Source organism: Vipera ursinii (genome assembly GCF_947247035.1).
Source record: "Vipera ursinii genome assembly, chromosome: 4".
Lineage (NCBI taxonomy): Eukaryota > Metazoa > Chordata > Lepidosauria > Squamata > Viperidae > Vipera > Vipera ursinii.
Window position 1 is genome coordinate 96,156,439 of NC_139514.1, and position 510,456 is coordinate 96,666,894.

General features: G+C 39.5%; 6 protein-coding genes across 6 annotated transcripts in view; 2 read left to right on the forward strand and 4 right to left on the reverse strand.

Moving 5' to 3' along the window:
* Positions 1 to 64,440: 64,440 nt before the first annotated feature.
* ZIC5 (Zic family member 5) lies at positions 64,441 to 70,522 on the reverse strand (the record flags this gene model as incomplete). Its single annotated transcript, XM_083362827.1, has 2 exons — positions 64,441 to 64,892; positions 69,013 to 70,522. The coding sequence occupies 2 exons, from the start codon at positions 70,520 to 70,522 to the stop codon at positions 64,441 to 64,443; spliced, it is 1,962 nt and encodes a 653-aa protein (XP_083218953.1).
* A 12,347-nt stretch (positions 70,523 to 82,869) lies between these two features.
* On the forward strand, positions 82,870 to 87,086 carry ZIC2 (Zic family member 2; the record flags this gene model as incomplete). Its single annotated transcript, XM_083363067.1, has 3 exons — positions 82,870 to 83,935; positions 86,010 to 86,173; positions 86,790 to 87,086. The coding sequence occupies 3 exons, from the start codon at positions 82,870 to 82,872 to the stop codon at positions 87,084 to 87,086; spliced, it is 1,527 nt and encodes a 508-aa protein (XP_083219193.1).
* A 51,738-nt stretch (positions 87,087 to 138,824) lies between these two features.
* On the forward strand, positions 138,825 to 374,848 carry PCCA (propionyl-CoA carboxylase subunit alpha; the record flags this gene model as incomplete). Its single annotated transcript, XM_083361299.1, has 25 exons — positions 138,825 to 138,920; positions 155,748 to 155,831; positions 157,212 to 157,259; positions 157,362 to 157,430; positions 175,573 to 175,686; positions 177,471 to 177,524; positions 208,016 to 208,147; positions 214,887 to 214,923; positions 217,691 to 217,769; positions 221,828 to 221,930; positions 222,689 to 222,783; positions 226,823 to 226,973; positions 234,939 to 235,082; positions 236,151 to 236,225; positions 242,279 to 242,347; positions 246,450 to 246,525; positions 259,912 to 260,022; positions 266,079 to 266,181; positions 289,968 to 290,070; positions 291,940 to 291,987; positions 305,152 to 305,250; positions 311,453 to 311,506; positions 353,858 to 353,998; positions 372,971 to 373,048; positions 374,503 to 374,848. The coding sequence occupies 25 exons, from the start codon at positions 138,825 to 138,827 to the stop codon at positions 374,569 to 374,571; spliced, it is 2,232 nt and encodes a 743-aa protein (XP_083217425.1). The 3' UTR covers positions 374,572 to 374,848.
* Positions 374,849 to 375,304: 456 nt separating this feature from the next.
* GGACT (gamma-glutamylamine cyclotransferase) lies at positions 375,305 to 393,500 on the reverse strand. The gene is made up of 2 exons (XM_083361732.1): positions 393,443 to 393,500; positions 375,305 to 377,113 (listed from the first exon to the last, which is right to left on the reverse strand). Exon 2 carries the CDS (start codon positions 377,094 to 377,096, stop codon positions 376,623 to 376,625), a length of 474 nt encoding a protein of 157 aa, XP_083217858.1. The 5' UTR covers positions 377,097 to 377,113; positions 393,443 to 393,500; the 3' UTR covers positions 375,305 to 376,622.
* Positions 393,501 to 401,180: 7,680 nt separating this feature from the next.
* Positions 401,181 to 464,806, reverse strand: TMTC4 (transmembrane O-mannosyltransferase targeting cadherins 4). Its single transcript, XM_083362291.1, has 18 exons — positions 464,714 to 464,806; positions 454,425 to 454,640; positions 437,376 to 437,491; positions 435,998 to 436,214; positions 428,649 to 428,736; positions 424,963 to 425,060; positions 421,904 to 421,996; positions 417,278 to 417,439; positions 416,373 to 416,575; positions 414,834 to 415,005; positions 414,617 to 414,748; positions 412,267 to 412,346; positions 410,788 to 410,895; positions 409,747 to 409,888; positions 407,565 to 407,679; positions 406,561 to 406,673; positions 404,938 to 405,007; positions 401,181 to 404,426 (listed from the first exon to the last, which is right to left on the reverse strand). The coding sequence occupies exons 2-18, from the start codon at positions 454,584 to 454,586 to the stop codon at positions 404,272 to 404,274; spliced, it is 2,226 nt and encodes a 741-aa protein (XP_083218417.1). The 5' UTR covers positions 454,587 to 454,640; positions 464,714 to 464,806; the 3' UTR covers positions 401,181 to 404,271.
* Positions 464,807 to 504,990: 40,184 nt separating this feature from the next.
* The window catches only part of LOC310639552 (maestro heat-like repeat-containing protein family member 6), a gene marked incomplete at both ends in the record, with an annotated part of 17,640 nt that continues 12,174 nt past the window's right edge, over positions 504,991 to 510,456 (reverse strand). Inside the window, 6 exons of the mRNA XM_083361300.1 lie at positions 504,991 to 505,127; positions 505,690 to 505,755; positions 507,031 to 507,133; positions 508,866 to 508,958; positions 509,793 to 509,948; positions 510,257 to 510,427. Of these exons, the coding sequence (XP_083217426.1) occupies positions 504,991 to 505,127; positions 505,690 to 505,755; positions 507,031 to 507,133; positions 508,866 to 508,958; positions 509,793 to 509,948; positions 510,257 to 510,427 (726 nt within the window). The remainder of the gene's footprint in view (positions 505,128 to 505,689; positions 505,756 to 507,030; positions 507,134 to 508,865; positions 508,959 to 509,792; positions 509,949 to 510,256; positions 510,428 to 510,456) is intronic.

Consider the following 510,456-nt stretch of genomic DNA (forward strand, 5'->3'; position numbering starts at 1 on the left):
GATTTCCAACTTAGCTTCTTTCAGTCTGAAGACGCATTGCTTTTAGAATAATTAATCTAAATTAACAATTGTGGTCCAATGGATTTTGCTGCCTGCAATAGAAAGTGCAAGCTCGAAACCATTTAATATGGATTAGTTAACTTCTCAAGAAGTTTGTAATTAAACATTTGTATGCATCAGCTAGGAGTTCAAACTATCTTCTGTATCTTTTTTCAGATGTTTTAGAAAATTAAATAAGTAGAAGTTTTCCTATTTCACTGTGCAGAGACAACTGTCATGTGGACCTCTTCCCACCTAAATGAACACCTCTTTTTTTTCAAGTGGAATTGGTTACATGATTTATAAACATGTGGAGTTTGGTAAATCCCTGTAATCCTAAATGCCTATGGAGAAGGGATTTATCAAAAGTTCTTTTTAAAAAGCATCTCACTGTTGAATCAGACTACGGTAGTTTTTCTTCAACATGCTCTGCACTGCTTTTAGTATCATCACAAAGGTTGAGAGCAGAGGAATTAGAGATTGTAAATTTCAGAGTTTCCCCCCCCTTAACACTCAATGATAGAGCTACTTGAATCTCTGCAGATAGCCTTATTACAGCATTTTCAGCCCTGCAGAAATCTGTTTTGAATGTGACCTTAAAGGAAGGGCATAGTTACCAGGCCTTTTATGAGCATATTAGTAAAGTCTGGTTTTAAATTAATTTGAGAAGAAAACTGGGTGTAATTCCTCAGAAAGATTAATCCAAAATTGCAGTTTGTGTATGTACTTAGAAGGATTTGTGGCAGAATTATAGGTCCATAGACCAAATATATACCTGATTTTTCAGCCTCAAATTGTCCTCATGCACTGGTGACCCATTTCCATTCACTTCAAAAAAGATCATTCCAGCTCAACTAGAGATATTTCTAACAGAGCTGAACATAGAAAGAGATTTATCTAACTGGCAATGAACAGCCTTTGGTTCAGTCCTGGGCATGGCTGGGAAAGATTCCCCTTGTGAAACTAAGACAGTATACTGTTGAGATATGCAGAGATAATATACTGTTGAGATGACTTGGTGTTTGGAGATGGTGTTTCTATTTATATCAAAGAAGTCCTTCATTCATCTGTTGTTGTTAGCTGCGAAGTCGTGTCCGACCCATCGCGACCCTATGGACAACGTTCCTCCAGGCCTTCCTGTCCTCTACCGTCTTCTGGAGTCCATTTAAGCTCATGCCTACTGCTTCAGTGACTCCATCCAGCCACCTCATTCTCTGTCGTCCCCTTCTTCTCTTGCCCTCAATCTTTCCCAGCATTAGGCTCTTCTCCAGTGAGTCCTTCCTTCTCATTAGGGGGCCAAAGTATTTGAGTTTTAGCTTCAGGATCTGGCCTTCCAAAGAGCAGTCAGGGTTGATCTCCTCTAGGACTGACCGGTTTGATTGCCTTGCAGTCCAAGGGACTCACAGGAGTCTTCTCCAGCACCATAGCTCAAAGGCCTCAATTCTTTGGCGCTCAGCCTTTCTTATGGTCCAACTTTCACTGCCATACATTGCAACTGGGAAGACCACAGCCTTGACTATACCCACTTTTGTTGACAGGGTGATGTCTCTGCTTTTTAGTGTGCTGTCTAGATTTGTCATGGCTTTCCTCCCGAGGAGCAAGCGTCTTTTAATTTCTTGGCTACATTCATTCATCTACTCCCCTTATATTAATCTATTTAATCTACTTCACTTTCCATGGTGCCACTTAAAACCAGGGGAGGCAGCTTTCTGGACTGGTGGTGGGTATCTTTAAAATGTTGAGGCCATTTTGTGAGCACTTTTATAAATTGGCTCACCTATTTGCAGTAAAGCTGCACTTATAGCAATGTCTTATGATAAAAAGACCCATTTAACATACCAGTCCCTCCTTCCAGCCTCCACCAGGGGCTCTCTACATCATAGTTTACTGTTTTGTTTTTCCCAAAGCACAATGACACATTTTCAAACAAAGCCCTGGGTGGAAACCAATAAATTACCCCCCCCCCCTTTTCCCTTTAAAAAAAATCCTTTAGGCTCAGGAGCCAATTTGCAAAACACATGTTGGGTAACTGCTTCTCTACAGCTTCAGCCAAGATGATGATGACAATGACAATGATTCCCTAAAAGAGTATACCTTTATTGCACAGACAAATATCTTAGAGACAGCAACTATCTTCACATATTTACCCTAATTCACTTGGGATCATTTTGGGGTTTATGTATCAAGCTGAATCTTAAAGTAATCATGAATCCCACCACATGTGGTTGGCCAGGTAGCGGTTCTGTGCATTATGCAAATACAGCTGGGGAGGTAGTAAAATAGGATACAGGGACATTCACAGGAAGGGGGGAGCGATGATTGATGTAACTACATAATTGGAGTCCTACCTAATTCACATAAAGAGGAACGGAACTTCAATCACACCATTGCAGCCATCTTGACTTTTTTGAACACACACACACATATATCTTGTAGATGCTCCCAATGGCATAGTAAGTCCTGCAGGATATGCCTTAGGATTCAAGTTGGTTGCATGAGATCCTGATTAATATGACTCTGAAAAGCCATCTCTTGACTCAAATTAAAGCATACTGCATCATGTCACCCATCATCTACTTTTGTACCACAGATTTTCAGCCTGTGTTCACACCTCACACTAAACTACAATTTACTGAAGAAATCCCACCTGGATTTGCTCCTGGAATTTGCTACTCCATCCTCCCATTCAGCATCTTTCAGCCCAGCTGAATTAGCACCAATCCTCTTTCTTTTTGCTTCCAATGATCAAGCCTTCCTCCTTTTTGAGGAACTCCTTCGGAATGGGTGAGCTTGGTCCCCATTGAAATTGAAAGCAATTTTATGTCCTTTTTTATCTGAATCATGGGCCTCTCCTCTGGTCAATTATCTTGCTAGCAAAGGGAATAGGGCAAGATTTATTTTCTCAATGGATGGAGAGTAGTTTGACTTCCAGCTGCACACAGGCTTCTCCTTGGCATAAATTTGGTGGGGTGGGAGAGGGTGGCCTTGAGAAGACTTGTTTGCATGACAGTGGCCATGCAGCAGCAGCGGCTCATCTGGGCTGGGCAGCTAACGGGCTTAACCCGGCTGTTTAGGAGAGGTTAACCCAACTTGTAGGCAGGGTAAATAAACAGAACAAGCTGTCTTTGTCCTCTATTCAGACCAGCCTCTCCTCCAAAAGCACACTGCATTGAAGGCACAGAGTTCAACTTGTGGCTGCCAGAGGGACTCCCAAGGCAGTTGTGAGCGCCAACAATCAGTCAGTTTGTTTCTTTTCCTCATTAAATCATCGCCTTTTGTGCGGGGCCCCGCAACTTGTGTTTCTTAAGAAATTAACAGAATGCGGAGTTGCAAACTGGGCCTCAACCTTTTCATGACCTACAAGATGCTCTTAGACGGGCACCCCAGGAAAGCAGCACTGTTTACTTAAACGGGTAAATAGAAAACACTTGTAGGTGGTGAGAGAGACAAGGAGTCATTTAAGCCATCCTCTTAATAAAATGTAAGTGTTTGGATCCTTATACCACGGAAATGAAAGCTCTTTTTGAGCACCAGAAGTGGGTTTTAGTGACAAAGGTCAACTCTGAACTATACAAACATTTCAGGCCAAGTGCAGAAATCTTTTGAGTAACCAATGCTTAGATTTAAATTTAGGGGTGGGAAATTGGGGGATGGGGGAGGAGCCTAAAAAGTGCCTCAAGATAATCCTCTGACTTGTTAAATCTTGCAGTCAGTCTTAGACATCCCCCCTCAACTCCCCCAATTGCATTCTATTTGAATCCAGTTGTTCTGTTGTACAGCAATGTGTGATCTGGCTCTCAATCTCCTCATCTCATTGAATTAGCCACCCATCTTTCTTGGCTTTTTTCAGAGATTTGATTCATTACTTTAAAATGTTCTTTTTCATTTCTATTTTTTCACACAGTTTTATGTGCAGACAAAACCCCAGACTTGTTTGCTTATTCCAGGACATTTATTTCTGAAAAAAAAAGGCAGGCCTATTCAAGCACAAAGACCAAAGTCTACAGCATGCGCCAAGCAACACCTTCTGACATTACCACAACCATTACTCACGGTTTACAAATCACTGTGGCTAAAATGCCAAGCTAAATAAGCTCCTTATTAGGCCAACCCCCTCAGTAATAGTACAATTGGTTTATTTCGCTGAGCATACTGGGGTTTTCCTATTGCTGGTTTTAGCTTGATGTCCAAATAGCAGCCGTGCATGGGGCAGGATATTATATAACGAAATGTCCCTCCCTATGAAGAAAGCCCTGCACATGGGAAACTAACAGGCCAAGCAAAGCTAGGCTAGATGCCAAGTACTACCTAGAAAAAGCACCTTTTTCAAAACAAAATTCAGGTTTCTTGCTACTTAGGTCTTAGATTAGGGGGTGAGTCTGATCACTCCAGCTCATATTTCATTTGAGGTTATGGGAGTCATCTTCCATCCATCTAGAAGCACTACTTTGGTAGGGCCATACCTAGGCACAACTTGACCCAGATGTTGAACCAATCTGCAGAGAGGACTGTCCTTAAATGGACAGGAGCTTATCTAATCGGGTCATATGTTCTGTCCCAATTGGTCCTTCTCCCCTCAGTTATGAGAGTAAAGTCTGTCCTCTTAAGCAGTCTTGCCTACTTGAAAGCTGCCAGCCCTGAAATTCTTCTGGCCCAACTCTCTTCCTGAACAGCCCAGGTAGTTTTCTTCAAGTGGGAGGTAAGGGCTTTGCCCTTCTCCAGCAAAACAGATAGGACTTTTCCCAGTTCAGGCTGCAGTTAACTTGGCGGGAATGATGGGTTCAATCTGATTGGTTGTTAAGACTATGAGAGACTATATAAAGACTGCATGGATACCCCTAAACCTCAGTACAGTTATAGTTATGAATAAAGCAAGTATTCTTCTGTACTCATCTGCCTGGCGTCTTTCCTGCTCGTCTGAACCCGAAACATAACAACCTCCAAGTCCTATCTGGACCTGTTATACTTAGCTTCCAAGCTCAGACAAATTCTTCCCAGAGAGAAAAAAATCAAAAAGTAAGCATTGCTCCCAACTTTGGCTAGTCCAAGGAGGTGGAAATGATCAGTCTGACAGGCCACTAGGAAGCAGTGTGATGCCCGCTCCTTTCCTTCCCATTGCAGACTGCAGGGTAAGAAACCCCAGGGATGGAAAATTAAAATGGATTTCTCTATCCCCCCCCCAATTTGTTTTCATTATTCTTCATCGTACCCTGGGAATAAGGATTCTTGTCTTCTTTTAATCTTTGGCCTTGAGGGGTTTTTCAAGCATAATGTCTTCATTGTTTTGTTGTTATTAGCTGCGAAGTCGTGTCCGACCCATCGCGACCCTATGGACAACATTCCTCCAGGCCTTCCTGTCCTCTACCATCTTCTGGAGTCCATTTAAGCTCACACCTACTGCTTCAGTGACTCCATCCAGCCACCTCATTCTCTGTCGTCCCCTTCTTCTCTTGCCCTCAACCTTTCCCAGCATTAGGCTCTTCTCCAGTGAGTCCTTCCTTCTCATTAGGTGGCCAAAGTATTTGAGTTTTAGCTTCAGGATCTGGCCTTCTAAAGAGCAGTTAGGATTGATCTCCTCTAGGACTGACCGGTTTGATCGCCTTGCAGTCCAAGGGACTCGCAGGAGTCTTCTCCAGCACCATAGTTCAAAGGCCTCAATTCTTTGGCGCTCAGCCTTTCTTATGGTCCAACTTTCACTGCCATACATTGCAACTGGGAAGACCATAGCCTTGACTATACGCACTTTTGTTGACAGGGTGATGTCTCTGCTTTTTAGTGTGCTGTCTAGATTTGCCATGGCTTTCCTCCCCAGGAGCAAGCGTCTTTTAATTTCTTGGCTACAGTCCCCATCTGCAGTGATCTTGGAGCCCAGGAAAATAAAATCTGTCACTACCTCCATTTCTTCCCCATCTATTTGCCAAGAATTGAGAGGGCCAGATGCCATGATCTTGGTTTTCTTAATGTTAAGTTTCAACCCAAGTTTTGCACTCTCCTTCTTCACCCGCAACAAGAGGCTCTTTAGTTCTTCTTCACTTTCTGCCATTAGAGTGGTATCATCTGCGTATCTTAGGTTGTTGATATTTCTTCCGGCAATCTTAATTCCAACTTTTGATTCATCTAGCCCTGCCTTTCTCATGATGTGCTCTGCATATAAGTTAAATAGGCAGGGCGACAGTATACAGCCTTGCCGGACTCCTTTCCCAATTTTGAACCAATCAGTGGTTCCGTGTCCAGTTCTCACTGTTGCTTCTTGACCCGCATATAGGTTTCTCAAGAGACAAATAAGATGGTCTGGTACTCCCATCTCTTTAAGAACTTGCCACAGTTTGTTATGATCTACACAATCAAAGGCTTTAGCATAGTCAATGAAGCAGAAGTAGATGTTTTTCTGGAACTCCCTAGCTTTTTCCATGATCCAGCGTATGTTGGCAATTTGATCTCTAGTTCCTCTGCCTCTTCGAAATCCTGCCTGTACTTCTGGTAGTTCTCGATCCACATACTGCTGAAGTCTAGCTTGTAGGATTTTAAGCATGACTTTACTAGCATGAGAAATGAGTGCAATGGTGCGATAGTTTGAACATTCTTTGGCACTGCCTTTCTTTGGAATTGGAATGTAAACTGATCTTTTCCAATCCTGTGGCCACTGTTGAGTTTTCCAAATTTGCTGGCAAATTGAGTGTAGCACTTTTACTGCACTGTCTTTTAAGATTTTGAATAGCTCAGCTGGAATACTGTCACCTCCACTAGCTTTGTTGTTGCTCAGCTTTTCTAAGGCCCACTTCACCTCACATTCTAGGATGTCTGGCTCGAGGTCAGTGACCACCTCATTGTGATTATCTGGGACATTAAGCTCATTCTTGTATAGTTCTTCTGTGTAATTTTGCCACCTCTTCTTAATCTCTTCTGCCTCTGTTAGGTCCCTGCCATTTTGGTCCTTTATCATGCCCATTTTTGCATGAAACGTTCCCTTCATCTCTCCAATTTTCTTGAAAAGATCTCTGGTCCTCCCTATTCTATTGTTTTCTTCTATTTCTTTGCACTGTTCATTTAAGAAGGCATTCTTATCTCTTCTAGCTATTCTCTGGAATTCTGCATTCAATTGGGCATATCTATGTTTTTCTCCCTTGCCTTTCACTTCCCTCCTTTCCTCAGCTATTTGCAAAGCTTCCTCAGACAGCCATTTTGCTTTCTTGCATTTCTTTTTCTTTGGGATGGTTTTGGTTGCTACCTGTTGTACAATGTCGCGAACCTCTGTCCATAGTTCTTCAGGCACTCTGTCTATCAGATCTAATTCCTTAAATCTATTTGTCACCTCTACTGTATATTCAACAGGGATATGATTTAATTCATACCTGAGTGGCCTAGTGCTTTTCCCTACTTTCTTCAGTTTAAGCCTAAACTTTGCAAGGAGAAGCTCATGGTCTGAGCCACAGTCAGCTCCTGGTCTTGTTTTTACCGACTGTATAGAGCTTCTCCATCTTTGGCTGCAGAGCATATAGTCAATCTGATTTCTGTGTTGACCGTCTGGTGATGTCCATGTGTAGAGCCGTCTCTTGGGTTGTTGGAAAAGAGTGTTTGCTATGACCATCGTATTCTCTTGACAAAATTCTATCAGCCTGTGCCCTGCTTCATTTTGTACTCCAAGGCCAAACTTGCCTGTTATTCCAATTATCTTTTGGCTTCCTACTTTAGCATTCCAATCCCCCATGATGATAAGGACATCATTTTTTGGTGTTACTTCTATAAGGTGCTGTAGGGCTTCATAGAACCGGTCAATTTCATCCTCTTCAGCACTGGTGGTTGGGGCATAGACCTGGACTACTGTGATATTGAATGGTTTGCCTTGGATTCGAACTGAGATCATTCTGTCATTTTGAGGATTGTATCCCAGTATTGATTTTCCTACTCTTTTATTGACTATGAAGGCTACTCCATTTCTTCTGAGGGATTCTTGCCCACAGTAGTATACCTGATGGTCATCTGAATTAAATTCACCCATTCCTGTCCATTTTAGTTCGCTGATACCTAACATGTCGATGTTTAGTCTTGTCATCTCTTGTTTGACCACGTCCAGCTTTCCTTGATTCATGGATCTTACATTCCAGGTTCCTATGGAGAAAAACTCTTTACAGCATCGGACTTTCCTTTCACCACCAGACATATCCACAGCTGAGCGTCCTTTCGGCTTTGGCCCAGTCGCTTCATTCTTTCTGGCGCTACTAGTACTAGCCCTCTGCTCTTCCCCAGTAGCATATTGGACGCCTTCCGACCTGAGGGGCTCATCTTCCAGCGTCATATCGTTTTGCCTTTTGGTACTGTCCATAGGGTTTTCATGGCAAAGATACTGGAGTGGGTTGCCATTTCCTTCTCCAGTGGATCACGTTTTGTCAGAACTCTCAGCTATGACCTGTCCGTCTTGGGTGGCCCTGCACGGCATAGCTCATAGCTTCATTGAATTACGCAAGCCCCTTCGCCACGACAAGGCAGTAATCCATGAAGGGGCTTCATTGTTTTATGGGGAAGTTAATGACAACCAAGGACAGCCCATCTTTAATTGCTGAAGCAAAGATGGTGAAAGAGCCACCCTGGAATTATGTTCAGGTGGAATTTGAGGAGGGGGGAGGAATTTAGCCTTAGTCTGGGCTGTCCTGTCCTGTCTACCTTCACAGCAAGATACGCACTTTTGCTTACGGGAAATCCTAGCTGAAGGTTTATCTCCCTTTTGGGGGATAACATAAACACAAGTAAAAGCTTTATGACAGCTGATATATTGACTCTCCTGAATATAAAGTATTTGAATCCCTTTCTCCCCCCCCCAAGTTCTTTAAGTGGGGCATTGAATATAGGTACTTCTGGATGAAAATATATCAAACATGGAATGGAAGAGAAAAAAATCTGTCCCAAATTCTCTACAGGCTTACTTGATATTATATTCCCAGAACTCAGAGGGGCTATCTTTGAAATAGTAACATATAGGATTGTGACTCTAAATTCTTTATTTCAAACAGATTTCAACGAGAAAATTGTTAAGGGCTTTGTTTGTTTGTTTTCTTTGATCTGTTTGGATTTGTTGGTTAACCAATATTTTTCATTCCAACAAGATCTTTCTGTATGTCACTAAGTGGGTCCAGGCTGATTTTTTTCCTTCTTCTCTAGGGGATGACCCCTTCTGAATTTAACAGGTGGTGACTCAATAGGCAAGTGGCATTACATCTGTATAACTCCCCCTTGTTTTAAAGAGATATAACCAATCCAGCTGATGAAACTGAACAGATTGCAGAACTAACTGCGGAGTACATTTTAATGAGGTGCACCTCAATACCTGGAGGACACCAGAGAGACTACTGCACCTTTCTATGCGCCTCAAAATTAAACATATTCTCCACTAAGGTATTTGGCAGGTTGCTTATCAAATAATTAAAAGATGGTCTATGGTGGCTGGTCTCTTTCTAAAGCAGACACTTTGGTTAATTCTCCTTAAAATTTCCTCTGCCCGCTGCCCACGGAGGCAAACGCTGAAGTTGAGCCACCACGCATCAAGAAGGCGGGGGAATCCCGGAGGCAGCCGCCCACCCCGCTTGCCATCCAGGCCGCTTTCGCCCTTGCCGAGCCGGAACAGGGGACTTTAGGCGAGGTGGAAGGGAAACCCGCAGCCCGCCCGGGTTCGAGTTTGCGAATCTTTCAGAAGAGAAACGCTTCAGCCCGGCTTGTTTAAGGCGACAAATCCTGGCAGGCGATGAAAGGCGAGGAGGAAAAGGAGGACGCGGGAAGGCCTAAAGGCCTAAAGATTCGCCGCCTCTATTTTCCCTGCATGTGTTCTTACCGTTAAACCACGCCAACTGTGCAACAAGCCCAATGGCAGGCCTTCCAACTGGTGCAGTCGCATCAGTCTCTTCAGCTCCCGAGAAAGCCGGCAAATGAGCCTCCCACCCCCAGAGGCCCTGCTAGAGAGACGGGAGGCGGGGTCGCCTTCTCCGGCGGTTGCCGCCGAAGTGGGGAAAAAGTTTCCCTTCGCTCGGCCGGTCTCTCCAGTCCAGATCCTGATCCCGCTGCATCTCAAGGGGCTCGACTACCGCTCGGCAGGCGGTTGCAGCTGCGAGGCCCGGCGGAAAGCAATATTAAGCTAGTATTAGCCGACTATTGATCTAGTACAAGTAAGGAAAAATCTGGAGTTGGATGCAATTTAGAATAATCACATTCAGAATCCGTTCCAAAGTGTTTAAGTGTACCACGGACTCAAAATTAATTTGAGTAACTGGGTATTATTACTGACACTACTGTTGTGGACACTAAGTTGATGTTGAATTTAATTACGGCAGCAAGACTTTTAGTAGGGCAATACTGGAAGAAGGAAGAACTGCCGACTATAGAAGAATGGACTCTAAAAGTTTCTAACCTGGCGGAAATGGCAAAGATCTCAGCGTATTTTGAAAGACCATTCGCAACAGAGATATATTGTGGAGTGGAAAAAATGGATTGATTACATCCAGAATAAATATGGGACTAAAAAGTTTCATTTAGCATTTGAATAAGTATTGATGTGGTATTTATATTGCTTGTAGTCATTTTACAAGAGTTAAAGTGTGATAGACTTAATAACTTATTGTTGTTAGCATATGGTAGATTATGATTGTTTTTACTTTTATACCTTGTATTTAGCTCTGGGAAGTCGGGGAGGGGGGAAGGGGAGGGAGGGTTGGGGTGGGTTGGGAATGGGTGGGTGGGTTAGGAGGGGTTTTGTTTTGTTAAAGATAAAATGTACTGAAAAACTTTTCAATAAAAAAAATTAATTTGAGTAGAATTATTCCATTCCCTGTCCTGCAGTGGGAATAAGATATAGGTAATTAGGAATTTGGCTTTCCCCAAAACTGAGTATTTTTATTCAAGAAAACGCTAGGTTACTTTGAAAGAGATCATTTCCTGGCTACAGAAATAGAGGTAGTCCTTGACATATGACCACAAGTGAGCCCAAAATTGCCATTGTAAGCAAGACAATTGTTAAGCGAGGTTTGCCCCCTTTTACGATTTTTCTTGTCACAGTTGTTAAGAGAATCACTGCAGTTGGTAAATTAGTAACGCGGTTGTTAAGTGAAACTGGTTTCCCCGTTGACTTTGTCAGTTGGTTGCAAAAGGGGATCACATGACCCCTGGACACTGCAACCATAATAAATATTTTATTTATTTATTTATTTATTATTGGGACTTATATGCCGCCCTATCTCCCGAAGGACTCAGGGCGGCTAACAACAGTAACATATAATAAATACAGAGGTTAAGATAAAAATTAAAATTAAAGGCCTCTGTACAATAAATTAAAATTAAAATAAATTAAAAGTTAGAGTTAAATTAAAAACATAATTAAAATCCCTGTCAGTCCAGGTCAGCCAGGTGGAAAAGGAGTGTTTTGAGGCCGCGGCCAAGCATCTGAATTTTGATCACCTGACCACGGGGATGCTGCGAGGGTCATAAGTGTGAAAAACAGTCATAGGTCATTTTTTTCACTGATATAACTTTGAACAGTCACTAAATGAACTGTTGTAAGTCGAGGACCATCTGTCAACTCGCCAAATGCCCCTTCTCCTTCACACCTGAATCCCATCAGTTTTAAGGGCCGTAGTTTCAGCATCAGGGTGCTCAGAAAGAAGGTCGGGTTTATTTGAATGGCCGCCTGCTAGTTTTCTAGGTGTAGGTGAAAAAACGCCTTACCCACCGGAGAAGCGGGACGGGACGGAGAAAGGCCACGCGTGAACTGGCCTCTATTCTGCAGCGGAATTTGAACGGGTGCAGATCGGTAAGTCTGTGCTGGGGGAAAGCGGAGCTCGCGCATTCTCTTTTTCTAGCTAGGGCAGGGGAAGGCAACCTCGGCTCTTTTATGACTCGTGGACTTCAACTCCCAGAATTCCTGAGCCAGCATAGCTGGCTCAGGAATTCTGGGAGTTGAAGTCCACGAGTCATAAAAGAGCCGAGGTTGCCTACCCCTGAGCTAGGGGTTCAGCCAAGTCGAGCCCCCTCCCCGACTTCAGCGGAAGGCGCCGAAGCTGTCGCGAAATCCTCGAAGCTAGCGAGCCCTCCCCTGGCTTCTCCTCTCCATGCCCCCCCCTCCTCCCAGCACTACCACGCGAGGAAGGCCGAGGATGCCCGTGGGTCTGGAAACACAGCCGCCCGCGTGGCTAAGGGGAGGAAAGGTCGAGAACCAAGCCGAGAGGAAAGCCCGTGGAACACAAGGAGAACGCTTCATTCCAGGCTACCATGGCCATCCGAGTCTTCCTCAGCTCTCCCGCGGGACCGTGGGGAAAAAGCAAAGAGGGGTTTGCGCGATGATCACGGATCCGCGGTCAAAATGGGGACGGTCTGAATCTTAATGGCGCTAGGGCTTGCTGGGGCAACTAACACCAGATTAGCCTTTGGATTTAATTTAATAAATGGATCCCCCAAAACCGTAGAACAGGGGTCTTCAAACTTGGCCCTTTTATGACTTGTGGACTTCAACTCCCAGAATTCCTCAGCCAGGTACGCTGGCTGAGGAATTCTGGGAGTTGAAGTCCACAAGTCATAAAAGGGCCAAGTTTGAAGACCCTTGCCGTAGAAAACTGGTTGGGTGTATCTTAGAAGCCGGTGGATTGAAACGGTTACATCCAGACTGGGCTGAGAGCCATGAGACTTAAGTCAGAAATTAACTGGCCTCACCGATTTCACTGAGAACTAAATTCAGATCCTACAGAACCTGGTGGGCTTACTTTTGGAGAGATATGAAGACGAATCCTGCTCATCTCATCTTTTGTGTCAAGACAGAGCAAGAGTTCAAAATGCAGTAAATAAAAAAATGCCAGGAAACTATCCTAAGTGCCTGAAAGGACCCACAGCTTAAGCAGTGATCGTGATATAACAGCTCTGCTTTTTTGCTTCTCTCAAGCCAGTAATACCTTTAATGTCCACTGCTTTAAGGTCAAATTCAGGCCCCCTCAGGCATACAACTACAATAATAGTCTTCCCAGTCACTGGCACGTAAAAAGCTAGCTTGTAACTCAGGCCATGTAGCTTCTAGTTGAGTATTATTGAGCTAAGTGTCATTGGCTCTCAAGAGTTTTAGGGCAGAGTTTTTCACCTTCCTTACAGATTTCCACAAAACACCCAGCACAAATATTAACCTGTTTTTTTTTCCCCAAAAGAGAAGGAAAACTGTACATTGCAATGAAGCAGTTAAAAGACGAAACTGTGTCTCGCTGAAGATAATGTTCTTGCTGTTTTATTATATGTTCTTTTTTTTCATCAGGAACTTAATTTTTTTTCCCTAGACATTGCTGGAAGAGAACTAGGTTAAGTAGTCTATAGTAGCCAAAAAAACCAAAGTTTGATATCACCTTTTCTGACTTATCAGAGGTAGATGAAAACGTGCTACCAGATTCCTTTTGATCATTAGCTTTTTAAAACAGAATTAACTGTACCAGTTTTTAAATTTTTAATTTAAAGTGTTGATCAAAATGAGATGGAAGTAGCCTGCAATTCCCCTAATGTAAGTAGTATTTAGTTAGCACATTTAAGTAAGTTATAATGGTGTACACTTGTTTTACAAAATAATTTTAAAAATACGTATTTAAAGGATATTGAGTGTGGGTATATGATTTGAGGTGGTGCAAAGTTTATTGCAAAATACACATCTTCATTTTTTCCTCTTTCTTACATTTTTAGGCATTGTACACAATACTTGATGGTACTTTAAACGTAGAGAAAATGTTGGGCTAATGAGACAAAGTTATTATATGATTTATGAAGCTCTCAACCTTAGCAAGTTTAAGATGTATGCATTTCAACTCCCAGAAATCTCCGCCAGGCTTGCTGCTCTAATGCTTACTGTGGCTCCTAATATTATTTTATTGGCTAATAAATACTGTGGCTAATATATTGGCTAATATATATTTTGGCTAATATTGATCTAGTACAAGTAAGGAAAATTCTGGAGTTGGATGCAATTTAGAGTAATCACATTCAGAATCTGTTCCTAAGGAAAGTGTACCATGGACTCAAAATTAATTTGAGTAGAATTGTTACTTCTACTCCCTTTCCTGCAGTGGGAATTAGGTATAGGAATTAGGAATTTGGCTTTCTCCCAAACTGAGTATTTTATTCAAGAAAACGCTAGGTTACTTTGAAAGAGACAATTTCCTGGGTACAGAAATAGAGGTAGTCCGTGACTTATGACCACAAGTGAGCCCAAAATTTCCATTGTTAAGCAAGACAATTGTTAAGCAAGTTTTGCCCCCTTTTACGATTTTTCTTGTCAAAGTTGTTAAGTGAATCACTGCCGTTGTTAAGTTAGTAACACAGTTGTTAAGTGAATCTGGCTTCCCCATTGACTTCCCTTGTTAGAAGGTCGCGAAAGGTGATCATGTGACCCCCCCCAGGCCACTGTCATAAATACATGCCAGTGGCAAAGCATCTGAATTCTGATCACGTAACCATGCGGATGCTGCAACAGTCCTGAGTGTGAGAACCAATCATAAGTCACTTATTTCAATGTTGTTGTAACTTTGAATGGCCACTCAGCAAATGATTGTAAGCCAAGGACTACCTGTACACCAGATAAGGTTCTATCTGCCTAATTTAATACAATGTAGGCTAACTTTACATGCATTCAGATGGCTGATTTGGCGAATGTGAGGGACTGAATGTGGTCTGGAGGCTAAATTCAACCCCTATTTGGCTGAAGGATATCAGGGAGTGGGAAAAAAGCTCTACCTCTTAACATACCCATTTTCTCCATGCACCTTTTTCTGTCTCTTTCACTGAAAAAGTTTTTACATTCAGGATGAAGTAGGGAGCCCAAGCTTATAAGCCTCTTGTAAGCTCCAGAGATCTTACTCAAAAAATAATCCAGTGCCTGCTTCCCATTCACTCTGGCTTTTTTTTTCCTTTCCCAACAACATAGTCTGGCATTTGAGAAAACTTCAGGTGGAAAACAAGAGTACTTGCAAAGCAGAGGCCAGAGAGCAATGCCACAGGAAAAGAACTATGGAGCACAGTAGTCTTCCCAATGAGCAAGGCTGAAAGAGAGGTTCTAGGCATTCAGAAGGACTACACGTCTCCAGGTAAAAGAATCCAATAGCAGGTGATGGTGAAAACTTCAGCCTAACACCAGGCAGAAGCCTTGCCAATCATCTCTAAATAAATTTATCTTGCTCAAATAGAACATATGTACTTTAATTTATATCTATGGTTCTTTCCTCTCTACCTTTATAACAACCTTGCTTCAGGACCTTCTCAGCTGCCCAGAACAATTAAAGGAGTGGGTTACTGTACTGGTAATAAATGATAGATAGATAGATAGATAGATAGATAGATAGATAGATAGATAGATAGATAGATAGAATAATTATTTCATTCACATTTCAACAACTTGACCAAGGACAGATGAGGGCAAGGACATAACCAAAAATAAAAAGGAAGGTTGTGCTATTGACATGGCATGATGGAAAGAGCAGAGGGTTGTCCTCTTCTCACAAGTCCATGAGCCTGGTGTGCCTTCTGGGGGTTCATCCACTGGGCAGCCAATGCTGCCTGCATCACATAAGTGCACAGTAGCCTCCATCTATCTGCTTGTCTTCGTCTTGAGGGTAATGGGGGTAGATCAAAGGCAATCCCTGCCCCTGCAGAGCCAAGAACAATCCAAACACTTTTGAATGCTGTTGCTAGGAGCCCAGAAAACTAAAAGAAAGGCTGGGAGCATGTTAATCAGACTCGTTACAGTGCAACAATAATGTCTCTCTCCCGTGACACTCTCTACCCCCATCCCAAAGTCAGGTAATGCGCCCTTGGGTTGGTTAGGAGATGTTCTCCAGACCGGCTTCAAGCAGCTCTACCTTTTACCCTCACTTCCCAAAGTGACAGTCTCCATGTACAAGATCATGCATCACATTGCTTTAGACTGTCCATCTGCCCTGACTGTGGCTCATTCACTAACACAGATTCCATTTGTAAACATGTGAACAAACAGGAAATACCATCCCTTTCATTACAGGTTAGCAGTCTGATTGCATGGATGTTTCCAAGAGTGATGGAAATACATCAACAAGGAACATGGCAGATCTATGGTCATAAACTGAATAGGTGTCTCCTTTAAAGAGCAAAAACTGTCATAAAAATTATTTCATTTTCTTAATGAATCACTTTTTTATTAAGCTTCAAAAAATACAATTAGCTTTTTTCAAAAAAATACATTTGTAAGATTATATACTTACTAAACAGCAGTCTGATGATAAAACTATATTACTATGTTTTTAAAACTATTTAGCTTAAAAACTTAACATGTTATTTTAAAAAGCTATATTTTTTTTGTAAAAAATACCTCTATTAACAATAGTAGAATTAATACCAAAGAAATACCAAAGAAAAGAAACAGAAAATTGCAGGATGTGTAGAAAAATATAAACATATTTTTTCACATTTTAAATATTTAAAATATATATTTTAAATAGCTGCTTCTAGTATATGAACAATATATATTATATGTAAACTACTCCTGAAATTAAGAAATTTATTCAATAATTATTTCTATTTATAGACAAAAAACCTGAATAGCAAAATGCAGATATAATTAAAAATTTGGCACAAGATAAAGCAGTTTGCAGGATAAAATAAATTGATAAATATTATATAAGATGTTTTAAAACACAAGCATATTTATTTATCAGTGAAGACCTAATGAATTAATAATTTGGAGTGTTGACAGAATCATAGTGTCTGGTCCTGGTTTCCCAAAGTTGATTCAAAGACAGAGAATTGACCATTTCTTTAAAGCAACATTTTGAATCTAAAATTCAAGTATTTTTCTATAAACCCATTGCAAACTTTGTTGGAAATTGAAGCTTGATATATCCAAAGCTAAATGAAAATATTCCAGATTTGAAGGAACTGCCTCAAAGAACCTGTCTTAGCACAGCCATAATGTTTCACCAATAAAGAATTATGACAGGACGTGCCCAAAAGTTCCTTCAAAGTAAATATATCTCCAGTTCAGAAAGGATGAGAAACAAACTTTTAAAAACATTATCTGTAGGGTCTATTAGACCTTTTTTTTACAGCATGTTTTTAGGTCATAAGAAAAGTGTCTAATACTCCTGAAAACCTGAAGCAATTGCTTGGCACTGTCTTGTCTATTGTTCAAATTTTGATTATTAGTTTATTTATTGTAGTAATAAATTTAGATGTAAATTTACATTTAAATTTAGATTTAAATAATAATAAAGACCTCCAACAAACTCAACCTCTTGGGCACCAGGACCAAACAATTTACAGAACAAGATGTTTCACTCGATGTATTGTTATTTAGTTTGTCTAGGTAAATTATCTTACTTAATACTGTCATGTGTCATAGACCCACATTAGAGAAGAGAAATATAATGTATGGTACAAAATACAATACTGAAAGTATTTTACTATCAACAGTATGCAAACTATATTATATTTGTTTTCTATAATCTACATTGTGAGCTCATGCTTTCAAAAAATGATAGTCACACACACATACACACACACTGCAATCCAGATCTGGTATTAATGGGTGATGCCATTAATAGAAGAAAATGCTACTAGTAGGACAAAATTAAAAGGGTGTGATTCCCTCTGGTTTTCAGCATCTATTTCTTGATGTATTTTTTATGTTTTTGTCTCCTGTCCCTTGTCTTCCCCAACACATCTTTGGAGACCATAATCACCCACCCAACCACCCACCCTGCAGTATATCAATAATTGCTATCTCTCTTTTAAAGTTAAGCAATTCAAAAAATGGAGATATTTAACTAAAACAACTTCAAGTGAAATGTTTTCAACCCGTGCAGAAATATAGTTAGCTTACCAATTTTCAGCAACACACAGGATAGAAATCCCTATTCTGCTGTAATCACCTGGAAATCAGTATGAGAAAAAGATCAAGATAATAAGGTTGATTGGATTGGATTTATGAGATCTGGGTTTAAATCCTCAGCTATGTAGTGATTTTGGTTACAGTATATCATGCATTTTACTAACCTTGTCACAGTCTTACTGAGCAACAGAATAGTATTCTCTTTTTGAGAGAGAACTCAAAAGCAATTGCATAGTAGTTCCATCCCATAGTAAGTGAGATAGTACATAGTACTTTGATAGGATAAATGCAGAGATGATAACCGCAGAGGATCTTGGGTCCAACTTCTGGCACAGGAAATTTTTATTGTTTTCAGTGATATTTCATTTTTCCTCCATAATACTTCCTCCCAGTTCAATGATATTTCATTTTTCCTCCATAATACTTCCTCCCAGTTTTATTCTTACAAGTCAATGAGACAATCAGTGTAGGACTGGGGGAGGAGTGAAATAAGTGATCAACCTGATATCACTAACTAGCCACAAACGAACTAAGTCCAACCCTTCTTGACCTTTATCTAATTCTAAACAGATGCCAATTGTTAGTTGAGAAGGTTCCCGTGCCCAGGCTTTTAACAATAAATCAATGAATTATTTGCCAAAGTTGCAGGAATAATGGTAAGGGAAATGCTGTTTGTTGCTTACAGCTGCAATATTCAAAGAATCTCTCCAAGATTTACATGGTGTCGCAGTGGTTAGAATGCAGTATTGCAGGCTAATTCTGCTGATTGCCAGGGGCCCGACCTCACCGGCTCAAGGTTGACTCAGCCTTCCATCCTTCCAAGGTCAGTAAAATGAGGACCCAGATTGTTGGGGGCAATATGCTGACTGTGTAACCCGCTTAGAGAGGACTGTGAAGTGGTATATAAGTCTAAGTGCTATTGCTATTGCTATCCTGTGCTGTGACATGTGGGATGAAGGGAGTCCTGTCTGATTCTACAACATCCAACCTAGAACTTTCCAGGTCTGAAAGCTTGAAGGACAACTTGTTGACCTATGTATATCTGATCTATTATTCCACACAAACAGCACCACATGGAAATGGAAATTGCTATTCATAAGATTCAGAATAAGACATTTTAAAAGAAATATATTTTGCAAACACTGAGAAATGATATGACCCATGTGGCCAGGTGACATAGGTAAAGTTCTGCTATGGTTCAGATGCTGTCTCAACAATCTAACCTTGAGTTGGGCAGCTCTCAGTTAAAGAAACATCGCCTATAAAATAGGGAACAGCTACACCCCCAGAAAAAAGCTTCACTTAGAGGTAAATTAAATAAATTGTGTTTCTGTTATAAAACAAAAACCCATTCCTTGAAAAACAAGCAGACAACATATATTTAGGTTCCATAACACTACAGTTGAGCTGGTCAAAATGTGACTTATCATGCAGTCCTAAGTGATTTTATTCATTTGTATGTCCTACTGTGTTCATCAAATTGTACCTCCACATAAGCGTGAATCAGATTTTGTCCCCATATGCTTTCGTACAAGAATAGGCAACATGTCGCTGAACTACAGCTCCCAGGATCCCTCACAATTCACCATATTGGCTTGAGCTGCTGGAAGTTGAAATTCAGCAATATTGGAAGGTTGATGCATTGCCCACTCTTGTACTACAGCATATGGAGCAGCAATCTGATTCACACCTATCTAGATGTAAGCTGTGTTGAACACAGTATGTAATGGAATGTGTGAATGACCTTGGAGAAAGAGGGGAAGAAATGCTGCCTAGGAAACAATCAGACAAGAGAGGCAGAGCCTCCAGTGGTTTAACCATCAGAGAAAGAAACTTAGGAAGGACTCACACAGACACTTAATGGAGCAAGCACTTTAAAAGGATGGTGGGAAGTTTGTGCCATCAAACCTAGCAGATTCTATTAATGTAGTCTGACAAGACAGTAAAATCAGTTCATCTAAGCATGTTTCCTGGTTCATATTTTTCCTAAACATGTCAGGTTTATCTGGGAGGGCTGACATTAATCTTACAAGTCCCATCACCACTTTTACATTCATGATTCTCCCCCAGAAGATGCATGGAACTGTATTCCTCATCAGTCAAGACACCTAAATACCCAGCTGCAAGTACTTACAGATGATGAAGAAGATGTGAATTTTTAGTACTTACAAGCTCTCTGTGTGTATAAATGTAAAGTCTCTGCCAGTATCTCCTCTGAATGCTTTTGTGCAACCCCAGACCAAGGGCCAATACAGTATAACTATCAAGCTAACTGTAGGACTACAGTGCAAAATCACTTGCTTGGTTCTGCTTTGTTTCATTTTGCAAACATGCTTTTTGTATTTTAGCAACCCACTGGTGAAGTTTTAATATTTCCTTTGGTTTTTCCTATCAGGTATTCAACTGATATTTTACCGCGCTAGATCTTGGACTTAATGAATAGCAGTGGACTCAGCAGGTATAGCAAAGGGAGAGTTCCAAATACCTCTATATAGTCAAAGACTCAAAGGCATTTTTCAATAGCTCAGGCAACAGGTTGCAGCCTCAAGCTCCAATTTATTCAGTGGGATAGGACAGGATTTGCCAATTGCTAAGCCCCAATTTTCTCAGCCAAAGGTAGAAATATTTCAAAATTCTACAGTGTTTTATTTGAACCTCAAGCCAGTTAGCAGACCTCTAAATCATTTCTGATACTATTTTAAAAAAAGGCTTGTCAGATAAAAGCATTTTTTAAAAAAAATATCTATATAATATAGCTTTATAACTGCAATCAAGTATACAGTATGAAGATATCCTGTTATCTAACTCAAAATGTATCAGTTTGAAATGAATAGTCCTCTAAGCGAATCATTTTAGAGATCCATTTTTTAAAACTGAATTTTATGGGGGAAAGTAATAGAAATCCATGTATGCAGTGAGGATTTTTGTGGCACATATATGCATTTCTTGAAGTCAGATGTGCAGGTAATGCCATTCATATATGCATGTCCTGATATCCCATGCATATAATTCTAAGGCAGGTCTAGTCTTGCAACAAAAAGGTTTGTTCCCTTCAGATCTCCTGTCTGATGCCCAGAGGAGATAACTGGAACATGAATAAACTAAGTGTAAACCAGGAGACCACATTCAAACATGTCAAGCCATGGTTAAAAAAAATATAGAAAATAATAACCATAGATTCCAGTTGTAGTGTATTGCTAAAAAATAAGGCAAGATTTTTTCCAAATAGTTACACTAACTACGTATGTAACACTTAGCTTGAACAAAAAAATTTTTACCTGTGGAAGAGCTCTGATTTTCCTTTCTCCTGCCCAGAAAGTCACTGAAGCTGATAAAGGATACCACACAATACAGCAATTCTTAGAGCAGAAATGTCTACCAGGTTCCGGTAAAAAATACTCAAGATGGTGGACAGTATGGCATGATTGAAGCTCTGATTTTTATGTACATATAAACTATAGCACACATGTATTCATGTGTAGTGTCTTTCATGGGCTTCAGTGATCATACCATCATGGCCTCCATCTTTGATTGTTTTGACTACCTCCTGCAGACCCCTGCACGCCCCCCCCCTGGTCTGAGAGTAAGTCTCATTAAATTCAGTGGCATTTCCTCCTGAGTAAACAAGAATATATACTCTAATAATTATATTTGTATTTATTTGTCAAGCTTGAACTTGTCATATGAATGACACAATCATATGAATGATTCAGATTATATTAAAGTCTTAATGTGCTCCTGTTCATTCATTTTTCGGATGAATGGTATCAAGAACCAGCCCTATCTCAGAAATCAGTGAAAATCTAGTTAACAGAATCTAAATTACAGATCAGGAGGGATTATTAGTCAATCCAAGAGGAGGAGGATTGATTAATAAATAAGCATAAAAGAAGCTATAAAGCACTAAGAGGCCTACTTAGTGATCTGGCCCAAAAGAGAACAAAAAGCAGCATAAGTACCAGCCAAACAAAGAAATGCTGAAACAAAGCAAGCAAAGGTGGGGGGACCTGAAGAGTGGATTAGTAACATAATTAAGATCGGGACTAAGATTTTTTAAAAATATGTCACAAAATCAGATGGAGCAGTGATTGGACTCATTCTGAGTCTTCAAGAAGAATAAAGGAGTTTTCTAGGAAAAAAAGGTTTTGGAGAACATTTAGGATTTACTGAAAGTTAAAAATTAACATGGCAGCAGACAGGGCTTTCATCATCAGATCCTTAAAGAAGTGTCATGCGATACTGCTTTTTTTAAAAAAACAACCATATAGATTATTAAAACCACCTTTCACATCAAAGATCTGAGGAGAACAGGGTGTCCATATAAAGCAATAATTAGAAAATAAGAAAAGCATTCTGGAAAAAAGAGATTAAAATGGTTGCACTTTTGGCAGGAATTAGCAGGGAAATGGGAAAAGCGAAATCATAAGTGAGTAAGAGAAGGTCTTCTCACAATAAAGATAAATTAGAAAATGGACCTTTCAAATCTATAGTTGATCTAGTGCTGTTTAAGTTCCTAAGTCAGAGGTGTCAAACTGGCGGCCCACGGGCCAGATGTGTCTCACACACAGGCCATGCCCACCCTTGCTCCACAAAGGCAAAAAACATTATATGTCACGTGACGTGATCGAGTTTGACACCCATCTCCTAAGTGAACTGCATATAATGAAATGTCCATGGCAGCAGTAGGTAACCACTTATTTCAATGGAAAAAATACAAATATAAAGCTTTCGCACCAAAAAAATTCCTCCAATCTGTGAGGAATTGTCAACCAAAGGAAAATGGGATTCAATTTAACTGCAATAAGTGAAAAAAATTAAGAAGGCAACCATAAACATGCTACATGAAAGTGAAAATCCTACTCTGACCTGCTCATATCGATCCGCAAAGATAGTATGGAAAAGATGGCGTGCATTGTTTTGAGAATTTATCCTCAGCATATCCCGGATGGAATATTTATATAAATATAAAGAATTTCTAAGATTCCAGATAGAAAGCATGTGAATAAATACCAGCATGTGCAATTTGCAATTTTGCCTGACATTAATTTAGTGACAATTTATTCATTTATTCACTTGCTCCTAGAACGAAAATCATACCCACACAGTATTTTGCACTACATCCTGCTAGAACCTAGGTCAGGGGTCGGCAACCTCGGCTCTTTTATGACTCGTGGACTTCAACTCCCAGAATTCCTGAGCCAGCATAGCTGGCTCAGGAATTCTGGGAGTTGAAGTCCACGAGTCATATAAGAGCCGAGGTTGCCGACCCCTGACCTAGGTGCAAATCATGAATGTATTCAATAGTTGGCAAGAATGGCTATTATTACACTTTTAAGTATACAGGAACTTTATAACTTTCACTATTCAAATTAAACAAAACTAGTAAATTAAAAGTGAGAGCACACATACGGAAAAACAAATTCAGCAGAAAACCAATACAACAACAGCTTATACAGTATTAAAACATATAAAATATTGTTCTCCAAAGCCTTGACCCCATAAACCTATTAACACAGAATGCGCCAAGTGAGCCATAGCAGAGACCATATTTTAGGTTTAGTTTCAAAAGGCCTTATCTTCAGTCCCCATTTGTCAAAACAAATGCCATGTATAGAGCAGTTATCAAAGGACCTCTGAAGCTGACATTATTAGACAGGCAAGATTTATATGTAAATTTAATCTCTTGGAACTTTGTTTAAGGCAGCATTTCTCAACCTTGGCAGCTTTTAACATATGTGGACTTCAGTTCCCATAATTCCCCAGCCAGAATGTTTTGAAAACCACAGATCCTAAAATTGTCAAGGTTGAGAAACACTTACTGAGGAACGTTTACTTTGTTTTCCTTCTTTTTCAAAAAAGGAAATTTACCAAACTGTTTAATTCAAGATATGAAAATCCTAAAGATCACAGCCAATTACTGAAACCAGTTCAGACACTAAAATCAACAAAATTAAAAGAGAAGAAGAAAGACACAACACCAATGACCAATGTATTAAATTAGATTCAATTAAATTCTCAGTTAAGAGAAGCCATGTTCTCTTCATTTGCAAGCAGACCATACCTATAAAACAAGATGGCTGGACCTCTTCAGATAGTGATTTTAAAGCCACAGCTGCTTTTACAAAAGCCTTCTTTTATATTTCTGGGCTTTGGATAACTCCTATTATAGCAAAGAAGCAGCTGATCTTAATAGATGGCATGGGCAGTTGTGTGAAGAAGAAAATGTTCTTTAAGAAGCCAGCTTGGAAGCTGCTGAAGGCTTTAAAAGTCATATACCTTAAATGGAGGAGGTTAGCACACTGGGCAAGTGAGACAATTATCCTAACATTTGTCCCAGCCAGAATTCTAGCAGCTGCAGCAGCCCTCGCTGGTTGAAGTTTTCTAGTCTTTGGCTTACAACCACTCATTAAGCCACCATTCAAAGTTATGATGGTGTTGAATGGAAGGGACATACAAGTGGTCCTCGAATCGCAGCCATCGCAGCATTCCTATGGTAACACAATCATGATTTGGGTGTTTCACAACCAGTTTGCAATTAAGCCTTCATGTCCACACCATCCCAATATTGTCCTTCTTAAGTAGCAAAGTTGGTTCTTGTATTCACTTGAGGTGTCTTGCGGAGAATTCAAACTTAATTCAAGTGAATTTAAGTACAGACCTAATCTGATTTTGTTGCTGAGTCTGGCAACAGCAGAAATAAAAGGGTCTCAATTGATTTGTGTGGCCCCATCTCTTTTACAAGGGAGTGAGGGTCCTAAACAAGGCGTCAGGGCTCTGTGTGTGTGTGTGTGTGTGTGTGTGTGTGTGTGTGTGTGTGTGTGTGTGTATGAGAGAGAGAGAGAGAATCAAAATATGTCAGTTGTGATCAAAGTCTCACCCTTTTTGTATATGTGTCACATGCATGTACAAAAGGCATGGAATTTCAATAATGGAATTACATCCCACAGATTTTGTTCCCACCTACTGACACCACTGACTTCAGCCTCTCTTTTCTGTAGTGATTTCCCTTTTCATGCTCAAAGGTCCCCTGTAGTCTTTGCCAACTCTTCTCAACTTTCCAATGTGCTATAGTTGCAGTTTTGTATTTTCACTTTCTTTCCTTCCAGCTTTTTCATCATTACTTTTCCTATTTCCTTCCGGTCTGTCTTCTCTTTCCTCTTTAAATTATGCATGCAATTGAGCACCTTAACATTTTGTATCAATATCACCCAACTCTATAGCATTTATCAATCCAATAAGGCTTCAAAGCCATACTGCCGATTTCCTGCATTACAATTCTTGGCAGAGCATAATTGAGAAATTGCCTTTCTCACATCTGGTGTTTTTTTTAACAACTACCAAATGCAGAATATGCAGTTTCCCACACATGTAAAAAAACATATGAAAGCAGTAATATCAAAATAAACCCCGTAAAGGGAGGAAGAAGTCAAGGCAGGCAGTATTTGTTTTGAAGAACTTATTCTTCAGAGCAAGTTCATATGTCAGATTGACAAGTCCGAAACTACAGGGAGTCTAAGATCAGACAAGGGAGGCAGCATCACATTTTTCTTAATTATTTATGCAGCTGGTCGGAGGAATACAGCAATTTACTCTCTCCACAATTCATGGAAAATGAATTTGCCTGACAAAACTTCTGAAACAGATTATTTTTCCCCAAATACAGCATATTTGCTGCCACCTGGTTTCCTTGCAGCCAGGTGAACTCTGGGTTCTCCTTGAGTATGAAGATACCTATACTAATCCATCCAAAGATGTATTTGGCAACAGTTTAAGTGGAGCAAATCCAGCTGAATTTAGCCTGAACTTTGGAACAGCTTCAGAAGAGGCTGGTTACAACTAAATAAATAAATAAATAAACCTTTATTGTCAAAGTACAACATGTGTACATTGAGATTAGCTGAGCCTCCCCCTGTGCTCTCTCCCCCCAACACACAGTGACAACAAACCCTCCATCCCACCACACTATGTGAACCAACTACACCACACACCGGCCTCCCAAGTCAACTCTGCATAAGATTACATCCCATTCAAAAGCCTAACAGCCCACGGATAAAAGCTGTTCTTCAGCCTGTTGGTACGGCTGGCTATATTCTTATATCTCCTACCGGATGGTAGGAGAGTAAAGAGATACCGTCCAGGGTGTGAGTCATCCCTGAGAATCTTCCTCACTTTTCCAAGGCAACGAGCCATTCGCACTGCAAGGTGAGCAACATATAAATTTGATAGATAAAATATTCCTCAACTTACAATAGTTCGTTTAGTGACTGTTTGAAGTTACAATGGCACTGAAAAAAGTGGCTTATGATCATTTTTCACACTTATCACCATTGGAACATCCACATGGTCACATGATTTACATTCAGATGCTTGACAACTGATTCACATTTATGATGGTTGCAGTGTCCCAGAGTCATGTGATCTCCTTTTGCGACCTTCTGACAAGTCAATGGGGAAACCAGATTCACTTAACAACGGTGGCACTAATTTAAGAACTGCAGTGATTCACTTAACAAATGAGGTGAGAAAAGTATTAAAATGGGGCAAAGCTCACTTAACCAGTATCATAAATTTGGGGGTGAATTGTGGTTGTAACTTGAAGACTACCTGTATAGTTGGATGTTTCCTGAATTCATTGCCACCATCTTTTGAAGCATGACCTCCTGATACAGCCAGATGTGGTAGCGGAACATTTTCACCCCTCCTCAGAGGTCAAACCATGATTGTCTGACTTAATCCTAAACCTAACTCAGCAATAGATCTGGACTGAAGAGATCTGGGTCAAGAGACCAGGGCTAGGCATCTCTGAAAAGTAGGGAATGAAACTTGAGAGACCAAGCAAGGCCTGTAGCCAGAAGTTTCCAACGCCTGAGCTAAGGGTTCAGTATACAACCAGCAATGCCGCAGCTGGAAGCCTGCAGACATAATTAACCATGCATCTATCATTCTGAGTCATCAAAAATCATCATGATTGTAATTTAGTAACTGTAATCCAAAAGAGTGGCTGGTTGCTTCTCTAGTCAAATAATGGCCAATAAGTACACCTGTAAGCCCTTCCTCCCCTTGTAACTATCCTTGGAAAAAAATCTAATCAAATCCGTCTTTCTGTGACAGGAGTTTGACAAGTGACAAGTGTCTATGAAAAATGTGGCATCATAGTTTGACGCAGTATAACAGCTCTGTTATATAAGATTCCACACAGCCTCTCACGTTAGGCAGTTTCCCCCTCAGTCTTCCACTTTTCCAAGCTTTTTCTCCCCCAATTCCATATATCTGGTGTTGCATGCTCAGATTGGAATGATTTGCAGATGAAGTTTCCTTATCCTTATTTTTCATAAGAATGCTTCTGCAAGTCTCAGAAATGCTAAACATACTCCATATTGTTTCTTGGTGTTCCACTGATAGATTTAGTTCTGTCCTGCTGATGAAGAGGCATTTGTATGATGTTAAAGAAAGTAATAATTTATAGAAGAACACAGATACTTCTTTGTTCAGTTATTAACCTATAGTCACCATATATCTCAATCTAAACTTCCATGGTTAGTGCCATAGCTTCTGCTCTTTCTGAAGTCTAGCTTTAACCACTCTTTTGCCATTGATGGAACTCAACACTTTAATAGTATTGTTAAAGCCTAGAAGATAGTTGCTGCAAAGAAATCCCATCTTTACACACATTTGTAGCTCTGTAGTGTTGTCTGCACAGATAGTCCTCAACTTAATACTGTTTGTTTAATGACCATTCAAAGTTACAATGGCACCGTTTGTCACACTTATGATCATTGCAGCATCCCTATGGTCATGTGATCAAGATTCAGACACTTGACAACTGACTCTTATTTATGACAGTTGCAGTGTCCTGGGGTCATGTGACCCCCTTTTGTGACCTTCTGACAAACAAAGTTAATGGGGAAGCCAGATTCACTTAACAACTGTGTTATTAACTTAATAACTGCAGTGATTCACTTAACAACTATTGCTAAGCACATTGATTTGTGCTTTAAATTGTAAGCCGCCCTGAGTCTTCGGAGAAGGGCGGGATATAAATGGGATTAAAATAAATAAATAAATAAATAAATAAACAACTGTGGCAAGCAAGGTTGTAAAATAGGGCAAAACTCACTTAACAACTTTTTCACTTTGCAACAGAAATATTGGGCTCAATTGCCATAAGTCGACTACCTGTATTGTATTACATATACTTAATGAAATCCAGCAGACTGCTGCTGGGTTACTGTTCTCTCCCAATCTTCCTTTCTTTCACCAGATGTATTTTACTCATATAGAACTGCAATAAAGAAACTGAAATCCCATGTTTTCCCATGACTTCTACCCTTCTCTGGTTCCTATAGCAATATGGCTTTGATGCTTCTGAAAAGGTGGCTCTTACAATGTTACCTGCTAAGCTTAAGGGCATGTATAGTCCTTGGATTGCACTCCCTATGTGGACTGTCACCTCCCATATATCCAACTAGCACCATCAAGATCAGAGACGAGACGTCTGCAGGGAGATTAAAAAGTGATGCACATAAAACTGGAGATAGAGCTTCCATCATGAGGTGACATTTTTGACGTTCCCTGCAGACATCCCTGATCGTGAATGGTAGAAATTTCTGCCTATCGAGTTGCAGGGGAGGAACCAGAGCAACCTGTACTGGTGTCACTCACATGGTTTTCCAAGCAGGCTTGTCTTTCGGATGGCTATGGGGAAAGGATATAGCGTGGTCTGGTACAGAACCTCCCATGTAGGTGTTAATGCATTTGTGAAGCTCAAAGATAAAACATCGAGGTTGGAATTTTTGGCTCCCTTTCAATTCCTTTTCCCTTTTTCCTCATAGCATACAGTCGAAGTTTTAGGGCTTTGTTTTCTGTTTCAGGAGATATAATTCAAGGGGATGTGCCTTTGATTAATTCCGAAAGGCCACAAAAGGGGAGAAAGGCATTTTCAAAGATACTCCAGGATTTTTGCTCCACTCTCATCCTCTTTTGAAGCAACTGATAGAGCTGGGGTTAGGGGGAAATATTGAGGGTGGGAGGGATGTTCTATTTAGGGCTTTGCTTTTATCGTGATCCAGTCTGGACAAAAGCAGCTCTTGTCACTACCATCCTTCTAGTTCAACTGCTGGTTTGATGGACGCTTTGTAATTCAGGGGAGTCTCATCTGCCCTGGACCATCTTAATATCTGCATTCTCTACCAGAAGGAAAGAAATATGAGAGCAAATGGGCAGGGTCCAAGGGGAGCATTCCAGGGAAACAGCAGTGAGCCCAAACACATAAAAATCACGGCCAAGAGGTAAGTGGTAGATGCCACTTTATATTCATAGATGGTTGTTGTTCATTGTCACATGTGGAATGGCATAACCCAACACTTCTGGCATCCATCCTGCCATTGGAGAATAAGTCTAAGCTCCTTCCACCAAAGGAGGATGCGAGACTATACCAAATTTAACATTAACACAGAAGAATGAACTGCTGGATCATAGAAGTAGCCACATCTCCTTCCTGGGTACTTTATGAACCACTCACTACTCAGTGATCACAGGTCCTTTGCCTCATGTTTTCGTAGGTTCCACAAAAATAGTTTTCCTACCATTTGAATTAGTTCAGAGATTTTGTCATTTCTAGACTGAATTTTGCTCAGTCCTTAGTCAGAGTAGCACATGCAATCTTAAATATATTTACTAGGAGTAAATCTCATTGAATTATTCTCACAGAAATGTGTTTAGAATTGTGATTTTAATTAAATGAACAAATAACATTTTTTATAGCCAGCTTCCATATGGACTCTCCACATATGGAGAGTGCTTCACATTTTTGCTAAGCAGTCTCCATTTATGTTCAGAATGTTTCTAAGAGAGCCATTCTGAAATATACCTTTGAACATGCATTCTACTGAAATCAGAAGAATTTAGCTTATAAATGTAGAATAAAAAGTCCTTTTCTACCAATGCCATCAGCCTGGAGTTTATTTTCAGTGAAAAAAATAAAAGAGAACATAGTCATAATCCCAACTGCTTTGCCAATTTGGAATTTGAGCAAGAATTCTCTTCCTTAAATTTGTTCAGCACTACTTGAAAACAGGGACTAGAACAGATGTCACAGCAGAAGTACTGGCACTTTGCCTTCCTGATTAGGAAGGACAAGATTTAAAAGCAGGAGCTTCTGGGAGCTATTTGAAATTTAATAGCAGGGGATGTTGATATTTGAGATTCAAAATATTTCTGAGAAATTATTCTACTGGCTTTTAAAATCTCTATCATCCACATATGAGCAATAATAACACACACACTACAAAAGCCACATCTCACCCCCAGACTTTCAGAACACAATACTCAAAAATTAAAATTAAAATCCAGGCTTAGCAGTCGTTTTCCTTTTCCTGTGACTATATACAGGTCTGAAAAGTAAAGGAAAAATTGGAGGGAAGTAAAAAAAAACCATTTCTGAAAATATTACCCTATCATTTCTGCAGACCCTTCAGCCAAACTATGTTTAATATAGCTACCTGCTACTATCCCACCAAGTTCTATCATGTAATCGTGCTCCTAATACTTTTAAATTTATCAATGTCTTAACTTATTATTTTTATTTCCCCTTTTCTCCTAAAGACCTGGAAGTAGATATCTGGCTTCTTTCATTTCATTTTTGGAAACTAACCAGTAAGAGGAATTAGAGGGAAATAAAACAACTGGCCAAAGGCCACTCCTCAAATCATAAATATTTGACTTTCACCAAACTCAGCTCTCATGATTCCAGCTAATGTGTCTGGTTTTCCAGAACAAGGAACATTTGTCCCATCCTCTACAGCTGCAGGCATGCAGCAACTAAACTCCCAGATCTTGAGATAAATTAGATAGATAGATAGATAGATAGATAGATAGATAGATAGATAGATAGATAGATAGATAGATAGATATGCCATTTCAGGTGATAGTGTCATGCAATTATTCCATTCTCTGTGTGATGTTTGTGTCAGCAGCACCAAATGTTTGTGTCAGCAGCAACTCCTTCATGAAACGTGGTAGGGGGTGATATTACTAGCTTTCATTCAGAATCTTCCCACTTTATTCCTGCTGTTTCCTTCGATTTGTTCTTAGAAAAGGGATCCATTTTGGCAAGTAAGAGAGTAAAAGTAAGATCCATTAGGGAGAGTAAGGTTCTCTGAATAGTATCACTAAGGGCCCTCAGCCTGAAGGAATCCCCCATTTCACAGGTAAACACTAAGTGTCTGTGGTAAGGAAACTGCACCGGAGCTCAAAGCCATTTGTGCACTACAGAAGCTACATTCATGAAAGCAATATGAGAGATGCACAACAAAGAATGGGGAACCCCAAGCCGAAGCTTCCTAACCCTCTACGTACTTTTGTTCTTTAGTCCCATTAGCAAAAAGAGCCACTATGTCTCCTCCCTCCTTCCCACCCAGCTCTTCCTGCTGACTTATGGAGGCAGGTAGTCTCCATGACTGTTTATACAATAGTTAATGGCAATCCATTATTGCCATATACAGTAAGTAATTAGGACAATGAGTTGTTTTTATTGCTAAGGTACTAGTGCCTTTCCCAAACCACAGGAAATTATTAGACCTTCAGAGTAACAAGGGCAAAATCTTGGCCATAAAACCACAACCCTCAGCCAAGCAAGATTTCAGAGCAGTGGAAGACAGGTGTCTAGGTTTGCAGCTCATCATTTTTTCCCCTGAATTTGGGAATGGGAGCAAGGGTTTTGCTTTTTTAAATGAAACGGGTATGTTTGTATGTATGTGCACACACAAGGGGAAAAAAAGTTTCTATTTTGATTCCCATTGTTCCCTTCCCATCTTAGGTTATTTGCTTGTTTTTGTAAGCATCTTTCCCTTCTTCCATTTCCTTGCTCTGTGCATCACCCCTTCCTCTTTTTTTGACTGTTTGAAGTCTCTTTTACCATTTTTTTAGAAGCTCATTTTATTATTTCCCTCCCCATTTCTAGCTAGATCAAAGGAGCTTCTCTTGTAAAAATATTTACTTCTCTTCTGGCAATTAAGTCACTGTGTGTGAGGAACAGGGAGGAAAAGAGAACTGAACTATGAAATGACTTTCTTTGCTGAACATTCTCCTGGCATGACCCACTGAGAGGACAAACCTTAAGGCTCAATGGGCCTGGTTATTGCCATTCCAGGGAACAATCATCTCTTGGGGTCAGCCATGGGAATACTGGAATGGGACAACTTACCACGGCCAGCTTAGTGCCACCAGCTTGTCATTGCCAAGTCGCCATAGGACAACACCACATGGCCAGCTCGCTGCTGGGACAACTTGCCACAGGTGGGCAGACTGAGAGGCAGGCAGGTGAACAAGCAGGTGGGCAGGGCACAAAGCAGCAGCGGCAGCCGGAGGCTTCTCATTTTCACACACCCTGCTGCTACCGCTACAGCTGCCAAATTCCAGGCTGAAGAGGCTGGTGTGGTGTGGGTGGCAGGAAGATGGTGGCGGTCGGGATGTCCAATTTTTATATCTCCCACCCACTCTGCCCACAGCTGCCACCACCCTCTCCATTTTCTTTGTCCCAGAGCTTGGTGCAATGACAATGGCAACAGCAGCAGGGGATGTGAAAATGGGAAGCCCCTGGCTGCCACTGTCGCTATGAGCTCTACCCCCCTATACACTCACCTGCCTGCCCGGCTTTCCCTCCAGCCGCCTGCAGTGAGTTGTCCCTGCGGCAAGTTGGCCATATGGAATTGTCCTTCGGCAACTTGGTGGTGGTGAATTGGCAGAGGCAACTTGGTCATGCCAGAGTTGGCTGCAATGAGTTGTCCTAGAGACCCTGGGAATACTGTTGGAGAAGGCATGCTGGCAATAGAGCCTCCATTCACTTCTTTAACCTGCCTTGCTGCTACTGCCATCAGAATGTTCAGTCTTCTAAGACTAATTTTGAGGGTCTGCAGTTCATTCTTGTCCCATCTGATACAGGCAATATAGAATGTATCAATCAAAAGATGTTACTATTGGGGGGGGGTGTTAAGATGCAAAGCTTAAAGGAATCTTGGATTCTGCTGCAAAGTAAGAACAAATATTTAAAAGAATGATTGCTATTAGTAGTGCCAGTATCACAATCAAACAGCTGTACCAATATTTAATGCCTCCCATGCATGCTAACAAATTCTTTTGTATTTTAAAAAGCAAGAGTCTAGTTTTTCCACAAGTTTCGATGTACCAATATAGATCTTGCAAATGTGTCAGCTATTTAGACTGATGTACTAGGCAAGTGTCTTACATATAGCTAGTGCCTTAAGCATCTGCTATGCTATTTTTGCATGGGCTTGTTTGAATATGATCAGTGTGCGATAAAGATTTTAAAAGCTAGACATTAATAAAAGGTAAAGTCAAAAGAATGTCTTCCAGATGTGTTGGGATAAAAGTTCCTGGGTTCTTGTGCAGGATGGCTTCAATATATTTGAGGATACAATATTGGGAAAGCAAGCTCTAAACAATGCTGGTATTAAATTCAAAGGCATATTTTACCTAGGAAATGGAGAAATATTTCCTTTTCCTATGATGAAACTTATGGCAGAATGCACAGGGTTTATTAGCTTCACCAAATTGTTATGTCACATGTTCTTGCATTAGGATCTAGCAGCTTTCTATATCATTCTATTTTTTTTTAGCATTCATATGATGCATCTCAAGAACCCAAATCTCACTATAGAAGTTCCCGAAAATCTTAGAAAACATTTTACATGCTACTCAAGCCAGTTACAATGTTGTTTCCCATATGAAGGATAGTTCAACATTTTTGAATAGTTGCAACATAATGCAGAATGTTTTGTTCTCATGGATAATTGGCTATATTTGTTACTACCCAATGTCCAAAGAGCAAATCTATGCAGTTAGGTGGATCCAGCATGCTTCAATGTGTAGTTAGGAGAAGACTAAAGCTGAAAGAATTGGGGATCTCCAAAACTCTGATAGATTGTGTACAAACTTAATCTGAAATCCCATCGTAATTGGCTTTCTTCCTCTCAACATAAGACTAACTTCACTCACTTTTACAATGCACGTAAGAAGCATACCATAATTGGATGAGAATAATGTTGACTCAATGGTTAATCGTATCTACCCAGGTAGTTACAGTGGACTGCTTGCTTTTAAAAAATGTATCTAAAAGTGCAGTTTGTACATTTCTGCTAAACACTCGTGCACAGGCAAACAAAATCCATTTTCTAAAAAGTTGGGGAAAAATCATACTGCAAGGAAAGGGGATTACTGCTGTGTCCAGAATAATGTTTCCCTTTTATGTTATGTAAATTATACAGAAAGATTTTTTAAAAGAAAAAAAGGATGTTCCTCTTGATGCTAATGGTGAAAATGCCTTCTGCTTACTATCTTCTTTTAGAAGCAATTATGCATCTTTTCTATTTTCTCTCAATATTGCTTTTGTCAGGACTCTCCTGCCATATTGCCTTCTTGGCAAGGAAATACTGATGGTGGAAAGCAAATGAAGAGAAATTGCTTTGAATTCTGGAGTTTGTTGCCTGCCAAGTATCCCAGAGAAAGAAGAGGCAATCAAGAGGAAGCTGGGTTGAGTTCTGAGAACTGATAATTGGTTATATTTCTCCTGCCTCTGCAGGATATAACAAATGATAAATGCATCTGACATGTGAATGCTGCCAGCCTTGACAAGAGAAACACGAATGCTAACAGAATAAGCAAGAATGAAACAGGCTCAGAAAATATTCTTTGCTTTGGGGCCCTTATAGGAGAGAGTGGGATACATAGGGTAAAACTGACCCAGGATCTTTAGTGATGGGCTGATGTAAAACATAAGATAGAAAAAAGATGGAGAGTCAAGCCAGCAATGCCAAAGCAGTGGGAACCTTGAGCACCCTGCACATGTGACAGTTATCTTTGACTGACCATCAGCACATTTCTGGCTGGGAGGTTCAGTTAAAGCAAGCAGAAATACTCCAGCTGAGGGCACAAATTAGACTCTGAGGGTGCACCAACATATTCCAAGCCACCTAAGTACTCATCCCAAAGGCACATGCAATTTGGATGGTTCTGATGGTTTAAATTAAAGGGAAGGATATTTGTTTCACAGTTAACTGTGCATCTATATATAAATACAAAGCCAGCTGTGTGCATAAATGTATCTGCTAATTTGACTAATACAAATAGAAATGGACTAGCTGCATTTTTGTAGGTTTTGGAATAGAGGTGTAAAAAACCATCAAAAATAAGATGGAACTATATCTACATGGAAGGAAGGAAACACTGGGGTACCCCCAGGTTCTGTTTTAGGCCTGAACTCTTCAACAACTTCATAAATGATTTACCGTAGATGGAGGAATAGAAGAGGAACACATCAAATTTGCAGACAACACTAAACTGGCAGGAATAGCCACACTCCAGAAGATAGGTTGAAGATCAAGATGGATCTTGAAAGACTTGAACAGTGGGCCTATCTAACAAAATGAAATTCAGTGTAGAGAAAAGTAAGATTTTACACTTAGGCAAGAAAAATCAAATGTACAAGTAGCTGGAAAGCTGGATCAATAACAGTAACTGTGAGAGTCCTAGTGGACAATCACCTAAATATGTGCCAGCAGTGTGCAGCAGCAGCCAAAAAGCCAATGCAGTCCTAGGTTGCATTAACAGAAGGTAGAATTAAGATCATGTGAAGTATTAGTACTGCTTTATAAAGCCTCAGTAAGACCACACTTAAAAAAACTGCATCCAGTTTTGATTACCTTATTTTAAAAAATGTACTGTAGTGACCCTGGAAACAGTGCAGAGAAGAGCAAGTAAGATGATTAGGGGTTGGAGGTTAAAACATATAAAGAATGGTTGCAGGAACTGAGTTTGTCTAATCTTGTGAAAAGAAGGAATAGGGAGTGACACGAAAGCAGTGTTCCAATATTTGAGGTACTGCCACAAAGAAGAGGGTGATCAACCTATTTTCCAAAGCACAGGAAGGCAAGACAAGAAACAATGGATGGAAATTAATCAAGGAGAGAAGCAACCCAGAACTAAGGAGAAATTTCCTAACTGAAAACAATTAACCAGTGGAACAGCTTGTCTTCAGAAGTTCTGGGTGCTCCATCCCTGGAGGGAGGCTTTTAAAAAGAAACTGGACAGCCACTTGTCTGGCATGGTATGATAGGAGGTCCTGCTTGAGCAAGCAGTTGGATTAGAAGACCTCCAAGGTCCCTTCCAACTCTTGTTATTCTGATACTGTTTTTCCAGTTTCCTGCTGGCTTTCCCATTGACGTTGCTTGTGGGAAGCTGGCAAGGAACATCAGAAATCAATCGTCCTCCTCAGGCTGACCCATGGAACAGCCTGCCACTTTGCTGAAGGTAGAGGGAACAACAGAAGCTGTGGATTGTGAGCAGAGTGATTTTCCTTACCCTCTTCAATAATGTATTTTTCACGTGAATATACAGTATTTAGATTAGCTAAGCCTATAGTAAAGGAGAACAACTATATTGATTGCATTTTAAATTTAAGGTCATCTATCAGATTAAAAACAATGCAACATAGCCAGTGGTGGGATTCAGCCAGTTTGCACCACTTCGGCAGAACCAGTAGCGATTTTTTTGTTGCCCAGGCCCAGAATGGACTTCCGGAAGTGGCATCCACACAGGAAACTGGTTGTTCACATATTTGAATCCCACCACTGATCATAGCGATGTGATATAACAAGAATTAACAACAGGGAATGTTTTTTTACGTGTTTGATAGCCTGACTAGAACTAGGAAAATTCAGTTCACATGCCTGCCCATCAGAGAAACTACACACAACAGAACTAAATCAAAAACAAAAAGAGTGGCATATTTCAATGTAATATTCATAGTCAATTGCTATTTCACTGAAATATTTGTTTGTTTGATTATTATTTTTATGGTTCATTGTACAGTTACCCAGATTTTCACACTGAGTTTGGCATTTCTGTCTACCTTTCGACTCTTTTTCCAAGGACCTCGCATAGGCGGATCTGAATGTTTGATGGTGTTACAGATATCGTCGCAGGATGGAAGCTGTTGCAAATAAAACCGCCTTTTGCCATTGACTGAGAGTGAATTTGTCAGTGCTGATGGTGTCCAAGTGGTGCTCCAGTTGTTTTGGGATTGTACCCAAGGCCCCTATTACTATTGGTACTATCTTTGCTTGCTTTTGCCACAGTTGTTGTATCTCTATTTGCAGGTCTTTGTGTTTTTGTGATCTTCTCCAGTTCTTTCTCTTTGATTCTGTTGTCTCCAGGTGCTGCCACATCCATTATCTAGACTTTTTTGTCTTTCGTATCAACAATTGTTAAGTCTGGGGTGTTATGTGGCAGGTGCCTCTCTGTTTGAATTCTAAAGCCCCAGAGCAATTTAGCTTCTTCACTTTCTATGACTCTCTCTATTTTATGATCCCACCAGTTCTTTCTTGCAGGCAAATCATATTTCATGCAGATCTTCCCATACACTGTTGTTGCTATTTTCTCATGCCATTGCTTGTAGTCAGTCTGGATGATCTTCTTGCAGCAGCTAACCAGGTAGTCTACTGTTTCTTTTGCAGAGAAAGCATTTGCTATCTGTTGCTAACTTCTCAATTCTGGCTTTGTATGCTTTTGTTCCTAAGGTCTGGTCTTGTGCAGTCAGAATTAGCCCCTCTGTCTCTTTCTTCATCTTTCCTGCTCATAGCCATTGCCAGGTCCTACTTTTCCTGCTATATTTTTTATGTGCTGGCCATGTAATGCTTTGTCTTCCCATGCCTTCTTTCTCTTCTTCATTTGATTTTTCTTATAGGCCATTATGCCTTCCTGATATACTAGCTTCAGCGCATCTTCTTCACTGTCTTTCAAATATTCCTCCAATGCCCTTTTTTCTTCTTCAACCATCTGATGTACTTGCAACATTCCACACATTTATAAAATTTTGTATTATAAATCAGCATCGATCTGCTAGCCTCTGTTCTATTATTTCTGATTCTGGAAGATAGTCATTCCAGAACTGGTGCATTCATTTCAAATATCCTCTTCTTGTTGGACTTGATCTGTAATAACAGACCATTATTTCTTTGTTTTGAATCACTGTATATTTGTGATTGGTAAACACCTTTTCTTCCAGCAGTTCTGCAGATGGTGGCCCTGATTGCTCAGCCAACAGTCCTGAGTCCTGTAGCCCATTTTTCACCAGCTGTCCAGGAAATCCAACATCTTGGATCCTTGTTAATCTGGGTGATGATTGAGTCACACAACTTTTTGTAATTTATGTCACACCATATTTTTATGGGAGAGACACTCTTTCTCTGACTCCTCTGATGAGACCTGTTGTACCTCTGGCATAGCTCTCCTTTTCCTCAGAGCACACAAGCCCCACAACCACATCAAAGTAGTGCCTCACTGGGGGATTATTATTATGATGATGATATTTAAATTGTATGCTGCTCATCTCACTAGAGGAGATTCTAGATGGCTTATAGACTTAAGTAATATGAAGAAATATACCCAGTAATACTAAATATATTAATATAATGAAATTTCTCCAGCCTCCAGCAAAATCTGAAAAGGTCAGCTGAGACTGCAACCAGGGAGTTCTTAGTGATAACATCCATCATCCACAGTAGTCCTGCCTATGAAGGGGATTGTGGGAGTGTTAGAGCAATTGATCTGGAGAGCAGTGGACTAAGGAAGGCTGATATAATCAAATACCCACTCAAAGTAGACTTGCCTTGCACCTTCATTGTAAAATTCCCGGAATCTCACCAAAGTCTCACTAAGACTTTATCCAATTTATTAATTATTGTTCAGTGTTCAAGAGATTTTTAATTCTGCTTTCTAGCTGAGTTTGCTTAACGGAACCAACATAATAAATGGAGTTCCATAAACTCCACACTTTGGTGATTGATATTTTATTTATTTGTTTATTATTACATTTTCATGCCATCCAACTCCTCTACAAAATGACTCTGGGTGGCTTACAAGACACACACACACACCCCATATATTACATATATAAGCATTATTGGTTTATCTTTGGGAAATTTGTTTCAATTAGGGGGGAAAATAAATCCAGAATTCATACAAGTATAAAACCATGAACAAAATGTTTAAATTGAATTTATTTAGTAAATAATTTTAATAAAATGTCATAAAAAAACTACAAAGAAGTACTAAAATGGCCTTGAAGATAAGCCATTTATCATTGACCGTTTTTACATCTAAATCTCTGACCTCTCATGATCTCTGTCCATGGCAATTATTCTGTTATTTTCAGGTGCACTTTTCTATCTTGGCCATCACACTTCACTTAAGAGAAGCTGAGGTATCCTCTCAAATGATTTATTTCCAGTCTTTGTCTAAATTACCCATTGGGAAACAGCTTCAAGCTGATTTCATCCTTAGTTTGCTTCTCAGCCCTTGGAAAGCTATCTACCACAAAGGAGATTCTTGGAACTTAGAAGTTTAATTTCTTAGAGAAGAGCCAAACAGACTTTGGCCAGCTGGCAGGGAAAACAGCTGGAGTTCTGCTGTTTTCCTTACACAATCTGTAAGTCTAAAAGAAGTCTGTAGAATATCCTTTGGGATTTAGATTTTTGCCATTCTATTTTGTGACTGTTCAGAGAGGAAAATGAAAGCCAAGGGTATTTTTTTCCTCCCAGATTAGGCATTAAAAGACAATAACAATACTGTAGAAAATATTGTCTAGTATTCTAGAAAACTCACAAAACTTGTCTTTAGTCCCATAATATAAAGTAAACAGCAACTCTCCAAGGATGTAAAAGAATTTTGTTAACCCAGTTATTTTTTTAAAGACTGAAGATTTTTAAGAGCAATGCCCATAAACTCATGTTTTGTTAATTTGTTGCATAATTTTAAATGAGAGGCATAGGTCAGTTTCACTGACATTTTTGTGGGATTCAAATATTTTCTAACTAGGGCTGCCTCTCTACAGAGAGAAAAGATAATTTTTCATTTATTTTCTTTTGCCATCTCCATACCTCATACTTTTAATAACAAGGCAGAGTAATGTTAAGTAGTTGATAAAAAAAAACAAATTATATGGAAGTTCAGCTGAAAGGGTAAAGGCAAACATTTTAGCTTTTTTTTTTTTACCAAATAAGCAGTAAAAGGTAAAGATAATTCTTCAAATATGGAGAAAATAAAATTTGAAGGTATTTTATAAAGGGGAAAAGTCATTCAATGCAGTGATCTTTTCTGTTGTCTCCTAACTGCATTCTGTTTAAGGTTGGAAAGATATATATTGGAAGAGAGCAGTTGTGCAATTGAGGCTTATGGATTTTATTAGGACTTCAACCTTGCTCCACCCACCATTCATTTAGGGTCCCAGTTGAAAAGCTTTTCAGATCAGACGGTGGTTAGGAATATGACCTATTAGTCCTTGTGTAAATCTCTGCCAGGTTGTGGCTTTGGGACTTCTGTTTGCAAGATGACAATGAGCTAGAACTGAAGAAGCTTCTCGGATGAGAAGTGAAACGTCTTTAAGGAAAAACAAAGTCCAGTTCCCCTTTGAAAAGAACCATGACCTGAATGACTGAGGGTCTCCATAGACACAATGAGCTAGATTTTGGCAGGCTAAATATACGCTTAGCTTTGGCTCCCCACTTCCATAATCCGGATAGATCTGCCTTCAATGCCTTTCAGCGCCATAAGGGCCAAGAGTCAGATTTCCAGGAGATGCCTCAATAAAGGTAATAATGTCTTTAATTACACCATATTAGTTTATGGAAGTAAATTAACCACGGATGGCTCCCCTTCTTCCGAGTCGATATGCTCCCGCTTCCACTTGCCAGACGCCTGCTTGGAGAAGGCTGTGTCTGAAATTTGAAAAGAACCGCCTGACTCGATCAAGGCAGTATTTAAAAAGCAATATCTTAGTAAGAGCGTGAGACTCACTACTGAAAATATAAAAAATTAATTTACAGGCCAGGAAAACACCGACCGATACGGTTGCAACATGCCAAAGTAACGCCTATCGTTCCTTTCATTCTGAGAGTTGGCCCTTCGATCTCAAACCGTTTGAAGTCGCTTCGGAACCAAAAAGAGCCTCCAGACTTTCCGCCCTCGACCGGATTTCCACCAGAACAGATTCCCCGAGTCGGAATTTCGTGAACCACCGAGATGATAGCGAAGAACTCGGGCGAGAGACGGAAAAACTCGTTAGTCTCCCTTTAGAGCAGGCGGCGGCAGCCGTCGATGGCTCCCCTTCCCCGCCCTCCCCTCGCCTTAAAACCCCGTCTCGTAGAGTTGCGCCGCTTTTGGAATCCGATCCCAACGCCTTCGCAAAACCCACAGAAGAGGGCCAAGACACCAGGCGGCCTCTCTGGATTTGCGTTTCCCCGCGCTTTGGCTAACAGAGCCGCATTATTATTATTATTTTATTTTATTTTTTTAAAAAAGGTGGGAGGTTTAAAGTGGGAGGGGGGTTGTCTGTATATCTGAAGCGAATCCAAACGAATCGGTTCTGGTTCGAAGAAAGAGCTGTGAGATCTCAAGGGCCGAGCCCTCTGCACAGCGGAGCGAGTGCGGGAAGGCGCAAAAAAAAAAAAAATGCACGTGAAAGTCTCGTTTGTGTTACCTATGTGGGGTGTGTAGCCGTTCAAAAATACCAAATGCAACCAGCCATATCAGGATCCAGGCCGGAAACGGAAGCGTGTGGCTCCAACAAGGACGAAAGAGAATTTGGACACTTAAACTTTTCCCTCTGGGATTGCAAAAGGGTTCCTCTGGACTCAATTTTGCCCGCTTTTGTACCCATTGCTGCGGAGGGTAATAACAACAACAGAAGCCGCGTGATATAAAAGCCCGTAGGAAACCGTTTTTCAGCCCAAGACTACCTTTCCCCCACACCCCACCTAACAAATATCAAATCTAATTCCCCTTCTTGGAGCTGGATTGGATCTGGATTTGCAAGCATTTACCTTGGCGTGGCATTTTTTTTCTCTCTCCTTGGACGGTACGGCGGGCGGGCAGGCTGGGGGAGGGGGAGAGAGTTGCAAAGCAAGAATCCCCTAACCAGGCCCGCCTGCGAAGGCTGCCCCAGAGCCGCTCTTTCTCTTTAGACCTCTTCCCGCTGGAGGAGGGCTGGAGGGAGGGGAAGCGGGAATCCCTGGATGGGGAAGGGGTCTCATTGACCCCTTCGTCCCACTTCTACTACCGGCAGCTATGAGGGGGAAGGGCAGAGGGCAGAGCCTCCCCACCTCCTCCCACCTCGGAGTGCCAGTTTCCCTAAAGGCCGCTTCACCCAAGTTATTTTGTCCTCATCTCTCTTTCTCAATATGGAGAATTCGCTTGGAAAATTCGAGGTTCGTGTTTGGATCAAATCCGAAAATTTTGGAAAAGTTCTCCCCGAACTGATGAACGCGTGTATCCGTAAAATATCTCCCTTCTTGGCTCGCCTATGCTTCCGCATCTTCCAATTTTCCAGTGACCTTTGTTTCCTAACAAAGATTTTAAAGACATTTTTTTAACTTTATCGTTTGTTTGTTTTTTCCCTAACTATCGCCAATCGTTTCCTTCTTCGTACCTTTCGAATATTTTATACTGGTCCAACATGCCCACACCCATTTTTCTGTTCTCATTTCTCATGCAAATTTATCATGAAAAAGAAATGATGGTCAAGTAAACAAGAGTAGAAACGGGAGGAAAGGGCTTTCAGACGATTTTAACTTATAGGAATTCTAACCCTCATGTCACGCTAACCGTCTGAATTGGAAACGGCTTTTTCTTTCCTGCTCTTCCCCCGACTTTTGCACGACTTTTGACCCCGTCCTGATTATTTCGATGTCAGAACACGTGACTCAGTGAGAGCCGAGCCGACCTCGCTCCGACAGCAGACGGGTTCGCGGACGGTCAAGTCTCGTGTTTCCCGGACCCTGAAAAACGATCGAACCCGTGCAAAATGCAAGCCAAGATCACTGAAATGTTAACTCTCCCGTTTCCCTCTTTCTCAAATGTCTGCGTGCTTTCTTCCCCAGAAAACTGGAAAATCCAGTCTGAATCCGAATCAGATTAAGAATAAAACAGTAAACTATACAAAAGGGGGACACACACACACAAACACACAGCCGAAAGGAAAGGAAAAAAACCTGAATGCGAATGAAATCGTTTAAGTCTCGCTCACCTCCCCCCCTCCCCTCGGCATAGTGCTATACTTGAATTTATTTGGTTTCTTGGGCTTTCACGAATTCTTTAGTTTCACTGTATATAGAAGTCTGTACGTGTATTATATGTAGTGGTGAAGGTGAGAGACCAGCGCTGATAGTCCTTGGCTGCCTTCAGGTGTCAAATCTTGGCTGCCTTCACGTGTCAAATCCGAATTCCTAAATTGCTCCTTCCTAAAATGTTAAGCTGCCTCCTCCTCCTCCTCCTCCTCCTCCTCCTCCTCCTCCTCCTCCTCCTCCTGTGTTGCTATAATGCAGACTACATTTGTTTTAATTTACACCTATATTATATTGGCCTACTGGCTTCTTTAAAGTTGGTGACTGACCGAAATCAACAGCCGGCCCTTCCAGGTAACTCGGTCGTGAGAAAGTTCATTTTAGGGACCGTATTCCAACCAAGACTTAATTAGGTGCGCCGCCTTTCTACGAACTGGGGCCGAAGGTTGGAGCAAGACTTCTCTTTCTTGCCAAACTTTCTTTTAAATACCTTTACGCGTATCTGAGAGCTGAAGCCGAGGAAAGGATGGGGGTTGAGGAGCAACCACCTAAGGCGGACCGAACTGGGCTCCCAGCAGACTTCCTTGAAAAAGCACCTTTTCCATCTGTCCAGCGGGAATTAACCGCCAAATTTTAAGCGCCCGCTTTGCCCTTCACAATCTTGCTGCGTCCCGGATGCCGGGAATTAAAAGGCAGCGCTGAACTCGGGGGTTTGGTCTGCCCACCCGTTGAACCCGGCGGGGGAGGGGACGAGGGAGCTCCCTCTCTCTGGCTTTGCAGGTACCAGGGATTTTGCTCTGGGACCTGAGAGGCAGGCGCCTTTTCTCTTCAGCAGCCGACGCTACCATTGGCCGAAGGGGCCGCGCTGCCCCCTTGAGCTCCAGGACAACCCGGCTCAAATAGGAAATAAGATCGAGCCGGGCTTCACAGCGCTCGAACCTCTTCCCCCAAGATCCCCTGGGTTTAGCTGCGGAACACCTTCTGGATCGCGCCATGGCATCCGTATTAAAGGGTCTGAAAAGCCGGCTGAAATTAGTGTGATTGCAAAGCCCCCAACCCCCCCCACACACACGCCAATTACAATTTGGCACCCCGCACTCTCTCACCTCACCCCATTCTTATTTTATCTCTCTTTGACGTCCATTATTCTGCGCATCCCTCAGAAGAAGCGAAGTCTGATCCTCCGCTGCATTCTTCCCACAAACTATTGGACTGAAATGCGAGGCTCTCTCTTGAAACCTAGAGTTTCTAGAGAGAGAAGGACCTCTGAGATACAGGTAGTCCTCAACTTACAACAGTTCATTTAGTAACCGTTCAAAGTTACAATGGCACTTAAAAAGTGACTTATGACCATTTTTCACACTCAGGACTTCTTTGCACATCCCCACGGTCACAGGATCAGAATTGAGATGCTTGGCAACTGACTCACATTTATGATGGTTGCGGTGTCCTGGATCATGTGACCACCTTTTGCGACCTTTCCCCAAGCAGTCAAGGGGGAAGCCAGATTCATTTAGCAACCACGTTACTAACTTGACAAATGAAATGATTCATTTAACAATTGTGGCAAGAAAAATTGTTAAAATGGGGCCAAACTCACCTAACAAATGTTTTCTCTTAGCAACATAGATGTTGGGCTCAATTGAGGTCGTCATTTCAGGACTATCTGTAGTTGGTTGGGGGCCCTGGGGAACTGCTCCTTCCCCCCCCCCGCAGTGCCAGATCAGTATCCGGGTGCAAAGCACACCTGGTGGCAAGACAGGTGATCTCCCACCGCGCAGCTGCGGAAAGGAGTATCCCAGTCTCGGCTGCTTTCAAAGGGAAAGAGTGTGTGTGTGTGTGTGTGTGTGCATCTGCCCTTCAGACAGCTACCTTCAGTGTTTCCCGCTGGCAATCTTGGAAGGAGAAATCTTCCAACCAGGCTGGTTCAGCCCTAATTAATCTGCTAACTTCTTTCTAGAGACGGAGCTTTCTGCATTTACCGTAATTTTCTTCATCCGTTCTAGAAGCGCGAGGGCTCAAGGCGCACACCTGGGTGCAGAGCATGGGTTCTCTCCACCTCCTTTCCTCGCTGGAAATGCATTTCTTTCAAACCTTCCTTGGTTGGGGACGCGTCTTAAGTGCTAGCCTAGCAGTTAGCGCAGGGGTCTTCAAACTTGGCCCTTTTATGACTTGTGGACTTCAACTCCCAGAATTCCTCAGCCAGCTTTGCTGGCTGAGGAATTCTGGGAGTTGAAGTCCACAAGTCATAAAAGGGCCAAGTTTGAAGACCCCTGAGTTAGCGGATAGCGCCAGGAAAAAAAAAACAACGAAGGTTTTGACAAAGCGGGTGAATTGCTCGACTCCCTAAGGAGACGAGGGGAGGAGCTCGTCTAGGCTTAGAAAAGAGCCTTTGGCTGGACAAGACCAGGTGAGCTGGCTCGAAGTTAGCGAGGGCTTCCCCTCCACCGTGGGTGGACCACGTGCCTCCAGCATTCTTCCCACCCACCCGCCGGGAAACAGCCCCGGCCTGAGTGGGTTCCCTCTCTCTTGCAAGCCCAACACCGCCGCTCGAAAGCAGGAAGGAAGCTTCCGAGGCACGCGTGGTTTGGTCGCGACTCAGTTGCTCGCCACGTGTTCCAATCTTGGCCAGGTTGGTCATCAGTCTCGGTAAGGAGATGGACAGGTCTGGTTTGCTAGGGACCGGATCGGGCCCAGACAGCCGGACAGTTTCACTTTCTATGGCGGAAGACGATCTGGGGCCGCTTTCCCCAATTGCTCCATCAAGTTCTCTTGAGCTATCGCTCCTACGGCGCCCGGGATTCGCTCTAACCGAAACAATAGCTGCGGTTGACCGAGGCATCTACAGAAACGCCAGTTCGGGGAATTGTCTCTCGAGGAAGGGGTGGATACACAAGGGACTCTTGGGACGTCTCTCGGATCTCCTTCGTCATAAAAGCGAGGCCTTCTAAACTTTCAACTTGGGCTGAACAATTCTGAAGAAGTGAGGTCTTGATGAGGGTCTCGCACCTGGAGCTGAGGCGCGAGCACCTGTAATCCACCTCCCGCCTCCCCACTACGGATGGAGCTGTTCCCTCCAGCCGCTGAAAGGGCCCCAGCTGGTCCCCGCCGAGCACTTACTCGGAGGCCGAGCCGCTGCCCGACACGCACCGAAACAAGCGACAGGCAGAACAGGGCTCTGATTGGTGGATGCGGCTTCGTCCCGCGCCTCCCGTTTAAGTTGATGGACAACCGGGCCCTGTTTGCGAGTGGTCTCCGCTCCTTTCCTTCCGTTTCAAAAATCCTTCCCAGGACTGTCTCTTTCTTTCTTTCTTTCTTTCTTTCTTTCTTTCTTTCTTTCTTTCTTTCTTTCTTTCTTTCTTTCTTTCTTTCTTTCTTTCTTTCTTTCTTTCTTTCTTTCTTTCTTTCTTTCTTTCTCTTTCTCTCTCTCTCTCTCTCTTTCTTTCTTTCTTTCTCTCTCTCTCTCTCTCTTTCTTTCTCTTTCTTTCTTTTTCTTTCTCTCTCTCTCTCTCCCACACACACATACACCCTCCGCTAGTTTTCATTTGCTTGCCTTCTTTTACAGACACAGAAGCAAATAATCTAGGTGTGCCTTGAAATTGCAAAGAATGGGGTTAAGACTAGACTAGAGGGACCTTGCACACCGCTCTCTATTTCTGCAGGAATGGATCCCCTCGCTGCCCGCCTCGTGTGCTGGATCCGCTTGGTGGGTTCTTTTCCTCCGGGCTTCTATTCTTCCCTAGAAGCTTCCACGGTTCAGATGGGACAACGGAAAAAGCGTTAGCATCAAGCCGTTCACTTCAAATTAAAATCATGTGTGTCGTCTACACCTGACGAACGGCTGGCTTCAAAGACGGCATTCGGTGTACGTTCGGCTAGATCCCCTCGGTTACAAAGTGAGCTGAGCACCTGTTCTTATACTGTAGGATCCTGCCGGAGAGGAAGATTGAAGGGAACCTCTCTTCTCCCCTTTCAGGATATTGGCAGGATAGGTCAAAAAAGTCAAGATGGCGGTCGCAGCGATGCGATTGAAGTTCCTTCGGCTTCTTGAGGCAACTGGCCGCCATTTTGACTTTTTTTTTAAAACCACACCCTGCTTCCCTCCCCCGTTTGCCACGGGTTCTCTTCGAATCTACCAGCGCGGCAGAAGAGAAAGTACAAGCATATATATGTGTGTGTGTGTGTATTTGGTATGGGAAAAAATAATGGTGAGATCGCGACAGGGGCGGGAATACCTGCCCTAGCCCAAATATGCTCTTCTTTTGCTTTCCTGTCCATCCTCTGATCAATCTCCCGGGTCAGCTTTTGAGCGGGAAACGTCCAGCTCTCCCTCAGGTGAAGGAGAAGAGATAGCTAAAGACCGTCCCCAACCTTCAACATTTGGGGTGGGGGTGGGGGTGGGAGACTGAAATAATTGCTTCTCAAAGTAGACCTGCAAGTTTGTTTGTTTTTTTTTAAAAAAAATAATCTCTTCTGAACGTTTCAGATGTCCGAGGAAGTCTAGAAATGTCTCGTGACTGGGCTCCGTCAGAAGGAAGGACCCGCATTTCATCGTCAGTCCCGACCTTCCTCGGGGTTAATTATATGGCGAAATTAGGGGCTCCGAGGCTCGCCTGGTAATTGGTTCGTGACGCCGTTTCAGGCGCTCCAGAGGGAGGAAAGGAGGAGTCCTCGCAAAACGGGACGGCTGAAGTTCTCAGACACACACACACACACACACACACACACAACTGTTAGCAGCAGCGCCGCCCGCGAGCTGTTGGGAGAACCCGCACTGGCTGGGATCGTCTCGGATCATGTGCAGAGTGCCTTCACCGTTCAATTCCCCTCCCCTCCCCTCCCCTCCCCCGCCTCCACCTCCAGGTTCAGACCGGGATTAGGCCTTTCAGGCCAGCAAAGGTTCAGCCCCCACCAGAGCAGCAGCAGAAAGGAGGGGAGGGGAGGGGAGGGGGACTCTCGAACTTCGCCCGAGCCCTTCGAACCAGCCCCCTCCCTTCCTCCTGCGCCGCGGCGACCCCCTGGCACTCACCCCGCTTCCCTGCCGCCTTCCCACGAGGGCCGCTCCCGCGTCTCCTTTCGGGAGCCCGCCTGGTCTCCTGTCTAAGGCTAGCCGAGCTCTGCTGCCTCCTCTTCTTCTTCTTCCCCCACTCCCCACCCCAGCAGCAGGTAAAGGGAGGCCGCTGCCCCGGGACTTTGGCAGGGCGCCCGGAAAAAGGTCTGGCCTGGGGAGGGGCGGGCGGCGGCGGAACCCCGCAGATGCCCAGGCCTTCCCTCGCCAGAAGGGCCCGGCTCAACAGGGACGAGGACGGCGGAGGCGTCGCGGCGGCGGTGGGGGGAGCAAGAGAGCGAGAGCGCTTCCCATCCGCTAAGAAAAGTTTGCTGTCGCTCTCAAAAGTTCAGTTTGTCCCCCCAATTGCCCGGGTAGATCGTCCCGAGAGGAGTTCACTGGCTTTGTTGGGGTTTGGGGCGACAAAGGGGAGCCTTTGCCGTATTCCTTCGTCTACAGCCTCATCGGTGTTTTGTAGCAGGGCAAGTACAGCTGAGTTGTCCGCCCCTCCCTCCCCAGTCCTCAGTTTTCTCTTGTCCACCCTGGGAGAGGCGGGTGGGGGGTTGGGGTGGGGTGTCTGCCCTGCTCTGCAGCCTCCTTTGTGGGGGTGAAGCGGGAGGATGGAAAGGAAGAGAGGAGCCTCAGGGAGATTGACCAGCCTCTGTTTGTACAGATAGTCCTCGACTTACAACAGTTCATTTAGTGACCCGTTCAAAGTTACGACGACACTGGGGAAAAAAGTGACTTATGACCGGTTTTCACACTTAACAACCGCTGCAGCATCTCCTTGGTCATGTGATCAAAATTCGGATGCTTGGCAACTGGTTCTTACTTACGACCGGTTGCAATATCCCAGAGTCATGTGACCACCTCTTCTGACAAGCAAATTTAGTGGGGGAGCCAGGTTCACTTAACAACTTTGTTACAGATTTAACGGCAGTGATTCGCTTAACAACTGACAAGAAATGTCACAATATGGGGCAAAACTCACTTAACAGATATTTCACTTAACAGCAGAAACTTTGGGCTCAATTGTGGCCGTAAGTCGAGGACTACCTGGATATGTTGAGCTGGCAAAAAGCACTGATTGACAGCTGCCCTCTCCGTTCCTCCCCCCCCCCAAAAGAGGTACTCTCCATTAAGCCTCCCCCATCCCTCCTCTTCAAAAGTCCCACGCTCTGCCCTCTGGGGCCCAGCTGCAGATCAGCCCCTCCGCTTCCTGGCCTTTTCATCAGACCACTGGGGGAAAGGAGCTTCAGGCTTCAGTATCTGCTGGCCGTCTCGGTTCCTCCCCAGCCCCCCACCCACTCTATCCACCAGCACCCCAGGTTGATTTGCTCCTTGAGCTTCCTAGGATGCAGCTGTTCTGTTCCAGCCTACGACCAGCCCTGTTTGTGTATCAGGGACAACCCCTTTTTCCTTTTAACAATCAATAGGCTGGAAAAAAACCCCAACCCAAATTAATTTACAGTTCCAAATAATAAAGTCTTTCAAACAAAAAAGCAGCAGAATATTTTCTTCAACCAAAAATACATGTTTCAAAACATCCAAGAGTCAAACAAGAGTCAAACAGATTAGCAAGAACAGACCAGGATTCTCTCTGCCTTCAGCAACCAGCACCCCCCACACCTTCCCCTTTTATTATCTGTCCCAAGGCGTGGCTTCTCAATGCCTTCTCCTCCTTTCACTGAGTTGCCTCACAGATTTGCTCTGCTCTGCTGGATTGCCTTCTGCTTCTAGCAACAGATTCAGCTGTGATTCCTCTGAGTCCGACACCTCCTCCTCATGCAGCTGAGCCTCATGAGGAACAGGACTGGAGGGGCCAGGCTGAGAGTCCTGCAGTGCATCAGAGCCTCCCTCTGACACTGAAGGCTCTACAAACCCTCCTCCTCCTCAGATTCCTCAGACTCAGCTGCTGGGAGCACAGGCTGACACTGAATCACAACAGCAGCTTGCCTCCCCCCCCAGCTCCCTGCTATTTCTTCTGTTTCTGCTGGGAAGGGGGTGGGCTCTGTGTCTTGCCCAGTGATAAGCCTACTAGACCGTGTTCCTCGACTGAGGATTGAAGCCACTAAGTGCCATGGTTTTCATTCCAGTTGCCCAAGGACACCTCTTAGGAAAGAAATATCAGGACATGTTTGGGGGTTTGCTTCCTGTCCACAGGTAGGAGGGAATCTGCCTTTCATCAGAGAGGCAGTATGGTGTAGTGTTAAGACACCAGGCTAGAAACCAAAAGATTGTGAATCCTGCCTTAGGGACGAAGTTTGCTGGGTAACCCTGGGCCAGCCACTCTCTCTTAGGTCTGGGAAGAAAAAGGCAATGGCAAGCCCTTTTCCAAAAAAGTTGCCAAAACCACCTTGTGGGAACTTGCCCAGGCAATCACCAGGAGCCACCAATGACAGGAAGGAACCTCATGACCCCACCCACACAAAAGGCAAAATAAAACATAAGCATCCTGCTAACCATGACTGACCTATAAAAGATCTAGCCCTGGGCTCGGCTAGGATTTCCCTAGGGAACTACCAGGAAATCTCAAAGAGCTGTTAAAGTAGAACTGGGATTTTAAAATGAAAAGGTCCCAGAAAGGTGCCATAACAAAGCAATTCCATATTACTACCAAGAGAACCAACAGAAGGTGTCCATGAAGTCACCAGAAGTCCAGCTTAACTAAAAGGCAGAAGTTACTGTAGAGGGAGGTGTCCAACCTTGACAAGTTTAAGACCCATGGACTTCAACTCCCAGAATTCCTCGGCCAACATGGCTTGCCGGGAAATTCTGAGACTTATGTTAAAGTATGTTAGGGTTGTGATCTGCCATGGTCAGAACTCAGATTTTCTAGGGAAGAGTATCTTCTCTTTTATGTTCTAAAAATGAAATTAGGTGTACCTCACCATTTTTCAGGGCTTCACATGAAATGGCTGAGAACAGCCCCTGTGCCCAGCCCTGTTCTAAGGAACCTTGGAGTAAGCACCCTGCCATAATCCCCAGACGACTTAACCATTGTTACTAACCAGATGGATAGAGGATGACTACATCTTTTTTTCCAGCTTATCCAGAAGTTATAAAAATGAATTTAAGTGATTCTAAGCCACTTTAGATGTTTGCAATATATCCCTGATTGACACTTTCCAACCTCCGTTTTATTCCAAGAATCCATCAAATGCAATCCGGAGACATCAAATCCTATGCAAATACATTGGATAATAAAATCCTCAGAGTTTAATCAATTTTATATCAACACTAAATATGGCCATTTGCTCATTAGTGATTTATCACATCATATAACCATTATTGTTCCCATGTAAACAGTAATGAATTCCAACTGCCTCTGCACAGCATTGGCTGGTTGATAATACAAGTTACTACAAATAAGGATTAGCAGTCTTACCTGGAGTTCAGTTCTTTTGCAGTGGATGGAAAGTTGGGAGGGGGAACATAAGGTTTCACATAACTGCACAAAGGATCAGTATAAAGGGCTTGGATACTAGAAAATAAATCATAGTAAATTAAATGCTAAGAGGATGAGTACATTGTTATAATAGATACCACTTCTCAGCATTCAGAAGGACCTTTTGTCACCCACATCACGAGGAGGCAAGCTTGCAACTGGAATGCCACCTAACTCAGTGGGGATTATGTCTTTCATGGTGAGCCTGACTGTAATAAGCAAATTCTTTGCTTTCCTTAGAGGTAGTTTGTGAGTTTTGACAACACCCTTCACTCATCTAACATGAGGCTGCGTGGCTTACTATCACCCTTCTTGCTACAAAGGCCAGCCTTTTTTGGCATCTTAGGTTAAGACATCTTATATCAAGTAAAAGCATTAATTAATTTCATATTTGGAGAATAGCAAGATATGTGAATAGTCTATAGAAGCTGTGTTTCACAAATCTGTGATTTAACTTAATCTGGTAAATCCAACCACTATTGTACAAGAGACTTTACGCAAGTGGTTAATGCTCAGGAGAGAGTCACTTACACAGGGCTGATTTTAAGATTGTGACTAAATTACCGGTAGTCCTTGACTTACGACCATAATTGAACCCATTTCTGTTGCTAAGTGAAACATTTGTTAAATGAATCTTTCCCATTGTACAACTTTTCTTACCACCGTTGTTAAGTGAATCACCGCAGTTGTTAAGGTAATAACTCAGTTGTTAAGGGAATCCGGCTTCCCCATTGACTTTGTTTGTCAGAAAGTCACAAAAGGTGATCACATGACTCTGGGACACTGCAACTGTCAAAAATAGGAGTCAGTTGCCCACTCTGATCACATGACCATGGGGATGCTGCGACGGTCGTAAGTGTGAAAAATGGTCATGTTGCTTTTGTCACTCTCGTTGTAGTTTTGAACGGTCACTAAGTGAACGGTTGTAAGTCAAGGACCACCTGTATTATGAAATGCTCCCAAGATTTTAAAATGCCTGATCGATTAGGTTGGTTATTCCTATCACTGCAACTAGCTACTCTTGTTTCTCTTTCGGAAAGTGGAAGCTAGGGAGGTAATCAAGGTGGGAAAAGAGGGCTCTGGAAAAAGGCCACGCTTGGAATTCCCTGAGGGGAGAAAAGTCTTCCACACCCAACAAGAAAAACTGACAAGAAAAAGTCTTCCTCTCCCACTGGCTGAACCTCCATCTCAGGAGGAAGCTATCTTCTGGTTCCTGCTGGCCTCGCTTTTTTTTTAAGCAACCCTAACAGGAGGCCTAACCAGTAGCAAGGGCAGATCAAATGAATATATCTGTCCAGTAACATACGCTGGAGCAGTTCGATCCACCGGGCAAGGTCACAAAAGTTAAGATGGTGGCCGCGATGATGTTTCAATATGGTGCACACATCGCAGATAAGAGAAGCTTCCACAGCAGCAGTATTATGGACGCCATCTTGATTTCTGTGACCTTACCAGAGCTAGAGAAAAGGGGAGAGGGGGTCGGCTGCTGTCTGGGGCAAAGCGTGAGGCAGACCCAAGGGAGAAGGAAGTTGGGGTTGCCTCTCTTCTAAGAGTCTTTTTGGGCCTTGGTGTCTCAGCATGCAGGAGTTGAGGGCATACCCAACACTCTGGATTTCTGAATGAGTGGGAGGGAGGGAAGTGGCCCTTCCAGGTCTTGATGATTCAACTCATGCTGCGGGGGATGGTTGGTCTGGGTTTATTTCCTTAGCCTCATCACAATAAAGGAATGCACTACAGGAAGTCCTTGACCTATGACCACAATTGAGCCCCAAATTTCTGTTGTTAAGCGAGACATTTGTTAAGTGAGTTTTGCCCCCTTTTATGACCTTTCTTGTCACAGTTGTTAAGTGAATCGCTGCAGTTGTTAAATTAGTAACAAAGTTGTTAAGTCAATCTGGCTTTCCCATTTGCTTGTCAGAAGGTCTCCAAAGGTAGTCACATGACCGCGGTATATTGCAACCGTCATAAATATGAACTAGTGGCCTGCCATCTGAATTTTGATCGTGGGATCAGGGCGATGCTGCAATGGTCGTGTGAAAACCGGTCATAAATCACTTTTTTTCAGGGCTGCTGTAACTTTGAACGGTCACTAAATGAATGGTTGTAAGTCAAGGACTACCTTACTACTGAGCAGATGTAACCTGACCAGGTGTTGTTGAATTGGTTTTCTCCTTCGCATGAGAATGCTGGGGACTTTATTCAAGTGAGCAGGAGTAACTCCAGGAGCAAAACAATGTTGCTGTTGATTAGTAGTTGGTTGGGACGCCTTCAGGAATCCGAAAGTGGTAAATTAGATTGGGAAGCTGGAAAATGAACTTGGAAGGAAAAGATGGCAAACCACTTCCTTAGAGTTGCAAAACCAGAATACAAAAGATGTAGCCCTGAAGCCATCATGAAGTCAAACACCATTCTGCTTTCCCATAGATAAGAAGTCAACATGTACACGTACAGATTGGGTGAAACCTGGCTTAAGAGCAATAATTGTGTCAGGGATCTTGGGAAACTACTGGACAATCAATTAAATATGAGCCAGCAGTGTGCAGCAGCAGCCAAAAAAGCCAATGCAATCCTAAATTGCATTAACAGAGGGATTGAATCAAGATCAGGTGAGCTACTAGTACCACTCTATAAAGCCTTATTAAGGCCACACCTAGAATATTGCATCCAGTTTTGGTAATCACACTATAAAAAAGATGTTGAGATTCTAGAAAGAGTGCAGAGAAGAACAACTAAAAGGATTAGGGACCTGGAGGCTAAAACATAAAGAAAGGTTGCAAGAACCGGGTATGGCTAGTTACTGAAGAGAAGGACCAGGAGTGACATGATAGCAGTGTTCCAATATTTGAGGGGCGGTCAGATAGAGGAGGGGGACAACCTATTTTCCAAAGCAACCAAAGTCCAGACAAGGAACAATGGATGAAAACCGATGGAGAGATTCAACCTAATAACAAGGAGAAATGTTCTGACAGTGAGAACAATCAGCCAATGGAACAGCTTGCCTTTATAAGTTGCTGGTGCTTCATCATTGGAGGCTTTCAAGAAGAGACTGGACAGCCACTTCTCAGAAATAGGGTAGGATCTCCTGGTTGAGCAGGGGGTTGGACTAGATGACCTACAAGATCCCTTCCGACTCTCTTATTCTGTATTCTGCTGCGAAGCATCAAGGGAAAATAGACAGGAAAGGCAGAAGGTAGAGGAGCTGTTCCTGTGAGAGAAGCATAAAGAGCTTGGGGAACGGTGTGCAATGTGAGTGAATTAACTCAGTGTTCATTGGAATATTCTTATCTATTTGAGAGAAGGAAAGACAAGAGAAAAAGACCTGCATTCATGTGAGGAGTGACAGAACTATTCCTTATGCACAATCCACAACACATTTACTCTAGCATGGTCAGTGCTTAGGAAGAGTGAATGGACTGCTTCCAGTGTAAGTGAAAGGTTGTGCATTGTGAGAGGGTGAGACAGTTGGTCAAGAAAAGAAGACGAATAGCTCTTGTACGACATTTTGCCTTGGATGGCACAGTCACTTGGCTCTGCAACAAGGATATTGGCATTTGCCCATCTTTCTCAAGCAGCAAAATATCCAGTGGGAATCCCAGTGAAGAAGGCAGGGATGGCCATGCCAACGTGTACACCAGGTAAAAAGGCTGATGGGGACAGAAGGGGGTTGAAAATAAGTGTCTAGATCTCCTTGGGTTTCTTGACTTCACTTTCCAAAAGTCTTAGCTAGGGTTATACAGGTAGTTCTTGACTTACAACAGTTTGTTCAAACTTACAAAGGCCCTGAAAAAAGGAACTTAAGACTATTTTTCACACTTACAACCACTGAAGTAACCCCATGGTCATGTGATCAAAATTCAGATGTTTGGTAACATCGTGTTTAGGGAAGGTTGCAGTGTCCTGGGGTCACGTGATCACCTTTTGCGACCAATGGGGAAGTGAGACTCACTTAAAAACCATGTTCCTAACAACCACAGTGATTCACTTATCAGCTGTGGCAAGAAAGGTTCCTAAAATGGGACAAAACTCACTTAACAAACATCTCGCTTAGCAACAGGAATTCTGGGCTCGATTGTGGTCCTAAGCGGAGGACCACCTGTACTATGCCCTTTGCCACCCACTCTAGCTCAGGTAGCAAGATCCCTTGGACTGGCCCAGAAAAGTGTGAGTGTTGAAGGGGGGGGGGCAAGTAGAAGACTATCGGTGCAAGTTCTCGAGAATAATAAGTATACGGGCTAACAAGTGTAGCAGGGTAACAATAGCTTGGAAGCCATTCTTGCTTAAAAACTGTCTGAACTTTTTAGGATGCCCTGGGCAAAGATGAAGTTCTTCCCTGGACTTAAACTCACCGGTAGAATCTAAGGCAGCGTTCGCAGGGGATGCCCCTAAGACGGCTGGATGGCACTTCCCACCATTCTCAATCAGCAGCCCAGGTTGCCAGTAACCCCGATATGAGTGAGCCCCACAAATTGGGGGAGGCCTCTCTCCGTCCTCCGGGTGGGAAGGGAAGCGCTTGCCTGAGTCCACTGACTCTCCCGCCGTGATGCGCCCCCAGATGCTCTTCTCCCCTCTCCCCTCCCGTCCCGGTCCCGGCTCCCTTCCCCCTCTTCCCCCCCTTCCCCCCCCCCGCCCCCCATCTGTCCTCAGGAGAGCGGCGCCTGCAAGTCTGAGCTCGAAATTGGTGCACCTCTCAGGCAGCCCCCACGCCAGTCATTTCTGCGGGCAACGGAGCAAAGGAGAACAAATCGGGGACAAAGGCGAGCGCTTTCCTTTCAGCCGCGTCGTTAGGGCAACCCCAAGTATGCCGGCCATAATAAGGGCCACTTCAAAGGCTTTACACACACACACACACACACACACACACACACTCCCCCGCCTCCTTCCTCTTCGCCGCCGCCGCCACCGCACCGCCTCGCTATCCTCCTCCCCCCCTCAAAAAAACGCCTTTATGTATGCATTTATTTATTTACCCGTCCCCCCTTCTCTTCTCTTCCCTCCCCTCCACCCATCTTTCCCTCGCGGGGCGGAATCCTGGGTTTGATTATCTTTCACGTGTTTATGGCACGCCATTCAGGTTGGCTTGTGTTAGAGAAACAAAGGACAACCGCGTATCAATAAAAGTGCCTAAAAAGGGGAGGGGGAGGGTGGGAGGAGGAGGAGGAAATGTCAGGAGGAGTGACTTCCTCCTTACTTACTTTCGGTATTGATTAACCAGGTTTTGTTTTTTGCTTTGTTTTTTTTTAATGGAGGGGCGACCGAGGAGGGAGGGATGAGAAGATGGGTTAGAGACGGGCTCTTTGAGGAAATTGGTTTCTTAATGAACTCTTGAATTTTAGGTCCTTTACCCAGCCCAGAGCTTGTACGAGTGGAGCGGGTCAGAAATCTTGTAAAGCTAATGCTAACATAAAAAATTTAAACCCAGGCACAATTCCCTCCACAAGTCTTGTTCCCCTACATTCCCCCTTGCCCAGAGCCCCCAGGGTCCCGCTGGGGGAAAACGAGAGGGTCTCCCGCTTGTTTTAAAGGGCGCTTTTGAACAGGGGAGGCCAAGAAACGACCCCTGTCCCCCTCCACACACACACACACACTCACACACACACGACTGGGCGCGCTGAAGACCCGACCAGATTGACGAAGCACCAATTGACTGAGCTAACAGGCCGTGAAACGCGAGGTCACCGAAACTGTCTCTTAATGGGGTGTCGCGAATCGGCGCTTCGTCGGAGCAACGCGACCGCTTTCCACGCCGAAAGAGAAGCCGCCTTTGAACTTCGCCTGCCCTGAAGCGGCACTAGCCCGCGCCCCCCCCCCCAAAAAAAAGGAGGGAGAGGGGGGGAGAGGGTTTCCGGAGGGTCCGTCTGCGGGAAGAAGGGGAAGGGAGCGCGGAAGCCCCTGCCCTCCGAGAAACCTGCAAACTGGAGAGGTGCAGGAGGAGGAGGAGGAGGAGGAGGAGGAGGAGGGAAGAACCGAGGCCCCGAAGCCCCGCGAAGGATGCCCAATCTGAACATCAGCTAGTGCAGGGGTAGGCAACCTCGGCTCTTTTATGACTCATGGACTTCAACTCCCAGAATTCCTGAGCCAGCTTGGCTGGCTCAGGAATTCTGGGAGTTGAAGTCCATGAGTCATAAAAGAGCCGAGGTTGCCTACCCCTGAGCTAGTGGGAAGGAGGGCAGCCTAATTAATACCGCGTATTCGCTCTGTCTGCCGACGCGAAGTTACCGATTCAATGCACCGGGTGTCCCCAGACGCGCTCGTTCCCGCGTCTGTCCATACCTACGTGACGTCCCTCCCTCCCCGCACACTCAGGTGCTCGTTTTCTCTTTCTCCCACCTTGAAGGCCTCCGCGCCTCTCTGCTATAGGCCGCGCGAGCATCGCACCCGCCCTCCCCCCCCCCCGCCCGGAACGTGGGTGAATGATGCTAGCTGCTGGGGAAAGAAAGACGGGAAGCATCCCAGGGCTGCTCCTCCACAGCCCTTTAACTGGATCCAAGTGACCGGGAGTCCCAGCCCGGCAGATGGATGGATGCCCTCTGTGGGTTTGCACCGCCGCCGTCTCTCCTGCCTGGAGCCACTCAGCCTTCTCGGCCCTGCCCGGCGTAGACGAGGGCAAAGGCTCCTCCCGGGATTAGGAATATGTTTGATTTTTATTTTATTTTTTAAAAAGTTTGCTACCCGCTCTGCTTCGGTTGGCCTGGTCCCGTACTTGTCCCCTTTCCCCTCAGCCAGGGCCGCGCATCCACGCCGAGGCTCAACGGCTGCGCCGCCTCCCTTAACGGTTCACCTCTAGCTCGGAGGGAGCGGAGTAGCTTCGGTCGTGAGCAGGAAGGAGACGCCTGCCTGCCTGTCTTGTCTGTCTGCCTCTGACGTTTCGCAGGGCTGCTTGTTGCGGCAGAGACAGAGGGAGAGAAGGGGGCCAAAGCTTGAACCCCGGTGCCTTTTTGTCTTTACGGTGGCCCCACTGATTTTGGGGAGTGTGATCTCTGACCCCCGTCCAAAGCCTCTGAAGGACCCCCTGCGCATCAGAAAGATTGCCCGCCCGAACTAAGAGGTGTAACCAAATCAGTACAAATGGGAGACCGTAACCGCATCCTAAAAGATCACTTTGTCATTCTAGCCAATGTGCATCTAGCTATACACGCGCAACTGCCCCTCTGCGGTTCTCCGTCACGTGACTACCCGCCTTCCTATGGAGCTTCTTCCGTAGAATATAGACCAGATAAGTAACCTGACACCCTGCAGGTGTTTGGGACTACAAAGCCTTTAACACTAAGCTGGAGCCGATGGCCTAAATAAAACCAACTCGTCTTGCTTTTTTGGGGGGGTCAAAGAAGAGCGGGCGGGGGGGGGGTTTCGCCCAAACACATTCAGAATTCTAATTCTAGCATTCTTCTATTTTATTCATATTTATTTCCTTCTTTTAATTATTTTAATCTGCATGCAGACGGACGCCGGGTTTTTTTTTTTTGGAGTTCATCTGACGATTGCAAGAAACTGCTGTCTCGATTTAAGCCATCCGAGATCATTCAAATATATACGCGCTCACCCACAGAGAGAGGTTTCCTAGGATATAAACACAGTTATTTTCAGTTGGGGTCCCTCCAAACATTTCTAAGTCACCAAATGTTGAGAAATAGTATTGGCGAGATGAAGTAATCTGAGCAGCCGGTTTCTCCCTAGCTCCTAGAAGGGTGCAAGTATCTCCAGGAGGGACAGAGTTAGTTCACAAATGCTTGAGCGTCAGTATATTGCTCGGTCTGGAAATTGACTCGAAACTGAGTAGCGGCAGATCTGAAACTCCGTGGCTGCACAGTTCCGTAGCTGAAGGTGGTGGGTACCGAAGCTCTATATATCGGGCCTGCACACAGGAGGAGCGGATCTATTCACACGCCCGTCAGCGGTTGTGCCAGGAGTCGCAGGTGGGGCAGCATGCATCAGGGACTCTGTTCACACAAGCCGCTTAAACCTGTTTATTGAACTAACTCATAGTGTACATACATAAACCAGCTAAAGGATCTGGAGAACACCACGAAACCAGACACCCAGATTATCCAAGGGAAGCCTAACCAACGCGGTCTGGCCTGGTCTCGAACTGGCTCTGTTAAGGATGTAACTTAGAAAGAATCCGCTTGGCACTCTGTGAAGCGCCAGGCCGGCTTCTGCACCGGGCAGAGGGTGGACACCGCGGGCCTCCTTCGCTTCCTTCCAGCCCCGAGAGCAAAACCGCGGGTTTATTTGGCAAACGGTTTCTAGGCCGCGTCCTTCCGTCTGAAATCGAGCCATCCCGGGAACATCCCCAGCGCACAAAGCAAGCGCTTTGCACCTCGGGGCCGGCGAGAGCCGAACGGGGTGTGTGTGTGTGTGGGGGGGGGTTGTTCGCAATCCGCCGGCCTTAAACACACACAGGAGGTCAACGCTTCGGGCAGAAGCAAGCAAGCCTCGACTTCTCGCCAGTGCGTCCTATTTTACTCTCTCCTTTTCTCTCTCTCTCTCTCTCTGTCTCTCTCTTCTTCCCTCCCTCCCTCCCTCCCTCCCCATCCTTCTCTCTCCCTCCCTCCCTCCCTTTCTCCCTCCTTCCTCCCTCCCTCTCTTCTTCCTCCTCCTCCTCTCCCCCCCTCCTTTCAGTCTCTCTCTGTCTCTCTCTTCCTCCCTCCCTCCCTCCCTCCCTCCCCATCCTTCTCTCTCCCTCCCTCCCTCCCTTTCTCCCTCCTTCCCCTCTCCCTCCCTCCCTCTCTTCCTCCTCCTCCTCCTCCTCTCCCCCCCTCCTTTCAGTCTCTCTGTCTCTCTCTGCCTCCCTCCCTCCCTCCCCATCCTTCTCTCTCCCTCCCTCCCTCCCTCCCTCCCCTCTCCCTCCCTCCCTCTCTTCCTCCTCCTCCTCCTCTCCCCCCCTCCTTTCAGTCTCTCTCTTTCTCTCTTCCTCCCTCCCCATCCTTCTCTCTCCCTCCCTCCCTCCCTCCCTTTCTCCCTCCTTCCCCTCTCCCTCCCTCCCCCTCTTCCTCCTCCTCCTCCTCCCCCCTCCTTTCAGTCTCTCTCTGTCTCTCTCTCCTCAGCACCGCGGCTACAGAAGGCATAAATTTTGCGGAAGGCAGGCCCACCAAACGAAAACAAAAACCAACTCTGGGCCTGGCAACGAGCGCGAAGCTCACACACGCTCCCCCGCCGCGCCTTCTCTTTCCCTCCCCCGCCGGCCTAAGACAAAGTGGATCGCGGCTAATTTAAAAGGTGGGTTTGTGTGCGAGCGAGCCAGCCAGCCAGCCAGCGCTTCTCCCCCGCCGACAAGAGACGGAGGCTTTGAAGGTAGCCAAGTTCCTTGTCAATAAGTGCCTTTTGTCTAAGGCCATATTCAGATGGGAAAAGCACGGCTCGCCAATCGCCATAGAAAGCTTAACCCACCATGAACATTGTCCGAGCACCGAGCCTTCCGCTCCGGCCAGAATTACTTTGAAGTGGGGCAAGATGAGCTGTAGTCAATTTCAACTCGAGAGACTTGGGGGAGGGGCGTCCCCCAGCAGAAAACAAGGAGGAGAAAACTTGTTTTAGCCTCCTCATTGTCAGATACCTTTCATCTTTGATATATTTCCCACAAATGATTCGGGGGAGGGGGGGGGACTCTGTCCTGACCTATTTTTCTCCACAAACTCCTCCTCTCGACTGCAGCCCCACCCAGGGCGCCGAGAGGCATCTGTTCCCCCACCTTTGCCTCCTTCCCCCCCCTTTCTAAAAATAATTACGTGAATTCTCCTTTGCAAACCTCTTTTAATTTCGGCCATTTCAACGCCTGGGCTAAAAAAAAAATATGGGGCTGAGTATTACCGCGTTACATTCGGAACAGTCAGAGTTAGGAAATAAGTTTGGAGGCTTGATTTGTGTAGCGCGCAAATTGTAGGGAAAGGAAAGTAGGTAAGTTTTAGCCAATCCCTCCTCCTCTTTCCTCAAAGCCTTAAACCCACTCCCCAAGCTTCTCTTCTCCAAGAATCTCAAAGAGTTATCTCCCATTGTTTATGATCACACTATAATTAGATGGAAACATATTGTAATATTTTAAATAGCAAGGGGTATATGTTACTCCTTATTAGATTTTTTTTCATTCGTTCTTGGCTTAGAACGCAATTTGAAAGGTCAATTTTAAAGGTTAGGTTGGTCAAATAAATTGCAACAAATTGTTTTACAATAATATACCACAGACCTTTGAAATAATATTGGTTAGGAATGCTTTAGTCCTATTCCATATTTATCCTTACTTTTGCATCCAAGATGGGAAAAAATACGGAAGCTCATATTACCATGAGTCCTCTTCATCTCTCTTCCAACAATAAAGCACAAATGTGAGATATAAGAAGAATATTTTTATTTCATTTTAACTTTTCTTACTTATGTATGACCAGGTTAACAGATATGAAAGAGGTACTTTACCTGTTGTAAAAAATGCTGAGAAAGCCATGGCACAATAGATAAAGAATACTACAGCCCCAATGATACCCTCAATTATTTGGAAGTAAGTCCATTGGAACAAAGTATCTTTTGCCTAGTAATTCTGTACCTTTAAAGATGTTAGGTTTCACGTTAAGCAAAACACGAGGGCTTGTAATAGTGCAATTTTTCTTTCCAAGAGAAGGACAAGAAAATAAAATGTGTAAATTAAAAATAATGCATTTAAAATCAGCAAGAATTTTTCCCAAAATAAAGAGTGTCAATACTTAAATTACCTTGTGAAAATCTGTGCCTTATTTCTTTTTATTTTTGTGAATGGGTTCCGAAGAAATGGAAAACAAGCAAACATAAGTTTAAAAGTGGTTTGTATTCAAGTTCCCTTTATATACTTATAGGTATAGATATTAAAATGTCCTTTCTTTTCCTTGTATAACAATATGATGAGGGTATTTAAAAGCTTTCAGATGGACAGCACCATGCACTGGACTAAAAACAAGTATATCTATAAACTACTAAACATCAACACACTGCACAGCAGACATGCAGAAAGGGTATGTTTTCACATTACATTATTCATTCAAGTAACTTGAAAAATAGGGTGAGATTTTCTCCCAAAACAAACCACAGAATAATAGACAGCTTTCACCAAAAGTATAATATTCTTCTTTGGTGTGTTCTGTATGCTTTAAAAAAAGAAAAGGGGATGGGGGAATGGAATGATATCTAAAAATAATTAAAAAAAATAAATTAATTTAGCTGTACAAAATAAATCACTTCCACGTACAATTTATAACAACGACAAGACTACGTATTACAATCCGGGCACATAACAAAAACAAAAACCTCCCACTCATTTCTCCAAGCCCTGGGAATCATTGGTAGGCAACTAATTCCTTATTCAGTGACCTCTGAGGATAAATTAGTGCTATTTAGAAAATCTGTAGGGTGTTTATGATGAACCAACATTTTGCATGTGAACTGTTTTACCAACCACATCAGAATTTGTCAGTGCTCCATGACCTTTCCCTTGAATGGCTTTGGCAGCAAGGCCAAAGGTAATTTACTTTACTCCCACCCCATTCCATTTATCCATTTATGACAATTTACTTTGGTCACTGAATCATTGCATATAATTACAGGTATGAAATATGAAATCGCTTATAAAACCTTCGTATAAACAAGGATGAAAAGCTGGGTCATGTAAAAAATATCCTTTCAGAAAGAATGTGTTTCTCCAGCATCACAACTCTTTCAAAAGAAAGATGTTGGCAAGAGGGGAGAGGATTGATCCAACCTTTTACTTTGGGTTCCATTCCCAAACGTTGCTCTCTCATAAATCTAATATACTTTGATTCAGTGTGGCAAGTATATTTAGATTCATGGTTTCAACTAAAAAGTAGGTAGGGGTGAAATATTTTTTAAAAAGCAGAACTTATGAGTCTTATGCTAAAATAATTGCCTATACATACCACTGAAATCAGTGAGAAAATTGCTTTCACGTACCTTGAATGCCTAAAATAACAATATATAATTGCAGCATTTACACTGACACCAGCAGTATTTTATTTTTCCCCCAGTCCCAAAATTAGAGCTCAGGAAAGTTTTAAAAATTAGAATTATTTTAAAAAATGACACATGTAAAACTAAGGACCTAAAGATATGAAAAAAAAACATATTGAGGTCCTGAGGCCAGCCAATAGATCAATGCAGATTACTGTATATTCTGAATATAAATATTTAGCATAAGGGAACCAAAGGAGAAAATCCAGCTTTTTGTGAAATCTTTTTTAATTGGGATTATAACACTCACTCCTTCCCTCAACTATCTTTACCTGGAAGTGAGCAACATTTAAAGCAATGGCCCAATCTTCTATGTAAGCACTCTTAGCATTAACTTTCAAGGAGTAATTATAACTAGGAATGGTGAGAGCTTCAACATTAGTGTTAGTCTGATGCAAACATCAGTTCAAGGATTATATTCATGCACTCCATTTTGAGATCTTGGAATAAATAAAAAATCCAAAGGCAGTGAACTAAAGACAGAGATTACTATTGTATGAATGCAAAGAAGAAAAATAGGCAGTTTAACAAATGACAAATTTTCCAAAGCTTGGTGGGCAAGCTTATAAAGTTTATTCCTGGCATCAAGAGCACCCATTAACTTATACTGCATTCATAAGCCACATTTCTGGTTTTATTTTGGAAAACATTTTCATGGGACTGTCAAGCTGGCCGTGCATAAATTGCAAATCAAGCTATGCATGGAACCTCTCCTATTATCCTTAGACTGGTAGGGGTGGGGGCAGAAAAGTAATGTGTGTTGGGTCATTCTTGAAATCCAAATTGATTTAATTTTTTTTAATAAAATAAAAAAGAGATAAGTCCAATGACTTAAATTAATTACATATACAAACACCATAGGGTTTCATTTAGTTAATAAATAGACCAGGTTAACAAAAATGGCACGTGTCTACGCCATTCTAGAGTTCTAATGAATAGTTCTTGACTCAGAGTTCCCGTATGTCTCTTCCTCCTCATCTTCCTCCTCAGAAGAGGTGTCATTACTGGATGGGGTATGGAGGTGGTTGGCCACCCCACTGGCCTGGCAAACGTACCATTCATTGAGATTGGTGACCTGAGGAGAAAGGCTGGTAGGCTGACCCTTTCCTGAGTCCTGAATTGGCGAAAGGGGGCCACCCAGGGTTGTCCCCACAGGCTGGTACCCATGAGATCCTAGGGTAGGAGAAGGTGGCGGGGATTTGCAGTGGATCTTCATGTGTTTTCGCAAAGAGCTGGGGTGCGTGTAGGACTTGTCACAGCCTCTGACTTTGCAGAAGTATGGCTTGTCACTGGTGTGGACATGGGAGTGTTTCTTTCTGTCACTGCTGTTGGCAAACTTCCTGTCGCAGCCATCAAACTCACATTTAAAAGGCTTCTCCCCTGAAAGACAAAAACATCTATAATAGGTCTCCTTGTGAAAAGAAAGGATGAAAGCCAACCTGCTTGCATTTACATGTCAAATCAAACACTGGGATGATGGAGTCAAGCCCTAGCTCAAGGAGGTTTAAAGCAGCTTGTAAAAAAGCATGTATGTGTGTGTGTATACACACATGGAACATTATATTGCCATTTCTCCCTCTTCACCCTTTCTCACCCTCCTCCCCCACCCTGCTGCCATGTGCACACTTTTTCAGCATTATCATCACCCTCACCCCTTAGTAATAAGTTCAGCATGTCAGGATTTAGATTCGCTCCAAAGCACAATCCATCCAGGAACATTTTCTAAACCATGATCCAACACAACATGACTTTCAGAGAAAAACACTTCTAGGACAAAACTAAAGCAGCTGCCTCTTATCTCTGTTCTGCATTCTTATTAAACGTTATTAATTGGAGATTAAAGGAGGGAAAGGCTTGGAAAAGCTGCCCAGGAAAATTGACCTACCTTCAGAAAAAAATATCTGGCCATAATTTCTTCCAAGAGCAGCTGTTTAAACATATAACTGAGTATTATTTTAAGCCACTAAATTCTCAGGCCAGCTACATGCTCAGATAGGAAGGCATTAATTTTCCCCCTCTGTCATGCTTTGCTTTACTGCTTGCCAATGATTGGGGAAACTATCCACTAAAAGTGCAAAGCAAGTAGCCTCATAAAAGGAAGGGATCTGCTGCCCAAGAAGTATCTCACCTCCAGGGGAGTGGGTGATGTCAGGAATCTATAGTGACGCTTTTTTGGTGGGCTTAACTGCAGCTTAATAGTAAGTGCAACTTCGGGCTGTCTATTCAGACATGATTATAAGTTTCCCCTGTTTAGAAGTGTGACGCTAACAAGAATTGTCCTCTAAAAGACAGAAAGCAAAATAATCTGACTCTTGATGCAATTGAATTAACTAAATGAATCCTACAAAGCCTGCTCTGGAAGGTTAAACATTTCTGTTGTTAACTTCTGTTGGTATCTTTTTTTTTTTAAAAAAGGGGGGGGCTCATTTTGCTATTTTATGGGTAGAACAGAAAATATAATTCTTGCAGCCAACAATAGGCAAAGGTGGCATCTTTCACCAGGTAGACCTTGCCACAAAAAGGAAGTCTCTGCGGGGTAAGGATGCCAGCTAGAACTGCAGGCTTTTCTCCTATTTACTATTGCTAACAACCACCATCTGCTCTTTCCAGCGCTACATTCCACGGGGAACCCTTTTCCAATGCAAATATTTTCTTGCAGAGGCCTAATGCAAGCATTCTTAGTTCAAGCACAGCCTCCTAGTTCCAAGGAGAAAAGAGCAAGTGGAAATGAAATTGGCGGTTTCGTCCGTTCCTCCCACCGATGCCACTCTTCTAATGTTACTGCATAAAGTTTAGACGGCGCAGAGGCTTCCTGAGCCGTGTCAGCACCCACGAGGGATTTCGGCAGCGCCTGGGGAGAACGTAAGTCGAGGCCAGCCAGTCCTGAACCTGCCCTGCCCTGAGGAAAGTTCACGGCGAGGGACGCGCAACGGCAGCAGCAGCGCTGTGCTTTCTCTCCGTCCTCCGGTAGCTATAACTAGTGGGCTCGGGCGTCGTTCCCGGCGGAACAAATTCGCGGCTTGCAAAGGCTCGCAAATAGTCCGCTTTTCTCCTGGAAAACATTCGACCCCCACCCCCGAGAAGGATGAAGGGGACCGCCTTTCCTGAGCCCTGAGAAATCCAGCTTTCAGTCAAAGGAAGAGATCTTAGTGCTGCAGAGTTGAATGTAACACATTCAGACTTTGCAGCTACTAAGATTGTTGGAGAAGCAGGCACAAAAACAGCCTGCTTGAAGCCTGGGAAATGGGGCGGGGGGGGGCTATCAGTCAACAGGAATGCTGATTTACCCCCCAGCATATCAAGTACTTAGAAGGTGAGGGCTGGGCAGCACACGCAAAGGTCCCATCAGCATCTAAAAAAAACCCCACACAACAAGCATCGTGTAAATACCACACAGATTACAGCAAACACTCTGCTAGAGAGAAGTCCCTAGGATGGGCTCCAGGAGGAGTCAGAAAGCTCGGAAGAAAAAAACCTCTGTTCCCGGTGACCAACCCAGATTTGATCCCCCAACGTTATCCTGGGACACGTATATTCGCCTTTATTCGGAAGCGATCTCTCCTCCTCCTCCTCCTCGGGAGAAGCAGCCAGGAAAGGAGGAGAAAAGGCCATTCTTTTGGCCCAGCTACTGGCTTCCTTCCGCCTAACCCGTAGCGTTTTGCCTCTGCCTGAGCCCGAGGCCGGCGAAGGAGCTGAAAAGCATAAACGAACTCCTTTCTTGGTGAGGGGAAGAGCCTCCTCTGTCGGGATCCGGGCTGGCTCTGGCGTCCGAGAAAAAGGCTGCTCGGAAGAGAAAGGACGCACCGCGACCAGAACCCGCAGAGCCCGTCAGCTCCTTTGCCGGCTCTCCTGAGGCTCGTCCAGTCGGCCAAGCTTGGGTTCGTTTCCTCCTCGCCTCCATCCCTTAGACCTAACCGAGCAGGCGGAGTCCGAGCCCACCATTCCGCTTCCCTTTAGCGCCAAAGGGATCCTCTGCCGAGCCTCTTCTCAGCGACAGCTACCCGGGGCGGCAAGACCTGGAAAAAACAGTCAATCCGGCGGTGGCGGCCGAAGGCAAAGGGAAGCCCCCCCCCCCAAAAAAAGGGCGGGTGGGGGAAGACCAGTTGGATTTCCTTCCCCCCCCCCAAAGCAAACAAACAAACAAACAACCCACCTTACCTCGCCTCTCCGCCGAGCACCGGCAAGAAAGAAAATGAGAAACAAAGAGTTTCTGCAAAGATCCCGCGGCTGGGCTGGAGCGACTCAAGAGGGAACGGAGACAAGAATCGTTTATTCTCCGACCCGCGGGACACACGCAGCTTCCCCTCCCCTCCCCCTTCCCTCCAGGGCTCCGAGAAGTCTGCACAAGGACAGGAGGCAGCTGAGGGCAGCCAGATGGGTTTGGTCGGGCAGCTTCTCCCCCTGAAAATCGACTGCTCTCGCCGCCCGAGGCCATTTGCTTTGGCGGCTGAAAAGCGCACTGCACCTCGTCTGCCTCGCTCTCTCTTTGCAGCAAACACACAATAATAAATCACCAAAACAATTAGGTGAACTCCCCTCCTGCGCTGCCCACCTTCCCCATAAAACGTCTCCGGTGGATAATATCTGTCTACGGGCCACTATAAATCCCAACTGCCTTTTAAGGAAAATCAAAAGGCAGTCGCAGATCAAAACCAAGCCGTAAAAGTCAACAGCGCCGTAAAAAAAAAAACCCACTTCCACTAAAAAGCCTCGACCCCTCCTTAGCAGCCCACAGGCCCACTCGTCCCAGCTTCCACGAGTTCCTCTCCACTTTTGGAGGTCGCTGTAAATTATCCCCCTCGGTCAGCACACATCCGTACCTCTCTTTCTATCAAACGGCTCCAAAACGTTCCAGAACCACAAAGGCACAAAATAAGAATTATGCCTACATATTGAAAGTAAAAATGCAAAAAAACCCTCCAACCCCCGCCCCCCCCCCCAAAGACATACATCTCAACCATACTTGCCTCTCTGGATTCACATGAAAGACACGTCACGTTTTTTTCTCCGCACTAAGTGGAAAAACCCAACATTGTGCTCCATTTCACAAGACAGTAGAGAAGAGAAAGTTTAGAGAGTGCCCGTTCTTGGTTCCTGGGGGCTCCTGTGGTTTTCTCACTTTCCCCAGGCATTTGTTTCTTTTCCAGATCTCCCCAGCACTCTTCCTCTGCCTGTCGAAGAGTGTTGTGGAGCCGGAAAGCTCGCCAGCTGCCCAGGCCTCACAGCTGGAGCTCTGAAGTTGGTTTACCGCACCTCCGACACACGCGGAGATACGACATAAATACAGATGTATCAGGGACACTCTCGCTCGCGGCGATGTGGAGCGATCGCGCCCAAGGAATTACTTATTCATGATAAAAGTCACATGTCTGAACCGGCGCAGGGATAGAGAAAAGGCGGAGAGAGGAAAGGGGGGGGGGCGGCGGAAGAAAAGAGAAGCCGAGCTTCGCGTGGCGGGGCGTAGCCAGGAAAGGCGCCCACGAGGAAAGCAGCCACCCACCTGTATGAGTCCGCTTGTGGATCTTGAGGTTCTCGGAGCGGGCGAAGACCTTGCCGCATCCCGGGAAGGGGCAGGGGAAAGGCTTCTCGCCCGTGTGCACGCGGATGTGGTTGATCAGCTTGTACTTGGCCTTGAAGGGCTTCCCTTGGCGGGGACACTCCTCCCAGAAACACACGTGGCTGCTCTGCTCAGGCCCCCCGACGTGCTCCACCGTGACGTGGTTGACCAGCTCGTGCATGGTGCTGTAGGTCTTGGAGCAGGGGGGCGCGCCGCCGCCCGCCTCGGCCTCCAGCCACTTGCAGATCAGTTCTTGCTTAATGGGCTGCCGCATGTAGCGCAGGAAGGCGGCGGCGGCGGCGGCGCCCGCGTGGGGAGGCGGCGGCGGCGGCGCGCGATGCGCATGTGCAGGCGGGTGGGAGTTGTGGTGTTGCTGCTGCAAAGCGGCCGCCGCCGCCGCCGCCAAGTTGACCGGATAGCCGTGCGGCGCAGGGCCGTAGGACGCTTCGGAGCCGGCGGCGGCGGCGGCAGCCGAAGGGCTGAAGGGCTCGATGCGCCCATAAAATTCCGCGGCGGCGGCGGCGGCGGCAGCCACAGCAAGCCCCAGGCGCATCTGGCCGTTGAGCGAGGGGTGCCCAGCGGAGGTCCCGGCGGGGTGCTCGTGCAGGCCCGGAAAGACGGCGGCATGAAGGTCCCCCCCAGCGCCGTAGGTGCCGGCCGAGGAGATGAACATGGGCGAGCTGGCGGCCGCCGCCGGCTGATGGAGCTGCGGCGGATCCCCTCGCACGCCCGACTCCCGCCGCAGGGCCAGCTCCCTGCCCGCCGCCGTGTAAGGCTGAGTAGCCGAGGCGGGAGCCGCGCCGTTGGCGCCACGTCCGCTCCCGGCGGATTGCAAAGAGGCGGCCGCGGCAAAAGTCGCTTCGGGGCTAGCTGGGCTGAGTTTGATAGCCGCCGCCGCCGCCGCCGCCGCCGCCACGTGCTCAGGCCCGAAGGGGGCAGTAGCAACCGGGTCCGAAGAGCTTAAGTCCCCCGGGTGCAGGGGATGGAAGCCGCCGCCGCCGCCGGTGGCGCTGCTGCCGCTACCGCCGCCGCCGAGGGAGTCGGCCAAGCGCAGGCTGGGGCTCCTCTTGCAACTCAACGCGGGCTCCATGCCGCCGCCGCCACCCAATGACCCATCGAGCCGCACGGGGGTAGCCCGGGCCTGGGCCAGCCCGGCGGGGGCTGAAGCCTTCCTCCCCCTGCCCGCCGCTGCTGCCGCCGCCGCCACCGTCACCAGCGCCGCCGCCTTGCCAAACATGGAGCGATTAAGCAGCTCTTTAACTTCTTTTGTCTCCTCCGCTTCCCAACTCGGCTGCTCATTCCATCCGCTCCCCGCTCTGGCCTCCAGCGATTGGCAGAGCGCTCGGCACATTTGAGCGGCGCGGTTGGGAACCAGAGTTTGGAAATGTGCGCGGGTGGGATTGGAGGGAGACCGATGATTGGCAGAGGCCAGGGCAGCGCGATTGGCTCCCATTCAGGCCGGGCGCTCAGCGGGGAACCGCCCTCGCGCTCCTGCCTGCGTCCTCTCCCCCTCCCCCCTCCCCCCTCTTTTTTTTCCCCGCACTTGCTCGAGCTGCTTCTTCCCCTCCCTCCCTCCCTCCCTCCCTCCCTCCCCCGAAATAGTTGCCCACGGCGGAAAAGAGAAAGGGAGAGAAAGAAGGGGGAAAGTTCGCGCCTCGTCGGCGAGGAAGAGCCGAGCGAGCGGCGGGCAAGGCGGCTGACTCTAGTCCAGCGTTTCCCAACCTTAGGAACTTGAAGATGCGTGGACTTCAACTCCCAGAATTCCCCAGCCAGCTATGCTGGCTGGGGAATTCTGGGAGTTGAAGTCCACGCATCTTCAAGTTCCTAAGGTTGGGAAACGCTGCTCTAGTCCACAGTTGCGTGGGGAGGAGCTGCGGCTTCCCTGCCACCTGTAGGGCGTCGGGTTTGCAGCTGAGCCAGTCACTCGTTGAGCGACCCGCCCGTCCGCCCGCCTGAAGCTGCAACTCCGCTCTGGGTCTTCTGGGAGCGGCGCCTCTCCAAAGTCTTGTGTTTACAACAGGTTGTTTCTTGGCAAAGGCGACGCACAGGCGCGTGGAGAATGACGGCGGTTCTCCTAATCCCCATTAATAGCTGCACCGTTGACACTTCGGCGAGAATGCCTGATCCTTGTAGGACTACTAGGGAAGATCCCAATTTCAAGGAACTTTCCCACCCGAGTCGGCCTGCTGAGGCTGTCCGGCCTCAGTCGTTGCGCCAATCCTCGAAAGAGCCAGCCTCGCCCGAGGGGACAGGGCGAGGATGCAATTTTCCACGCGGGCACCGAAAAGGACCCGTGGATATCCGTTTGTTCTTCGCCACTCTTTATTAAGGACCCGGGCGCTGACCTAGCCGAGGCCGCCTCGTGGCTCCAGAAAAGCGGCTGCCTTGCAAGCAAGAGCAGGCAACGGGAGGGCTGGTGAGCCGCTGTGGAGAACTGCCACCGTCCCTTTCTTTTGATAAAGCAAAGAACTCATTGCTGTAATCGCTGGGGCAGAGAAAATTCGTTTTCCAGAATTTCGTCTTAAATGATCGAGTCTCAAAAAAAGGAGATCCCCCTTTTTTAGTCCCCCCCCCCACATCTCCTCTTCCTCTCTCTCTCTCTCTTTCTCTCTCTCTCTCTCTCTCTCTCTCTCTCAAACCCCCTCCCCCGTGGTTGAATTAATCCCGCAAATGTTAAATCGTTGCTACCGAACGTCCAAATTTTTCTCGCGCCTTTTGGTTCTCTTCCCCTTCCAACTTTCGATTCTGTTTATCCAAACCGCTTCCTTAACCCTTTGGGGGAAAAAAAAATATCCGAGGTCTCAAGAGTGCTCTTTCCTCCGCCTAAAGTTTGTCGGGCCCTTTCAAGAAGAAGATCTGGCTCTCAAACTTTTCAGAGGCAGGTGAAAAAACAAACAAACCAGGAACTAGTTCTGGTCAGAAAGAAGCAGAGGAGGGAATGGCGGGCACCCAAACTCTAGCTCCTCCCCATCCTCCTCCCGCTCTTCGTTTTTCTTACATTGATGCAAATAGATTAATTTTTGTAGATTCGTACGTTCCAATGAAATTAATGCGATTTACCTCCGGGGGGGGGGGGAAAGAGGGATGGCTGTGGGAATGGCAAAGCAAGTCTCTGTAAGGAAAGTACTTGCTCTAAAAATCTGGGGTGAGGGAATACAACATTGCGATTCGGAAACGGAAGAGGAAGGGAAGCGGCCTTGGATGGTCGGCGTGGGGAACGCGAACTGCTGCGGGAGCAAGCCTCACAAACGGGCAGTAGCATTTCCTTTAAAAAAACAAAGTTACTCGTCCAGCTTAAAGAGCGCGCGAAAAGACTCGGCAGGGGCTCTGGCGCTTGGATCTACGCGCCGCACTAGACGGCGAAGGCTGACTTATTTTGGCGAAGGACCTGCATCTAATTTGCCACAGTCGGAAGCGATGCGGAAAGCGTCCCACGCCAAGTTCAATTTTCCTGGCAATAAAAATGATAGACTTTCCTTGAGCTTTTAGCCTAGAGAGACGGAGGGAGGGAGGGAGACCCCCTTCTACCAGGAACCGCCCCACTTTCTCACTTGCCCTCAGGTCGTGAGATAAGGAAGGGTCAGTCATTACCAGCTTCTGTGAGGATCTGGCCACCCAGCGAGTAGCGCGTGTGCTTCTCATTAAAATATCCTCCCGAGCAATACCGTCCATTTTTTTCTTTCCAAGGTAAAACTCACTGGGTCCAAAGAACTCTGTACCCTAGCAAGCGTTTTTAAGACCCCAAGTGTCGAGAATAAATACACTTTTCAGTTATTCTTTCGCCGTTGTGCCCTTCCGTCTTCCTGTTGGGATGGGTGCTTAAAGAGGAAAGGATCTTAATTGAAGTCTCAAAATCAAACTGTTTTCCGGCAGGTGCCCAGGTCAACCACAGCGGCAGACTTGAGTGACAGTACTGCAGCTGCGCGCAGGTACCTCGAACGGACCCCCCTGTTCGCCCTCTTGTCCAGTACACGATGGTACAGAAGTGCCATCGATTTCGAGCTTCCGAAGCCCAATTGATCTCCCTGATCCATTGCTTTTTTTTGTTGGGATCTCCAAAACAGTCGATGCAAGGCTGGAAGGACGGGTGAATATCGGAACCTTGCACGTGGGGATGGTCGTTCGGTGTGGGACAGTATGGACGATAAGTGGAAACTTCTTGGTCAGACCATTGGATGGGAAACATACGAGCTGTTTTTTTTTTTGAAGAGGCCTGACTCTGTGCAACACGAGTTTTGTACGCCTTGAGGATGTGAGATTCTCACCTTGTACATTCAACCTTAGGCCAGGGCTAAAAAGCCCATCCTGTGACCCAGACTGCCATTTTTGTTATCTCGGGCAAAGACAAAAAAATGAGTGCAGACTGAAGACTGGTTCCCTCCCAACCACCACCACCACCATCATCCTCATTATCGTTGTTATCTTCTTCATCACCACCGCCACGGTCGCTGACTGTTAGTGCACTAAGGCAGCGTTTCCCAACCTTAGGAACTTGAAGATGCGTGGACTTCAACTCCCAGAATTCCCCAGCCAGCTACGCTGGCTGGGGAATTCTGGGAGTTGAAGTCCACGCATCTTCAAGTTCCTAAGGTTGGGAAACGCTGCACTAAGGAAAGCGCCTCGTCTGCCCGGTAGCTAGATAGACCTTACCCCGCAACCCGAGAGTGGGAAGCGGTAGGCTCGCTTCTGAATACAGCGATGCAGGGAACAACCGCGCCGTTATTAGTAGGCAACTGGTCTGTAAAACCAGGCTTGTCTGACCAGGATTCCCTCTTCGAAATTGTACAGGGCGAAAAAATTCATGTTTTACTACTGTGGATCATTCAAAAGCCTATCAGAAGAAATAGGCAGAAAATTCACTCCTGACGAGGAGCATTTAGTTTAATTTTGAAATACCCGTTCTTCCATTTATTTCGCCGAATATAGTACATTTTCCAAACCGATTCCTGTAATAAGTCTCTTTGCCTTCTCTCTTCTAGTTTGTTTATTTGTTTTGTTTATCTGCCTTTTTCTCTTTCAGCCCACTGCACGTTTCCGTAAATCAGCTCTCTCGTGTTTTTGTTTGCTTGCTGTTTAAGGCATTTGTTTGACGGTGGCATTATGCAAATATATGATAATGATCTCGAAACCCATTTGCAAGTAGTTGTCTTTAGTGCACACATGTTATTGATATTCGGGAGGTGGGGACGATATTCTAGAATAGAGAAAAAAATGCCTTCTGGGGAATAATTAAAACGAGAGAGCAATTAACAGCTTTTCTCAAGATCTTTTAAAAAGCCCTGCCAGCAGAACAGGCATCACATTCTTTAGGGGCGTGCGCGCATACACACACACACACACACACACACACACACACACACAGTAGCTATATTAGTCAACACACTGGATTAAGTCAGTTGAAGTCGGGTTAGTTTTTATTTTAATTAAAGCCCTTCCTCCCTCCCCCTCCCTCTCTCCCATAGCTTAACATGTTCTGTGAACACACCCCAGCTAGTCGTTTTATGTTCCATGTGTTATGTATGCAGAACACAAAAAATAATTCAGTAATTGGGCTAAGTACGCTGTGCAAATCTAGGCATGGGAATTGGCTAAGAGAGAGAAGAAATATGTGTGGAGAGAACAACTTATTCAGCTACGATTTTTTTAGATACTGACTCCGGGATAACTTTCAATAAATTCTTATCATTCCTCTCGAAATCAAGGAGTTTGGGAGAGATTGGTTTTCTCTCCCTTCCTCCACAAGTACCTGTTGGTAAACTTAATGTCCTCGCCCCATCCCTTCTTCCATAGGAATTAGAATCCCGCACCTCTCATAAGGCACACATACTTTGTCCTAATGAAACCAGTAAATTAAGTAGCTGTCCCGGCCCATTTCTACACTAGTGATTTTCCTGCGACGCCCAGCCGTTGCTATGGCGATCTATCTACCATTAATGAAGACAAGCTTTCCATTGCTATAGAAGATGCAATAAATCTCACGTGTGGATCTTGCCCCATTGAGCTTCACGGACTGTTTGGTTCTCGATTCTGCCCCCCTTTTGCCCCAGCTTCCATTAAAAATATTTTCTGCTACTGAAAATGTAAGGCTTATCTATCTATATTTAGAGCCCTGCAGGGTTAATTCAGCAAATTCCTGCAGTGTGGTTGGAGGAAAAAGGAGGGGGTACAATTAATCGGTGGAACAGCTTGTCTCCCAGAGTTGTGGGTGCTCCATCACTGGAGGTTTTCAAAAATAGAATGGACAACCATTTGACCAGGATAGAATAAGGTTTCCTGCCTTGAGCAGGATTGGACTAGAAGAGTCCTTCCAGCCGTTTGATTTTATGTTCTAAAAGGGTTAGGTTTTACTTGATCTTCTGTCACTGAGGTAAGAACAGGTTAAATGCATTATTATAAGGCCTTTGGGCCTTTTTAACTCTTCGGAGTAGAACAAATGTGGGATATTCAGGTGGGTCCCTCAGCGAGATCCGAAAGCTGTTTAAAATCAGTGGCTAATGTCTCCAAGTAATAATCAGTATGCCAAGCAAATGGATTTCCCAGTTAAAAACTGCTGCCTCCCATGCTTTGTCTGAGTTCTGGATCAATGAAGCTGAAGCAACCCCCTTTTCATTTCTTCCCCTCATACAAAGGAAATTGTCTCCACCTCCATTCCAAACGCACAGGCATACTTACCAAGATTCTAATTGTTGTTGTTGTTGTTGTTGTTGTTGGTATCTGCCATGATCTTGCAGGTTAGATGGGGGGGGGGGCAGAGAGCTGCAGGGATTTATCAGAGCAAAGCAAGCTGGAATGCACGCAGCGACCCCAAGAAACCACACTTAGCATTACAGCCCTGTGCGCATCAGTTCAAAGTAATCAGCACCTCGAGTTAAAAGGGGGTTTGCTGTTCCTTGGCAGTATATTGAATCCATTGGATCACACCCTGAAAGAACTTATGCCGGTTGACTGTGAGCAAAAATCCCCCTCCTTAGTTTTTTACAGGTTTGCCTACTAAGGAATTTTTGAAGTAGATTTGGAAGGATATCCTTTGTTTATTTATGTGGGAGGAAACTCAGAAAGGTTTACACTTGAGTAGGTGTTTAGGAATCCGTTGTGAAGCTTTAGTTACATACCCATTTGTCTGCAAGTTAAGTCCAGTACATATATAATGGAAAATACTTCCAAATAAACTCCATCAAATTGTATTGTACATGTTATGATTTTTTTTTCCTCAACCCCTTGGGGAAAGGGATACGTGGCCTAGCACATACAAACAATATCCATGTGATGATATGGTATATATTTATAGATATTACCAGCAACTATTTTTAACATATAGAGTGAAAATAACAATTCTGTTACTCTCTCCCTGCTCTTAGCTCTAATCTGCTTTCCTGATACTCATCAGAAATTTGAGGATGCTTGTTGGGCTGCAGAAAAGGTGAAAAAACAACAGTGACATACAGAAACCCCTTCAGCTTTGGGGTTTGAATACATTAAGTGAGACTGAGATTTCTGTGTTTTCAGAATTGAGGGTCTCGGCTTAAAATTTTTTCCTAAATATGGTGATAAACATGGTGGCTGCCATTTTAGGTAATATTGCTTTACAAAGAAGCTAATTTAATTGGACAGTTCTGAACCAGCTGATACAACAAACCTTTATAAAATATTTTAAAATAGGTGCGGGTGCTTGCTCAAAAATAAATTCCCAGACTCCAGTGAGACTTATCCATAGCTGGGTGAGATTGCAGCCAAAATGTTAAATTTATGCTGCTTCCTCTCAGATTGGCAACCAATATATTTTTCTCCCAAATAACAGGAATATCTTTTTAATACTGAAAACATAACTGGGTTATTAAATGTATGCGATTACAAAACAAATACCATCTGTTTCTCTCTATGATTAGATATTTATATAATTTATCTATCTCCTCAATCCAAACAGACTTTAGGCAATTAGAGAACAATTTAGCCAAACTGTCACTTTGAAAGGCGACAACATTTGTAAAGGCTGCCTCTGTAACCCATATTTACTCTGTTTCCCATATCTCATTTTGGGTGTACATCAGTGCGCACTTTACTTTTAGAAGAGCAAATACTGCCAGAATTAAATGGTTGTCTTTGATGGTGATAGACATACATCTTTCTTTTCGGTCCCTTATTTTTCAGCAACCGAGATTGGAAGAAGCTGTTTTGAGATAAATCAAGCAGCGACATTTTGACGGCTTCCCTAAGTATAAGCAATATGGTTCCCGGATGCCTCCCTTCCTTATGAATGGCAGTAGGAAGGATCTGACCCCAGCTGTAGCAAGGAGGGAAAGGCATCCCCAAGCCGCCACTTGTTCTGCATTCCCAGAACAAGGCCAGCTGGCCAAACCCACAGCTGGAGAGAGGCCGGAAAAAGCACAGCAAGACGTGCCAAGGAGAATCTCTGAGTCTCATTATACATGCTTATATAAAAGGATCTGTTTTTTGTAAACAAACAAGTTTTAGTCATTGGGTCAATTGTACTTCCACTCAAAGTAATGAATTTCATTAAAGTTCTGCATTTTCCTCTATTGACATTTGATACACAGACACATGCGGCTTAGGTGGGTTTTAAGCAGTTCAATACCTGGGCACCTGGAACCCATCTCTGATCCAAATGCCTTGTGCTCCAAAGGGCCACTGTCTCTGGCCAAGGGTGAATGATAAATGTTAATAGGGTTGAAGAAGGAAGGTGTGGATGGCTTCTTCTTTGACTGGCTGGCTGTTGTGCACATGTATGTTTGTTTTTTAGCATCTTTCTTTCAAAAGTTATATAGCTTTGGCTGATATTGCTATGATATGTAAGAGATTCTCCCTTGGCTTTCTGTCAGAATGCTGACCAAAAAGAAAGAGGGGGGTTGGATCTCTGGGGTTGTGATGGTGGACACTCCAAACTATAGATTACAGAAGGACGCTGCCCTCTATAGATTCCTCTCTCTTCTGATCTTCAAAGGTCAGAGGTTGAAGGGCCTAGAAATGGTTGATCTTGAGTTTGGGAATATCCTGTTGATGAGCCTGTTGAATTTGTAAGCACCTGTGATACAGACAATAATCCTAGGCAAGCAGACCTGAAGAAATTGGTGTATGTGTGTGAGTGTGGGGGGCAGACCCTCCTCCTCCAATTCATAGTAATTTGGAATGATTTTACAAGCTGAATTTATAATCTAAAAATGGGATGTAACCAGGAAATCCGGGATCTTACTCCTCCTCTCTTTTCCCTTTCTCAAAATTCTTCTCCCACCACAATTTAAAACAAATGCACTGTACAAATTACGAACACTCTACACACTTTTATTTGGAAACAAATCTGATCAACTTGAGGAATAAACAGATCTAGCATGGACACTCAGCACGTTCGTTATCTGACAGATTCAGATCATAAGCATGAAAAACATTTTTTAAAATTTGGGTTTCAATGGGAAACAAGCCAGCCTAATAACAATAGACAGGCTGTGTTAATCTGAGGCACATTCAATGCGGGTGGGGAGGAGCCCCTAAATAACATGGAAATAATTCCCAAGCAAACAGCATTCACTTTTAAGATATTTTATCATTGGGTGGGTTGTGCCTACTGGAAAAGATTTAAGAGTACAGTCCACACACTTCCTTAGAAGGTATTTCTTTCTAATTCAGGCTGCAGTTTTACATTTGTGTAGCCTTGAGTAAATTCACGGAAAACCGGAAAGCCTTCTAAGAAGCGTGCACAGGTTTGGGAAGAATCAAAAAATTGCAGTTCTCCTTGGGAAAGCAGAAGTTAGATTCTCAACACTTCGTATATACCTTTTCTGTACAGTTATCTACATGCAGGAGCCTATCCTCTGGCCCAAGAAAATCTATTCCCGCATCAAAGGAAGCGGGAGCTTCTGCGGAGCCAGAGGCAGGTCCGAGAGGCAAAAAGGATCTCATGGGGTTCCCTCCCTGTGATTCCAGATCTCAATTTCAAGGAGTAGGAATCTCAAAGTGGCCAATTATGGGAAATACTAAGACCACAAAATATAGCAAAGCCTGCCACCTTGGCAGTCTGGAAAAGAAAAAGGCAGAAACGGGAAAGGAATTAAACTTACAAGTCAGGGACGTGTTTTCCCAAGAGTTGTTCCTGAGAAGCCTCCCAGACAGTGCAGACCAGGCCTTCAAGAGATGCCTCGGACCTCACTTTTCCAAGGAACTTTGCCTGCAGGCTGCTTTCTCTTCTGGTAAAGGCTGCGCTGTGAAGGCTGCACTTCGGCCAATGGCCCGTGAAAGAGACGGCAGGCTCGTTTCCAGGAGCTTCTCTCTCCCACCCCCACCCCCTTTCCTGGTCACCCCCGTGACATTGTTGTTGGGGGGGGGGGACGGGAAGGTTCTGCGGTTTGGAGACTAACAAAGCGGGAGGGGGGAGCGGCAGAAAGGTCAAGCTTTGAACTTTCTGCAGGGAGAGGAGAAAACGAAGTTTAGAAGAAAAGCACAGAGTTTGAGCCTACGGAGTTTCCTACTGGAAGGAACTATTTTATCCAGACAACGTCCTGGACAATCAAGAGGAAGGAAGGAAGGAAGGAAGGAAGGAAGGAAGGAAGGAAGGAAGGAAGGAAGGAAGGAAGGAAGGAAGGAAGGCATGGTGGCCACCTTCACAACCATGGTGGGTGCACTCCCTTCCCTTCTCTGGACAAAACAGAGGAAGCCAGATGCCGTTTCCCCAATACCTTCCCATTCCGGGGGGAATGGATTCTCGAGCGGACGAGTTCAGGCCGCGTACACCGCCTGTACAGTTGCGCTGCGGTCAAGTTCGCCGAATACCGGGAGCTTGGAAGAGGCCTAGACCGGCTTAGCTGTTGCCGCCGCCGCCGCCACCTCTGGCCCTGCATTTTTGCCCGCGGCCCAAGCTCCCCATTCCAGAAAGGGGCGAAAGGCGAGCCTCGGCAAAACAGGCTGGCCAGATCAATAAACGAGAGGGCGCGTCTCTCGGGCTTGCCCTCTCCGCCCTCCGCCGCCGCCGCCGCCTCCTCCTCCTCCTCCTGCCAGCCGGTCGGAGAAGCGGAGGCGCTGGGTAGCTAGTCTGTCCCGGGGACGAGGCAAAAGCCAACGAAAGGGTCGCGGCGCCCGCTTCGCCCTCCGGAGGCGGGGAAGCAGTGAGGGGCAGCGCTTCGTCTTGAAAGCCCGTTTCGGCTGTCAAAAAAAGCAGCCTCGGCTCAGGGTGAAAAAGCAACCGCTGTCCGGGTTTACTTCTGGGTAGCTGGGGTAAAGCACTTTTTGATTTCATAATTAATTGGAGTGTATGTGTGCACGCGGGGGAGGGCGAAATAAAGCATAAAACAAAAGGGTTTGTCCAAAAGTATTGTTAAATCTTGTATGAGGTGCTATCTACTCGCCTATGCAATATATTTTAAGAATTTACCTCTTAATTAATCTAACAAAATCTGTTTAGAAACAGGCCTGTGCTAAGATAATAATAATAATAATAATAATAATAATAATAATAATAATAATAATAATAATAATAATAATAATAATATAATTCTACAATTGTAGAATTGTAGTATCTTAAAATAAATAAAATGCTTTCCGGATTTTCTAGAGCCGCACAAGTGGGTTGTTTTGCTAAATGCAAAAAAGAAGATGGCGCCATTACTTCTTGTTATTGTTATTTCAGGATTGCTGTTTTTGTGGGGTCAATTTACGCAACATAACACAATCAGGTCACGTTCCTGATAGAAGCGAATACTGGGAATTTTCTCAAGAGTTTTTGGCCGATTTCAACCCCAAAGACCTGACAGTTGATTCTGACCCTGCTCGTCCCATCTCGCTCCTTCACAAGCGCGCCCGCGCGCGCACGGATCTTTCAAGCGCAAGTTTGCAGGGCCCGATTGTCTCTCCGCACCGCCCTCCCCGACGTGCGGCTAGCTCCCTTGTGCCCTCCCGACCACCCCCAACCGGCCCTCTTCCTTCCTTCCTTGACACGAGGAGCAGACAACTCTATTTCCACCCGTGCCGCGGCCTCTTCGGCGCAGCTTATCTCCTGGGAAGGGGGGGAGGTTTAGGAACTCCCGTCGGTTTCGGCCAAGCCGCAGGGCGCCTTCCGAGGGGAGTACCGCTGTCTGCCTCTCCCCGCCCGCCGAGCCATTCCTTCGTTCCCTCGGAGCTGTTCCCCGGCCTCCTGCCCCACCCCTTGACAGTTCAGGGTGACGGGGTCCCTCTCTTTTCCAGGAAGAGTGGGGCCCCCGCGGAGGTTCCGCTTCTTTGCTCCCTTCCTTCTCCGCAACCGAAGCTGTGCCCGGCGGTCGCTGCGGTCAGCGGTCTCCGATCCCTCCTCCTCCTCCTCCCCCTCCCCTCCCCGACAGCCCGTTCTCCCTGCCCTCTGATCCAAAGGTTGCCTCTTTCTCGCCTTGGCTCGGGGGAAGGGGGTGCCCACCGGGACTTGGAGAGCGCTGCCCGGGGGGGGGGAGAGAGAGAGAGAGAGAGAGAGAGAGAGAGAGAGAGAGAGAGAGAGAGAGAGAGAGAGAGAGAGAGAGAGAGAGAGAGAGAGAGAGGCGGATCGGAGCCGGGGACTCGCGAGTGGCGATTAGCCCATCTGTGGGGGGAAGGATCGGATTGATGGGCCGGAGCGACCAATGAGAGGGCGCCTGGAGAATGGCCTGGCTGCTGTTAAAGGGGGCGGTGGGAGAGGAGCGGCCAGTCCAGCCTAGCAGCTAGCGGGAGAGGCTGGGAGGAGACGCGGGTGGAGAGCGGGGGATAAAAACCGGCCACCGCAGCGGCGCCCACCTTAACAAGGAAACGAGGAGGAGAGGCGAAGGGAAGACCAGGGAGGACGCCCCCCTTTGCGCGCGCCAAAGAGAGGAGGAGGAGGAGGAGGAGCGGCTCTCCCCGCTCCCCCTCGCGGTTGGAGGCTCCTCATGGCGGGCGCTAGCCATGCCTGAGTGGGACCCGCGCCCGGCCTGAGGGACGCACATTGGGCACTTCCCACCGCCCGCGTTATTGTTCCGGACTCCCTTCTCTTTTTTTTCCCCTTCTCTTTTTTTTTCTCCAATCCCCCCTCACCGCTCTCCTTCCCTCCCTCCCTCCCTCCGGCCCCTCCCACCCTTCCCAACTTAAAGTGAGCGGTTGGGTGGTTGTGGCGAGAAAGAGGCGCCGGTTTCCTTCCTCGCTGAGGAGGCGGCGGCGGCGGCGGCTCCTGCAAGTTTGGAGCTCGTCAGGCAAAGCGAATGGCGGGCAGCGGCGAAGGAGAAGGGGAGCAGTGATCCCAAACAGGGCCGGGGAGAGGGGAGGGAGGAGCGCGGCTGAGGAGGGCAGCGGGCTTGTTTTCGGAAAGCTTGCGGCGTGTGAGGAAAAAGCCGCCACTCTCGCTCGCCCGCGCGTGCGCGCGCCTTTTTCCTCCCTGTGTACGTGCGTGTGTGTGTGTGTGTGTGGCGCGCGCGCGGCTCTCACTATATAGCTCCTCGCCTGTGTGTGCGAGAGGCTGTTGGTGTGACTGTGGCGCTGACATCTCTTCGCCGGGGGTTTGTGCCTTGTGTTTTTATTTTCCCAGGGAAAAGCGAGAGCCCCCCCCTTCCTCCCCCCACCGCTCTCTCGCTCGCTCTCTCTCTCGCCTCCTTCCTCTCTCCGGACTGCTCTTTGCCTTCGTCCCTTCAGGGCTGCCCTTCCCGCCTGCCGGCCCGCCCGCCCCCGCCTCAGCCGTTTAAGACCCTTCGGGTTGCCGCCTGCGCCTGGACTCGCCTCGGCAGCGCTCTTCGTTCTTTCTTTCGCTCCGGAGGAGGCGGCGGCGGCGGGGCCGGCGGCGGCTGCAGCCCAGAGCCCCCGACCTTGGAGGGGGGTTCGAGCGGCATGCTGCTGGATGCGGGGCCGCAGTTCCCCGCGCTGGGAGTGGGCACGTTCGCCCGGCACCCGCCCCCGTCGGCGGCGGAGATGCAAGAGCGCGAACTGAGCCTGCAGAACAGCTTCGTGGACTCGGCGGCGGCGGCGGCGGCGGCTCACCTGGGGGCCTTCAAGCTCAACGCGGCGGCGGCGGCGGCGGCGGCTCACGAGCTCTCCCCGGGGCAAGGCTCGGCCTTCAGCTCGCAGGCACCGGCTTACCCGCACGCCGCCCATGTCGGCTCCTACTCCGGGCCGCCTTTCAACTCCCCGCGGGACTTCTTGTTTCGGAGCCGAGGCTTCGGGGAGCCGGCGGCGGGCGGCGGCGGGCAGCACGGGCTGTTTGGAGCGGCGGCGGCGGCCACCGGCAGCCTCCACCACCCGCATGCGGAGGCGCAGAGCCACCTGCTCTTCCCGGGCATCGGAGACCAGCACGGCGCTCCCGGTTCACCCAACGTACTCAACGGGCAGATGCGCTTGGGCTTACCCGGAGAAGTCTTCGGTCGGTCGGATCAGTACCGCCAGGTGTCCAGCCCCCGAACTGACCCTTATTCGGCAGCCCAGCTGCATGGCCAATACGGCCCCATGAATATGAACATGGGCATGAACATGGCTGCACACCACGCTCACCACCCGCACGCCCACCCGCACGCCCATCACCACCACCACCACCACCACCACCCCGGGGCCTTCTTCCGCTACATGCGCCAGCAATGCATCAAGCAGGAGCTGATCTGCAAGTGGATCGACCCGGAGCAGCTCAGCAGCCCCAAAAAGAGTTGCAATAAAACTTTCAGCACCATGCACGAGCTGGTCACTCACGTCTCCGTCGAGCACGTCGGGGGGCCTGAGCAGAGCAACCACATCTGCTTCTGGGAGGAGTGTCCGCGCGAAGGGAAGCCCTTCAAGGCCAAGTACAAGCTGGTCAACCACATCCGCGTGCACACGGGCGAGAAACCTTTCCCCTGCCCCTTCCCGGGATGCGGCAAGGTCTTCGCCCGCTCCGAGAACCTCAAGATCCACAAAAGGACGCACACAGGTCAGTCGGGACCGACGAGGAAGAAAGCGGGCAGGGGCGGCGACTAGATGGTGGCCGCGGGGAGGGCAGGTCGGTAAAAAAAAAAATCCGCTTCTTTCGGGCTGAAACTCGAATTGTAAGGTTTGCTTTCTTCCTTCGCGTCGCTCCACCTACAAGGACGACGGCTGGTAAACCCTTATTTTATTTTATCCCTGTGTTTTTCCTTAAATAGTACGAAGCTTTAGTCTTTGGCAGTTTTTTTTTAAAAAAAAGGAATATATTTAGAGGTCCAGGCGAGTCTCGCTACTGAGTTTTGCACTTCTCGGAGTAAAAACCAAGCGTGAGTTTAAGTAAATCTAGTTGGGAACCAGCTATTTTCCGTGGGAAACCGAAGCGGCGAGACCGCACTAGAGTTGGAAATGCGGGCGGGATGTAAGGCGGCAAAAAGAAGCTCTTAGCCCTCCGTCCCTTTTGAGCGAAACAACAAAGGGAAACTCGGGAGATTTCGAGGATTACTCGCACAATAAATGTACAATCCTCACGAGGACGCTGACTTAGAAATCCTTCCGATTTATTTCTGAGTAAGTAGATGGAGGTCTGGAAAGTTGCCGAAATACGCGCATGGACTGCAGTATCCCGGAGAATGGATCACATACGGCGCGGAGCGTCGGGAACTGGAAGTAGATTTGCTTTTCTTCCCCAAGGAGTTCTGTTTTTGAGCAGAGCGTCCTCTTTTTCGCAGAGCGATGCTACTGCTTTTCATTTCACTTTAAGGGGATAAGAAATAACACTTTCTCATTTTGAAAGTCTCAGCCGCCGAAGCGGATTTTTTTTTGTTTTGGTATTATCTTGTTTATATTATGTAATAATTGCCGGAGGATTTAACTTTCAGGCTTAGAAGAATCCTCTCAGAAATAGAGGGCCAAAACGACTCGCGATTTTGTTGCTAAGTCCAAGCGATGAAATTAAAAGACCATCAGTTCCCAAGGTCCCCCCCCCCCACTCTCCGGTCACATTTAAGCCCAGACTTTTTTTTTTGCCTCGCCTCTTTTCTTTCCCGGCCCTGAAAAAAAGTCAAATATTTTAGCGATTTCCGGACATCGGTATTAACGAAAAGACCTCTCTGGGCCTTCTTGTTGATGTGTTAAGAGCCGACCTAGGTGCCAGACAGGTTTTAACGAGGTTTAACAAATCCGAGACGTTGATTTGAAGGGAGATGGCCGCGATTTGGCACTGAGCGGTTTGCCTTTAAGGAACAATTTACGTACTAATGGAATTTCTTGTGAAATTGCCCATCTCTCCCACCTCCGATTTAAGGGGAGAGGATCGGAGGATCGGGAGGTGTTGGTAGTTGAATTCTCACACCTACAAATTACTCTGGCAACAGGGTGAAAAAGCTCGGGATATTTTGCAAGTATTTTCTTCCATACTCCCACATTCTCCCCCCCCCCCCAACACACACACACACACATTGCCACCCACTACCCCAGGCAGATCTACCAGGATTAACTTCCAATGTCCTATTAATGGGGGCAAAAATACACCCGTTTTTCAGATCTTGGGTGCTTGTTAGTTTTATTAAATCTGGATTGACCTGAGAAGCTAATTTTGCTTCTAAGCTGTATCCTGAAATAGAAACAGGGCCGCGTTCTCTTGCTTTTCGGCTGTGGAATTTAGGATTTGAAACAATGGCCACAGGTTGTCTTTCACACGCGTGATCTCTCTCCCTCTGTTTATGTCTGCCTAGGAAACCAAGTTTACAGCTCCAAGAACTTTCTCAAATTCCCGGATTGTCATGTTTTAGCTAAGTCCCCGCCATACTGTACTACCTTGTTTTACCCTTCTCAGCGCTAGAAAGTATTTTCAAATTAAAGTGCTTAGAAATAAGGTGGCATTTAATCACTGAATAATGTCTTCCTTTAGGCCTGGCATATTCTGCTTCCTGTGCAATCACTCAGTCACTACAGGTCTTTCTATCCCTGAAAATGGACTCCTTCATTAAGCGGGCTGCACTGGGGGTGGGGGGGGAGCATCTCGGTGGACTGATCCTTTTTGCAGCGATTTACCCCGTGGTCACTGTCCTTATTTCTTGCAGGGGAGAAGCCCTTCCAGTGTGAATTCGAAGGCTGTGACAGGCGCTTTGCCAACAGCAGCGACCGGAAGAAGCACATGCACGTCCACACTTCGGACAAACCCTACTTGTGCAAAATGTGTGACAAATCTTACACCCACCCCAGCTCTCTGAGGAAACATATGAAGGTAACCCATTGGCACCGGCTTGGGAAGGGGATTAGGAGGACCAAGGAGGGGGAGAGAGAGAGAGACAGAGAGAGAGGCAGAGTCAGTGGGGAGGGACAGCCAAGGAGTGGGCCTGGGCTCCTGGGATGCCAGAGATCCCTTGAAATGAGGGCTTCCTTCTTGGGGCAGAGGGAGCCCTCGAGCTGAATCAAAAATGCCTGCTTTTCTGTGTCACGGTTTATATCACTTTATTTTGCACAGAACAGAATTGGGGTTCTCTAGACTGTCAAGGAAGACTGAAATTAACACCCCCATTTTAAGGAGGGCTTTGGTGGGGACTCACAGCCTTAGCTCCAGGAAGACTTCTTTCTGTTATTTATAATGGGAGAAAATATGAATATAATAAAAACAGCACCACTTGAACACGGCATGGACAAAATCATCATCAGTCAATTACAAAGGCCAGTTTTTACTAGATACAGCTTACAATCCAACCAGGATAACTTACATCCAACATCAACCTCTGCCTATTCCAGGTCCTTGGGGACTGGATAGGTGGATAAAAATGCCAAATCCTGTCTACACATCTGACTGATGGTGTGAACAACCATAATAATTGTTTTGCTTTGCCTTATAGGTTCATGAATCTTCTCCACAAGGCTCCGACTCCTCGCCTGCTGCCAGCTCTGGCTACGAATCCTCCACCCCGCCGGGTTTGGTGTCCCCCAGCACAGAGACCCAAAATACGGCCACCTCCAACTTGTCTCCGGCAGCTGCTGCGGCTGCTGCAGCAGCGGCAGCAGCAGCGGTGGCGGTGTCTGCAGTTCATCGGAGTGGTAGCAGCAGCGGAACGGCTGGCTCCGGAGGTGGCGGTGGCGGCAGTGGAGGGAGCCATAGTAGCCTCACCTCCAATTTCAACGAGTGGTACGTCTGAAGACTCCTGGCACAGCAGCCACTCTTCTCGGATCCCTGGGGACCAAGCAGTTGGAGTCCTTTTGCAACTCTCTGTTTTATCTCTCATTCACTCCCTTTTTTCTCCTTTTGCTTGAATTCAAAACATCCCGAAGCAGAGAGAGAGAGAGACTGAGAAATGCTGAGAGGGGCTCTTTAAAAAAGAGAAGGCATAAGAAGAGGAGAGGAAGTCTATAAAGCAGCAAAGGATTCTCCCCACCCAGAGACAGCCGCTGCTTCCACACTTGCAAATATTCTTTATGCAGAGATTTGTCCCTTGGGCCTCCAAGCGCCTTGCCAACAAAAGATCAGAGTTCGTCCATCTCTCCAAGTGTACATAAAGGAATCCAAGGTGGTAATCAACCTTTTCTTATTGTATAGAAATTGATCCACTTTGTGAACTCTGGATTGCTTTTCCTTTATCATTTCTCACACAGAGCTCTTTCTGCCTCTTGAGCATCCTTCGCTTCTCTTCTCTTCTCTTCTCTTCTCTTCTCTTCTCTTCTCTTCTCTTCTCTTCTCTCACCTCTACCCTCCCCTCCCCATTCCTCCTTCATTCTTGAATTCACCAATTTTAAAAGGGGAGAAAGGAAAAACATGAAAGCAATTTTTTTTCCTGTAATTGTGGTATTGAATATTGTGTTCCCTTTAAAAGAGGCAACTTTGATTGTAAACTTCATTGAAATATAGATCTGAATGATTTTTTTAAAAAGTGCCAAAGTCTCTATGTTGTTTTCAAAACGACCCAGATAAATTCCCCCCTTCTTCCCAACACTTGTGAATGTATTTTCTGTTAGCTGGGTTTACATGTGATGTTTTAGTGCTTTTTGCTGTTTGGAAATTTGTGGGGGTGGGAATAGGGAAAATAAAGTAGTGCTGTTAGGGATTTTTTTTCGTAATAACACCCTTCCTTGTGTAAATACCTATTGCCATATTTATCCATTTGTAATTAAATTATGGTATTAACTTGCTGCAGAGGAAACAGTATTTATAAAGAATGTTTCTTAACTATAAATATGTACAATTGTGAGCATAAACTGTTTCAGAATTTTTTATTTGGAGGTTTATGTGGTTTCATCATTTCTTGTGATTTTTTTTGAGAGTAATGCATACAGAAATATAATAAAATGTGTTGAAACTGCAGTCCATGATATTTTTAATCTATCTTTATCCCAATAAACTAAAAGTGTTCATACCTGGTTAGAGGCTATTGTTGATTTTAAAAGCAATTAAAATCAAACAATTGTAGAAATTATACAAAATAAATACTGCTAATTACTTTTTTAATTGTAAAACTCATTTTACATTTCAGAAACTCAAATACTATAACTCCTCCCCAGAATTGCAGGCTGAACTTGCATATGTACGTTTTACTACTCAATAACCACACATAGGAGTGCCTTGAGTAAAACTTGGGGAAAGGCTCCTGGGGTACCTATGCAGACTGAATGCCAGCCCAGCAGAGGACTTAACATGGTTTCATTTCTCACCCTTTGGAAATAAAGTGGAGTTTAAAATGAACAGAAGTTTGAAAAATGGCTTGTACCTTTTAATTGAAATAATTTATTTGTTTTGAGTTTTATACTCCTCTTGGCCCAAACTAATGATATCTGAATTACTAGTTTTTTGGTTTTTTAAAAAAATAATATTCATTCATTTATTTCCCCAACTTCTTGAAGTGGTGAGTTTTCTGTGTTGCTTTTTATATTTTTACAGGATAATTTTTAATGAAGCTAACAAGTTGGGGTGTCGGTTTATTTATTTTTAAAGGAGAGCCATATATTTTTTGCTATATCTCAGTAAAATTGAGGACTTTTTACATAATTCCAACAATAATTTCTTTTTCTTTTATTATTCTTATTACTTACTAATTGAAAGTCAACATTAATTCTTGCTGGGGATATTAAGCGCATGCAATTTACTGCAAGAGCAAGTGTTTAGCTATAAGGGCCAAGAAGAATATTGACCATATATGAATTAATATGCTGGAGCATCTATAACCCCCTTCATGTTATCACTATAAAATATAAAATCCTTTCCTACATGAGTGGAAATTTGAAGGTGCCTTTCCTCCCTTCTTTTAAAAAAACATCCCAACTTCACTTCCGCTTTGAGGCTGAATACATTTCGTCCTCCGATCTGAATGTGAAATCCTCACTCAGGCAAGCCTTTTAAAAGCCTCTTTCGAAGAATCTGGAGTGGAACCGGGCTTGCTAGCTTCAAATCTTCGAAAGCCTGGGCTTTTGCCCAAAACCTCCCAATGTCAACCGCCTGGACACAGAAACCAACCGTGCAGTTCCTTCCTTTTTCTAAGCTCTGCGGAGTCGTGATCCTGGCGTGTGAGTCCCTCCGCCCAACAACTCGCAAAGGAGACGGAGTTGTTTCTTTCCGGTCCTCCAGGTTGCTCGCAAACACGATCTCAGCCGTGGCAAGGAAGAGAAGAGTCAGCGTTGGAATCCTGGGCGGATCGTTTTGCTAGAGTATAAAGACCCACTTACTTCCACTTTTACTCCCGTGCCGGCTTTTCAAATGCGTGTTATTGTTATCTGGGTGCTGCGCGGTGGAGGTAGAAACCCAACTTTCCACACGGAAAGTGGAGGCCGGAGATAATCCCCTTCCTCACCTCCTGTTCAGCTTGTCACCCTAATTTCATTCTCCCCGCGGCGTCAGGTTTCATCCGCTCTACTGTCAGGTGCCGGATCCATTGCTCCCCATTCATTCATTCTCCAGCCTACAATGCAAACAAACAAACAACAAACAAAAACCAACAACAGAAAACCCCCAAACACTGAAGCAGTCAAATGGCTGTTAAAACCTCGCGTTCCTCTCTTAATATTATTAAGGCCACCGTCCGCCTCTTCCTCCTTTCTTAGTTTTATTAACGTCCTTGGCACAGGACGCTGCTCCTTAGAGCAGCGTTTCCCAACCTTAGGAACTTGAAGATGCGTGGACTTCAACTCCCAGAATTCCCCAGCCAGCATGGCTGGGGAATTCTGGGAGTTGAAGTCCACGCATCTTCAAGTTCCTAAGGTTGGGAAACGCTGCCCTAGAGTACACGCGCCCGAGAAGCCCGGAGGAGGAAGCGGAGCTGGCTGCGCTGAAGTTCCAGTCTCTGGTTGTTGCGCTGCGACTGTATTAAGTCAACCAGGCCGAGTTTCCCAAAGCCGACCCGGCTTAAGGAAGGCGAAAGTTCCCTCCAGCCCGCACTCCGTTGACCCCCATCGCTTTCCAGCCCCCCCTCCCCAACTCCGCGAAAGGCGGCCTGGACTCTTCAGCGGGAAGAGCCTTCGCGGCGACAGTGTGGCCGTCACTGCTCGTCCCCTCTCCCGTCCACGGAGCCGTCAGGATCCAGCGCAGCACGCCGAAGGAGGGATCCTGTTCCCCAAGCCCGGTCGCGGTCGGAAGTTCCTGGAGACGGTGGAGAAGAAGCAGCCTCGAGCAAAGGAGGACAGCTTCTGCTCCGGCGCGGCTCCAAATGCCAAAGCCCTGGTCCGCCGTCTTTTCCTCCCTCCGAGCCCCCCCTCCGGGGGGGGAAAAGGGAGGAATAGGAGTCCCGTCCGCCCCTTCTCTCATTGCCCCGTTCATCTGGGGCAACCCTGAACTTGAACTTGAGCTGACCTTGGCCGCCCCCCCCCCCGCATCCGCTTTCCCAAGGCGGGCAGGGACTGGATTTCGGCCTAGGTGTAAAGAGTGCGGAGATCGCGGAGGCCGAGATCTCAGTCCACGGTTTCCTACCAGAAATGTCTCGGGAAGAGTCCAGAGACGCCTTCAGTGCTGGTGCCGCCTGAATAATGCCCGAGGGAACACCCGGCTTAGCGGGTATAATAGAGGCGTTGTAAAGAATGGAGCGCAAATGACCTTAAAGGCGAGGCTTGAAAGACTGGGGTCTCCAACACACACACACACACACACACACACACACACAGAGAGAGAGAGAGAGAGAGAGAGAGAGAGAGAGAGAGAGAGAGAGAGAGAGAGAGAGAGAGAGAGAGAGAGAGAGAGAGAGAGAGAGAGAGAGAGAGAGAGAGAGAGAGAGAGACCATCCGGAACTTGGGGACTTTTATCCGCATCCGAGCTGGCAAGCTAAAGCCCCCGTCTAAAATGGCTGTGGGATCAGTCTTGACTCCTTCTCTGAAGCTGCGGTCGCCCAGATTAACTCAAGAGAGCTGCAATGTGGCAGCTACTCCCAGACAAAACTGGCCTGCAGTTATGGGATGGGGGTGAAATGGCAGCGCAAGGACTTCCAGGAGGAAGAGAGACCTGTGGATAAAAATAGTCGGGCTGCGCCACTTCGCTTGTAGCCCGGAATGCCTCTTTCCCCGTTTATCACGGTTTGGCCAAGGTCTGTCCCGTTTTACTGTTTTTTTTAAAAATTTGATAATAATGGTGGCGAGGGTACTTAATTTTCCAGCAGTTAATTCTATGTATTCTTTAGGGGTTATGTTGTGCTGATGAAGCAGTTGCAATAGTATGCAGGTGCTTGGTTGGATGTTTCCAAGCAGTGGAGTGAAAGGAAGCAAAAAAAAACCCTATCGTGGGTCAGTCAGTAGCGTCCTAAACCTTTATCCAACCCTGGCTGGGTCCTTAGATCGGTAAACCGATTTTTCTATTGCTACACGAATAGCCACAGCAGCCGTCTCAAATCACCACTAAAAAAAAATAGCTCACACATGCAGGTATATTTATTCCTTGAGTTTTTGAGTGATGTTTTTTCTCATTTCATTCTTCTTCATCGCCACCCCTCCCCACCGTAATCCATAGATCAGTCTTTGGAGCTGTGGGTCATCTGCCTGTCTGAGAGGGAGGGAGATGTGTGATTTTTTCCCTAGCTCAACTTGGCAGTAGCGCTTCTAATACTGAAAACAACCTCTTAATTGGAGATCAAAGAACGGCCCTGTAAAAGACCGCTTATTTAACATTCGGTGGGTTTGCTTAAAATAAAGCCCTTTCCCCTTGCAGCCTTCTTTGGGGTTCAAGGCCAGATGGGAGATTCAAGGCAGCCTTTATTCCAAAGCGGGCTAGAGAATTGCGGCTGGAGAGGTCCTGCTCAAAGTCCTCTCGCTGGGAAAGAAGGGCACCAACCAAGCATCCGTTTCAAGGAGGGCTGAGCACAAGTCACTCATTGCCGGCCTCTTTCTTAAGCGCGATTGCTTGCAAAGCAAAGCAGTGAAGGCCCCGCCGAGGAAAGGCGCGTTTGGGGCCCTTGACCTCTCCTTTCAAGCCAACATCTTTAAAAGGAGGAGATGGTTCTCGGGGCAGGGATGGGGCGGTGGTGGTGCTGGTGGGGGGGGGGAGGAGGGGGGGGGGAGGAGGGGAGATGGATTACTCTCCGTGGCTCAGCGATTTGGTTGCCCGAGCCAAGACAGAGGAGCTTCCTAGAGCGCGATCCAGTCAGCCTTAAGCCTGTGTAAAGTCCGGGTCTTGGTGATGCAAGAGGACTTAGCACTTGCGCCCTGACGTCCCTGCTTCGTATCCTTTGGACGGCATCCCTTCCGCAGAAAGAGAACGAAACAGGCCACCACCAAAGACACCTCTGCGCTTTTGGAAAGTTTGGACGTGGCCTAATTGACCATTCCCACACACACCCCCAGCCGCTCTGGTCGCCTCTACACAGACAAACAGAGGCTGCGGTGAAACTTTGCCTCGAGGGTGAACAGCACCAAGAAGGCTCACCCCCAGGAAAGAGAAAGAAAGAAAGAAAGAAAGAAAGAAAGAAAGAAAGAAAGAAAAGAAAGAAAGAAAGAAAGAAAGAAAGAAAGAAAGAAAGAAAGAAAGAAGAAAGAGAAAGAAAGAGAGAGAAAGAAAGAAAGAAAGAAGGCACCAAAACGGTTTAAGCAGGGATCCAGAGATCGACCACATAAAGTCCCCACCACACACAGCCAAACTTCTCCTCTTGAAGGCGGCAAGATATGTTTCCGGGGATACTGGACTAGAATACCCTTTTGGCAAGTACAAAGTACTCCAGGGTATCCTGCGAAATCGAACCTTGCGCAAGAGCTGCGAGAGTCCCCTGCTTAGATCCTCCTTAAGTCTTCCAGCCGCCGAGGCTCCAAGGACGGCGGGTTGGTTTTTTTTGCCTCTTTTTGATCGCCAAGTAAAAGTTCTTGACCACAACGGGAAGGTGCCTGGGGAGCGAGGGAGCTCCTTTGGCTTTTGCAAGGTCTCGGTTTGCAGAACAGGAAGGGGGGGAGGGGGGGAGGGAGGTGAAAAGGGTGAAATTTTCGGTTTCCTTGGAAGAAGCCGTCTGAAAGAAAAGGCAGCTTTGCAGAGTAATCCCGGGTTAGAGCTGGAGGTTCCGTCCCAAGAGCCACCCCCCCCCCTTTTTTTTCCCTCGCAAGCAGCCACAGGGGAAGGGAAGGAGGCTAAAGGGCGAGTGTGTGCGCTTGGCCAGGCTTCAAAGACTTCCGAAGTCTAGGGAGGAAAAGCAATCCGCCCGAAACAAGCCTCGCCGGCCCCAAGACTTCCTTTGTCGGATCTTCAGCCTGGGAACGGTATGGGACCGGCTGCGATCGGCATCTTCGACTCCGGGCCCCCCCGCAGGCCCTGGGTGAATCTTCAGCAGTAGTATTTACAATCTGCCAACCTGGCCGACCACGGTGGTAGTAAGCCATGGTCCCTGGAGGCTCATCCGGCCAAAAAATCATACTTGGGCATATCGACTCTGTCAAGGTGCTGGCTGGGACGGTGGTGGTGGTGAGACAATATACAGTCCTTATAGAGGGGCAGGACGGTGTGCATTTCCATCCATTTACTGGTATTTCACCCCAGTCTATAATTATGCGGGTGGGAAGGGGCGAATTGCACATCTCCCGTTTCCGCAGACATGCTATGGTTGATTCTAACCCTGTAACTTGGAAGTCAGTGGGTTTACCTCGGAAGACAAGCAGACATTCCAACTTGGCTTCTGCACAAGCAAGTTATAAAGTGAGCCTTGTGAGAATAAATCATCAGAGCAGACTGGCTTGATATCCTCACAGTGATCACTAACAATGCTAGAAATCTTTCATCAGCCGCGTCCACTAATGATTTATTTCGTACCGTTCAAGCACTGCTGCGACACAGCTAGGAAGAGAAAGATCTTTATGGCCACAGCAATGACTGCACGATGCTCTTGGTCTTCCAGCAGCTGGTTCCACAGAAGGGATTTCTAGAGTCATCGCTGTGGAAGGAGAAGCCCATCTTCCTTATTACCATAGCAATGATTGGCTGGCTTTGACTCTAGAAGTCACTAGTGTAGACGTGTCCAATGACACCAAAGCAATGGTTCAGTCTGAAAACGTGATTAGACCAAGGCCATCCAAGGAACGACGGGGCCTTTCTGGGAAGATCTGGGTGCCTTCTCTTAGTTTACTTCCTGAGTTTCAAAAGTCCTGCCCAATGTTGATCTTTAGCATCACTGTGCCATCACTGGAGTGATATACAATTTGTCAACAATACTGCTGCACATCCACGAAGTAATTACTCCTCAGACGTGAAATCCTATCTATAAGTTGTATCACTACGGACCAATCATATAGTCAGAGCAACCCATTCCCAGCTTCATGGCTGGTGCAAAAGCACTGGATCTGCCACTCTGCAAGATGCTGCCAATCATTAAATGACCATAGAGGCTCCATAGACCGATCAAAGAAGGCTTCTTTGCCTCAGCCTCAGAGATATTTTGTACTGAAGCTTCGCTGCCAAGGGATGTTCTTGAAAGGGATGTGTGTGTGTGCGCGCGCGCGTGCGTCTGTATGTACATGTATGTATGCATCTGAACCGCCTGCCTTCTACTTAGAGCAGGGCAGCCTTCTGTTAGTAGATTGCCTTCCTAGCTCTTGCGCCTCAGTTGAAGAAGGTCTCACAGAGTGAAGTGTCCAAAGTCAGATCCCCAAAAGAAAAAGAAAGTAAAGCCATTCCTGGAGTGTTTCTTGGGGGGGTTTCCCCCCTTCCTTTGGTGAGGGAAGCGAGCAGACGCCGGGCGAGCGGAGACGGCGAGCACAACGGGGAAGTCATTTCGAAATCGACCCCTGCCCACCTCGAAAAGATCGCCAAGGCCGAAGGCGCACCCTGAACGGAGCGAGGGCGCTGGGACGCTCCCCAACTTTCTACCGCGACTCCCGGAGCTGCTGCCTGAAAGACTAGCCGGCCGCCTATTCTCTCCTTTAAGAACCGCAGGCGGCCACGCAGCTTCCTTTTAGCCCGCCCCTGTCAGACGGGGGTCCCGCAAAGAAGTGGGTGCCACTGGGGAGCCTGAGGGAGGCCCTAGAAATCTCCCTTCCCAGCCCTTGATTTGAACCAGATCACCTCGCAGGCCCTTTCAAGTGTGAGGCGGGTCGCAGCCGCGCTCGACCGGGGAAGGAAAGCTGGGTCTGAAGTCCCACCTCGACCAGAGTCTGCAGAGTCTGAGCCGAGAGAGACTTCTCCGAGTAAACATCCCCGCTGTGCGTTGCAAATCATGGCTGGCTAGGTCTGCAGCCACGAGTCTCATTGCACTGCTTGTTCCAAGAATTCTTTCTTTGCTATATAGCTCTGCCTCCAAGTCGATCTGGAATGCTGGACGCCTTTGACAGAGTCACTTGCACAAATCTTTACTCAAAGGCAGATCTAAAGCGTATTGAGTTATTGACTCAATGTATCTTTGGCTGACAGCGTTCCTATAAGTCGCAAGATTGTTTCTGGGAAACAGCAACGACAATAGAACTCCAGTCCAAGAGTTATTTTTATTGAGCATTGCCCCCCAAACTGAATAGTATGAAATCCTGGGTTCCACTCCTCAGAACGTGCAGTCTTCAGTAGGCGAAGCAGCCAAAAACAGCCAAGCAAGGGGGCGAGTGAATAAACTAGATTGAATCTTAACTTTGGATAGTTTTTTTTAACTTGGGAAGAAAGATTGACGGGAGGAGAGGTCGAAGGAAAGCAGGTGCGCCAGCAGAAAGGGACCTTTTTCCCTTTACTTGCTCCTGCATGGCCTAGATCCAGTGAATCCCAGGCTCACCGGTTCGCCCATTTTGGAGTGGAGGGATGCATTTTCACTCAACAGCACTAGCCCCATATCTGTGGGCGATATCCAGGAGGGGGAAAGGAGGGGTCCCAGGGCAAACACTGCTAGGCCTCAAGACCCAAAGGTTCAGCTTTAATGCTGGCTCTGAATTCGGACCCCAAAGTATTGTGGAAGTACAGGTAGTCCTTGACTTACATCAGTTCATTTAGTGACCATTCAAAGTTAGGATGGCACTGAAAACGTGACTTATCACTGTTTTTCACACTTAAGACCTTTGTAGCATCCCCATGATCCTGGGATCAAAATTCAGATGCTTGGCAACTGACTCGAACTTATGACCGTTGCAGTGCCCCAGGGTCATGTGATCCCCTTTCGTGACCATCAGCAAAGTCAGTGGGGAAGCCAAATTCACTTAATAACCATCCTACTGACTTATTTCCTATGGCGATTCACTTAACAACAGTGGCAAGAAAGGTTGCAAAATGGGGCAAAACTCCCTGAATAAATGTCTCACTTAACAACAGAGATTTTGGGGCTCAGTTGTGCTCATACGTGGAGAGGACTACCTGTATTGTAAGAAAGACTTGATGGCTCAAGTGCCTAGCGAGCTTACTTCCGCCTCCTTCCACGGCCACTCCAGCCCCAGTCTTCCGCTGCGACCAGAAAGGGTGGCCAGCCCCAGTTCAGGCTGAGCGGCAGCGCGTTTCTCCCCAGCTCCTGCTTCCTTCTAGCCTCGGGATCACAGGCGACGCCAGTTCGTGCCTTAGTAGGCAAAGGAGGCCCAGATCTCTCAGAGCTCTGTCTCGAAGGACAGAGGCCGAGGCAACTCGCTCCCTCAAGGGCAAAGGGAGGCGGACAGCTGAATGCCAGGATCAAAGTGCAGTGGTGAAAGGTGTCCTCAGCACACTTAAGAAAACAGTTAAGTGTCTCAAAATTAAAAGGAAGCGGTTTACCGCAACCCTAAACAGGGCAGGGCAGAGTAATAAAGGGGCCGATCTTGATGTGCGCAATACAATAAGATCCAGCCAAAATGAAGGAGCTTTTCTGCCTTATTCATACTTACCGCAGAGACTTTTGTGGCGCGGCCTCGGGCAACAACCTCAAAGCCAGCCTCCGCATTTTTTTTTAAGGAAAATTGAAAAGCTTGGCACTCAGATAAATAATTTTTCGGTTGCGATTTTGCTGAACTGTTGCTCCCCTTGTAAAACAAACAAACAAACAAAAAAACACCACAAAGCCCCAAGTGTGCATCGGGTTCCCAAATGCTTCACACACACACACACACACCCCAACTTTTTCTAACAGCGGAGAGACTGCACAGATCCTGGTATCATCGATGCTGAGAATTAACTTGGAAGAAAAGGCGGGTCAGGTTGCTAGTTTTTCTACTAACTCTGTAAAACTGAAACATGCCAGCTTCCCATTCTTCAGCTTCCCACTCTTCTTCTTTTTTAACCTGGGAGGGCTAGCTGAACGCTATGAAAGTTGTCGTCCCCCCCCCCCCCGGTGTCTGAGGCAGTTAAGAAAATCCTGGCTTTGTTTTGAATCTGTAGACGGATCCAGTTCCTCCTGGCTTTTTCTTAGCCCGGAAAATTCTTCCCTCTTCGGCCTGCCTTCCTTCTGGGAATCAGAAATGGAAGGATCCTTTCACTCCTTCATTTCTGCCCTCCTCCAAACTGGGGGTGGAAGCAAGCGGGAGGGGAGGAGGTGAAGCAGGTTTCTCCATCAGAAAGACTCAGCGAGCAGGACAAGGTGCAAACTGGGCACAACCGCGCTCAAAAGCGCAATTCCAGGGTGTTTCCCCCCCCCCCGCCCCCCAGAAGACTCAAATTTATATTCCTGGGCAAGCTGGATACCTGGAAGGGCAGACCGGGATTCCCACCAGCCCTAGTTGGAGAAGAGGACACAGTCTTGGGCTCCTGAATCCCTCCCAACAATCAATGGACAATGGGGCTCTGGGGATGGGGTCCTTAGCCTCGCTTTGCCTGCCTTTCTTTTGAAGGCCAGCCTCTCTTCTGGCTTATGGTTCTTCAGGGAGGTCAAGGCAACCTGCTTCCGAAGGCTGACCTGCAGATGAGATTCCCCTGAAATCAGGTGTGGTGTGTGTATCTGGTGTGTGTGTGTGTGTAAGAGAGAGAGAGAGAGAGAGAGAGAGAGAGAGAGAGAGAGAGAGAGAGAGAGAGAGAGAGAGAGAGAGAGAGAGAGAGAGAGAGAGAGAGAGAGAGAGAGAGAGATGGAGACCTTAAGGAAAGAATCAGTGGACATAGAGAAGAATGGAAGAAGCTGTGAATGCATGGTATTAAGTATGAATGACTTACTTCTAGGCATTCAGAAACAAAAATCATGGATTGGAACAGCTGAGGGATTGCAGACCTAGATGGGAAATGGCCAGTTTTTCTTTCCTTGTATCTAATACAGATACTTTTTGTATTTTTGTTCATAAATATCAAGTTCTGGGCAAGAATTCCTGGGAAAGAGGAAGACATTGGGCTCATATCTCAGGCACCTTTCTTCCTGGTCTGTTTTCCTCATGAACATAGGAAACAGCCATCCCTTTTGTGAAACTGTCCTTGGCCTAACCCTAATTAATGGAGACCTCACTTTAAAAATAGCAGCTTTACACCTATATTCACACAACATGCTTCATGTAAGGACAGTCTTAATCCATTTTCTAGGGTCCTATACTACTTTAGTTCCTGAACTAACCCAAGGAACTGGGTTCAGACAGAGGTATGAGCCAGCAAAAAGTTAACCACCATTGTTAGCATTTTGAATAAACATAACCCTACCTTCTTTCAGAAACTTGTTTCAGTTGGTGTGAACTTTTGAGTTATTACAGGTAGTCCTCAACTTACAACAGTTCACTTAGTGACCATTAAAAGTTACAACAGCACTGAAAAAATTGACATGACCATTTTTCACGTTCGTGACCCTTGCAGCATCCCCATGGTCACGTGGTGATCAAAATTCAGAAGCTTGGCAACTGACTCACATTTATGATGGATACAGTGGAGTCACGTGATCCACTTTTGTAATATTCTGACAAGCAAAGTCAATGGGGAAGGAAGATTCACTTTAAAAAAAATGTGCAAGAAAGGTTGCAAAATAGCGCAAAGCTCGCCTGACCAATTTCTCACTTAGCCACATAAATTTTGGGCTCCACTTTGGTCACAAGTTGAGGACTACCTGTATTATGTCAACCTTCCCTAACTTCACTTCTGTTGGACTTCAGCTCCCATAATTTTCTCATCACTTTATGGTGGGTGATGGGAAATAATAGCCCAACAAATCTGCCAGGATGGGAAAACTTGTTTAAAGGCAAAGTTCACATAAGTAAATAAGTACAGAATGGAAAACTATCCAACAATATACCAAAGGAAGCATTAAAGCCAAATAGTACAGCACATGTAGTATGATGCTTCCTGAAGCCAAATTTATGGGCTTTTTGTCATTGACATATCTGATTTATTCTAATTTATTTCCTTACGGTGATAGAGGTGGTGGTGTTGATCATGATGATGGTTGCCACTCATTCCCAGACTCTGAATAGGATAGGATGTGACAAATACAAGAGGGTTTATTACAGAAGGGTTGACCGGAACTGCTTTCCTGCTTCTAACAATAAGGTCCCCCCTTTTCCTCACAGCGCCATTCTGAATTGATGATGGAGAAGTGGTATACATGGGATTTCATCCCTGCTTTTATGAAAGTTGCTTCCCTGATGCTCATGCTCATGCTCTCCAGCACTGTCACTTGGATTTAAAGTCTTCTACTCTCAGCCCATCATCATGTCCAGGGAACTATAATGGGGACAACCTTACTGTTACCTCAAGGAGGACTACATCAAAGGAGGCAGTGAGTGGTAAACAGAATTCAAACAAATGAAATAAATCTACTTCAAGGCTTTCCTACTTCAGTGCCACCTCACTTCTTTGGGACCAGCGTTCTAGAATTGGGAAACCAATGTGTTTATGCCCCAAAGCTTTGGCACCACTTGGAAACCTCTCCCATTTCCTTGAGAAGGAATGACCTGTTGGTCTGGTTTGCTAGGTCAGTATTAGCAGGCTAGGTCAGGTGCTGCATTTTTCAAGAGCCAAATGTTGCTCATTTTGCCTCCAGTTGAACTCTTGCAGGTGGCTGGCCCACAGGAATGTCTCATCTGGATTTAGCTCTCCTAAATTCAGTGGTTTCCGGGGTGGGTGGGTGGGTGGGATTCGATATAAGGCGAGAAGTAGAATTTATAGATCTGAAATGGGAGGAATGACATAATTCCTGGGAAGTTCAGAAAGATACCTGCTACACAAGGACACCATTTCAGAAAGATACCAGTCAATTTGATTCATTAGCTGCCAGGCTTGTCAGAAGTTTATCTGGGAGTAATTCTGTAAACGATTTACTATAAGGTAGGCTTTCAGGCACCCTCGGAGAATTCGGGAATCGTCGTCATTTTAAGCCAGAGATTCAACAGAGACTCTAATTCCATGCTAACATTTTGGTGATGGACATTTCGGTGACGCTTTTCGGGTAGGTGAATTTTACTTTAAGTGTATAGTTATAGATCTCTTGAAAGAATGTTGAAAGTGTTTCCCTTTGTCTGGATCTCTCGTCTGGGATTCCTGGGCAGGCGGGAAGAGGATCCCTTTGATTCGAAAGCCTGTTTGCTTTGTGTTGTCCGTTTTAGGATCAATGAGACCTCTCTGCCAGGTGGATCCCCTGCTGGGGTAATCATAAGCCAAAACTGGAAGCCGAACCACTTCAAATGGGGGCTTGGAGAGCTCGCTGTCCTCCAGGCCTGACTCGTGCCATTATTTTCCTTGGCGGAAGTTTCTTGGAAGGCGGGAGTACTCAATCTTATCCCCCCCTCCCCAGCCTCTACCTTGGCAGATCGAGAGGCATTTGTTTGTCAAATCGGCCTGGTTTTAGCCAAAAGAGGTGTGAAAACTTGGAGGGAGCCAGAAAGAAAAATACTTGGCCTCCCTCGTCCGCTTCGAAATCTCCAAGTGTTCTGCACCGATCGCAGAATAACCTTCCAGCAGCGATCCTGCAATGACAGGGGTTAGGGTTCCGGACTGACGCTGCTATGGATCGCGCGATCCTTAGGAAGGCATTCAGGCCAATCGCAAGCCAAGCGCCCTCACCGGCTTCAATGAGATGCCCCTCTGCGCCCGATCCCAGCCCTCGCCTGAGGAATTTGACAGCGGTGAAATTGCTGCAAATACCGTGTTTTCAAGCGGGATTCTCGTTGACCTCATCAGAAATGCCCACTAAGAATTCTCCAGTCCGGAAAATACGACGCGTCGGGATGCCTTCTTTAAAAGGGAGGGGGGTGGTGGTGGTGGGTTGTGGAAGAGAAAGGTTCGAGTTTTCGACCACAAAATCGCGGCTTCCCGTTTCCCTTTCTTCTCTTATCCCTTTCCTTTCGATTGCAAAAGCCACATTTTCCAGAAGGCGGATTCCATTACAAGGAAAAACAAAGCGGCGGTTTTCGCCTTCGGTGGTCCCTTTTTTTTTTTTTTACAAATGAAGACTCGCTTTTCAGCATCACTTGGGAAAACAGCCGCCCTTCTTCCCTCTCTCTCCCCCCCCGCCCCGCTTTAATTTGCACGATCGCCTGAAGCTACTAGTATTGGTCACTACCGGTTAGACCCTTAGCGATCCCTAACACCGGCCGGTTTCTTTGGAAACGCTGCCAAACTTAAGAGGGTTTTGTTCTCTTTCAGAAAGAAAGAAAAAAAATCAACCAGAACACTCGCAGGGTAGCTGCTTGTCCTTCATTTGGGAAATTCTCCTGCGTTTGGAATCTAAACGTGGCTCACAGAAAAGTTGCTCGCCGGCAGGTGTTTAAGGAGATTTCCTGCGGTCACCCGTTTCACGGAAAGCAAGGTGCAAATCTCAACGCGATTTATCCCTTGGCCTGTTAGGGTCTCCTTCTGGGCAGCTCCGCGAATTCGGCTGGACCGATTCCCGGGGGGAAAAGCGTGGAGAGATGTCGTCTTAAGGCTTTTTATGTTTCCTGACTGGCCTCAGGAAGCGACCCCACGCAAACTCGCTCCTCTGATTCCCAGGAAGATTTTCCCCCAAACACACACACACACACACACACACACTCCATTCTGGGGGCCTCGGCACGGATCACCTTGCCCTGCCCTGCCTCGGCTGTTCCGATTCCCCTTCCCCTGGAGGAAGCCCCCGCCCGCCGCCCGGGAGAGCCGCCCAGGGCAGCGCTTTCCGAGCTTGGCCGTCCGAGCCAGCCTCCTTCGCATCCTCAGCGGCCGCGGCCGCGACTCCCTCCGTGGGCTCGCTTCATTGCCAAGGTGCCTCCATTGTCCCGCCAGGTCGATCGTGGGCTGCGCCCAGCTTTTTCCTCTCCCGGCTCTTGAACAGTCCGTTGCGCAAACACAACAGCCAAGGAGCGCCAGCTGCCAGGAGAAGCAGAGGGAGCGGGCGAGGTCTATTATGGGATGGGGTTTGAATGGTGTTTTTTTTTTGGCGGGGGGGGGAGGAGTGGGAAGCCCTGGGTTCAATTAAAGCCACCGAGGCTTCGCAGAAGCCGGGGCGCGTCTGAAGTTCAAGTGGTGTCCCATTGAGGAAAGACTTGGAGACGGGGTCGGCTCCATCGGGTCAGGGAAAGCGCGATTTGATCAGGAAAACACCCGGGCTCTCGCCGTTTTGCTCGGCCGGGACCGGGACGGGTGGGTTCTGTGCCGGACGCCTTTGGCAAAGGATGCCAAAGGGCGGGCGAACTTGTCGGGTGGGTTGGTGAAGGGGTTTTGTTGCTTCTTTCGAAACAAGTGAGCGACTGTGCATGCCCTGAATACGAAGGGGCTTTGCACGCGTGATGGCGACGCCAGATACCCACGACCCTCGTTCTCTTTTTTTCTCCCCTCTGGCTTTCATGTGTGTGAACGGTGTTCGTGCTAGAGGAAGAGCGGAAAAGAAGGGTGTTAAAACAAGAGGCGCTTTAGACTCCTTTGAAGCCAAACTCGGCCAGCTTAAAAAAAAAGGGAAGCCTCTTTCGAGAAGAAGTAGATTCCCGAGGACATCAATAGCCCCTGCAGGTCCCTTGGCGAGAAGCGTTTGCCTTATCTTCTTCCGGGATAGTTCCCCGACTTCCCATTTATCTTATGGTCCCGGGACTTCCTATTGCTCCCCTGTCAACATGCCAACCAGCCCCCATCCCGCTTTGGCTTTCTAAGGGCGAAGAGTGGGAAAACAGGCTGGTTTGTGAATAAATTTTCTAGAAAACGCTTCAAGCTAAAACCACCCTTTTCTCAACCCTCAAGACTCGAGGGTTAAGGGGCACTGTTAAAATATCCCAGGGAGTGGAATTCAGGAGGAGGTTCCCACCACAAGTCCTGTAGAGGTCAGGCACAAACTTACGGTCTGGATTTTGCAAACCGAGCGCCCTGAAAGGCTGTTGGGGGGGGGGCATTCTCCACTCCTTTTATTTCTTAGAAACGCCCTTTTTTTTGGAAATACTGACCAGGCAGGTTCTTTCAGAAGGGAGAGCTGCACAGAGGAGGAGGAGGTAGGCTTGCAAAAGCCGTGATTCCAGGCAATCGCACTTTAGGAGACTAAATGCCCGAGGTCCCAGAGCCAAACGTCCGGAAACCAATCGACTTGGGAAGATCGGGTCATTTTTTCGTTTTCAAACGCACCCGAAATCTGGAACGCCGCGTTGCAACAGCATGAGAAAGCTATTCAGCCTAACTTCCAACCAGATCCATTTTCTTCCTCGGATTTTCTCTCCGCCCATCCAAGATTGCGCCAAGCCCTATTTCGAGAGTTTAATCCTTGAAAGGGGACACCCTCCGAAACGCGCTCGACCCAGAGCCCTAACCTTCGCTACCGGCAGAAAAGCCGCAACTACTTTGCAAATCTGGTTGGAGACGCGATGATGGGGGGGGCGTTGGGGGGGGAAACGTTTTTTTTATTTTTATTTTAATTCCATTTATATCCCGCCCTTCTCGGAAGACTCAGGGCGGCTTACAAGCTTAGCAGTAGCCTTCATTCTATGTATATGCCTTCTTGTTAGGGCTTTCACACACACCCCAAGCGGCATTATTACAAAGTCAGCTTATTGCCCCCAACAATCTGGGTCCTCATTTTACCTACCTCGGAAGGATGGAAGGCTGAGTCAACCTTGAGCCTGGTGGGATGCGAACCTGCACTAATTGCAGGCAGCTGGTGTTACTTAAGGAGGCATTAGCCCACTGCTCCACCAAGGCTGATATTGAGAGAGCGTGTTCCCTCCACCCTCCCTCGGCCTTTCCAGGACGGCCTCCAAGCCTCCAATCTGCGCAGAAAGACCAGCGACTCCTCCCAGTCGCCGCCGGTGCGCCCTTGGCGGACTCGGTCGCGCTCAGGCGACTGGCAAACAGGTGATCTCCAGCTGCTTGCGCTCAAGACGCTAGTCCGGTGCACGGTGCCTGAGTGAAAAAAGCAGCTTCCAGCACCCGGTCGGACAAGGCGAAGAGCCAGTTCCGCTTGCTGCTTTTCTTCTAAGATATACAGGAGACGAGCAGGCGTGAAATAATAAAGCGCGGAACGGTCTTACATTGGGCTGACAGTCTGAAGAACAATTTTGCTGAAGCCAGGTCAACTTTTTAAAATCTTGAGGCTCAGTGGTTAGAGGACACGTTTATTTTACCGAGGACGCTGCCCTGACTAGGAGGGAAATACTTTTGTTTTAATAAGTATTTTGGTGTCATTCAGATCTTATGTATGGGTTTTTTTTCTGAATGCATAGACTCTACAGCACACCACATCCTTTTATTTTATTGTTTCTGCTTTTAAAATGAGCCACCAAGAATCATTAGAATCATGTGGCCTCTAAATTGTATGTATGTGAGCACCGGGCTAGAAATCAGGCGACTGTACAATCTAGTTCCCTTTTAGCTATGAAAGCTAGCTGGGTGACATTGGGCCAAGTACCAGGAGACAGTAAGTTTGATTTTGGCCAATCACACTGTCTCAGTCCACATCCGATTTGGGCAACAAGCCAATCAGTGAATTCCTATTGCACCCAATGGATCAACACTCAGTTGATCTGAAAAAACAGTGGACTTTCACCTGTGTCATTCAGATCTTTTTCAATTTCTGAAAAGGAACTATATTCCAGGAGTCTTTAACATTAGATTTTAAATGCAATCTATTCATGAATTAATTGTTCCTTTAGAAAGCTGATGATAATCTACAAACCATCTTTTTCATCGGCTAACAAATCTTGTTATATTTCCCCCCCCATTGTTTATTTTTTATATTTTGTTATTTCTGGTACAGCTAAAAAAAAGGACCATGAATCATGTATGCATATGTCTGTCTGTCTATAAATCTATTTTATCTCCAGAATTTCATATGGAGGTGAAGTTCTTGCTTCTTAAAGCCACACTGAATTAATGCCATTGTTTTGTTTATTCATGTCAGAAGCATCACAATTAAGATAAGGCATGCTATATGACATAAAGTTTAAAATATACAATAAAAGATTAAAATGTGTACAAGTTAAACAGATCTTGCCCAGAAACTAGCAACTTTAATTGCGTTCTATCACGCTACCATGAGATCCTCAAGTGTACACTGATCAAGACACAAAGGGCAGATATACATATGTGTTGTTGTCTGCAAGGTCACCACAACTGTAAAGGGCAGAAGCCACCAGATATCTTCATTTGTTCAGAGTGTCTCTGGATCTTGTTGTACCTGTCAGTGTATTTAATGGTTTCCATACTTCCCAACTTTCACCAGACCCAGGTGCCAATTCCTCTGTTGGTTCCATCCAGTGTTGGTTCTTTGTAACTTTCCATAGGTCCACTTTGCTTGCAAAATCTTGAAAGTCTTCCCTGGACCAAAGGAAGGCCATAAAAAGGGCGTTGTTTAGAAGATATACATGATTTAAACCTCTCTCTATGTTGCTGCTTCTCTGTGAACAGCAGAAGGGCAATGCCAGCAAGGTGGTAGATCTTATCTAGAGTGGTAAGTAATTAATGCAATTAAAAATAGTAAGACTGTCTTTGAGGAATGTTAATTTACATAATTTTACCCAACATCTGTTCATTGAAATGACAGTCCAAGGAAAGTTGTGCTAACTGATCCCTTGGTTTAACCTTCCCTAAACAAGGTTAATCTCAGGTCTATAAAAAAGAACAATACTATTTATTAAAATAAGCATTACTGTTATATCACTGGGAGCAACTTGAGAACATCTTCTTGGATATTTAAATATAAAGACAGCAACTTTAGAACCTTACCCTGAATCTAAAAGTAGGAAGTGTCAGATATTCAATATAAAATGGGGGATTGGAATTTAAAATATAAGTTCCTCAACTATCAGCAGAAAAAAATATGGAAGCAGAATCCACTTCATCTTTGGAACTTCTATCTAATTTTTTCTTTAAAAATGTGGCAAGAGAATCTATATGCAGTAATATTTATTATATATGGTTATATAGTTACTTATTATATACAGTTAATTTTATACATGGTTATTTTTTTAACTTCTTGAAAGAGCTAAAATTAGAACTGGGCCTAAATACAACAAATGTGAAACAAAATTATTGTTATCTCTGATCATTTTTTAAGAAGAGAAGAAACAATGACTGTACAAACCAATTTTAAACTTCATTCAGACTTCTATTGTACCACAGTGTATTCTTCTATGGGGTCAGATCTTAAAAGGTATTATACGTAATTTATATAGTTATTTATTAGCTTGACCATATAAGGGTGCCATTTACTAAATCAATTTACTATTATTGGATGCATCATTTACTTTCCTAAATGCTTCTCTTTTGGGGTATTTTGTTTTTGGTACAGGTTCTTTCCTAGAAAAACTGTTTTTAAGCCATTGTCCCAGACCAATAGAAAGTTTAATTTCTATAATATGAGCGGATAACTGCATGCTGAAGTTCTGGTAATTTTCCCTTTCTGCTCAGAAGCAATCAGTGTCATTTAATATATATCAAGAATCAGATATCAGAATAAATGAACACTAATCAAATCTCCACTTAGCATTCAAGATTGCTGGAGCTATACAACTGATACAAACAAAGCCTTATTGTACTCTGCCAGTAAACACAATGCTTTAAGATACAACTTGGGTTTAACAGCATAGTTTCAGATATGAAAATCTATCATCACTGGATTGTTTTATAGATTATTGATTTATTTACACCAAAATTTCCTCTCTAATCAGCAACAGATTCGGGCTGAGGTCATGCACATCACCTGTTTCCTGATCTTTTTAAACTAAAGATCCTTGGGTCAGCCACAGCCTCAGCCGCTATCTACCACAGTTATGTTTCTTCCTCATAAGACATTGGTTGGGTATTCTATTTATAGCCCTACTACTTTTATATGAACATTGAATAATAAAATAAAAACAATTAGTCCCATTAATGTCAATGGGACTAGAATGGTTTGAACTCTGCTTGAATTTTAAAAATTTAAACAATCTTTTTTTCTTCTAATATGTAAATCACACTATTTGCAATGCCATGACAACTCCCTTTTTTCCATTTGCAAGTTGATTTTATTTCGTTACTGAGAGAACATAATCTTTATTAGGTCACAAATAAAGAAAAATAAAGGTAAAAAAGACAGTACGTAAAGGTAGACAAGTAAATAATAGTAGTAACCTTTTTCAAATGTTTATGTTGAACCTCCAGAGTAAAGTAATATTAAAAGAGTCCTCATAGTTCAATTTTCTTTAATTTTTGTTTACCCGGATTATGTTTTCTAAAGCACTGGGAGAACTCCCACACAGGAAACAGTCCTTAGAAGAGTAAATGTCTCTGCTGAGTGTGCCACAAAGACGCTATTGTGTTGTCACTCTGTGCAGAAAATGATACTAACAACACTAATAGAAACAGTTTTGTTGAAAGAATTAGCATCTACTACATCCAGCTACCTATATGCTAAAATACAGTATTTCAAGGTAAACCTGTGGAAGGATTAAGCTTGCTAATTAAATGCCTGTGTAGAATCAAATACAATTTTACTAGTGGTATATCCATGTTATATACAGATAGATGGCAAAGCTTTGCTGTAAAAGATTTTGAGAGGCAACTATTATGACAATTAAATATTTGCATTATATGCTGGAAGTGGACATTCCCCCTCCCAAGATTCCATTTTAAGTGATCAAGTAAATCTCATCACTTTATTTCAGGCAAAAGAGAGAGAAACATTTGGAGACAAAAACTGAACAAGTGCATTTTTAGTAAGAAACAACTTGGTCGCCTCTAGTTTTCTATGTCTACATGTCCCACAATCCTTTGCCATGAGAAGGTCCTAATGGGAGCCAAAGCTTAAAGCATCTGGAAGGCAGCAGAATGCTAACCCTTGTTCTAAAGACATCCATGATTATATTGGCTGTGGATTATCTATGTTATGGATTAGGGCATAAACTTGTGATCCTCCATGTGTTACACTATAATTCTTATAACCTCTCATGATTATTCATGCTGGCTAGACTTCTGGGCACCAGTGATCCATAACATACAGAGGGCTACAGGTTCTTCACCCATGCTGCGGAGTCTTGAAATATAAGCCATTTCCAATGGAAATGTTCTTGAACTGAGGAGTCTATTTCTAACCCAATAATAAAGGTAAGTGGTAATTGCCAACCTTCTAAAACTTTTCAAAGGTTTGAAAGGTCAAATTGTCCTGAAATGTTGGTAGAGCTACGATGAGAAATTGAGATAGCAAGGGATAAAAGCTCTAATGTCAAGGGCATTACATGGACTTTGGATAAAGTCTTCAATGGGATTGTGATTAGGTATTCTAAATCTGCTTCCCTTTTCATAGTCTTAATCAAGACAACTGCTCAGTTTGAAAGATAAATTTAGTCTTTCTTTTTGGAAAATGTAATATCAACTAGGTTACTCAGCACAATTGATTTTCTTTTCTTAGCTTGACATTCTCGGGGTATTATTGTTTAATTTGATGGCTTTTAACAATAGCAATGGGTTTGACTTGTAACAGAAACCAAAAGGGTTAGAAATAGAAGTTGGAGAATGGTTTAATATCAGTTACTGGAATTTCTGGTCTAGCCATTGATGTATTGCTTAATTTTGGAAACTTACTGTATGTAGAGCCAGACTATTGTTTCCACCTAGCTTAGAAAGGTTGAATCCCAACCCTGTTCTAAGCCACTTTAAACATGCCAGGTTTAGTTAAGTTACGTGGCTCACAGATAATGGTAATGACAAGATTTCAACACATTATATAGATGCCAAATAAATGTACAGACATTCCTGAAATAGATTAGAAATAAGTTTTCTTTCTTGAGGTCATATTTGAAGTGTGATACTTTTTCTTCTTTAATAGGAAGGGCTTAACAGTATTCTCATTAAAGACTTCCACGTATGGGGGGAGTTTAATCTTTCCCTTTGCTGCCGATAATCTGTGAGTGTGTGTTTAAGGCCTAATAAGGAAAAATAAACATCCACTTATCTGCTGCAAGGAATCTAGACCTACCTTTGAAGGCCTCTGTCATCATCAGCCATTTAGTTGTGCCTGACCCTTGGCCACTCTATGGATCAGCACTCTCCATGCCCTCTGTCTCACACCGCCTCCTTCAGATTCACCATGTTCATCCCAGTGTTTTCCTTATAGTGTCCAGCCAACAGGTATTAGGGCAGCCCCTTCTCTTTTTCCCCCTGATCCCTTCCAGCATGATTGACTTTTCAAGTGAGCTTGCTTGATGACATGGCCAAAGTATGACAGCCTTTGTTTGGTGATCTTGGTTTTAAGTGATATTTTTTGGTGACATTCAGCCTAGGATTTCTTTGTGATTTTTGCAGTCTGTGGGATGCATAGTAGTCATCTCCAGCACCATCATTCAAAGGAGTCCACCTTTCTCCTATCTGCCTTTTTCAGAGTCCATGAGGGCTCCCAGCTAGTTGAAATTCTGACAATGGAGAGTTGTAATTCATGTGAAAACAAAAATTCACGTTGCAGACAATCATACTGTAAGGATCTCTTCGTGTATATCAACAGAGAAAGCAGGAGAGGAAAAGAGCTGCTTATCATTCCACATCATACTAAATTGAACATCAAAATGTAAAGCTGGACAGGCTCACTGATAAGCATTTTAGTATGGGTCACTCCATTGTCATCACATCCATGTGATAAATGCAAGGAGATGTTGTGGGGGAGATTAGCTGTAGAACCGCATCAAACTTAGCTAACGTTTCTTAGTTTATCTCAGAAGGATGTTGTAAGGATTAGTTTGAAAGAAATAACAAATAATTAGTATACTTCCTTTTAATTTCATTTGTTTCCAGTTTAACATTAACACTGTATTGCTGTTATTTTTGTGTGTTTTTAGCCTCCAGTTTCACGTGCAAAACTCATAATTTGCTACGAATTTCTGTTCCACAATAACAGAATGGAATGGTGCTCCTTTGTTGCCTGGTCAGGCCATATTGGAATGTGTTAAATTAGAAAAAAGGTTTCCAAGGAAAAAAGCATATCCCATGTTTATTTGATATAAATATGTATAAAAACTCCAGCACATTTTTTTTGTTTCACAACGCTCTCACTGTTCCACTGTGCTCTCACTGTTTCCAATGTACCCAGAGAAAAAAGATCATAATTCCAGAATCACTTTCAAAGGAAAAGGACTTAGGATGGCAAGATCTGCTAAGTAGAGCAAAATTAAGATTCAGGAAGCTAGATATTTTCTAAATAATCTGATGGTTTAGGACAGGCTTAATCTAGGAATTTGCTTTCATGACCAGAACTGAAGAGTGAATGGAAATATTTTCACAGACATACATCCCATTTCAGTTGTGTTCCAAGATTTCTTAATGTTGGGACCTAAAAAGCATTTACTATAGTTAAATGACTGAGAATCAGAAGTCCAGTTATTCCAACACAAATCATATGAAGCGGAGGTAAGCATTATGGTCTACAGTCCTTAGTGGAGCGAGAAAAAGTATTTTTCACCAACAACCAAGACTATGTATCTGCCAATGTGACATTTTCCATGCTGCCATCTGTTATGCTCGCAGTAAGTAGAAGGTTTGCTGGCAGTTCTCCAGAAAAGGTATAATAGATCAGTGTTTTGACTTCCCAATTGTTTTTGAACGATATCAACAAAGATCTTCTCTATTTCTTGTGAGAACAGAAATTATTATATGAGATAGAATTTCTGGGCGAATCCAAATTATTCCTGCTGCTTTATGCAAAATCTACAAGTACTTCTCTAACATTCCTGAGTTTGTATTGATACATTAACCACACATCAAAAAAATCAGAAACAACCAAAAGACCATTACAATCACATGGAATTACTGTAGCACACAAACCAACTAAAGGTCTCCAAAATATCTTAAGTAAGCCAAAAGACCCAGGAGTCCAAGAAAAACAGGAGTCATCTACATTGCAACATACAGTCTAAGCACTGTAATAGCCCCTATGTAGAACAGACAGGCAAAAGAGTAGCAGAGTGCATCCATGAATATCAACTAGCTGCCTCACAGCTCATGGGTAGACTCAACCATAGTTTCAACTGGGAAACTGCAAGCATCCTAAGCCAAGCTAAATCTAAAAATGCTACTGAATCACTGGAAACCTGACTTTCAGACAAATCAGTCATCAATAGATGCATAAAGTAAACATATTTACCCACTTTAAAAAGAGAGAATAAAAATGCTCCCACTTGCTCACACTGATGATGTTACCTAGTTGGTAAAGAAATGTCTGCAAGCAAACAACTAAGCTCAGAATGAACTCTTACTTTACAATTGAATCTAAGCTATATATATTCTCTGTTAGAATGTATTATATCTGAAGTTTTTTTAATGTTGAATGATGTTCTGGAATATTTTAAAGATACAACACAGTTTTGATTAAATTTTGCGAGAACTTTAAGTATAGGAATAGAGTATTGAATCATTTCTCTTTATTGCAAACTTTCCGTGGAAAGAATGCAATTTCATTTTATTTGTCACTCAATTTCTGGATTTTGAGTAAGGACAAGCAAACCATATTGGAGGTCTCTTTTGCCCTGCAGCTGAACCCCTGGACCGGATGGAGGTCATGCAGGAGTCAGGTTGTGATTGCTTTGAGAGCATCTGTGCCTGAGCGGACAGAGACAAGACTGCTTCAATGTGAGCTTGGGACCATTTAGACCAGAGATATCTATGGCTAGAGAGGAGGCGCAAATGAGTCCCTTTGTTCCATCCCTACTTTTCACAGCCTAAAGACCAGGCAGTTCTCTGAAAGATAATGAGAATAGTAATGTAGAACAAGAGCCACATTAGTCTGTAAGGGCAGAAAACTTTTAAGTGTCACCAGAGAGGGATTAACTGGCTTCTTTGGCAACAGCCTATTTCATAAAACGCTCAAAACTGACACTTTACCAGATGGAGAATAATATAACTTTCCAATTCATTTGCTGAAGCATGAATGCTAACAAGGGCTTCTAATCAATTAAATAATTGCACTTAATTGATAATGTTTTTAGCTAATTATACAATTAAATTGTATTTAAGTATGTATATGAACAAATCTCAAAACAGTTTCTTTTGCTTAGAAACTAAATGAAGTAAAACATAACATAACTAAAGCAATCTCTATTTTTATAGACCTTTTTAGATATATTCTTTTCTTTTTCTCATGTAACATTATTCGTGAAACAAAATGGCCCATAGTCTTCAGTTTCAGCAATTATAATTGATTACTCAGATTGAACTGATTCCTCTGCCGATTAAAAATTAATGCCCTTATGTTTGTAAGTATTAAAGCATAACAAGTGGCACTTATACAGACAGCAGGAAGGAAGAAGAGACCAAGATTGAGAATTTTTGTGCCAACAATGAAAGAAATATTAATTTTGCATATTATTTCTCTGATTAGAGATTTAATAATCTGCAAATATGACCTTCCATATACAGTATAGGCTGCAAATGTCCAGACAAACACTCAATGGTACATAGAAGAAACAGGAATCTCTGCCTCTTTGTTACTACATAGTGGTAGTCCAGATTTTTGTAGCTACGTAAGGTAGGGCTAGAAAATGGTATCTATTTGGATCAGCACACAAACCTGTGATTAATATAAATGGAGAGAGCCAGAGTTCTGCTGCATGCTAGGTAAAATGCAGATTGGGTATGTTGAGGTAACTGTTGACATTGTCTGTTTGTTTTTGAGCTCTTGTTAGAATAGAGCAGTGTTTTTTAAGATGTGGTCCTAGAACTCTTGGGAACTCTCCAGAAACCCTTTCAGGGGTTCCTCAAAATTAAAATTATTTGTCAGTCTGCGTTGAAAAATAATATAATATTAAAATCCCATCAAGCAATTTGAGAGGTGATAGCAGCAATGAATGTGTCAATGTTCATTTTTAATAGCATAAACGTTAATAAATATAAATACAAACAAAAGCTCTTGGGGATCCTCTGTAATTTTTAAGAGTGGGAAAGGCTCATGAGAGAAAAATGTTCAAGAAACATTGGAATAGAGCAAAAGGTAAAGCTACAGCAGACACTTCTTAATGAAGGATTATCCATATTGCTACTGAAATGTAGTCTTTTTCTTCTATCATGTTAGATTGTTAGCATTCTACCTGAATATCATTTTCTGTAAGTTTTAAGGATAAAGAAATTAATTTTGTCATTTTCTTGTTCCCATGACTGTTTTAGGAAAGCACGAAAAGGCAAGAATATGAAACATATAAAGGAAAATTTTGCCAAGTTTTTTGGGATGCCCTAAACCAGACATGTCAAACACAAGGCCCAGGGGCCGGATCCGGCCCGCGAAGTGGTTTCATCTGGCCCTTGAAGCCATCCTGGAAACAGTGAGGGAACGGCCCCCACTGCCCTGGCCCAGAGACCCTCCTTCCGCCAGAGACCCTCAGATCTGTCCCACTCCTGCCCAGGCCCCCATAGGCACCCTTGATGCGAACGATGTAGAGCTGGCCAAGCCCACCCAGTAGGCCATACGCACTCTAGCCACGCCCACCCAGTAGGCCATGCCCACCCAGTAGGCCACACCCACCCGGCCCCCTGAGGGCAACCGCAATGCTGATGCGGCCCTCAATGAAATTGAGTTTGACACCCCTGCCCTAAACCTACTTTTAGAGGGACGCGGTGGCTCAGTGGGTTAGGCCGCTGAGCTTATTGATCAGAAGGTCGGCAGTTTGGCAGATCGAATCCCGAGTGCCGTGTAACAAAGTGAGCGCCTGTTACTCGTCCCAGCTTCTGCCAACCTAGCAGTTCGAAAGCACATAAAAATGCAAGTAGAAAAATAGGAACCACTACAGTGGGAAGGTAACAGCGTTCCGTGCGCCTTTGGCATCTAGTCATGCCGGCCACATGACCACGGAGACGTCCTCGGACAAGCGCTGGCTCTTCGGCTTTGAAACGGAGATGAGCACCGGCCCCTAGAGTTGGAAATGACTAGCACGCATGTGCGGGGGAACCTTTACCTTTATCTTTAAACCTACTTGTATTGTTTTGCAAATGTGATATTGTAAGTGAAGTAATCTCAGAAGAATTCCCAATTTTGCTGCCAAAAAAGCACCTTTGCTTCCTCCATTCACTGCAGAATATAACTCTAGTGCTTCAAATCTGGGCCCGAGGTCTGTTTGATTAACATTCTAGACTAGAGTGATCTCCTAACTGGTCATTAGTTGGCTCACTGATCCTTAACTGCAGATCACTCTCTTATTTGGACTGCATTTCCCTTAGGTTTTAAAATAATTAGTCTCAGGGCTATGGATGGGATTTCCTATCAAGTGATGTGAATATTGATGGAGCACCTTAGCCTCTACTGATTAGCCATTTATTCATGCTACATACACCTTTTTTTAGAGAATCAAAGTTACCTCCCTCAATTAAGCTTCTATAGTTAAATATGCAGGCAAATCAGAAGCCAAATGAATGACTTGGTTCACCTTATAGCTTTTAACTAAATACAATTTGCTTAAATGTCCTCCAAACCATAAATGTTTATATACTATACTATCTCCTATTACAGCAAGAAACACTAATTTTAGATTACTGCTCTGGCCACTTAAGCAGAAATTGCTCTAGTTGCTATCTTTCTTTTGGTTATTGTTTTGTTACTTATACTTGAACTATGGTACAGGTAGACTTTGCCACTATACTGCAAATCTGTTTCTCATTACCTATTTAAATGCTGGTGTTTGGGGATATACAGTACTGTTATTTCAACCAGTACTCCTCAATGTATATTTTAAATTTGGACAAAGCTATTATCTGGAACTTTAGGCTTCACAGCTTAATATGATAGTAATTGTATTTAAATAGAGACTGTGTTCACATATCACAACATGCTATGATTTGTTTTCAACCTGGTTTGATGAAGAATTGAACTGTGAGAACGTACTAGGCCCCTGAAAGCATTCAGGATTTCCATGTGACTGCAAGTTGTAAGACAATAGTAAATGTGGCCAAAATGTCTTTGAGGAAAGTTATTCCACCTCTAAAATTTTACAGTTTTCCCTTCAAAATGGAAAAATACTTACTCAACTCTTATTTTTCTCTGGCTTAGCAACCATTTTTCCCCAGCTTACAATTCTTAAATTCCCCACAGCCTCCAGGAAACAAGGCTTGCATTGATGCTCACAATTGTTCATAAACAAAACTCCACTCCTCTTTGCCTTCCCTCTTCATCTAATTTCTACAACATGTCCTGCCCCAATACATCTGAACTGAAGTATCATAGCTTCATCATAGCTACATTTGAAACATCATAGCCATTTTCAGATGGTTATCAGAAGGAAGTCTGTCAGAATCTCCATTCCTGAACAGTATTTTACATATTTCTATTTTTAAAGGTTTATGTTTCAGTTTAGTGTATGTGAAATTAAGTTTAGTTGAGACTGATCACAGTGTCTCTGACTTTTTCTTTCTTCCAAAGTCCAGTGATTTGGATATTTCAGCTGGTGAGGGAGCTGAAATCTGTAGTCCCCTTGGACTTAGTTATGACATACAGTCAGGCACATAGTCCTGAAGGCTTTTTAAGCCTTGTACTTTGGGTGACTCTGTTCCAGTAAGCTAGCACAATGAAATAATTTCTTCCTAAAATACCCTGGAACACCATCCTCCATACTTCGGCTTCAAATGTTGGTCTATTCCCAAGGAGGTTAGCCACTGTTGTTATAAAAAGTATTGAAACATATTCATTGGCTGCAATATTTGTTTCATTTTAGCTTCATCAGTTGGTAGATATTGTTTAATAACACTCTTTTTCAGAATTTCAATCTATAGTGATTCTATCCTATGATTATTTCTTTTAGATACCTGACATTATATTGTAGATCATCTTTGATATGCAATATTACATTTTCATTAGTTCTATCAATTTTTTTTATATATAGACATACTGTAGATCTGAAGATATCCTTCTGGCTGCCATTGTTCCAGGTGTTTCATATGTTTATTTCTATATTCAATTTTAATAGCAAGTATCTAATCCATCTTGGCTGTAGATAGTTAACATCTGCATATTTGTATATTCTGTCACCCTATGAATGTCCTTTTTGTGTTTGTCTTCCATCTGACATTTTAATTGCTTGTATTGCTTTTCATTAGTTTCATGGGTGTTTTGTCAGTTTCTAGCAAATTCTTGTTTTGAGTGCTTGAGATCTAAATAAATGAGTGGGTGAAAAAGAGAATATGCTTAAAAGACAGCTAACACTAATTTAGATGGAAGAAAAATGAGGAGATAAGGATATTATCATACCTAATATAGACATTGAAAATCCAAGGAGAGGAGCTGCTCGGACATCACCCCTGAATTGTATCGGAAGAGGAATGGGAGGGAAGAAAGGAGAGGAGAGGGGGAAGAGAGTAGAGGAGGGGGAAGGAAGTAGGAAGGTTGGAGGGAAAGAGAAGGAGAAGTGGGGAGAAACGGGAGGGGAGTGGTGAGGGAAAGAGGAGAGGAGAGGAAGAAGAGGGAAGTAGGAAAGAAAGGAAAAAGGGAGAAAGAAAGTAGAGAAGAGGAAAGAGAGAGAAGGAGGGTGGATACAGTGAAAGGGAAAATGGACGAGCAGCACCCAAACTTATGTGTATGTATTTATGTATGGCGATATATAATACCTACAGTATTACTGATATAACAAATGTTAAATACCTGAAAAAATGTTTCTATTTCATTGGTTAGTTTGTGGTATATTAAAGGAACTGTGAAAAATAAAATAATAAATAAATAAATAAATAAATAAATAAATAAATAAATAAATAAATAAATAAATGGGACTGAAACTAGGCTTAGGGTTGTACTCTAACATTCTAAATGTAGTATTCTAAAATGTAATCCATTAGCAACTTTATTCCTAAATTAGTAATTTTTAATAAGGTAAAGGTAAAGGTTCCCCCGCACATGCGTGCTAGTCATTTCCAACTCTAGGAGCTGGTGCTCATCTCCGTTTCAAAGGTGAAGAGCCAAATTATGAAATACCATTTATGGTTTTCCATTTGTTTTTAATTACCATGAAACTTAATTTTTGCACATATCGAAGTAAAGTATATCTAACTAGATAGCATATACAGTATAAAAGGTAAAAAGGTAAAGGTTCCCTCGCACATGCGTGCTAGTCGTTTTCAACTCTAGGCGCTGGTGCTCATCTCCGTTTCAAAGCCGAAGAGCCAGCGCTTGTCCAAGGACGTCTCCGTGGTCATGTGGCCGGCATGACTAGATGCCAAAGGCGCACGGAACACTGTTACCTTCCCACCGTAGTGGTCCCTATTTTTCTACTTGCATTTTTACGTGCTTTCGAACTGCTAGGTTGGCAGAAGCTGGGACAAGTAACAGACGCTCACTCTGTTATGCGGCACTTGGGATTCGATCCGCCAAACTGCTGACCTTCTGATCGACAAGCTCAGCGTCCTAACCCACTGAGCCACCGCATCCCTCTTATATACAGTATAGCATTTCTTAAAATGACAAATTTAAAAATGAATGTACTATCTCATGACTTACATTTAACTTGCCACCTTTACCTGTGTTTCTTAATAACTGCCAAAATACTTCGAACATTTAATTGTTATTTAGATGTATTGTCTGCCATCATCTTTATGAAGGCAAACGTATGATCACTATGGCTGCCATATAACCACCTCTTCTATTAAAAATATTAATCATTTCAACCTTCACATTAGATTAGAGGATGCTTCTACTGATAGAAAAGATTGCCTTGTGTGCAGCTTGTTCATTATGTTTTTCATTGTGAGCTTCTTAAGGACACTAAAAAGAGAGATCCATTATGCAAAGAAACAGTCATATGAAATTCCCTCATCTACCAGCTCAGCCTATTGGTATTGATGTAATACTTTATGGTGTTCAAAGCTGATAAAAATTAATTACATTAATTATTAGTTTATATGGGTGCCATTATCTATTGCTAAACAAATATGTAAATCATAAAACAGTGGAAAAAACCCTAGAAGCAAACAGAATATTTTTTTTGTTATATCTGTTTTGGATTTTTATGTATGTCTATGTAGACATGGAAAAGAGACATATATAATAAAAGAAGCTTTTAATCTCTTAAAAGGTAGGAGGTAAATATATTTTCAAAATTACTTTTTAAAAATTGAATCAAGCTTTATAATTTAGTATAGGTTTGCCTATTTCTACAATGTGCTTTTAGGTATTTCCTTGGTAATTAAATTGCTTTTTCACATTTTCATAATTTAAAATATTTTTTTTTATTAAGACCATTTTGTTCCAAGCTTTTAATATTAATCTGAAAAAGATCATGCCAAGGCAAAAAGAGTTTGATTTAGTTATACCCAACCTAGGTACATCAAGCGAAAATCTTATTTCCTTTACTCATATATTTAAAACCTCGCTTCAGGGGCAGAATATTTCAGATCATACCAATTGCAACCAGCCAATCTGGGGATGAAGTTCTTGAATCAGTATGGTCCAAACAGAGTGTTCTGTCCCTAGAAGAGTAAGTTCCACATGCAAATAATCACAAAAACTCTAATTTATCTTAAAGGGTAATTATTACAATACAATACATGTAAACACAAACATGGTTCTTTGATAGATGGAAAAGTGACATATATGGTGAAAAGACTGGAAAACACTGCATTGACTTATTTTCTTCATTAACTATAATTAATGATGGAGGGAAGATAATTTCATACAGACATGATAGAGCAAGTTAGTGTCTTCCTTATAAATAAGTATCTGAAAACTCAACACCTTTTCCCCAGTAGAGCTTTTTCAGAAGAAACCTGACTCAGCTTGCTGTCCCCAAACTATATTGTTTCCTATTGATTCTCTTAGCTTTTATTTTCAGGATTCATCTTGCTCTTTCAGCAGTTTGTCTTGATTACGGGACTTGATCATGGAACTTGATCATGATCGTGGATTTAAAATTTTATTATGAATTTCACTGGCCGATGTTAAATCATGTCCCTCTTTCTCAGACTAATTGGAGTAATTAGCTACAAATTTATTAGATGATAACATGGACAGAAGGAAGATGCAGTGCTGTGAACAACTTGGAAAAAAGGTAAAATTTAAAAAAAACATAATAAATCCAGAAAAAATATCTCCTTCGCATGCTAATGAGACATCAAAGGCCACTGCAATTAACATTTCAAGTCTTAATTGACTAATAAAATGAACTTGGGTAGCTAGAATAGAATACAGCTGGAAGGGACCTTGGAGGTCTTCTAGTCCCTACTCAAGCAGGAGAACCTATACTATCTTAAACAAGTGACTGTCTACTCTAGCCTCTTTTTAAAAATCTCCAATGATGGAACGCCCATGATTTCTGGGGGCAAACTATTCCACTGGTTAATTGTCCTCACTGTCAGGAAGTTTTACCTTAATTCCAGGTTGCTTCTCTCTTTGATCAGTTTCCAACCATTGTTTCTTGTCCTGCCCTCTGGTGCTTTGGTGAATAACGTGACCCCCTGTTCTCTGTGGCTGACTCCCAAATACTGAAATATTGCTATTATGCCTCCCCTATTTCTTCTTTTCTTTAGACTAGCCCAGGGGTCCGCAACCTGAAACAGTGAAAGAGCCACTCGGAACCGGTTCCCTCACAAAAGGAAAAACTGGGAGCCGCAAAAAATGTGTGCGCACATGCGCAGAACAGGGTTTGACTGAAGAGTGGAGCCAAGGCGAGATATGCACCTACCCTGCATATTTGAATTGATTGGTTGAACTTTTTTAGTCCCACTTTTTTTTTTTTGGACTGCACGGCAGAGGACTGGGAGCCGTATGAGACGGCTGAAAGAGCCGTATGCGGCTCCGGAGCCGCGGGTTGCAGACCTGTGGACTAGCCAAACCCATGTCCTGCAGCCGTTCTTCATATGTTTTAGTCTCCAGGCCTTTGATCATCTTAGTTGCTCTTTGAATTTTTTCCAAACTCTCAACATCTTTTTTGTGATATGGTGACCAAAATTGACTGCAGTATTCCGGGTGTGGTCTTACTAGGGTTTTATAAAGCAGTACTAATACCTCACATGATCTTGATTCTATGTCTGTTTATACAACCCAGGATTGCATTAGCTTTTTTGGCTACTGCTGCACACTGCTGGCTCATGGTTAAGTGATTGTCCACTAGGACTCCAAGGTCCCTCTCACAGTTACTGTTTTTAAGCCAGGTCTTGCCCAATCTGTACTTGCACCTTTGATTTTTCCTGCCTAAATGTAAAACTTTGCTTTTCTCCACATTGAAACTCATTTTGTTGGATAGGGCCCATTGTTCAAGTTTGTTGAGATCTTTTTGGATCCTGAGTTCTTGGGTGTTGGCTACTCCTGCTAGTTTGGTGTCATCTGCAAATTTGATGAGTTCCCCTTCAATTCCCTCATCTAAGTCATTGATGAAGATATTGAAGAGTACTGGTCCTAAGACGGAACCTTGTACCTCAGTGCTTACTTCTCTTCATATGGATGTAGTGCCGTTGAGGACTACTCGTTGAGTATGGTTTGCCAGCCAGCTACATATCCATCTGGTGGTGATGTTGTCTATTCTACTTTTTTCTAACTTACCAAGGAGTAGTTGTGGTCTACTTTATCAAATGCCTGACTGAAGTCTAAGTATACTGTGTCCACAGTATTTCGCTGGTCTGTTAGTTTACTTGCTTTGTCGAAGAATGAAGTAAGATTGGTTTGACATGATCTGTTTTTAATAAACCTGTGCTGGCTACTAGTTATAACTTTGTTTGCTTCTAGTTGTTCGCAGATCTGTTTTTTGATTATCTTTTCTAGGATCTGATTGGTCTGTAGTTTCATGGGTCCGGGTTTTTTTCCTTTCTTCCAATCCTCAGGTACTTCCCCGCTGCTCCAAGATTTTTGAAATATGTGGTGCAATGGTTCTGAAATAACATCTGCCAGCTCCTTCAGAACTCTGGGATGTAATCTGTCAGGCCCTGGTGATTTATATTCATCAAGGTCAGATAGGTGTTCTCTTACCATTTTCTTGCTTATTTTAATTTTTGTTTCTAATTTGTCTTTTGCAGTGGTTTTTTTGGTATGTTGGGTTGTAGTTTCTTTTTGTGTGAAGACTGATGCAAAGTATGAGTTAAGCAGCTCTGCTTTCTCCCTGTTGCCTGTTATTTCCTTGCCATTTTCTCTCTTTAGTGGACCTACAGTTTCCTTGATTTTTTTCTTGTTAATATGTTGGAAGAAACTTTTTTTATTATTCATGATTTCTGTTGCAAGTCTTTGCTCATTCTGAGCCTTTGCTTTCCTGACTTCATCTTTGCATGTTCTGGCTGTCTGCTGATAATCGGCCTTAGTTATGTGCTCCTATTTCCATATTTTGTATTTGTCCTTTTTGTCTTTCAGTTTGTCAGAGAGATCTTTGTGCAGCTATGCTGGTTTCTTGAATTTCTTGTTTTTCTTTTTCAGTGGTATTGTGCTAGTATGGGCTTTTATTATCACATTTTTCAGAGTTTCCCATGCTTCTTGGGTTGTTTTCCCCTTTAGGATTTTCATCCATTTTCATCCATTTCATCCAGCTACATTTCAAAAGATTTCTGTGGACAAATCTTTATTCAAATCAGATGTTTATATTACATATCTTGAAGATTATCCAGAAATTGGTGCAAAATGCAAAGGTGCAGGCAGTTATGTGTGTTCTAAAACCGCATGTAGTATGCTTCTGCTCCACAAGCTGCATTGGTTGCCAGTCTACTCCCAGGTCCAATTCAAAATGGTGCCTTTGATCTTTAAAGCCCTTCATGGCATGGGACCAAGTTATTTAGGCATTGCCTCTCCCCATTTACACCAACCTGTCCCACCAAATGTAGCAAGAGAGATGTTGTGGGTCCCATCTCTCAGGGAAGTAAACTTGGCACTTTAAATAAGGATTACAACATTCCTAGTCACATAAGGCACATTTTTTTCTTCAACCAATTTCATTTTTGTAGCAATAATTAATGTTCTACACAAAGATAATGTAATTATACAAAGTACCGGTATTTTACTTTGTTCAGATAAAGTCCCATTTTAAAGAATGGTTTAAATTCTGCCTCAATGTATTACCTGTATCCGATTATTGCTGGGCTTTTTCGCTGAGGGGCAGAGATAATGGCGATGAATACTGGGTCTTAATCAAATAAAATTGTCCCACCTCCCCTGAAGAAAGCTTGGGTCTGGGGTAAGTGTCCACCTCATAAATAAGATTATCTAAATGCCCAAACTTAGGGAATGATTACCTTTCCTTTCGTATGGGAAAATTAAATGGTATCTAGATTTTTTTTTAAAGATACAGAAGTTAGTTCCTTGCAGCTGTATGCATTTAGCTGGTGCAAAGCTTTGTGTACCCAGTGTGCTGAATTCAACAAATGTTTTTTTTTCCTGCCAGTTTGCTTGCAAATCTCTAGACCAGGGGTGTCAAACTCGCCACGTCACGTGTTGTGATGTATTGCAACTTTTTTTGCATTGCAGGAGTTGGGGTGGGAATGGCCTCCCTATGATGCAACCGGCCCATGGGCCTGCAGTTTGACACCCCTGTTCTAGATTGTTCTACAAAGCACTTTGATGTATGCAATATAAAAGACTTTCTGCATTTTATTACACATTGCCCAACTGACACTTTACAGTGTTGATTCCTGCCGATACTTGTATAGAGATTTGCATCTGTATTAATTGTTTAAAGGATGAAGGAAGGGTCTTCTTAAGGAAAGAAAAAAAATCAGTTTACTATACAATTAAAAATCAAAAATTAGCAGTGTTTTCCATGAGTCTGAAATATGGAAAATGCCATGTTATCTAAGGAGGATTTTATATTCCTCAACTGAACTGAAGCTAGACCTTTTGTAAAGAAAACCTTTCATCTTAAACATGCAGTACTCCCTCACAACATAATTACCCTATTTTGTATTCTGCTGTAGAAATAGAACTTTTCTTCTTAAACAAATTAAGTAACGATCACCAAGTTTACATGACCAGCATTTTTTTCAGGTATGTTATTATCAGCATTGTATCATTCTCTAGTCTTGTTATCCTTTAAAATATCTATTTTCCATTTTTTTCTCTCATTAGCATGATTTTGAGAAAAATTGTGAATATTTAAACTCATATTGTAGTGCATTAGATCTACTTTTTCTTAGTTAAATGTGTAGCTTTCTGTTTATTAGAAGGTATATTATATCTTGCTTTTGTTCATTCCACTAAAACTGGTATCTTTTTCATTAAAAACAATTGCTTAATATAACCTACAGCAGGGGTGTCAAACTCAATTTCATTGAGGGACGCATCAGCATTGCGGTTGCCCTTAGGGGGCCGGGTGGGTATGGCCAGGGTGGGCGTGGCCTACTGGGTGGGCGTGGCTAGAGTGCATATGGCCTACTGGGTGGGCATGGCCAGCTCTACAACGTTTGCATGAAGGGTGCCTATGGGGGCCTGGGCAGGAGTGGGACAGGTCTGAGGGTCTCTGGCAGAAGGAGGGTCTCTAGGCCAGGGCCAAGGCAGTGGGGGCTGTTCCCTCACTGCTTCCAGGATGGCTTCGCGGGCCACATAAAACCACTTCGCGGGCCGGATCCGGCCCCCGGGCCTTGTGTTTGACATGTCTGACCTACAGTATCATATTTCCTAATCAGTGATTTATAGTGTTTCCCAACTATTTTGTTCCTGAATAATAGGGCTGAAAACAGACTTTACAGCTCCACAATAGTGACTGAATAAATACTAAAAGTCTTTATAAAATACTAGTGAAGAATTGGCCTAAATAATATGATAAAAACCTATATATTATGAACACAAATGCATTTTAAAACAACTAGAGTTGGCTTAAGTAGAGTTTGGTTCTAATTAAACAAGAATATCATGAATGGCTCATTTGGAACAATTTTATACTCAGGTAACAACATAGATCCTATTTGCATGTTCCCTCAATTCTATTGATTAAATATATGGCATTGCAAAATAGCAAAGGTGAGCATAAGACACAGAGTACCATCAGAATGGGGGCAGGGAAGCATAGCTAGTAAGCTGATCCAAGCAGTATTAGCTATGAAGTACATACTAGATACAGTTCTCATTGTTTCTAAGGCCATAGAAGACCAGGTCTCTTCCAGATGACCTGGAAGGAAAAAAAAGAAAACTCTTTTTAACACAGTGCATCCATTACGCAGTTGTTAGGTAGGTTCCAGATGCCTTCCTCCAACATATTTGGGAAAGGCCATATTGCCAAAGCAGTAAAACACAATATTAGTTTCTTTGCCCACCCAATCTTCAATGCTGGCATTTCAGGAGGTTTACGTGAATTATAATTTTGCAAGTAACACAGGAAATTATTAGACAGTATTTATATCATCATATGTCCTCGACGTATGACCACAATTGAGGCCAACATTTTGTTGCTAAGCAAGGCAATTGTTACATAAATTTGGCCCCATTTTACGACCTTTTTTTGCCACAGACGTTAAATGAATCACTGCAGTTGTTAAGTGAATCATGTGGTCATTAAATAAATCTGGATTCTCCTATTGACTTTGCTTGTCAGAAGTTGGCTGGGAAAATTACAAATAGTGATCACATGACCCAGGGACAGTGCATCTGTTGTAAATACAAGCCAGTTGCCAAGCACCTGAATTTTGATTCTGTGACCATGGGGATGCTGGGATAGTTGTTAAGTGTGAAAACAAGTCATACGTAATTTGTTCAGTGCTGATGCAATTTCAAATAGTCACTAAATGGGTGTTTGTAAGTTGAAGATTTCTTGCACTGACAAACACTGCAAGTGGTCCTCGCTATTCCTCTACAATATTGTTTTTCTTTTGCTAAAAAGGTTTTCTTAGGTAATGGTCAGGGACAGCATATTCCTAGAGTGATCTTTGGATAAAATAAATAGTAATGGAGATCAGAAGGCCTGGTCCTTCCTTCCTTCCTTCCCCATTAAACACATCTCACCCAAATCCTTCAATTTATCTTTTATCAATGCTAAATCAGTGCTGCTATTTACTCTGTGTCGGTTATAGTTGGCTTAATGTTGTTCTGTAACTGTCATTTTATTGAGCACTTGAACCTAGAAGAGTTTTGTAGAAAGTTAGCAGAGAAACATTATAATTAAAGAATAAAGCAAAAGCAAGGCAACAATAAAACTGATTTTACAATCCTTGTTAATTTCCCTGGTTTCCCAAATACTTGCAGCTTATGACTATGTGAATAAATATTTTAATTTGCTATGCAATGCAACATTATGTCTTTGGCTACAGCCTTGCATCTGCTTAAGCCAACTTAACCCCCTACTGTTTTCAGTGGAATTTAGGAGCTCTAACTGGAAGCAGAATGGTGTGGACTATAAGGGCTATGGTTGTTGGGAAGGTTGGGGTATAATATTTTCCTCCTCCTCTCTGTCTTAATTAGCTCTTTCCATGCATAAAGTACCTCTTTCATTGCAACAGAGGAAAAATGACTTGGATCAGACAGTTTTCTTCTGCATCAAGCTTTTACTCTACAAACCAGCTGGTTTAAGACATGCTGGTTGAAGCCTCTTTCTCTGTCTCTATAATCCTAGCCAGTTTCCTGTGGCCACAGTGGGGTGCTTCCTTTGATGTTGCTCTGCAGGTGGCTGCCTATGTATAAAATGAGGTCTATAAGCAGAAAGCCCTCTGTGGATCAAATGAAAACAGAGAGAATGCTATTGTGCTTCAGTGTTTTATATACATGGAAGGAACTGATGTCAGTACTTAACTATTTTGTTGTATAATGTATCAACCCTTTACATAGAAGTCAAAGATAAATAATTTGGCTGCTATCCTGTCTTTATCAACAGATACACCAAGTTCTCACAATTTGTTCCAACACATCTGGTGAGACAGGTTTAATCAACATTTAGCAAGAACAGAAGTTAAATTTAGAATATTTGTGGCATTCTTTATCGGCTGATTGGTTTTGAACTGGATGAGTTTCTGTGAAATATGGCTTTAGAAGACAGTGGTTTCTTTTGCTTGCATTGTTGTTGCAATCAAGCTTTTCAGCTAGGGAATGACATTTTTAAAGTTACTGCATAAAAATTGTTGTGATTTTAATTATGCTTACAACAAAAATCTCAAGTAATTGGCCTTTAAACTCTGAAGATGTAACTAATCCTTCAAATTGTTCTACATTCTTTGATCTCTTTCAAGGATATCATAGCACAACATTTATGCATAAAATATAAATACAGGAAGGTGGTGTAAGTTACTAATACTATAGATATGTATGTGTGTGCAAATATATATATCATCATTGTCATTTTAGTCATTGTCTATCCGCTGCAGGATGAAGACCTCTTCTGCATGTTTCCATTCAATATGGTTCTGAGCTTTCTTTTGCCAATTGGGCTCACAATATTTGCTGATGTCGTGATCCACCTTGTTTTACGTCTCTTTCGTGGACGTTTTTTATTATGTGGGACCCATTCTATGATTGCCTTGGTCCACCTGCCATCAGTTCTTCTTGCTATGTGACCAGCCCATTTCCATTTCAGTTCTTTTACTTTCTTGATAATATACTTTTTTTGTTCTCTAATCCATGTGCAGGTCTTTCTATCATGTCTTGTAATGCCCAACATGTATCTTTCTATGGCTCTTTGTGCCAGTCGTAACTTTTATATTCATTGTGAGGTTAGTGTCCATGTGTCACTGGCATATGTTAGAGGAGGTAGCACACACTGATTGAAAACTTTTCAGGCATAGGGGGAGGTTGTTCTTGAAGAAGAACTAAACATAGTAGGGCACTACATATACCTTGACCAACAGATCTCAATGGAAGGTGATACAATACAGGAAATTGAATGGTATGTTAAATGTGGTTGGCAGGCATTCAGCAAACTAAGCATAATTTTCAAATACACACACACACACACACACTCACTCCAAACAGTATGTGAAGCAGAAAAATTGGAAGGAAATCAGCTTTGCTATACATCAGGGTGGTAAAATGGAAAAGGGGCAAAGCAGGGATGGATAAGGTGGGATGGAAAAAGTATTAACAGAGATCCAAAGTGCATATTTTCATCAGTGCCATGTTGGAAGGTAGGCAAATAATAATAATGCAAATAATAAAGTAAAAATGATGATACAATGGACATTAGGTAAAGGTTTCCCTCTCCAGTCCTGTCCAACTCTAGGGCATCGTGCTCATCTCCATTTCTTGGCCAAGGGAGCCAGCATAGTTTGAAGACATTTTCTGTGATCAGCATGGCTATATGCCAAAGGCACACATAACACTATTATCTTCCCATTAAAGTAGTACCTATTAATCTACTCGCATTTGCATGTTTTCGAACTGTTACATGGGCAGGAGCTAGAGCAGAAATGGGATCTCACTCCATTGCGTGGCGCTCAGGTCTCCAATCCACGTTGTCAAGTTTCCAGCTGACAAGCTCAGCATCTTTAACTGCTAAGCCATTGTGCCTAGTTGCCAATTAATTTAACAATTACTCATGCATGTGGGCAGAAGGGATATCTTCCTTCAGTTCCCTCCATCTCGCCAAATGGTCTCATGCAGCTTCCAATTAAAGGAAAAAAATAGAAAGCTCTTCAGTTATCAATCCTCCATTTTCAGCCTGGCTTTTAAGACCTTGCTTTTAAGACCATCACCATTACTAACATTACAAATAGTCCTTGTTTAATGGCTGACCTGTTTAATTGCCATCTGAAGTTATGGTGGTACAGAAGAAGTGACTTTACAATTGGTCCTCATATTTACAACCATCACAAAATCCATGCAGTCACATGATCAAGATTCAGGTATTAACAACATTTGGAGTCTCTTGTGGCCATGTGACTGCTCTTCACAGCCAGCTGGCTTTCAACATGCAGAGGCAATGGCAAAGCCAGTGGTAGAATGGCAAGATATTATGTCTTGCTTAACACCTGTGTCACTTAGTGATAGGGTTGGCAATTACGGTCTTTAAGTAAGGAAGCATATCACCACTAACATTACCACTTTAATAGTTTCTGGAAAACTGTTAATGATCATCAGAGAATTTTCTCTGAGTAAGAATAAGCTGTTCATGTGTTCATTTGGAAACATCTCCTTATACATAGACATTGTCCGCTGACCTCCACAGGACTCATGCAGCACGAAAGGGTACAGAAGTGGAAGCCTGAGATACGAATATGGTAAAACCATGCATATACTCATTCTCTAATGAACCCCAACTCATCCTCTGTATACTTTTTTCTGTGATGTTACCAAAGCCATTTTTAGTCCAGCACAGCTGATTAAAAATCAGCTATATGTGGCTAAGAAGGATAACAATAGCATTTAGACCTATATATCACTTCACAGTGCTTTACAGCCCCTCTCTAAGCAGTTTACAGAGTCAGTATATTGCCCCGCAAAAGCTGGGTCTTCATTTTACCGATCTTGGAAGGATGGAAGGCTGAGTCAACCTTGAGCCAGTGAGAACTAAACTGCCAAACTGCTGATAGCCAGCAGCACGATTAGTCTGCAATATTGTATTCTACCTACTGCGCCACCACAGCTCTTGTGAACAATCTGCCTCCAGAGGTGGTGAATGCTCCAACACTGGAGGTTTTTAAGAAGAGACTGGACAGCCATTTGCCTGAAATGGTATAGGGTTTCCTGCCTGAGCAGGGGGTTGGACTAGATGACCTCCAAGGTCCCTTCCAACTTTACATCATCATCATCATCATCATCATCATCATCATCATTATTATTATTATTATTATTATTATTATTATTATTATTATTATTATTATTATTATTATGTAAACCTGGCTGTGGTGCTTAAAATGTGCTTGTCATCCCTCAAGGGATTGCAATTTACAATAAAATAAAACCGTGATCTAAAGATCACTTTTATGTAATTCAAAATATGTCTGCAAATGAATTGAGACCTTTAGATTTATTTCTCAAAATAATCAGGATTCCCGGCAACCGTACATCTTGGTACAGCCCCATTATGTGATTGTTAGGAATGAATTTGGGAGTAGCAGAGATCAGTAGCTTCTAAACCAGTGAGAACAGATTTTGTTATATTAACAAATCCTGGCTGTGGCACACTGTAAATCTAGGCTCTCTAGACTTTCAATCTTTTATTCTGGAACTGACTTACTCAGTGATAGATTCACACATGATTTGGCTAGTGTAGATATTGCAGACAAGAATGAAGCCAATTATTATATACTAGTATCTGCCTAAAATAATATACAGCAAAGGAAGTCTAAATATAACTCAATGCTTCTGGGTTTCAATTTCAGGTTTTACTGTTCTTTTCAAGTTAATATGGTTTTCACTAGTTTTGAAACAGCTAGTTCTTGTTAGACCAGCTTAATTTGGAATAGATTCAAATAATACCTTGGATCTGAATGATAATTCAGGAATAAAATAGCAAGCTATAAGGGGATGAGAAACAATTACTTTGATGGAAGGGAGAATTTTTTTTTCATTAATCAAAACTGATAAGTGAATAAAATTAAGAAAATGATATTCCTATTCTATGTAGTCTTTCTCTTTTTTTTAGGCTTACATTTATCTTTCTATTATTTTGCCCTTGATAGGTCTTGATAGTAGGTTAACTAGAGCACAATTTCATGGGGTCAGTCTGCTTGCCCTTTAAAAAATATTGACATAACATAAGCTCAGGATACCACGTGCTGAGAAAGTGGCTTACTGCTTGATTGCTGTTTGCATTGCAGGCATTAACCTTTAAGTGACTCTGAAATCTATTTACTATGGAAAAAGCACTTTACTTTCAGAGTGTAAAATAAAGAATCAGAGCTTGTGCAGACATGGGATATATTCTTTTGTTATTTCTCCTTAGCAGTCAACCCAATGTTCTTCCATTTAGTGCATGGGTATCCAGGTGTAGATATGACTGAGAGTAATAATCTGGCAGGTGGTGAAATTTATCAAGGTCAGCCATGTGAGATATTCTGAGTTTCCACATCTTGTCCTTGAGGTGTCTAAAGCAGCCGTGTAATCTGCATCTAATTGGCTTTTGGAGTATTGTTCTTAAGCAATTTTCTGTCATAAAAAGTAGGTGTTCTTAATAAAATACATGGGTGATTCCAGAATGCAAATGAGGGGGACAATGGTTCCTTGAGGCATGTAAGTTCCCCCCCACAATACTGCGGAGTGTCACTTCAATTAAATGTAGTTTTTACATATTGTAGACTGTTTCTTTTTATTATTAAACGTATGGGAGTAGTAATACTGAAATAAAGAAGATCTGAGAGTGAATGCATAAAACCATTTGTATTAAATAATATTGCCTTAGAAAGGAAGATACAACCAAATAGAAATACAGTGAAGAGGTTTTCTTTAAACAACTAAATATACCTGGTAATAAAAATTTTCTAACAATCAGCAGTAATTAGGACATACAGATTTTGATGATTCCAGAATAAAATGTTCAGAACTTTAGAACTTTCTAAATGTTACACCTCCTTCCAAATTATGACATTCTGGAAGTGGTTTGCTTGTTTCTGGAAATAAATCCTCAAATTGAAATTGTGCAAGATACCGTATTTCAAAGATGCTCTATGGCAGGGCTTTTCAACCTTTTCACCCATTGTACCACTTTTAGGATATGGCAACATCCGAGTACCATGTCGCCTACCAAGGTGTCAAAAACTTGATGACCCCCCCCAAAAAAGGAAAAAAATGATGAAGTACAGGTAGTCCTCGACTTACAACAGTTCGCTTAGTGACTGTTCAAAGTTTATTTATTTATTTATTTATTGATGGGATTTATATCCCGCCCTATCTCCTGAAGGACTCAGGGCGGCTCACAATAAAACATATAATAAGTACATAAATCAAGATAAAATGAAAATTGAGAACATCAGTGCAATAAAAAATTAGAGAATTTTAAAATGAATTAAAAATACTAAATATAAATTAATTAAAATGCCTGTCAGTCTAGGTCAGCTTGGTGGAACAGGTGTGTTTTGAGGCCGCGGCGAAAGGATTGGAGGTTTTGGGCTATCCGAAGCTCAGGGGGGAGCTGATTCCATAGGGTTGGTGCTCCCACAGAGAAGGCCCTCCCCCTGGGGGTCGCCAGCCGACATTGCCTAGCTGACGGTACCCTGAGGAGGCCCTCTCTGTGTGAGCGTACTGGACGATGGGAATTTGTCCCCGGCAGCAGATGGTCCCGCAAGTATCCCGGACCCAAGCCATGTAGGGCTTTAAAGGTAAGTACCAGCACCTTAAATCTCACCCGGAGGGCAACTGGTAGCCAATGCAGCTCACGCAGGAGGGGTGTAATATGGGAGTATTGGGAAGCTCCCATCACAACCCGTGCAGCTGCATTCTGCACCAGCTGAAGCCTCCGGGTGGTCTTCAAGGGCAGCCCCATGTAGAGAGCATTACAGTAATCAATACGGGAGGTAACGAGTGCGTGGGTGACTGTACGTAGGGCATCTCGGTCCAAAAAGGGGCGCAATTGGTATATAAGACGAATCTGGGCAAATGCCCCCCTAGCCACGGTTCCAATGTGATCTTCAAAACTGAGTCGTGAATCTAGGAGGACGCCCAGATTGCGTGCTTTATCAATGGGAGGTAACATCTCTCCTCCTATAGTCAGAGATGGAACCTCTTGGACTAAACGAGATGACGGTATGTACAGCCACCCAGTCTTGGCCGGGTTGAGTCGAAGCCTGTTTTCTCCCATCCAAATCTGTACCGCTTCCAGACAACGGGACATCACATCAAGGGCATCACTGGGTTGGTTCGGGGTGGAGATGAATAGCTGGGTATCATCAGCATATTGATGATATTTCACCCCGAAGCTACGGATGATCTCTCCCAGCGGCTTCATATAGATGTTGAACAGGAGGGGCGAGAGCACCGAACCCTGAGGCACTCCACAATTAAGAGGCCTAGGGCTTGACCTCTGCCCAAAGTTACAATGGCACTGAAGAAAGTGCCCCCAAGCCACAGCCGAGCAAGACACTGGCCTGCCCGCCCGGTGGCGCTCTTCCTCCTATCCAAGGTTTTCATTGTTGTGAGGATTTCTGTTGAGGATTGGCAGCGGGAGTGGGGTGGGGTGTTTGGTATTTATTCCCCCCATCTGCTGGGTGGTTGCAGCAGGCTTTGGTCACTTCACATGACCCTGGGACACTGTGACCGTCACAAATATGAATCAGTTGCCAAGCAACTGAATGTAAATCACAAGATGCTGCAACATTCCAGGTGATTGGCACTTCTTCTGGGCTCAGCAGAAGCGTCAGGATCAGCGCTGAGCTCCAGCTGGAGCCTGGCACTTCCGCTGAGCCCTGACAGCCCTGCAGCTCTAGCGATCTCTCACTCAGGCTTGTGCGGTGCTGCCACCAGTTCAGCTCATTCCACTCCCATGCTACCACATTTCTAGGATGGTCGCGTACCACCTGGCAGGTGCCAATGTACCACAGGTGGTACCCGTACCACTGGTTGAAAAGCGCTGCTTTACAATACAGTACAATATTGGCAGGTGGATTGTCACTCACTCTAAAATGTATTCTAAGGTATAACAGGACAGATGACTTTCTGTAGTCTTTATTCTCTCTGACACATATATATGCATGACGGTTAGTAACTGGCTAATAGTTATTACCCTATTAAACCTATACAGTTAATAGAAACCTAATAAAAACAAATTTAGTTTACTATCTTTTGTGTTCTAGTTGAAAACTATTTATGTCTTTTTTCCTTGTCCACCTTGCAAGTGAGGTAACTATCTTGTCGTTGGCCTGCACTGGTAATCCTCAAAAGTTATAGATTAATTTTGAATGCCTGTGAAGATTGCCCCCCACCCCAATAGGTATTTGAACTGTAGCAGTCCTGGAGTTTGGGGCCAATGAAAAAATACTGGCTGATGCAAAGCATAAAGCCAACAACAACTAGCAGGGGCAACAACCCATTAATTGGCAAGTGTTCTGCATTACAATCTCCATAATTACTGGCTCTGGGTTCCCCAGCATAGGACCCTGGAATATATTAAGGAGTCAGTTTTCAAGTATAAATTAGAATTATATAAAACATCATGGCATCTGGCCCTCTCAATTCCTGGCAAATAGATGGGGAAGAAATGGAGGTAGTGACAGATTTTATTTTCCTGGGCTCCAAGATCACTGCAGATGGGGACTGTAGCCAAGAAATTAAAAGACGCTTGCTCCTGGGGAGGAAAGCCATGGCAAATCTAGACAGCACACTAAAAAGCAGAGACATCACCCTGTCAACAAAAGTGCGTATAGTCAAGGCGATGGTCTTCCCAGTTGCAATGTATGGCCGTGAAAGTTGGACCATAAGAAAGACTGAGCGCCAAAGAATTGAGGCCTTTGAACTATGGTGCTGGAGAAGACTCCTGCGAGTCCCTTGGACTGCAAGGCGATCAAACTGGTCAGTCCTAGAGGACATCAACCCTGACTGCTCTTTAGAAGGCCAGATCCTGAAGCTAAAACTCAAGTACTTTGGCCACCTAATGAGAAGGAAGGACTCCCTGGAGAAGAGCCTAATGCTGGGGAAGATCGAGGGCAATAGAAGAAGGGGACGACAGAGAATGAGGTGGCTGGATGAAGTCACTGAAGCAGTAGGCATGAGCTTAAATGGACTCCAGAAGATGGTAGAGGACAGGAAGGCCTGGAGGAATGTTGTCCATAGGGTCGCGATGGGTCGGACACGACTTCGCAACTAACAACAACAAAACATGGGAAATAAGGTTGGTTGAGACAGACAATGTGGAATGTGCTTCTATTTTTTTTCCAGAAATCAAGTGCCCCATACATTTTTCAATATTTATTTATTTTTTTATTTTAATCCCATTTATATCCCGCCCTTCTCCGAAGACTCAGGGCGGCTTAAAACTTATGATATATTCTCACACTTTTTTTCCTGGTGTCTCAAATATCTTGAAAATCTTTCAACATATCTTTTCAGAGGGCTTTTCTACTGGCACCAAATTCTGGAACTCTTTCAATGGTTTCTTCCTAGCACCCTGCACACTTATTTGAGCTCCCACAAAAAGTACAGAAAAAGTTTGTTCTTTTACGAAGGTACATTTTAGTTTCGACAGCTGGTTAAATGCATATATTGCTTTTAGTTAAATTTTGATTTAATTAGTTGTATAAACTCAACTGATTTTATAAACGATGGTTTATGTTTACAATATTATGATATGTGGAACCATCAACTGTGATTCAACAAACCATATTCAACAACCCATGGTTTTGCACAATATATTCTCTTCTCTTCCCATTCTATTCTATTCTATTCTATTCACCAGTGTGAGATCAGATATACACACTAACTACATTAAGCCACAATTCAACCACAGATAATTAAAGACATTCTGCTGGATTTGCAGAACACCCTAAGTTGTAAACTGTGATTTAGAAATCACAAGAGCTCTACAGGAAGACCAAATAAACCCCCTCCCAGTTTAGCGTGCACGAACCAAGTGACTAGCCTTCTGGAAGGAAGTAAAGATATGACTTTGCCATCTGGCCTGGGAATCTGGTAGTGGGTGTATAGCCTATAGAATGGCTATACTTATCCTGACAGTGATTGTAGATTATGGTCTTTTATAGTCTTAATCAGTACTGTTTTAATGGCCTTTTGTTATATTTTGGTTATTTTTATATTGTTTTTATGTTTTTAACTCTGTAGGACAGCCTAGTGTCATGTGAGATGGTAGTCAAGTCACATAGATAAATATAGGTAGTCCTCAACTTACGACCACAATTGAGCCCCAAACATCTGTTCCTAACTGAAATATTTGCTAAGTGAATTTTCTTTTCTTGCCATAGTTGTTAAATGAATCACTGCAGTTATAAAATTAGTAACACAGTTGTTAAATGAATCTGCCTTACCCATTGGCTTGGCTTGTCAGAAGATCACGAAAAGGTGATCACCATGACCCTGGGACACTGCAACTATCATAAATATGAGTCAGTTGCCAAGCATTTGAATTTTGATCATGTGACCATGGGGATGCTGCAATGGTTGTGTGAAAAACGGCCATGTCACTTTTTTCAGTGCCATTGTAACTTTGAACAATCACTAAATGAACTGTTGTAAGTCAAATAAATAATAAAAAAACCTGTATGTAATTAGGATTGCTGTCTTTTAAAAACATGACCAATAGCCGTTTTCATTTTATAAAATGTACCATTGATAGAGAGCTGTTTTTCATAGCTGCATTAGATCACAATGTGTTTTTAAAACCTTACTCTCTAAACATGTCAAAACACACAGAGTCGCAGGGAAAGCATCTCAAAAAGTTCAATCAATCAGAATAGAGCTGGAAGGGACCTTGGAGGTCTTCTAGTCCAACCCCCTGCTCAAGCAGGAGACCCCCATTTCAGACAGGTGGCTGTCCAGTCTTTTCTTAAAAACCTTCAGTGATGAAGCACATACAATTTCTCACCCCGCATTGGTACCTAGACCTCTCCTAACTCAGGGCTTTTTAACAAGTGATACGGGTACCACCTGTGGTACATTGGCACCTGGCAGGTGGTACGTGACCATCCTAGAAAAGTGGTAGCGGGGGAGGGGAATGAGCTGAACCAGTGGCAGCACCGCACAAGCCTGAGCAGGAGATGGCTGGAGCTGCAGGGCTTAGCGCAAACACCATGATCAGCGCTTCTTCGGGGCTGTCAGGGCTAAGCGGAAGGCTCCAGTTGGAGCTCGGCGCTGATCCTGGTGCTTCTGCTGAGCCCAGAAGAAGTGCCGATCACCTGGAATATTGCAGCATCTCCAGGGTCTTGTGATTGACATTAGATGCTTGGCAACTGATTCATATTTATGATGGTCACAGCTAGAATAAAAAAAGAAAACTTTGCAAGATACTAAAGAAAATGGGGGTTTTGGTTTACCTGAGTGGACTTTATATTATAAAGCATCTGTACTGACATGGGTGAAAGAATGGATAATGCTTAGGAATAAAAGATTGTTATGTTTGGAGGGACACGATTTACAGTTGGGATGGCACGCGTTTCTATGGTATGGGAAAAACAAAATTCATAGATATTTTCAAAATCACTGTATTAGAAATGCTTTGATAACTGTATGAGAAAAAATCAAAATGAAAATATATGTAAAAATCCCAGGGTGGTTATCAACAATTGAAGCTTTTTCACATATAAATTTGTTAGAGTTTGAAAAAACGTGGACATATAAAGTTATTTTAAATATTGATGGGACATTAAAATCGAAGCAAGAATTGGAACATCAGGGTATCAACATGTCATGGTGTGTACTCTTACAAATACAAAACAGATATGAAAAAGACATGAAAATGTTTGAATTTTATAAAGAACAAAATGTGTTTGATAAGATATTATTAACTTCTGATGAGAAACTAAAAAGTTGTATAATTTTTTGTTAACTTTAGAGATGGAAAGTGAACAAATCAAAGGGTCAATGACAAGATGGGCGGAGAACTTTGGTTATAATATAGAATTAGAAGAATGGCAAAAATTATGGGAGAGAAATTATAAATTGACAATGTCAACTGCATACAAAGAGAATTTGTATAAAATGTTTTATAGATGGCATTTACCTCCAGCTAGATTAGCAAAAATGTTTAAAAATGTATCAAGTAAATGTTGGAAATGTAAATGTAATATCGGTACATATTATCATACTTGATGGACATGTGATAAAAGTAAAAGCTTATTGGAGGAAAATACATACTTGGCTAGAAAATATATTAGGAGAACATGTAACATTTAATCCTGAATTATTTTTATTAGGTGTTACCAGGAAAGACTAATAAACAAAATACATACTTGGTTTTACATATTATAACTGCAGCAAGAATAAGTTATTTATTTATTTATTTAATTGGTTTTATATACCGCCCTATTCCCGAAGGACTCAGGGCGGTTTACAGGGCAAAGTTAAAAAACAATATAAGTTAAAATAGAGTTAAAATAAAATTAAATAACAATTAATAGCCCCAAAAGTTAAAAAGTTAAAAATTTAAAACTCCTCAGTCCAGGCCAGATAAATCAAATAACCAGGTTTTTAGGTCCCAGCGAAACGAACGAAGGTCGGGGGCAGTCCGGAGATCCATAGGGCAGGCGCACCCAGAGAACGCCCTTCCCCTGGGGATCACCCGCCGGCACTCACCGGCGGCACCCTAAGGAGGCACAATGCTGGAAAAATGAACGAGTACCATCAGAAGAAGAACTAATAAAGAAGATACTGGAATGTGCAGAAATGGACAGATTAACTATGAGATGAAAGGATAAAGAAGAATCAGAATATTATGAAAGCTGGAACTTATTTTATAAATAGTTGGAAAAGAGAACCAAAAAGTGAAATTTGTATATGTATTAATGGATTATGAACTCAGCTCACACGTTGTTTAGAAAATTAACATATGTATGTAAAGAATAAGAAAATAAATGAAATATAAACAAAAAACAAACAAACAAACAAACAAAAGAAGTGCCGATCACCTGGAATATTGCAGCATCTCCAGGGTCTTGTGATTTACATTAGATGCTTGGCAACTGATTCATATTTATGACGGTCACAGTGTCCCAGGGTCATATGAAGTGACCAAAACCTGCTGCAACCACCCAGCAGAGGGGGGAGGGAATAAAAACCAAACACCCCCCCACCCCACCCCGGCTGCCAATCCTCAAAAGAAATGCTCACAACAATGAAAACCTTGGACAGGAGGAAGAGTGCCGCCGGGAGGGCAGTCAGATGTCTTGCTCGGCTGTGGCTTGGGGGGGCACTTTTTTCAGTGCCACTGTAACTTCCAACAGTCACTAAGTGAACTGTTGTAAGTCGAGGACTACCTGTACTTCATCACTTTTTTCCTTCTTTTTTTTTTTTTGGTCATCAAGTTTTTGACACCTGGCTAGGCGACTGCTGGTACTGGGATGTTGCCATTTCCTAAAAGTGGTACAATGGGTGAAAAGCTTGAAAAGCCCTGTCCTAACTGCCCACCCCACGTTTCAAAAGTCAAAGGGAATCATCGCCTTTCCATCAGTTCGGGTTTCCACCCACGGGTTTTACTCCCAACCTGCAAGTTTTAGGTCCAGCTGCACACTACATTGACTGACCACAGGGGCTTTTCTCTGACCTCTTACGGAGCAAGGTCACGGCAGCCCTGGACCTGCCTTCTCTACGCGGATTGCCGCTACCTCCGCGCTCCCAGAGCTTCAGTAGAAAAGCATGCCGGCCTCCGCCGCCCCCCCCCAGCCCCCAGGCGAGGCGCGAGCTGAAGGGGCGGGCTGTGGGCGTGTGGGCGTCGTCGCGAAGGGGCGCGTCTGATTGGTCGAGGAAGCGCAAGGTGAAAGGGCGACCTAGACGCTGAGGTCAGAATCCCGGCCGAGGATGATGGCGGCGGCGGCGGCGGCGGCCTCTCTGTGCCGGGGGAGCGCTTGGCAGCAGTGGCGGTACAGGCTTCTGGAGCGGTTCTCCGTGTCGCAAACGGTGAGGTTTGCGAGCGAGCGAGCGGTTGGTTGCTACTGATGGAATATCGCCCACAGCGGGGCGGGAGCAGGCAAGCAGGCAGGCATTCTCTCGGCAGAGCAGTCTAAGGCGCTGGAGACTGGAGCGCCGGGACTTCTGCGTGATGCCTCGGCCCTCATTTGGGACAAGGCTGCATTTGCTGTGCCAAGACCGGTCTGGAGGGAGCGGGTGGATTGACATGCACATGAACCTAGCAGATGGGACGCCTGTCTGGATGGGTCTTCGCTTGCCTGGCTGTTTGGAACTGCTATGTTATGCTGTCTGGCTTTGGGGGGGACTACAACTCCAATCCGGATGGGCATTCTGGGTGTGGTGGATGGGATCTATCTGGAGCGTAAACTGCATTAGACTGCAAGACGGAATGATCCTACAGTATATGCACAGGTTCCTGCGGAGGGAGGAGTGCATTGAATAAATTGCTCGGGGAGAGGCTTATCTGTACCTGTTTTTTCCTGCTTGATCTTGTGGTGATCTTGATCTTGTTCTTGTGGTGTTAACATACATGAAAGGACGTGGTGCATGGCAGCTGAATCAGACAAAATGCAGAAGAGAAGAAACCTGTTTAGGTAGAGTTATGGAAGTTTAGATTTCTATCATGAGTATAGCCTCACTTACACTTTATTTAACTGCATGTATTGCTGAAAGTAGTGCTATTGTATATACATACACAGGGACATACATAGACATACATATATACACTCATACACATATGTATTTTCATTAATCAAGTTGATTCCAAAAGTGAGCTGGTGAAAGCTACTTTGCATGTTATCCTCTGAACCATCCTATTTTTTTTTTTTGGACAGGAAAACTTTTGTAGAGGTGAACAAGAAGCAGTCTGAGCGGTCTTGCAAACAGCCAGGTTCAGACAGATACAATTTTTCCTTTGTAATTTTTAACTGGGCTCTTAATAAATAGTAATAACTTCTCTTCTGTTTGTTCCTTGTTCCCTATACTGAAATCTATAAAGTCTGTTTCTAATCTTTTAAGGATTTTATGCATAGACTAGTTCTAAAATGATTTTTAGAAACACATCTCAGTGATACTCTTGGTCTAAAGTATTTGTTGTATTCATTTGGTGAAATTTGTATAATTCACCAGATGTATTTTCTATAGAAATAAGGGATTAAAATGACAGGTTAGTACAGTTTGATTCTTTTCAGGATCAGTTTTACACAAAGGGAAAGTTAATCTTTTTATGTTAATTAGATTCTGATATTTGTCCTAACATGTTGTTCCTGCAGTATTGATGATACTGTATATGTTGATGTTTCATATTTTCCACAAAGATTTAAATCCTTTTAAAACAATGATCTGATATGCTTTGGACTGAAAAAAATATATTCGTCCCAGATTATACAGAAAGACTGATTTTTTCCCCACATTGGTTAAAAACAATTCACAAATACTGAACAAATAACTATTTAGAATCTAAATTTTAAAAAATAACAAAAGATTATATAAAAATAACATGAAAAAAACATATTCATTAAAATGCCCAATAATGAAATTGACTGTGTTTGACGGTGGTAGTATATACAATGAATTTTCCAGTATGTAATAAATAATAGAGAAGTTAATTTCTTATAAGATTGAATCTTGAATTTGGGCATATCATTCTATTAACAGAAGAGAAAGTACACATGTACATTTGTTACCTCTAGCAATAGAAGGTTTCTTTTCAGTTTTGGTTGACTCAATTAATTGATTGTTTCTAGTGTTCTTTATATGTTGATTATGATATTTTGATATTGTATTGTTTGAATTGATTTAAGGTGGGACATAAGCTGCTTCAAAGTTTACAATTGGAGAGGCCTGTAAGCCTAATAAAATAAGTACATAAATGAATATAACAGAAGTAATATAATGCAATATTAATACATAATTATAATAAAAAAGAAAAAGGACCTGGGAAAACCATGTCATAAGCAACCATCCAGAATAGTTGATTATATTATTTAAAATACTTCTTCCTTGCCCAGCTTAATTTAAATTCTGACAAAGAACATGTATTAGCAATCTGTTGCTGAAAATCAGATGTAGATTTTTCTTTCTAAAGAGAGTTTTATGATTATTCTTTAGGCTTTGTTTATTGTTCTGGGAACAGTCATTTCTAAGGAAATGTCCTGTTTAGCTGAGAAGAATATTTCACGTTGAAGAGAATAAATGTATAAAAATCAACATGTTTCTTTGTTAATTCCATTTAAGGTATTATAAACAATTTGACAAATGGCACATTTCTTGAGGAATGGTCAGGCACTTGGGATCTCTTTCTTAAAGGTTCAGCTTACATGTGACAATGTTGTTATAAATTTCCCAGATTTCAACTTATATCATTGTTTGGATCTGATTAGAAAATTATTATCTGTCATCCTTGAAATTATTGTAAGTACTTGGTTCAACTTCTAACGATAGTAGATTTCAAAAAACCCTTCTATTTAAAATTGCAGGTGAAACTTTTTTGGGTGGTATATGCATAATAAATGGGATAGTTGACCTTAATAGGTTCATTACAAATAACAGGTTTTAAGATATTTGAATGATTATAAAATAATACAATTTATCCAAGATAAAAGGATTGCAATATTTGGGAAAGGTTGTAGAGAAGATGATAGGCCTGTAACTTTGAGGTTTCTGGAAGAAGCAGATTATCTGGAGCATTTTCAGTCAAATTTCAGGCCTTGTAAAGTACAGAGATAGCATTAATTGTGCTTGTGGTGACCTCTGGTTGACCAGTATGGGGATGGTGTGACTCTCCTGTTCCTGCTTGATCACTAGGCAATCTTTAATATAATCAATTATGGTATCCTGCTCCAACTTCATGGAGGGGGGCACAGTATTTCCATGGTTCTCCCTTTTTGAAGTTATTTTCAGTGGGTAAGTGAGAGAAGAAAAGATAGTCAACGAACAGCGAACACCTAGAGGCAAACAAAATCATTACTAAAACCCAACATGGGTTTGTCAAAAACAGATCATGTCAGACAAATCTTATTGCATTCTTTGACCAAGTGACAAAATTAGTGGACCAGAGGAATGCTGTGGATATAATTTATTAGGACTCCAGTAAGGCATTTGATAAAGTAGATTACAACCTACTACTTAATAACATAGAAAAATGTGGGCTAGACAGCATCACCACCAGATGGATTCGTAGCTGGCTGACCGGCCATACTCAGTGTGTGGTCCTCAATGGAACTGCATCTACATGGAGGGTAGTGTGTAGTGGGGTGCCCCAGGGCTCTGTTCTGGGCCCAGTGCTCTTCAACATTCCATTGAGGGCCACATCAGCATTGCGGTTGCCCTCAAGGGGCCGGGTGGGTATGGCCAGGGTGGGCGTGGCCTATTGGGTGGGCGTGGCTAGAGTGTGTATGGCCTACTGGGTGGGCATGGCCAGCTCTACATCGTTCTCATAAAGGGTGCCTATGGGGGCCTGGGCAGGAGTGGGACAGATCTGAGGGTCTCTGGCAGAAGAGGGTCTCTGGGCCAGGGCCAAGGCAGTGGGGGCCGTTCCCTCACTGTTTCCAGGATGGCTTCGCGGGCCACATGAAACCACTTTGCGGGCTGGATCCGGCCCCCGGGCCTTGTGTTTGACATGTCTGATCTATGGACATGGACTTTGGCATTATCAGAATGCTCACACCCTATTGTGTATCTTGACCTCTAACCAACTAAGTGATGTGATTGAGATAGAGAGGAACATTCATTTATTTCGCATATGGCATATCATACATGGATTTGCCATACATACAGTATTAACATTTCACCTGGATTAATAAAACATTAAAAAATTTAAATGTTAAAAAGATGTGTATTCAAATATCAATGTCTAGCCATCTAATCACTGATGCACAGCATCATTTATATGAAAAAAGTCAGGCACTGGACCTGTATATGCTGTCAGTTTACAGTTGATCACGATATGCTCTACAGTTTGACATGGGACCCCACAGTCACATTATGCCCCATTTATGCAGTGAGTCCCAACAGATGACTTGTGAGCTGTGAATCCTATTCAGATTGTTCATTGCTGGCATGGTAGTTTATTGTTCATTGCTGGTACCTTTTTTGTGTCTTACTATGTCTGGATGTTCAGCAACCCATTTGACTTACCATTGGGAATTGATGTTAAAAGTTGTTGAGCAGATGTTGTGCAAATGCCAATGGAAGCTTCCTGGATTTGAGATGTCTGAATGTACATTTGGGAAAATTTCCTGAAAATCCTCATACCAAGATAAATGAAAAAGTCAGAATATAAGCTAAGGACCAATCCTTTATTTATTGAAATTACTACCAAGACTTTGTGACATTGGCAAAAATTTCTAGTTTAGACAACGTAACAAGCTCGAGCACTAACGAAGGAATAGAAATGCCTATAAAATTGATATACACTATAGGTACAATATATTTGTATGCTTTACTGCCCAGTTCCGAAAATTAAATTATACAAGCAACAAGTTCTAATGCTAGATTAATGGGAAAGAGAAAAGAGGGTATCCTTGGTTTCCATGTTGATATTCATTTAAATACAAGAGCACAGAATAATTGGGTATAGTTTAGGAGTTGAGTAACTCATATAATTCTAAACTATAAAACCTTTTTTGGGGGGAGGAATCCAAATATGTATAAATATACTTTTAATAGTTCAAGAAAGATTTCAAACATTTCAAACCCAAATAATACATAGCTGCTCAAAGTAAGCTTCTCTGAGTTAAGCATGATCTGGGCTGTAACTCCTAAGAACTTTGAAAAGAAATGACCAGGAAGAAAAAGTTCGTTTTTTAATACTGGAACGAAACCTGTGGCACAAAATTGAAAGTTACTGAATGGGCTGGAGAGATGGTCTAGAATTTATATCTAATCATACTTCAAATCCTACATGCTCTTTTAAGATACAAATTTGTTTAAAGTAGGTCTTTAATGTCCTCTTCAATGAAGCTCTATGAAGTTCAAAAATTCAGGAAACAAGAATTACTTGGATTTCTAGATTTTTTTTAAAAAAAACTTGTAAGCTAATGTAACAGAATCTTGAAAGCTCAAGAATTTCTTTTGTAATGGTCAATTTTTTCGTCCCCTAGCTGTCTTGCTGACATTTCTATGTTCTCAAGGACTTTGGGAACACATCTATCACATCTTTTCACATTCATAGATCATATCTGTGTGAGGCAGTTAGATACACTAATGTGTATAATATATACATTGATAAAGTTAAAAATCCACTATTTTGCAGAAAAAGCACTATAACAAATCCCTTGTTGTTAGTTGCGAAGTCGTGTCCAACCCATTGCAACCCCATGGACAACGTTCCTCCAGACCTTCCTGTCCTCTACCATCTTCTGGAGTCCATTTAGGCTCATGCCTACTGCTTCAGTGACTCCATCCAGCTACCTCATTCTCTGTCATCCCCTTCTTCTCTTGCCCTCAATCTTTCCCAGCATTAGGCTCTTCTCCAGTGAGTCCTTCCTTCTCATTAGGTGGCCAAAGTATTTGAGTTTCTACTTCAGGATCTGGCCTTCTAAAGAGCAGTCAGGGTTGATCTCCACTAGGACTGACTGGTTTGATTGCCTTGCAGTCCAAGGGACTCGTAGGAGTCTTCTCCAGCACTATAGTTCAAAGGCCTCAATTCTTTGGTGCTCAGCCTTTCTTATGGTCCAAACAAATCCAAACAAATTCGATAAATTGACTCATTCTGAGAGAGCTGAATAAATGGAATTCAGCTTTTGTTTCTGGCTAAATACTAAATTGACCTTTATTGTTTCATTAAGGATCCTTGGGAAATGTTTGATTTGTTAGTTAAACCAAAGACATTGTGAAATATTTTTATCAAGCAAAGCAACAGTCAATTTCACCCAAAACTTTCAATTTTATGACATTGAGAATTTTCTCATATAAATCAAAGTAAAAGGAAAGGAGCAAAGATTACAGGTAGTCCTTGACTTACAACCACAATTGAGCCCAAAATTTCTGTTGCCAAGTGAGACATTTGTTAAGTGAGTTTTGCCCCATTTTATGACCTTTCCTGCTGTTAAGTGAATCACCACAGTAGATAAGTTAGTAACTTGGTTGTTAAGTGAATCCTCATTGACTTTGCTTATCAGAAGGTTGCAAAAGATGATCACGTGACCTTGAGACACAGCAACGGTCATAAATATGAACCAGTGGCCAAGCATCTGAATTTTGATCAGATGATCACGGGGCTGCTGCAAAGGTTTTAAACTGAAAAATGGTCATAAGTCACTTTTTTCAGTCCTGTTGTAACTTTGAACAATCACTAAACAAACTGTTGTAAGTCAAGGACTACTTGTACTTAGAAAATATGCTAGTTATTTTCTTTCCTAGTACAATTATCCCTTTGTACTACATTCCACAATTAAACAGTTGTCTTCTATATTTCATTATTGTCACAGAGTGTATAAAAACTGTATTTCTGGACATAAAGTCCCTTTTATGTTTTTTCTAGAGTTGAGCTGAAAGGATAAATCCTTCACTGAAGCCTTAAAATTCTCCAGCTGAGTGGATTAGGGCAGTATTTCTCAAACTGAGGCTAGTGACCCTGGAAGGATAACAAGAAGGTACCTTTCGAACAAGCCTTTTTTTAATTTGGTGCAAAAGCATGCTGAATGCAAAACATTATTCATAGCATCTCCATAATTCTTAAAAAGATTGAGTGTTGGTGGATGGTTTTTTTTGGTAAACATTGCATCTACCATATGACTTGATGCTTACTTTACAGTGAGGTAGCTACCAACGTTTTTCTAGTTGCTGCATTTTAAGAACAGTTGAAGAGAAGCTGATTTAAAATTATGTTACATGATGCCCACAGACCTTCTGGGAAAGTCAAATTTATTTATTTATTTATAAAATTTATTGGCTGCCCATCTTACCATAGGGTAACTGGGCAGCTTTTACAGTAAGCTAAAACATAAAAAAGTTAAAAACAAACATTAAAACCAAAGACACATGGGGAGGGCGGGGGTGGAGGTGGAGGATGGGATCTGTTACTACTCAATCAACCACCTCGATTGCACTGTTTCCTCACTGGCGCCCGAAGGCGACTGGCAAAGCCATGTCTTTAGGCCTTTACGAAAAGATGGGAGGATTGGGGCCAAACTCATATCCGGGGGCAAAATGTTCCAGAGGGGCAGGAGCAACAGCAGAGAAGGACCTCCTCCTGGACCCCACCAGCTGGAATACTTGGGCTGATGGGGCCCGCAGCATGCCTCCTCTGCCAGCACAAGTGGTACAGGCCAATCCCAGTTGCATGAGAAAATCCTTCTCTTTTTTCCTGAAGATGGTCAGTGAAAATAATTGAACACAACTACCAGTAGAGATGGAAATCAAGGCATGCAAGTCAATAAAGTATTACGACAGTTACTTGACTTCACACATGTACATAGCAAGGAACAATCTCAGTCTGTGACTAGTCTCATGAAAACGCTCTTTTGGCCTCTTAAATTGCATACGATGTTGCATAGGGCAAATAGCCATGCATCCCTGGAAATATTCCTTTCAGCAGCTGTTGATGTGGACATCACTACATTACACACTTTTCATTTAGATATTCTATGAATATGTCAAAGATTGTACGGTAAAATGGATGAAAAACATTGGGCATAACATAATGCTAGATAAATGAGAGAATGTATGGACCAATTGCTTAAAATTTACTTTGAATTACAGTTGGAAAGAAATTTTTTATAAAATGGTATATCATTGGTATTTGACCCCAGACAGACTAGAGAAAATATATAGAGGAATTTCCAACAAGTGTTGGAAATGCAATCAAAATCCAGATACATTTTAATATATGTGGTGGTCTTGCAAGTATGTTAAATCATACTGCATAAATATAATATTAATGCAGAAAATATTTTAAGAGAAAAATTAGTCAAACCTGAAGCTTTTGTTTTAGGTATTATGGACAAACCAATTGAAAAACGGTTTGGGATATTATTTCTTTACATGGCGGCTGTTGCAAGGATTATACAAACTAAGCATTGAAAAGAAAAAGAAATGCTGACAGTTGAAGAGTGGATTTTGAAATTGACTGAATTAGCAGAGATGGCAAAATTAACTACCTTGATTAGAGACAATTTGTATTTAACATGTAGAAAGTCCACAGAGGGCTTCCAGAGAGACCGGAAGCCCTCTGTGACTTTCTACATGTTAAATACAATAAGGTTAATAGACAGATTTGAAGATTAGGGTAATGTTTAAGTTAATCTGTTCAACTTTTTTTCTTTGATATATACAAGATGATTATATGTTGGGTCGATTTGCTTATTAGATAGATTTCCACACCTGGAACATTTGTTTATTTTATGTAGCATTTTTGATAAATGTGGATGGAAAAGCTTATAACTGTAGATCCGTTATGTAAGGGGAAGGGAATCTATTAGGGTTTTTTTTTACTTATTTTTCAGCATCCCGCTGGTGTAAATGCTTTATGTTTAATGTTAAATTTATTGTACATTTGGTTGTTTTTTTCTTGTTCCTTTTTTGTACACAATATTTTTTGCTTTTCTCTTGATTGTTAGTGTTTGCTTTTCTATTTTTTGTTTTGTATTTTATTTTTGTTGATAATGGAAATTAAATATGTTTTTAAAAGATATTTTACATATGCTACATTTCATAACAGTCTTTACTGTTTGTAATTCTCAGTGCTTTTTTTGTAAAAGAAAAAGGTGCCGGAACTCACACATGTCATACAGCCCACCTTGCCTACCCTACAAGGTTCCATCCAAAAAAGGTGCTGGAACTCCGTTCTGAGCGTTCTATGAGAAAAAAAAGCCCTGGTAATTCTTCTGCAGTATTTAATTTGTTCTACATAAGGAGTTATTGTGATTTTTATTTTGGGGATGGACTGTTCCTTGTGTAAAACAGCGGGTATTAGGTGATCATAACTGAACAAGCATATATGTCTTGGTCCATATACAGAATGGAATAACTGTTTTGAATGTGGAGTGAAAAGAGGTTGTTCCAGCTAGAACTTCTTAGGGAGCAGAAGGATCAGGAAAAAGCTGATCTTAACTTTCAAATAACATTGGTACTGGTAGCTCAGGAAAAGGAGGGAAAATTTGGGAATGGGCAGGTAAGAGAAGCCTGATTGCAGGGAGACTTGCTATGACTGACATGATATGGAAGGAAGAAAGAAAGGGAAGAAAATCAGGTTATAGGTAGAAAGTGGGATATTCTATTCCTGAAAGCTTGTTGCTGAGATTCATAGTGTAGAACAGGGGTGTCAAACTGCCGGCCCGTGGATCAATTGCATCATATGGAGGCTGCGCCCACCCCAGCTTCGGCAATGCAAAAAAAGTTGCGATATGTCGCAACACATCATGTGATGTGTCGAGTTTGACACCGGTGATATAGAACAAATATATAGGCCAGTGCATTGGTGGCCATGGGAGGAAGGAAATAAATCCTGGAAAGTTCAGAAGGTAGATGGACCAGTAGGATTTGGCTTGCTAAGAGCCACTAAGGGGAGTGAGGAGGGAAGAAGAGAGATTGGCACCGGTCTTGCTTGACTTGGTGATTCCTCTGGATTTTGTTTAGGCCAAACCCTGCAATAATCCAAATGTTCCATACTTTGTTCAGTTCAAAATGATTCATTCGTATAATTCATTCCACATTTGAAACAAAAAACTGTTTGCTTTTTCATATACTTTTCTACTGACAACTAAGAATATGAAGTTCCTGAAGTGGTCAAATTATATATTCATACAGATGAAGCATGGTGTATGGCAGCGATCTCCAACCTTTCCGGCTTTGCAGACCGACGGCGGGGGGAAGGGAGAGGGAATGGTTATGCTTGAGCAGCAGTTGAGCACAAGTACGCAGCTCTATTTGCATGAGCGGCAGGCACACCTGAAGCTGTGTGCATGTGCACACTCGCTTGTGCAAGTGAAAGCTGTGTGTGCGTGCAGTCACTTGCTGCTTCTGCAGCCCGGTTCCAAATGGGCCAAGGCCCGGTAGTGGGCCGTAGCCAGGGGGTTAGGGACCCGTGGTCTATGGCATGCCAGCATGGGAGAGTCAAGCTTTTATTCTGGTTAAAATTTTTGGTGCCATGTGTTTCCACTGTATGATGTATATACAGCCTCTTGATTCAGAATATATAAGTTCAGATGAAGCTGATTACTCTTCCTGCCACATAGGAAAATGTCAGAAGTAATATATTCTTCAACTCAATGACACACTGAAATTCTTTAATTAAAAGACATGAGTTGTGGCAGAGGAAAATAAGTAAATTTCTGGAAATATTTCATTGTATAAAACGCTCTGTTGAAAATAGTAATACAAAAATGGTGACAGTGTGAAGAACTATACCTTCAATCATCTTTCTTCAGTGAACTTCCATTAAAAATATTTTCTTGATATACAAATGTAAAGTATAACTGGATTGGAGAACCTTTGTTGAACTGAAAAGAGATAACATATATTACTTCTGAAGAACAGTTAATTGATTTCTCTTTTGACATCTTTCTGAAAATTAAGTTCCAAATGCTGCCTGTTCCTGAAATCTTGATTAATGTGCAAGCTGAATACAAATAATTAAGCATGAAAATCATGAAAGTACTAATTTCCTTTGCAAACTCATACATGTGACTCAGATTTTCAGCAGTTGCTGCTTTAAAGATTAAATGAAAACAAACAGGGAGTTTGAAGTGAAACCTGTAATTTTAAAACCAAAATCAGTGTTTGAGAAATGAGAAGGAAAAGTAAAACCATCTGACATTTTAAACTAGTTGATAAGATTCCTTACGCAACAATAAATCTATTATTGTACATTTGATGCAAATGGTAAAGATGCACAGAAGGCAACCCTAAAATGTATACTATATATAAGACCTGATCATTAATTTAAAATCAGACATTCTGGAAAGTAAAATTAAATGCAACTTAAGGAATCTTCTATTGATAATGAAAGAAAAGAGTGCACTGTGTTGCACTCTTAGATACTTTTAAATGGAGAAAATTGCTGAGAATGTGTTAAGAGTACAAGAAGAGCAAAAAATTCAATGCTCAATGAAATAAAACTATTGTTGTTGTTGTTGTTAGTTGCGAAGTCGTGTCCGACCCATCGCGACCCTATGGACAATGTTCCTCCAGGCCTTCCTGTCCTCTACCATCTTCTGGAGTCCATCTAAGCCAGGGGTGTCAAACTCAATTTCATTGAGGGCCGCATCAGCATTGCGGTTGCCCTCAAGGGGCCGGGTGGGTGTGGCCTGGGTGGGCGTGGCCTACTGGGTGGGTGTGGCTAGAGTGCATATGGCCTACTGGGTGGGCATGGCCAGCTCTGCATTGTTCGCATCAAGGGTGCCTATGGAGGCCTGGGCAGGAGTGGGACAGATCTGAGGGTCTCTGGCAGAAGGAGGGTCTCAGGGCCAGGGCCAAGGCAGTGGGGGCCGTTCCCTCACTGTTTCCAGGATGGCTTCGTGGGCCGCATGAAACCACTTCGCGGGCCGGATCTGGCCCCCGGGCCTTGTGTTTGACATGTCTGATCTAAGCTCACGCCTACTGCTTCAGTGACTCCATCCAGCCACCTCATTCTCTGTTGTCCCCTTCTTCTATTGCCCTCAATCTTTCCCAGCATTAGGCTCTTCTCCAGTGAGACTATACTATAATGTTCATCAAAAGCAGTAATAATGACACTACAGTAAAGGTTAAATGTTTAGGAATTTGCTCTTACATGCAAGTCCTACATCATGCAAAAATAAGTTTCATGAAATGCTTGAAAAGTAAGATTCACTGATGCTTGAAAAAAATCAAAGACAAAGAAAAAAGCCAAGAGAAGACTAAGGTGCCTACACACTATTGCTAAATTGTTAACAAATGTTAACTTACTTACAAAGAAGCAAATAGCAACAATCCTAGACAAACAATGTAAATCATATCACAAAGAGCTGGAAGTGACCAATGACCAAATGATCCACAAGATACTTTTGCTTCGCTTCTCTTTTCATTTCAGCTGTGGTCATAAGAAGCAAGTTTGGTGGGTTTTTGTATTATGTTCAAACTCAAAAAAAAAAAAACGGTCTGGGTTTTGCAGCTTGGAATGTGAGAATCTGAGGCTTTTTGTGTCTGGCTGCTATAGTAATGAATCAGGAATTCTCAAGGCTCTGAAACAGCTGGTTGTACTGTCATCATCACTTTAGATCAAATGTGCATTTTTCTAGGATTGTACAGCTACTGTAGAAACTCAAGAAAAAAATGCAATTTCTTTAAGGATTGCCAATAAATGCAACATGTATGCATAAACCTGAGTCGTCATCTGGCTTTGAATCTGAAGCATTTTATACCTTCTTATATGCTTCTGTGGTCATGTGGTTGGCATGACTATATGCTGAGGAGGACAGAATGCTGCTACCTTCCCACTGAAGTGGTACCTATTTATGTACTTGCATTTGCATGCTTTCGAACTGCTAGGTTGGCAAGAGCTGGGGCAAGAACGGGCTCACCCTGTCATGTGGTGCTTGGGTCTCAAACAGCCAATCTTCTGATTGACAAGCCTAGCATCTTAACTGCTAGGCCACTGTACCCCCTTAGGGAATGTTGAGGCCCACCAAATCATCAAATCTGCCTTTGGGGGCTTTAGGAAAATCTCCTCTTCCTCCTCACTGGTAATGCTTGCAAACAACACTTTTCTATGCTTTACGTGCCGTACTTCTTTCACAAAAGAGAAAAAAAGTGTGGAACTGAGCCCTCTGGGAAGTGCCTCAGGAGTTTATTTCATGAACTTTTGTATGCTTCACTTTCTCCTTGGAAGATTTGCAAAGTGAGATAGCTACTCTGATGGCTCAGCATTTGAAGGTGATTCCAGAGAACTGTGCCACCAACACCCAGTTTTATTATTTGCTTTTGTTTTTGTTTCTAAAACCTCTACTAAGCACAAAGTGGCCAAAAAGATGGGAATCCTCTTTTGTTAAGGATTAGTTGATAGTTGTTCAGATTGGCTAGACTGAGAGTATGGTGCTTTAGAAGGGGGCACAATGACCACCTTTTCATCAGTCTCAACATAGTCAAACGAATCCCAGATAATCCCTCAAAACCTCACTCAATGTACCAGGTTATCCATGTCAAAGTAGAGTCCACACTGAGTGTTTCCCCCCCCTCAAAAAACCTTGCAAACGTATCACAGCAGTTTGTAGGAACAACTTTATCCTAACTTTTCCCTAAAAGAGACCAGGTAGCCTTGAACAGAATTGTGGAATGCAGTTCTTCAGACACATCAGGGGGGCTTTTGCCCAGGTTCGCCTGGTGCACCAGTTGCGGCCCTATCTGGACCGGGGTGCCCTGTGTACAGTCACCCATGCGCTCGTGACCTCTCGGATAGACTACTGCAATGCTCTCTACATGGGGCTGCCCTTGAGGACCACTTGGAGGCTTCAACTGGTGCAGAATGCGGCCGCGCGAGTTGTGATGGGGGTTTCCCGATACTCCCATATAACGCCTCTTCTCCGTGAGCTGCATTGGCTTCCAGTTGCCCTCCGGGTGAGATTCAAGGTGCTGGTGATGACCTATAAAGCCCTAAATGGCATGGGTCCGGATTACTTATGGGAGCACCTGCTGCCAGCGTCAACTTCCCTTCGTCCTGTGCGCTCCCACAGAGAGGGCCTCCTCAGGGTGCCGTCGGTCAGGGACTGCCGGCTGGTGGCCCCCAGGGGGAGAGCATTCTCTGTGGGTGCGCCAGCCCTTTGGAATCAATTGCCTGTTGAGCTCCGGATGGCTCCCGACCTTCGCTCTTTCTGCCGTGATCTGAAGACCTGGTTGTTTGAACAGGCCGGCTTGGACTAAGGGGTTGGGTTTATTTTTAACTATTTATTGTTAGGGCTAAATTAATTTAATTTTACTTTTAACTTATTGCCCTGTACACCTCCCCGAGTCCTTTGGGAGAAGGGCAGTATAGAAATTTAATAAATAATAATAATAATAATAATAATAATAATAATAATAATAATAATAAAGAATAGAGAAATATAGATGCTTACCAGCAACAGCTGTAGCCTGTCCCTAAGGCTCATGCAACCTACAGTATAGGCAGTCACATCCACATCCAGTCACTTGTGGGGCAGTTTCTGGTGGCAGTTAAGATGTCATAAATAATAATTGCCATGGCACCAGGGGTTTTGGTGCAAGCAAATTTCAGACAGGACTGTGTCATCATTGTGACCCAGTTAGGTCTTTGTTATGGAAGCCGTATCTGTGGTTACATTCACTGCTTGTTGTGGAGTAACACAATTTTATTATGCAGAGTTCTGGCATTAACCTGAGGCCATCAGAATCCTGTCACCTGACCTTAGGACTGAGGTTGGTGGGCTAGAAATTGGGATCTGTACCATATTTCCAATCTCCCTCCCTATAGAACGGGTAACTTGTTGCCTTCCATTATACTTTCTATGACTGTGATGGTGAACCTATGACATGGGTCAAAGGTGACATGCCATGATGTTTGGGGTGATCTGCCAGTGTTCACTAACACTAACAACTATTCTTGAAAGCACACTCTGTTCTCAGACAGTTTTCAAAAGCTGTGGAGGCTGCATGAGATGGGATGAGCTCTCGTGTGACCTCTAGATCTTCCAGATGTTGTACAAGAAGGCTGTGTTTTCACATGGCCTCCTGAGCCTCTGAAAATTTCACATGGGGGCAGACAGGGAATTGTTTCTCTTTTGTTTATTTGGGAGGTGTGTGACACACCAGCAGAGACCACTTCTGAAGTGTTGACACTCAGTGTCCCCCAAAATTAGCCTTTATTGTCCTATGGCCATAACCATAGAAATATTGCTCCCATATCATCTCCATTTCTCAAAACGTCCATGTCACAATCAGTATGATATTGAGATTTACTTTTCGGTTTCTGAATATGATGATTCTTTATATTTGATTTGCTTTTACATGTTCACCTACAAGCATATGTTCAAGAAGAGAATTAAAAGACTGCCTTTTTGCACTCCTTTAAAATTCCTAACAAATTTAGTTAGAAGTCAGTGTTCTCCCTCTTAATTTAATATTATTTATAAAACATTATAATAAATTTCACAAAGTTAATATATTACACAACTAAATAATGTAATTAGCCAGCTTGATCTTTAAAAGAGGCCAATTTAGGGATGTAAGGAGAAAGGATACTTGTAGTTGACTAATAGAGCCTCATTTTTTTTTGTAGGGTAAGGAAGAATTGGGTTGAAGGAAAAAGGTAGCCTAATTTAATTTTGGTCAGATGCATCAATGGTTTCCTTAAATTGCTGGGAGGTCGTGGTTTGTGTATCTGCATACAGTGAGATTTGAAGCTTCTGTTTTGCACATAGTAATTTTATAAATTTTATTTGGCATTTTATCCTGGTATGTTATTTAAATTTTTTTGCATTAGTCATCTTCCTTTTGTATATGCTTATTTAATGTTATTTAATGCTAGAAACTACCTTAGCCATGAAAGCCAGTTGGGTGATTTTGGGCCAGTCTCTCAGCCCAACCTACCTCACGGGGTTGTTGTTATGAGGAAAATAGGAGGGGGAAAGTATACTGTGGATATGTTCGTCGCTCTGAGATATTTAAAAAATTAACAAACATGGGATATAATGTGGAAATATCCTTGCCGGACTTAGATTTTTATTGTATAAATATAGGACTTTTATGGTATTCATTAGCCATAAAATTATGTATTGGTATCACTTCAAGATATTTTGTGTTAAACTATTTGAGATTCTGTACCAATGGGAGATCGAATAGGTCCTGACAAACCTAGCTGACCACTTTGTCATCCAAAAGGAAGAGGAGGGAATTAGAGGGTCAGCTTGTGTCTGCGTTATATTGAATTCTAATGTGACACGGTCATTATTCCCAAAGTTCCTGCAAATTCAAGCCACTCTAGCATTTCCTCTCTGCTAGTAAGAATTAATTTAATTTAATTTAATTTAATTTATTAATATTTCTATACCGCCCTTCTCCCGAAGGACTCAGGGCGGTGTACAGGGCAAGAATAAAACACAGAGATTTACAAAAAATAAAAGATAATTAAATACATGCCCGATTAAAAATACAGTTAATACATGGTAAAAACCCCAATAAAAATAATAAAAAGACCCCACCAATCCCCCCTCAGGCCAGGCCGGCTTGCTCGAACAAGTATGTTTTCAGATCGCGGCGAAAGGAGCGAAGATCGGGCGCCGTCCGGAGCTCAACCGGTAACTGGTTCCATAGCTCCGGGGCGCCCACAGAGAAGGATCTCCCCCTGGGGGCCACCAGTCGACATTCTCTGAACGGTGGCACCCTGAGGAGACCCTCTCTGTGGGAACGCACAGGGCGGAGGGAAGTAGACGCTGGCAGCAGGTGTTCCCTAATGTACTCCGGACCCCTGCCATGTAGGGCTTTAAACACCATTACTAGCACCTTGAATTAAGTCCAGAATAGCTGACCCTCTAATTCCCTCCTCTTCCTTTTGGATGACAAAGTGGTCAGCTAGGTTTGTCAGGACCTATTCGATCTCCCATTGGTACAGAATCTCAAATAGTTTAACACAAAATATCTTGAAGTGATACCAACACATAATTTTATGGCTAATGATGTAGAAGTTCATTAACAATACCTGGCATTTTTAAAAATAATTCCATTATTTAATGTTTAATAAATATTAATAAATATTTAGTAATATTAATAGTTCTGTGATATACAAACCATTTTCAGAAGCTGGTGAAATTGTTTTGTCTTATTTTGTCATACAGTTGGTAAAAAGTAGCATTTTCCCAAGATGTGTGATTAATAGTAATTTCATTTATTTTCTTTCCTTTGCAGAATATTGTACAGGTTGCAGGATATAGATGGTGCCTTATCACTTCTCATGGCTTTCACTCAGCAGTTTATAATCCAAGTGAAAAGGTAATTATTTATGTGGACTTGTTTTCTGATATTGTCTGAAATGGTCTAGGGTTTCATGCTGAGCAGGGGGTTGGACTAGAAGACCTCCAAGGTGCCTTCCAACTCTATTCTGATTGATTGATATATAGCTTATATTTATTTTTTTACGACATTAAAGAGTTAAACCAAAGTATATGTCCTAAGACTTCAAGGAGAAGTGTAGTTTCCTCAGACTTTAAATATCATTCTGACCTGTAATTTTTAGTGTAACAGTAAGGGCAAGTCATTTAATTCATGGCTGCATTGTTAACTGTATTTATTTTCATTTGTAAGATTTGTTTAAACTAAATGAAATCAGATTTATTTTTCCCTATGAATTATTATTTATTCATTTAAAATCAGCTTCTGTTGTTTCATTCATCCATAGATTAGAGATTATTTTAGTTAATAAAGTGTTGCAGTTACATAGGTTAGATGTAATAGGGACATCGATCTCTCTGCTAATGTCTTATTACAGACACAGGACTGAATTATGGCTTATGTTCTCTTCAATATTTATATAATTTGTTCACCACCTTAACTGACTTAGAATTCTATTCTCTTCAACTCAACAATAGGTAATTGCCTATGTTTCCTTATGCTGAAAGCTACTTTCTCTTTAACTTAGGTTGCCTTGAAACTTTTCTTTGGCTCTTAGCATACTATTGTAGGGAGGAAAGGCACACATTAAACTATTCCAAAAACAAAAGTGAGTTTGAAGAGCCTTAGATACCATCAATGGCAGATAATCAATAACTATGAAGACCAGGTTTCATCCATCAAATAATTTTGCATGATATTTCAACCCTGTTCTCATCCCTGAATATGGGACTATAAAAAGAAAATATGCAAACAATAGATTTATGTTCTTAGTGTTAACAGACTAGTCTTTCAGTGTTAGAAAACTATTTATTGTCTCAACTGCAATGACCTGAAGTTAGTTGCAACTGACAAATTAATTGCTTACATATATACGGTAGGTAATGTATAGATTATTACAAAATATGGCATCCATTGCTGAAATTATTGTGTAAATATTTTTGTTCATATACATTCATATACATTTCTGTGGTAATTTTGTCCTCTTTTTCCTTTTTTAAAATAATTTTTCTTTTTGTTCTGCTTAACTAAATAAATAAAGGTTTTAAAAAAGAGAATGCACAAGTTTGTTTTAAGTCTTTTTACCATTCTTAGGTCAGTTTTATTTCTATGAAATCATAATACATTTTCTAGATAATAATTTTTAATATATTTAATGATTAGATTTCACATTCTTGTATTTATTGAATGAGGCCAAATGTAAGTGTAAGTATCTGTTTATATTTATGAAGAATACTTTTTTCTTCCTCATTCCTTTGCTAGACCTTCGATAAACTTCTTATTGCAAACAGAGGAGAAATTGTCTGCAGGGTAAGTAACATCTCAAAATTGTAGTTATTTTGTAGTTCTTTGATTTTTACTTAAAGCATTTAACTAAAAGAAACAATTTTCCCTTCCTCATTCCCTGACTAGGTAATTAAAACATGCAAAAAGATGGGAATTAAAACAGTTGCCATACACAGTGATGTGGATTCAAATGCTGTAAGTACCCATTATTTGTGGTAACTTTACTTTCTAGATTATTATCTGTGTGGATGCCATCCAAATACTCAATGAATATTTGCCATTATTTTAAGCTACATTTTAATAGGATGTCCCTACATAAGGAAATGTCATTTCATAAATCACTTTTATTCAGACAAATAAATGTAGTTTGAAAAGAATGTTGAGATATTCAAAATTCTATTAACAAAGAATATGATGAGATGGGAGATTCAAATCATGAAGACAGTTTATATTTATCTTTAAATACACCTTTGAATTCTTCATAGTGCTAATGCTAATTTCCACATTTTAATAATAATTGAAATAATCAACATTCATATTCTTCAACATCAATATGTACTAATTATGGAGTAAGAGAGGACATTTAAAAAAATAAACCACTTGTGGAAGCATTGCCATCAGTCTATTGGATAATACAGTGGTGCTTTGTTGTCACTGCTACCATAGAAATGATAAGTCCACACAGGGTATACATTAGATATGAACAAGAGAGCTTAGAAAGCTGAGAGAGGAGACAACATCTTAGGAAGCCTGTAAAGAAGAACAATTTCTGAGGTTAATATGTATATAACATACTTTCTACCATGTATTTAATAGACAGGTAGTACTAGAGATGTTATATGCATTTTCAAGACCTTCCTAAAGTCCTATCTAGGGACATTATAATTTATACTTACTGTATATATGGATTTTCCACATAAAGGTATTTTTAAGCAAACATTTTTTAAAGAATGTAGAATACAGTTAAAAAGTTAGGTCTTAAAGTCGGAATTTCATGCACCAGGACAGTAATATATTTGAAAATCAAGTGTATTCAAGGGATGCATAGAAATAGTCCATATTATCAGTGGCAAGTTTACTTTGAAATCCAAATATTGATGTGAATAGATAAAATCTTCATAAATGTTTAACAAATTGATAAATAGATGATAATCCTTGCTAAATTTTGTCTGCCAAGTAATGTAGTGCAGTCCATTGTTGCATGAACTAAGGCTCTGAATTGGTAAATTTAACAAAACTGCATGCTTTCCAGTTAATTATTATGCTCCCAGAGGCTTCTTATATTTAACTAAAATTGTTATAATTTTTCAGAAGCTGAAATGATTTATTTAGGAATATGTTACTTCAGAAATTGTTTTGAGTGGGAATTTCTCTTTTTGGATTACATTTTATTACTTGGTTGAACTTTCTTTTTTGCATTTCTATTCTTTATTTTTTAAAATTTTTACATAAACAAATGAACACATATAAAGGAATGTTGTAAAATAAAAAATATGCTCAAAATTTAAAAACCAGTATAGCTAGAAAAATAATATAATATAATTAATAATTTAAGGAGCAACTTCCATTCTTTTTACAGCAGTGACAAACAAACTTAGTAGTCTGCCCTCTTTAAAAAGTGGGGATATTTTCTCGAAGAATAGTAATGATATTCCTTGGATGTCTCATTTTGATTTGATTTGATTTGAATAAACATTTGTTCTTTCTTGGCTTGAATTAAATACTAGTGGCAACATTGTTTTGTTTTTATTTTTTTGGTGCTGAACACAGAAGAAGCATGATCATTTAAACTTCTCTTAATCAGGATTGCCACAATAAGGGTGGAACTTAGTTTTAGGAAAGCCTTATTACTAAGAAATGCAACAGTTTGGTCTAAAATATAATTTAGATCTAATAATATACAAAGGGAAAGAAACATATGAGCATGATGGATAGCAGAATGAAAAGAAGATAAATGTGGTTTAGTTCTTGTTTAAATTGTTTCAGAATAATTTTGAGTCAGAAAGAGAACATTTTATTTCAGAAAATTCCACAGCAATAGCGTAGGAATAACATTGGTGGAATATATCATAGAATGTATAAAGTGTGCCTTATAGGATGAAGTCCAAGAATAAAAATATAACTTGGAAAATTTTGAACATCATAATTTGCAAAATGTTATACATTTGTGCAACAAGTAATTTGTGACTTCCACCATGTTCTTTTTCCTCTCATGTTTGAATATCTTTAGAGAAATGTAAAATATTGTGAAAATTCATCAGCCATCTGTTGGATTGTATCCAGCATGGTGGCTTGCTGTTTGAAATAAAATTCCTGGTGCGTATTGTCATTGTAGTTTTAGGATTTAGTAATGAGATTGAGTGTATTTTGTGTGAGCCCTCATGGATGATTGACAAAGAGGTGATGTGACTCATCATTTATCAAGTTATTATCATGTCTACCCTTTATAATTTATCCCTGCTGTCTGGGGAGGTGGTAAGGACAATATGACTTTGTGATGTCAAAGTAATTAGTGTTTGTTTGTGATTTCCAGCTGAACAAACTGGAAGCTAACAATCAGGTAAATTAAATGAAATGCACCAGCATAGGCAAAGATGAGAAGACCTCTGGGAAGAGCTTATCAAAATTTCATATTTTTTTTACAGTTATGTTTTCTAATTGCTCACTTGTACTCACTTGTCATTAATAGCTTCTAATATATGCTCCTGAGGCATCTTGTTATGAGATAATACAGGAATTTAATAAATAATGAGACCAAGCATCATTAACTGCTTTCTCTTTCTCTTTGGTTTATATCAAACCAAACTGTTAGACGTATTAAAGTACAAATTTAACTTTTTAAAAAAGAGTGCATTCTTTAATTATGAGACATAATAACAGCAACATATTTTAAATAATTATGTATATTTGGCAAATTGGGCTTTCCAGCTTCAGTTGTTTAGGATAGTTGCATATGCTGACTCTGTAAACTGCTTAGAGCACGGGTGTCAAACTTGCCATGTCATGTGACGTGTTGTGATGTATCGCGAGACTTTTTGCATTACCGGCAATGGGGTGGGCACGGCTTCAATATGATGAAACCGGCCCACAGGCCAGCAATTTGACACCCCTGGCTTAAGAGAGTGGTGTAAAGCACTATGAAGTGGTATTTAAGTCTAAGTGCTACTGCTACTGCTATTGCATAAGTGACTTTAGCATTATGGTGGAAGAAAGTATGTTTATGAGAAATTTTTACATAACTAGAAAAGATAATGATAAAACACAAGTGTGTTTGTATAGATTAATTTTACTGGAGAAACTATTATTGTTTCAGGTTATGATTTTTCACCCCGATTTTCTGTTCTATTCTTTATGCCTTGATACTCAGTGTTTTATAATTACCTCTTGCTATCGGAATTTTACTCAGTATCCAGCTTCCACTTTTTGGGCAATGTTGTACAATAGATTCAGAGGACCCTGGATGAAATGGATTATCTGGATCCTTTTTAGTTAGGTTTCAGATCTGAGTATGGAATAGAAGCAGCTTTAGTTGTGCTTTTGGCTGATTTCTGGTGTGGGTGGGATGATGGTGGTGAATCCCTTTCTTGCTTTGCTTGACTTCTCAGCAGCTTTTGATACCATCAACCATGATACCCTTGTGGATGGAAAGCATAGGTTGGGGCTGATTCTGGGGCCAATTCCAGTCAATGACTATTGGGGAGAAGAGATCCTGGGTTCAGCGCCTACGGGGGTGTTGCAGGGGTCGGTGGTCCCCTTCTCCTATTTAACAGCTATATGAGACTGCTGGGTGAGCTCATCCATTGTGATGGGATGAGATATGATGTATATCTCTGCTCCTAGCAAATTATGTGATGTGAACATCCTATCCTAGTGCTGGAGGCTGGGAGGGTCTATAAAGAGAACAGGCTTCAACTGAACCATGGCTAGACTGAGTGGCTTTGGGCTTTGGGGCTCTCTGGTTCTGTTGCTGTTGCCACCACCTTCAGTTTGACTTTCACCCCTGCCAATCTTTGTAGTACTTTTTCTCCATCTTCCTTCTCTTATCAGGATCTCAAACATGAGATGTATGTGCGTCTCACTAACCTTATAATTTCCCTAGTGCCTTCCTTCTCTTCCCTGGAACTCAATCAGGAAGCATGAATTGAGATATTTTGGATTTTCTTTTAGAAAAAGCATCACTTACTGTCCAGACTGCTTTCCCAAACAACAGGCTTTTCCAATATTTAGGAGTGAGGTCCAACTTGAATTTTCTCTATTGCATCTGGATTCACTAAACAGCGATATATATTAAGTTGTTCATTAAATAATAAGTCAAGACAGAAGCTTTTAATTCAAGACTGGTAACAGCAGCAAGATTATCATGTGCCCAGAGATGGAAGAGTATTGAAGTTCCTACAGTGGAAGAATGGATTGTAAAAATGTCAGAACTAGTGGAAGTGGCAAAACTGTCTTGTCTGGCCAGGGAGAAAACAAGGGCTTTGTTTGAAAGACTGGGGGTATTTCTGTGGGCATTTCACTAAAAGAAGAATAAAAAGTGAAATGGTGATTTATGGAGATTTAATAATTGAAACAAATTAATATTAAATAAGGGACTGAAGGGATCTCTGGAAGAATTAAGAGGGAAGAAGATAATAGATTTGTTAATATCTGGTGAGAAGTAGGTTGGAAATCATACTTCAAAACTTTCCTTCTTTTCTTCTTTCCTTCTTTCCATCCATCCATCCATCCATCCATCCATTTTCCTTTAGATTTGTCTCTTACTCTGTGTAAAATCCTCAATAAATATAAATTTTTTAAAAAATCAAGACAGTGAAACATATTGATATTATCAATTTTCTTTGAAATCTGATTCATTGTTTTCTGTTTAGCATTAAAAAATCCTATCAAAAATGGAAATATAAACACTGCTTCAAATAAGTATGTGATTCTACTTTTAAAGAAGCAAGTTTGCAGGTTTTTTTTGTATTTAATGCCATCTTTCCCCTGTTAATCTTTCTTATCAAATGTTTATGTTGATATTCATTTTAATTAAATGACTTCATTGTATTTTGAGAATTGCCATTCATAGACATCCCTCCTACCCTTATTTGGATAGTAGTAAGGAGAATAGAATTCCTGGCAGAAACATGGTTAACATGTTTAATCAGCAACATTATATTTAATTGGAGAGCCTGTAGTCTAATAGCAGGAGGCTGAAGGGAATTATTTAGTATTAGTAATGCTCGTCTGGGAGTTGTGTACTAATCAAGGAGCTTGTGTGTTAGCTGTGGGGGTAATGAATTATGACGATTATGACATGTTAGTACATGTCTGTAGGAAAAGTGGATGGCCCATGAGTTAATCAAGAAATATATTAAAATAGCTTCCATGCTGGTTTCTGATACTGTTCTCTGTACTGTCTGTCAGGGTTTGGGATTTTGAAATAATTATTTTCCCATTCAGTTTAGTATGCAAGAAAGCAGTTATCCAAAATCTTTAAAACTTAAACACTATAAAGAAAGTCCATATTTGAAAACATACAGTCTCAGATTCTACAATGGCAGAGAAAAAAAGTGACAATTGGAATCCTTTAATTTTATTAATTTATTTATAGAATTGATACGCTTTCTATCTACATTTTTGTTATTATCTTAAGATTATAAATGGCTGCACAACTTTATTCTTTAAAGTACAGTTTGTCTTTTCATGGTCAGCGAGCCCCAATTTTTGTGGCTTGGTGGCCTGGCGGGGGGGAGAGGGGTAATGAGCTGATACACACACGCCTGCGCAGCTCAATTTGTGCAAGTGGTGGGTCAGCATGCACATGTATACATGCACAGCTTGACTTCTGCACATTGAGCTGCATGTGCATGTGTACACGCGCCAGCCCTCCACTTGCACAAGTTGAGCTGTGCACTTGTGTGTGTGTGCTGGGCCGCCACTTGCACAACCCGGTTCCAAATACACTATGGCGCAGTAGTGGGCCACGACCTGGAGGTTGGGGACTCCCGTATTAAGCTATTTAATATTACCCACTTTTCTTCTAAGGTTAAATAAATGTATTAATCTTTCTCAGCCAAAGGTATTCTGAACCATATCCTGCCCCAAATCCTTGTGCAGTTGGCTGTTTTGTAAGCCAGGTAAACCTTAAGGTAAAGGTTCCCTTGCACATGCGTGCTAGTCGTTTCTGACTCTAGGGGCTGGTGCTCATCTCCGTTTCAAAGCCGAAGAGCCAGCGCTTGTCCGAGGATGTCTCCGTGGTCATGTGGCTGGCATGACTAGACGCCAAAGGCGTATGGAGTGCTGTTACCTTCCCACCGTAGTGGTCCCTATTTTTCTACTTGCATTTTTACGTGCTTTCAAACTGCTAGGTTGGCAGAAGCTGGGACGAGTAACAGGCACTCACTCTGCTACGCGGCACTCGGGATTCAACCCGCCAAACTGCCAACCTTCTGATCGACAAGCTCAGCATCCTAACCAAAACCTTGTCACTCATGAAACTGCTAGTACATATTTTTGTTAATAAATTAATACAGTGAGTTTACTTGTTAAAAAAGAAATTGAACATGTCATAAATCCACAGAATTGATTATATTTGTAAACTTGTAAACTATATTTGTATAGTTTACAATTCTACAAATATATTTGTATTATATTTGTAAAATTGTAAACTTGCACTGAAACTGTTGTATAGACAAGCACCGACATATTTTTATTACTGTATGCACTTATTAAAAACTTCCTACCAAACTGTGACTATCATGTATTAACTTAATTAAAGCTGTATCACAATGCAGCTCAAAAGTGTTAACCTGTAGGAGACTGTTATTGAAATCCATTATCTGTGGAGTCAGTATTAGTGGTCAGCAGCATCAGAAGTAAAACTGCAAGTAAAGTCCCCTCAAGGGTGCTGTGAGCCCAGCAGGTTAAAATGTCAGAGTTTCTTAAAGGGACTGATAGCTAAGGTCTCTAGAGTTATAGGGAAACCAATCATTTGGACTCAGCAGGGAATATTTCTTTATTTAGCAAATAGGGAAAAATTGCTAACCTGAAAGAAGGATTTAGTGTGTACCCTGTGTGCTGTTTTAAAAATATCCTCATAGGTAACACATAGTTTGTGTGTATGTGTACACATACGTTTTTAAGAATGTGTATATGACTTCTAAAGTTTTCATTAGATGTTATGTTGCCTAGGTAATTCTTGGGAAATATTTTTATGCAAATTATACTTAAACCTCAATTCTTTGATAAGTTATGAATTGATGAATTGAACAGAATACTTTATTTGGCCAAGTGTGATTAGAAACACAAGAAATTTGTCTCCGGTGCAGAAGTTCTCACTGTACGTGCAAAGCAGAGTAAGCATCATCATCATAATAATACCAATAAGAGGGGTAGTGAAGAAGATAAAAGTATAATAATAATACTAGGGCCATACAACGTGGGTAAAGATACATAGACATTAGGCAGTTCTGTGAGAATTAGGTGTTCAGTAGAGTGATGGCACAAGGGAAGAAACTGTCATTGTATCTAGTTGTTTTGTGACATTCCAAGGGGAGGAATGCAGGCTGGTTGCAATTGATATAACAATGTATTATCCAGTTAGATTGACAGCAGTTTCTCTAACTTCAGTGAGTGAAGAAGTGCTGTAGTATTATAGGAATTGCTTTTCAGTTGCAAAATAGTTTTTGATTTCACTTATGAATCCAAGACAAGGGATGCTTAAAGTATCCAAATACAGGGTGCTTAATAATCTCCAAAATGGGTTAGAAAAAGAAATTTTCATTTATTCATTTGTATGCATGGTTTGAGGTCATAAGAATGTCCTTTTTATTTGTTCTTTTAATTATTTATACATAAGATACACAAACACATACAGTATATTATCTGTAAAAGTGCCCCAAACCATTATTTTTCCTAAAAACACCTTTTAAAAATCTATAAATGTAATGCTTCATTTGACATTCTTGTCAAACTAAGGTTTTGTTTTTGTTTTAAAATTACATACTTGTATGAATAGTGATTTTCTGAAAACTACCGGTAGTTTGTTTGAAATAAGTACCAGTTAATGTGCAATTTACAAGAAAAGGATTGACTGCATTACATAGATTAGATAAAACTGGATCAGGAGAAGTGATTGTAGTTTTCAACTGGGGCTTATTTAACAAATAGGTTAGATAAAGTTTGTAAACTGAAGCTTCAGTCTTCATAAAATTGAAGTCTTGAGCAAACATGGTATCTAGGAAGAAGAGCAGTCTAAGTTATAATAATATAGAGTTTCATCCATTTTGAAAGAACATGTTCCTGAGTCCTTAGGATGCTTCTTGACGTAGTCTCATTGCAATCATGGTGAATTTTATTTTATTTTATTATTTTATTTTATTTTATTTTATTTTATTTTATTTTATTTTATTTTATTTTATTATTTTATTTTTTATTTTATTATTTTATTTTATTTTATTATTTTATTTTATTTTATTTTATTTTATTTTATTATTTTATTTTATTTTATTTTATTTTATTTATTTTATTATTTTATTTTATTATTTTATTTTATTTTATTTTATTTTATTTTATTTTATTTTATTATTTTATTTTATTTTATTTTATTTTATTTTATTTTATTTTATTTTATTTTATTTTATTTTATTTTATTTTATTTTATTATTTTCCCCCGAACTTGCACATTGATGACTCTGGGCAGCTTACAAAATTTTAAAAATCCATAAGATAATAAAAATCTAATAAATCTCATTCCACCCCCACCCCCTTTGGCAGCAACAACACAATCAAATCAGTCACATGATCGGCTCCATCTCCATTCGTCATTCCCAGGCAAGCTGATGGTTTTAGTCTATAAGTGTATAGACTGTATAGATTCTACAGTACTGGGCCGCAGCATGCCAGCAACCTGTCCGCACAAACAAGCAAAGCCCTATCTGTGGGATGCAGGCAGCACACCAAACCATGCACCCTCCGGTCCGCAGAAAAGCCTCTCTCCACAGCCCTGGGTGCTCAAAAGGTTGGGGACCTCTGCTATAGACTATATAAGTTTATATTACATATTAGAGAACTTTGTATCAGTTTTGGTTGATATTCTGGGATTTCTCCTAGGAGGAGAGAATGATCTGGATTTCATTTTATAGTAGGCCATAATGTGATTTATTGGGTTCTAAATCACTATATTGTGTGTAGATAGTTTTTACCTTAATGTATATCATGAAGCTAGACAACTGTGGTTTATCCAATAAACCATGGTTGAACAAGCTGTAATTTAGCACTGTCTATGAGCCTACTATTATGTAGTCACAGTTTTCTGTAATTGATATTTCTGAAGACACCTGCAAACATCAAGTTGTTCTAAATGGTGTGAAGTTGTTCTAAATGGTGCAGTCTTATTTTGACAGTATTGCTATCATGCAGAATATTTCACTAGTCTTGAAAGAATTTCAATAGCTGCCTCATTGCTTTTCAATGGAGTGCAAAATGTTTAAACAACATAGGACCCATATATTTAAGAAAACTTTTTCCCATATGGTGGAATCATTGGTTGATCCTCAGTTCTGGAATTTCTTCCTGAGTGAGGTTATGCTTAATTCCTGTTATTCATTTGGTAAGTGTCAAGTTAAATAAATTTCATTTGCTCAGGCATTTAAAAACCTTTTTTTACTTTCATTTTTTAAAAATATACTAACTTCATAAATCATAATTTTGTCTGATATTTATTGTAAATATATTTACCTTTCATTTTTTATATTGCTTAAAAATCTTTGATAAAAGTGGAATATAAATACTTAACATTTCCAACATTAAAGTAGTTGTTAAGTAAATCTATAATTTTTCTATAGACTATTTGATCTCATTTGATATAGACAGCATGCCCTTTTGAATTTTTAACCTGTTTTCAAAAGCATTAGGAATTATGCTTCCCAAATATAATTACCTCTTTTGGAATGATTTTTTAAAAAAAATCTACATTTCTTAATATTATTGTTTCAATTGGTCTTTATTGTTGAAAGATGGCACTGCGTAATGTCTAGCTTTTACAGTGGTAGTGTGACATTTTTATTACTAAAATATTTCCCCTTTTCTGTCACTTATAATTTGTTATTTATTTTATGGTATATGTAATATATTGTTATAAGGTCCTCCCATTGTGTGCTTAAAATGTGCGATAAATTAGTATACATGAGTAAAACAACTAATGAAATAAGTGGCAATCCTTTTGCTTATTAAATTATATTTTGCAGATGAAAAATGTACATCTTTCTGAAATAATATCCTTAAGTTTTGTGCATCAGGAAATACCATATAGGACTGTTTTATTTTGGTAGAACTGACCCATCCAGCATACTAATCCTAGATGGAAACTTTGCAGTTTTCTACACCATAGAAAGTGAGATTGGTGGGGGCTTGTGCACATGTTTGTTGGTTGTCAGCCTTACCTGTCTTCTGTTAGAAGTTAGATTGATGTCAATCCTGGCATTGTTTTCAAAAGGTGTCAAGATAGAATCATTCTTAAGTTTTGAAAACTATCAGATTGGTGAATGCCATTTGATGGTTATGTCTATGTTGGTATTTATTTAGTTTTTATTATGCTTTTTTCTGTAGAATTTTATTTGATGATGACTGTAAATAAATGTATAAATGAAAGCCAAAATTTAAAATTATTGCTATAAATATAGTTTTCAGAAAATGCTCTAAAATGAAGTCACAATTTTTCACAAAATTATGAAATTGCGTTTCCGTGTAAATGAACTAAGAGGAAAAAATGTCTGCAGAAAATTTCCTATCTTTGTCTAAAAAGTTGTCTTTGGGCCTCTAATTATCTGCATACCTAAGATAAGGGTGGGCAGCATATAGTCATTAAAATCTAATTGAAGAAGAGCTTCGCTCATTCCTTGTTATTGGCCATACTAGCTAAGTCCCAGGAAAGTCGAAGTTCACCAACATTCTTCTGTATTTTGTTGCCTTAAAAGAACTAGTGAGTTTTATGATAGCAAATGCCTTGGAATTGTGGGATTCCATCCATTGGAAAGCCTGATAGACTTGTCTTGTGTCTTTGGTGTAACAGTTTAAGCTCACTGTGTTGCCACAACTCTGAATTCTTTTAATCCCTTGTAATTTGTGGAAGTGCTTACAAGGCAATGTTTATGTGAAAATTAGCTACTGATCCAGCATGCCTCTTTTAGGATAAAAGTTCACACAAACATCAACTAAATCCTATCATGAGGAGAGGGAAATGGCTAATTCCAGGGTGATTGGAAGCAAATTATCTATATCCCTTGCACAAACAATGCATAGCCATTACAGAGTGTGCATATATTAGATGGGTGTTTATGTCTTGTAATTAGTGATTATAAATAAGAGGCATGGTTTTGTGTAATATACACTTTGATTAACCTGTAAAATCCAGATTTAGTATATGGTATTTGGGAGTTCTGCCTTGCCAGGGAGCAAGGCAATGTCAGTCCTCCCTTATAGATTGATGGGTTAGATTCCCTCCAGTAAAGCTGCTTCTTTTCATCTCTTTTAAGAGGAACTCTGGTCTTGGAATCTCTCAAACTGAAGTATGTGTGTGTGTCTCCTTGTATAACACAAAGCATTCTGCTCTCTTCTTTCTATAGGCACACAACAAAGAGTAGGAGAGCTATTCAGGCAAATTTAGGCAATTAATACTTTTTACCCATTACAAAGGGTTTCCCTAGCATAATACACTACTTTTTCTTGGTAATATGAATGGTTTTATCTTTTGATCCTAATTTATTTTTTATTGCCAGGAGTTCCTATTTAACTTTACTGATGTTGGAGTCTCCAGGGCGTAATGGATATATAATTTTAGAAACTCTTCTTTGAAGTTAGGAAAACAGCAAAGCTCAATATTATTTATTGAGGCTGGGAATAAACTACCTGAAGGATGTAATGTGTCATGATAATCTCACACTGTGTGTGTATTTTTTTTCTGTAGGTTTTCCTTAAATTGTATACAATACAATTGTATGGCATGTGCTTTTAATTTCAATCTTGAGTGCAGGCTGATGTTATATGTTTCCTGTGCTGATACTGTAATTTCTTACATCATTTGTTAATGTTTTTCCACTTCTTTTTATTAACTTTCTCTTTTGAAATTATTGTGATAAGCTTCTTGGGATCAGGAGACATGCCTCTTATTGATATAATTCTGTAAAGCTGTTCATGATATTATTGTTGGGCAGCTTCCCCATGTTAATACTTGCAGTCTTGAGGTTGTTAGTCATATCCTTCAAGAACAGTTTGTTCATGATGCCATAGTGTGATGTTCTGAAGAAGGAATGATCATTAAAGATTTGAAAAAGCATTGCATAAAAATACTGAATGTGTGCACTATTTGTGCAGTAATCAGATTTCTCTTTGCAGCTGTTGGATTGCAACTGGAATTTATACTTACATAGAAAAATATTTATGAAATATTTAGAGTTCAGGGGAGTTTACAGTCCCTGTAATATGCAAGCAGGTATCCCAAGGTCTGTTCAGTCTGAAAGTAGTCTGTTCAGTTTCTTTTAATTGCAATGTGAGGTACACCTCAAGGAGAAACCTATTCCAATATATCCGTTTAGAAAATATGGGAGTTTCAGCTTGCTTTATTAGTAGAGCTGAGACTATTTTTTAAATCTTAATACAAACATTAAGCACTTTTAAATCCTCACTGCTATTCTTCTGAACTATGACCTTTATTAGTGCTATTTGATTTCAACATTATTGTCTGGTATTGAACACTGCATGACTAAATCTGTTTAGATTTGTATTCTGACCAAGGCTTGGCAATGCCACGTCTTTATGTAATTAATGCCTGAGTCAGTGGATTTCAAGGTAAATTGCATTAAATTGAGTTTTAATTCAAGACTTTGCTGTGCCTTGATGTATTTAAGAGTGAGAAGCAACCTTAACTTCATTTTATGGGATGAGTTAATTGTGGTTTGTCTTCTGTGGCGTAGAATGCTCATTGAATAAATTAATTATATCTACTTTATGGTGAGGAATCCTTCATTGTTCTATAATGTTGATGTGAGCTATAAAGATAGCCAGGTTGATGAGGTTTCTATCCTGAAAGATTTCAGCTGATGTTCAATATAGGCTTATCGAATAATGCATACAGAACTGATGCCTTTGATGTTGGAAAAAGAACAAAGGAATAAAAAGTGAAAGTAGGTTGCAATGAAGACTGGTTGTGTGGTGCAATGTTGTTGGAATCATTGCTTTAAGACCTGAATGTGCCAAGGGTTAGTCTACTCTGCATAACTGGAACAGTGGGTGACCCAAGCATTCATTTCTCCTGACGGATCTTTGTGCTGGGTTTCTTTTTAATTAGGCATTTAGATTCATGTAAGAAGTGTCTATCAAATGGAAAAAAATCAACTAATTAAAGTGTAAAAATAGTTATTTAAAATAGTAAAGGCAGGTAGCTCTGATCAGATTTTGTTTTCTTTTTGGAGTGTGTGTGTGTGTGTGTGTGTAGATTGATATAGATAAGCACAGTGAAATCAGTTTGCAAAATGATAGATGGATTTGCACAACTTCAAATTTCCAGTTTGGAGTAGTTTATACTTAACATTTTACTCAACTCTTACAGAAGATAATGAATGAATTTACTTTAAAAACTAAAAATATTATGAGTTGAATACAATACATCCTGTAATCTTAGCTACAGGATGGATATGACTTGTTATTGTCTTCTTCTGATACAGTTTTTGCTTTGAGAATCTGTAAATTATCCAGTAGTTTCTGTGTAGACTCTGTATCGAAGTAATGTTGGGAACTATGGAGCTACATTTGATTTTTTTCTATAACAGTTGAATTTTGATTTACCAGAACTCTCAGTTGAGTTACCAGAACAGTTAACATTGCTGCTATTCTTCTATTGTTGTTTATATATACGGTATATGAGTCAGTTTACCATGTCATTTGTTGACTTCCTTGGATTGTATTTATCTATGTATATACTTAAGGATAGTAACTTAAATGAATTAAAATAAATTAAATAAATTAAAACAGAAATTGCCTTATTTGAATAATGCTAAAGTGTGTTGAAAGGAATTTTCCTCACTGAAAAATACAGCATTAGTAAAATTCCATCTTGCATTCCATATTAGTTTTGTATTTGTCAGCTTTTATGGACAACTGCAAAGACAACTTACAAATATTCTAGGTAAGTAAATAATATTTTGCTATTGGAATGACATGCTTTCAACTATTTCCAAGGAAAGGAATTTTTTTTCTCACTATGTATTTTGTATGCATTTCTTCCTTTTCTTACCTTATTATCTAAAATTATTTAAATAAAATATTTGTGTGTGTAGAACTGTATTCTCTTCCCTTGCTTTTCTTATCAGTATATTCTAAATGCCCCAGAATAAGAAAATCAGTGTTATATTGGCATCCTAATATATATCTAATGATCTAATTTCTGCTGTTTGCAAGTCTTTCTGAAGATTTTCTGCCATGAAATGCTGGTTAGTGCTATTAGATTTAAAATATTCTCTGTATTTTACTGGTTATAATGTTAATAATTTGAGAAAACTAAACCAATGACCCATCATAAAGTTCACTGGATGACCTTTTTCTATTTTCATTCTTCCTCATCTAACTTCTGTGCTGACTTCTGAGATTAAATTTGGAGGTTGCTGTAAATATTTTGTCTTCTTTCCGGTGGTGGGATTCAGCCAGTTCGCTACAACTTCTGCAGAACCGGTAGCTATTTTTTTGTTGCCCAGGCCCAGAATGGACTTCCGGAAGCTGCATCCACACAGAGAACCGATTGTTCTCATATTTGAATCCCACCACCGCTTCTTTCTATAACCTGATCCTGCAGAGACAGCACGAATTAGGGAGTTTAGCTTAAACAAACTGATACTCAATCCATCTAAAAATAAATATTATCATTTGAGGTGTCTGATCAACTTGTAAATCATATTCAACTTGGCCTTGGTAGAGTTGTAATTGTTTAGAAGCAACAGTATCAGTTTGGATTTACAGATTGGAATAATAGTCAAGAGTGTTTCCAACTAACTTAATTTGATATCCCAGTTCATCTGTTAGTTCATTTTTGTCTGATTTATTCATAGCTATTTGAGAATTGTTACTTCCATATTGGATTTCTGCATTGGGACTTCCCTTAGAAATAATACATAAACTTCAACAAAATATGACCAGGCTGTGGTTTAATAATAATTATAATAATAATAATTTTATTTGTATACCGCCCTTCTCCTGAAGGACTCAGGGCGGTGAACAGGGCAAACATATAAAAATACAAGAATACAAATATTAAAAAAGATTAAACAAGGTGCCCAGTACTAACAACAATAAGTTAAAATGCACTAAAACAATATTAAAATCCAAGACTAGTTAAAAGCAAAAGCAATATCACTTAGACATATATACAGCTTCACAATGTTTTACAGCCTCCTCTAAGTGTTGTACAGAGTTGGCATATTGCCCCCAACAATCTGGGTCCTCATTTTACCAATCTCCGAAGGATGGAAGGCTGAGTCAATGTTGAGCCAGTCAGGATCGAACTGCTGGCAGTCAGCAGAATTAGCCTGCAATACCACATTCTAACCACTGTGCCACCGTGGCTCATTAAAGTTAAAGGAATCATATGTTAATTTTGTTCCAGTTTTGTGAATATGTTTGTTAAGGATGCTATCTTTGGCTTTTTTTCTTTCTGATTAATTGGAGTCTTTTTGATATTGCTTCTTCCCAAAGTTTTTCCTTTGCTTGAGTGTTGTTTGAAGGTTGTTAATTTCAGGGGCTTTTGTGTTGTCCCAGTAGGTGGGGAAAAAAAGGAAACAGTGGGAGGATGGGGGACTGTGGTGCCTAGATGATGGAATGGCTTTCACAGAGTGGTGTGTCTTGTTTATTCATGGAACTTGAATATTGCAGTACTGTGACATAATAAACTGTAACATCAAAATTTATATTTAAGTTCAGTAGCTTTTTAAATATCTTTGGATAAGAATAAACACTAATTTTAGTGTTCAAGTCTTTAAATTTTCTTTTACTTCTTTAATACTTCCCAGATGTCTGACATTTGGATGTTGTTGCTTCTTACAAATTTAAATTCATCAAAACAACTTGATGCTAAATATAATTTTAACTTCCATTATTATCTTACACTTATCTCTGTCATAGACTATAAATTAAAAAAAATGAAAATAAGTATGTTGCAAGTGCTTCATTGAATATTATCTAATATTTTTAAATATTGTTTATTTAATAATGTAATGGAACCCTTTTCTCCATTTGCCTGACTTTGTTTGTTTACTGGTCCCATAACTTTACTGATACATTTATTATCCTTATTGGCTGCTATCTGCAGTTTTATTGTATTATAAAATATATATTGTCCTTTTTTTGCTTAAAGTAATTCTGTGTTGTTTTGAACTAGCACAGTGTAGAAAGACAGAGTTTTAAATTTTAATTCTAAAGTGTAAAAACACTAGCAAAATATTTGTTTTCTCTCCCTCCCCCTTCCCCTCCTTCTTCTCCTCCTCCCCTTCCCCCCTCCCCCTCCCCCTCTTCCTCCTCCACCTCTCTGTAAGGGAAGGGCTAACTATAGAGTTTACTTGTGAAATAGAAGGGAGGTAATTGATTCTGAAATATGTCTATTATTTGTTGGAGTAAATATAACAGAATTGAGATGTATATAGGATCACTTTTGATTTCAGAATAAAATACCAATCATTTCACAACAGTCAAAAATGGTACAAGGAACCGCAGTGGACTTCCCACAAACATTATAGCATTTATGTTGCTTTTTGAATGGTATCGTTGTCAGTGGGCCATTTAAAAAAATAGTGGGAAAATTCTCCTAAGCTTTTGTATTGAAATGCATATTGAAGTTATTTGCATTTCTGAAGTTTCTTAAATTTTTTAATAATTAAGAATATATCCATTTTTAAAAATATTGACAAGTATGAAGTTAAAGCATCATTTACCACTTTTTAACTAAGATGAGAAAAATTACAACACTTTATGTGCTCTTTTGAAATAAAGCTACACACTAATTTCAGAGAAATCAGAAAAAACCATATTTATATAATTCATATATATCTCACATTGTATTGAAAAATTACTTATTTGTTAAGGATAGCATTTTACAAACCTTATGCAGAATATACTGTATCCTAAAATTTGCATCCATCACTGATTTGAGTTACTAAGGAACTTGAATATTGCAGTACTGTAACATCAAAATTATATTTAAATTCAGTAGCTATTTAGATATCTTTTGATAAGAATAAACACTAGGTTTAGTGTTCAAATCTTTAAATTTTCTTTTGCTTCTATAATACTAATGTGTGACATTTGGATGTTGTTGCTTATTACAAATTTAATTAAATTCATCAAAAAAATTGTTGCTAAATATAATTTTAACTCCCATTGCTATCTTACATTTAGCTCTGTCATAGAGTATAAATGAAAGAAAATGAAAATAACTTATGTTGCAATGCTTCATTGAATATTATCTAATATTTTAAAGTATTTATTTAATAAAGTAATGGAAGACTTTTTTTCCATTTCTAATTATTACAATGGCAGATGCTTTCTGAGCATTTTTTAAAAAGATCAAGTAAGTGTCTTTAAAATACAAAACAAATAAACTGTTTTAGAACATGCATTTTTCAAAATTGATTCTGAAACTTTATTTAGCTATTGCTTATTGCTCAGATTTGCAATAGTTGACAATATACATCAAAAAAGATCAGAATGAATTTGGAAATCTAAGGTTGCTTAAAAAAAATCCCAAGATTTTCTGGTTCATGTGTAGTGATATTGAACTCTTTATCATATGCTTTAATTTGGGCATGGAGTTGACCTGATGCTGTGCAGGAACACCACTGCATCCCTTCATTCAGTTCACTCTAATTATCACCAACTTCCTGGGGAGTCTGCTTAGATGGAACCAGCCGTGAATGTTTGTTGTTAAGTAGTAAGATATTAGACTGTTATATTTAACAAAGTGGTTTTAGACTCTGAATTTACATATAGATGATCAGTGTACTATGTTCAGATTTGTATTTGTGTATTATTTCTCTAAATATCACTTATGTTTGTGCTTCAGTATAAAGTAAAATTTATTGTTGTCTATCCTTATTTGCACTGTGTGTACCTGTCTTCATTACCTAGATCTGTATCCTTCTCTTTTATGTCTGATTTTGAGTGCTGGGATTTATATATGTATATAATCTATTCTACACAATGTATTCATATGCCGTTTATGTCAGTTTTTGTTCCTTAAACATTAATAGCTGAGGGAAATAGAAGTAAACATTGGCTGGCACATGTATATTAAAATGTAGTCATTTTTTCTTTTCAGGTCCACGTGAAAATGGCCGATGAAGCAGTCTGTGTTGGCCCAGCTCCCACTAGTAAAAGCTACCTCAACATGGATGCTATCATGGAAGCCATTAAAAAAACGCAGGCCCAAGCTGTGAGTCTGAATGAATCTCTCCTCTGCAGCTGTTTCATATATAGAAAGCAAGGACACTAGAGTTTGTATTTAAAGATTAAAAAAAAGTGAGGGGAAGAATGATTGAATATGCTATTTCAGTTTAGTTCATGTCACATGAGTTAAATGTGGCCGAAATTGCTACTGGAAATCAAAGGCTTTGTAGCATCTGGCAGTGCCGGTCGCTGATCCTGCAGGTGGCTGCTGGATTCAGCTTTCACACCAGGGAGCAGCTTCAGTTCATTTCCAAATTTGCTAGGGAAAAAAATCCCAATTAGTTTAGAGCACTAACCCTTTCTGTGCCATAGCTTCTTTTTTGGATCTTCCTTACAATAGTGTGAGATTTTATTTTTGCAATAGGTTTATTTTCAAACTTTTTAATGATCTCGCTTATATGAGAATGTGCGTGTGGCAAACACTTGCATGGAAATACATGGTGCATCTAGATATTATTTTTAAATGTATTGTGTTACTGATGAAATGTATTGGAGTAGATCAGTGTTCATACTAGTTCCATCTATTTTCTTCTGCTGAATTAGGACTAGATTCAAAATTTTACAACAACATACTTTTAGGGCTGTTATTGCATCATTGAATGCAAATGTGGTCTTCAGAACTGCTGAATGCAAAAGCATCTTTAAATAAAATGTGAGGGATGGGAGTCGGCCAACACCAGCAATTACCCTGGAGTGGCTCAATTAGCATTATCATTTCTTTTGAAATAAATGTTTCAGTATGGTGCATTTGCAAAGGGGGAGGGGGTGGAAAAATAGCAAACAACATTAATTAACCAACAGACACTGCAGATGTTTACATTGTTAGTTAAGAAGACTTAATAGAGATAAAAATAGTTCAGGCTTTCATCTTTAGTTCACTGCATATATTTTCTTAGTTGTGCATTTACGTATGATTCAAATTATGAAGCTGATTATTTTTTCACCTTGCTGTATTTGGTAATTATACGAAGTGTTATTTGTAGTATAGAATTTTGCACAATATATTCATTATTTTGGTGTAGGGGCATGTTAACATTTTATCTCAGTCTACTGATTTTATATGCTGTTTTCTTTGAAGTGAAACTTTGCATTAATACTGATGGTATAGCCCTGAACTTGGGAGACACAACAGTTAGGAAAATGATTTGGAGAGAAAAACAGACTATATAAACTTGGTAAAATAGAGAATATTACAGACTTGAATGGTGTGGAAAATGTTATGTTGGAAGAAATGTAACAAATTATGGGGATAGTTTAATTAAGTGAAAATAAAATAGAAAACTTGTCAAATATCTATTTCTGTATCTCTTTGAAGGTTATTATTTTCAACTAGGTCAATCCATATTTGGTGTATCTAGAATAATATGTTAGGTTTTCTCTATATAATTAAGTGTACACACTTAAATACAGAGTATTAAATCAGAAATGTGTGACCTGGAACTATGTCACACAGATCATGTAATGTTGGGTGACCTGCTTTATTATGTAATTTTAGGTAAATTGATACACTTTTTGCTTATTTTTTTAAATGTGCCACCTATCTATATAGGGCCTGAAAGTGCTAGATATAGTAGATGAATTGAGGTTTTTTTAAAAATGTAATTAGTGCAAATATTTCAATTAGATGTTTTGTCACAATGAATTTCAAAAGAAATGATTCAGCAGAATAAATTCCTCTTATATAAAGTAAAAGGTGAATGTACATTGTGCAATTTAAGGTTCTGCATGCCTGGCATTAGAAAACTTAATTTTGTCTTCTATTTTTTTAAGGTTCACCCAGGATATGGATTCCTTTCGGAAAATAAAGAATTTTCCAAGCGTTTGGTAAGTTTTTTTTTAAAAAAAATTCATTTGTTTCCTCAGATAAATTATGTTCTACATAAGTGCAGAGTATATATTTTATTAGTGCTTTGATTTTATACATTGAAGTTGGAGATTAAAATTGCCTCTTCCCTCCCTCCCCCCCTTTCCCAGCATTTACTGGAGAGGAATGAAAGTTGAGAGGAAAGAAAGCAGATTCCCCATGAATTATGACTGGGGGGGAGGGGGAAGCAGCTGCTATTCTGTAAAGTTTTATTTTTTTTAAAATCCAAAATATATTTATTTAAAACTTGCCATATGTGATGAAAGTTCTGCATCTTGTTTTTTTATCAATAGCAGTAGCAGCAACAACAAAACTAGTATGGATTAGTAAAAAAAATCATATAGTATTCATTGATCAATTTCTTCCTTTGGATTATTTTACTTGCTTTCTATGAAACTAATTATCTAGGGACAAAAAATCATGATGTTTGCTAATTTAGCATTGACTATCATTTGGAAATAACTACTTTTGAAAAGAAATTTTGACCCTCAGAAATCTTACAAAGATGTCTGGGTTGTTGTTGATTATATTCTGTTTAAATTTATTTTATTATAATATTGGCTCTGAACTATTATATTCAGATGGATTTAAAAAATTGGTACTCATTATCATAAATATTAATTTTTTTACAATGTTATTCATATATTTCCTAGAAAGTATCAGTTAGTCTATGTATCTGACCAAATAATATAATTTTACGCCTACATATCTACATATAAGTTCTATTGAATTTGGATTTCATGTTATTGTTTATTTTGTTGAAGTATTTGATCAGGAGATCTGAGATAGTATAGCTAAATTATGAAGAATTAATAGTATAAGCACAGTTATATATTCATATTTATTACAAAGTAAAATCCTCCTTTCTTTCCATTTTGATTAGGAGGATAATAAGTACCAGATTATAGCTAAGAGCCAAAAAATGTGTGCTACTTTTGTATTCACTGGCTATTTGATGGTCTGCTAAGAGCTACAATTGAAATAAAAAATAGGTAATTCTCACCAAACAGTGGAAAAGATTTCTACTGACATATGAATATCTGCAGAAAATGAGTGCTATTGAATGGAAATTTTCATAAAACCAAAATAAAAGTGAACGTTTCTGTTTCCTGAAGATATGTATATCATTAAAATCATATGAACCTAAATCATTACATAATTCAGAAACAGATTGTAATATTTATCAAATAAGTTCCATTAATTAACAACTTGTTCTTTTTTGTGTGGAAGATATTAGTTAAGATTTAAATCTTGATTTAATTGTCAACAAGAAAATAAACAGTTTAATAGTGTTAGGACATGATTTAATCAATTTTCCAGTTTTGTAGTACATGCATTCCCTAAAACAAACAATTTGCTAATATGTTTTTATAACAGTATATTTTTGCAGTTAACTAGATCGTTATAAAAGGCAGTTATATTGCCTGTGAATATAAACCCAAGTCTTCAGTTTATTTTTGTGATGCTTAACTTCAGAGTGTCCAAAAGCAGTTGCAACAGCATACAGCATCTAGGCTACCAACCAATACACTATACTGGGATCATGTTATGTACACTGGATGAGGAAAATAACTCAGGGCCTTTTATAAAGTAAATATAGTTACTGCTTCCTTTATTTTTAGGAAATTAATTCACACACCTTTTGTGAGTGAATTTTTGTAAGCTGTGGTGGCGCAGTGGTTAGAATGCTATATTGCAGGCTAATTCTTCTGAGTGCCAATAGTTCAATTTTCACTGGCTCAAGGTTGACTCAGTCTTCCATCCTTCTGAGGTCTGTAAAATGAGGACCTAGATTGTTGCGGGCAATATGCTGACTCTGTAATCTGCTTAGAGAGGGCTGTAAAGCACCATGAAGCAATATATAAGTCTAAGTGCTCTTGCTATTGCTATTTTGGGCTGAGTGATCATCTGGATTAGAGCAGGGGTCCCCAGTCCCTGGACCGGTACCGGGCTGCGGCATGCCAGCAACCGGTCCAAACAAACAAACAACGCCCCATTCGTGGGATGCAGGCAGCACACAAAACCATGCACCCTCCAGTCTGCGGAAAAACCTCTCTCCAAGGAACCGGTCCCTGGTGCCCAAAAGATTGGAGACCTCTGGCTTAGAGTGTACAGCTTCCAGCACAGTGAGGCTTTTAATAGGCTTTCTGTGAGATGTTGAGAATTGCTCTCAAAAAATAAGACACCAGGGTTTTTAGGGGTAAAATGAGTTGTCTCAATGATCTTTGAGATTTGTCATTCATTTTGCCCATTAAACTCCCCAAAATATACAAAAGACAAAGCCCCTAAAGTGTTGGTGGGAGGAAGGGGAGAGCAACAAAAAAGATCTTCCTCTGCACTCAACGTTAGAAGTAAAATTAATTTGGCTTAGTCAATGTTTATCTATTGGATCACCAAAACTATGTTTATGTTTTGTAAAGATTGTAATGCTTCTTTATTTCTGCAATATGACGTGGCCTGTCATGGTAAGGGGCAGATTGCTTTTGTCTTCAGAGCAGGAGAGAACATCTTTTTCTTTGCTTGTTTCTGAATGCTAGGGGTATCAGCTGATGGTGTCTTGTAGTCTGTGAGCCCACCTTGAGACTTTTTGAATGCAGAGATCATGGCTGAAAAATTTAGCATAATTTCTAGACTCTCTTGTTCTTTATCGTCTCCTTTTTAAAATATTTTGCCAAGTAAAAGAAATCTGCAGCACGTGAAAGCTTTGTTGGTTCTAATAATGGTATTATCCAATTAGGCATTTTGAATGGTTTTTCATGTAATAATAGTGTTATTACTGCTTTTTAAATATATATTTTTAAAATTTGCATTTAAACCGCTTTATATTATTTTGCAGTTCCTTTTTTTAAGCTGCAGTTTTGTGGAATGGTAGGGCAACTAAAAACAACAATTTGTATTTGTTTTTAACTATCTTGCATAATTTAGTAGCTTTGGTGAGTATCTTTTATCGCTATCTTATAGCAGCAGTCTATTTATTAATTCGCTGTACCACTTTTTATAAAATATTGCAAAGTAACCTACAGAATTATTAAAGTATAAATATTAATATATACATATTTAGAAAAAGGGGTGAATGCAGAATTCATCTAATATTCAAATATGAGACATGTAAAGAGACAGGTCTTTAGTGGGTGTGTAAAGCAGGGGTGGGGCAAGTTTTAGGTGTTAAGGGGCCATACCTCAATCTCTTAAAGCAGGGGTGTCAAACTACCGGCGCATGGGCCAGATGCGTCATGCCAAAACTGCGCCCACCCCATTGCTGGCAATGGGGAAAAAGTCGCAATATGTCATGAGCGTCACGTGATGTTGCGAGTTTGACTCCCCTGTCCTAAAGAGTTGTGGGAAGCAATCCAGTGATGTTGCAATATACTGGAAGAAGTATGGCTGAATTTTTGTTTAGTCTCCTATAAGCAAATTACTTCCTTTAAGGCACAAAAAATTGTGAAAAAAGTTAAAATTGGGCTACTAAAAATTGCACAATTGCACTGTAGAGTTTCACCTTATAGATACTCATTGGGAACCTCTCTGCCATAGAACACATACCTGGGATATTTGCATTGATATTTCTGATGTGCCTGCTATATGAAGCCCACAATCCTATTCATAGCTCCCTAGCATTCAAGACTGCACTTGAATGAGGCTATCAGTTATAACTATCAAATAGTTATTATAGCTGTAATAGATTTTTCAAGATTCCAAATTAGTTTTTATTTAAAAATATTAAAATATAAAAGAGAAGTAAACATTCAAGAAGTCAGTGCAAAAGATCCTTTAGCTAGTGTGTAGAGCTATGTAAAGTACAATTTTTGTGTTGAAAAACTGAACATGGTTCAGTCTTTATAGTAGGGTCAAATATTTTTAGGATCAATTTTTTTTTGATGATAGTTGGAAGACTAGCTAGTGGGAAGATCCTGGGGTAAAATGTGTATGTGTTCTAGGTCATCTTTAGTAATGCAAGTCTATGGATTACTATTGCTATGTTTAAGTAGAACTGGAAAGTGAAATTGATCCTATTTCCTGATAGTTTCCTATGAATTCAGTTAAAATATGAAAATATAATGATGGAAAATTAGAACAACCCATCTCTGTTTTTGTGGGGAAAATAGGAGGAGGAAGGAGTATTATGTATGTTTATCTTTTGACTTACTTAAAAAGCATCATAACAGCATCTAGTACAATAGGGATCCTCAATCCCTGGTCCACGGTCTGCTGCCCATTGGGAACTGGACCGTGCAAGCAGTGGACAAGTGCTTGAAGGTCCATTTGTGTAGGTGCAGGATTAGGTTATGCACGTGAAACCAGTCCCTCCCCACTTGCCACCACCGCTGCTAGTTCACAGAGTCAGGAAAGATTGTGGATCACTGTATAGGTTTAATAGGGTAATAACTATTAGCCAGTTACTAACCGTCATGCATATATATGTGTCAGAGAGAATAAAGACTACAGAAAGTCATCTGTCCTGTTATACCTTAGAATACATTTTAGAGTGAGTGACAATCCACCTGCCAATATTGTACTGTATTCTTTTCAGCCAGTGGTACGGGTACCACCTGTAGTACATTGGCACCTGCCAGGTGGTACGCAACCATCCTAGAAATGTGGTAGCATGGGAGTGGAATGAGCTGAACCGGTGGCAGCACCGCACAAGCCTGAGCGAGAGATCGCTGGAGCTGCAGGGCTGTCAGGGCTCAGCGGAAGCGCCAGGCTCCAGCTGGAGCTCAGCGCTGATCCTGGTGCTTCTGCTGAGCCCAGAAGAAGTGCCAATCAGCAGGAATGTTGTAGCATCTTGTGATTTACATTCAGTTGCTTGGCAACTGATTCATATTTGTGACGGTCACAGTGTCCCAGGGTCATGTGAAGTGACCAAAACCTGCTGAAACCACCCAGCAGATGGGGGGAATAAATACCAAACACCCCACCCCACTCCCGCTGCCAATCCTCAACAGAAATCCTCAGAACAATGAAAACCTCAGACAGGAGGAAGAGCACCATCGGGCGGGCAGGCAGGTGTCTTGCTCGGCTGTGGCTTGGGGGCACTTTTTTCAGTGCCATTGTAACTGAACAGTCACAAAGCGAACTGTTGTAAGTCAAGGACTACCTGTACTTCATCACTTTTTTCCTTTTTTTGGTCATCAAGTTTCTGACACCTTGCTAGGCGACTGGTGGTACTTGGATGTTGCCATTTCCTAAAAGTGGTACAATGGGTGAAAAGGTTGAAAAGGCCTGTCTTAATTGATGTGTCTGCAACTTGGGACGGGTTTTGTCATTTTCCATCCAAAGATTTGTGATGGTACTTTAATTTCCTACTTTTTCTGTTTTTTTCCTTTAGCTAGGTTAAAGGAAAGTGGGAGAGAATTCAGATGAATTCAGAATTCATTGGATTCATAAGAAGACAATTGAAGCATATGCTCTTGGGCCACATTTTGTAAGCTTTTGCAAACATCTAGCCATACTTTTCAAAAATGAGATATTGTGTATCTGGGTATTAATGTCTAGTCATCTGATGGCTATTTGGATGGAGGGAAGGTCTTGCCATACTCTGATTTTTTAATGTTTCTTCTTGGTCCACCCCCCCCCCCCATGTTTTGGTTTTTTTCTTGGAGTGACAGAGAAAGTACTGTAGAAAATATTTCATTGGTACAGGTAGTCCTTGAGTTATGACCACAATTGAGCCCCAAATTTAAGTTGTAGAATGAAACATTTGTTAAGTGAATTTGCCCCATTTTATGACCTTTCTTGCCATAGTTGTTAAGTGAATCTGAATTTTCCATTGACTTTGCCTGTCAGAAAGTCATAAAAGCTGATCACATGACCCTAGGATACTGCAACCATCATAAATGTGAACCAGTTGCCAAGCATCTGAATTTTGATCATGTGACCATGCTGCAATGGTTGTAAGTGTGAAAAATGGGCATAAGTCACTTTCTCCAGTGCCATTGTAACTTTGAATGGTCACTAAACAAATTGTTGGAAGTCAAGGACTACCTGAATATGTTTTTATAAGTATTTTAATAATTGTCCTTAAAATTTCCAAAGTAGGATAACAAATTTAAAAGTCCAATACAATAAGATAGCTGAAAGCTGTGAAGCCATATAACAGCCATAAAGCATCCATAAAACAATTAGGAGGATTGAAATTAAACATAAAAATTACATTCTGTTTGGGCTGAAAGGCCAGCACAGTGGATACTAGACAAATTTTTCTAGCAAAGCATTCAGAATCGGGTTGTTACAAATTGAGTTATAATCTGCTGGTAACCTACCTCCTTAGATAGTAGAGGCATCATTGTAGAGATATTGTGCACATTGATAAAAGTAAATGGCTTAGGGCCCTAGTGGAGGAACAGCACGCTGGAGGTGGTTGATCAAGTAACAGCTGATCCCATCTCCCCCACTCTCTCCCTGCCCTCCTCATGTGTCTTTAGGTTTTAATGTTAATTTTAATTATTTATGTTAAAGCCGCCCAGAATTACCCTATGGTAAGATGGGTGGCCAATACATTGAATGAATGAATGAATGAATTGATTCCTCGGATACACTGATTATACATTATGAAGGGCTTCAGTGATCAAAACCCAACATTTTGATTTGCAACAGTTTGGAAATAATTCAGTCGGGAAAGCATAGGTATAATGTGACTATAATGCCAAGGCCCAGTTGGTAATCTTAGAATTGCATACCGTATAGTTTTAGAGGCATAGTGCATAAAATGCATTATTGTAATCTGCAGTTTACTAGAGCAGAAGCAAGCTAGGTACTCATGAAGGTGCACTTTGTGTCCCATCCTTTTCTCACGCTGGGCTTCAGGTATCCACATGTTTTTATAAGACAGGAGGGTGTAGAGTGTTTTCAGCCCATAAAATACCTAATATCCTTTTTAAAACATTCAGAGTCCTATTTAAATTTGCACACCTTTTAGTTCATCGTCTTTAATAAGATATTCAATAGAGACAGTTCTGCATACTTGCACCAAGCGGCAGTTTTCTTTTAGGGGATATTAAAAGATAATGGAAATCTGTACACATGCAGAAACTTGAGGTGGCTTCTAAATGCCTAATACTTGAATGTCCAAGGGGCTTATACATAATAATCTGCTGCATCCGTTTGCTTTTTTAATTTGAAGAGTTCTCCCTAGTGATATTTGGGAATTGGGAGAGAAAATGCATACATTACTCCACCAAATGACCATGCTGTGCTTCTTATGTATGTTAAAAGGCTAGCGCACCTCACACCATGATAATAATTAGGCTTGGAAGTAGTGCTATGTATGTCCATGTTTGTAATGCGAAGCAGCAATAAGTGCACAGCATTCAGTGGCAAAGTAGCATTGGGGGCAGTTAGAAAAATTAGGAAGAACCCCATTAATTCATCCATTGCTTTTATATTTATGAGTTGCATCCTGAATTTAAAATTATTAATGCATAAATTTATGTCAAGATGCAATCATATGCTATCCATTTTTGCCTTTGGTAGATTGGCTGCCCCTGATGATGGATTGTATTTCAAATAGTTTACTAGGTGTAACTAAATTTTGTTGCATTGCTGCCCTTATTGGAAATACTGTGTTCTTGGAATTTACATTGACTATGTAAATATAAATAAGATATATTGGCATAATAAAATAATCACAGTGAAAAAAGAGGAACAGCTTTCCAGCTTTGGTCTTGCCTATGTATTCTGACCTGCGTCTTTTGCTTAGGCTTTGAAACGTGGAAAATATTTACCTTAGCTCAGTATTACACCCCCCCACTGAATAAGAACAGATTACTTGTTAAGAAAACAAGGATTTATTTATGAAATTTACTCCCTCATCAAATGAAAGTCTAATTCTAGCAGGAGTTTTCTTGTAGTCTGCTAAGCTTCTCTCCATTCTTAAATGTAGAATGAATTGATCCATTAAATTGGCTGCCATGCAGTAACTTGTCATTTTAATGTAACATGTAGTCTTTATTTGAATAACCATTTTATTATATTAAAAAAACTGACCCTCCTTTTTATTGAAGAAAAGGAGGTGTGAAGTTGGATGCTTTGAATTTTCATAGAAAGTATTTTTTTTATTCTGAAACAAATGGTTTTCCCACTACACTGTCCCAGGGCTGGCATTAGTTGGCAATTTCCCTAAATATAAAACAATGAAACAAAAGCATTTGTTCATGTTGTTGTGAAGCTATTATGTTCTATGTAGCTGCCAAATTTGGCAATTTTGCAATCATTATTTCCCCCTGGCTCATTTCCTAACAATCTGGTGGTTTTCAGGATTTGGATTGTTAAGATTGGTGACAGTATTCTTGGCCGAATTTTTAGTAATGCAGCCAGGATTCATTTTATTCTTGGATATTCATTTGTATGTCATAAAGTGACAAGTAGCACTATATGTCAATAGGATTTTTCATTTCTCTATAAATGAAGAAAATCAAACTTCTTTTATTTATGGCTTTATGACTTTTTTTAAAAAAAGAATTATTCCTTACACTCAAGTTACTTCAATGCAGAAGCATGGAAATATTTCCACGTGTACCTTCATTAGTTCCCTGTTTTATGTATAACTTATCAAACTGAAATGTAACTTGGAATATAGCTGGCAGAAACATATTTGTAAATGATTTTAAATTATACAACTATTTTTCTTAACCAAGACAGATATATTTTTATAATTGAATCTATCAGTTCTGTTTTTGACCCTGAGCCCAATTTTATAACCCTCCTGCAATTTCCATTCAGACTTCTGATACAGAGAAGTGATGAGCAGGAAGAAGGAAGAGGTTGATCCATTTATGCAACTTGGATTTAGTCCCATTCATGATTGGTTGGAGACCTTCTCAGAAGAAGCAATAGACCCTAATTCTACTTTAAATCTTGGTCAGTGCAGGCCTCTATCTTGTGAAGTGTAATAAGAAAACTATTACTTAGTTCCATTCTGATACCAAAGCGTTACATTTATCTTACGGTTTTGCAAGCTTAGAACTTATTTTTATAATATAGGAAATATATTGCCTATTTTCAAAAAGGTGAGTGGAGGATAAATATTCCCAAATATTGGAAGCTTATACAAATATACAATATTGGAAACTAATTTATAGAATTAAATGCCTAAGATAAAGTTAAAAGCTAAATTATTACATAGAAAGTAAATTTACATAATCAGAGCATAATGATTTCCAGCTGAAGCTGGAAATAGTTTCAGTAACCATCTTAATCTTCAGAAATGCTTATATACAAATCACATCTATAGGTCTAAAGTTTGAAGAACTTAAATACTTCAGTCCCCCCATTTAACTCATGTCTTTTTGGTGTCTTTTATAAAGTACATTTAAATTTGAAGACTCAGATTAAAATACTATGTTCAAAAATCTTTAAATTGTCTTTGTCCTGTTTCCTTTGAAGAGGAAGGTAAGTACACAATAACTTCAGACAAGATAATTATATAGCCAACAAAAGAAGAGGACATATTTTATTCAGCGGGTTGTCTTTAGGATTTGATAATGCAGCCAACTGCTATTTTATTTGCAAATGCAATTTTGCACATACTTATTTGGAAATAAGCTTGATTGAACCTAGTGAAGCTTACTTGTGAGCAGAGATATGTTGTTACAGAATTGGGGATTATAGAGACATTGCTTTATAGTTGTTCCAGTCTTTCAAAAGCGTGCCATTCCAGTTGGTGCTTTTGGGATAAGAGAGGATTGACTTATTGATTGACTGATAGTAGATTTATATCCCACTTTTATATTGTGTAACTCTAGCCAACCTACTTAATGTTGCTGATTTTTTCCCCTTCCTGTAACAACAACCTAAGAGACGGATAGAGTTCTTGGGCAGATCTGTGATAGAGGCCCTAGAGACTCTATCTTATTTAACATTTATGTGAAGCTGCTTGGGAAAGTAATTTGTTGGTTTGAGTTAGATATCAATATGCTGATAGTACCAGTTTTACTCTCTTTCATCATGCCAAGGAGGAGGTGTCAGTCCTATCAGGTAGACAGGCCGGGAAACAAAATGCAAAAAGATTATTAGAATACTACTTTTATTTTTGCAAGGACAACAACAGAATCTTGAAATATTCCTCAGGATCTTTTAATCATCAAAGAATTTATCCCCCCCCCCTTACCACAAAGAGAATTAAGATTTGGTTTTCTTTCTGATTCCTTCTCTCCTTTTAGAACTAAGCAGATGTTTATGATATTTATATAACCATCCTTGCTTTCCTCCTCCATGGCTTTGACCAGACTCTTCTACAGGAGATATGGCAGAAGTCTTACCCATTGGCAAGAGGCAATGGCTGATGGAATATCTATATGGACAGAACATACAGATTCAATCCCAGCAAGGCAGACTCACTGTTGTGTGCATGCGCATTATATAAATTGCTCTGGGTAGGATTGTATTTCCCCCAAAGAAATATGCACAACCTGGAGATTCTGCTAGAACAGGGGTGTCAAACTGCTGGCCCACGGGCCAGATGCATCATAGCGAAACCGCGCCTACCCCATTGCCGGCAATGGCAAAACAATTGCAATACGTCACAACACGTCACGTGATGTTGTGAGTTTGATACCCCTGTGCTAGAAGAACAATGAAGACTGTGGCCAGAAGAGTGTTAAAAAAGGTAAAGGTTCCCCCGCACATGCGTGCTAGTTGTTTCTGACTCTAGGGGCCGGTGCTCATCTCCGTTTCAAAGCCGAAAAGCCAGCGTTTGTCCGAGGACGTCTCCGTGGTCATGTGGCCGGCATGACTAGACGCCAAAAGCGCATGGAACGCTGTTACCTTCCCACCGTAGTGGTCCCTATTTTTCTACTTGCATTTTTACGAGCTTTTGAACTGTTAGGTTGGCAGAAGCTGGGACGAGTAACAGGCGCTCACTCTGTTACACGGCACTCGGGATTTGACCCGCCAAACTGCCGACCATTTGATTGACAAGCTCAGCATCCTAACCCACTGAGCCACCGCTTCCCTAGAAGAGTGTTAGGCCTGCTCTAATTTGTCTGCTAGTTGCATTGTTTCATGGATCAAGTAATGTTCAACAACAATGATCTATGCTCTTGTCATCTCTCAGACTATTGTATTTTACTTTATGTCAAGCTGCCCTAGATAAGCCCAAATCTGGCATAGAATTCAACGGTGTGCATTAGTTAGAATGTGTCTATATAGGTTCAGCAAAATAATGCCTATTCGACAGAGGCTGCATTGGTTCCTGGTAGGGTTCAAACTAATGGGCCCGAGTTTTGGGTCTCTGAGAGATGGCTGGGCAGGGGCAGGGGCTATCCATGTAAATCTAGAAAGCCTCTGATTATTTTTTTATCCAAATTTTTTATAAGGTTAGGGAGTGGGGTGGGAGATAGCGGTGGTTTGGCTATGGGGGGTGGCCGATCTACCATGGTTCAGACCAGCCTTGGGTCTGATAGCACGGGGGGAGAACGGGGTGGCGTTGTCGCCGGGGCTCATGAGCGGGTCGTGGGATTATCAATTCCCACGACGGGGAATGGCAGCAGGCGGATAGACAGGGGGCCGTATCGCTACCGGGAGGGCCGTCCCCGCTATTTGCAAGCGGTGAGGCGCTCCGACCCTCTGCGTCTTCCCCGAGATCCCGGGAGCGAGGATGTGCAGCCTCCTGAGCTCCGGCTGGTGTACCTGAATGCCAGGTCCGTGGTTAATAAAGCTCCCCTCGTTAGGGATTTAGTTGAGGGTGAGCAGGCGGACCTGGCTTGCATCACGGAGACTTGGTTGGGCCCAGAGGGTGGGGTCCCTTTGGTTGACCTCTGCCCACCAGGCTTCCGGGTGCTACACCGGCCACGAGCTCATGGTAGGGGTGGGGGAGTGGCGGTTACCATTAGGGAGACCTTATGTCCGCGGGAGACCACCGTTTCTCAGATAGTCGGGTGTGAGTCTCTCTCTATGAGATTTGGTCCTGGGGCGCAGTTGGGCTTGCTGCTGGTGTACATTTCGCCTAGTCGCACAGCGGCAGCCCTGCCCGAGCTACTCGATATCCTCTCGGGCTTGGTGGTTGAGTTTCCCAAACTTATAGTTTTGGGAGACTTCAATCTACCATCCCTGGGAGGTTCATCTGAGCTAGCTCGGGAGTTCATGGCTTCCATGGCGGCCATGGACCTGACGCAAGTAATTTCAGAGCCAACTCATGGGGGAGGCCACACCCCTGACCTGATTTTTTTATCTAGACGGTGGTTGGATGATCTTGGTGGGGGCTCTCCATTTATTATGCCCCTGTCATGGACCGATCATCATCTCCTGCGGCTGGTCTTCCGTTTTGCCACCCCCCGCCGTGGGGACACGGAGCCAATTAGATGGTACCGCCCCAGACGCTTAATGGATCCTGATAGATTCCAAGCGGCGCTGGGGTCCCCACCTGCCTCCATTGCTCACAGCTCGGCGGATGCCTTAGTGGAAGCCTGGGAAAGGGCAGCCACTGAGGCTCTTGACCGGGTTGTACCCTTGCGGCCCCTGACCCGGCGCAGATCCCAGCGAGCTCCATGGTTTTCCACGGAGCTCCGGGAGATGAAGCGTCGGAAACGGGGCCTAGAGAGCTGCTGGAGGTCTAGCCGATCCGAACCCGACCGGTTGCGGTTAAGAACCTATATTAGGTCTTATCTCGCAGCGATGAGGGTGGCGAGGTGCAATTACTTCTCCACCCTCATCGCGTCCGCAGATAATCGCCCGGCCGCCTTGTTTAGGGTGACTCGCTCGCTTCTTAATCAGGAGGTGAGGGAGGATCCCTTGCAGGGTCGTGCCGAGGAATTTAGTCAACATCTGACGGATAAAATCGCTCGGATTCGGACCGGTTTGGACTCCAGCTGGGCAGAGTCTGGCGATCAGGACACGGGCGGTCTTGTCAATGTTACCTGGGAGGAGTTTGATTCTGTGACCCCTGATGAAGTGGACAGGATTATGGGGAAGCTGAGTTCCACCACATGTTTATTGGATCCGTGCCCTTCTTGGCTGGTTTATGCAGCTAGGGAGAGGACACGAGGCTGGCTCCAGGCGGTTATATCTGCTTCTTTGAGTGAGGGTTATTTCCCCACCGTCTTGAAGGAGGCGGTGGTGAGACCTCTCCTCAAGAAGCCTGCCCTGGACCCAGCTGTATTGAACAACTTTCGTCCAGTCTCCAACCTTCGCTTTCTTGCGAAGGTTGTTGAGAGTGTGGTGGCGCATCAGCTCCCTTTGGTCCTGGATGAAGCGGATTATCTGGACCCTTACCAATCGGGTTTCAGGCCCGGGCACAGCACGGAGACGGCATTGGTCGCTCTGGTGAATGATCTCTGGAGGGCTCGGGATAGGGGATATTCCTCTGTCCTAGTCCTATTAGACCTCTCGGCGGCTTTCGATACCATCGACCATGGTATCTTGCTGCGGCGTCTCAGGGGATTGGGAGTGGGAGGCACAGTTTTTCAGTGGTTCTCCTCCTATCTCCTGGGACGTTCGCAGTCAGTGTTGGCAGGGGGGCAGAGGTCGACCCCTAGGACTCTTGCTTGTGGAGTTCCTCAGGGGTCGGTCCTCTCGCCCCTCCTGTTCAACATCTATATGAAACCGCTGGGTGAGATCATTCGTGGTTTTGGAGTTGGGTATCATCAATATGCCGATGATACCCAACTTTTTATTTCAACCCCAAACCACCCCAGTGATGCCCTCGCTGTGATGTCCCGTTGCCTGGAGGCGGTTCGGGTCTGGATGGGGAGGAACAGACTTCAACTCAACCCTGACAAGACTGAGTGGCTGTACATTCCGGCATCCCGGGACATTCAAAATGTTCCATCTCTTTCTATGGGGGGTGAGCTCTTACCCCCCGTGGATAGGGCTCGCAACTTGGGAGTCCTCCTAGATTCACGGCTCACCCTGGAAGATCATATAGTGGCCGTGACTAGGGGGGCTTTCGCCCAGGTTCGCCTGGTGCGCCAGTTGCGACCCTATCTGAACCGGGATGCCCTGTGTACGGTCACTCATGCGCTCGTGACCTCTCGCCTTGACTACTGTAATGCTCTCTACATGGGGCTTCCCTTGAAGACCACTCGGAGGCTCCAACTGGTACAGAATGCGGCCGCGAGAGTTGTCTTGGGAGTTTCCCGGTACTCCCATGTTACACCTTTGCTCCGCGAGCTGCATTGGTTACCAGTTGTCTTTCGGGTGAGGTTCAAGGTTTATCTCAGGGACCACCTGCTGCCGGCATCAACTCCCCTCCGCCCTGTGCGTTCCCACAGAGAGGGCCTCCTCAGGGTGCCGCCAGTCAAGGAATGCCGACTGGTGGCCCCCAGGGGGAGGGCCTTCTCTGTGGGCGCTCCGGCATTATGGAACCAACTGCCGGTGGAGCTCCGGACGGCATCAGACCTCCGAACTTTCCGTCGAGGCCTGAAGACCCACCTATTTGAAATGGCTGGTCTGGCCTGACGGGGGATTATGGGTTTTAATTTGTCGTTTTAGATTTGTATTACTGTTTTAACTGGGCATGGGTTTAATCTTTTTTAATTTTTGTATTGTCTTTTTTATATATGCCCTGTGAACCGCCCTGAGTCCCTACCAAGGAGAAGGGCGGTATACAAATTAAATAAAACTTGAAACTTGAAACTAATGGTGATTTTTTTATCAAGCCTCTTACGGCTTGTTTCCTTGTTTCTGGACTACATACATTCTATAGCCAAAACAGAAGGTGGCCAAATCCATTCCTTACGAGATCAAGAGAGTTGGGGCATCCCCCTTGCTCCACAACAGCTTGGTGCCTTCGATCAACTTTGCTCTCCTTTTACCCTTCAGAAATGGTGAAAACAGACCTTTTCTATACAGAGAAGAAGACTTTTAATTTGGGGAACAGCAACTAACATGCTTTTCTATTTTTGTTATGTTGTGTTTTAATGTTATAATACTGTGTTTCCCCGAAAGTAAGACCTAGCCTGAAGGTAAGCCCCAGCTTGATTTTTTGGGATAGGCCTAATATAAGCCCTACTGCAAAATAAGCCCTAGTTTTGGGGCAAGGTGCACTCCTAAAAATCAAGCTAGGGCAGGGGTGGAGGGTGTGGAGCTGCCCCACAGGCCCTGCACCTGATTATCTTACTGGTAGGACAGCCACAACCAGGTCCTCCCATGCTCCGACACTTGTCGCACCGCATGGTTCATCATGTTGGTGTGGCTGCTTGTGGCACGAAAGGCCGCACAGTGCTTTGGGCTGTTGCTGCTGCTTGGAGCAGGAGACCACATGTTGCTTCATGCTGGTGCTGCTGCTTGCAGCAGGAAGCCACACAGCGCTTCGGGCCATTTCAACTGCTTGTGGCAGCCACCAGCCCAAAATACTGCACGGCCTCCTGCTGCAAGCGGTGGCAACAGCCTGAAGCGCCGTGTGGCCTCCTGCCACGAGCAGCGGAAACAGCATGAAGCACCATGCGGCCTCCTGCCATGAGCAGTGGAAATGGCCCACAGCACATTGCGGCTTCTTGCCGCAAGTAGCGGCAACGGCATGAAGCACCATGCAGCCTCCTCCTGTGAGCAGCAGCCACAAGTGGCAGCAAGCGGCCACTGAAGAAGTCAAGCAGCGGCATGACAGATGTCTGGGCATGGGAGGACGGGCTGCGTGGTCCCAAGGTAAGTCATCTTTTGAAAATAAGACCTAGTGCCTCTTTTGGAGGGAATATATATATATAATACTGTGTTTGGGGAAACACAGTATTATAATCCACCTAGAGTCTGATGAGCAGTCATTATATGTATTACTGGAATAAATAAAAAGCTGCTGTGTGGAATTTCTTGATATAGGCTGAATTGTATTTTTCAGCACACATAGGGTTAAATGAAAAGGTTATAGTAATCTAGTATGCAGTTTCCCTTTTTACTGCACTCATTAGCAGTGGCAAGTCCAAGCTGCAGTCTGTGTCAGTAATTTACATTTCATTGCTAAGTGACTGTTCTTGTTCAAGGGCTTTTTCTAAGGCTGTTGAACATACTTGTATTGAGAATAAACAGAGTAGAAGAATTGAAAGCCAAATACCCTGCCAGGCTTTTCAGTAGGTCCCGAAGTTTCCAATAGATCACTGATTAGTGTTGCATGGAGCATTATGAGAATAAAAAGATAAGGCCTATAAAATTATGGCAGGTGGGATATCCTATTTTAAATCTCCTTTTGTTACTACTTTTACAGCCATCCTCCTTAACTTTCCTCTCCTAATCATTCTCTTACTGTAGAACTCCAGCTTATTGAAGACAAAGCAAGAAAACGGAGCAATGTCTACTAGGCAGCTTCTCTCTACTTACCCCCCCCCCCCGCCGCCGCCTTTAAGAAAAGTTTGTTATGAGGATTGAAGAAACAAAAGACATAATAAGCTTTGCAGCTCCCTGGGATCAAATTTTAAAGTTTAGAGATCCCGCAAGATTTTTGCTCTGGGTTTTGATTCTTCAGTTTGGCCTGATGGTGCTTGTGGTAGCATGTTTTATTTGACAGCATATATATCATGTAGAAGACAAATGGCATGAACTGGAAGAATATAGTGTTGACAGGGTATATGATATTTATGATCTGAGTATGCCTATCTAGGCATTACTGTTTGTGACAATCATTGGCACAGCTTTATTATTTTTTAATTGATCTGAACAACACAGAAGTTTCTTTGGTTTTTTTCCCTTAGATATACATATGTTGCTTTTATTTTTTTAAATAAACCACCAAGAGTTATTTTGGAGTCAAGCAACTTTGAAATTGAAGCAGTGAATAAAAATAAAGTACTGAATTAGCACAAAATTAATAATTTTTATAAATATTGTTTTTTAAATATGGCTTTGTCTTTCTTTTTCATATGTTTGCATAAGCTAGATATGTTTCCCTGATACAGGAGATACCTATAGAGATACCATTGCCTTTTGTCTGAAAATATCAAATTAACTATCTTTTATTGACAACATAATAAACCTTTATTGTCAAAGTACAACATGTGTACATTGAGATTAGCTGAGCCTCTCCCCGTGCTCTCTCCCCCCAACACACTGTGACAACAACCCCACCATCCCACCACACTATGTGAACCAACTACACCACACACCGGCCTCCCAAGTCAATTCTGCATAAGATTATGTCCCATTTAAAAGCCTAACAGCCCACGGATAAAAGCTATTTTTCAGCCTGTTGGTACGGCTGGCTATATTCCTATATCTCCTACCGGATGGTAGGAGAGTAAAGAGATACTGTCCAGGGTGTGTGTCATCCCTGAGAATCTTCCTCACTCTTCCAAGGCAACGAGCCCTGGCGATGTCATCCAGTGGTGTCAGGGGACAGCCCACAATGTCTTGTGCTGGCAACATACATCAATATTGAAATAATAAATAAAACATAGCGGTATTGTTACTGCTGCATTAGAAAATCATTGAACAGCCTGAAATATCTTTCTTTTAGTATATTATTAGAAAACACAACTAATGTGTTATATTATTTGAAATAACTTTCTTAGAAATTTCAATCCTTACAGAATTGATGCATGAATTGACTTGGGTCCCTTTGCGAGTTGTGTCAGTGCCTTGTCTTCATTTTGCATTTCCAAAGAAGAATAAGAAAATACAGCACTTTACCTGCTTTATGTTGTCTTTTAATATTCTAACAATTTTATCAGAAAGTTCCAACAGTTTTTTATTAAAATTGAACAGAGTAACCCTACAAAAGTGAGCCAGTGCTTTCACTACTCTGTTTAGACCTGTGGATCTGTATTAGAACTGATGCACTGCTGTTGTCTCTTGGCTCAACAAGAGGTCCTTGTCAGGCACGAAAGATCAGCTCCACACGTGAATACTCACACAACTGACCTTGGTCATCTCTTCTGTTGAGTTGTCTGAATTAGGGAGGCTATTATTTTTTCATATGTTGGACAATGGTGACTTTGAAATAAACTTTGTGTCTTTCATCATCTCATTTCAATTTCTTTAAAATCTGGCTATGAGAGTATAATATTTCCTTGCATATAATGGGAATTGGCTTCAGACTTTGAACAATCATACCCCATGAGTTGTTCCTTTATTTAAACCCTCCTTTAATTTTGGTATCGTCCGATATATTGTATTAATTAATATTCACTACACAGGTTAATTTCTCAAAATTACACATATTAAACACTCCTGAGTTTTTATTTAATGCCTAAAGTACTGTAAAACTGTCAACATCCAGCTTGAGAATCCAAATAAATCACCAAGATCATTTCATTCCAAAATTCTTACTGTTTATTGAATACATATCATAGTAGCGTTGAAGCAAAATTCTCTCTGAGGTTCCCAGAGGTTCCCAGACACAACATCAAAGAATTAAACAATAGTCTCTTCGCCCAATGGATTGATATGGTGAAGGGGGTGCCCATTATCTATAAATATTTATTGAATGCAAAAGTATGTCATTGTGACAGTTTATGTCATGTATGATGATGTGCAAATACTGCCAATGACTTCATTTACTTCAATTTAAGCAATTTGAATGGCAATTCTACACATGCTATACAAATTATGTCATTTGCACAATTGATGTTTAATAATGTCATCAGGCAAACAATGTATAACACTGTAAATTTGATTTATTACATGTGTAGTCTGTTGTATTAAATCAAGCTTTTGCAGTAATGATTTCAGGTGATGCATTGACTCCAACATCAGGACTAGAATATTCAAACTAACATTTTTTAAATTACTGTCTTTAAATGTAGCATAACAGCCTGTAGTAATTTCCTCAAAGTCTGATCAATTGTGTCACTTCCTATTTATCTACAGCGGTGGTTCAAAAAAGTCTTAGTGATACCTGCTGCGCTTCAGAGTACTTTTTGAAGCAAACTTTGCTTTCTCGTCAAAATCATTCTGAAGTTTTGACCACTTTAGCCACTCTCATTTAAGTATCTTTTGTATTTGAAATATTAATTATTCACCTCTGTAAGTTTTGTAGACCATAATGAATGGGAACTTCTTGATTATAGTTCATGATCATATCAAAGACTCGTGTCTTTGGAAAACTGCTCTCTTTTTGCTAATAACCTGCAGAAGTTAATACTGTATCCTCAGATTAATTAGGCATCTAGAAGGAAACAGGAATTCTGCCAATGCACCTTTCCACTGCTACTGAATGATAATAAAACCGCTTTCAGCAGGCCAGTTTGGTATAGTGGTAAAGGCACCAGAATAGATAGCTGTGAGTTCAGGTCCTGCTTTGCCCATTAAGCCATCTGGGTGATTTGGAGCTAGTCACACTTGCTCAGTCTTGGAAAGAAGACAATGGCAAACCACTCCCACAAAATCTTGCCAGGAAAACTGCAGGGATTTGTCCAGATAAATACCAAGAGTCAATACTGACTTGAAGGCACCAAAAAACAAAACAAAACAAAAATTAGAAGAAAACTACCAAATAAGCAACTTTCAATTACCTGTATGATTAAAACATCCCTGCCCGTTAGCTTAAAATGTAAAATGACTTGAATTAGTGCAATTTTACTGCTGACATGTGTAACTACAATAATCTGTATACTGCTACCAATATGATACCATTTCAGTTAATATGTGTTGTCATGCAATTTCCTTTTATTTTGTGATAATTTAAAGAAAAAGCAGCTTTGATATTTGATCAGGCTATTATAGGACTTATAAAAAGAATCTTCTGCAATGGTATAGAATGCTATAGAAATAACTTTGCATTGTTTTATCACAATGATATTTTTATGAAATTGTGGAGTATTTTTTGAATGTATTCAATCTAGTTATCTGGAGCAGGAAAATAACTGAAGGTCCATCAAGATAAATAAAGGCAATAAAAGAGCATCTGATTAATACAGTACACTGACTACTTAATCAGTTTAAGCATCTTAATTTGACAAGTCATGGGAGATTTTGTCAAATATAGAGATTGCAAAGTAGCTTGCTGCATCGTTTTGATCACAGGATGTGTTAAATTATCAGAAATAGATTATAGACAGATAGTTATTATGCTTTCACCTAAATAATAAGAGTGAGATACAGATAGAAAACTTTTCTGGCTGAAAATGAATTCCAAAGGTAAAACAATTCTGGAAAAAAGAAAAAGGAGGCAGAAGGCATAATTAAAATACTTGCATTACTGGAAGAGGGAGACAGAAATTATTTCATTTTTTCTACCTTGGAGCTAAGGATTTTCTTATGCTATGTCACTGTGCAAATCTAATCTTGATTTTCTTATTTTAGACAAATTGAAAAGGTAAAGGTTCCCCCCACACATGCGTGCTAGTCGTTTCCGACTCTAGGGGCCAGTGCTCATCTCCGTTTCAAAGCCAAAGAGCCAGCGCTTGTCCCAAGGTCGTCTCCGTGGTCATGTGGCCGGCATGACTAGACGCCAAAGGCACACGGAACGCTGTTACCTTCCCACCGTAGTGGTCCCTATTTTTCTACTTGCATTTTACATGCTTTCGAACTGCTAGGTTGGCAGAAGCTGGGACGAGTAACAGGCGCTCACTCTGTTACACGGCACTCGGGATTCGACCCGCCAAACTGCCGACCTGATCGACAAGCTCAGGTCCGCCATATAAGTTACTTTGCTATTTATTAAATTTATTTGCTGCCCATCTTGTCGTCAGGCGACTCTGGATGGCTTACAACATTAAAACAGTAAAAACAGTAAAACCATCATGCACACAGACACAGACACACAGACACAGACACACACATGCACACACACTATACAAATTATGATTAAAAGATGGGGGGGAGGGAGCAGGATGCCAGAGGAGAGGTAAGATCTACTATTGGTCCATCAACCACGTTCAGGATGATAGTCCTCCATTGGGGCCCCAGGCCGTCTGGCAGAGCCAAGTCTACAGGCCCTCACAGAAGGTCCGGAGGGTGGGGGCAGGCTATAATCCCTGTAAAGTTTAAAATCAAAGTAATTAAATTCCAAGACCAATAAATAAAAATACTCAAATATTTTTATGAAATCAGTTATTCCATAATAAGTAGTCAGTAATGAGAAACACTTAAATCATATTTACAATTCCTTGAATTTTCTGCAAAAGAAGTAGAAGCATGACTGGCGAATATCAATTACAGTGGTGCTTAAAAGTTAGTCAGTGCTTTTGAGTTTTCAGTATTCTGCATAAATATGACCTAAAATATGATCTGTTCTCCATACAAGTCATGAAATTGGATAATGAGAACCCAATTAAATGCGTCAAAACATATTTGTCGATTTATTTATTGAGGAAAATGATCCCAAACTACATATTGGTGACTGGCAAAAGAATGTGAACCTCTACTATATGGAATGGGACAACTCAGGGCAGCCACCTGAGGGCGGCCCGCTATGGATGCCCTCCTTGCCACTGCCAGGTTGCCTTTGCCAATTTACTGCTGTGGGCCATTTGCTGCAGGTACAGCTTGCTGCGGGTGTCCAGATGGAGAGCTAGGGTGGGTCAGAAAGCCCAGTTAAGCCAACTTGGTTTGGGATCCAGGCTTTCTAATTTTACCACCTCCTTTCTTATTTCTTCTGGCACTTTTGGAGCTCCTCTTTGTTGGGCAGGGGTGGGGTTTGCAACAAACTAGTGAACCCCCCTTTGAAAAGCTCTGCAAGCCAGGAAAAAGAGAGACGAAAAGAAGCAAATTGCCCAGCAAAGGAGCAGGAGCTGGTTACTTTTCTACTTCCCACGTGCTCAGACAGTTGACCCACAGACTGTCATGGCCCCATTGGATCCCGGTTCAGAGGAAGAGGAGGAGGAGGAGGAGGAGGAGATGGAATCAGGATCATCTGATGGGGATGGCATGTTTCCCCTGGAATGTTGGAGAGTCCAGAGGTCGAGGATAATTCTGTCCCAGGCCTCTCCGGCATTGGGGGAGGTGGTCGACCAGATGGGGATCTGCCTGCCTTCAGAAACACAGGAGGATTGGCTGCAGACAGGCAGTGGGGATGAGAAGTAGCAGATTCCCTCTAATGAGGAACAGCTGCCTCCCCCACTCAGTTCAGGGCATAGAGAGTAGAGCGGAGACAAGCTCAAAGGAGGTCTGTGAGTCTGCTGATGAGCAGGCCACCCTGCCCCTCCTAACAAGGGACCCTGGACAAATTGATTTAATCAGAGGGTATATTCCTTGGGAACAACTGTTTTGCTTTGGCATGCACTTCCCCGGCCTTGGAAAAACTCTGCTTTGGATCGTGTTTTTGAATTCGTGAATTCTGAATCTTGCTTGTGGACTCTCAACCTTGCCTTGTGGACCTTGACCCTTGTTTTATGACTTGTGGACCTTGCCTTGTGGACTTGCATCTTCTTTCTGTACTACGCACTTCCTGCCTTGTGAATTGGCTTTGGTGACTATTGACTTTAGTTTGTGTGACTGTGTTGGCACTGACTGTGGGTGGTTGCCTTTGGGAAGGTTGGGGTGGAACTTTACCAGCCATTATGAGGCCATTCACCATGGGATAGCAGAACAATAAAGGACTTAATTGAAACCTGCATCTGTTTAGGCAACCTGGGTCATAACAGTTCCCGACCCACAACTCTACCCCACCCCGTCGTTTGAAAAGGGCTTTGGTTGCAGCCAAACAGAATGGAGCTCCTTGCTGATAATACTCAACTAGCTCAACAAGTTCTTCATAATCTGCCCAATTGCAGGCTGCTGGTCCAACCGGCCTTGCTTTAAATGCCCTGTGGCAGTGCCAGATAAGTTTGATGGGACTCAAGCAAACAAACAAACAAACAAACAAACAGCCTTTATTGAAGCCTGCATCTGCCTAGGTGACCTGGGTCATAATACAGACCTACATAGGGGTTAAATGTCTCTTGAAATCTGCTTCTCATTTTCCATGGGGAATTCTCAGTTTGTCCTCTGTTGCATTTTTCTCTCTCTCCCCTCTATTTCCCCCCCTCCTTTTACTTTGCTTGGTTCCTCCCACCTCTTCTCAGTGAGTTGTTGGGGCAAGGAGAGAAAGAGAGAGAGAGACAGGTTGGGGAACATTGGCCAACTGTGCCAGGGAACAAAAAACTGAGGGTGTCCTGTTTTGCAGCAGCAGCTGCAGATATTTTGGCATACCTTTATTTACTCACTCTTGGAGAGGAGATTTCCCCCCTCCTTTTCCCCCCCTTTCTGAGTGCTTTGTAAGCACCATGTACCTACGAACAGCTGCAGGCTTTCTACTAAAAACTTTGATATTGCTTTGGCTTGAGCTGAATCTGCCCCTGGCTGCCAGTCTTCTGCCATTGTGCACTCTTCCCACTCATTCACCTGCCTGCCCACCCGGCTCTCCTCACTTGCTCGCCCACCGACCCACCCACTCTCCATCTGGGTGCCCACAGTGACTTGTCCTTGCAGCAAATTGCCCATGTTGACTTGTCCTGCAATGACCTGGTGGCAATCAGTTGGCAGAGGTGACTTGGTGTTGGTGAGGAGGCCACCCACAGCTGGCCATGCCAAGCTATCCTAGACCCCTAAGTATATTGGTTCATTTGAAGGGGAAATTAGAGTGGGTGTTCCAATCAATGAAATGAGACATCAGGTATGAAAGTAAGACATCCTGCCTTATTTAATAAACAGAATTCTGGGTATTCACTATCAGTGTGATCTTCATAACACAAGTCTGTGTTAAATAAAGGATATGTCTAAGAACCTCAAACAGTTGATACACAGCAGGCTGGAAAAAGTTATAAAACAATTTCCAAAGAGTTTGGACTTCACTGGTTCCCTGTCAGGCAGATTGTGTACAAATGGAGGCAATTCAACACCATTATTATCCTCCCCAGGATGATCAAGTAGCCAAAATCACATCAAAGAGTATAATATTCTGGACGGTTTCAAAGAAGCCCAGGGTAAGGTCTTGCATTGGCAAATGTACCATGTTCCTGATACCATCATCAGAACAGCCCTACACAACAACGGTGTGCATGGTAGAATTGCAAGGAAAAGCCTAGTACTCCCCGAAATGAACATTGCTATCTTTCTCCAGTTTACAGAAATCCACACAGATATGCCAGAAGGCGGTTAGAAAAACATTCTGTGGATGGATGGTGACAAAATAGAAGTTTTTGACTGAAATAGAAAATGTTATGCATAGTGAAAGAAAAGCACTGGATTATGGGTGGGGGGATATTTATTTTTTATTAGATTTTTAGCCTGCCTTTATTACTTTATAAGTAACTCAAGGCAATGAACATACCTAATACTCCTTCATCTTCCTGTTTTTCTTACGACAACAACCTTGTGAGATGAGTTTGGCTGAGAAGAGAATGACTGGCCCAAAGTCACACAGTTGGCTTTCATGCCTAAAACGGGATTAGAACTTAATAGTCTCCTGGTTTCACAACCTTAACTAGTGCACTAAACATGATTTGGGCCCATTTTACTGCATCTAAATCAGGATTGTTTGCTTTCATTGATGGAACTATGAATTTTGAATTGTTCCAGCAAATTCTACAGGAAAATATTTGAGTATCTTCATGAACTGAAACTCCAGACAAAGTGGATCATGCAGCAAAGACCATGACTTCAAAAACACAAGATCTATGATCAAAGAATGTTTAAAGTAGAAGAAAGTTAATATTTTGGAATGGCCAAGTCAAAGCCCTTAATTCTATAGAAATATTGTGGAAGGATTTGAAATGGATCGTTCATGTGAGGAGGCCTACCAATATTCCTGAACTGAAGCTTTTTAGTAAGAAGGAATGGGCTAAAATTTATCTAAGCCAAATGTGCAGGATTGTTCAACAGTTATTGAAAATTTCATTGAAATTTTCATTGTAGTTATTAGTGCCCAAGAGGGGCACACCACTTATTGAAATGTTCACATACTTTTGCCACATGCCAATTTTGATTCATTTGTTAATTGGGTTCTCTTTTTCTATTTTCAGCACTTGTGGGGCGGAAAGATAATATTTCAGGTCATATTTATGTAGAAATATTAAAAATTCAAAAGTGTTCGCAAACTTTTAAATACCACTATGGCTTAATTATGAAGCATTTGAATACAGTTTAATGCATCATACATTATTATCAGTAAGAATAATTATGGAAAGAGGGAATATGCTGCTTACCTGATTTAGTATTAAAAAAATCTTTTTGAAGTGACTGCTCACATTTTATACATATTGAAGACTAAAAAAAATCTGAAATATTAATCACATTTGATTTTTATTTTTTGCAAAACAGAAGCAGTCTCAGATGCTTCTGGGAACTCATTAGAAATAAATGGAGCAAACACACTACAGGAATCCAAATACAAATCTATTTTTAAGGAAATCTTGAGCTTTTGCAGCAGAAGTGTTTGAACATCCATCCTATTAATTGTAGAAACTATTTAAGATATTCAGTGTCAGTGATCAAGGCCAAGTGTGGAGAATAACTATAGTAGTTCTACTTTCAAAATACTTGGAAACCATTTAAGGATGTCAGTAGGAGGTAAATTAAAGCCATATGCATTAAGAAGCTAATAATTTGAAAAATGTACAGGAGCAATGAACCTTGGAGTTTATCAAGCATTGAAATGACTATTAGAAACAGCACTGTGTAGTTCTAAATAACAAAATAAAAGTAAAATGAAGTCTATCTAAAGTTGAATCATCATGACTTCAGTAACCCAAGCTCCAGCACTAGTGAGCAAATCTCAGTAGAAATGCAAAAAATTACAAGATTTTTTTTTTGCATGGAGAGAAATAATCTCCATTTTCATTTGAAAAGTTATAATTTACTAATGTTGGACCTAGAATTAAAAACAAATCTTGTGTGTGCAACACATTAAAATAATCCAGAATATTTCTTTCATTTTTTTTCTTTTCTTTTCCACTATTAGTCTTCTGCAAGAAACACACTTTTATCTGAATGACTTGTTTTCAAGTAACTATGAAAAGGAATGCACTACTGTGTGTCATTCTTTGGATTTTATTCATACGCTTTATATTTTAATTGATACATTTTCTTCTAATCCAAAATGTACAATCCAAAATAGTGCTATGTAGTGTTACAGCCACATTTGAGCAAGATTCCTCAAATTGTCAGATAGGACATTGTCAGTTCCTACTAGTTCAGGAATTCTGCCTGGGTCTTTGATTTAGATGAAATACTACAGCCATCCTGTTCACATAAGCAGCAGTTTGGCAGTTCAAGTCTCACCGGCTCAAGGTTGACTCTGCCTTCCATCCTTCCGAGGTCGGTAAAATGAGGAACCAGATTGTTGGGGGCAATATACTGACTCTGTAAACCATTTAGAGAGGGCTGTAAAGCACTGTGAAGCGGTATATAAGTCTAACTGCTATCGCTATTGCTATAAACAGTCTATGTGCCAGGTCAAATACCAGAAATTGGAAAGGCACCAACAGATTCAAAAGAAAAGAGCTGGATTAGGCAGATTTGTTTGATGCTGTTAAAAGTATCATCACAAGATGTAAGCTGTCTAAGTAAAGCTGCTTTTTGCAATTGACTGATAGTGATTTTGTCAATGCCAATGGTATTCATGTAGTGCTCCAAATGTTTTGGGATTGTATTGCCAAGTCTTGTTGTCTGTTTTGCTTGCTTTTTTTTAATATATACTGCCCATGTAATATTTTATCTTGCCATGCCTCTTTTCTATTTTTCATTGGTCTTTCTTTCATGATATACTAGCATCTTCTTCACTGCCCTTCAAATATTCTTCCAATGCCCATTCTTCTTCAACAATCTGGTGTACTTGCAGAATTCCATGTCCGCCTATGCCCCTTGATAAATAGAGTCTGTCATCATTGCTACATGGATGCATTTGGATTTTAAATTTTTCCCTCTCTTGATTCATTCACTTTTAATCTTCTTGACTTGATGTTGTGTGCTTGATGTTGTCAGTTTGATGTTGTCAGCTTGAAGGATGCCCAGGTATTTGTAGTGATTGTCTTCATCCAGACTCTTGATGTTATTTCTACTGATGGTGCAGTGGTTAGAATGTAGTATTGCATGCTAACTTTGCTGACAGCCTGGAGTTCGATTCTGATGGTTACTCGGCTTTCTATCCTTCTGAGGTTAGTAAAATGAGGGCCCAGATTGTTGGGGGCAATATGCTGACATTGTAAATCCTTTAGAGAGGGATGTAAAGCACTATGGAGCAATATATATGTCTAAGTGCTATTGCTAAGTGCTATAGGGCAGACATGTCAAACACAAGGCCCGGGGGCCAGATCTGGCCCGTGAAGTGGTTTCATGTGGCCCACAAAGCCATCCTGGAAACAGTGAGGGAACGGCCCCCACTGCCTTGGCCCTGGCCCAGAGACCCTCCTTCTGCCAGAGACCCTCAGATCTCTCCCACTCCTGCCCAGGCTCCCATAGGCACCCTTGATGTGAACGATGTAGAGTTGGCCATGCCCACCCAGTAGGCCATACGCACTCTAGCCACGCCCACCCAGTAGGCCACACCCACCCAGGCCATACCCACCCGGCCCCCTGAGGGCAACCGCAATGCTGATGCGGCCCTCAATGAAATTGAGTTTGACACCCCTGCTATAGGGCATCTTGATTCCTCCAGTTTTCATTATTTTTCCTCTGGTAATGGTAAAAGTGGCACATTTATCCAGTCCTAATTGCATTCCTGTGTCATAGAACCATGCTTTTGTAATGGAAATTGCATAGATGTGAAGTGACCAAGAGTTCAGCTTAATCTATAGGCGACTTCATAATTTTGTGACTCAGCCAATTCCTAAAATTTCTTTGATGTTGCTATACTAGCAAGCTACTTCAACAGAATGTAGTGTACTGAATTTGATGGTGCCATTTTATAATTGCAAGAACAGCCAACAAAAAGTTTCCCTGGAATAGTTGTGAAGCTTTTTGTCATTTCTATGCTGTTAAGTTTCAAGTTTAATGGTATGTGATATTTTTCTTTATTTACACAAATGCTTTTAATTCAGTCTGGTGCAATCTTTATTGTTATTTTTTATTTTACATAAGGAAAACTATTATCAGGAAAAAAAACCTATTACTATGGTTAATATTTCCTGTCTTTACTTTGGTCATTTCCTCTTTCTTTTGCTTATCATCTTTCATGTTCCCTCTCTTTCTTTCTTTCTTTCTTTCTTTCTTTCTTTCTTTCTTTCTTTCTTTCTTTCTTTCTTTCTTTCTTTCTTCTTTTTTGGGAGAAAAAAGTTGGAGTTCTTAAGGCTTTGCTGCCTCTGTCTTCTCTTTGTATTGATCAGTAATACTAAAAAGAGATGAGTTAACATAAACCTGAGTAGACTCTGTAACCTTCCCCCCTTCCGCCTTTCTGGAAATGTAGATGCAATAACATTTGCAGTTGAAAAGGTTCATTCTCAGTTTCTAATGTTTAAGGATGCAAATGAAGCATTTTGTCTCTTCTGTGCCTGGAGGTGTTATGCAAGAAAACAGAAAGAGGTTTCTAGGATTAGTTCCACAGATTCCTTTTATCATGTAAAAATCTATGACCGATTTGATTGCCAGGAACTGAGGAAATCCTATATGGAAAACATCTAAAGAAAATTCCTCCCATGTTTCACTTTCCTTCTGTTTAAATCAGTAACCACCTTGATAGTTACAGGGAATATTTGTTGGAATGCATGCAATTTTCTAATTACTTTGATTATTTGTGCTCTCTTGGTTTCATGTTTTTAATATGCTTTTTGATTATTTCAGTGTTCTGTTTGGAAAAGTGTACAATTGTATTAAAAGGAAAATAGATTTGAATGCTTTGACTTTTGGAATATAAAAACTCTTTAAATCGGTCTGATTATTGATTTTATCTAGCTGTAGTTTCTTCTCCAAGATTTCAACTCCCTTATTCTCTTTTAGTTTTAGTTGACTATGACAGAATGTGGGAATCCATGCGTTGTTTACAGTTATTTTATGCATTTATTTATTCCCTTCAATATTACAGCTAAGTAATAGTGCCCAAAGTTGCCTTACAGGGGAGATGGGCAGCATAATAAGTTAACAAGCAAACAAACAGACATTTAAGTGAGACAGTTTGGTGTAGTGCTTAAAGCATCAGGCTAGAAACTGGGAGACTTTGAGTTATAGTGAATTTAGACCAGCCCTAGGAAGAAGGCAATGGCAAACCACATGGCAGCTTTCAGAACTGAACACTGTTGAAGGTACAGAATTTTTTTAAAAAATGCTTTGTTCAAATAATGACATGAATCCAGCTTCATCCATGTTTGAGATTGGTGTGTGTGTCTGTGTCTGTCTGCCTGCCTGCCCGCGTGCCTGCCCGTCCATCCATCCATCCATCCATCCATCCATCCATCCATCCATCCATCCCAGTTTTCCTTTTTATGTGCTGAATGCCTAGCAATAGCTCCTTTCCTCTCCACTGTGATTCATATCAGTATAATCAGGTAAATAGGAATAAGCGGGGTCCATTATTCAGAAGAATGCATTTACTTCACAGAATATATACCGTATCCTTCAATAGCATACTGTGTGGCAGAATGGAAAATATTGGATGATTTAGGGAATTAATTTGTAAGAATAGTATATTAGTTTTGGAGAAATGTTTGGACAAAAACATATGAATTTGTTTGCTATTAAGATGTGAACTATCATGATTTGTATGCTAGAAATTTATTGTTTCACTCTAAATTTTACAGAAGTTGAATTTGTAGAATCAGATGTGGTAACCAAGTGGTAAGAAACCAAACACATGCATTTGCGAGATATCAAATCATTTCTTTGATATGCTTGCCTTTTGTGTTCTGCCTGAAGTAAGGCAGACTAATAAATAAATAATTTTATTATCTTATTAGTTAGCCAAATAATAAGCCCCGTAGATATGAAAGAGATGTATGCAAGTTTGATTGCCATTGTCACATTTTACTTATCACTTAGTTAGCTGTAACTATAAATCCTCTTAGCATTCAACATTCTTTCAAGCACCAAAAAGCCCAGTATGTATTGTATATATGTCTATAGATTGGGTAACATAATTAAGGGTTGACATTATAATACCATCTAATATATTTGAATGGAACAGTATATTCTTCAATACTGTAAGAATTCAGATAAGTTTGTAAGTTGCAATATAGCATAAAATACAAATAACTGCAGCTTTTCCAGTATTAGTCTAAAATGGAAAGGGTTCTTGATTAGTATGAAGGTTGGTATTTAGAATTCTCTTCATCTGAAAAAAAAATTAAAAGTCTATTTCGCATGTCTTCAGCCTATGTAAAAGAAAAAAAAAGTTGTCTTTACATGAACCTTAAAGAATGCAGAATGAAATCCTGAACTATATTTAAACAACATATTTTAGTATGGTCTTGTGGCATCTCAGAGTTATGACTTTGCCTTTTTCTCACTCGTGAGATCCTACAGATAAGTCAGGCAAACCTGTTTTATAACTTTCAGCTAGTTTTCCTTGGTCTGGTTTTGATTTATACAAGCAGTAATTTTGAGATCTTTGCTTTCTCTTCCTCATATACTTTTAATGTACTGTTTCAAGTTAAAGTTACTTGTAGTATGTGAGTTATGTTCTAAGAGGTCCATTGTAATACTTTTTCTGGTGAGAGCTTCTCTTCCTTCTTTGTTTCTTCAGGCATCAGAAGGTGTTGTTTTCATTGGACCAGATATGCATGCCATTCAAGCAATGGGAGACAAGATAGAAAGCAAACTGTTAGCCAAGAATGCAAAGGTCAATACTATACCGGGTTATGACGGGGTGTTAAAGGTAAGAATTCTTTTTGAAATCAGCTAGTTATATAAGCCCATTTTTAATTTAAAAAGTCCTTCCTGGATTAAGATATAATTACAACCTTCAATGGGACAGTGGGATTTATGATAGAAATATTTGCATATGATAAGTTGTTGAGATGAATAACACTCTTTATTCTGTGTAAAAGAATAGTAAACTCAAAACTATCACTATGATATGTCTCACATAATACCATGTATGTGAGCTCCCTGGTCTTATGATTGCATAAATATGTAGGATAAGTACAAGTATAAATGAATGATTAAATAATAAATTAATACATAAATAAGAGAGGAGAAGCTTTTCTTCACAATAACAGTATTTTGAAGAATTAGTGATTTGTTTCCCCATAGAATGAAACGACTGCCATAGATAGATAGAAGAAATGAAAATTTGAGAAGAACCTTGCTGGATGTGTGAGTTAGACTACTTCCCTGCCCATAAAAATGAGACTGTGTAGCACTTTAATTCAATTTTGAAAAGTTGCTTCAGAACATCTCCTTTAACAAGTCATTGAAAGATGCTGCTTTTGCTTTTACATGTTATGAAGTATTTTTTGGAAATCAAATTAACGTTGTGAGCTGCCTGGAGTTTGATTTAGGATGGGCAGCCATATAAATATTTTAAAACTCAAATCAAATAAAATGATAACCCCACTAAAAATGGTTAAGAATTAATTTTATTATCTATGTAGTCTTGCCATGGCCTCTGTTACTTGATCACTTAAAATATGATATAGTGGAGAAAGGCACGAAAATTTTGGGACCTGTGAATGAAACATTTCTGCTGTGCTTTAAATGTTAAATATAGTACAGGTGGTTCTTGTTTAATGATCATTCACTCAGCAACCATTCAGAGTTACAACAGTGCTGAATGAGGAAACATACAGACAGTCCTTGAAGTTGCAGTTTTCATAGCATCCCCATAGTCATGTGATTGCAATTTGGGCCCTACCAACTGGCTTGTAACAGTTGTAATGTCCCACAGTCAAAAGTTCTCCATTTGCGACCTTCATTGCCAGCTTTCAACAACAAAGTCAATGAAGAAACTGGCAAGAAGTCACAGATGGCAATCATGTGACATCATACCTAAAGACTGTGCAGGATTCATCTAACCTTTTGGTTTTCTTTGCCTAAATGTAGAACCTTACTTTTTCACCATTGAATTTCATTTTGTTAGATAGCGCCCATTGTTCAAGCCAATGTTCAATTTAATTTTTGTTTTATGGAGAGAGAGTGTAGATAGCTGTAAATAATACAGTAGTTATTTATTTTTTCCCTACCTTTGGCCTTCAATCCAAACTAGTTCCCATGACAGCCATTGCTAGATATTAAAATGGATCTATTCTGTAGCTATAGGACACATATTTGCATAAAATTTACCAGGGCTGTTGTATACAAACGTGCAAACGGGCCAATTTCAACGATGAAATAAACTTTGCAACTTTTTTTGATCTTGCTGTTTAGATTAGGACATCTTTGGGAATAATACTGTCCTATTCACCAAGACTGTAGTACAGAGTTAAAAAAATATATGAAGCATAACATTTGAAAGATGTTCTGTACATGCTAAATATTATGCTATGTTATATATGGACATTGAACCACTGATTGGTTCAAAATTGGGAAAAGAGTCCGGCAAGGCTGTATACTGTCGCTCTGCCTGTTTAATTTATATGCAAAGCACATCATGAGAAAGGCAGGGCTAGATGAATCAAAAGTTGGAATTAAGATTGCCGGGAGAAATATCAACAACCTAAGATGTGCAGATGATACCACTCTAATGGCAGAAAGTGAAGAGGAACTAAAGAGCCTCTTGTTGCGGGTGAAGAAGGAGAGTGCAAAAGTTGGGTTGAAACTTAACATTAAGAAAACCAAGATCATGACATCCGGCCCTCTCAATTCCTGGCAAATAGATGGTGAAGAAATGGAGGTAGTGACAGATTTTATTTTCCTGGGCTCCAAGATCACTGCAGACGGGGACTGCAGCCAAGAAATTAAAAGACGCTTGCTCCTGGGGAGGTAAGCCATGGCAAATCTAGACAGCACACTAAAAAACAGAGATATCACCCTGCCAACAAAAGTCCATATAGTCAAGGCTATGGTCTTCCCAGTTGCAATGTATGGCTGTGAAAGTTGGACCATAAGAAAGGCTGAGCACCAAAGAATTGAGGCCTTTGAATTATGGTGCTGGAGAAGACTCCTGCAAGTCCCTTGGAGTGCAAGGCGATCAAACCGGTCAGTCCTAGAGGAGATCAACCCTGACTGCTCTTTAGAAGGCCAGATCCTGAAGTTGAAACTCAAATACTTTGGTCACCTAATGACTTCTCAACTAACAACAACATATAGAGAAGAAGGGAACGACAGACAATGAGGTGGCTGGATGGAGTCATTTAAGCAGTAGGTGTGAGCCTAAATGGATTCCAGAAGATGGTAGAGGACAGGAAGGCCTGGAGGAATGGTGTCCATGGGGTTGTGATGGGTCGGACACGACTTCGCAACTAACAAAAAAAAATATAGACATTAAAATATCTTGAACAAATTATGCAACTGAAATAAGGCCTTGGTTATGGAAGTCACGTACAAGTATATATATATTAATGAGTCTTAGATTGTTTTTACTTTTATATAGGCTTCTGTAGAAATGTACGTTTATCTGTCACTATTCCTCCACCACAGGCTTAAGATACAGACGGAACCTGACAGACTTGAACATTGGGCGTTATCTAACAAAATGAAATTCAATAGTGAAAAAAGTAAGGTTCTACATTTAGGCAAGAAAAACCAAATGCACAGGTTCAGAATAGGTGGCACCTTGCTCAATAGTACAAACTGTGAGAGGGATCTCAGAGTCCTAGTGGACAGTCACTTAAATATGAGCCAGCAGTGTGCTGCAGCTGCCAAAAAAGCCAGCACAGTCCTAGGCTGCATTAACAGAGAGATAGAATCAAGATCACGTGAAGTGTTAATACCACTTTATAATGCCTTGGTAAGGCCACACTTGGAATACTGCATCCAGGTGTGGTCACCACGATGTAAAAAGATATTGAGACTCTTGAAAGAATACAGAGAAGAAGAACAAGGATGTTAGGGGACTGGAGGCTAAAACATATAAAGAATGATTGCTGGAATTGAGTATGTGTAGTTTAACGAAGAGAAGGGTGAGGGGTGACATGATAGCAGTATTTCAATATCTCAGGGGTTGCCACAAAGAAGAAGGAGTCAAGCTATTCTCCAAAGCACCTGAAGGCAGGACAAGAAGCAACGGATGGAAACTAATCAAGGAGAGAGGCAACCTAGAGCTAAGGAGAAATTTCCTGACAGTTAGAACAATTAATCAGTGGAACAACCTGCCTCCAAAAGTTGTGAATGCTCCAACACTGGACGTTTTTAAGAAGAGACTGGACAACCGTTGGTCTGAAATGGTACAGGGTTTCCTGCCTGAGCAGGGGGTTGGACTAGAAGACCTCCAAGGTCCCTTCCAACTCTTCTAGTACTACTATTACTATTATTACTGTTGTAATAATACAACAACTCTAGAGTGGATTTTACACACACACACACACACACACACACACACACACACACACACACTGATTTTTGCTTCAGAATCCTGACATCTCTAGTCCTGCCTTTCTTTGAGAATGTATAAAATATTTTCCCCTTCAACTGAACAAAACGTGCAAATGCCTATATTTACAGGACACCACTTATAGTCATTTCATTTGTTTAAGTTTTCAAAAGTAGAGAATAATTTGGGGCATTAAATCTTGTCTCCTCTCTTTCAAGAGACTCATCTTTCTATAGGTGGTCCATAGAACCTTATTGGATGTATCCATCCAGCATGTAGTGATGCTTGTGTGTCAAGGGAAGGAGATCAATTGATAAACACCTCTTTAAGGATCCCCACCTATATGCCAATTAAAATTAGAAAAATGTTAATTTTCCTAAGCTTTTGCCTTTTGGCAAAGGAATGTCATAATCTTCAGAGGAATAACAAACTAGAGAGTTAGTTGCTCTCCCTCTGCTACTTATTCCCTATGAAACCTCCCTCCTCCAAGCAGTAAGCTATTAGCACCAATATTAAATTTGAACTCTTAAGTCAGGTCTGGGTAAGGAGATGGTCTAGGATTGCAGCATGGGGGGAAGATAGAAAAGATGTAACTACTTTTTCCTCCATATAAGCATAACATAGAAATCCAGACCCTGTATGGCAATGAAGCTTGGGAAGGAAAAAAAAAATCTTTTCCAGTGTTAATTCTTAGAGCAAAAGAATTTAGAAATGGAAAAGATTTTTCCTTTTGATTTCCAGAACATGTACCCAGGCTTAAGTTCAGATTTCTGCTTCTTAAGATTCTTACTGGATTAGTTTTATAGACAGGCTATATAAATAGAAGCTTAACATCCCAATGATTGGGAATGTTTAGAAGAAAAAAAACATGGAGAGAAAAATGCTGGGAAAATAGTAAAGGAAGATTTCTTAACTTTTTCTTTTGGTTCTTTCTCTTTTCAGAAGTAAACTGGCTGGCTTTTAAATAGAAGCAAGTAGATTCGATGCAGCTATGAGCTTTTGACTAGAGGAAGAACATTTATTATTTTAATTTTTTCCACGAACAGTAGGCTGGTAGGATGGTGAAATAGCCTTTATTTTTGAAGGCTGCAAATTATAGTTTAACACTAGTAATAAAAGGAGTAATAAAGTAATTTTAGTACTGCTTTGAAATGTAAATAGCATACACATACAGTAACTAGTTGACGTCTTATGAGCTTGAAGTCTGAAGCAGTTATTCCTGGTTTACAGGTGAGGTAACTAAAAGAGAGAGGAAGAACCAGGTTGCTTGAACTTTAAAATTCTGTTAATAAAGCTATGCATGAGTTTTTTATGGAGAAAAAAATGTGGAAGTTTCCTCCTTGGCTCTATAGTAATCAGGCTCTTCGTCAGTCTTTACTCTTCCTGCATTTTATTCAAGAGGCTCTAATTGTCTGTATTTGGCAGGTTTAACACTTCCTGACAGAGAGGCTATTAAGGGGAAGTATTCTCACATAACTGTCACAGGCAGGAACAAAGAACCTTCAGACTCAATGTGTGGAAATCACTAACATTCTTAAATGACCCTTTTCATGCATTTTTAAAAGTCCCTCTAAGCTAGAACTTGGTGCCTGCCGGGGCTGCAGGGAAAGCAACAAGGTGTAACAGTAAATCTTGATTTTATTCTTTCCTGCTTTTTGGGGTGGATTTCTGTTTGGTTTAAAGCAGTTTTTGTTTGTAAAATCTCATTAACAGATGTGGCTATTTGAATTAAACAGATACACACAGAGATACCCGCACATTTAAAGCTGATACTGGTTTCAGGGCTGCTTTGAACTTAACAGGCACTGATATGCAGAAAAGAATAGTTAATAAAAGGAAATTAAATTTTCTAACTACCTTCCTGTAGCAGCTTCCTTAATCTTCATCACACTCTTGGTAGGTAGTAAAAAGATTTTGTTTTAATGCTTGGTTAACAAGAATCCTCCATCCCCTCTTTCTTTGAGGCAAGAAGAATGTCTGTTGGATTAAAAAATAACACCCAACTTTTAAAATATCAGTTTTCATTTTAATGTCCAAAGGATTCAGTCCTATAGATTAGTTGGAGTATTCTGAATATATAGTATACTAAACCAGCAGTAGGAAGACTTTGGGTTTGATTTATCTTTTAAAAACAAGAGTGAACTCTTAACATAAGAATTGTGAGCTCACCAATTTGCTTTGAATTTTAGAATGGAATGAAACACATGCCTACCAAGCATAAATCTACTCACACTTACCCTATTTTTTTATTTCAGTAAGAGGAATAGTTTTGTTTGCTATTTTTGAACAGTTCCGTGTCAGAAATCTGCATTGATGTAGTCTGAGAAGATCTTGTAGATTTAATCAAGATTGTAGTTCAAGATTTGTTTGAACTGCTGGGGATTGGGATGGTACACTTTTAACCATTATTTGAGCTATATTTCCATCTTGTTTTGTTACTTTCTCCACCCATGTGTCGTATTTAGAATCTTAATTCTAAAATAAAAGTAAGTAGATACAACAGTTTGTATTCTGTTGTTAAAATGCCAAATGCTATTAATGTTTGTGAGTCAAGGTTTCATTTAAAGTTAGGATTACTTTTTGAATTATTAACCTTCATCCTGACCCCCACCCCCACCCCTTCACCCAATTTATGCAACATTATATTTGAAGTTTTCTGTAAATCTAATACTTGTGTTGATGCTGAAGCATAGCCAAACAATAGAGAATCAACTCCCCCTGCTGACTATATCTAGGCCAACATGATACATGGGTACCTTAGAAGATAGGAAAAAACTAAAAAAGCAAACAAAAAGGGTATTAACTGGCTGCTGACAGATCCTAATGTTCTGATCTTTGCTTCTTAGTGAAACCTTCTAAATTCAATAATTTGAGCAATTTGAGTAATCCTTCGGGAGTCCTGTGGCTTTTTGTTTTGTGTTTCACTAAGTCATTCTTTATTGCTTAAGGGCTGTGTAATGCAGTGACAAGGTAAAATTTACATTTTACTGGAATTAATTTTATATTTCTGTGAATGAAGTGGGTCAGAAGGTTGTAAAATCAAACATTAAATGTATTGAAGAAGGCAGTGTAATATATGATTGCCCTAGAGACATTGAACAGTGCTGATGGGATTAATGGTGGGTCCAATTTCCTGCTTTTACAGGATGCAGATGAAGCTGTCCGAATTGCAAGGGAAATTGGTAGGTTATCGGGTTTTTTTTTACATGGGGACTGCAAGAGATGAACATGCTTTTCAGAAGATGCTCTTGACTAAATTATTTAATTATTTTGGTTTTCAAATTGTCTATTGCTATAAGAACTGGAAGGCATTTTTTGCACCTTAAAACTTAGTTCTATATTTATAGCAATTTATGAGTAAAGACGTAACACCAAAGTTTGGTGCTTTTTCATTTATTTCATAAAAATAGTAATCCAGTATGAAGTCATGTAAAAAATAATTAATCTCTAGATCAGTCAATTCAATTTTCTACCCAATACACCAGGGGTGTCAAACTGCCGGCCCGCGGGCTAGATGCGTCACAAGGAAACCGCGCCCACCCCATTGCCGGAAATGGGGAAAAAGTTCATGTGATGTCACGTGACGTCGCATGATGTCATGAGTTTGACATGTCTGCAATACACATATGATAAATTTTGAAGTTCTCAATTCAAAGATTCTAGAGGACATACCATATCCCAGTCTGATAGGTATTAATTGATTCTTGATTGATTAATACAGTCTAGAGAGATTTCTTACATTTCTAGGGCACCATTGATGTCAGAAATGTCTCCCAGTTTTGGTAGGGAGAAGGTTTTGAAATAATAGCAAATATTTCCTACAGTACCGAATGAAATTGTCCAGGAAGTCAGAACCACAGTATAATTTGGAATGTCCAAGTTAAATTCTAAATCTAAACCTCATAAAAATGAAAAACTCATGCTAAAAATCCTCAGATGATACTGAGTTGAAGCAATTTACCATATAGGAGTGGCACAAAAATTCTATACAGCAATGTGTATGTAAGAATCATTTTTATATGAAAATTAAGTTGACATAGAGCAAGATAAAATGATGAAGTTTAGTAACCAAATCACATAAAAATCTGTATTCAAAATTGTGTACTGCTGTCAAATTCTAAACTGTGTCTAACTTTGTGCCAACAATTTAATTAGTTGAAATAAAATTAGCCAAAAAAAGAGAGACCATTTCTCAACTCTTCATCTAATGATATTTCAGCAATGATAATCAATACAGGTAAAAATAAAAGAACCCAGAGAATTTCCATCATATATGACACTCTCACAGTATATATTGGTTATAATCTTATCGTTCTGTTTCATAGAACTTAATATCTTCTTTAATAGATAATATTTGTTGTGAGATGAAATGCTTGCCAACTCCTTTTCCTTTGACTTCTTTTAAGAACATAAATTCAGCAAAAATATATTTAATAAAAAAGATCAGATAAAGATCATTCTTTATGTGGTAGGCATCAGCTACATAAGTAAAGAGAAGAGAATATGTTACCTGAATGAAGTACAGTACAGGTGGTCCTTGAATTTATGACACAGAATTTCCATTACTAAGCAAAGTGATTGTTAAGTAAGCCACGTCTGATTTTATGACCTTTTCTGCTACAGTTGTTAAGTGTATCACTGCAATTGTTAAGTGAATCACATGATCATTGAGTGAATCTGGCTTCCCCCATTGACTTTTCTTGTTGGAAGCTGGTTGTGAAGGCTAGAAATGGTGATCACGTGATATCAGGGTGCTTTCAACCATTGTAAATATATGACAGTTGCCAAGTGCCTGAATTTTGATCATTTTGACCGTGGGGATTCTGTGATGGTTATGAGTCTGGGTACCTGTTACTCGTCCCAGCTTCTGCCAACCTAGCAGTTCGAAAGCACGTAAAAATGCAAGTAGAAAAATAGGGACCACTACGGTGGGAAGGTAACAGCGCTCCGTGCGCCTTTGGCATCTAGTCATGCTGGCCACATGACCACGGAGACGTCCTCGGACAAGTGATGGCTCTTCGGCTTTGAAACGGAGATGAGCACCAACCCCCTAGAGTCGGAAACGACTAGCACGCATGTGCGGGGGAACCTTTACCTTTACCTTTTACCTGTTGTAAGTCATTTTCTTTGGTGCCGTTGCAACTTCCAATGGTTGCTAAATGAATGGCTGTGACTCGAGGACTACGTGTACACAAAGTTTATTCTAAAACTGAAGACTTCTTTATTGATTTCTCTATTATCCGAATATTGGTTGTTTCCCACAGTTTTGTTTAAAATGTGGATAACCCTTCTCAGAGTGGTCTATCTTCCGATCATTCCGCCGGGGCCTGAAGACCTGGCTCTTCGAGCTCTCGGGCCCAGGCTGAGGAGAAATTTTTAATTGGGGTTCTTTTTAATTGAGTACAGGGTCAATTTAATATTTTTAATTTGGTTTTTAACTTTTGTATGTTGGATTTTTAATTCCCTGTAAACCGCCCTGAGTCCTCAGGGAATAGGGCGGTATATAAATGTAACTAAATAAATAAATAAATAAATAAATCTTGACTGCTTCATATTTAATATCTTGGTGCTTGGATTGGACGAATGAAACTGTCATGAATTTAGCATACCATTTTTCTTCTGCAGGTCTTCCTGTCATGTTAAGTTGAAATTCCAATTTCTTTTAAAAAATGGTTTTGCTTGTTTGAGGATCTTTTGATGAAAAGACAAATGTTTTAGATATTTATTAAAATGCTAGGTTTTATTGCTAATTCAACCTGATCAGCTTAAATTCAGGAGATTGCTGTCATTAAAACCACTGTACTGTACAGATAATGCAGCTTAAATTCCTCTTCCCAGCAGAAAGCTTTTTAATAAGCTTGTTATTGACCTTGTCATTGAACATGTGGTCAGTTGTCATAAATGTATGATCAAAATTTAAATTTCTGTCTAATTGTTCCCTGCTGCTAGGCTACCCTGTGATGATCAAGGCTTCGGCAGGTGGTGGTGGAAAAGGCATGAGAGTTGCATGGAGTGATGAAGAAGCCAGGTGAGATGTTGTCCAGAAATCGGTTTTGATGACTACTTCTGTTTTCAAATCCAGCTAAGCCAATCTTTCTTTTTACAGTTCTCATAAACTACTATAAACTAGCAGTTAAGCAGCAAATGAACAAGTTTTTGCTCTTATTCTCTAGGCAGTCTATTGCATGTAGTGCTCCACTGATGACCATTCATTTAATGATGCTTCAAAATTATGTCAGTACTGAAAAAATTACTTAGGACCAGTCAATAATTAGTGTGATCATGTGATCAAACTTTGGGTACTTGGCAGCCGGCATGTATTTACAATGGTTGCAGCATTCTGGAGTCATATGATTACTATTTATGATGTTTTCAAGGGGTTTCCAGCAAGTAAAGTCAATGGAGGAAGCTGGATTTGCTTAACAAACACATGACTTGCTTAATAACAGCAACAAGAAAGATCATAAATAGCCACATCATTAAGCAATGAAAATCCAATTATGGTCTGTGGTACTCCATTCTAAGGAGGATGAACTAGAAGTCCCATTTTTCCAATCAGTATGACTATGGGCAAGATGAAATGGTCCTGCAGAACAGCTAAAGTGCTAACATGGGCTTGGTATACATTAACACTTTTCTTATACAGGACACTTTTGTGTATATGTTTTTTCTGTCCATATGATTCAACTACTATTCCATATTTTTTATTAATAAATTAGTTACATTAATCCCATATTTTCCTGAAGCTTGGGAGCCCAAAGCAAGATGGCACAGGTGTTTTGTAGCAGCACTGATGCCATGGAACAGCCCTTTGATTGAACTCAGGCTAGCTGCCTCCTTGCTGATTTTTTGGGGGGAAATTTGAAAATGGAATGGTTTCATAAACCTTTCCCCTGATTGTATATATGATGCCATCCTTTTTAAATTTTATTTTTAGTCTTTTTTCTGACAGTTGTTTTTGTTGCTAATATTTGTTGTGCTCCTCCCATTATTTTAAATGTATTTGTAGTAAATTATTTCTATTTTTAGTCTATGTAAGCTATTGAAAGTCATTTTTGATTGCAGTTTGATAGAAAGGTGTTGGATATGTAAATAAACAAATCCTTTAATGGTGTTAGCTGATAAATTGTTTACCCATCAACACAGACCAATTAGTTTTGCCAATAGAAAATAACTGCTGACTTTCAAACATTTTCAGTGACTAAAACAGGATTTGACTATACTTTTGGAGAGAGGACTCATGAGTTGATGGTGTTGATAGGATGTAGTGGTGTGTATGTTGGGAGGAGCCACTAATATCTTCCTCACAACCTCATATCAGTTTGCAAGTCAACTGAGGAGGGTGTTTAACCATGTTCTTCTTCAGAATTCTTACAAGCCTGGTTGCTATTTTCAATATCTTCAGTAACATTATTGCGAAAAGCAATCATCCTCTTAATGATTGCTGATTATCTGAAATTAACAATAACAAAAAACAGTTATTTTGCCAACACCAGGATTCTGCATATTTTAAGGGGATTTCCAATCAGTACTTCGTACATACCAATTTTATTCATACCCTCAAGCACACAAAATTAAATTATGGCATCTGAGGGATAAAAGGGATCATTCATCAACAAACTCATTTCTACAGTTGAAAGGAGCCATTGCTGGCCACAATGGAACTCCGGCTGTTGGAGCATAAGCAGCTGCTTCAGCCATCGAGAAGGCATCACTGGCAGGGGCTCGGCCAAAGTCCAGGTTGATCCAACCTGGGAAGTTTCCAATTTAAAGTGATGCCTTTTGGACTACAAGGAGGCCCTGCTGTAATTGTGCAGTTAATCAACCAGGTGGTCCATGATCATTCGTACAAAGAGGTTTTAGTTTATCTTGATGACATTCTCATTTACACTGAGACTATGGAAGAGCACATTAAATTGGTCTGCGAAGTGCTGAGGAAACTACTGAGGGCTAAACTGTACACAGAGCTATCTAAATGTGAGTTTCACCAGAGATGCCTTGACTATCTAGGGTACCGAATTTCAATTTTTTTTTAAAATTCCATTTATAACCCGCCCTTCTCTGCAGACTCAGGGTGGCTTACAAACTTAGCAGTAGCCTTCATTCTATGTATATGCCTGCTTATTAGGGCTTATGAGGGAATAGAAATGGATCCTGCAAAAGTGAAAGCTGTATTGAAATGACAACCCCCTCGCACCCGTAAACAACCTCAAAGCTTTCTGGAGTTTGCTTACTTTTACCGTCAATTTATGCCCTCTTTCACAAAGAGCCATGCCAATAAACAACTTACTGAAAACAGGGAAAGAAGGGGGGAAAGCCCGGCTTTTTCAGGCTTTGCCATGGTCCCTAGAATGCTAAGCTCCATTTGAGAAACTAAAACGAATTCTTAATTCTAGGTTGTACAAGGGGAAGTTACAATACCTCGTTCAGTGGAAAGTCTATCCACTGTCAGAAGTTACGTGGGTGAAATGTATAGATGTGAAAGCAGAACGGTTAATACAGAAATTTTACAACACACATCCTCACAAGCCTGAAGGAAATACCTTATGGGCTTTTTGTTTCCCCTACAGGAGATTCTTTCCTTTGGGGAGGGGGAACTGTCAGCTCTACAATGAGCCTGGCTGCAGCCATCTTTCTCTTCATTCTAGGTTGTCACATAGGACGGAGGGAGGGGAGTTTGCCCAGGTGTTTCACTAGTCATGATAATCTTCTGTCCCTTGGGAACCAAGGTCATCTGCTGGTCCCATGATCAGGGACTGGGTGTTGTATTAGAAAGGCCACCAAATGAATGTATTGGGGAATGTAGTGATGGTATAGTTTTGTGGGTGGGACATTATACTCTGTAACTGGGAAATTTTAGTGGGAATTTCAGACTTGGTTTCACTTTTGATCGTGCCAGTACTTTGTAACCAATAAACATGTTCTTTGAGGAATTTTCAAGCCTTGGAGTTCTCCTTTATTCATCTCTGTCTGTCAGAACCATGACAAAGAGAGGATAAAAATGGCCACCTCAACAATGAAGCCCTCTGAGCATATCTCTAGTTCCCTGGATCCCCAAGCCTGATGACATAGGAAGGTCTTGAGGTTCTTCTGCAGGAGGGGGAGTGTGATAGTGAAAGAATGTATTCTTGCAGCCACAAAATGTGATCAGAGTTTCTCATTGTTTAGTCAGCTCTTGAAAGGTATTGTAAATTATTTTGTTATTAACAGCTTTGGTTATATCATATATCTTTCCAAAACTGCAATTACATACAAGTCATGAACAGTCAACATTTTTCCTTCATGAAAAGTTGTGTTGCTTGTTAGCATTCTTAAGAGAATGACTCATGTTGGGATTTGTATTTCCTTTCCCGAATTGACTTTGTAGAATGTTTTTTCACAGTCATTATCATTCACAAATTCTTTTCGTACTTTAATGCAAGAAACAAAAAAAACAATTTCTTGCATTATTGTGCAAATGTAGGTCTGCAGTTTTGAGTATTCCAGTGATCAGTGACATTTATATATTGAACTAAGGATGATGTCTGCAGGAAATTGGCAAGATGCACAATTGGAATGCAAGAGCTACACCCTTTGAATATGTGTATGACAGCAACACATATACACACAGGATGAAGCTTCTATTGTAACAAACTGTCTGCCATCTTATTGGTTTTAATGCTCCCATCCTGAAGATGCCACTGGATACAGATGACTTCATTATAATTTCACCTGAACACTATTGGTAAAGTGCTTAGCTGTTGCCTTGTTTTAGAATGTTTTTGACTTTAGCCTGTCAATTTTCCTTGTAATTTCTTGCTCAAGTATTGACAGGGCCAACACTGCCTAGTTTCTTTCAGAATCAGTCAAAGATGAGTAGGTAGTACCACCTGCAGTGTTTTTTGAGTTTTAATATGTTATAACTGGCTTTCTTTTGTAATACTTATGAATCATGGCATTTATACCTATAAAATGAAAATGTACCCATTATTGTACTTTCAGCAGTTGAAACCTTTTAATTCAAAGCTATTTGTACATGCAGGGATTCTTAGACTTTTATTAAGCAGAAATAATATATTGTCCATATTTCTTTGCTTTATCATAAAGGGAAGGTTTCAGGTTTTCATCTCAAGAAGCTGCTTCAAGTTTTGGTGATGAACGGTTATTAATAGAAAAATTTATTGATAATCCTCGCCACATAGAAATTCAGGTTTGTGTTTTTCTCTTTCGGCTTTCCGTGTGGGGTTGTTATCTAGGTTTTGCTGAGTTTTATTTTTTCTTGTATTGTCCTTGCATATTAAATTAGTAGGAATGATTTTTCATGCTGAAGATAAACCTGTGAATATTTGTGTTGGGATCTTCTGCTTATAAGGGCTTCATGTAATCAGTAGGTCTTGTGAGTAGTGTCACAAAACAGTCTGAAAGATAAGCAGAAGATCCCAACACTGACATCCCCTAAATTCTGCTGAAGACGTTACCTAGCCTGGTAACAAAACGTTTGGAAACCAACTCTTCAGGCTTTTCATCAGTGAGGATGGTAAACAAAACTGTGTGTGATATCACCACACATGTACAAAAGGGGCACCTATTTTATCATGATGTAGTGTTCATTATCATTTATTCCCACCTTTCTCTGGATGGCCAAGCCTAGTTTTCTACCACTATGAACTGACTCAGCAAGATGCTGGAGCCTATTCAGACTTTTTCTGGGTCAAACTCCTCAACCTTCTTCTAGCATATTTCCTACTTTTTACAGTACTCTTTTAATGGAGAAAAAAATCTAAACAGAATAGAAGTGTAACACTTATTCTTTTCCTTATTTGAATAGAACAGGAACAGATACTGTAGATCGTTAATTCAGATAAATGCTTTGTAGTACCATTGATGAAATATTTTCATTGAAACAAGCTACTTGAAGTAGAGAATGAATGTAAATTTTTTAAACCATTAACCCTGAGTTCTTATTAGGTATTGGCTGACAAACATGGCAATGTATTATGGCTGAATGAAAGGGAATGTTCAATTCAGAGAAGAAACCAGAAAGTTATTGAAGAGGCACCAAGGTGAGTGCAGTGTATTCTTTATGAGTATAAAGAAACTTTAATAAAATGCTAATACTGAATTGCATAGTTTAGTGTTAAAAGAAATTAAGGATCACTGAACTTTTTGCTAATCTTAAGTCCTTTCGTGAGCTTGAAAAAATTAAAAGTAAACTACTATATTTTAGGGGTTTCAATATTATTTGGTGATAATGCTTTGTTGCCTGAAAATCTTTTTATGAGTGATTTCTTTATTGATTCTGATTCCTTGAGAATAACAGTATTATATTTTAGCTTTTCAAATGCTATTCTTTTAATTATAAATAGTAGCAGATAATTTCAGAAAATAAATACATCCCTATATGATTTTTCCATAGTATTATATAGATGCTGTATTTCATAAAGGCTTCACTGCTGGGATGAATAAAAACTTAGTGCCTTATTAGATCTCCCAATTGAATTGCAATCTGGTAGAGTAATAAACCTGAGAGATTCCTGGTTTTTACATACATTTCATAGTTCACACACTATATTCTCTTTTGGCCCAAACCATCATGTTTACTTCCACTCAGCAATAGACTACTTCCTTCCAGAAGCAGTTCTTTCAGAAATGGAAAGAAATCATGATTCAGAAAACTGCTGATGCATGGCAGAATTGCCCTTGTGTGTATGCTCATAAAAGTTTCTCTGGATGTAGGCTTGCACATTCTAATGAAGAAGGAGGTGAATATGTCACAAATCCATTCTCTGTACATTGTGCACTAAGACAGGGGTCCTCAAACACTGGGCCGCTGCCCACTACTGGGCCATAGTCTGTTTGGAACTGGGCCATGCGAGTAGCTGACCCGGGCACACACTTGCACAGCTCGACTTGCGTAAGTGGCAGACCAGTTATTCTCTCCCTCTTGCCAGGCCGCCAAATCATAAAGATTGGGGACCACTGCACTAAGATATGATTTGTTTTACTGCTTTAAGGTAAAGGTTGAATATGCAGTAGTGATGTTTTAGGAAAACAAGAATGTTATGAATGTTGCAGATCCTTTTGAAATAATACTCCTTTTATTTATCCAACTGCTATGTCCCTTCTCTATTTTTCTTTCTTCCCCTAGTGTATTTTATTTTCTAAGTTGATGAGCAGGCACACTGACTTTATTTATCTTTATTCCTGTATGTTGCCTGGCTCCTTTATAGAAGCTTAATAAACACAGATTTTAAAACCATTTTGAACACAGGAAGTACCTTCTGTTGCACAGTTTATTCTTTGATTCTCTTGCTGTTCAGATAATTATCTTGCTTTGATTTACCATACTAATATAAGAAACACAGTAACATACTTGTTTGGTCCTTGCATTGAATAGGGGTAGATGAGAATAGAAACAAATTATGATATTGCACTTTTTAAATGAAAACAAATCTACATATCTGTACTAGTTCATATGTCTTACACATGGTTTGGTAGATAAATGTGAACATTTGTAAAGGTAAGTAAAAACTTTGAGTGTTTTGAAGTACTATCAGAATACAATGAAAAGACATTGCCAGGGTATATATTTTTCTGAGCTGATATGCCTTTGGCCTCTGGAAGATGATATATTTAGTGTCCTGTAGTGAGGAGACTTGCAGGCTGGGGAGCAGTCTTGAGAGTGAGTCCCAAGAGGGCTTCACAACTGTACTCTAAGGCAGAAGAACAGCTGTGCTCAGGGTGGAATGAGGAGGAACCATGCTGAGTAAACAGATGAATCAAAGTAAGAAAAATAGAAAATTAAAACTTTCAGTTTTGGAGTAAAGTTGAGACAATAATTTAAAATGCAAGCTGTTACTGTCATTGGATGTCAGATGCAGCGTTGTAGTCTAAAGTTGAAATGGCAATTCAGTTTGAAGCTTTGGGCTTTCATTTCGGATTTTTTTCCTGAAACATTCTATAATGCATTACTCATTTATAAGTATGAAAAGCAAGTAGACTAAATGTCTATATTCCGTAAAGAAAAAAAAGCCATTTTACAGGGTAAATATTATAGTGAAAACATTTGTTGATGGAAATTCAATGGTACAAAAGCAGTGTCATGAAAAAACAGCTGAAAAAAACTGCTAAAGAACTTGTAATGCTCTGAATAGGCCACTGTTGCTTTTCTACAATTTGAAAAAATGGTGTCTACAAAGAGATTGGAGCAAGATTCAAATTGTAGCAGATCACCAGAGGTTTATAGTTTAAATATTTTTTCTCCAAACCCAGACTGTAAAGGTATGATTTGTACTAAATGGGAACAACAACAACAGTAATTTATTAAACATATGGTGCTTAATTTCCTAAAACTCTGTGTGGCTCAGACGGCAAGTAGAACAACTGAGTATGGCTAAAGGTTGAAATTATACAAAATTAAAAATTGTTTTAACTGTTCTAACTTGTAAATATGAAGTGCTTTTAATTCTGTGTGTGACCAGCCATACGCTAAATAAATATACAAAATTGTATATAGAAATACAGACAATAAGACGTAATAGTATAGAAACTAAAGTGCCAGTACTGTGATCTCGGCAAAGGAAGTATTTTATAGAAAAGAAACAGCAGGCAAAGAGAAATGGTCAACATATCAAGGGTTAATTATACAGGAAGGTAGACAACTTAAGATGAAGTCAACAACTGCAGAGGGCTTTAGTTTTTCATGCTTAAGAGACAGATTTAATATAGATAAAAAAGTAAAGGGAAATTGAATAATATAAGATGGAATTTGAAAATGAATTGTGTACGAATGAAGAAAATGTGGTTGGAAAAATTATAATCTTGTGTTAAATTTGAAACAACATAAATAAGTTAAAAACTGCATGATAAAATAAGAATTTTGGTTACAAATATACAGATGGTTCAGTAGGAGACAAATGGATCAAACGACTAAAATTCACATATTATTATAATTTAAGAGATACTTTTTATAAAATGATGTACCATTGTTATATGACACCAAAAATTATGTGAGATGTATAAAGTTATGTCTGGTCCATGATGGAAATGCATGGTGGACTTGTGAAAAAGCAAAAAAAAAGTGATACAAAGAATTTTGAAGATTAATATTAGGTGACACCCAAACTTTTTTTAGTGGAGCTTCTGAATAGTCAGTTAGAAAAGATTTATGGAAGACTGATTTTATATTTGGTAACTGCATCATTGTTATTGTATGCATAAAGATGGAGAAATACCCACAACTGAGGAATGGATTGTGAAGATGGCAGAATTAGCAAAGTGGCAAACCATGACCTGTTTGGTCAGGGACAAAACAATAAGTATTTTTTTATAAATGACTGGAAACCTTTTTGCTAAAAATAGGGAAAAAATGAAATGGTGATTTCTGGATCTGATGATTGAAAAAAGATTGAATAGGGGCCTGAAGGAACTATTGTAATGTTTAAACAGGAGGAGGGATCACTGCAGAAGTACAACTGAGATGATTTTAACTGCTATAAGAACAACAGAAATAGCTTATTTCATTATCTTCTTTCTTTAATTGCATTGTTTTCTGTTTTTCCCCCGTTTTTCTTATTTCTTTATGTATTTCTATACTTGTCTTTTACTTGTGTGAAAACTCTCAATAAAATAAAAAGGAAACCATGGTCTATAAAGAATTGTATGTTTGTAAAAAGAAAATCAGAATACAATGACTGGCTGAACATTTTGCTCATTTCTTCAGAAATAGCAATATTTCAACCATTTGCTTTTTTGCTTCAATTTTCCTGGACTAGTCCATCTTGGAAATATCAAACTTTAATCAGAGGCTGCTGGAAAAAAAATTCCATGGCGTGCTTTTCCTGGCCTCATTTCCTGTAGTTTTAAAAATGAGCAAACCTCTTTTTCTGTAAAAAGAAAAAAGTGGCGAGGGGGGCGGTTATCTACTTTTGTGTATGGGACCGAAAGCACCTGTTCCTTGGAGGAAATATATACTGTGCAATCAGCAAACAGTCTATAGAACTGTGAATGTATGTTAAGCAAGCATAATTATTATTTTACCTTTTTTCTTTCATATTTCAATTTCTAAAAGCTCCCCTCCCCCCCCTTTTTTGGTATACATAGCACCTTCTTGGATCCTGGAACACGTAAAGCTATGGGAGAACAGGCTGTAGCTCTTGCCAGAGCTGTAAAATACTCATCAGCGGGAACAGTGGAATTCCTTGTGGATTCAAAAAAAAATTTCTATTTCTTGGAAATGAATACCAGACTGCAGGTATGTGGAATAGAAAAGATGGAAGGTGAGGGAATGTGTTTGATTCAGCTGGGGTAAGAAATGATTTTGTAATGCTAAAAAATATGCATTATTTCAGTTTGTTCCTTCAAATCTATTGTAAATAAAACATTAAGAAAATACTTTGTCTGAGGTAGATTTCCTCTTCTAAATATATGTTTATGATAGAAATCTGTTAAAAATAATACTTTTTAGTTAATATTTAATTCTTTGTACTAGAAAAATGAAATGGCTAGGTAGTTCTGTTTCAGTCCACATGGATTTTTATGTCAAACTTGTGTTCTCTCCCATATTTATTGAAACTCTATAAAGTAGATAGTTTCTGTTCTGCCAATAAACCTGGAAGGAAGTTACCATGACTTTGGAAACATGTCCTAAAATATGTTGCATTAAGTTGAAATAGACAGATGTGCAGTTAAGCTGATAGACCTCTGTTCACAATAATTCTCATTATCAAAAATCTTCGTCAGGTTTGCTTTTACTTGGAACCCCCTCCCTTCATTTAAATGTTCTGAATGGTGTGCTGTTGGAATGTGTGAGGATGATGATGCTTGTATTTGTTAACTTCCCTCTTTCTTGCTTTGCTAGTAAAGGGGTTGTTCTAACAGTTGTTTCTATTAAGTGTAAGTTCATGGTTGATTGAAATAATATAGGTAGTTCTCAACTTATGGAATCAATTGGGACTGAAATTTTCATTGTTATGCAATGAGGTTGTAAAGGCAATCCCTGCATTTCCAATTCCCATTGTTAACTGAATTCCATGGTCATTAGGCAAGGCAACTTCCTTCCGGTTTTCCACAATAAAAGTCAATGGGAATGCTGGCAGGAAATTGTAAGATATCTGAGTGGCTGGTGTAGTGCAAGCTCAGAGGGACTGGAGGAGAGGTCATGAATGGGGGACATTTACTCCAGAGAATTGCAAACTTTCCTACCAGCTTCCCCATTAACTTTCTGGGAAAGCAAGCAGGGAAGGTCGCAAGTGGTAATTATGTGATCATGGGCCATTGCAACCAGTTGTAATTGCAAGTCAGTTGCCAAGCACTCAAATCATGTGACCATGGAAGTGTTGGGATGGCTGGAACTCAAATGATTGCTTGTTATCACCGTTTGTTCAGCACTAAAGTAACTCAAATGGTCACTGAGTGAAAGGTTGTAGAATGAGGCATATCTGTAAGCAATGGTTTAATGTAGATCAGGGGTGTCAAACTCAATTTCATTGAGGGCCGCATCAGCATTGTGGTTGCCCTCAGGGGGCCGGGTGGGTATGGCCAGGGTGGGCGTGGCCTACTGGGTGGGCGTGGCTAGAGTGCGTATGGCCTACTGGGTAGGCGTGGCTAAAGTGCATATGGCCTACTGGGTGGGCGTGGCCAGCTCCACATCGTTGGCATCAAGGGTGCCTATGGGGGCCTGAGCAGGAGTGGGACAGATCTGAGGGTCTCTGGCAGAAGGAGGGTCTCTGGGCCAGGGCCAAGGCAGTGGGGACCGTTCCCTCACTCTTTCCAGGATGGCTTCGCGGGCCGCATGAAACCACTTCGCGGGCCGGATCTGGCCCCCGGGCCTTGTGTTTGACATGTCTGATGTAGATTGTTAGTGAATTTTTAATATTTTTGCTTGTATTGAAAAAATAAGAGTGTCGGAAAGACGAACAGTCTGATGCTTACTGGTATTTCTTTTGCAATGGCAAGGGTTTATTGTTTTATTTGCTATTTTGAGCTTAGTGTCTTTTTCACTATTTCATTGTGATCACTGAGGAGCAATGAAAGCAAAAGCCTTTCCAGATGGAGAAACCACTATAGTTGGAAAGAAAGATTACTTAAATGTTGTTTAGACAATTTGAGAAGATTTGTTCTTTCCAACTTTATCAGAAATATACTAACCTTTAATTAGAATGTTTGTCAAGTACATTTCTCTAATTCTTCTGTCTTGGTTGCATATTGTCTCTAATTAGTGCTTCAGTTTGAAGTTGGTGAGTAATAATCTTACTGGCCTTATCACCAGTTTTCCCAGTTGATTTGTCACTTTTCTCCAGCCTTTAAGTTTGATGTCATTTAGCAGACATGTAGTCACTCTTTTTGTTTTCTTTCACAAGGAGCCAAATTTTAAAATCTTGATGATTCTCCCCCCCCCAATTTAACTCTACAATTATAACATTGCAGATGTGTTTTTGCTGACAGTCACTTTCAATGAGGTTTTCTCCTTCCCCCACTAGTATCTAAGTTTGGTGTTTGGCTTTTTTTTTAAGCATACTGCCAACTATATTATTAATGGCTGTAGTATAGATGGCTCTTCTTTTTAATCTCCTGTGTAAGGACCATCTTTTAAAACAAGTTATATTTTTTTAAAAAAAAATACTTATTTAAGAGCAAGTTCAGCTTATGGCTAAAGCTTACATTGGGTTTCTTTTTTGCTTTTTAATTTAGTTCATTTAACTGGTCACCCATTTTTTTCTTACTGGGAGGTATTGCTGTAATGCTATGCATCAGAACAATCCAAAAACTGACTTTTGATAGCCTGACTACGTATGTGCTATTGAACATGTTTCCATTTGGCAGATTTATACACTCCCATTTATTCTTGTAACATGTGAGGAAGGAATGATAACAATAAGCTCATTTAAATGTCAATACCCTGACCTCATGTTCTCCCTAAACAAAACAGATTACTTGCAGTCTTCAAATTAGAATTTCTTAAAATACCAGTTTTTCATATATTCTTCACCTAGGACAATGGAAAAGAATCTTTCATTAAATTCCATTAATTCTTAATAAACCCTCACCTCATCTTAGCCTCAACTATCTACAGAAAAAGATCACTTCGTTAACATCATGGTAAAATCGTATAATGAATACATAAACTCTGTTGTACAGGAAACCTACAGATTGATATGCATGTCTATACTGTATACTTCCAACGTCTACTAAAAAGTTATCAGCAAATCGAGTACCGTAAGTGTAACCAGGCTCTATATTTCAACTATATTTGTTCTTACACACTTGATAAAGATATCAAGATTGAATTCAGGAGATTAAAATACCCATCTAACAAGATCAATAGGTAAATCAAATAGAGCCAGATCAATCCACAGGAAGGACTCATTAAAAACAGAATACAAAAACAGAACGGAACATCATTTGTTGTTACCTTGTTGAATTGTTGAATTCACAATTCAAGCCCCTCAGACCATTATTAATAAGCTATAATATAATGAGTTTGCATTGCTTCAAATTGTAATCACCTCGCCTGAACTATGCTTATACACACACATATGCACATATTGAGCAGGAGACACCCACAAAAAATGAAAGGACTGGGATAAAAAATTAATTAAATAGAAGTAATTAAAATTAATTTGCTGCAAAATAAGATACCCCATTTAAAAATGAATTATTTTTCCTACCTGTAAAGAGATTTCTACCCATTTAATCAGATCCCGCTGGCCTTTCTAGTGGTGGAACCCGAAGAAGGGCTTTGTCTGCTGTAGCCTCTGCCTTATGGAAGAGATTACAAACAGAGATTATCTGTTGGCTTTTCACACAGCTTTAAAAACCAGGCCTAGGCCTTGGAATGTGTGAAGGACTCCATTACTTGACTTTACTATTAATCGATCATCACGATTGCTGTTTATACTTATTTATTTTGTGGATGTTTTATGTCTTTTAAATTGTTTAAATTGTTTTAGAATAAAAGAATAAATATGCACTTTTGTGGTTTGATAGAATATTGTCACCCTTAGAAAATATTAGGCTATTAACTATAGCATACACTGTATTAAAAAGATGATACTGTACACAATAATAAGAACATCAGACTGATTGAATATCTTGGTAGGCATGCCTAAAAGAGTGATAAAGAGAATGACAACATTGCAACATAAAAACTGATATTGGAAGCTGTTGCCATTCCAGTGTCCAATCTGGTCCATGTCTCTCTGCCATTTAGCCACGTTCAAACAAAATTTTCAGAATTGTTTGATCAGTGTGTTAGATTGGAAACATAATGCCAGATTCTCACTTGATCTACCTATGAAAATGTATAAATGAAAAAAATGTACTTTTATACTGACCCTTTAGCTAGAAGTCCTCCCTGAACATGTTTTAAAAGATCCTTAATTCTGGCTATTTTACCAATGACGATACTCACAAGTTTCTTTTAAAGAAGAATTACCTATTGAAAACAAAGACTGACACAAATATAAAGAATGAAACTATTCAGGCATTTTTTAACAGTTAGAAAAGTGATTCATAAAGGTAATGATTACCTACATTTGCCTGAGACTGGCTAGAAATGTGAAAATTCAGGCCATGGTTAAGCCTGCTTGGATCTTGAAATAGATCACTAAGGAAATTGTTTTTTTTATCAGACTGAAAGATGGTAAAGAGAAAAATGTAAGCACAAGGGTTTTATATAGGTGGAAAAATTTTTAAGATGCTACAAGCAGTTTGTCTTCTGTTGATGTGGAGGAATATACAAATGGACTTGAAGAAAATAAGCAATAACTATTGGGAAGACTTCAACAGGAAAATGGGAAGATGTGAGAAAGGAACTCAAGAGTGTTCCCCCTTGATTTTCTTTGATTTAAGAGACAGGGAAGAAGCAACATTATCAGGCTTTAAAGATTTTGTTGTTACGGCCTGGATCAATAAAGTAGATTTTTTGTATGTCTTGTGGTGCCTGTTTCTTGACCTGGCGTACCTCAAAGGGCTGACACTTGATATGCAACCTTTAACAAATATGATCATCTGAGCACTTGCATAATGTGATGGACTCCAAGCATTTAAGAAAAAGTCTGTTTGGGCAAATTTCTCTCACTTTGGTGAATGTTTTCTTTAAATTGTGGTCTTTTTCTTTGTAAGATAATTATGTATCTCTGATTCTCTTAGGGACAATGTTACATATTTATATACTTAAAAATTACTGAAACTGGATGGGCTCTGAGGTAATTTTGATTTGAAATGGGTACGTCACACAACACTGTGGGTTGATTATTTAGTGTGTAATACAGTTACACCCTTCCACCCAAACATTACAAAGGACAGGATTTCCCTTAGAGGAGGAAAGATTCTGACAAAAGTATAAGGAAATGCCCTTTCTACTGAAAAGAGCTACAAAGAGAATTGCAAAAAAGGAAAAATACTTTTCTAATGTGAATGTAGTTAGAGAAGAAATTCTAGTGACAAAAGCATTGCTTTTGGTGTTGGCATATACTTTAATATTTTATATATACATATGTGTATGTGTGTGTATATATATATATATATATATATATATATATATATATATATATATATATACACACACACACACACAGTATATATATATATATATATATATATATATATATATATATATATATATATATATATATATATATATATATATATATATATATATATATTAGCATTTCACTTTCATGGTCTATTCAAGTATATTTTGAGACAGATTTGAACAATTACTCCTTTGTGTTTCTGTTCAGAATTAAAACTGATTATTTGCAGTAGATTTAAATCAGATTTTTTTTCTCATGTCAGACATATAACTTAGTACAATGTGCAAAAGATGGTAAGCATGGTTTTAAACCATTCATTGTTTGATTGCTAGAAATCAAAACTAGCTAGAAAGAATAGAGGAAGAGAAAATTGTTAATCTTTTCCCTGACCTGATAGAGGGGCTTTAGTTCTTATTTCTCTCCCTACTGTACCCTGGTAGATTAGCTGTTGCATGACAGCTGGGAAAGAGGCAGAATCTGGTGGAGCCTAACTCTTGGAAGAGTTAATGATGGTTACCAATATTCTGATTGAAAATGGTTGCTGGAAATAGAAAAATAAAAATGCAAAAATTAATAAATTCACTGTTAAAATAACAATGACAGTGTGTGTATGCTGTTCTTAGTATGAAAGTAAAGATAGTATAAAAAGACAATTAACTATAGTTTCAATATACATTACTCCCCCACCCTTTTATAACTGCTTTTTTTTTTACAAAGAAACCATATTGATGGAACAGACAATAATATTTGTAAAGACAGTGATTAAACTAATTATATAAATGTTGATAAATATTAAAGCTGCAGAAATATTTTGCTTTCAGAACGAGTTTCTACCTAGCTTGACCATAAAAAAATGAAACCCTATGGTAACTATGGTGAGGTTATCATATTTCATATTAGAATGAAATCTCAGTTTTAAAAAGTACAATAAAATAACTCAATTAGAATGTTTTAAAATTTCAAATATATTGGAAAAAATTCAGCATAGTTATCTTAAAAAAAAGTAAAAATCAGATTTGCTGAGAAAATAAATATGTTTCCCCCACATGTGTTGATAATTTACATATTTGATAGGGTAGAACTTCAGTGTAGATCAGGGGTGTCAAACTGCCGGCCCGCAGGCTGGACGCCTCATCCGGAGGCTGCACCCACCTCATTGCTGGCAATGGCAAAACCATCCCAATACGTTGTGCAACGTCACGTGACGTCGTGAGTTTGACATGTCTGGTGTAGATGAAGAACTTTCTTGGCATTTCATCAAGGGTCTTAATAAGATTGATATACCTGGAAAGTATAATGTATTTGACATTGAGTTAAGGAAGCATCTTAATCATATAATAAAGCCTTCATTTTAGTATAATATTTAGAATGGTGCTTATTTCAGTGATGTCACTGAAACAGCTAAGTTATCTTAAAATATGGTGGTGTAAAATTTTAAATGCACAGAGAGCTAATTATAAGTGCCATCTGTTAATTTTACTCCTTTTTTTGGCAAAGACCATTATAGAGATATTACATCCGACAAAATGTTATCCTTCAATTATGTACTTCGAACAAATACTTCATTTGTTCAGTGACCTTTTTTGTGTCACAAATACATGAAGTATGACAACTCTTAATGGAAAAATATTTGTGAAATAGTGTTTCTTAAGACTTAGTATTTCAAAGATGAAGTATTTCAGCTGCAATAGCACTTTATAATAAAACAAAATGATTAAATCCTTCCTTCCTTCCTTCCTTCCTTCCTTCCTTCCTTCCTTCCTTCCTTCCTTCCTTCCTTCCTCCCTCCCTCCCTCCCTCCCTCCCTCCCTCCCTCCCTCCCTCCCTCCGTTAGGGTGCACAGTAACATGGATGAGCACTTACTAAGCTAACTTGCTCTTTAAATGTACATATTTTATCATTATCTCGTCACATTCGCGAAGTTAAATATGCATTATATAAATCTGTTTTACTAGTCAGAGAAACTCTTGTACCACCTCTCCTTTTTGGTTTAACTGGGAGTGAGGGTATTCCCATGACAGCATGATCCTGAGTTGTTAGCAGCTATTTGTTGAGAGCATGCAATGATTCTACTGGTCCAGCTCTGCTATTATGCATGCTAAGCACTACAGAGATAAGTCTGTATGGAAAAAAACAACAACCCTGAAGTATCCATCTGCTCATTTCTGCTACATTGCATTGATGTAAGATTACGCTAATCTCATTGCTTGTCAGGACAGGTTAGTGAAAGCAGGCGTGTGGGTAAGACTTAGCTAGTCTGATTCTATGGAAGATTGTAGACTGCTCCTGTACATGCCATGTTAAGTGTAGCAGAACGAGCTGATTATCAGCCAGCTTTTTGAAATTCAGTCAAAATGCTTTTGTATTTCTAGATTAAAAGTTGTTCTCTTTTTAAAAGTCATTTCCCCAAAACAAATGTATTGTTATCTGTCCATCTATCCAATCTATTTTAGCCATTACCTGCAATTGGTTGATTTTGTTGTGTATCTTATTTTCTGCAATAAATAATAGACATATAGATTCTGTACATCTTGTGTGACAAAGAGGATCATCCATATTCCGTATTGTAAATTAACATTTCCACCCCCCCACCCCAATTTTTGTTTTTAGGTTGAGATATTAGAAAGTTTAGTTGTGTTGCTACTGACTGACTGACTGACTGACAGTTCTTAACCTTGCAGGTTGAACATCCCATCACAGAATGCATTACCGGTTTGGATCTAGTCCAAGAAATGATCCGTGTTGCTAAGGGATACCCTCTCAGGCACAAGCAGGCTGATATCCCCATCAACGGCTGGGCAGTTGAATGTCGAGTGTATGCGGAGGTAAAAAATAACTGTTAATAGCTGGAAGGAGAATTGCTGTAGAAGAAACTTGTTAGGTGTTGGGAGAGGCTAAGATTTATTTTTGTCTTGTTCCATTCTATGTGCAGGAATGGTTTTTCTTTTTCATTCATTTTATAAAATTCTTAGATCAGAGGCAGCTACATAACATATTGGGGAAAAAGATTATAGTGGTATTTCAACATTTCATACAATATTGCTTATTTGTGAAAGCAAAGGCAATGTACTGAGCCCTTTTTTAAAAAAAATCAGTCTGAAAAGAAAATGTGGTTGCTGTACATTTCCAACAGATATTATAGACTATATATCTATAGTAAACTATATGGCTAAATATTATAGCCAATAGTAGTACTTTAAAACATCCCTTTTTATTTGGAATGGATCAAGTGAACTTTTATATATTGTGCCATTGGGATTTGAAATCAAAAGTTGATTTCTGTTTTACGGTGAGTGTTAGAATAATTTCTTCAGTTCTCTTTATATTGGATAAAACATATTATTTTTTTCTGTTTACTCTTTCCTTCTGATACAATTTACATGTCAAATACAATTTACATGTCTGAGAATTTGAATAATACAATAATGTGGAAATTTTATCTATATGTTTCGGTCAAACAGTATAAATTGCATTTATATTGGGATGCATGCCTTAAATATAATAGTGTTATTAATTTGTACAGGGTATGATCCTGAAAACCCTGAGTGTTGTGTACAATTCCAGAAGAACTTGTCTGCGGAGTATTACTGTGTGTGCATGTGTGTGTGAATGTGGCGAATATGCGCCCCTGCTATTGTGCTTTCTTTTAGAAAGATTGCCATTGCTTTAATAAAGGCACAGCAGGGAGTTTTTAGCTTTAACAAATCTTCCATGACTTGAATGGAAGAAGCAGTTTCATAACCCTACTAATATAAGTCATTTTGAAAACAAAATATAGTTGGTCCATATTTAAAGTGGAGGAAATCCTTAGTTTCCCAGTGGCTTAACCTTGCTTCTGTGCTTTGTCTTACAAAGTTAATACCACTCTGTCTGTGTTTTGAATTTAATTTCAGGACCCTTATAAATCTTTTGGTCTGCCCTCTATTGGCAGATTGTCTCAATACGAAGAGCCCCTGCAGGTCCCAAATGTAAGTAATTCTGATGTTTTATTGTTTCTTATTTTCAAAGCATGAAGAAACCATAGATTTCATATTATTTTGCAGATTTGGAAGACTTTAGGGCTCCCTAAGGCTGGTTGTCCTCAACTATTTCTATAAACCAAGGAGGAAGATAGTTAATTATATTAATTAGTGGTAATTAGAAATGAATTGTAGTGTACCCAAAACAAACATAAACAAACCAACCCCCAAAAGTCATGTATACTGGGACGTACATCTAAATAAACTCAACCATTCTACATGGTCATTCTTTAAAGTGTTGGACTAGCCATGACATAATTCTGGCTTTTATAATGGAATGCTCCTCTTTCTTTAGATTTGAAGCTTTTTGAAAGATGAAAGGCAATTTTCTATACTTAATGACAAGTGCTTTATTATACTGTAGAAAGTTCTTTTAGGAGTTCTTGTTTAATTGGTTGTTACACAAAGGCAAGTGCATTTCTGTTCTTCAAGGTAGTCAAAATATTAAGTGCATAAGCATGGAATGGTGTTGGCTTTGTGAAATGACAAAGGGGATATGACTGTAAATATGATTATTTACCATTATTAGTTACATGGGGAAAATGGGGAAATGTTATATTCCAGAATTTTAAATTCGGTGAAACTGAATCTAGGATTTATTTGATTTGTAAAATTGTTTTTGCCTATATGCTTCCTATAGAAGTTTGACCTTTTGTGGGGGGACTTTAAGAATTTAATCTGTGTTTAAAAGCAGAAGTACAACATGTAAAGGTTTATTAAATTCTATATGATATTAAATGGAAGATTCAAACACACGTTACAAAATGTGTCTTAAGCATGTTTAATAAAAACCAAATGAACTAAGGAAGAATTTCCATTAATTACTCTGGGGGTGGGTTGAGGTTTTTCACTATGGTGTAATAGCTAACAGGATGTCAAATATTTTGCCCTTGCAAGTTTTTGCAATTTGCAATATTCTGAACATGAGACCTGTTGAAAGAACAAGTGATAATGGACAAACTCTACCTCCTATGGTCTTTGTCCCACCAAATCTTTCTTCAATTAATGCTGCAGCAGGAGTTTTATGTAATAACATTTGCACTTATGAGCCATCCAGAGAAAGAAAAAAACAATTAAAATACCTTAAATGTTCTGCTTACTGCTGTTATTTGCTTGTGCGAATGTTGCATGTCAGCTAAATGGATCACAAAATAGATAAAGTGATTGGGTGCAAGAGAGTGCATGCTAAGCTTTGTCTATCATTATTGCTGGGAGCAATCAAATTGATGCCAGCAGGACAGTAGATGCGTTGACAGCTGTAATTATGTATCTCCATGGTGATCACTTTTGGCCTGTCATGGAGGCCTGCAAGTCCCCTCCTTTGCAAGCATTTAATCAGATTGGGCTGTCACTTGTCAGGTAGACATGGTGGGTTGGGAGCTGTGCTTAGGGGAGAGGTGAATTGAAAATGAAGGGTGGGAGATGCCTGATAGATTCACATGCTCCATCATGATACCGAGGGAAGAAATTTTAATTATGTTGGATGCCTAAGAGTAATGATTTTTGAGGATTTCATATGAAGTGCCTGGACCTTTCCCTTTTGGTGTGCTCTCACCACTGTGTTAAAATAGCACTTTTTTTTTGCAAATTGTGTTGGTTTGTTTTTCTTTTTATAAGCAGCAGGGCACATTTGAAATTAAGAGATTATGCTGCCAGTGGTATGTATCCTATAAATTTATGGCATTAGTACAGTAAACATTTCTTAGCATTTCCCTTATAAAGATTAATCGTTTCTTCTATTTCCAAAATTAACCAAAAGAGAATTATTTGCCAAAAGAGAAAGGTATAGTCAGAGAGGTCTAGTGATTAAAGCATCAGGCTAGAAGCCAAGAAACTGAGTTCTAGTCCTGCCTTAAGCAAGAAAGCCAGTCAACTTGTCTCAGCCCAACCCACTCACAGGGTTGTTGTGGAGAAAATAGGAGAGGAAGGGATAGTAGGTATGTTTGCTACCTTGAGTCATTCATAGAAATAACAATGGCAGGATATAAATAAACAATAAATAAAAATAGTACAGACGTACAGTTGCATTTGGTGATTAGGACTCCAGACTTGCAATGGTTATGGAATGTTTTTTTTAATTTAATGTAAGCTTAATAGAGTTTATGTATGGGCTCAGCCTTGCCACAAACGAAGTAACAAAATATATCCTTGTTTATCTGACTCATTTTTAAGACCTCTGGCAGCAAACACTTAAAGCAGTGTTCCTCATTATAGGCAATTATCAGCTATGCTCATTTAAGAACATAAGTGGTACTCTGCTGGATTAGATCTCTGGCCTATTTAGTCGTCCAGCAAGCTCTTCTCAAAGTGGGAAACCAAATGCACAAGAAAGCCTACTAGGCTCTAAGTTGAAAGCCTTCAGAGACAGTCAGAATGCCATCAAGACTAATGGCCATTCAGCTCTCCAAATTCTTCAGCTATTATGATCATTGCTGCGAATTTTGAGAATTGAAATGCACACATCTAGATATTGGTCATGTTGAGGAGCTCTTGGGGTTAATGCTTGTGCATGAAATGGAGAACATGCTCTTAACCTCAGTGTTGTGATCCTGTGGCAATTCTATTGCATAGATTCATACTTGGCCTTCAGAAAAAGGTGACTAGATTTTTCATACGAAACAGTAGTGCTGACCTTTATGTTGATAGGAAACATTATTTTCTTATTATTCTAATAAAATAAACAGGCTTTCTCAGCCTTCACAACTTAAGATGTTAATATATTAGCCGTATTGTAAATACAACAAAAATGATTAATAGTCAAGTCCACTGAAATTTAAAAATAGCTTTCACTTTTTAACGGTTTACTTATAATCCTGTATTTTTTTTCCATATCTGGTATGTTGTATATACATATTTACCTTTAAAGTGTCTCAGAGTTTGCTTGATCCTAAACAGAATTAACTACAAAATTATGTTTTTCTCATACTGTGGACAGAGACTTGAAAATCCTGAAGTTAATAACTATCTGCTGTTACCGTTAAACTTCATTTTAAATAACCTAATATTGATTTATGTAACATATTTTGGTGTACTTGCATAAATAATATTGTATTTTTCAAAAAACAAATATACTAACCAAAGGCAATTACAGGAATAAAAACATATGTAGAATATAACAAAATTACTGGCACCAAGTTTTACTATTTTACTGGAAATTAGGATTAAATGTAGTATGTTTGCTCAAGACTATATATAAAAAAAAGGTAAAGGTTCCCGTGCACATGCGTGGTAGTCGTTTCCAACTCTAGGGGCCGGTGCTCATCTCTGTTTCAAAGCCGAATAGCCAGCGCTTGTCCGAGGACGTCTCCGTGGTCATGTGGCCGGCATGACTAGATGCTAAAGGCTCACGGAACGCTGTTACCTTCCCACCATAGTGGTCCCTATTTTTCTACTTGCATTTTGACGTGCTTTCGAACTGCTAGGTTGGCAAGACTACACACACACACACACACACACACACACACACACACACACACACAATCAGATTGAAAATTGACTATATATTTTCTTTTAAATTGTTTTAAATTTTGATTCTCTGTCAGTTTATTTCCATATATTGTGCAGCTAAGCAAAATATCCACTAGTCTCAGGAAACATTAATAACATCAGCCACTTCCTATTTTTAAGAAGAGATTAGCATAGGAAGCCCTTAAGAAGAAGATTGCACTGTAAAGTTCACAAGGGTTTCTGGAAAAAAATAGAACTGTTCAGTAAATAAAATTCTTCTTTTACGTGTGTAACAGCACTGTTTTACTATCTGTTACAGTAAATAACTTACAGTATCTTATATGACCAGTATGGAATCTTAAATAGAATGTAATATACTGAATGGCATTAAAGATGCTTTTTCCAAAAGGCAATTGGACTTTCTTGCTTTTTCTCCCCCTTCAAAAATGTTTTATTTCTCATCCAAGAAGCTTCCATGACCTAGATGACTAAGAATCTCTATAGACATTCAGACATCATTAACAATTTTTTTGCACTTAAAACTTTTAAAAGTTTTCATTTATCTTGCAGTTTAATATTTGCAATTTCTTAATCGCCACAGCCCTGCTATGTTAGCTTGCACATAATAGTGCATGTTTGGAACATCAAAGGCATAACATTTAAATGATTGCTGCCACGTTGTTGCGTAACAAATCTTGTTTCATGAAGAAATATATTCCCTTTTTGGTTACTCTGGCTTCCTTTTTAATTCTTTAGCTTAGAATTTTTGAAGAGAGGTATGTTTATATCAGAAAGTTATTTTGTTCCCTTTCCTTTGTTCTGTTCTTAAAATTCTAATTTTTAAATATATATTTTGATTCCTTTCAAACCTCAGTAGCTGTGCCTACATATTTTCTCTTCTCCTGTGGAATGAGGATTGCTAAAACCATTGTTCTGATGACTGGGCATTTCTGAGGCATCTTGTTTGTTTTCTAAAGAAGGTGCTTGACAGTTGCTGTTAGAATTAAGAACCCTGCGTTAGTAAATGTGTAATTATAAGGCACAATTCATCTTTTTTCATCATGAAAAAATGTGATGCAGTTTTCATAGAGTAAAGCCTATTAGGACATGTCATTTGGATAATAAAGTCATCAGTGTGACCTCATGTGGATATTGTAGACAAGAGGTTCTACATCTGGTCCCTTGATAATTGCCTAAATTAAAATCTAAAAGCCTAACAGCCGTTGGGTTGACCTCTTTCTGCCTTGTTGCAGACAGATGAACTGCTGTTTTATTACAAAAAATTCTTTTCCCCAGGTGAAGATTGAAGGGAGTTTCTAAGCAACTTTCCCTCAGCCCTCCAAATCCAAATGCAATATTTTTGTGTTATATCTCTTTCATCCATTCAGGTTTAGTTTTTCTTCTCAAAATTGTCAGTCTATTAAATTTTCTTGTTTTTTTTTAAAGAAAAGTGTATGTGTTGCAGTTAACATGCTTTACAAATTTCAAAAACAAATGTATCAATGACTTATTCTAGAATTAGTTATTTAATAGTTAATGTTTATTTTTAATGTGCAGCCTGATAAAAAGTAAATACATTAAAATTATATGAATTAATAACACTTAAGTTTTGTTGGTTAATTAACAGTTACTAGATTCTTCAAACAGTTCAGTAGTTACCAGAGACTTGTGGTATGTGTGTGTGTGTATGTGTGTATTCATGACATGCCTCCATACGTCCATACATTTATCTTTCCCACCCAGTCTGAGACTTTAAAAAAACCTGTTTAAAACTGTAACTTTGCAAAAAATTCTCTGAACATCACTAGAACTGCATACGAGAGAAATGCAGGTTTTAGATGAGAGTGAAAAAGAAAAGGAAATAGTTGCATTTGTGAAAGTTAGAAACCAAGAATTAATAGAGGCTAGCTTATCAGCTCTAAAGTTTCTTTTTGATATGCCTGAGTATTCTTCTGGAGTAGTAAAATACTGGGTATAGTAACAAATACATGATATAATTACAGAAAACAGATTCTTTTTGTGAAAGATGTTGGTAAAATCAATAACTACAAACATGTTTTATGGCAATGGTGAATTCCCTAGTGGAGGATTTATTTATTTATTTATTTATTATTGGGACTTATATGCCGCCCTATCTCCCGAAGGACTCAGGGTGGCTAACAACAATAAAACACAATAATACAAATGTTAAAAAAGATTAAACTAACAAGCCCCAGTGACAAAATATTAAAAACATTTTCTTTTTAAAAAACCCTATCATCAGTCCAGGTCAGCCTGATGGAAAAGAAATGTTTTGAGGTCGCGACGAAAGGACCGGAGATCTGGGGCCATCCGGAGCTCAAGGGGAAGCTGATTCCACAGGGCAGGCGCTCCCAGGGCAGGCGCTTTGTCTTATGGCCAGGCGCTCCACAGGGCAGGCGCTTTGTCTTGTGGCCCATTGCAATAAATGCAACTTTCAAAGAAAAGAATAATGGCTACACTTACTACTACTACTACTAATAATAACTAACCCTATCCTCTTTATTATAAAACTAATTTATCTCAATTTGTTCTAGGTTCGTGTTGACAGTGGCATACAGCAAGGAAGTGAAATCAGTATTTATTATGATCCCATGATTTCAAAAGTGAGTTAATTTTTTATCAGTCAAAATACACATGCTCATGCTATTTTTAAAAATGCATATATATTGACTAGTGTAATTTCCTTAAGAAAGCTAAAGAGATTCCTTCTTTTGGTAAAATCTTTGCTATAGTGATCCACTGAAAGTTATTTCATGATGGTTACCTCTTGAAATGTACTTTTGTTTCATTCTGTGTGTAACAGGATAGCATTTCAGTAGAATACATATGTCATGATATAAAATTGTTTCAGGGATGTCATTATTTAAAAAATAGTTTTATTTTGGAATACAAAAATCTTATGTCTTTGTTACCACAAACTTTTAAAATGTGAATTATAAGAAAAATGAGAAAATTAGGCAATTCATCACAGTGTTCTGTGAAGATAAATCCTTTTGTCTTTGTCATACTTTTTAGCTTTCAGTTTTTAGTGATATCTGAGTTAACCGTGTTTTACACTTTTTAAGTCAAGATATAAACAAGCCATTACTATTCCCTTTTCTTTATGTCTTTGATCAAGACACAATTAAACCCGAACATTTCTAATAAACTGTTAATTCCTATTTATCTACATTGGGACATTATGATTACAAGGTTCTGAAAAGTCACAATCTTGAATCATGATTGTTTTCATAACCTGGTTTGTTTTGTAGTAGTAATTGAAGCTTGCTACTTTGTAAGAGCACTAGTTAGAGCCTTCCATTCTTAACTGAAAAGTGCAAAAAACTAATTCTTATTCTGATTAATAATCTCGAGTTGTGGCATCCTGGCTTAGATGTTTAACCTGAAGATGCTGAAAACCATAGTAGAATGAACTACTAATACTTGTGGACTCTCACAAACCTCATGGCTTCTAATATATCTTAAAAGTGTTAAAAACAGTCTTGTTTTTGTTAATGACTGTAGTTTAATGTTTTGCTGGATATAAACCTCAATTTCTTATCAACATTGGCATATTCTGTTCCTTTAACTGTGTGGAATTGGAAGTTTCAAAATTAATTAACTGGACAATGTTTGGTTATCACAACAAGCTGTAGCTAATTTGAAACAGAAGGAAAAGATTCTGATTTTTTTTTCATAATTAGGCTGGATGAGAGGACTACTGTGCTACAAAGAAAAAGAACCCTGTTATATCAGGCCAAGGCCCATTGTAGTCGAACAAGTTGTTTCCCACAGTAGCCAAATTAGATTATTGTAGAGTGGTCTCAGACAAGAGATAGAGATATACTTCTCACTATTTCCCCTCTACATTTAGTATGTGGGAGCATATTACCTCAGGTCAGGAGTAATATTGCACCTTCAGTAATGAAAATCCTTGATATATCTGATGTTCATGAATATATCTTGACTCTTTTTAAAACCATCCAAATTATTCGCTATCACCAGACATTTGTAATGAATTCCACAGGTTTGTTTGTTATTAATTCAATTGATATGGTTGCCCATCTCACCAAAGGAACTCTGGATGGCTAACCCAGCGCAAAGTAACTACTGTTCCTCCCCCTATATATAAAACCTTCAGTGGCAGCTGGGATAAAACCCAGATTAAATTCTTTTTACTGCCTGAGTTAATTTTCCTCTTTTTTGTTGTTGTAATATACTTCCTATTTTCCAGAAGAAAACTTTACAGAAGTTTATTTTGTAACACGAAACTGTAATAGAAGATTTTCCAGATAATTATGTTGGTATTTTTGTTAGTATGGTAGATACTTCTTTGTATTGTAGAACTGTGGTCTTTGTTGCTTGGTGGCCTGGCTAGGGGGAGAGGGGAACCAGGCAGCGTGAGTGGTGGCTTGGTACATGCTCATGCGCACGTTTTGACTTGTGCAAGTGGCATGTCAGCACTCATATGTGCATATACAGATTTGTGCGAGTTGAGCTCCATGCCCACCGCTGCTTGGGCAAGTTGAGCTGTGTGTGCGTGTGTGCATGCTAGCCCACTGCTTGTGTGGCCTGGTTCCAAACAGGCGATGGCCCGGGAGTGGGCTGCAGTCCTGGGGTTGGGGAACCGTGTTGTAAAATACATTCAGCTGAACCTTATTACCTTATTTTTCAGTTGTCCTCTAGCCATTATAATTCAAAGCATCTCTCTCTCTTGTTTTTGGTTTCTTTTATTTTAATTATCTATTTTGAGAAGTTTCACAACTTATATTCAAGTGTAACTATGTTTGCACCGAGTTAACAACTTTCCTTATATACAAAAACTAGCTATAACATCATTGCAATCAGGATTCCTTATTGGCTTTACAATATCTTACAGTAATGCATAAACACCAGTTGTAAGTTTTAATTTAGAATTGCATCTTCTTTATTGAAGACATCTGCAATTGAGAAGCAAATTATCATTATGAAAAGGAAGTAATCTCTCAGGAGGAGAAAATAGAACTAGCAAAACGTTTGGGCAAAAGTCTGATAGATTTCCAGATGAATGGGACATAAGTTTTATAGGTATATTAACAGCTATATTGTTAGGGGTATATAATAAATAATTTAATCTTTCTATATTTCTCCTATCATTTTATGTGACCTATATTACAGTATGGGAAAGACCTTCCTGGGTATGCAAGCTACAGATTAGAATCTTGGCTCTTGGTGGATGTTTAATTGCAGTACTATCCAGGAAGCCACAGAAAGTAATACCATTGATAATTCCCCATCTCGATTTGGATTTATAAAAAATAGACAAGCATTTGATAATCCATTCTAGACTTATATTTTAGACACTGAAGTAGATAAATGACTACCGATAGAAAAGAATATTTGTAGCTCAGAGTTGAACTTTGGGGTTCGTAGTGCTGTCTGAGCTTCATGGTTTTCTTGCAGACATTTTATAGTATATAAAAATAGTATATAAAAATAAAAGCAAACCTCACTCCCTTCTAGCACTGATGAGGTTACCTGGTTTGGTAATAAAATGTCTGCAAGAAAACCACGAAGCTCAGAAAGCACTAAGGGCCCCACAGATAAATTCATACGTAGAAATTTGCCCCAAATGTTAATATATCCAGTCAGAGTATAAACAAAGTCCCAGATAAAGAGGTTTATTCTTTTACAAGCCTCTGAAAATACTTTCACTCTTTCAGAATCACTCTCCACATTTTGATCAGGCATGATCATGAATTTAAAATTGTGACCAGATGTTGATTTTTATCAAAGAATTAGATTTTCTACTGTTTTCTGATATGTTAGATTTTATATCATCTTTGATATAAAAGAGAAGAAATTCCACAAATTCCCTCCCCTTACTTTCTGTTGAGTTGTATCCAGGATTGTCTCTGTTTCACTGAATCTCTCTGCTTTACCAGATTTCTCTTACACCCACAGAATCTGTGTTCTATTCTGTGGCTCAGTTCTCTTAACTCCCCACTCCCCACCCTGCCAGCTTGCTTGGTCTTCTGGCATTAGCATGTGGCTCAGCGAAGGGTATTTTTTAAAAAACAAACAAACAACATTCTTTCAATTTCCTTTGTGATATTCCCAGTGTTTATTGGTAGGACGGGATTATTCAGTGCACCCTAATTTTATTTTAAGCATAAACACAAATAAAAAAATACCATCTCTTCCCAGTCTCAACCTAACAACAGCAGTATCACTTCCAACCCATTGTGTCTTTTGCTGTCCTACTACATACTGCACCCTCAAAAAAGTTGGGATCGTTCTTTACTGTTTTATCACATGAGTGGTCAGAAATCATGTAACTATCAATTCTGTAGTTGCCGGTTTGTCAGAAATTAATAAATGGTCTCATAAAATTACCAGATGTAGAGTTCAGTATAGTACTGTAGTAGTATGTTTGAACTGTATCCTGCAAGTACTTAGGAAAAAAATTAGAAATATGTATATAACGTATGCTTTAAATATCAGGTTCCTAATTTTGGAAAAAACTTATAGATACAGTATGCAGTGAGGGTTGTATGTTGTCATGCCTTCTTCACTTGGCAAAGATACTAGATAAAATTCTGACTTAACAGAAATCATAAAGGTTGAGGAATAAACGTATGTGTTGAAACTTCATAATATTAAAAAGGAATTACGAAATAGGCAGCATATTTGAAACAAAAAGATGTTGGTTGTGATAGAGTTCATTCTTTTTAATATGTGTTCTAGCTAATCACCTATGGATCCAACAGAAATGAAGCTTTGCAAAGAATGGAAGAAGCCTTGGATAATTATGTTATAAGAGGTAAATTAAAAGTATAATTATTCTAGGTATCATAGCTTATTTAACTGTCTTTAATCTTTTAGATTAGTTCTATTTTAATGGAGTTTAAGCTAACTTTATAATGTTATGTTATATGCTTCCTGTATTGGTTCTAATGTTTTATAATACTGTATGATATTTGTTATCGTTCTGATCAATGACTTACTTACTTCCAAAATGGAACAATTTGGGAGCAGTATACAAACATCTTTAAATGAAGCATTGATCTCATTGCATCAGCAGTAACACAATTAGTTATTCAGATATTTTCTGTATAAGGACAATTGAGTCTTATAAGCCTAAAATATTATTTTTTGTCAAATAAAGCATTATTTATAATGCACTAAAGTTTCTCTTCCCATTCTATAGAAGAATTAGAATTTAATTCTTTTTCCACTCTTGTTAAAATTTGAGTATCAAATTGTTTCATCACTAACAATATTTTATCAAGAATAATGGGGAGGAAGTTACCATAGGATTTATTAATTGGCTGTAGTAGATTAGGTATTTCTGAAAATATTGCAAGCCAGTTGGGATGTTAGTAGGTGTTGTAAATACTGCCGTTTATCCATATGAGGCAAACAATATTTGCACTGAAGTGAAAAATGATTTTAAAAATTGTCATTTTCTTCTATTAATTAAAGTATAAATCTCAGTTTCCAACCAAATTTTTCATATAATTACTTAATAGTATCAAAGCAAGAGAAAAATAATCAAAATAATCACTTTCCAGAGATAATGCACCATAATGTTTGAGATGATTTAATGGTAAATAAGATGTTATTTTGACATCAAGAGAGTTCAGCTAGCTCAATTTTGCAAACATTTCACAATATTTCTAATTAAAGTATAAGATGAAGAACACTTTAAGGTGTTACACTTCTAATTTAATTTATTTAATGAGATTTACTATTTTCAATTTCAGTATTATAAACTTAGAGCAAAAAATTAAATGCAACATTTTTTTTACTAAAGAAATATATGTATTATTATTATGTGAGGGGTCCTTGGTCCTCTCTGAGCTTGCTTGTTTTCTTGCAGATGTTTCATTACCCTAACTAGGTAACATCATCAATGCTAGTAAGGAGTGCTATTTGCTGTCAGTTTATATTCTGGTGTCTTGCTTGTCTTAGGGATTCTTTGTTGGTTATTATTATGTCTTTATATAGTAATTGAATTAGAGCTTAGATATTTGAGAGGAAGGTTCAAATCAGGAAAAAAAAATACATTGCATGCTAGCATCTCTGAATTTTGGTCAGGAGTCCGAAATCTGATATTTTTCATTCATCTAGATTGAGCAGCTGGATGGTGTCTTTATATCTTGTTAGCATTGAATAAAGTCTTCCTACAACTGCTATTTTCATTGGCCCATTTTTTTCTTAAAACCATTCCTTTCTGAAATTGAAGTTGTCAGATTGCTGTGAGGAAGCCTTCCGTTTGTCACTCCTGGAAAATATTTGGTTCTAGTTTCATCTACCATAGATGAAAATTATAAGTTTGAGGATATGTCCTTCTTAGTAAAATGGTTACAGAATGCAGAGTTAACATAGCAAATTGCATGGCTTCCTTTCTAGCCAACTACACGGAGAAGCAATAATAACAATATCTTTAGGTGCTTAATCAAGACTACATAATTTCACTCTTGTATATAATGCTAATGTTATTAAGACTGATAAAAGGACACATTTTCTTCTTCCTCCTGATTCTTTTTATGGACAGTTATTATTATTTCAATACCAGTAGGTAAAGATTTGATTTGATAATATTTAGAAACAGTATTCCAGTGGAGTTGTTTCATTTTTTTCATCTCCAAATAAGTTGTCTGCTTTTAACTTTACTGTTTTTCCCCATTAGAGATAACTGTGTAATTCCAACACTGCTGGATTTCAAGGTTTTGACATCTTTCTTCCTAACCCCCATTGCTGAACTCCGATAAATCAGTGCATTAAAAGAAAGAAATGTAGAAAGCTTTCCCTCCTCCTTTCCCCCTGCTTATGTGACCTTTACTTCCAAGAAAGAGAAGTCTAGTAACTTGAAAGCTTTAGCACATGTTTCCTCCCTCCCCCCCCCAAAAAAAAAATATCCAGTTGCTGAAAAATCTTGAAACTATATGAAATTGTGCTTTTTAATGATGTGCTTTTACTTGGTAGTTCTTACTTGGCAATTGCACATAGCTAATTTTTCAGCAGAATCTTCTGTAACCATGTGTTTTAATTTGGCCATTTCTTTCTAGCTGTTAAGGTCCACCTCTGAAAAAGATGTACCATTGGCAAATGGTTAAAACAGCTGCAGTATAATGGAACACCATATAAAATACAGCTACCTTTACACATTTAGACAGTACTTATTGAGTTTTGGCATGCTGAAAGAATTCCACAGTTGTATATCCCTGTCACTTTCTGATATATCTGCCCACTGAATGAACCTATTAGTTCTTGATGTTAATAAGAAAGAGAAAATCCCTATCTGTTTATTACGTACTTGCTGAATTCTTGTTGTAGGAAATATGTTCAGGGTTTTGGTTCAGAGTTATAGCCTGAAAATTATCTTGTGTATGATATAAATTCTTGTTAGCAGTGAAATATTTTAATGTATTTACAGGTCCTTCTTGACTTCTTGTCATTTGTTTAGTGATCATTCAAAGTTACAACAGCAGTGGAAAAAGTGACTTATGAGCGTTTTTCACACTTATGACCACTGGAACGCATCCATTGCTTAGCAATGGAAATTTTCAGCTCAATTGTGGTCATAAGCTGAAGACCACCTGCACTTTCTTAGATATGTTTACATACCAGCTTCCAAGACTGAGCAGTTTATAGGTTCTATTATTATATTGGCTGCTTCTGTTAATTTTTTGATCTTTTTAAATTTCAGAAACAGTTAATACCGCTTTATAAGTAGTAGTAATTATTATTAAATAAATTATCAAAATAATATTTTGAAAATTTTACAAGCTACATGTTTTGTGAAGCTCTATTTCTTTTCCCCCTCTTTCTTCTTGATTATACTTTTAAATATATATTAAAATAAAACTATTTTAAAAAGAAAAAAAGAGAAAGTCTGGGATTAAGTAATAAATATTTCCCAGGGGAGGACATGTCTTTAACAACAATAACCAACCTGTATTAAAAATGACATCCATGCCACATTTCATTTCATATAAATAATAGGAATAATCATGTTCAAAATGTCTGTTTTATAATTTTCAGAGATAAGAAGTTGTTATGAAGACAGTTTACTGTTGTGTCTCTGGTCCCTTGATTTGCAGAGACAGGACTGCAAGCATTCCCTCCTTTACATATTTTCACAGACAGAGAAGATTCCATTTGGAGTTCATTTCTAAGGTATATAGGGTTTTATAGAGTTTATCCTACAGAATAAACCAATCTGTTTCATTGGTTTTTACAAAATCACATGGGCCCTTGATAACTATTGCCAGATGTTACACCACTGGAACACTACTACTATCCATTCCTGACCTTGGCTCATATCTGCTGCAGGGTCTGAAATCCCAATTGAAAAATTTCCAAAGATCTACATCCTTGTTCTCGCCCAACCAGTTTTTAGTAATATCTGTCAATCGTCCTATTATCTACCACCATATTGTTTATAGATGAGATTATATTTTAGCTGTACCTGATAAGCAACCTGAATCCAAAGCAATAAGCAAGCGAGCCGTTAGGTCCTTAAAGAAAAGGGAAAGACTAGAAGTTTATTTGAAATTTCTATTTCCACCATAAACATACTAAGAACTCTTGATGGCCTAGAAATTCAATAAGCAGCAAATAAATACCACTCACTGCCCTTTACTGTGAAAAACTGTCATCCCCCTTTTTCTGGCTACTTTAGTAGTGAGAAAAAAAAAGCAAAGTGTTAAATTCCCTACAAAATAAGTTGTATCAGCTTTAGGATAAAGCAGGAGGTCTGATGCCAGTACTAAGCATTATTACATATGTGTAATAATTTCTGTGCCATTTATTCTGACTAAGGATTTTCAGAATTAATGTTCAAGTTTGAGCTCTGTGAAAAACAGCCCTAACTTAAATATAGATCATTCTTCCTTCTTAGCAGAATCAGTAGTTAGTTTTCTAATAGACTACAATCATATTAATTAATCTATGCCAAAAGCTGTATGCTATGTTTTTTTGTTCTGACTACTCTCCTGGAGTAAAAAGGCAAATGAAAACATATTACCGGTAGTCTAACTCAGGGGTGTCAAACTCACAATGTCACATGACGTGTCGCAACTTATCGCAACTTTTTTTCTATTGCTGGCAATGGGGTGGGCGCGGTTTCAGCATGATGCATCCGGCCCGTGGGCTGGCACTTGGACACCCCTGGTCTAACTCTTTGCTCATGCCTTCTTCGTACGATTTGCTATTTGTTTTATGACATCGCAACTTTTAAATTACAAATTTACACATTAGAAGTAGACAATATGTGGCATTTCAGATACTGATGAACTATATGGCTCCCAGCATCCTTCACTATTGGTCCTACTTTCTAGGGATGTTAGGAGACTTTCAACCTTCAGTCTGCTTTTGATGCTAAATAAATGTATTTCTAAACAGGATAGCATTTTACATGTTTGTAAGTGCTCTTAGACAAGCAACTAATTTGTCATGTTCAATGATATTGCGTGAGTAAAAGCAAATTCATCAGTGATAAATGAGGACAAAAATCCACTTTGTTCTTTCTGTTGGTATGCTTTTCTTTTACGTGAATTAGGGAACAAGATAATGTTAAACTGAATTTTGATAAATCTATTTTTGCTTAGATTTTAAAAGGAAAATCTTGTGCCCTTCTTATGAGATGGCAGAAGAGCCATGCTGAAGGACTGATCTGTTAAGGAGTTAGATTTGGTGAGCATGAGGAGCTGGTCTTTTTCTGGGAGGGCGCTGGATTTATGGAACATTCTCCATGGACGGTCAAGTCCATCCCTACTTACTTTTCAGAAGTCCCTCAAGAGTTCTTGATTTTAGCACTGGGTTTTTATCTTTATAAGCTGCCCGGAGTTACTGAGCGTGAGTTGGGCAGCAATATAAATTTTCCTAATAATAAATTAATAAATAAAAGAAACCTGACTTTGCCATCAGGCCTGGGAAGTCTCAGGGGACTGGTAAGACCTTGAAGTGGCTCCCTTACTAATCTAATCTCTTGAGTGCCATATGCTTTTTAAACTTATTGATAATGATTTTTGACATGTTTATTATTTTATATCTTTGTTGTGCACGGTGAGTGGGAATGTGTACTTTTTCACTTGTTTTGGCACATAATTCATATTTTTCCATAACAAATCATTTGAATGGATCAGTATATCTGATTATTTTTTTTAGCTGTAATTACCTGTATGTGACCTGCCTTCCGGTTGATACCACCAAAATATTCTTTCCAGTATTCATATTTTATGGAAGAAAATAAATGAACTTTTAATTGGGAAATATGTGTACATCTAAAGCACTATTGCTTTGTAATCTGTCACTTTTCCATTCCTTTTTCATGTACTTTATGAAAGAGGTACAAAATGTTTCAGCCTTTTTCCTTCCTGTGCTTTCCTAATGTGTTGGGAATCCCCTGCTAGGCCAAAGTTGGCTTGTGACATTTGCTTAGAGTGATTTAGAGGTGTAAGCAGTAATTGATCACAGTTCTATCCTACCACAACCTTATTAATGCCATATGCATCTACAAGTAAATTACAAAGATGAACAGAGTTAAAAAGCTTGAAGTTATTAAGTCAAATATTCTCAATGACAAATATGCTGTTCTGCAAATACTGTATTGCACTTGAGATGGATATTTAGAATTGAAAAAAGTGTACTTATGTGACAAACTGGGAAAAATGTACAAAGATGCCTAACAGAAAAAAATGAAATCAAGTGAAATGATAGATGCCTGTCTAGATACAATTCAATAACAGCCTGATTTAAGAATTTAGCACACTACAATATTTATGTACTTTAGTATATTATTAGCAATAGAACATAATACACATTTATTCCAAGCTGCTGAAAATAATAATAATAATAATAATAATAATAATAATAATAATAATAATAATAATAATAATAATAATAATTTGGAAGGGACCTTGGAGGTCATCTAGTCCAACCCCCTGCTAAGGCAGGAAACCCTATACCATTTCAGACAAATGGCTGTCCAGTCTCTTCTTAAAAACCTCCAGTGTTGGAGCATTCACCACTTCTGGAGGCAGGTTGTTCCACTGATTAATTGTTCTAACTGTCAGGAAATTTCTCCTTAGTTCTAGGTTGCTTCTCTCGTTGACTAGTTTCCATCCGTTGCTTCTTGTCCTGCTCTCAGGTGCTCTGGAAAACAGCCTGGCTCCCTCTTCTTTGTGGCAGCCCCTGAGATATTGGAACACTGCTATCATGTCACCCCTCACCCTTCTCTTCATTAAACTACACATACCCAATTCCAGCAACCGTTCCCTATATGTTTTAGCCTCCAGTCCCCCAATCAGATAATGTAGACGTTTCCTGCATCTTTATTGTTTCTTTCAACAGGATTATGAAATTGAAAAAAGTAATATAAATAGGTTTTATTGCTGTAAGCATAGATCATAACAAGGTGGCATAGCATGATATGCAGTAGGACAATTAGGATCTGTCTGTAACATTGCCCTTAGCCAGTATAGACAACAATGAGTTAGATGACTAACTGCAGTAGTATCTGCATAGAATGATAGGGAAAAAACCTGTAGCAGTTGTTAGAGTCCCAGAATTATATGGTATACATTACTATGTTATGATTCATTTATTAAACTCAATGCCACCTAATACCATACTGTGCATTTAAAAAAAGTGATTCATAATATTTTGGAGTAATATTGTTAGTGTATAGCTATATGGCATGCCCCCCCACAAGGTCTATGTATCTTCCATGCTACCATTTGTATAATTGTTGCTGTTGCTTTAGCAGATTTTCCCATTATTCTGTAATTACAGTTTTTAAATTTGAAGTGCTCTTTAATTTACATACCTTAAAATATGGCAAATATTATTGACTGGTCCCCAAAAAATTGAAATAATTTTTAAATCCAAGATTGCTTTAAACTTTTAAAATGGGATGGTAACTCCTTTTACATTATATACGGTACTGGATCTGGAACCAAGTTATATACCGTTTTTCATTTTACATACTGATCTAGAACCACAATAAAAGACTGAAGTGAACTTATATACTATGGCTCTGAACTCTGCAGAAAAAAGTGAAACATCTTATTGGGCATGTTGCACAGGCTTTTCTTTAAGCAAAAGTATCTGTTTGAATAACATATTAGTTCAATCTAAATGTATCTTTTGACAATTTACTTCAAGTTGAATTATGTATTTGTATACTATAACTACTACTACTACTACTACTACTACTACTACTACTACTACTACAATAGGTTGGAAGGGACCTTGGAGGTCATCTAGTCCAACCCCGTGCTCAGGCAGGGAACCCTATACCATTTCAGACAAATGGCTGTCCAGTCTCTTCTTAAAAACATCGTGTTGGAGCATTCACAACTTCTGGAGGCATGTTGTTCCACTGATTAATTGTTCTAACTGTCACAGATGCAATGTTCAGAGGTGCTTGTTTAGTGCCTGCCTAGCACAGCAACCATTCACAGATAAAATAATAATGAAAAAGTAACTGACCAGTCTTCACATTTATGATTTTCAAAGATTATAAAACAAGGGAAAGCCGAAATAAGGTCATAAATCCAGCGGTTTCACTTAGAAACTGCTTTGCTTTATGACGTAAGTTGCTGCTTCCAGTTGTGGTCACCAAACAAGGACTTCTATAATTGCAAGCATGCTGTCAAGACTGTTATCCTGCTGCACCAGCCGTGCTTTGCCAGATGCCAGTCTGCGGGAAGACAAGAGATTGGGATAAGGGGAATCGAAACCACTCATCGTGCTGTCCCATGAGAGCCACCGGCTGGTGTAAAGTCACCCCATGGAATGCAACATCCTCCAGCCTGCCAAGCCAGGGACTGTTACCAAAACAATTTGTTTGAATGTCATTGGACAAAGGGAGATATCCAGGGGGAAAGGCGGGGGGGATGCTTTGAGCAGGAAAAATCAGATTAGGCTTTGCTACACTGTAACCACTTGACTTTAGTAAAGTATACTTTCACTAGCAATGGTGTTGAGAGTCTTTTCTGCCTGACCAAGTTGGGGCAGCTGACGCAGTGTTTGAAAGAACTGTATTTTTTATTGTTTGGAATAAATATTTTCCTTGTATTTTTCATAATAGTTTTCAGAAAATATTATATAGTAGATCTTAATTGTCTGCCTTTTCCCTTTAGTGCTATTTAAATAAAATTAAATACCTATTAAACGTGCATTTCTGAGATAGTCTTGCAAAGTAGTAGTCCTCAGGTATCGTTATACTATTTAAGTCACTCAGAAAATTGGATGCTTTTACAACTAAAAACTATGGGAATGAAGTTCTTTTGATTTCACTTAACTCAATTAAAATTCTTAGCAAGTTAAAATATATTGAATTGTTTATCTATGGCAAGACATGTAGGACACCAATTAAGTTTACATGGAAAAATGCAAATTTGTGTTTTGCGAATGTCAAGTTGACAGAAGCTTAATAATGTAAAAAGGACTAATCAACGCAGAATATGTTTAGTGTCAGTAAATATTTATATTGAAGAATGTTTCCCCTGAATGATAAAGTGCCACAGGCAGTTTATTCTGAATTTTATTAATTACATTCTATGACTCGGAACACCATATTCTTGCAATTTCTGTATCTTTTTGTACAATATACATAAGCCATTATGTAGACTATGGCGATAAATGGCATATGGGATGGCCATTCAGATTATTTTTACTCCATTATTTAAAGCTGATAATAAATTGCAATTTTTAACTTGATCTATTCCGATTCTGTCTTTAAGAGTAGAATGTAATAGTTCTTTAGCTGAAGACAAGTCCTTCATACTTTTGACTTTTCTGCTTTTCATTTTTATTTTACTATGTGCCACAAAGCCTAAAGTGATGAGGCGTTTTTCAGGAGAAATGTTGCTTACTAGTGCAATTATCAATCTAAGCTGTGGGGTTGTCAAAAGAACTGCAAAAGGAGGAACAGCCAGGGAGACTACTAGCCATTCTTTCTTTGATTTATGATGTGCTACAGGGTTGCTTGGCTTTCTTCTGTTTAATATGAAGTTACTGGAGGAAAATTATGCAGAACTTTGGAATTTGGTGTTGTTAGGCACTGGAATTGTGCCTGGAATTAGCTGTGGAATGAATATGTGCAAAGAAAGTGAAATGCAGTGCCCAAATACTCTTGGTCACTATGTTGCCTGATCTAAAAATGAATGAAAATGTCCTGTGTGTTTTTAAAAATTTCTTTTTTAGAATTAAGAAATATATATTTTAAAAGAGATAGAAATTTAATTCTAAGAGTGCAATGAAAGATGTACTTTGTTAAGCTAATTCTAACCATGTTTTCACTTTGGAGCAAAAATGGGTAACTTTTTTTTTGCAGTAATATCTGTCTGTTTTTGTCTATCTAATTTTGTGACTTTAGTCTCAGTCGCTTGGATTATTAAGTTTATTTTTTTTAAAAAAAAGTACAGGAGGAAATATCTTTGAAGGATGGATGTAATATATAGTTCAATGTGCATATAGGCTGGCCTTTGCTTGATCCTTTGAGAATGTGGGGATAATGTCTGGCTGATGTTTTTCAAACAGCAGGTAACCAAGAGTAAACTCCAATAGGGGTCCATGTTTCTGTAGCCTCATAGGTATTCACACAGATGGGGGACACCTTGTGAACTCTCACTGGGGTCATCCTAAACTGCAAATCATGTGTTGAAATTTTTGAAGTTTTGGGTATGAAATACTCTCTGGTTAAAGCACTGAAGCTCTTAATTTGCTTAGCTGGCTAAGCATCCAAATACGGGCAAAAGAAAAACATATGCTCAGAGAATTAATTTATATTATGGAAGTATTTTTATAATACAGTCCTCAACTTAACAGTTCATTTAGTGATTATTCAAAATTACAACGGCAATGAAAAAAGTGACTTATGACCATTTTTCAGTTATGATGTTTGCAGTATCCCCATGATCACATGGTCAAATTTCAGATGCTTTGCAACTGCTTCATGCTTATGACCATTGCTGTGTCCCAATGTTATGTGTTATGTGGGGCAAAACTCAACATGTCTCACTTGACAACAGAAACTTTGGGCTCAATTATGGTCGTAAGTTGAGGACTTACACGTACTTCTGTTGTAAGTCTTCATTCATTGATGAGTGACCATTAAATAAGAACTACCGGCAATTCTAAATTATAGTGTTCTAAATTCCAAAGAACACTAATATTAGCACATTTCAATGTCTTCTCAACAGAAGTTCTTGAGGACAAATATAAAGTATTTCCTTACAGACTTTAGATTGTGCTCTTGTGGGGCGGGATCCATTGAATCCATAATTTAGTGTTCCCAACCTTTCCCGCACCAGGGACCATTTTCCAGAAAAGATAGTTTTTCCATAGACCAGGTGGGGATGAGGGGGATGGTTTTGCACGCTACCTAAATCCCGCACACACGCAGATGCAGCTTTGCTCATTTCCAGGGCCCGGTTCCTAAGAGGTTGGGGGACCCCTTTCATAATTCATGCCCTGTTACATTCCATTCTAAAAGAATAGAAGGGCCTACTTCATAATGCTCTGTTTGGCAAAATACGTGGGCTATTCTGATTTATTTTATGTGGATTTACTTTTTATGAAACTGCTGCCATTTTGCATCCTTGAACATGGATTTACTTTTTGTCAAGTTTCCAATGTATGGGCTTTTCAAGTGACTCTGAGGCATTGTTTACCTTAAAAGTCCTTTATTTAGCCTAATACACCGGCAAATGCTTGCTTGAAGGAAGCTGGAGTCTGAAATCTCCACCCCCTTGCACAATATATTAAACACAATTCTCCACCTTTCTAATTTTGTCATTAATCATATTCTCCAATTAATTTAAAGAATCGGTGGCCTTGAGGTACAATTCTCCCTCCTCCCAGCCTTAACCCTATCTCTTAAAGCAATACACAAGTTTAACATATGAAATAGCTGCTTCTTCATCTCTTGTCAAGCAGGAACATTCGATGTTAGCAGCATTGACACTTTTATACTCTCTTTTAAAATAGAAATGTCCCGATCAGTTCAATGACTTAGTTCTAATGTTTCATTGCTTTAATTTATTTATTTAAGCTGCTTAATTATTTTATTAAATCAGTGTTCCGATTTGTGACTCTAATAAAGAGTGCTACATACAGCCACTTGGTGGCCAGCTAGGAGACAATAAGTTGTTTGTAATTCTATAAGCTGGGCTAGAGTGAAATTCCCTCAAACACGATCTTCATAAGTATTAAGAGTGTTAGAGATAAATATATACCTATTCACATTTTGTCTGCATACCAGAAACTCCAAAAGTAGTAGCGGATATGCCTGTGGAGCTGGCCAGTATTTGTAGAACACTTCTTGTTGGGGGCTGTAGGTCTACTCTGAGGTTCAAGGTTTTTTTGGAGGATTTTGCCACCTTCTAATACTTTTTTAAGAGATGAGTATAAATAATAACATTGGGAGATGGCTTCATGGCATATGTTATCAGTGGCATATCTTACCAGTGACTTGGTTATAACCTCAAACAGACACTGTGCCAGAGGTATTTTTTTTATAGTTCTAGCAGGCACTTCTTGGGGAATATCTCATTACATCTTCAATAAACAATAGTGTGTAATTTGAGTGGGAACTCAAATAAGTGACCTTCTGACAAAAAATAAGATATCACTTCTAGCAGCCAACACCTGAATATAGTCTGGTAACATCTGATCACTAAGAGACCCTTTGCTAGAAGTCCTTTTATGGGAAACAAACATTACGGGAAACATTGCTTCTAGTGTGTAACCATGGCTTCTCAGACCTCAGCAGGTGTTAGAGTAGGGAGCTCATGCATTCCTTTTAGTTTTTAAAAGTACAAACAGATGAGAGGCTCACAGAAAGAGAGATACAATCTATAAAGTTTGCTGAGTGACTTTTTTCAAGCACGTGTGGAAGAATATGTGCACACAGTTATTTATTACATTTGCAAAAAGAAAAAAAGGGTCCATACCCATATCTCCTCAATACTCTTCCATGGTACTGCTACATCCTACTATGTTGAGAATGGAATCATTTAGCCCAGTTTATTCCAAATAAACTGAAGTGGGAATTATGAAAGCGAAACGTGGAGTGTCAAGCTTGGTTTTTCTTCTTTTCTGCAAGAAGAAAATGAGCTAATAATACATTTTATTATGGGCTGTAAGAATAAGGAACACTAGTTTACCTTATTGGAATTATCTGTAGTAATTCTGATTAGGTAGATTACCTCTTATTCCAAGGTAAACATGTTTAGGACTTCAAACAGGATTAAAAGTCCTAAATATATTTACCTGGGAATAAGAAGCTCATTTGCTAGCCCCACCATCTTCTTATTCCTCTCCACGTATGATTTATCTCTTCAATAAACTCCTATATCTATGGAGACTGTCCACTTGTGGAGAATTCTGATTTTCCAGAATCCTCAATTAGATGATAATCCTTCGTGAATAGGTATCCAATGCAGGCATTCACTTTTTCATATTGAACCTTTTTTAAAAAATGTGAAGCAGTAACAGTTTCTTCTCCATCTTGCCTGCCTCCATTTCAGCTTTAAATTTTCATTATTTGCAACTCTGTTGCCTGTTTGCTCCATTCTCTTGTATTTCCAACTAAATCTAGAAACCTGAATTTTTTTTTAGAAATGTAGATCTTCTGTTACTGGTCAAACAAAAGATGATAAAGATTATTAGTTTGTGAAGTAAATCCATGTACAGAAAAGTCTTTTTCCACATAAAAATGAAATATCAGTTTTAATGTTTTATAATATTTCTATTGAAAAAAATGTGAACCCAAATATTTGGATTATTCCTGATTGCTGTGTTTCACTTTTTTGGTGCGGGGTTGCTTTCAAGTTAGTTTTTGACTCCTGGCAATTGCCTGAAGAAGTTCCTGCAGTTTTCTTATCAAAGTTTTTCAGAAGCGGTTTACCATTGCCTCCTACTTAGGAATGAGAGTGACTGGCCCAAGATCACCCAATTGGGGTATACCTAAGGTGCAGATAATGCTCATTGTTTCCTGGTTTCTAGCCTGATATCCACTACATTAAGTTTGTTCTATTAAATAGTAAACACTATTGATATTAAATCTCATTTATTTAAGGATTTCTCATCTAGAGCTTTTTTAAGGGGGGATACTTTGACTTGTCAATTCAAATATTAAGCATACATTCTCTGGCTGCTAATCTAATGGGAATAAATGCTTTATTTTCAGGTGTTACTCATAATATAGCATTGCTACGTGAGGTAATAAAGCATCCACGCTTTATCCAGGGAGACATCAGCACGAAGTTTCTTCCTGAGGTGTACACCGAAGGCTTCAAAGGTGAATTATGAAGGAAAATACTCTTAGAGATAAATATGTGAAATAGCTACCCTTTCTTTTTTTAACTGAAAAGAGTTTCTAATTTTATAAATTCTTTCTTAAATTCTAATTTTTGAGTTTTAATCTGGTTAAATTGCTAAGCACATTGATTTGTGCTTAAATTGTAAGCCGCCCTGAGTCTTCGGAGAAGGGCGGGATATAAATGGGATTAAAATAAAAATAAAATAAATAAATTAAACTTCAAGGAAACTCAGATGTTAAGGATCTAATTACTTGACAATGTCGTAAAATAAAACATATTTGGGAAATGCCTGATTTTTACATAACAAAATCTTTGTGTTTGTTTAGTTGGCAAGGAAGTACTAACAGGCAGGAAGGAAATTCTTTATTTTACTCATCTTAGCAAATGATTTAAGTGGTATACTACTGCCTCAAATGGATTCATACTATGATCTGAGTTCAAAAACTTGATTCTGAAAAATAAAATTTACAGCAGTGAATTTCCAAATAAGCCTTTTATGTCTAGCGAGCATTTGGTGTGATTCTATTTAATTCTTCCATTAACTATGGGAATAAAGGAATATGAGAAACCATAAAGTACTTGCATTCAGTTTTGAGCGTGTGAGATCCAGCTTCCCATTTACACAAACTGAATTGTCAATTTAAGAAATAATTTTATAATCCTTTGCTTTTTTTATTAAGTTAAGAGCTTTTAAGTCAACTATTCCTTTTATGCTTGAAATACAGTTCCTGATTATGGTAGTTAAGCTGATAAGCTTGGATAGTACAAAGTGCACATGTGTTGGGAGGAAATAAGATTTTTGCAATTCAAGGTTCAGTGAAATAAACATTGTTTTTTAACAATGTATTTTAATTCTATGAAATATCTTGACAGCTTTCCTATTAACCTCTGCTGGCAATTTTTAATTAATTTTTTTAGTTGGAGTGAAGTAGTTGACACATTCAGGCTAATTTTTCAAGTAAACATGTTCTTTTTTATCGGTACAAAACACTTACATAGAGAAAGGGAGAGAGTAGAATTATTTACTTGTTAACCATCTATGAATGAGAGACAGTTTTCTATAGCTATACAATGTCATATCTATAAACAATAAACGTCCTTGTTCTTGAAGTAAATGAAGACTTTATCTCTCTGTTTTCTTTTCTGAAATTCCCAAGCAAAATATTGTACTAGTATTGATGAGGAGATATTTTTTGTAAGCCAGCATATTTTGGAATAAATATACTTGGTAGCTACTATCAGTGTATTTATTCCAAAATATGCTGGCTTAAAAAATAATTTTCCTCTTCATGGATCAAGGCTATTGAGTCCAACTTTGTCGAATTAGGCTTTTCTCCATACTCAGTACTCGAAATGGACTATGTTCAGGCAAAGCAAACCCAAAGGTAGAGGACATAAAGAGGCAAGCAGACTTAGAAAAAGCTCCATTGTTTCTGGCTCCAGATTCTGTCAGCTATGCTGCCACCCCTGCCAGTTATCTTAGCCAGTTAGTGAATCATTAGAAAGCCTTTTCACTTGCCCAATCACCTGTGCTTTCATCAGCCATCCTGGACAGCCCATATAAAGGGATACCACCCTTTAGGCTATTTGCATATGAGAAAAAACAGGAATTCTGTTTCCCTATTGTACGGAGTAAACTTTGATTAGCAAATTAATACTAACATGTTGAGGATATATCAAACTCCTGAAATCCTTTGAAATTATTCATAATTGCTATAAAGGGGGCACAATGTGGCTCAGTGGTTAAAGATGCTGAACTTGTCAGCTTGAAAGCTGACAGCCCGGGTTCAAGAACCAAGTGCCGTGTAACAGGGTGAGCTCCCATTACCTGTCCCAGCTCCATCTTACCTAGTAGTTTGAAAGCGCTTGAATGTGAGTAGATAAATAGGTACCACATCAGTGGGAAGGTAACAGCAATCTGCTGCTTGACCTATAGTCCTGATAGCCACATGACCATGGAAAATGTCTTCGGACAGCACTGGCTCCCTTGGCTAAGAAACAGAGGTAATCACTGCACCCTAGAGTCGGACATGACTGGATAGGGAAAACCTTTATTTTTATATTACTTTGCTATATGACTAGCAGATGTTCTAATTCTTAGAATTGTCCCAATTTGTAATAAACATTGTCAGAATGCATAAAAACTAATAATAGTTTTAAAATTTCAGCAAAATATTTAACATTACTGCCAAGAAGAAAGATGAACTATTGTACCAGAGCTGATAGGCCACTCTCTATAGGGGAGGCAAGGAAAGGGGGAAATAATAAGTCATCATCCTAATGATGCAACTGTGTTCTTGCATCAGATGCCATGAGATATTACATAATCCTCTCATTTGCCCAAAGATACTGTGACACAAGTGTCATCATTTTGACATTACAATGGCTAGCTATTGAAACCTAGGTTGGTAGATTACTATTATAAGAAACAATGATCTGAATGGGACTAATATGATCAAGTGGTAGCAACATCATATTTCCTTGTCATTCTTACTATCTGTGGATAGTGAGATGGGCGACGTATAAATTTAGTAAATAAAATAATATAATAAATCCTCTATGCTGAATGTGGACATAGATTCCTGGGATTAATTTATGAAACACTCAAATGTATTAGTTGAGCAAAACTTTTTGAAAAATGATTTTTTTTACAGACATTACACTGCACAAGAGAGTCTTGGATATTATTCATAACTTGGAGCATCTATGCACATCAAGCCAAAGCCCATGAATGATAAAGCATGTATGCATAATGAAGAGACTCTTTTGTTTGCTCCTCCTCCTCCTCGCCATTTACCTGTACAGAGAAAATCAAGAGGCACATTTAATCATAGATCTATAGGCTAGACTGGTAGTATTAAATAAAATTTATGTTCAAGAAATTTTAGCTAAAAAAATAATTTTAAAAATTGTTAAGACTAAGATTGCAAAAATGTAAGAAGTAACATTGAAATGGATGCCACCAAATAAAAACAGTAAAATCAGCTGATGAGAATTTAAACCCCTGACAAACTCAGCAAGAATATGAGACAACTAGAAAACAAATCAGTCTTACACAGAATAAGGGGAATAAACCATATCCACCTGATCACGCTTGACCGGATTCAGCTGGCTTAGTTACCACATGTTATTTTATATGCAGCTGCCTAAAACCTAGTTACTGTACATTGTCTCAGGATTAATATCAGAAATATCACTCTTGAGTCAGGAAATAAAAATTGAAACACACACTGCTAAAAGGAAATTCACGTATTCATAAGAATGCATTTGGGGATGAGCAGCATTATTTCTTGCAGTACTTCTGCATGTAGTATTTCTACGAGATATTTAAGTTAAATAGATTCCAGTGATGAAAATAATTAAAGAGAGCAAAAAAAACAACAACAACCCCACAACTTTTTCAGAGGGAAGAATGACATAGAAAACTGAAAAAATACCTAATTGTCACTCAACCAGCCTGGTAATTAAATAATTTTCAGTTCCTACCTTCTGAGATAAGAGGAATGGTCACTAGGTTTAGGAATCTCTCAGAGGTGATACACACCTATAAAAGATCTTTTGATTTTCTTAGACTTTAAAATGTTTGGATCTAATTGTTTTAGTTTCTCTTCTCCCATGATCTCCTTGATCTAGGTTGCTTTCGATCCTTATTATATTTTATTATACTTTATGTAATTAAAAACTCATCTTATAACTCTAGATTTGGAGGGACTATTTAAGTCAAATTCTCTGTTCAGAACAGGATTCAGTGTCCTAGATCATGTTTGCCGCTTTGAGTTATTTGTAGAATAATAAAGGCGGATAGCAATAAACAAACAAATATATAAATGAAATGAAACCAGCAGAATAGAGCCCTTGACCTCTCTGGTTAATTACTCTTGAACTGATATTACTGTTAGGAAGCTATTCTCTCCCTCTCCTCTACTAATAAATTTATTAGTCCCTGATCTGCACCCTGGAAGGAAAAGATGGCTTTATTTCTATGTGATAGTCTTCCAGATGCTAGCATACACCTCTCAGTTAACCTGTTCTCAATCTAAACATACCCAGTTCCCTTATTGGAGGCCCATTTCTGAACCTGTTTTAATTTCTTTGAGTTCTTCTTGAACCTAATCCTAACTCTTTTTAAATTGTGGTGCTCAGAAATAGAGAGAATATTTTAAGTTGGTTCTGATCAAAGGAGAAAAGAGTAGAATAATTTTTCTCCAGTGATTTGGAAATTAAACTTGTTGATGTAAATTGTATGGACCTACTTTGCAGCCATATCATATTGCTAACTTCTATTCCATTTTCACTCAGCTGCTGTTCTAAGATATTTTTCAGGTTCTATTTTCATACGATATACCTCCCATATTATAAATAATTTGATCTTTTCTTCCCCTGGTGAAGATCATTACAGGCCTCCATTAAATTTTATTTTGTTACTTTCAGCCCATTTTTCCAACCGATGAATTTTCTTTTATTTCTTAAGATATTGACTGTCCCATCTAGTGTTTTGGTTTTAACCTCTATAGGGGGAAAACATTGAGAAATTTTATTACTCAGTGGTATATACGTTACTGGCAGTGTGTGTGAAGCTGACATTGTATAAAACACCTAGGAAATCTGTAGAACGGATGACATTTCTAGGCAACGTATGAAATGTCTGTGTTATTTTAATGTACTATATACTTTCCCTAGGAATTATATATAGTGCCTAGGCATTATGCAGGACAAGCACTATTTAGGCAAAGTATGAAAAGAGAGTGATGAAAAGATTTAGGGTTAGGGTTAGGAATAACCCTAGCCCTTCATTGAAATGAAAAGATGTATATGGAAATGAAAGAAGAAATGCAAAATAAAGTACAACATGTTCTTAATGAAAAGGAAACAAGAGAAAAAGACTACTATCGACCTACTAGAAGGAAGGCTAAAATGGCATTTTAGTGGGAGTATTTTGTACTTTGCTGGTTTGCCTTTTGGCATCATATAGAATGTATGAGGGAATATAGAATATAAATATAGAATATAGAATGTATAAGGGACGTGGTGGCTCAGTGGGTTAGGAAGCTGAGCTTGTCGATCAGAAGGTCGGCAGTTTGGCGGGTCGAATCCTGAGTGCTGCGTAACAGTGAGCGCCTGTTACTCGTCCCAGCTTCTGCCAACCTAGCAGTTCGAAAGCACGTAAAAATGCAAGTAGAAAAATAGGGACCACTACAGTGGGAAGGTAACAGCGTTCCGTGTGCCTTTGGCGTCTAGTCATGCCGGCCACATGACCACGGAGACGTCCTCGGACAAGCGCTGGCTCTTCGGCTTTGAAACGGAGATGAGCACCGGCCCCTAGAGTTGGAAATGGCTAGCACGCATGTGCGGGGGAACCTTTACCTTTAGAATGTATGAAATATTAAGTGCTTCATACTTTGATCTCCCAGTTTTGGCATTCGATAGATTTCCTAGGCATTCTATGAAATGCCTAATTTTACACATTGACGGTAACATGTACATTCTGAAAAATAATTTTACAAGTAATGAAAAATTGTATGAGGAGCCCTGAAAAGACCAGCTCCTTGTTCTTATACCCTTTCCTGAGCTCCTGCCAGATTACTGCCTAACCAAACAAAAATGAATACAAGGTTCTGGCATGCTGTAGATATCCATATCTATCATTCTTTTTATTTCTGAAAGTACCACTACGCATCCTAGGCCTGCCTAGAAAATAAAACAGTAAATGGGTACAAGCGAGATATTTAGAAGTGTGCACCCAGAGAAGAGGTAAGATAAGCTGGAATGGTAGTCGGCATCTTGTGAGACTAAAGTTTGATGATGAGGGATCATCTTTCCTGTGCCTCTTATTCGGTGTGTACCTTATTTGAAGCCACCTCATTTTGCTGTTGGGCAATCTTCTGGCAAGAATTTATGATAAATGCTGTCACTGCTTTAAAATTTCCTATGTGCCCATTGACATAGCAATTCCTGTTCTAACAAAAATGAATTACGAAATATAATTAAGATGGTGATACATATAATGCATTTGAAATTTGATTTTGAAATCTAGGGCACATATTGAAAGACTCTGAAAAAATGGAACTACTAGTAATAGCAGCGTCTCTTTATATGGCTGAACGACTTAGATCACTGAGGTTTCTGGGAGTTCCAAGGTAAGTTTGATTCTAGAATACTTTGTTAGTTCATGGTGTCATGGAGAACTATTGAGAACTGACAAGATAGTATTTGTTTCTTTTAAACATTTTGGATATGAATGTAGGTTCTTTTGCACATTACCTATTAAAGATCTTCTGGACAATTGTCAACATAGATTGTAGGTGAACAATATAAAGCTTCAGATTGTCTCAAGAGTGTTGTGTGGAAGGCATTAAAAATCCAGGAGGGGAGAAAATTAATATTTTTAATTAACTAATTATTTAATTTCATTTGAAATAAAATGAATTTATTTTTGTGCTGGTTGCTATCTAATTTTTGGATTGTGACCAGGTGAATCACAGTATACCATGCATAAATGATAGGAAGGAAGGAAGGAAGGAAGGAAGGAAGGAAGGAAGGAAGGAAGGAAGGAAGGAAGGAAGGAAGAGAAAATTTCTGTTTGTCAAACAGACTGCTGCTTAGATAGCAATTTTCTGTTCCAAACAACATGCTGAAATTCAGAAATGTGGAAGTTGTGATAATGTATGTATGTATGTATATATGTATGTATGTATTACATTTATTTGCTGCCCATCTCATATCCAATGACTCTGGGAGGCTTACAGCATAAAAACTTCAAAGCATTAAAGATGTTAAAATCAACAATTATAGAACACAGCAGATGAAATCATTATTAAATACAAACCATTAACACCAGATGGGAAAGTAGGAAGCCGGACATACAGAATAAGGGTGGAGGTGGGATTAAGTTTTAGTTAGTCAGCTACCTCCAATATGAAACTCCCCCATATTATGAACATAGCATGTCTAAGTTTTGGGAGAAATATTAATTTTTATATAAATCACCAAAGCAGTACAGATTAGGGTACTAATTTTAAATTTTATGAATAAAATCATTCAGTCACGTTCCGCTTTCCTATAAATAGAAATATTTGCTCCATTGCTTTCATCTATATCAGGCATGTCAAACTTGCGACATCACGTGACATCACACGACGTATCACTACTTTTTCCCCATTGCTGGCAATGGGGTGGGCGCGGTTTCAGGACGACGTGTCTGGCCCGCGGGCTGGCAGTTTGACATGCCTGATCTATATATTTAGGAATATACATTGAATATATTTAAGTGATAGAAATCTGCATGAAATTAATAGTTTATATGTTGTATAAATTTTCTGTCTCCTGGTTCAGTACTATCACTGTAAACCTATTTTTATAACTTAGGTATATGTACACTAGTTATGACTGGACATTTCATTTTTGGGTGCTTTAAATTATATTTGGTTATTAAAATTGTTTTAATTGAATCTTCTACTTTTTATAGAGGGTAGCCTTATTAAATAGACATCTGCTCACACAATGGGAAGTTCCCTTCTGCTCTTCTCTGCATCCTCTGTGCTTGATAAATTTGCTCTAATTGAAATAATATAGTGATTTCTTAGTTCTTTTTAAAGGAATAAAAACTCTAAAATGTAAAGTTATAGATGCAGCATTGTTTTTAAAAATGCAATAATTGGACACCAAAATTCTCAAAATTTAATGGATATATTGTACTAATTCATATTCCAAATCTATATTAGTTGTTGTCTTGCATGCATCTATTGAATGTCCTGCTGGCAAAAAAGTTCTCATGCACCTTCACAATTGGCCATGTTAGCTAGGCATTTATGGGAATTTGAGTAGTACAGATAGTCCTTGACTTACAACAGTTCGTTTAGTGACCGTTCAAAGTTACGGTGGCACTGAAAAAAATGACTTATGACCACTTTTCATAGTTACGACCATTGCAGCATCCCATGATCATGTGATCAAAATTCAGATGCTTGACAACTGGTTCATATTTATATGTCCCAAGATCATGTTATCACCTTTTGCGATCTTCTGACAAGCAGAGAAGGGAAGGCAATTCACTTAACAACCAGATTACTACCTGATCAACTGCAGTGATTAGCTTAACAACTGAGGCAAGAAAAGGTCATAAGGTGGTAAAAACTCACTTAACAAATGTCTCACTTAACAACAGAAATTTTGGGCTCAATTGTGGTCATAAGTTGAGGACTACCTGTACAATATTTGGAAGCTTACATCTTGCCTATTGCTGATCTAAGATACATCTCTATGTTAGGATGTTTTTTGTGATGGAAAAGTAGTATGGACTATTAAACATGTGGAAACTGATTTCTCTAAGATGTGCTCTCATGATATTGTCTTTTGGAGATGGTATTTTTATATTCACTGGATGACCTCTAAATGATGATTCTGGCAGCTGTGCTTGTGTTTGTAATACTTGGTACTGTGGTTGATTTCCATATTCTTCATCTTGGTGAGCCTCCTCTGAATATGTACATTGGGCTGCAGAAGTGCAACTCCAGATGGGGTCTGACCAAGACAACATAGATTGCGATAATAACCACCGATGATTTGATGCATTCTCTGATTAAAGTATTGTGAGTTAGCATTTATTCTATCTCATGTTTAGCTTGTGGCTTACAAGGATTCCCAGATTCCCTTTACAGATATGAGATATGATGAGATGAGATGTGTTATATCTGACAGTGTACCTCCCCACCCCATCCCCAAATAACTAGATACAGGTAGTCCTCAACTTACAACATTAGTTTAGTGACCGTTCAAACATACAACGGTACTGAAAAAAGTAACTTATGAATATTTCTCACACTTAAAGACCATTGCAGCATCTCCATGGTCATATGATCAAAATTCAGACACTGACACAGACTACGACACTCATATTTATGATGGTTGCAGTGTCCCAGGGTCATATGATCACCTTTTGCAAACTTCTGACGAGCAAAATCGATGGGGGAAGCCAGTTTCACTTAACAACTGTGTTACTAACTTAATAATTGCAGTGATTCACATAACAACTGTGGCAAGAAAAGTTGTAAAATGGGGTAAATTTACTTAACTGACTTACTTAACAACAGAAATTTTGGGCTCAATTGTGGTCATAAGTCGAAGACTACCTGTATATTCCTACCACGAGTTTGCATTTTCCACTTTTACCTTGGAATATTAAAAAGTAATGTTCATTCAGTTATTTTTCCCCTAAGGGCAGTGTCACAGATTTATTTCTACAAGCTAATTGTTGAAATGTTTTCATATTATAGAAATCTAATTGACAGATGATATTTAGATAACAGAACTAGCGATTAACATGTGAAGGAGTTATGAATAGCAAATGTATTTTAAGTGCTATGTATACTTTTATTTTATTTTATTTTATTTTATTTTTTTTAATCCCATTTATATCCCGCCCTTCTCTGAAGACTCAGGGCGGCTTACAATCTAAGCACAATCAATATACTTAGCAGTAGCCTTCATTCTATGTATATGCCTGCTTATTAGGGCTTTCGCCCCCCCCCCAAGCGGCATTATTACAAAGTCAGCTTATTGCCCCCAACAATCTGGGTCCTCATTTTACCTACCTCAGAAGGATGGAAGGCTGAGTCAACCTTTTCATAGGTTTTACTCTATTTAATACCTTGGTTTATTATATAGCGGGTACAATTTTGTTTGGTAAAGATCAAGTTTATATTATGCAGTGAAACAAAAATCTTGCAATCATCATGATAAGAATAATGTTTCAAGTGGAAAACTTTAGCTTAAATGAAAGTAAGTTGTGTGAATATCTCCGAAACATAAAGTGCTGTTCATCTTCTATATTTGGCTGGAATCTTATTTATATAGGAGATTAGGAGAATTAATACTCCAAGTGGGACTGTCTCATGAGTCTATCAGCGTAAAGCTTGTACTTCTAAACTTAAACACCTACAGCACTTCCTATGTGTTGCTTGTATTGGCTACTAATATTTTCCTATTATCCCTGTTAGTTTTGGCCTCCTATAACATGGAAAAACCCACTGAATTACCAACAGTGGCACATGTGGAAAAAGCTGTCCCATTTTTCTTTCTTTCCTTTTGTTGGGCTGTTGTTCTGTTTTATTCGTTCATTTGGATAATGAAATGGAGGCAACGGATTCTTGCAAAACGTAAGGATTGGAAAATTTCAGTGCTTAATTGAGACAAGTCAGAAATGAAAAGAAATGTAAATACTTGCTGGACAGGTGGTCCTTGATTTAGAGCCCAGTGTTTCTGTTGCTAACTGAAACATCTGTTAAGTGAATGCGGCCCCATTTTATGACCTTTCTTGCCATGGTTTTTAAGTGAATGACTGCAATTATTACATTAGTAACATGGTTATTAAATAAATCTAGCTTTCCCTTTGACTATACTTGTCAGAAGGTCGCAAAAGATGGTTATGTGACACCAGGACACTGCAGCTGTCATAAATATGAGTCAGTTGCCAAATAGCTGAATTTTGATCATGTGACCACGGGGATACTGCAATGGTTATAAGTGTGAAAAATGGTCATAAGTCACTTTTCCCAGTGCTGTTGTAACTTCGAACTTTCACTAAATGAACTGTTGTAAGTCAAGTACTGCCTGAAAAAGAAGTCACTGCTTTTCTTTCTTTTTTCTCCTTTGCTTCTTTCTCTCCCCTTTCCCCTCCCTTATTTTCCCACTATTTTCATTTATATTTTGTATTTTTATAAGCTTAATACAATTATTAAAAAAACACTATGGTTCCTATCTTACTTTTCCATGTCTCTGGCTTTTTGTAACCAAAGAGGTTAATTTTGAACAGCTTCTGCTGTTACTTGCTAAAAGTAAATAAGATGTCAGGTGTTTGTTCACAAGAAACACCTAGAATTCTGGCTGAATAATTTATCTCAGATACATGTGAAATTAATAATAGAAATATGGTCCTAAATATGTCAGGGGTAGTGGCTAACAGTATTGAGTTATTGAATATAAAAATGATTATCTTGATTATCTTGCTTAATGGGGGAATTAGTTATTCCAGGATAATCTATCACCTAAATGAACCATTTCCTAGTAAGTATAACTATACATGTACAATTATTACAACATGCAGTTGCCTGCATGTAAAATCTGGCTATGCATGCACACCATATCACATAATGCATGCATATGCATTATGCGCGTATACATAATTTCAGATACACAGTGTGAGTGGGTCCACTTCCCATGATTTTCCGCAGATGTTTGGTTTAGTCGGGAATGCAAAGCATAGGCAATGAATTTTTGGTCAGAACAGCTCGTCCCATGTGATTTTAAGCGTATTTGGAATTTTCAAAAGCAGCTGGCCATGAGAAGAGACAAAGGAAACAAGTTGGGAGAAAAAGACATCCAAAGGACTCGACTGCTAGTGGAACTAGTTTGGTGGTATTTTGATTCCTGATAGAAAAGTAAATGTATATGTTCATATACATATTTGTGAGTTTTTGTTTCAAAGATGAATCTTCTCTGTGGTTTTGCTGCTGCAAAAGATGGGTAAGACCAAATGGCATAATTATTGTTAGAATACTCTTCTGTGCCCTGTGATGATTCCAAAAGCTCTTGCACAGTTCACTGGTATTATTGTAGTTCTTTGGCTGCAGGATATTTGGCAGCTGTTGCACCCCACTGGCAAATCCTATTCATACTTCTTTTCTATTCACCACTGCTGTTGGAGAATTGATTTCTCCCTCCTCTGCTCTAACCTTTCCCAATTCATTTTGGATTGTTCAGTGTGAAACATTTTAATTTCATATCATAAAGCCATTCAGCGTTCAGCCTTTTCTTTTTTGTCTTTTTAACTTGTCACTAGGGTAACAGTAGAGCATGCTTCCTCTAGGCAATCAGCTTTATATTTTGCATGCTTAATGTTGCATTAAGCGCGTGCATTTTTGTTTAACCTTCTTAAATAAACTAAGCTCAATCTCATGAAGAACTAATGTGATGCCTCCTCCAAAACTCTCTTAAAATGTCAGAGATGATTGGTAAAAATCTGAAAGAGTGAAACAGAATATAAAGAAGTCCTCTCTGCATAAGTAATGATCTCCACCAGCAGTTAGACAGAAGTGTAATATTACACAGCATAATTATTCATATAGCTTGTAATGCACATTACCTTTCTAGCATTTATAATTGGAAATAAAAATGTTTACACATCACCACGTTAAGGGTGAATGTTAAAAAGACTTAAATTGGTATTTATTATATTTATGGAAAGTATGTTTTGTGATCCTGGTATGAAATGATTGACTTCTTTCTCTTCCCCACATTTGCTCTTATCCTATTTGCCTTTTCTTACATGGATTTATGAAACTCTCTTTGGATACTACTAAGAATAAAATTAAATCAGGTTTTTTTGTAAAAGTTTTTATTGGTTTTTCCCCATACGTTCAGTAATAATTTTTCAACAAACGTGCTGTCTGAGTTTACATTCGCTAATACATATTTAATTCCTAATCCTTTATTCTTTCCTCTAGCCATTGATAAAATAAGTCCCAAGTTTGATACTATTCCGTTTCTTCTTTTTCTTTCAGTCTCATAGTCAGTCTATCCATTTCTGTGCATTCTAGTATTTTTTAAATTATTTCTTCATCTGATGGTATTCTTTCATTTTTCCAGTATTGCACGAATAATAATTCTTGCTGCTGTTGTGACATGCAAAATCAAATATACACTTTGTTGGTTAGTCTTTTCTGGCATTATACCTAATAAAAAAAGTTCAGGTTTAAAGTTTACATGTTCTCCCAACATCTTTTCTAGCCAGGTATGCATTTTTTTCCAATACATACAGCAACACCTCTTTTTTTCTGTTCTGCTGATGCATGATAAAGTTTCCCAATTTTTGGGTATTTCAACAGCTTATAATATTATTTTTTTATATGTGTCTCTTGCAGACAAATTATATCTATATCTAATTTCTGTAGTTTTCTAAAAAGTTTGTTTCTTTTTGATGGGGAGTTTAGTCCATTTATATTCACTGAAAAAAATCCATTTTCTTTCTCCATTTCAATTATTTAGATTTAGGTCTAGTCGATCTTGTGATCCTCTGTTCTCTGGCAATTCCTTCACTCTCTTGATCAGATTTCTCTTTCTGTTCTCCTGTTTGTATGATTACTTCTTCAGTTGCTTCTTCTATTTGTTTCTGATCTTTTCTCTCCTCTTGTCAAACTTGCACTCCTCCATCTAAGAATGCTCGATTTCTTTCATCAAAATTTTCTGCTTTACAAACTGAATCCAATTGGTATCTTGTATTATTCCAGTTGATTAAAATCCCTTCTGACAGTAATCATCTGAAATTTATGCCTTTTGCAATGAGCTTTGTAGTTAAGAAATGACATTGTCTTTGAGTATCTCTTACTCTCTTGGGTATCTTTAAGACCACAATTTCTTTATTTTTGTGTTGTAATGGTTCATCTCTAACTTTTCTCAGTATTTCATCTCTTGTTGTTTTCTTTATAAATCTTACAAGCACTTCTCTGGGTAGTTTCTTCTATTAATATTTCCATTTTTTGTCAATATCATCTGATTTATTTTCCATTTTCTAAATTCTTTGTTCATTTTTAACAATCATTTGATGGTGGACTTCAAATTGTGTCTTTATATTTGAGATTTGTTCGTTTAATGTATCAAAATTACTTTTTGTCTCTTCATGATTTTTTTTGTATTGATTCTTGAATTAATTTTAATGTAGTTTGCATCTCATTTTGAGTGGTGCTCATTTTCTCACGCTGCAACATTGTTTCAATAGATCCCTGGGTTGTTGGGCTAGATCAGACATGTCAAACTCGCGATGTCACGTGACTTCGCACAGTGTATCATTTCTCCATTGCTGGCAGTGGGGTGGGTGCAGTTTCATGGTGACGTGTCTGGCCTGCGGGCCGGCAGTTTGACACCCCTGGGCTAGATGTTCCAACAGAGGGTGCAGAGGAAGTCTTTTTCATAAGTCTGGTGAGATTTGATGTACTCATTTTTTCCAGCCAACTATCTTAGTCTAAAATCCAAAGCATAAAAGGAGCCAACTACATTAGGCTAAATCCACTATATCAAGGAGAGAAAACAAAATAAAACAAGAAAAAAGAAAAAAAGAAAAAAAGCCAACTATCTTAAGCTAAAATCCAGCCAAAAAGAACAAGCCAACTACTTTAGGCTAAATCCAAATCCTCCAGTCAAGTCTCAGATGTAAAATGTCTGCTTGTCTCCAAGTAATTCCTGTTTTAGTTATATCCAAAGTCAACAAATATAATTGTAGAAAGTTTTTTCACTTAAACTCATACAAAGGCACTTTGTTTACACCAGCTGTTGTTTCAAGATGAAACACTTTCAGTTTCTTTTATTATTTAGTGTTACTGTAGTATCTTCTTTCACCACTAGATGTCCTCTTACACTGTTTTGTCAATATCTGGTTTTAAAAGATTATTACAAAGTTTTTCTTTTAAAGTTCTTTATAGGTTATTTACTCTAGGAATTATATCTATTTTTTTCACATCCTGTAGGTTAAGTAGTCTTTTGAGTCAGTATAAGTTCAATTTTTAAGAGTTCTTTTATATTCCTTAAAATCCTTCCCCCTTCTGCAGTTGCTCGCCGCTTTTAACTCTCTTCTCCCCTAGTCCTTCTGGGGTTTTTACTTTATAGCTCTTCCCAATCAGGGGATCAACATTTTAGGTCCAAAGGGAAAAGAAAAAGAGCAGGCTCACCCAGTGTCAGCACACTGTTGACAATCAGCTGTTTAGTGGAGCGCTGCGGCTCCTCACTTGGGCTGTCTGGGCTTACCAGGCAGCCTTTCCTCCATCCTTTTAGAGGGTTTCTTCAGTCCGTCTGGACTGACCGCTGTCTGGTCCGGACTCCTGAGGTATACCTCCTTCTTCGTTGCCCCTCCAGGGCAACTTTCCGACCCCTTGGGATTGTCAGGCAAAACGAAATTGGCCCCGGCTTCTTCCACCTGTCTCATCAAACGCCAAACCGGAAGTCTCAAAATTAAATCAGGTTTTATGTCTCATAGACAAAAGCTGCAAAGTCCATTGTTTTCTCTTTCTCTGATTTCAGAAACAAGTAGATCTTATATTATGCTTAGATAGAAGTGCATACTTATGAAAACACTAGAGACAAAGTGGTTTTTTGTGATGCTAGACAATAAAATTGATATTGTTATTTTCTAAAGTTTTTTGCTATATCTTTTGGAAAGTATTTTAAAAATAATATAGCTAATATTGTTATATTTGTTTGCTGTAGTTACTCATATCCTAGTGTTATTTTTTTCCTCTGGTCTTTTAAGTTAGCTTATAAAAACAATTTCTTGGGCTAATTTTATAAGCTTTTATTCTAGTTCCTTGTTTAAATTAGAGGGAAAGCTACTTTGTTATCATGTCTGCCAAAAAGGGGTTTGGCAAGGTTTGTGACAGAATTTAGCCAAAAAAATCTTAACATATGTAGCAGTTAATTTACTGGTAGCTCTACCCTCATGACAGAGTCATTCTTACAGAAAAAGAATTGATTTGCAATATGATATTTAAGATAGAAGTAGACTTTTAAATGAAGCTTATGTCCATCACAGTCAACAATATTCATCAAATAAATAATATAATTGAACTCAAACAATCCCAATCTGTTATCAGATGACTGAGGGCTTCCATAAAGTCAAATTATTACTTTTTAATTATTAGTTCACCTTTAAGCCCACGCTGTAAATCTCTCTCTCTCTCTCTCTCTCTCTCTCTCTCTCTCTCTCTCTCTCTCTCTCTCTCTCTCTCTCTCACACACACACACACACACACACACACACACACAAACACACACGTGCATGTGCGCACTGTGCATAAATGGACACAAACACAGGTCCACATCTTTATTAAATGTGAGCTCTTGGATCTCTTTCCATTTCATTATTGATAGTTTGCATTTTTTCTCTCTCCCTCTTATACAGTACCCAGATATGCTCATATGATGCACATGTGATTTGCACTCATGCTGCTTTTCAGCTTGGTTAGAATTTGTTAGTAACAAGCACTTACGTATATTGGGAAAAGATACATTACATATATTGTGCCAAGAAGCACAAGACAAGTAGAGAGATGGAGAGCAGTTTGACAAAATGATGAGTTGCGAACAAATATTTGCACTGATGGAGTCAGCTCTTCCTTGCTGTTGTTCAGTCATCGTGCATCTTCAAAGCCATTTTACCCCACCCCCACTTTTTAATAAATGTGTACCTACTGATACTTAGAAAATTGTTTAGAGACAATGTAGATTGCAACAAATGACACAGTTCCTCTTCATTAAGGTTGCTGGTACAGATTGAAAGTTTATTTAAAATTTCCTTAACATTAGTATCTCAGTATTAATCCATTTCTGACACTTACTTTTTATCTTTGTTGATTACCTTTTTTAAAATTAAATCTTTTTTTCTGCCAGCTGTACTTTCTTTTTATACTTCTTGTCCAACCATGAAAACTGAAGAGGTCTGTCTCAAAGTTACAAAAAAGACAGCAGTTCTAAAAGCAGTTAAAATCAGCTTTTGAATGGGAGTTATTTAGATCAGTTTAAATGAATCAAATCATATCAGACTCATGTTGAAAAATTATTTAAAAATTAATCTCCATCTGAAAAATATAATGTACACTTACAGGTACCAAATTCCAGTTATTCCAGAAATTGCTCATTTATAGGCTATTTACTAACTGTAGATGAATCTTTGCTTTCTCTGAAAAAAGCAGGGGTGACATTTTTTTTATTTCATCTTTATGTTATCTCACATCCTTCATCAATATTTGCTTTTTAGAAGTTTTCTTTAATTACCCTTTGTCTTTAGCAGCAATACATCATGTCTATGAGGAATTCACATAATTTGTATAATATTGCCATATAATATATTATAGAAAGCTCTGGAGCATAAGTAGGCACAGTGACACAGCTTTATAAATAAATCCAGAATGGTCCCTAATATACAGTACTTAACTTCCTTATTTTGAATTGATAGAGTTTACACTATTCCATTGTTGCTAATGTTTTCATTAAACAACTCCAAATGAGATAAATTTCTCTTCTGACAGGAATCGAAATCCAGTTCTTAGATACTCAATTGTATTTCTGGCCCCAAGGATATCTTGAGTACTTTGGGATGGGTTGCAGTCTAGAAAAGAAATAAAGTCAATCCCACAAGTCCTGTGTGAGACCAAGTGAAGAACTGACTGAGTGGAACTGACTGGAATTGACTCTGAAAAGGACTTTGAAGCTAGATAGCAGGTGATTTTAAAATGTTTGTAAGAATCTAATTGCAACTTCCATTTTGTGAATTGAAACACTGTTGATTCTCCATATGAACTAGGCCAGGGGTAGGCAACCTTGGCTCTTTTATGACTCGTGGACTTCAACTCCCAGCTATGCTGACTCAGGATTTCTGGGAATTGAAGTCCACGAGTCATAAAAGAGGCAAAGTTGCCTACCTCTGAACTAGACCTAGCTGTTCAGGCAATCCTTAGAATGCTGGCGTTCAACCACAATAGGTAGTTAATAGCAGACTATAGATGCCTCTATACCCCCATTGTTATCATTACAGAAACCCTAGTATTCTATTGTTCTTACAACTGCATGCTTCAGTTTCTTAACTTGAACATGGCAGTTATTAGCTGATAAATAAAAAAACCCCTAAAATTTAAAATCTCCAACCAATGTCACCTTCTTCCCCACCTCCATCAGTTTTTAGCTCACCTTGCATTTGTTTTTGGAATGATTTCTTTAGGAAAATGGCTGATTCTTATGAGGGAGAGAGCAAAGTTGTATCCGCTCTAAACTTTAAATGTTCTGTGAAACTGTCTATGGAGGTTCTCAGTCCTCCAGGTCATAGTTATCCCAAAGATGCTTTTCTCACGAGGAAACTGGACTTTCTTGTTTTTTCTTTAAAGACATTTCGCTTCTCATCCAAGAAGCTTCTTCAGCTCTGATTGGATGGTGGGGAATGGAAAGATTTATACTCCTTGCAGACAGCTGGTATTTGCATTCTTTTAGTGAGTTGTTAGTGCTACCTGGAAGCTTATCTATGTCTTCAGGGTCACCTGAGTGGTGCAAATGTGCGTGGAGCCTTCTTGGAACTGTTGAAAGGATTGTATTGCAGACTGGAGATAGATGATGGAGGGATACAAACCTATCTGTAAAACTGTGGCATGGTGCATTAAGGCTAACAGAGAATAGAGACGCCTTAGCAGCTGAGTCATGTGATCTGAAATAATGACCCAAAGGGCACTGGGTTCCATCTATTATTCTGAATTGAATGATTATCAAAGAGTAATATCTACAAATGTAGTGAGGTTTTAGTTTGTTTCTAAAAGTCGGAAACAATTAGACAAGAGTGGCTTAATGTAAGAGAAAGAAACTTGGGTAGGATCCACCTGAATGGATCAAGCAGTTAAAAGTGGAAATGGGAAGTTTGTGCCTTCAGACTTATCAGATTCTGTTAAAGCATTTAACAGTAGAATTGGTTCATCTTTTCACTTTTCCTGTCAGATTTACTGAGATGGCTGACAAATTTATTAGAATTATTTTCCGCATTGTTCGAATACTATGCTATATTTACTTTTCCTCTTCGTTCTCGTTCAACTATTGAGAAACCACCTAATCTTGAAAATCTTATAGTAAGCAATGCTTGCATGTATGTATGTATGTATGAATGAATGACCTAGACAAGGGAACAGAAGGGGAACTCATCAAATTTACAGATACACTAAGTTGGCAGGAATAGCCAACACCCCAGAAGTTAAGCTCAATATCCAAAAAGATCTTGACAGACTTGAACACTGGGCCCTATCTAACAAAATAAAAATCAATGTAGATAAAAGTAAGGTTTTACACTTAGGCAAGAAAAACCAACTGTATAGATACAGACTAGATGAAACTTGGCTTAATGCCAGTAACTGTGAGACGGAGTTCTAGTGAACAATCACTTAAATATGAGCCAACGGTGCAGCAGCGGCCAAAAAAGCCAATGCAGTCCTTTGCTGGGATAGAATCCAAATCATGTGAAGTTCTAGTATCACTTTACAAAGCCTTAGTAAGACCACACTTGGAATACTGCATCCAATTCTGGTCACCACAATATAAAAAAGAAGTTGAGATTCTGGAAAGAGTGCAGAGAAGAGCAACAAGAATTGAAGGCCCCTGATCATTTAAAAATTTAGATTTGCCTGCAGTATACAGTGCTCTTATTTCAAAATGAATCCTCAGTGCCTTTCTTTGTAACAAGAAGGGTGCTTGAGCAGGGTTGGAGTAGAAGACATCCGAGGTCCCTTCCAGCTTTATTTTTCTAAATTCTATGTTCTATTCATCAAAATTAAGAGTTCCATGCCATAATTAGAGCTCCCAAATATACAACGATGGTTACCACAGTTCTGCGTTTTCTGTGTGCTGAATACTTTGTACAATATTTGTGTGAGGTGCTATAATAGTTTTCAATTCATCAAAGCCAAATCATTGTCATTGAATTAGCTTCAAACTATTGCTCTATATCCTGATTTGATAGTCTTTTTACAGATGATGATATGTGCGTTTATGTAGCATTGGCATTAAAAACTAAATCTATTTTGATACAACTTCAGAGACCTGTGAATGTTGTAAAAAATTGCTGTGTCAACAAAAACATATGTTCATAGTTATTTGTTTTAAAATGTATATATTTTATATACATACACACACACACATATGTTTTCTGAGGTTTACGCGGGTGTTTGTATGTAGATCTTTGGTCATTCGGGTTTTTTCCCACGTAGAATTGAATATCAGGGCAACGTTTCGACGAAATCTCATCCATCATCCTCCAGCTCCATTCAGTCACCCTGACTCCACCCTGGGACCCAATTTAATATCGGAATTGTTGCCATTACTCTCGGAGGAAAACCATTTCATCAAGCAAACAGGTGTACTTTTCAACAGCGGATCTGCCTCACCTTTGGCACCGGCAGCCCCACCCAGCTGGTCCACTTCTGGGGCCAAAGTTTAAACATATCTCCCTTGCTTCTCAGCTAACAAAGTGAGAAAGAGCCTGTGGCCTAGAGGTTAAAACAACTGCCTAATGTGCAGTCAGCCCAGGTTTGAATCTCAGAAGGGTATGGCTGACTGATGAGAACAAATAAGTTTGAAATGCATATCAGTCTCCCTTAATTCTTTGTTAGCAATCCAAAAATATTTACACAAATATGAGCTGTCACTACTGTGACCACTGCCTGTGGCTAGCTTGGGTTAGGCTAATTTGGTTATGTGTTTCTTCCTTTCTGTTTTCTGAAATGTTCTTTTTGTCTTTGAGCTTGGGAGTATAGGAAAATGAGAGACAGTTTTGTAGCGAAGGCAAAATGCTAGAAAAATAGAAACAAAAACTGCTTTTAATCTTTCTACAATGTTTTAAACTCTTATGTGTGAAAACATGGACAACATTTAAATAGGAGACCATTTTTCCTTTGTTTGGCAATCAGCTTCTGTTTAAATTTTTTCCCCATCTTTTCATCAAAAATTCTGTGTTCTGTATAGCTGTAAAAGATGTCTCTGGATTTGAACTTTTAAACAATGCTGAAATTGTTTTGTCTTTTCTGCCATAAAATGGGTGGTATGTGAACTGTTAAAAATTTATTTGCCTTTATTCCCCTTGCCCCTTCCCGTTAAAAAGAAAACCACAATTTTTACGCTAGATCTAAAGTTACATTAAAATTGCTTATGCCCTGTCCCAAGCATTTTAAGTGGGCCATCTGTCTAAACATCTCTCTATTTTTTTTTCTGATCATTTCCTCAACTTATTCATGAGCCATGGGAGGGCTCCTTTGTAGTCTACCCCCACAGAATACATTGATGTGCTTGCATAACATTTCTTTTCACAGTCCTGGAAATTCTCTGAACTTGATTCAGATGAATGGCTCACTTTCTGAAGTCCCCCCCCATCCCCTCCCCCCCTTTCTGTTGTAAAGATTGGTATTTAGAATTTGTCCTCAGTGGCTAAGAAATATAACATATTTATTCTTGATCACTTATAGGCCTCCAACTGTGAAAGTTATGATGAAAGATTTCTTAATTATTCTTTGACCGTTAATGTTGTTTAAAGTCAATGTGTCATTTTTATTTAGTGACTGAAATAGGTAATTGTGCAGCAGGAAAAAAATAGTTTAGGTGAGTGTCGTGCAAAATTGTCTTTCACTGCTGGGGTTGATTTGATCTTCCCTATGAATGTAAAAAAACCCCAGCATGTTAATGTCATTGTGCTTTCTTTGCTAACTAATACTACAAAATTTAATGAGACATTTCTTCCCATAACTCTTAACATCTTTTAAGTATCATTTGCAGTGTTCCAAATGTAGATGGGAAAATCCCTCATTTTTTTCTGCAAATCAAATAATTCACTTCATATATGGAGGTTGATTGGTGACTATCAAAGCTTAAATAGAATAATTACTTACCATAATAATGAATGGAGTTTGCATTGTGTGGACTGTTACACAGTTTAGTAATAATGTTGGGTTTTATATTGTATTATATTTATTGTTTGGTAATGTGTTCTTTAGTATTTAAGTAACACATAAATATGTTGGATTGAGTCAGCTGATAAAACTCACATTTTATATGTAGAACAGTCTGTTTGCACCCTAAACTGCCCGCCCACGGGCCAGATGCGTCATGCTGAAACCGCGCCCACCCCATTGCCGTCAATGGGGAAAAAGTCGCGAGACGTCACGCGACGTTACGTGATGTTGCAAGTTTGACGTGCCTGCCCTAAACCATTTGGTGAGGAGGCAAAAATGGAAGAAATGGACTATTGTAATCGTATATGTGTATTACAAAATATGTATATGTAATATTTTCCTTTCTTTCTTTTGATAACCTGCATTAGTAACTTGATCAGTTGTGTCCAGGGTGGGAGAGTGGAGTGAAGGGGCCTGCTGAGTCCTTTTTAGAGCTGCTTATTCACCTTTGATCCTCACCTGCCACTCGGTTCTTACCTGTGGCTCCAAGTAGCTGTAATACACAGAGTCGCCATACCTGGTAAACTGTCTTGGCAAATGGACCAAACAAGGTGAGAGTAGCTGGTGGGTTTCCAACCCTTTGTGAGGCAGGGGATTTGTCTATCCCAGTGTAAGAATTCTGGCCCTGGCAGATTGAGCAAACGAGAGCAATCAACAGTTGAGTGGTCAAGAATGCAGGCCCAGCATGTATAATGGAGTGCTAAGAGCACAAGAAGACAGACATCTTGGTCATCCACTGCAGCAGATGAGGTCCCCACCTGTAATGGGTATCCATGCCACTGCATTAAAGTTTATTCTTCCAAGAAAGTGGGATTGCTTCTGTGCAATGGCTGTTCCACTTAAAAGTCTATCACACACAACTTCGTATTGTGCAATTCAGGCTAAGTCCAAATATAATTCATTAAGTCCTATGGCCTTGGGGAGTGTGAAGCAACCAAACAGAATAGAGTAGAGTAGAATTCTTTATTGGCCAAGTGTAATTGAACACACAAGGAATTTGTCTTCGGTGCATAAGCTCTGTTGTGACTCAGGGCCAGCCTGTGGGTCCGGCAGCCGGCTCAGATGTCTCGGATGACTCAGATGAGGGGGAGGAGGAGGGTGTGGAAGACGAACTGGCTGATGATGGCTTGGAGGCTTCGCAGAGCCCCCAGCCGGGGCCCTCTTCTCAGCTGCATGAGCCCGATAGTGCGGAGGATGATGACCCACAGCTGGCCCTGTTCAAGGACGCCCGACGCAGGAGGCAGTCGAGCAGGAACAAACAGAGAAAGGCTGTGGGACTCCTCGGGAGGAGGCACAGGGAGGCCACGCCCTGAACTCTAAATAAAAGGAGTGTTTGGGGAAGGGCTGGTTGCTGAAAGCAACCCTTCCGTTTGAGGATTCAAGTTCCAGTGTTTTTGTTTCTTGTTCTGTTGTTTGAGTAATAAATCTTGGCAGACGCTTTTCAGCCTCAGACGCTCTCCAGTCTCTACTGTTTGAACAGGGGTTTGCCTTATTGCAAGGCCGGTAGCAGGCTGGTTCAGAACAAGCTCTTAGTGTGCATACAAGCAACAAAGGATAAATCATGATCATAATCAGAAAATACAATCATAAATAATAAGATACAACATTCAGTGATAGTCATAAGATACTAAATAATCAACATAAATAATAATAGGATACTAAGAAAAGCAAGCAACATAAATCATGAGATAAACAACAAAGTTATAGTCATAAGAAGCTAAGGAAATAGGTAATAGGAAAGACGAGAAGGATAATAGTAATAGTAATACAGCCTTACTAGATGGTTTGACATCCTAGGGCATAAGATAGCGTTGTGAGAATTAGTTGTTCAACAGAATGACAGCATGCAGGGAAAACTATCTTTGTGTCTGGTTGTTTTGGCATGCAATGCCTTATAGTGTCATCTTGATGGGAGAAGTTGAAACAGTTTATGTCCAGGATGTGAGTAGTCTTTAGATATTTTCACAGCCCTCTTTCTAGCTCAGGTGGAGTTGAGTACTGTTAGTTGTAGTCACAAATCTGCATGTAGATGGTCATTTGTCACTTTGCCTGGGGCAGCAGAGATGTGTGGCAGCATCTATCATGACTGTACAGCCCTTTTTAGGATAGCACTGCCCACCCTCACAGGAAGGAAAGGATTAGAAAAGGTATCCTAGCACTGCCTGTCTCACAATATCTGGCTAGTTATTGCAGCTGGTGGATCATCTCCTTTGCGTTTGGTACGTATCAAGAAAATAAATAGAAGAAAACTCATCTTCGGAGCTTGGAACATCCACATATTGCTGGATAAAGACAAGGTGGCAAGGACAGAAAGACAAATAATGTTCATAGCAGCCCAATTTTGCTGTTATTGTATTTACATCATTGCACTTAGTTTGAGCTTGCAGATGAGAGTTCATTACAGAAGGCTGTGAATGGATGGGAGTTTCTATGAGGACATGGAACAGGTTAATTGGAAAATCCCTACCAGTGACAAATTTGTCATTTTAGGCAACTTCAACACTAGGATGGGGACAGAGAGGGACAATTGGAACGGAGTCCTTGGGAAAGGTGAGGCAAGAATACTAAACAGTAGTGGCTTGCTGCTTTTGAGATGTATGATGAGCACAACCTGTGTATTACTAACAAGATGTTAAACTTGCGAACAGTACAAACAATCTGGATACATTTCAGGTACAAATACTGGCACTTACTTGATTATGTCATAGTCCTCTTAAAAACATCATCCAACCATTCATGGTACTGAGTTCTGGATAGATCACAGGCAGTGGTTCAGTCAGTACTCAACCTGCATATCAATCTTTTACATCATAAGCAACTGTCAGTATGTCTTTTAGCATCAGCAGATTTTGATATTTAGGTCAAGCCCAATGTTTTCAAGATGTATTTAATGAAAAACTCTCCAACAATTTACCACTTGTGAAAATCTGTTCTAAAATGTGGATGCAGTTTAAAGATGTGATCATGCAGACTGTAACAACTCAGACTGAAAATTTGGGTGCATCAAGACTAATTTGATGAAAACCACAAGATCATTTGAGCAGCCCTCCAGGCCAAGAACCAGGTCTGTACAGATTGGCAGGATGACTCATCATCTGTATCAAAAAAAGATAACCTTAAACCTGCAATCCAAAGTAGAGGTGGAATTGCAAGAAATGCAAAGAAAGGCTGAGCAGGTGAAATGCTATGCAGACACGCATGCCACCAGAGAGTTCTTCAGTTGCAATATAGTCAGCTTATGTACCTTCTAAATCAGAATGCCTCTTGTGTCATCTGATAGATTGAGCCTGATCAAAGACCAGCAATGATTGAAAAACCACTGGGCTGAACGTTTTCCCAATTTACTCAATAGGCTGTCCACAGTTGACCCTGATATCTTACAACAGATTCCTCAGCTGCCAGTCTTGGATGCCGTAGACCTGCCTCTCTCTGCTGAAGAAATCAAGCAAGGGTTCTCACAGATGAACTCAAATAAAGCAACAGGAAAGGATGGCATTCCTGCTGGGAACTGCAAAGCAGTAGACCCAAAAACCTTACAGATGTTTCAAGATATCTTGGAAGATATTTGGTTCACAGAGGAGATACTTGATTCCATGATGCCCTTCTGGAATAAATGTCTGTCTCTATAAAAATAAGGGAAGCCAATCAGACTGCAGGAATTGCAGGTATATTTCACTGCTGTCCATTGCAGACAAGATCCCCCCCCCAACATTCTCCAGAAAAGAACTTTTCAGATAGTAGTTTTCGGCCAGAATGGAGTACAGTAGCCATGAGGTGAGTGCAGGAGAAGTATGGTGAGTAGAACAAACCTCTTTACTTTGTCTTTGTTGACATGACAAAGGCATTTATCACTATATTCAGGGAGGCTGTCTAGAGTGTTCTGTTATGGATGCCGGAAGAAATTTGTGAAGTTGATTCAGTTGCTCCGTGATGGAATGAAGGATAAGTTCTTCACTGTTGTGATATATCACCTGCATTTGCTGCTTCCAGTGATGTGAAGCAGGGTTGTGTGCTAGCCTCAGACCTCTTCAATCTTTTCTTCACTTGCATCTTGTCATGTGCTGTCCAGGGTCTGAAAGAGGGAGTGTACATCAAGTACCTATTGGACAGCTCTCCTTTTGACCTTCACCACTTGAACACATGAGGTGCCTCCATGTGGTCATTCAAGAAACCCTTTTTGCTGATAACTGTATGCTCCTGGCATGTAAAGACAGTGATGTATAGTTGGTACTAAGCTCATTGAAATAGAACATTAACTGCTTGTATTTTCTCTTGCACTCATTCATCTATTACTGAGCAGTGTCTTGCAACTAAAGTGGACCCAACTTCCAGTACAAGAACGTGGCATTTTTCAATCTGGACAAAGGGGGCTCCAACTGGGATTTTTTTTTTGATTCAGGTCTTTCATAATTTGCTGGTTGTTTAAATAAATTGCATATTGCTGACTGTTTAAATGTTTACTTCTCCTGCCAGTAGTTTATTCTTTGGGAATCGCTCCTTTTATCTTGATATGAAGGCATCTGATAAAATGAAGATGTGTCTTTCTTACTATTGGGCTGTCTTTTCTTATATTAATGGTAGCTCTAGTTCTTTTGCAGAAGGAAAACTCTTTATTTTTATCAAATGGGAAGCTCAAAGATAGGGGAACGTATTCTTTCAGTCTTTTCATCTTGTTGCCATAAGAATAGAAACCAAGATTTCAAGGTAATTTGCACCTCTGAGAGAAAATCCCAGCTGAAACCAAAACACCAACTGTTCAATCTTCAAGAAGATCTACCTTTCCTAGTGTTCAAAAGTTAAAAGAGTGGGGAGGAGGCCCAAGCAGCAATGATAATCATAACCCTCAGGTAATTGTTAAACTACAAACCTCTGAAACTAAATAACAACCAACATATGAATTTTATAAAGCACATCCCATCACTTTGTCCTACCATCCAGACAGCTTCAGGAAGAGAAACATTGGCTAATTTCAGAGAAATTAAACCAGTGGCATCCACCAAGAATACTTGATCTTCTTGATCTGCTGTGTGATTTACATAATGTCTAAAAATAACAGCAAATGAAGAGCTGTTCTAGACCTGAAGTTAGCAAATTAGTAAAAGGTAAAGTAAAGGTAAAGGTTCCCCCGCACATGCGTGCTAGTCGTTTCCGACTCTAGGGGCCGGTGCTCATCTCCGTTTCAAAGCCGAAGAGCCAGCGCTTGTCCGAGGACGTCTCCGTGGTCATGTGGCTGGCATGACTAGACGCCAAAGGCGCACGGAACGCTGTTACCTTCCCACCGTAGTGGTCTTACATGCAAACGTCACACTCCTTCCTGGAGTAGCTTGATATGTTGAAACTACTTTAGAAGCCTTCTCCAACATGTCCATATAAAAGCTGTACTAGTGAACTCGCTATGAATACGCACCTTTTTCTTTCAGCTTGTCCATGGCTCCAGATGGTTGATAAAGGCATTACTGCTCACACTCTCATGAAGGAGAAGCTGATCTTTGTGATTACCGGTTCAATCAAACACATGATGGAGACTCACTATTCCATAGCAGGATGGTTAAACTGTATGGATTTAAATCTTGGGAAATAGAGTCTGAGCGTGGATGTGTTGTGCCAGAATGTAATATGGTATGGAAATTTCTTGATGCATTTTTTGCGGCAGCATCTAGCCTTCAGATCAAGCCTTGTGATTCCAAGTAGAAAGTAGAAACTGCAAGCTGCGTCTCTTCAGAAGGTCCTGTCCCTCTGAGGTCAAGGGGATGATCTGAAACGAACAGCTTCGGACAGGACTGCTCCGTTTTTATGTATCGTCTTAACATACTGTAGTCATTTTATGGCCACACTTTGTTGTCTTACTAATAACAGACACATTGAGTAGAACCTAATAAATTAATACTTGACTGGTTAAATAGTTTATAGACAATAGGGTGTTGGCAAGAAGGTAAAATGAAATCAGTATTTTAATGCCAGTAATAAGGAAGATACTATTGCTGGAAATGAAGGAAGTTGCATAAACACTGGTCCAACTATATTTCTGAAATACCATTTAAATAAAAGGAACATTCATTGCTTCCATTTATTCCAATGTAGCAGTCACAATTACCTTAATGCTTGTGGTAAAACCAAGCGGACCGAAGAGATTTTTTTGCCTGAAGAAAATGTTTTTGATTTCTCCTGGTAACATACCATTGTTACCATTGCTACTTTTTAAAAAAAATTTCTGTTACTTTATTTTAGCAGATATTGAAGAGACCTTCTTCCTAAGTTTCCTCAAGCAATACATAGATCTATCTAGCTCAAGGTTCTACCGTTTTAACTGACAGTTAAATAGTTTGAACTCTTCTGAACTTCCAACACCCCCTTCCAACAACCCAGCAGTGATTGCATGTTGGGCACCTGGTTATCTAGCCTGCATTTATGGCCTCTTGCAGCATCTTGCAATTATGTGACTGGTTTTGTTAAAAAATGGAATTTACTTCCAGTTTTTAGCAAAACTGGCCCATAGTGAACCATTGGTTGCTTAAAGACCGCAGCTTTCACTTTACAGCCATCAAGTTTGCTTAAACGGCTACTGCAAAAAGGGACGTAAAATCGAGTTGCTCACATGGGTAACCCACTTTACCATAATGTGTGACCATAATGGCAAGCTCCATTATAGTAAGTCATACAGATAGTCCTTGAGTTACGACCACAATTGACATAATGGCCATACGACCAAATGTATGATGCTAAGTGACACATTTGTTAAGTGAGTTTGCCCCATTTTATGACTTTTCTTGCCACGGTTGTTAAGAGAATTGTTGGATTAGTAACTTAGTAACATGGTTGGTAAGTGAATCTGGATTCCCTGTTGACTTTGCTTGTCAGAAGGTCACAAAAGCTGATCACATGACCCCGGGACACTGCGACCGTCATAAATGTGAACCACTAGGCATCTGAATTTTGATCACATGACCATGGGGAATGCTGCAACGATTATAAGTGTGAAAAACAGTCATAAGCCACTTTATTCAGTGCCATTGTAACTTTGAATGATTACTAAATGAACTGTTGTAAGTCGAGGACTACTTGTATGTGTTTTAAACTGAAGATATAAGGAGTTGTAGCTTAGATATGTCATGAATCTACTGTACTGAACAATTAACCTTGCATAATAAATTCAATAAAATTTGATATATCTAGGATGCTGAGTCTTTTAAATCTATGAATTTGTTGTTACAGTTTAAGATTGATTGTTTTATACAAATTATAGTTTTAATTTGCATACATCAAGAATTCAGTTCCATTATTATTACTTGTTTGTTGTCTAGGTTTCTGGTTGTCAGGAAGTTTCTTGATGACATATCTTCCTAAATGGGATTAAGTTCACCAGGCTTCCTTTTCTATAGATGTAATTAAGTAAAATAGCATGGTATAGGATTATTTGTAGTATTTGTAGAGAACTGAAAAGAGATAGCCTTCTAGTGTAATGAAATCACTAAACATATGTTGAGTTATAACAAGGGCATACAATCACAGGAGAGGAACTCAAGGAGAAAAGTGGGGCCAATTATGATAATGAACAGGTAGCCAAATGAAAAGGATGGAAGAGAGCATAGGGTAACAATGTGAAATTATGATTAGCATGGTAAGCAGCTGGCATAGCCTAAAAATTGTCAGATGTCAAGAACATCATAGCAGAATGCACTTTAAGGACAGTATGAAAAGACAAGCTCTTTGGTATGATTGTAAAGGTAGTTATTGAAAAATACAATTTTTGCATTGGGAGACTAGTAATTCTGTGAAATTTTTATTTTAGAAATCTTGTATATTACTGATTTGTATATTGATCTAAACTCATTTATATGCTTCTTGTTCTTTGAAGATTTCTTTCCAGAAATATACTCAAATGTTGCTTCTTTTTCTTAAAATTTGTAATTTGATCTGTTTTCAAAGAACCAGTGAATTTACATTAAGGACCATTGGAAATATTACGTACATTTCTATATTTTAACACTGAAAACCATTACTGCAGTTTTGTTGTTGTTTTTATTAATAAGAAAATAGTTCAGTTTGTTTATGTTTTAAGATAAATCCTCAGTAGGAGCACAATATTTCTGACATTGCTTATTTACAGAGCAGCTCTAACTCTCAGGAGAATTAGAATGTAGATACACCTGCCCAGAAGCTGCCATTATGTCATGTCAGACTAAAGTATTTAGGATCTTGTTTCAAGACTGAGTATAAGCCTCCCTCACAAACCTGTAAGACCAAAGACTATAACATACTTGACCACCACCCCCAACTAGCATTAATAAAGTGGAGTTTGAAGAAGCAGATTCCTCACTTTTCTCTTTACAATTAAAAAGCACTAACTTAGCTAGCTTAATTACGTAACCAAATCGAAGCTATTTATAATATGTTACCTTGTTTTGTTTTAGGGTTTCCCTTGCCAAACCTAACACAAAAAACTGGGAATTATGTATTCAGCTTGGAGACACAACTCATGCAGTTGTAGCTTCTTGTCAAGAATCCATTTTCTTTGTAAGTATTCTCACTATTGTAATAAATAGCATTTTGTAATTGTGTGGTATATTTGATTAAATTTCCAAGATTTAGACTGAAGAATAAAAGCATCTGAATAGTTTCCAGAAAGGGATATTTCTGTTGATCTGTTTTTAGGAAATCAACTATAAATCTTGTTGCATTGTAAAGTATATTAAGTGTTTTTTGATTTAAGGTTTTAGATCAATTTCATCAAAAGCATCTTATGTAATGGAATGTAATCATCAAAAACATGTCAGAATAAATGTACATGTCAGGCATGAACAACCAGACCCACATATACAGGTAGTCCTTGACTTATAATAGTATGTTTAGTAACCAAAGTTACAACAGCACTGAAAAAAGCAACTTATGAACATTTTTCACACTTATGACTGTTGCAGTGCCCCCATAATCACACAATTAAAATTCTTGATAACTGACTCATATTTATGATGGTTGCAGTGTCCCAGGGTCATACAATCACCGTTTGTGCCTTTCTGATAAGCAAACTCAATGGGGAAGCCAGATTCACTTAATAACCATGTTAAGGGCAAAATGCCCTTAACAAATGTCTCATTTAGCAACAGAAAATTTGAGCTCAATTATAATTGTAAGTTAAGGACTACCTGTATAGAGTTCAAACTAGCTGCTTTATTGTTCTATGCCTACTTCACAGGAATCTTCCCAGATTGGCAGACTAGATAAATCTCAAAGGCATTCAAGGTGGGGGGGAGGGGTGTCAGACCTTGCTGTCTTATGTTTTTACTCAACAAGTCCATGTTAATTCCCCATTTGAGCCCTCCTCCCACCTAGGACATTTGCTCTCTTAATAGCTTCAAATAGAAAAAGGTGTTTCAGAATGCACATGGGTTTACATGTACTAACTCATCATCTTGTGGACCCTCCCCAAACTTTGCCACACCTTCCTTGCACCCTTGTGTGCCCTTCCCTATCTGGCAGAACCTACTTGCCTGCTTGCGAGCATCTGGTATTTGCAACTTCCTGTCTTCCACATTGACCTGGTTGTCGGGAGGTGGCAGGGGCTACCAGATATTACTTGGCAACACTAGTTCCAGTCCCAATTTTTGTCCTAAATCAACTACCTGTATATGTCCTTCCTTAAAGTCAGTTTCTTAATTTGCAATTATTCCATTCATTGTGAGCTCTATGGGCTACCCTGATCTTTCAAAAAGCTAATTTGTAGAGAGTAATTTAGCTTTGAAATGATGTCAACATACTTCCTTCTTGAGATAATTTACAGAACAAATTATTTTAAATTTGGAGCAAAACTAATAGGTAAAGGTAAAAACATAGATACATATAGTGGTTGTCTATTGTTAGTACATACATGATTTTACATGTTGAGTACAACAGCTGAATATATATATAAGCAATATATAAAAGATTTAGTTCTTAGAATTATATTGTTCTATATTTTGCTCCACAGTGGAGACTCTTTAGTGAGGAACAAAAGAATAAATATAAATAATTGTGGAGTTCCCTCTCCCAACTCAGTTTTGCTCTCTCAATATTGGTTTGGTTTATTTTCCTCTTTGCTGTATATATGCAGGGTTGAGATTCAGCTGGTGCGCACCACTTCGGCAGAACCGGTAGCTAATTTTTTGTTGCCCAGGCCCAGAATGGACTTCCGGAAGCAGCATCCACACAGAGAACTGGTTGTTCACATACTTGAATCCCATCACTGTATATATATATCTCAATGGGGAAACTGGAAACATATTCATTTTGGTTCCCTCCTGATATCTTGGAAATAAATTGAGATTTTTAGCTCCACGTATTGTACTTCCAACTTAGAATTCAGAGTAGTTTTTGCTTTGTGCTTTTGTCTTTTTACTGTCCCTTCAGTCACACCTGGTATGTTCTGATATGGAATGCGGAGGAATCATTTCTTCAGTGAGTTTACTTCCAATAAGCTTTATATTGCTTTGTGCCTGGAAATCAAAATAAGGAACAGTTATATTTGCAGATACAGTCTAGGGAAAAGTTTCAGATGCCATCTTACCACATCAGGAAATAATTCACTGCTTTTATGAAAGCACCAGCTTGAAATAAAAATTTAAAATTAAAGTTATTATTATAGCTTGAAATAGTTTCATTGTGATGTTTTGCTTCAGGTAATCCATTTTGATTAGTTGACAAACTTGTATGTTCTCCAGAAATATTTATTCCACATAAATATGTATACTGTGTTGAAATATTTTCTTTTGAAGCACATTTTGTTTCTAATTCTTCACACTTACCATATTATTTTGAAATCTTACGTCCACTTGCATTGCTTTAGTGACCTTGTTGATTAAATGCACCTTCTAACCATAATTGTTATTTTTTTTCTCATCTTTCTTCATTGTTGTTCTTTAAATATGGATCTTAGTCCAACCTTGTATAAGACTTCCTGTTCGCATTAGCGGGACTAAATGAGTGTGAGGAAATAAATATTAAAAGTATTACTGTATATACAGCCAATCTTACACACTGAAATTATATACGGTATTCAGAATCATTATCCTGAATCTATCAGGATATTTATCAGGAGTCTTCAAACTTGGCCTATTTATGACTTGTGGACTTCAACTCCCAGAATTCCTCAGCCAGGCATGCTGATTGAGGAATTCTGGGAGTTGGTCCACACGTCATAAAAGAGCCAAGTTTGAAGACCCCTGATTCATATGCTAGGTTAGAAGATTATAATTTTAGTTGGGCAAGATCGATATCAGATCCAAGACCAAGGACAACACACCAAAATCCAATTGAGTCCAATCTGTTATTTGCTTCTGCCTAAAGGACAGAATGTTATGTAATACACAGACACACACTTTTCTCAAGTGCCTAGAAAGACAATTAAGGGGAATTGTTTTTCATTTATCCTAACCGGCTCTCTATTTTCTACTATATAAATTATCTACTTTTTTAATTGTTGCCCCAAGTGGTTTTTTTCTGTTTATTTTTCTTATCAATTGTTCTTATGGACATATATTGGCATAATTTTAGATGATTTGGTATTAATTGTAAAATATGTTATAAAAATACTGGAATTCTGGGACATTCAATGAAAGTGAATACTTCTTTTTTATCTCTGTACATTTCTGGAGTCTACTATGGAGCTTCAGTCAGAATGTCCTAGAAATAGGGGGTGTTTGGCTCCTTTCTTTCTAGTTCATATGGCCAAGGGATATGGCTCTTGCTCTTTCTTATTTTACTTCTGCTGCAGGCTCATCATATGGAGTAGACCTCTTATTAGAAGAGTTCAGCTCATTCAATGAAAATAATCTGTGGTAAAATGTATTTTTAAAATTCTTTTATTACTCTTTGTTTTATGTCTTTTTGGGGTTAGTAATGTTTATTTTTCTCATTAGAGGAACCAAAATGAGTTCTACCCCATGCCATTCCTGGCTTATGGCCATAGACCTATCTTTTAGGGAAAGCTTTAGCAGTAGCTTCTTGATGGTTATTCCTAATGTATTTTGAATCTTGCAAGAAGATATTGTTTTTATTGCTAGGTCCTTTAGTTTCAGGTCCCAGTGTTAGCAAACATCTGAACTCTGCTGTAAGCCCACACTGGCTATGCCAATCCAAATGTTTGGCATCACTGAAATAAATGAGACACACATAATTGCACAGTAGGTAGACTGTGACCATCTGCTTTGAAGTCATAGCTTATAACCGTGAACTCCTGCTGCTGGTTTGCCCATACTCAATTATATCTATTAGCATTTCCATGATAAAGTTGAAGTACCAGACATAAATCTGCCAAAGAAATAGTTAACTCTCTGTATCCTGAATATTAGCTCTTCATTTTTAATTGTTTCATTGATAGAACATGTCTGATGTGTGAGCTATTTCATCTTGTTTTGGAATCTCTAAAATCTGCCCAGTGGGGAAATTTCTCAGAATTATGCTGCCAAAGCTTGCTTTCTTTGCTCTGAATTTCATTGCCTTTCTCAGAGCAAGACAGGCTTATTACCATGACTTTAATGTGGCTCTTAAGGCTTTATAGAATGAAAATAAAATAAAACTACTATACTGACTAGATGTGCATCAGCTGTGACTAACTGTTTTGATGTAGCCTTTTCAAAAGACTAGAGCAGAGCTTTCTTTTTTGAAATGTGTAAAGCAGTGTAGACATAGTTTCTCAGATGGATCTAATTAGTCCTTCATAGGGAATGGTTGCCTATTTGTTGCAGCTGAATTCTCATTGCATTCACCCATAACTAGAAACACCTCAGTTCAAACACATTTTTTTCAAACAAAAAGGGGTTTAAGGCTCCATGTTTTACTGCTTTTTGATGTCTGTTTCTCTTTAACAAAGAGAACCTTATGTTTATACAACTGTTGTTATTAAGAAAGCCCAGCTTTGTTGAAGAACTCATCAATATCTGACCGTTGGTAAAAGTAGAAGATGTTGATATACTAGGTAGGGAAGATCAGTTACATGTTTCTCACACAGTAGGCTCATTTATGGAGACAGCCTTATAGTAGCTGAATACAAATAACACACATCTAGTCAGATCAGATGTTATGACTGTTGCCAGCTTCTTTCTCATGGCTGGCTGTGGGAATTCCGGGAGTTGAAGTCCACATAACTTAAAAGTTGCCACGTTTGAGGAACACTACTCTAATCTCTCTCTCTCTCTCTCTCTCTCTCTCTCTCTCTCTCTCTCTCTCTCTCTCTCTCTCTCTCTATATATATATATATATATATATATATATATATATATATGTGTGTGTGTGTGTGTGTGTGTGTGTGTGTGTGTGTGTGTATGTATATGTGTATATATATATGTGTGTATATATACATACATATATATATATATATGTCAAATGTTAACTATTTATATATATTTATATTTATATATATTATATATTTATTTATAACTATATATATATATATATATATATATATATATATATATATATATATATATATATAAACTATTTTATATATATAAAAATCAGTCTAGGAAGAATTAGTAGACTTGGCAAGAGGCGTGGCGATATAAGTAAAAATAAATACTAAAGGAGGAAAAAGATCAGCTCTTCATCTTAGGCTCTTTCAATTCCACCACGTACATTAATTTATGTGGAAATGAGGAATATCAGTATTTAAAGTTCTGATTGGTTTTCATCTTGTAATCTAAGTTAAAATATCAAGACTCATATTCAGGGTGATTTCTCAGCAACATCTGAGCATCTGGAATCTAAAGCTTGCAAAAAGATACAAGAAGATGAAAGGAGTTTGTACTTGATTTTTCTAAAAAAAATAGAGCATAGTGTGTGCTGACCATGATAAATTTCACATTTATGAGAGAATTTTGATAAAATATCCTTTGTGATTTATTATCACAATATTTAAAAAGAAGAGAATAATGTAGTGATTGAAATTCATTCTTAGCAGTTTCAAAGCCAGAAACCTCACTTTTCTTAGTCATCAAAGCTCATTCTCTTAGAACAGTATCTATTTTATGAGTATGAAATTTTCCTTTTAACAAAGATCTGTGAAATTACAGAAAAGTCAGATACATGTTTTTTTTTAAAAAAATAGCCTCTAATACTCAGCAGTTTCATTTAGTAGACACATTCTTACATTTTCTTCATTCTGTAAATAAAGCATCATGTAAAGTGATGTCAGAAAAGTCGTTTTATATTATTTTAATTAACTTTCCTCCTTACAGCCAAGCCATTTAAGGAAGTGATCATCACTGGATCATGAACAATATCAACTATTTTATATGATGAGGTCCCTAAATGTGTGGGCAATTTCATTAGATAATTTTCAATTTATTCTTTTCAATCTTTTCAAATGTATTCAAACAAGAAAAACAAAGAAACAGTTGATGGCCTCTCTAAAACAGAGCTACTGCCTAATTTTTAACAACATACTTAAACTACATAGTATTGCATTTGTCAAAATAATTTAGGTACAGTCATAGACTAAAACAATTAAATACAGCATGCAATATATAAAGTATTTTTTGCAGTAGAAACTAATCATACCAAGAATATGTTGCAATCTAGCATCTTTTTTTAAAATGATGTCTGTAACTTTCTGCTCAGTGTGTCCCTTTTTTCTCTTCAGGAAATATATTTTGGAAGATTGAAAACCAAATCATTGTCAGGTTTCTGGCATAATTCATTAAATGTAGTTATAGTTGACTGCATTTTGTGGAGGTTCACAAAATTGATCACAGTTTATTTATTATAATATCTGACCATGCATAAAAGATTTTAACATATAAATTTCAGGTCTTTGATCTGTTTTATTATGACATTTAGCAAGTAGCAAAATAATCTTTTTATGTTAAATGCTTAATTTCCTCTTTTTTCCCTTTCTTTCAAAAATTACTAAGACACAACAATACAATACAAATTGTCTTAGACTTCTCTAATTATTTTTATTCAATGAAAATAACATACTATTTACTTACTGGAGAGCCTTGATTTTGTAAAGAAAAATAACGGAACAATGTCAGCAATAAACCATATTGCATGTAGGTAGCCTTCACTTACCGACTGTCAACTCTGTCATTAAGTGCAACATCATGTGACCATGACTTGTGACTTCCTGCCAGCTTCCCCACTGGTTTTGCTGGTTGGAAGCTAGGTATGAAGTTTGTAAACGGTGATCATATGACACTGAGATTTTATAACCATCAAAAATGTACCCTGCTTTCCAAGAAAATATAACTATATATATATATCTACACACACACACACACACACACACACACACACAGAGAGAGAGAGAGATATGCACACAAGCACACACTATTTTGGACATGTGTATAAAGCATTTTAAAGAAGATTCAGTTTTCTTCTGAATAAAGAAAACTTGTGTTTCTTGTAATAAACACAACAAATATTAAATAAACATCACTCTGTAAGGTATCTTTAATTATCAGAATTACAGATAGTCCTCGATTTACAACCGTTCATTTAGTGACTGTTCAAAGTTACAATGGCACTGAAAAAAGTGACTTATGACCATTTTTCACACTTATGGCCATTTCAGCATCCCCATGGTCATGTGATCAAATTCAGACACTTGGCAAATGACTCATATTTATGGCGGATAAAGTGTCCTGGGGTCAGGTAATCCCCTTTTACAACCTTCTGACAAGCAAAGTCAATGGGGAAGTGAGATTCATTTAACAACCTTGTTACTAACTTAATATCTGCAGTGATTAACTGTGGCAAGAAAAGTTGTAAAATGGAGTAAAACTCACTTAACAAATGTCTCACTTAGCAACAGAAATTTAGGCTCAATTTGGTCGTAGGTCAAGGACTACCCGTACTGCAGAAACAAAGGGAAAGAGATTTTATAAGATATTGTCCTGAAATGTTAGCAATAAGCCTGGGGCTGATAGTTCTGTATCAAGAGGATTGGAAAAGAATAATAACAAATAGGCTAATTCAAAGGAAGTGTGAGTAATTAGCATATAAGTATGAAAGCAAAAGGGTTAAATTATAGAGTAATTAGTAAGTGGATGATTAACATAAATGTAATAGTTTTTATAGTCATTTGAATACAATTGGGAATATAAATTACACAAAGTGCAGGGTATGATTTCATAATTAAAACAATGCCTACTTAAAGCATATTAAATGTTTGAGTGGCATTACCTATAATTTCTGATTGATGCTTGTTCTTCTATAATTGCATCCTTTAATGTGATAACAAAATCCTAATGAGTTTTCATATAATTTTTTTAGGGAGTAAAACTTTTCTAGCTTCTTTTGATTACATTCATCTATTGGTGGTCCTTGATTGATGATTGGTCTCTTAGAGACCCTTTGACATCTTAAGATGGGCTTGAAAAAAAGTTACTTACGACTCATCTTCAAAGTTATGACTGCGTTAGCAACCCCACAGTCATGTGATCACATTTCAGGCTTGTGGCAGCTGGCTTGCATTTATGACCAGCTGCAGCATCCCACAGTCAAATGAATGCATTTTGCTACTATTTGTGCTGTTTTCTGACAAAACCATTTGAATAAACTAGATTTGGACTTATGATTATATGATTTGCTTAATGATCACACAATGATCATTGTAAAAATATTCATAAAATTTAGTCTGGTCACATGGTGATTTAAGACCACTATGACTTATGACCAAATTCCTGAGCTCAATTGTGGTATATGTTGAGGACTACCTGTGTAAACAAATGCTTGCAATATGTTACATTTAAAATAGGTGACTAATAAAGGATAATATCCGTAGCTTAGGTTTGAAATGAAGCTCTCTGAACTTGCTTGTTTTCTTGCAGACATTTAATTACCTAAACTAGGTAACATCATCAGTGCACTGATGATGATACCTACTTTGGGTAATTATTATTTTTTAGCATATGATGAGAACATGATAAAAAAGAAGTAAACATATATACACAGTTCACATAATTATAAGTAAAACTTCTATGTGGGTTATGGCAGTGGCCTCATAACTGGATGTTCAGTTTAGCTATCCAGATGATTGCCTCTGGTATTGCTTTGTGCAGATCTTCTAGGGAACCAGAGAATGCTTGTCCTAGGCAACCTTGCACAATATGTTTAATAGTTTGCATATCAGCACCACAGTTGCAACAAGGGAAATCTTTTCATCCCCACTGATATGGGGTGGAGGCACCTCTTTCAGTATCACACCTAATTATGTTCAATTTTGTCCAGACAGAGCAAGGCAGGTCAAAATCAGGTGGCTTGGTAGAGGGATCATTAATGGTGAGGTACCTTGGCCCGTTCCTCTCTCCAGGCATTCTCGGTGATGAACTGGGAAGATGTTAAGTGAATAGCTGCTTTCCAAGCTGCCCTACAGGATTTCAATCTTGTGATGGGCTGTGCATTGTCCTGGTGAATAGGGAGGGCCTTGTTGTTCAGCATCCTTGACCATAGCCGAATGAGAGCTTGTTGTCTTCTGATGTGGGGCAGTATGGTATCGCTAAGTGCATAGGAGTGGGATGCAATGTGCCAGAGATGATATGCATTGTCTGGCAGAGTTGGACATCAACCATTTGAGTGGTGGTTATTATATTGTAAAATACAGTTCCGGTACTTCACTGAAGGCTGGTAATTTGCGTACCTATTGCTGAGGTGGAAAGTGGCTACTTCTGTTTGTGTTAGGTTTGGATGATAAAACATCTGCAAGAAAACAACCAACCTCAGAAAGCACCAAAGACCCCTGTAAAATAAGTGAGCAAACAATTAGAGAATATCTGTTACAGTTTTGAAAATCCTATTACAGTTTTATCCAGTTATGAAGGAAATTGCCAGTGAAACCTGTGGTTGTTATGCCTAACTCTTTGGAGGACTGAAGTACAGTACACACTGTTCAATGCAACGAACTTTGCTGCTGAAACTGTACAGTGTTCCAGTTTCTTTCTGGGTGCAATTCAAGGTATTGATTGTCACCTTTGTAGCTCTATATGGCTATAGGGACTACAGGACTAGGCACAAGTGGTTAATTTGTGAATCCTTGCCTGAAAGAAGTAGCAGTAAATGGGGAACTTCTGGGGGAGGTATAACAAACTAAAAGCAGCTCTGAGAAAGCAGAGCTAATGGCTTCAGTGAAGACCATTAACTAGTTCCTTGGAAACTTCCCAGATAAGGAGAGGATGAGAGATTACCCATATGTGTTCTGGATGGCTGCTCCCTGCTCCCAGGTATTGATGTCAGGCTGGTTGGTTTTAATTTCCTGGATCTGGTTCCCCCCCCCCTTTTTTTGTTTTTTTGAAGATGGGAACCACATCAGCTCTTTTCCAATCCTTAGATAGTTCCTCAGTGCTCCAAGACTTTGAAAGATATGTTTCAATGGTTCTAAAATTACGTCTGCCAGTTCCTTCAGAACTCTGGGATGTAGTCCATCAGGACCTGGTGATTTGAATCTTTCTAGAGCTGAGAAATGTTCCCTTATCTTATTTTTGCTTATCTTAATTTGCATTCCTAACTTGTCATTTACTTGTCTGTTTTGGTAAGTTGAGTTGTGTTTTCTTTTTGCATGAAGACAAATGCAAAGTATGGAGTAGTTCTGCTTTCTCTCTGTTGCCCAAATCTTGTCCTATTAGTCCTATTTTTTCTTTGACTTTTTTTCCCTATGTGTTGAAAAAAAATCTTTTTATTGTTTTTGACATTTGTTGCAAGTCTTACTTCCTTCAAATCCTTAGCTTTCTTAAGTTCAAATTAGAAGGTTCAGACTGTTTGTTGGTGTTCTGCCTCAGTTATGTGTTCCTCTTTCCAATTTTTGTATTTATCCTTTTTTTCTCTCAGTTGGTCTGTGGTTGTGCAACCATGCTATTTTTTTCTAGGTTTTCTTGTTTTCCTTTTTCATTGTTATTGAACTGGAATGGGTTTTTATAATCACATTTTTCAGAGTTTCTAAGCTTCTTGAGTCGATTTCCCCTTTAACGTTTTCATCTCTGGGATCCTTCCCAAGCTCTCTCTGAGTTTGTTAAAATCAGCTCTTTTAAAGTCTAAGTCAGACATGTCATACTCACGATGTCACATGACGTCACGCAACAAATCAGGACTGTTTTGCCATTGCCGGCAATGGGGTGGGCGCGACTTCTTGTGATGCCTCTGGCCCGTGGGCCGGCAGTTTGATACCCCTGGTCTAAGGCACTGATTTATTATGTTCTCTTGGTTGTGTCAGTTTTATATTGAATTCTAATATGATATGGTCACTCTCCCCTAAAGTTCCCACAGCTTCAATCCCTTTGATCACTTCTTCTGTGTTGGTAAGAATGAGGTCCAGTATAATAAAGGGGAATATAGGTGTCCCAGGATAATGTTGCAGGCGAGTCTATGACAATTCACCATGACCAATTTGCCACGGCCAACTCACCACAGCCAACTTAACTACGGCTAGCTTGCCATGGCCAACTTGCCGCAGCGTATTCACTGCAGGACAACTCGCCACAGCTAGCTTGCTGCAGAACAAGATTTACACTAATATCAGAGAAATGGTGGACTAGAATCATTAAAGAAAGGATGCAAAAGGAGGGACAAAATGACATGTGAATTGCAAAAATTAAAATATTTATTTATTTATTTAAAATAATTAAATAGAATTGTTAAATTGTCCCACTGCGAGTTGTCCTGAAGTGAGTTGGCCACGGTAAGTTGGTCGTGGTGACTTGACCATGGCAAGTTGGCAATAGCGAGTTGGCTATAGTAAGTTGTCCCATTCCAGTTGCAGGATCCAATCTTTCAGACGTGCGGGAGCCCATTTTCAGGGCTCTAGTGTGGATCTTTGGAGATCCATGTTCCAAGTTATTGTCTGAGGGCAGTTCTAGCATTTTCAAAAGACACTGAGCACAGAAATTCCATAGAGAAGCCCAGTAGATGAGTTTTATCTAAGACTCTTTTAAGCCATAAAGAAATTATCTCCAAATACTACTGGGGCCAATCCTACAGAGAGAAAGATTAATTTTAGCCAAAAGAAGAAACCATGCTGTAGCATTTGAGAATATACCAGTCTCTACGTGCAGGAGTAGCAGTTTTGGTATGTTTTGGAACCATCAGTATTGCTCTGATAACCTTATTTTAAATAGTTTTAAATTTGGGAGCATAAAGAATCTGAGTGGCTGCTCAGAAAACATTGCAAGCTACAGGGAAATAATGTTCTCCTTTTGAGTGGTAAAATCTTGTGATAGCTGTAGAGGTACACCGATTCCGTTATAAGGAAACATGGAGTCGCGCTTCAAGATATTTGTGCACACCTGCTCAGTATGAGTCCAATTTATTTTCCATTTGTGAATTTTACAACAATACTGGGCAGATATTAAAACATTAGTTTTCTGATAATTTCTTGATAACTTTTCTGTGAACAGAATAGAGCTAGTGCCTAAGACAGAGGTCCCCAACGTTTTGGGCACCAGGAACCGGTTACAGGGAGACAGTTTTTTCCGCGGACCAGACGGGGCATGGGTTTGTGTGCTGCCTGCATCCTGAGGCTTTCCTTGTTTGGTTGCTGCTTGCTTGCATGCCATGGCCTGGTACTGGTCCACGGACCGGGGACCCCTGGCCTAAGACACAAACTGGCAGCTCCTATAATATTGGTAAGGCACTGCTGTGGCAGCTTGAAGCCACCAGCATGTGGCTTTTGCTTTTTCCACTACCTGAAGTTTCTCTTTGGAAGGTTCTCTTGGTTGCCCCAGAATATAATTTGTGGGAGCAGAAAGAAGCATTTTCTATAGAACACTTAACATTCGTACCAGTAACATCACCAACTGCCAGTTTGTTTTAATAGCTCAGATAGAATCTTTTCTCTGTATATAATAAATATTTTCTTTCTATTTCTCAGACTAATGTATTGTGAACAATGTGGGTGTTTTGAATGAGTGAATAACCCTGAGCCTTTTACTTTCATGTCTTTGACAATGGAAGATTAACTAGATTTAAGTGATTTGCAATAAGTATTTTTCCTTTTCGTATCAGATAAAACAAGTCAGCAGTTCTTAATTTTATTAAATATTGTTCCCTCATTGTTTTGTGGTAGGTACTTTGATGTGTTTTACTTTTCGTGTATTGAATTGATAAAAAGCTAGTGTGAAAACATTTCCATAAACTATTTGGAACATTCAGTTTTCCAACTTACGTAAGTGCAGAGGAAAAGGTGTGCACACCCTGGAAGAATTTGGCACCAGATTAGGGTTACTTACTTCCTTTATCTTTAAAAAAATTACTAATTGGGTTAACCTTGATATGACTGTGGTCTTACTTTTTTTACAAAGCTGCCCTCAACATAAAGTCTTTTTAAAACATAGTTTAGCCTATGAAGAATGTTCATAACATTTTTTTCTAATGAGAATTTTTATTAAGCTTGGTGTCCTGTGTATGAATCGGAACATTTAATTGAATAATGGATTTTTCCATAAAAAGTAATGTTTTAGTGTTGTTTCACTGAAGTGTTCTTTCTTTCAGAGATTCAACTTCAACCTTTGTATGTTTGATACTTTGAAGTAAGATAGCAAATCCAAACAACCTAATTTATGCTAAATAGCAAGGATGGGCAACAGGGAAAGTAGAAGAACTGTTATTCAATTTCAAGTGCCTTCCCAAGGCCAGTTTTACAGGCCTCAGAATGTAATAGAAAAGCAACTATTGAAGAGTATTAATGCTTTTTAATTTAAATTGCATTTAAATGTAAATAAAAAGATTGCCTGATAAGTGACTTACCAGTCAAATGCCCTTAGTCTAGAAATTGTGAGCTTTTACATTACAACTTTTAGAAAAGAGAAATACAACATCAGACTTCCCAGTATTATTTCTAGCATTTTAGCAACAAATGTCTATTTGAGAAGGTGAGGCAAAGATAGATTTCTCAAAGTTGAATCTGATACAAAAAAATGTGTTAAACCTCAGAGTACGCTATGGGAAAAATTTGAATTTTGTAAGTTGATCTTATCCAAGTGCCAGTAAGAAATGTACAAAAGTAGGGGTTCATAATGTATTGTTCTAAAGTAATTAAAATGCAGTGTGTTTATTTATTATTTCTATTTAGTCAAACTATATCAACTATATTAAGTCCACAAATAGATTTCCAATACTTACATTCTTATTAGCTCAGTCTAACTTTTGGAATGACCTAATACATATCCTGTTCATTTGTTATAGAGTGTTTTCAATGGATGAAATTAGTTACTAGGAATATTCCCTGTTTATACTATTCAATTATCCATGTCTCTTACTAAGACCACTAGGGAAATTTTCACAGAAACAACCTAGCCCTCACTGCTCGATCAGAGGCTTGGAGCATTGAGTGTACTGTATGTTCACTGTCCCAGAATTGGAGATAGAGTATAAGTTAGAGGAAACTAGAGTGCATGGAGAATAACATGTGAGGATCAGACCCCTTCTAGACTCTTAACCAATAGTGCAAGTTCTCTTAATATTCAGGCTGCTGATTCTGTCTTCATCTGATTGGCTTTCTGATTTCTCTCTCTTGGCAATTTCTTCTCCCGAATTGGTTCCCTTGCCATCCTAGTAGATGATCTCATGTCATGGTTGGTTAATAAATATTCTACAACATGTACCCACCTCAGTAGCAGACAGTTTCCAAGAACTACAATGCAGTAGCTTGCCAGTTGCTTCCTGTGGTGATTGTTTGAAAATTCTACAGCCTTTTTGTTATTTATTTTTAAACTACATCATATGACTTACTAGGTTTCCCAGCTTTTAAACTCAATAAATTTTGCTCTGGTTAATTAATGTTTTAATACTAATATTTGAACAATTAGAAAAATGCGTATTTTTTCTAAATAAACCATGGGAGAGTGAAGGCTTTCCTAAATGGTTAGAGATTTTAGCCTAGAATCAAATGGATCATGCGTTTAAAAAAATAATCATAACCCACAACAATCCAAGAGTAGAATACCAGAAAGCTTACTCAACTTGTCCAAATTTAAACATCAAGAGTCAAGGAACAGCAGAAATCAAAGGTATAGAAATGGAGAGTTTAGGTTGGCATATGGTTTTCAATAAAAGATAGGCCACTGTCAGCAGCTGTTTTTAAGTAGACTGGGTACAGATATGGCTTAGTTTTGAATGTTGGAACCTTTGTGAGGTATAATTATACCTAACCACATTCTGATGGATGACTTCATGCAAATGGCTTCATGTAGATATTAAGAATGAGGAGAGGACATGAGCAGAGTGCTTATGCTTGACTCTCTGAAGCTGTTGATGCATCCTGGAACTAGGTCGTCTGGCAGGTTCGGGCCCCTAATTGCCTGATTCCTCCTATACCTGCTGAGTCCATCCCATGTGGCAATTTTCTGCCAACTCATGAGGCTGGTGGCCTGCTGAATCAGGTTGCTCAGGTTCAGCCTCTAGCTCTGACTCTGAGGTGTCAAAGTCCATAACATTTTGTACAAATTATTTAACATTTTCCACAGCTAGCTTCCAGAAATGTGTTTCATTTTTCCTCAGCAATGCTAAAAAGACAGTGTTGACAAAGTCTGCCTTTTGTGGCAGAAAATATGGTGCTTCCTCTTTTGTATGCAGTGATGAACTTGAGTTGTGCTTCTTGTCTGGGCTTATGGTAATGATATCCTTGTGTCACAACAGGTGGAAGTCAACGGGAGAAAATTTTGTGTAACCGGTCAATGGAATTTGGCTTCAGCGGTGTTATCTCTTCAAGTGGATAATGTTCATAGAACTGTCCAGGTAAAATATTTTACAGCTATTGCTTTGTAAAATTTCTACACCATTTTAAATCTGGGAAGTCAGTGTTCGAGATTATAACTGCACATACTTAATTTGTACTCGGCAATGAAGGAATGCAAAGCTATAAAGCACCCTTTCTGAGTCCTTCATACATTCAAATGGTCATTAAATGACCAATCAAGGACTACTTGTAGTTATAACAATTGAGTCATCTTAAAGAGCAACTTGATGCAGAGCACATTGTAATAATTCATATATGAGATGGCTAATGCATGAGTAACAATGAACAGGGCCTCAGTCTTGCTAGGGGTTAAGCCTTAGACTGTTGCTGGCCCTCCACACCCCTACATATACATAACAATCAGGGCTTTTTTTCTCATAGAATGCTCAGAACGGAGTTCCGGCACCTTTTTTGGATGGAACCTTGTAGGATAGGCAAGGCGGGTTGTATGACATGTGTGAATTCCGGCACCTTTTTCTTTTACAAAAAAAGCACTGATAACAATAAAATATTAAATACTGTCCATCTTTAATATATAACGGAAGGAGGAAGCCTGAGAGTTCACAAGGTTAATGCTGTATGGAATGAAACTATGGCTGAATCTGGATGTTCTGCTACGGATACCATGAAGACTCCTGCCAGAAGGTAACAAGGAAAACAGGTTGTGAAGAGGATGAGTAGTGTCCCAGATAATCTTACGGACCCTGCTCAAGCAATGCTTCTGTGCTATGTCCTGGATGGAGGGGAGGGAACTGCCAATTATCTTTTCGGCCATCCTCACCACTCTCTGCACCGCCTTCCTGTCTGAAGCAGTGATGCTTCCAAACCAGACTGTGATGCTGTATGACAGGATGCTCTCAATTGTCCCCCTGTAGAAAGTGGTCAGGACAGGGGAAGGAAGATGTGCTTTTCTCATGTGACGCAGAAAATGCAGGCGCTGCTGTGCCCGCTTCACCAGTTTCTCACTGTTGAGCGACCAAGCCAGCCTACTCGCTAGCTGCACATCCAGGAATTTGATGCTGGTAACCATCTCCACAGGTGAATCATTAATGCACAGGGAAGTGTGGCTGTGCCTGCCTTTTCTGAAATTGACAATGATCTCTTTGGTTTTTCCGGTATTTAAAACTAGGCTGTTTTCCTTACACCAGTTCACCAACCCCTCAACCTCCTTGTGATAAGCTTCCACCTTGTCATCATGAATAAGGCCCACTACTGTTGTATCATCTGCGAACTTCACAATATGGTTGGTGGCAAACCTAGCACAACAGTCATGAGTCAACAGGGTGAACAGCAGCAGACTTAGGACGCAGCCTTGAGGAGAATCTGTGCTCAAGAAAATGGTATTAGAGGTATTTGTTCCAGCTCGCACATATTGGGGCCTGTTGGTAAGAAAATCCAGTTGCACAAAGGGGTGTTTAAGCCTAAAGGCCCAGTTTGTCTACTAGATGCTGGGGAATGATTGTGTTAAACGCCGAACTGAAGTCGACAAACAACAAACGCACATGAGTATTTCTTTCCTCTAAGTGCTTCAAGCTCAGATGGAGAACAGAAGAAATAGCATCCTCTGTAGAGCGATTTGGTTGGTAGGCATACTGAAGCGGGTCAAATGCTGGTGGGAGGCTAGATACAATAAAGTCCTTTATCAGCTTCTCAAAGCATTTCATATGGTGGATCTCAGTGCAACCGGAGGGTAATCATTGAGGCCTGTAATTGTGGACCTTTTTGGCACTGGCAAGATGATGGCTGTCTTAAAACACAATGGGACCACTGCCTGCTGCAATGAGAGATTGAAAATATCTGTGAGAACACAAGCCAGCTCATCTGCACAATCTCTAAGGATACGTCCAGGGATGTTATCTGGGCCTGCTGCTTTCCGAATGTTAACTTTCTTCAGTGTTTTCCGGACAGAGGTGACATCAAAGCTTAGCACTTGCTCATCAGGATGGGGCACAGCTTTCCTAGCAGGAGTGCTATTCGATGTCTCAAATCTGCCAAAAAATGCATTCAGTTTGTTTAGGAGGTCTGTGTCGTCCTTGCATCTCGATGGATTCACCTTGCAATTCATAATGGCCTGGATTCCTTTCCACATTTGCCTGGTGTTTGTAGGGTCTTGAAAAAAGTTCTGAATTTTCTGGCAATGGGTTTGCTTTGCACTTTTTATGGCACTTTTCAAATTTGCTCTGGCTGTTTTAAGTGCCAGCATGTCGCCAGATTTCAAATCCATATCCAGCGTCTTGCTACGGTTTATCATACGCCCTCACAACAATGCTTTTCAGGACACAGACATCATCTATGCACTTTTAGATATATGCAGACACCGTGGTGGCATACTCCTCAGCATCTGTATGTTGGTTATCAGTAGCTGCTTCCTTAAATATGCCCCAATATGTGCACTCAAAGCAGTCTTGTAATGCTTCTATAGCTCCCTCTGACCAAACCCTCACCCGTTTTACTGTAGGTTTCACTCTGACTAATAAAGGTTTATATGCTGGAATAAGCAGCACTGAGAGATGGTCAGAGGAGCCCAGGTGAGGGCGGGGGATAGCTTTGAAAGCCTTCTTGATGTTGGAATAAGCAAGATCCAGTGTATTGTCCCCTCTGGTTGCAAAGTCCACATATTGATGGAAATGTGGCAGGGTAGCTTTTAAATCCGCTTGGTTAAAGTCTCCCACTGCAATAAATGCACCCTCTGGGTGAGTAGTTTGTAAGTCACTGATGGTATGACAGAGAGCCTTCAGCACCACTTCTCTGTTTGCATGGGGAGGGATATACCATTTGTGATAATGGTAACAGAGAATTCTCTAGGCAGATAGAAGGGTCTCCATTTGATGGTCAGAAGCTCCACATGTGGGGAGCACAGACTTGAAACCACCTTGGCATTATTAAACCATCTGTCATTTATATAAAAACAGACACCCCCTCCTTGGGATTTGCCACTAAGAGTAAAACTCCTGTATTAGGTATGTTTTGTATTGTGCTTTTTCCTGTGTAAGCTACTGAGAATTTATTATCATTGTGGTGGCATAAAGTACATTTAATAAATAAATAATTTTATAATTTCTTTATCTTTAAAATAAAGGGACTAGATATATTATGTTTTAAAAGAACAACATTTACATTCAGATGCATTTTGCAGTCTACGTCCTACTATATAATTGTATGTACAAGAGAAGATAGAAAGACTTGCACGTGGATGAGAGAACAAATGAAAGCATATAATGCCATCAGAAGAGTAAAAGAACTGAAATGGAAATGGACTGGTCACATAGCAAGAAGAACTGGTGGCAGGTGGACCAAGGCAAGACCTAGAATGGGTCCCACTTGATCAAAAGCATCCATGAAAGAGACCTAAAGCAAGATGGATCAATGACTTCAACAGGTATTGTGGGCCCAATTGGCAAAAGAAAGGCTCAGGACTGAATTAGTTGGAAACATGCGGAAGAGGCCTTCATCCTGCATCCTGGAATCTGACTCAGAAAATATTACACTATAGTACTTGCATACAATATTCAGGTTCTGTCCTTTCCCCCCCTCAAATACTGATAAATAAAACACCTGCATGATCTTAATATCACTTTCACCTTTGTTCCCACATCAACTATTCATGTAGTGGATTTTCTCCTGGTACTGAAATATATTGTTCTCCAGCATAGAAGCTGTTAAGATAAAGAGCACTCCTTTAAAAAAAATAATAAAAGAATATTCTTCAGTTAACTAGTTTTGACAACCTCCTGATTAGTTTGTATCTGTTTGTTTTGGCACAGAAATTCTTCATTGTAGGCCCTGGTACTTTGTTCTTCTTTACAGTTTCCGAAGTATGGTTGTGTTTCCTCTAGCAGTTGGGAAAACTGTATATTCCTGTTTCCTTTATAAATGTAAATGTCAGGATTTTTGTATGATTTTTTCCCATATTTTTCATTTTGTTAATAATTTTTTGTTGAAATATGTCCAGACTTGATTCATTCTCTTTTGTTTTCCTATCAACAGACTGGAGGGCTAAAACATGATGTATTAATTGAAGGGAGAGAAAAAAGAAAAAAGCAATATTGTTGTTTTTATTTAAAATGCAGTCATAATTGTTGAGGAGGGAAATGCTTCCAATTATTATTCCTTTCATGAAGCTTTTTAAAAATTAGGTAATAATGACAAAATTATCTTAAAGTATATAGTGTATGTGTATATACACAGGGCTTTTTTTTCTCATAGAACGCTCAGAACAGAGTTCCGGCACCTTTTTTGGATGGAACCTTGTAGGGTAGGCAAGGTGGTTTGTATGACATGTGTGAGTTCCGGCACTGTATATACATATACAAATACACACACACACACACAGGCGCACACACACACACACACACACACACACACACACACACGTGTGTACCTGTGTTATCCTGCTATTCTTTTTGTATCCCTTACTCAGCTGAATGTAAAATAGCCATTTTGACCATACTAAATAAAGACAAAGGGTAAACCTGATTTGTTTGTTTGTTTGTTTGTTTATGTGTTTTGGCAACTGATTTTTGGCAACTACTTAAATAAGTCCTTACCGTTTTCTTAGCAAGATTTGTGGAAGTGGTTTGCCTTTGCCTTCTTCCTAGGGCTGAGAGAAGATAATGACCCAAGGTGACCACCTGACTTTTGTGCCTAAGGCAGGACTAAATTTTAATCTGGTTTCCCAATTTTAATCTTCTCCTTGGTAGTTCTTTCATTTGGGTATTGTTTTCTACCTGTTTCTTTGACAGTGCATGTTATAAATGACTCTTCTTAAGCAGAAGTCATTTACAAGACTACTTAGCCCCAAAGAGTATCTGTAAGGCTACTTAGTCCAAGAAGAGAAAACAGGATTCATTTATAACATAATATGTAAGGACGGTAACAGACACTGTTTAGAACAGACAGGCGGAAGACTAGCAGAGTCTTCTGAACACCAATTATCAGTCAGAAGGTATGATGAAAACTCTTTAATCTCACAACGTGTGGACAAGCTAAACCTCATAACTGTTAACATCAAATAAAAAATGCTAAGGAATACTTAAGAAGTTTGGCATTCAGACAAACTGGCCATCAAGACCCATAGAGATAAAGCACATTTAGATGCTATTCAAATGAGACAATAAAAAACTAAGAACAATTCTTGGTAGCCAACATCTAGATTAGCAAGCAAATAATCAAGCAGAAAGCACTATGCAAATCAAGGAACCACTGAGGAGAAAACCACACTCCATTTAATATTGGCAGGGGAAATTATTGCTTATAAACAGAGAGCAAACCCCACAGTTACTTATACTGATGCTGTTGCTTAGTTGAGTAATGAAATGTCTGCAAACAAAAATCCAAACTCAGAGAGTGCCGAGGACTCTGCAGTTCAATCTGAGTTACGTATATTCTCTTCTATTGGAGGCAAAGCAGTGTTTAATCCTGTAAGAGTTGTAGCATTTCACACAAACATAAGCAAAGACAATACTGAATCACTATCAAAGGGCTTGTGAGAGTCTGGGGGATAAAAATGGTAGAAGTGGTCTAAAGGTCACTTACCCCAAATCTGTGCATCTGCTGAGGCAAGCTGTAGCTCTCCAAAGCATATGCCTTTTAATTAAATTTGGTAGTTGGAAAAGATGCTACCAGATGCCTTCTGTTGTTTTTTTATTATCATAGAATAACATGGCTCTTCTCATACAATGTCCCAAATCATTAAGTATGTTTTATGGTTGAATGGAGATTAAGATCTATGGCACAAGCCAAACATTAACGCACTGTTTTGAGCTCAAAGAAATTTGTTGCAGAGCTCTGTGTAAGTGGAAATAAGGAAAATAGACAAAATTTACAAAAATGCAAGACAAAGAGAAAAAAATAGTAGGAGTCTCTGATAATATATTTGGATATTTAGGATTTCTATCTTATTTGATCAGTTAATGATGGAAAGAGAATTGATTATAGTCAATTCTGATTGTTTGACCGATTATAATCCGTTTCTGAAAGGTATTAAATCTGGTGCCCATTCCACTCAGCTGTGAAAATACTATCAAACATTAATATGACTGTTATTTTCTTGTATGACATATATTTCTGCTTTAAACATGAGTTTCATTGAATGTGACCTGTGTATATGTCTCAGGTTTCATAAGCAATTTGTCAGAATTCTTAGGGAGAAAATTTCTTGCTGATAAGACTATACTCTCATTGTTACTCTGTTTCTTCCAGTGGCTTTCTCGAGATGCTGGTGGAAATCTTAGTATTCAGTTTCTTGGAACAGTGGTGAGTAATGCTAAATTTTAAGCTATTCATAGATATTTTATAAAAATTTAACATAGTTTTCATTTCACATTTTATACAAATTTAACATGCTTTGTTTATTTCACATTGTTGTGTTATCTAGTTATGAATGAATATGTATTTTGATTAAAAGGGGGAAAACTTTCCCCCCCTATTTTGAGCATTTTTCCTTTCTCACCTTTGCCTAAACTATAATAACTCCTATTAGGTTCTCTCTCCATCTCTGTCTCTCTCTCTGTCTCTGTCTCTCCCCCTCCTTCTCTCCCTCCCTCCCTCAGATGATTATATAACCGTGGTGGCGAACCTATGGCACACGTGCCACAGGTGGCACGCAGAGTCCTCTCTGTGGGCACGTGCCCTGTCGCCCAAGTCCTATGTCTACAGCTGGGCTTTATAAAACCTTTTCGCTTTAGCCCTCTGCCGTGTGCAAAAAACCCAAAAAAGGTTCAATCAATCAATTTCAACTTCTCGCGGGGGAAAAAAAGATCTCGCAAAGTTGGAATTGATTGATTGAACTTTTTAGTCCCACCCAGTCTGCCGTTACCACGACAGCCATGCCCACCAATGGGCCACACCCACCCAATGGGCTATACCCACCCATTGTGCCACGTCCACCCGGCACCCGATGATACATAATTGGGTTTTGGGTTGCAGTTTGGGCACTCGGTCTCTAAAAGGTTTGCCATCACTGTTATATAAGATGGCTAAGGCAGTATCCTCAACCTTTGTGGCTTGGCAACATGGTGGAGGGGGGAGGGAGAGGGGAACCAGGCCTCAGGAGTACGCATGTGTGCACAGCTCAAAGTGAGAGAGCAATGCAGCCCGATTGCAAATTGGCCATGGCCCAGTAGTGGGCTGCGGCACGGGTGATGAGGATCCCTGGGCTAAGGGAAAGAACTATGCATCTGGGGAGAAGCTACGCAGCTCACTGGTTGGTAAGCAATGAATCTGCAAACATTTAAAGGCAAGTAAAGTTACAGGTAGTTCTCACCTTACAACAGTTTGTTTAGTGACCATTTGAAGTTACAACAGCACTAGAAAAATGACTTATGACCATTTTTCACACTTATGACCGTTGCAGCATCTCATAGTCACATGATCAAAATTTAAATGCTTGGCAACTGATTTATATTTATGACGGTTGCAATGTCTCAGGATCGTTTAACCACCTTTTGCGAACTTTTGACAAGCCAATGGAGAAGCCAGATTCACTTAACAACTGTGTTACTGACTTAACAACTGCAGTGTTTCAAATTCACTAAACAAATATCTCACTTAGCAACAGGAAATTTGGGCTCAATTGTGGTTGTAGGTCAATCCAGATGGATTCATAACTGGCTGACCAACCTTATTCAATGTGTAGTCCTTAATGAAACTACATCTACGTGGAGGGGACTAGGCAGTGGAGTACCTCAAGGTTCTGTCTTAAGCCCAGTATTCTTCAACATCTTCATAAACAGTTTGGATAAGGGGATAGAACAGGAACTCATCAGATTTGCAGATGACGCCAAGCTGGCGGGAATAGCTAACATTCCAGAAAATGCCCATGAAAATAGGGGTGACATGACAGCAGTCTTCCTTTATTTAAGGGGCTATCACAAAGAAGAGGGGATCAACCTGTTTTCCAAAGCATCTGAAGCAGGACAAGGTTTTTAAGAAGGGATTGGAAAGCCTATTGTCTGAAATGGTATAGGTCTCATGTTTGAGCAGAGGGTTCGACTAGAAGACCTCCAATGTCCCTGCCAACTCTGTTATTCTGAATATCAACTGGCCTTTATCTGACTTGAATTCTCAGTTGAGAAGAAGCAACTTCTTATTTTCAACAGAATCACAAACAAACAATAGTTTGTGCATGCCTTTATTCTTTGTGTGTGTGTGTGTGTGTGTGTATACATTATATATGAACTGCATTTCTGACTGCTATTGTCATGGGAAAAACTAAAAGGAGTGGGAAATCTAGGGATAAGTTGCTACCTAATGTTAGAATCTAAATAATAACAAAAATTAAAGTTTAGTCAGATGCCTATCTTGAAATATAATAAATCTTTAAACCGAGAATAGTGATAAATAGGATTTTGATAGAACAAACTAATAGTGAAAACTCCAAAATGGGTCACAGCAGATGATAAAAAGAACCATCACTAACATATCTAGGTAGTACCAATTTATGATAGTATCAGAAAAATTGAAACTCAGAAAGGTAGCAAATGATGCTAAGAACAAAAAACATAAGATCAATTAAAATAGAAGAGCAGAGGAAGAAAAAATAAAATGACAAAGAAGTCATGTATTTTGAAGAATTATTTATCAAATTGCATGCAATGAAAGGATAATCTGAATAGCTCTGGATTGTAATAGTTTCAGGTGGTTGACTAACTGCTTTCTGATGAGTATGCAGAGTTGTTAGGCACTTATAAGGAAGGCAAGTTTTAAAGGGTTGTTGAGTTTAAAGGGTCCTGAGAACTGAAAAAGGAACAAGAAGTCATAAAACCCTTTTCTACTGGTTGAGAAGAAAAAGTGAAGAACAGATATGCGCATGTACCTTCAGTACATACTACATGGTAAGCTTGCCTTTGTGATTCAAAAGAACCACACATGCCAAATGCAAACCTCACAGCTGTCCTTAAAGAAAAAGTGAAAGGATTGGAGTAGTGTATGGCCGCATTTCAGATGAGGAGAAAAGACATTTATCAGCTCAAAGACATGACAGAAGCAACAGAAACCAGCAGTGGAAGCAACTATTTATGAGGAAGACAAATACAGGAATAAGAGCAAGCATCAAAAGCAAGAGACGTAGAAGATTCTGCTAGAAATAATAAATAGATTTGAGGCCTTGCAAATAAAATGAGTTGTGATCATTCAAGGAAAGAAAAGAGACACTGCAGAACAGAAACATAACAGTAGTAGATTCTTCAAGAGAAGACAGGATGCATCTTTGCCCTTTAAGAAGAGAAAGAAGAAAGTCGTGATAATTGGTGACTCACTACTATGAGAAATTCAAACAAATGTATGCTGTCTAGCCATGTCAGCTTGTGAAGTGGCTGTCTGCCAGAAACAAGGATCAAAGATGTGACAGAACAAATTTCAAGACTTTTAAGTCCAGAAACATACAGTTTTGTTAATATGTGCAAGAACAGATTGTCGTGCATAATAAATACATGCTTTCAGCTTCCTCCACCTCCTCCTCCTCCTCCTCCTCTCCTCCTCCTCCTCCCCCCTCCTTCTCCTCCTCCATCATCATCATCATCATCTACAACAAGAAGCACTGGATGGGGTGAATATCAATACAACCCACTAAAGAACTGGCACACATACAAACAGACACAATTCTAAATTAAGTGGAAATACTATGACATCATTTCTAAAGGACTGAAAATGAAGAATCCTTTACAATTTACGTATTGCACTGACTGCAGCCAAAGATGATGTTGCCAGTAAAGGAGAATATTCATAGCTCAGGGTTGACGTGAAGTCCTTGGTGCTCTGTGAGCTTGGTTGTTTTCTTGCAGATGTTTCATTACCCAAACTACGTAACATCATCAGTGCTAGTCCTAAGGCTAGGCTAGGCTAAGATGATGTTATATCAGTCTGTTTCTTTGTCTTACTCATTGTAACAATAGGAGAATCAGTTTTCATGGACTATACTCAAAAGTCATTTTCATAAGATACATCACAGACCTCCTAAGAAAACTTGTAATCTCCCTAACATTTTATCCACTATGGATATTGAAAGCACTAAATCCCAACATACCTCACAAACACAGACCTAAAGTCATTATTTCTTTCAAAACAGCACTCTCTGCCAACACACTGTATATCTTTCTATCTACCAGTAACTATGTCATCATTGGCAATAACTTGTGCCTGCAAATCACTGACTCAGCCATGGGTACACATATGCCAATATCTTCATGGTGGTAGAGTATAGAGACAATGGCCTTGACATCCCTCTCTAGTTCTCTGAGGCAACAAGCAAATAAAGTTTTCTTAAGTTTATACAAAGATAGAGGTTTTAAAAAACCGTAAGGCAGGTGCTCCCCTAATTCACATAAAGCTAAAATAGATAGGAGGGGAGGCATATATTAGACTTGCAAGATTCTGCTATTATACAGGTAGTCCTCAACTTACAACAGTTCATTTAAAGTTACAATGGCACTGAAAAAAGTGACTTATGACCATTTTTCACACTTATGACGATTTCAGCCTCCCCATGTCACAGGATCAAAATTCAGACACTTGGCAACTGATTTATATTGATGATGGTTGCGGTGTCCCAGGATCACATGATAACCTTTTGTGACCTTCTGACAAGCAAAGTCAATGGGGAAGCCAGATTCACTTAACAACCTTGTTACTAACTTAACCACTGCAGTGATTCACTTAACAACTGTGAGTAGAAAGGTCATAAAATGGGATGAAACTCATTTAACAAATGTCTCACTTAGCAACATAAGTTTGGGGCTCAATTGTGGTCGTAAGTCAAGGACTATCTTTATTCATTCTAATAAAATTAGTTTTAAGCCAACACGTCTTGGTTCTTGATCTGGTCTACCTTATAGTGCTGACAGTGATTGACCTAGAACAGCACTTACTCATACCCCATGAAGCCTCTTCTTTACATGAGATACAGCTGTTTTTCACCTGGATTGTGGAAATAAATCATCAAATTCTCTCCTGACCTCAACAGTTTCCATTCTGTTATCAGCCTCATCCTAGACCTCTCAACCTCTTGTCTGCTATTGCTATAGCTCTGGAATCTGAGGTCTTCGCTAGAGTATTCCAGAGTCCAAGAAAATTTTTGGTAAAGAATAGCTCAGATTAATGTCAAACACCAGGAAATCAGGAAAATCAGGCATGTCAAATGAATATAAAGATTTATTACAAGTCTTAGCATTCTGCAAGAATCTGAGGTACTAACGGCCAAGGGAAATTACCGGGAGATAAGAATTCAAGATGGGCTGAACTAAGAGCTCTTGGGGGCGTGCAGGGTCTCATGACTAATGATCCGTTTGACCCCTCCCTTCGGCTCAGCCTGGTCATCTCCTATACTACAGCCCATATTGGACAGTGACATTGAACTTTCTCAGGGATTCAGGGTTACAGTCCCAAATTTGCAAATAATCAACTATTCAGCCCGAACCAGATTCTCGTAAGCAACAACAACAACAGCAGCAGCAACAATAACAACAACAACAACAACAACAAAGGACTGCAATAAAGCAGTTTATACAATAAAACACTAATGCCAACATAGGAACCAGATTTTTCTATTTTGCCCTGGTATCAACATCAACAGCACCATCATCATTACAGGCCCGCAAAAGTACAACCATAAGTTTAGAGGTGCTTTCCTCCAATATGATAGGTGCCACCATCCGTCAGCTATGCTCGTCTGGATTCTGTACGGGAGAAAGGGATAAACTTTGTGCAGAAGAATTAATCAACACAAATTTTAACATCAGAACTCAAAACAAGGACAAAGCAATATTAGAGCATTTCAAGCTGTCAGGACACTCCATAATAGTAGTGTGCTTCTTTGGAAAATATGACTTCAATAGCACCATCAAGCAAGAAATTATTGAATTCACAGGTATCAAGAGGTTCTAGGTAGTCTCAGTGTTCAGGAAATATATTGGGGCTATCTGATGAAGTGGGCTGCAATTATGAACGCTTAAGCCTCATAATAAAATTGGAATGGGACAATTAACCATGGACATATAGCTGCACCCACTTCACCACAGGCCCCCCGCTGGAGCTGATCCATTGTGGGCATTTATCTTTGGCTGGACCTCTGCCGGCACTTGTCTCTTGCTAATGATCTGCCAGCGTTCCTCCCCCGAACCTCATTCCGGGCAATTTGCCAAGGGCCACTTGTCCCCGGCCAATCCATAGTGCAGGACAAGTAACCTCGCATCCCAGCTCTGCCTCCCTTTTGGTTGCAGTTCAACTGGCTTAGCTTGTTGAAGTCGAAATTGGAAAGGTGGGGGGGGGTAAACATGTTATTTCCCCTGGCAAGAAGCAGAATAATATGACTCGCTGCACTTTGTGTGCACTCAGAGGGCTGGGATGACAAAGCTGCTGCCTTCCAGACATTCCATACTGTTGCAGGGAGTCCCTTGGCTGAACGCTGCAGATTTGTGGCATGGCATGGCCATCCCTGCCCCCTGCATCACACAGGTTCGCCTGGTGCACCAGTTGCGTCCCTATCTGGACCGAGACGCCCTACGCACAGTTACTCATGCGCTTGTGACCTCCCGTTTGGACTACTGTAACGCTCTCTACATGGGGCTGCCCTTGAAGACCACTCGTAGGCTTCAACTGGTGCAGAATGCGGCCGCGCGAGTTGTAATGGGGGTCTCCCGATACTCCCATGTAACACCTTTACTCCGCGAGCTGCATTGGCTTCCGGTTGCCCTCCGGGTGAAATTCAAGGTGCTGGTTATCACCTATAAAGCCCTACATGGCCTGGGTCTGGGGTATTTGAGGGAACACCTGCTGCCGGCATCAAACGCCCTTCGCCCAGTGCGCTCCCACAGGGAGGGTCTGCTCAGGGTCCCGCCGGCAAGAGATTGCCGGCGGGTGACACCCAGGGATAGGGCCTTCTCAGTGGGGGCGCCTGCCCTCTGGAACCAGCTGCCGGTGGAGCTGAGGACTGCTCCCGACCTCCAATCATTCCGCTGGGGCCTGAAGACCTGGCTCTTTGAGCTCTCGGGCCCAGGCTGAGGAGACACTTATTTTAATTGGGGTTTTTAATAGTACAGGGTTGATTTAATATTTTTTAAATTGGGTTTTAACTTTTGTATGGTTGATTTTTAACTCCCTGTGAACCGCCCTGAGTCCTCAGGGAAAGGGCGGTATATAAATGCAATAAAATAAATAAAAATAAATAAAAATGCAGTGGGTTGTATTCTGCTTCTTGCCGGGAGAAACAACACGTTTGCCCCCCCACACCTTTCCAGTTTCACTTCAGGAAGCTGAGCCGGTGGGACTGCATCCAGTGGGAAGGCAGAACCAGGATGTGCAACTATTTGTCCCATGTTATGGATTGGCTGGGGACAAGTATCCCTTGGCAAATCGGATGAGGGTGCGGGGGAGGAGTGCCAGGAGATCATTGGTGGGTGAGGAGTGCTGGTGGAAAGCCAGCTGAAGATCAATGACTGCAATGGGTTGGCTGTGGCGGGGGGGGGCATGGTGAAGTGGGGACAGCCATGCCAGCAGTTATTTGTCCTAGACCCTAATAAAATGTATTGGTTAGAAAAGGTGGTACCATAATCCTGATTTAGTACTTAAGAGGCCTCAAGTATTAAATTGCTTGTTCAGTCTTCACCACGCTAGCAGTAATCAGAGCTGTTCTAATCTCAGGAAAAGTTTCCAAGTCATTAAGGTATGGGAATAGTTCATTGTTACACCTATAGACAGATACACTATCAAAAGGACTGTTATCTCTTGGTATAAAAGTGTCAGAAGAAATCTGTTTATAACTCCAGCTGAATATTTGTTCTTTTTAATTTTGTGATAATCCTGCAATTGAATATACTTGATATTCAAGTGAAAAGAAAGTATTATTGAAGGCTATGGGCTTTGATTCTTAAACTTTACCAGCTTTAAAAAAATTTTTTTTAATAGATTAGAGATATTGGAAATGTCCCTTCTGGGGGAATCAAATGAATTCTATGTAGCTCAAATCTTAATATTCAGTTATAACAAAGTTGGTTAACATAACTGAATCCAATTGCAGTTCACCATGTTTTGGTTTAAAACTGTCATACTCAAAAAATATATATTTAGAATTATATAGTACATGCCAAAAGGGGTTGCAAAATCTTCAGATCTGCTTTTTTGAAAAACCATTTTTGAAATATTTAAATATTGAGGATGGACAGCATAATCCAAATTATATCTTCACTTTGCTTTACCACAACTGCCTAAATTATTACTGAATTTTTTGCACTTTTCTTGTTAAAATAATAAAACTACTTATTTTATTAGAGGTAAGTATATGCAAAAAATACATTTACCCCATTTTAAATAATTAATCCATATATCAAATGTTAAGTATTATTAAAACAGCAGACAAATTTAACGAACTTAGCTAATATGTTTCAAAACCACAGTCTGTAATTTAAAGACTATGGCATAGTTGCTTGTTCATAGAATTCTTATGTCTTTGCCAGGAACAAGAAGCAGATGGAAAATGAATTCATCAGCTTAGCAATACTCAAAATTCTGGTTTCAGCTAGGGAGCCACAACCTTTAGTTGTGAATTCCTGATGTTCTTATTTTCTCATTTGCCACTTTTCCCCTGCAGTTCTCTTCAAATGAGGTAGAAGGCTTTTTATAGAGCGCATCTGAAAACAGGCTGGGAATAAACAGTTTTGAAGAATTTCAGGAACAAAACAGGGAAATGACCAGTTGCTTTTTGCTTCTGCATTCTGTATCCAGTTAATCTAGAAGTGATAATCAGGCTTTGTCATATTTATGTCATATAAATATTAAGGCATATACTCTGGTTTCTCTTCAGATTGTATAAATAAAAGAGATTGGCTGGCTGTGTGCATGCTGAAAATGTATATGATTCCAATAGGCCCGGGATACTTGCAGGACCGTCTGCTACCGGGGACGACTTCCCATCGCCCAGTGTGCTCACACAGAGAGGGCCTCCTCAGGGTGCCGTCGGCCAGACAATGTCGGCTGGCGACCCCCAGGGGGAGGGCCTTCTCTGTGGGAGCATCAGCCCTTTGGAACCAGCTTCCCCTTGAGCTTCGGATGGCCCCGGACCTCCGGTCCTTTCGCCGCGACCTCAAAACTTTTCTCTTCCATCAGGCTGACCTGGATTGATGATGGGTTTTTAAATATGTTTTAATTTTTAACTGTAGTTAATTTATTTTGGGGCTGTTATTTAATTCGTTTTTAATTTTTGTATTGTTGTTTTTTATTGTTGTAAGCCGCCCTGAGTCCTTTGGGAGATAGGGCGGCATATAAGTCCCAATAATAATAATAATAATAATAATAATAATAATAATAATAATAATAATAATAATAATAATAATAATAATAATAATAATAATAATACGTTAGTGGTATATTATGTTTTGAAATTGAATTTATGTTGTTGGGGATGGTGAAATAAATGGCATTTTGGAAGGTAACTGGCAAGTTCCCTTTTATTTTTATACGATTCTACTATGAATCTCAGTGACACAAAATCAAATGAAGAGGTGAAACATAATTTAAATCTCATATTTTAAATTAAATTTTCTTTTTATTGACAAGACTTTTTACAAAAAATAAAAAGATGAGATTTTATTTCTCATTACTCTATAGTGCTTCAATGATACAAGTAAAATGGGCAGGTTTTTACAATATTTTAACATCTTGAATGCTATTAATATGACCCTTGATACTACATCACAATTAGATTTCAAAGGAAGCATTTCAGATGTAACAGCGATTAATGACAACCATTGAAAACAATTTTGAACTCCATCAGTTTAACTCAGGAGGGCAAACTTAATATGATAATTTATCTAGTTGAATTGTATCAGCTTAGCAGGAAAATATGCAAATATGTGACCCTTACCTAGCATGGAAATAGCTGCTGTGCTGGTAAATTTATCAGTTCCATTAATGAACTTTAGGGAACTTTGGAATTTTCAGTATTTGTTCCCTTGGAGGCTGGAAACCGAACCTGAACTCATACTGGGACCATTCTGGTCTGCATATTTCCATAATTTGCTGCTGCTACTAATATGACAGCAAGACGCAAATAACTGTTTCTAATAATATCAGATGGAGTTGTGGAGGACAGCATTTTAATGTAGTAAAAGACCTCCCTGTGGGGTTGTTATTGGCACTATAGAACAGCAGTTACACAGTTGCAACAATAGTCCCTTAATTGATTCGTTTAATTAGCAAGAGACGAAGCTTGTGCTATGTCTTGTCATCTGAGATCATGGAAAATTATACAGAAAGTCTCTGTTTGTACCACACATTTTTCTGTTTTTATTAAGTATGGGAAATGAAAGTAACTAGTCCTGCAAAGCAGGTGTTTTAAGGTACATGTTGGAAAGTTAAATGTTTCATTGGTTTTCAGTGTCGATAAGTTGTTAGAAGCCACTAAGGGTGATAGATTTGTTTGATGTTTCTATTGTAAATGTTCACAGCGTTTGTGGACAGTTCTGCTGATCAGTTTTTGACCTTTATACTCTTAATAGGTACTATTCACATAGTTAGCTCTTAGTTGTAGAAATGTTAGTTATACATTTGGGTTTCAGCAACCCTTGCCACACTGAATTAAATTCTAATTCAGGTAATTTCATCTAACCTATTTATGTTACTAGTGAATTCCTTTTGTTGTGATATCTAACAGAAGATCATTTTACAGCCTAGATTATTAATTTGCAATTTTCAGTGTATTTTTGCTTTATTTCACTTATTTTATGCCACTATGGGGCAAAGAGAGAGAATCGTGAAGCCAAGTGGTTTTCCTGATTCTCCTTGCTAGGGAGAAGATGACACTTCTCTTTTTCAAATTGTTTGCATGAACAGGGAACCTTAGCTCTAAAAAGGGAATTGTGCATTTGCAGCAATAGGGCTCATACCAATTGCAAGTTATGTCTTTGACTATTTCCTAAGACAAAGAGAGAATCCATGAAACCAAGTTGTTTGCTTAACAACTGGTATTTTTACTTTACAAATTGCCCCAGATAATGTTGCAAAATCAGATTGTTCACATGACTGCTATAGCATACAATCATAATGGGCTGCCTCTACTATGGTCGTATGTTGAGAACTACTTGTGTAATTTTTATTAAAAGTTTTAAGATTATTAATAAGCATTAATACAAGCTAAATTGGAATAGGAAAATATGAAAAAAAATAGAAATAGCAGAAATGCTAAAAGTGAAGTAAGACAAGGAGATAGGAGAAAAAGAAACATATAAAAGTATAAAAAGATAGCTTGCTATATTCATCACAGCAGTTACAAATACAATTATATTTTAAATTCCCTCTCTAAAATTACTTCATGAGTCTTCTTTCTATAATCCAACCAGTCTAATCATCAAAATCATAAATCATAAGTTCATTTTTATCATCAATAAATGTAGATATTGTCATTTCTGTGATCAAAGAAGTTAGTTTGTCCATCTCAGCAAGTTCTATGAATTTTACCAACCATTCCTCCATAATGGGTGTTGCCAAATCTTTATATATTAGTGCATGTCTTACTGCGATAATTGTATATTGAAATAATCCTACAGGGATTTTTTTCTAAGCCTTTAGACATTTATCCTAAAAGGACAAATTTTGAATGTTAATCTTTAAAATCCTCTGTATCAATGTATGTATTTGAATCAATTTTTTAAGTTTTCTAACATGTACACTAAGCATGATAAAATGTTCTTTCCTGTTCACATTTCCAACATATGTACATTTCAAATGTTTTTGTAATGTGCCAACAATACATCTTATTAAAAATCTCTTTAAGATCAAACATAGTGCAATTTTAACCACACATTTTCTCATTGATCAATCTGTATATTATTAGCAAAAATCTTAGTCCACTTTATCATACACTCTTTAACTTGCTTTTCCTCTGTTTCAAATTTCAACAAGTTTGTACATTTCTGCAATTACATGCTCATTATCAGTATACAATTGTACTTCAAATTCTGATTTTGCTCCATATCATAAGTCTTTTTATCTAGTTTGAATTTTCCTGATAATTGTAAATGGGAAAACCATTAACAACCATATCCATCTGCTATTAGCTACTCTTGTGGTTTAATCTTATATTCACCTTGCTGATTTTCCAATAATTCCTCATATATCAACCATTTGTCTGTACTTCCTGTTTCTCTTCTATGAATCCCTTGTGCTGAGACCCCAGAGGTGTTTTGGGGCACAACTTGGGTTTATATCTATTCCATATTCTCAATATGGCACATTTAATAAAATTATTTTTAAAAATCACATTAATTTTATCATGCTGTAAGTATCAATGCCATCCAAACCTCAGGTATGACTTTATATTTTTTAAAGTGTTTTGTTTCTCAGCAACATTCATTCTTCCATCGAGCCTAAACTGCAAGTTCCAAATTCAGTTTCAAATCTGGTAATCCAATCCTCCTCTTTCCTTTCCATCTTGTATTTGACTCACATTTTCCCCACACAAATGTAGATATATTTTTCTGTTATTGTTTGAATGGTACATCAGTTATCAAAATAGGTATTTTCTGAAACAAAATATTATTTTTGGCAAAACTTTCATTTTTATCACAGAAGTTCTTAGCAGTGACAATTTTAATTTCTCTTATCACTTCCTTTTTAAGTTTATTCCATGTCTTAAAATAGTTATTTTGAAATAACATAAAATATTAATTTGACATAATACCCATGTACTCGTTACTTTTTAAAACAGTTTTAAACCAGTTTTCTTCATCAGTCTTATTTGATCTTCTAATTTCATTTTTTTGTTGTTAACTTGTTTGTATTCTGATTGTTAGCCTTAGAATTGGCTAGCATACCAAAGTCCTTTAATTTTCCCATTAACATTTCTATTCCCTCTAGTGGATCTTCCAGAACTAATACCAGGTCATTCACAAATGCCTTTAACTTATAATTAAAAAATAAACTTAACTCTCATGATTTTCTCATCTTGTTATATGTTTCCATTCATTATCTTGGAACCAAAATGAACAAGGATAGAGTTAGCAGTCATCCTTATCTTATCTCTTTTTGAGTGGTTTTATTAAGTCAATGGTTTCATTAGTTTTTCTATTAATAATTATGCCTGTTTGCACAACTGCTCACTTGTTTAAGACGGTCTCTTTATAATTGGTCATAGCTTTTTCTTTTAAAGCAGTTTAAAGAAAAATTCCAAACTGGAAATGCATTGCAAATGCATTGCCAAATTCTTTCCCATACTATTTTCTTATTCCTATTCACTGACTATCTTCTCCCTTCCTGCCATGTGAACACTTCAGACTCAAGAAACAGCTTAGAAAGGCCATTTTCTGAAAGAAATCAGTCCTACAGATTAGGGTTCACTGCAGTTTATGTATTTCTCCCCTCCTTTTTTTTTTTTTAAAAGAGACAATAAAAATGTGCATTTTGCCTGGACCTTGAATTTCCATTCACATCTTGCCTGGATAAACCTTTGCTGTTTTCTTGGCCGTGCATGTTATTTTTGTATATTATATTTATATTCCATGTGCCTCCAAGAAGCATAAGATGGTATATATGACTCATCCCAGTCCCACTTCTATCATTACAACAGTGCCCCTTCTTTATGGCTGAGCATGGATTAGAGCAGTGATGGCAAACCTTTTAAAGACTGAATGCCCAAACTGCAACCCAAAACCCACTTATGTATGATCAGATGCCAGATGGGCGTGGACCTTTGGGTGGGCGTGACCAATTGGGTGGGTGTGGCCCATTGGGTGGGCGTGGCTGCAGTGGTAACAGCAAACTGGGTGGGATTAAAAAGTTCAATCAATTCCAACTTTGCGAGAACTTTTTTTTCCCCGCGAGACGTTGAAATTGATTGATTGATTGAACCTCTTTTTTTGCATATGGCAGTGGAGGCCTAAAGCAAAAAGGTTTTATAAAACCCAGCTGAAGGCCTAGGACTGGGACAACGGCATGCGTGCCCACAGAGAATGCTCTGTGTGCCACTTGTGGCACCTGTGCCATAGGTTCGTCACCACAGGATTAGAAGCTAAATTTCCACTGTTCTTCCAGGTCCTTACTTAAGCTCTTTTAGTTTGGACTAGTATTACATTTGCTCAATATATTACTCAATTTTACGGAAGTCCATGTGAGATCTTTTATACAATTACATGAAAAGCTGATACTTACATCCTAGTATCTTTTATGATAAAAAATGGCTTTAGCCAAAGTTATACGTATTCTTGGGCAAAGCTGGACTAAAATACCTAAAATAATAAATTACAATTTATGTTTCCGAGTTATATCTATCATTACATGTTTATAGGGCTACCTAGAAATTTCCAAAAAGAAATTTTAAAAGCAGAAAATTTTGTTAGGTCTTGATTAGTGTAGGAAACCACACGCATGTAGTCCCTCTCCTAATTTAGCAAAGATTAACACAACAGATTGCAGTATGAGTAATAGATTTGTACAGTGTCTTTCCTGTTTCTCTTACTCTGATTATTTGAGTGGAAGGGGACTAAGTAAGGTATTAATAAAAATGAAGCAAAGAAATTCAATAATAACAAAGATGGTGAACAAAAGAGTGCTTTAATACAATTAGTAAGTGAGTGCATAAAGAAATAAATATTCAAACTTTTATCAGGACAGTCAACTTCTACCAATTACCAATTAAATGATATCTAGTGAGAAGATGAGAAAAAGAGTAGTGAATTTTCAGATATTTGTGTGCAAGAGTAAAGTTCTCCCAAAGGGAGATGAAATCTCTTTAGTCAATTTTTGACTGAAGAGATTTCATGACCTTATGGAAGATAATGTATGACAATAAAATGTAGAAGAAATTTGGTACAGATTTTTCTCTTAGCTGGAGAAAGAGGGTTTTAATTTGAAGAAAGGAGCATTTCTTGCTCTTATTTAAGAAGAGGTTGAGAAAATGTTTGCATTCATTAGAATAAAGAACTAATACTTCTTAAACAATAACAATATAGTGGGTGGTCTTCAAGGGCAGCTGACGGTAGAGTGTATTGCAGTAATCTAAATGGGAGATGGCCAAGCCGTGAGTGGACTATTGCAGGAAAGGGTGGAATTGGCATGCCAGATGAAACTTGCAAAGCCCCTCCCACATCAATCAGAAGCCATGAGTCCAGGAGGACCCCTAAAGTGTGAACCAGCTCAGTCTGAGAAATTGCCACCCCATCTAAAGTAAAAAATGGAAAATCCTCTGGATCTGTGGGGCCAAAACCCCCAGAGCTGCTCCGTCATGCCAGAGATGAAGCCTTTCCTCTCCATTTGGGCCCTTACAATTTCCAGGCACTTGGTCAACACCACCACAGCATCACATGTCCAGCTAGGGCTGTGATATATAATTGAGTATCATCAGCATACTGATGGTACTGGACCTCTCCCAGCAGTTTTATGTAGCTGTTAAAAAGGAGAAGTACAAGGCTCAAGCCTCACATTGTCTAGAGCTTGGTTTCCCCCCCCCCCCGCAACACTGACTGGAACTGACCGTGGAAGAAGAAGGAAAGCCACCTTAACACAGCACCTCCATAGTTGGTGGTATCAAAAACTGCTGAAAGGTGCAGGAGGGTCAGAGTGATTGCACCATCCCCATCTATTCATGTGCAGACCTACTATTCATGTGCAGAACTTGCTAATATTTATGAGAAATTGAAGCCTAAAGTACAGGTTCTTTTTGGTTAAATTTCTCATATTATTTAATACATATAATTTCAGATTTCTTTTGTTTTGGAATTTTTTCTTTTTTGACTGTCTTCTACTTATTTAATAGTGTTTTAAATGGTCCCTACCAGCTTAGTTGATGTAGATGCTGAACATTTTTACTGTAGAACACTAACAGTGAGCAATGTATCACAGAGGTAATTTTCTTAGCACTGTGCTTGTTCAGATGTATATAATCACTGTTGTTCTCTTCTGTCACTTTTCTAGGCAGTTCAAACCTCCCCCCCCCAAAGCTGAATAATTACAGTCTGATCCTACTGAAATTACAAAGATGTTGTTTAGTGCCCATGGATGCTAGAAGTCAAAACTATATTACTAGTCTTAATATAGGTCATTAATTTTGCAGTTGCTTTAAAAGCATTCAAAAATAAAAGGGTATCATGAATCATCTGATGATGGTCTATCAGGTACCATAAATTAATAGGTATCCTACAGAATAAAAAGATTACAGCTCCCATCATTCTCAGAATGTGTGAATGGTCATCATAAACAGTATGATCATAAACGTAGAGTCAAAATTGCTTAGGTGAATTCATTCATGTCTGGGAATTCTCTTTTTCCTACTCAAGCACACATGGAAGAATAAATATCACCAATCTTCCTCCTTAGTGTAATGGAATAGGTGCCAATTTATCAGTACCAAATCTTTTAATGTGGAATTAAGTCAGATGTTGAAGGCCAAACACCACTAGAATTCTAGTGTATTATATTGAATAAGGCTAGCCATATTCTGAACCCTACATTGTATATTTTACAGCGGAAGCTCCTGGTTTGATTACAGAACGTGCAAATTCAGCCATTCAGCCATTAGTAAGTGCTGACAAAACCATGTAAACTAGGAATTGAAGGCTTTATTTTCAGTAATGTCAATAAGCTAAGAGGATTTCCTATTTATTATACATTTGTGACAATACAGTGAAAAGCTCAATTATGGTTCCAGCCTAACTTTTAATATCCGCAAAATGTACTTTTTTTTGGCACAATTACTTTTGCCATCTGTTTAGTAATAAATTGGGTTTGATCATTTTCTGTTTTGATTTCCAAAGTTCCTCTGGCTTTGTCTTAATTTTCATAGTTAGCAGGCAAAAATGTTGAAACACTCCCTTCCCTCCCTTTTTTTGGTAAATACAATTAGTTTTTTCCTTTTTGTTTTTGTAATACAAAAAAAATATTAGGAGCGTCCCGCATTTCTGGCTCGACTTTCAAACATTTTCTGTACTAACGTTTTGGTTTTTTTTTTGGTCTATGGAGCTATGGCTGATATTTACTTTTTTTTAAAAAAAAATTCCTGAGCAAGTTTATTGGAACAATGTAAAGTCAAAGAATCAGCAGCAAAAACAAATACTTCTAATTCTTCTGCTTTTTCTTGGTGTTTACCCTGGAGTCACTGTCTTCCTTAGATAAAACAATTTGATATTAAACAGTTCCTCTAATTTTACAAAGCTCTGTTTCTTTTTATGGCAACACACACTGTGCAGGAAGGTCATTATGCCGAATGGGGCGGGAGAAGCTGTCAGCATAAAAGGGAAAGTTAATGCTGCACATGTTGGCTTTGTTTATGGGGTTCCTGGAATGTGTTGAGAGTCATTCCAAGCAAAGGCTTGAAATAATTTGTTGCAATGTGCCGGACACCTACTTCATGGGGTACTTCAACAAGAAGAATTGTTTTTGTTTCAAAGTAGAGTTATATAAATACATTAGCCCAAAGGGTGTAGAATATTTAACAGAGTTTGTGAGAGAAGAAAACATACTGCATAGCTGCATCTATTTATATTTGTTCAACTTCTGATTCCTTACAGTTAAAAGGAGCATATTGATATTGCATATAATCAGCTCCAGCTGTAAAAATAGGAAGACGCTGCTCATGCCCACTCATTCTGCACTTTGACATAGTTGTAGTTGAATGCTATTGTGCATGCAAAATATACTTTTTTTTCTAATTTCCTGTGAGGACCAAGGACTATATGTAGAGATCGAAATGATTTTCATGGCAAGATAGAGAAATATTCCACGATGAACATTCCACCTACTGAATTGTAAATGTGGACAACATTCAGTAATGGAATTCTTTTGCACAGGAATAAGGTGTTGGTCTTAACAAGTTCTGCATTCAGTTATTAAATTTTAAATGACATGTAGAAGATATGAAAAGGAAGGAAACATTAGAAAGGGCCATCAAAAACAAAATCCTCACACAACTTAAGCACCTGCTTGAAGAATTGATCTCAAGAAAATGTGTTTTCTTTTTCTTCCTGTGATTGAATCTGGAAGACCAGATTCTCTCTATGATTTAAAAAAATTCCTACTGAGTCAGATTATTTCTAAGGGAAGCTTCTTTCTTTCTTTCTTTCTTTCTTTCTTTCTTTCTTTCTTTCTTTCTTTCTTTCTTTCTTTCTTTCTTTCTTTCTTTCTTTCTTTCTTTCTTTCTTTCTTTCTTTCTTTCTTTCTTTCTTTCTTTCTTTCGTCTTATGAAGAATAAAGGACCAGGCAGTCTTGTATTTCTACTGTGCCAGAAGATAGTTTAGGCTGACTTAAATCCATGCAATTTTTTTTTATTCTTATGAATCCCTGGCATGAAAAGGAAATTAGAAAATTACATATCCTAAAAACATAGCACTCTTATGTCACATTCCCTGGCATCCTTTACAACATGGATGATTCAGTGAGTTTGCATTTTTTTTGTCTTTAATAATGAGTTTTTGATAACTGTATGCTCTTCAGCTTGCTTTTTCTCAGTTGTTGTTCATAATGACTGGGACTATATATCTCCTTCTCTTCAGAGAATTGGACTGGAAATCTTATATACAGTAATCCTGGACTTACGACCACAATTGAACCCAAAATTTATGTTGTTAAGTGAAACATTCGTTAAGGGAGGTTTGCCCCATTTTACAACATTTCTTGCCAGAGTTGTTAAGTGAATCAGTGCAATTGATAAGTTATCAACATAGTTGTTAAGTGAACCTGCCTTCCCTATTGAGTTTGTGTGTCAAAAGGTTGCAAAAGGGGATCATGTGACCTTGGGACACAGCAATGGTCATAAGTATGAACCAGTTGCCAAGCATCTGAATTTTGCTCACATGATCATGGGGATGCTACAAAGGTCGCAAGTGTGAAAAATGGTCATAAGTCACTTTTTTCAGTGCCGTTGTAACTTTGAATGGTCACTAAATGAACTGTTGTAAATCAAGGACTACCTTTACAGATGGCTCTGAATCTTTTAAGGGATGATATGATATCATGGGTGAAAGGGAAGCATAAGAGATAATTTGTTGAACATTTATACTTTGAATCTCGGATTCTGCCGTACTTGTTAATTGTGGGGTTTGAGTATGGATTCTCCCCTAGTTTGCTTTAGAACCTTAATATCTTCTTAATTCTGTTTGTTAAATCTCAAGAAAATATGTCCACAGAAATATCTGAGAAAGTACATGTTAGCCTGTCTTCCTGTATCTTAGGTCAGATTCCAAAAAAATAACAAGTGTGATGCAATTAACCACATATCCTTATAAAAGCAGATGGTGTGATTCAATAAATGTATTATGCAGAGGATAATAACATTTTCAGTTTGTTGGTAACTGTGGAGTACTATAACAATACCAATTCAAATATTACAGTGTATAATTACAGTACTTTTAAGAATTATAAATATGGCCAATGGGAACTGCAATATTTTTGCAATAATGAAACTTATATAGAACTCAAAATGATTAAAAAGGAAGTATTTGGAATTCAGATGCTATGTCCAGTATTAGGTCTAAACCATTTAGGTAATTCATTTTTGGGATGTTTTCATATAATATATATAGGATTGACAATGGCAGACCATCTGAAACCCAAAAATTTAAATTTCCTAAATCATGCAAGGAACATAATCTGACAAAAAAATCTTTTTTAAAAAAAATGTTAACATAGTCTTTTGGGAAACTGTAGATTTATAGTGTGGGGAATTATTATGCCCTGAGGTCAGTTCACTTAATTAATACACTGTCACTGATTTTATTTTGTTACTCTTTTTTAAGAGTCTACTGTGCTAAAATGTTCAGTCAGAGCACTTTCATTTACTTTTAATCAAAGTGCTTAATTCAGAGCCTCACAGTCCTGTGTTTTGTCTTCCTGCTGTCTGTCAATGTCCTATTCTTTCTCAGAGTACCAACATGGTTAAAACATGGTTAATATAATTGTTATAGTTAATACTCTGAACTTTCTAAATATTGAGATTGACACTGAAGAGGTATATTAAAATGGTATATAAAAATATGAAATATATAAATAAATGATGTAATAATCACATTGTATTAATATTTGCACAGGTTCTCCTTGCAAGCATAACCTTAGTTTCATCTAATTACACCACCATTTTACTGATTTAAATTCACAAACTCATATCTGTGTTATGGATCAAGTCTGAGAAGAAGTTTTATTGTAACGATTTTTGGGTGCCTGCTTTACAACAAAGAAGGACCCAAATAATTGAATGGTTTTTATGTATAGAAGGTAAGGGTTATAAGGCAAAAAATGCTAGGAATCTGATTTCCTGGCCAATCTGGGGAAACTGAATCAGTTAAATGATTCAGGAATTGGGTGAGTGTATATTAAAATTGCTTGGAGAAACATCAATAACCTCAGATATGCCGATTCTATCACTTCTGGGACTGGATGTAAGGAAGATTTAAGGGATGTCTTGTTGAAAGTGAAATACAGTGTGCAAAAGTACTGCTCAACATTAAGAAAACTAAGACTATGATAACTGGCAAAGCCAACCCAATGTTAACAACCAGGTAAGAAGTTGAAGTAGTTATAGACTTTATCCAAAAGCACAACAATATCTAGAGGTGGTAACTGTAGCTATAAAATAAAAAGACATCCATTATTTGGGAGATATACTGTCATAGATCACAGCATATTAAAATACAGAAACATCAATCTGCTACCATAAGTATATATTTATGAAGGTGATGGTTTTTCCAGTTTGATATGTCTATGAAAACTGGACCATTAGAAAGGCTGAATGAATAAAAATTGATATAAATTGTTCAAAAGAAACAGACCTAACAAAAGAGAAGGTGGAGTTGCATTATATGTAAGAGATCATTACATCTCTACAGAAATGCATAAAAACAAGAATGAAAACCTACTAAAATGCATATGGGTTAATATAAAAGGGGGAAAAATGACATTGGCATAGGTGTATACTACAGGCCACTCAACCAAGCAGAAAAAAGGATGAACTTTTTACTAGTCAGTTAATAAATGTATGTAAGAAACACAAGATAGTAGTAATGGGGGATTTTAATTACCCTGATATCAACTGGTGGACAAACTGAATCAAGTGAGAGATCGAACAGGTTCCTAACCTAGTTAACAACTTTGTCATCCAAAAGGTAGAGGCAGGATCTAGAAGAACAGCTATACTGGACCTAATTCTTATTAATGGAAATGAAATGATAAAGGGGGTTGAAGTTGCAGGAACTTTGGGGAGAGTGACCATGCCATATTGGAATTCAATATAATGCAGACACACGCAATAGAACATAAAGTAGTGTCTTAGACTTTAAAAGAGCTGATTTCAACCAACAGAAAGAGTTGAGAAGGATTCCATGGATGAAAATCTTAAAGGGGAAAAAAACCCAAGACTCTTGGGAAACTCTAAAAAAATGATTATAAAAGCCCAGTCCAGCACTATACCACTGGAAAAGAAAAAATAAGAAATCCAAGAAGAAACCAGCATGATTGCACAAAGAACTCTCTGATAAACTGAAATATAAAAAGGATAAGTATAAAAATCAGAAATAGGGACGCATAACTAAGGCATTATACTAGCATATAGCCTGAATCTGCAAAAAGGAAGTCAGGAAAGCTAAGGTTCAGAATGAATTAAGACTTGGAACAAATGTCAAAAATAATACAAAGTTTCTTTCAACATATAAAAAACTAAGAAAAAAGTCAAGGAAACAATCATCCACGAATGGGTTATGATGGCAAGGAAGTGACAGGTATCAGAGAGAAAGCAGAGCTGCCTAATTCCTTCTTAGCATCTGTCTTCATGCAGAAAGAAAACATAGCTCAACCTACCAACTGTAAAAGACAACTGTAAAAGACAAGACTATGAATACAAATTAAAATAGGCAAGGAAATGGTAAGAGGATACCTGTCCACACTAGATGAGTTCAAATCACCAGGTCCTGATGGATTACATCCAAGAGTTCTGAAGGAGCTGGCAGATGTGATCTCTGAAACATTGAACCATATCTTTCAAAGGTCCTGGAGTACCAGGGAAGTACCAGGGGACTGGAAAAGAGCTGATGTTGTTCCATCTTCAAAAAAATGGGGAAAAAACAGTTCCATGAAATTATAGACCAATCAGCCTGACATTAATATCTGGGAAAATCCTGGAAAAGATATTCAAGCAATGTTATAACGACACTGAAAACAACCAGTGGAACATCTTACCTTCAAAAATTATGGGTCCTCCATCACTGCAGGCTTTTAAGGGGAGCCATTTATCTGAAATGGTAGGGTCTGGAAGACCTTCAAGGTCCCTTCCAACTGTGACAATGTTCTTTGATTGGAGAATAAATCATTTAGTACCAGATGATACAAAATCACTGGAGGCACTGAAACGTAAAAGTTTTGGACACATAATGCAAAACAAGAATTGTTGGAAAAAATTCTGATGCTTGGAAAAATGCTGAAAAGGGGGTAAGAGAGTGGTACTTCGACCACTAAAAGAAGTGTGAGTATGCATGCACTCCAGAAAGCAATAACCAACAGACAATCCTCGTGGAAGACTTGGCTATCTGTCAGATCACAAGGAATTGAGAACAACTGAATCACTGAACAGTACAAAGATACGATACTGAAGGATTATGGGAAAGAAGTTGGAGACAAGACATTTGATTTATCTGATCTAGTTGCATAGAGACACTATCTCTTTACTTTGGCATTGCTATGATATTGTGGGGGAAAAATTGATAACTGAGATTATCCAAAATAATGGGTGAGTGATTGGAGAACTGAGAATTGTTTAATTAACAATTTATATTCCAGAGAATTAAAGATTGTGGACTAAATTTAATTTAAAAATTAAAATTTGAAAAACAAAGCCATATTGAAAAAATATCTTAGTGCTCTTATAGGTGTTTTAATTAGGACATGGATTCTGTAGTTGTTTCAATTGTTTATGAAGAACTGGCAAAATAGATATTGCTTATAGTGAGCAGATACACAACATATACATATATACAAACATACACAAAACTTTCCCGACTTCTGCTAGAACAGGAGTAAAGTAATGTAGATTTTCTTAAGAAAACCATTGGAGTGTCAGTGTCACAAATGGAAAAAAAAAATCTAAAAAGGAAAAGGAAGCAATTCTTTTACAATGGAGCATAGTGTAGGAAAGGATAACCTGCCTTCAAAGATTTTGTTTTGAGTATTGCGAGTTTTAATAAATTGTTTGCTTCAAAGACCTTTGCTACAACAAAATAAGCAGCCTTCCTGCTATTCTTGTTCACTGGTTGCTATAAGTAGCTCATATCCTGTCCTCTCTAGTCTTAGATGGCTTGCATTTGTGGTAAAATTGAAGCTATAGCTTTCAAGTTCCTGCTGCTTCTTTATTAACAAGTTCACAGGGACTTGCAGGAATCAGTAAATTAACATAAAGCTGTGGCATTTTGACTTATTATAAGGGCAGTCAACAGAATTTGTTTAACAAAATAGAATCATTCATCTAATCCAGTGTTTCTCAACCTTGGCAACTTTTAAGAATTCTGGGAGTTGATGTCCACAGATCTTAAAAGTTGCTAAAGTTGAAAAATACTTATCGAATAGTGGGAGGGAAGAATCTTTTATTTTCCTATAATACAATTGTCATTCTCATTTTCAGAAATTGCAATTACAGAACTTTGATTCGTAACGTGAGCTGATAGTTATCAGTGTGCTTCCAGATAGGAAACACCATGAATGTTGGATCCTAGTTCATTTAAGTATAAAAAGTAATAGAATTTCAACTTTTTGTGGCTAACTTTACACACTTATTTCAGTGGGAGAATATGAAGTCCCTTTGAGTCCATCTTGCCTCTTACTAAAGTTACGGACACATTCATGTAGTTTTCTTGGCAATAATTGTTTTGCCATTGGTAATTTTTATACATTTTGTATCCTGAAACAACAGACTAAATGATAAACACTGCATTAGGTTCCTCCTGAGATTTGAATGCCCCTCCTCTCTTGGTACAGGTAGTCCTCAACTTACAACAACAATTGAGCCCCAAATTTATGTGGCTAAGTGAGAAATTTGTTAAGTGAGTTTTACTCCATTTTACAACTTTTCTTGCCATATCTGTTAAGTGAATCACCGCAATGTTGAATTTGTAACACTATTGTTAAATGAATCTAGCTTTCCCATTGACTTCATCAGAGGGTCACAAAAAGTGATCACATGACCCCAGGACACCACAACTGCCATAAATATGAATTAGTTGCCAAGCATCTGAGTGTAAATCACATGACCCTGGGGATGCTGCAGTAGTCTTAAGTGTGAAAAATGGTCATAAGTCACTTTTCCCAGTGCTGTTGTAACTTTCAATAGTCACTAAATGAACTGTTGTAAGTCGAGGACTACCTGTATTTCAATAGGCCTTGTAGGTGGGGCTTATGGGTGAAGAAATATTATTACTTTTGAAGTCTCTGATTTTATTGTTGTATATAATTATTTTTGAGAAAGATTATGTTTTAACAATTTAGACCGTAATTAATAAAGTGTTGCTCAACTTGTTCTGTTAGAAGAACTATATATTATGAAGTGCTATAATTAAGCTGAAAGAAATTTTATTACTTCAGAGCAATCTAATTTGTCTTAAAGTTTAGGCTTAATTTCTATTTTCATTGCTATGGCTCTATTCTAAAACTATAACTCAACAAGAAGAAGGAATATGAAAACTATTGAAATTCATTTTGGCTTTAAATGTAGTTTGATATATATAACACATTGAACTAGTTATAAGGTATTTCCAGATCTTTAAATAGATAGAAACTAAATAGAAATATTAATATTAATAGAGTGTTCATATAAACAAAGTAGATTATGAATTGTACAAGATTTCATCTATGAAAATGATACTTTTAAAAAACACTATACTGTTTATTCACTTAATCTACCTATGTGTTTTCCTTTATAAAGTAATATGCAGCCATACAAAATTTCAAAGCATAGATAAGATATATTATTGAAATCCAAATTAATGTCAGTGGACTACCCCACAATGCTCACTCAAGTTTTTATTGCCATATTACAAAACTTTAATTTCACTGACATTTTGTTTGGCAACTACTTGATGACATTAATTCAATCTTTGATAAATCTTAGGCCATCTTTAAAATAATTAACTTTATCTTTAAAATACTAATTCTGTCATTTAAAGCTAATTATATGAAATCTGAGAATATATTTAGTTACACTGTACTAATGATTAAATAGCATGAAATTATTTGCTATAATGAGTCAATTTCCAGCTATAAATCGGACTGGAATCTGCAGCCATCATAGCCCCACTGAGAATACAGAATTTTGTAACATTCTTTTTCTTCCTATTGAACAATACTGTTCCTGTTACTGCTATACATTTTCCTTTATAGAAAAATTCTCATGAAATAAATATTGAGAGATAAATTTCATATTATTGTCAGATTGGTGTCAAATTTCAAATTGTTATTGTTCCCAATACCAGGATCTAGTAGTCAGATAAGTTGTGAACATTTGATTTATATAAAATATAAAAAACATGTACACTATTATTTAACACATATTAAAATGTTATGCTGTTAAAGCAAATCGTAAACAGTAGAAAAACTTTACTATAAAAATCAGAAGTATTTCTTATCTTATATCTTTATTTATTGGTTTGAAATAAATAATCCATATCTCAGCTTCAATTCAGTATAGACGTAATATCCCTGAGTATTTCATTCCTTCCAAAATACTTTTCCAGTTTTGATTGACCAGATGAGGATTAGATATAATTTACAATTACCTGGAAAAAGATATCTCCTCAAATATAGGTTGTCTTTGCACTGTATTCTTAACTGCAATACACTAAAATTAAGTCTAATTAGAAAACCAAAACAAAAATCTAACTCACTTCAAACAACAGCTGCAAAATTTTGCCCTGAGGATGGAGGTTAACTCAATTGTGAAATAACGGCCAAAGCTCATACTCTTAATAACTGTTTTCTTTAGCCCTTGAGAAAACTCCATAATTTAATGTGAAATGCTTGGCAGAAAAAGCTTCAATTTAGAGACTGGCTCAGCAGGGTGGAAAGAGTTGAAAACTCTCTTGTTACAAACACACTTAAATTTGCAATTTTATGTATTTTCTTCTCAATAAATATATCTAACGTTTAAAGACGATTCACAAACATTGCCTCCTAGCACACTGCATAATCTGACCCATGATTTCATAAAAGCAGTAAATGTGTGCCATTTCTAGACCAATGCATAATCATTATTTGCATAAATGGAACCATGACACAGTGTAGTGGCTGTACACACAGTCTTCAGTGTTTGAAAATGTCCATGTTTAGTGTACAAGTGGTATATAAAACAGATTGTGTAAAACAGTGATGGTTACACTGTATTCAGTTGACTGCCATAATAGTACACAATACATGCCATGTATGTGAAAATTATATAAATAAATAAGCCCATAAATGATGGAGATTTTACATTTATGAAACATTGCACAATTGTTATAAGCCAGCATTATATCAGACTACTCAATATTTCAGCTGACCATTCGTGCTAAAACATATGCTACACATGTCTATATGTGGAAATAATGTTACATTATTCCAAATGGCATAAATAATTCTGTTTTGTTTTGTTTTAAATAGTACAATATTGTTATTAAAGTCACTTTATATAGTTCCTTATCTAAAATGATGTCACCATTTAGCTTTGTCCATCACTGTATTATTTGTTAGCAAATTATGAAAAACATGAAAAAATGCCTTGTGTGCATTCTATGTATTGTTTAGCAGGAATTTGACATAAATGATACATTTACATATCTAATATTGGACATGTGTAAGAGGACAGGCCGAATCTTATTGTGATTATGATATAAAGAGAAATAGAGTAAGAAGTTATATTGATAATATCTCACAGATATTTTAATTTCTGATAATTTCTGGACACTTCTTATATCTGTTGAGCAGCATGTGGATTAAATAATATACATTCAAAATTCTATGTTCTGAATTTGATTTTTTAACTGGGAACAGAATCCCCATCATCATAAAATGCCTTCACTCTTGCAATAAAAAATAATCAACATAGCTTTGATCTATCTGGCCAATTTCTTTCTGGCCAGTTAGAATATGTAAGCTACAATCAACACAATTTGGAAATGCATAGAGATGTGTGTGTGTGTGTGTGTGTGTGTGTGTGTATTAGCTGCAATAGGTGAAACAGCCTATGACTTCATATCACAAACCTCTTTTAACTTTGGTATGTGGCTTGGGAAGTTTTGTTGTTCAAAGAAACAAAATAATGTTTTGTTTAGGTTTTTTTTAAAGGATTTTATTCTGCATGCCCAAGCTAAGTGTGCTTATTTTCTGCTCTGTGGTCAACCTCCTGTGAAGATATAGTTCAGTGTTATCCTTGAGTATTCAGCTTTCATTTATATGCAGAACTTGAGTCAGTTTTACATAGTCCTGTGTCCCAGTAGTTAGTCAAATCTACAAAGCCATGGAAGGTATGACTAACTATGTGATATTTTCCTTCACTCCGTCAAAGATAATGGCTACCAATGTTTTTAATTCTAGTGACTTTTGAGGTCAGTTTCTTCCCCTATTGGAATAACTAAAAAAAAACCCCAAACACGTGGAAGGAAAAATACATAAATGTGTGAGCATTCAAAATAATTCCAGAAATGATTATCTAGAACATGTTCTTTAACTTTTGAGTTGGGACAATGTGCAGAAAATATTGATGTGTTTGCTACAGAGGTGTTAGTCACTTAAACTAGATATTACTATTGTCTGATATAAATGAGAAAACACAGTTCATGAATTGAAGATAATGTAACTAATCTTTATATAGTTTTCAATTTATTGATCATTAAGATGAGGTCAATGATTTTTTTCTAGATAAGAAAATAAAAAACAGGTCTTATACTGCATGATTACACAAGCCTATTTAATAACAAAATGGTGAGTATAATAAGTAGACAGAATAATGCTACTGATTATTTTGTTAAACCTCAAGGGAGGGGGAGTTTTAAACAAAGGTTCTTAGTTATTGAATGTCTTTGAAATCTCTAAATAGTATCAGATGAAAACTGTTTGGTTTATTAACAGAATATTTTCTGCTAGTTAAGAGTGTGTCTTTTAAAATTCAGTGTTGCTTTGGAAATAATTGTAGATATTCACATTGCCTTTGTGGATGTTGCTTCCTCTTCAATGGACCAATTTAGGTACCCTGAAAGTACCATTTCATATGCAAATGATTGGTACATGGCATATATAGGACATTGTACTCACATGTTAAATAGTTTGTTAGTCATCTAAGAGCTAAGCCCAGTTAGTTTTCTTTATCATTGGAGGACTTAGTGAATGTAACTTCTCTGTGAAAGCAGAACCATATTTTAAATGATAAAATAAAAATAAAAAATACAGACATGTAATAATGTCAGATCTTGAGGCATTATGGCATAAATGCTAGAAATATGTATCTGTTGCAATAAGGGGAAAATGAAGAACAGCAGTATACATTTGTTTAAATTTCAATAAATACAGAAAACATCTTTTAAAATTGATCAGCCTTTGTCTCCCTATGATAATGACAGTGTTAGTTTATTTTGAAGAATTACAGAAGTGTCAGATTTTGGACTGGAAACTCTTGGAGACAAGAGAAATGAAATGTACATATCTGTTAGTGTATTAGTTATCCTCTTACCTATTTTTGAGATGTAGAAAGTTACTATATTTTACACTTAGAATAATGATAACATTTTGAAATAGCTTCATTTTTCTTTCTGACATGCTTAAAACCTTACTGTGTAATTGAACCAGTAATCTCTTATAGCATTTTGATTGCCAACTTCCAGTGACTCTTTTGCAGCCAGGCAACTTGCACAGTCTACTTTCAAGAGTATGGGAAGGTCCTTTCTTTGTTGCCAATTAACTTCAGCCTGAAAGTATCAACAGTTCTGATCCCAGGTATCCTCATTATTTGACACAGCCTTGATTCGCCACTAGATACCATGTGCCACTAGATACCTATCTCTCATTCTGATTTTATTATCCCCTTTTAGGTGGATATATTTTAAGGCAAGAATTGGTATGATCTAAATAGTGGTGTAGTACAGACTTCCCCGACCTTTCTGGGTTTGTGGACAAATGGGTAGAGGAGAGGGGATGGTTCTGCTGCTTGTGCAAGTAGGGATGCATGTGTGCTTGCTTGCCTGCCACTTCAGGCAGCCCAGTTCTGAACAGCTCATGGCCCGGAGGTTGGGGACCCCTGGTATAGTAGAATTAATCTTCCTGGGAAGTTAGTTTCCTGGCCTGGTTTATCTAATGGGGCTGATAACCTGCTCCATAGAAAGACAAAAACACGGTGTTGACAGTAAGTATTCTGAGGGTCCGTAGATCACGGGAGTATTGTCACAAGTTTGTCTTTTACAGTTTTGTATTTACCCATCTCACAGCCATTTTATGGATGACCAAGTCTCTCCCCTTTGGCAGTTATTATTATTTTTTAAAATACATTTTTACCATATATACAATAGTAATTTTTTCAACCAACGTGCTGTCTGAGTTTACATGCTAATACATATTTAACTCCTAATCCTTTCTTCTTTCCTCCAGCCAATCATAAAATAAATCCCAGGTTTGATAATAGTCCGTTTCTTCTTTTTCTTTTGGTCTCATAGTCAATCTGTCCATCTTTGCACATTCTAGTATTTTTTAAATTATTTCTTCATCTGATGGTACTCCTTCATTTTTCCAGTGTTGCGCAAATATAATTCTTGCTGCTGTTGTGACATGCAAAGTCAAGTATAAGCTTTGTTTATTAGTCTTTTCTGGCATTATACCTAATAAAAAAAGTTCAGGTTTAAAATCAACACATTCTCCTAACATCTTTTCTACCCTTTGGCAGTTATTTTATTTCGGTTCTTAAAAAGTCCATAAATGATGCAGATAAATGGGAACACAAATGGTAACATTTAATGTTATGATTATTTTAGAAAAATCATCTTGAAATGAAAGTTGTCCTCCCTGATTTTTATTTTTACTAAATCAGAGGGAAAGAGATTGAGAGAAAGAACTAGTTTAACATCAGACTCCATGTTTACAAACAGGAATGATTAAGTAATGGATTGTGTCAGTGTAACATATTGACACTATCCATTGGATGTTATCAAATAGCCTGAGCTAATAGAATGATTTACTTCATGTTTAACTGCCTTTTTCAATTAAAGGTAGCAAATGTTGTGGGACTTGAGTCTAAGTGAACAAACCATATATTTTCTCCTATTAACACCATCATTGCTGACATGCAACCGATGGGAATTTTTCCCTATTGCTGCAGGCTGTAATGGGATGGTTTAAATGGTCATGAGGGAAAAAAAGTGATTAATGATTAGGAACTCAACTTCACAGCTCTTTTTTTCCCTCAGTGCATTTCCATTTGTGTCAACTAGCTGCACACTTGGGAGATGTTATTTCCATGTAATCAACATAGTTTTATTTCTGAGTCTTATTTGTTTCCATTTCATGAGACCGATTGGTAATTCAGTTCTAGCTTGCATTTCTTTGGGTGTGTCAGTTCCAGTAATGATAAAAGAGGATCATGTGCAGCTGTTTATTAGCCTGGTGACTAAAATTTCAGCTTCTGAACCTGAGTGTCATGGTAGACACAGGGATCCTTTTTTTATTGCACACCAAGTTGGAGTTACATGATTGCATCTGGGAGGAGCTATTGAAATTAGTTGAGCATTAAGCTGACATCATATAATTATAATAATTAAGAAATTGCCTCTGCAGCATCTAGAACAATCCACATTAGTGCCCTTTTGTTAATAAACTTCACATCTCTGTTGTTTTGTTGAACAGCTCACTCAACCTTTTGGAATTCTCCTTGACAATAGTAGCAAGGCTATTAGGTATATGGTACAACTGATGCAAAGTTTCCAACCCTTTTCTTCATCAAAAATTGATCATTAAAATTATGTTAATGAACTCAAAAGAGGAGAAGAAAACCTTTTTTATATAGTTCAGCAATTATTCAAGAACAAGAAGCAGGTTTAACAATTGACAAAATATTGCTAGTTGCCAAATCAGACTGTTGGCAAGTCCGGCTTAGTATCTGTCCTAACTTTCTCCAGTCTCATTCTCTTCTGATATGTTGGGTTACATTTCCTAAATTGCTTTCATGAAAGTCTGTTGTGCCTTGTGTCCACTCCTCCACAGCTGAGGAATAAATAAGTGGCTGAAATCAGACAGAGAATTGGGAAAGAACAAAAAAATTATATAGTGAATATACTGTATTTGGTTAGTTTAGAGGAAAAAGAGTCCAAAAATGAACACAAGTTTCTCCCTTGTTATTTGGAAGAGAATTTTCCATTTGCACAACAAACGTTCCTTCACCACATTTCATAGTTAAGTTGAAAGGAGATTTTTTTATTGAGTTTTTCAATTTATGATGGATAATAAAGTTGTTTATTTGGAGAAAAAGTTAGGGAATTAGGTTATGGGTCAGATGCCATAAATCTTTGTGGAGTTTATGATATAAACTCGTGATGTTGCGAGTTTGACATGTCTGACATAGAGTCTCACTGTTCAGATACAGTACATCTTAGGGGGGGGGGAAATAGAAGGGATGCTTGTTTAAAAGACCACCTGACAATCTCCATAAGTTTTTGTTTGACTATTGTTGTAAACAAGGTCTACGAGGTGACCAGGCTGAGCCCAAGGGGTGTGTGTATGAAATGCATAATCAGTCTGAAGTCACTACACCCCCAAAGGGAGACCTAGGTCAAGTCCCCGTTGAAGTCCATTGACTCTTAGCTGGTGCCAATTTGCCTTGATCATCAGTACATCAGATTCTTGTGTATAGCTAGCATGAAATAAAGTGCTTTTGCACTTTATCCTGGCTCCTAATTTCTTGTGCCTGACACAAAGAATTATAGAAAATTTACTTGATCTAATCTATGTACCATTTTCTACAAGCATTGTATGGAAAATTCCTAGTACTTTAATTAGCATTCTCAGTATTTCATTGCTTGTAAGGGGAAAAAACAATCTGATGTCATAAATCACACAATGATTCTTGTAAAGAAAAGGTGTCACTACCTTAGGGTATTGGAATTGGATCTTCCAAGATCTAAACCTCTCTCACTCATTGAAATTCATTAGGAGATTTTGGATCAGTCCTTTTTTCTCAGCCCAACCTAAACAATAGGAAGGCTGATTATCATGTAATCCAGCAGTCCCCAAACTTTCCAGCTCCGCGGATCTGCAGCCATGGTGGTGGCAGGGGGTGGAGAGAGCATGATTCCATGCACTTGTCTGCCACTTGTGCAAATGCAGCTTTGTGCGCTCGGCCACAGCTTGTGTGGCCTGGTTCCCAACAAGTCATGCCCAGTACTGGCTGCGGACCGAAGGTTGTGGATCCCGACGTAATCTACCAGAAATTCTTGGTGGAAGCTTTCAAGGTAGTTTTCAAGCTCTAGCAACAGAGTCCAAGGAATAAAAAAGGTTGTTTCTTCCTTCCACACAGGAGCCTTTGCTCTCTTTCTGAAGATTTAAACGAGATAAACATCCAGTTTCAACCCCACCCCCCCTTTTTTACATAGCTCAATATAAAATTGGGAGCATATTTATGAATACTACTCATTCATCAAGATGAGGCATACACAGATTTTATCCTTGAAACTTTCTATTTGCAACTGAACTTCACATTGTCACTAAATGTATTTAGTGTATTATCTGTATCCTTGTATTATCTGATGCCCTACTTCTGAAGAGACTTCTCCAAAATGTAATTCTATGGTCATGCTACCACTGCAGTGGATTCTTCTAATTATCTCTAATAATTCTTAATTCATGGACCTTATCTAGTTGATTCCCAGGAGAATGGCTTGAGGTTTTGTTGATTTCCTGCAATGTAGCTGGATAATGATCAAGAGGAAGAGACCTCTTCTTTCAGAACATTACTGGGAAATCCTCCTACTGTAGAAGAAACATGGGAATTTGAATCTGTAAAACATGATTTTATGTTATATCTTTTTATGTTTTTATCCTACCCATTGTGGGCTATCCCAATCTTTAAAGGTAGATATTATCAAAGTTTTGGCCAGCTGAATGTTGTGCAAGCCTGGTCTATCATGTAATGCCAACGCTTTTTTAACTGTCCTCCAGTTTCAAGCTTCTTAATGATCATGGTTGAAAGTTCAAAAGTATAGGAATACAAAATGGCTAAACTTGCAAAAATTATGAACTAAAATGAAAATTAATTACAGGTAATCCTCGTTTAGTAACTGTCTTTGTTTGATGACAGTTCCCAGTTGTGACAGTGAAAAAAAAGTAACTTTACAACCAGTCTTCACGTTTATAACTTATGCAGGTCTGTAAGGCAAAGGAAACTGAAGTAAGAACATTCCCCAAATGTCTCTTGATTCTTTATTGCCTTAGGATGTCAGTTGAATATTTTCACATTTTGTTTAGTGATGTGACAAAGATCCTGCTTTCATAGAAGTATTATTTTGATGCCCTGGCATACTGGTCCAAGATGTCCTCTTAAGATTGTTAAGCTTATATGCTGATGATGCAGCAATCCTCTCCTTAATATCAGTGCATCTGTGATGGAGCCTCCATGCTCTTCCCCACTTTTTCAACAAGAAGCTGTTAGGGGTTGTACAACATAACTAAAGTAATCGCTTTCCCTAAAGGGTTTTTCTCACTGTCACCATTGGAATATTAATGGCTTTAGCACTGAGCAAGTTAAAGCCTTTATTTTCTTCAAGCTTTGGTGACTTGAAATCAATAGCAAGTCAACATTACCACTAGCATTTTGCATTGTGCTGTCAGGGGAAGAATTATATATGAGCTTCAATGAAAGTTTGGCATCTGTGAGCTTGTATGTAGATTTGGTGCTATCATGGCTTAAGCTTTGTAGAGATAGTTCAGTCTAAATTGTTGGTAAACCTGGTCACAAGTCTCCATTGCATGTCACATTTCTTCCTGAGACGGGAATCTCACCTTCTTTCCATGGAGATCTGCATGTGGCTTTGCTGTTGGAAATATTGGATGAGGTTTGGAGGTAGCACATTGGCCTCAGTGAAGGACAACTTGGAAGTCATGGATGGTAGAAACTTTCACAGGTTTAAAATATTGAAGTCTACTGAGTTCACTTGGCCCTCCAACACAACCTAAATAAAACACCATTCTTGTATGGTGCAGGCTTGTTTGAGGAACCATTCTATCGTGCCATGAATTTAGGAAAGGTAGTTCATCTACTTTCAGAAAAATGTTCACCCATTGCAGTATTTTGCTACTGACCCTGCTGGAAGTAAGATTCTGCAACTGTTGAGAGAAATTTCAGTAGCATCTTTGCATAAGAGAGGAGTTGCCTGCGCTTGCTGCAAGTAATTGACACCACCTCTCTCATGCTTTTATGCTTCTACACTTCACGGGGTGGCAAGCTGATCAAATGATGTGTTTCTTAACTCTCAGAGGAGGAGGATAATCTCTTCATTTTAGCTGATGGGTTCCTGAAGTCACCAAAGGAGTGGCAATTGCCATCACTATCAGTCATTCAGTGGTTTATCAATTTTGTTTTTAATGTCACCATTTGTCTATACCTCTTGGTTTTTCACAATGGCCTTTTTTATTTCCCAGTAAGCAAGTTTGTTTTGGCCTTTGACTGAAAAATTAAGTAATATAATTTTCTCAGTGACTTTTGCATGTTCCAGACCTGAAACCTATCATCTATTTTCCACAGACAAACAACCTTTATTGTCATTTTTTTTTTACTGTGGGCACAATGGTACACATTAAAAATGAAATTTAGTTGCTCACTCTCAAAGTATACACATACATAACATACATTTAAACATACTATAAAAACATATTTATAGACCTATACCCTTATATATGGCTTGACGCGGTGGCTCAGTGGGTTAGGACGCTGAGCCTGTCGATCAGAAGGTCGGCAGTTTGGCGGGTCAAATCCCAAGTGCCGCGTAACAGAGTGAGCGCCTGTTACTTGTCCCAGCTTCTGCCAACCTAGCAGTTCGAAAGCACGTAAAAATGCAAGTAGAAAAATAGGGACCGCTACGGTGGGAAGGTAACAGCATTCCGTGCGCCTTTGGCGTCTAGTCATGCCGGCCACATGACCACGGAGACGTCCTCGGACAAGCGCTGGCTCTTCGGCTTTGAAACGGAGATGAGCACCGGCCCCTAGAGTCGGAAACGACTAGCACGCATGTGCGGGGGACCCTTTACCTTTACCTTTACCTTTACCCTTATATATAAGTAACATATAAATATTAATCACTGTCCATCTTGAATACATAAAAGAAGGAGGAAGATTGTGGGATTAGTTTATTTTTTTTTTAAAAAAAACTTTTTCTTGCATGGCTAAATCCTTCAGTTTACCATATTAGGTTTACATTAGTGAGTTTTCTTTTCCATAAAATAAAATTAACATGTTGGTTTATTATGGAATTCTGAATGATGAAGCAGAAGAAGAAACTGCTTGAGAACATAAGGGAAAGATGGGAATTCTCTGCGTGATTCTAAGTGAGCATGAATTAGCACCTATTTGGAGATTATTCCATTCCATTCTACTCTTTAAAAAAAGAATGGTTCTTGGTATCTACAGTACACACAGAGAATATTGCTTTTCCAGATCGTGTGGCACTTCCTTCATAAGATTGGTGTCCAGATTTTTTCTGTTCCATCTATTATTTTGAGTTTCTCATGCTGTCCTCTTTTTCAAGGCTTGTAATCTTCTATGCTAAAATATTTGCTCATTCCTTCTTCTCCCCTCTATGCTAGCTCTAAATTCTATGATACTGTAATATCTTTCGAGTTTGGAAAGATTAATTTAAGTAGTTGTTTTGCAGTGGTTTGCAATTCTTCAGTTAGACCATGTCCAGACAATATTCCACTGAAATTCACTTTTTTCACACACATGATGCTTTAATGAATCAGTTCATTAATTGTACCAACCTCATTTAGAATACCTCTCTTTATCTAGAATATATCTGGCTTTGTATAGCTAATGCTACATGTTTTGAATCATTTTCAGTTCCTAACTTTTTTAATTCAGTCAGTTCAGATCCTTGGAACAATGAAACAAATTGTGAATCAAAATGCTAATACCTCTGCTAGGGAAATTTTTCATTCCCAGAATTTCTTAAGCTAGCCATAAAGTAGTAATTTTTATTTTCAAATTTGTAATACGGACATGTTCCTCTCATCTCATATTTTTTTCAGTTTTGATAATGCTTATGTAATATACTTCGAGTTAGAACCATGACTTTGATAGTCAAAATAAATGACTTAAAATAACTTTTTGTCTTAAGGGTTCAGTCCACATATTCTGCATACTTTAAAAATAATTTTGAAATTAATCTATTTCTGCTTTACCTGAAAAGTGAATTTGATTGGAATTAAATCTAGAATTTTTCCCCCAAATGTTTAGTGGGATTACACAATTAATTTTTCTAAAAAATATATAAATGAATGTTTGGTTGTTGCAAAGTACACAGTACAAACAAAACAATTTTTATATTACGCAATCCAAAGATTACTTTTATATGGAAAAATATTTAAAACACCTTCAATAGAACTGGAAAGACACTGTTAGTTATCTGGCAATAGTAAGAAATAGGAACACAACATGCATTAAAATAAATTGATGGCAGACCTTTGTGAACAATATGACAAAATGCTTCCTCTTTTCACTTATAGTGGGAAAATTCTCAAAAAGTTGTTTTGAGTCTATCTACATTGAGATTTGTGCAACATTTGTGTTTTGAAAATCTTTTACATGTGTTACTTTCTGAGAATTACCTTATTTATAACTGTTAATTCTCTAATTCCAATTCAGCATTGTCTTGTTTTTTTCTCTTGCATAATTTCCTAGTTGTTTCTGGGGTTTTTCCCCCCCAAAATGTGTACTTACTGAACAAGACTGAAGTTTCTTTTGATAACTTAATAAATGAAAACTCTAATTGTAGTCAAGTGTATTTATTTTTTTTTACTTCTAATTTTCTAATAACCAAAGTTCATTTGTGGATTAGAGCCCTTTTCATGCATCTGATAAAATAGCTTCTAGTCCAGAAAGGATTAGAATCATAATACACTAATAGTTACTGGATGTGGCTTTCCTACAACAAACTAACATGTCATCTTACTGGAATTCACTTGAAAACACAATTTAGTTTTCTGCTGAAGTCCCATACTTTCTCTCTCTCCTCAATACACTGTTCCTTAAACCATGAGGTAAACTCTTTGTCAACACATCAGTATGTCACTTATTTGTAGTTTTTCAAGAAGTCTTCAGCTCATGAGCAGGTTTCAAAGGAACCTCATCTCCATATGGTTTTTACTGGATAATCCTTTATCCACCATCTTCAGCTCTCATTCCCCTGCTTTCTTGCCTGTGGCTACGTTTCTATTTCTGCATCAATTAGTCCAGTGATTTATACAACAAGCAAGCAGTTTAGAGGTAAATGGTACACAATTAACATCTCATTCCACCATAAAGGGTATGCTAAATACCCTAGTCACTGCTTTCTCTGCCTGGAATTGAAATAAGTGTTTGTCCTAATTCATATGCTAGCTGATGTGAAGTGGGCCTTCTTTGTGCTGCACTACACCATTAATCTAATTATAGATAGCTGCAAATGAAGTGCTGTCTGAGCACAGAGACTGAAGAAAAATAGCGCTTTTGTCATTTAGCATGACTCTGTGAAGTAAGATCACACTTTGCATGGCAGGCTGGCAAAATGGAGATCTGAATAATATTGCTGCCTGTTGCATACTTTCTAATTACGAGAGCCTTGTAAACAGAAGTAAGTGCTGGTGTAAATAGAGCTGTAGATATGCTGTCATTTGGCTTATAGGAGGGAAAATCCTTTGAGTGCTGTTGTATTAAATGATGCATCCTGATTGACAGGAACCTTGAGACTACACTGATGGAGTTGTCAAAGCATTATGCTAACAGACTGCTCCACTGACTGCAGATGTACAGAGCGCTGCTATTCAAACAGCTGAGTGTTATCTGATCATTTTACCTTGTCTGTGTTGCAACTGCACACACAGTCTATTTCAGTGTGCTTTTGATTGTGATTGGTCAACCTTAACTTAACTTTACTTTGTAAGGCCTAGTTCTTCTTATGGAGTGCTCCTTGCTTAGCATGTTTGAGTGTAACTGGCAAATCTAGCCTCTACTACAAGAACTTTGAATGACGCAAGGGGTGACTGATGCTTCACTTAAGGAGGTTACAGGTAGGTTGTGGTCAGTATTATTTTTCTTTGCAATTATATTTTCTGTTTGCAATTCCTAATCCATGCTATCCCTCGGCTACTTCTGTTAGCTAATTCAACTAGCCTCTGCAACATTTGTCAATCAGTCTTTGCTTTCTTTTAAAATCCTTCCTTTCTCACTAAGGCTTGTTTCAGTTCATCCCACTTACAATCAAGGAGTAGTTGTGGTGCATTTGGTGAAGCTGGAAAGCTTTCAGTCCACTTTTTTTCCAGAGCCAGGTATTGATCAGTTGTTCTGATCTTCTCATGTTCTTCACATTTACATGTCCTAAAGTTACATTTGTCCTTGAACAGCCCAGATGTTAAAATCCTTGATATGTGCTGCCCGATCCATAGATCCTTCCGGTTCAGACCATTCTTAAACTGAGAAACTATTGGATGAAGGAATACTTTTTGGAGGACATGACATTAACTGGGATTCATTGAAGGCAAAATATTCACCCAATAGCATTTTTTTTTAAAAAAAGGATCCGCTTTATAACACTTTTGGTGTCCTGTGTCCATAAGGGCTTTTTTTGTGCCTGTCCATAACTCTGCTCCCAAAGGATTTCCCCCCAAAAGTTCACTGTTGAAGTTAACTTTTTTTTTAAAAAAAAAACCCCATTACAATAGCTCTTTTTCACACACACACACCCAAACAAGCCAAAGAACAATAAACAAATACAAAAGGAAAGGGAATAACTTATCAATAACAAAGGCCTGCATTTTAAAAGCCTTTTCTTACTGGCTCTCTCATCTCATTCCAAGCAAAGCAAGAGAAAATATCCAGAAGAAAGGGGAATACTAAAATAGGAATAAGCAGAAGGATTGGTAGGGGACATAATGGAGACAAGGAAGTTGTGCTACCTAGCAGTTAGGAGATACTTTCAGTGTCAATTCTAAGCTATCTCATATTCTCTGGTACTGGTTGATTATGAGAAATGAAACTATTTTCCATTTTAATGTTACAAACTTGAGGTACTTTCAGAAATATGTAAAGCTGACTTTTGAAGTGCTACAGTTTTTTTAAAGCCTAAAAATATACCAAAAGGAAACGTATTTTGCAGTATGAAGCCAGGCAGCATATCATTTCTGATGTTGACCCAGAGATCTAACTTGATTTGTGTTTCTTTCTAAGGTGGTTATTTTTTTATCAACATTTCCAAACCACATCTAAAAAAGGCATTTCCTTTAGATTTTGAAAGTGTACATTTTGATAAACATTACATTCTCTCAGGTATAATTTTATACGATAATTCATCTTTTGATGAATGGAGTTTGCAAAGAATTGGCATTATAATATATTTTGAAAGCTTTTTTTCTCTTTCCATGTAATTTAGATTTTAACAGAGGGAAGAAAACTATTGGCATTATAATTTCCGGAAATAATTTTATCCTTTAAATATCATCAGATATTAGTACAGCTTGATTGAAAACTTACAGTGCAATTATAGAAACAAACAGAGTATGTTATTTGGCCTGTTGTGGAACATAGCAATTCTGATAACTTTTGCAATAAATCCCTATGTTCTTTGTTGCAGATGTGCATTTCTAGGGCACTGATGATCATTTTGCTTGAATTGAAATTTTTTTTCTTCCTAGGAAATTATAAATTGCAATTAACAAACTTATATTTCAAGACACTTTAATGTTTAAAAATTAAATATAAAAAGATAATAGCTAACACTTAGTTTTTAGAACAGTATTAACACCTCAGATCCATTGTAATCTCTTCTATGTATTTTATTAATTTGTGCTTCTTATTCAGATGCCAGCATGTATCACGACAGGTTCCTAAGTCTTTATTATAGGAAATCCAAATAGATTGTTTTTTATCAAAACTAACCCATTTTGTGTTTGTGGATGCATGTGTGTTTGTGGTGGGGAGGGATATAAAGAAGGTAGTGTGAGGGAAGGTTTTGTGTGTGTGGGGGGGTGTCTCAAGGAAATGTGTAAAGTCTATGTATTTTTAGATGTGTATTTCTCTATAAATCAGTGAATAACATAAATGGTGCACATAGTGTAAATTAAAACGTTGTCTTCACAATAATCTATCTGGCTGATAGTAATCCCAGTTACATACAAGGCAAATAAAAACAGTTTTTAACTGAGTGTTGTCCTTGCTTATTTCTGCATGTGTTGATTTCTACTGTATATGGGTGCTTAGTTTGTGTGTCTATATGTGTGTGAAGAAGGGAGGGAGAGAAGGGAAGAGAGAGAGAAAGAGACAGAGAGCAAGCATTGTTATTTAGGTTGATTATAAAGGAATTGCAGAGTATTTTTTTTTCAAAAGTGTATCCGTCTTGTTTTTTTGTAGAGTAACTTTTAAAAAATGGATTATATACAGAGCACACAACAGCACAATAAAATAAAACTAATACTATATTCATTCATTCATTCATTCATTCATTCATTTTATATCCTACCTTTATTTTGGATAACTCAAGCTGGTATACCTAATGCTCCCACCCCGTTAGAGAGAGATATTGAAACCTCACAAAAATGAATGAGAATTATATAAGAGCATAAAATGTATTATCACTTTGATCTTCTCTTTGCTATGTCTTGATGGTCTGAGTGCTCTTCAGGTAACCAAGAAATAAAATGTAAACTATTAGGTTGAAGAACAGTAGCTCCCAAGCCTGTCTCCAGTTATATTATTACTTTGTGGATAAATCAGAGGATTTAAACGGTATTCTTTACAATCTAGGGGAACTCTAAACAGAGAAATCTGGAAATAATGAGCACTTTCTCTTAAACATGTCCATCATTCCATTGCAATAGATGTTATAGAATCTCTTTGGACATTGGTTTGCTAGGCCTGCACCCAACACAGGCTGCTTTTTCAAGGTGAAACGGCATTATGCTTATAAGGTTATGTCTAATTATTTCTAAAAGATCAGTTTGAGAATGGATCCTGAGATTCAGTGGCCAAACACTATTGATTAGTTTGTTTTACTGTATTATATAATATTATATGCGATATTAGGCATAACCCTGATTATACATTATTTTTCAATGGGCAGAGATCCTACCTCAGATGGAACAATGTAGCAAATGCCTTGAGATATTTGAAAGTGATGGTTATTGGTTATCAAAGCTAAACTATTTAATTTTATTTGCATTCTGAAACTATTAAATTGCTTAAGGCTCTAATAGTGAAAATTGATTTAAAATAATCAGCAATCCTAGATATTGTGGCTGGTTGGTCTCAGTGTATATTAGATTATTATCTGCCCTTCTAACACCCACATTTTTAAAAAACCAAGACCAGTCCTTAGTGAAAGAGCTGCATTTGTTCTTTTGTCTGCTGATGGCCAAAGATAAAGTTTCTCATGGACTCCTGCTGCCATCTGCTGGAGACCTAGAAGCAATGTCCAGAACAAGTTTTAAAAAGAGATGCCACATAAAAAAAAATAAAGGAAAAGAATCCAGTGGGCAGATCAAATCACTGGAATTTTGGTGATTGTGTAAAATGTATTAGTAAATAGTAAAAACGGAGAATAACTTTTTCCCTCTTTAAAAAATTGTTGGTCAATTTGATTACATTAACATAAAAATTTACACAGAAGCAAACCTATTTGCAAAGCACAGAAAGTTTATATGAGTTAAAAAATATTTATTTATGTAGCATAGCTTGTGCTTCTGATTATTTTGATAGTCCACTTAAATTGAACTTGGATTTTCAGAATCCTATGATTTAAGAGACTGCAACATGTGGGCTTTTTTAGGGGGAAAAATAAAACTATAACTATCTTTTTGCTTCATGTTTTTGATTATGGAGGAATATCTTGATTTTTGTACATTAATAAGGATATACCTCTTGGATAAGTTAATCTATTTTCTTACATTTACATACCTATTTTTGGAAGCATGACTGGCAGAAGATGGAGAGAAAAAAGTGTACATAGTATATAATCGGTATTAAAATAATCATTTTGGTTAAGGTTTGTAGTGTACAAAATAAAATTAGAAAATGTTTACAACACTTGAATATGCAAAAAGATTTGCTTTGCTTTGTTAAACTATATAAAGGCAAATACTGGATTATAAATAATGAAATCTATAATACAGATACGTTTTAAAATAATTATTTGATTAAAGATGCAAATTATGTTTTCTATTTTAGGGATGGCCCAACAGTATTTTAAATGACTTATCAAATTTAGCCAAGTATATTGCACATAGTCTGTTTCCAATATCCTTTAAAAATGCAACATTTTTTTTAATTTCCCAAGTGTCATACCAAGATTAAGATATCAACATAACGTACTTGTTCAAGATTTTAGATATTATGTTCTTTTTTAAAAAATAATACTACTTTGATATAATTTGCTTTTATAACAGTTCTTTCTCGTCTCTTCTTTTTTTTCCAAGTACAAATTGCGTGTATTGCCCAAACTTGCTACAGAACTGAGCAAATACATGCAACAAAAAGTTACGAAGGATACTACAAATATCATAAGAGCCCCAATGCCTGGAGTAGTAGTGGCAATATCCATAAAACCTGGTGACATGGTAAGAGCTTCTCTTTTCCTAATATCCATTTAAATGAAGAATATTCTTCATTGAAGTATTATTTTTTTTTTAAGTTTTCTTAAAAATGCACCCTTGAAAACATACTAAGTATATATACATATGTAACTCTTCAATAGGTAAGTTTAAGAGAAAACCCTAACTAATTAAAATGTATATTTTCTTGTGAGTGTTAATTTATTGTTATTTGAAATATAACATGTAATATAAATAATATATCAAACATAATATATTTTTGAAAATCTTCATTTTGAAACTCTCGACAACACAGTTCAACTTTCATTTAGAATGCAGAAGTTATTACAGAGCTGGAGACTTAATATGGATGATGATGATGATGATGATGATGATGATGATGGTCAGTGGAACAATAGAATTAGAAGAAATTGAAATTGATTTAATTGTATTTTATTTCATCAAGAAAGAATTACTTTCTTTGTAAACTAGGACAAGCAACTTTCTCTGATCAGATTACATTTTTAAGATACATATTTTATTCTTGAAGATCAGTAGCCTCTCTATAGAGAGAGCAAGCTTACCTATTTTTGGCTCTTTTGGAGAGAAGCTGGAAAGTTTCAAAATCCAATCCTGATAAATTTAGTTGTCCAATATTGTGTGGTGGGAGGAGAGACAGAAAATTGTTCTTATTTATGCTGAATTTCAGAATGGTGATCTTGGATTGTTCTGAAATAAAATAAAGACTGCATGTAACTTTAGACTCTTAGGTTTCTTAGTCCTTCTCGAAGCAGTGGTTTGGTCCTAAAGTCTACTTACCTCCAGCAGAAAAGTGCTTTCAGTCGAAGCTTAGAAAAATCTTGCTGGGTAAGGCCACCATTAAAGTAAGATGGTTGGGATGTTACATGCCAGTGGCAATAAAAAAAAAGATTAACCTCTAAAGACTTGTAAAAATAAGGGAAAGTACTGATAATTTATATTTTATGTATTCTTTAGAACTAGTGAAACATTTTACACACAAGTTGTTGATCCCCGTGGGTTGTCGTTTTTTCCTTTTTGAAAACTCCGTGAGAATATTCCCATGCCTACCCATACATTTATTAAATGGCATTTCTGGAAGAGACCACATACTTATATAATCAATATGTATAGCTTTGAAGTTGCTAATTGTTTCTTTATATTCTGAAAATAAAATTCAGCCATCTGTATTTTTTTAAAAAAATTATTGGATTATTATATTATGTAAGCCTTAGAAAACCCAAATTATTTTACAGATTCGGAAGGGACCTTGGAGGTCTTCTCGTTCAATCCCCTGCTCACATAGTCAACCTTATACCCAGTGCTTTTTTTGTAAAAAAAAAAAAAAAAGGTGCCAAAACTCACACATGACATACAACCTGCCTTGCCTACCCTACAAGATTCCATCCAAAAAAAAGGTGCCGGAACTCTGTTCTGGGCGTTCTGTGACAAAAAAAAGCCATGCTTATGCTACTCTGGACATATAGATATGTAGAATACCTGTATTCTATAGAGTTCCCCAGCCTGGCAACTAAATAAATTCGCTGGATTTTATTTTTTTAATTAATTCACCTTGGTTTTATTTTATTAAGTGATACAAAAGAAAAAGCAACTGGATGATGTCCCTGAGTTAGCATGTTACCCCTTAGGCCTAGAAGGTAAAAAAACATTTATATGCTGCCCAACTGACAGATAATTCATTTTCTGTGTTGGTGTTATATTTTGAAGGAAAAAACTCTTAAGGCGGATTTTTAAAACTGCACATAGAATTTTTTTCTATAGTTCTTAAGAAAAAGCATAAATGTTGTGAAATTCGTTATTATGTATATTTGTATATAAATAGAAATAGATCAAAATTAGGTTCAGCATAGTTCAAACACAACCTACAAACTTCACTTTTTATTGTTACCCCACAAAAAGGGGAAGTATCCTTGTATTTTATAGTTACATTTAAAAACAAAGTTACAAAAAGGACAAATAATTCATTTTAAAGTGTTGCTTTAGCTTGATTTACACACACACACACACACACACACACACACACCAACATATGCTTTAGAGATAACTTCCTTAGTTAAACAAGTTGTACTTGAGCTTTACTCTCAAAAATATATTAAATATTTTGTCTTTTAAGCTCTGAAAAAGTGTTTGTAAGAAGTGACTATCAATTAACATTTATTATCATGTTAACACTAATATATAGAAGAATTGTAGAATGAGACAACTCGCCATGGCCAACTCACCTCAGGACAACTCGCTGTGGGACAATGTAACAGTTCAATTTAATTATTTAAAAGAATTTAAACATTATTTTCATTTTTATCATTCACATTTTATTGTGTCCCTCCTTTGGCATCCTTTCCATTTGACTATTTCTTTGACATTAGTGTAACTCGTGTCCTGCACTGAATTGTCCCGTGGTGAGTTGACCATGGAGAGTTGGCTGTGGCAAGTTGGCCACTGCAAATTGGCCACAGAGAGTTGTCATAGACCACAAGAACTGAGTAGACATTAGAAAGGAATCTATTGACTACTTTTTCCTCTGCCATATGAAGGTGCAAGCCTTGCCTTTCCAAACAATTGGAAGAGGCAAGGTAGCAAACAAATATGTGTGTGTGTGTGGGGGGGGGGGAGAGGTTTAAAGACAAAGTGGGTATTTTCTATTAAATCTATTTTATTGTAGTAGAATTAGAGTGAGATTCAAATAATAAGATGCTAAAAAGTTCATCTTTTTGTTGAACTGCTTTTGTTGAATATTTTATCTGCATGAAGAAACAACTGTAAGAGGATGGGCGTTGAGCTAGGAAATTAAAACGGAGAAAGCATTCTTCTCATACAATCAATTATTCTAAAAGTAATACAGTGGAATCCAAACAAGTTGTTAAATAATGAGAGAAATTTCTTTACCCTATTTCTCCCCCCTCCCCCCCCCAATACCTTTGCCTACAGGCCTTTTGCTGGAGGCACTGAGAAGCAGAGCTTCTGAACAGCTCAGGGTGATTTGGACTTGTCAATGATAATTGGGCAGCTTTAATTGCAAAAACACGTTTGTGGCGTTGAAAGGGAGTTTAGTGTAAATCCTTCCTTTCCAAGACTGATGTCAAAAAGTTTTCTCTGAAAGTAGATGAGGTTGAATCAGGTCTCCAGACTGAATAAGTAGCGAGATGATACAATTCAGCTTATATGTTTTGGCTGTCCATCAGGGCAAAGATCGTTACTGCAGCTATTCAAAGGCCTTGGTATTCTTATACACCAGGGGTTTTGTTCCCCTGTTTGAATCTGTCTTGATTTGTGTTTTTCCTCTCCACTGTTCAGGCAGCTTAAGCAGTACTTAACTACACTTTTTATTTTCTAGTGCATTTACTAGTCAATAATATAATGAAGTGTGAAACAATATCACGAGAAATGTCAAAAACATTTTCTGTAGGCCGTTATATTAAACTGGTAGATATGCAAATTGTTTATGAGTGAAGTTTAGTATTGCATGAGAATGGGAGCCAGAGATGAAATATTATTTTGTAATATCTCACAAGGAGGCTTTTGTTTTGCAGAGTGCAGCATCATTGGTTTTTTTTTATAAATTTTTATTGCTTTTATATAAACATATATTTAAACAAATATATATATATATATATATATATATATATATATATATATATATATATATATATATATATATATATATACACACACACACACACATATACATATAAAAAAACAAGACATAACATAAACAATACAATCAACAAAAATACAACAAAAATACTTAGCTTCCGTTATTCCTAATCTTTCTAATCATTTTCGGGTGACTTCCTCGAGTCCCCCCTATCTGTGTTTCTTCATTAATCATCATTAGCAATTTCTATTTCATAATTTTAAATTGTATTTAATATCTATCTATATTTAATTTCTTATCATTTAACAATCATCATTTCATATTGTCCTTAATATTAAACATTAAACATTAAACTCTAAAACTACAACTTATAAACACTTCCAAGTCCATTTCAAACTAGTTGATATAACGATATTTCTTCAAATAGTCCTTGAATTTCTTCCAGTCTTCTTCCACCGACTCTTCTCCTTGGTCACGGATTCTCCCTGTCAGTTCAGCGAGTTCCATATAGTCCATCATTTTCATCTGCCAGTCTACCACCGTTGGTATTTCTTGTGTCTTCCAATTCTTGGCTATCAAAATTCTCGCCGCTGTTGTGGCATACAGAAAGAAAGTAACATCTTTTTTGAGAATTTCTTTTCCGACTATACCCAATAAGAAGGCTTCTGGTTTCTTAATAAATGTATTTTTCAAAACTTTCTTTAATTCATTATAAATCTTTTCCCAGAAGTCTTTTACTATGGGGCAAGTCCACCACATGTGGTAAAAGGTTCCTTCTACAGCTTTACATTTCCAGCATTTGTTATCATATGTATGATAAATTTTTGCAAGCTTAACCGGTGTTAAATACCACCTATACATCATCTTCATCATATTTTCTTTCAAAACATTGCATGCTGTAAACTTAATACCCTTTTTTCACAACACAATTGAGGGTTTTTTTCTCTAGTTTCTTCTCCCCAGGTTTGGAAAAGGGTGGGGCAGACCTACAAACTAACCAGAAGGAATACAGTTCTGTAATAACTGGTAAAGGATTGCTACTGAGATCGGTAGATCTTAGAAATCTATTGACAGGTAATAGATTGTCAATAGCACATTGTATTGAAAAAAGTAGGAAATGCTGATAAAAAGAGAATATTTGAAATTCAGGGTTGAACTGTGGGATCCCTGATGCTCTCTGAGCATTTTTGCTTTCTTGCAGACCTACTAAGCTAGGTAACATCATGAGTTCACCAGGTACCCCACAAGCAGCAATTATTTCTATATAATGATTTGTCCACATTCAAAAGAACATAGGATTTTAGGCCTCTTGGTCCATCAAGCATATTGAAGGAGGCATTACTGTACCTTAATGTGTTGTCTGTAATGAAAAAAATGCCCATAGTATACATCTCAATTAAATGTCTCTATTGGAGTCATTCCATTCCAATGTAGACAATAAATTCCAATGTGTATCAGATAGACTTTTCTCATTAGTCACGTGAAGCCCTTTTCATTAGATTTCTTTGTTTTTCCTTTAAATGAAAATAGGTATGCCTTGCATATATCACTCAGTTTGCTTTATGGGGAAGGACTATTTTATAAAAAGTAGCTCAAAATTTCCTTATTCACACAGAACTAAGTATTCTTTATGTAGTTCTCTGGCCATTTTTTCTTTAAATTAACCTAGTGGATTATTGAACTTTTTAAATTCAAATAATTTTATAATTAATGTTTGATATTTGGGAATTTTTGAATCAAAACATTCACTTATTTTGCTCAAAACATTTGAAGATTATCTCTCCTCTTGAAAGAGTACAGATTTGGGGCTATATTCGGGAGGGAGGGAGGGAGGGAGGGAGGGAGGGAAGGAAGGAAGGAAGGAAGGAAGGAAGGAAGGAAGGAAGGAAGGAAGCAAGGAAGCAAGGAAGGAAGGAAGGGCATTGCCATTCCTCAACAATGAGGATACAGTTATTTTGTTGTGTTTGAAAAGTCACAACGGCAGGTAGGAAGGAATTTGAAGGTCAGAAAAGTAAGTGCAAAATAATTTTGCATATGTGCAGACAGAATGGTGCTCTTTATATTGTGAGATTGAATTGAACAATAGATGTGAAGTTAAAGGAGTTTGATAAGGAGATCTCTAATTAAAATATACTTTGTTTGACAGCACCTTATTAGGTTTCTTTTATGTTGCATATGTTCTCTTCTAATGTACAGTAATATACATTGGTTTTATTAACAGTGAGGTGTTAATAGTATTTTCAAGTTTGAACTGGGGTAAATAATTAGGGTCATATGCTAAGCATATTGATTTATGTTACATGTAAATGTAAAATTCCCAAAGTATTGAATTACAGTATTCTCCAGAAGACCCTGAATTACTGGTTTAATCCTTATTGGGAATCATCAGATACTGATAGCCAGTTGTTATTCTGTGGAGTTCAAGATCTTGAGAGTGGATCTCTTAACAGAGCCTTATCTTTTCTTTACTTACATTTAAATATAAGTAATACTTTTTGAAGAGGCAACCATATCAGCCTAAACCAAATTTTAAACATTGAGCATCAATATAGATAAGATATTTTATGTAATGAGAATTTAAAAGAATCTTTGAATTTTCACAATCTTTAATGCTTCAGACCTAATTTTTTTCTGTCTTTTTGTTTTATTGAGAAAAATTTATGAATAGGTGCCATTATAATCAACAATATCTAGTCCAGAACATCTTGAGGGAAAAACTATACAAGTACAGAAATAGTGTCTTTTTTTCTTTTTTCTTTTTTTGGAAATGGTTTGTACCTAGAGCGATTTGGCCTGTTGGAAATGCAGGCAGCGATAGTTTCAGATCCAAAGTGAATCATGAGTGTCCCTTTAGATACCTCTCGGGAGAACTGAAAGCATTCACTAGTCAAATGGAAAGCCTGTGATTTCAGAGTTATTCAGTTTTAGACTCACACAATTTAACTCTCTAACACTCAGTTTAAAAAGCCTAAGAAAACTGCATCTTGCTGAGATTACAGATAATGTCCTGCCATTGTTCCATCTCTCAAAATGTTGAAATGCAGCAATCCAAACACACCTTCCAGTCCTATCTCTTTCTTTCACTTCACTAAGCACACTATAGGAGTTGGTGATTTCTTGTAAAATATGAGATTGGACTTTATCCTGTTGCTTGTAAGCTCCTCTTTAATGCTTTCCTTGTTCTTCAGTATTCAACTAAGTACTCAATTCTTTAACATTAGCAAAGTTTTGAAGTGCGCAAAAGCATAGGTATAATTAAGGTCATGTTTATTAAAGTACCCTTTATGTAGCTTTGCATAACATTTAATGGATTCCAAATATTGTTTGCTGTATTTAACATACTTATGTAACTGACAATTTTTTCTTTTACTTGATTGTAGCTCTTTCTTTAAGCAAGACTGCATTCTGCTTCAATACTGGCATGCTAAATTCATTTCATATTGAAAACAATATAGGGCATTAGACAAGAGCATTTTGAGTCACTCTAATGCCCAAAATAAAAACACACAGCAGCTTGTAAATATGTGGAAAGTGTGTGTGTGTGTGTGTGTGTGTGTGTGTGTGTGTGTGTGTGATATACGTGTATACATGCATACAATCATACATATTTCGGTGCAGGTGCTATACTAATGCAATATAGTTTTCCCCTGTAAATGGGATTTCCTTGTTTTTAAAGAGCTCATACCTTTGGTTAGAAAATAAAAGCAAATAATCTGATTTCTGTAGACAAAAGAACACATCTTTAGCAAACACGGCCTTTTATCAATCAGAGCATGCTTAAAATATTTCCAAAATTATATCCCCACTTATTTATTCCCTCTGGCTATTAAACTAACCCAACCTCCCAAAGGGAACCCTGGACATTTCTAGAACCTCTGGGAACAGTTGTGTTTTGGATAAGTGGGGGTACAATGATTGGTACTTATTGCTGTCAGGGGAACATCTCTGACCTTTGGTTAATCAAGGGTCAGAAAATCAGGGATGCGCTCTACTGAAATTCATTCCTTAAAGGAGTATGGCGTAAAAAGTTTAATAATCATCTGTCAAGCATTGTTAATTGCTGCTAATTATATTTTCAACCCGGTAGCTCCTGTTTCAGAATTAATGTGTATGGGAGAAATAACAGTAAGTACTTTTTTATATGGATTTGAACAATATCAGGGCTACAGTTAGACACATAATACCAAGAAATCACTAAGAGAAAAATTTAAGGATGAACAGTAGCCAAAACAATTGGGTGGTTGCAAAAAGGGACAGGATATTAATAGAATAAACATGATGTTTAAACTAGGATGGATTAAAAAAAACTTCTATTTTTTTTATTAAGCCCAAACACACACTCCTTTGTCTCACCTTTTTGTTTGAGAATGCTGTGTAAATATGTTGGTCGCAGCGAATAAATTACTTTGTAATCAGAATTTGTCGCTGTTTTCAAATAACTATAGCTTGTAAGTATAGGATTTAATTTTTTCAACTACCATTGATCCCAACATGGCTGTATGAATGTTAAGAGCAGTCACTATTTTGACACAATTTCTTCTGTGTTCAGACTGAAGATGATACTAAAATGAAATTCCAACTATGACTTTGACTTGCTCAGATCCAAAGTCTTGCCTTTTCTTATGCACAATTGTTTTATTTTATTGTTTTGTTTAAAGTTACCTATGACTATTCCCAATATTAAGAATCTTTCTAAAATACAGAGGCCTTCTGAAAATGAAATGGCAGCATTTTCAGTTTTGCAGACAAGTCGGTGAGGTGGATATTGATCCATCTTTTTCTGGAGCCCCAGAGCGCCAGAAGGTGATACAGTCGAAAGTCCTTGCAAGTCTTCCGAGCCTTCTGTCTAATTTGGCAGAAAAAAACAATGTAGGGCAACAAAAGAATAATCTTATAGTGTAAGAAATCTCCATCCCGCCCTCCTCCTCCATCCTCACTTACAAAAAAGAGGCTTAATTTTTTTTCCAGCTCCACACAATGATTTGATGCTCACTCTTGCATTGAAACAGTTGCTGTCGTAACAGGCAGGAAACAATTTTCTTTTAATTGCTGAAATGATTCGGAAGTGCTTCGTGTGCTGCTTCTGTGCAGCAGATGCTGTGCATTAATTGGCCTGTGCAGGACTGACCCAGGCTTCCTTACAGCAGGCCCAGTACTAGGCACAGGGTTTAAATAGCTTATTTATTATTTTGAGGAAGCTGGCAAACATGGTATGTTCTTGTATGTGCTGTATTTCATGGTCTGCTGTTCCAATGTCAGGAGAGTTTCCAGCCCTGGTAATGTATTAGCAGCAGGTCATCTGTAAATAGCATCCATCAGAAGCCTTTTTCCCTCTTCCCCCCCCCCTGCCCCCGGTCCAGATATACCAATGACTGATGAACCTGTCTTTTGTATGAATGTTTAGCACAGTAGAAAGCCATATGCCACTGGCACAGTTTCTTGCACAGGCTTTCCAGTGGCTAGAGAGTGGCAGGGTGGGGTGGGGTTGGGGAATTGTCTTCTTGCTTTCACATCCTATCATTTATAAGCAGTTTGCCTTTTCAAAATAGTTCCAGATTTTGTGAATGTGTGCATCTCATTGACGCTGCAAAAAGTGAGATGTAGGGTTACCTAAAGGCAATTTGACTTTTTTTCTCATTGTATTCTTTAGCCAGGATATTATTAGGGCTTGTCCTTAATAGGAAATCTTGTTTTGTAACTCCCCGTCTGTTCTAAGCAGACCTCTCCCCATTAGAAGGTCCTCCCTTGTGTGGGAGGACCACAGCTGTTACCGTAAATCTCATCCAGTAACTGTATAACCCCCCATTTTGTGGTTCTGAAGGATGAAATTGAGAAATGGAATACGGTGCACTCATCCTTTACCTCTCCAATTTTAGACCCTTGCACATCATTTTCATGCTTTTATTCCAAATCAAACTACATTAGTGAGCAACAGCACTCTCGGGCTCAATGTGTAGCATCAAAGACCCATTTTTCCATTGCTGATATTTTGTTTTATTTCTTCCCTAAAGGCTGGGTGACTTCATTGTCTCAAAATCTGGGCTGCTTCTTCAAGGTTTCGTAGCTGATTCAAAAGAGAGAAAAGATGAAGTGTTTTCAAATAGAATTTCCACAAAGCAAAGAAAGCTATAGCTTAAATGTTACAAAAGGAAAATAGGAAGCTTACAGTCTGACTTAAGATGTTTCCATTTCTTTAAATCTTTGTGAAAGAAGTGGATCTATCTCGTTATGATGGAATATCGAGGCTTTAATAGAAATAAATGGATGAAATCATTAGCACAACAAAGCAAATGATAAGCTTGAAGATAAAAGTCTCTGGGGAAAGAGTTCTCTGAAAATAAATAGGACTTGATAGATTTCCATATCATTTATAACTTCCCTTAATTACACTTGGAAGACTTGCCAGTAAAACTGGAAAATTGGCAGCCTATATCCATTATAGCAATTTTGCCAACCATGGCAAGCAGCTGGCTTTACTGGATTTTATTTCCCATCACTCACAATTAATCATTAGCTGAAACTCTTCAAAACATAGCAATACTGTGTGACATTTGGGGCTCCTTAAAATGCTAAAATCTGCTGAGTAAATGGGCCGAGGTTTCTTTCCTTCAAGCTAACTCCTTTTGGTGCGAGGCAGACTGCTGCTTAATGAATGCCACTTTGATAATCAGAGGCGAATGTGAACCTTGACCTGGTGTCAAAAGGAGAGGATGCAGCAAGCTGGGCGAAAGATACGAGAGTCAGATCTCCAAACTTTACACCAATTAGACAGAGTGGAGAAATACATCAGGGCCGATTGGTTTTATCAAAAAGACTTGCAAGGCTTGTGACTATTTTCTAAGCCTAACACTGAAGATACCCTGTCACAATAATTAAGTCTTGATGACTCACAGAGGTAATAGGGAAGTGGGCCAGGTTCACAAAAATTGGTCTGAGACCTCATTGTACCTCTAAATGTCCATAGAAAGACCGTTAGCAATCTTTCATTGTTATTCTTTTTTGTGCACAAACTGTGTACTTCCAGTTTTTAAAAACTATTTATTCAAGAAGCCCTGCCATATTTTAATTCTTTTTGCATAAACCTCAAGTTTAAGCCCACATTTTGTTTTCTATTGCTATAATGAACAGCTATACTTTAAAAATGGAATTTGAAGAATTGATGCAACACACCGTTGAATCTGATGTTATGCTTCATTTTAGAATGAAATATTAAATATTATTTTTTACATTTATCTTTAATCCCAGCACTTTAGATTCTGTTTCTTCTGAGTAAAAATATACATATGAAATTGCATTTTCTTTTTTTACATTTGCCTTTTTTAGAAATCAGAGAATATAAGGCTGAAATTTGTATTGGTGAATAAATTTTTTGGATTATACTTGATAAATTCCTTTCCCCATTTCAAACCTCCATTAAAACCACAACTGATATATAAAGACACATTTTAATCAGAAGTGAATTTAATTAATATAAACTATACCATTGGATATGATTTGTATATATGTGTACTTTTTTGCCAGCTCAATCTCTCTGGAAAAGTTATTAGGTTTTTAAAAGCTGAACTTAATCCTTAAATGATGAAAGAGGATATTTTAGAGATCTCTTAACATATTCATTTTCCAGCTTAAATAATACAGGCAGGCAAAAAGATATACACAATTATGCAGTGAAAGAAACTGAACAAAGCCCTAGAGAATGAATGAAGTAGGAAATTGTGAGATATTGAGGACTAATTTTAGGATTTGCTGTTTTGCAACACAGTAGGAAGAAAAGACTATAAAGGATTGACATAAAGAACAATTATTAAATGTGGTTGCTTTAAGTGACACTTTCCACTAAAGCCATTTTAAACAAATTAACTATTATTAGAAGTAAAGCCAGTGTTTAAAGACTGGGTATCTATGGAAATACAGTTTTTTTCCCTCCCTCAAGGTAAAAAGTTAAATAGGTGAGTTTATCTCTAAAGGTTTCCAACTATTTTTTTGCTCTTTTTCCAAATACATATTTCTTTTAGAATTCTTCTTTATTTGAGAACTCCACCGCAAAATACCGAAGAGCTCAGTTTTAAAGGACAACCATGATTTAATACACAGGACTGCCTTAAAATATATAAATAAGAACAAATTTGTTCTTATTTTTACCCACAGCATAATTCTCCCATGGAATAGAGGGTGTTAATTCAGTAGGAAGATCTGTGTTGTCCTGCCCATGCATTTATCCAATTCACACAGACCTTTCAACCTTAAAGAGAAAAGGCATGCCTATATTTCCAGGGGAGTTGGCTTATAGTGTAATATTCTGGCTTGGAAAACACATGGATTGGTCCTATACAGAGGTCAATTTCACATATAACTAATTTTCTATTAGGATATCATGTTCATGTAGACTATAGTATGTACCCCCAATATGAGGTGAATATTTATGTTTCAGTTTATATACATCGACAAAAGGTTCTGTGATTTCCTAGTCATCTATATATTGAATTCTGTGGACATCATGTATGATAGTGTAGATGAAAAGATGGACAGCAAGGAAATGCATGGAAGGACCATGACCTTTTGTGTATAAAGCCTTGCAGCTAATGTATTACTCTTCAAGGACTCAGCAAATGAGGGGATGGAATTTATAGTCTTTTTGTAAGTAAAGCAAATGATGGGAAAATCCTAAATGTTAACCTTTGCCCATGTTGAACTATTTTAATACAGCATCTTTCCAACTGGTAGATAATAACTCAAGCCTTTTAGGTCACATGATTGCTTGCAAACTTTTGTTGGGAAGTCACAGATGTAAGATGACTGAATGCCCAGGGCCATTGTGTAAACAAAGTAACATTTTAGATTAGCAAATGGCAGATTTTTTTTAAAAAAAGAATCCCTTACAAAGAAATGAATATTTTACTTTTTTGTACAAGTTTTATTAATTTTTTAATTTTACATTCAGGTATTTGTGAAGCAATACAGTGGTTGGGTAATCAAAAGTAAACAATAGCAAATAACAAATTATTTGTAAATAGCTCAAGTTGTGTCAACAAAGATTTCCTCTCCAATTCCCTTAGTTATAACATAATCAAATTAATCAAATTAATACATTTCTAATTGTAACATAATCAATTAGAAGAATTTTCAATATATTTTCACTTATACATATCCATGTCCTGTTTTCAAGTTTTCTAATTGCAATAGAATAATCTAGAATAGCCTATGATATATAAAAGAAAACTTATTTTTTGGGTAACCCACATTTCCCTATTTCATTAAAAAGTAATTATCCTGTCTACAGAACTTACATTGTTCATTTCAATACATTCTTATTTTTTACAAATAAATTATATTTGTCATCTTAATAGTTCACCAATTATTAGAAAAATAACTTTTGTTATATCCTTCCAAATTCTATCATATAAATCAATTCTAATAGCCAACTTTCATTTCCCTTAGACACCTAAAAGTTAAATATAAAATCAATTTATATCTGTATCATTACAACAAATATATTCTATATGTCATCTTAATAGTTCATCAATTATTAAAATAATGTCTTTTATTATATCATTCCAGATTCTATAATATAATTCAGAGTTATGTTCTAATAGCTTAATTTTGTTTTCCCTTAAAAGTCTAAAACCTAAATATAAAATCAGTTTATATTTTTTAAAGATTAGCCCATTAAAAGAAATTTTTTAAGCTCTATCCTTACAAATCCCAAGAAAGAGACAAGTCTAATTTTTTAAGTCTAACTCTCGCCTTCTTTTTGTGCCAATCAGGCTTCCATATTGGTGCCTTTAGATTCTCAGATGTGTCTCCCTTTCTTCCTACACACATTGTTTGAATCCAGGGAGACCATCCAAATATCAGTTTTGCCAAGAAAGTGTCCCCTTTGTAATCATTGAAGTGTTGCTTTAATAGCTCAATTTTCGATGTTTGGTGTAATATTTGTCATTAGTTCAGTCTGGTCTTTTTCTTCTTCTGATCCCATCTGGCTTAAGTAAATAGTAGTAACTGGTGTTATGGTTATCATTTGATTGGCTGGGTCCTCAAGGTACTTTATTTGAAGGCCTTTAATATCTTCCCTCTTGATGTTGCTTTCTTTGGGTACTATTGTTTTTTGAGTTGTAGGTTTTATAGTTGAGGTCGTGGTTTGGGCTTCAAGGTTCTCTGTAAATTGTATTTGGTGTTTTTTAGAGTCTGCTATTTTAATGTTAGTTTCCATTTCTTCTGTTCGTTTTTGGATTGTCAATTCATCATTTAAGGTCAAAGTTTGATTTGGTAGCTTTAAGCTGTCAGATTTATCTTGCAGTTTGGCTTTGATTTGGTCAGTCATTGCCAAGATTGTGTCCAGTATCAGTTTGTAGTTAAGTGGTGGAATATATTCCTCCATTTCGTTGATGTTTACAGATAGGTCTTTCATAGAGGCTGTTTTAATAAGAGTCAATGATTGTCCACCTCCAGTATTCCTAAAGTTTGTTTTCAGTGCCAGGTGTTCCCAATTCTTATATTTGAAGATAACGTCAAGGACAGCTCTGTTATTCAGTCAGCTTTCACAATAAAAAAGGTTTACTTGCTATACCATGTTTTGCCACAGGATGTCATCAATAGCATATAAAATAAGATGTAAAATCATTTTCCAGATTAATATGAAGCTTTTATTCAATTAGTCCATTTTCCCCCCTTAATTCACAGCTTACGCAGAAAATAGGGTGGTAGATCTCCACAAAAATAAAATCTTTTTAATAGGTATAAATAAGGTTGCTTAATTTTTTAGCTTAGCCATTTGATTTCTTTTAAGGCTTTAAGGCTTTAAGGTTTATTCCCCAAGTATGCAGTCACTGGTCTTTCAAAATAGGGAGAGGAAATTTTTGGAAAAGTCCCACAGGAAAGTAGTTAGGGGAATAAGAAAGGTAAGGTCTCACTCAGGTCCTCCAGATTGCTTCGTTGTGCTAGATGGTGCTTTGGGCTTTCGGCAGGGAATGGTTTAATGACTGGCCATCTTAATGGCCAATCTCTTCTTCTTCGGGCCAAAGGAGCTGCTCTGGATTCGAGCAGAGCGCTGCCACCCTTCCACGATCACAGGGAGGGTCTCCTCACAGTGGTCACCCCTCCAGGGTGACTTTCGACCCTTTTCATGGTGCTCCAAGGAAGAAAGATTGGACGGCAGGGAGAGAGCTCTTGCTGCATGTCTGCAAGTGCCCCGCACGCAAACCAGAAGCCCACATGAATATTTAACTTTTGTACCATAAATTGATTTGACATATGACAGGAGTATTGCTTCTTAATATATTTCATTTGTTTTCTTTAGGATCAGAATCTGAAAGAATCAGAACTGTAAATTTCAAACACAATTGAAAAATGTAATATCATAGCAGGACAACTGCAGATTATAAATGTAAAATGTGTAAATGGAAAGAAAATACAAAAATAGTAAGAAACCTTGAAAAATATAAACAATTTAGAGAAATTTCACTAATTTGCACCTTTCTCCCTGATGTTTTAGATGCTCCACGCAGGAGAAAAATTAAACAATATAAGCCCCCACATGCCCATATCATTTGATATAGTGCAGCTCTGAATTTGGTTTTCTGATTTTGTATGATATCTAGAATAATTTCAGGATTGAATACCTTATATTCAGAGTTTATATTAAAGTTAGTTTTCTTTATAATGTACAATTTTGTAACCAGAATTTTATCTAAAGCCATAGATGGTGGTTCTTCAGTACCATTTGTTTGCTGTACGTATGTTTACGTTTACGTTTTATTTAATTTATATACCGCCCTTCTCCCTGGGGACTCAGGGCGGTTCACAGGGCATATAAATAAAAATACAATACTATACAAAAGTTAAAACAGAGATTAAATCAATGCCCAATTAAAAAACAATAATACAATCTAAAATAACAATTTAAAACCCAGCTCCCCCATCAGGCCAGACCAGCCAATTCAAACAAATGGGTCTTCAGACCACGACGGAAAGTTCGGAGGTCCGATGCCGTCCGGAGCTCCACCGGCAGTTGGTTCCACAAAGCCGGGGCACCCACAGAGAAGGCTCTCCCCCTGGGGGCCGCCAGTCGGCATTCCCTGACCGGAGGCACCCTGAGGAGGCCCTCTCTGTGGGAACGCACAGGGCGGAGGGGAGTTGAAGCCGGCAGCAGGTGGTCCCCGAGGTACCCCGGACCCATGCCATGTAGGGACTTAAAGATCATAACCAAGACCTTGAACCTCACCCGGAAGACAACTGGTAACCAATGCAGCTCGCGGAGCAAAGGTGTAACATGGGAGTACCGGGAAACTCCCAAGACAACTCTCGCGGCCGCATTCTGTACCAGTTGGAGCCTCCGAGTGGTCTTCAAGGGAAGCCCCATGTAGAGAGCATTACAGTAGTCAAGGCGAGAGGTCACGAGCGCATGAGTGACCGTGCACAGGGCATCCCGGTCCAGATAGGGCCGCAACTGGCGCACCAGGCGAACCTGGGCAAAAGCCCCCCTAGTCACGGCCACTACATGATCTTCTAGGGTAAGCCGTGAATCTAGGAGGACTCCTAAGTTGCGAGCCCTATCCACGGGGGGTAAGAGCTCACCCCCCATAGAAAGAGATGGAACATTTTGAATGTCCCGGGATGCCGGAATGCACAGCCACTCAGTCTTGTCAGGGTTGAGCTGAAGTCTGTTCCTCCCCATCCAGACCCGAACCGCCTCCAGGCAACGGGACATCACAGCGAGGGCATCACTGGGGTGGTTTGGGGTCGAAAAGAAAAGTTGGGTATCATCGGCATATTGATGATACCCAACTCCAAAACCACGAATGATCTCACCCAGCGGTTTCATGTAGATGTTGAACAGGAGAGGCGAGAGAACCGACCCCTGAGGAACTCCACAAACGAGAGACCTGGGGGCCGATCTCTGCCCCCCTGCCAACACCGACTGCGAACGTCCCAGGAGATAGGAGGAGAACCACCGAAGAACCGTGCCTCCCACTCCCAATCCCCTGAGACGCCGCAGCAAGATACCATGGTCGATGGTATCGAAAGCCGCCGAGAGGTCTAATAGGACTAGGACAGAGGAATATCCCCTGTCTCGAGCCCTCCAGAGATCATTCACCAGAGCGACCAATGCCGTCTCCGTGCTGTACCCAGGCCTGAAACCCGATTGGTAGGGGTCCAGATAATCCGCTTCATCCAGGACCAGAGGGAGCTGATGCGCCACCACACTCTCAACAACCTTCGCAAGAAAGCGAAGGTTGGAGACTGGACGAAAGTTGTTCAATACAGCTGGGTCCAAGGCAGGCTTCTTGAGGAGAGGTCTCACCACCGCCTCCTTCAAGACGGTGGGGAAATAACCCTCACTCAAAGAAGCAGATATAACCGCCTGGAGCCAGCCTCGTGTCCTCTCCCTAGCTGCATAAACCAGCCAGGAAGGGCACGGATCCAACAAACATGTGGAGGAGCTCAGCCTCCCCATAATCCTGTCCACTTCATCAGGGGTCACAGAATCAAACTCTTCCCAGATAACATTGACAAGACCGTCCGTGTCCTGATCGCCTGACTCTGCCCAGCTGGAGTCCAAACCGGTCCGAATCCGAGCGATTTTATCCGACAGATGTTGACTAAATTCCTCAGCACGACCCTGCAAGGGATCCTCCCTCACCTCCTGATTAAGGAGCGAGCGAGTCACCCTAAACAGGGCGGCCGGGCGATTATCTGCGGACGCAATGAGGGTAGAGAAGTAATTACACCTCGCCACCCTCATCGCTGCGAGATAAGACCTAATATAGGTTCTTAACCGCAACCGGTCGGGTTCGGATCGGCTCGACCTCCAGCAGCTCTCTAGGCCCCGTTTCCGACGCTTCATCTCCCGGAGCTCTGCGGAGAACCATGGAGCTCGCTGGGATCTGCGCCGGGTCAGGGGCCGCAAGGGTACAACCCGGTCAAGTGCCTCAGTGGCTGCCCTTTCCCAGGTTTCCACTAAGGCATCCGCCGAGCTGTGAGCAATGGAGGCAGGTGGGGACCCCAGCGCCGCTTGGAATCTATCAGGATCCATTAAGCGTCTGGGGCGGTACCATCTAATTGGTTCCGTATCCCCACGGCGGGGGGTGGCAAAACGGAAGACCATCCGCAGGAGATGATGATCGGTCCATGACAGGGGCATAATAAATGGAGAGCCCCCACCAAGATCATCCAACCACCGTCTAGATAAAAAAATCAGGTCAAGAGTGTGGCCTCCCTCATGAGTTGGTTCAGAAATTACTTGCGTCAGGTCCATGGCCGTCATGGAAGCCATGAACTCCCGAGCTAGCTCAGATGAGCCTCCCAGGGATGGTAGATTGAAGTCTCCCAAAACTATAAGTTTGGGAAACTCAACCACCAACCCTGAGAGGATATCAAGCAGCTCGGGCAGGGCTGCCGCTGCACGACTAGGCGAAATGTACGTCAGCAGCAAACCCAACTGCGCCCCAGAACCAAATCTCACAAAGAGAGACTCACACCCGACTATCTGAGAAACGGTGGTCTCCCGCGGACATAAGGTCTCCCTAATAATAACCGCCACTCCCCCACCCCTACCTTGAGCTCTTGGCCGGTGCAGCACCCGGAAGCCTGGTGGGCAGAGGTCAACCAAAGGGACCCCACCCTCTGGGCCCAACCAAGTCTCCGTGATGCAAGCCAGGTCCGCCTGCTCACCCTCAACTAAATCCCTAACGAGGGGAGCTTTATTAACCACGGACCTGGCATTCAGGTACACCAGCCGGAGCTCAGTATGCATTAATTGAAACTGATTATATTTACATTTCTACTTATTCAAATAAGAATTTAGCCATGATTTACTGATTAATTTCATTGAATTTTCCTTAAATATTATTAAATGAAATAAGCATTAAAAATTGGCAGGGAGGCTGTTTTTTTATTACTCTAACCCTATTAATTCACCTGGTATTTGAGATCATTTTATGGAAGAATATTAAGGTATTGCCGACAGGGTTTTGGAGGCAGTTTTATAAAATCTCCAAGGCAAATGGGAATGCTCTTTTGCGTTATATTCTCTTTCTGTTCCACCTCCTCAATCCACTTCAGAATCTTGTTGGTCCAGAGTGGATGGTGTGGTCCACAGTGTCTTCTTCAGAAGCAGTTGCTTTTGAAGAGAATATTAGAGAAAAATACTCTTATTTATTTCAGCCATGATATTTAATTGTTCTAAGGAAACAATGTGTTCAATCTCATTCATAGCTACAGGTAAATGGAATTGTATTATGGATTGTTAGCTGCCTGCTTTTCTCTGCTAGCAGGATCCAAACAGAATCGCTTTATTAATTTTCTTAAGGAAGGAAACAGTTTGATGGTATATTTTTATTTTTTTTAACATCTATTGCTTTCACCAGGTTGCAGTTGGTCAAGAAATTTGCGTGATTGAAGCTATGAAAATGCAGAACAGTTTGCCTGCAGGTGAAACTGGCAAGGTATGTCTTAGTTACACTCTTACAATCCTTGACAGGTTGAACATAACCTTATTTAAAGAAAGGATTACTCAGAAAATCTGGCATTACAGGGTATTATTCTGAGATTGTAGTGGTATACCAGGACTTAAGACTACCAAAATGTTTACTGTCATAATTTAATAGCAACAGCGTTGTTCCCGGAGTGTTCCAGATGGGTGACCTTGAGCCAGTCACTCTCTCTCGGGCCCAATCCACTGAATGGGGTGGTGGTTGTAGGTGGAAAACAGGACTAGGAAATTGTGTTGGATATGTTCACTGCCTCAAGCTATTTTCACAAGGCCCCGAAGTGCGTCCCAGTTGCCAAATGGCCAATTTTGATCAAGGGACCACAGAGATGCTGCCACGATCGTTAAGTAAGAAAAAAAGTCACTTTTCCCAACGCTGTGGTAACTGAACGGTCACTTAAACAAATGGTTGGAAGTCGAGGACTTAACTGTGTTACATGCGAGATTCTAGATAAGCTTTTCCCAGCCTTCATTGTGGTTGTGCCCCATTATGTCCCACAAAGTGTGTCTTTGGTCCATCTTTTGCAAAGCCAAACTTTTATGTATTCTGCACGTAGGAAAATGTGTTCATTCAAAGAACTGGAATGAGGTCCTTCCTTGCTTGCTACAACTGGACTAGCATATTTTGTTTGTGCTAGATGTATGTCCTGACTTTTCTTCCTAACCTCAGCAAACAATTTCCATGTTCATTCAGAACATTAAAATGAATGTTTAGGATTGTAAGGTATGCAGCGATGTAAGTTGATCTAATTAATAAATAATAAAGATAGCAGAATTATGGAATCTCAGATACTGCTGTGAGTTTAGAAAAGCCACAACTGAAACCAAGAAAAGGTGGAAAAGGCCATATGGGCTATCCCATAGAGCTTCTTGCATCCTGTTTTCTACAGAATGGTAGAACAGATCAGAAAATTATATATAGTGTTAAAGAATATATAGTCATGTATTGATGCAGTGTTTGGGTAAAAATGAAAACATGCAAAATGTACAGAACTTGTTTAAAGTTCTTCCAAAATACACTTTTTGTTAGGTATTGATAATTTCATGTTTATATATTTGATATAGGATTGACTATGTATGAGCTTAGGTGCATGTAACCCATTTGAAAGGGACTTAGTGCAGGGCAATGCAATGAGCAATGCAACCTTCCAAATCTGTTCCTTGAGAATCTGAGGCTGTCACTTCTTCAAAAATACACACTTCAACCCCTTCAAGGGGCTTCATACATACATACATACACCTCCCTCCGCCACACGTACTTATATACAAAAGACACTTTGGCTAGGCAGGGTAATTGGGCAAAGCCACTCTAATCATTGGCAGAGTCTATTCACTAGGTATAACTAACTGCAATTTAGAAATAAAAATGTGTTTAGAACCAATGTATTATTTTATTTTTTTGTGCTGTAGGTGAAAGCAGTATACTGCAAAAATGGTGATACCGTTGCGGAAGGAGATAAACTTGCAGAATTGGAATAAATAATTTCTTTCTAAACCTGTCACAGTCGGAGTTGCCTATTTTATGGTCAACCAGAAATTAAAATGAATGTTTATGAAAGCCACTATTGCTATACCTTTTTACAAAGAACAGAACAAAAATGCATTTAGTTGATTTAGATCATCTTTCATAATTTAAATTAACATTTCCCTGAAACTTCCCTTCACTCCATTATAAATATTTGTATATATGAAATTTGTAATTCTTTTCATTAAATCTATTTACATAGACAAAATTAATAAAATCAACATTTTGGCGTATAAACTATGTGTGATGTTTAAAGTTTTTAAGATTGTGGATGTGTGGATGTGTGTGCATATATATATATATATATATATATATATATATATATATATATATATATATATATATATATATATATATATAATTTAATTTAATAATATTTCTATACCGCCCTTCTCATATATATATATGAGATTTTCTCAGAGCGACTTTTATGTTTGACTATAGAACAACAGTTGTTGGCACTATGAGACTAGCTGAGAGGCCTCCTATCCAACAAAAGACAAAATTGAGCTATTTTGATACCTTTCAAATGTTACCAGATTCAAATACACAGACGAAGAATGCAGATGAAATTTTTGATCAAGTAGCTCATCAGAGACCTATTAAGGTAGTAGACGTAAAGTACAAAGAATCAAGTTTCAGTTAATCAGATTTATTGCTCTCTCTCTCTCACACACACACAGAGAGGAATCTAGTCAATTAACAGTCATCATTAAATTGGCAGTAAATAAGAATTAAGGGAATTCAGGAGGGGCTGAACTTGGACTGCTTGTGGGTATGTAGACTCCAGGCTGGTTCCTCTCTTGACTCTGCTCCAGGCTTTGCCTCTCCTTCCCTTACAGCAGATGAAAAGGCAATGCACTATTGTCCTCTGTTCTCATACTGTACCATTTTTATAAAAAATGAGTAAAGGAAGGTTAAGACGTACAGCAAACCCTGTTTATGCTTAAATTGAATACAAGGAATCTTCGACTTACAACAGTTCGTTTAGCGACCATTCAAACTTACACTGGAACTGAAAAAAGTGACATGACCATTTCCCACGCTTATGACAGTTGCAGCATCCCCGTGGTCATGCGATCAAAATCCAGACAACTGACTCATATTTATGATGCTGGAAGTGCTGCGGGGTCACGTGGTCCCCTTTTGTAACCTTCTGACAAGCAAAGTCAATGGGGAAGCCAGATTCACTTAGCATCTACATTACTAACAACTGCAGTCATTCACTTAACAACTATGGCAAGAATGGTCATAAAATGGGGCAAAACTCAGATGTCTCATTTAGCAACATAAATTTTGGGCTCAATTGTGGTCATAAGTCGAGGACTACCTGTATTTTATTCAGCTATAGATTTATTTTAGCATTTGTGAATTTGCTACATTTTTTTAAAAAAGTCTAGATTTATTTCAGATGGAAGAGACTACATGTTTCAGGTCCTATAACTCTAGAATAGTGATTGTTTAAAATATCAAAACCCATGAATTCTGAAAATTTTGAACATATTACATTATTTGAAGCCAGTAGTAATATAAGAATTTTGCCAGTTTTGAACTCATTGGTACTATACAATTAATAATTTTAAGAAGGTTCATATTAAGAAAACCAGCATGATGTATGAAAATTATATATTGCAAGAAGTCGGTGACAAAAAAGAAATGGGTACATCACTGATATAAAAATCTTTCGTTTCATGAGTGCTGGCGTTCATGTCATTCTTTCATCTTCCTGTTCATTTGGAAGTCATTGGAAAGCAGATGGTTGGATTCTGAAGGCATCTCTCTGTTGTTCAATGGATTCCCCCATTCTCCCTTGGTCCATTTTTGGCTGGTATGGAAGTTTTACTTGCACACGCCCACAAATAATCTTCTAGATGAAGTTTAAAACCAAGTTCAATTATATTCTGAAGGGCTAAATTAGGACTGCATTTCAGTATAAAATAGTAAAGATGTTCTTCAACACCTGGGTAGGTGTTCATAGGTAGAAGCATTGTTTGATTTTCCACTTTTATTCTCTGCTTTCTCGTAAGACGTAGGAAAGATTATGCTTCCCAAAAGAATCATAGTTATCATAGTAAGGGAGATGCATCCATTCTGCCTGATAAGTAGTAGTACTATACACATAACACTCCAGAATGTTTTTAATTGCTGATATTCCTTCAGATGTGCTACTTTTATTTTCCCACTCAAGTACCTCAACTTTTACTGGAGTACGCTGATACATGTTTGGGCATCCTTCAAATTCATCAAGGAATTGCAACATCTGATCATCAACCAAATATATTTCTCCAGTGACACGGTGCCCCTTTCCTGGATTATTCAGCAAATAAGGAATATTGTATTTGCCTGCAATAACTAGTGGGTATTTCTCCACTGTAAGTCCTCTGGCTTGGAACTGGGATGTCCCATGAACCCCATTTACCATGTGTGGGTAGTTTGGCTGGCCTTTCTTTAGTGTTCCATAGACGAACACCCGGACCATTCTTCCAACTGAAGGGACTGAAAGAAAGCAAGAAAACATAGATTTTTGCATTTCAATCTCTGTCAGCAGTAAATATACTTGTTTAAAACAAGTCAAGAGTGTAAACTGCTATTTCTCACATTTGTTAAAATTTGCAAAAGCTTTTCACTACAGTGAACGTAATGAGTAATTGATTATTGTTGTGGATAGTAGACGACTTCCTAGTTGTAATAAGTTTGTTTATAACGTTCCAGTGGGTCCTGCAACTGCACAAAAAGGTCTTATGAATTGGGTTAAGCAGCCATGTACGTGGTTCCAGTGCTTTCTGTACCTACAATCTGAGCTAATAAAAGATCACTTCTCTCCCCCTGCAATCAGGTAACTGTGCCCAGTTGAGAATGGTTTAGCACATTCCTCCAAAGAAACCACTTATTACAAACAGTTATTAAAGATCTTTAAATTATAATGAGCCTTGGTGGAGCAGAGGGCTGATGCCTCCTTAAGTAACACCAGCTGCCTGCAATTAGTGCAGGTTCACATCCCACCAGGCTCAAGGTTGACTCAGCCTTCCATCCTTCCGAGGTAAGTAAAATGAGGACCCAGATTGTTGGGGGCAATTAAGCTGACTTTGTAATAATGCCGCTTGGGGTGTGTGTGAAAGCCCTAATAAGCAGGCATATACATAGAATGAAGGCTACTGCTAAGCTTGTAAGCCGCCCTGAGTCTTCGGAGAAGGGCGGGATATAAATGGAATTAAAATAAAAATAAAAAATAAAAAATTTCTAGTCTCTACAAATATTCATCAAAAGAATATTGACATCTAAGCAAAGATCAAGACAATTTGAAGAACTTATGTCTGCAGAATCATAACTTTGCCTTTACATAATTAAACAGAACAAAGGAACAAAACAGAACAAGAAATTTAAAGGAATAAAAGCAAAATAACAAAGGAATTGAGATATAGGAGCTTTTCATACTTTTTAAAAATAGAGGTCTACTTAACAGTTATAATAAATAGTGAGCCAGCTTGGTCTAAGTAAGAGGCACCAGGCTAGAAAGCAGGAGACTGTGAGTTCAATTTCCACCTTAGGCATGAAAGCCAATTAGGTGACCTTGGGCCAGTTACTCTCTTCTCATCCCAACTCACATTACAGGGAATGTGTATTTCTTGTGGGGAAAATAGGAGGAAGGAGTAGTATGTATGTTCACCACCTTATGTATAAAAATAATAAAGATGGAATTTTAAAATAAATCTAAAAAAGTACATTATCTGATTGCAATCCTCCAGACATAGTTTACGTCTGTAAACAGTTCAGAGGTTGCAAGTCATATCAGATCTTCAGTCCACTAGCCATTTGAGGTCATTTATCTTTTCAGTACTGAAGGATGAAGGGGAAGATAGACACATGGTTAGCTGTCTCTCTACACAAGAAAATGCATGGAATAACAGGGCTCCATATCTTTTCACATACAGAAGGTTAAGTTAAGGTATGTAACATCTGGTGGCCTCTTGAGGTGCACCTAGCAGACAACCACCTAGCAGACAACAATCCGAGGCAAGTGTGGCAGGGACTGCAGCACTTAACCAACCACAAGGGCAGTACGAGGAGCATGATTAACACCGATGCCTCGTTGGCTGAGGAGCTGAATATCTTCTTCGCTCGCTACGAGGTAAAAAGACCAGACCCCGTAGCCTCTGCTGGCCAGCCTTCTGATTTTCAGCATCTCATCCTCTGAAGACCAAGTGAGAACTGTATTGAAGGCTGTGAATCCCAGCAAAGCCGCAGGCCCAGATGGGGTGCTGGGGATAGTGGTTAAGAACTGTGCCAACCAATTAGCAGGGGTCCTGACAAGGATTTTTAACATCTCCTTGCAAATGGCATGTGTACCATCGTGCTTGAAAGCAGCTACCATTGTCCCAGTCCCCAAGAAAACTGCAGTTGAAGTGCCTGAATGACTACAGACCTGTTGCATTAACGTCTGTCATCATGAAATGCCTCGAAAGACTGGTTCTCCAGCATCTCAGGACATGCCTCCCACTGGATTTTGATAAATATCATTTTGCCTACAGGGGGAACAGGTCGACAGACGATGCCATAGCTACTGCTTTACACTCTGTAGCAAGTCATCTTGAGAAACCTGGAAGCTATGTCAGGATGCTTTTTGTTATAGCTTGGCTTTCAACACCATTTTGCCGAGCACTCTCATCGAGAAGCTGACTGACTTGAAATTTTCCCCCTCCATCTGCGATTGGATTCAAGACTTTCTCAGGGACCAGTTACAAACAGTGAGGGTCGGGTCTGCTTTGTCCACCCCCCTGAAGCTTTGCACTGGCTTGCCACAGTGCTGTGTGCTTAGCCCCTATTTGTACTCTTTGTACACATATCTGTGTATCATCCGACCCATCTACTGCAATAATTAAGTTCGCAGATGATACTACCGTGGTGGGTCTTATTACAGGTGGGGATGAGACAGCATACGGAGCGGAGGTACAAAAACTATCCATATGGTGTTGTAACAACAACTTGCACCTGAACATCGGCAAGATGAAAGAGATGGTGCTAGACTTCTGGAGGAAAAAGGAGGAACCTGCCCCACTTTACATTGGGGAGGACTGTGTGGAGAGTTTCCTCCTTTAAATTTCTGGGAGTCTACCTCTGTGAAGATCTGACCTGGAATGTTAATACAACCCAGGTGGCCAGAAAGGCCCAACAGAGACTTCACTTTCTCAGGGTCTTGCGGAAGAACAGGGTAGAACAACGGCTAATGACCCTTTTACCGGTCTACTATAGAGAGCGTCCTCTTGTATTGTATTGTGGTTTGGTATGCTGCTCTGACAGCCGCGGATAGGAAAGCATTACAGAGGGTGGTGAGCACAGCACAAGACATTTTGGGCTGTCCCCTGACACCACTGGATGACATCGCCAGGGCTCGTTGCCTTGGAAGAGTGAGGAAAATTCTCAGGGATGACTCACACCCTGGTCGGTACCTCTTTACTCTCCTACCATCGGGTAGGAGATATAGGAGTATAGCCAGCCGCACCAACAGGCTGAAAAACAGCTTTTATCCATGGGCTGATAGGCTTTTGAACGAACAGGATATAATTTTATAAACTTTATGCATGACTGACTTGCGAGGCCGGTGTGTTGTGCAATTAGCTCACATGGTGTAATAAGATGGAGGGTTTGTGTCACTGTAAGCTGGGGGTGGGGGCACGAAGGGAGGCTCAGCCAATCTCAATGTATACGTGGTTGTACTTTGACAATAAAGGTTCATTCATTTTCATCCATAAGTGAAACAGGTTTTCTAATACTTCTAAGCATAGATAGCACTTCCCTATCAAGTCGCCAAGAGTCAGACATGGCTGAATGGTGAAATAACAGTACTTCAAATAAAGAATGCAAAATGTGTTTTGCATAATGCTGAACCTAGTTTAGCCACTGAGATTATTTGTCAGTGAATTTAACAAGCCATATTGTTTTTAAAAGAGAAGAAAATGCCACTAACAGAAATAGGGGCTGACTTTTATATTCTCTGTGTGTATATTATATCCCACGTTCAAAGCAGCTTTTCTAACACAGAAAGAAAAAGCCCTTATATTTATTAAAGTCACAAGATCCAGTAATATTTCCCTTTCTCTCCAGTGGTTTTGTTTAACTAAAGCTCAACATACCTGATGCTTTCAGGATTTTGCTGTGCCAAAAACTGCCCAGGAAAGACCATATCTGCTTTTCTAGCATAACAATGTAATCTCTAATTATCAGGTGCAGAATAGCCTTTCTCAGGCAAGCGGCCTCTAAATACGTTACACTATAACCCATCCCATTACCCCAGATGGAGGCAATAACTATAATAATTGCATTCAACCATCTGGAGGCTAGTAGGGCAGTAAAAGGTAATGGAGATACTTTGAAACAGTGGTGTCCAACCTTGGCAACTTTAAGACTTGTGAATTTCAACTCCCAGAATTCCCAAGCCAATATGGTTAAGCCTGGCTGCCTGGGGAATTCTGCCAATTGAAGTCCACATGACTTAAAAGTTGCCAAGATTGGACACCCCAGCTTTAAATGGTGGACAGTGCACCTGAACCTGAGCTTAATTACACTTCTTCCAAATCCTTTTCTCTCTCTTATTCGTTAGAACATGTGTTGTGTATTGCAATTGTCTGAACTAAAATTGGCCTTCTAATGGTCCAAAATGCTTATAAGTGGCAAATGAAACAAATGAACCAAGCAAAATGAACAAACAATCCAACCCAGAACAATGTTTTTAGGAAAAAAAAATCCAGCTTGAGTCTTGAGCTACATCTTTCCTCCTAATAAAAAACTTGGTTTGTACATGAATGCACTTAGTTTTGGCCCCGTTTAATGAATTCTTATGCTTTCAAGCTATAATTCCCAGAAATCCTTAGGAAAACATATGAAAATTTATGCTGTTAAGACTTTAGAATAGAGTGGTTATTAATGTAGGCCAGTGGTGAGATTCAAATATGTGAACAACCGGTTCTCTGTGTGGATGCTGCTTTCGGAAGTCCACTCTGGGCCTGGGCAACAAAAAATTAGCTACTGGTTCTGTTGAAGTGGTGCTAACTGGCTGAATCCCACCACTGATGTAGGCCCAAGTTGACAATGACAAAGCCAGAATAGCAAACAGCATAGAACAGGGCTTTTCAACGGGTGGTACACATACCACTTGTGGTACTTTGCCACATGGCAGGTGGTACGTGATTGCTAGCCAAGTGTAGCAGGGGAGGGAAATGAGCCTAAGCGAGCCAAGCCTGAGAGAGGGAGAGGCCGTGGAGCTATAGGACTGTTTGGGCTCGGCAGAAGCCCCAGGAGACTGCGGGGCTCCAGCTGATTGGCTCCAGCTGACTGGCACTTCCAGAAGCAGCTCGGAGCTGGAGGTGAACTGAAGAAAAAAAGGGGTGGAGGGGGAAGGGGAAAAAAGACATCAGGAAAGGTTTAATCCATTTAAACAAATGTAATTAGTTTTACCCCCTTTGAGTCTGACTGTGGCTTTTAGAAAGTTTTCTTTGAAGGTAATCTGGCTTAATTTAAAGCTAAAGCTTTTCGCAATTGCCGGAGCTTTTCTGTCTGGGTTCCAACATTGTGACACGTGACACACCTGAGGCAGCTTAAAGAGAAAAAAAACGGAGTTTGTGTTTCTTTATTTTCTTGCTTTTCACTTGATTACTGTGTTTTTAAGGGTACAGGGAAGGGATGGGGTGGGGTGCATTCTTACTACACTGTGGAAGAGCTCAGAAGGGCCAACCAACTAGCTCAGGAGTCTACAAACTTAGAAACGTTAAGACCTGTGGACTTCAACTCCCAAAATTCCTCAACCAGCCATGAGTGCTGAGGAATTCTGGGAGTTGAAGTCCACAAGTCTTAAAAGTGCCAAGTTTGAAGACCCCTGAACTAGCTGGTAGTGGTGCATATTAATAAAAAAGGTAAAGGTAAAGGTTCCCCCACACATGTGTGCTAGTCGTTTCCGACTCTAGGGGCCGGTGCTCATCTCCATTTCAAAGCCGAAGAGTCAGCGCTTGTCCGAGGACGTCTCCGTGGTCATGTGGCCGGCATGACTAGATGCCAAAGGCGCACGGAATGCTGTTACCTTCCCACCGTTGTGGTCCCTATTTTTCTACTTGCATTTTTACGTGCTTTCAAACTGCTAGGTTGGCAAACATGGATAAATTCATCATACATTTGTCAGTACAAAGGGAAAGTGATTCAGCAAAGGAACAGCCACCGAAGAAATTAAAAGTGGTACTTTTTTACTTTTTTTCTACAACTTGTAATAGTTTATTAGTTATAGAATAAATAAAATACAAAAACACAAAAGCAAATAGTAGGACACAGTGGGGAGGAAAAAGGGGGGAAAAGGAAAAAGAACAGACTTCCTCTGTTGCAGTAGAAGGAAGCATTAACATTGAACCTCAACTTTTTACTTTTCCATAATATTATAAACTAGCCATTTCTATAACAACAAATGAATCTAATCAGTAAAACCCAAAATCCCCTCCCCCACCCTTTTTTTTTAGTCATCAGGTTTTTGACACCTTGCTAACTAAGCACTGGTGATACTCAAATATTGTCATGTCCTAAAAGTGGTACAATCTGTGAAAAGGTTGAAAAGCCCTGGTATAGAAGACCACAGTATAGCAACTGCCTTCGATCAGGGTCTTTTCAACCTACAATGTTTTTATTCATTCTGTTTTCCCCTCCCCCTCTCAAATTTCATCTCATAAGAGTCTGGAAGTTTCTAGCAGAGTATGGAAGTATCAACCTGTTTGCTAGTTCAACTTCTGTCTCAGCCATGAAGTCATTAACAGAGGGATATTCCCTTTAGTTCTAGTGATATTCTAGTGATATTCTCACTAGTTGAAAACCAAGGCAGCATAATGATGATGCCTTCTTTTCAAGACATTATAATGATTTGGTCTGTTTCATAAACATTTAGCTTATTTACATTTAACCTTCTTCCAAACTATTTCTCTTTTTTCTCTCATGAAATAGTTCAGGGGTGTTATATTCTTCCACAAAGATAAGAAATTAATGGTGGTTGTTTTTGTTTTGGAACAAAAATATCATAATTTTCCAGATAGCGATTTGAGTAAGAAATGCAGACCCTTCAGGAAGAAATTTTGCCCACTGAGGACTGAAAAAGAATCAGAGTTAAATGTGCAATTAATCCCCACTGGGGACTTGTATTCACTTTGAATTCTAAAATGGGAGAATTGTAAAACAAATTGTTCACAATCAAGAGGTCATTTGCCAGAGTAAGTATAAAAAAAGGAATTAAAAATGTACATTGAAATCTTCATATCTGTTTGCAAAAGATATACTTTATTTACATTATGCATTTTTTTCATTGGGAACATGAAAGGGATTTTTTTCTCTCCCCCCCCCCCCAAAAAAAAGCAGAATAAAGCTTCTTCATCTTCATGTATCATAAAGAAATTGAAGCTCTGGTTATTCTGTTACAGAACTGATTCCAAGAGGCAAAAAAGTCTCCAAGGCTATCCTTAAAATATAGGAATATACTTTCCCTTTTAGATCACAATTATTGGCAATCTATTTTATAGAAGTAAATAGCCAGTCAGGAGATTTAAACTTAAAATAAGACCAATGTTTGTAGCAGAAATCCTTCAGTTACCTGATCAACCTTCCCATTCCCTAGCTGTTTTGAATTCCGAGACCAAGCATACAAGATGAATAACCCTGGGTTGTGTATGTAACCACAATGCTCAGCATCTTCTCCTCTCCCATTCTTGAAATGTTCATAATCAGACTAGTGTCCTGGGATAGCAGGAGCAGGACACCACTTTGTGAAGTATGACAGAGGTTAAGAAAAAAGGGGACGGGATACTTTGTTCTTGCTGCTGTCTCATTGAGGCATCAAGAGAGAGATGAAGTGACCAGGAAATATCTAGCTGTAAGAGGTCAGAAGACTCAATATGGGTATGACTTCAGGTTGTTCATGGGTTTTGATGAGTGCTTGGGGTGTTTGTCTTGGCAATATTTTGGGAAATGGTTTGCCCATAGCTGAGAGAATGTGATGGCCCAAGGTCACCCAGCTGGCTTTGTGGCTGAAGGAACTCATGATCTCCTGGTTTCTAGTCGGGTGCCATAATCGCTACACCAAACTGCCTCTCAGAGGGGAATTTAGGACTGCTGTTTTGTGGGGGTTTTCTTGTTAAGAGTTTGAGTGGGAGTCATTTAACTCTGCTTTAAAACACAGTTAAATGATGATTTAAATCACTGGGATTTCATGGTCAAATATTGATTTAAGTGACTTCACAGAATATTGGTTTCTCTCACAGATGTGATTTCACACCAGGATTCTGATTTGGATTTTATGCCTCAAATACTCATTTTATGGCCCTCCGCAAATCAAAACAAAAATATAAAAAAATGGAACACCACAATGGGAAATCAAGTGCTGAAATATATGTCACATTTTAATTGCGCTGTTTAGCTTAGATGTTCAGGCAGCATCTTCCAGGTGGTGTTTAATTAATGGGGAATTACATGCAAGTACCAGTAACAATCCCGTAGCCTTATGTGTGCATGACTTCGGTTGTTTCAGGACCAGCTCTGGTCCTCTTTGGTGGTTTAACTTTGGCTTGGATGCAGAAAGAGCAACAATCATATTCTGTTTTCCCTTCAATGGAAAACCAACCAGCTCATGTTTTTTTCTCCACGGCTGCTGATCGGGGTAGAGGTGGTGGGTGGGGAGAAGAAGTGTGACATCTGGAGCTTCTTTTGCCTTCTTTCTCTTTTGCATGGAGCAAAGCAGGGGATCCTGTGCTTCCCATCCCAAGCAACCTTCTGCCTCCTGTTCCTTGGGCTAATCTGCAGGCATTGTTTAAAACAGATTTCTCCCTCAGTCATTGCTGTATCCTGCAATCACGATTTCAGCTATTAGGGGGGAAAAATCCAGGTGGCAAAATTGCTTGCAATTGTATCTTTTTCTGCAAAAGGATACCAGGCTGTTGTTGTTAACCAGATCAATGTACACAAATGTGGATGCTAACTTTTCTGTTGCTCCAGGATTGTGACTGGGTGGTTTTTGGGGTTTTTTTGGATGCTTTATTGTTTTAACTGTTTTATAGTTTTAGGATGGTACACCGTCTAGAGTTACTTGGCTGAAAGGATAGTTATAGAAATAGAATAAATAAAATTAAATAAATAATCACTTCACCTCTATTGAAAGGCTAATTATTCATCTTGTGGAAAGAGGAAATAACAATAGCTGGTGCTTAATTTTACAATGATAGTAAAAAAAAAACGGGCAGTATAAATAAAATATGTAACAGCAGAGATAGATGTGTCCTGATTTGTATTCTAAAGAAAAAAGTTGGCAACTACAGTATTTAACTAGTTCCGACTAGTCAGAAATTAGGCCTCACAATATACTTCAGGACAAAACAACTTATTGAAAAGATTCTGTAATGAAATATTCATACTTCAGCCATTAAAGTTTAATATCCTGGGAAAATGAGTGAAATCTGTGTGTCATTTTTTTCAAGTAATTTCCTTTAACTACAACTGACAGCCTATCCAACTTCTGGTAAGGCTTATTTACCTGAGGAAGGAAAAGTAACAGTGATAAAAAAAGAACATATGGAGTACATTGGGTTGGAGGGGAGAACGAATTAAAATAATTGAAAAACCTTAACTAGGATCATTCATTCAGATCTGTTAGGGTGCATTTTATTTCAAGCTACTAATTCAGTAATTCCTTGTAAGAGTATTAGAAGCATATTAATAGCAGCTGTAACTGGTCAACAGCAGAGCATGTTTTTGCTTTTATTATTTTTTCTTTTATTAAAGTTTTTATTAAAAATTGTAACTAATTTACTTATAAATACACTATTAGTGGGGAACTAATATAACATCCTGGAAGCATCTCTGAAGTGATAGAAAGTCTGTTGTTTTGATGCAAAAGCTAGACTCCAAGAGATGCTATAAGGCACTAATGGGGAAATGAGCTGTCACTGAATCCTGCCAGAGACACTGGAGGACAAGCTGCCCACTCATTGTTTGGTTTCTCCTGGATTTTGTTTCTTGTTCTGCAAAAATGTAATGCAGTGCTAGGAAATACCCGTGTTTAGCAAAATAGCTGTTACTATGATGGAGGGAGCAGCAGATGAATCACTGCAGTGTTACATTTTCCACATTTTTCTGCCGTTATTTGGGAATCAAGCAGAGTGAACTAACTTAAATCCAAAGGACTTAAAAGACTGATGTAAATCTACATTTATTCATCCCCAGAAGAAACCTCAGATTTAAACCTGACTGATCTGTCAATCAGGCTAGCGTAAATATTTATTTAGTAATATTCCAAGCATAAAAATGATAATTTACAATATAATACAAGACTTTCTGGCAAGAATATTGGCACAATATTTTGGATTGTAGTTTTTAAAATTTTGCTTATATCAAATTGCTGAACGAAGAGCAATATATTAGCAAAAAGGAAGTCTCCAATTTTTTGTTCTCTGCCTCTATTTCCTCACTCAGCCAAACCAAATACTTCACACCAAAGTTTTGGTGTCTTATGTCCAGCAAAAGTTAAAAAAAACAACCATCAATAACCAAGAGCTAGAAATTTGATATGATAAGCTGTCTGTCATAAGATAAAAGCTGAAATGGATACACTTTCATGTGATTTTGTTATTCAGTTTTATAAGATAGGTCGGAATATCCAGGGATTGGCTGGTCGCTTATATGGCTGATCGCTTATAAAGTACTCTTGGAATGAGCGCTTTATAGATCATAAAGCACATATGTCCTGCCAACTCCCTCCCCCCACTGCGTTTCTGGAACTTGGCTACTGGTTCCCCTTTATGACCACTTGTACTGGTCATATAACTGTGATTTTTTATTTTATTTATTTTTTTAAAAAAAATTTCTGAAAAAAAATAATGCTCACTTGGAAGAATGGGTTTGCACTTACTATTATTATTAATTAAATTTGTTTGCTGCCCATCTCGCCGAGATGTTCACTTAATGACTGCAGATTTGCTTAACTGCCACATAAAAAGCATGGTAAAATTGAAGCTGGTGATGTGGGTGCAACTTATGACCGTATCGATTGCGGTCGTAGTCTAGGAACACCTGTATGCGTGCCTTGCAGTTGCAGGCAGACAAAGCAGAAATACCAGCATCTCTCTGTCCTATTTTTTTTTTCTTACACCAAGTAACCAAAGGGAAATTATTTAAATTTTAAATTATTAAAATATGTTCCATATGAGGTACATAGGAAATCCCTAGATCCTTTGGGCATAAGATGAAGTACTGATGGCTCTATAAAGACCCGAGCTCACCCATTTTTACTGTATTGCAAGACAGTATCCTATTTTTCTATCTTTTTACTTCAATAACTACTTTCTTTGGAAGAAAAAAAAAGTCTTCGCTGTTGGCTCAGTGACCAGATATAGTTACATATTAATTCTTTAGAAGTTCCTGAAAACTGTAGGAAACAGGTGAAAAAACAAAATGCCTTGAACTTTAAACCTGAGCCCAGTCTGTTTGAATAAAGCGAGTTTTAAGGTCACTCTTCACTCAGTGCTAACTTTCAAGAAGGACCCACATGCCAGAAGGGACTCCTGGGACTGCATCCTGTTGGTTCTTTTGATGCTTTCATTTTGTAACTTGCTATTTTCTTTAGAGGCAGACAACGGGCTTCCTGCTTGGGCCAGCCGCTGTCCAGCCTTACCAAATATCTCAGAAGCGTTTATGGCAAAACACCTTTCTTACATTAGCCAGGGAGGCACCAGTGGAAACCACAGCTCCTTTGAAATCAAAAGGTTAAGAGACTTCTCTCAGCAGTTGTCCACTATGGAACTATGAAATCCTGGTTTGTGAAAACAAACAGCATTACAACCATTGAACAATACCTGTGAGAATGCTTTGTATTTTACTTCACAGACAGATTTAAGCATTCAGTTATTTGAATTTCATTTGAAACAGGACCGCTGTTTACGTGCAGCTGTCTTTTAAAGGTCAAGAAGTCCCTGAAGAAATGAAGGAAGGTATGAAATCATTTTTAAACATAGATATCTGAAAGGTACACAAGGCGTGCTGAATCTCACAAAATTCTAGAATCAAATGACATCCTCTTCCTCTCTAAATCCCCAAATGACGGGTGATCTGCAGCATTCCTGTGATATCTTCATAGTCTTCCATGAACCAAAACACTCCAATACCTCTTTTTAAGAATGGATGCAAACTCCTGCTTGAAACATGAGTCAGGCATAGGAGTGTATAAATGGCATTCCTTCCCCACTGAAGTTGCAAGCAGAATATTCCACTTCAGCATTGGGCTAACATATAGGCATGAAATGAAATCCAGCGAGTAATCTATGATTAGCAGAGAATGCTTCACAATACTTCACAAATAGTTGTGAAGATTAATTGGAAATTCTAAGCAGCATTGACTGCTTCACTGTAAAAAATGACTGTGATAAATATAACATTTATTTATTATTAAATTTATCTACACCGACGCTAGGCGGCAATCATCAATATACTTCTATTGAGACTAGTCCAGACTACCTTATGCCTGCTAATAGATAAACCATAAGATGAAGTAATATAACAGGGATTTCTTCACATTTATTAAACAAACAGAAATGTTTAAACATGAAAAAAGATAAGATTACCAACTGTTATCTACATGGTAGGTAGTACGCATGTGTGCGTTCCTTTATAGTTGGTATTGGAAATTAGTAATCAGTGAATTACTAATTACAGAACCCAAACAAGTGCAGCTCATAGAGCGGTGGTGTCACATGAGCACACAGATTGTCCTCAATTTACTATAATTGAGCCTGGAATTATAGTTGTAAGTTGTGCTGGTCATTAAGGGACTAACCTAATTTTATGACTTTTGTTTGCAGTGGTCATTAAGCAAACCCATCATTGCAATCAGCATTTTTTTTTTGCTGGAAACTGAAAAATAAGCACCAGTTTCCAGCAAAAAAAGGAAATCATAAATTATGGTCACATGACTGCGAATATCAGAATTTTGAATCTGAGTCATAAGTACTTTTCTTGGGCTTGTCATAACTTCACATGGTTGATAAGCAACTGGTCATAACGTGAAGACTATTTGTATTGCATCATGCTTATTACCACCCATGCTTACAGACTAGCTGTAGCTTCTGAGTGATCTTCAAGAGCAGCCCCAAGTAACCGCATTTGCAATAATCTATTCTTGAGATGCCTAGGACATTACTGACCATATGAAGGGCCTTTTGATTCAGGAATGGGTACAACTGGCACATAAGATGAATCTTCGCAAAGATCCTTTCTCCATTGGCTGCCATCTGCTTTTCATGCAGAAGCCACGAGTCCAAAATTATTCTCCAATTGTGCACCAGTGTTGAATAGGAAAGTGTAACTGAATCCAAGGCTAAAGATGGAGACTCCCCAGCAGGGATAGAGCCTATGTCTGTTCCTTCTCAGCCAAATCCACACAGCCTCCAGGAACTGGGACAGGACATCAATAACATCACTTACACGGCCTGAGGCCAAGTTATATAAATGGGGATTATCACCATACTTGATCCAACAGATGATCTCAACCAGCAGTTTCATGGTGATGTGGAACAGCAGGGGGAACATGCCTAACTAAAACCATCCTGGTTTTGTCACAAGACATCAAAAGCACAACCAATTCAGTCTCTGTACTAAACGCTGACATGAAAGAAGTCCAAATAATCTGCTTCCTTCAGGTTCTCTAGAGCTGAAGCCTGACCTCCTCTATAAAAGGGGACGCTGAATGATAGTTGTCCAGGTGTCAAACCTCAGGCTGAAAAGCCCAGCCAAAGCAGAATACCAGAGCCATTGTGTCCTCTAATGATTACTGTGTTGAGCATATACAAACAGGTAGGGTTAAAGGAAAGCTAACTCTGAGGAAATGGTGGGAAGCAGTTAATTAAAAAGATGGAACTTTCCCTCCCCTCTCTGACAGGTTCGGGTTACGTTCTCCAATAAATTGTTCATTAATTCTTATGAGAAGAAACTTTAGTTTGCCAAAACAACTCGTTCAACAGCTCCAACTCTCACACTGATAAGGACACTTGTAGATTCAGAATTCTCACCTCTCTCCCTCCCACACTGTTGACAGGTTAGAAGCATGTAGTGGTTCTAAAGACCGTAGGGTTTGCAGCCTGATACCAGGACTGTTGTTGGAGAGGGTGTACCAACAACCTCCTCATAGGCTAAAGGGACTATATCTTCCTTCCTTAAAGAATTTAAGTGGTGTTCCCCTTAAGACATTGTATGAACCTAATTACAGGTCATCTTTCACCACTCAGAAGGGACCTGGATCTAACAAACAGGTAGCTGAGCTAACAGACTGGAGAACCCTCTTTACTTCTTAGGAAACACAGGAAACTCACTCCAAATAACTAACTATATAAGGCCTTGCCCACCGGAGTCCAACTCTGAGCGAATTTGAATAACTCTTATCTGCCAAATATGAGAATATTCCTCACAGTGGCCCTGCAGTTCATCCTTTCCCAGTAGGATCAGATTGCTCTAAACCAGAGGCTGGATGATGGGAAAGTGCAGATGCAATAAAGTCCAAGAAATAAGGATGTTTCACTCCATTGTCAGCAAAATTTAATCCCAAATATGGGTTCTTATGCTCAGTGTGATTTACTCTTCATCTTTCCTCAACAGCACAAGACTCTTCTACATTTTTATTAGTGGTTATCATGATAATTGATAGAATTCTTATAAATCTTTGTTATACATGTCTACTATAAATGTTTTAAAGGTAAAGGGACGCGGTGGCTCAGTGGGTCAGGACACTGAGCTTGTCGATCAGAAGGTCGGCAGTTTGGCGGGTTGAATCCCGAGTGCCGTGTAACAGAGTGAGCGCCTGTTACTCGTCCCAGCTTCTGCCAACCTAGCAGTTCGAAAGCACGTAAAAATGCAAGTAGAAAAATAGGGACCACTACGGTGGGAAGGTAACAGCGTTCTGTGCGCCTTTGGCATCTAGTCATGCCGGCCACATGACCACGGAGACGTCCTCAGACAAGTGCTGGCTCTTTGGCTTTGAAACGGAGATGAGCACTGGCCCCTAGAGTCGGAAACGACTAGCACGCATGTGCAGGGGAACCTTTACCTTTACCTATAAATGTTTTGAGCTGGAGGGAAAGTTAGGCTACAATTCCTAAAAAAAAAAGTTTTGAACACTCAGTGAAATAAAGTAGAATGTTTTCAGTTAAGGCAAAAAATAGCAACAATTCAGAACTAACATTTTAAAAAACAAGCATTTTTTTAAAAAAATATTTTGAAAAGAACATTTCTCTGCAGGTAAATTTTATATTACAATTCAGCAATTCCTGTTGTTTTTTGCTTTCACCCTCCTTGGTATTAATATCAAAAAATGACTGACTGCACTTGTAAAGTTTTGCAGATTTTTTTATATATTTATAGCATTATTATAGGGCAAATGTACAAAAAATGTATCTCCCCAAGTCACTCTTTTATATGACTTACTAGTTCAAACTAAAGGGATTTGGCTCAGCATTTTTTCATGAATATATATGGTATTTTGAGCCCTGTAATCCTCCATATATCAATAATAGATAGGTACTACGTGATGGCCAACAATTTTCTCTGATTTGCTCAAAACAGGCTATCACAATACTATCACAATACTAAACATGCATTCAGTGGTTTATATTTCTAGGAACCACCTATACTTAAAAAAAAAAGGATCAGCAATTTATTCCAGAGTATAATCCTCAATGGCAAAAGGTTCCTTAGTATGGTTTCTTTCCAGGAAGCAAGGTAGAGAACAAAATACCTCTGTTACATTTGAAGACATTTTATATGATAAATGATGATATAAATATACGTAGCCTAAAGCGTAGTTCATCTGATGTACAGCAAAACCAATTAATATTATTAGGATAAGCCACAAAATATTTCACTCGGCTATTCCCCTTCCCTTTTCACACAGTTGTTAAAAAGAGCTCAGAAGTCTTTACTCTGTTTTAGGTTAGCAAAGCAGGCAAATTACAGTTAATCCATTTATTTATTTGATTTACTGCCCCCCTCAACTCTGGGTGGCTTAGAAATATTAAAAACTTAATAAAACCATGAACAATAAATATTCCTAATGGCAGTAATAAATTACGGTTAGAAAGATGGAAAGAAGCAGGATGTGGGAGGGGAAGTGGGGTCTTCTCTTAATCCATCAACCAGCTCCACCAACACACACACACACACACACACACACTGAGGTTCAAGGCAACTTCAGGCTTTAGGGCAGGGGTAGGCAACCTCGGCTCTTTTATGAGTCATGGACTTCAACTCCCAGAATTCCTGAGCCAGCATAGCTGGCTCAGGAATTCTGGGAGTTGAAGTCCATGAGTCATAAAAGAGCCGAGGTTGCCTACCCTGGGATAAACGGTCCAGTCGAACGGGAAGTTTTCGTCGGCACATTCTCACTCTCTTCATCCACTAAAACAGTTAATTTTTATGACTCCGCTCAAGGGGAAGAGAGTTAATTCCCTTGAGCCAAAGAGACCTTTCGCCCCAGCTGCCCCTACCCACTGACAACCACGAAAGCTCCTTCCATGGCGCTCCAACCGGGTTTTAAACCACGGTCGACCAATACGATCGCTCGCTTTCCCTCACGTGATCTTGCCAGGGGGCACGCGCCGCTCCGTTTGAAAGCCCGCTCTAACCCGACCTCGCTATTCCTCTCACTCAAAGCCCCCCCCGCCCCCGCCCCGAATTTCACATGACGCGCCTTAGCCAATCACCTTCGAAAACACTGGCACCAATCTCGGGGTTCTATGACAGCCCGAACTCTTCCACCCCTTTAAAAAAGCTCACCTGCCAGGTTGGACGGCCGTCGACTCCACCTCGTTCGACTTGCCAGACTGTAAAATTCTCCGACCTTCTCACCTCAGTCGTTTCCGGGTTGTGGCCCTTTTAAAAGCCGATGATTGGGCGGAGCCACCTGGCGTCACAATAGGGCTGGGCTAGGAAGGGACTTTCGGTTATGTAGATCAGGGGTCTTCCATGCTGGCTGAGGAATTCTGGGAGTTGAAGTCCACAAGTCACAAAAGGGCCAAGTTTGAAGACCCCCTGATGTAGATGAAGGGGTGGGGGTTGTTGCCAGGAGGGCACGACTTTTTCCCCCATTAAAGGTGCAAATGTTTATTCATGTTTCTTGAGGTATATGTGTGATTTTATACACACACGTATATGCGTACACATGACTATCTCATATATAAGATTCTGGGTGACTTACCAACCAAGCAACTATAAAAACAACAGAAGAACATTACAACAAATTAATAATGAGGAAAAAAAATTGGACAGCATATAAAATAAAATGCGTAAAACTCGCAGCCAGGAAACCAATCATCAAAATAATCAGGACTGTAAAGCTGCTGCAGGGGCTCTGTCACACAGCCAGGTCCCAAGGCAAAACTACATTTTCAGGACCCTGTGAAAAGCCAGCAAGATCTGATCTTCAAGGGAATGGTGTTGTATAGCAGTGATGGCAACTGTTTGGACCAAGCGTGCCCAAAATTTGGAAATGCCTAATTTGACTGCTGGTTTATCATCTTGCTCCAAACAAAATCTTCCCTATCTCCCCCCATCTAGGCCACCATGAACAGTGGTACTCAATAGCAGTGCCAAGGTTGGGCCTGCAGTAGAGGGCCTGACTTCTTGCTTCAGCCCTAAGGCTACCGTTGCCACTTAAAATGTCCATCTTCTGATGTTCCTCAAACAGATCTTTTTCTGGTGGCCTCTACAGCCTCCCTTCAATGCTTCTTGTGGTAATTGGAATATGTCTGACCAATGGTTGGCTTGGATACCCAGAAGTGAGGAACTACGCACTTGTGCGTCTCATTGCAGCCAAACTGGTTAACCATTCTCATTTATGTGTACTGATTTCAAAGCAGGCATTCCCATGATATTAGATTTGGTTCCTCACCAATGAAAATTGCAACAGGGCTGTGCTGTAGATCTGGGATGCAAAACTCCACACAAAACCCAAACTGCAGAGATACAGAAAGTTATAGCCTAGTTCTGAAATTCACAGAAGTGCACGTGACCCTTTCATAACAGCATTAAGTAGTTTAGAAGTAACTTAGCTGACAGGGCCAGCAGAAATACAGAGGGTAAATTGGGAGGAAACTCTTTCAAGCTTGTGAGAAGTGCTGGGAGAATACCCTCCACTTTGCTCTGCACTGCTCTTAACTTCCATGTGACCTCAGTGAAGCATCTAAAAAACTTGACAATGGAGCAGACAACTGGCAGAATCCAGGTCTCTTTCAGACATTTGCATCACAGAATTAGCAGGCTCTTGAAAATGCTAGTTCTGTTTGTTAATTGCAGACCTAGCACTGGTTGGAAAAAAAAGCTCTATATTCATACGGTATTTAAAAGCAGACCTAGTCTTCTTTCAGACGGGGAACCCTCTGTATATAAAGAACCTATGTAATGCTTCTTGACTGGTGCTATTCAGAATACTGGACAGGCATTCGCACTGCAGATGAACAGTGCAAGCCAGGTATTGATAACTTTGCAGTCAAAGCAAAAATGTCCACGGAGGGCAGTGCCTGGCAACTGAAGTGGTGTATGTGTGTGTATGCCACATCAGGAGCTCCAAAGAAGCTGGAAGATCCCAGCCCTGGCAGCATACTCAACCACATGGTTGATGAAGCTTTTTAGAAAGTGTGTTGGGAAAGGAAGGAAAACTCTTTTTTAAAACTGGAACAGCCGAATACAATTTTAAGCTGCGTCTACAGGTTGCCACAAAGAAGAGGAAGGTCAAGCTATTCTCCAAAGCACCTGAAGGCAGGACAAGAAGCAATGAATCATGGAAACTAATCAAGGAGAGAATCAATCTAGAACTAAGGAGAAATTTCCTGACAATTAGAACAATTAATCAGTGGAATGACTTGCCCTCCATTAGTTGTCGGTGCTCCAACCCTGGAAGTTTTAAAGAAGAGATTGGACAACCATTTGTCTGGAAGGATATGGGGTTTCCTGCCTGAGCAGGGGGTTGGACTAGAAGACCTCTAAGGTCCCTTCCAACTCTGTTATACCATGGGCTGGGAATAAGATGAAACAAGTATAAGGACCTGTCATTTAAAAATGTTAGTAGGGTAACCATGCTGCAGCTACATGGCTGAAATAATGTGTCTTCTAACTATCCAACTTGATGGGATTGTATGAGTTCTATGCCCATAGATTTATTGGATGTTAGGGCAAGGGAGGAGATTGTTGTTGCCAAGACAACCAGTGGATTTTCCCTTATGCCTTAGGATGGGTTAAGCAACAAAGTTAAAAAATGCATGAAAGCTAGCCTGTTGGGGGGAAGGCTATTTGTAATTTACTCCAAATTTGTTTGCTAGCCATGTCTTGGGAAATAATTCTGTGTCTTTGGATCCAGGTAAGCAAATTCAATTGCTATTGCAAATGCATATTGTTTGAGATTTTAGTATTAGCTCATCGATGAATGAGATATAACAAGGGAACCTCATTGCCAGGGACAGTGAGGCCAGCCATTGCCTGATAATGACAAAGACTGAAGAGGAATCTTTTTTTTATGGCTGTGCTGGGAAGATCTATTCTCCTTATGTTGCTGCAATTCATACAACTGCTGACGCTTCCAGCAGCAACCCTGTTTCTTTCATGAATAAATTTAAGAATTGACAATTTAAGCTGCATTGGGGTTTCCTATGTGCTTCAAACACATAACAATGAAAGAGTAAGACTCCACCTGAAGAGAAAACTGTGCAGATTTACAAACTTTTTCAGAAAGTGCCTTGTCATGCTAGCAGCAGATATAGAAATAAGAAACTGGCAAACTAGAACAACAAAAAAAACATTCTGCTATCTGTAAGAATGCTGTGATTTCACTGAGATAATAAAAAGAACTTTGGCTAACTGGTTTAGCTTTTGATTATTACTGGCCAAATTCAGTGTAACAGCTGTTTTATGAATGGGCTTCTATGTTACAGTGGCCATGGTATGTCTGCTTTCTGTTGTCTTAATACATTCACATGACTGCAATCATTACTTTCACCCCAAAGGAAAGATGGACTCGTGGTGAAGAGAGGCTTTGCTGAAGAATCTTTGTTAAGTATTTAAATTTCAGGCAAGGGTTTCTGGGAGCTAGCAAAAAAAAAAGAAATAGAAAAGGTTGGGAGCCGCTGCTGTAAAGGAAGCTTGTAAACCTGTGCATTTGGAAGCTTGTACAAGGAAATACAACGTGCACTTTAAGTTCCTGGGTGAAACTACAAGTAATCCTCGACTTAAAACAGTAATGGAGCCTCCCCACCATAGTTGTAAGCTGCAACAGTCATAAAGCAGGTCACCCATGTGACCTATTTTTATTACCTCTTTTTCATGGCAGTCACTCAGCAAATCACTGTGGTCTTTAAGCAAACCCATTGTTCACTATGGAATGATTTTGCCAGAAACTGTCAGAACTTCAGAACTGGGTGTTGTAAGTACCTTTTGGAGGGAGAGTCTGTTGTAAGTTTGAAAGATTGCTAAGTGATGGATCATAAATCAAAAACCACCTCTATACAGCTAGGAATTAATTATCTAAACCTTGGACAGAAATCAGTTTCACACTGTGAGATACTGATTTGAAATTTAGGACTTGCTCAGGCACAAACCCAAAATAACATGCTGCACCAATATTGTAATTATTAACATTGAAGGACTTCAATGAAGACATCCATCAATCCATTCATGTAAGACACTACATTTAGAGGCTTCATGCATTTTTTATTACTAAATTTTATTACAGTTAAACAAGGACTCCCTGAATAAACTTATAATGTATCATAGACAAACAAACATTGAACATATCACCAAACTAACTAGATAATTCTGTGCGTTCTAATACACACAGAAATCCCATTATTTCTCCTGTGCAAAATCCATACTTACAAAATTGTTAATATTTACAACAAACAGCTACAATTCTTACAACCAATTTAACATAGTCATATCTTGGTACTCAGCTGCTTCAAAATTCATAAAATTTGGTACTTGATGCATTTTGAAACTAAAATCTTGTCCCAGTACTCATCTTTCTCCCAGTACTCAATGTGCAAGGTAGAACTTGCTGGCATCGACTGCCTCAAGACTTGCTACTTCTTCTGGCTGATATAAAGGGTCACGGAGTAGATCACATGGTTTGCGGAGTACTCGTTTTTAGTACTTGTTGCTCCTCCCAGAATGGATTAATGACAAGTACCAAGATACCACCATATTTACAAATGACAATGAATGGAGGCTCCCAGCAAACTATATATATAGGATTGCAACTTTAGCAAAATTTTACTTAATCCTAAGTATCACGGCATGAAATTTACCAAAAGTGAACCATGTAGTACAGGTGGTCCTCAACTTACAACAGTACATTTAGTGATTATTCAAAGTTACAATGGCACTGAAAAAAGTGACATGACCGTTTTTCACACATAGGACCACTGCAGCATCCCCATGGTCACATGATCAAAATTCAGACACTTGGCAACTGACTCATATTTATGACAGTTGCATGTCCCACAGTCATCTGATTACTTTTGCAACCTTCTGACAAGCAAAGTTAATGGGAAAGCCAGATTCACTTAACCAATGTGTTACTAACTTAACTTCAGTGATTCACTTAACAACTGTAGCAAAAAAAGGTTGTAGAATGGGGAAATTTCACTTAACAAATGCCTCACTTAGCAACAGAAATTTTGGGCTCAATTGTGGTCGTAAGTTGAGGACTGCCTGTACAGGGGATCCCAATTTATTATTAGATTAAAGTTCAGAGCAAAAACTTGCAAGCACCTGTAAACCTTGAGTTGCAATCTTCAAAGACATTACAAACAGCAAAGGAATTTATAACTGAAATAACAGCTATTATTTCATTTTAGAAAAATACATGATTTATAGCCTGATCTTATGCATTTCACTGGAGAGCAAACCACGATCCATCCAGTTGCAAATAAGGCATTGAGTGCCATACTATACAGAATCTAGAAGTCTGAAGGAATGTTTGAAAGAGGCTTATTAATTGCATTCTAAATCGTCAGGTTGATTTGTTATTTGCCAATCAAAGCAGCTTGACATATGGACAGTTTTTGTGCCAAAAAAATGTAGGAAGAAAGTTGATTAAATGTTCCTATCCTCCCTATTGCCTTCCCTCCATCAATCATCACCTTCTAAGGTTTCTTTTAAACATCTAGTGCATAATATGTACTTTTGCACTAAGTCCCACTGAAATTGGCAGGCAGTAATTAAAAAACAAGATGTAAATCTCTCACAAATTTGACATCAGGTCAGTAACAAAATGTCCTATGGTGCCATGGACAAGGACATAAACAAGTAGCCTGTCAGTTTCACACCTGTCCCAGAAAAGGTTAATAAGCACTCACTAATATCTATGTCAAAATAAATGTTTTGCATCAGCAAGTAGCCATCTCTAAGAAGATAAGCTGTATAGAAAAACAGGGCTGTCTCTAGTCTAGAGGAAGGGAGTATCAGTATGTCAAGAGTATGCTTGTGCAATTGAAGTCCCATGTTTTTGATAGGTGTTGCAACCCCCAACCCAAAAAAGACAGGGCTTCAGCCATGCACACAATCTTGATTTTTTTTAATCCTTTCTGCCAACATTTCTGTAGACCAAGTAGGAAAGATGTATGTTCCTCGTATCTAACTGCTGGAATTTTTACCACAACTGGAAATTAATACAGCCACAAGACTCTTGGGTATTACCAGAAGCAAATAATAACACAGAATATTCCACTGTGGATCTATGTGCCCAACAATTGTGATACTCATGAACAGTTAGTGAATGAATTAGGCTAGGGGTCCCCAACCCCTGGTTCATGGACCAGTACCGGGCCACGGCATGTCAGCAACCGAGCCACAGAAACAAGCAAAGCCCCATCTGCGAGATGCAGGCAGCACACAAAACCATGCCCCTCCGGTCTGTGGAAAAACCTCTCTCCACAGAACCGGTCCCTGGTGCTCAAAAGGTTGGGGACCTCTGAATGCCTTTCTTGATATACTAGGTTCAGGAAACCTAGAGTTAACCCTAACATATCCCAGAGATCTTATGAGGTGTAATGTACTTTTATAGTGTTTTAAAATGCTATTCAAATAACTCCAAAATAAATTATTAGTTTTAATAATTATATTCAAAAGTAAAATCATTTACATCTCATCTAAAAAACCATATGTACACACGCAAACAAGAACACATTAAAAATGTCACTTTGAGTACTCAATATGTTTGCAACCACATGCATTTTACAACTCTATTAGAAAGGGAATTAACTGCTGATCCATCTCCCCTGCTGGTTTATTCTTGGTCTGAGTTGTGTCACATGCAAATGCTGGTTAACTGAATCATGGTTTGGATTAACCAAATTGCCTTATCTCACACAACACATCAATTGTATCCTATTGTGCTTGTTGAAATTAGCTTCTGCAAAGACCTATAATTTCAAGCATGCTGAATTCAAGATTTTTATGTGTGTAAACTTTTACAAGGACCTTCTGCAAGGATTTACAAGAATTCTATATGATTTGGGGCAGTAATTTAACTAATTGGTAATTTTTTAAAAGAACAAGAAAGTATAATATAAACAAAAATATAAAAAATTTAAACGCTATAAATTTTAAATAAACTTCACCTTATAATGTCTTGATTTTCTAATTCAGAACACATAATGCAAAGCAATGATACAGTGATCAGCAATTAGGGTCATGCAAAATGTCTCAGATTAGAACAAATTTAAGATTTGAAACCTCCCTACATTGTCTTTGAAATATTTGTTCTGAATTTGACATGGGCTGTCAAATAGGAAAGTATTTCAAATTGGGGTCAGATATTCTGAGCTTCAAATGCAACTTGGAAAATTTCTAACAAAGTTGGAAGAGCTTGTGTGAACTCAAAACAAGTGCTTCCACCCTGAAAGAAGGCATTTTGAGGCCATTTCTACTCAAACTGGAAATATTTTGTCCAATTCTATCAGTAATATCCAGTTATTATTGATATGATAAATACAGCACTTAGTTTATTCGGCTTCAGTTAACGCAAACAAAGGGTTAGATTTAAGTAGGCAGAAAGAATGCGAAGAGAAGAAATTACAGAAGAGAAAGAGACAGTTGGAAACAAGTAAAAGGGAAAGGACATAACCAGTATATAGAAAAGAGAAAATGGATAGCTTTCATGACAATTGTTCTATAATGAAGCTTATGGAGGGATTCTCTTGATCTATTGTTTTAAAGAGCATGATCTTATATCCTATATTATTTATTATAAATATTATAGTCAAAGTCAACTGTTAATTGTTCATAATCAAGTGATCCTCTACTTATATAAAGGTATGTGGGAAAGACCTTGGAAGGAATGGCCAGGAAATGCTGCCTAGGGAATGATCAGATAAGAGACACCATCGTCCACAGCTGGATAGTGACCAGGGAAGATGTTCAGAAGAGACCCTAATTTTTTGGGCTGTAAAAATGATAGGACTGAGAGTAGTGCTTTCAGACCTGCAAGATTCTGTTAATGTAGAATAGAATGTGTTCATCTGGTTGTAATTTCTTCTCCGAAGACTCAGGGCGGCTTACAATCTAAAGCACAAATCAATGTGCTTAGCAATTCCTATCTGGTCCAGCTAGTAAGGCTGATAAAATGGGACAGTTTCTGTTCTATTAACCATCTGTGATGGTCACATGGGCTGGCCTAAGGTTTGCATTACTAGGAAAAGAACCAATAAGAAATAAAATATCTCTCTCTCATTTTGGAGTGTAGCTGTAAAATCTTCAAAAGTGTTTCTTTGCCCCTGTCTTCCCATAACAGAATAAATTATGCTACTTATGATCAAGCAAATTCACTTTTGCCATAAATTATTATCAAATGCTACGAGTATTTTAAAATCTAGAAACTTTTATAATTGAAGCCTTGTTGAAATGATGTAGGTCAGGAAAAACTCAATTACCAAACAGATTTTTAGAATCATAAAGCTTTTACAACTGGTGACATTGAATTCTATTATCCAATCAGATATTTTGTCTGACAAGATCGATATCGACATCATTATTTTTTTTTAAAAAATTAAAATAAGACTTTTGAACGCCAAGAGATCCTTAGTACTTGTACACAAGCATATAAATTGAAGTGTATATGAGAAAATAATCTGAATAAACACAGTTGTAGCTTAACATATGCAAGTACTACAGAAATGGTTATATCTCTATCTTGAATCTGTTCATCTAATGTTGAATAAACAAGAGAACCCGAACATATTTAAAGTTGGGGAAAAAAACAAAATTACAGTATCATGGTATCCTCAAAATTGACAGCATCAAGCTACATGCTTTGCAAAATATAGAGGTTTCCATTCCCAGAAAATTGCTCTTATTATTGAATGAGCATGAATCTGATGTAACAACTATCTGGAGATATATGTGTCAGCGGGAAGAAAGGTAACATTTGACTTTGTCTTCAATAATGGAAAATGAAAAATAAATAAGGAACACTTACTTTATTCCAGAATCTGTAATGAAATGAATATGGCATGTGGGCTTTCTAGATATTTAAAATATTCTCTATAACAGTGGCCCTCAACCTTTCGTGTGCCAAGAATCATTTCTGTGGAGGGCAATTTTTCTGCAGACTTGGGGGGGGGGGGGAAGGGGGCATGGTTTCATGCACTGCCTGGATCCTCTGTGTGCGCAGGTGGGACTTCTCTGGCTTGCATGGCCCAGATCCTGATAGGCCGTGGTCTGGTGCCATTCCATGGACCAGGGATTGGTGACCTCTGCTCTATAACTATCTTGTCTGATGGAATATTAATATCTAAAAAAATCCATGATGGCTAAAACAGCACAAGGCTGAATAGAATCTATTTGTCTGAATTTTTTTTAATGAAGTGTGTGGAATCCCTAATACAGAAATCATGATGCTAAAGAATTCTTTAAAACTCCTCTCTCCATATTGGTGCTATTTTTAGAAGAAGCTGAAAACGGGAACTAAGATTCTAGAATAAAATACATGCACATCATATTTATTTCTTTTTCACTTTCCTGGCTCAGTGCATATCCTTTTCTTTGTCTTCAGCACAGAAAAATACAGACTCCACCAAGAATAAATATGGACATGGAACAACAAACCATTTCCTGATCCTTAAGTTACTAGACAAAGTTAGATATAATACTAACAGGTGACCTTAGAGTATGTTTTTAGAATCTCTATACTCACCAAGAAGAAATGAAGAATCATCAAGAAATTGTATGGATTTAAGCTCTTTATAGGACCACAAAAACAGACACCAATATATTAAACCCAGAGTAAAAAGCCCCTTTGTCTGAAGTAATGATCATTACCCAGTTTAAGTGTTTAAATACTTAACCTTCCAGACACCCTCAATTTTCCAAACTTCAAAATAGCAAGCCCTCCTTTATAACCTAGTCAAACACTGACTTTAACTTAGGTGATAGCAAATATTTGAACCTAGGAGCAGTATGAATTCAAAGACTTCTTGCAGTGGAAAAATCTCGACCTGCTGTATCACATGTTCAGCAGGTTTATTTACAACTCATGGACAGCAATTAAAGCCTGGCCAAATAAAAGCTACTTCACCTTCTGTGTTATTGAAGCAAATAATCTCTTCATGAATGTACAAATCAATTTCACTGATCAAAGTGTTGTCCTTATTAGAAGGTAATATTTGAAACAGATAGTCTTTGACTTACAACTGTCTAATGACAGCGCAAAGTTATGACAGCCTCAAAAAAACTTTCTTACAATCTCCCCTCCCCCCAAAGTTACAACCATCCTGCCCCTTCTGAAGTCATGTGATTGCAATCTGGGCTCTTGGCAACTGGTTGCATGGATGATAGTTGCATCATCTTGCAATCACCTGATAACAATTCGCAACTTCCCAGCGGGCTTCCCACAAGCCAAGTCAATTCGGGGAGCCAGGTTTGCTTAACAACTGTGTAATTTGCTTAGTGTTCATGGTAAAATGGTTGTAAACTTGGATCCAGTCACATGATGTCTCACTTAATAACTGTATCTCTTTTGAAACTAAAATTAGTCCCAATTGTGGTTGTAAGTCAAGGACTATACCAGTACTGCACTGGAATTCCTATTGAAAGCGAACAGTTACCATCCACGAATGAAGGCAAATATACGTGTCCCAGTATAATAATGCAAAATCAAATTTGAGTTGGTCACCGGAACCAGAGCTCTTGGACTCATGCTGGAGTTCTTGGACTCATGCTGGAGCCCATCTTCAGTTACCATCCATTTCCGTTTCTGAACTGAACAATTTTCCGTTCACACGCTCTGCTGAAGAATATCTCCAAATCTTTATTTTAACGTGGACTCTACCAGTGCAAATGACTGGATATCTGTATAAATATTCATCTGATTTCATCACTGGTTCAAAAAAAAAACAACCCTGAAAAGGAGAAGCAAGCCCTTTTAATTCTCTAAATAAAATGTTCTAAACTAGGACCTTTTTCCCCCTTTGAAATTCTAACACTAAATTTCAAGAAACGTCTCAATGACCCATGTTGTTGTGTTCTGTAGACCTGGGTAACAACGCCTCTCCCTGGTGATCAGTAGCCATGTTACCCATCAGTGTATGCAATCTGCATTCAAAGCCTGAGAAGAAACCTCAGACATCATCCTTTTTTTTTTGCAGTTGGTCCAGTTTCTTTTTTAAAAGACTATAGTTTTCCCTGGTCCCAGCTGCTGTGGGATCAAGCTTCAGAGAGACTTCATAGTGTTTCTTGGCTAAGTCAAAATTTCCCCAGCGATGGTACAGTACAGCTGAAACAGCAAAAGGGATTTTTTGTTAGCAGCGTTGTTGACGAATACACAGTCTTGCCAATTATGTAGAAAACATTAAAACATTTGGTTGGCTGTCGGCACAGTGGCAGCCTGCTCTGTAAGCCAGCTGGAGCAGACATGTTTGGAGCTACACAGGCCAAGGAATGACAAGAGTAGATTGTGCTAGAGCCATAAATGGCTATTTTTATCAGGGGGGCTTATTGTGATTTGCAAGCACAGGACAATTGGCCACCACTGACATACACCACCTCTGGGTTGCAGCAGGCAGCCTGCCTGGTTGGTCTGTCATACAATGTGATTGGCTTGATACTATTGGAAACCTGCTCTAAGAACTCCAGTATCTTTTGGCAATTTGCTTAGCAAGCAGGCGGATGAGAAATCTAGCTAGCAGAAGAATGCCTGCAAGAGACTGAATGTGAAAAAAAAAATTCAACCAGTGTCTGAATTTTTTAAAAAAAGTTTGCACCAGGGGAGCTATAAAATGTCTTACCCAAATTGCCATGGTAACTGGCAGCCGTTGGATTGGCTTTAATTGCCTTGTGGAACAAAGCTTCAGATTCCTGAATAATTCAGAAAAAGAGATCAACAGGACAAGCTATTTTTGTAGTGCCTACAATGTCAAGTGCAACCAAACACTCCCAATTACCTCATGCTCTATGGTCAATTAATGTGATTATGTCACCCTATTTTTTTCATGTGCATTCACACTTCCATTTCTCTCTAATGGAGATACGGACAATATAATTCACAGGCCAATCCAGCTGTTGGTTGGTAGTTGCTGTCAATTAGACTGTAATTACTTCAGTGTTGGTAAGAACACAAAAACACTTGTGGGCTGCATTAGAAACCAAAGGTTCATACAAATCACTACTTAAAACCAACACATTCAAATAAATTTAGTCTCAAGAAAATTGATGGTATAAATCTAAAGTTATCAGATCTGGGCTACAAAAATCCAGACCACCTCTAGATTACAGAAAACAGGTATCAAATCCTGCCTTTTCCTGCTCTAGAGATCATCTGGATTTTTTGATTTAATTACTTCTAAGACATTACAGTATTTGTATGTGAGGTGCATTCACATTCTTCATTGGTAAACTGTAACAGTATTTTTACTGGAAAATCTCTCTCACACAGACAGACACACACAAAGAGAGAGAGAGAGAGAGAGAGAGAAATTCTAACTTAAAAAGGATTTATAGATTTATAGCTTGGCAAAATAATTTTCATTATTTCTCTAACAAATTTTTGTTTCATATTTGTTCATAAATCTCTTCTTAATTTTCCATTTTCCCTGGTGGCTGCAAATAACCTGCCTTAGTCTGAACAATTGAAAGCAGTGGGCATTTTCATGATTCATTTTTAAAAATGATTTCTGTAAAGCTTACAGATCCTTCATGGATGACATCCTTAAGGCTTTAAAGACTATATTTAAGCCAATTTCCTTTTGTTAAAAGAAAGTTATTGTTTAATAGGTAAGATCAAGGAAACTATAACTGTGTGCAACTTACATTGTTTTAAATGTTTTTATCATATTAAATAGGAATAAAAAACTTTTGTACTTCAAACTATTTTTGAAATTGATGCTATTTTTACTACAACACGCTATCTAAAAAGTATTATCAAGTTCAAAAATTTGTTGAACAAAATAGTTTTTTTCTAAATTTACGGTTTGAGCTTCTTGCATACAATAATTAATCGTAATAACTGAGACATATTTGTATCTGGATTTTGGATTGTTCTGGAAGAAACTCCTGTTTGTATATTTCTATCTACCCCTTAATCCAAAAATGAACCAGTGTGCTTCAGTTTAGTCAGGTAAAAAAAAATGAAATTGCCTGGTAACAACTGTTTATCATCCCACAACCTGGCAATGCCATTTGGATAGGACTTACAATTTCTCTTAAGATTTCTTTCCCCTGTAATTTTGAAAAAAACAAATCCACAAGTCTGCATAAAAATACATATTTTGCTGTGTTGGCTTCCAAATTAAATCCATCGCCAATTTTTCACTGAGTCACATTTCTGAGGACATACCTAATCTCTGAATCGTTGAAAAATAAGATTCGTAGGAGTTACCTACCTACAAATTGTGGTTAGAAAAATGCTTTACCTTATATTTCTGTGATTTCCCCAGTACATTTGCCAGCGAAAACATAAGAGAATGATCATTTGGTATTAACTCCAAAGCTTCCCTTCCAACAGTTTCTGCTTGTGCCAAGTTCCCTAGGAACAAATTAAAGGAGAGAGTGAGATGGAACAAGGGAGAATAACTGTTTTTAATCAAAATAAGATGATTAGCTATTTTCCTTAAAGAATACAAGAACAAGAACAGATCAAATAATAAAAAATGAATTGCAAGTGAAGAGCAGGGCATTAAAATTTGCACAGTATTTTTTTCTAGAGGTAAAGTATGAAATAAATGTTTGGCTACTATGCATTTAAAACATGTTCATAATCAGGATGTGAATATAACCAGATTAAGAAATGTTCATATCAAACACAGAAATAAACTGAAGAACACCAACATGAAATAAAAGGTTTTGTGAGTTTTCTGAAGGCTGTTGGAGAAAAAGAACAGAGGGAACCACCAGCAGAATGAAAGATTTTCTAATTGATTAGTAAACTGACAGATACCAGGATGATCCTTTCTCTTTTATTGAATTTTTTTAAGCTAATCAAATTAGGAATCTTAATCAATTAATTTGATACAAAGGTCCAATCCATCGTGAGATAAAACTGACATAATACATGGTGAGTCTTTTCAAAAGATGGTTGCCCGAAACTTCTACATCTGTTATGATTTCAAACACTACAATGTAATAATAAATTTATTTCTTGTTCAATTCTGAGATTCTGCCCCCCACCAAGACATTGATACAAATGGAAAACCGATGTCTAAAGACACACTTTTGGCACGTTCAGCATTTTGCAATGACAAGCTTATGTACAGTTTGTGAGAGATGCCGTTTTAGAGCAGCTGTAAAATCTTGGGTTGGTGACATTCTCGTCCCTATTTTAGAACTACAGCCCCACTTCCGGTAGCAGAAAACAATGGGCTGGAGATCTAAACAAGATTAAAAAAAATACTCTAGGGGGAAAAAAAGCATATTGTACCTGTATTGTCGAGCAATATAATCATATTGTTCCAAGCCAAACTATGTTGTGGTTTCAGCACTGTGGCGTTTCTCCAGGCATTCAGTGCATCTATGTGGCGATTTAGATCGGCATACTGAAAGTAACACAATTGGCCATGAGATAACAAGTTAAGAAAAGTAGCTCTTGTTGAGGTCCCTCTGTAGGAGAGTCGCTGCATACCGACTAAATCTGCAACGTGAATAATTATAATTCCAGGACACTGCGGGTCAGTGCTTCTACACCCTCCAAAAGCATGGAGAATGTCCCAAAGTATCCCTCATGCTTAAATCAGAAGGGCTGTATTGCCCTAACATTCAAACAGCCCAAATATGCTTCTCTTATTTTAGAAGGAAGACTGTTATTTATTGATTGAAGAAACTGGCTTTCCCAACTGATATAAGCTTCTTCATTCTACGTGTCTTACATGTTGGAGTACAAAGCAAACAAGCAAACAAAACAATCTAACAAAACCACAAAGAAAACCCATCAGAATAAGAGTAACAGCCAGGCAAAATTTGCCTATTATTTACATTTATCCAGTTACTGTCTGGAATATCAAGGCTGGTTTGGAAATAGGACACAGATGATCTGTCCATAGTTTATAATCCACAACCTCAAGCATGGTTTTTGTAGTCTCAGGACCTCCCAGGACACTTCTGGAGAGGGGAGAACTCACATTTTCAGGTTTGGGGAGAATTTGAGTTTTGTGTAGCAACAGAGATCAAAAGGGGGCTTTAGGTCTTGTGGAGGCATAACATACCAATCTGTGGCATTCACAAGGCATCACCGATCCCTAGTTGGTGCTAATTTTTTGCACGATAGTAAAATATTAAGAAATGAAATTACTCTTCCCCCCAATTTGGTGAGGGTTAATAGGAAAGGGAGAATTGACCCCTCCCCCCAAAAGACTGTCAAAAACAGCAGTTGGGAGAAAATTAGCAGTGGTATCTGTGTACCTGCTAATTTATTACTAATTTTATTAAACAGCATTTATCCCTACTATTGTTCAATTAATAGTCTCCTTAGCCCTTTTCTCCATTTCTCCTCAGACTTTTAGATTGTTCAATTACAGGTAGTCCTCGACGTACGACCACAATTGAGTCCAAATTTTTTGTTGTTAAGTGAGACATTTGTTATGTGGGTTTTGTCCCGTTTTACAACTTTCTTGCCACAGTTGTCAAGTGAATCCCTGCAGCTGATAAGTTAATAACCTGGTTGTTAAATGAATGTGGCTTCCCCATTGACTTTGCTTGTCAGAAGATCACAAAAGCTGATCACGTGACTCCAGGATACTGCAACCATCATAAATAGGAACCAGTTGCCAAGCATCTGAATTTTGATTATAGGACCAAAGGGGTGCTGCAAATGTTGTAACTGTGAAAAATGGTCATAAATCTACGCTTTTCAATGTTGTTGTACCTTTGAGCGGTCACTAAATGAACTGTTGTAAGTCGAGGGCTACCTGTACTATAGCAATTATATAGGACAGCAACCCCCAATCTTTTGGGTACCAGGGACCGGTTTTGTGGAGAGAGGTTTTTCTGTGGACTGGAGTGGGTATGGTTTTGCACCCTGCAGATGGGGCTTCGCTTGTTTCCATGGATCGGTTTCTGGCATGCCACTGATTGGTGCTGGTCAATGGACCAGGGGTTGGGTACCCCTGATATAGGACACAGTGTGCTGCTAATTTTCACCACTCTAATATACAGTTTTACATATTGTATATTCTTGTACATATAGTACAAGAAACATTTAGTTCCTCAATAAGAGTCTTTACCTGAGCATTTCTGGGGAACCAGAAGTTACAAAGTGAGGTTCGGTTTACATTCGTTCTGATGCCATCCTGATTTATAATTCACTTCTATTAAAAGTATGACTGCAACTTCAGCGTGTGAAAGACCCTACAGAATCTTCCTAAACAAATCCAAAGTCCAAGGAGGTACTCTCTAATGAGCAACTGATCAACATTCAAAACTCACTGCATCTTACGTATCTAGGGCAGTGTTTCTTGACCTTGGCAACTTTAAGGTGTGTGTACTTCAACTCCCAGGTGTTGCTTGGTGGGGAATTCTGGGAGTTGACGACCAGACAACTTAAAGTTGCTAAGGTTGAGAAAGGCTGATCTAGGATCATTAGCAGAAAGATAAATAAGTACACTTACTAAGCGTCCTAGATTATAGTAACAATCTGGGTATTTTTTCCTGTGTCTAATTGCAGTCCAGTAGCTTTTCTCTGCTTCTTCATACCTTCTTAAGCTATTCTGCACTATCCCTAAATTCATCCATGCTGCTGCAAAATCAGGCCTAGGCAAAGAGAGTTGTGAACATTTTAGCATATTAAGTACATGACAGCTTTGATGTCCCTTATTTATAAAATTAAAAATGCAATCTGAATTTAAAACTGTAAAGCAATTTAACGTGTTTTTTAAAAAAACACAAACAAACAATAATGTAATAACATAGTACATTAAGGACAAGGGGGAGGGGAAAATAATTTAAATACAAAAAATAGAGATAATGCAAAGCCAGGCTGAATCGATTTTCCCTACAACTAAAGAGAAGGGAAACATGTTCTATAATCCAGAAACCACTCTCATTTGTTCTCATTGCTTCTTGGACTTTTGGTTAAGATTAAGTGCAGAAAATACTTGTTCTATGTTCGAGTTAACCTACCTTCTCTTGCTCGTGGGATCTAAAGAAGGGCATTTGAATAAGGAAGTGATTGTCTTTCAGGTAACTTCAATCTAACTCCAATTTATGTCAAAGAAGCAAACTATTAGCCAATGGCATTGGTCCCCAAAGTATATGACAAGAAATAATATAACTCCATTTTGTAGTAGCTGCACTATTTGCACACCCTTTAAGACCAAATTTACTCTAGAAGCAGGCAAAGTACTTCATTCCAAGCAAGAAAAGTTTTGAGAAATTCTGGAATTTTTTCTTATCTTGACCATACTTTTTGGGTCTAGGCCACAGCATAACAATTTATGAAAAACAGCCTGAAAAAGACAGCTTTGTGTAATCTGGAAGAATAATGTTCTAGAGTTTCCTCTAATGAAACACTTTACACATAACTGCATCACAGAGTATATTTCAGAAAATTAACTAAGAAAAGATCCAGATAATTCCACAATATTTGCCTTCCTTCGTAGTACAACAATATATTGATGACCCACAGCTAGAGTTTGGTGTTTAAAACATACTGTATTTGAACAGCTAGTGAGAGAAGTTCTTCAGCTTCATGAAGTTCATTTTTTTCTTTCAAGATATTTCCCAAGTTGTTCATGGCGTGAACGTATTTAGGATTCAATCTGGGATTGAAAAGACAAAAACAAATAAAAGAATTACTTAGTCAAAGGAGCCAGCTCTCCTAATTTTATTTGTCTACACAGCCACAATCCTTCTCTTCCACCTGTCATTTTTATATCAATTGAAGAACAGATGTAGGCATGTAATAACACTCTCAAGCATGTATTAAACTGCATCTGACTACCGAACACCCGCAGCCCAAATCAACACGAAACAAGATAGAGAGGAAGGAAAAGCCTCCCAAATAAACTTCAAAAACAACGGTTTCTGTTTACGTGCATTTTTGTATAGCCTGGTTTTGATCTCAGCAATGCTTTATTGCTCGCTAATGGTTGTATAGGTAGTCCCCGAATCACAACCAATGGTTTAGCAGCCTTTAAGGTTACAAACTGGTCACTGTACTTAATGACCATCTCAGCACCTCCATGGTCACGTGATCAATATTTCAGAGCTTGACAATCATTTATGATGGTTGCTAAGTCCCATTTGCAACCTTCCCTACTAGCTTCTAACAAAGTCAATGGGGGAAGCCTGATTTGCTTAACAACTGCAACCAGTGCTTTTTTTGTAAAAGAAAAAGGTGCCGGAACTCACACATGTCATACAACCTGTCTTGCCTAACCTACAAGGTTCCATCCAAAAAAGGTGCCGGAACTCCGTTCTGAGCGTTCTATGAGGAAAAAAAGCCCTGACTGCAACAATTCACCTAACATCTGTGGTAAAAAAGGTTGTAAAATCAGACCTGACTGATTTAGCAGGTACCTTGCTTAGCAACAGAAATTCTGGCCCCAATTGTGGCTGTAAGTCAAGGACTACCTGTACTAAGGACAATAACAGAAAGCATAACTTCGCCGTTAATTAAAGTCTGGAACTAAACATCCTCATTATTTGAGGAGGAGTAATAAAATGTGGTGTTAATGTTCAAATCTGTCTTCAAATTTTACAGATATGTAATTTTATCTAGTTAGTACAGTTGATGTTTATAAAGTATTTTTTCCTGGGCCACTTCACCAATATTTTTAAATCACTGGGTTAGTTTCCAAATTCTGCTAAGCCATTTTTATTTTATTTTATTTTATTAAACTAGTTTTACCTTAATACACTATCGAATCCCAGCCACTGTAAAATGGTATATTGTTTAACATTAAGTACATACTAAACCAGAACGGTTCATTCAACAACACATAGTTAAAACAAACATGGCTTAGAATGTATTTCCTTAAATTAATGTTTTATTCTGTATTCTGTACAATATTCTGTTATCGCTGCTGACGATCTTTCTGAATGGTCACGTTCTTACCCTGTATCTGCTTTCTGCTTTTTTAACCAAACCAACATTTTTTTTTAAAAAAAGCACTCCAAATCATCCATACCTTACAGCCTCTCTGTAGTAGCTGATTGCAGCACTTTGATTGCCATTATCAGCTAAGTTTTTGCCAACATTATAATGGACCTGAAAGCAAAGGTCAGAACCATATCATTCTAGCCAGTGATATTCTTTCAATGCATATGACTTTTGGTTTACAAAAATTTGATTTGGACAATTACAACAATTTTAATAAATGTGTATTTTTTATTCTTGTATTTTAACATGATGCTTGGTATGCCTATTAAAAAAACAGATTATTATGCAAGAGGCAGATGTAATTATCCTTACATCTAAACAACAGCTAAGTAGGAGAAAAAAAAGCGATACAGTATTGAAAGAGCTCTTAGCTTTAAGTATAGAGGCTCTGGTCCCCAGCCATATATCAAGAACACTTAATAAGACCCAGAGCTTATCTTCACCCACCACCACTTTCAATGCTTAAAAGCTCAAAGGTATTTTTCTATCAGATATCCATGCCGCAATTTGTTGGAGAATGAAAAAAAAATTCTCAATGGTTAATTGGTTTGGGTATGGAACCTGTTCTTTGATAATGGAAATGCTATTCAGAAAGTGACTATTAAGATTGCATTTTGATTGCACATCTAAGTCAAATAATTCCCAAATGAAAATCAAACTGATGCTGATATTGACAATTGGCTGGAATGCTTATATCAGAATTAAATTTACTATATTTTCAATTTGCTCTATAATTGCACTTTTTCATGTAGTCAATCTCAAATAAATATTATGGTTTCAAAATTAAATCTAAGAATTACAGCCTTTGTAATTAAAAAAAAACAAAATTAGGAGTTACATATTTAAGTTTTGTGATTAGAATGGATTGCTTTCTGCAACAAATGTATAAAAGACTTAAGTTCAGCTGTGTGTTAGAATATGATTATACAGTCTATATATTTTCACATGTTGTCTTGGTGGGAACTGTACTCCAAATTAAACTGAAAATGGGTCCCCTGTTTCAAGAAATATTAAAACATAATGCCAGATACTATAAAAATGTATTATAATTACTTCTATATGCCCATATATCTACAGAACACTACGGGAAAAATCGAATGTTGGATGTGACAATCTAAGCAGAATACTAGTTCTTTATAGAACTGACTTTTTTCCCTATTTTGAATTGATTTACAATATTACATTTTGTTCATATTGAAGCTTATATTCCAGATTCTCTCTCATTAACCTGCCTTTTGACATATTCTAGAGGAAGACTTAAGATAGAAAAGTAAAAGTTCCATTGCTCACATTTTAGACATAAGCAACTGTAATGAGAGGAAAATGAACATTATATAACATTTGTGCCTGGCGAATACATATATTATTAACAGCTTTATTAACAACATCCAGTTGTTTTTAGTAATGCAGAAAATCAGGGATTAACCCAATTTTTGAAGAAGCACCTCTGCACAAAGAACACAAATTCTGAATTTTCTGCTACCACCTTGTGCTCATAAGTAAATAAATAAACCATTTCACTCCTAAGGATATTAGTTTAGGAATTGTTAAGCTTAGAAGTAAAACAGCATAATTTATTCATGGATCCTTCCTATGAGCAGAACATTCAGATCGAAAAATGTATAAAACAGCATTTGAAGTTGTTGGTCTACATGACAAGGGATATGTATGCCTCAAAGCCACATGTTCACTGGATTTATTACTCTTCAAAAATTCTATGCAGCTGGTCACTGTGTGCCACACACCACTTCATCACAAAAGATCATGTAATCCTCAGAGTTTTTTACCTAACTCAGACATCAACAATAGTCAAATTAATTCTAGTGATGGAGAAGCAAAAATAATTTAAGGCCTGAAGGCAATGCTTTAATTCAGGCATGATGGCCATGGCATTTCAGAAATCAAGATTGTGCTAATTAGTGTGCCTATATCCAATCAATAAAATTAGGTGTGACATCGTCGCTAAACACGCAATGAAGATGTTCTTGTTTTCCTACTCAGCAAATATAATATTATTCTTATTAGCTATCGCTAACACAGCAACTGTATCACTAAATAGGACTTGAAGCATTGTTTACTACTTATTATAAAAATGGTTTTAATGTGACCTTGGATGTTTTATAGAATGTATAGGATTTTTCTTCCTATGGTCATTTTTCAATTAGGAAATGAAGTAATAAAATCTATACAGAAAACAATTGAACTAAGACAAATCATTAGGAATAAATACCTTCACTAAATTTTTTGATTATTAAAACTGCTGATATAATAGAAAATAATCCCAAGGTGATTGTGCAAGAAGGCAAATACCAGAAATGATAATTATTTACAATAATAGAACAATAGAATTACTATTTTTAGAAAATGCAAAAGCTTACTTTGGCATTCAGTGGACAAACAGACAAAGCACTTCTAAAAAGCTGCTCCTCCGATCTCCATTGGTTACTACGGATGATGGAACGCCACACATTTATCAATAAGAGACCCAGCAGAGCAGCAACCAACAATTTCTTGAGAAAGAAGACACACATTAAAAATCTCAGCTTTTACATCTCTTTTCCATTTTCTCAACCGTTAGGATAATGTTGTTTGTACCTTTTTGTTAGCTTGTTTACACAACAGACAAAATCCGTATGTAATCAATATGCAGTAACCAATACTGGGGAGATAGGTGACTCTCTCGGCAACAACAAACCCAACTCTAAAAAATAGGTTACTTGCAGGAAGAAAAGGAATGATGAGAAATCCCATTCCCAGGGTAAGGATTCTGAAATGCAGAGGAAAAAAATATTTTACAACATGTAATAAAACTCTTACTACATCATGGGGGAAAAAACACATAGGCTTCTCAGCATGGTCTTTAATTTCCAGCATTAAAGGATTACAAACCATTTAGAAAGAAATGATTCAATCTAATAATTCTAACTATGCAAGGTGAAGATCGAAACTATTCTCTTTATTTTGAAGAAATATTTTGTTACCTCTGTAGAAGAGCTCTACAGGATGACTGCTATTTAACTATGACTTTCTCAGGTTTATTACAAGATATTTTGCTTTTTTTAAAAAAAATAATCATGGACCATGGCTCTCTGTTTTGGTTTTTTTTTCCACCATGTCAATGCATAGGATTTCAGATGACAAGACACAACAACAAATACAGTTGCTGCCTAAATACAGTTATTTCCTTTTAATGTTTCGGGGATATTAAAGACTAGTCCTAGATATTTCCCAGGAACATGCAGTGCTGCATATCTGGAACAAAACACATGTTGATGGCTTAGAAAAATATCAGTATCAAGAAAAATATAAATATCCAAACATAATACAGTAAAGAAAAATATCTAAGATATCTATAATAAAAAAAATCCTTTCCCTTGCATGATTAGGACAACCCTACCTTGCAAGTTTGTTTGAAACTATACGATGTACAATGAACCATTCAAGCACTGTGATGCACATAAGATTATTATTTTTAAAATAATTCTTGTTTTAAAAATTGCAATCTGAAACAAAGCAAGTGCTCACAGAAAACGTCTAATCTGAAGCCCAGTCCTTTTTGTCAATTAAAACAAGTGCAAATGAGAGAATAATTACTGATTATCTAATCATCACAGAAGTGTACCTTAATACTTCTACAGAAATCATTTAACAATTCAATTCTGTCAAACAACTTTCATTTGTTTAAAATGACAATATGTTTTTCCATTACTTTCCCTGGATCTGTTTATCAACAAAAGAGTAATCATCCTGGGGCAAAATTCCATTTAAAACTAACACAGCCAATATCAATAATTATTTTTTTAGTTTTGCCAGAGCAAAAGTGTTGAAAAACATCACAGATCAATTATACGTTATTCTGAGCACAAATTATTTTTTTACCTCCTACAGAGTTAAAGAGCTCAAAATGTCCTCTCACAAGGAAGATAAGGCATTACTTTCCCCTTCAGGTTTTCTTCTCATGGCCAGTGGAAATAAAGATGGGCCCTAATTAGGAGGGTGCTGCTATAAATATTTATTGGCGCTGCATTTGCTAAAGAATATTGATTCCACTAATTCCACAAAGAGTGGCGCTATATGTCATGCAATAATGTCTTACCAACTTAGGAGAACCTTAACATGTTGACCCGCATTTACCTTCTCTTCTGGCCATCTTTCGAACCCAAAGCTTGGCACGCCAGCACAATCAGGCACAGCCAAAGAAGCACCAGGGCAATTATTCTCCGGTCACTGACTGACTTAATAAGGGGCACGCAGCCCATTGACCAATCAAAACACAGCCACCAGGGACACAGCAGCAGCCAAGCATTCAGAGAATAGTAGTAATTATAATTTACAGCCTGTCAATGAAAGGGAAAATATGTGTGTGTGTGTGTGTATATGAGGTTGTGGGAATATCAAAAACAGGAAGGGGAAATCAACATTTCACAAATGAATCTGAATTTCAAGGAAACATCTTCTGCTATTTAAACTGAATCAAACCAAAGAGATTTCACAAGACTCAACCAGCTAGTGAAATGTAAGTAAAATAATGTTATCTTGATGTGATCAGAATGACCTTGCAGGTCAAGATGATTACAGTTCCTTGGAAGGTTAGGAAATAATGTATGTATAAATTAAAGGTCCCCATGGAAAGTTTAAAATTCAAGTTGGCTGTTATGACCACACAACTGGAGCCAAGCCTCTTGTGTATATGTTATTAAAAGGGGCACCCCTTCAATCTGGGGGAGGTCACCTCTGTTTTTGTTTCTTTGATTCCAACCCCTCCTCCCTGCAGGCCCTGATATGAACTTATGAGATCTACATGAGAACTACATGAGATCCTGGTCCAACCCAGCTTCATACTGTCTATTTTGATCAGCAACTATTTCCAAGACCCCTGGTAGACATTTTTCCCCCTAAACTATTATTGGCATAGTTGGAAGTGAACTCAATTGGGAACTCAATTTACACAGTACATTCACTGTGTTACTGCCCTGTGCCACTGTCTGATCTTTCCAATAATCATTAATGTTGGCAAAACCCCATTTTTTCCAGCTTACCCTTACAAAAGGACTGGTTGCAAATGAAGCTGGGTTATCCACTTCTGTAAATGGTGGAGGCCCTGTGCCCATAATTTGCCAGCGGGCATATAGAACAGTGGCTCCTCCAGATAGCAAAAGAATCATTCTGAAAAGAAGTCCTTTTCTAAACACGACCAGGCCCTATGAAGAAAAAGGAAATAATTATTAAAAAAAGAAATCTTAAGTTATTAACCGCTTTTTACTCTTAAAAATAGAAAACAGAGCAGATAGGTATGCACAGACTGGATAGGAATGAGAAAAGTTAACTAGCTCTCATTAAAAATAATTGTAACAGCCATTAAAATAACCAAGATTGCGGGAGAATAACAACCATCTGAACATCTTGCACGCTCCACAGGGGAACCCCAAGGTTTTTGGACAAATCATGGTTTAAAGGCTTCCCAGAAAGCTAGTAGGGATAGATGGTTTGAATCATGGCCCAAACTAAATTCCATAGCTGTATAAGAATAACAAAGTGTGGGAGGCATCTATCATTATATACAGTATTTTGCCATAAGATATTGAAATGCAATTCCTCATTATAGAAACATCCATGTAGGTGTTACTGCTGATTGAATTATGTTGGTGTCATTTGATTTTATTGATCTGTACATTTATGCACTGGCTTGATAGTTGGTAGTATAAAATGTCATTAAAAACAAGCATTCTGTTTTATAGTACTTTACCACAACAAGAAACATTAAGAAATAATTCTATAAATTTCAATGCTTATCTATCTCACAAGCTTAATAACAGAATAAAAGATTCCACTTTTATTGAAATCAACAGAGAAGTCTTTTGGAAGGAAATTTGGTGGAAATATTATGTTAGCTTGCTAAGGTTTTTTTAAAAATTATTTAGCGTTACTTTCTACATGTATCAATAAACTTATTTCAGATATGTCAATGTGAATGTATACAAACCTATATAGTATTGCCATTGCTTTACCTGTTCATAATTTGAAAAAAAATATTTGTACACTTTGGTAGATATTTAAAATACTTATAGCTGTAATGTAACAGAATTTAATAGTAGCCTGGAATGATATTTTTAATTTTATTTGACACAGAATAACAATGGTGTTTAGTATTTGACATTTATAGTAGACATTCTATGATATTTTGAATTTGTTAGATGACATGCAATCTTTATGATATCTGGCAGTTATCAGATACTATTATTTACCGTGTTTGATAACTGAGAAAACAACAATTTAAACAAGGAAGAAAGCCAATATTACAGTAACAGTCAGGTTTCAAAAGCTGTGGACAGATGTCACATTAAAGCTTTGATATGATACTTAATTTGGTGCTTTTTAAAAACATTCAGCCATATATAATCTTTAATTTTTTTACTGTTTATTAAACTTGCCCCCTTATTGGTCATACAATATGACTGAAGTGTGAGGTAAAATAAAATATGCAGTGCTGTCAGATATCTTGGTGAGAATACAAGCCACTTAATTGAGATGGCAATGTAGAAATTCGATGAAAACAAACAAACCTATTTGATGACTTCCATAAGGGCAATCAGAGTAATTTTTGCAGAGAAATCTCTCCTACGCTGTCTTCCTCTACTGTTGCTTTCCAGACGTTTTGGATTTCAGTTCAGAACTTTTATATCCAATATTTATGGAAAACCTTGCTTCTTACAGTATATGTGATGCCTAACTAAAAAGGGATGTATAATATTATTCCTTGCAAGAAGTTCTCAGCTATATTGAAAGATCCAAAGAAATCTATTGTGGGTGTTGGTATATGTATTTTATTCCTAAATTTAACATTCTGCTTCCAACTATCATTTTATTTGGAGGTGAATTCCACTGAAATAAATGGAAACAATTGCTGAAAGCAAGACTAGAATAAGCAAGAGATTTATTTAACTGAACAGCATTTTGTGATAGCCTAGTTTTAACATAATGTCATTTTGAAGCATGAAGTACAGTATTGCCATAAAACTTCTGAATACCTTCTTATGACAGAATTCTGTATTTCAGGTTGCAAAAACTATCCTAATTAACCCACAATCGTGAGGAACAGATGAACTGTTCTCTCACTTATAGCATGATGTATCTACAATTAAACCGAAACAATAAGACACTAATTATTGTTTTGACATGGAAAATTTAGGTTGAGCTCAAGACAGAGAGACTCTGAAAGGATATAATTATAGTATTCTGGCAAGACGCCACTTAATCAATATGATCAAGTACAGGCAGTCCTCGACTACTACAATTGAGCTCAAAATTTCTGTCACTAAGTGTGACATTTGTTAAGTAACTTTTGCCCCATTTTTCCACCCTTCTTGCCACAGTTGTTCAGTGAATCATTGCAGTTGTTAAGCTAGTGCTGTTATAACTTTAAACAGTCCCTAAATGAATTGTTGCAAGTCAAGGACTACCTGTAGTTTTAGCAGCATTCACAGTCATGATCAAAGAATATTATGCAATATAAAGGTGGCCCATTAATCATTTGGAGAAATATTCTTTTTTTGAAGGAACTGTTCTAAATAGTATTTGATTCCAGTATTTTCATTTATTAAATTCAAGAGCAGTTTGTCACATTGCTCTAAGGATGTTAATGTTACAACATTTAATGCTAACATTTAAACACTGATTATATGAAAAGATGTATAGGTATTCCTTGAGAAATAACAGGGAAAGATCGAGGGCAATAGAAGAAGGAGACGACAGAGAATGAGGTGGCTGGATGGAGTCACTGAAGCAGTAGGCGTGAGCTTAAATGGACTCCAGAAGATGGTAGAGGACAGGAAGGCCTGGAGGAATGTTGTCCATAGGGTCGCGATGGGTCGGACACGACTTCGCAGCTAACAACAACAACAACGATGGTTCAAAGATACAACTATCACCCCAAAACTACACACGACTCTGTTTCAAATTTATGACAGCTGCAGTGGCCCTGGAGTCATTCACCCTTACAACAGACCAGGGGGATGCTGCAGCTGCAGCATCCTCTCTCTCTCCCCCCCACTCCTGCCCTGACAGGACCCTGAAGCGCTCCAGCCTGATTCTCCCAAGCCTCTTACAGAGAGTAGTCTATGGTCTAGCCTTTAAGTCCTAGCTGGACTCTACAGACAGTTAGATGGACAGCTAAAGCTTGCAAAGATCCAGCATCCTCCATTTTGTTGCACAAATTTCTAGTCAGCTAACTTTTGGAGATGAAGGGTTTCCCCTCCTCCTCCAATTCAAAGGAAAAGGGCTGCAGAAAGATTTTCTCTTTTTGCTGGCTTCCTTTCTCTATTCTTTAGCCTGAGTCAAGATAAGGTTTTTAAAAGGGATGGAGAGTGGAGGGCAGAGTCACAAAGTTTAGTTTTAGCATCTAATTTTGGGCGGGGGAATCAACAAGCCTGTCCCTCCCATCTTTTGTTTTTGTTTATTGAAGAAATGTGGCTTTCTGTGGGAGGGAGGGGTTTAAGCAAGACAAAGGTTTTGGGAAGCTCATCCTGAATCTGCTGCATTTTATGCTGGAATGGGACAACTTGGCGCAGCCAACTCACTGCGGCCAACTCACCACACCCAACTCACTGTGGGACAACTTGCTGTGGGATAATTTAATAATTCAATTTAATTATCTAAAATAAATAAAAACTATTTTAATTTTTTTCATTCACATTTCATTTTGTCCCTCCTTTTGCACCCTTTATTTGTTCTATTCCACCATTTCTTTGATATTAGTGTAACTCTTGTTCTGCAGCGAGATGGCCACAGCAAGTTCACCATGGCAAGTTGGTCATGGTGAGTTGGCTGTGGCGAATTGTCATGGACCCCTTTTATCCAGGGCTGCAAAGTTGTCCTGTAAAAGCCAGACCCAGCATAAAAGGGGCCTATGACAACTCACCACAGCCAACTCATCATGGCCAACTCACCACAGGACAACTCGCTGAGGGACAAGATTTACGGCCAGCTGATGGGAAGCCAGCTGATGGGTGCAAAACGCTTTGAAAGGCTAGGGCACTGGTCCTTTTTTGCCCCAGAAAGGCAGGGCACCTTGGCAGGAGGAAGGACAGAATTTAGGAAAGTGTCAAGCGAGAATAACCATGAAGCAAGGTGGTTCAAATTTATACAAGTTTATTGCATGCTAACACTCTCTACCAGAACCTGAACTACTAACGACTGAAGCAAATGGCAATAGATGGGGGTCAACGGAATTCAAGATGGGCTAGACTTAGATCACTTGTGGGTGCAAAGTGGTTCAAGACTGATGATGTGCTTGGCCCCTCCCTTGGGCTCAGCCTGGTCATCTCATACAGAAAGGCAGGTGCGCTCAACTTTTTCCTTCCTCATTGTTTCTGTCTGGCAAGAAAATCAGCTGTGTGTTGGTATGCAAGCCAACAAGGGGTGGGAAGTGTGGGTTTGTGCCTGCACTAGTCTTTCCAGGATCTCCCCCACCCCTGAGCTCCGCTTAACAATCTGTGCGTTCGTTTAACAAATGCACAGGGAAAGTAGGGATGGCTGGTCATTACTTGAGGCAGTTCATTTAACGTTGTCCAGACTTCTAACCCTAATGGGCAGGCTCCATTACAGTCATAACTCAAGGACTATCTGTATCTCATACAATATCTTATTCAATCTAACAATGAACTTACCTCTACTGACTTGTCCTTATGAAGTATCTTCAAAACAACTTCCAAAATATTGAGCCTGTTGACCACGACAACATCAAACAGAGCATTTAAACCCTAAAAATACAGAGAACAAAGTAAGAAAGAGAGAAAGAAGGTATGTATATGAAAGAAGATAATGTTATATGATTTAAATTATTTTTGTGGTTGTGTGCATGGGATGATCCAAAAATAAAATCAATTTTATTTAGTAGTGTTTAGAATTTGATACGTATGCAACCTCATTCTCAGTAGTATAAAAGTTGTGAAGTCCAATCTATCTATTTATAATCAGAAATGTCCTGTTGAGTTTAGAGGGACTTACTTTCAGATGACACAGGAGAGAACTGTAGTCTTAGTTATATGAGATGTTGAACATAAAGGGGAAGTGTTAAATAAAAATCCACAACTTGTGTAGCAAATAGAAACTGATATTCAGGAAGAATCTCTTTTATCCAGTATTAAGGACTCGCAACGTATCTGATAATTCAGTTAAACTCTATTTATAACCATAAAAACTCTGACCTCTGCTGCATATATGAGATTATTCCCTATTTTGCAGGAAAACAATCTTATACATTTGTCTTGAGGAATTTAACACATTCCAAACATAATATAATTTTTACAATTTTACTTTGGAGGAAACTCCAGTTTTATGCAAGTGTGGTTTGTTTCAATCAGTTAGTAAAAAAGTTTGATCCTAGTTTAATCTAAATTTGGATAAACAAATGACTATTTCCCAAATCTGTAGATAATATAAAAGATCTGACTGCGGTCACACAAAAAGCCTTCGTTCTCTTCAAAAGTCCATAGCTTCATCATTAGTAAATCATTATTTAGTAATGGGGGGCAGGAGGTTAGTTGAGCCTGTGAGGTGACGCTGATTTACTGTTGATTGGTGTTGTGCTCAATTGCCATTATGTGTTTATTATATTGTTATTTTATATTGTGTGTTTTTAACTCTATCTTAGCTACACAGAGTTGCTATTTTAAACTGATTAAAATATACAATAAATCCATAATTCTTGTGAATGCTTTGGATTACCCAGTAATTGCTGATTCTGAATTCTGGATCAATCTGGAAATTGATGCTGGCGTTGTTGAAAAATACTAAATAATGGAAGACTAATGCACACAGACACACAAAACTGATAGATGAATCCAGTCATTTTGATACCATCGACCATGGTATCTTGCTGCGGCGTCTCAGGGGGTTGGGAGTGGGAGGCACAGTTCTCCAGTGGTTCTCCTCCTACCTTCTGGGGCGTTCGCAGTCGGTGTTGGCAGGGGGGCAGAGGTCGACCTTGAGGCCTCTCGTTTGTGGAGTTCCTCAGGGATCGGTCCTCTCGCCTCTCCTGTTCAACATCTACATGAAGCCTCTGGGTGAGATCATTCGTGGTTTTGGAGTTGGTTATCATCAGTATGCTGATGATACCCAACTTTTTATTTCAACCCAAAACCACCCCAGTGATGCCCTCGATGTGATGTCCCGTTGCCTGGAGGCGGTCCGGGTCTGGATGGGGAGGAACAGGCTTCAGCTCAACCCTGACAAGACTGAGTGGCTGTACGTGCCGGCATCTCGGGAAATGCAGATTATTCCATCTCTTACCATAGGGGGTGAGTTATTACCCCCTGTAGATCGGGGTCGCAACTTGGGGGTCCTCCTAGATTCACAGCTCTCCTTAGAAGACCATATAGGAGCTGTGACTAGGGGGGCCTTCACCCAGGTTCGCCTGGTGCGCCAGTTGTGGCCCTATCTAGACCGGGATGCCTTGCGTACAGTCACTCATGCACTCGTGACCTCTCGTTTGGACTACTGCAACGCTCTCTACATGGGGCTGCCCTTGAGGACCACTCGGAGGCTTCAGCTGGTGCAGAATGCAGCCGCGCGAGTAGTGTTGGGGGTCTCCCGATACTCCCATGTTACACCTCTGCTCCGCAAGCTGCATTGGCTGCCAGTTGCCCTCCGGGTGAGATTCAAGGTGCTGGTAATGACCTTTAAAGCCCTACATGGCATGGGTCCGGATTACCTACGGCAGCACCTGCTGCTGGCGTCAACCTCCCTCCGCCCAGTGCGCTCCCACAGAGAGGGCCTCCTCCGGGTGCCTCCGATCAACGAATGTTGATTGGTGGCCCCCAGGGGGAGGGCGTTCTCTGTGGGCGTGCCAGACCTATGGAACCGCTTGCCGGTTGAGCTCCGGACGGCCCCCGACCTTCGCTCCTTCCGACGCGATCTAAAAACTTATTTATTTGAACAATCCGGCCTGGTCTGATGGGGTTGGGGTTTGGATTTGGTTTTAACATTTTTTAATCATTGTTTTATATTGGGCATAATTATTTAATTCTTTTTAACTTTTGTATGTATATTTTGATATTTATTGCCCTGTACACCGCCCTGAGTCCTTCGGGAGAAGGGCGGTATAAAAATTTAATAAATATATATAAATATAAATATTTGTGACTTATAAATCATTTATATCACAGTATACTAATATGATAATAGAGTTATAGGTATTTCCTACAATGCAAGTTTGGTACTTTCTAGGCTATGTGATGTTTTATAATTTACTGCTCAACATCCTAAGAAAAACATTTTTCTTCACATACATATCAAAAGTTTTACATTTTTTGATATGCAATGCTCAAATCTCATAAAATAGACTTAAATTATTATTTTTTCACTTCAAATCATGTAACTCAAATATTTCTGCAAGCTACAGATCATGAAATGAATGCACTATTGGAATCATATTAATATGCACAGGAAAATGTCCATTATTTTCCAGAAAACCCAAATCTTTACCAATATAGCCAACCCATGATTAAATCAAATTATGGTTTAGTACAGTGTCTGGTGATTCATGACAGCAAGGATAATAATGAATAAAGGGAAGTAGCAATGCACCCTTTGAAAATGTTCATAGCAAAAGAAAGTTGCTGAAATTGTAAGAAATCCTGAGTAATATTGAAACACAGGAAATGCGTCTTTCTGTACAACACTGTAGTTAGCACTGAACTCAGTTGCCAAGAAATGTTAAAATTACCAGTATTGTAACTCCTTGTTCTTTGCACAGCATTGCCATGGTGCCAAGGAGAACACTCAACAAAACCCAACTGATGGAGAACTGGGATCCTTCTTTATCTATCAATTTTAAAAGAAAAGACAAAAGAGAAAAAACTGACAATCTATACAGATCTGTAGAGAATTAACACAGGTAGTTATGATTGCAAAATATAACAATATATAGAGTTGTAATTATTTACCATTAAAATGATGTTTTTTCTTTGTATAGTTTTCAATTTTCACGTGTTTTAAAAAGCACTTTCAATGTATTTTTTCTTTTCTTTGAGAGCGTGTATGCATTTATTACATCTTTGTTTTATTTTTACCTTTTTATTAATTTAAAAGGGCTCAAAAGAATAAAAAAAATGTTTTCGTTTTGTAAACTAAATGTCTAAAGGACATGGTTCTCTTGTTATGTACTTAATATTTTCAACCCAAGTAGAGAACACGTTGGCTTGTTTTAAAATTTCTTTTAAAAACAGCCACAGTTCCTGACTTGGCTACTTCTGTGGAATGGATTTCTAACTTCTGAAGTGTCTTCCTAAGCAAACCCACCTGATCTATATTCACTTACCACCATCTTAAATAAGTAAGCAAGGAAGATAATGACAATACATTGATCCTGATATTCTATAAAAACCCAAGATTTAGGTTGCAGCACTCAAAAACAATAAATGTAGCTTTCGCGTCTCAATCCTCAAAAATGTAAAGCAACAAAAAGAAGTGCCAATTATGACTCCAAAGATACACAGATGCCAAGTGTGTTAATCAGTTTAATGAAGCACACATTCTACAACTATGCTGTTTCTCCCACCATGATCTCCTGTCAGAGAATGGAACTCATTTGTGGTTGGCACCTGAACCTAGTTTAAACTGGTACACCATATTGTGGGAAGGCATTCTGCCACCCTCAGCAGATGGTCGCAAGCTTGATGTATGCCAAAGATTTGCAGCAAGCATTTGATTCCTGTTCCAAAAGATACAGTGCTCACAAGCGCTTCTGTCATTTTATAGAAGAGAATCTAGTTTACAGAATTTGATTATGTTCATACTGTAAGATTGTGAAGTTTATACATTCACGTTATGTTTCAATGAAGTCGTCCTGAGACAGAGGTCTATTTAGATTGCAAGCTCGGCTGAACATCTATACCTGAAGCTTTTTACTATGTTGAAAGTCTGTAACTTGCAGTCTAAAGAGACTGATTAAATACAGATAGTTCTCAATTTATAACCATCCATATAGAGACCATTTAAAGCTACAACTACAATGAAAAAAGTGACTTACAAGTGTTGCAGTCACATGATCAAAATTTAGATGCTTGGCAACTGACATGTATTTATGACAGCTGTAATGTCCCCATTTGCAACCTTCCCAGCTGACTTCTACAAGCAAAGTCAATGGTACAAGCTGAGTTCGCCTCATGATTAGCTTAACAATTGCACTAATTTACTTAACAATCATGGCAAAAAGGTGGTAAAATGGGGTGCAACTCATTTAACAATCATCTTGTTTAACAAAACAAATTCTGGTCTTAATTGTGATTGTATTTTACTTGTTGTTTTTTTTAAAAAAAGAGTTAGATATTTTTTAATCCTTCTGGCTTGACAATAGGGTAAGCAGAAAGAGTGGGGCACATGAGGACCACCCTGATCCTTTACCAGCGTGCTAAAGATCATGCTAAAAAAATGTGGTCATTTATGTATCACTTTGATTTTTCATTCCATTTTAATGTCCTTTTATAACATTATGTTATTTTAAGATGTTATTATTTGGGCCGTGTTATAACAACAATTTTAAAAAGAATGAAAGTTTTTCTTTCATTATCATGAACAAGTACTACCTAGTTTATTTGGTAGCCTCGCTCCTCCTGATGAAAATAATGTTGCATCCTATTTTTCTTTGGAAGCGCAAAACTGAAGCCAGTTGCTTCTTCCCTCTGTTTGAAAGGAAAAAAAGGGCAGCATAATTTTTGATTGCTAGAGGGAGCTATCACAGTCATAGCTTCCTCTGCTAGCATCAGTATTAAAATGCTGCAGGGGTTTGTCTTTCATTTGAGTCCTTGCACAGGTAAGGGAAAGAGGGAATGGAAAGAGGCTGAGGTAGACATCAAAGGCTGCTTTGATCCTGCTTAAGCATTAACACTAACTACAGCTGAAGCCTAATTGTTGTGTGAAAAACTGGAAATAAGACACTGGGTAGCCCACCTTCCTCCAAATAATAAAAGAGGTAGCAAAGTCAGGGATTCCTGTCTTTCCTAGCACCAAGTCTGAACCCAACATTTATTTTCTAGGCAAGGAGATGAGTCAGAAAACACAGAACAGGAAAGCTCAAAGCAGCCTAAGACATCTTAACTAAGTGTTAGTACACAATATCATATGTATACCATATAATCCATGGGTACATAAAATGTAGGCTATATATATATATGGGACGCGGTGGCTCAGTGGGTTAGGACGCTGAGCTTGTCGATCAGAAGGTCGGCAGTTTGGCGGGTAGAATCCCGAGTGCCGCATAGCAGAGTGAGCGCCTGTTACTCGTCCCAGCTTCTGCCAACCTAGCAGTTCGAAAGCACGTAAAAATGCAAGTAGAAAATAGGGACCACTACGGTGGGAAGGTAACAGCATTCCGTGAGCCTTTGGCATCTAGTCATGCTGGCCACATGACCATGGAGATGTCCTCGGCTTTGAAACGGAGATGAGTTGGAAACGACTAGCCCGCATGTGCAGGGGAACCTTTACCTTTACACACACACACACACACACACACATGGAAGTTTAAAGCAGGAGTGTACAACCTTTGCAACTTTAAGACTTGTGGACTTCAACTCCCAAAATTCCCCAGTCAGCATGGAGAATTAAGTCTGCAAGTCTTAAAGTTGCTAAAATTGGACACACACACACACCACTCTAAAGGCATGTACACAAGTATTCCCAGAATTAGTTAGCTTCTTTAAAAGAGTATCAGCATGGAGAAGTGGTGGGTTTTGTCTATGTTTGGAAACTAAGCAGATTTAGACCTGGTTAACATTTGTTGCTATTCCAAGATTGTATGCTAGACTGGAAATAATTAAAAAAAACATCCAGAAGAAAGAAATGGTAAAATGTTTCTATGAGCCTGCCCAGAAAATGGCACTGGGACAATTATTAAATTGACTCAAGGGTCAAAATAAAAGCAAAACTGAAGTTTTCCCCAAACAAAGTAAAACTTATGTTGCAGCATAAGTTCTGAAAAATCACAGGAAATTTCTGTGCATAATAGTGCAATTTTTTTGACTCCTTGTTGCCCAAATTTCCACGATTCTTCCAACCAGTCATTGAAAAATCAAGGGTGCCTCCAGTTAAAATATTGTTAACTCCTATGCAGGTGAGTTGGGAACACAGGTGAGATAGACAAAGTAACATTTTGGACATGCTGAGTTCTGAAAAGAAACTATTCCTGAGTCTTCAAATTCAGGCATTATGTTGATGTTTATCAGTGCTTTTATGTAAAATAAAAAGGTGCCGGAACTCACAGACGTCATACAACCTGCCTTGCCTACCCTACAAGGTTCCATCCAAAAAAGGTGCCGGAACTCCGTTCTGAGCGTTCTATGAGAAAAAAAGCCCTGATGTTTATCATCAAATAGCATAGTTTACCCAAAAATATTCAGGAGGAAAAGTACTTACTCTCTTTAAATGCTTTGCAGTAGCCAAGAAAAGATAACAAAAAGAATAGGGCACACAAGAGGTCTGCTCTGCCAACGATCCCTGCAATCTTAATAAGGAAACAAAGAAGAGTTTAGCGTTAGTAAATGAGCCTCTTACACACCATTGAGACAACAACAGTCTTTTAAATTAATGCAACCATCCACACCAGAATTTTGGGCAGAGTTTTCCCAATTTAATCAGAGCTATCAAGACTGAGAACCTTTTCGTTTCAGTATGACTTAATGAAATGCTTCGTCCCCTCCCACTTCACTAGGTGATCCTAACTACTGTAGAATTCAGCTATTCTTATAAGAAGGACAGAAGATTCAACAATTTGCAAAATCCAGGGACTTCTGCAACTATGAAACGCTTTGGGGTTCCATGTTAAATTTCATATACCAATCTAAGTGATCTATGCCTCTTCCTCTCAAATATGCAGTGAAGTGTGAAAATGAGTTTGTTTTTAATCAAAGATGTATACCAACTAATCCAATATTAGAGAAGCCTCACAATTTCAACATTAAATATGTTTTCATTTAATTATCCTTAGCAAATGTCTGCAAGAAACCTATATATCATTTTCAAATTTTTGTGTCTATGTATGTGTGTGTTTGTGCGTACATAGTAAAAATAATAGGCATATCTTTTTGTAATACTGTGTTTCCCCAAAAATAAGACCCAGTCTTATTTTTTCTTTTGCCTCCAAGAGGCACTAGGGGGTGTCTTTTCCATTCACCTCATGGCGATGGGACCGACAGCCCTGCCCAGTTAGCCCACTTATTCTGCTGCTGAAGAAAGGCCTCTGCAGTCGAGAACCAAACTATGGATTGAATCGATAGCTCGGTTCGTGGCTGCAGAGGCCTTCCAGAACGGCCTCTGACTGCAAAGTGCAGGCCTGAGCTCCGTTCTCAGCTGCAGAATGAAGCTGCTCCTTCGACCACAGAAGAAGTGGGCCAGCAAGGCAAGTGTTGATCCATAGGAGCCTGGCTGCAGTGGTAAGTTCCACACCAGCTTGATTGTTAGGCATGCGCCTCACCCCAAAACTAGGGCTTATTTTGGGGGTAGGGCTTATATTAGGACCACCCCAAAAATCAAGCTAGGGCTTATTTTCAGGGTAGGTCTTACTTTCGGGGAAAACATGGTAGTTTCTCAAGAATGATTATACACTGTAATACAGGTCGTCCTCAACTTACAACAGATCATTTAGTGACAAAGTTACAATGGCACTGAAAAAAGTGACCTATGACCAGTGCTTTTTATATATATTAAAAAAGGTGCCAGAACTCACATACGTCATACAACCCACCTTGTCTACCCTACAAGGTTTACCTTTGTAGTTGAAAAAAAAACCTTCAATTTTTAGTGTATCTAAAAGACTAGGATTTTGTTCAGGATAATACTATTAATGTTACCATGCACTGTGTGGCTTTAAATTACAAGAAGGCATTTTATTAATCTTTTGGGACATTTACCATTGGCATACCCATTTAGTTTAATGAGTGGAAATGTCAGCTTTCTATGTGGAATGAAATTGGCCCAATAAAACTGCCTTGTCGTGGCGAAGGGGCTTGCGTAATTCAATGAAGCTATGAGCTATGCCGTGCAGGGCCACCCAAGACGGACAGGTCATAGCTGAGAGTTCTGACAAAACGTGATCCACTGGAGAAGGAAATGGCAACCCACTCCAGTATCTTTGCCATGAAAACCCTATGGACAGTACCAAAAGGCAAAACGATATGACGCTGGAAGATGAGCCCCTCAGGTCGGAAGGCGTCCAATATGCTACTGGGGAAGAGCAGAGGGCTAGTACTAGTAGCGCCAGAAAGAATGAAGCGACTGGGCCAAAGCCGAAAGGACGCTCAGCTGTGGATGTGTCTGGTGGTGAAAGGAAAGTCCGATGCTGTAAAGATTTTTTCTCCATAGGAACCTGGAATGTAAGATCCATGAATCAAGGAAAGCTGGACGTGGTCAAACAAGAGATGACAAGACTGAACATCGACATCTTAGGTATCAGCGAACTTAAATGGACAGGAATGGGTGAATTTAATTCAGATGACAACAGGTAGCAACCAAAACCATCCCAAAGAAAAAGAAATGCAAGAAAGCAAAATGGCTGTCTGAGGAAGCTTTGCAAATAGCTGAGGAAAGGAGGAAAGCGAAAGGCAAGGGAGAAAAACATAGATATGCCCAATTGAATGCAGAATTCCAGAGAATAGCTAGAAGAGATAAGAATGCCTTCTTAAATGAACAGTGCAAAGAAATAGAAGAAAACAATAGAATAGGGAGGACCAGAGATCTTTTCAAGAAAATTGGAGAGATGAAGGGAACATTCCATGCAAAAATGGGCATGATAAAGGACCAAAATGGCAGGGACCTAACAGAGGCAGAAGAGATTAAGAAGAGGTGGAAAAATTACACAGAAGAACTATACAAGAATGAGCTTAACGTCCCAGATAATCACAATGAGGTGGTCACTGACCTCGAGCCAGACATCCTAGAATGTGAAGTGAAGTGGGCCTTAGAAAAGCTGAGCAACAACAAAGCTAGTGGAGGTGACAGTATTCCAGCTGAGCTATTCAAAATCTTAAAAGACAGTGCAGTAAAAGTGCTACACTCAATTTGCCAGCAAATTTGGAAAACTCAACAGTGGCCACAGGATTGGAAAAGATCAGTTTTCATTCCAATTCCAAAGAAAGGCAGTGCCAAAGAATGTTCAAACTATCGCACCATTGCACTCATTTCTCATGCTAGTAAAGTCATGCTTAAAATCCTACAAGCTAGACTTCAGCAGTATGTGGATCGAGAACTACCAGAAGTACAGGCAGGATTTCGAAGAGGCAGAGGAACTAGAGATCAAATTGCTAACATACGCTGGATCATGGAGAAAGCTAGGGAGTTCCAGAAAAACATCTACTTCTGCTTCATTGACTATGCTAAAGCCTTTGATTGTGTGGATCATAACAAACTGTGGCAAGTTCTTAAAGAGATGGGAGTACCAGACCATCTTATTTGTCTCTTGAGAAACCTATATGCGGGTCAAGAAGCAACAGTGAGAACTGGACACGGAACCACTGATTGGTTCAAAATTGGGAAAGGAGTCCGGCAAGGCTGTATACTGTCGCCCTGCCTATTTAACTTATATGCAGAGCACATCATGAGAAAGGCAGGGCTAGATGAATCAAAAGTTGGAATTAAGATTGCTGGAAGAAATATCAACAACCTAAGATACGCAGATGATACCACTCTAATGGCAGAAAGTGAAGAAGAAGTAAAGAGCCTCTTGTTGCGGCTGAAGAAGGAGAGTGCAAAACTTGGGTTGAAACTTAACATTAAGAAAACCAAGATCATGGCATCTGGCCCTCTCAATTCCTGGCAAATAGATGGGGAAGAAATGGAGGTAGTGACAGATTTTGTTTTCCTGGGCTCCAAGATCACTGCAGATGGGGACTGTAGCCAAGAAATTAAAAGACGCTTGCTCCTGGGAAGGAAAGCCATGGCAAATCTAGACAGCACACTAAAAAGCAGAGACATCACCCTGTCAACAAAAGTGCGTATAGTCAAGGCTATGGTTTTCCCAGTTGCAATGTATGGCAGTGACAGTTGGACCATAAGAAAGGCTGAGCGCCAAAGAATTGAGGCCTTTGAACTATGGTGCTGGAGAAGACTCCTGCGAGTCCCTTGGACTGCAAGGCGATCAAACCTGTCAGTCCTAGAGGAGATCAATCCTGACTGCTCTTTAGAAGGCCAGATCCTGAAGCTAAAACTCAAATACTTTGGCCACCTAATGAGAAGGAAGGACTCACTGGAGAAGAGCCTAATGCTGGGAAAGATCGAGGGCAATAGAAGAAGGGGACGACAGAGAATGAGGTGGCTGGATGGAGTCACTGGAGCAGTAGGCGTGAGCTTAAATGGACTCCAGAAGATGGTAGAAGACAGGAAGGCCTGGAGGAATGTTGTCCATAGGGTCGCGATGAGTCGGACACGACTTCGCAGCTAACAACAACAAAAGATTGAATTATTTTTAAGAAGTTGTCAAACAAAGTGGAAAAAATTATATTTGGAATTTAATATGGATATTGACTTGAAACAAATTAAAGTTGAAACTTTGTCAGATTACTTTTAATTTACCTTTAAGTTAAACCCAATTTAATAAATAGATCTGATTAAACCTCATACTATAGGTCTATCTTTACATCTAACCAATAGATAATTAATATATATTATTATTATTATTATTAATACATCCAAATCACAAGACATTGGCTTTGTTCTTATTCTGCCCCTCTGCAGTTTGAATATAAAGTATAAAAGACTAAAAAGAGATTTTCGTAGACATCCCAGCCTTTGAACTACCCAAGGAATTGAAACAGCAAAGTTTCACTGTCAGGCCCCCTTTCTTTCCTCTCACTTTGCTTCTTTTTAACCTCACATCCACCAACTGTAAGGGAAGGCAAAAGGCTCGCTCACCCTCTTGTGAAAGATGGCCTCCATGTTAATGTGTCTCCTACCACCACCATTGGCTTCCACACCACGTGATCTGACCCAGCCAATCAAGCCATGCTCTGGCTGTGGTGTTCCGGCACCTCATGGCTCCTCCTAGAAGAGGCAGACAGTGCCGGAGGGGACCCCACTTGCACCGTACTGCCAGCAGGGCATTTTCAAAAACAAACATGGATAGGAAGGGAAATAATAGGAAAAGAATGCCGCTTGGGGGTGTGTGTGTGAAAGCCCTAATAAGCAGGCATATACATAGAATGAAGGCTACTGCTAAGCTTGTAAGCCGCCCTGAGTCTTCGGAGAAGGGCGGGATATAAATGGAATTAAAATAAAAAATTTAAAAAAAATAAAACTCTGGAAAATCCATCGGAAAAAGGTGCTGGAACTCTGTTCTGATGCGTTCTATGACAAAAAAGCCCTGCCTATGACCATTTTTCACAGTCATGATCATTACAGCATCCCCATAATCATGTGATCAAAATTCAGATGCTTGGCAATTGGTTCATATTTATGACCTTTGCTATGGCCCAAGGTTCACTGATCATCTTGACAAGCAAAGCCAATGGGGAAACCAGATTCACTTAACAACTGGGTTACTAACTTATCAACTGAAGTAATTCACTTAACAACTATGACAAGAAAAGGCATAAAATGGGGAAAAACTCACTTAACAAATGTCTCACTTAACAACAGAAATTTTGGGCTCCATTGTGGTCATAGGTTGAGGACTTCCTGTAGTTTTTGAAGACCAAACTCAGATTCATAGAATAAAAGGTCCGGAGGATTCCTTAGAGACCATCTAGCCCAACTTCCTTCCGTTGCAGGAATTTGCTCTTAGAGTAAGTGAGTTAATAAGCTTGCTTATTCTCTGAGTTAGTCTTCTCCAATTTGGTTTATATCCAAATGTATTCTTCAGCTCCCCAAACGTCTCTACTAACATGGGAGGGGGTGGGGGATCTACATTGTGAATGGCTATTCAAGGACATCAGAAACATTTTCAATGGATGACAAAATGATCATAACAACTTACCATTGATTTTTCCTAGGATTTTTTTTAGAAAACCTATCCCACATCCCCTTTAAAACTATTTTCTAGTGCCCCTGACAATATCAACAAATAATAGCGTAAATGCACTTACAACCATTTAAGCTATCACAAGGCATAGAATGATGGAATTGTGTAGCCTAACTATAGTCGGCTATCACAGAGAGAGACAAATCCTTCCTCTCAACAATATTCTGAGAAGCCATGACATTTTCCCTTCAAAAGACTCAAGGCAGGGAACCATGAGTTCAGAGATGGGGTAGCCTTCAGGTCCACTGGAAGACTGGAACTTCTTTATGGCCCACAACCCACCCTTCTTTGGCCATTTCCTATACTTCTGAAAAACAGCCTGGAGGACACAAGGGAGCATTCAGGAGACATCAATGTCTGTGAATGTTTTTTCCCCCACGTGTATCATAAAATAGTCAAATAGCCAATTCAATTCCAAGGAAAAATGGAATCTCGCAAAACCTCAAAAAGCATAGGTCTATCACCCAAACCCTGTAGCGTGGTACTAATATGTATGGGACTCACATGTAGCCTCAAGAACAAATGTGCCCTCTTGGTTATCTCTCTCTGATTTTACTCCTTGACCTCCTAGATTGACTGAGAGATTTATGTGTAAACCACTGTTTAACCTCTGGAACTTCATCTGATATGCACACCCAAGGGTTGCAGCTTTCAGAATCACTGTGCTTTCTCAAATAAGAGATCAACACTCTACCTACCCCTTTGAGCAGAACCAATTTCAGATGTAGTTGTCATTAAAAAAACAAAAGCAAACCATTTCATAGCAAGACATTGATTCACATTTGTAAGGGGCAGTCACAGAGAAGACTAGATCATATGTAAAATTTTGAAATGTATTATTACTTCAGGATAGTTTCAAATGTCAAACCCGAAAACATCTGTTAACTGGCTGATAGGGTAAGCAAGGATAGGCAAAATGGTGTCTCGACACCAACATAACCAGACACCATTGGCTCCCTATCTTACCTCAGTTTTATGGAAACACCTATCTTCATTGGCATGTTCCAAATGTGAAATCAGCCCCAAATATTGCTTAGTATAAACAACTGTCACCATCCAAGGACTACTCAACTAACAACTGAATGGTGGCATCAGATTAAGTCTCTGTTCAGACGTGCACTGAATGGCTATCCTCTTCATATGATATGGAAAAATAACCATAGGCCCCCGGCTGCTATCCCAGTATTAAAATCTGAGTACCATCTTGCTCCTCGGAGAACCCATAACTGGCTTTGGCTTTGAAGAAACGGATCACAATGGGCTGCTTCTGCCTGAACCACATAAAGATCATATGAACTGTTCCTGAGAAATTTGTTTCAAGAAAGACATTGGATATATCCAATGCAGCACATTTTGGGGGTATTTAGGTAGGAGATTGTCTACCAAGAATTCATAAAAACTAGGGATTCTGCCATACAAGTACTTACACTTTCTCCTAGCAAAATGCTATCATCAATCTCCCCAATTATGGACACACCATGCAATCTTTATGCCAATCAAGATACACTTTAAAAATAAATAATTATATAAATTATCGGCATCTCTTGAAACCAAAACCTCTCTGAGGGATTATAATATACCAGAGCAGGACATACAAGCAAAGAGAGGTGGCAACATAAAATCAGGTATGTTGTAGACAGACACACAAATGGAGGAGTGCATATAAGAAAGGTAACTTGCAAGAATACAAAAGATTAGATGACGGAACCCTGACATTTCTGAGCACTTCTTAACACCTGAGTCATTAGGTACTTACACATTCAGTGTGCACAGGATGTACGGCAAACAGCAAAGCCGCTAGGAGGGAGGATTTGGGGACAAAGTTGAGCCTTCTTCCTTTATTGGTGTAGTGCAGCCCACCCAATAATATTGAGAAGACATCAACAATTAAGACAGAAATAATACAATGGAGTATTATATTGATGATATGAAAGCCCAATGGGTGGAAGCCTCCAGCTAAAAGGTAATTAATCCTATGCAAGGGAAGACAAAAAGAAAACAGTGAAGTTAAAAATAGGAATAAATGAAATTAGAATATGTTAAAATAATCCATAAATGTGTTTTAGGTGCACAGAGATGGCAGTGCCTGTGTAACTTAGTACAGAGAGGAGATACTGAAGGAAAGTGACAAACAGGGATGCAAAAATCAGGCATCTTATCACTTGGCCTAGCAACTAGCACCCAGGGTTGTGAAGCATCAGAGAGTAAGGAAACAGGTTCTTCTCAACCCAGAAATAGAAGATCCTTTTAAGAGTTTTTGTTCCTTTCTTCTTTTTCACATGCTTTCTCCTTTTCTTTTCTTCTTCCCCAACCAGTGATTCAACCTGAGTTCCAGAACAGTTTCTGAGCCACTGTTAGTACCAGGGCAACATTAAAATACTAGCAATCAAAAAGAATGGTTTTGAAGCCAACTGAATACATAAATGACACACCATGTGTCCTGCATGCCAAAGGTCTCAGGTTTAATCCCTGGCAACTCCAACTAGAAGTGGAAAACTTGCCCCCATCCAATATATAGCAATATGGCACTTTGAATGGAAATGCTGCTATAGTTATAAATAACTATAAATGCTGCCATAAATATAAATAAGTAACCTTTCCTTGTTAGATGCTTATATTGGGACTTATCCCAATGGTTTTACAAAGGAAAGCTGGAGATTACTCACTTCTTCCCCAAGAGGTTCTGAATATGTGGATGTGACAGCGACTGTACTATAGCGGACCATATACAGTATTCCAATGAGGACTATAACACAATGGCAGCCTTCCAGCCAAAAGAAAAAGGCAAGCACTAATAAAACTACATGTTGTGTTAAAATGTTGCTAATATGGGTGTGGAAGCAAGCACAGTATACTTTTGGGGTTCTTAAGAATCTAGAAATGAGGCCCAAATTTTACTTATGAGATGTTTCTGACTGTAACAAGAGAAGTTATTCTATACTAGAACGGTCACGGTTGAGGAACACAAAATTGTTGTCACAGATTATATATATCCAGATGGGAAAATCAATCTATATTTAGAACACTAAATGGCTTTTTATTTCACTAAATAGACAGCATCTCAGTGAATTTTATCTCCATTAATGACTCTCCCCACAAAAAAAGCAAATTTAAGGTAGCCTGAAATGTCTCACCTGAAAGTCAATACAGTAAGCGGTCGGTAAGATTTGTGGCTTGTATTGCTACTGAGTTTACTCCCCCAAAAATCATGATGCCATAGATCACCAAGTGGGGTATCAGCCCTTAGATCCTGAAAGAACAATGGTTATGTGATCATCGTGTCTCAGAATCTGAGCTCTGAAGTAAATCAAAAGAATTGTTCAACTGGGATTGTGCCTAGTAATGTACCAGTATATAACCCTTTAGAAAGTTAAATCACAACTTTTGGGTTGGAACAACAAACTATGAAACTTATTCAATGACAAAAAAAAAAGATTCTGCCAAGTGAGCAATTTCATTTTTATTTCAATGTCTGTAAAACCTTTGGATAAGGTGGGGTAAAACACATTAGCATATACCGGTAACTGACAGGGAAATAAATAATGTGAAATAACTTTGTCGATTCCACACCACCAGGCAAGGAAGGCAAGAGCATTCCAACTTAAGGAGAGCTGTACCTACCCATGCAGTAGATCTGAGTTTTGATGAAAACTCTCCTCAGCAAGATAGCAGATTGACTCCTATTATTTTTGACTCCTAGAGACCAATCAATCAATCAGAACGGAGCTGAAAGGGACCTTGAAGGTCTTCTATTCCAACCTCCATCTCAAGCAGGGGACCCTATACCATTTCAGATAGGTCGCTGTCCAGTCTTTTCTTAAAAAGCTCCAGTGATGAAGCACCTACAAGTTCTGAAGGCAAGCTGTTCCACTGGTTAATTGTCCTCACTGTTAGGAAGTTTGTCCTTAATTCCAAGTTGTTTCTCTCCTTGATTAGTTTCCATCCATTGTTTATTGTCCTGCCCTCTGGTGCTTTGGAAAATAATTTGACCCCTCTTCTTTGTGGCAGCCACTCAAATACTGGAATACTGCTATCAGGTCACGGTGGGAGAGTGGCTGGACTTTTCCATCTGCAACCACATAGAGGTGGGAGCTCTATGGGTTTGCCTACCCAGAGGATATCTGGTCCACCCCCAGGAACGGAGCCTCTACCCGTTGTGAGAGAACGGGCTGCGGCCTGTCTTGGGGGCCACCCAACTGAGTGGCAGTGAAGTTGGGTGGATCCAGGTTTCTGTCATGTTCAATCCTCCCATGGACAACTAGGGATGCCTATCCTGGACTGTTTGGACTTTTATACTTATGCGGCAATATACGAGTACGCGTTTGTACGCCCTCAGGGGTGCCCCCCTCTCCTGGGTGCGACCTGCCTCCTTAAATGTTGATGACCTTGATGACGGGCCCGAGTTTTGGGTCTCTGAGAGATGGCTGGGCAGGGGCAGGGGCTATCCATGTAATTCTAGGAAGCCTCTGATTATTTTTTTATCCAAATTTTTTATAAGGTTAGGGAGCGGGGTGGGAGATAGCGGTGGTTTGGCTATGGGGGGTGGCCGATCTACCATGGTTCAGACCAGCCTTGGGTCTGATGGCATGGGGGGAGAACGGGGTGGCGTTGTCGCCGGGGCTCATGAGCGGGTCGTGGGATTATCAATTCCCACGACGGGGAAAGGCAGCAGGCGGATAGACAGGGGGCCGTATCGTTACCGGGAGGGCCGTCCCCGCTATTTGCAAGCGGTGAGGCGCTCCGACCCTCTGCTTCTTCCCCGAGGTTCCGGGAGCGAGGATGTGCAGCCTCCTGAGCTCCGGCTGGTGTACCTGAATGCCAGGTCCGTGGTTAATAAAGCTCCCCTCGTTAGGGATTTAGTTGAGGGTGAGCAGGCGGACCTGGCTTGCATCACGGAGACTTGGTTGGGCCCAGAGGGTGGGGTCCCTTTGGTTGACCTCTGCCCACCAGGCTTCCGGGTGCTGCACCGGCCAAGAGCTCAAGGTAGGGGTGGGGGAGTGGCGGTTATTATTAGGGAGACCTTATGTCCGCGGGAGACCACCGTTTCTCAGATAGTCGGGTGTGAGTCTCTCTTTGTGAGATTTGGTTCTGGGGCGCAGTTGGGTTTGCTGCTGACGTACATTTCGCCTAGTCGTGCAGCGGCAGCCCTGCCCGAGCTGCTTGATATCCTCTCAGGGTTGGTGGTTGAGTTTCCCAAACTTATAGTTTTGGGAGACTTCAATCTACCATCCCTGGGAGGCTCATCTGAGCTAGCTCGGGAGTTCATGGCTTCCATGACGGCCATGGACCTGACGCAAGTAATTTCTGAACCAACTCATGAGGGAGGCCACACTCTTGACCTGATTTTTTTATCTAGACGGTGGTTGGATGATCTTGGTGGGGGCTCTCCATTTATTATGCCCCTGTCATGGACCGATCATCATCTCCTGCGGATGGTCTTCCGTTTTGCCACCCCCCGCCGTGGGGATACGGAACCAATTAGATGGTACCGTCCCAGACGCTTAATGGATCCTGATAGATTCCAAGCGGCGCTGGGGTCCCCACCTGCCTCCATTGCTCACAGCTCGGCGGATGCCTTAGTGGAAACCTGGGAAAGGGCAGCCACTGAGGCACTTGACCGGGTTGTACCCTTGCGGCCCCTGACCCGGCGCAGATCCCAGCGAGCTCCATGGTTCTCCGCAGAGCTCCGGGAGATGAAGCGTCGGAAACGGGGCCTAGAGAGCTGTTGGAGTTCGAGCCGATCCGAACCCGACCGGTTGCGGTTAAGAACCTATATTAGGTCTTATCTCGCAGCGATGAGGGTGGCGAGGTGTAATTACTTCTCTACCCTCATTGCGTCCGCAGATAATCGCCCGGCCGCCCTGTTTAGGGTGACTCGCTCGCTCCTTAATCAGGAGGTGAGGGAGGATCCCTTGCAGGGTCGTGCTGAGGAATTTAGTCAACATCTGTCGGATAAAATCGCTCGGATTCGGACCGGTTTGGACTCCAGCTGGGCAGAGTCAGGCGATCAGGACACGGACGGTCTTGTCAATGTTATCTGGGAAGAGTTTGATTCTGTGACCCCTGATGAAGTGGACAGGATTATGGGGAGGCTGAGCTCCTCCACATGTTTGTTGGATCCGTGCCCTTCCTGGCTGGTTTATGCAGCTAGGGAGAGGACACGAGGCTGGCTCCAGGCGGTTATATCTGCTTCTTTGAGTGAGGGTTATTTCCCCACCGTCTTGAAGGAGGCGGTGGTGAGACCTCTCCTCAAGAAGCCTGCCTTGGACCCAGCTGTATTGAACAACTTTCGTCCAGTCTCCAACCTTCGCTTTCTTGCGAAGGTTGTTGAGAGTGTGGTGGCGCATCAGCTCCCTCTGGTCCTGGATGAAGCAGATTATCTGGACCCCTACCAATCGGGTTTCAGGCCCGGGTACAGCACGGAGACGGCATTGGTCGCTCTGGTGAATGATCTCTGGAGGGCTCGAGACAGGGGATATTCCTCTGTCCTAGTCCTATTAGACCTCTCGGCGGCTTTCGATACCATCGACCATGGTATCTTGCTGCGGCGTCTCAGGGGATTGGGAGTGGGAGGCACGGTTCTTCGGTGGTTCTCCTCCTATCTCCTGGGACGTTCGCAGTCGGTGTTGGCAGGGGGGCAGAGATCGGCCCCTAGGTCTCTCGTTTGTGGAGTTCCTCAGGGGTCGGTTCTCTCGCCTCTCCTGTTCAACATCTACATGAAACCGCTGGGTGAGATCATTCGTGGTTTTGGAGTTGGGTATCATCAATATGCCGATGATACCCAACTTTTCTTTTCGACCCCAAACCACCCCAGTGATGCCCTCGCTGTGATGTCCCGTTGCCTGGAGGCGGTTCGGGTCTGGATGGGGAGGAACAGACTTCAGCTCAACCCTGACAAGACTGAGTGGCTGTGCATTCCGGCATCCCGGGACATTCAAAATGTTCCATCTCTTTCTATGGGGGGTGAGCTCTTACCCCCCGTGGATAGGGCTCGCAACTTGGGAGTCCTCCTAGATTCACGGCTTACCCTAGAAGATCATGTAGTGGCCGTGACTAGGGGGGCTTTTGCCCAGGTTCGCCTGGTGCGCCAGTTGCGGCCCTATCTGGACCGGGATGCCCTGTGCACGGTCACTCATGCGCTCGTGACCTCTCGCCTTGACTATTGTAATGCTCTCTACATGGGGCTTCCCTTGAAGACCACTCGGAGGCTCCAACTGGTACAGAATGCGGCCGCGAGAGTTGTCTTGGGAGTTTCCCGGTACTCCCACGTTACACCTTTGCTCCGCGAGCTGCATTGGTTACCAGTTGTCTTCCGGGTGAGGTTCAAGGTCTTGGTTATGATCTTTAAGTCCCTATATGGCATGGGTCCGGGGTACCTCGGGGACCACCTGCTGCCGGCTTCAACTCCCCTCCGCCCTGTGCGTTCCCACAGAGAGGGCCTCCTCAGGGTGCCTCCGGTCAGGGAATGCCGACTGGCGGCCCCCAGGGGGAGAGCCTTCTCTGTGGGTGCCCCGGCTTTGTGGAACCAACTGCCGGTGGAGCTCCGGACGGCATCGGACCTCCGAACTTTCCGTCGTGGTCTGAAGACCCATTTGTTTGAATTGGCCGGTCTGGCCTGACGGGGGAGCTGGGTTTTAAATTGTTATTTTAGATTGCATTATTGTTTTTTAATTGGGCACTGATTTAATCTTTGTTTTAACTTTTGTATAGTATTGTATTTTTATTTATATGCCCTGTGAACCGCCCTGAGTCCCCAGGGAGAAGGGCGGTATATAAATTAAATAAAACGTAAACGTAAACGTAATCCTTTTCTCTAGACTAGCCATACCCACTTCCTGCAACCGTTCTTCATATATTTTTGTCTCTAGGCTCTTACTCATCTTAGGTGCTCTTCTTTGTACTTTTCCAATAACAGATGATAGCAAATACTTTATTTTAAATTTTTATTAAATAATCATTGCTTATTCTTATTTTTAAAACTTGCACCTATGATTCTAGCTGGGAAAATGTAGCTGAAGCCACAAAATTACACCAGGAAAGAAAGGAAGTATTGTCTCTTTGAGGGAGATGGGCAGTTCAGAAATGTGAAAAATAAATTTAATTTTTAAAAAAAAAAACTACCACCAATTCCTGCCCGTTACAGTTTTGGAATAAATTTGTATAATCAAGCCTTCCCATAGAATTGCCATTATAAGTACGTGTACAATAGTTCTAAATTCATGGGTAGTCTTCCTTTAACTGGCATAGTTTGCACTGGAATCTCGTTCACTGAATGAAGCGGTTGAGTGAAATTCATCCCTCAGGATGTGAAAGGGAACACCTTTGGCAGGGGGTAGGAACGGAGCTCAGATCTCCACCCCAGTGAAGGCGTTCGGCTTCCCTTGATGAGCAGCTCTTTCAGCCAGTACCCAGAGACAAAAGGGAGTTCTCTTGGCAGGTGGCCACAGATTACAATCTTCCCTCCTCCTGGCTTTCCCATTGACTTTCTGGGGAAACTGGCAGAGAAAGTTGCAAATGAGCGGGGAGTTGGCTTAACTTCTAACATCCAATAAACTTGATATTGATTGATAATGCAAAATACAGTTTCATTTCACCATTATCTCACATCCTGGACATAAACTGCTTCAACTTCTTCCCTCAAGATGACATTATAGGGCATTGCATGCCAAAAAACCAGACACAAACAACAGTTTTTTCCCCCCACACTATCACTTTGCTAAACAACTAATTCTCACAACACTGTCTTATGCCCTGGGATGTCAAAACACCTAGTAGGGCTGCATTACTATTACTGTTATCCTTCCCATCTTTCCTATTATCTATTTCCTTAGCTTCTTATGACTATAACTTTGTTGTTTTTATCTCATGATTTATATTGATTTCTTTTATTTAGTATCCTATGACTATCACTGAGTGCTGTATCTTATGATTCATTATTGTATTTTATGATTATAATCATGATTTATTACTTATTACTTGTATGTACACTGAGAGTTTATGCGTGGGAGACAAATTTCTTGTGTGTCCAATCACACTTGGCCAATAAATTATTCTGTTCTATTCTATTCTATTCATTGGATGTAATTGATATCTATGGTCTCAGTCCTTGTCATCTGCAAATCCTGAAAGAGAGTTCAAGAATCTTACAGATGGCAACTACCAGTAGTTATCAACTACTGTACCGGTTGAATTCCTGCTGAGATGTTTTCTTAATTGTCACATAACTTGTTAAACTATTGTTATTTGTTCTGAAAATGTGTAGGCCAGCCCTGTACCATGCTGATGAATAACATTAACAGAACAAAGGAGAAAAAATTATTAGGCATGATGTTTCTATTATTGCCAAGGTGAGGTTATATATTCACACAAATAAATATATATGCACATGCACACACATATATATGAAAGAAAGAGGGGCTGACAATGTGTTCCAGGAATGCATTTTTATACATTGTTTTACATCTAGGTATGTGAACCTCAAGTATCTCTCTGCATTTGGAGTTCTTCCATCCATTTGGTTGTCCTGGGTAACTGTAGAAGAAATCCAGGGATACTTTGTGCAAGAGATAAGGGAAAATTTGGTTACCTAAAGCCTGAAAATTATAAATATCAAATGTTAAATTGGAATATGAATGGGAAACTAAAAATTGGAAAAAATCAATAACAGGACATTGATTGTTTATAAAGATTGAATGTAAAAGTAATTAAGATATGTATAAGCTAAAAATTTATTGATAAATGTAATAATGATGTTTTTACTTAGTTGACATAATAAGAACTGTATTAGCTTAAATATGAGATAGTAGATATTAAGGGAAAAAGAGAGGAAATATTTGATGTTGTAACCAGAGATTTGTACTAAAGATTTTACCTGTTATTGAACTATTGATTAACCCAGCCACCGCGTTGCTTTTTAAACACTTAAATGTAAAATTGGAAAATTAATAAAATATTATTTAAAAAAGACAGATCCAGGCAAGAACTAAGACTATGTATTGCCTTCAGAAGCAAGATCCATTTTAGGAAACAAGAACTCAGATCAGAGACAGGCAAGGTAGCATTCTCCAGGTGTTTGGGACTTCAACTCCTGTTAATTTCACCTTTTATGGCCAATAGCAATAAACGGTAAGAGTTGGACTTCCAAATATCTGCAGGGCATCTGGCTGTTTACAAATGATACAGATATTCATTTGGCTATTACTCTCGCTGAAAGTCCTTCCGGTGTGGTTCATGTTACTACCAATACCTTGTTAAGTCCTGGACAACTACACAGAGCTAAACTAATCATTTTCCATGCTGGCTGGAAAATTCTGGGAATTGAAGTCCACAGGTCTTAAAATTGCATGGTTGGACATCATTGCTGTAGTCATTGATCCCAAAAAGCTTGAGAAGATCCAAGCACTCATCTACTACTACTACTGGGGTGCTGTGAAACCAACAAAAAGGAACATTATCGAGCAGCTGAGATGACGTAAAAAAGGTAAGGATTCATTATGGCCAACACATTTGCCTTTTTCATACACCCTTTTGCCTTCCAACAGATATCCCCGCAGCAGGAAGGCCAAGAACTATGTTAGATTTAATTTAATAATAATTTCTATTAAATAAAAACTTTGTGACTACTCCCTATCTATTTATTTTCTTCTTCTGTACTGTTAAAAATGATAATTACCTGCCATCTTTTGAAGACATTCTGAGTTTACAAGATATGACTGTAATATTTATAATTAGCAACTGGGAGAAAGATGAAATAAATCAATTTGTTGGGATCCATGTACTATATTTGAAAGCCTTAAAAAGTCTTAATAATTTTATAGCCGTATTGATTCAGAAGCAAATCATAATTTAATCAGTGCATTTCATTGAAAGGTGAAGCACACAGAGCTGTAATTTCTAGGATTTCTCCCCCATATTAAATACTTCAGAGATAGCAGGAACATATTAATATATTTGTTCTGCATTAATAGAAACTTTAGCAAAAAGCAGCAGGCAGTCTCATTACATCCATAAGGCAGAATGCAAACAATAAGAAATTATTCATGCATGCTCCCCTAAGTATTACAACACCCAGGAATAATTTATTCTACAGTTTATAACCATGGGCTTTTTTCTTTATCTTAATAAATATGAAAATAAGAAAAAGCAAACCAAAAGCTCAGAAAACAGACTGAAATGAAATTCTGGCATCAGTGCAGTTTGCACTGAACCTCTTGTTACTTTAAATAGGGGAAGGATTTTATTTGGGCAAATAAGACAATAACCACCTCTGTAAAAATGCCTGTCTCGGTTAATATATATATATATATATATATATATATATATATATATATATATATATATATATATATATATATATATATATATATATATATATATATATATATGGTATATATATATATATACATATATATATATACATACATACATATACATACATATACATACATACATACATATACATACATACATATATATATATACATACATACATACATATATATATATACATACATACATACATATATATACATACATACATACATATATATATACATACATACATACATATATATATATATACATACATACATATGTGTTTGTGTGTGTGTGTGTGTGTGTGTAGGTCAATCAGCAAACACTCTGTCATTAGATTTTAGTTTTAGTTAATGAGTGTCTACATCAGATTCAATCTTTCTGGGCATTGATTTGACAGGAAGCTAACCAACAGTCATATAATGCTTTAGAGATTAAAAATATCCACTGGCATATCCACTTTCAAGATCCAAAGTTCAACACATGGATTCTTTACAGTGTTTCTTAAGCTTAACAACTTTAAGATGTGTGGACTTCAACTCCCAGAATTCCCCAACCACTATGTGTGTCGGAACTGCCATCAAACTGCTTCAGCACTGTTTTGCTTAGCTTTGATTGCAGTCTGTCATAAAATGTGGGGAGGGAGAATGGGAAGATAGGAAGGGGGGAATAACAGGAACCAGAGGTGCCAACCAGAGACAACAATGGTGAGATCCAAGGACCCAAGCCTGGGAATGGAATGCAAAACGTCCATCCAAAGAAATGCCAAAATGTGGAACTGTTAACAAAACACCTAATTTGAACATTATTGGACACCACCATGATGACCAAGGGGGGAGGGTCTAACTCTAGGAGAAAGCAAAATTACTGGGGTTGTGCAGGAAATCCTCAGATCTGGCTTTGCTACACTGTAACTACTTGGCTTCAGTAAAAGTATACCTTTCACTACAAATGGAGTTGAGGGTCTTTCTTTCCTGAATATCAAAGCTGAGACAGGCCTGATAATGCATAAAACAGCAGTGTTATCCCTTAGATCAGGGGTGTCAAACTGCCGGCCCATGGGCCGGATGCATCATAGTGAAACCGCGCCCACCCCATTGCCGGCAATGGCAAAAAAGTCACGATATGTCACAACACGTCACATGACATCGTGAGTTTGACACCCCTGCCTTAGATGGACACTAGGTGCTGCTAGCAAGAGTTTACTATAGAGCACAGAATTTCAGACATGGGGGTTTTGCAATGTTTGGCAATGGGTGAGAAGAAAATTTGTCAATGGGGGGGGAAGGAGACTTAAAAATATGGCATTTTATAGCACATGGAACTATCCGCACCATTCTTCTATAAGAAAGCACAGAGCACAATCCTGAGGTACGCAATACAAATAGTTCCCAACTTACAATGGTTCATTTAGGGACCATTCAAAGTTACAATACTGGAAAAAATGACTTATGACATTTTTCACACTTACGACCACTGCAGCATCCCCATGGTCACATGACTGAAATTTGGGCACTTGGCAACTGGTTCACATTTATGATAGTTGCAATGTCCCGGGGTCATGTAATCACATTTTGCAACCTTCAGAGTAGCAATTCAATGGGGAAACCAAAGTCACTTAACAACTGTGTTCCCAACCTAACAACTGCAGTGATTCACTTTGCTGTGGCCAGAAAGTTCGCAAAATGGCGCAAAACTCACTTAACAAATGCCTCACTTAGCAACACAAATTTTGGGCTCAATTGTGCTCGTAAGTCAAGGACTACTTGTACTTTTTTGTTTGCTGGCTGAGAGTAATGTGCCGCAGACACAGACTGTGTTCTTGATATATTTGTTGAATCTTGGAAATGATCTAGGGAGACAATAATGGAACCTGCACAAGCAATGAAGAACAATTGATTAGTTAGGTGTTCTTTCTCTCGCAAGTCTTCCTCTAATGCATATACTTTTTAAAGTATTTTAAAGATAAGGTTGAAGAGGCTAAAGTTAAATTGTTAATAAATAAAACCATTTGACATCAGCCAACAATTTCAGAATATGCATAATAGAATTTCATTTCCAGTTGTTCCCCTCTGTCTAGCATGTATGATGCCAAACCTCATATTATAGGGCTTAGACTGGTTGCTGGAATTTCTCAAACAACCTACAAAGTTGTCACTTTGTCAAAGCTTGTGCATCCTAAAGCATGTAAGAATACCAATTTTTATTGTGCCAATAAAAATGACATCAATCTTGCAGGTGATTTACTGCAGCAAAGCTTTCTCCAATCTAACAACCAAGGAGTTGGTGTCAAGGGGTTCAGGTCTTACGGATTTCCTGTCAGGAGTCCTATCCATAGAGTTTGGAAGAAGATTGTGCTCAGCTAATTGACCACAAAATTACAAATCTGATCTGACAATGTCGTCTTATACCACATGTATCATTCGAGACCAGCATGGCTCTCTTGCCCTGGCAGTGGGTCTTAAAACTTTTATTCTGTTACAGGAGGCTTCTGATGCCAGGGAACTGAGTTGAGCAAAGTCTGCTGAAATAACTATTCCTAGTGCCTTTTGTGTCCTTCAGTGTATTCTTATTTTAAACATTACCATTCCTGTACTCTAGATATTTGATGCCAACCAGTTTCTTACTGAAACCTTGAACGGCCCCCAATGTGATAAAATGTTGGCCTTTCCAGAGTATTAATGGTAGGAAAAAGGGCCAATGGTACAAGATGTCCTCTTCCCTCTTCATACATAGATACCCTCAAACAAAGTAACACATTTTCTAGCCATTGTAATACTGTAATTAATAACTCAAGCATTGTTTGTTCCTGGAGCATCAGAAAAATTTATCGGTGGAAACCTGAGTTGTAGTCCAATTCATTTTACGATGGCAGATGGTGGAATGCTACACTGATTAGGGCCCCGTTATCTAAAAAAAAAGATTTCTACCTTTTACATCTTTACTACATTCTTCTTATAAATATAGCAAAAAAAAAATCCAAGTAGTTTTGTCTGACAGATGCTGGGCAAATTCTTCCACTGGTTGAGTACTAGCGATGCTCTAGACATCTCTTCTCCTGTCAATTCCTTTGTAAATCAGAGGGAGTGGTGGGATCTCCGAGAAGAGAGAGGTTGCATGGGTATGATCTGATCCAAGGTCTCAGCTGTTCCCTTATTCAAGTGACAACCAAGTCTTCAGATGGATCATGTAGCAGACCAACAGGAACAGCCCTGAGCTCCCTCTAAAGGTCATCCAGGTTCATCAGTTTCAGGAACAAACCAGTCTAATGGGTACAGCCTTCCTGCAGTGGATACTGGCACTAGAGAATCCCATGGAAATCAGGCGGTCATCTGACTATAACAAGCGAGACACTAAGAATTTGCCCATTTCATATCACATAGCCACTGCTCTGACAGGAACACCTGATCCAAGTATGACCACTGTCTCATGTTTGGCTCTGAATGACCTAGGATAGGCCCATGGTCATCATGTTGGCCATGAACTCCAGAGCCAGCTCAGACAGGGAGGTTGCATTGCAGGAGCGAGGCTGGTCCCTAGAGCCCAACCTGGTGTAAGGGTGTGAAGGAGTTACTGGATGACAATAACCACATCCACACCCCTGGCCCAGAGGACTCCCCAAACAGGCCCAGAGTTTCAGTTGAAGCCACATCCCAAACCTTACTGGGCATATTTCTGAAAAGGCTAACCTTCCCATTCCTGGGCCTAGTCAGGTTTCGGTAATACATGCCCTCTCATCAATGATTAAGTCGTTGATAAAGGAAGCCTTATTACAGACTGACCTGGTGCTCAGTAGCAGTGGGCAGGGCCACTGAAAGTGTGTCTATGACAATTTGCCACAGCCAACTTGCCACGACCAACTTACCATGGCCAACTCATCACAGCCAATTTGCCATGGCCAACTCATTGTGGGACAAATTGCCATGGCTAACTCACCACGGCACAATTCACTGCAGGACAAGAGTTACACCAATATCAAAGAAATGGTGACATAGATCATTAAAGAAAGGATGAAAAGGAGGGACAGAATGAAATGTGAATGGCAAAAATTAAAATATCCTTTAATTTAAGTAATTAAATTGAATTGTTAAATTGTCCTGCAGTGAGTTGGCCATGGTGAGTTGGTTGTGGAAGTTGGTTGTGGTGAGTTGGCTGCAGCAAGTTGGCTGCAGCAAGTTGGCTGCAGCGAGTTGGCTGCCACAAGTTGTTCCATTCTGCTGAAGGTCTACAGACAGTGTACCAGAATAGAGTTCAAGGAGGGGACTGCAAAACCAGTATAAGACAATGCTTCCACATTCTCCAAGAGTGGCTTTCTCCCTGTCTCCCACCACCCCTCCCCATGCACATCACTAACCAGGATGCCCAAAACCAAGTCCACCAAGACCAGGGACCGGGAACCTCCCAGTTTCCTCACCAGACATCCTTGGGAGGGGAACTGGGCATCCGAAGGTACTATAACTTCACCAGTAATCAGCACCATCAGGGTACCCAGCCCCCATCTCCCTACACACTATCTCACACTCAATACACATTACCACATATTCATACAGATCAACATTCCCAGAAGGAGGAATTGGCCTATTCACAATAGGACTCCACAAACAGGTACAGCTTCCTACTTCCTTCTTTCTAAGGGGTACCCACAGGGTAGGCAAGTTGACCTCTGGGGGAAAGGGGGCCCATAGAAGCTTGTACCTTACTATAGCCCTCATCTGCCCAGCTACCACTCAAATCCCTGAGCCACAATGGCCAACAAAAGCACAGATATACAGGAAGGAACCAAACAATGGGGAAGGACTCCAGCAGCACAGCCTCAGTGGAAGCCCCAGCAGTAGCAAAAAAGTGTCCAACAGCACCATCCACCAAAAGCTGCTCCCCCAAAAGCATCCAGCAGCAGCCCACTCCTCTGAAAATATGAAACAGACCAGGAGCTGGAGTCCAATTAAAAAGAACTGCTGCCAGGTCCAGAATGCAACATCAAACATGGTTTGCAAAATGTGCCTGTAAAACACCATAAAGTGGGGAGTGCAATGAAGCAGTAAGCATGGCCATCCTCCAGAATACCCTGCTCTAGTCCAATCCAACCTGCTTCCAACCTGCATTATGAACAGTCCATCCTCCAGAATGCCCTGCTCTAGTCCAATCCAACCTGCTTCCAACCTGCATTATGAACAGTCCACTTCCTCCAAGAAAGTACTTTAAGAAAACAAATCAATGCACAAGTATCTACAAACACTCATGAGGACAATTGTTCCTTCGCTTGCCGCCATCTTAAACTGAAAACTGGTCACATCTGGGTCCTGACTACAAAGTTCAATCCATCTTAACATTATTTTGAATAGGTCTGGGTTCTGCTACACCAACCCCCCCCCCCACTTCCATCTGCAACAACAGCTGGCTACCAGTTCAGCCACATGTGGCTTCAGCTTTCCTGGAATTTGTGGCGCCTTGCTTCCTTGTGATGTGAGGTGATAGAAATGCTTAGTGTGACAATGGAAATTGGCATACGGATAACTGTGGAGCAGGAGATCTGACAGCCACATCACCTTGGCATTCAATCTCGGCTGACAATTTTCATATTGATCAGAACACTTAGAACATATGCTTTAGAAGCAGTTGTGTGAATCTGACTTAACAAAAAACAAACAAGTCACAGGAGGCCAAGAATCCTGGGAACGCATTCGTCTAAAACCGTGCTCTTATTATAGGGAGTCTATCATGAAAACAAAAATCCTGTTTTCCTTTCAGCTTGACTTAGCACACATTCATTAGACAAATTATGTGCATATGATTCTGTTGGATCAGAATCTCCACACTTGATTTTCAACAGCAGTCTTTGCGTTGCAGGCTGCAACATTTGGCAAAAGACACTTTGTTCTAATTAACACATGTTCAGAAAGAGGCACTCTGCCTCAAATGCTTTATTTGATCAAATGTTTGCCTTTCTACACACAGAAAAGATAAATCATTGCACCATGTTTTAAAACAAGACAAAGCAGAGAGATGTTTATATGAGCTAGAAAGCCTCTGGAAGACTGTTTGAACTCTGTGAAATTCAGTGACAGCTTGCATTACAATGAGAGATTGCCCTGCGGGGATAAACATTGGCTGCTGCAAAAAATAAAGAACAAGGGCTAATTGCTGGTGGAGAAATCAAGATGGCTGAGACAACTTTCAGGGTCCAAGAAGGCAAGGTGCTGTTTCTGGGCTCCTCAAGGAAAGGAAGCTATACAGGTGGTCCTTGTTGAATGATCACAAACAAATTCAGTGAAGAAGCCAGTAGGAAGTTGGAAGTTGTGGTCTTTGATTAACAATGGTAACTGGGACTTGCTGGAACTGCTGTCACTAAATGCCATGGACATGTGGTGCTTTTTAATATACAACCATGCCCATTAACAATAGCATTTCCAGTCCCAATTAATGGAGTTTAATCAAATATCTTTATTACAGTCATTCACCAGGCATTAAAGGAGGACTATCTGTAGCTACATGTACCTCATCAAACTGAACAAGATTTTTTTTCTTAAACTCTTAAGCCCTGAAGTGACTTAAGAAGGATATATTGGTTAAATGAAACCAGTGGTAGCTCCAAATTTTGGAGGGGAGGGGGAATTGGTGGTCAGAGAAGGAAGTTAGGAGGTGGACAAATTTCACTCAGACAGACCTCTTTTCAGAACACTTGGATGGCTGAATCAAATAATACCTTCAAAAATATTTGGCATCACAGCCAAAGGAATCCCTCCCTGAAAGTAAAAAGTAAAGGTAAAGGTTCCCCCGCACATGCGTGCTAGTCGTTTCCGACTCTACAGGCCGGTGCTCATCTCCGTTTCAAAGCCGAGGAGCCAGCGCTTGTCCAAGGACGTCTCTGTGGTCATGTGGCCGGCATGACTAGACGCCAAAGGCTCACGGAATGCTGTTACCTTCCCACCGTAGTGGTCCCTATTTTTCTACTTGCATTTTTACGTGCTTTCGAACTGCTAGGTTGGCAGAAGCTGGGACGAGTAACAGGCGCTCACTCTGTTACGCGGCACTCGGGATTCGACCCGCCAAACTGCCGACCTTCTGATCGACAAGCTCAGCGTCCTAACCCACTGAACCACCGCGTCCCTTCCCTGAAAGTAGTTCTACCCAAAACTAACCATGACTAACCAATCTCCCCTTAGGGCACATTAGAGAAGAAGGAAGTTTGTTGATTTACTCTTAAAACTGCCTGCATATTCTAAGATGCAGACAAACAAGTTATTTCTGGACAAGTGGCTGTCCAGTCTCTTCTTAAAAGCCTCCAGTGATGAAGCAACCACAACTTCTGAAGGCAATCTGTTCCACTGGTTAATTGTTCTCACTGTTATGAAGTTTCTCCTTAATTCCAGGTTATTTCTTTTTTTGATTAGTTTCCATCCATTGTTTCTTGTTCCATCCTCTGGTGCATTGGAAGAAAAAAAAATGGCCTCTATGACTTTAAAATTGAAACTCCAATGTATACAGAAAGGAGACAAGGTTTTGATCATGTGGCCATGACCATTATCTTGGCTTCTGTCTCCTACCCCAAAGATGACCAGGGTAGCAGCTGTAAAGCAGGAAGCCTAGGAATTGACAGTGGATAACTTGCAAAAAAATATATTTCAGAATGTGCCCACCCTAAAATTAATTCCTGAAATAAATTTTCTTTTCTCCTTCTTTATGAAAAGGCACTTGTATTTTTTTCACTCTTAGCTACTTCAGGTGGTTGAAAATGCAGAAAATAAAACAGATTATATTTCTCATTTATTTCTAGCTTTCAAAATTAAGTTGTGGTGGAAGATTAAGTAAAGTGTCTGAAATCATGCTCCAAGCTCATCTTTAAGACTATTTGACATAGTACAAGTAGTCCTTGACTTATGACTTGAAGTTATGATGGACTTCCCCCACAAAAGGTACAAACGATCCAGTTTCAAAGTTCTGACGGCTGCCCTCCCTCCCAGTCGTGTGACTGCATTTTGAGTGCTTGGCAGCTGACCCACATCTACAACCATTTGCACTGCCTCTCGGTCACATGATAGTGATTCACATTTTTGCTGAAAATGTAATTTCCAGCAAAAAACAGCCACTGTGAAAATAGTTCAGCTAATAATCACAGCATTCACTTTACAATTGGTGTTCGCTTTATGATCATTGCAAAAAAGTTTGTAAAACTGGGTTGATTACATGATGACCCATTTTACAACTGCCAACACCTATGACTACAATTGCCAGGTTCCATTATGGTCATAAGTCGAGGATTACCTGTACACTAAAAATACACTTTCACTATTATGGAATACATAGGGATACAAAGACAGTACCACTCCTGATCTTATGTATATATTATCCTTACGTCATGCACATCTTTCCATCATTTGTGAAATGATTGCAGACTTACAAATTAGGTTTCAGGTGAATGATTTAATTGATACAAACTGATACACGCCAGGAAATCAGAAAAAGAAATATAAGGTACATAAAACCTATTACAAAACCCGAATCTCAATGTGTTTAACAAAGTATATTTGCACCACAGTTCTTTTTCATCTGAATGGCTGAATGCAAAAATGACCCTACTTTGCAGCAGCTGTGATGTTGAAAGTAGAGCACAAATACAATAATTTGCCACGTTTGTACTGTTCTATAACTGCTAATGCAATAGAAAAATAGTTTTAACTTATTTAAGGCATTTTCTTTTGTATTTTTTTCAAATGTACACTCTAAATAAGTTATATTAAATTCAAGTGTGCTTTTTAATTAATCAGAGATTATTCTAAATCTGTTTTCATCTGATTAATGTAACCAATTATTGGAAGCACAAGTAGAACTGTAGTCCTTTTTAATTCTATTTACAACAATACACCACTAACCTTATTGTTGATTATAGCTTCAGAGTCATCAAAGACAAAATCTCCATCATAGCTGTTCACAAAGCAGATAATGGAAAAAAGTCCCACAATGGTTTTGGCCCAATATGGTGGAAGGGTCAAGAGTGGTATATCATGGTCCAGGTTAACCTCTCCCTGCGCCATTCTGCACACTTCTGGTTAAGAATGTGGAGTACCAACATTATGCTGGTTGTGAATCTAAAAGACATACAACATAAATGCATAAAGAACCAACTCAACCCTGAGCTACAAATATTATCTTCTATCTGAAGCAGCTCAACGTGTATAAATATTTGGTAGCCTACTTGCAAACACACATAGATGGTACATCATTTGTGACATATTGGTAGTTGGGGAGATGGGGGCAATATGAGGAGAAAACAAAATAAAAACTACTTTCTGTTATTATAAAAACTCTTTTTCAACTGTATATAAATATGTAGTTTAAATGGCTTTAATACTCACTAAAGTTGTAATAAATAATAGCCTGATTAAATTATTGTAACCATTTTTTTGTAAATGACTACTTGGCAAATGTCTGCATCCAATATTTAAAGATTTTGGAATCCAAACCGTATTTTCTATGAATCTAATTATTATTTTTTTAGAAAATGTAGATGACTGCCTATCTTAAACACAGGTAGTCCTTGACTACCACAAATGAGCCCAAAATATTGTTGCTAAGTGAAACATTTATTAAGTAAACTTTGCCCCATTTTACGACCTTTTGTGCCACAGTTGTTAAGTAAAACTGCAGGTGTTAAGTTAGTAACATGGCTGTTAAGTGAATCTGGTTTCTCCACTGACTTTGCTTGTCAGAAGGTTGCAAAAGATGGTCAGATGATCCCAGGACACTGCAACCGTCATCAATATGAACCAGAGATGAAATGATAGAAGGTGTTGAAGCAACAGGAACCTTGGGAGGGGGAAGCACAAGCAACAGAACACAGTCAAAGTAGAGTCTTGGACTTTAAGAGAGCTAATTTCAATAAACTTGGAGAGAGCTTAGGAAGGATTCCATGGATGAGAATCCTCAAGGGGAAAACAACTCAAGAAGCTTGGGAAATTGTGAAAAGTGAGATTATAAAAGCCCAGCGAAATAACAGCTCTCAAAAGAAACCAGCACGGCTGCATAAAGAACTTTCTGATAAATTGAAAGATAAAAAGGACAAGTATAAATAGTGGAAAGAGGTGCACATAACTAAGGCAGAATATCAGCAAAGAGCCTGAGCCTGCAAAGATGAAAGCTTAAGGCTCAAAATGAACTAAAGCTTGAGACAAAAGTAAAAAAGAACAAAAAAAAGCTTCTTTCAACATGTAAAAAACAAGAAAAAAGCTAAGGAAATGATTGGTCCATTAGTGGTAGAAAGAAGGTGACAAGCAACAGGGAAAAAGCAGAACTACTTGGGTTTTTTTGCATCTGTCTTTACACAAAGGGAAAAATCAGTCCAACCTATCAAAAACAGTACCATAAAAGACAGATTAGAAACAAAAGTTAAGATAAGCAAGAAAATGGTAAGTGAGCACCTATCCACCCTAGACGAGTTCAAATCATCAGGACCAAATGGACTACACCCCAAGGTTCTGAAGGAACTGGCAGATGTGATCTCAGAAGCACTGAACTGTATCTTTCAAAGATCCTGGAGCACTACCAGAGGACTGGAAAAGAGCTGATGTAGTTCCCATCTTCAATAAAGGGGAAAAATGGATCCAGGAAACTACAGACCTATCAACCTGACTTCAGTACCTGGGAAGATTCTGGAAAAGATAATCAAACAACGAATCAGCAAACACCTAGAGACAAAGAAAGTCATTACTAAAACCCAACATGGGTTTGTCAAAAACAGATCATGCCAGACAAATCTTATTGCATTCTTTGACCAGGTGACAAACTTAGTGGACCAGAGGAATGCTGTGGATATAATTTACTTGGATTTTCAGTAAGGCATTTGATAAAGTAGACCACAACCTACTACTTGATAAGATAAAAAAATGTGGGTTAGACAGCATCACCATCAGATGGATTCGTAGTTGGCTGACCAGTCATACTCAGCATGTGGTCCTCAATGGAACAGCATTTACATGGAGGGAAGTGTGTAGTGGGGTGCCCCAGGGCTCTGTTCTGGTCCCAGTGCTCTTCAACATCTTCATCAATGATTTGGATGAGGGGATAGATGGGGAACTCATCAAATTTGCAGAAAACACCAAGCTGGCAGGAATAGCCAATACTCCAGAAGATAGGCTTAAGAGACAGAAGAATCTTGACAGACTTGAACATTGGGCGCTATCTAACAAAATGAAATTCAATGGTGAAAAAAGGTTCTACATTTAGGCAAGAAAAACCAAATGCACAGGTATAGTATAGGTGGTACCTTGCTCAATAGTAGTAACTGTGAGAAGGATCTCAGAGTCCTAGTGGACAATCACTTAAATATGAGCCAGCAGTGAGCTGCAGCTGCTAAAAAAGCAAAGAAAGTGCTAGGCTGCATTAACAGAGGGATAGAATCAAGATCACGTGAAGTATTAATACCATTTTACAATGCCTTGGTAAGGCCACATTTGGAATACTGCATCCAGGTTTGGTCACCATGATGTAAAAAAGATGTTGAGGCTCTAGAAAGAGTGTAGAGAAGAACAACAAGGATGATCAGGGGACTGGAGGCTAAAACATATAAGGAACGGTTGCTGGAATTGGGTAAGTCTAATTTAATGAAGAGAAGGACGAGCGGTGACATGATAGCAGTGTTCCAATATCTCAGGGGTTGCCACAAAGAAGAGGGAGTCAAGCTATTCTCCAAAGCACCTGAAAGCAGGACAAGAAGCAACGGATAAAAACTAGTCAAGGAGAGAAGCAACCTAGAACTAAGAGGAAATTTCCTGACAGTTAGAACAATTAATCAGTGGAACAACATGCCTCCAGAAGCTGTGAATGCTCCAACACTAGAAGTTTTTAAGAAGAGACTGGACAACCATTTGTCTGAAATGGTATAGGGTTTCCTGCCTGAGCAGGGGGTTGGACTAGATGACCTCCAAGGTTCCTTCCATCATCATCATTATCATCATCATCGTTATTATTCCATTCAAATTTTGATCACATAACTACAGGGGTGCTGCAATGGTCATGAGCGTGAAAAATGGTAATAAGTCACTTTTTTCAGTGCCATTGTAATTGTCACCAAATGAACTGTTGTAAGTCGAGGACTACCTGTTCATAACTCTGAGAGGCTAACAACCAAAGGAAAAAAATACAATAAATACTGAACAACTGCCCCCCCAAATAACCAAAGTTAAATTAAAACGGAACATCATATAACAAACTCACAGAGATGTATATATTGGACTCCCCTAATATCCCAGCCTGTCCCCTAGGAAAAATCCAGGTGTTATTGGCACTGCAGAAAGCCCTACAGGATTAGGGTGCTCCAAATCTCAGAGGGGAATGCGTTTCATAAGGAAGATGCCTCAACACAGAAGGGATGTTTGATACAGGTGATCTAGGGCAGAGCTCCTTTCCAGGTTGGTGGCCTGGAGAGGGGTTGGGGGTAAAGAGGGGATGGTTTAATGGGAGGGGCAGGAGCACATGCATGTGCGTGCGCGGGGACAAGCACCTGTTGCTTGCATGAGTGAGGCCAAGAACACCTGTGACACTGTGAGTGGGGCGCCACTCACCTGCGAAGCTCCCATGAATGGGGCTGTGTGTGCGCACGGACGTACACCAGCCAATCACTCACGCAGCCCAGTTGCAAATAGGCCATGGACTCCTGATCTAAGGCATGGCAATGTTGTTGGAGCCAGTGATCCCAGAAACCCTGAAATAGGCAGTCACTGTGCTATGACAGATAATAACCAGCATCTTGAATTGCATTTCGAAACATATGGTAAGCCAATGCAGCTTGCACAGTGTTGTTGTTTCAAGGACAAACTTTGGAGTTAGTAAAATTGTGCACACCACTGCATTTGGACCAGTTGGAGCTATCAGGGATCATCAAGGTCAGCCCTGTGTATAGCGTATTGCTAAGATTCAGTTGGGAAGTGTCTAAAGCTTGAGAAATAATGGTCCAGTAATGGGCGTGATTGATGTTCAAGATGATCCCTTGAAATAACCACTTTGGCCATAGCTGCCACCTGCTTTTTGAGTAGGAGTGTCATGGTTGAATGGATCCTTGAGATAACTCACAACATGAATAATGCCATCTCCTGAATTATAAGTAAGCTTGAAATCTTATTGAAAAAGGTCCATGCATGTTCCTTCTAAGATCTTACAACAAGAAAAGAAATCCTGTGGCCCTTCAAATATTGGTAAACTAGAACTTCCTGACTTTCTTGTCATTAAATATGTTGACTGAGTACAATCAACATCCAAAGAACTCTAAATTCCTTAACTCACTGTAGAAAGTAAAGAGGATGGCCTTGATGAAGATGGGGAGATCCATTTCCAAAGCAACAAAGAAGGAAATGTTGCTAAGTCCAGACAATGAAGGAGGAATGTAAAAAATGGCTTAGACAACACTGTCCTAAGTTGTTTTTCCTCCATTAATAGCTTATGTATTCCTTTATGTAAGCAGCATTATCATCATTTTAAGAACATTAGGCCAAGATATAAGCAGATTTTATGCTAACTTACAAGCAGAATGTGTATGTTATTTTTATGATATTGAATAAAGTTAGGCTATAGTTCTACATGACCTTAACTAAGAGTAAATTCCTTTGAACTGTTACTTCTAAAAGTCTTTTTAGATATCTGAATGTAATTTATTTTACTAGAATTTTGTCATGGAGAATATCTACATGAGTAAAAACAAGCAGATTCTTCAAAACATCTAGCACGTATGATCTTGGGACTAATTTGCATCTCTTTTCAATTTTTATCCCTTTAATATCTATGGTTTCCTTTTCTCCTTCCAAGCAAAGTTTTAAGCAAATCTATCATCAAAGCAACATATACTTCTTTCTTTGTCCGTACTCATTTTTCCTCCCAAATCTAACCGAATTAGCTAACAGTGACTTCATTCAAGGTTCTGGTAATGGTTTTCAAGGCCCTACATGGCATGGGTCCGGAGTACCTTAGGGATCACCTGCTGCCGGCGTCAACTTCCCTCCGCCCTGTGCGTTCCCACAGAGAGGGCCTCCTCAGGGTGCCACCGGTCAGAGAATGTCACCTGGTGGCCCCCAGGGGGAGGTCCTTCTCTGTGGGTGCGCCGGAATTGTGGAACCGTTTGCCGGTTGAGCTCCGGATGGCGCCCGACCTTCACTCCTTCCGACGCGATCTGAAGACTTATTTGTTCGAACAAGCCGGCCTGGCCTGATGGGGGATGGGTTTGGATTTTATTGTTGTTTTAAATGTATTTTAATCTATTGTTATAACTTGGGCATCTTGTTTAATTCCTTTTTAATTTTTGTATTTTGTATTTTTATATGTTTGCCCTGTTCACCGCCCTGAGTCCTTCGGGAGAAGGGCGGTATACAAATAAAATTATTATTATTATTATTATTATTATTATTATTATTATTATTATTAATAATAATAATAATAATAATAATAATAATAGAATGATGCAAAATATTTTTTCTGCTTTTATAGGAGGGCTAGTATAAAGATGGAAAGAATTTGGGAAAGAACTTGACAATACAAAAGCATCAAACATGACAGTACTACTGACCAGCCATTACTGTGGACAACAAATCTGCTGCTAACCCAGATTTTTGGTGCAGGTTTGAGGAACCCTGAAGATCTCTTTCAAGCTAGGCCCCAAATGATGCAAGTTCATGAATGGATGAAAATTTGGAACCTTTCGTTTTCATGTGGGTATTTCAAAATGAAATCTACCTTACTGTTCCTTTTCACCACTAGCAGAGAATTCTTAATTTCCAATAGAAGAGATTACATGTAGTTGAGGATTGAACTGTCAACTCCTAGGTCGACAATTACAAATGTTTCATTATCCAACAAGTTAACAACTAGGTGACCATGGTGCAATGAAGAATTGGCAAGTAGGCCGACTCTTTGCTAATTCCTCTCTGGACAAAGAGAGGATGTGAGATTCCCCACAAGTGCTCCAGACTGTTGCTTCTCACATGGAGACTGCAAGACAGTGATCTCCAGTGGGTTTAGGGAGGTCTAGAATAATTAGCTAGGGGCACATGGACATGTCCACTTCACCATGACCCCCTGACTCAGCCAACCCACCAGAGACATTCATCCTTGGGTGGCCCACCACCAGCACTCCTCCCCTGCACCCTCCCCCCAGGCAATTTGCTGAAGAACACTTATCCCCAGCCAATTCACAGCATGGGACAATCCTAGTTAATACATTTTCTTTGACCTTATTGGGACAATGTTTCTGGTGGATTTCAGTATCAGGCAGTTCCTTCTCTTCTGAATTCTCCTTTCTCTCCCCCCCATTTCCCTCCTTCCCAAACAAGGTCACTGTTTTTAAAAACAAGGACTAGCTGTTCTTCATATAAGATTAAGCTCTAACTATCTTATAAAACTACATGCTTTTCTCTATAATAAAAGGTGTTTAAAGAGTTTGTTACAGCTTCAAACAGAATTACAATTTACTTCTTTTCAAGTATCCAGACCATAAATCTTCTCAATAATTTTGGGATTGCAATTTGGGATTGCATTGGCTTTATATACTTCTTTTTCTAATTGCTTTACCAGCATCAAATTCCTGGGTGTGCAGCTAATAAGTAGGCTGGCTTGGTCGCTCAACAGTGATACACTGGTGAAGTGGGCACAGCAGCGCCTGCATTTTCTGCATCACATGAGAAAAGCACATCTTCCTTCTCCTATCCTTACCACTTTCTACAGGGGGACGATCAAGAGCATCCTGTCATACAGCATCACAGTCTGGTTTGGAAGCATCACTGCTTCAGACAGGAAGGCGGTGCAGAGTGGTGAGGATGGCCGAAAAGATCATTGGCAGTTCCCTCCCCCCCCATCCAGGACATAGCACAGAAGCATTGCTTAAGCAGGGTCCGTAAGATTATCTGGGACATTACACATCCTCTTCATAACCTGTTTTCCTTGTTACCTTCTGGGAGGAGGCTTCGTGGTATCCATAGCAGAACATCCAGATTCAGCCATAGTTTCATTCCATACAGCATTAACCTTGTCAACTCTCAAGCTTCCTCCTTCCATTATATATTTAAGATGGACAGTGTTTAATATTTATTTGTTATGTATATGTAGGGGTGTGGGTCTATACATATGCTGTATATAGTATGTTTAGGTGTGTGTCATATGTGTTTCACTTTGAGAGTGGGCAAATGTCATTTTTGATGTGTGCCATTGTGCCCACAGCAAAAAAAAATGACAATAAAGGTTATCTTATTTATTTTATCTACTTTCATAGATTGCTTTTAGTTTTTCAGTTATTAGAAACCTTTTGATTGACAAGTCTGAAAACATTGGTTCAGTTTCTTTCAAACCTTAGTGAATAAAGTTTTAAATACAAATTTAAGGATTTAAAAAAATATATAGCTAATGCCAATGAGTGATTAGAACTTTGATTTTTAGAAAAATACAAATGAACCAGATGGATTTGAAATAAGACTTTGGAATTAATTATAAAATCCCTCCCTGTGGGAAAATGCCTTTGTTTTGAATTCTTAAAAAAAAAGATATGATGGGGCACTAGAGAGATTTAGAAAGATTATAATAAAGGAGAAGAACACTTAAATTTGACTTACTAATACAGAATGGGGCAAAATATTTTAATATTGAAAAAACTGAAGGATGTTTGTAAACAATGGATCCAGAAGTTAATTTCTGGAGTGTCAACCTCTAGTGATACACTGTGTTCAAAAGATGTTATGGAAGAAGAACAAGTTTACTGGATAAGATTGAGACTAATCTGAAAGCGAATTTAAAAAAGGACAGCTTATAGGAATGTCATGGAAAATACGCTAAACTAGATATACAAAAGAAATCATCTTAGGTCTTAATAGACATTATTAGACAAGGGATATATACAAATAATAAACCAAGAGAGAAACCTGGGTAATTTTCTGAGAAGGAACAAAGGAAAATGAAAATAAATCAATTTCTAGGATATTATTTGAAGGGATTAAATATCAAGATAGTTAAGAATATAAAGTTGATTTATTTGATCAAGAATAAAACAGATATATAGTTATATTGTTATCTCTGGTAACCCTTAATGTATTTTTGCTGATCAAGACTGAAATGAGGAGGCTTCAAGGATTTGTTTATCAATAAGAGATGGGATATAGTTTGCTTCATTTTAAGAGAAGATGGCAAGTTACTAAACTTTATATTTATAAGGGGGAAGTCATTTCTTTATATTTTTTCTTTACTATTTTTTATTTTATATTATTTTTTTATTCTTGTAGATTTAATTGTTTTATAAAATTACTATTAAAAAAGAGAATATGCCTTATCTCATTAAACTGTTGCTTGCTTTTGCAAACAGGAATATATAATAGATGACAAGAGGGGTCTGTAATGAATGCTGGCTGCAAAATACATTTTAAAATTGTCGTTCTTTTACTTTCTCTCTTACTCTGAGGCCGATCATCTCAAGGAAATAAAATAAAAAATCCAACCTGCCATTAAAGTTAATACCCACAACCTCTTTGTTTACTGAATCTAGATAATCTTTTCAAAACTTAAAATACTGGAATGCAGATCTCAAGGGGTCTCCAATTTCACTTCACTGATCAGGTCTGTGGCCCTATATTACTGAAAATGTTTTTTAAGCAAAGTATTGCAATTCCTGTGCTAAATAACATTTAGCACATATCATTTCTTAATGATATTTTTAACTCGGGAGAGCAAAGAATGGGGGAAAAAATAAAGAAAACACCAATTAAGAATTGACCAACAGATGATACCAGCCTCCCAAGCAAAGACCTTTCCTGAAATGGGAACTAAATTGATTTGTGGTGGACATTAATTTGTTGAGTCTACAATCCAGCCATAGTTACTATAGCAATATCCCCTATATTGATTTCTAGAAAAATACATAAAGTGGTATACTATGGCTAATTATTGTCTTGTTTTTATGCTATCATTGCCATTCCCTTCTGTTTTAAAGCCCACCTTCGGGACAAGAACAATTTAGTGAGGTAATTAGGAGATTAATAACAATTCTCAGCATAGCTACAATGGAGGTTCCCAAAGAGAAGAGCAGAATGCCATCTTTTTCTAGGCCAAGATCATCCTTTGAGAACTAAGTTCTGAAATTTTACAGAACGAATCCCTCCCTCAATCTCACATTTTTTACACCCATTGTAAATTTATTCAAATGAGATGTGTCATTATGCCCAAGGATATGTGTGTTTGTTCTGCATTCACCACACCACACACCCACCCACACACCCCCTCTATATACTTGAGGTCTCCTCAACAGAAAGACTTAGGGAATTCTTCTATGTCACCTATGCGTGCCTATTTAGAAATATGTCCCATGCAGTTCAATGGGATGACATGCAAGCAAAGCATCCCACAAGCTGACCTTGCAAGGCACCGGCATACACCAAACTTTCTAATGTGTGACCGAAAACTCACCACCAAAAAATTCTTTTAAACTTCTGCACCCCCTCCACCCCCCACCCTCCAAGATGGGGAGGCGGAAGGTCTTTTCTACACATTTTGCTGGCCGGAAGTTTCCATTGTGGCCGGCTACTGAGTCCGTCCCTAAGCTGGACTGACCAGGAAGCCTGAACGCGGGTTCTTTCGGCCAGCGAACCGCCGCCTCCTTTAAGCCGCGGTTCCGAGTTGGCGCCTTGCAAAGACCCGCCGCGGAAACCACCCACTGCTGTCCGGCAGCTAAAAAGGCCGAGGGGGAGTCAGCTCGCAGAGGCGAGCCAGGCTTCCACGGATGGGAGCGCCGCGAAGTTTGCGCGGGGGCTTCTCCCCGGAGCGCGCAAGGGATGCTCCCGCCGAGTCCGACCGGGCGGTGAAGCAAGTACCCGGGAGAGATCGCAGCAGAGCGGCCAGGGCAGGAAAGATCGAACGGGCGGAAAGGCAGGCGGGGAAATGCATGAAAAAGGGGCGAGGGGGGCCGGACCCCTTCCTGCCCGCCACGAGAGATTCCCCCCTCCCCGCTTTTGCGGTGTGCCTCCGGCGCTTCCTTTTGTCCTGAGCGGTGCCTTGGCTGAGGGAGCTGCGGAAGAGCCTCCTCGCCGCATGCAGCTCTCTAGGGGAGCCCGGCGGCGCCTTCCCTACGCAGGGACCCCGGATCCGCCAGCCCTGCTCGTCCCGCGGCCCCGCCGGCCCCCGCCTCGCCCCAGACAGGCGTTACCTGCAGCTGGAAGGAGCCCGAGCGGCATCGCCCACCCGCGCGGGGAACTCTGCCCTCTCCGCAGACCGAGTCGGGGATGGGCGGGCCGGGCCGGGCCGACCGAGGGAGGAGCCACCTTCGCCTCTTCGTTCCCGGAAGGCAGGCGCCTGGCGGATTGGCTCGCCCCCTTCCCCGCCCCTCCAAAGGACCCGCCCCCTCTCATTGACGGGCGAGTGACGTCTGCGGAGCGGAGTAGTCAGACGGGAAAGAGGCCGGGAGGGGAGGGGGAGGGGGGGGAGAGGGTAGAGTCACGTGGATTATTATTATTTTTTTGGGTGGGGGTTATGCAACCGCGCGATCGTGGAGGATTTAGCTGGGAATGTGAAGTGCAGCGCGATCCTAACTGGATGCATGTTCCCTGTTAGCTGGGTGCAATTATTCTCCCGTAGGATAGCCTGCTATGTTCCTGTCCGGGTGGACAGGCAGGCCTGGGGATTGGGGGGGGGGTTGGGGGTTGGGTGGGGGGGTTGGGGGTTGGGTGGGGGGGAAGGCAAGACCTACTTAGCTTAACGACCACAATGGAGCCCAAAATTTCTGTTGCTAAGTGAGAAATTTGTTAAGCCAGGTTTGCCCCCCTTTGCAACTTTTCTTGCCACATTTGTTAAACTAGTCGCTGCAGTGGTTAAATTAGTAACATGGTTGTTAAGTAAATGTGAGTCAGTTGTCAAGCATCCAAATGTAAATCACGTGACCAAAGGGATGCTGCAACGGTCATAAGTGTGAAAAATGTTCATCAGTCACTTTTCAGTGACATTGTAACTTCAAAGCAAACTGTTGTAAGTTGAGGACTAGCTGTATTCTGTCTTGTGCAAGGATATTGCATGAAAACATATCAAAAGACACTGTAACGCCCCTTGTTTTTCTCTATAAGAATTCTGTACGGTTCTTGGTAGCATTTGCATTACATTCCTTACAAATTCTCCATTTATTCCCCTTATATGCCGTCATATTGAGGTGACTATTTTATTCCCACTTTTAGTGAACAGGTGATAATATCATTTTGTCTGGTATATTATTATCTTTCTAAGTTCTATTGAGATAACACTTTTTTTGGAGTTTTGAACAGATAGTCCTTGTTTAACGACGGGTTGCTTAGCAACTTTTTAAAGTTCCAATGGATCTGAAAAAAGGTACTTATGACCCAAATTTAAAGTTCTGACACCTGGAGTCCCCTTGTGGTCAGATGACTCCATTTTGGGGACTCAGCAACTGCCCTGCATTTTTGGCAATTTAACAGAATAACAGAATTGGAGGGGAGCTAGAGGTCTTCTAGTCCAGCCCCTTGCTCAAGCAGGAGACCGTACCATTCCAGACAAGTGGCTGTCCAGTCTCTTCTTAAAAGTCTTGAGTGATGGAGCTTCCACAATTTCTGAAGGCAAGCCGTTCCATTGGTTAATTGTTCTCACTATTAGGAAGTTTCTTCCTAATTCCAGGTTGCTTCTCTCCTTGATTAGTTTCCATCCATTGTTTCTTGTCTTCTGGTGCTTTGGCAAATAGGTTGACCCCTTCTTCTTTTTGGCAGCCCCCTCAAATACTCGAACACTGCTATCATGTCACCCCTACTCCTTCTTTTCACTAGACTAGACATACCGAATTCCTACAACCATTCTTCATATAGTTTAGCCTCCAGCCCTCTAAACATTTTTTTAATCTAATCATAATTTGCAGTGTCCTGAGGTCATGTGACTACAATTTATGACTTTTTTTTGCCAAAACCTGGCATTTACTTCTGGTTTCTGGCAAAACCCCTTCCCCCCAAAAAAACACCCCACCCTCTCATTGTGAACAATTGGTTTGCTTAAAGGCTGCAGTGTTTATTTAATGACTGGTGCTAAAAAGGTCATAAAATCGGTTGTCATGTAACGACCTGCTTAACAACCAGCAGAACTTATGATTTTAATTCCTGGCTCAGTTAGTGTCATAAGTCAAAGACTACTTGTATCAGTTTAGAAGCAATTGTATCACGTTTCAGCAGGGGAAAGCTAAGAGTTAAGCTTAGGGTAATAGGTTGCCAATCAGCCTAACTGGGATATTCGTGCATTATCCAGGTGTCCACAGAGTATGGTGAAAAAAGAACAGATGACTGCCGTTATGATGCAATTCTGTCTTTGATGTGTGTTGCTCATCAGGTAGAACTTCGATTGCACTAACATGGTTGTCCTCTTGATTTTTTTTTATCACAGCCTGTGGACAGCCCTGAGTTTTATACTGTTTTTTTTAAAGGGAAAACAGTCCAAGTAGCCAAAGAGAAGATAATAATAATTAATAATAATAATAATAATAATAATAATAATAATAATAATAATAATAATATAGCAACCTGTCAATTCCTTACATCTTCAGCAGACTCTTGAACAGGAAGAGGGATTCTCCAATGAGAACCCTCCCATATTACCTGGCCTTCCTTTGTCTCTGTTGGGAGTCTTCAAGGATGTAGGCAAGGAAGAAAAGGCCGCAACTGCTTTCCCTCCTGCTCTTTGGGTGCTTCATTGTTATGTTCTAGTTGTCATAAAAGAGACAAATGGATCCTTAGTACTGCATGGACAGACAGCTTCTTGGCAGTGCTCCAGAGAGCCCTGAAAAGAAATAAAACCTCACAATCTAGTTTCCCCACTGACTTCGCTTGTCAGAAGTTGGCAAAAGATTATCACATGATCCTGGGACACTGCAACCCTCATAAAAGTGGGTCAGTTGTCAAGCATCTGATTGTAAATCATGTGTCTGTGGGGATGCTGCAACAGTCATAAGTGTGAAAAATGGTCATAAGTTACTTTTTTCAGTGCTGTTGTAACTTTGAATGGTCACTAAGTGAACTGTTGTAAGTTGAGAACTACCTGTACCTGAGGTGGCTTTCCTAAACTTAGACATTTATTTCTCATTTAATTAACTCATGGTATCTTTAGCCTATCTTCTGAAATATTGGCTGTTCCTCTAGGCCAGACATGTCAAACACAAGGCCCGGGGGTCAGATCCGGCCCGCAAAGTGGTTTCATGTGGCCCATGAAGCCATCCTGTAAACAGTGAGGGAACGGCCCCCACTGCCTTCGCCCTGGCCCAGAGACCCTCCTTCTGCCAGAGACCCTCAGATCTGTCCCACTCCTGCCCAGGCCCCCATAGGCACCCTTGATGCAAACGATGTAGACCTGGCCACGCCCACCCAGTAGGCCATAGCACTCTAGCCACGCCCACCCAGTAGGCCACGCCCACCCTGGCCACACCCACCCGGCCCCCTGAGGGCAACCACAATGCTGATGCGGCCCTCAATGAAATTGAGTTTGACACCCCTGCTCTAGGCTCTTTGCAGGCTATCTGCAGTCTGCAAATTTGATGAGTTCCCCTTCTATCCTCTCATCTAAAAGATTAATCTTGATGCTCAGCCTCATTCTTGAAGGAATGCCCACCTTCCACCTATGACTTCCGGTGTAGTTGTTCATTAACACTCCTGGTACCATAGCCCTGTTTGCATATTCAGATCCCTAACAACCATTCAATGTTTTTGCAAGAAGGACAATTCCAAATTAATTTTAATGTAACAAGGGGGATTTTTCCCTCTTGTATGTGCTGTCACATCAGATGTGTGTTTCTTGTTGTGTAGTTTAAGTGATTAATTGTGCTATAGCCAAAGATTTCTAATTAATTTTGCAACTCCTTCTCCAGTTTCACACTTCAGACTTATAAGAATCTTTCCTGCATTTACTGTTTAAAACATATATTCATTGCAACCAGTAGCTTTAATTTTTATATCAATTGCCAAGAAAATATCCAAGGGCACTGGTGTTCTTGCAGTCTGTGGCCATCTTGACATTCCTCTTTTATCCACTTCATTCTTTTAATGATTAAACAGAATAATAAAATCATGTATTCATTAAGCAGGAAAGGAAGGTTAGTGGAGATATCTCCTTTCCCATAATTTCCCTCTTATTTTTCATGTTCCAAATTGTCCCACAACTCTATATAAATATTAATATCAATTATACAGTATAGTTGCTGTCATATTTCAAGATCCTAATATATATGAGTGTCTTGCAGACTTGGAAGCTTTCCAGAAAGGGGGCAAAGGTTGTGTGGAGTTTAATTCATTTTTCATCTTTCACTGTTATTTTTGCTACACTGACTGAATCCTGTGTCCCTTTCTTTTTCCTGGCTTGCTCTGGCATCTGACCATCATGCTGGTGGAATGAACTGAAGTTTTAGGAGATGGAAATGAGATAACTCAGTTACTATCACATTGAAGCTTGGCTACATGCTGTACTGGCCTTGTACAATGGGTGTTTATGGAGGAACTACCAAAATAATAAAATAATATACAGTATGTATTGAGAATGTGTCACTCAGCACCAAACAATTTTTTTTAAAAAAACCCAGTGAGTTGCCTGCTTCCCCTCCTTGAGTGACATATAAAAATACGAAGATGTGAAAGATTCACATACACACCACTAAAACTCTTATTGTATTTACGTGTTGGTACATTTGTACCTTCAAGTTAGCCTAAACGGTGCATTGTAGTGCAACAGTTTTTGAATCAAGGTACCTAAAATCAACTAACTTAAAAATGTATAAAATATCTGGGACCCATTCCTCCCGTCAAATTGAAATTTCCCCAAAGTTGAGACTGCTTTTGTTAAGATGTGGCTGTAGCAGCATCCCTGCAATCACGTGATCATTATTTCTGACATTCCCTGCCACCTTCCCCACAAGCAAAGTCAATGGTGAAGCTGGCAGAAAGTCAGAAGTCACTCCCATTTCCACTTCGTTTTTGCCCACCCATGATCTGTTGTCTAAGTGGAGATTATTAAGATAATATTGTTATTGAAGTTTGTTTGCCAATACAATTATTTTTCTATTTGTGTTATATACTCTTCTTAGGTGATCATGGATAAAAAATGTGGTCAGCCTAAAACTTAATGTTCATTCTGGTCACATCACAGTACACTGTGCTTGTCTCAAAAGTGAGTGCCACTTCCCCAGCTTAGGAATCATAGCCCCGAATGCTCCTATGACCACTGGGATCACTTTGACTTTTACTTTCCACATGCTCTCTAGTTTCTCCTTCAGGTCCTGGTACTTCTCTAACTTTTCATACTCCTTCCTGGTGTTGCTGTCACTTGGCACCGCTACATCTATCGTTATTCATGTTTACTACCACAATGTCTGGTTGATTGGCCAGTACCTATTGTGTTTTAGGATCTGAAAGTCTTATAGGATCTTAGCCCTATTATTCTGCATGACCTTCAGTGGACTTTCCCATCTGGACTTGGGAGGGTCTAGACCAGGGGTAGGGAACCTTGGCTCTTTTATGACTTGTGGACTTCAATACCCAGAATTCCTGAACCAGCCATGCTGACTCAGGAATTCTGGGAGTTGAAGTCCACAAGTCATAAAAGAGCCAAGGTTCCCTACCCCTGGTCTAGACCATGCACTGCACAGAAGTTCTTGTACATAGTGCCAGCTACTTGGTTGCGTCCTTCAGTGTATGCTTTTCCTCCCACATCTTACACCCTGTCACAATGAGTTGGACCATCTCTGAGGCCTCTCTGTATAGTTTGCACCTAGTGTGGCTGACCCATTCTTCTCTGGTGCTTAGTGTCTTTTCTTGTGCTGCTATGATCAGAACCTTGGTGCTGTTTATCCAGCCCTTTCCAGCTTCATATATGAAGTAGGCAGTTGAAGGATTAGGGGATCTGTGTCTAAGGTCCCCTACTGGTAAGCGAAATGCCAGGTAGGATGTGAATACTGGTCTCCCATGTCAAAGGCTCTAACCATTATGTTGACCAGCCATCTTGGTTATAAATTAGAAACAGAGATGGAGATGGAAGTGGAAATGGAGATGGAGTTGAAGACAGACAGATAGACATGCACTCTTTGCAGACGTCTCTACATAAAAGATTTTGCTGAGATGAGTGGGAATTATTCTACAAGAGAACATTATAGGAAAATGTTGAATTTTAGCAGCATCTTCAGTTGTTACTTAATATTTGATGATCCTCAGCTAATTCAGATAAATTCTGCAGAGAATCTGTACATACTAGGTTTTGTAAATTATATTTGGTATATAATGTTAGCTCACACTACTTTATTAGCATAAGAATCTTAGTGTCCAGAATAACATTTTTCTCACCTTCCAGTAGTCTTTCTTTGCTACCTGCTAAGAACTACTCAGAGACGTGGTGACTTTGACCCTGGAGGTAGAACTTAGCCATGAACAGTAGTGGAATTCTGTAGTGTTCGTGTTCCCTTCTGAATTGAATCTACCCTCCTGATAGAATAGGGGGCAAGAATATTTAATGAGTATATTCTTATTAAATAATAGTAGTAAGCCAGGCAGCAATCATGTCAGGCTTTCAGAATAAAGCTGTTGCTGCGCAAAAGTACTCACAAAGTACTAGAGACAAAAGTTTTGAATTTCAAGTCTGAATTGCATCATAACATCTGGAATACTTTGCAAGGTTACTGGTTTAAGATATATGATTCTATACATACTGGTTCCCATTATCATGCAGTTTGCAGCATCCAAGTCATATATATATATATACTCTAACCCCCTTTTACTGACATCACTCAAAGTCTTTTCCTTAATTCAGAACATCATTGCTGCTAATCGGTGGCCTGGTTCTCATATTTGGAGATGAGGAATACAACAACTGCTAAAACAAGCTATACCTGGGATTAAAAAACAACCAAAATACCTGCAGAACCGCCCCCCCCAGCTCCAGCTATATATGATATCACTGAAACCATTTCACTTCATTGTTCCATCCAGCTCAGCCTTTTCTGCTATCCACCCAAAGTACAAATCATAGCTGTAACAAGCTGCCCATCTCTTTTTTCACCTTCTAATATCTGCTCTATATTTTTCTTCTATTTTAGATAAACCCAGGAAATTAAAGAAAAGCGTGCAACAATTTGTCACAAAGGTATCTTGAGATCTCTGAAAACACCAGATAAGAGAACAGGATCAGTTCTATTATTAGTTAAAACAGTACAGATTCTGGGGTGCAGTAGTAAAGTAGGCTAGGGAAATTCTGGGAATTGAAGTCCACACATTTTAGAGTTGCTAAGGTTGAGGAAGACTGTTTCAGAGGGTGCTGTTCTACAGCAGCAGTGATGGAGGAATGCCTTCCAGTCTTCTTGTTTTCAAGAAAGAGAAAATGGTGCCATCTTGTTTTACATCCCAAGCAGCAAACTCTTTTGCAATGACTCAGGCGCAGAAGTTATTAAATGCTCCTTTTGTAGTTTTGGCATCTCAATAAGTATTCCACATCGATTCCTGCCAGAAGGTAAAGGAGAGTCTCTCAGATATGCTTCATAGCAGTTGGTTACAATGCCATCTTTGTTTCCTTAACTTCATTGATTTATAAGTGACATCTGGTAAATTTATACTCAGTTGAATCACGTATGTATGTAAAAACATGCTTTGTATATAGTACAAATTCCTCAAAGAAACAGAACTTCAAACGAACACCCCCCCCACACACCCCAAAAGCCCCTTCACTAAATGACTGCTTATTGGCTGGAAGAATTACACTGAGCAGATGCTATGCAAAGTAGCAAGGGACACCCTGCTATGAACATAATATTGGTTTTGGCTCTCTTAAGTTGATCTAAATTTAAAATTGCTTTAAATGGTTTAATTTCTATATGCTGTAACAAGAACCACTTTATTGGCAGACCCCATAGAAAAATTGAAAATAGAAATAGAAAAACTGGCTTCTGCGTTTCTCCATTATGATTTTAGTCCCACCACTACTTTACAGTAACTCAGATGGACATTGCCCTCTGTTATTTTATATGCTGATCAAAAAGCAAGCTAACACCAATCATTGTCGCTAATGTTTAGTTGCTTCCTTGTGATGAAAATCTTCAAGCATGAAAGTAGCTTATTTTCAAAGTGCTTACTAGATAAATGTCTTCTGCTCGGCCAGTTGGTAGTACTTAGAATTTATTTTCTCTCACTCATTGTTGATGTCCTGCCAATATTATCATATTGATCTTCTAGCAAACTGGAGAAAGGAGAAGGTCCCACCATTTAATAGAAAGGAAGCCCTGATTCTCATGATAGAGGAGGACATCCCAGCTGGCATAGTTGAGACTCATTAAATGCAATTGGAAAACAAGAAAGAGAAATGTATTATTTCCTGCCCTTCCTTGCTGATGAGGAGAGCGAGTGTGTAACTCACTCACTCTCCCCCCCTTCTCTCTCTCTCTCTCCCCCCACCCTTACTTTTGGAAAGACTTTGGACAGTGGTGGGGTTCAGCCAGTTCGCACCACTTCAGCAGAACCGGTAGCTTAAGTTTTTGTTGCCCAGGCCCAGAATGGATGTCTGGAAGTGACATCCACACAGAGAACCGGTTGTTCACATATTTGAATCCCAACATTGCCTTTGGATGACTTCTGAAATGGCCGGATTGTGGTGATCTTTGAAAATAGCATATTTTGCTCAATCTCTCTTTCCATGAAGTATTCTGAGTTGCGCAGTTCTCATTCCAATGGTTATTTCAACAATGCTTGCAAAATGATGACCGGCTGCCATAACCCATGCAGTAGGTCTACCAAAAGATCCCTAAGCAGGGTCAGCATAGTAAAACTGAACAATGTAGTTCAGCTTTAACAATGGGTATTTAACCACCACATCAGGATTAAGAAGTGAGCTGATTTTTAGAGAAAGGATTGTAGTTTACAAGCTTACATTTAATTGGTCAAATAGAAAATTTGTCACTTGTTTTTTCCACTTATTAAATGAAATTTCATTTACTGAATCTATAAGACTATCTGACCCTATTACAATCCCAATTAGGAACTCCTAATTAAAAGGCTTGCTAAGGCTCCATGGAGCATTTTGATTAATGGAAGTCACCCAAGAAGGTTGGGATTTTTACGCAATGTTATCCAACATGATCTGAGTGGGCATCTGCTTGCCTAATGCAGTTTTCTTGCTCCTTTATGTCTCTGCAGCATTTTCTGAGATGGGATGCATTTTGGTGTGATATGAAGGCTCAGTGAAAAGGAGGTAAGGGGAGGTCAAGGAGAAGTTCTGAAAGTACACTAGATGTGTTTATGGAGTGGGGACATGGAATACATTGATGTCTGATTCTAGGGGGCGGTACCCATCTCCATTTCTTAGCCGAGGGAGCCAGTGTTCTCCGAAGACAACATCTATGATCATGTGGCCAGCATGACTATACACCGAGGTGCAAAATCTCCTTAAAAGCCCCAGAAGACAAAAAAAGGAAAGGGAAAAAAGCCTGAGGTCTCAAATGAGATTTTGTTTTAACACTATCGTAACTTTGATAGTCACTGCATGTTTTGGGTGCATGAAGTTTCAAGATCTGGGACTTTGACAACCTTAGGCCAGAATGGGATGGCACTACCCTAGACAGACCCAGTCTGCAATTTGGGGATTCTCCTGGACTTGTGACTCCTGCTCAAAGATCAGGTGGAGTAGAGACTAGAACAGCCTTTGCACAAATTCAGGTTGTGTGCCAGTTGTGGCCTTTCCTGGATCAGAAGTCCCTGTTATTCAATCCCTGGTCATCTCACGCTTGGACTACTGCAATGTGCTCTGCATTGGGCTACCCTTGAAGAACATTTGAAAGCTTCAACTGGTGCAGAAAGTGGCAGCGCGGGCAGTCTTTGGGGCCCCTAGAGTGGCCCATGTTACACTACTGTTCCACAAGCTGCACTGACAGCCAGTTTGCTTCTAGGTCAATTCAAGGTGTGGTTGTTACTTAGAAAGTCCTACATGGCATGGGTCCAGGTTACTTGGGGAGCCAGGTCATCCCAGTGGGACAGGCCCACCCCACTTACACTGGCAGAGGAGGCAAGCTACACATCCCATCAGTGAAGGTATTCTGGCTGGCAAGGTACAAGAGAAAAATTTTCTCTGCTGCAGCCCTGGCCGTTTGGAGCGTCTTGCCCCAAGGTGAGATTGGTTCTTACCCTCCTGACTTTCCACACGAGCCTGAAGACCTGGCTCTGCCAGTTGGCTTGGGGCCCCATTGGTGGAATTTCACAGTGGAGGTGGGTGATTGACTAATAGCAATTCCCACCTCCGCCCCAAACATTCTACTTCCTTCCTCCCCATCTTTCAGTTTTAGTTATAATTTATATTTTATTATGATTTTTTTGTTATTTGATACATTTGTATATATATTTATTGTAATGTATTGGCCTCAACTGTTTAAATCACTTGCTTAATGTCTGACCTTACTTGTTGTATTGCTTAACGGTTTCTGTTACTGCAAGCCAGACTGGCTGTCTCCAAGCTGATACTTAGGTTTCAGTGGGAAACTGTTACTTTAAACCTATTGGTTGCCGCCTAGAGGCTAACCGTATAAATAGCTGTTCAGCAGCCATTAGGGCTGCTTCTGTTCAGAGTTAATAAACTTGCTTGTTGTTTCAACACTCCTGTCTTGTTCAGTGCCTAACGAACCAAAGATATAACATTTATGGTTTTATTTTGCTTATGTAAGCTGCCCAGAGTTGTCTTGCAGTGAGATGGTAGCAAGCAAATTTAATAAATAAAAATGAAAAAATGAGTATCTATTTTTATAGAGCTTCTGTTGTTGTTATAGTTTAACAGTGCTTTTCATAAATGACTAAATGAGCCAAGAGTTTTCTTAGAGATACTGAAATCTGAAACTGGGAAAAATCTTTGGAATTTTATTCCAAACTAGATTTGCTAGGTCCTGTGGCATCTACTCAGCCATTTTCTAGCACAGTTCAAGGCAGATGGACAGTGTGATCTATAACCACACCATCCAAAAGATTAGACATAAGACATTTCAGATATTACTTAACCTCCTCTAATTTTAAAAGATATTTGCAAGTACTGATTTATGAGGATGGAGGTTGCTCAGTAGAAAGTTTCAGATGAAGCAGAAGACCAAAGCCATATAAATATTGGAAATTTAGAAGCCTGTTGTGGACATACTCATCAAGTGATTAAGAAGCTGGTCATGTCTATTCACAAAAGAGCTATTTAGGTGAGGACAGCCCAGGTAGATGCCCAGAAACTCCCAGAAACTAATTTTTTACTTCAACCTTTTTTAATAGACAGGTATAAATACCTTGAAACAAATTAATTGGTATATTTCCCCCCCCCCCCCCATGAATGTGTGTGGGGCCTAGCTAGGCCAAAGACATCAATCTCAACATCATCATCAGAACAACAAACACGCTGGTACCTCATATTGTAATATGCTAATTTCCCATTTAATACTTTATTTAGACCTTTTGAAACAGATAAGAGAAAGAGACTGACAGATATCAGGGCAAATAGCTGCAGTCATCATGTGACCTGTACCCATCTTAAGCCCAAACTAGATGACAGATAGTCATTCTCAACTGGATCAAATATTGGATGACCTGTTTTTAATAGCAGAAAGGACATTCTGCCATGGCGGTGCAGTAGTTAAAATACAGCAGGCCTTTTTTTCTCATAGAACGCTCAGAACGGCATTCCGGCACCTTTTTTTTTTGGAAAAAAAAAGCTTTTGCACAAGCTGATGACTTGATGACTAAAAAAAAAGGGGGGCGTATTTTGGATTTCATTGGTTAGATTCATTTATTGTTATAGAAATGGCTAGTTTATAAAGTTATAGAAAAGTAAAAAGTTGAGGTTCAATGTTAATGCTTCCTTCTACTCCTGCAACAAAGGAAGTCAGAAGTCAGGGCCTTTTCTTTTTCCCTTCTCCCCCTCACTTTTCCCTTTTCCTCTCACCCTTTGCTCGCAAAAGCCCCCCCCCACTCACACTTTGCTCACAAAAGCCTCCAGTCACTCTCACTCACTCCTCCGTCTCTTTCAAAGGCCTCTTGCTCGCTCGCTCACTTACTGCCCTGTTGCTTCCAAACGCCATTTGCTCGTTCACACACTCACTTACTGCCCCGTTGCTTCTAAACGCTTCCAAATGCTTCCAAATGCCATTTGCTCATTCACTCACTCACTGTCCCGTCGCTTCTAAATGCTTCCAAACGCCACTTGCTCACTTACTGCATTTGGAAGCGACGGGGCAGTAAGTGAACAAGTGCTGGGGCCAGAGGCCATCAGCTGTTTGGCGCTGGAGACGCCAGGCGGCCCGATGCAGCGTTCCATGGCTGGGGCATCTTCAGTTGGTGTCAGGGACGGTGCTGGAGGTCGTCAGCTGTTCAGTGCCAGAGACCGCTGCCACGAGGAACACAGCTCTGGGTCGGGGTTTGGAGCAGCTCCGGGTGGGGGCTCAGCATGGGCTTTAGCGTGGCAACTGCAGGGAGGGGAATCCCCATGGCGGCTGTGGGGAGGAGAATCCATGCGGCCTGTGGCTCCAAGCCACAGGGGCGGGGGTGCAAAGGACAGGCAGTGACGCCGTAGCAAGAGGGGGTTCTTACAGACACCGGCATCGCTCCCAGTGACAGCACCTCTGAGTTCTGGCACCTTTTTTTTTTGTTTTAGAAAAAAAGCCCTGGAATACAATATTGCAGGCTGACTCTGCTCACTGTCAGGAATTCAATCCTGACCAGCTCAAGGTTGACTCAGCCTTCCATCCTTCTAAAGTCAGTAAAATAAGGACCCAGATTGTTGGGGCCAATATGCCAACTCTGTAAACCACTTAGAGAGGACTGTAAAGCACTGTGAAGCGGTATATAAGTCTAAGTGCTACTGATATTCATCTGGGGATTATGGAAAGCCTTCAGTCCTGCTCTTTCACTTCCCACTTATCATTCATCAATTCCTGTTTTCAAGCATCTTTTTGAGCACATTTATAGTGTTTACACTTATAGGAAAAAAATGTCCTGAAAGAAACTGTTTCCTGTATTGCTGGGACAAGGTTATACATGGACACACTGAGCTGCCTCTGATATCTCTCAATCTTGAAAGATACTCTCTCTGATTCTAATGCATTGTAGTGTCCCTGACGTTAGATTGTATCATAAACATTTCACAGCTCAACTTTTTTTAAAATTTAAAATATAAATAGGCTATTTTTTTAGTGCCAAAAGTCCTCTGGCAGCAGTTTCCAATATCTAAAATATGACACCTGGACATTTCAAAACTGAAAAATTAATAACAGTTAATAGTAGGATCAAAATAACTGGTCTAATAAAAATTCTAAAGTCCAGTAAATAAATGCAATTAATGTGCATCTAAATTTCAAAAATCCAGTAACAAAGAAAATCAGTATAATGATGGATACAGCATTTCACAATTGTGTAGCCATTCTCCTCTTCATTTCTACTAACCTAGCTCTTGCTATAGGGAGGTTTGGAAGCATTGTAGGTTTTTTATATATGGAGCCAGAGTTTTTCAATAACTGCAGAAGACTTTGATGTTCAATAATAATGTGAATACCAGCAGATATTAAGTAAATTCTTCACCTTTTCTTCTTTATATTTTGCACATTTTGAAGTTTTCAAACTGTCTCTTAAAAGTAAGGCAGTGTAGAAAGCGTTAATTATTCAACACTTCAATTATTAATTGCATGGAATTCTGATGGAGACTTCATTTTTTACACCAATGTCATTAGGGGAGCGATCTAAGCTGGTAAAAACTTTCCTGGCCATCAACACTACTTGAGCTTCTCCACTCAGATTTCAGTTCAGGGGAATTCCCAAAACCTCCATGTCGCTCTTCCCAGGGGATTTAATCTAATCTGATAGGTGTGATTTGCTGTAGTTGCTTTATGGTTTTTATTGTGAACTTCCACATTTGAGTGGCTTGGTCAATGCAGAGGACCAAACTGTTGTATACTCAGAGGGTGGAATCTGATGATCTGAATGGCCCAGGAAATGCTGAGTCAATGAGGCTAATTTAAGGGAGAGTGGTGTGTGAGAGAAAGTAGATTTAAATATAATGAGAACTTTGTTTCTTTGCTGAAAATGGAAACCTCCTTATCCTCTGCAATCCCCAATGAAATTTGAAGTTTATAAATGTGCCACATGCACGTATCATATAACACTGACCTAAAACTGACTTTAAACACCAGGGGACACACAATGCAAATTAGTTCAAAAGATGCTGACTTCAGCATTTTAGAGAGGTGGCTGATTGCCAGCAATAAATATTTCACATTTGCTATAAATTGGTAATTTAAGTTCATTGCCTTAACAGCAAAGCTGAATAAACAGCTTTTGGCAATTTCAAACACCTGCCAGGGCCTTTTAATCTTTTGCCTCTTTACATATCACTACATTGCTGCCAGGGAAAAATGATTTATTGAAAGCAATGCTGCCTCTCTTAATTCTTCAGCAACTCATATTTATCTGATGATCTTCATAGTTTGGTGTTTAGTGCTACTCAAATTATTATTTTTTTTCAAAATAAAGCATCTAGTTCCTTAACTCTTCCTGCACATATCCTAGTTGCAAATATAAGTGAAATGTATATAATTGATCTGCATATTAGAATTCAAGGGCTGAAATCACCTCTACATTTGCATCGTTTTATGAAGTAAGTGAGGACAATATTTATTTGTGGATTCTAATTTTCCAGCCTAGAAGACTTACTGCTTGTGATCTTTTCCCATGCTATTTTGATTCATATTTACTGGAACTGCTATATGAGAATGTGCTAGATCAAGAGCTACGTTGGTTTTGAGAGGAGCGTTTATTAAAGCTTGGATATAAGAGGATGCAGGTCTTCAAACTATCAATGAACAGTATCAGTGCATGGGTTACCCATACTTCAGTATAGATGCAGTAGTCATTTATTTAAGGCTAGGGTAGATGGGAAAATTGGAAAAAAAATAGTGGAAGACGTCAATGACCCAACCACTTCATCATCAGAACTTATGTATGTACTTGTTTTTGGACTTCCCACTATCCCTTTGTTTTTAAAATTTGAAGTCGCGCTCGTGGCTAAGTCACTGTTTCTGACCATTTTTTAAAGTAAGCAATAATGGACGTAATGCAACTTACTGAGCTAAACAAGTATAGTGTGATGCAACGTGAGCCCAGTTTCAGAAGCAACAGGTTGAGTATATACAGTGTGCTGCCTAGGAAAATGTTGAGCAAAAAATATTCTTTGCTTGGTACCACCTCAGGGCTCTTAGTCATATGAAAATGTGTGTGTGCGTGTGTGTGTGAATGGGTGTGAGAGAGAGAGAGGGAGAGAGAGACAGAGAGATTCCTACCCATCAACTTGAATGGATTGAAATTAATATTATGACATTTCATAAAGTTTCTAATTCAATGGTTCCTTACTATTCTGAAATTCTGAAACTGTACTTTATCAATTGTTCTTTTATATTTTTTGTTCTGCCTTTAATTATAAGCATATAATCATATAATTCACCTGTTACTCGTCCCAGCTTCTGCCAACCTAGCAGTTCGAAAGCACATAAAAAATGCAAGTAGAAAAATAGGGACCACCATGGTGGGAAGACAACATGTCATGCTGGCCACATGACCACGGAGACGTCCTTGGACAAGCGCTGGCTCTTTGGCTTTGAAACGGAGATGAGCACCGGCCCCTAGAGTTGGAAATGACTAGCACACATGTGCGGGGGAACCTTTACCTTTTTTAATCATATAATTATTGCTGCTACTCAGTGCTTTTTTTCTAAAAAAAATGCCGGAACACTCATCTGTTAATCTTTTATTTATATAATTTTATTTATATATTTATTTGTATAATTAAAAAATTATATATTCAATTCTTAATGCATCTTTCAGGCATTCACCAAATAAACTAGAATTTATTGTGAGCATCTCCTTAAATATGAACAACTCATAAGCCGGACCTACCTATATTAGCAACCATATTATTGATGGCTTGTACATACCATTTTAAAGATATGATCACATTGGTTCAAGTGAATGAGATGCTCCTATATCCCAAAATGCATGCTATTAATTCATCCCTGCCAAAATAGTTATTTTCATCAGGCTTAGTTCATGATGAACTTAGAACACTAAGTTCTGTTTTATCAAATTAATCATGAAGACAGCATAGTAGGCTGCCATAGGGGTGAAAAATTGTGGGATAGCTCCCCCATGTTTATATACTGCAGGTGGGTATAGTAAAGATGGAATATTATTTTTTTTATCTACTTGGAAAATGATATGTTGTACTTTAATAGAGAAGGAGACAACTTTTGCATATATAGTATGACAAATATTGAGCTACTTTTGGAAGGACTAGCAGTGGAAGATAATAGATGTCTAATACAAGTGCATATGCTGCCTTCAACATATATGTGTTTAATTGATGGAGTCAAGATAATGAATTGCAAAGAAATTGTTATTAATACATAAGTTAAACATTTTGTTTCTATTTCTTTACAACTGCTGATGAAAAAATTATTTTATTTTATTTTATTTTATTTTAATTCCATTTATATCTCGCCCTTCTCCGAAGACTCAGGGCGGCTTACAAGCTTAGCCTGACTATGTTGAAATTATACACACAAGAGAACAGGCTTAGGTGAGGGGGAAAGTGTTATAATTCAATCTATTTATGAATATGAATGAATATGTCCATAATTGCCCATTGTATTTTAACAATGATATAGAACCGTGCTATGAGGAGCTTACAATTTACATTTCTTATTCTTGGAGAATTAATGACAATGGATTGAAAAAAGTAGATGCAAAAGTAATATTAAATAAATATGAGAAAGTATAGTTGCATATACTTAAGTAATTTATGAAAAAAATTGCTTAAGATTACCACTTCAGATAGACATAGAAAATCTGCAAGAATCCAGATAACCACTAAAATAGTAGCCATGAGACACAGTTCCTGGCTGAGGGAGTAAAGGAGACTATCTTCTAGAAAGCTAACTTTCACTCTCAGGGGTCTTTGAGGACCACCTCTTGAGCTTGGAGCTAAGTAGGGTCAAATCTAGTTAGTGCTTGGATGGCTGACTGTCAGGAAATCTCAGAGATGTAGTAGGTTAGATTGGGGAGTTGGGGGTGCGGGGTGGTGACGTAAGGACACCATAAAGGAGAAAATGCAAAGCAGTTAAATACTGTTGCAAAAATAAAGGCTACCCAGATGTTTCCATGAAATGAACAAGAGAGGACTTTAATTGAAGAAAAGTTTACTTTGCTAATCCTGCATGGTTTTAAAATTAAGAAATGCAGGGATCTGGTGATGGACAGGCACGGCCAGTGTCATAATTCACAGGACCTTTAATGGACCCCCCCAGTCCCTCTTCCTTCACACCTGCTACTAAGCCGCAGCTCGGGTGGCCTCACGATCCTCCTCTGAACTTTGCTAGTAGCCAACACCACAGCAGCAGCTGCATCCTCTGAATTTCTTCCCCACTCTTCAGATCAATGTTCAACTGTACAGTATTTGCCAGTGCCGAGACCTCCCCAGTTCCCTCTCTGGAAGGTGAACAAAGAAAGACCCTATTGCAGTATGGCTCAATATGGAGCATGGCTCAATATGGAAACTTCTCCATTTTTCCTCAGCATGGCTGGCTCAGGAATTCTGGGAGTTGAAGTCCACGAGTCATAAAAGAGCCAAGGTTGCCAACCCCTGCCCTATTGGCTTTTGAAAGCCAATAGAGGGAGTAGCACAGCTTGTGCAAAAGTTGAAAAAATCCTTAAAGAAAGGTGCTGGAATGCCATTCTGAGCATTCTGTGAGAAAAAAAGCCCTGCTGCTATTACTACTATTTTATAGAAGTTATTATTGGCACCATGACTGCCAGTGCTCTAACATTTGAGAAGATGCATTTTTAAGCATCATATTTAACTAATAATGTTGTTTTTTTAAATTGATTTTCTAATCATTTTTCCTTTGGTGAGTTGAGAAAAATCCATAAAAATCAGTAGTGTAAATATTAACATACTGAACTTGGCCATTCAGTCAAATTCCTTACTGTTAATTAGGTGCAAAATTGGACTTCTTTTGAGTGGGAAGAATGCCTAATGCTTATGCATCTACTTGAATTTCTATATGAATAAGTTCTAAGGCAGGTGAAATGTATACTTCAAAAACCTGCAATGATGGTAAGACTCTTAGAAACCCAATATGTCACTTCCTTTTTATCAGTCTCACCCACAGTCCCTGATTCACACTGAGATTATAAATGTGTCTGAAAATGTGTTATATGCAGATTGCACAACAGAAATCTGATTAGTCATGATTTCAAAGATGCTATTAAGTTTTATTGAATCTGATATATCTGTCCTTTAATTAAACTTTAACCCATTAAAGTCAAGGGAGTTTACTTTTGAATAGATCCATACAGGATTGCATTATAAGAAAAGGTCTTTTCACAAGGACATCCTAGATGACCTGATGGTAAGGATGCAAATCATAGCATTCACACCATTTCAGCAATGACATCATGACACTTGAGATGTCACCTTCCTGATGCCTGCTTCAGAAATTATTCTAAAGTTTTTATTAATGGTATAGTTAGATTTGAGACTTTCTGGACAGGGTGGGTTATGAAGGAATAGGGAATAATTTCAATGATAATATGGCAGATTTATTTTCCTCAGAAAGTCCTGCACTTATCAGCAATGCTAGTTATTGTAGAATAAATGAGTAATCCTTGATTTAAGAATAAACTAGATGGAAATTTCTTTCATCTGTGAATTGTTGGAAAATATGCATTTTAATATGCATATTTTAGTAATATCTGAAGGGCAGAGACATATTTTTCATTTACTTCAAATAAGTTGCCAAGCAGCTCAGTGTCTCAAAAATTGACTTTCCTGTATAGTTATGACCTTTACTGAGCCAATTTTGCTCACCATATCACAAAAAAGATGTTGAGAGTTTGGAAAAAATTCAGAGAAGAGCAACTAAGATGATCAAAGGCCTGGAGACTAAAACATACAAAGAATGGCTACGGGACTTGGGTTTGGCTAGTCTAAAGAAAAGAAGAAATAGGGGAGACATGATAGCAGTATTACAGTATTTGAGGGACTGCCACAAGGCAGAAGGGGGCAGGTTGTTCACCAAAGCACCAGAGGGAAGGATGAGAAACAATGGTTGGAAACTGATCAAGGAGAGAAGCAACCTGAAATTAAGGAGAAACTTCCTGACAGTGAGGACAATCAACCAGTGGAACAACTTACCCCCAGAAATTGTGGGCGCTCCATCACTGGAGATTTTTAAGAAGAGACTAGACATTCACCTGTTTGAGACAGTATAGGTTCTCCTGCTTGAGCAGGGGGCTGGACTAGAAGACCACCAAGGTCCCTTCCAGCTCTATTCTATTCTATTCTATATTATTCTATTCTATTCTATTCTATTCTATTCTATTCTATTCTATTCTATTCTATTCTATTCTATTCTATTCTATTCTATTCTATTCTATTCTATTCTATTCTTTTTTAAAAAAAAAAAGGTTTTATTGTTTTTTAAAATACACCTTAATATTTGTTAAACATCGTGTTGTCTGGGTTAATGTTTAAAAAACAATCAATAACAATTTCTATAATTCTATCGTCCATATGACAGCTTTACATGATTTCCTCTTCTTCCAATAATATTCTCTTTTGTCAATAATTCTTATTTAAATAAATGAAAATTAAATATAAACATTTTTCTCATGTTTCTGCAGGTAATAACCACATCAATATAAAGCTTCTTTTCATTGATCATCTTGATTGCCTCATCATAAGTCCTGTTTACATTCTTATTTAAATTTGGTTTCCCCACAATATTCAAAACTTTTCTTACTGGTTAAGATTTTCTCAAAATTAGTTACTTACACTTAAATATTTAAGTCTTTTTTTCTCATACAAGCCATCATATTTTTATATTTCTCATATCTTAAAAAAGAGGAAAAAAGAAGAAGAAAAAGACAAAACAGAGAAAACATTTCTTTTATATAAACCATCCCAACATTTATATATTTCTCATGTAAAAAAAACATAAAAGAAAAAAGAAAGAAGGCATACTATATTACTTTAGGGGCTTGTCCCTCTTAGAGTAATCTTCATTTATATTCAACTTTCTATTTCTTTAACCATATTCAAACAAATGTTTAATTTTTAAATACTCCCTCTGGTAATTTCCATCATCTAATTTCTTAATTCTCACTTTAGCCTCCCCCCCCCAACATCTTTCCTGTTCTATATGCTTTGGTGAATCAAAGAGTCTTCCCATAATCTTATAAATGTTCTTGCAGGTACAAAAGGCCAAAAAGGTAAGATGTTTTTATAGGAACATTTCGCCCTTTCATGTTCATTGAAAATCTTTTCCTTTTAGTCTTTCTTGATTTTATTTATTATTTTTTGTCTCTCAATATCTCGCAATTCTCCTGGCAAAATCCATTTTACCAAATTTTTCTTGTCCTCAAACTTATTTTGTAATCTTAAAGTGTAGTTTCTCTTTTCCATATCTAGAGTTTCTTGGAAATTTTTCCCCATCTGGGTTAAGTCATATTTCCTAGTATTGTTAAATTCCATCATGAAATCTCTCTCCTCTGTCTTGTAGTCAGTTGTCTGTTTTTTTGCTCACTCTCTATTTTTATTTTCTGAGAATTTTTATGTTGTAAAGTTAAATTGAAGATGTGTTCATTTATGTTTTCAAGGTTATGTTTAATTTCCTCATGGTATTATTATTTGAATTAGTTGCAACATAGCATAGATCTCCTAATGGAAAGTATTTGTTTTGTCTTGGTATATTCTTTCTGAAGTTCTCTGGTTTTCCATGATAGCCAAAAATCAAGGTTTTCCTTTCTCTGCAGACAGCTTTAGAGTCACAGTTGAGTTAGTATTTGTAATCCAGAAAGGTCAATCCTTTTTTGTTTTTTAGAGTTTATAATTCTCACTTTGTAGAAAGCCCGAGATGTTTTCTTTCTTTTTTGTCACAGTTGTTCTTTGTTATTAAGACATTGAAGGTCACCAAATCAAATTTATCTTTTCCTGAGCCTTGCCAGTCTCTATATTAAAGCAGATGTTGTTGTGTTTTCATCCACCACTAGGTGTCAGCACCAGTTCTTTCAGTAATAGACAATTATTTACTTCTATTTTCATAATATAAAAGGAAAATCTTAGCAGATTCCACCAATTTCAAGCTTATCCAAGTTAAGTTTTATAGTCTTTTTATTTCAATATATTTTTATTCCCCCTGAAAAGTTTAATTTGTTGCTTCCGTCTGCAGGAGGGTGGGGCAAAAGTCCCCCTCCTTCTCACTTTTGGAAGCTTTTTGCTTCTTGGGTACTTTTTTCCTCAGAAAATCAGTTTCCAAATAGGAGAGAGAAAATCACTGTTCTTACCCAGTTCCAAACATGTTGTTTACAGTCAGCTTGAAGTAGTACTTTTGAACTTCAGTTGCATGTAGCTTGGGCTAGACTCAGAAGTTGGACTAGCTTCTTCTCCTGCCGGTTTCTGGAGGGCTTTTCCTAAACCGATCAGATCGACCACTGTCTCTCCACAATCAGTCGTACTTTCCCCCCTTCTGTGTTGCCTCTACGCGGCAACTTCAGTCCCACTTAGGATCCCATGGCAGGCAGAAATCAGACATAGGCTGCTGCGCTACTGCGCAAAACCAGAAGTCTAAGCTCGGCTGATGCCTTAGTGGAAGCCTGGGGAAGGGCAGCCACTGAGGCACTTGACCGGGTTGTACCCTTGCGGCCCCTGACCCGGCGCAGATCCCAGCGAGCTCCATGGTTTTCCGCGGAGCTCCGGGAGATGAAGCGCCGGAAACGGGGCCTAGAGAGCTGCTGGAGGTCTAGCCGATCCGAACCCGACCGGTTGCGGTTAAGAACCTATATTAGGTCTTATCTCGCAGCGATGAGGGTGGCGAGGTGTAATTACTTCTCCACCCTCATCGCGTCCGCAGATAATCGCCCGGCCGCCTTGTTTAGGGTGACTCGCTCACTTCTCAATCAGGAGGTGAGGGAGGATCCCTTGCAAGGTCGTGCCGAGGAATTTAGTCATCATCTGTCGGATAAAATCGCTCGGATTCGGACCGGTTTGGACTCCAGCTGGGCAGAGTCAGGCGATCAGGACACGGGCGGTCTTGTCAATGTTATCTGGGAAGAGTTTGATTCTGTGACCCCTGATGAAGTGGACAGGATTATGGGGAGGCTGAGCTCCTCCACATGTTTGTTGGACCCGTGCCCTTCCTGGCTGGTTTATGCAGCCAGGGAGAGGACACGAGGCTGGCTCCAGGCGGTTATATCTGCTTCTTTGAGTGAGGGTTATTTCCCCACCGTCTTGAAGGAGGCGGTGGTGAGACCTCTCCTCAAGAAGCCTGCCCTGGACCCAGCCGTTTTGAACAACTTTCGTCCAGTCTCCAACCTTCGCTTTCTTGCGAAGGTTGTTGAGAGTGTGGTGGCGCATCAGCTCCCTCTGGTCCTGGATGAAGCGGATTATCTGGACCCCTACCAATCGGGTTTCAGGCCCGGGTACAGCACGGAGACGGCATTGGTCGCTCTGGTGAATGATCTCTGGAGGGCGCGGGATAGGGGACATTCCTCTGTCCTAGTCCTATTAGACCTCTCAGCGGCTTTCGATACCATCGACCATGGTATCTTGCTGCGGCGTCTCAGGGGATTGGGAGTGGGAGGCACAGTTCTTCAGTGGTTCTCCTCCTATCTCCTGGGACGCTCGGAGTCGGTGTTGGCAGGGGGGCAGAGATCGGCCCCTAGGTCTCTCGTTTGTGGAGTTCCTCAGGGGTCGGTTCTCTCGCCTCTCCTGTTCAACATCTATATGAAACCGCTGGGTGAGATCATTCGTGGTTTTGGAGTTGGGTATCATCAGTATGCCGATGATACCCAACTTTTCTTTTCGACCCCAAACCACCCCAGTGATGCCCTCGCCGTGATGTCCCGTTGCCTGGAGGCGGTTCGGGTCTGGATGGGGAGGAACAGACTTCAGCTCAACCCTGACAAGACTGAGTGGCTGTGCATTCCGGCATCCCGGGACATTCCAAATGTTCCATCTCTTTCTATGGGGGGTGAGCTCTTATCCCCCGTGGATAGGGCTCGCAACTTGGGAGTCCTTCTAGATTCACGGCTTACTTTGGAAGAGCATATAGTGGCCGTGACTAGGGGGGCTTTCGCCCAGGTTCGCCTGGTGCGCCAGTTGCGGCCCTATCTGAACCGGGATGCCCTGTGTACAGTCACTCATGCGCTCGTGACCTCTCGCCTTGACTACTGTAATGCTCTCTACATGGGGCTTCCCTTGAAGACCACTCGGAGGCTCCAACTGGTACAGAATGCGGCCGCGAGAGTTGTCTTGGGAGTTTCCCGGTACTCCCATGTTACACCTTTGCTCCGCGAGCTGCATTGGTTACCAGTTGTCTTTCGGGTGAGGTTCAAGGTGCTGGTTACGATCTTTAAGGCCCTACATGGCATGGGTCCGGGTTACCTCAGGGACCACCTGCTGCCGGCATCGACTCCCCTCCGCCCTGTGCGTTCCCACAGAGAGGGCCTCCTCAGGGTGCCGCCAGTCAGGGAATGTCGACTGGTGGCCCCCAGGGGGAGGGCCTTCTCTGTGGGGGCTCCGGCTTTATGGAATCAATTGCCGGTGGAGCTCCGGATGGCACCAGACCTTCGAACTTTCCGTCGGGGCCTGAAGACCCATCTGTTCGAATTAGCTGGTCTGGCCTGATGGGGGATTATGGGCTTTTAATTGTTTTTAATCTGTACTTCTGTTTTTAATTGGGCATGGATTTAATTCTTTTTAATTTTTGTATAGTGTTTCTTATGTATGCCCTGTGAACCGCCCTGAGTCCCACCAAGGAGAAGGGCGGTATATAAATCAAATAAACTATAACTATAACTATAACTATTCTATTCTATTCTATTCTATTCTATTCTATTCTATTCTATTCTATTCTATTCTATTCTATTCTATTCTATTCTATTATTTGCTAAATTTTGCATGCAGTGTGTAAACCTTTTTCAGATTTGGGTATGTAGATTATTTCATTTCTCCTATTTTTAACTTTTGTGATAGCCAATGGCCAAACATTAGAAAGTATATTGAATTACATATTAAAGCAATGATATCCCAGTGTTCCTCCTGAATGATTCCAAGAACAGCATGATTATTAAAATAAGATACTCCCTGCGCTTGGCTTTATCAACTAAAGTGCAGGAAGAAAAGGTGATGCAAAGGGAAAAGGAAAGTAAAACAGGGCCAGGATTATTGGGGTTCTTTTTGTATTTTTATAAGGGGGCGCCTTGCTAGAATTGGACTGTTCAGAGTGGAATAGATGACTTGCCAGAAAGTGTTGCCTAACCTCAAGATCAGTTGTTTATTGTCAGGGTTGATAGGCATCTTTACCAACTAGTAGGGGAATGAAAAAAAATGAAGTTCCTGGAGGTCTTACTCCTCTGGGCACTTGTTTCCTTATAATATAAATGAGAAGCAATATTTCTGTTCTTTGTTTTGCAATGCTAGAGGAGAAAGGCCATAAAATACTGCGACACAAAATCCAAACTGACTTTTGATTTATCTGGTAGGGCAGACCTTAATCTATTATTATTATTATTATTATTATTATTATTATTATTATTATTATTATTATTATTATTATTATTATTATTAATAATAATAATATTAATATTAATATTATTATAAATATTATAAATATTCCCTCAAATATTATAAATATTATAAATATTTGAGGGAACACCTGCTGCCGGCATCAAACGCCCTTCGCCCAGTGCGCTCCCACAGGGAGGGTCTGCTCAGGGTTCCGCCGGTAAGAGATTGCCGGCGGGTGACACCCAGGGATAGGGCCTTCTCAGTGGGGGCGCCTGCCCTCTGGAACCAGCTGCCGGTGGAGCTGAGAACTGCCCCCGACCTCCGATCATTCTGCCGGTGCCTGAAGACCTGGCTCTTTGAGCTCTCAGGCCCAGGCTGAGGAGAAATTTTTAATTGGGGTTTTAAGTGTACAGGGTCAATTTAATATTTTTTAATTTGGTTTTTTAACTTTTGTATGGTGGATTTTTTAATTCCCTGTAAACCGCCCTGAGTCCTCAGGGAAAGGGCGGTATATAAATGTAACTAAATAAACTAAATAAAATAAATTATTATTATTATTATTATTATTATTATTATTATTATTATTATTATTATTATTATTATTATTATTATTATTCACACCCTGGACGACGGTATCTCTTTACTCTCCTAACATCGAGTAGGAGATATAGGAGTATAGCCAGCTGCACCAACAGGCTGAAAAACAGCTTTTATCCGTGGGCTGTTAGGCTTTTGAATGAGAAATAACTTTTGTGAACTTTTGTGAATTTTATGCAGAATTGACTTGGGAGGCCGATGTGTGGTGTAGTTGGTTCACATGGTGTAGTAAGATGGAGGGTTTGCTGTCACTGTGTGTTGGGGGGTGGGAGCACAAAGGGAGGCTCAGCTAATCTCAATGTACACATAGTTGTACTTTGACAATAAAGGTTCATTTCATCATCATTATTATTATAAAATTTTTATTCATAAAACCTGAAACTCAGTCAACTGAACACTCAAATTGACTGGCACTAATGGTTGACATGGGCTGCTGCCAGCATCCTAGGTATCAACCAGGTATCTCCTTAAAATGTAAGATGTTCCGAGTAGTGCAGTTTTTTGTAGCTTTGCTAGAGTTATTGCAGGAAGTTGCAATTTCTTGATATGTTTTGTAAAGTTTTTGGACATAGTTCCCAGTGCCCCGATGACAATGGGTATCACTGTTACGCGTTTCATCCATAATTGCGCAGTTTTGATGGCCAAGTCGTGGTATTTCGTAATTTTTCCCAGTTCTTTTTCTTCGACTCTGGCATCTCCTGGTACAGCGATATCTATCAGCTGTATGCTTCGGTTCTCTACAACAGGGCTTTTCAACCTTTTCACTCATTGTACCACTTTTAGGATATGGTAACATCTGAGTACCACAAGTTGCCTAGCAAGGTGTCAAAAACTTGATGACCAAAAAAAAGAAGAAGTAAAAAAGTGATGAAGTACAGGTAGTCCTCGACTTACAACAGTTCGCTTAGTGACTGTTCGAAGTTACAATGGCACTGAAAAAAGTGCCCCCCAAGCCACAGCCGATCAAGATACCTGCCTGCCCACCCGGCGGCGCTCTTCCTCCTGTCCAAGGTTTTCATTGTTGTGAGCATTTCTGTTGACGACTGGCAGCAGGGGTGGAGGTGGGGTGTTTGGTTTTTATTCCCCCCGTCTGTTGGGTGGTTACAGCAGGTTTTGGTCACTTCACATGACCCTGGGACACGGTGACTGTCATGAATATGAATCAGTTGCCAAGCATCTGAATGTAAATCACAAGACCCTGGAGATGCTGCAACATTCCAACTGATCGGTGCTTCTTCTGGGCCTAGCAGAAGCACCAGGATCAGTGCTGAGCTCTAGCTAGAGCCTGGCACTGATCCTGGCACTTCCACTGAGCCCTGACAGCCCCGAAGAAGCGCAGATCCTGGTGCTTCCGCTGAGCCCTGACAGCCCTGCAGCTCCAGCCGTCTCTTGCTCAGGCTTGTGTGGTGCTGCTGTCGGTTCAGCTCATTCTCCTCCCCTGCTACCACTTTTCTAGGATGGTTGCGTACCACCTGCCAGTTGCCAATGTACCACAGGTGGTACCCGTACCACTGGTTGAAAAGCCCTGCTCTACAACTGTGATATCTGGCGTGTTGTGTTCCAAATGGCGATCTGTCTGTATTCGGAAGTCCCACAAGATCTTCACCCTCTTATTCTCGACAACTTTTTCCACCCTATGTTCCCACAACTTTTCCGACACAGGCAAGTCGTATTTTTTACACAATGCCCAGTGGATTAGTTTAGCAACTCGGTCATGTCTAGCTTTGTAATCAGTTTGCACAATTTTGCTGCACTCACATATTAAATGTGAAACAGTTTCAGCTTTGTTGTTGCAAAGTCGGCAATTTGGATTGTCAGTAGATTTTTGTATCTTTGCTTTCATGGCATTAGTTTGTAGTGCTTGTTCTTGAGCAGCCAGTATTAAGCCTTCTGTTTCTTTCTTGATGGTTCCCATCTTAAGCTATGCCCATGTCAAATTGTTATCACATTTTCCTTCAATGTTTTTCAAATGTTGTCCATGCAAAGCTTTGGTTTTCCATCTATTTAATCTATCATCCAGCCGTTTTTCCTTATATTCTGCTTTTGTTTTTGTTATTTTGATAATGCTCTCTGTTTTCACAGACTGCAGCAATTTTCTGTACTTTGATTCATATAGTCTTCTTCTTCTTCTTCTTCTTCTTCTTCTTCTTCTTCTTCTTCTTCTTCTTCTTCTTCTTCTTCTTCTTCTTCTTCTTCTTCTTCTTCTTCTTCTTCTTCTCGTTGTCATCGTCTTAGAGCCAGAAAACAAATTATTAAGGCAGAGCAGGTAGCAAAAAGCTTTTCAGTCTTGCAGTCATTCCATTAAATGAGGGTTTTTCAAACTTTATTTCACAGAAGCCTGGGTTCACTCAAACCCAGCTAATTTTCCTATTGTTAGGTCTCTGCCTCTTGAATTTTGGTATATTAAGGTCATTAGGTTTACTATGAAGTTTTTCTGTGTTTTTCTATCCTCAAAGTAGCAAGAAGTTGGGGTATGTAAATAGGTTGGGATTTTCTGGCTTCACGCCTGGTCCAGGGCTAGAATGTTTTGGAAATCATTTCACTATCAGATAAATTTTTGAGCAAAAGTCTGGAGACATCTTGAAGTTAGGGCATAAATTTTGGGATCTGTGGGCCTCCAAGGACACAGAGTCCTCCTAATATATATGATAATAAATTAGACTCTAAACTATGTTTTGCATTTTTTTAAAAAAATTGTTAGCTGCTTTGAGCATGTGTCTAAGCAGAAGGGCAGAGGGTGGGTGTGGGTGGAAGATGAATTAAAGGAATAAATAAAAATAAAAAATAAGACTTTTGGGGGGGAGGTTTCTTTTCTGCAACATGGTTCCCCTTCTGGAAATGGGAGAAAATAGATGTGTTCAATTTGCATATAAACAAAATTCTCAAATCAGTAATATTAGCACTGCTTTTTCCAATAAAGAAAACATGAACAAGGTCATCGTTTTTCTGACCTCAGCTATTAAATCTTGAAGCAAAGTGGTGTTGGGAGCTGGGTAGCTCCCTCTCTCTTTTTCTTCACTGCAGAGAAGCACATAACCAGTCCTGGATGTAAATCTGGAACTCTGTCTCAGTGTGGGAATATTTTCAATTTGATTTAATTAGTCTGGTCAGAAAAGTGCAGCGAGCCAGTGCATGCATGACCTGCTAGATGATGCCTTTCTAACTCCAAGGCCCATTACACATATAAGAAATAGTGGGATTTGGCTTTCTCCTGAAAGCCTCAGAAATTGATTGTGCCAAGAAAAGCTAGCTTGACTTATTGGCAATAGTGGGTTTTAGCTGAACAAAAGTGAGTTATGAATCTTCAGATTTTCCCCGGGGACCTCTCTGCCTAACTCTGGTGGCATCCAAGTGGGTGATCCTGTAACCATTACAGCGGTCATGACATCGAGATGGGGAATCCCTTGTGACATAGTGTGCTGCCCCACTCTGTCTTTCTCACACACACGTCTAGTGAGTTTATTAATATTCCCCAGCAATTCCCTTCACCAAAAAGCCAAAACTGTCCCAATCGAGTTCAGCCACGAGCAAACCAAGGTTAGTCCACAGAGCAATGGCTCAATAGTCCACAAGGCACTTGAAAGTTGCTCAAACAAAATAACTTCAGCAGACAAACTTAAATCCATCAGGCAAAACTTAAATCCACACACAAGAGGGTTCAATAGGCAAGAAAAATTCAGAGTCTCCAAGGGACAATTCAGTTCCAAACACAGTGTCAATCCAGGAATCATGATGACCAAATGGCTAGAAAACAAACACATTGTTCCCAGCAATGCCAACATCTGTCTGCTGTGATAAATAGCCAGCTTCTGGTGCAGCCCATCAGGGACCTCTCTTATTGAGTAGTCTGGCTGACCTTCTCTGCTCCTGCCTTTTCTCTGCCCTAAGTGTTCTCAGATCAAGTGCAGAAGATGGTACCTCCTCCTCTTTGTTGGCCAGCTGCCACTGCAAACTTTCCCCAGTTGGAGGCTCAGCCAAATCCCTTCCTGTTGGCCATTCAGAGCCATTGATCAACTCAGTTCCTGAGGAATGGGCTCATCCTCCCCTGAGCTGACCTCTGAAGAAGTATCTGGGAAATTGTTCAAGGGAGACATCATACATGGTAAAAACAAGCAATTTTCTCTTTCCCACATCACATTTTCTCTTGTACAACTTCTACATTTCTGCTACAGGTAGCCCTTCACTTTCAGTATTTGCAACATTTGGCGAACAAATTGAAAATCCAAGATGAGCTGGATTCACCTGAATAGTACCAGTGGAGACTGGAGTCTTACCTTGTGAAGTGGTCTGGAGTCATTTTGCATTTGTGTATCAAATAGCCTTAGGTTTCAGTTCTGCCACTTCTCTGTTGGATCCTTTTCCCTCACAATTGTTAAGGCTGCCACAAGGTGGTAGGAGATTAGATCCAGATCTTAATCAGTGCTTCTCTATATGAGGAGGTCACCTCTTTTGATACCACTACCATAGTATCTTTCTGGATTGTCTTCAAGGAATTGGAGTAGAAGGCCCTATATTGTGGTGTTCTTCTCCTTGAAAGTTCAATTTCAATCTTAATGGTGGTGGGAAAAGAGAAATCTGCCAGAGATATCTACTTTTGTTGATCTTTCCTCTCCATAATGTAAAAAGAGGTGGAGTTTCAACTACATAGGCACCACTTTTTTTTTGACCCACCCAGCGGACCCCTTGACACAGCCACATGTTTTTGGTTCTCTACTTCAACCATATTGTTTCCCTTGGTCAGATCAAGGAACTCTCCCTTCCCAACCCCCTGCCAATATACTTCCACATCTCTGTATGAAAAAATAATGGCGCAGAAGTGAAAATATCATTGCTAGGGACTGCGAGTTCCAATTTCAAGGGGAATGGAGAAGAGAGACTGCCTTTCTCCCCAACACATATTGACCTTACTCCCAACCTTTTGGCTATATTTAAGTCAGCCTGTCCTACTGTGATAACATCACAGGAATTCCTGCTTCAGCTCCTCAGCCAAAACAATCCTGGCATGCTAATCGTGCAAAAAAACCCCAACTACATGCATTTTTTTTCCAGCCAGCCATCATCTTTTTAAAACTCAGAGTAAAACTATATGCACTTTTGGAAATGTATAAATACTCCTCCCAATATTGTCGTTTTGGCTACTTGTTAGTTGTGATTGAATGTTCACCATGGGAAAGGCACAGATTACCCATTGCAATTTTTTTTTCTGCTCTTCATAGCAGAAATAAAACCTGCAAGAACATGGATTTTGTTTTGGTTTTTCTTAGCATCTCCAAGGAATAAGCTAAGTTCAAAGAATAAGCTCTACACACACACACACACATTTCCCCCTTCCTCTTTCACATTCACCTCTGCCCCCAGACCTTGTTTTTCTTCTGGAGACCACCCACTTTCTTCTATTGCTCTCATTCAGCAATAATTTAAAGAGATTTTTCTTTTCCTCTCCTTCCTTCAGCTGTCTTGGACAACAAAGCTCAAGCAGACAGCTTGAAGCAGCAAAAGTTCAAGTTCCTTCTTTTCTTTCAGGGCTATATAATGAAGGAAAGAAAAATTGGAGGTGGATCCTTACTGTTTCCAAGCTAGATGCATGCATACCCCAAAACCAACCCCTCCCAAATGGAGAATGTTTTGTATCAGTAGAACTGGGGACCAGCATTAAAACTATGAGCTCACTCCTTGCTGAAATATTCACATGATCACGAATATATTTGCTTTGAACTCAAAAGTCCATTCCTTCATTACCAATGTAAATACCATCTTCTACGGTGACCTTCTATGGCAAGATAACAGTAATGAGGACAGTCTGTACAGCATATTACTAGAGTATGCTATGAAGATGCTATAACCACTCAGAGTTGTTGCTGAGAGTCATTCAGCATATAAACTTAAAACTATGTTAAAGTGCAGTCAGCCAACTGTTTAGACTGGATTGGGCATTTTTATCCATCTAATCCTAATGAGGCCTTCCCAAAGACCTGGCATAGGCAGGTGTTGTTTGATAGTGTTAAAGATACCAATGCAGGATGTAAGCTTTTCCGAGTAAAGTTGCCTTTTGGAATTGACTGATGGTGATTTTGTCAATGCTGATGGTGTTCAAGTGGTGCTCCAGATGTCTTGGCATTGCACAATAGATTACCTATTACTATTGGTACTGTCTTTGCTTTCCTTGACCACAGTTCTACTTCTAATTTGCAGGTTCTTGTATTTTATGATTTTCTCCAGTTCTTTCTCTTCTGTTCAGTCAACAATTATTAAGTATGATATTGTGTGGCAATATCTGTTTGAATTCAGCTCATATATGTAATGGTCATGACCAATTTATTAATCAGACATTTAAAGCAAACCAGCAAGTCGAACTCTTAGAATTCTGTTGTTCTGTAAGATAATTCGATATTTTTGTTTTATTGGTGTGTATGTGTGAGTGTGCATGTTGCTACTTTTGACATTCCCTTACAAATTTTAAACTACTGTATACATTTTGAAAAGAAGAAACTTTGCATTCTCTCCCTCATTTGTGAGAGAATGCTGAACTTACATACATGAATAGTTTTCAGACTATTCTGAAAGTCTCAACAAACAATGGGTTTTTAAAATGTCGCAATTGATAAGGATTTTGTAATCCTATGTATAACTTTTATCTGCATGATAGCCTTGTCTTCCCCACCCTTTCCCTCTGCTTTAACGTAATTTAAGCCTTATTACAGTCATGGTTCCGAGAAATGAAACTCTTCAAAGTACTTCAAGGCATTGTTTTTCTTAAAGAATTTTTATTCGAGTAGCATAGCTTCGGCACATACATGGTGAAGCTGAAGTCTGAATTCCCCTCCCCTAAACACATAGTATCAAAGCACAATTCACTCCCCCAATTAACCGTCATAAATCACATTCTCCAGTTAGTTTGAAATGCAAGCTTTTCCTCCTGTTCTCCAACCCACCATTTCTTTATCATCTTTTATTTCAAAAGCCCCTGAATTGTTATGTCTAACTAACTCCCATCACATTCCTCCTCCTCCCCCAGTATCATCTAATTCTAAGAGTAAAGCATAGGAAATAAAAAGGCTGCATCTCCCTGTGTTGTCAAAGCAAGAACATCTGATGTTAGCAGTATTGACATTTAACTGCTACATACTTTTGATGAAATAAGTGAAACTCATGAAAGCTTGTGACTTTTAATAAAATACGTTACTGTGTAAAAAGTGCTATTATATTCCTTCTGATTTTAAGATAAATTAAGGAACTGAAGAAAAATTCTCTTTCCTTTTACTACTACTACATATTGCCCTGATAAGACCACAATTGCAATATTGGGTCCAGTTCTGGTCATGATACAAAAAAGATGTTGAGACACTGGAAAGAGTGCAGAGAAGGATAACAAATATCATGAGGGGACTGGAGGCTAAAAATTATGATGAACAGTTCCAGGAACTGGGTATGTTTACTCCAATGAAGAGAAGCACTAAGAGTGACATAATAGAAGTGTTCCAATATTTGAGAGACTGTCACAAAGAAAAAGGAGTCAACCTATTCTCCAAAGCAGTACATGGGCAAGACAAGAAGTAACTGATGGAAACTTATTATAGAGAGATCCAACCTAAAATTAAGGAGAAATTTTCTGACAGTAGAATGGCTTATCTCTGGAAGTTGTAGGTGCTTTTATCACTGGAGGATTTCAAGAAGAGATTGGACAGCCATTTGTCTGGAATGGTATAGAGCAGGGATAGGCAACCTCGGCTCTTTTATGACTCATGGACTTCAACTCCCAGAATTCTGGGAGTTGAAGTCCATGAGTCATAAAAGAGCCGAGGTTGCCTACCCCTGGTATAGAGTCTCCCTGCTCGAGCGTGGGCTTGGAGTAGAAGACATCCAAATTCCTTCCTGTTATTCTGTTTTATGTTCTTTTCTGACTTCTGATAACCACATGTAGTCTCCAAAATAATTGGTCTGTGTGATTAGTGGATAGAGTTGCTTTCCTCAGTCAGGACCCTGCAACTAGAGTAGTGTTTCTCATCCTCAGCAGCTTTAAGAAGTGTGGACTTCAACTTCCAGACTTCCCCAGCCAGAGGGGAGTTGAAGTTCCCACTTCTTAGTTGAGAACCAGTGAGCAAACAGGAAGGCAAACAGATCCCTGGGAGTTTTGCTGTGGGAGAAGAAAGGTCTGTGTGTGGGCTGGGGGTGGGGTAGGTACGTATTGACCTCCCATAGCCAAAATAAAGATGATGAAGCCAAGGATCAGAACTATGAAAAAAATATGATTAGATTTTTATTTTCAGGTCGAACAGTTCCTAAAGTAGTAGAAAACCAAACATTATTAGTGGAAAGGTGGCAAAGTAGCAGGGGAGGAAATGTTTTCTACTTTAGTGCACAGTGTGTCAAAAGTATAACTCTGCTTTCTAGCAATTAGTCACGGGTTTATGCTCAGCATAATGAGCTCCTGGGTCTCAAGAACAAATCCTTTCCATTTGTGGATGGACAGGGAATGTTAGAGCAGCAGAGAAATTTGTAGATGAGATCTTCTGAGATGAGATAGTTTTGTTGTGGGATTATAGATCTCTTGCTGTCAGGCAGAATTGGAGTCTTGAATAGAGGTTTTCAACTGAAAATAAGGAGGGATGTTCTTTTCTGAGGAGCCTCAGTCCCTTGGGGGAATGAACCCAATCCTCTACTGTAAGTTTACTTTTTTTGAGGTGAGGACATCTGATTGTGGTTCAGTCTTTAGAAACAGAGTTCCTGGTTTACAATGGCTGTGTAGCTCGCAGGAAAACTTGTTCATCTGCCATAAATGTTGTGGATATCACACACTTTGTAGATAAGTTGAATAATACAATATTCAAAAAGAGCCTGGTGTAATGCCACTATTCAAATCTATAATATAGGGAAGCTGGAGTAACTGGTGTTCTGATCACTGATCTAGAGGCTACCGTATTTTCCAGCATATAAGATGACTTTTGAACCCCTGAAAATCACCTCAAAAGTTGGGGGGTCGTCTTATACGCCGGGTCGTCTTATACGCCGGGAAAAAAAACACCTTCGGATCTTTTTTCTGCTGGGCGGCGGGATCGCTGGGTGAATGGAGGCAGGCGATGGCGACCCGTGGTTTAGCGGCCGACGGCGAACGGCGAACGGGTGATGGAGGGCAAACTCTCGTCAGCTTCTGGGGCGGCTACTGCAGCTGCTGCCATTGCTCTCTCAAGGACTGGCCATGCTAGCGCCTCCAATGCTGGCTGACAGGTCCCTGATGAGAGGAGCGAGACTAGCCCACGCCCGTCGTCTCGAGCAGCCGCTGCCGGGGGTGACTTTGTCGTCCTTCCCCAGCGACAGGAGGTTTTCTTGAGTCCCTTGCTGCCACCACGGCCACCGCCTCTTCGCAGAAACACGACTCCCGCTCGGCTGGAGCCCTGGGCTGAATGGAGGCAGGCGATGGCGACCCGTGGTTAAGCGGCTGACGGCGAATGGCGAAGGAGGGCAAACTCTTGTCAGCTTCTGGGGCGGCTATTGCAGCTGCCGCCGTTGCTCTCTCTAGGACTGGCCATGCTAGCGCCTCCAATGCTGGCCGTCAGGTCCCCGATGAGAGGAGGGGCAGGCAGTCCCCAGAGGCGCCCCGCTCGACCGTAGGAAGGGAGCACCTTTGCTCCCGCTGAGGCACCACCTGACTCGCGCCGACCAGAATTGCTTGCCCAGTCACGCCTCGGCTTCGCGCGCTGCCGCTGCCCGTGAATTGTCTCCAGTGCGCGTGGCGCTCTTTTCAGCGTGGTGAGTCTGCCAATCAATCTTCGGGTTTTGGGTGGCGGGAGGCTGGGGGGAAAGAGAGATGGAGCGCCTCTTGTCTGCAGGCCCTTGCCTGGAACTGAGAGCAGCAGCGCACCAGGCGAGAGAGCTCAGAGAAAAGAAGGCGAGGCGCCCATTTGGCGGGGAAGGAGCAAAGCTGAGCAAATCACAGAGCAGGCAGAGCAGAGAAAGGTTACAGGGGGAAAGGGGGCGGGGTTTAAAAGGCAAGGCGGGCAGGACGTGGAGACGTTCTGCAGTAAGAAGTAACGAAGGAGCCTCCGGGCACTTTCTGGATCGGATTGTGCAAACTGAGCGTGCCGCTACAGTCCTCGTGTTTCCCAGGGTTGCCTGTCGTGCCAGAGGTATTCCCTGTAGCCCCACATTCTTTAGCTCCCCACTTTCCTTAATTCAGGCGAATTTTGTGCTCCGTGGAGAAACATTAATACGCAAATGCCGTTTGTTTAACCGCGCAAAACTCGGGGGAAACCTTGGTATTTGGGAACGGAAAGGCTTAAGCCTTTTCATTTCTGTTTTATGCACGGGCTGGGAGGGTCATGAAGTTTACCTCTTTTATTTATTAACGAGTTGTTAATATGCAGATTGTGTGCCAGGAAGTGAAATATTGAGTTATTAGCCCAAACCCTATAATTTAACATGAAAAGTAGGGGGTCGTCTTATACGCTGGGTCGCCTTATACGCCGGAAAATATGGTACATTTGAAAAAGGGTCTAAGATACCAGAGAAACATGAAGCAGTGGGCAATCAAAATATTCAAAGAACTCAAACACCTTTTGAGAAAATAACTAGAATATTTCTGACTCTTTAGCCTTAAAAAAAGAGTCTGATGTGATTAAGGGATGAAACTGTTCCTTGAATGGACAGAGTATCCTCCCCCTCCCCTCCTGCTTCTCTCAGAATACTAGGATTGGGATCAGCTAATGAGACTGATTGGAAGGAAACTCAGAACAGATCCTAAATAGTGCTTTTTCACACACTACAAATCTGGAGAATTCATTATTACGAGATACAGTGATAGTCATTAACTTACCTGGCTTTAAAATAAGATCCAGTAAATTATTGGAAGAGGAGCCATTAAGAACTACTACTCTTGGAATTCAGTGTTAGCTCCACGTTGGGAGCAGCAGGATTCCAAATACCAATTGCCAGAGAAAAATAAAGAACAACAGATATGATCTTTTGTTCTGCTTGGAAACATCCCAGAAGCATCTGGTTAGTTATTGACCAAAAATGCTGGAACTAAGCAAGGCATCAATACAATATGGGATAGTGATTTCATTCCTTTTATTGTCTCAGTGAATGGACTGATACCACAAAGCCGTTTCCCATGAACTTCATTACTTCATTATATCACAAAGATTCAGCTCCCTTCAAAGTTATCTGGGGGAGGTCAGTAAAATGATGACCCAGATTGTTGGGGGGAGTATGCTGACTCTGTGAATCATTTCGAGAGGGCTGTAAAGCATTGTGAAGCAGTATATAAGTCCAAGTGCTATTGCTATGTAGGAAATTAGGTTACAGACATAAGGACAGAAAATAAAGATATGGTATTTCCACCCCCCACATCAGTTTTTCTATTTCTGTTCCTCCAAGCCACATTATCTCTGCCAGCAGCTGCAAGCTTTCAGGATACATTCCAAGGCATATCATCTGTAAACAAAATTTCTATTTCCTTGGAGCCAAATCAAAGAACTGAAATGATGACTTGCCTTGGTGTTCTTGAGAAATGGCTGGCAGACTTTGTCTTGAGTGAAGTTTGTAAACATATATTATCAGTGGAGTGTACTGGCAGGTTGTTATTATTTGGGGGCTAATTCTGAAGTTTAAGTTCTGTCAACAATATTGTCTGCAAAGCAATTTACAAGCTCCTGCTGCTGTGAATTTATGAAGACAATGAAAAGCTCATTAGGCAGTATTAGAAACAGCAGTGCAAACTTTTTGTTCCACCTTGTGCACTGAGGATAGTTCACAAATGAAATGAATATGCAAGTAACTTTTTATCTGAAAAGGTCAGGTTTAGTAATTACTGCAAGTCTGTTATTTGAATTGCTCTGGAGAACACCTATCAGGTGAATGGCTCTAAGCGACATCCTTTCTATTTTACAGATAAATATACTGTAGACTGTTTTCCTTCTGGCCCACAAATCCTTCATTGCTTCTTGTATTTCCAGGCTGGGTTTACTTGTACCTTATGGTACTACTCATGATTCCACAACCTAGACATTGTTCAGGCAGAATGATAAAAAAACAAACTGTTCCTGCTCCTTCAGAAAAAAAATAGTTGAATTGCACTCAAACTTTGGGACCTGAGCTCCATTTTTAAACATGGTAGTCATTTCTGGAGGCTGGGAGTTGGAGCAAACCAGTGATAGAGTGGAGGTGGTTAACTGCCAAGTCAGTCACATTTTTCCAGCAAGATCTCCACCATATCCCATCTCACAGACCTCTAGGGAATCAATCCTGCTATATGGAGAAGAAAGCAGAAAGGTTGCCATTTTAATGAGAAAAACCATCAAAAAAGTTAAACTCTTCCATTTCATACTCCATTGCTAGGACAGCTACCCTTCACTCAGAAGTACAGCTTCCTGAACCAGCTCATCATTAAAAATGTCAAGTCTTCATTACAATCATTTCACAAATAAGCATTGTTTATTTATGAATAAGAGACCTTTTCACGAGTGTGTAAAACCAGCTGTGTACTCTCATTCCTGCCTCCCTCTTTGTGTTCTGTAATAATCCATCACATTTTATTCAGTTTGTTTCTCTCCCCTGCTATATAAATCAACCGGATGACTGGTTTTATATTCTCAGTCTGAGTGTGGGGACAAGTTGCTGAATGCTAATAGTTACAGTATATGCTGCTAACAAACTGCTAGAAGGAAATGCTGAAGCACTGGGGTCTTAAGGAGAGTTTTAACAATTATTTAGAAGACAACCTGGTTTCCAATAAGAGAATGCCAAAGAACAATTGTGCTCTAGTTTGTTTAGCCATAGTTTAGTGAATAAGCATGGTTGGTTGAGTTTGCAAGCTATATTAAGCTAAATTCTAACAAATCACATTCTTCATGTAGCCTTTAGTAACCTTGCTTCCTACAGATGTGTGGACTTTAACTTCCAGAGTTCTTAGTTATGGTTAGACTGGCTGGGGAATTCATGGAATGGAAATCATGGCTGGACAGCATCCAGGGAAGACTTAGCAAGTTGTGTGAAGCTTACCTTCTTGATCTTCACTGCTGTCTCAGTAGGGTTAAGCTTTATCCTCCAAACCAGCTTGTTCTCAAAATAAGAGTGGGCAGGCAGGGAATTGCTTATGAACTTGTGCAAAGATGCCCCATTTATTGTTTGCCAAGCATTGTCCTGATAATAGAGTTTCAATCTTATATTGGCAGGTTGAAGCCAATTCATGGGGTTCTGGCATGAAAGTATTTTCCCTGAGATATTGGAAGATGCATCCAACAATACGTTGTGCATGGAGGAGGCAGCTGAAGTGCATGTAACTGAAAGGACAATTGAAATGACTCTTCTGTTCAGGGTCTGTAGCCTATGCAGCATGGAATTCATTTCCCAGGTCACTTTTATCGGTGGATCCCTGACTTCTCAGGTTTCCCTTATGGATTTTTTTTTAAAAAAAATAATTTCACTTCATCCTGGTACAGGTATGGCCCACACATATACCTTAATGTTTCTCTCCTTATCATATAATTAGAACCATAGATGAGTTGTGATTTGACACAAATACCAAATTCCAGTTCTTGAAGTAGACTTATTTAGCAGCTGTATCTCACCTGAATGAATATGGATGACCAGTAGATGGCAGACATGAGAGACCACCCTCCTTTTCTTTGCTGCCATCTAATGGCTGACTGATTGATAATCAACAGGCAAAAAATAATGGTGAAGGAATTATTGGATATATCCAAGAGCACACCACTCTCCCACACATATACCAACATCTCTTTCTTGAACTCCAAGGGCATTTATGCAGCAGCTACAACTGACTTGAACAAATTTAAGTGTCACCATTAAGATAAACTCTTAGCTGCTATCTTGGTTTGATTAGATCAACAGGCTAGCTATTCTTTTGAGAGAAGGAGGAAAATCATTGGCCTGAGGGCCTGGAGGATTTAACCACCTTGGCACGTTTTTGAATTATAGTCACTTTTTGTATGGTTGGTGATATCTAAATTTTAGTTGGGGAAGTTTTGCCAGAAGATGCCTTGATTGCATCACATGAAGGGGCTGTACAGACAGCAGAAGGACAGGAGCCCATTCAGATGCATAGGAAGGGCCTGCTGTGAAGGCCACATGATTTACGTTGATATGATTTCCTCCAAGTGCTGGGTCAGAATAAAAACATGGCAAGGTAGCTGCATGGTTCAGCTCTAATCCTACCAAAAGGATCCAGAATGATATTCTTCCATGCCATTTCATACAGTATTCTTTATTCAGATGAATATTAGCTTCAGTTTCAGACATCAAATACAGGATCTGAAAAACACACAACCAGCAAGAAAAGGGAACAAAGTGAGAATCTGGGTAGTGATTAGGTACCTGCACTACAACAGTTATTCATACCCATATCCTTTTGCCTCTAGACTACTATAATTTACTCTATGTGGGGCTCCCCTCGGAGACTCAGAAGGCCCACTAATACAAAATGCAGCTGGCTGTGGATAGCATGCTTATCCTAAGAGAGCTGCACTGGCTGCCAGTCAGCTTCAAAAAAGTTATGTGACTTAAGTCCTTTTTACCTGCAAATATCTCTTCCACATGAAAAATTCCCCCCATCATGCAGTAAGAGGCGTAGAAGTTTCAAAACAGGCCATCTTAGTGGTTATTCCCGTCCTGTGGAACAAACTGCTCTCTGAAATTAGGCTACCCCTATCCTTTTACTTAAATCTCTGGTTATAGAGAATTGGAGGTGTTTTATCTACATGGCCTATTTCCCTCCTGCCATTTTTATTTGAGAGATTTTGTTGCTTGCTGTAAATTGTTTTATTGATTGTGGATCTGGGTGATGTAATGGTGAGACACACAAGATATAGACTGGGACAGCATACAGATTTTCTAAGAACCGAGGTTACATGCTGCAGAAAATCTATACATTTACAGTCAGATTACATCTTGGGGAAAGATTATAACTCATAAGTCTTTTCATAGATAAAGTAGGTGGAAACTTGTGGCTGGCAGAGTCACATGGCTAATTTTGGGGGTCATAACAAGCAGAAAGTTAGGGTTTGTACTAACAAAAGGAGTTGGTTAATGATAGTTTGTTATATAAGGCACAATTTTTTTGTATTTGCCCATTGGGTGAAGCTATTAATTATAGTTCACAAATCCCGATGGCTGTATTTGTGTGCAACACAATCACCCAAAACCAAACAAAAAATATCATGACTTAACCAGAAGAACAAACCCATATGTTAAATACTTCTTCTCCATCTTCCCATTACAAAGGTTGCCTTTATTCCTTTTTCACCTGGATGGAAAAAAAATAGCATACCTTGGGAAATAACGGGAACATCTGAATAGATCTGGGCAATACCTGCAGACTTTCTCTGGTTCCGAAACAACTGGGACAGAACATCTTTCAGACGGAAAAGACCTCAAAGCTAAAACACAAGAGCAAGGGCTGTGTAACAAGCAGACCTGGGGGAAACCCAGTGAACAAGTTTGTTTCTGGTTAGTTAGCCCAGTTGTTTGGCTAGGGATAGATTTGTGAGGAAGTGTCCAAACTCGGTTTGGGAATTGCTGCCTGGCAAGGGAGCGTCCCGCCACTGTGGTAAGTGATATGGAATATAAAGAAGACCATTCCCCAGTCAGTTATCTGTGGACTACAGAAAAAAGAGGATTTGTGGCAAGTTAAACAAGGCCAAAGGCTTCTGCAGTGGGATGGAGCGAGGAAAACAAAAGGGCGTATTAAGAATGCAACTCTTTAAAATAATTTTTTAAAACAATGTTAGGAAAGTAACGGCTTGATTTGTAAAGGAATATATAACCTTCAACAGGCAGTGTCTTATTGAAAAAGGCTTTTGAATGCACATTCTTTCAACAGAATCCTATTTATTTGCATATTGTTTTGTTTTTTTTATCAGTGTGGCTGGCAATGGGAAGATAAATTCAGTGGTAACTGTAAAAAATCCCTCAATATCATAAAAATATTAATATATTCACCTTTCCTCAAGTAGTCTACTTCTGATTTTTGCAAATGGCTGGATTCCACGTGCTGGAAGATAGAATCTAAAGATAAATTAGATTAAATGTACATCAAAAGGCACATCTTCACTATCTTAACTTACATTTCCTCCTGCTTCCTGGAGGCAAGGCTTACTATTTATGTTTCTCATCATGTTCTGCAACAATTAGGTTCTATTTGGCAACTGCACTGACTGACCAGGGTCTATGACAACTCATCATGGCCAACTTAGCACAGCCAACTTGCTGCAGCCAACTCGCTACAGCCAACTCACTGTGGGACAACTCGCCATGGGACAAGAGTTTACTAATATTGAAGAAATAGTGGAAATGAATCATTAAAGAAAGGATGCCAAAGGAGGGACAAAATGAAATGTGAATGACAAATTTTTTAAAAAAATATTTTAAATAATTAAATTGAATTGTTGAATTGTCCCACAGTGAGTTGTCATGTGGTGAGTTAGCCATGTTGAGTTGTCCTGTCATGAGTTGGCCATGGTGAGTTGGCTGCGGCAAGTTGTCCCATTGCAGACCAATGTATTTATTGTACTTGTTATATTATTTTTAGTTTCTAAGCAAGTAGACAATGTGTACCCAATCTTGGCTGATCCTGAAAAGTCTAAGCAGCTTGTGGTTGGATGTCAGATTGTCAGGAAATTCCAGCTGTATAGGATAGACAGATGGATGGATAGACTGAGAGAAAGGACAGACAAATGGCAATGAACTGTACTGCAGATCACCAGTGATGATGATACTCTACAATTTAGCTCTTTCAAAACCCAAAGGTGACTCCAAGAAATGATTAATAAAATAAAAACAGAAAAATAACACAAGCAGACCCTAGGTGGCTGACTGCAGCTTGAAGGTCTTTACAATCATTATTATGTGCTTTACAAAGCAGTCCTGGCAAACATCCCTGGGTAGGTTTTCCAGAGTGTGGGTCTCTCCACTGCTAATTTGGGATGGGAACAGCGTTATAGCCATGATATGCTTGGGCAAACTTTACCAGGACATACTAGATGGGAACTTTAGAAGTCATCCTTTCAACATATTATCTGAGTGAAGGATCATGATGACTTAATGGTTCTTCAGAACACCATTTGAAAGCAATTGATCTGATAGAAATCTATGTTCTCTAGAAATACCTAGAACTTACTGCTATAAATTTTTATTAAGTTGCTCATGAATACAAGCAATGATTATATGATTTATGAGTCATCAGAAGAAATAGATGAGCTATCCTGACCATTAAATGAAATAGCCTTGGGACCTGTGGAAGAATGGGAAAAAAGGAAATATAAATAATTTTATTGATATAACCTATAAATGTGGCGGCTGCAATCCTTGAAGACTGTTGTGGACTCTGAGTATATTCCTGTGCTTGGTCCAAGAAGCCCCGCAGTTTTCCAGGATACTCTTTAATCTAGAAAATAATTTTGATCCATGTTAAACAGCACTCCTCAATGTAGTCTGCCAGATAGGGTAAGAATGCAATTGAAATTCCCATTGGGTTAGGCCATTCTTCCCCAACTTATTGCCATCAAGATATTTTGAGAGCACATTCCCTAACACAGGGCTATTCAACCTTTTCACAGATTGTACCACTTTTAGGACAGGACAATATTAGAGCACCACCAGTGCTTAGCAAGTTGTCAAAAACTTGATGACTTAAAAAAAAGTGGGGGGATTTTGGACTTTACTGGTTAGATTCATTTGTTGTTGTAGAAATGGGTAGTTTATAATATTATGGAAAAGTAAAAAGTTGAGGTTCAATGTTAAAGCTTCCTTCCTACTGCAGCAGTGGAACTCAGAAGTCAATGGCTTTTCTTTTTCCCTTCTCCTCCTGACTTTTTCCTTTTTCTCTCACCCTTCACTCGCAACCCCCCACCCCACCCTTTGCTAGCAAAAGCCTCTCGCTTGCTCTCATTCACTCTAACGTTGCAAAATCTTCTCTCTCATTCCCATTCACTCACATGTTGCTCATAAAAGCCCCTTGCTCACTTTTTCACTCACTCACCCTTTGCTCACAATGGCTGCTCTCTCTCTCTCCCCACCGCTTCGCTAACAAAAGCCTCTTCTCTTCTCTTCTCTTCTCTTCTCTTCTCTTCTCTTCTCTTCTCTTCTCTTCTCTTCTCTTCTCTTCTCTTCTCTTCTCTTCTCCTCTCCTCTCCTCTCCTCTCCTCTCCTCTCCTCTCCTCTCCTCTCCTCTCCTCTCCTCTTCTCTCTTTGTGTGTTTTTTCCCCCTCTCCCTCTCCCGCTAAAACCTACCCACTTTATAGCTTCTCCTTTCTGCCCTCCTTCACTTTTTCTCTTCATGGGTGCACCGGAAGTTCCAACTAACATGCAGCCACACGCGCAGATTCTGGGGCTTCTGCTGAGCCCTGCAGCTCCAGCTGGTCTTCTCCAGGCCTGCCTGGTGCTGCTTTAGCGCCTTCCCTCCCCCGCTATACTTGGCTAGGGGTCGCATAGCACCTGCCAAGTGCTAAGTACCACCGGTGGTACGTGTACCACCGATTGAAAAATCCTGCCCTAACATGTCTGAAAGATACTGGATGGGAGAAAACAGCACTAGAATGATATTCTCTTAGGCTGTTTTGTCTAATGCCTATAACAGTGTCTCTTGAAATGTATCTCTGACAAGCCATGTCAAGACCCCACATGTGAATATATTATATTGTAAAATTCAGTAGATATGATTAAAGACTGGTAATTGATTAGCCTTAGACTATGTGTGTTGGATTTTCCTTGCCTAGGAAAGATTTAGATAATGTGATTACCTTGCACAACTTGTTGGGGCTATCAAAGGTGGTGGAGAGCTATTAGATAGGTGGACAAAACCAATATGCTTCAATAGTACATACTCTGTACGATGGGCAGGGCTGGTGGTGAGCATTTTGCCTAGGTGGTGCACAGAGAAAACTTTCCTCCAAGAAAAGGAAAAATGATAGCTATGAATATAGTCATACTTGGTTGCAGAAACTGTTGTAGGGTAAATGGCTCAAAGACTACTTATTAGGAAGCATGCATGCTATATAAAGGAAGCCTTTTCCCCCTCTCACTTCTTCTTTATCTTTACTCGATGATTTGGAATCAAAAGATAAAAACAAACAAACAATGTATGACAAAAAGAGCCCAATATATTTTAATGGTCTTACCAGATGCTTACAGAGCACGTTCCTAAAGTTCTCGTCATCATTTGCCGTCCAGCCGAAGAAGGTTTTGCAAAGTTCTAAACTGTTAGTACGAGACTTGAAATCCAGAGAAAATAAAAATGTTCCTCAGAGAGAATAGATCAGGATTTCAAAAATAACAGAGAACAAAGGCAAGAACATTCTTTATCAAGAGATTACAAGCAAAATGTTTTTCCAGATAATAAAGTGTCCAGAATACACTACACTGTGTAGTTTGCTATTTCTTTCAGGAAAGTTTAGTCTGTTTGAGCTTTAATATTGAGAAGGAAGTTTCTGACCTTTATTATGGCAAAAGATTTTAAATTAAACCAAAGTGGCAACCTGAAAAATGTTACAACTATGGTAAAACCCATAAGCTTATAGTAAACCCATAAGCAAAACATTTTTCATATTGAAGATGTTATTTTCCCTTCTCTCAAATAAGACAATTGTTTAAGTTTGACATTCTTCTAGTTTTTTGAGCATTATATTTTATTATGTTGAGATTTCAGGGTGTGTATTGTGTAGGGGAGTCTATAAGGTAAGTGTTAAAGTCAAGACAGCATCTACAATTGTGCAATGGAAGCCCTGCTCCCCCCACCTTTTTTTTTTACTTGTGACACATGTAAAAATAGATGGGCTGTGATCATGCAGTTGTGGCTGCATCTTGATTTTCTTGACATCCCTCTGCTTATGTCCCTGTTATGGGCATTCATAGAGGACACCCAGAGAGAAAGTGATGTCAGATACATCACAATGCCTTGCTCAAAAACAGAGGATGTAAAGTTCATCTATCTTACAATGTTCACATAGTTTGTGTCATCATTTCATGATGTTTGTTGCTGCTATCACCACCACCACCACCATCATCATCGCTTGAACCAGGGGAAAAATATATACTTCTTGATTTACCTTTGTCACATCTTGATGTGGATCTTCTAGATTTAGCATCAGTGTTACAATACTATTCAGAACTTGATCCTGCATAGAGGGTTTGTCTTTTGTGTCCAAAGTTTTGAAGATGTCTTGGAACAGCTGATTTGCAGCACAACATATATTGTCCCTCCTCTGGAATTTCAGAAGGAAAAGAAATATATCAGTTTCTATCAGACTGGTAAAAATCAACTTTGGAAGCAAAATGAAGATCTATTTTTTAGGCTATTTTTTCCTTCCTAAGGAAAAGTGGCACAAAATAACTGAATTTATTAATGAGAAGAAGGGGAGATGCTTTATGCCAGATTTTTATGCGTATTTCTCCTATAATAGAAGCAAACTTGAACATATTTTTAAAGATTTCCAAGTCCACCATTTTTCTATTTACCATCCCAGCTTGAAAACCCTCTCTCATGTGAATGAATAATGTCTTCTAAACTTACATCTACTAAGAATGGCTGAAGCTGTTTGACAATCTTTAGAAGTACATGGTTGGCATACTTGTGGTATGCAACCTCCTTGGTTACGACCTCGAGAGCTGTCAATGTCACCTTCTCATCAGTATCATTGAAGTTTGGAAGTATACTCAGGATTAGGGATGTGAGTTCTTTCCTCTGAAAAGACATCAACGTTCATTTATTTT

Coding starts and splice junctions, on each gene's coding strand:
- GGACT (XM_083361732.1), bottom strand. CDS start 377,096: ATGGTCCGGGTGTTCGTCTATGGAACACTAAAGAAAGGCCAGCCAAAC.
- TMTC4 (XM_083362291.1), bottom strand. CDS start 454,586: ATGGCGCAGGGAGAGGTTAACCTGGACCATGATATACCACTCTTGACC. Junction 414,749..414,833: donor GTAAACAAGCTAACAAAAAG/GTACAAACAACA, acceptor TTCTTTCTCAAG/AAATTGTTGGTTGCTGCTCT. Junction 412,347..414,616: donor TTTGTCCACTGAATGCCAAA/GTAAGCTTTTGC, acceptor CTTTGCTTTCAG/GTCCATTATAATGTTGGCAA.